This window comes from Pan paniscus, chromosome 4 (genome assembly GCF_029289425.2).
Source record: "Pan paniscus chromosome 4, NHGRI_mPanPan1-v2.0_pri, whole genome shotgun sequence".
Taxonomy (NCBI): domain Eukaryota; kingdom Metazoa; phylum Chordata; class Mammalia; order Primates; family Hominidae; genus Pan; species Pan paniscus.
Window position 1 is genome coordinate 165,506,265 of NC_073253.2, and position 510,983 is coordinate 166,017,247.

The following is a 510,983-nucleotide window of genomic DNA, read 5'->3' on the forward strand; positions in this document are numbered from 1 at the left end:
TTCCCAAAATATGGTCAAATGTTGGGATTCCAGATTCCTGAGCTGGGGCCCAAATGCAGATCCACCCTGGACATCTCTTATCATCCCTGAACAGAGGCTGCTAACTGTCTTGTGAGAGCCATTCCTCCAGCAGGATTCCTGGCCAGATTTCCAGGCTGAAGACTGAGCTCTGGATCACCTTATATCACTATGGTCACAGCCTTTTTTCCTTTGGCTTCTCAGTTTTTAGTCTTACCCTCTCTGGTGGGATGGAAGAGAGGAGCAACTGGGCATAGTTGAGAGTCCTATGTCCTGCAAAGTGAACTCACCTATTCAGAGGACAGTATTATTGTTGGTAAAATGATCAGATGGGTCCCACACCCTCCCTTCCAAACTTTCTGTCTCTGATCCTTCTCCATGGTGCCTAGGTTGTCTGCTCTTTGCCCACTCCTTGCCTGCCAGGTCGTGCTCCATGACCGTCTTAACACCTACCTGCCTCATGCCTCAATTCCACTAAGATTCTGCAAAGTGAAAGAAGTTAGTTAGATAAACTGATTCTCAACAAGGACTGAGTGTCTCGTGGTGAATCTCTTCCTCTGTAAGTCCATGAGGGCTCTGACCTTGTCGTCTCATTTGTCTGGCTCAGCCCTTTCTGCAGCCTGGGTGCTCAGCTCTTTCCTACACACTGGGAGCTCAGTAAATATTGGATAAGTGAATGAGTGAACCAAAGACTAAGTGCCATTAACACTCTCAGACACCGTGTGCCTTTTTTTTGTTTTGTGAGACAGAGTCTCACTCTGTTGCCCAGGCTGGAGTGCAGTGGTGCAATCTTGGCTCACTGCAAGCTCCGCCTCCCAGGTTCACACCATTCTCCTGCCTCAGCCTCCCAAGTATCTGGGACTACAGGTGTGCACCACCACACCCGGCTAATTTTTTTGTATTTTTAGTAGAGATGGGGTTTTACCATGTTAGCCAGGATGGTCTTGATCTCCTGACCTTGTGATCCACCCACCTCAGCCTCCCAAAGTGCTGGGATTACAGGTGTGAGCCACCGTGCCCGGCCACCATGTGCCTTTTAACTGGGACCTTCAACTCTTAAGACAGAGAGTGAATAACACGGCAATTTTAAGCCCTAAGACATCTAGCACAATGGGGTATTTCCTGCTAGAGCTACTTCTGTTATATATGCTCTGACTCCTACCATGCTGGCAAGGCTTGAGGGCTTCGGGGTTTTGAGAAGGCTCTGAGTTTGCAGACTGTCTCCCAGGCCTCTTTTCAGAGCTGAAATTTGTTGATGAGCACTCTGAAGGCTGAAGTTTCTTTCTTCAAGATTCACTTCCACATTGACTCCCAGAACATGGGGTAAAAATCACACCTGATACATGAGTTCTGGCTTATCTGGCATTTTGTGAACTGGCAGTCTCCATTTTCTGTCTCTTAAGCAACGGATTCCTCTTGAACATCCCAGAGAAGCAGATCAAAGGGAGACAGTCGAGGCAGAAGAAGAGACTTTCCAAGGCATAGCCTTATTCAGATGAAGGTGTTTCATATCTGCTATTCACAAGTAGCCACACTGCATTCACAGATGTACCCATGGCCAGGGCCCACAAGGACTTTCTGAGGAAAGCAAAGCAGGGTTGTTTTGGGGGAGGTTCACACCTGGTGAAGAGGGTGGGACGAGATGTCCCTGCCACCAGGGTCCCTTCCAATTCACGCAGCCTATGGTACTGAATGGCAGCCAGGTTTTTTATGGAGCAATAGCTGGACTTCACATTTGCATAATGCCTTGCAGTTTCACTGTTAAGAGTACTGCATTGTATTCTAATTATATGAATCTCGGTCATTCCTTTATGACATTTCTGAGGAATACTATCTCAGTCAAGAAAAGCCCTAATTGCACTCCTCTCCTATCCCGGTGAGAGAGCACAGACTCGTGCCTGCTCCGCAGGGGTGGAGGCTGGAATTCAGTAGTCTGAGTCGGGGATGCCTGGAGCAGGAGGTGGTCAGGGGCATTGTCCTTTCCAAGTCAGGAAGGCAGACAGCACCTGCTGTTGGTGCCAAGGTTACTGGACAGGCTGCGAGGGCTCTGTCTGTCTGTCCGATGTTCACAGGCCAGCTCCCCGGAGGCTCAGCACTCAGCCCAGCTTCTCCGAGATGCAAACCAGGCCACTCTGAGGCTGCCTACAAACTTTCTGCTGAGTGCCGACAGCTGCTTCCTGCTCTGCGGGGAGTTCTTCCAGATCCTGATCAAGGCACAGAGAATTGATCTATCAGATTAACCAGGAAGGAAAGAGTGGGAGAGCGAGTGTGGGAGGCTGTGGGGCTAAGTGTTTTCTGCGTAGCAGTCCCCTCCCTTCTGACTTGAGTATTAATTGCTACATTACCGCTGCCATGTAAGAAAGACAGTCAGCAAAGCCTGGGAGAGCTCCAGCTCCTCCCTCCCTGCTCTGCTCAGCTTCACTCTCCTCCTCGGTTCCCTTGGAGTACCTTGTGCCCCGGCAGTGCTGTCCCGGCCCTGGCATCCTGAGGTCCTCCCGTGGTGAGGACTTAAGTGGACAGCAGGAGTGGGTGGAGAGAGGGAGGGAGAGTTTGCCCTGCAGGCTCTCTGGATGCAGAAGCCAGACTCGCTGCAGAGGCAGCTGTGCTGTTCCCGGAGCCTGGCTTCAGGGGTGCATCCGTCACTCAGAGTTCATTCACCCAGGCAGGCTCCAAGTTCCTGGGGTGCACAAGGTGGGCACTGTCCCTTCTGGGTGCTGACAGCAGAGCCTGGCTCCCCTCCGCCACCATGAGCGGCTGCTCCAAAAGATGCAAGCTTGGGTTCGTGAAATTTGCCCAGACCATCTTTAAGCTCATCACTGGGACCCTCAGCAAAGGTATGGAAACTGGCCTTGACCCTTGCTTTCTGTCTTGATATGGCCTGGCTGGTCGCATTGCCTCGGTGTGGTAAGCGTGACCATTCTGGTGCACCCAGTCTTGGAAAAGGCTGGGGAAATTGGTGGCTGGGATTCGAGGTTGCTGACAACCTGGGTCCTGGCTCCGAGTAGGCGGGCACCCAGCCAGGGAACTCAGCTGGCTGTAATTGCCTGGAACTTTGGAAATGGAGTTGGTGGTGTGTGGCTGATACGTTATGGGCGGGCAGAGGGATAGAACCCTTTCCAGAGCATTGGAAGTGGCTTAGCGTGACTGGAGTTTCAAGAAGTTATCCATGGAAGGTTGTATTTTGTTGATAAAAGAGAGATTTGATGCAGTGGGTTGTGAGTAATTCTGCAGAACAGAGACGCTTGAGGGGGTCAGTGGGAGGTGGTGATGGGCCGGCATCTGCTTTGCCCTGGTGGCTTCAGAAACCGGATCAGCTCTGCACCTCAAGTGCCAAGAGCCTCCTCTCATAGGGTTCCAGGGTCTCGTGCTTCTGGGGCTTCATTCATCGTTCTGCTTTCTTGGATCCCTGTCCCTCCACATTTCATGCCTATGTCCATGCCTGTCTTTTCTGCTTCTCCAGGAACTAGGGTGGCAGGTGGTTTGCAGGAGTAACTGTCTGGGCAGATCAGAAAGTGTGGCTATGGACCAGAATTAGGGCTGCAGCCCCAGATGGGCCCACAGCCGGGAGGCAGAAAGAAGGCTAACTCCTCAGGGCCCAGTCCTGTGTCTTAAACCCCATTTTACACTTGGCACCAGGGAAGGTGAGGCCCTCAGAGGGGTCTGGCCAACTTTGTGGAGATGATGTCAAGGGAGAGCAGCAGCGTGATGTGGTTCCACTGGCTGAAAAAACGTCTTTAAATATTCATGCTGTCTTTCAGGAAGAGTCTTTGGGGGCTGGGGGGAGAGGCACTGGAAGCAGCAGGCAGAATATTCAGGGAAGGAGCCCACGAACCTTTGATGGGATTTTACAAAATAACAATGAGAGCAGAGAAAGGCTATATGCAGCCAGATCTCATGACACGGCTCAGGTGCCCGCCGCCCAGCGGGTCTGGCCCAGTGTACGTTGTGTGGCATGTGTGGGTGGTGGGAATGATGGGATTCTGTTTATCTCCTTCCTTGGGATGTTCTGACCTTCCTGTTATTTCCCTACCATCCTTCTGAAGTGGGGTGCTGCTCTTCCAAGATACTCAGGTGGGCTGAGCCCCCAGTGTGGAGGGCCAGGCTGCCTGGCAGAATTACTGGAGGCCAGAAGTGGGGTAAACAGGAGGTTAATGGGTGTAGCTGTGGTTGTTCTCAGTGGCTTTACCTCCTGGAGAAGGAGAAAGCAAAGGGGTTAGGAAATTTCACAAAGTCTCCCCATTCAATCCTCAGAGACAACTGGAAGGTTTTCTTTCCACATTACAGATAGCAGGACCTAAGAGGGTAATGGGTGTGGGGCAGCAACCCATTGCAGCCTCTCATGGAGGGCTTGTCCCCACCTGCAGTCTGGTGGCGACCAAGACCCCACACACAAATGCTCCCTGGATGCCACACTGAGTGCTGAGATGGGGGGATCATGGGGGTTTCCCACAAGTGCAGCAGAAAGAGCTTTAGTCTAAGGAAACCTAGGTCTCAATCTGATTCTGCTACCTGGGCAAGTCACAGCCTCTCTGAGCCTCAGTTTCTTCATCTGTAGAACGAGTCCATTACCTCCGTCCTGTCTACCTCCTAGCACTGGTGCAAAGATCCAAGGGCACCTAGCCATGGGATCCCTTTGTGGAGTGTGTTGCCATGACCAGTTGTGAGGGTGGGGTCAGGGCTGAGATGAACATGTGTCTGCGGAGAGGGACCCCGACCCATTCCCCTGGCAGGACCAGGGTCAGAGCTCCTCAATTGCTCCTGACTCACTCCTGCAGGTGAGTCTGTACTCCTCAAGCAGCACCAAAAGGGGAAATGAGATCACAGAAGACCATTATGCAGCAAGAGGGGTGACTGAAAAAGCGAGCTGGCAAAGGAGAGAGCATGTGCAAAGAACTCTGTGTGTGTGTGTATTTGAGAGAGAAACAGAGACAGGGACAGAAACAGAGTGAGAGTAGATGGCCACTTGAATAAATGATCAGGAAGATATTTTCTTCTGCATATTTGCCTGTGTTCATTTGCTCAGAGTTTGTTTATTGAGCACCTACTCTGTGCCATGCTTATTGCAAGACAACAGACATGTGAATGAATAAGACACAAGCCCTCCATCAAGAGGACTTGTCCCCACCTACAGTCTGATTGGTACCCAGACCTCACATGCAGATACTCCCTGGATGTCACGCTGAGTGCTCAGATGGGGGAATCATGGGGGTCAACAGGCATAGAGAAGAGATGTCTGGGGCAGACTAAGGAGTGCCTCCAAAAAGTGACATCTAAGCTGAGATGAGGAGAGGCAGGGCTGAGAAGGTGGGAGGAAGCCGAAGCTGCCAGAGGGAGCAACATCAGAGTGTTGGCCTCTGCAAGGAACCAGCTGGAGAGTCAGGATGCCTCCCTCACTCTGCTCAGAATCCCAGAAACTAAGATCCATGTGACACAGAAGGGACTCCGTGGGGACCTGGCCTTCCTGTGAACTGCTTCAGTACAGCCTTTCCTGTGGCCAGGGCTCAGAGAGGCAGCCCATGGCAGGCACCAGGGCAGGATTGTGTCTTAACCGTATCTGTGTTCTTTGCTTCAGCTCCGCAGAGAGGACCAAGTGTTTACACAGCCCCGACTCTGCGCCAGGCACGTGCTAGGTGACCGGTGTTCTACCCAATCCAGGTGTTTGCTAAATATTTGTTAAATAGTGAGGAACATGGGAGCAGGGCCAGGCTGGGAGCAGGGTAGCTGAGAAAGGCCTGCAAAGAGTCCAGAAAATGGCTTTCTAATGTTTACACCTCCCCTAGGTGGATTTAGATTCAACCCTACGTGGATACATTATGATTGCTTAATGATTTCTGATTTTAATTTGATTTCACTTATTCATTATTCATTGCACTGAGTTCTAGATTTGCAGTAATCCAACCCTCAGGAGAGGGATTTTTCTTTGTCCCTTGCAGAACTGAGGAATGTAAAGAATGTGTTGGACCAGGTACCTGCTGGGGATACGGCAATTTACTGTTTCTTACCAGCCTTGCAAATACCTGGAGGACAAGGAGGGTCCAGGATCACCCTCCCTGTCCTGCCTGTTCTTAACCCTTGGCCACCTCCTGCCATGCCAGAAATCCTTCTTGCCATTTGTCTAAGATGCCAGCTAGCCCAGATTTCTCATCAGCGCTTATTGCAGAGATAAACTGCTCATGTCCACCTGCTCACATATCTCATCAACCTTGAACTTTCCTTCCTATCCCTGATCATAATTTGTGGTCTGCGTTCCCCTTAGGAACATGTTTGCTAAAGGCTCTCTTCCCCACTAGACTTCAGCTCCATGATGGCAAGACCATGTGCATTTTTTTGCTCACCACTGTGGCCAGAGCTACTAGCATGGGGCCCAGAATGGAGTATGTGTGTTACCGTGTTAAACGAATGAAACAGCACTGCACAGCACTGCACAGCACAGACACCAGCCATCAGCCTGAGATGACCCCTGGTACAGGAGCTTTCTAGGAAGCACTATGCAACACCTGTCCCACAGGTGCTCAGCAAATGCCCTCTGAACTCTGTTTAGCTGCAGCAAGCTGAGTCTGCAGCCTCCAGCCTCCAGCCTGCGTGAGCCTCCAGCCACATAAAACATTCAGGCTGGGTCTGAGCTTGCGTAGTGTCTAGGGAAGGGCATTAAGATTTTTCCCAGAAGGAAAGGCTGGGTGGGCAGGCTTCTGGCATCCCCACTCCCACCCCTCTGGCTCTATTTTTATTTGTTTTATTTACTGGATTTCTCCCACATTTAAAGAATCTCTTTGGCATTAAAAAAAAAAAAATTGCAAACCACGAATGCAGTGAGGAGCACAGTTGGTTTCTAGACTGAGACATCCCCGGACCCTGCACTGTGGCTCGGAAGCCTCGGACTGGGTCCCTCACCTCCCTGACATTTAGTTTCCTCATCTATAAAATGGAATTACAATACCCTTCTTATGGGGTTGAATGAGATTGTGCAGATAAAGCTCCCTGCCTATTAGGTGCTCAGTAGTGTTGATGGATATGACTTCTGTTATTAGTGGATACTCTCATGGTTGAGAGCCCCTCCGGGCTGGGACTCCCTCTCACTCATTACTTGTTTTCTCAGCACCAGGCACAGATTCTAAGAGCAACATCTCATGATCACTTTATGAAAGCCTATGGCCTTGTCAGTTACTGCATGACTTTATTTATTTATTTATTTTGAGGCAGGGTCTCATTCTGTTCCCCAGGCTGAGTGCAGTGATGCAATCACAGCTCACTGCAGCCTCGACTTTCTGGGCTCAAGCAATCCTCCCACCTCAGCCTCCTAAATAGCTGAGACCACACATGTGCACCACCACAACCAGCTAATTTTGACTGTTTGTAGAGACAGGGTCTCGCTATGTTGCCCAGGTTGATGTCAAACTCCTGGCTCAAGAGACCCTCCTGCCTTGGCCTCCCAAAGTGCTGGGATTACAGGCATGAGCCACCACGTCCAGCCACTGGATGACTTTAGACCACTGCTTCCCCTCTGCTCAACTTGTTTTCTTAAGGGCCTACCCAGAGCCATCTCCCTCACCTGATTCCTTATTAGGAGTTAAAAGCCTGACTCCCAGAGCCAGGTCCTCGCCTGCTGTTTAACCTAGGAGAAGCCCAGCTCCTGGTTCGGATGCTTGGTGAAATCAGGGGTCTGGGGAACCTGCCTCTTCCTCTTTCTGCACAGTCAGCTCCCCACCACCCGCCTCACAGACTTTCTGGGGGCCGCTGGCAGGAGCCAGAAGTTGTGCAGGCTCCATTCTGGCTGGGGAGGTTTAAACTCATCTCCTTCTGCACTGGGAACAAATGTTACCCCAGGCACAGATGACAGAGCCAAAGTGAGCAGAAGGGAGGAATCCAATCCAGGAGAGCTTCTAGTGTCCTCCAGGCCACCCATGAGGCTGCGGGGGTGGGGAAAAGGGGTGTGGGAAGATGAGATCTGTCTCAAGGACAAGGCCCTGGAGCCGTAACTCTCCCCTCCCGCCCAGGCCCAGGCTGTTCCTCTTTTTTCGAGGCAAAACCTCAGCTGCCCCATCAGTGACACACTGTTCCTCTTGCCTCCTCCCACTGCTGTTCAAGATCCTCAAGAGACTGACCTTGGACCCGGGCATGGACTCTGCCTTCAAGCAGGCCAGGCTGGAGTACCAACTCTGCCTCTTACCAGCTGTGTGAAGTTGTGTCATTTGAACACCACCCCAAGCCAAGGCTCCCCACTTTTAATTGGAGATAATAATAATATCAATGGCACAAGACTGTTTTTTAATGTAATGATGATATGAGTAAGAGATATCAGCTCACAGGCAAATCCCAAGTCTGCTCTTGCAGGGCACCCGCCCCCGCTTACATTTTGTGCCCTAGGCACCTTCCTTGCCTCTTTGTAGTCTTGATCCTGGAGGTAGGGATTGCAATCACCATTTCAGCAGGCAAGGAAACTGGGGTTTAGCTAAGTGTGGTGGCTCCCCTGGTGAGTGGCAGAGCTGGGATTAGAACCCAGGTCTTGCTGGGGCCAAGACAAGGTACATTCCTCTGCACTCCTAGGGCTGGAGAAGTCACGCCTGCCTGCACTACTCCCCACCTTGCCACCAGCAGAGAGTCCCCCAGCGTCCCACTAATTCTCTTGGTGGGTTTTTCCCTGCTGGGTCTCATCAGAGCAGCCACCTGTCATGCAAAGGGTTGTGACAAATTCCATAAAGTGTCATCACCTGGGTTATGGGGAAAGGGAACACTCCAGAGGCCAAGGTCAGCAGGACAGCCATACCCCTGCTCTCTCAGTATCCCTATCACCCCTCAGGCAGGTGTGCAGGCCCAAAGCACCTGCCAGACACTGAGTAGGCTCTGTCCCATGAGGGCCACTCCCCCATGGCTCTCCCTTCTTACAGGCCAAGTGTGAGAAGTGGTCTTGGGTGTGGGAAAATACACAAAGTTTTGGACACTAGGCAGGCTGGAATTGAGGTGTTGCAGCTGTTTACTGGAATTGTCTGGGAAAGCAGAGGCCTTCACACTGGGGACTTTGAGACCTGTGAGATATTATCATCCCTCTACCAAGAGGAGAATGCCACCTGTCCCATGAAAAGCTAAGCTTCAATGCTGCCCCTTGCCGGGGAAAGAGAGTCCCCACCATCCGAGTCCTGGCTCGCTCACTGTCCTGGCAGTGAGGGGCTGAGCAAGCACTCTGGTCATGTTACAACAGCCCCACTCACTCTCTGCAACCCTGGAACCTCTGAGTGCCAGTGCTTTGTCACAGGAAGAAAGTTTGATTATCCAGGGCTTCTGGGTCCCTGCCTACCTCTCCAGCCCCAAGCTAGAGCCTGCCAGGAGGGTCATGTGTTCACCTTGGCCCTCCTGATGTCCAGTAGCCTTCATCCCAGCCTACTGGCCTCACCACCCTTGCCCCTCTGCAGCAGGCCCAGCATTCCCTGACCCATTTGGGTTGTCCAGGTGCTCAGCTCACTAGGGTCTCCATAGTCCCACAGTAGAAGGCAGAGAAGAAGGAGGGATCACCTGCCCCTCTGGAGCCTCCGGGTCTTTCTCCTAGATAACCCTGTTACCATGCAGGAGTAATTTGTTCAGGGCCATTTATCCTGGCACTGCTGCACAGACATCCTATTAACTTCAGGACCACAGGGGAGCGGCTAGTTTGCTCCAAATTAAAAGTAGCTGGAAACGGGGCCCTCTGGCTGGCAGGAGAGTACAGGCTGCCACACCACAGCCCTGGGAGGAGTGGATCTAGTCAGGTCTTCATCAGCCTTCTAAGTCCAGGGCCTCCTTTGCCATGCCACAGGGACCCTCATCTTCCCCAGTCTTCTTAGGGTTACAGAATCTCCCCTGGGCCATCTCTCTCACCAGACCCAGGTCCCAAATCCCTGAAAGCCTTTGCTTCCCAAGGGTGGAAGTGGCGATGTGAAGTCACTGTGGAAGGAAGCAGGATGCAGGGCGGGAAAACTCTGGACCCAGAGGGACCTGGGCTCCAACCCTGCCATGCGCCAACAGGACAGCCTTGGGCAAGCCATTCCCCATCTTGAGTCTGTGTCCTTCCGTAAATGGGCCAGTAATTTCCATCTCATGTGGCTACTGGAGATGGAATGAGATGGGACATGTAACAGGCACAGGACCTGGCTCATAAAAGCTGCTCAGTAAAAGTCAAGTTCCCCACCCTTCTTTTCTATGATACGACCTTGGATTTGTAGCCAAGAGAAACAAGGCTGAGCCTCTGTGGGTCAAGTCCTCTTCCCAGCTCCTATCCAGATGTGCTGCTGTTCCAAAATTATCCCCCCTGCCCCCAGTCACTCTTGATGACAAGTTCTATAATTAAAAATGTGCCAACAATGGAAATGATCCTTTTTATTTAGTTGTTTATGGGTTTATTGGTCATCCATTCCCATGAGAATGGGAGCCCTGTGAAAGCGTTCACCACGTGGGAATCACCTAGAGTGAGTGCCTCAAGCACCTGCAGCCGAGGAAGGAAGGTTGAATAAATAACGACTAAATGCTTTCCCTGCCGAGCAACATCAGGCCATGTGGCTGGAGTTCCCTTTTTGAGGTCTAGTCTTAGTCAGGCTTGCTCTGGAGCCTACCACTCCCTATCTCCCTTGTCTGAATTCCTGTGCTGGAGTTTGACAGCAGTGACCAGCCAGAACGACCTGGATGAGACAAGGGTCAGTGCAAACAAGACCAAAGGCCTGTTCCTGCCCCCATTCCACTCTCATGCTCTGCTGGGGGACTGCCCCTGGGTGCAGGCCCACACTGCCTATGCATCACAGCTGGCCAGGTGCTCAGGTGAGGCGGCGGTTCTTCCCCGTTGTCCACCTGCACCCCACCCAGAAGTGCAGGAGGAGGGACCCCACTGAAAGGCAGGCAGCAGGGGAGAGGAGCTTTGGGGGAGAGGATGTGGAAATGAGGAAATTGCATAGGCCTCCCAGGCCAGCTGGAGGAAAGAAAAGCCAGGACTCCTGAAAAAGACTCATGGGAAGTCATTTACTATCACCACTGACCACCCTCTCTGTACTGCTCACAGGTCTTCAGTCTAGGGGCAGAAGAAAGCCTTCCTTCTCCGTTAGGATGAGGGTAGGAGGACCATGAACACAAAGCTAACCTTGGTCCCCTCTGGCTGAAGCCACTGAGATTCCATTTTGTGTTCTTAGAAGAACACCCGCTTTGGAGCCAGACCTGGGTTTGAGTCCAAATCCTCACAATTGCTTGCTGTCTTAGCCATCAGGCTGCTTATCAACTTGATGGCCTAAGCTACCATACAAAGACACGGTGGCTTATCAACAACAGAAATGTATTTCTCACAGTTCTGGAAGCTGGAAGTCTGAGATCAGGATGCTAGCACTGTGGATTTCTCGTGGGGACTCTTCCTGGCTTACAGACAGCATCTCCTGCTGTATTCTGACGTGGAGGAAAGAGAGTAAGCTAGCTCTCTGGCCTCTTCTTATAGACACACCCCATTCAAGAGGCTCCGCCTTCATGACCTCATCACCTCCCAAAGGCCCCACCTTCAAATACCATCACCTCAGGAGTGGGATTTCAACATGTGAATTTGGGGGACGGGAGGCACAAAAATTCAGCCCATTGCACTAAGTAAATGGCTTTTTTCTCTGGGCTTCAGTTTCTTCATCTCTAAAATGAAGGAGCTGATGATTTCAAAGGCCTCTTTCAGCTTTGGAATTTAAAGATTAAACAAAATTGCAGCACCTATGGTGGCACCTGCCATGTGCCCAGCATTACCTGAGCACTCCATGCCCAATATTTTATTTAGTGCATATGAGAAACCTAGGAGGTGGAGTGCTCTAATTAACCCCACTTACAGATATAAAGAGCGAGCTTCAGACGGGGGACCAGCGTGCTTGGAGTCACACAGCCAGCATGAAGCATAGCCACAACTGGAAGCCTAGGCGGTCTGGCCCCAAGCCCTGGGTTTTACTTCCCTCCCCAGCCCATCCCCAGTACACTTTTTCCATTTCTGAAAATCAGATCCAGGGTAAGAAGGCAATGAAGACAAAACAGATTCCTTCCCAGTTTGGCCAAGAGGCAACACACACTGTTGTTTTAGAAATCAAGATTTCAGGGCCTCCGTTCTGACTGAGGAAGTGCAATTGAGGAGAATGCCCTCTGAGACTCAAGCCCCCCGATCCATCCCCTAAACCATTACCCATAGGTCACCTTTCACTGTCAAACAACAAAACATATGGGGAGCAGGCCCGACAGCCAAGACTACAGGGAGGGGAGAAAAAAGGAAACACCACCCAGCAAGATTTCCTGTTGTATTTCTAGTCTGGCCAATTTTCATTTATTGCTGGAATGAGGTCAGTTGGAAGCTGAGGCAGAGAATTGGGCAGGAATCAGGTAGGGAGATGTGATTCTGGGGCTTGTATCTGAGAGGCTGGGGTTAGCCTAATTTTCTTTCTGTAATCTTTTGATTAACTGTGGGCCAGTTTGGATGACATTTTTCAAACCATCTGTGCTTGGCAGGCTGGGCCGAGCCCAGGCTTGCTGCTCGGTATCTGCAAACCTCAGCTTGGAGCCGGCTATCACCCGGAGCCTGGGATGTCTCTAAGCCATGAAGCATATTGGATTGCAGAATGATCCACAACATCCCTGTGCTGATTAACTCTGCCCAGGCCTCACAAGCTCAGAAACAGTGGCTGTCATTTCAAACGCAACAGGAAACATGAGGGGAAGGGCCATTGCCATCCTCTGTTGAGTGCTACCTATTTTCTGGGGGCTTTACAAGGATTCCTATATTCAGTCCAGCCCTGTCTCTGTGAGTTGTTTTTATTCCAAACCAGGGGCTTTGAGAGGCTGAATAACTTGCCAACATCACAGATACAGCACTGTGGTTTAAAAGGTCATGTGCAAACACTAATGTTCCTTTGAACACGCCTGGTCAAACCTCTCAGCACCGTCACTTCTGTCATGGACTGAATTGTGTCCCCTTAAATATATATGTCAAAGCCCTAACCCCCAAGGTGGCTGTATTTGATGATAGGGCCTTGATGCAGGAGATTAAGGTTAAATGAGGTCATAAGGTTGGGATCCTAATCCAACATGACTGGTGTCCTTGTAAGAAGGGGAAGAGACCAGGAGTACACACACACAGAGGAAAAGCCATGTGAGGGCAAGATGGCCAACTACAAGCCAGGAAAAGAAACTTCATCAGACACCAACCCTGCCCGAACCTTAATCTTGGACTTTCAGTGTCCAGAACTGTGGGACAATAGATGTTCGTTATTTAACTACCCAGTCTGTGGCATTCGATTATGGCAGCCCAAGCAGACTAATATAGCCCCATAGACCATTCTTTGCATAGCATCCTTTCCTATATTTTTAACTGTGACAAACATATATAACATTAAATTTACTATTTTAACCATTTTTAAGTGCACATTTGTGGCTTTAAGTACATTCACATGCTGTGCAACCATCACCACCAACCATCTCCAGAACATTTTTCTTCTCGCAAAACTGAAACTCTGCACTGCACCCATTAAACACTTCCCCATTTCTGTCTACCCTCAGGCCCTGGCAGCCACCACTGTACTTTCTGTCTCTATTAACTTGACTGTTCTAGGTTCCTCATATAAGTGAGTCATGAACAGTATTTGTGTCTGGCTTATTTCACTTAGTGTAATATCTTTTTTTTTTTTTTTTTGAGATAGGGTCTCACTCTGTCATCCAAGCTCGAGTGCAGTGCTGTCATCACAGCGCACTGCAGCTTCTACCTCCTGGGCTCAAGCAATCCTCCCACCTCAGCCTCCAGAGTAGCTGAGACTACAGGCGTGCGCCACCACCACACCCAACTAATTTTTTTTTATTTTTTATAGAGATGAGGTTTCTCCATGTTGCCCAACCTGGTCTCAAACTCCCAGGCTCAAGTGATTGGCCCACCTTGGCCTCCCAAAGTGCTGGGATTCCAGGCTGCCATACCTGGCCCTCACTTAGTGTTATGTCTTTAAGGTTCATTCCTGTAACAGCCTGTGTCAGAATTCCCTTCCTTTTTAAGTTTGAACAATATTCCATTGTATGGATACTACAGTTTGCTTTTTATCCATTGATAGACCATTCCCATATTTTTAAAATAAAAAATGAATCATATACGATTATAATCCCCTTACTGGAAACTGTCTCCAGTGGTTTCTTGACACATTTAGAATTAAATGCAGACTCCTCTCAGTGGCCTGTGACTTTGCATGATCCGTCCTCTGCATTTCTGTCCTTCTCCTTGGACTCTTTCCACCAAATACCCCCAGGCTCTCTCCCTCAATTCATTCAAATCCCCTCCTGCGGTTGCTGTCCCTCCTCATCTCCCCCAACACATTGCCTAATGCTGCCTTGCTTTTCTGCACAGCCCTTACTGCTCCTGCAACAATATTACACATGTGTTTGCTTGGTGATTTTAAATGTTTTAATGGAAAATGTCTATGTTTTAGGTATACAGTGTGATGTCTTGATACACACATAGATAATGGCCTGATTATCACAGTCAAGCTAATGAACATATCCATCTCTTTTCATAGTTACCTTTCTGTGTATGGTGAGAACTACTCTCTTAGCAAATTTCAAGTATACAGTGCAGTCTTATGAACTACAGTCTCCTTGCTGTGCATTACTCTAGAGCTTGTTCATTCTCCATAGCTGAAACTCTATACGCTTTGGCCAACATCTCCGTTATTCATTTGTTTGTGATCCAGCTCATCCACTAAGAGTCGAGCTCTGTGAGGGCAGGGAATTTTGCCTGGCCTTGACTACTTCCCCAGCACCTGGTGCAGGGCCTACCACATGGTAGGCCCTCATTGGGAGTTGAGAGGTCGAGCTGGCAGATGAGGAACCTGAGGCCTGGGGAAGGCCACCCAGCAAGCCAGACGCAGAGCTGGCCTTGAATCTGGGCTTCCTCCTCTTTCCATTCCCTACAGGCTCGGCACTGCATGCCCTTTAAAGGCTCCAGTTCTGTATCCACCATTTCCACGTCCGTCTGTCCATCCACACTTCCTCCTTAGCAAGGCCGCCCATGTTCCTGCATCCAGGACATGAGGGGTTAATTAAGATAGTCATCTGGCTTCTCAGGCTACCATCCTAAGAACGGCCCTCCTCAGTTCTGGAGCTGGCGGGCCATTTGGTTCATCTTTGATTTGTTCTTGCCATGGAGAGAGGGGAACCTGCCGCTGGGAAAGGATGGCGATGGTTTCCAGTGTGCTCTGCTCCATTCAGCCAAGGGGCTCCTCTGGGAGGGCATGAAGTGAGCAGTCACCAGCGAAGGCATCTGGGGGCTGCAGACGCAGCTGGCTTCCATGGCTGTGTTCCCCTCCAGCCCTTGAGGATCCAGGACTTTCTGGAAACATGATTTTGGAGTTCACTGGATGCCGAATCCATTACCACCAAATTGTGTGACCTTGGGAAGTCCAAGGGAGTCACTCCTTCGAGCCTAGCCTCCTTTTCTGTAAAATGTGTGCAATAATGCCAATACCACAGGTTTATTAAAGTAACGCACTTAAAAGTGTTTAGTGTAGGGCTTGTGTCAAATTAAGGATTCAACAAATGATGGGTGGTTTTGCTTTTATTTGGCTTTGCTGTTTATCAGGGCTGAGCTTAAATCTCCCTCATTGCATCCTAGGCAAACCAGGGACCTCCCATGTCTTGGGAAACGGCTGAGTGACTGAAATCACCCACATGGGCCAGAAAAGAGTGAGAGATGTTTTCAACATACTCTTTGCCTTTCCTTTCCCTACCCGGGATGCGAGTATCAGTGACAAAGAGTTTTATTCTAGGGAGATGAGACAGGAGAGCTCACACTGTATTCATTGAGCAAGCTCTTCATGTCCAGAACCTTTAAAATCTCCTGTGCACTCCTGCCCCACTCCCAGCCCACACTCTCCTACTGATGAAAAAATAAGAAGGGGCAGTAAAACCTTGTCTTTGTATAGAGTCCACCGGGGGCTCAACAGAAGGAGGTGGAGGAGGCCTCAGACCTGGATGTCGTGGCAGTCACTGCACCCTGGGTCAGAGCCCCCTGAGGACACCACCCTGGAAGGGAGAAGCTGGCTGGAACCACAAAGCCCCATGGACAAGCAAGCTCTGGCACTACCTTTGAACATCTGCTGTGCCTGCTGGCCTGTCTCACAGGGCACATGAGGTAAAAAGACAGCAGGCACAGGCTCCTCCATGTTCATTATATCTGAGAATTTCAGTCTGGCCAAGGGAGCTTCTGAGAGCCTGAAGGTGGCCAGTATGTGACTGGAAGTCGAGGCTACATGGCACAGTGACCAGCGTGAGACTCCTCCAAATGTCCTCAGTGTAAGGGTGGGGAAACTGAGGCCAGAGCAAGGAACACCCTTGAATAAGATACCCTCAAAACGGAGCCTCCTCTGGCTGGTAGCTGGGGGCACAGGGATGGAGGGTAGCCTGGCCCCTCCTGGAAGTGGTGGCCACGCGGCAGATGGCTCTTCATTGCCACACAGTCGATGACTCATAGACTAAGCCCAAGCAAGACCCCTCGCCTTCTCCCTTCATCTCTGCACTCTCCCCTTCATGGCCTCACCTCTGGGGGAGACTCCCAAGTCTCTCTCTCTTGCCTTGGCTCTTTTCTTAAGCTCCAGGCCTGCAGGTGACTCCTTGGCTGGACTGTGAACTTGTTGGGAGGGCAGGGGCTACATTTTAGTTATTTAAGAACGTGCAGTCTGGCACAGTGGCTCACGCCTATAATCCCAACACTTTGGGAGGCTGAGGCAGGCGGATCCCTTGAGGTCAGGAGCTCGAGACCATTCTGACCACAGCGAAACCCTGTCTCTACTAAAAATACAAAATTAGCTGGGCATGGTGGCACATGCCTGTAATCCCAGCTACTTGGGAGGCTGAGGCAGGAGAATCGCTTGAACCAGAAGGTGGAGGTTGCAGTGAGCCACAATCACACCACTGCACTCCAGCCTGGGCAACAAGAGCAAAACTCCGTCTCAAAAAAAAAAAAAAAAAAGAAAGAAAGAAAGAATGTGCAGCACCCAGCACAAGACCTGGCATAGAGTAGGGGCCTAACAAATGGATGGATTGATGGAGGATGGGAGGAAGGACCACTAGACCCTTCCAGTTGAATGTCTTTCTATAGCCCCTACTCAATCCTTGTAAAACCAAAGGAGACCTCTCTCTCCTGATTTTACTCTTTCTCTTTACATGTCCCAGTGTCGAGCCTTGTTCTTTCCATCTGTCACTCCCTTTCCACTCTCAGAACCGTTCCTGAAATCTGAACCTTTCTAACCTCTCACCCGCTTTGCTGCAGCAGCCTGCAGACTGCGTTTCTTCCCATTTCTTCCCTTTCTGACTCCTCCACACCATTCCAAAGAGATGGCCCATCCAACCCATTGACCCAGAAGCCCTACTTCTAGAAATCTATTCTAAGCAAATCATCACAGCTGTGCATACAGACTTTTATTTAGAGGTATTCATTATGGTATTATTGCATTATTTATAATAGTGAAAAACTGGAGGCAATGTAAGTGTCAATGGAAAAAATTGTGCATTAAATAAATTTTGGTTCATCTGTCTGATGGAACAATATTAAACTGTTGAAAAATTATTTTAGGAACTAATTAACAACCTAGAGAAATGCTATTGATATCGTATCAAGTAGGAAGCCAGGAGAAAAAAAAACTGTATGCTGAATGCAGTTCCAGTCTGTGGGAATAGATGTGTATGGAAAAGTAAAATAGAGAAGAAATACACTGAAACATTAGTTTAGGTTTTAGCTTAGATTAAAGGTGAGTTTTTAAAGTTTTTTTTTGTTTGTTTTGTTTTTTTTTTTTTTTGTTTGTTTGTTTGTTTTATTGAGACAGAGTCTCACTCTGTCACCAGGCTGGAGTGCAGTGGCACAATCTCAGCTCACTGCAACCTCTGCTTCCTGGGTTCAAGTGATTCTTGTGCCTCAGCCTCCCAAGAAGCTGGGACTACAGGTGCCGGCCACCTCAGCCAGCTAATTTTTGTATTTTTAGTAGAGACAGCGTTTCACAATGTTTTCCAGGATGGTCTCCATCTCCTGACCTTGTGATCCGCCCGCCTCAGCCTCCCAAAGTGCTGGCATTACTGTTGTGAGCCACCGTGCCCGGCCTAATGTTCTTCTTGATGCTTCTCTGCATTTTCTGAATTGTCTTCAATAAGCATCCATATTTAATCAGAAACCACAAACATATCATTCACTAAATACACATCTTCAATCATACAGTTCTCAGTATGGGAACGAATGAAAGTTCTGCTTTCACTGGCATATCACTGGCTGTTCATGCCATGTGGCAATACACCCCAAACTACCAGATTTGGCACTCCCAGCCCTAACCCCACAGTCTCAGACCTCAGCCCACTCCCTAGTCCTGTGTCCCCGTGACTAAACCCACACACACATTCTCCTCCAGCCAAACTGGTCCCCACATGTTTCCAAACCAGCCTTCTGTTCTATGCTCCTCAGCCTAACTCTCAAATGGTTCAGAAACACAAATTTGCATGTGCACAGAGAGAGACAGAGTCAGAGAGAAAATCCAAATATGATAAAATACTGATCATCATTGGTGAACCTAGATGAAGGGGAGGCATGCTTACAATTTGCATTGTAGTTGGATATTTTCAAAATAAAAAGCTGGGGAAATAAAGGAGCAGTGTAGTATAGTATTTAAAGGCATAAATTCTGCATGAAATTACCTTATTTCAAGTTCCAGTCCCACTGCCTATTAGTTGGGAAGTAGTAACATTAGGCAAGGTACTTACTTTCTAAGACTCAGATTCTTCATCAGTAAAATGGGGATAATGAAAATCCTGGTGTATTTGTTTCCTACAGTTGCCCAGAGAATGGAATGTATGTGTGTAAAGGGCTTGGTGAAGAGTGCCACACACCCTTGATCATGAACTGTTAGTATCAGTGCTAAATATAGAAATCAATTTCTTAACCGTGACTCTATTCATGATATTCTCTACCTCCATAAGCTGCTCATCCCTGGACAACTAAGTAAAGTGCTACAGCTTTGGAAACTTTGCTTGCACGGTTCTTTTTCTGCCACTAGCCCTGGAAGCTGCTCCAATGCGGTGCCTGTCCCGCTGGTATCCATACCTCCAGGCCCTGGCACAGAGCCTGGCAAGGGGGAAGAAGCCATTAAATGCACTGAACCCCAAATGAGAATCTCAAAGGGTTCAAGCTGTACTTTAAAGAAAACTCTTCTCATCAGGACCAAGTTTGCACTTTTGCTGATGCAGCCACTCTATTCCCATGGGCTTCCTTGAGATAAGGCATCACCTTGATAAATTAGCTGTGGATATAGGCATCTTGCAGTTGGCATGGGAAAGCAATTTAATTTCCAATTAAGCCTGATTTCTGGGCCAAGAGGTTGGCCTACCTCGCACTGGAAGGATTATTCTGGCCAGGCCTATTATTATCACGGGTCATGATTCTCCCATGAAGTGGACTTTCAAGGAAGCTGGTCCTTCAACCGTTGGCATGGTTCAGTGAGGCAGAAATACGGCCTCTGTGGGTAGGACCCTTTTTCCCCAGGAATTAAGTTTATACAAGTAGAGTCAGGGAAGTTCAAAGCAAAGATAGGCACTCCGTTTGTGGCCAAAATTGTTAAGTCAGGGTACCCCTAGAAATGAAGCGAGAGGGGAGAGAGAGAGGGAGGTGAGGCAGTCATCAATCAGGCCCTCAAGCAAGACAGGCGGGAAGTTGCTAGTAAGAAAAAGACGGTAGGAGGTAGTTCTCTGAGCCCAAATCGAAAAGAATCTGAATTATCGGTTGAAGGAGACACACTTACTTGAAGAGAGAACAGACATTTGTGAAGCATCTTTTATGCACTGTGCTGAGTACTTCACATTCATGATTGATGATACAATGCACCCTGTAAAACAAACACAGTGAGGCTCACTTTCCAATTGAGGAAACTGAGATTCAGGAAGATTAAATAAACTGCCCAAAGTCATAAACAAGGCAGATTCAAACTCTTGTTTTCCTGAGCTTTTCTCCCTGCAGGCTCCCTCTCAAAGACAAATACAAAAACATCATTTAGGGCCATAAGGATAACGCCATACTCAGCGGTATCTTACCCACCAAAATTGTAAGCATGAGAAAAAGGCCTTTCAAACAAGTCCTGAGAGAGTGAAAATAAATGGTGGCTGAGGCTGCTTGGGGCGAATGATCTGATGGAAGAGCTAACAATATCTACTTCTCTTTTGGGTGTTGTTTTTGCTCCCATCTGTCCCTCAAGGAGGGAGACCTGAGACCTGGGTGCAATGGCCCAGCATGGCTGAGAGGCTCCTGTGAGGTCAGGATCTCCTCCCACAGCTCAGACTGCTTCAAACCAGCGGGGTTCTGGCTTGTGGCTGAGGGGATTTCAATTCAGAAGGGTTGGAAAGAAACAACAGAGGGGAATGAGGGATCATGACCAGTGGAGCCACAGAAAATTTAGTTAGGTGCCAAGAAGGTATGACATGGCCTAAGTTTAGTTAACGATAGTAAAAGAGAACTCTAAGGCAATATGTAAGCAAGCATGCTGTCAACTCCTGGACAGATTCTAGAGCGCGTGATTAAACCCATGGTTTGGGAACACTTGTGAAAGAAAGTAGAGATGAATGAGAGGAGGGTGCATTTGCTGAGAAGGAGCTGTGCCGGTGTACCAGTCTCCCTTCTGTTCTGCTTTTGCATAGTGACCAGTTCAAGGATCGCTGCAACCATGGTGTGCCTGGGTTCCCGTTGGGCGTGTGATGAGCTATGGGCTGGAAAGCATAGATTTAGGCAGGTGCCAGCTGGCCTCGTGGTCCTGTCTGTCTTGGCAGTGCCCACAGCAGAACCTTTGTGGGACATTTTCAGATCCTTCTGCTTGGCCATCACCCCCACATCTATTGAGACTTCAGAGGTGTGGCCCCAGGGAGTCAATTGAGAGCCTGGGCTCTGTGATGGAAAGGTATCTGGAAGCATCTAACAAGCTCTCAATAGTTGACCTTGACCTGCTTGGCATTTTCCACTTTTGATATGGGGTAAAGACAAGAACAGGATTCCCAGTGGTTAGAGTGTTTTCTGGAGCAATACCACCTAGATTTGAATTCCAGCTCTGCTATTTGCTAACTTCTGCCTTGGGGCAAGTTAAATCTTTTCCTTGCGCCTCCATTGGCTCATTGGTGAAATGGAGATACTAATAATAACCTCAAAGGATGTTGTTACTGTTCAATGAGCTGTGCCTGGAAAGATCCTGGCATTCAGGTAGGTGTTCAACAAATGCTAGCCCTTATTACTGTTAGGAATGATACATTCTTGCACAGCAAGTGATCAGCTAAATATATGCCCAAATGGAAGTGGCTCCATCTTGCTATAGTGAGTTATTCATCCAAAGAGGTGTTGCTGCAGGTTGTCATTGAAGAGAACTATTGTAGAAAGAGTGTGACTGTGTTCTCCCCGACAATACTTCTGACACCATGTAAGAGGGTTTTCTTCCCCCCTACTGATACCAACTAGTTTGGACACCAACTGGGTGTCCTACAATTTAATTCAATTCTGACACTAACTACCCAGAGTTAGCTCAGACCTCACAGGTTAAGAACTCAGTCCCACAAGACTGTCCCCATTCAAATGCCAGCCACCAATAGGGTGTCCTGGCTATCCACACTTCTACCTGACTGACAGAACATTCCTACAACCTCCCCTACACCTCCAGATAGGATATAATAATTTACTAGAGTGATCCACAGAACTCAAAAGAACATTTTACTTACTATTGACACTTTACTTACTATTACATGTTGATTGCAGAGGATATAACTCAGAAACAGGCAGACGGAAGAGACACACAGGGCAAGGTATGAGGGATGCAGGGTGGAGGTGCAGAGTTTCCGGGCCCTCTCCCAGCACCTTGACGTGTTCACCAACCCAGAAGCCCCCCAAACCCTATTATTTAGGGGGTTTTATGAAGATTTCACTACATAGGCATGATTGTTAAACCACTGGCCATTGGTGATTAAACTCAACCTCCAGCCCCCCTTCCCTCTGCAGAGGTTGCCGGGTAGAGCTGAAGGTTCTAACCCTCTAATCACGGCTTGGTCCTTCTGGCAAGCAGCTCCCATGCCGAAGCTATTTACAGGCCCACCAAGAGTTATCTCATTGGAAAAAAGACACTCCTATCGCCCCTAAAGGACCTCTGTACCAAAGACCAAATATCTTTCTGTGAGACAACAGAGAGTTCAAGCACCAAATATAAAGTGGAGAAGCACTAGATGATCTCTAAAGTCTTACTGGCACTTGGAGAACAAGTGTTTGTATTTGAACATGTGGAATCAAAGGGGAGTTGAGTAAAAGGGGCTCCAGAATTGACACAGGAGGAGGACTCAGTGCAGCAATCTCGTGGGGCGTGGGGACGGAAGACACATCCCAAAGCTTCATGTGCCTCTCAAGCCCCTGCTTTTGTTTTATGTGTACTGGGGATAGGGGAGGTTGGTATGGAATGATGGAGATTATGGGAGAACAGAGTCCATCTAAGCCACCTTTGACTCTGCAACTGGGGGAGATGCAGCTGGCCTGGGAAGGAATCACAAACGTGGTCCAGTACTCAGTTTAGAGTTGTTGGCTTTGCTTCCATATACCTCCCTTTCTTATCTCCCATATCCTTTGAGGAAGTTGGCTGGTGAAAATGTACTTATGTAAGTGGGGAGGGAGAGTTGTGCAAAGCTAGGAAGAAGCTGAGTTCTGCATCAGAGGTGACATGAGAAAGAACCAGGAAAGCACTGTGGAGAGGAGGATGATCCATCAACTGACTCATCTGGGGGACAGGATCTGGGAGCCAGAGGTGATGGAGAAAACTAAAGCCCTCCTCCTGGCCCCCAGTGGGAATCTGATGGAGCCTGGTGGAGAGCTTCACATTTCTACAGGGCACGGTGTGGGAGGGGCCTGGAGGCCTTGTCTCTGGATGCACTAGACTGGCAGTTCTGAAGCTTTTCATCATCAGGACCCTTTTACATGCTTAAAAAATATCAAGGATCCTAAGAGCTTTGGTGTATATGGGTTATATCTATTAACAGTTACCATTTTAGAGATTAGAACTAAGAATGGTAAAAATATTTAATTTGAATTTACTTATTTTAAAATAATAATACATCCATTAGTTGCTAACAAAAATAACATATTTTTTTGAAAAACAATTATGCGTGCCAAAAAGTATATTGGGAGAAGTGGTATTGTTTTACATTTTTCACAAATCTCTAATGTCCGGCTTTAGAAAGGCACCTAGAATCTCATTGCTACCTCTGCATTCAGACTGTTTTAACAATGCATGTTACATGACCTCTGGAACATTCCATTGCACTCTCATAAGAGAATGAAAATGAAAAAGGCAAATAATGTCTTAGTATTATTATGAACAGAGTTTTGACTTTGCAAGCCTCCACTTTGAGAACTGCTGCACTGGACTGTAGTGAATTTCTCCATGTCTCTCTGATCTTTCTTTGGTCATTTTCTTTCCCTTCCATGTGACAGGGCAATGGCTGGTGAGGTACAGGAAGGTGGCACTTTGTTCAAACAGTGTCTTCTTAAATATTTCATAGAATTCAAACTCCCCCAAACACAAGACCAATTCAAAGAATACTGGATATTCTCACATAACAGCCTGTGCTGCCAATGAACAATAAAATAAGTGCAGTTTGCAATGCCCTGACCCAAGGAGTTTAAGATAAATTTTGGATGAGTTGTTGATTTAGAGGAGGAGCTGGTATCACTTCAGTAAGTCACAGAAAATAAGATGATATTAATATTTATATTGCATTATTTTAAATTTGCATAATGCTGAGTCTTCACTGTGAAGAAGGAAGCCCCTCACAATGATTAGTGAGGGGTAGGGAGGGAGAATGGCAAGAAGACACCAAGTTCCTTGCAGGCAAGCGAATAGATACATCATAAAAGTGAAGTGAAATTCCAGTCCTCTGAGATCTTCATAAATAGAAGAAACCCTCATTTCTTTCCTCCTCTGGTTGCAGCTTGGACTGATGAGCTGAAGCTCTGTCTGAGACCTGGCACTGTTAGGATGTCCCCCAGGGTTCTTTCCACCCCAGTTCTGGAGCTCAGGTGGCCCCTTGCCTCTGAATTCCACCGCTTTGTCTGAGTTCTGGAGGAGGGTACATGGGAGAACCATCCAGGTGCACCTCTCCAGGTATGAGTTACCAGTCCATGAGAGGACAATAATAAATGATGGAAGCACTAGACACTCATTAGCAGAGTGGTTTATTAAGAACTGATGAAGGTTCTCTGCTCCCAGGCAGATATTATTGCAAAAAAACACGTAGGCACAGGGTCTAACTCCATCATGCCTAAATTCCCATTATTTCATGCTTATCCCGTGCATAAAGTTCTGTGAGCAGCAGACAGTTGTGGCATTTGCTAGAAGGCCAGTCTTTATTGACAGGAGGAGAACATCTGTCTCAAGCAAATGAAGGTCATCATTAATAATTTATGGGACAGTGGGGGTTAGGCATCCTCACATACTAATTTTTCTAGAGGAACATGGCCTTTTCCCCTGCAGGGATTGTTTGGGTATTCTGAGTTTCTGTGTATTTTAGTCCCAAATTCAGGTGCATGGAAACCATTGACAAAATAGACCCTTTAAATCAGACTCCCAGTTGGGACTTCCTTTCTTATTTTTCTTCCTTTTTTAACTTAAATTTTTGAGATAATTGTAGATTCACATGAAGCTTTACGAAATAATACAGAGACATTCCGTGCCCCCTCTACCTAATGTCCCCAATGGTAATATTTAATATTTTGCAAAACTATAGTACAATATTACAATTAAGACTTTCTTAAAAGACTCACATGAGGACCTTTGAGACTTCCCTGACCCCAGAAGGAAAAAATTCCAGGGAATGATGAGCTGCCTGCCTTTGGAAGGAAGGTCCACCAGGTAAGAAACTGGAGGCCACAGGGATACCTCTGGGCTCCCTGGCTGGAAGTGGCAGATGCTGGTGCAGATTCCAGGGCCTCCCCTCAGAACTCCAACCTGCATGAGGGCACCTGGGTTCCAGGGATGCAACACAGCTCCCTGCCTGGCCCCTGTGGCTTTGAGTGGCTGTGTCCCTCAGCCCTTCACAGCTGGCTCTGCTGAGTTCTGTGGTTGAGATGCCAGGTACTGGAACACACAGCTCCGGGCTTGAGTCCTAGCCCCTCACTTTACAGATGGCCTTGGCCAGTTACCTCTTACAGCCTCAGTTTTTCATAGTAACTTAGATAGCACTTACCATATGTCACTATCCTAGGAAATTTACATAAAAATTTGTTTCATGCCAAAACTCTATGGAAAGATACTATTATCAGTTTCGTTTTGCAAACGAGGAAACAGGCACAGAAAGGTTATTTGCCCAAAGTCACCCAGCTTGTGAACAGCACAGCTGGAATTTGAACCCAAATAGTGCACATCCCAAGTCCACATACTTAGCCACTGTCCTCTGTTGCTTCTCATCATCTATGAGGCAGGTTCAGGAGTATCTCATTTTTTTTTCCAAGGCAAACTAATTAGTACAGTGCCTGGCACAGAATAAATAAGCACCCATACATGCCAGATAACATTGTCAGTATAACTTCTGGAAGTTTCTGAGTATTCATGACTTATTCTTTTTTTTTTTTTTTTTTTTTTTGAGATGGAGTCTTGCTCTGTTTCCCAGGCTGGAGTGCCGTGGCGCGATCTCGGCTCACTGCAAGCTCCGCCTCCCGGGTTCACGCCATTCTTCTGCCTCAGCCTCCAGAGCAGCTGGGACTACAGGCGCCTACCACCACGCCCGGCTATGATTTTTTCTATTTTTTAGTAGAGACAGGGTTTCACCGTGTTAGCCAGGATGGTCTCGATCTCCTGACCTCGTGATCTGCCCACCTCGGCCTCCCAAAGTGCTGGGATTACAGGTGTGAGCCACCACGCCCGGCCGACTTTTTCTTGTTACTAACAATAGCTCTTTTTCCCTGATCCTCTCCCTCCTCCTACCTCCCACCCTCCAATAGGCCCCAGTGTGTGTTGTTCCCCTCTTTGTGTCCATGTGTTTTCATCATTTAGCTCCCACTTATAAGTGAGAATATACAGTATTTAGTTTTGTGTTCCTGTGTTAGTTTGCTAAGGATAATATTGGGCCTCCAGCTCCATCCATGTCCCTGCAAAGGACATGATCTCCTTCCTTTTTATGGCTGCATAATATTCCATGACGTATACGTACCACATTTTCTTTAATAATGGGTACTAGACTTAATACCTGGGTGATGAAATAATCTGCACAACAAACTCCCTTAACACAAGTGTACCTATGTAACAAACCTGAACGTGTACCCTGCAACTTAAAGTTAAGAAAAAAACACACACACAAAACAAACAAAAAAAACTATAGTTGCCATTTTAAACACCTATGATGTGTCAAACATTCCTTCAGCCCTCCCAACTATCCAGAAAGAGTCCTTCTTTTATAGATGAAAAAACTAAGAATCAAAGAGATGAAATCGGGCAGAGTAGAGACAGGATTCAAACCCAAGAGCTGCATCTTAGACTCACAACACTGGAAGAAACTTCAGACACCAGCCTAACTTCACACCCAGCTCAGGACTGGCCCTGCCGAATGGTCACTCATCTGCTCTGAAAATCCTCGCGACAGGACGCTCACTTCCTACACCGGTAGTTCTCCGGCTCGAGGTGTGCCACAGAATCCCCTACGCATTGTTAGAACACAGAACATTGCTACCCCCACCCCATGCAGGGCTTCTGGCGTAGTGGGGCTGGGACAGGGGCCTGAGAGTGTGCATTTCTCACAAGCTGCCACAGGATCCTGATGCTGCTGGCCCAGGGACCACACTTGGACAGTCATCGTTCTAGGAAAACTTCGTGGAGTGGGAATGGTAAAGGTGATGGCTTCTTCCCATTTTGCCCTTTTCAAATCTGAGATAGGCTTCCCCAGCAGGCTCAGTGCCAGAGTCCATACCCTCAATTTAAATAACAAATCCTCCTCTATATCATGACCTTTCCTCCAGAGGGTTGTTTTTCATTTTTTGTTTTTTGTTTTTTTTTTTTGAGACGGAGTCTTGTTCTATCACCAGGCTGGAGTGCAGTGGCGCAATCTCGGCTCACTGCAAGCTCCGAACCCCGGGTTCACGCCATTCTCCTGCCTCAGCCTCCTGAGTAGCTGGGACCACAGGCGCCCACCACCACGCCTGGCTAATTTTTTGTATTTTTAGTAGAGACGGGGTTTCACCATGTTAGCCAGGATGGTCTTGATCTCCCGACCTCGTGATCCGCCAGCCTCGGCCTCCCAAAGTGCTGGGATTACAGGAGTGAGCCACCGCGTCCGGCCCAGAGGGGTTTTTAAGATTGTGTGTTCTGAACGGCCTGTCTCTGACTGGAACCCAACTCCGTCCCCAGACCCACTTCCATCTTTTTCTGTGAGGGGGACACACTCTTTCAACTTTTCCAAAATGGCATCTACCGTGGCTTTTCTGATTAAAAGCAAACGAAACACACCCTTCCTATAATCAAAAATTTAGAAAAGCAGCAAAAATAAAAAGGGGATAAGGAAGAAAACAGAAATTAACCACCATCCCGCCGCTAAAATTTTGATGAGTTCTCATGTATTTCCTTGCAGCTGATTGTTGTTTGGCATACATTTATTAATATTGGAATTAAAAATATATATGGCACTTTATATCCTAGAAAATAGTAATACTGTAAATGTGTTCTAGAAATGGGAGCTGCTGTTGCTCTTATTAGAGAATTCAAACAAAGAAGTGAGGCTCGCTGGGGACAGCTTCTGGGGGAGGATGGGTACCGCTTTGAGACAACAGGGAGAACTCAGGCACAGAGGTGACGATCATCGTTCTCTGTGGGGCACATAGTGATGCAGCCGAAAACAGGTATGAGTCCGTTGAGTGGGGACAGGTAATAGAGAGCTAGAACTGGCTGGCCTTATGGCCTCCAAGGATTGGGGAGCCACTGTACATTCTTGAGAAGGCAATGACTTCACAAAAGGATTTCTCAAAGGTTAGTCCTGCAACAGAAGACAGCATGGATTGGAGTGGAAGAGTGGGAAGGCAGGTGGAGAAGGCATGGGTCTGCAAGTGGGGAGCAGCCCTGGGGTCCCAGCCAGTCCCCTGTGCCCTGACAAGTGGTATGGCATGGCTGGCTCTACTTCTGGGCTGCCAGGATGGACAGGTACTGGTTGCTCTTCACCATGGCGATAATGAGGAGGCCACCGGTCAGCAGGAAGGTGGGCCAGAAGAGGGAGAAAAGGAGGGCCTGGGGCCCGTAGAGGCGCTGGAATAGGACGCTGGTTTCGTTCCCCCGAGGTGCGGAGAAGCAGTAGAAGACCTGCTGCTCTTGGAATTTGGCTCTGACCTTCTCCACGTCGGCCCGGGCCGTCTGGTAATTGTCCAGGCTGCCTGGGATGTAGGAGCACTGTGGGGAGAAACAAGAGCAGCCGTGGGCTTGGAAATCCCCATTTCTTAGCCAAGGGCTTGATATGGAGTAAAGAAAAGTACCAGCTTTGTAGTCGGGCCCCTGGATTGGAGTCAGGGCTTTGGTCTAAAGCTTGGCAGGCCATGCGCTGTACAGGTCTGGAGAGCACGGTCTCATTTGTGTCTTGTGTGTGGATGGCGGTGCTGGAGCTGCTCGGGGTACAGGCTACACACCTGGGCGCAGGTCCTACCTTGGAGTCCTGGCTCTGCTTGGATTGGCTGTAGAATTTTTGGCAAATTTCTCACTCTTTCTGAGCCCTGAAGCTTCATCACTTAAATGGGTGAATATCAGTTTCAAAGGATATTATGAAAGAAGGACTTCAAACAGAGCTATCTAAGGAAACCAGGGAGGGACACAGGCCAAGGGGGCTGTGTATTTGAAATCGAGATCATGTGCTCAATTGCCTACAGGGCTCATGAAGGTATTGTCAGAGGGTGAAGCAGGCAAAGCAATGAGATGACAGGTGCCCACTGACTCTTGCCTTGGTGCCAGGAAGAATTGCCAGGGTGTGGCAGGGCCTGTCAATAGGGAGAGAGCCAGCTGCCTCCAGACAGGCAGTCACCACTCCCTCCAGGCAATGGATGTCAGGCCATCCAGAAGATCTATAATAGCCAGACCTCCAACACTTTAAGAGAAGTTAGAAACCAGATCACACCTGTAATCCTAACACTTTGGGAAGCCGAAGGGGAAGGATCCCTTGAGCCCAGGAGTTCGAGACTAGCCTAGGCAACATAGCAAGACTTTATCTCTACAAAAAAAGTTAAAAATTATCCAGGTGGGCATGGTGGTGTACCTGTAGTCCCAGCTACACAGGAGACTGAGGTGGGAGGATCACCTGAGCCCAGGAGTTGGAGGCTGCAGTGAGCTATGATCTCGCAACTACACTCCAGGTAAGGCAACAAAGCGAGATCCCATTTCAAAAAAAAAAAAGTAAAATATTAGCTAAATTTAAAATTGAAAACCTTTGCAGTTTCAACCTGTGTACAGCAAACAAACTATGTTGGCAAGCGGGTATTTGACACTGGGATCCAAAGGAAAGAAAGAATGCATTGAAAAGAGTTTTGTGCCAGCAGAGCATGACACACACTTAATTCTAACATTGATTATTGTTATTAGGAACTTTCTGCCCTGTTCAGATGAGGCCAGCTGGAAAGTGATGCAAAGCAGTCATAAAGCGGAGTTTTATCTGGTTTTATCTCTGTTCTGAGCTGCAAGTGTGCTGCCCCCATCTGCAGCAGAATACCTACAGGGCCCCCATAGCCCAGGTCCCTACCCACTCTGCATCACTGAGGGCGAGACCCAGGAATGTGTGATTCCTTCATGCACTTAATTTTGCCCTAGTGAAATCACGTGCAAGATCAAAATGTGTAAAACTGAGACCCAAATGGCAGGTGTTGAGCCAGATTCCCTGCAGGCCTCGGCCACTCCCTGGATTTATATGAGGCGCCGCCCTGGAAGCTGCCTGGCCTGAGGGCATTCACTCCAGCAACACAGAGGAGGGTTGCACTGTAGTTCTCACAGCCTGGGAAATGCAGACGCTGCACTCAGATCTAGGGCCCCAGCCAGCCAGGGAGTAGCTGAGGCTGGGGAGACGCTGGCTCCTCAGGAATCTGGCATTCAGAGCTGTTGGACACTGCCAGGTCCTCAGTAGCATATAATCCAGCATCCTGAGCTGACGGTGAGGGGGCCTGGCCTGAGTCTCTCCAATGCCTCTGACTGTGACCTTGGCTAACCTAGCTCCTTAAATAGCAGTGTGGCTATGGAGTCAGACAGGCCTGAGTTCTGAGCTGTGTGACCTTGGCAACTGCCACCACCTCACTGGGCCTTGTAAAATGGGTTTGTGAGGCTACCTGCCTAGGAGAACTGTCATGGGGATTAAATGAGATGATGCATGTAAAGCACTGAGCACAGAAGCCCAGCACACGATAAGAACTCAAAAAAGTGGAAGATGCTATTATTAATAATAATATGTTTTGACTTATCTATGAAATTGCAACAACAGCTCCTTCTTTACCTTCTTAAAAAGAGGTCTATGGATGAGCTCTGAAGTAGAGGCTTCTCTCCATCCTGGGCCTAGGGTATCCTCTGCCTGCTCAGGGTTCCTCTGGATCTTTTATGCTGGGCCTGTTTGGCAAGACACTGGGCAGGAATTCACTCTTCATGGCCAACCCCAGAAGCCGGGGCCTGAATGCATCCTTTCTCTCCTGTCCTGGGTCCAGCTAAGCCTGAGTTATCTGAATGATCTGAAACAAACCAGCTTTTTCCCAAGCCCTGCAGTGTAAGATCCCCAGGACAGACAATGGGAGGGAATTTAGAACTCACCTGCTCCAGGCTAAGACTCACAGGAAAAGCTGAGGGCAGACTATGGCCCCTACCTTCAGAGTTGGAGGGTGGGATGAGAGTCTTCTTGGCCCTTCACAGTGATTCCAGAGGACACCCAGCTAGCCTGGAGCCCCAGCTACTTGAACCCCTATGATGGACATAGGCGGAAGGAGCAGCTAGCCCACAACCCAGCTGCTTGGCAAAAACACGAAGGGCATTTCCACTGCTTCCTCCCAGCTCCTGCAGCCTGCTATCAGCACCACACCTGGTCAAGCCTGGGCGGCAGGGGAGAGGACAGCAGTGGCTCCAGCATGTCCTTCCTTCACATCCTGCTGACAGTTCATTCAGGGGATGCTCCTCTGAGCTGGCAATCTCAGGACCAGGGAGGCAGCCTGAAAACCAGCCTGCTCTGGCCCATATCACTCCCGGAGAATGTCACCAGTTATTGAAAATTTGTTTCTTGCATTGGGATAAATCAAGGGCTACTGAATGCCAACGCAGAGGCAGGGGTCATGGGTAGGAGCTGCCTCCAGTGGGCCCTGAGACCTCTCTCCACCAGATGGGGCCGAGTCATACTAGCGATGACAGAACACCTGACCATCCTGCACTGCCCAGACCCACTTCTCCTTGACCTTCAGCACTCTCAAGATCCCCCAGCCTCCACGCCCCATCCCAGGCACCCTGCCCCTTCCTGTCCCATCAGCCATCAAGTCCGGACTGTCAGCATCTCCCCTGCTGCAGGCCGCATCTTGGTCCTGAGTGCTTGCTGCGTCCTTGGCTCCTCTGTCTAGTAACTGGACCCACACACCTGTAGGCTCCATCTTCCCAGCCCAACTCTGAAACTCTGATCATGCCCTAAAGATTCCCATTGCCAACAGCAATAATTTCCAACCTTAGAATCACCTTGGGAGCTCCATGAATGGATCTCTGACCAGAGATTCCACCTTGATATGTCTAGTGTTGGACCCTAGTTTTGTTTTTTAAGACTCTTACAGGGTTCTAATGCATAGCCAAAGTTGACATATCTTGAGACATACACGCTCACATTTTAATTCCATATTGTGGTGATCAAAGGCCTCTGGGAACAGACCTTAGTCTGCCCTGACAGCCTTTTCCAGCTGCATACACCCCATCATGGGTCATTTTCTGTAGTCAGCCCTCTGATCCCTGTCTCCACCTAGCCCTTCCCTCCGCCATGCCTCGTCCTATAGGCATACCCGCTTCCTATATCACCTCATTCTCTATGCCTTGCATCCTGCGCCTGCCTGATGTTAAAAGCCTAATCCAAGAGCCTTTCTTTTTTTTTTTTTTTTGAGATGGAGTTTCACTCTTGTTGCCAGGCTGGAGTGCAATGGCGCGATCTTGCCAAGAGCCTTTCTTTTTTTTCTTTTCTTTTTTTTTTTTTTTTTTTTTTGAGATGGAGTTGCACTCTTGTTGCCAGGCTGGAGTGCAATGGTGCAATCTCACCAAGAGCCTTTCTGATACCCCCATCATTGTCAGCTGGAAAACATCCCCCTCCTCTAACCCCTGTAACTTCCTCTGTTCTTCTCCCCGGTGCCAATTCTTCCCTGCTAGGCACTGTTCATGCATGAGCTCTCTCCTCTTGAGTCCTACAGGCTTGACACAGGAGGTGCTCAATGGCTGTTGAATAAATAAATGAGAGGAGGAAAGAAGGAAACAAGGAAGGAAGGAAGGAAGGAAGGGAGGGAGAGAGGGAGGGAAGGAACGAGGGAAAAAAAGAAAAGAAAGAAGGAGGGAAGAAAGGGAAAAAAGAAGGAAAGAAAGAAGGAAGAGAGACAGAATATGGGCCAACTGATCGCTTTAGGAAAGGATATGGTGGTGAGTTTTGTGTTTTGGAGGGGGAGGGTGGGATGTTGGGATGCAAGGATGGAAAAACCATCTAAATGTTTGTTTATGGAGGTTACTCCAGCCCCGAGTCCCTGGTTTCCTGGGGAGTCACCGGGATTCCACTTTGAGGATCTGGCCCTGGGCCTGGTCCCTCATTTGACTGAGGTTGTAGAATGAAAGTACTAACACTAATCACTGCTTTTGTTTGAGTGCCCACTATCCACCCAGCATCAAGCGTGGCACTTTATATACAGCGTCTCTGACTTGATAACAGCTCTTCAAGGTGCAGCATTAGCATTCCACTTTACAAGGGTGGAAACTGAGGAGGTGAGAGGCTAAGTGGCCTGCCTATGTTTACACAGCCAGTTAGCGGCAGATTCAAACCCAGGTCTGTGTGACTCCAACACAGAAGAGCTAGGGCTGGCTCAATCTCATTCCAGCTGTGAGACCTGGTCAAGTGGGTTGATCTTTCTCAGCCTCGGGGACAGGGACAGTTAGGAACAGGCTCACACACCTGACAGGGATAAAGGGATGTGTCCCCATCCCTCCAGTTCAGTACCTGCTGGTTCTGGTCCCGAGTGTCCTCCGTGTGGTACAGCACAGCCCACCTGCCGGCAGCTGACACGTTGACCCACAGGCATGGGTACTGGGGCACCTTCTTGCCCTTCAGCTCCTCCTGGTCCCTGATGTTGGTCTCAATCAGGTGGCACTTGGATTCCTGGGTCCACACGCTGAGGAGACCACACACATGCACACATACACATCTCAGAACTGGGTGACACACAGAACACCCATTTGAACCCATTATCCCCTGGGAGCCTCTAGAGGGATCCAGGACTGGGCTCCTCATCTTGTCTTCAGCATCCAGCAATAAAGGCACATGACCCCACAGTCCCCGGACACAGGGAGGAATTGTAGAAGCTGGATGGGGTCTTAGACATTATCTATATGACTGGTTCTCAACCTTGGCTACTCTTGCAACAACCTGGGGAGCTTCTAAAAAGATTCCCGTGTCCAAGCTACACCCCAGAGCAAGTGAATCAGAACTTCTTGGGTGGTTTGGCCCAGGCCCTGGGTGTTTTTTCAAAGCTCCCTGATGTGATTCTGACGAGCAGCCAAACCTGAGACTTTCTTATCCATATCGTCTTCATTTTGCAGAGGCAGAAGAGAAACTCAGAAAGGTCAAGTGACTTTGCTGAGACCTTGCAGGACCTGAAGCTAGGTCTGAGTGGGTTGGAGAGCTGTGTTCTTTCCCCTAAAAGGAGCAGATGTAGAAGGGGTTTGATTTGAGCCAGGATGGGAAAGATGGTGGGGACAGTCTCTAGATGGTGCTTCACCAGATTAAGAGTCCAGCCTGGAATCGCTTCAGCGTTGTGAAGAGTGAGGCTGCAGCAGGCCCGGGAGAGGCTAACAGGCTCATCAACATATTAGTAAATCAGTTGTGCTTCAACTCCCAAGTATCCTGTGGGAGACCCATTGCCAGTCAGAAGGGGGCTGTCAGCTGCTGGAACGTGCCCAGAGCACAGGTCTGAGACTTATCCTAAGGACAGGCTGGGAGAACCGAGTGTCTTTGTTCCAAATAGAACATGAATTAGGAATTCACAGCGTTTCCTTAAAATCTCAAGTGGTTGATATGTCATGGAGCAAGGGCATGGACCATTCTCTGAGATTCCTGAGCAGAACTTCAGGGAAGCAGATGCTGGCTCAATACAGACACATCAGAAAACCTCAAACATGAAATGTATGTTCAGTGAGGCAAGGAGCTCCCCGTCTCTTGAGGTATTCATCAGGAGGCTGGATGCCCACCTGACAGGGAGGCTTCAGAGGGGAGAGAATTATGCAGCTGAGCTGTAAACATCTGCAATTCTCTGATTCCTCCTGGGATCAAACTTGCACTGGAACCTTTGCTCTGATTCTTTGCTATTTCTTCTGAGAAGGGCATCATGTGTCTGTTACCACCACGTCCTAGATCATGTGTCTGTTACCACCAGGTCCTAGAATCTCAGACCAGTGGGGCTCAGTTCATCCTACCTTCCCTGCGCTTGAACCCTAGAACCTAAGAATGAGCATCGTCTTGACCCTGCTGCCTTGAATGAGGGTCAAGGAGAGGGGTGAGTAGAAGGCCAGGGTTCCTTACAGATGCCAGACCCTTAGGAGAGGGTTGGGGGGTGGGCAGGCCGGGAGAGCTCAGTACCTTTTCTGGTAGAGGGGCAGCACAGTCGTGACCAGGATGTAGTAGGTGATGACGGCACACACCACCATGGTTACACCCAGGCAAAGGGCTCGTGTCTCTCCCCGCTTCTGGGCCATCACCAGCTTCTTCACCATATTCACTGGGGGCAGTGATCATTTCTAGGTCCACAGAAGCAAACAGAAGTGAGATCAGCCCAGTTCACAGGTGATCCACAGAAAGAGAGGACAGGTGAGAGGGGAAGGTACTCAACTATTAATATCACTCTTGTTTATATTTGGAGCTTTGCAACTTCCAGAAGTCTTGCTTTTTGGACCCCATGTAAGCCTTCCCTGTGCAATTGAGAGGCAATTGCAGATAAAAGACCTATGGCTCAGAGAGGTAAAGTGACTTGCCCTAGGTCACACAGTATGTAATAGGCTCAGTAATGGCCCCCAAGATGTCTATGTTCTAGTCTCTGGAAGCTATCAATGTTACTTTATGTGGCAATGACTTTGCAGAAATGATTAAGATAAAGGCTCTTGAAGGCCAGGTGCGGTGGCTCATGCCTGAAATCCCAGCACTTTCGGAGACTGAGGTGGGCGGATCACGAGGTCAGGAGATCAAGACCATCCTGGCTAACATGGTTAAACCCCATCTCTACTACAAAAAAAAAAAAAAAAAAAATACAAAAAATTAGCCGGGTGTGGTGGTGGGAGCCAGTAGTCCCAGCTACAGGGGAGGCTGAGGCAGGAGAATGGCATGAACCCAGGAGGCAGAGCTTGCAGTGAGCAGAGATGCGCCACTGCACTCCAGCCTGGGCAACAAAGCAAGACTCCGTCAAAAAAACAAAAAACAAAAAAAGATAAAGGCTCTTGAAATGGGGAGACAATATTGGATTATCCATGTAGATCCTAAATGTAATCCCAAGGGTCCTAATAAGAGGGAAGTGAAGGGAGATTAAAAAGATGAGAAAGCTAAGGTGATATGACCAGGGAGACAGCAATTAGAGTGATGTGACCACAGGCCAAGGAGTGCGGGCAGCCGTCAGAAGCTGGCGGGGGCAAGGAACAATGGCTCATCCCCCACGGCCACTGCAGGGAGTGCAGCCTGCAGACGCCTTGGTGATTTTGGACTTCTGGTGAAATTTCTGTCGTTTGAGGCCGTCAGGTTTATGATCATTTGCTACAACAGTCACAGGTCCCATGCGGTGAGCGAGCAGTACATGTGCATCATCCATGCACCTCCTTCCACGGCACTTATCTCACAGGGATACTTGGAGTATTTCTGCCCAGAAACAGTTCTGTGGCAGGGCTAGCTGGGCCAGGCAGCAGGCAGGGAAAGGAGAGGAGGGCCCCAGAAGGCAGCTGCAGGTTGTCGGGAGAGGCAGGAGGTTTACCATATTCCGGTTTTTTTTTTTTTGTAAGGAACATTCCCCTACTTCAAGCAAAGAAAGAAGAAAGAAGGCATCATGGTGGCCTCAGCGACTGCTTTCTTATTTCAGGGCTTGAAGCCACCTGGGACAAAGCAGAATGGGCACATTCTGCTGGTGGTTGCTTTCCTTCTCTCCTCTTTCTTTAGGCAGCAACTCCTTGTTTTTCCCCTGGACATTGACTCCACCCCAATGCAAGCAAAGATTCCACCCTCCCCTGCTAGGCTCCTGATCGCTCCCCCAGGAGTGTGAGTCTTGACAAAGACTTCAAGAACCAGCCCCTCAATCTATGCCGCCTGGAGCCACAGAGATGCCCAGCTATGGTCCCCGCGTGATTTCCTATGGTTCCGCAAGCTGTCCTAGAGCCTCTAGTAAATTTATTTGCTGTTGTTTTTATTTGTTTAAAGTAACCAGAGTCCATTTCTACCAAAAATACCAGGAAGCTATCAATGTAATCCTCCATTTTAGGGGAAATTTTAGGGGAATTTAGGGGAAATTTTAGCCAGATATCAGGGGGACTTTATTCTCCTTGCCAGGTCCCTAAAGTAATAAACATATTATGGTTTTTGTTTGTTTAATTAGCCAGTGTCCAGGTGACAGGCATTAGTCCAAAGAGATTTTCTGCAAAGTGCTCTATTTTCTGCTCAGGCGTCTCTTAACTACTAGACTGTTTCAAATATTCAGAGATTCTTGACTCCCTCCCCTTAGCCAGGCTGCCCCCATACCCGGGCATCTCTGCTAAAGGGAAGAGACCAGGGTCAGGCACCACGGATACCCATCACACCTTCCCAGTGAGCTGGTCCACCTCCCCTATCGATCGGCAGAGGTGACATCCAATGACAACTTTTTCTCCTTTATTTGGCACCAGGAGGTGAGGTTCCCCTACATTCTAATGGAGACATTATAAAAGCACAAGCAAGCAGAAATTGCCCCCGACAAAGAGAGATGTTTTATTCAACTCTTTTTTATCCTTTTCCTCCTGTTCTGTGATCTTGTGGGAATGGGAGAGCCCACGCCTTTTTCTACCTGGCGTCAGTTGAACAAGCCTCTCCATGTATTCACAGGTAAAGCAACAGAATCACCTGGAGGTAGGCTAAAAGCCCCAACAGGCTGCTTCCCCAGGACATGCAAGGGTCACTGGCACTTGGCCCCACCCCAGATACTGTGAGACATAAATCATTTGAAGCCGATGGGAAATCCCATCTTGGAAACCTAGGGCTGAGTGCCCACAGCAAAGCCATTTCTCTCCTGGGGGATCTGGATCGCACCTCTGGGGGCTTCCTGTGGCTCCTTCCTGGCTAATCAGCCCCCCCAGCACCCAGGGCCATGGCCTCCTCTGCTATTTGGCTTCTAGTGCCCTCCCAGGCCCCTGGGCACTCCTGAGGCTGGTGAAGGCAGGAACCTGGTTTTACCAGTTTTAGGAGCTCAGAAGGAAAGGAAAGGAGAGGCTTCCCTGTCACAGAGAAGTCTGGAAACTTGGCTTATTCAGGTCTGACCTGTCTCTAATGCTCTGATGAGATTGTTGCCTGCACTGAGTGAGTTTATAGAGTCATGATAAATCCTCCTAAGACCATGCGTGGGGTTCAGTGTAGATATGACTTCAGCAAGAAGTTAGTATTCAGCATCCAAAGGGAGAACCTTTGGCGGGAGGAAGGATGGGAACTGTCAATATCCCCCAAGGGACAGAAAGAGAAGGAAGAAGTGGGTTTCAGCTATCATAGGAGGGATTTCAGTTAGACTGTAAGAAGAACTTCCCAGTTTTGAGCGTTTCTAAATATCTCTGAAGTTCCAGGATATATCTTCCCATTTAGAAAGGTCACTTGAGATCTGGGATAGATTCAGAGAAGATGGAGAAGGACAAAGGAAGGCAGGACTTTGGAGTGTCCTGGGTGACCTGATAGCTGGGTCGACATCCTTTTCCTTAGAAGGACAAGGAATAGAGTACATTGTTGAACAGTTTGGTGGGGTGTGGACAGGGCGATTCTGAGGTCCTCAGACATGGAATCAAATTCTGGCTTTGCCACTTACACTTAGCAACCATATGACTGTGAAATGAGAACCCTGGTACCTGCCTCAGAGAGTTCAGCTAAAGATCAAATGCCGTATTGAGTATCAGAAATGTATCATAGCACCTAGCCCTACATCAGCCCTCAGTAAATATTAGCTATTACTACTAACGAAGGAAACCCTGAAAGTTTGGAGCAGAAGTCTGGACCCCTCTTGATGAATCTATTTTTGTCCTACCTCTCTACCGGTGACAAGTGCCAGCATTGGTGTTAATCTCCAGGCTGCAGCCTTCTGGCCACTCTGAGAACTGGGACCTAGAGGGCCAGGGCGCTTACTACCAGAGTAACCTGGCCACTGTGCCACCCTCCCCACTGGCCACCAGACCACGGGCCCTCCATTCAGAAGGACAGCCCCGAGAGGAAGGGAGTCCTCCTGCCTGCCTCCCTCCCTGCCCCGTGGCAGGCTGCTTTCCCCAGTCTCCCTCCAGCCCGGTCTTCAGAGAAATCACTTCCCAAGTGCTTTCAGACCCGGTACTCACAGTCTTCCCGGCGCCCTGTGGGTCTTCAGCAGCAGACGGTTTCTTTCTGCCTGGACCCCAGCCCCCACCCCAAAAGAGGCCACAGAGCTTCAGCAGGAAGTTTGGCCTCCCCGCCCGTCTCCAGGGAAGCAGCTTTTGGTCCCCATCTGGGGCAAGCCTCCATGCCCAAACATGGTCAAGTCTGAGCACACAGCCTGGAGACACAGACTCGGAGAGCAGGTACCCAGCCCTGAGGAAGGCAGCTGTTACCCAAGCCCTGCACCTCCATCTTCCCAGAGTCTCGTGGGAAACAGATTTCAAACGACAACAGACAGCAAGACTGAGAAACTACGAAAGATCAGCCTGGTATATTTGGAAATATTTCTTCTTCTCTCTGTCTCTGTGGGCTGGCAAAGTTGCCAGAAATAGGAAATGATTCTCCTTTTGTTGGCATGAGGAAGGGTGGAGTTGGGCTGGAGGGGTTGGGCTTGTCACCAGTCCCTGGCATATCCACGCTGGAGCAGCTACAGCTCCCTGCCTTTGGCACTTACGTGCTGTGTGACCCTGACCAAGTTATGGCACCTCTCTGGGCCTCAGTTTCCTTTTTTGTTTTTTGTTTTACTCCCAAACTTATCGTTAAAGGACCTCAGTTTTCTCACTTGTGTTACTGGCATTTTTAAAACCTACTTTGCTTTAGGGTAGTGATGGGAGTTAGAGACGGTGGGGATTTATGGCGAGGGGAGAGAACTGACTTTTTAAGGACCAACTGAGCTGAAGCTGGGAGTAGTGAGAGCTCCACGACTGCTTCCAACCAGGTCCAGGGACAGTCTGCTCACCAGGGGCCCTCCCAGAGACCGCGAAAGTACAGAGATTTCTTCCTAGCAATAAGACAAGTGAATGTCAGCATTTGCAGGCAAAAAACATGCTTTTAGATCTCTGCTTCTTCATCTGTAAAGTGGAAGTAAGGATTAAAAATCAACAACAAAGGGCAGGCACAGTGGCCCACGCCCATAATCCCAGCACTTTGGGATGCCAAGGTAGATGGATTGCTCAAGCCCAGGAGTTTGAGACCAGCCTGGGCAACATGGCGAAACCCCATCTCTACTAAAAATACAAAAATTAGCCGGGCATAGTGGTGCATGCCTGTGGTCCCAGCTACTTGGGAGGCTGAGGCAGGAGAATCGCTTGAACCTGGGAGGCAGAGGTTGCAGTGAGTCAAGATTGTGCCACTGCACTCTAGCCTGAACAGAGCGAGACCCCGTCTCAAAAAAAAAAAAAAAAGAAATATATATATATATATATATATATATATTTTCAACAGAACAACAAAAACAATCCCAGATATTGGGGCTTTCCTAAGTATCAGGCGTGATGGTAGAAGGCAGCTTATCTCCACCCTTCACTTGACCCAAGAATCAAAGAACCTGAAACTGAGACTTGGAGGCTTGAAGTCACTGGTGCAGCCCTAGGGGCCAGAACTAGATTCGAAGCTGGCCCTTCCAGATGGCACAGCTCGGTCTGTCTCTGCTGACCCTGGGGCTGCTCTGAGACATTAAAAATCACCTCGATCATACAGTAAGCTGCCACCTGAGGCTCTGGAGGTCACCCTGAGTTTCCCCAGCCCCCAGGGAGGTGGGTGCAGCCTGGCCTTCCCTGCTGAGCGAGCTCACCACCTTCCTCCCTCCTGCCTCCAGCAGGTGCGAAATGAAGGCAGCCACTCAGGCCTCCCTGACACACTCTCAGGCGGTGAGTGCCCTTCTCCACCCCTTTCCTAATTGAATCTTATTAACAGGAGACTACAGTGTCTGTTTAATGGGCACCATAGCACCAGAGGGTCTAAGACCAGCTTCAGACCTTCCAGGCAGATTGACAGAGGGATGTAGGATCTGGAATTCAATCTGAGAAGAGCAATTTTCCAAGGATGATCCTCTGTCCACTCAGAAGCAGGAAAAGTCCTCCTGGGGCTAATCCAGAAATGCCAGGCCCCCCTCCTGCTTCCCTGGGGGAGAGATACACAGTGCAACAGGCTGCCATTTATGAGTATAACCGAAGGGCTCCTTGCTCGTAATACTCTGAATAAGTTATTAAGGGCTACATATTATTTGGAATTCATAAACAAACTTTAGCATTCTTCCCAAGGGAAGGTGGGAACAAACAGGGAAGGGGGGCTGTGCGGTCTTCTGCTGCCCCTAAATGAGCCACAACCAAAAGGCATTGACAAGCCCTGTCCTCGAGGGTTTGTGGGTGAAAACCCAGGTCCTTTGCTGGCTGCGGGGTTGTGTGTGACAGATGGCTACAGGTGGAGGGCAAGAAAATAACAATGCTGCAACAATAAATATTGACGGTTTGCATTAGTACGGGGTGTCAGAGATCACAAAATATCTTCTCTGACTCTTCCAACAGCTTCTTAAGGTATAAAACAATAGGCTCACAATAGACCACTGAGGTGGAGATTTTTCTACCCATTTGATAGAGGGAGTAACTGAGCCTCAGAGAGGTGAAATAAATTGCCCAAGCAAGTTACTTTGCCTCTCTAAGCTTCAGTTTGTCTGTCTCTAAAATAGAGATAATTATACCTAGCCCCTCAGTGTTTTTGAGGAATGAGAGATCACCTAAGCTACCTGACACATAGTATGGAGATTGTCCTTTCCAAAGATGGTCACACCAAATACTTCCCATTCCATGTGCCCTTTTCACAGTGTGACATCAACACTCCACCATCAAGAGGGGCATTGATGTCTCTTCCCCTTCACCCTGGGTGGAGCTTCGTAAGGGCCTCAATAGTAGAATATGGTAGAAGGACACAGCACGATGTTCAAGGCTAAGTCATAGACGGGGGCTCGAGTTCCCCCAACACGCTCTCGGGACATGTACCTGGGAACCAGCCACCATGTTGTAGGAAGCCGAGGCCCCGTGCTCCAGCTGACAGCCTCAGCTCAGATCTCAGCCAACAGCTAGCATCTCTCACCGGGCATGGGAGAGAACAAGCCTGCAGACAGTTCCAGCCCCCAGCCTGCCAGCCTCCCAGCTGAGGCCTCAGAGAATGTGGAGCAGAGACAGCCCACCTGCTTTGTGCTCTCTCTGAATTCCAGAGCCACAAAATCCATGAGAAGAAAAAAACTAATGTTTCATGCCCCTGCGTTTTGGGGTAATTTGTTATGCAGTCATAGTAACTGGAACACACTTGCAAGTGATTTCAAAGGGGGACTGTTACAGTTGCTGGTGATGGTGATAGTGGTAGGATTAAACCAGTGAGAATTAAAACACCTGAGATTGCTATATGGAGTGTTACAGGAGAGTTTAGAAATGCTTTATCTAGGTAGGGCATGGTGGCTCATGCCTGTAATCCTAGCACTTTTCGAGACCAAGGCAGGCGGTTCATTTGAGGCCAGTAGTTCAAGACCAGCCTGGCCAACATGGTGAAACCCCGTTTCTACTAAAAATACAAAAATTAGCTGGGCACGGTGGCAGGTGCCTATAATCCCAGCTATTCTGGGAAGCCGAGGCATGAAAATCACTTGAATCCAGGAGGCGGAGGTTGCAGTGAGCTGAGATTGAGCCAGTGTACTCCAGCCTGGGCGACAGAGTGAGACTCCGTCTAAACCAAAACAAACAAACAAAAAAAGTGCTTTATCTACTCTTAGGTCACACACTATGGCACAAATGGAATAGAAGGGCAGTGATATGGAAGGGTATTTTTGTTTATGAAGCACCTACTATGTACCAGGGAATGACCACATAGATATGCAATACATATACATACACATACACATGGACATTCCTCTCCACAATCCCCCACAAAAGGCCTTGTTCTTTCTGTAAAAGCACAAGGCAAAGTGATTTTCCCAAGGTCACGCCCCTAGCGTGTGATGTGATGGAGCCTGGAGTGCACCTGTGCCCGCTGACTCCACAGCCCGTCCCTGCCCCTCTGTCACCCCATGACTTCCTTGGGAGCAGTTTTCAAGAGACCCCAGGTTTCTTCATGATGTCTGCTTCCACTGCTTTCTAGACACCCTCAGCTCAGTCTGTACCCCTCTCTGGATTATGCACCTGCTTGTTTATTTAAGTCTTTCTGAATCAATATCTCCTCTCTGCTGACACTTGGGATAATAAGTCCCATAAATCAAATTGGCAACTGAGTCTTGAGCCCCTGTGTGTGCCTCTCTGAGTGCTGCAGGAATGGGTGTTAGTCACTCTCAGTCCTAGCGAAGCTGTGCGTTCACAGACATCTCAGCACTTGGTATGCAGAGGCTCTGGATACACCACTGTGCCGAGGCGACTCAGACACGGTCCCTTCACTGCAGAAAAGCGATGCCAGATTTCCTCAACTACAAAAATACAGAACGGAAAGTGAAAGATGTGTTTTAAATGAGAGACAGTAATAAAAGGCAGAGGAAATAACGGTGGGAGGTTTTTTAGTAGAGTTGAGATGACAAAGTATAACAACAGCAAAAGTAAATGCCAATATTACAATTAAATGGGCACACAACAAGACACGACAAAAAACACGGTAAGGTTGTTCCCTGCTGTGTAGGGTGATACTCACTCCTTTTTCCTCTGACTCTTTTCACCATATTTTCCCTTGGCCTGATTTTTCTTCCTTTATCCTGCCATGCTGTTAACATAATTGTAAGCACCTTGAAAATCCTCTTTGAGACAAAGAGGAGCATAAATAAATAAACAGCCCTGCTGTCTGTCTGTGTGGTAAGGTTGGTTTTTTTAAAAAAATGCTTTTTCCTTAGTGCAAATCATCCCAGCTCTGTGGGAAAGTGGCATGATGTAGAAGTGCAGGGAGAAGACGAGGTACAGTGTTAGCCTCACTGCTCAGAGAGAGTTGCTGTAAGAGTGGTGGTGGCCTTTTCAACATACATAAAGGAAGCATGTGCCCTCTCCTTCCATGGCACATGTCTCCTCTGTCCTTGCCTCCTGGCCAGCTCTTCCTCTTCCACAGGACTCCCCGCTGGGGCCTTCCCTCGCCCCCAGCCCCTTAGCCACTCTCCGTGCCTCCTGGGCCAGGCGGAAGCTCTGGTTCCGCATGCTGGGAGCACCGCATGCCTCTTCTGCAGAACGCTTCCTCCGCCTGTAATTTAACATTTATTCATGTGCATCCTCCATTAACATGTCTCCCAACCCAAGGGTAAGCTGTCTAAAATCAGGGACTGGAACCGTTCTTATTCACTGCCGCATCTCTAGCGCCGGGAGGAATAAACAAAGACCTTGCGGTTTTGTTGTCATCGTGCTTTGGTTTTTGGGAAAAAAATCTCTCGCTTTTTTACATAACAGAATATTATAATCATTTTCCCATGCCATGAAACATTTTCTTCTTTAAATTGATATATTATAGTTTCATAGTTGTACATAAAACATTTTTCTTTCTTGAATTTTAATTATAGATTCGGGGGATACACGTGCAGGTTTGTTGTGAGGGAGTAATGCGTGATGCTGACGTTTGAGCTTCTATTGATCCCATCACTGATAGAGTGAACATAGTCCCCAACAAGAAGATTTTCAGCCTTTGCCCCACTCCCTCCTTCCTTTCGGAGTCCCCAATGTCTATTATTCCTGTCTTTATGTCTGTGTCTACCCGGGGATTAGCTCCCACTTAGAAGTGAGAACATGTGATATTTGGTTTTCTGTTTCCGCATTAATTTGCTTAGCATAATGGCCTCCAGCTGTATCCATCTTGCTGTAAAGGACATGATTTCATCCTTTTTTATGGCTGTGTAATATTCCAAGGTGTATACGTAGCACACTGTCTTTATCTAATCTGCTGTTGTTGGGCACCAAGGTTGTTTCCACACCTTTGCTATTGTGAATAGTGCTGCAATAAATGTACAAGTGCAGGTCTCTTTATGGTAGAATACTTTATTTTCCTTTGTGTATGCATCCAGTAGTGGCATTGCTGGGTCAAATGATGGTTCTATTTTTAGTTATTTAAGAAATCTCCAAAGTGCTTTCCACAGGGGCTAAATTAATTTATATTTCCACCAACAGTGTAAAAGCATTCCCTTTTCTCTGCAGCCTTGCCAGCATCTGTTATTTTTTTACTTTTTAGTAATAGCTATTCTGACTGGTACGAGATGATATCTCATTGTGGTTTAATTTGCATTTCTCTGATGATTAGTGATGCTGAGCATTTCAAAAACATTTTTCTAGAAAGGCTATACAGTTTTCTATGTTATGGCTAAGTCGGGATAGATTTCATCAAAGCCATGTTGTCAGATATTTAGGAAGGGTACTTGCTTCCCTGCATGCTTGTTTGTGTTTAGCAGAAGGCAGAGTCCGCCTTTGCTATCGGCAGACCTGTTTTATTCTCTACCCCTGAACCACACCCATGCCCAGATGTCATTTTTCATGAATGGACAGGTATAAGGGAGACTGTATCTATAAGCACAAAGTTTGGGGACCAGAACAGGTGGATAGAGATGGCAACATCATAGAAATGGGAGATGGTGACAGGTTGGCAATTGCTCAACCCTGTCCCAGGCCTGATTTGAGCCTTAGTGAGTGAGAGAGAGCAAGAGGGAGAAAGCTGTTGTTAGGGCTTGTGGGACTCAGAACACAAGAAATGCCACTTTGGGACCTACGAAGAGGGTGTTTCCATTTCTGCTTAGCTGTGGCCTTGGGCAGTGGCCCTGATAGATAATGGCCATCATTATCATCTAAAATAGCTGCAGCAAAGGTAGACTCCTGTATGAATCAGTGTCCCTAGCTGTGCTGCAGCTGGCTCACACTGGCACCGTGAGAGCCTTTGCAAGCCAAGTGTTCAACCATCAGGAGCTGAAAATCCACCACAGTGATGGGAGTAGTTATACTGTGGAAATCTACAAACAATACAAATCAGGGCTTTTGTCTTTTTGGAGAGCTGGTTTGCCAGCACACCACTTTAGAGGATACACTTCAACTGGGAAACCTGAGGAGGTATTAGGAATGAAGGTGTGGACAGGTTATAGGAAACCACAGGGAATAGTGACCTAGGGGCTCGCAATGTTGGTTGAGGGCTGAGGGAAGGGAGCTATGTCCAGGATCAGCAGGAGAATCTTCTTGAGAGGGGATGCTCCAAGCCTGGGGAGACCCTCAGGGAAGGAACTGCGGAATGGACTGCTGTGCTCACTCTCCTGGAATGTGTTGATGAAAAAGCCAAACTCTGCAAATTATTTGAAGAGATTTGTTCTGAGCCAAATGTGAGGACCATGACCTGTGACAAAGCTTCAGAAAGTTCTGAGAACATGTGTCCATGGTGGTTGAATTACAGCTTGATTTTATAAATGTTAAGGAGAGAGAAGCTACAGGCAGACATCAATGAATACACGTAAGATTTACATTGGTTCAGCCCAGAAAGGCAGGACATCTCAAATGGGGATGGATTCAAAGATTTCCTGGTGGATTCAAAGATTCAAAGGTGGATTCAAAGATTTCCTGAATAGCAATTGGTTGAGATAATTAAGTTTTGCCTAAAGAGTTGAAGTCAACAGAAAGAACCACGAAGGGGGGTTGTGGAAACTAAGGTTATTATTATATAGATGAAGCCTCCAGGTAGCAGGCTTCAGAAAGAATAAATGATAAATGTCTCTTACCAGACCTTAGAAGGTCTGATTAGACTCTGAGTTAAATCTCTCTGGGATGAGAAAAAGACTTGGAAAGGGAAGGGGATTCTCTGCAGAATGTAGATTTTCCCCACAAATGACAACTTTGCAGGGCTATTTCGAAATATGTCAAATAAATATAGTTTGGGGTAAAATACTTGTTTCTTTCAGAGCCTGCTATCTGTCATGTGATGCTATACTACAGTGAGGTTGGACTTTGGTATTTATTACTACAAAGAGTCTGTTTGTCATCTTCAGACCTCTGTTTTAATGTTAATGCTGGTAAGTTCTGCCTGAATACCAAAGGGAGGAAGGTATTTTATTAAGAGGCATGTCCAACATCCCCTCCCCATTATGGCCTGAACTAGTTTTTCAGGTTTCTTTGAAATCCCCTTGGCCAAGAGGTGGGATCCATTCAGTCAATCAAGCGGCTTAGCATTCTATTTTTGGCGTACAGACCCTTCTGCAGACACCTGATCTCCTTTGGTTGAATCCAACTGGTAGACAGACAAAGAGCTTGTTGCTGCAGTCCCAGTGATCAGTTTCCAGGGCAGAGCCAGCTAGAGAGTGAGGAGGGGTCAGGAGGGGCTTACATAGATATCAGTCCATCTCCCTGTGTATGTGGCTTTGGGACAGGAAAACTAGGTAAGAGCAAAAAAAGAGGGCTTGAGCACATGGGGACTCCCTGCAAATCCCCCAGAAATATTTGTAGGGGTCTGAAAGATATGTAGGTAGGGACTCTAAACATGTGTAAGTCAAATTTTATGTGGCTAATTTGGAGCCCCAGGCTGGTAAGAGCTCAGGAAACTCAGGTTCCATAAACAGTGCCTCATTAAATATTCTTTGCATAAAATAGGTTGATGAAAAGAGTCAAACTCTGTAAAATATTTGAAGATATTTATTCTAAGCCAAATATGAGTGACCAATGGCCCATGATGCAGCCCTCAGGAGACCTTGAGAATATGTGCCCAAGGTGGTCAGGGCACAGCTTGGTTTTATACATTTTTGGGAGACATCAATCAAATACATTTAAGAGATGGCTTGGTTCAGTCCAGAAAGGTGGGACAACTTGAAGAGGGGGCTGCCAGGTTATAGGTAGATTTAAACATTTTCTGATTGGCAATTGATTGAAAGAGTTATAATCTATAGAAAGGGATGTTGGGGTTATAATAAGAGGTTGTGGAGACTGAAGTTTTATGATGCAGATGAAGCCTCCAGGAAGCAGGCTTCAGAGAGAATAGATTGTAGATGTTTCTTATCAGACTTAAGGTTTGTGTTGACGTTAAATGCTGGTCAGCTTTTCCTGAAATCCAAAAGGGAGGAGGGCATAATGAGGCATATCTGGACCCCTCTTTCCATCATGACCTGAACCAGTTTTTCAGGTTACTTTTGGAATGCCCTGGTGAGAGAAGGGATCCATTCAGATGGTTGGGAGGACCTTAAAATTTTATTTTTGGTTTACGAATGTTTGCACACTTTTTGTTATTTCCCTAGAATAAAGACTGGACCTCCAAGCCAAAATTCTAGGGCAAAAGGTTTCTACATTTTTAAGATTTTGGTATATATTTCACACATTTTACCAGAATACCGATACCAATTCTTGTACTCACAGCTGGTAGAGGAGACTGGTTAATTTCACACATAATCACCAATTCTTAACACTCTTAAATTTGGAAATATGTGTCTTTTGGCTAGGTGAAAACTCTTTCATCTGTTTTTAAATTTGCTTTCTTTAGATTACTAGCAAGATTGTACAGTCCTTTATATGTTCATTGGAAGTGAAATATTTTATTTGTCCCAAATTGTGATCAGGAATAAATAAGAAGCCCCTGTTTTAGACCATTCTAACTGTCCTTTTTCTCTGGCAAGATTCAGAGGCCCAATCTTCATCAGCTGCTCTAAGTGGTTCAGGTCAGGACCGGCTCCAGGGGCTGAATGCCCCACCCCAATCCCTCCCAGCCTCTCAGCATGGGCAGGGGGTTTTGAGATTATAAACAGGTTATTCTGTAAACTTTCTTTGCTGAGCCATAGAATGTCAGCCCTCTAAGGGCCCTTAGAGGTCATCTAGGCTTGTTGCTGGAAAAGAGGGTCCTGATCCAGACACCTAGAGTGGATTCTTGGATCTCACGCAGGAAATAATTCAAGGAGAGTCACAGAGGACAGTGAAAGAAGCAAGTTTATTGGAAACTACTTTGTTACAGAGTAAGGCATCCTCAGCAGGAGGAGCATGCCATCCTTTGTGAGCGTGTCTACTTGCAAGAAATTAGAAGGAGCTCTACACTTGGAATGTGTAGATGTGCTTACCAAAGGTAAGGGCTATTGGTGTTATCAATGACCATGAATCTTTTACCCTAAGGCTGCTAACCGATGTTATCTTTAAGTAAAATTGGCTGTACTCTTAAGATATCCGGACATTGTACGGGCTTGGTGGGAGATGCTCTGTATGGCCATAAATATTACATAATTATAAGTGGTGGTCAGCTTAGAATTTGGCTATTTTCAGACCATTAGCATTAACCTTAAACATGCTTTGTGAATGCCTCCCTGCTCACTTCAATATGGAGTCACTCTAGTCGCATTTTATTAAACCAGAGGCCTGGTAAACAGGGGTTTCTATAACAGGCCTACATGACCACTTTGTCCTTGAGTAATGTTTTCTATTTACAAAGTAATAGAGGTAAGTCATAGAGAACTTGATAATACAGAAAAGTAAAAAGGGGGGAAAATAAAAATCAATCAAGATTCAATGTCCTGAGGAAACCACAGTCAAAATATTAGTGGATTATGTTCTAAAGATTGACACAAATCCTTTCTAAAAACAAACTTAGGAATATACTATACAATTTAAAATGTGTTCTTATTTTAAATAGAAACACTTTCCCCATTTATGTAATATTGTTTTTCAAAATACTACTTCATGGCCCTATAATAGTCCATCATATAGATATGTCATAAAATGTTTTACCATTTCCTATTCTGAGACATTTAAGCTATTTTCCAGGTTTTGCTATTATAAACTACTCCCCAGTGATGATCTGTTCATGTCATCTTTGGTCACCTCTCTGATTATTTCCTTCCAACAGGTTCCTAAAAGCATGATCAGAGCCAAAGAATATTAGCCATTAAAAGCCTCTGCCTCTTCTCTTTTTCTGGAAGCATAGGATCTGATAAAATACACACCTCTGTTCTGTTGGTGAGCCATGTGAGCTCAGACAGGTGCAGTGATTTGCCCAAAGCCACATAGCTTTGTTAGACCAGGGATTGGAATTCAGGCCTGTCTCGACAGCCTCTCATGAGTGCCAGAACCCAGCCGGGAGTCCATGCTTCCTGACTCCTATGCCATATTCTTGCCTTATTCCTTGTATTAGTCCGTTTTCACACTGCTATAAAAATACTACCCAAGACTGGGTAATTTATAAGCACCAGAGGTTTAATTGACTCACAGTTCTGCATGGCTAGGGAGGCCTCAGGAAACTTACAATCACGGAGGAAGGAGAAGGGGAAGCAGGCACCTCTTCACAAGGTGGCAGGAAAAAGAGAGAGAAGCCCAGGGGAAATTACCATTTATAAGACCATCAGATCTCATGAGAGCTCCCTTACTATCATGAGAACGGCATGGAGGAAACCTCCCCCATGATCCAATCACCCCCCACCAGGTCCCTCCCTCAACACCTGGGTATTACAATTCAAGATGAGATTTGGGTGGGGACACCGAGCCTAGCCGTATCATTCCTCTTTGTAGAATATTTCTCCACTAGTGAGAACTCTCAATTACTGATCACCAACATGTGCCAAGAACTGTGCTAAGTACTTGAACAGCAGTATCTCATTTGATCCTGACCCTTTGAAGTGGTTACTGTGGTTATCCTAATTTTATAGATGGGGACACTGAGGTGGAAACACAACATTTCTTGTCCAAGGTCATGATGTTAGTACCTTAGAGCCGAAACCCCCATTCCTTCTTATCTGAGCAGTGTGGTCCAAACAGAACTTTCTGTGGTGGTGGAAATGTTCTATAACTTTAAGCCATTCGATACAATAGCCACTAGTTACCTATGGCTGTTGAGCACTTAAATGTGAACAGTGTAAGTGGAGAACTAAACTTTTAACTTTAATTAATGTAAATGGAAATAGCCACATGTAACTAGTGATATTGGATAGGTATCTCTGGAGCCTTAAGTTTCCCTGTTCCCTCCATCATAGCCTGACTCAGGCAGCTCTGAAGAGGGCTCCCCTACCATCCTTGGACCTCAGCCTGGGGTGGGACTCAGAATAGCCCTCCTAACACGCCTTGCTAATCCTGAGCCAGAGACTCTCTCTGAGCCAGGACCTTGTGCCTGAGACAGATTCTTCAGCTGCCTACAGGGCTGGCAGTCCCAGGAGCTACTTCCTGTGGGCATTTACAAAGACACACTGCAGAGAGAGGCTTTTTAATCCCCTTTTGTTACACATTAATGAAAATGTATGTCTGTAATCCATAAATAATAAGATTGCTCCTGCAAAGCTCAAGGTCTACATTTACACTCAGAGTGAATATTATTATGAACTTCACTAGAATCTTCTCTGGGAGTTCTCAGCGGAGCACCATCTCCCAGAAGACTCTGTCTCTAAGGAGGGAAGCGAAGGAGCATAAAAGGACTGATTTTTTTAAAATCAGCATTTAATCTGGGCACGGTGGCTCATGTCTATAATCCCAGCAGTTTGGGAAGCCAAGACGAGAAGATTGGTTGAGCCCAGGAGTTCTAGACCAGCCTGGGCAACATAGTGAGACCCCATCTCTACAATTTCTTTTAATGAGCCAGGCATGGTGGCGCATGCCTGTGGTCCCAGCTACTTGAGAGGCTGAGGTGGGAGGATGGCTTGAGCCCAGGAAGTCAAGGCTGCAGTAAGCCGTGATTTCGCCACTGCACTTTAGCTTGAGTGACGTTAAGGCTCTGTCGAAAAAAAAAAAAAAAATCCCTCATAATTTACTGAGTGCCTTCTTCATGCCAGGCCCTGCACTAGGCCTGGCACATGGCTCCCTACGGTACTTTCATAGAGTTGCTGTGACACAAATCACTACAAACTGGGTGGGTGGTTTAAAGCAACAGAAATGTATTTCCTCACGGCTCTGGAGGCCAGAAGTTCAAAATCAAGCTGTCAGCAGGCCCGTGCTCCCTCCAAAGGCTCTAAGGGGAAAATCCTTCCTTGCCTTTTCCAGCTTCTGGTAGTGGCAGGCACTCCTTGGCTTGTGGCTGCAGCACTCCAGGCTCTGCCTCTGTCTTCATGTGGCCTTCTCCTGCTCTGTCAGTGGCTTCTTCTCTCCTGTCTCTGATAAAGATACTTACTGTTGGATTTAGGGCCCACCCAGGTAATCAAAGAAGAGCTCAAGATCCTTTGTTTAATAATGTCTGCAAGGACTCTTTTTTTCCTAATAAGATCATATTCAAGGTACCAGAAATTTGGACATGGACATATCTTTTGTGGGGACACCATTCAAGTCACTATACTCATCTTATTCAATCTATATAACAACTCTGAGAGGGAGGTGAATTAGCCACGATGGACTAACTGCTGCAACCACCCCAAGGTTTTAATGGTATTATATAATAACAGGGCATTTCGAACTCGTGGGAAGTCCAATATGGATGTTCCTGCTTGGGAGGCTGTCCTCTAGGTGGTTGCTGGGGGAACCAGGCTTCTTCCATCTGTGGCTGCACCATCCTGTGGCCTTGAGGTCCCCCTGGAGTTATCCAGCAGGTAGACTGGGAGCAGGAGAGGCAGAGAGAGCACGTGAATCATTGAACATCTGATACACAGACACACTGGCCTGGAAGTGACATACGTTACTGATCCTTACATTCCATTGGTGAGGACTAGTCATGTGGTCTGCCCAGCTGCAAGGGAGTCTGGGAAATGTAGCCCCTGAAGGCTCAGTGGCTTCTCAGCATGAGTATCACACTCTTGGGATGGAGGTAGGGGGAAAGCACCACACCTTGTTGGTCAGCTGGCCATGGCTGCCATAGTGTCATTCATTTACTTATTCTTCATTCATGTAATTCATTATTTCACTCATTTTTCAGAAGAGAACTTTGAGGCTCAGGAAAGTTCGGTGATTTCACTATCACCGAGCATTTAAGTCACAGTTCAATTATTATTTATTAAGGGGTGCTGAATTAGGTGCCCCTCGTTCATGTACGCCTGTTCCATCTTTGGATTTAACCCACTATATGATTTATCTATATGTGTGCCAGGAACATGATTGGTAAGATTGATTTACACCACCTCCCAAATTGTACTTTGGCTCTCAGTTCTCCTCCCTCTCTCATTTGTCCCTTTGGAGAATGGGTAGAGAGAGCTAGAGCTGGAAAGGCAGGAGGCAGAGAGGTACCAGAGATAAGAGCCAGAAAGGGAGGGGGTGACAGAAAGATAGAAAGAAACTCCATGTGGGCCAGATGTCCTAGAAAAGTTTTCCTAGTTTGACATGTAAGGGATTTTGGAGCAGATTAAGTTAGGAAAGATTCAAGAGCAGAGGAAAAATACGAGAAACATAACTGAAAATTGTGAACATGATCTTCTTTTACGTGTTTATGGAAAAGCAGTGACTTTCTTCTGAATTTGTTTAAATTCCTTTTGTGTGCTAGACTGTACATCTTGACTATGACCCCATACAGAGGGATGGGGCTGTAGGCAGCATGACCACAGGTCCCCATCAGCCATGGAAAGGCCCTGTTTACTCCTGTCATCTCCTTTTACTCTCAAATGTGCCCTAGTTTGAGTAAATGAAGTGGCCATCCTAACTTTGGAGGACAGTGGCTTTTGAGTGTATAGGTCTCCTTCCCAAGGCCAAGTGCTCCTCTGGGATGGAAGCCGTGGTCAGCTTATCTCTGAATGTTCAGGCATAGCTCAGGCCCTAATGCATAGCAGGTGCCCAAGAAATGAATGCAGAAGCCAGGAAGAACCGAACTATAGTTTGAGCTCAGGCCTTTACACTCCAAATGCCAGATTCCTCCTACTACGCCGGCTTTGGTTGAGGAGCTCTTTGAACACAGTGAAGCAATTAAAGAGTGACTCCTGGTGTGGAGCCACCTGCACTGCATACCAGAGGGATTCACAGAGGGGAGCTGCATATTGTAGTAGAAAACAGCTCCTAAGCTTCCCACCTCAGAGCCTGTGGGGAAGAAGCAGAGTGGGGCTGAGGACCGCCCTCCAGAAACCACTGTCTTGGTCCTGCACTAGAGCACATGGCTTAAGTCTCCTCCTGCATCTCTTGTGGGCAGGAGGCAGGGGATTATAATGAGGTCCTAACTCTGAACACAAACATGCCAGAGAGGTTTGAATTAGAACTCTCCAGAGAGGAAAATTAAGCTTCAGGTTTTAGTTTTTAAAATGTGCATTTATTTATCAGTGTAAATAGCTTAAGCATAGTCTTAAAAATTTGAAACTAATAAAAAATCATCTATAATTCTACCATTTAATAAATGTACTATGTGCATTTATAAATTTTTTTTCCAAGATTTTTTTTCCCTTTGTAAATGGTTTTTCTGTACATAGTTATCATCATAGGCTGGTGTATTGGTTATCCATTGCTGTGTAACAAGCAGCCTCAAAATGTAGTGGCACCAGATGCTCATGATTCTGCTGAGTGGTTCTTCTGGGCTGGGCTAGGCTGATCTCAGCTAGGATCACTCATGTACTTGCAGTCAGTCGGTCCCAGGGGCCTCCCTTGTGTCAGGTGGTTGCCTGGCTATCATGGGTGACAGGCTAGTGACTATGCCATGTGTTTCTCAGCAGGCTAGACGAGCCTGTTCTCATGGTGACAAGATGCAGAAGCAGTAGGGGAAGCAGAAGCTGCAAGTCCTCTAGAGGTCCAAGCTTGAAACTCGCACTGTCACTTACAAGCATTTGATTGGTCCAAGCAGATCATGAGGCTAGCCCAGACTCAGTGGGGTAAAGAAAGTTTATTTCTTGATGGAGGAACTACAAAATATTGTGGCCATTTTTGCAATCTGTCAAGACTGCGTGAAGTTTTTTACCTTTCCATTTTTAATTTATTATCGCATTATGATTTTTTCCTTATTAATACAAAGGATTCATGACATTATTTGGATAGTAGATAGACTACAGTTTACTTAAGCATCTCCCAATTATTAAACATAAAGATGACTTCTGGTTCTCCAGCACATAAATAAAGCTGCACGGAACATCTTGATGCAGACAGGTATTTCTGTAATTTTGATTGTTTCCTTGGGATAGACTCCCAGAAGTGGATTCAACCAGGCATAAATGGTTTTTGATATTCTGATAAATGAAAAAAATATGGATTAAATAATACATATGCCAAATTTCCCTGCAAAATTATGCTGCTTTACCTCCAGCCACAGAGAGAAAAGGGATTTTCTTTTCTTTTTTTTTTGAGATGAAGTCTTGCTCTGTTGCCCAGGGTGGAGTGCAGTGGTGCAATCTCGGCATACTGTAACCTCCGCCTCCAGGGATCAAGCGATTCTCCTGCCTCAGCCTCCCAAGTAGCTGGGACTGCAGGCACCACCACCATGCCCAGTTAATTATTAGTATATTTTAATTTTTTAGTAGAGACAGGGTTTCGCCAGGTTAGCCAGGCTGGTCTTGAATTCTTGACCTCAGGTGATCTGCTCACCTTGGCCTCCCAAAGTGCTGGGATTATCAGCCTGAGCCGTTGTGCCCAGCTGAGAAGAGGGATTTTCAGCAGCAGCCTGGACTCGGGCATACTTGCAGGGCCTCCTGGCTTCTCTTGATTCATTTTGTTTTCCTGGTGCCTCATGCCAGGAAGCTGGAATGAAGCACAACTGGGCAGACCCTTCCTTGGGCAAAAGTATTAGTGTCTGTGGTCGTTGTTCTCTGACAGTCAGTTCTGTGGTACATAACGATTGGTTCAGGCCCCTGTGATCTTCTTGTCCATGTGAGACTGGATGAGGAGTCTCCTGGACCAGTGATGGTAACACCTGCACCCTGAGCTGGGGAGCAGGTGGTATCACAGACGAGCTCCCATCCCAGGCTGGCTCTCACAGTCCCCTTCCACAGCTGTGTTACCAGCCCCTGCTCAATCATGTTTCCATGTGATTCTCATGGAAACCTTGTGTGATTGGCAACACCAAGATTTGTCCCACATCCAGATAGAGACTAGGGGCTAGAATACCTCTCCCCCGCCCGTTACTCCGGGCTTGACATTTCAGCCAGACACCTCTTCCACTTCCTCAAAACTTATCTGTCTCCTCTTTTACTTCCTCAGTTCCTTGTTTGTCTAAAACACCAGCTAACTGATAATTGCATTTATAGTTATTATGTTTTCCTCCTAGATAACAAGCTTCATTGAAGATTTTCTAAAAATATTTGGCTCTAATATAAGGGAAATTGGGATCACCACGAGCAGTGAGTTGGTGGGAGAGAGATTGGGGGTACGTTTATGGAAAATCACGGATCCGTGGGTCTGGAAGTTAAAAGATGACTGGCCCTTTGAGCAAATAAATGAAGAGTAAGCTGGAGAGCTTGTGTGTATAGCATTTGAGGGCAAGGGCTCTGGAGTTCAACACACTCAGCCTCAAATCACCTACCCATTATTGGTCGTGTAAATGTGGCCAAGTTACTTGACTGCTCTGTGCCTTGGTTTTTCCATCTCTAAAATGGACACAATAACCCACACAGGGTTATTATAAGGATCTTGACAAGAAATGGCAGGTAGCAATAATTACACCTACTGAATTTAAAAAGTGGCTCAGGCACAAGAGGTGAGTGGCCTGTTCAAGGCAGCATGGCCTGGAAGACCTTCAGCAGGGGCCAGTAAGCTTACTAGCCCTCATACCCAGGAAAGCTGTTTATTTCTCCTCCCACATCAGCATCCCTCTCTTCTTCCTATGTCGGCCCCAGAAGGTTCACGCCCTCTCCCTCTTAGGCTCCTTCCTCATTCCGAGGCCTGGAGGGTCTTTGCACAGAGAGGAATCTGCTTCCTGCCTAGAGCTTGGAGAACCCCAGGCCTTCCGCATTCATGAGGTCCAAGGCCAGGCAGGAGGCAAGGCCATGGGCCCAAATCTGTGCCATGAGTGTCAACAGAAGATCCCAAAGCTGGAGACCCCAAATAAAATCCCCAAGAGATGTGGGGGCATCAGCTTCCTCAGACTCAACCCAGCACCATTCAGCAGCTTTCAAGACCAAGAAGTCCATACTGTTCTCTTGCTCACAAGATACTCAGCCTATGAAATCCTCAGCTAATGGAGTCCTCAGAGCAGCATGGAGCCTTGGGGGTGATTTTGAGGAACTGACACTGGGAAACAGCCTAGGGTCTGTGGTGCGCATGGTGGGCAGCAGCCCTTGCCTGTCCACACCACGGACCAGCTAACCATGGACGAGTTAAGAGTGACAGCATGCTACTGCTAGCGGGGGAAGCTGCACGTGCCATGGTTAAGGACCCCAGGGCTGGGTCTGTGCCCCATCATGTTGCGTAACAAGAAAGACAAGGATTGCAGGTGCTTTCCTACAACTAAGGTGGGTGCAGCTGCTGGGAATGGGAGAAACATTTATAGATCTAAGGACGGGCAGGAATTTAGAAAGGTAAGGGTACTGTCTGCCTTGGCTGATACTTTTATTTCCTTCTATCCATAAGTGTAACAAAAAAATTTTTTTAAATGCTATGTAAAGATAGGGAGGTTTGAAATTTTTACCAACAATCCCAATCCTTGAACACAAAGACTATTATCATATTTGTGACTGTTGAATATTTTTTAAAGACATATTAATACTACAGGGAACAGCATTTCTATAGAATGCACTTTGGAAAGCATTGCCCTACAGTATTTATAAATTTCAGAACACATTTTAGGATCTGCCTTGTGTTGTTTCTGTCATCATTTTACATTTGCTAGTCTTGACTTCCAACCACCCAACACGCTTCCTGAGGGCAGGGCAAACTTGGACATCATTGACAGAACAAGTGCCCAATCTGAAAATGTGTCACATTCCTGCTCAGGTTCCAAACATGTCATAGCGGATTTATGGGTGTAAATTATACTGTTTGCTCAAAACACTACCTCATCTTCAGTGGCGTAGTGACAGTGACCTTCAACTATGGTGGCATCTTAGCTATAGGGGTGTCCCTCAAAAAGCATGGGCTTTGTTGAAGCACAACTTACTCTGCTGTGTGACTTAAGTCAAATAGCTTAATCTCTCTCAGCCTCAATTTTCCCACCTGTAACCTGGGCAGGATAATAGTTTTTAGCTTCTACAACAGATTAAGGGAGGTAATATGAGTGGACCATTTAGAGTAGCTCATGAGATAAAACTCAAATGCTAGCTGTTGTCATTTGCCTGTTAATGTTATCTTGAGATCCCACAGTAGTCAATAGTGGATGGCATTAATTGGAGGAGGGAATTGTTAGATAAAAGATGGTTACTAGATGATAGAAGGAGATTCAAATTATTGACTGGCAGAGAACTGTTTATGGAAGAGTTCTTGGCTCGTAAGAGCCTCAGTTAGATAGAGCAGGGCCATTGGAGGGAGACCAGTTGCTTGAATGCAAGCTGTTAATCCTCAGGGAATCTCCATGGCTCAGCCAGATCCTGGTCTGTAATCTGCTCTCACCACGGGCTGACTGAATGAGCTCATTGTCATGTAATTTAATAGGAGCCAGGTGTCTGTGATTTCCAAGAGCGTGAGCAGAATCATCCTGCACCCCAAACTACGAGGGGGAAAAACACCTCGCAGAAGCATACTTGTCCCTAGCTGCTTTCCATGTGTCAGACAGAGAGGAAATTGTCCAATTCCAAATGCATTCCTATCCTTCTCGGGCGATGAGAGAAAGTAATTGGCATAGTTTGAGTGAAGTGAAGGTGGTGGTTTGGGGTATTTGGTATTTCTTATTGGCATAAAGGAAAACTTGTATTTTAAATACCCCCTGGCTTCTTGAAGAACGCTATCTCTGCTGTCACTGCAGCCCTTGTCAAAAAAACCTTAGCTGAAAAGAAAAAAGAATGCACAGAAAAAGAGCAGCAGAGTGAAGGCTCAGTCAGGCGGTGGGTCTTTTTGCGTGGGTATTTGAAGGAAGAAGGAAGGTGCTGGAGGGAAAGTCAGGCTGCTCTGGAAACATTTCAGTCCTGGAACACCTGGTCTCTAAAGGTGCCATCAATAGCACACACTCCCCAGGCGCTGCAAAGCGGGCAAGCAGGTGGGGTTTGCCAGTGAGCAACCCTCAGGGCTGCAGAGGCGGGAGGGGCAGTACGGGGAGAGGCTGTATTCTAGGGACCCAACAATCAGTGACTGTTCATCTCCAGACTCAGCCTGATCACTGATGCACCCGAGCTCACACAGACCTAAGAGTCAGATCCAGGATGTGAACACTGGTCTGGCTGATGCTCGAGACTGTGCCATTCCTCTGCCCTCATGCCATCTCCTGAAGTTGAAATCTCAAATTTGGCTGTGTCACCACTGTCCTCCTTGGCTGGGAGTGGGTTCATAATTTACAAAAATCCATCAGGACACTCCCCTGGGACCACCTGCCTTCAGGGTCTTGAGACCTCAAAAAGTTGCCCTCAGGGATTAGATCTGGGGTCACAATGTGTGCAATGTGGGTGTGAACTCACGTGTCCAGTTGCTGTCAGCAAGCCAACAAGGTCAAGTCACTTCTCCGTCCCACGGCTTTGCTCTTGTAACTTGGGGACAAACAGTACCCCATGAATAAGTTCACAGAGGCAGGGTTGTGCAGTAGTGACACGCACAGGCTCTTGAGGCAGTCTGGGTTCCAATCCACCCCTGCCACCAGGATTGCCATGTAGGGTTGTGTGGCTTATGGCCCGTTCCAGAGCTCCAGGCCAAGATGACAAGGGGGGCCCAGCCTGTGCCACTCTACTAAGCCATGGTCCCTGGAATTCCACCGACAGCAGGGTGTCTTATGCCAGTTCTACAAAGTATTCACATGGGCGAGGCCTGGCCCTGTGTGCTGCTAAGAGCTGAGGAATTTGGTTGAGTTGCATACCCTCAGTGTGCCTCAGTGTCTTTCCCTGTAAAACGGGCAACATAATGTATTTCTCCTCTGGGTTGTCATGAGCATTCAAGGGGTTAATACCCAGAAAGAACTTAGATCAGTGCCTAAAGTCTGGTAAATACTCAAAAACAAGTAGTAAATATCTAAGAGGTTAGCTGTTAGCATTTGACTGGCATTTTTAAGTGTCTGTTTTGCTAAAGGCCAAATCTGAATCCATAGTGTTTTCCAGTTTTATATGATTTTGTTCTAAGATCCAGTGTAACTATCAGGAATCCTAGGCAAAGCCATCAGAGTGCTGTGAGCCCCTGCCAGCCATCCCGTCTCATCAGCCTGCCCTGTGCAGGGCCTCCTGAGTCCCTCACTCAGGGGATCACAGACACAGTGCAGGGCCTCCTGGGTCCCCCACTCAGGGGATTGCAGACATAGCATGGGTGCACCTGGGTCCCCCACACAGGGGATCGCAGACACAGTGAAGGTGTACCAGGTCCCCCACTCAGGAGATCGCAGACACAGTGAAGGTGTACCAGGTCCCCCACTCAGGAGATCACAGACACAGTGCAGGTGCACCTGGGTCCCCCATGCAGGGTACTGCAGACACAGCATGGGTGCACCGGGTCCCCTACACAGGGGATCGCAGACATAGTGCAGGGGCACCTGCATGTTGTTCTTACACCCTGAAATGGAATAGGAAGGCTGGCTTTTTTTTTTTCTTTTTTAGCTCATCTTCTGTTTTGGACCAATTAAAAGAAAGGCATTTTAAATAGGCCCTGTGGAAAGGGAACTGAAGTTGTTTCCCCAGGCTGAGCTCTGCACCAGAGGTCAGGGCAGGATTAATAAGGAAGCTATAAATACAAACAATGGCCCATGTCTCTGTGGGCAATGTGCTCTGGTTTGGGAGGAAGGGAGAAAATTAAATTATAATGGGAAAATATAAATTATTTGGATCAGGATAAAAAGGAAGAAATCAGTGGTGTCTGAATGAATCTCAGTGAATCTGTCAGAAGAGTTGTGAGGTTGGTTCAGTGTAGGTGCACAAAGATGCCTAGGAGGATGGTGGAACAGGGCCCCACACAGACGCAGGTGAAACTCCAGAGTCCTGCCTTTTACTGTTAGCCATGCCCCACCTGTGGAATTCAGTGCTATTCTGAGATGAGAGATGATTGTATTTGTCAGATTTTCTATCAAAGTAAATATAGATGGTCACCCACCCAGTGAATGTGATTTTAGCACCTTCCCTGTTGCAGACCCTCCCAGGTACTGGAGGTTTAGAGGGAAACAGAGCCAGCTCTATGTTGCCCTCAAGGAGCACCCAGACATATCATGTGGCCAAGATGATTGCATCCAAGCGATGCTAATTGATTGCAGCCTTGCATGGACCTGGCCAGGTGCTACAGCTCCTTGGTAGCACTTGCTCACTTTTATTTCATGGTACCTCCTCTCCCCGCTAGGGGGCAAATGTCATTATGATGCCCATTTTACAGATGAGGAAGCTGAGGTTCAAAGATATGAGGGGACTTCCTCACAGCCAATATGTGGCAGAGTCATGGTTCAAACCCAGGGGTTCATACCTTCAAAGACCAAGTTCTCATCCACTGTGCAGACAAATGTTCTGACAGAGGACAGGCAGGGGACAGAGAGTGAGAGAAAGAGAGAGATTGTGTGTGTACATGTGTGCACATGTGTATGGCAGTGGCTCTGTGTCAACCTGGAAGGCTTCTTGGAGGTGGTGATGTCTAGTGGAATCCTAAAGGAAAGGTCTTAAATGCTACACTAAGGAATTTGGATTTTATCAACATTTTTTTTCTTTTTTGAGCAGAATTCAGACATGATTATATCCCCCAACAAATCTATATTTAATAAGCAACTCCAAGGTGCCAGACAATCTTCTAGGTGCAGAGAGGGTTGCAGACACTTAATATAAGATGTAGTCTCTGCCCTTTCCTAGCTTCAGTCTGGTTGGAGAGATGAAACACAGATTTATTTAGAAGATAATAAGTAACAGTGTCAATAAACCAATGCCAAGCACCAAATAAAAGTCAGTGAGTAGGTGAGTGGAGGTCAGAAGAGGGGGCAGTCTGGGCTCTGGGTTAGTCAAGGAAGGCTCCCAGGGTAGATGGAGAGAGAGAGGTTGGAGGGGTTATGGAAGATTCCAGAAAGGGTGCACTTTGAGGGCTGGGGCCTAGTGTTTGGCAGTACAAGTTCCCCCATGCTTAGCAGAGGGCCTGCCCATAGCAAGTGACGGTGCATGCTGGCTGAATGAATAAATGTTGGACCCAATGAAAAGAAAGGACAAACGGTTGAGAGATGAGGCATAACAAACGGACTGTGGGTTGCAGGGATGTGTGACCGCTGAGCCTCTACCCAGCCCACCAATACAGTTTAGTTGACTTGTGGCCCCACCAGTCAGATGACCTTCCTTGGCTTTCCTTTTTTTTTTTAGGTCATGCAGGCACATCTGTGGGAGAAGCAAGTAGACTCTATAGGGGAAAAGCAGTAGAAAAGATGGGAGAAGCCTTGGGTGACAGAAGGAGGAAGCCTTGAATGTGAGTCCAGCATGTTAGCTTTTTTCCTGCAGGCAGGAGGCAGCCATTGAGGCCTCTGGACATTCAAGTAGCAAGAGGTAAATGATTTGGGGAGATTGATCTGGCCCTCCAAGGCGGAAAGAGGAAAAATGCTATAGGAGAGGGTTTCAGGAGGTGACTCCTGCTATTTAAAATGTGCAAACCCTTTCATCCAGAAATGTGACTTCTGGAGATTTGCCCCAAGATCGTGGAACAAGTGTGAAGAAACAAAAACAAACAAAAACCAGCAAAATGCCTCCTGGAGGTCCTTGCAGTGCTGTCTTGGATGGAGAAAACTAGAATGCAGCTTTCTCCAGGGGTGCAGTGCAGAGTGAGGGAGCTTGCTTTTTCTCTGCTGCCTCTCACCTCAAGGCCTCTGCACCAGATGTTCCCTCTGCCTGAGATGCTTTTCCCTGCCAGGTCACATGGCTCAATCCTTATCTTTGCTGAAATGCCTCCTTCTCAGCAAGACCTTCCCTGATCACCCTATTCAAATTTTCTTCCATAGCCCCACCCCCTCATTTACACCACACACCTGCCGCCCCAGGCACCCAGTCCCGTGACTATCTGACATACCCTTCATTTTATTTGTGTATCTTCTGTCCCTCTGGAATGGAAACTGCAGTGGCGATTGTTGTCTGTTTTGCACACAGGCAGTATCCTCAGTGCTAAAGCAGTGCTGGGCGTAGTAAGTGCTCAGTGAAGATCTGTTGAATGAGTGAATGAAGGAAGGGAGGAAGGAATGATGGTGGGTAAATCGGCGAGTGTGTGGCCTACACAGGACATTAGCTTGAGCACCAGGGAGCAGACCAAGGCAGGTCCTTGGTTCCTGTGCCGACCTGCATTGCGGAGGACTGTGGGGTCTTGGTAGATGAAGCCTGGCCTGGGTTTCTCAGGGCCCTCTGGCTGGGGCCAGGAGGCACAGCTGCAGTGGACACTTTCAAACTCATCGCGCCTGGCCTTGGCACTCGGTGGGCTCATTTCTGGTCATAATGACACCTTTCTAAACATAGCTACACAAAATTAAAATGTCACAGTGCAAATGCTGCAGCTGTGTGGTACTAGAAAGAACACTAGGTCTTGAGTCAGAAGAGATGGACTCAAATCCCAAATATCTAGCCATCTCTCTCCTGGGTGTGACCTTGCACTTCTCTGAGCTTCAGTTTCTTCATCTGCAAGATGGGAATGGTACCAGTAACTGTGTCACAGACTGTTGTGAAGGCCGAGGAATTAAGCACGGTAAGAGATTTTTGGAAGCTGCAAAGCATCACACATTGGACATGACTTTTACACATAAATATGTAAAAATGGTCTCCTGACTGCGTCCTTGGCTTCCTGGCCTGCCACACGGAATGAGGGCAGGGCCTCCCTCTCAGCACAGACTGGTCTCCTCCACCAGCCCAGCCTCCCCTTGTCACAGTGAGAAGGAGCCATTGACCCACTCAGAAGCCACTCACTTCTCTCTTACATGGGGAAATCAGCAAACCACAACCATTTATGAATCCTGCATGTTCCCCTGGTCTTGTCCAACTGTATCTGCTACCATTCCTGAGTGGAAGTTAAAAAAAAAAAAAAAAAAAAAGGCAGAGCAAGTTGAAGATGGGAAAGAGGTGACCTAAGGTGACAAAGAGTCAATGTAGAAGGCAGATATGTCTCATCCTCACAGTGACTAAGATTAATGGGCATGGAGTGTCAGGAGCCCTGCTTTGGGAAGAACTCTGAGACTGGCTCCAGAATTCTGTAAATCCAATCAAGAGTGTTGCAATCAGTTAGCAATGTCTGCCTCAGGCAAGGGAGAAGAAACTATGGTCTGTATGTCATATCTAATATTCTCCCTTATATCTAAGGTACCCTTTGCTGTGAGACATGCAATCAACCCGATGAAGATTTTTAGGAAAAAGTCTATTGTTAAATCAAGTTTAACGTAAAGCTGCCTCCTTACATATTTTAAGGTCAGCCTAAAGGTTTCTCTGCACATCGTGAACTATAGCAAGTAGAGATGTAAACAGACTGTAGCCTACACTTGTGCCGATCAATGAGTTTTGGCCAATCAAATGTGGCCAACTGTTTGAACCATGTTCAAACAGGGCAAATGCTGAGCTATAACCAACCCAGCTGTTTCTGTCCCTCACTTCTGTTCTCTGTGCATCACTTTCCTTTTTCTGTCCATAAATCTTTTTCCACCACGTGGCTGCGCTGGAGTCTCTGAGTCTACTCTGGCTCAGGAGGCTGCCCAATTCAAAATCATTCATTGCTCAATTAAACTCTTTCAAATTTAATTCTGCTGAAGTTTTTCTTTTATCACTCTATTAATGCTAGATGTTGACTATTGAATGGATCCAAGTTTCAGGAACTTACAAAATGTGTGTGTGTTTGAAAGAAGGAAATCATTACTTGCTATCCCTTCTCTATCAAAATCTACTTGAGCTTTTCAACTAAAAATTCAATGCGTATTCTTTGGGGTATAAATAAATGTGTTGAATCTACCTGGGCTTTTCCCACTCTGTGGCTTCTTGTTTCTATGTGTGATGTGAAAAGGAAGCTGTGGAAATGGAGACGAGATTCTTCCAGGTGTTGGGAAGGCTTCCAATGCCCAGCACATAGTAGGTGCTCAGCAAATGTTTGTTGAATGAATTTTCAATGATGACCTCAGTTTCTGCATAACTTTTCATGATTCATAAATGCTGTTACCTTAGCTAAGTTTAAATGTAGTATTTCATCTCCTGTCATATATATTTTTCTCTCTTTTTCTGTGAGTAGACGCCATGATAATCAATCGGGATAACCCACGAGGACGTTGTTTCATTCTTTCTGAGTGAGGGGATGGGGCTGATAGAGGAAGCCGGGGAGGGGTTTGCCTGCTGATTTCTTCCTGCTTTTGTGTTTGTGTTTGCCGTCTGCCTGTCCCTTACATTTCCCTCAGTGTGTTCCTATCCTTGGATCCCTAATCCTACAGCCCAGGACTTTCTACAACGGTACTACTGACATTTTGAATGGGATAATTCTTTGCTGTGGGGGACTCTCCTGTGTGCTGTGACATTTAGCAATATCCCTGGCCTCTACCTACTGGATACCAGAGGCACCCCCCACCCCCAGCCGTGACAACCAAAAATGTCTCAAGACACACCACCCAGGTGAGAACCACTGCTTAGCCTCCCCGGGGAACATGGCTGGTTCCTTCTTTCTGAACACTTTCAGAAGGAACATCAAGTCCGCAACAAGCCTTCTGACTTCATGGTCCATACCAGTGTCAGGCCCGCCGTCCTATCAACCCTCCAGGCTCGTGTCTCCAAGGAGCTCTCTGATCATTCCCTGGTGTCTCTCTCGTTTGCTGTCTGCCCCTCTCCCCTGGGCTATGAGCGCCACAAGGAGTTTTTTCTATTTTGATTATCTCTCTATCCCTGGGGCCCAGAAGTCCCTGGCACTCAATAGGTTCCCCAGTGGATAAAGCTGAGGACGAGGTGACTAGGGGAGCCTCCCTGTGGAGTGACGTCTCCATGCCATCAAATTGCCAGCCCTGGGAAGTCATGAGGAAGAACACTCCAGGCAGAGGGCACAGTCACTGCACAGCTCTCAGGCAGGAACAGGTTTGCCTTGTGGAAGGCTGCTGGGGAGGAGAGGGGAGCGGGATTGGAGAAGGGCGCTCCAAGAGCCAGAAAAGCTAGTCAGGAGGCCACAGTGAGGGGTGCAAACTCAGTTCCAGGAGTGACAACAAGCCCTCTGGAAACCTCCCAGATGTCCCAAGGTCCACCCCTGGCCCACTCTCACTCTCCTCTCTCCTTGTCGCCCAGCCTCACTCTGGGAAGGCTGGGGAGGATTCCTAAATCTGGTCTGAACTCCTGAGGCTGAAGCCAGAGCTGATGTGGCCCCCAAGTCATATCTCAGGGTGGGAGAGAGTCCTTCCATCAAGGAGGCAACGCTACGAGGGCAGCTCAGTGCTCAGCCCACCCTTCTAACCCTCATGGGCGGGCCCTCAATCAGAAACCACAAATTCCAGGCTCAGTCAGGGAAGGCCTGGATCCTCCACTTCCGGCTCCTCCCGGAAGTCAGCTTAAAGAAATGATGCGGAGGAATGATCACTGAAGAGACTCGTCATTCCTGGTCAAACCATGCTGGAGGTCAGGGGTTTGTTAACTCAGCCTTCTCACAGGGGCCTTCCCTTCCACCTCAATGCTACGACAGAGCTGGTGTTGAAGGTCTTTGACGAAGAAGCTACATTTCTGCATTTAAAATGGAGAAGATCAGGCCACTCAGTATCTCCGGTGTAAGAAGACATTTGGCAATAGTAACAGCTAATTTTTTTTAATACTTACCGTAACTCATTTTACCCATTTCCTGCCTAGAAAAAAAAAAGTGCAGCTCACTGCCAGCACTCATTTCTTGGGGCAAACAGGAAATGAGTTAATCTTAACAACAACCCTGTAAGGTGCATAGTTTTATTATCATCCCCATTTTACAGATGGGGAAACTGAGGCAGTGAAGTTTAGTAATTTTCCCAGATTCACTAAAATTTCTAAGATATGTTTAACAAAGAAATCCACCCTTTAACTCTTAAATAATATCCTCTTTTTAAAATTAATGCTAGAATATGGTGCAATATCTTTTTAATTGAGTGTATCTTTTGCCCCAGCAATTCTACCACTAGGAACTGAGCCTAAGGAGGTATAAATATTTAGTTAGAAGGATGCAGTATTATTTAGTATGTGGAACTCAATGAGAATCTCCACTAAGAGGAGTTATTTAAATAAACTGTGATGCCTCCATATAAATGTAGCTGTTCAAAATGACATCTGTTTGTATGTACCAATATAAAAAGACATCTAAATTATATATTTTAACAGGAAAGTCCAGAATAATCACATTTTTGTAAGCAGTCATTTTGTCTGAGGACTGGGATTTCTATTGACTTTTAATTTCTTATTTTCACGTGTCTATAGTCTCTAATTTTTCTACAATGAACATGTACTACATTTATAATAAGAAAGAAACTCAATAAAAGTTATTGAATAAAAGAATAAGCAGCCAGAAATCTGTCTCTCCTGGGGAATTAGTGAGCCTCTTCCTCCCTGAGAGTAGACGCTATGGCTGCTTTGCTGGAACCTTCCATTTGTCCCAAATGCTCCACTCTCTGCCAATGGGAGACGGGGTCTATATTCACCTGGTCCCTTCTGCTTGAAGTCATCTTGGCAGAAGTCACTGCCCCTCCCAAGGCATCTAACCCTGCAAAACCCTCTTGTCATCTGGGTTCTGGTAAACTCCCCATTCCCTGTTTTTTTGTGGGTATACAGATAGTAAACGCTCTGCTGCCCTGGCCCTGGTTTTAAATGCCCCCTGGTGTTTTCTCTATACTCCACTGACACCTTGATCATGAGTCAAATCACCTGAACATAGAGTAGCATCTGCTTCCTGTTGAGAATCCAACGAATACATTTACCTGATTTGCTCTCTCTTCTTTTCCTAAGTCCTAATTTCCTAAAATAAAATGACTCTCCAATTCGCCTGTCCACCTTGCCCTTCTCTCCTCATACCCAGTCTTGCCCACTAGACGTCTTTGTTTGGGCAACCACACAGCTTATAAGCCTCCTGATGCCCACCACAGGAGTCTTATTTTGTGCTGCCACATTAAATTCTCTCTTCCATGAGCACCACTCTTTCACTTTCCACCCACTCCAAACCTGAAAATCACCTTTCTCCGCCCCTCCTTTAATTTTTTACATCTCATCAGTGCCCAAAACTTCTGAAATCAACCTCAGTAATGTTTCCTTCAAATAACCCCTTCCCCGCCAGGCGCGGTGGCTCATGCCTGTAATCCCAGCATTTGGGGAGGCCAAGGTGGGTGGATCACTTGAGGTCAGGAGTTCAAGACCAGCCTGACCAACATGGAGAAACCCCATCTCTACTAAAAATACAAAATTTAGCTGGGCAGGGTGGCATGCACCTGTAATCCCAGCTACCGGGGAGGCTGAGGCAGGAGAATTGCTTGAACCCAGGAGGTGGAGGTTGCAGAGCTGAGACTGCACCACTGCACTCCAGCCTGGGCTACAAAGTGAGACTCTGTCTCAAAAAAACAAAACAAATACCCCCTTCCCATCATTTCTCCAGCCCTTGCCTCCTCAAGTCCTCCCGACTGGGTTCCCTTGGCTCCCTACTTCCCCCTCAGTCTGTTATGTGTGACTTCTGGGTAAAGGTTCTTAAAATACAATTCAGATCCTATCCAGTCCCCTACTCAACACTGTGCCCATGGGATCAAAACCAAACTCTGCAACCTTCCATTCAGAGCTTTAAGAGTACTTTTCAGCCTGAGGTCTCCTCCTCGCCACTAACACCCTTCCCTCCAATCAAACTGATCCATTGTACCTACAAAAAGCCCGTCCCACCTCCTAGCCTTTGTTCACACTGGGTTCTCTGCTGGATCACCGTCCCTCCACACTTCCAGGTGTCCCTCAAGACTACTCAGCAGCAGCTATCCATACAAGTTCCTCAACCCTGGCTTTCTTGCCCACAAGTAACCAGTTCATCCTCCCCAGTCACACAGCCCTCTATTTACATTTCTTTTCTGGAAGCTATCATTTTTCACGTGCCATTTGAGTGAGTGTCCTCGCTAAGATATTTTCTTTGAGGGCAGTAACCTTTCTTATATGTCTCTGTATCCCATGAACTTAGCAAAAAACAAGGGACAGAACAGGTGCAAAGTCTACGTGGTTAGTGAATTTAACAGATCTTCCTAATGTGTAAACGTCGTTGTCCAGGTGAATGGAAGAAGAGAGCTGAGATAGAGGGGACAGACAGAGTCAGTGTCCAGTGCTGACCTCTGAAATGGAAAAACATGGCCAGTCCTTAGGAGGCTGCAGAGGCCAAGACCCCAGCGAGGTTTGGGGGTTCCACAGCAGAGGAGGAGCTGTGAATCATGGCAGGACCCTGATGCCATCAGCAGGGGAGGAGGTAATCAGAGAGGTGGAGGAAGGAAGCCAAGGGAAGTCAAGTAAACACCAAATATTCCCTCCCGGTCCAATGCTGTGACCTGCATAAGCCACCACTCCCCCAGTCTAGACTCTACCCATGGAAGAAGGAAGAAGATAGAACTCTGGATTTGAATATAATTCTAAAATAACCAAATTTATCTGAAAATGACTAGGCTGAGTTTTCTGCTTCAACCAGAAATGGAGCTTGGAGTCAGAAATTATGTGAAATTATAGAAGAGAAAGTCACCATCTTCCATCTCTGAGTCGTATGATCATTTTAGACATAAAATTGTGCACTTACGATGTACCAAGTGCTTAATATATGTGATCTCATTTCACCAGGGAAACTGTATAATTCATTGCTTTAACTGACAAAATTCTGCAACTGAAGAAGGTGCTGTTAATAATTGCATTGGGACGCAGGCCTGAGCAGGCCATGATTTGTGGCTGTCCTACATCTGACCCTCACAGTATCCATGGGAGAAAGCAGCATGTTTATGCCCCCTGACAGCTGGGGAAACCAACACTGAAAGTGATTAAGTCACAAGTCCAAAATAAATGACAGAGCTGCAGTTCAAGCCCAGGTGATCATTTACCAAAGGCCATGCTCTTTCCACTTTGCATGGGACTGTGACCGCTGGCTCTACCCAGCTTCCCAGTGCGACCCTTCCCCGCCCACTGTTTCTCTTCTCTGGCCAACGGAAACACAATGAGACCACATATGTAACATTACATTTTTTCATAGCCACATTGAAAAGAAAAAGGAACCAGGTAAAATCCATTTTAATATGATATTTTATTTAACCCAATACAGTTGAGGCTTGAACAACACAGGTTTGAACTGTGTGGGTCCGCTTACACATGGCTTTGTTCAGTCTCTGCCACCCCTGAGACAGCAGGGCCAGCCCCTCCTCTTCCGCCTCCTCCTCAGCCCACTACATGAAAACAAAGAGGATGATGATCTTTTTGATGATCCACTTTCACTTAATAAATAGCAAATATATGTTCTCTTCTTTATGATTTCTCGTAATAACATTTTCTTTTCTCTAGCCTCATTTACTGTAAGAATACAGCATATTCCCAGCTACTCAGGAAGCTGAGGCAGGAGAATCACTTGAACCTGGGAGGCCGAGGTTGCAGTGAGCCAAAATCGCACCATTGCACTCCAGCCTGGGCAACAAGAGCGAAACTCCATCTCAAAAAAAAAAAAAAAAAAAAGAATACAGCGTATAATGCATATAACATATAAAATATGTGTTAATCAACTGTCTATGTTATGCGTAAGTCTTCCGGTCAACAGCAGGCTATTAGGAGTTAAGTTTCTGGGGAATCAAAGGTTATACACAGGATTTTGACGGCATGGTGGTTGGCACTCCTAACTCCCACATCGTTCAGGTTCAACTGTATATTCAAAATAGTATTCAAAATGTAATCAATAGGAAATAGTCATTCATGAAATACTGCGTCTTCTTCTTCTCCCCCCCCAACCCCACTTCTTTGTATTCAGTCTTCGAAGTCAGTGGGTATTTTAACCTTACAGCATATCTCAATTCAGATTACTCACACTCTAAGGACTCAATAGCCACGTATGGCTGGGGTCTGCCAGCCGGACAGCGAGGTCTAGCCCTGATCTGAGCAGGAGCCATTTGATTGGGTTGTTGGTACACTGCCATCTGGTGGACAGATGTTCCTTGCTTGAAAAACCACCTCGAAGGAAAGTATCAGCATCAGGGACAACAGCATAGTTGGCCTCGGGATCAGCTCCCCAGAAAGAGCTTGGGGTTGGAGGGGGTGTTGTTGCTGAGGATGTCCCCAGAGAAGATGTACAGCCATGGAGCAAACTCAAGTCACTTATGATGTCGGCAAACCTTGGCCGTGGTGCACTCTTGTTTCCTGGTTGCAAAAGGATTTAGCAGAAAATGGTAACTCTTTTTCAGAAGGCATATTTAAAGCAGCTCTTTAAAAAGCAGGAGTTTCTTTCACACCCAGTTTCGCCATGTGGTTGTGTGAAGGGCTTCTCCCCAGAAATCATGTGGTCTCTCTTTTAATTCACAGTAAAAACGTTTCTTCTGTCTTGGCCCATTATGGCTGCTATAACAAAATATCATAAGCTGGCCTTATATACCATAGAAATGTATTTCTCACATTTCTGAAGGCTGGGAAATCCATGATTAAGAGTTGGTGTCTGGTGGGAGCCTGCTTTCTGGTTCACTGATGGCGTCTTCTTGCTGTGTCTTCACCGAGGGGTAGGGACAAGGCAGCTCTCTGCAGCCTCTTTTCTAAGGGCACTAGACCTATTTGCCATGGTTCCAGCCTCATGAACTAATCATTTCCCAAAGGCCCCACCTCTCAACACCATCATCTTGATGATTAGATTTCAATATATGAATTTGGGAGAGGACAGAAACATTGAGACCATAGCATCTGCCAAGTTGTGTCTTCCTCACTCAAATTGGGTGGGTGTGGTTATTCCAGAGTTTCAGTGAACCAAGACGTATTTTTCCAATGTGAATAATTAATTAAAAACACTTGATTAGGGTCAATGTTATTCTGGACTTCTGAATCACTCCCACATTTAAAGGGGAGTTTTAAATACAACTTTGTGTGAATAAAATGATGTGTCTGCATCTCTCCAGGAAGCAGTGTTTGGAGCTGAGATGACTTGGCAGGGAGAAGAATCCATTGGGACTTCAATAACTTGGCATTGAGAGTGTTTTCAGCACCATGCTGTCCTCAGAATAGTGTTAGAATGTATATAAACACAGATGTGACTTGTGCCTTGAAGGAGAATACAGTCTTCCCAGGAGAGACATGCAAAACCATCATAGATAAACAGCAAGAAAACAGTATCAAGGATGTACATGCACCAGGCAGAATGTAAACTGGATGTAAAACCAAGCATTTGAGGGCAATGAGAAAGGAACTTGGTTCTGGTCTCAACTCTGCCACCCACAGCTGCGTGACTACGTCTCTGTCACACTGCTTCTCAGGTCTTCAACTTTATCGTCTCATACTGAGCAAGAGACAGTCTGGAAAATTTATACTTCTAGAATGGGGAGACAAGAAGAAAAGAAAGATAGATACCCAAGGACTTCAGTGACTGGCTCAGGAAGAATTACTCAGCAGTGAGGGGGCCAGCATGAGCCCAGGGGCAAGAAGCCGGGACTTGGAACAGGAAGGAAAGGTGCTCAGCTGGCTAACCTAGAGGAAAATGATTGGCTGGAGTGTCTGGTTTATCTGTTTCAGGGATGGTTAGAGATTGCCCCATTAATAGGCAAAAATTGTTGCCTTAAAGAACCTAGAATCTAAAGGGGTCTTTGACATAATACAGAATAACAGGTCCCAGAGATTATTTGACAGAACGTTAGTACCTCATGATATTAATAGATATATAACAAAACAGACTTCTTTGCCACAAGACTTCTCAGAACCTTTAACATTTTATGATTTTCCCAAAGGACAAAGAGTATGCAGCATTTCCCAGACTTAAATTTAACTGTGAACACCTGTTATCCTGGGGCAGGCGGATTGCTTGAGTCCAGGACTTAGAGTCTAGCCTGGGCAACATGACGAAACCCTACCTCTACCAAAAATCCAAAACTCAGCTGAGCATGGTGGCATGTGCCTGTAGTCCCAGCTGCTCAGGAGGTTGAGGTGGGAGGACTGCTTGAGCCCAGGAGGTGGAAGCTGCAGTGAGCTATGTTCACACCACTCCACTCCAGCCTGGACGACAGAGCACAACCCTGTCTCAAACAAACTAACATCAGTGACTGGCTCTTAAACAAAAACCTCACAGAATCCTCACTGCTCTAGTCCTGACTTTTTATAGATAGGGAAACTGAAAAGCTAAGAGGCAAGTCCAAATTTCACAAAGATAGTGGCAGAGCCAAGATTGGATTTTTGGTCTTTTGACTCTAATACCCAGTGAATTTCTTTTTCTTTCTTGTTTTTTTTTTTTCAATTCCTATTATACACTATTTAAGACACACAAACAGATAAAAAGACTAATACAAGATATCCATGCACCACCACCTAGTGTAAGAAATAAAACATCACCAACACAATAAAACCCCCTTGTGTACCTCTCTCCATTTGTCTCCCCAAGGGAACCCATATCCTGAATTTGGAGATACAATACATGAAAATTCTGGTGGAATTTCAAATAAGTCATATTGTCTTTAGAGGATCTTCTTAGCATCTCCCATGATGTCTAAGTTGTTTCAAAACAAAACCAAAAACCCCACTTGGCCCAGAAGAGCAAAGATTAAAAGTCAGCCTCGAGGATCCCCAGCTTGGCTACCTGCAGCTCACAGCACATTGGAAAAATTTTATGAATCGGTGAACTTTTTCATTCTCAAATGGGCTCTTCAGATGGTTTATTAATTCTGTTAGATGCGGGGGTGCGTCTGGCTTTATTCTGTGTGGAATTTTTGGATGAATTCACTGCCTCACCCCTCCCTTCCACAGGCCAGATGGGGTGCCGGGTGCTGTATAAATGTTTAATTGTGGCTCAGTAAAAATATTTGCTTTCAGTAGCTGGAAGCTACCAAACGGAGGTAGCGCTGTCTACTAGAGTTGCCAGACTTCATTCTAATGAGAACAGAAATAAAGGCTGATTAAATCAAATTCCCCATAGTGTAGAACCACTTAAATAAATGTTTCATATTGTTTGCATGATGATTTTAAAATGTAACAGCTGCTTATGTAACCATTAGGCTGGACATAAATCATTCATCGCCATCACTGCCGTCAAAGCAGCACTGGCTCTTTTTCTTCTGCTGCTGACATTTCCATTACTAGGGAGCTTCTCAGACATGCTGTTGGGTCCCCTGTCCTTACCCAAGTGCGGGGTAGCAGGAGACCGAGGGAGGGATGAGGAATGAAGAGCAGGCACGAAGCTGCCATTTATCGAAGGCCTACTTTGCACATGTCCCATTGGGCTGGCATTGTCACATTTCATCCTTCCCACAAGGAGGCATTACTGTTCCCATTTTATAGATAGGGATGCTGAGGCCTATGGAAATGAAGTGAGCTGCCCCCAGAGTAGGGACTACAGCCTGTATGTGAACTCAGGTGTGTCTGAGCCTTGGCAACTCACACAAGGCTGCCCGAGAACAAAGGGTGCATCCCACCCCGAGGCTCCACACACCTCAGGCCTTTTAGCAATGATGAGAGCAGTGAAGACCAGACCAAGACTCAGAAAACTGCAGATCCCTTTCGGCTGGGGCTAGGGGTGGGGCAGGGTAGATACTGATCCAAAGGATTTGGACTCCTTTTCCTAGTCCAAATCCCCATCGTCTCTCCCCTGTTCACTGTGACAGCCTCCTTCTGACTCCCCTGCCTCCATTCTTGCCCATCTCAATCCATCATTCACCCAGTAGCCTGAGCGATCTTTTAAAAGTAGAAGTCAGATTATGTCATTCTCCTGCGCAAAAGCCTCCAATGGCTTCCCACCACTCTTAGAATAAAGCCCAACTTCCCACCATGGCCCTCAAGGCCTTTTATGATATGGCCCCTGCCAACATTTGCTCATTTGTTCCTACCCCACTCCTTTATCTGGGCGTCTTGGCTTCTTTCTGGTCTTCAGACACAATAAGCTCATGCCTACCTAAGGGCCTTTGCACATGCTGGAACCATCCTCCTCAGACCCTTCCCATGACTAGCTTCAACCTGTCATTCAGACCTCAGCTCCAAGTCACTTCCTTAGAAAGGCCCTCCCTACACCCTGGATTGAAAACAGCCCTCCCCTGCACACGCTTCACACCATAGCTCTGTTTCATTTACTTTACAGCACTGAACACTGTCTCTATTTCTTATTTGCTATTTTCCTATCCCACTATAATGTAAGCTCCATGATAGATATCTGGGCGGTTCTCCACTGCTTCCCCAGCCCTAGAATGCTGACTGTAATGTAGTAAGTGTTCAATAACTATTACTTAAATAAATGAATTAACTTGTCTCATTCTTTTCCCCTGCATCCAAGTTGGGTGAACCCTGACCTGGCCCCTTGAAAGAGACAATTTGATTCTGAAAACCAATTCTTACCTCCAGGCTCAGGCCCCATGCAGGAGTCTTTCTCCAGGTGGCCTGGCCATGCAGGTGATGGCAGTCATGGGGGGAGGCAGAGAGCTGCTGGAGAAAAGCCAGGAGACCCTTTGGGGTTCCCTGTATTCATAGGAAGGAGGATCCCTTGGATCCATGCCCCCAACTCTGCAAAGCTGAGTCTAAAGGATACACAGAACACAAGACATCCTTCTGTTGCCACCAAAGCTTCTGACACCCCATTTTGGCTGGAGAGGGACTTGGGCACAGTTCTTGAATTGGCTGCAACTCCACCCTCCCTCCTGCAAGTGCCTCTTCCTCTGCCACGGAGGCCTCTGTGCCATGAAGTGGACCACCAGACCTCTCCAGGTGAGGGCTCTGGGTGTCAGTCCCCTACGCCCTAGCAAGATCTGGAAGGCAGGAGCCACCTTCCTGCAGGCAGGCAAGGTCCTGGAAATATAAGGTTGTCTGTGGCCATTGACCATCCTACTGCTTCCGGGTGACAGAAAATGTTGCGTTGGTGGCAGCCATGGGGACAGCTTCCTGGTTCCTGAATTGCAGCACTGGTCCGTGGCATGCTCTAGGACTCAGGCATTTTCTCAGCAGCTTTTGAGGTAGTGGCCCCGGGCAGGTCAGTTTGGCAGTGTGCTGGGGATTATTCCTGGAGGCCCAGCCTGGTGGCCGCTTCTCCAGCCCTTCCAGTGATTTGGAAGCGGCTGGTTCCTTGCAGTAAGTCCCTTCCTCCTCGAACCACTGATTGATGCAGAGCTCCTCCATGGTAGGGACTGGTTCTCTTAGGCGCCTGTATCCTCAGGCCCAGCATGCTTGGGAAAATGTTTGCTAATGCTTTGTGACTCAAAAGGAATCATACACACACACACACACACACACACACAGTTTTTAAAATTATCAGTCATATCAGCCCCCTGAGGCAGCTGCTCTGTTCCAGACAAACCCTGTTAATAACATTCTTATCCTCTTTGTTTCATTTTCCAGCTCAATTTGGAAGCCTGACCTTGTCTTGCTTTGCCTCCTACTGAGAGTTAATACTGGGACATACTGAAGGGCGAAGGCTTGAGTCACAAAGTCACAGGGATAAATCCTAGATCCGGCAGTTACTGTCTGCATGACACTAAGCAAATTAGTTGCCACTGGGGCTCAGTTTTACCAGTCTGCAAAATGGAGCTATCAGCTGCATGTAGCACTAGGGGCGCTGTGAGCATGGAGGGCAGTCTGCACACAGAGGCTTAACACAGCGCCTGAGCTTGCAGGTGCTTGGTAAATGGCAATTGCTGTCAGCATTGTCTGATTTACCTGAAGGAACAGTTCACACTCCACCCAGATTTTCACTGCAGCAGCCAAGAAAGAACTTCTGGGAAAGCATCTGCTTCCACCCAACTCCCAAGAGAGGTTGGTAGAGGGTGGAGCTGAGAGCCTGCCTCCCCTACCAGCCTGCAGAAAGAAAGCCATGTTTTGGCCTCAGGGAGGAGAAACCCAGATAAAAACCACCCCATGTGCAGCCTTTGCGTGGCCACAGGACCAGCTCCACAGGGAGAGGGAAGAGGCGCGGCCGCAGGACCAGCTCCACAGGGAGAGGGAAGAGGCCTCCTTTCAGGGGTGGGGAGCTGAGGGCAAGACAGACGTTTTCTGACTCAGCCCAAGGAGGGCTGCAGCAGGGGCTGCAGGTTCCCTGCTTTCTGCTACAACACAGGGTAGGGGAGAGTCATGGCCTCCCAGAGCCTCTGCAGGTTCACCTGCAAAATGGAAATAATAGCATCCTCCTCTCCAAGTCACAGCCTTAAAGAGGTGCTGAGAGTCACTAGTTAGACCCAAGCCAGCTGTTTCTGGTGCATTAGGACTATCGGCCAGAACCCCTGCATTCCCAGCCCCTCCTGCGGCCTCCAACGACCAGGAGAGAAAGGCATAAGGTGTAAGACTCTGGGCCAGGTTCTGGCAGCTTATGGCCACTCTTTTCTTGTGTCTGGACAGGAGCATTATAGCTACAACCATCTCTTCTAATCCTCACTGCTGCCCTATGAGGCGGGCATTCTTATTTCCCCAGTTTTGAGATAGGCACAGAAAGGGGAAGCGACTTCCCAGGTTCACGCTGCCAGTAAGTGGTAGGACTAGGCCCTGAAAAACACAGCCTGCCATGGGGAAGAGAATTCATCCCCAGCTCAGAACCACTGCATCCTCACCCAGGGGTTCCCAGCCAATGCAAACAGGGATGTGACCAATCTCCACTGGTCCCCTGTACCAGGTCTCCACCTTGCCGGCCTGCTGCTGGGCCCCAGGACTGCTCCCAGGCTGCACCTGTGGGGTCTGCCACCTCCTCCACTTCCTTTTGAGAAGCTGCTCCCACCCCTTCGCCTTCCTCTCAAAGGAAAGTGTGCTGCCAGGCAGCTGGAGCCAGATGGCCCAGAGACAACTCTTCCCATCACACTTCCTGCAGCATCTGAGTCCAAACCCCAACCCCAGAGCTGGCAAGCTGCCCAGAGCCTCCCAGAGGAGGCCTATGGGTTAACTTCACATTTAGTATTTTCAGCATATGGTAGAAAGAAAATAGTTTTGTTAGATGTACAAGTGTGATTTCCCCTTTCCAGAATGCCTTCCTCTCTCCTCCACGTGGTGAGCTCCTATTCATACTTCAAAACCGTGCTCAACTATTCCCTGCCCACCCGTTTCCTTCCACTCCTCCCCTTCTAATGTGGGTGTGTCCCAGGGACAACATCTGTGTTCCTCAGTGAAGTTGAGAGAAGCCTAAATTTGCTCTACATAAGAAAAAAGAATAAGGAGGTAAACTGGAAATGGGAGGAGGCTGGGAAACGCAGGGTTGGTGGAAGGACTGGTGGGGATGCTGTGGCAGCCATCTGAGGGTAAGGAAGGTGACAGCCAGGGCAGCTATGCTTAAGGGGCTTTGCCACAGTGCGAAAGATAGGATACAAGGCCCTCTTCAGTCTCTCCATGAAAACCACAGTCAAAGTACACATTACTCACCCACGCTTTGGAGCTAGATTTGGGCTTAATGCTGTCTTTTTTTTTTTTTATTAAAACAATATTCCAGGCTGATGGAATTTAGCAACAAGGAACATAGTATCTGACACAAACATAGCCTAAGCCTTGATATTTATCATCTTATATAGCAAGAGATCAGGGTGTTGACAACTTTAGAGCAGCTCCGTTATGTCCAGGCTCTGGGTGGTTTCTGGGATTCTGCCTGCTGTCCCATCAGTACTCACGGGGTGGCTGTGTCTGCTACAGACATCACAGCCTCACGAAACCACCTACACTAAAGCCAGTAGAAAGAAAGGTGTGTGTCACCTTCACCTTCCCACCCTTTATGGGGGAGGAAAATATTTGCCAAGTGACCCACCTTTCCCTTCTCAATGCCCCTTTGATCAAAGCCTGGTTCTATGTTCCTGCCCAGCTGCGGGTGGTGCTAGGAAAGAAGGTATCTGGGGTTTGACAGTCTGCTGTGGGGGCTAAATAAAAAGGGCGTGAGAGGTCTGCCCTCTGCTTGTACTCCTCTGCTGAGGGACAACTGGCCGCTTCTGGATACCACCCTTTCCCATCATATGATAGCCTGAAGTGTTAAGAATTTTTCCCATTGAATCACTTGAACCTGGGAGGCAGAGGTTGCAGTAAGCCGAGATCGCGCCACTGCACTGCAGCCTGGGCAACAGACTGAGACTCTGTCTCAAAAAACAACAAACAAAATTGACTTTCTCCCACTGAGCCCAAGGTGCTTTCCTGGTAACTTCTCTTTGATCCAGTCCTGCCTCCTGCATCTTCCTTCAGCAACCCTGTTCTCCACATCAGCCACCAGAGGGAACATCTTAAAACACAGGGCTAGACTGGGCACGCCGTTGTCTCTGCTAAACCCCTCACTGAGTCCCCAGTGTCTACAGGATAAAATCCAAGCTTCATGGCATTGGAGGCTCACCACAGTCCTACTTCAGCCTAGTCTCTCTTCCTTATTCTTCCCCTACATATATATATATATATATATATTCTCATACTGTAGGTGAAGCAACTGAAATGCTTTTTATTCCCCTGACACTTTTTGTTTTTCAAATTCTTGTTGTACAAATTTATGGGGGACATCTGCAGTTTTGTCACATGCATAGATTTTGTAGTAGTGAAGTCAGGGCTTTTAGGGTATCCGTCCCCACAATGACGTATATTTTACCCATTAACTAATTTCTCATCATCCACTCCTCCCCCACACCCTCACCCTTCCAAGCCTCCATTGTCTATCATCCCACTCTCTACATCCATGTATACAGGTTATTTCTCTCCCATTTATGGGTGGGAACATGTGATATTTGACTTTCTTCACCTGGCTTGTTTCACTTAAGATAATGAACTCCAGTTTCATTCCAGTTGCTGCAAAAGATGCCTCACAGAATTTTAAATGCTTATATATATACATACACCCCCTTTGTATTTGCCTACACAAAACTAACAAACCTTTGTGAAATGTAACCTACAGGAAATATGATCATGTCTAATGCTGGACATGAGGCACATGCAATACACAAATCCATGAGGTAGACCCAGGTATTTCAGATCCTGACCTTGATCTCAGGTTTACTTATTAGACCACAGACCAAAGACTCCCACTGACGTCCCCACAGATTTCACCACTTATTCCTCTTGTCCCACACACTCTACTCCAAAGTCACCCTCCTCTAGAGGATAGTCACCTGAGATACTTCAGCGACCCTGCTCACCTTGGAAAATCAGGTGACAGGAATCATCAGTTAAGCCTGTGGACAGTAAGCATCTGTTGGTCTGGATGGTGTGGTGGGCGGAAGGTAGGACCCAATAGGGGCTTTTCATGGTTCCAGCCCCAAACCTCTGACCATGCCAGTGCATGCTGAAGGCCCCCATTCTATTTATGGTCAGGGCCACATGATTTACATTTACTGTCTCAGGTTCTTCTTGTAACACTGTCTTCTCCAATTTTTGATAAGCCAATGCCCCTGACACTTCTATGTTTTGTTCAAATTGTTCTACTTGCCCAGCATTCTCTTCCACCTTCTCCAGCTGTCAAACTCCTACACACCCTTCAAAGCCCAGCTCATGGGTCCTCTCCCTGACAATGATTCCAGTTGAAGGAGATGACATTGCTACTTCCTTGGCTCCTATCATACCCTGTATGGCTAGTGTAGCACTTAACATTGCTTGGTGCTTGGTGACATTCCCAAACGTTCATCTGCCCTCAAGGATGGGAACGTCCTCATTTCCCATCATTTAGGAAGTGCTTGCTAAACCAAAGACTCAGCCCCTCATCAGGAACCAGTGAAGGACAGAGCTGGGAAAGAGTTGTCATGGGCATGGGGACTATGTGAGGTCATACGCAGTTCCTGGCTCACAGAGGTGACCCACGAATGGTAGCTGCAGCATTGATTGTTGCCCCTACTATTACTGTGTTATTACTGATCTCAGCCCTTCTCTTAAGTGACCCCTTCCCTAGTCTCATAGATGAGGGGCCAGCTGCCTCCTGGATCCCAGAATTTGCTCACTGTCCACGACTTCCTCTCATGGCTGGGAACATTCCGGCAGGATCTGGTCCCACTCGTAGGAGGGGAAGACAAAGAGTGCCATCCCTCCAGGCCCTCCCCTCCTGCAGGACAGATCATCCTGCCTCACTCGATCTGCAGATGCTGGCAAAGCACGTTCCAGCCCTCGCCTCTGAGGCAGAGAAACGGATTCCAATTAAGGGACTTGCGGAAAGTGGCCTCATTTTACAAGCAATTGGGTTGTGAATTGAAGCGGGCATTAAAGTTTACAAGCTAGGCTGGCGGAGGAGCCAGAAGGCCTTGCTGCCACTGCCTGTCAGGTGACATCTTCTCCAGTTACTCAACCATTGTGTGGAGTGAGTGAGGAGTCGGCACGGATCCTGCCCTCCATGGCTGACGGTGGAAGAAATGTCCATTCATTCGTCTTCTTAAAACCAAGGATCAGGCTGTGGCAGGGCACAGGATCATCTCTCTCCTGATAGGCTTTCCCCTTCTCTAGCCTTATGTGAGAATCTGGGGGATTTTAGGTGGTGGTGAGAAAATGGGGAAAGAAATCACATTCATTGACCTCTGCTTACAGCTGGGATCCCCACGCAGCTGAGAAATTTCCAGGAAATCACCTGGGTTCAATGGAGGAACTTAACACTTCAAGCTGTCACCTGGTGGAAAAAGGTGGTGGCAAGAAGTAACAAGATCTCCCAAATAGATCCAACCAGAGAGAAGGCCTCCTCATTTCCTTTTCAGCCAAGCCCACGGGGGCCCTGGAAGACAGAGGTTGCCGGAGCATCCAGGGTCTACACGGGCTGAGCTCCCCAGACCTGGTGCAAGGGGGCCAGGCATTCCCGCCAAGGCTCTGCCACCTACCCAGCAGGACCCACGAGCTCAGCACCTTTCTGGACTTGAGGAGATGGGTCTGGTTTTGACCTTTTCCCTCCAGACTTCCTTCTGTCTCTGCCTCTCCACTGACACCTGCCTCTGCTGTCCCCCAGGACATTCCACTCCCTTCTCTAAGGCTCAGGCCTGAGGGGTTGCTGGTGGGCAGATTCCATCTCATGGTTGAGCTGTTCGGCCTCAACGGCATTTTATCTCTCTCTCTCTCAGTCCCTCTTTTTTTTTTTTTTTTCACATTGAGCCATCTTCTTACAGCTGAGGTTTTCATATAAAAAAGCAAGTTGCTGGTTTCTCTTTAAAAGTAGGGCAATCTGGCAGTTCTGGGCTTGTGTAAAAACAATTCGGTAGAGCTAAAAACAGGGGCTTCTGATAAAGCCTGAGCTCCCAGCAGCCAAAGGACTTATCACCCCACAAAAAAATCCCTTCCTGCACTCATTTATATCAACCCCTGCCCCTGCAGACATGTATTGTAGGTTTTAACTAGAAACAAGAGGATTAGCTTTATTTAAACAGCAAAACTGCTTAAATGAGATAATACATGTATTTGGAATGGTGCCTGGCACCTAACCTAATCTTTGGTTAATTAATATTTATTGAGCAAATCATCTTGATTATTAAAAAGACAGGCCAGCTGGACACAATAAGAATGCTAGCTCAGAGCTGGCACTTGAGGGTTCGGTAGAATATTCATGGCTTGGAGGTGGGGGCTATGATACGAGCCCATATAATCAGAGAAGTTCAGATGGGAAATGAGAACCACTTGGTAGCCTAAAACCAGAGAAACTAAAGCCAGACTAACACTCTGAAGCTGGCAAGTGTTCAATTTTGGAAATTAGAAAGTGATGATGTGTTATCCCAAGAGACTCCTGGGACAAGATGCAGTGAGCAGCCATTCACAAAGACTACCTTGAACCAGGCTCTTTCCCTACATTTTGTTATTATATCCTCACTACAACCTTCTGAGGTGGAAATTAATATCCCCATTTTACAGATGCGTAAACTGTCTAGTGAGGGTGACAGATATTATTGACATGACCAGAAGAATAAATATAAATGAGATAAATTCTCTCTGAAGGAAAGGAATAGGGATTTACAATGGTGTAAAACAAAGAAAATGGGCCTGGTCTAAGCGATCAGGGAATGTTTCTTTAAAGAAGTGACATTTAAGCTGAGGTCTAAAGGATTAAATGAGTGTTAAATAGGAGAAGATTGGGCAGGAGGGAAATATTCTCCATGGCTCTCAATCCAGATACACAATTTGAACCACTTGAGGTTCACAAACACAAAGAAAGTATCATGACCTGATACAGTCCCAGTCTAATTAAATCAGTAGAACCCAGGTACCAATGTTTTTGTTTATTTTCATTTTATTTATTATTATTTTTTGAGATGGAGTCTCGCTCTGTCACCCAGGCTGGAGTACAGTGGCACAATCTTGGCTCACTGCAACCCCTGCCTCCTGGGTTCGGGCAATTCTCCTGCCTCAGTCTCCTGAGTAGCTGGGATTACAGGCGCCCAACATCACACCTGGCTAATTATTCTATTTTTAGTAGAGATGGGATTTCACCATGTTGGTCAGGCTGGTCTCGGACCCCTGACCTCAGATGATCCGCTCGCCTCGGCACCCCAAAGTGCTGGGATTATAGGCATGAGCCACTGTACCTGGCTGGTACCAATGTTTTTAAAAGCTTTATGGTTGAACCACTGAAATGAAACAAAAAGTAAATCCAAAGCTCATATACTCTAGCCAAACAATAGCCATTAATAGCTATTAAGTAAACAGAGGAGATGCTCAGTGATAATGAGCAGGTAGATCATCAGCATCCTTGTCATCACCACTACCTCTGCCTCCTCCAGATCATTTGGTAGCCAAGTCCAATGTCAAAGGAATAAAGGAAATCTGCCTCTGTTGAGGGCTTGCTGTATGTCATGCACTATGCTAAATTCTTCACTGTTTCATTTAACATTTACCGAAACCCTTATTATTTTACAAATGAGGACATTGAGGCTCAGAACAAGGCACCAATTTACCCAGGATTTCACAGCTCATCGGGGCAGTGGGGGACCCTCTTCCAGGCCCACCTGGCTGTAGAGACCACACTCTTTCCTGTCTCCATGCAGAGGGGCCTCCTGCTCACTTTAGCTCCCATTTCCCAGCCTGACTGCCTTGATTGGGCCGCATTTCTTTGGTCTGACCTCAAAAAGAGTTTTGTAGATTTGTGCCCACTTTTCTCATCACGGTTAAGAAAAGTGACCAAAGCTGAACCAAGCTATCTAGGTTCAAATGCTGCTTACTGGCTATTGGGCCCCAAACTATCTGTGGAACTTCTTTGAGCCTCAATTTTTTGTTTTCTGTAACATGGGAATAATATCAGTACCTCCCTCATAAGTTTCTTATGAAGATTAAGTATGTATGTGTTAAGATTCATATTAAGTGAGAATTACGCATGTATGCATATACATACAAGATTAAGTATGTATGTAAGCATATATATATACACACACATTTAGAATAGAGCATGAAATATAGCCAGTGTTCAGTTAATGTCAAGTATTGTTAATATTATCCTATGGGCTGGAGTGAGAGGCCTCCTGGGGTGTTTGCTTTCCAGCCCCCAATCGGGTGGCATCCTGGATAGGGTATCATCATACCTCTCCCCAGGAGATCAGGATAGGGAATCGTAAGAGCACTCAGGTTGGAGGTAGGATGTGCACCAGGGAAGCTCAGGCAGGAAGCTGCTGTCTTTCCTGGTCCCTGCAGACTAGGAGCAGCGGCCAGGGACCTGGGTTGACTGGGGGACGGGTCAGGGGGTGGGGTGAGATGACTATCAAACCTCCTCTAAAAACAAGATGGGGCCTGGTGCACTGGCTCATGTCTGTAATCCCAGCACTTTGGGAGGCCGAGGTGGGTGGATCAGTTGAGGTCAGGAGTTTGAGACCAGCCTGGTCAACATGGTGAAACCCCATCTCTACTTAAAATACAAAAATCAGCCGGGCGTGGTGGCACGAGCCTGTAATCCCAGCTACTCAGGAGGCTGAGGCAGGAGAATCACTTGAACCCAGGAAGGGGAGGTTGCAGTGAGCCAAGGTCGTGCCACTGAACTCCAGCCTGGGCGACAGAGCGAGACTCCATCTCAGTCCGTCTATCAGTAAAATACAGGATGGAAGGGAGCGCCCAGCTCTCAGTCAGCTGCCAGCCCACGGCCTTGGACGCCACTGATGTGAGCCTCTCTGGGCTGGGGCAGAAGGGGCCAGCGTCAGGTCCTCAGACAATTTCCCCCTGGTAGCCTGGCCTGAGGCCCACCCAACCCAGGGAGCCGGCCCTGGCCAGCTGCAGCCAGTACCACCTGGTGCCCAGCAGAGGGCAGCACAGGCCACAGGCTGGCTTTTTCTAGGTGAAATTTTGCTACAACGTGTAGCCTCTTGGGTTCGGTGTCTCCCCTGTTCTTCTCCGCAGGCCGGAGAAGTCCCGGACATTATCACAGACACCCTGCCTCATCCCCAGATTCTGAGGTCTTTCTGGACTCTGTTAGCATATTTCAGAGGTTCACTGCAAACCAGAAACGGGACTTTGAGCTTGTGTTCCAGGGCAGAGGGCCCCAGCGCCTGTAGATGCAGACAGCGCACCCCCAACATCTCCGAGTTTCCGCCTCCTCATCTGGAGAGCGGGGCTGGACAGGATGGTTTTTGGGGCTTTTTTGCAAGCTCACCGGGGCCAAGTGAGCTATTTCCCCTTGCCATTCTCTCCCAGGAGGAGAAGGCATAAGATGATGCTGAAGGCACAGGCTCTGGAAGAGGACAGGGCCGTGCTTATTCCTGCCTTGTTATGTGATTATGGACAAGCCTTCACTGACCCTTGGAGTGATGGATAAAATCCGCACCCCACAGGGTTACAGAAGTAAGTGAGGGACCACGTGCACGGAGCCCAGCAAGGTGCTCAGGAAACAACGCTATTGTTTTTCAGGTTACATCTTGGGGAGACCACCCAGAGGACCTTCTTTCAAGGACAAGTACCCGGAATTTCTCTCCCTTTCCTATGTCATCTTCTTGTTTTCATGCGCAGGGAGGCCACCACTACCTGAGCCAGACCACCCCCTTCTTAAGCCAGGGCCTGCAAATTGCTGCAGGGCTGCCCCCTCGATCTCAATCAGACACCCCCATTCCTGCCCACCACGCCCAAAGCCCTTCATTGACCAAGACCCTGGCCTCGTCCCAATCCTCTGTAAAGTACACATGCGTCTTCAATCCACCCTACAGGACTGTGGAGCCGAGAAGATGTGGGGCTGAGCATTTACCTTTCCATAAGTTCTCCAGGGGGTTCTGAGGCCCACAGAATCAAAGAGCCACTGCTCTAGGCAATGAGATAGTATTCTAAAACAATTAATGAAGGCCCATGATGGGGACAGGAGAGCCATTATGCAAATTCCGGCCATTAGAGGTTATTAATTTGCAGGAGAGACTGTAGACGCTGGGTAAAGAATGCCCACAATATTAGGCAGTCAGGAGGCTGCCCTGCAGGGCCTGTTCCTGCTCCGCCTGGTGAGCAGAAAGGTCTCAGGGACCAGCTTTAAAGGATGACAGGCCTCCCACTGGGTCACAGGGCACAGCTGCCAGGACTGAGGCCAGAATGAAGACGATCCGCCCGTCCGGCTCAGTGGTTCTCAGTCTTGGGTCAGCACTGGAATCCCCAGGAGGGAACACGGAAACCCCGAGAGCTGACTCCACCCCTAGAGCTGACCTCAGTAAATCTGAGATGAGGCCAGAGAAATTGCATTTCGACAAGTTCCCAGGTGTTGCAGCGCATGTGTATGCATGCATGCATGCATGTGTACGTGTGTCTGAGCCCGTGCATGTGTGTGTTCCCCTGTTTTCTGCTTTCTGCAGTGTTTTAGCTCAGACTTCCTGATTGGGGTCCCATTCTTGACCAGAGGCCCAGTCTAGACCTAGAAGAATAGTAATACATGCCCAGCTGTTTACAGCCCACAAGCCCTCTCATGGCCCTTGTTTCCAGGCCCCATAACAGCCCCATAAGCTCATTTTAAAAGTGCATCTGTAGGGGAGAAAAGATTTCTTTCCTCATCCATCACTAGGTTCATGGCTGAGGCACCTGTAACAAAAGACAGACTCACAAGAGAAAAGCAACCAAGTAATTTAAGTTTTGTGTGACATGGGAGCCTTGAGAAATGAAGACCCAAAGAAACAGGGACATCTATGTGATTTTTTGCCAAGTTTGATGAAGAAGCAGATAATTGTGGAGAAGTATAATCGGAAAAAGGGGGTATGATTTGATGGTAATGACCTAAGTGGCATTTGGAAGGCCTGTTTGTTCAGATTCTTCTCTGCATCTCTGCATCTTCATAGAGAAGGACTTCCCTTCCCTGTGGGTCTAGGGAAGGCACCTCTTAAATGAAGGTTTCGAGACCCACTTGAGAATAAATTCAGGAAATTCTTTTATGGCCTGCTTCAGGGGAGAAGGGCAGAAGGTCAGAGAGCGACCTTCCTGCTTCTGTGGTTTTCTCAAAAGCCAAGGTGGCAGATCTGGGACAGTGTGTCCTGAACTCCCTCACAACCATGGCTGTCTGCAGGCCAGCCACTCACAGCCATGAATGTGTATTGACTTGTGAGATCCTCCAAACAAACCTTCAAATCTCTGCTCACCCCCATTTGAGAGACCAGAGATGAGCCAAGAGACATGAAGCAACCTTCCCAAGGGAGCAGAGCCAAGATTTGAACCAGGGCTGTTGGGCCCATGAGCAAGGGCTTGAAATCCAGTGCAGCACAGGTATCTTCCTCAGCAGGCTCAGAGACAGGAGGTGGACCGGCCGGAGCAGAACGGACCCTCCCCTTCAAAGCGGGACTCTGCCCTTGAGCCCTGAGCAGCCACTCTGGACAGGGTCCACGGAGGAAGGCAATCCTCCAGCCCGCCATGCTTCCTCTGACCTCTTCCCTCTCTCAGATGGAACTGCAAGAAGATCCCAAACCATCCAGGTTTCCCCTACCTCTGGGCCTTTGCACAGCCTTCAGAGCAGCACTGAGGTGATCTCCTGGGCCATCAGCACATGACCGAACAAACCTTGGGCCACCAAGCAAGGCTCCTTCCCCGGAGTTGGCTCTGAGACCAATCCCCCGATTTCACACCATATTACCATCCTAGCCTTGGTCCCTCCACAGAGCCCCCTGTCTGCTCCCCGCTGTGCTTCCTGACACCAGCCTCAGTATTTCCAGAAACACATGCAGAGGCTCAAGGCTTGGAGGACTGGCTTTATCGAGAGGCTCTGGAAGGCTCTCTGACCCCGGTGGAACTTGGCTCTCTCTGTCCCTCCAGATGTTACTCAGGCCCTGAACCTTGCCCAGCCTTGTTAGTGGCTTCTCCTTCCCACACAGGCTGTGCCACCCCTTCTCCCTCAGCCTGGACCCCAGACCAGTACTGAGCTTTTCCTGTCAGCCCCTTGGGTCACTGCAGACAAGGCTCTAGTGTTCAAACTCTGGCTTGAGCTCAGAGCAGGTACCACTCTGGGCTTGAAAATACCTCGTGTGGGGACAGCAGGGCACACTGGAGAGGTGAGAAGGGTCTCCCGTCCTAGGCTGAGGAGCTGGCCCAGAGGCAGCCCTGGCCTCCTCGCCACTCCCCTGAAGTCAATTCCTCATCTGAGGGAGCTTTCTAAAATAAAATTTAAAAATTGCCCACGGACCTGCCCAGCTTAAAGCCTTTGCAAGGCTGCTCTTGACCCCAGCATGAAACCCAAGCTCCTCTCCATCCTGGCTGCCAAGGCCCCAAGCCACTTGCCCACCCCACCAGCCTCACCACACTCCCGTAGACTTCCCCACTCTTGGGTGGGGGTGGGAGGGCTACACGAAGCTCTAAAGTCAGCCCGTGCTCTTTCTCACCCCCAAGCCGTTGCACAGCCTGCTCCCTTGGTCTAGAACACTCCCTGTATCTGACTTCGACATGTTTCTTCCTCCAGGAAGCCCTCCCTGATGCCCCATTCCCCCTCCAAGGACTGCCCAGCATCTGGAGCACCCTGCACCGAGCGGCACACTGTGGTGCTGGAAACATCCTTGTTGTACTCCTCTGTGCCTGGACACTGCATGTGGGTCTGTCCGTACGCCACCCAGACCCCTCGGGTACCTTTCACCATTTCTGAGCACTCTTCCCCTGGCTTCTGTGTGTTTTTGCTTCTAAGAATCTGTTGGGAAGAAAATATTCCCTCTCTATCAACTTAGATCCTAGTGGTAGGGTGGAGGGCTACAAATTAACTGACAATGGACAGACTCACAGGAGGAAAAAAAAATCAGTTGTACTCACATGCCTGGGGAAGACTGAACAGCTGGGAATAAGGGCTTCTATACCCACTTCATAAACGGGGTGAACTGAATGGGGTTAGGGCTGCTGTGGAGGCGCAGGAGTCAATCAGAAGCCTTCAGCTTTCACCTCCCATCCCCCGTTCCCTGACCCCATGCCACCAGATGCAAATAAGAAGGAAACTTTAATTCCACAAATTGAAGCATTTATGAAGCTCGGCAGGCAACCTGGCAGGCAGGCAGGCACAAGTGAGGAACAAGGGCGCCGGGCTGGGCTGCCTTCCAGGCAGGTCCCCTCGACACAGGCCACTGCAGCTCTCTCCTGCAATGTGTCAGGAGAGCCTGGCACAATGTGGGGGACGGGGGCGGGGGGGTGCGGAGCTCAGCACCACCTGGTGGTCTCAGCTGCCACTCCACACGTAGGAGGCTGGATGCCTGCTGGGGCAGAAGGCGGAATCCAGCCTGACCACTTAGTGGGGCTCATCTACGCGAGCCTTGGGAGCAGTGGCAGGCTGCTGTGAGGGGCGCGCTAGCCTGAGGAACCCTCAGCCTCAGTACTCCCGGGTCGAGCTGCAGGAGCAGGCCTGGCAAGTCCCTAAGGCTTCCAGCAACATTCCCCTTCCCCAGGCTTGGCAGTGCCAGCCCACAACTCAGTCATGGGACACCAGGTGGGCTCCTTTCTTGTGGGCCTGGGGCAGTCTGCTGAGAAGAAGTGGGCTTGCAGCCTTGAGGGGGATTAGACCCTGGAGGAGAGGCCCATCCCTTCCTTCATACAACCGGGGTATGGCTGGCTGTCCACAGGCGGCCATCCCCGTGCTACAGGCTGAGTTCTGTCTTCCCCAAACTCACGTGCTGAAGGCAGGACCTTGGAATGGGACTGTTCTTGGAGACAGGGCCTTTAAAGGGGTAACTACATTAAAGTGAGGTCATTAGGTTGGGCCCTCATCCCATGTGACTGGTATCTTCATGCGAAGAGAATAAGACATAGACACACACACAAAGGTAAGACCACGTGAAGACACGGAGAAGGCGGCGTCTGCAAACCAAGGAGAGAGGCCTCAGGGGAAACCAACCTGCTGACACCTTCATCTCAGACTTCCGGGCTCCAGCACTGGAAGAAAATGAATTTTTGTTTAAGCCGCCCAGTCTGTGGCACCTTGCGATATCAGCCTGAGCAAACCAATACACAAGGGCCCCGATAGCTAAACAGAAAAGTGTGATAAGGCCATTTAAACCACAAATACACAGCGGGGGTCCCAGATCCCAGAGCAGGGTCTCAGTTATTTCACAGATCACAAAACTGAGGATGCTGAGGAAGGGGGCCTCCCCAAGGCCACACAACAACTTAGAGGAAACACGGAACTGAAGGAAATTGATTCCCAGGGGAGGGCCCTTGCCTGACCCCCTCCTAGGGGAGAGTCGGAGGGTTTCCAGGAGCATGAGGATGCTGAGACTACAGATGGAGGGTGTTTCATGGCTGAGTGAAGGGGTAGAAGCCAGGCGAGTATGACACAGGATCCCTCTTGACAGAATTAGAACACAGAGATCTGGAGTTCCCATCATGCCCCTACCACAGATTCATGGTGGAAACTTGGGCCTCATCTGCTTATCTGCAGAAATTTATAGCACCTACCTCCAGGGAGAGTTGGGGGTTAACTGATATCATGATGTACAAACCTGTAAGCTGTAAGGCAATGGAAAAGTGGAGGGTATGTCCTTGGATGAAGCTTCCGCTCTGGACAGCATGGAGGACCCAGGAGTCAGGCTGGGCTGCTGGCTCACAGGTGTTCTCTCCCCCTGGCCCAGTGCCCTGGTTCCCATTGCCGTCTGAGCTCCTCCCTTCCATGTCTCTGTTCTTGCTTCCTTCCCTCGGTCTGCCGTCGCCCTTTGTCAGTGATCAGACGTGACCATGGGTAACAGGCATGAATTTTAGTCTCTGCATGCTCAGGTGTGTAAGAAACATGGCTTCCTTTAGTTCCTATAACTAAACTTTATTTTCAGTTTGCACTGATCTTCCTCCAGCTGCCCTCCCAGCCCAGCAGGGCCTCTGCCCTGGCAGGGATGGGATCAGAACTCAAAGCCCCTTTCATGCAACCGTGTGTGCACAGTTACACACAGATCTGTCTAAAATCTAACTAGTAGGAAGCAGTGAGAACTTGGTGCTTTGTAGAGAGGCTTTGTGATTCAGATAACAGGGCTAGCTCCAGGGAGTGTGGAACAAACGAGACCCCTGAGGGCACAGACACCTCAGAGCATTTGTACCTCTGGTGCTGGGGAGGGGTGGGGGGCCCATCTGTGAGCCTCTGGTGCCCATGTGCCCACATGCAGAGTTTGTATCTTTGTGCACTTTGTACCTCTGTGTGGCAGGCGATCAATGGTGTTTCTATCTCAGCCAGGGACTCAGGTGCAAGACTGAGAAGCCCAGGAGGCAAGAGGCACCTGCAGCCCTAGAGTCCACTGCAGATTTTCCTCGAGGGCCGTATACCCAGAACCATCCCAGGGCTTGGCTTTTGAGAGAAAATGCAGTCTTAAAGAATGAACAAGTGGGCCGGGCGCCGTGGCTCACGCCTGTAATCCCAGCACTTTGGGAGGTCACGAGGTCAGAAGATGGAGACCATCCTGGCCAACACAGTGAAGCCCCGTCTGTACTAAAAATACAAAAAATTAACCAGGCATGGTGGTGGGCACCTGTAGTCCCAGCTACTCGGGAGGCTGAGGCAGGAGAATGGCGTGAACCCAGGAGGCCGAGCTTGCAGTGAGCCAAGATCGCGCCACTGCACTCCAGCCTGGGTGACAGAGCGAGACTCCATCTCAAAAAAAAAAAAAAAAAAAAAAGAATGAACAACTGCTGACTACTGTTTACTACAATAAGCATAGCTGATACTCTATCCAGGAAGAGGAAGCCACCACTCAGTGCCCCAGCCAAGATTGTTCTCAAGCTTTTGTCCGTCCCAAACCTTTATGAAGCAACCTCACCCACTGACATGTGTAGTACTTAAGACGGTGCACCCTGGAGTCAAATCCCAGCTTGGCCCCACATGAGCTCTGAGGCCCTTGAGGAGACAGCGTTGCAAAGACCCCGGGGGCCAAGTAAGCAGAGGCCTTTCAGAGATCAGAGAAAAGGCCACATAGCTGGGAGCCTTTGTGAAACTGGAGAGGTCATCGGGGCCAGATCCTCAGGGGCCCAGGGGCCCTGGAAAGGAATCTGGTCTTGTACCTAGAAATGGTGGCATTAATTATGTGACTTTGTCCAAGTCGCTGTCCTATTCTGAGCTTCAGTTTTCTTGTCTGCAAAGGGCTCTGGACCGAACCATCTAGGATCCACCCTGACCGTGGGCCTTCATGTCAGATTAAGGAGAGACAGGGCCTCGTTCTATGTTCAGGATGAGTTTCTCCAGGGAAAGGCCTTCTAGCTCCGCCCTGCCCTGTCTGGCTCTGGGGACCACGCAGGACTCTCAAGACACTAGGTCACTACACTCAGGAGTTTCCCATTTCTGCCAAGACAATCTGGAGAGGACATCACCCCACTTGAGTCATGAGATGTCCTCAACAGCACCTTCTAGAGTGCAGATCTTTTTGCTGCTGTGAGAGAGGGGCTTATGCAGAATGATATTGTCAGTGTAGACATGTTTCACACAGAGAAGAACTCAGGACAGGGGACAGGAATGGAGGCAGGAACTCCATCTATTAGAACAAGTTTTCTGATGTGGTTATGCATCAGGGATGTAGAATCCTGTGCCTTCAGGATTTCTAGGATTAAAGACAATCCCAGAAAACAGGCCTGGACAGGCCCTGGAATCAGCCCCAAGCCTATTTGGATAGGGGATTCTGGGGTCCTCGTACCCAGAGCCTGGTCTAGACAGAAGGAGGGAGTGGGCTCTGGGTGGGCAAACCCACCTTGGCCGTTTCCCTTCCCTCATCCTGTGGGGAGGGGCTCAGCTAGTGGAGGGTCAGAGAGGGTCTAAAGCAGGGGTTCCATGGTAGGCACCCCTCTTGTCCAGACCCAAAGGTGGCTTGGATCACCACCGAGGCACAGCTGAGTGTTAAGTTGATGAGCAGCTGTGCTTTGCTGCCACATAAAAATGCCTCATTCCCCACCCCCCGGCCCTGAAGTGACTATTTACTGAGAGAGGCAACCCTACTGAACCAAAGCCTGCTATTTATTACACATTCGGTGAACACCCCACAGTTCCAATGCATGGGGAGGGCTTGGAAACCAAATCAACCTTGGGAAAAGGAGGTGCAGAGGCCAAGGTCAAAACCAATCCATGGAAGTGGGAAGAAAGCAGGGCTGGCCTCAAGCTTTTCACTATTAGAGAGATGGCCATGCAAAGTAGTGAGCCTCCTGTGGAAGGCATATGCAAGAACAGGTAGAATGATTATTTCTTAGGGGTTTTGTAGAAAGGATTCCTTACACACAAAGGCACAGGATTCTACATCCCTGGAGCATAACTACATCAGAAAACTTGTTGTAATAGATTGAGTTCCTGCCACCACTCCTGTCCTCGTCCTGAGTTCTCCTCTGTGTGAAACATGTCTAGACTGACAATGTCATTCTGCATAAGCCCCTCTTTCACAGCAGCAAAAAGATCTGCACCCTAGAAGGTGCTGTTGAGGACATCTCATGATGCAAATGAAGCAGCTGTTTGCAGGAGCCATGGAGGGGCTTGGGCAGCAGGCGGGGGGTGCCCACAGGCATGTGCCCCTCCAGAAATGGGCAGGAAGTGGAAGGAAGAGAAAGGGAGTCAGGCCCAGGGCAGGGGTGGGGGCTGGGGTTTGCTTTCTCCACACTGCCAGGTTCTGGTGAGGACCTCCCAGGTGGGTGTAAATTTGCAAACCCAAATGGTTAAGAAGATATATCTGTTAATGTAGAACATTTTATATTTAACCAGTAATTGACTTGATTCATAACTTTAAGTATGCAGATGTGGTAAGTGGACCTCAGTATTAGCTTCCTATTGCCACTAGAACAAATGACCAGAAACTTCGTGGCTTCAAACAACACACCTTTATTATCTGACATTTCTGGAGGTCAGAAATCCAAAATGACTCTCCCTGGGCTGGATCCGGGTGTTGGCAGAGCTGCGTTCCTTTATTATCTGACATTTCTGGAGGTCAGAAATCCAAAATGACTCTCCCTGGGCTGGATCCGGGTGTTGGCAGAGCTGCGTTCCTTCTGGGGTCCTGGGGGAGGCCTGTTTCCTTGCCTTTTCCAGTGTCTAGAGGCTGACCCCATTCTTTGGCTCATGGCCTCTTCCTCCGTCTTCAAAGCCAGCAGTGTTGGGCGGAGTCTTTCTCAGGCTGCTACCTCTGTTCTCTCTCTCGTGCCTCCCTATGTCATTTGTCAAGACCCAGAGGATTCCACAGGCCTACCCAGATAACCCAGGGTAATCTTCCCACTTTAAAGCCAGCTGATTGACAACCTTAATCCCATCCGCAACCTCTGTGACCCTCTGCCATGCAAGGTAATATACTCACAGGCATAGGGATGAGGACGCGGATGTCTTTAGAGGGCCACTGTTTTGCCTACCACAGCTTCCATTTGGATTCTTGTCCCAACCCCTACAAAAGTGAGGCATATAATTTGTTGAATTCTGAATAAAATGCTACCAGTGTCTACGAATTATATTTTTTCTTTTTTTTTTTAAAAAAAAAAACCTTCTTCCCCAAGTCTGGTTTCCTTTAGACCTCAGGACTAAGTACCTGAGAAGATCTGCAGGCATGGATAGTTATGTGATTATCTGGACAGAATGGCATTTCTGATTGCCACTGTTACATTACGTTGGCTCCAGATGCAGTGGCCTGAGAGCAGAAATAAAACCCCCTCCAGCTGTCTCAGCCCACCCTTTGCAGAGGGAGAATTGAGTTGGGGCCACACAGTGGGAAGCACTAATCCTCAGTCCACACAAACCCTCACTTTCCAATTATTTTGATGGAAGTCATGAAAGAGCACTCAGCTAGGCATTATTAATCCATTTTTTCAATTCAGCAAGTATTGATTGAGCAGCTACCCTGTGCCAGTGAGGTTGGAAACACAAGGGTGATGAACAAGGTACATGTGCCTGGCCGTCACCGGCCAGCTCTGTCACTGCAGGCAGGAACTTTCCTTCCTGTGGGGCCCGGGGTTTTATAATCACATGAGCACCTACACATCCGGTACAGAGCCCCGTTAAGGGGGCAGGGCCTGGCCTGCCTCCTTCACTGTTGTCTCCAATTGCCTCAGATGCATGTGGGTGCTCATTCATCGAATGAATGAATGAATGGATGGTCCTTGCTGATCGGAGAGTCAATGACTGTGTCAGGCCAACTGGAAAAGCAGAGGGCAAGCCAAGAGAAGACCTGGCCAGTGCCTGCCACCATGGCTGTGAGTGAGAGGACTGCGGATCCCGAGGTAGATTCCTGGGGTGGCAGCTACTGTTTACAAAGCACTTTGCTGGTATTTATTAGGCCACACAGTTCCCTTCCAAGTTTCCTCCTGTTATCATTCTCACTTTGCAAATGAAGAAACTGAGGTACTGAGATGAAACTTGCTGAAGACCACATGGCTAGTAAGTGTCAGAGCTTGGATGTGAACCTGAATGCTCGCTGAGGAGAGAGCAGCTCGCCTCCTTCCCTCACAGGCACATAGTCGGCCTTCCCGAATTTCATCCGGCAGCAATTAACCTCTCCCTTCTCACTATCCCCCGCTCCCTTTCCATCTGCAGAGATCTCCTTGGATCTAAATTATCAGGGCCTAAAGCCAGGCCACACTACCGAGGTTAAAGAAGGTGAAAGGGCTGCATTGGGCAACATTGTTCCTTCAATCCTAACTCTTTAATCCTAATTCGTCACTGCACACTCTGCTCCCTTCCCTGGGTGAAGACAGTTTGATTTGCCCAGTATCCAGAAAGTTTGTGCTAAGACAAGGGAAATTGCCACATGGCTCTCTGTTTCATTCAGTCCTTCATAAGCATGCAGCCTGACCTGGAGAAACTGACAGTGTAAAATGCATGGAGCAGCTCCTGTCCCTCTCTTTCCTACCCTTGAGCACTCTCTAAGCAGTAGCTGGCCGATACAATCGCTCAGGAAGTCTCCCTGTAGCTCGGCCGTCAGTCATTACCCTCACTGGCAGCACAGGACAGAGAACGGGATATGTTCTCCCCTTTTATTTTGTGTGGTGAGACTTGGAAAACTCTGCGCCTAGAAAAATCCATTTCTGAAGGTTGCTGCTACTGAGTAGTGCAGTGAGACTGGGTTTGAAGGTATTGGACTCTTACATAGGCTATGTGAACGTGGGCAAATTGCATCTTCTCTTTGAGAAGTCTGAGCTCAAGTCTTGCTTTGAGTTATTTGTGTACTAACCTTTGACCTTGCTGACAAAAAAAAAAAAATCACAGTGCTGGGTACAGCTCCTGACACTCCACCTCCCCTACTTCTTTTTTAGATACAGGGTCTTGCTCTGTTGCCCAGGCTGAAGTACATTGGTGCAATCATAGCTCACTGCAGCCTTGAACTTCTGCCTCAAGCAATCCTCCCACCTCAGCCTCACGAGTAGGTGGGACTACAGGTGTACTAGTATGCCCAGCTATTTTTATTTATTTATTTTGCTGTCCATCCCGATCTGGAACTCCTGGGCTCAAGCAATCCTCCTGCCTCGGCCTCCCAAAATGCTGGGATTACAGGCATGAGGCACTGCACCCAGCCTCAACTTCTCCCACTTCTATCTTCTCCCCAGTTCTAGGTGAGGCAGGACCTGCCACATGTCCAAATCTCCATCTGTCCCCAGCACTCTACTAAATGGCTTAACTGGGCCCTCACGTCCCTCCCTGGGGATCCTGTGAAAAGACTTGTGAACCTGCTCCAGGTCCTGACTGAACCAAATTTCCTCTCTCTACATGCCGAAAGAGTAATAGGTGTTCCTGCATTAAGCAATGGCTTAATTTAGGTTTATTTTCATTCTTCAGATATCTCTCCCATTTGATGTTTCACCCCCTTGAAGCTCAGGTGAATCTCCATCTTCTTATTCATCTGAATATTCCTCATGCCTGGCATCACGCCTCACTCACAGAGTAGGAATTCAAAAACATCCCAGTAGGAGCTGGGAAAGCTCCTACTGCATGTCTTGTACATCTGCTGTATGCCAGCTGGGAAAGCTCCTACTGCAAGAGAGAGGCACACCACAAAGGGGACTAAGGGGAAGAATTGGGAGGGGGGCATTTATTGCCCCAAATGACTGAATTTGGGTCAAATAACAGGACCACGGGCACTCACATGTTCAAGTTATGTTCAGGAATCTTCCTGTTTTCTTTATGAAGCAGACCCTACCTCTCATCGTAAAGCTGGAAATGCCACATTCCCTCCATTCTGGCCTCTCTTGCAGCTATGGTGAGCCTAAATGAGCTAGACTCAGTCAATCAAACCCTTCTGCCCTAGAGTTTGAATGGGAAGTTCTGACTTGAAGAATTAGGCACCACACAGGACCCTGTTTGTGAAGGGGGTGGCACAAGGTGCATGGCATCTAGCTCCCAGGGGCAGCATCCAGAATTCAGTCCCAGGGATGTTGGTCACGCAAGCCACCAAATTAGTGCCAGCAGCCAAGACAGGGGTGTCTTCACAGGGCCAGTTTCGTCATGTTATTTCAAGGGTTGCTCCTGGCCCGTAGCCTCCTAATTTATTTTAGTTTCTCAGAGATTTCAGTGGGCCAACGAATGTCACTTAATCAATCCCTTTTCTGCTTGGAGGAGCCAGACTCCGTGTTTGTTGCTTACAAATGAGACCTTGACTGAGACAAGTTGTCTTGAGTTTCCAGTTGAAGTCATCCTATTCCCTTTCACCTTGAGGCCTTTGCACATGTCGTTTCTCTCACCTGGAGCAGGCATTCACCCTCTTTTTGTGACTGGATGACTCCTACCCATTCATCCAAGAGTCAGGCTTGAAGACTCTTCCCCTGAGAAGCCCTCCCAGATCACCCCAAATCTGGGCTCCCACACCACCCTGCATGTTCCTCTTAGTAGCATCCTGACCCCAGATTTTACTGTTTATTTCTGTGTTTCCTCACTATTCTGTGAGCTGCATGAGGACAGAAGTGCATCTATTTCATCATTGTTAGTAGTAGTTAGTATAGTTGCCCAGCCTATTGATATTGTTGAATGAGTGGATGGATTGAACTCTCTTAGGCCAGAGTGATCCCCCACTATCACTGCCTGGCAGCATGGAGCAGCTTCAGTTTTTGGACTCAGGGCAATTGCCCTGTTCCAGGAAACCCCAAAATAGAGTTGCCTCATTTCACTTCTACCAGCATGTCTTGTACATCTGCTGTACGCCAGGCCCCGTGTCCTCTTACGCCCACATCCCAGATCCTGCAGGTAGAAGTGCTCACATTGCTGTGCTCCCTTTTCTCTGACCAGCCACGGAGGCCCTGGGGGCTTGGAGGAGTGGCTGCTTACTCCCTGGGGGAAGCGTGGGCTGCAAGCCCCTTGAGTGGGCAGGTTGCCATGGTGATGCTAATGGAGAGACTTGCCTGAGGAATACTGACCACCAAAAGGAACAATTACCAGAGAAGGGCCATTTCTTTAGCAATTTTCAAGAATGGGCAAGATAAAAAGCCACAAGTGAAAAGGCACTGCAAACAAATAATAGTGTATGAGCTGGTCTGGACCCAACAAGGCCTGTTTCCCACCCCTCTTTCCCTCTGGTTGTAGTGAATAAAGCCATACTTTTCAGTGATTTATAACTGTTCAAAAATGACTCGTTTCCATACCTTCTTTCATCTACCCAGCACCCATTATGTACCAAATGCCTAACAGACACTTAAAATATACTCTATAATTATGAAAACAACCCTACAAGGTAATTGTTCCCGTATTACAGATGAGAACACTGAGGCTCAGGGAGTGTAAGGGACCCGTCTAGGGCTACGCAGCTGGGAAGCACATGCAGCACTTTACTTCACGCTTAATTCAAGGAAGCGAATTCTCCTCGTGTGGTTAACATCATCACAGTGGCAATTCCAGTGCCTCCATAAGAAAGTGTCCTTGGAAATGAGACACTAGCCCTCTTCTGTCTCATCTGCACAATATCCTATTGCCATCTATTTAGAAGAGAGGTAGTGAGTTGGTTCATTCATTCATTCTCCATTTGTTCATTCATACACATTTATTAAACTCAAACTTCTACGGCAAAACCAGCAAGCCCCGTACTGGACACTTCGGACTTGCTAAGTTACAGGAGCTTCCCCATAATTGCTGAGCTTCTAAGCTCTTTGTCCCAACTCCTGAAAAGTAGCCCTCAACTTCCAAACTGTGCTTCGGGCACTGACATTCCCTGAGCTCCACACACCCTTGGACCACAGTTTTGTGAGGCCCAGATGAGCACAATGTGCAGGGCAGAGCCTGGCACTTCCAGGGCTCCAAGGAGTCCAGAGGAAAATCGGGCAGGTCCTGAATCAGGCTGCTGTAGGTTGAACTCCTGCCCCACTTAGCAGCTGGATGATGTGCAAATTGCTCAGCCTCTCTGTGCTTCAGTTTCCTCACCTATAACCTAGGGCTAAAAATAAGAAGCACCTACTCCATACAGCTATTGTGCTGATACAATACAATAATCCACGTAAGGAACTTAGAACAGAACAGTGCCGGCTGAGTGGACACCAGTTGGGATTAGAAGTAGCAGCATTGCCAGGTACTCCTGAGCAATGGGTCAGCTAATTCCACTCTACCCTCAGACCCCACCCTCCTTTGCAGTTCCTTCTCCTGCCTTGATAACTAGAAGCAGCCATATAGGGCCTGGGGTCTCTACTTGTAGGAGTTCAGTCAGGGTGGTTGGAAAAATTATAAAAATTATAGAAAGACTCAAACCTTCTTGGAAGGCCGGGAGGTTTTGCAAAAGTTTTGGGAAAGGATTTGGCTGAAGGCAGCTGAATTTTCTCAGAGTAAATAACAAGGAAGTGTAAGGGAATTAATCTAGATAAGTTAGTTTACTTAGGCCTTGAAACATGGCCTTTAATCATCCATGCTGAGGACGGCTCTCTTGGGGGAAAGGACCCCCCAATCCCCCACCCCACCCCCACCCCAACCCCTGCCACCATGTTAATTACCCACAAGTGTGTTGACTCAAAGCCTTTGTCATTAAATCTGTACTGAATATATGCCCACAGCACCAGCTTGTCAAGGCTGCAGCTGCTGACTCTTTACAGCACCCTCCTCGGTGCCTGAGAGTGGCCCAGTCCCTTAGCCGTGCGCAGCCAGGCAAAAAATCTGTGTCTGCATACATTTTTTCATCCATCACTCAGCCAGGGTCTGCGGGTTGGACCCCGCATCTACTCACAAATCAAGATGTTCAGTTCCGCCACCCACCCCTGTCTGTCTTCCTTTCTCACAGTCACTCTGTAGGTGTATCCTGAAAATGTAAATCAGACCACAGCATTCCCTAGCTGAAAACCCTTCCGTGGCTCCCTATTACTCACCATAGGCTAAATTCCGCCCAGACTCCTCTGAAGGGCTTGCAAGGCCTCCTGTGTTCTAGCTCCTGCCTGCTATCCACCCTCACCCCTCATTCCTGCCCCTGTAAACCCCTTGTAGCTCTCAGATCTCAAGAATTAAAGATTTGACCCAGTTGCTCCGACCACCTCCGCCCCGATCCCCAGAAACAGTTTCCCCCTTCTCTTTCTCTGGCCAACTTCTATTGGTTTTCAGGACGTCTCCCCTGGCCACGCAGGATCCCTTCCGTTTTGAGGCTGATAACATCCTGTGGATCGCAAGCTGAGCGCTCATCACACCCCATCGTGATGATCTCCCCTGCAAGGCCCGGGGCTTTGAGAGGGTGGGACTGTGGCTGACACGTTCAGTGCTCCAGTCCCATCACCTGACACTTGCCATAGAGAAGGTGCTTAGTATTTAGAAGAGTGTGTGCGATTACCGAGAGCACGGATATGAAGAAGGGGATCACAACCTTGAAAAAGTTTGTCACTGAGAAAGAGGCAAGCAGCCCCAACTGACGGGAGCTGGCCTGGTCCCCACAGTCTCCTGTTGAACAATTTCACAGAACATTGACATCAGACACGGCCATTCTGACTGTGTTGGAGCAAGACAAAATCGAGAGCACTTCGTAGTCATGTCTAAATGCAGACAAAACAAGAACATTGTCTAAACCACAAAAATGACCAGACATCCCGCTTTTTTGGCTAATGGGAGTAACTGTTTACCAATGTTTATAATGTTGGCCCTGCACTAGTCCTTCTACCTTATAGATAAGATTATAGGTACCCAATTATAGAATGATTCCTACTGCCTGATGGCATCCAATTGAACCCTCCCTAGTCACTTAACACAAGCCCCCATCCTTTTGTAAGTTCTTCGTAACACCCTCTCGCAAAGACCCCTCGCTGTTCCCCACAGTGCACAATCTCCTTGCTGCAATGAGCCAGTAAACCCAGCTCCGTTCAACTGCAGGTGTGTTCCTGGTCTTTGGCTAAAGGGCATTGACACCACCCATTTCCCAGAAACCTGAACTTGCAAAAAAAAAAAAAAAAATACCTAATTAAACAACTTCTGCAAGCTAATTGATAGTGAGAAATGTATTTCTGATAGGGAGCATCAGCTGGAGTAGACAACTTTGTACATACTATATGTTTTCCGGACAGTTGCTTCAGCTTCCCCTGCATTGTGTGTGTGTGTGTGTGTGTGTGTGTGTGTGTGTGTGTGTGTGTGTGTGTGTGTGTGTTTGCAGGGGGATGATGCAAGCTTTGCTGTCCTGGGTGTCCGTGACTGGGCATGTCTCATCTGGAAAGACATCAGCTAATATTCCTTGAGAAAAAGAATGTTATCATTGGATGATTACATCTGCTTCCAGAGAGGTAAGAGCATGCAGCATGGAGCAGACACTCTCTATCCCAGGAGCTGCCCTGCCCAGGCCTGGGCTGGTGGCTATTGTCATGGAGTGGTAACTGTCTGCAAGGCCATCCTCATAAGTCCTGCTGATATCACTCCAATCCATGGACACCCCTGTGACTCCGTCTCCATTCCTCAGGCCTGCTTCCCATGGAAAGACCCAGAGGGAAACGTGGTTGGTGGCATTGGAGACTGAGAACAGAACAAAATTCAGGCTTTGAGTGTGGATTAGAGACACACCGTGTGGTGCTTGCATCACCTCTGACAGTGGTTGGGTAATGGGCTGAATCACCCAATGGAGACAGAATGCCAACAGATGTTAGTTGAGGAGGATGATTAATCTCCTTCTTCGAAAACTCAGAGAATCTTTATTGGCAACACTGAAGTCAAGATAAGGCTTCTCCTTAGCAACCGGAAAGCGCCTAGTGTGCATGGCTACAGAATTCAATATAAAACTCAGATGATGAAGGTAGCCATGGGCACCTCTGATTGCCCATTGTAAATTTCTGCCTGGAATGAGGGCTGGGGCCTCATAAATGTCAACAAAAGCTGGTGATGGGTCCAGAGAGGGATGTTAGGCCAGCCTTGATGGATGAGGAAGTTTCATTTAGGGGCTCCTGTCACTTCCCATCTTCAGGCCAAGCTGACATCCGTGGCTGTAAAATTGTCACCCTTCTCCTTTGCCTCTCAAGAAAGCAAAACTTCTTTACGACACTTTTAATCAAATCTGTCTTTTGCCACTTCTCTCCCCACCCCGCTCCCTCTGCATTTATCCTGACGAAGAAGTGAACTGTTACTCTCTGTCAGTTATTTATCTGAGTAATTTCTTGATGAAATTGCAAATATAATTGAATTTTCTGAAAACCAGGAATTCAAATGAGGTGACAGCAGAGGAAACAGCGTGATTAAGGAATTGTTATTCACTCGTTGTACATCATTACCACCCAGAATTCATCGCTGGATCGTTCACAGATGGAGTCGCTGAACTATGATTATATTTTAGAAAATGAAAGGGGAAAAATCTAAAAAGGCAATAAAACAAATTAGAAGCCTTCTTGAGGAACAGGATTATTACTGATTAAGTATATTTTGCGTCAAAAATGTGCTAGCACTTTGGCAGTTTAAATTATACGTCCGTGCAGTCAACATTTTTGCTGGTCTCAAAATTCTTTGTTAGTTTGGTCTTCTAGTCACATTCCTCTTCACCCTCCAAATTGACGATTTGAAAGAACATTAGAAATGATCATTCCTGAAGGAGCATTTGCTCTCAAAATGCATTTACGCTCAGCAGCCATTAAAAGGATATCATCCAGTCACTTAGTTTCTCAATTTAACTTTAAAGGAAAGTTGCCTTATTAGGGAAGTGGCCTCTATTTCAATGTAATGGTCTTTGTCACATCTTCCAATGTGCTGGTTTAGTGCTGAAGGATGGGGAAAGGCAGTTTTCACATATTGCAGCCACCATACCACCAAAGAAAACAGGTGCACTTCCAGGCATCATTTAGCGGGGTACCACATTCCTGGTTCCAGTTTCCTTTTTAGAAAATCTGAAAGTAACTTTGGGGCATATCTTTTAAGGAGTACTCCAACACGACTAGTGGACAGACCCTAAATTAATTGCCAATCAGCTCTGCCTTCTGGTATTTACACCTTTATGTAATAACCTCCACTTGAAGGCAGATGAGATCTGTGACTTGCTTCTAACCAGTGGAATATGGCGGAGGTGGTGGGACGCTACTCCTGTGATTACATTACATCATGTGGCTCCTTTATGATGGAAGATTCATGCTAGAGTTTCTCCTTGCTGACTTGACAAAGTATGTAACCACGATGAAGACTTCCACATGGCAAGGAGCTGTGGGAAGCCCAGGTGCTGAGACTGGCATCCAGCAAACACCCAGCAAGAAACAGACGTCCTTGTTTCTACAGACACAGGAAATGAATTCTGCCAACATCCTGAGTAAGGCTGGAACTAGATTCTCCCCAAGTTGAGCCTGACAAATAAAATACAGACCAGCCAACACCTTGATGGCAGTCTTGTGAGACCTGGGGAAAAGGACACAGCTGAACCGTGTCCATTCTTCTGACCCACAGAAACTGTCACATCATAAAGGTATGTTAGTTGTTACACAGTTTGGAAAACTATTACAGCTGCTCAAGAAGGTTAGCTAGCTCCAGATTTCAGTCCATTCACAGGAAAGCAAGCTTTATTCCTAGAAGAATAATTCATGCTTTGCAAAAAGAGGAAAACGTCCTGCAGTTTTAGAAGGTCTTTTCTTTCTCAACACACCCAAATTTCTTTAAAATCCTGCAAGAAGCGCATTTGTTTTCATGGTTGACTCGAAGAAGTGAGTATAATTAACTCACAAAAGGTGGGAGGAAGGGACAAATTAAATTTTGGTATGCATACAGGGAGCTTCTTCCAAGTGATAATGAGCTATGTGAAACAAAGAGATTGGCATTAAATGTAATGAAGGACTAGAGGAGTGTACCTAAACCTGAAGCAAATTCCAAGAAGTGGCCTTGACCTAAAATGTTTGCATCCTGCCAGAGACCCTTACTTGTAAGTCAGGAGATAGCTGATGCCCAGGAGAACTGGTTTTTGTACTCTGTCTTACATAGACTAAGAATTAAGAATGCAGGTTAGAAGTTTAGAAAACTTCCTGACGATCATATGAAAAGATATTAAACTTTACCTGGTAAAACTATGAAATGTTGCCTGTAGATTTCTAAGAAAAATGAGTAGGAAGTTGGAAATATTTCAGAATTAAGAATGTTTTTATATAATTAGAACTCTTTAAGCTATATAATTCTGAAATCTGTGTGACAGACTTCTGTGTAAACATAAAGAACTAGTTATTTTTACAGATTATCTAGTCTGTGTATTCATTTGATGTTTCTATTACTTTTACCCTCACTACAAAGTTCAATGAAGGTTAAAAAAATATTGTTCTTAAAAAAAGAAGAGATAAACCTGGAGTAGCTATTCCAATATTAAACAAAATGGATTTTAAAACAAAAATGTTAATACAGATAGAAAGGGACGTTTTATAATAATAAAAGTATCAAAATATCAGGAAGATACCACAATTATAAACAAATATGCTCCTAACAATAGAATCTCAAAATACATAAAACAAAAACTGACAAAGTTGAAGGGATAAATAAATAGGCAGCTCAGCAATATTTAGAAACTTCAATACCTCACTTTCAATAATGGATAGAACAACTAGACATAAGATCAACAAGAAAATAGAATATTTTAACAAAGGTATACACCAACTAGGCCTAATGGATATCTATAGAATAATCCACCCAACAACAGAAGCCTTCCTCCTCCTACTTCTCCTCCTCCTCCCCTTCCCCTTTCCCTTCCCCTTCTTCTTCTTCCTCCTTCTCTTTCTCCTTCTCCTTCTTCTTCTTCTTCAACAGGATCTTACTCTGTTGCCCAGGCTAGAGTGCAGTGGTGTGATCATGGCTCACTGCAGCCTCAACCTCCCAGGCTCAGGTGATCCATGGGCCTCAGCTTCCCAAAGTGCTGGGATTACAGGCACAAGCCACATGCCTGGCCCACATATTCTTCTTAAGCACACATCAAACATTCTGTAGAATAGACCATATGCTAGGCCACAAAACAAGCTTCGATAATTTAAAAGGACTGAAATTATACACAATCTGTTCCTTGGCCACAAAGAATAAAATTAGAAAGAACTTTTGGAAACTCACAAGTATATAGAAATTAACATACCCATAAGTAACCAATTGGTTGAAGAAGAAATCACAAAATAAATGAGAAAATACTTTGAGATGAATGAAAATTAAGACACAACATATAACAATTTATGCAATACAGCTAAAGCAATGCTTAGAGGGAAATTTATAGCTCCACATACCTACATTAAAAATGGAAAAAGTTACACTGTTGGTGGGACTGTAAATTTGTTCAACCATTGTGGAAGACAATATGGCGATTCCTCAAGGATCTAGAACCAGAAATACCATTTGACCCAGCAATCCCATTACTGGGTATACACCCAAAGGATTATAAATCATTCTACTATAAAGACACATGCATACATATATTTATTGCAGCACTATTTACAATAGCAAAGACTTGGAACCAACCCAAATGCCCATCAATGATAGACTGGACAAAGAAAATGTGGCACATATACACCATGGAATACTATGCAGCCATAAAAAAGAATGAGTTTATGTCCTTTGCAGGGACATAGATGAAACTGGAAGCCATCATTCTCAGCAAACTGACACAGGAACAGATAAACAAACACCACATGTTCTCACTCATAAGTGGGAGTTGAACAATGAGAACACATGGACACAGGGAGGGGAACATCACACACCGGGGCCTGTCGGAGGGTTGGGGGCAAGTGGAGGGAGAGCATTAGGACAAATACCTCATGCATATGGGGCTTAAAACCTAGATGACAGGTTGATAGGTGCAGCAAACCACCATGGCACATGTATACCTGTGTAACAAACCTGCACATTCTGCACATGTATCCCCAAACTTAGAGTAAAATTTTTTTAAAAAAATAAAAAACATCTTATATCAATAACCTAGACTTCTATCTTAAGACGCTAGGGGGAAAGCAGCAAACTAATTCTAAAGCAAATAGAAGGAAGACAATAATGAAAGTGGAAATTAATGAAATTGAGGACAGAAAAACAATAGAGAATATCACTGAAACCAAAAAGTGGTTCTTGTTTTCTTTCTTTCTCTTTCTTTCTTTCTTTCTCTCTCTCTCTTTTTCTTTCTTTCTTTCTTTCTTTCTTTCTTTCTTTCTTTCTTTCTTCTTTCTTTTGAGACAAGGTCTAGCTCTGTCACTCAGGCTGGAGTGCAGTGGTGCAATCACAGCTCACTGCAGCCTCGATCTCCTGGACTTAAGTGATCCTCCTACCTCAGACTCTCGAGTAGCTGGAACCACAGGAGTGCACCACCATGTCCAGCTAATGTTTTTAATTTTTTGTAGAGATGAGGTTTCCCTATGTTGCCCAGGCTGGTCTCAAATTCCTAGGCTCAAGCGATCCTCCTGCCTCAGCCTCTCAAAATGCTGAGCCACCACACCCAGCTGGTTATTTCAAAAGATGAGCAAAAGTGACAAGCTTTTAGCTAAACTGACCAAGAAAAAAAGAATACTTAAATTACCATAATCAGGAAAGAATGAGAGAACATTACTACCAACCTCATAGATACAAAAAGTATAGAGGAATACAACAAGCCAATTGATATGCCAACAAATTATATTACAAATGAAATGGACAAATTCTTAGAAAGACACAAACTACAAAAACTGACTCAAGTAGAAATAGAAAATCTAAATAGGTATTTAAAAAAGATTATTAAACCGAGAGCTGAAGACAGGGCAGCAAAACTGCAGGGGCCACCACCACCACTACTTCGTGTCAGGAAGAGTACGGAGAGGCCCTGGAGGGGCATAATGACTGCAGGAATAAATTAGGAGAGCCGAGAGAACCCACAGACCCTCTGAAGGAAGTGGATTGCTCCTGCAGGACCTGGGAGACACCCCAAATACTGTGCTGGTATCTGTGGCTGAGAAACCCACAGATGGTTTGCATCACAGGACTCTGTACAGACAACCCCCAGTACCAGCCTGGAACCTGGTAGACATCCTGGGTGGCTAGATCCAGAAGAGAGGTAACAATCACTACAGCTCGGCTCTCAGGAAGCCACATCCCTAGGAAAAGGGGGAGAGTAATACATCAAGGGAACACTCCATGGGACAAAAGAATCTGAACAACAGCCTTGAGCCCTAGGCCTTCCATCTGACAGACACTACACAAATGAGGAGGAACCAGAAACCCAACTCTAGTAATATGACAAAACAAGGTTCCTTAACACCCCCAAAAAATCACACTAGGTCACCAGCAATGGATCCAAACCAAGAAGAAATCCCTGTTTCACCTGAAAAAGAATTCAGAAGGTTAGTTATTAAGCTAATCAGGAAGGCACTAGTGAAAGGCAAAGTCCAACTTAAGGAAATCAAAAAAATGATACAACAGGTGAAGGGTGAGATTTTCAATGAAATAGATAGCATAAATAAAAAACAATCAAAACTTCAGGAAACAATGGACACAGTTATAGAAATGCAAAAGGCTCTGGAAACTCTCAGCAATAGAATTGAACAAGCTGAAGAAAGAACTTCAGAGCTCAAAGACAAGGTTTTAGAATGAACCTAATCCAAAAAAGACAAAGGAAAAATTATAAGAAAACATGAACAAAGCCTCCAATAAGTCTGGGATTATATTAAATGGCCAAACCTAAGAATAATTGGCATTCCTGAGGAAGAAGAGAAATCTAAAAGTTTGGAAAACATATTCGGGGGAATAATCAAGGAAAACTCCCCCAGCCTTGCTAGAGCCCTAGACATCCAAATACAAGAGGCTCAAAGAACACCTGGGAAATTCATTGCAAAAAGATCATTACTTAGACACATTGTCATCAGGTTATCTAAAGTTAAGATGAAGGAAAGAATCTTAAGAGCTGTGAGGCAAAAGCACCAGGTAATCTATAAAGGGAAACCTATCAGATTAACAGCAGATTTCTCAGCCAAAACCCTACAAGCTAGAAGGGACTGGGGCCCTATCTTCAGCCTCCTTAAACAAAACAATTATCAGCCGAGAATTTTGTAGCCAGCGAAACTAAGCTTTATAAAGGAAGGAAAGATACAGTCTTTTTCAGATAAACAAATGCTGAGAGAATTCACCACTACCAAGTCAGCACTACAAGAACTACTAAAAGGAGCTCTAAACCTTCAATCAAATCCTGGAAAAACATCAAAACAGAACGTCTTTAAGGCATAAATCTCACAGAACCTATAAAACAAAAATACAATTAAGACAACAACAAAAAACAAGGTATACGGACAACAAATAGAATGAAGAATGTAATGGTACCTCACACCTCAATACTAACATTGAATGTAAATGGCTTACATGCTCCACTTAAAAGATACAGAATTGCAGAATGGCTAAGAATTCACCAACCAGCTATCTGCTGCCTTCAAGAGACTCACCTAACACATAAGGACACAAATAAACTTAAGGTAAAGGGGTGGAAAAGACATTCTATGCAAATGGAGTAACTATTCTTATATCAGAAAAAACAAATTTTAGAGCAACAGCAGTTAAAAAAGACAAAGAGGGACATCATATAATGATAAAAGGCCTTGACCAACAAGAAAATATCACAATCCTAAATATATATGCACCTAACACTGAAGCTCCTAAATTTATAAAACAATTACTAGTAGACCTAAGAAATGAGATAGACGGCAACACAGTAACAGAGGGGGACTTCAATACTCCACTGACAGCACTAGACAGGTCATCAAGACAGAAAGTCAACAAAGAACAATGGATTTAAAGTATATCCTGGAACAAATGGACTTAACAGATATTTATAGAACATTCTATCCAACAACTGTGGAATATACATTCTATTCAACTGCATATGGAACTTTCTCCAAGACAGACCATATGATAGGTCACAAAATGAGCCTTGATAAATTTAAGAAAATTGAAATTATATCAAGCACTCTGTTAGACCACAGTGGAATAAAACTGGAAATCAAGGCCAAAAGGACTTTCTAAATCATGCAAATACATGGAAATTAAATAACCTGCTCTTGAATATCATTGGGTCAAAAATGAAATCAAAATGCAAATTTAAGAATTATTCAAACTGAATGACAATACTGACACAACCTATCAAAACCTCTGGGATACAGCAAAGGTGATGCTAAGAGGAAAGTTCATAGCCCTAAATGCCTACATCGAAAAGTCTGAAAGAGTACAAATAGATAATCTAAAGTCACACCTCAAGAAACTAGAGAAACAAGAACAAACCAAACCCAAATTCAGCAGAAGAAAGGAAATAACCAAGATCAGAGCAGAACTAAATGAAATTGAAACAAAAAAAGTACAAAAGATAAATGAAACAAATAGCTGATTCTTTGAAAAGATAAATACAATTGACAGACCATTAGCAAGATTAACCAAGATAGGAAGAGAGAAAATCCAAATAAGCTCAATTAGAAATGAAATGGGAGACATTGCAACTGAAAACCACAGAAATACAAGAGAACATTCAAGCCTACTCTGAACACCTTTATGTGCATAAACTTGAAAACCTAAAGGAGATGGATAAATTCCTGGATAGATACAACCCTCCTTGCTTAAATCAGGGAGAATTCGATACTGTGAACAGACCAATAACAAGCAGTGAGATTGAAATGGTAATTTAAAAATTACCAATAAAAAAGTCCAGGACCAGATGGATTCATACCAGAATTCTACCAGACATTCAAAGAAGAATTGGTACCAATCCTACTGACAACTATTCCACAAGATAGAGAAAGAGGGAAACCTCCCTAAATCATCCTATGAAGCCAGTATCATCCTAATACCAAAACCAGGAAAGGACACAACCAAAAAAGAAAACTACAGACCAATATCCCTGATGAACATAGATGCAAAAAATCCTTAACAAAATGCTAGCTAACCGAATCCAACAACATATCAAAAAGATAATCCACCATGATCAAGTGAGTTTAATACCAGGGATGCAGGGAGGGTTTAACATATGCAAAGTCAATAAATGTGATACACCACATAAACATAATTAAAAACAAAAATCACAGGATCATCTCAATAGATGCAGAAAAAGCATTCAACAAAATCCAGCACGCTTCTATGATTAAAACTCTCAGCAAAATTGGCATACAAGGGACATACCTCAGTGTAATAAAAGTCATCTATGACAAACCCACAGCCTACATAATACTGAAAGAGGAAAAGCTGAAAGCATTCCCTCTGAGAACTGGAACAAGACAAAGATGCCCAGTCTCACCACTCTTCTTCAACATAGTAATGGAAGTCCTAGCCAGAGCAATAAGACAAGAGAAAGAAATAAAAGGCATCCAAATCAGTAAAGAGGAAGTCAAACTGTCACTGTTTGCTGATGATATTATTGTTTACCTAGAAAAACCTAAAGACTCCCCCAGAAAGCTCCTAGAATCAAAGAATTCAGCAAAGTTTTGAATACAAAATTAATGTACACAAATCAGTAGCTCTTCTATCCACCAACTGCAACCAAGCTGAGAATCAAATCAAGAACTCAACCCCTTTTACAATAGCTGAAAAAAAAATAAAATAAAATACTTAGGAATATGCCTAACCAAGGAGATGAAAGACCTCTACAAGGAAAACTACAAAACACTGCTGAAAGAAATCATAGATGACACAGACAAATGGAAACACATCCAATGCTCATGGATGGGTAGATTAAATATTGTGAAAATGACAATACTACCAAAAGCAATCTACAAATTCAGTGCAATTCCATCAAAATACTACCATCATTCTTCACAGAATTAGAAAAAAAAATCTTAAAATTCATATGGAACCAAAAAAGAGCCCACATAGCCAAAGCAAGACTAAGCAAAAAGAACAAATCTGGAGGCATCACATTACCTGATTTCAAACTATACTATAAGGCCATAGTCACCCAAACAGCATGGTACTGGTATAAAAATAGGCACATAGGGTTGGGTGCAGTGGCTCACACCTGTAATCCCAGCACTTTGGGAGACCGAGGCAGGTGGATCACAAAGTCAGGAGATCGAGACCATCCTGGCTAACATGGTAAAACTCCGTCTCTACTAAAAATACAAAAAATTAGCCAGGTGTGGTGGCAGACGCCTGTACTCCCGGCTACTCGGGAGGCTGAGGCAGGAGAATGGCATGAACCCGGGAGGCAGAGCTTGCAGTGAGCTGAGATAGAGCCACTGCACTCCAGCCCGGGCGACAGAACAAGACTCCATCTCAAAAAAAAAAAAAAAAAAAAAAAGGCAAATAGACCAATGGAACAGAAGAGAGAATGCAGAAATAAACCCGAACACTTACAGCAAACTGATCTTTGACAAAGCAAACAAAAACATATAGTGGGGAAAGGACACCTCATTCAAGGAATAGTGCTGGGATAATTGGCAAGCTACATGTAGGAGAATGAAACTGGATCCTCATCTCTCACCTTATACAAAAATCACCTCAAGATGGATCAAGGGCTTAAATCTAAGACCTGAAACTATAAAAATTCTAGAAGATAAACCCCTAGAAGGGGAAACCCCTTCTAGACATTGGCTTAGGCAAGGATTTCATAACCAAGAACCAAAAGCAAATGCAATAAAAACAAAGATAAATAGCTGGGACTTAATTAAACTAAAGAGCTTTTGCACAGCAAAATGAACAGTCAGCAGAGTAAACAGACAACCCAGAGAGTGGGAGAAAATCTTCACAATCTATACATCTGACCAAGGACTAATATCCAGAATCTACAACAAACTCAAACAAATTAGCAAAAAAAAAAAAAAAAAAAAAAAACACCAAAAAAAATCATCAAAAATTGGGCTAAGGACATGAATAGACAATTCTCAAAAGAAGATATACAAATGGCCAAGAAAAATATGAAAAAATGTTCAACATCACTAATGATCAGGGAAATGCAAATCAAAACCACAATGTGATACCACCTCACTCTTGCAAGGATGGCCATAATAAAAAAATCCAAAAATAGTAGACACTGGCATGGATGTGATGAACAGGGAACACTTCTACACTGCTGGTGAAAATGTAAACTAGTACAACCACTATGGAAAACAGTGTGGAGATTCCTTAAAGTACTAAAAGTAGAACTACCATTTGATCCAGCAATCCCACTACTGGGTGTCTACCCAGAGGAAAAGAAGTCATTATACGAAAAAGATACTTGCACACACATATTTACAGCAGCACAATTCGCAATTGTAAAAATGTGGAACCAACCCAAATGCACATAAATCAACGAGTGGATAAAGAAACTGTGAGATATATATATATATATATATATATATATATATATATATATATATAAATGGAATACTACTCAGCCAAAAAAAGGAATGAATTAGTGGCATTCACAGCAACCTGGATGAGATTGGAGACTATTATTCTAAGTGAAGTAACTCAGGAATGGAAAATCAATCATCATATGTTCTCATTCATAAGTGGGAACTAAACTATGAGGATGCAAAGGCATAAGAATGACACAGTGGACTTTGGGGACTCAGTGGGGGAAGGTGGGGAGTGGATGAGGGATAAAAGACCACAAATATGGTGCAGTATATACTGCTCGGGTGATGGGTGCCCCAAAATCTCACAAATCACCACCAAAGGACTCACTCATGTAACAAAACATCACCGTTCCCCAATAACCTATGAAAATAAAAAAAATAAAAATAAAATTTTAAAACTACCAAATAACAAAGAGATTGAATTTGTCATTTTAAAACTTCCCACAAAGAACAGCTTAAGCCCAGACAGCTTCACTGGTGAATTATACAGAATATTTAAATTAAAGAATTAATGCCAATTCTTCACAAACTCTTCTAAAATGTAGAAGAAGAGGGGACATTTTCCATTTAATTTTGTGAGGCCAGTATTATCCCATTACCAACCATACAAAGCCACTACAAAGAAAACTACAGACCAATACTGCTTATGAATATAAACATAAAAATCCTCAACAAAATACTAGTAAACTAAATCCAGCAGTCTGTTAAAAAGACTAACACCATGACCAAATAGGATTTATCAAAGGAATGCAAAGTTGGTTTAACATTTGAAAATTAATTAATATAATACATAATTCAATAGAAAAGAGAAAAAAACACATGATCATCTTATTAGACACAGAAAAATCATTTAACAATATCCAAACTGACGTCATGATAAAAACACTCGACAAACTAGAAACAGAGTGGAACTTTCTCAATGTGATAAAGGACATCTACCAAAAATCCACAGCTAATATGATAAATAATGGTAAAAGACTGAATGTTTTTCCTCTAAGATCAGGAAAAATACAAGGATGTCTGCTCTCAGCACTTTTATTAAATATTGTACTGGAAGTTCTAGCCAGAACAATTGGGCAAGGAAATGAAATAAAATGAACTCAGATTGGAAAGGAAGAAATAAAACTATTTCCAGATGATACCACCTTATATAGAGACAATCCTAAAGAATCCATTATTAGAATTATCAGAACTAATTAACAAGATCAGCAAGGTTACAGGATATAAAATTAAAATTCCTATACACTAGTAATGAATAATCCAAAAATAAAATTCAAAAAACAATCCCACTTACAATAGCATCAAAAAATAAAATCCTTATGAATAAATTTAACAGAAGTCTAAAACTTATATATACTCTAAACATGACAAAATATCATTGAAATAAATTAAAGATGGAAATAAATGCAAAGACATCCATGTTCATGATCAGAAGACTTATATTGTTAAGATGGCAATACTTAATATTATAAAGTGATTTACAAATTGATTTATAGGTTCAAAGTGATTCGATGCAATCTCTGTCAAAGTTTCATAGCATTTTTTGCAGTTATTTATACTGCAAAGTGATTTACAGATTTAATGCAATCCCCGTCAAAATCCCATGGCCATTTTTGCAGAAATGGAAAAGCTATTGCTGGAATTCATATGGATTGCAAGTGACCCCAAATAGCCAAAACAATCTTGATAAAGAACAAAGCTAGACAAAGTCCGTCTTGCACTTCTTGATTTCAAACCTTACTTCAAAGCTATGGCAGTGAAAACATTGAACTGAGTACGGTAATATTTATCATCTCAAAACCTCACAACAATGCAGTCAAGTGGAACCACTATCTCAGTATTTCAGACGCAGAGCCCAGGCTCAAAGAAATATGGGGAATTGCTTGAGGTCAGAGAGCTGGGTAACCACAAATGGGGGTCCACATTCAGATCTGCCCTGAGTATAAAGACATTGCATCCTCTCAGCCACTACCTACACCACTCTTGAGTTTCTTCGACACAGGACCTGGGAACAGACAGCCCAAGACGCTTGGGAATCATGGAATTCTAACCCCCAAAGCCTGGCTTAGGGACCTCATCCAGCGACCAGACAGGGTGTGTTGTGCCTCATCCACATTTCTGAAAGTGTCCACTCAGTGGACAGCCTGCTTTCTAGTCTCTGCCCTGCTGGCTTGAGTGTGGATGCCCAGACGGTTAGGAGGCAAGCTCCAGAGCTCCCATATGATCACTTCCACTGTCACCTGTGTGCCACAAGTGCTCTCTGTACACATGCTCCACCTGTTCTGATGATCTTTCAGTCTTTCAACTTCCAAGCCATGTGAGGGATCCTTCAGGAACATGAGCACTGGGACATGCTGGACGCTGGAGAGAGACGCAGACACCCAGAGCTGGCTGAGCTAACATGCTACAGTTTGTGAGGAGGAGACACAAAATTTCATACAGATGATAAAATTTTTCTGTACAACAAACCTTTGCTATAGATCCTACAATATATCCATTATTCTCATTAGAATGTGAACATGATTCTGCAAATTCCTAGGGGGAAAACCCAGCCTGCCCCTTATCAGAGGCTATAAACCACCTGTTTTTCTTCCCATCCTCCTTCCCTTGCTTCCCTCTCACACATCAGTCCTTTAGAGAAAACTGAGCTTTTCCAAGCTGTTATTGCTCAAAGAAATGTCTTCATCCAAGGGAACCAAGGGATGTGAAGGGCACTGGCCTCCGCAGCATTTGCCATTTGTCAACTTTTATTGAGCACCTACTATGTACCAAGTACTGTGCTAGGTTCTGACGACATTGAAGAAACAAAAAAATAGATACTTCCTAACCTCAAGGGACAGTCCACTGGTGGAGTCAGACCTTGATCACGCACACACACAAACACAAAGAGAGAGACAGAAAGAGAGAGTGAGAGAGAAATACATGTATTCAGATACTGCTCTGAACCTTATCTGGGTCCGGAGGGCAGAGAAGTCTTCTTGAACTAGGATCTAAGAAATGGGAAGAAATTTGCTAGTTAAGCAGGTGTTGGGGGAAGGTCCTCAGAAGAACATTCTAGAACAAGTGCAAGGTCCCAAGAGGGAGGGAGATGGTCCATTCCTGCAACTGAAAGAAGACCAATGTTTCTGAACCACATGGAGCAGGAGGAAGCAGCAGGAGAATCCAACAGGGGGAGGGTCAGAAAGCCCCTGTTTGTAACTAACCGCAACGATGAACTGTGGTTTGGAAGACAAGTGAGAGGATGTGTAACATGGGGCAGATGTGGGAGACCAAGGAGGGGACTACTGCATTTTTCCAGTAAAGAAATAATAGTGGTTGGGGCTAGGGAGGCTCAAATTGAGAAGAAGACAAGTGGGGAGGTTTAAGAGAGATTTCTAAATTAAAATGCACAGGGAATAGTGACAGATGATGCATGGGGTAGAGAGAGAGAAGGCAATGTCAAGAGTGACTCCCAAATCTGGCTTGCAAACAGAATGAACGGTGGTGTCATTCACTGAGAAAGGACACCCAAGAGGAGGATGTGATTAGCAGGGGAGAGAGCATGAGTTCAAGCTGATATGTAGATCCACATTAATATGTCTAGTCAGAATGTGGATATGTAGGTTTGGGGCTTAGATGAAAGGTCTGGGGTAAAGATCTAACCCTAGCAGTCATCTGCAAAGAGATGGTAATAAAATAAATACAATTTTTAAATGGATGGAATTTCCAGGGAAAAAGCAGAGGGTGAAATGAGTAAAGGATCTAGGGCCAAGGCTAAAAGAAATCCATTATTAGAAACAGAAAAGGTGTCTTAGTGCATTCAGGCTGCTATAACAAAGTACCATAGCCTGAGTGGCTTATAAACCACAGAAATTCATTTCTCACAGTTCTGGAGGCTGGGAAGTCTAGGATCAAGGTGCAAGTGAGAGTCTGCCTTCTGGCTCATAGATGCTGCCTTCTGGCTATGTTCTCACATGGTAGAGGATGTACAGAAGCTCTCTGCGACTTCATTTATGAGGACACTAATCCCATTCATGAAGACTCCACCCTCATGACTTAATCACCTCCCCAAATCCCCACCTCCTAGTACCATCACCTTGAGGGTTAAGATTTCAGTATATGAACTTTAGGGGTCACAAGTATTCAGTCTATAGCAGGAGGAATAGCCAAGAAGGATGAATGAAAATCATACAAGGATGATTTCATGGAAGGCAAGGGAGTACAATGTCTCAAATAAACCAAGTCCTGAGTCAAATGTTACTGAGAATGTGAGTGTAATAAAACCGAGACTCAAAAGTAGTCATTGGATGTGATGACATGACTATCACTGGTTACCTTAGGGAGAGAAGTTTTGGCGGAGTTGACAAGCACAGTCAGATGGAATGTGCTGGCGGATGGCAAAGATGGGGAAATGAAGATACCCAGTGTAGACAGGTTCTGAAAGCAGCTGGCCGTGAGCCAGAGGTAGACAGGAAAGTGACTAATACAGTGCAGAGGTCGACGTTTTTAGCTTTATTGTATTTAAGAGAGAGACCTGAGCACATTTAAAATGCTGATGTGACATTGTCCAAGCTGAGAGGAAACAATTAGATCTATATGAGAGAAAAGAATGATGAATATCAGGCAAGTACGGCAAAGACCACCATTACTTTTGCACCAACCTAATAAGAAAGTTGGAGGATCTTCACAAAACAAAGGTGGTTTTGGCCTGAGTGGGGAGGAGGAACAGCTTCTTTACTACCAGAGGAAAGAAGGAGAGGCTGGTGCAGGAGCAGGGAGGTAGCAGGGAGCAGAGGGAGGCCCCATCCATGCTCAGGTTCTTAGAATGAGGAAGATGACATTGGCAGGACCATAGGTGAGCATCTTCTAACCCAAGGAAGATTTAGAACTAAGTATAGGCTGGGCGCGGTGGCTCACGCCTGTAATCCCAGGGCTTCGAGAGGCCAAGGCGGGTGGATCACCTGAGGTCAGGAGTTAGAGACCAGCCTGATCAACATGGCAAAAACCCATCTCTACTAAAAATACAAAAATTAGCCAGGTGTGTTGGCGCCTGTCTGTAGTCCCAGCTACTCAGGAGGCTGAGGCAGGAGAATCGCTTGAACCCAGGAGGTGGAGGTTGCAGTGAGCTGAGATCACGCCATTGCACTCCAGCCTGGGCAACAAAGTCAGATTCCATCTCAAAAAAAAAAAAAAAAAAAAAGGAAACTAAGTATAGAAATATGGAATAGAACTATATTCTTTCTATTAAGATATTTGTGCTTTGAAATAAGCTATGTTTACACACTTGTAATGTTTAAGAATCTGTGGCCTTTCAGAGTCATATATGAACTTTTCCTTCTAATATAAAATGTTTAACGGAGCAATTGACTTTGACATCAGATTCTAAGTTGAAATCTTACTGTATTTAAATAAGATTTGGAACCTGTAAAAGAATTTAAGCCTTGCCGTCTTTAGAAGTTTAATGAATTAGATTTATAATAATTACTTAAATATCTGAGAAGGTTTGTTAGACAATTGAAGTACTTAAAAAGGAATTAAAATATATTAAGCCTATAAATGCAGTTTACAATGTTTAGAGCAATTTAATTAAAAACATTTGTAAATGAGACAAAACATTTCTCAAAGGTACTCTTAAATGTGATTGTTAAAATTTGCTAGACCTATAAATAAATAATAAGATTCGTAAGCTGAATTTCAAAGCTTATGGAGGAACTTGGGTCCGTATGAATTTGTTACTTTAATAAATTGAATGTTAATTTTGAAAAACAAACCTTTCATCAATATTTTTGGTGCCTAAGAGCTGCTCTTGAGGGCACCTAATTAATAGTTTTTTTATTATTTAAAAAATACCATTAGGCCAGGTGCAGTGCCTCACTCCTGTAATCTCAGCACTTTGGGAGGCCGAGGTGGGTGGATAGCTTGAGCCCAGGAGTTTGAGGCCAGCCTGGGCAACATGGAGAAACCTTATCTCTACTAAAAAAAAAACACACACAAAAATTAGCTGAATGTGGTGGCACACCGCCACTTAGGAGACTGAGATGGGAGGATCACCTGAGCCCAGGAGGTGGAGGGTGCAGTGAGCTGAGATCGCGCCCCTACACTCCAGCCTGGAAGACACAGTGAGACCCTGTCTCAGACAAAATTTTTTTAATGGCTATAAGGAAAAAAAAATCAACCAGTATGTAAGGAAAAAGCTGAAGCCCTTTGCCCCATTTCCCAGAGGTAACCATCATTACAAGTTCCTTGTGTTTCTGCCCAGAAATGTTATTTGCATAAGCATAGAATCTCTCCCCAGCCCCATTTTTAAACAAAGAGATATATTCTGCATCTAACATTCTGTACTGCTTTTGTGCTTAACAAGATAACTTGAGCCGGGTGTGGTGGTTCATGCCTGTAATCCTCAAGCTTTGGGAGCTGAGACAAGAGGATTCCTTGAGGCCAGAAGTTCAAGATCAGCCTGGGCAACATAGTGAGACCCGATCTGCAAAAAAACATGTAAAATTAGCTGAGCATGGTGGTGTACACCTGTAGTCCCAGCTATTTAGGAGGATGAAGCAGGAGGATCACTTGAGCCCAGGAATTCAAGGCTATAGTGAACCATGATCACACCCTGCACTCCTGCCTGGGCAACAGAGGGAGACCCTGCCTCAAAACAAACAAACAAACAAAAAACAATATATCTTAAAAACATGTTCATGTTTCCCATAAGAATAAAGATTAACATCCCTCTCTCCCTTCCTCATCGCCTTTGGGGTGTGGCCTCATGCCTCCCTTCTGGGTCGTGCCCAAACTTCTCTCAAGAGTGGATCCTCTCACTGTCTCTACTTCCTGCCTCCCCAGCTACTGACTGTACCAAGACTGTGCTTTCTGAGGGCACCAATGTCCTCCACCTTACCAAACCCGCTAGAGGCTTCTCAGTTCTCATATCTCTTACTCTCCGGCTTTCAACACGTGAGCCATCTTTTCCTTGCTGCATTGCAAAGCCACCTTTATCTAGCAATGAATTCCCATTTGTATCTGGGTCTATTTCTGGCCTTTCCATTCTCTTCCATTGATCTCTCTGTCCTTGGGTGCAAGTTTTCTGATGACCTGACTTGATTCAAGGATAAAACCTATACTCTTGCAGAATGAATGTCCTTCACTCAATCCTCCAAAAATAACAATTCTTTCAATAGAGCTTTTCTCTCTTTCTTAATAAGAGACAGGGACAGCAGAGGTTCACGTATTTCCTGGCAAGGCCCAGAATGCCGTTATTCTTGATTGAGGGCAGGGTTATCAGCCAGGCAGATAGTGGAATTGATATCCCTGTGTGAAAATGGAAGAGCCAATCTGAGCTGTCGCCCCATTCCTACAGAACTAGCTGCCAGACTTTGAATTCCCAGTGCTCATTCAGGCCTCTGCACTTTCACTTGAGCACATCTGGCCCCCACTTTCTCCTTTCCTCCTCTCTTCTACTAAACAGTAAAAGAGCTCTTCTTCACATCTCAGCTCAGGTGTCCCCTTGCCCAGGAAACCTTTCCTGAGGCTCCTCCCTATGCCCCACATTAGCCACTCTGGGCTTCCCTCTGCCCCAGCCCTTAACACAACAGAATCAACATGCCTGTAACAGAATTGCCCTATGCCCCCTCTCCCCTAGACCACCCTGAGCTCCCCAAGGGCAGGACCTATCTCTCAGCAGACTTTTACTCTTGTTACCGAACTGATCTTGGGTCTGCCCACCCGGCACGGTGCAGCCAAACACTGATATTGGGATTGTAGCCAGAGAAAGTGAGGCATTTATTGCAGGACGCCAAGCAAGCAGAATTGGGCAGCTCATGCTTAAGATCAGAACTCCCTGATGGCTTACAGGTAAGGGTTTTTAAAGGTAGAGGGGGAGAGGTTACAGGCAAAATCATAAATTAATACATGGAGACTATGTGTTGGTTTGGCCTAAAAAGGCAAAGCATCTTGAAGCGGAAGTTTGGGAGTGTGGCAAGTGAAAGGTGGATTCAAAGATTTTCCAGTTTGTGATGGGTTAAGGAGGTGAAGTTTTGTCTAAAATTTTGGTGTAGGCAGAAAAGAACGTTAGCTCTTGCCCGTGGGCATGATCTCTTCCAGGTCCCTCAGCAAGAAACTTAGAAGAAAGCATGGTGGTCGGAGTTCGGTCCTCAGCTTCCCCTTATCCAAGGTCTCTGTGCCTGCAGATGGCACTTTCCATTTGGTGGAGGTCTGGGTTTCTGAAACACAACTCAGGGACGTAGGTTGAGATGTTGTCTTTAGTTTCTACAGGAAACCAAATATCCTATGACTCTAATTTCCTTGGCTATTGTCTTAAGCTACTATTACCTTCTTGCTTGTCAAGTTGCTCATTTACTTTTCAAGGCTTGCTACGTGCCTGGAATTTCGAGATTTTCCTTTATTTCCATGCTTGGGGAGAGGAGTGCCTGGCAGGCTCCTAAGAGGGGTCTGTGCTCCATCTCACCCCCTATATTGAACTATCAGTTGGGTGCTCTAGAATCTGTATGGGGTGGAAGTGTTCATTCATTTTCTGTACAAAAGCAATCAATGCTTATTGTGGAAAACCCAAATAAGAGAGTTGCTCTAAACAACACCCTCCCCAGTCCCAATACCTTGTCCAGAAGAAACCACTGTTTGGTGAGTATATTAGTCAATGTCTGCAGACCGGATCGGATGACCAAGTTTTCCATAAATGGATGGCCATCCACTTCCCTTCAAGGGCCAGGGTAGTTTGCTCTGATCCATCTCCCTTTTCACAGCTCAGGGAGGGAGGAAGACCCAGGAAGGAGAGCTGCCACAGTTACTAGTGGCCCAGCTGGGATTTAAAGTCCGCCGTGACTGAAGCTTGGCTCCACATGCCAGTCTGCAAGGCCCTGAGTGCCCTCAGCAGTAATTCCAGCAAAGCAGGGAAGCAGCGGGCCAGGTGCTGAACTGAACTGCTGCTCAGGGCTCCTGAGCCTCCCCCTGCCTCCTCCCTCTCTTCTCCACCCGGGGGCCTCTCTCTCTGTCCCTACTTCCTCCTTTAGATCCTCTTTCCCCTGAACCCACTCATTTATCACCTTTTGATGAGTTCCACCAGGCAGACCATGTCAGGAAATTTCTTGGTGTTCATTTTAATAAAACTTAATTATTAAGACAGCCTCACAAGTCATGATACATTTACTGGTTCATTTTTCACATCTCCATCAGAGGCCTCCTGGCAGCCACGTGGGAGGCATGAAAGCTATGGGGTGGAAGTGTCAGAGCCTTTTCTGGCCTCTGCAGGAGCTGGGTTTGGGGAAGCAGTTCCTGACCCTTCCTCTGCCAGCCCACCCCCGTTATTCTCCAGACACTGAGGGTGGGATGGAATGAGCACCAAACATGGAGTCAGGAGACCTGGGACTCAATCCTCCTCCTGCTGCAAACTGTGCTCAGACCCTGCTGAAGGAAGGCATCCTCTCTGGGCCTCAGCTGTCTCATGTACAAGATGGGAATCATCTCAGTCCAAACCAGACAGAGCCACTGTGAGATTCAGAAGAAAGCTCTCGCAATGAGAGGCCTCCCCAGGCAGATGGAGGCAAAACTGCAAGGGTGGATTCACGCTGGGGTGGTACCTGCCCCACAGGCCTGTAGGTCTGCCCGCCTGGGTAAGGGATGGGGTGAAATTGGGGGTCTCTGATGATCACAGTAATAACTGACTTTTTAAAAATTTTTATTTTTCCATAGGTTATTGGTGTACAGGTGGTGTTTGGTTACATGAGTAAGTTCTTTAGTGGTGATTTGTGAGATTTTGGTGCACCCATCACCCAAGCAGTATACACTGCATTCTATTTGCAATCTTTTATCCCTCGCCCCCCTCCCACCCTTCCCCCCAAGTCCCCAAAGTCCATTGTATCAGTTTTATGCCTTTGCGTCCTCATAGCTTAGCTCCCACACATCAGTGAGAACATACGATGTTTGGTTTTCCAATCCTGAGTTACTTCACTTAGAATAATAGTCTCCAATCTCATCCAGGTCATTACAAATGCTGATAATTCATTCCTTTTTATGGCTGAGTAGTATTCCATTGTATATACATATACCACAGTTTCTTTATTCACTCGTTGATTGATGGACATTTGAGTCGGTTTCACAATTTTGCAATTGCGAATTGTGCGCTATAAACATGTGTGTGCAAGTATCTTTTTCATATAATGACTTCTTTTCCTCTGGGTAGATACCCAGTAGTGGGATTGCTGGATCAAATGGTAGTTCTACCTCTAGTACTTTAAGGAATCTCCACACTGTTTTCCATCGTGGCTGTTCTAGCTGACATTCCCACCAGCAGTGTAGAAGTGTTCCCTGTTCACTGCATCCACACCTACATCTACTGTTTTTTTGATTTTTTATTATGGCCATTCTTGCAGGAGTGAGGTGGTACCGCATGGTGGTTTTGATTTGCATTTCCCTGATCATTAGTGATGTTGAGCATTTTTTCATATGTTTCTTAGCCATTTGTGTATCTTTTTCTGAGAATTGTTTATAACTGACATTTATTAAGTGCTTTGTAGACGCTGTGCCAAGGATGTCATGTTGTCATATGTATTAGCTGGCTAAATCTCACAGTTGCTGTACTCGTTACTAATATTGTAAAATGTGTACCAGTGTTATGCCTATTTTATAGCTGAGAAAACTGAGGCATAGGGAGGCAAAAGCAAGGTGCCCGCCAGTCAATGGTGGAACCAGAATTAGAACTCTGGCCAACTCCAGAGTCTACCTTCTTACCAATAAAGTCATCACCCCTGAGAAATCAGGGAGGGGCCAGGAGTTTTTAATAATCAAAGCAACCTCACACCGAAGTCTAAGGGAACGCAGAGGTTCGGCTGAGCTGCCAGGGCCCCTGGCAGCTCAGCATGGGGGCCGTCAGTGACACCTGCACTCATGATATCCCACACCTGTGGTCTTCCAAGGGGACAGACTGAACTCTTGCCACTTCATCCACAAAGCCCCCCTCTATTTCCTCCTTTCCCCCGACTGCACTTCCTTGATAACAGACCCAATTTTGTTCAGCAATTCACCCCCAGGGAAGCTGACCCACAAATCCCATGATGCCAACAGGGTCCCAGTATCTTTGCCAGTTCTCTGACCCAGCCTCACACCAGGGTGTGGCATGAGCAACGAGACAGGGTAGTGTTGGTGCAGGTGACACAGGGCTAGGATATGGCACAGGAATTTAGAAAATAATTAGACTGCGTTGGGCGTCAGGACACACCACTCCAAAATACGACTGTAGGCGACCAGGAATCTGCCACAGCAAAATCTACTTCTTTGGCATTTTTCAAACTAGTTATTATGAGAAACTGCAGACACAGGAGTAGCTCTGAAAAGCTGTCCTTTTGTAAAAGAAATTTACATCTATAAAGGAAATCCACATTAGTAAAACAATCTGTATCAGGAAGAGGGCTGCTCAGAGACAGCTTTTATTACCCGAGAGGCTTTTTATCTTTATAACGAGACAACCTTTACTTATCATACATTTCCTCCCCTTACCCTCCCAGAACTCCACCATCTCCGAGAAACCCAAAGCACCCCTATTCCTTTCTGTAGCTCAGGAGGCTACATTGGCTTCAATCATCTGGCCCTACTTTGAGTCTCATGTATTGTGGGAACCCCCGCCCCCCATACCTATGCAAGTAATTATAAATGTTTTTGCTTCTGCTAATCTGTCTTATGTAAATTTAATTTATAGCTCAGTCAAAGAACCTAGAAGTGTGGGGGTTAACCATCGTTCCCTCCCCTACAAGAGGATTGGTCTATGAGAGAAGTCAGCTTCCATTTATTGAGCACCTAGTAAGCACCAGGCCCCAGACCTTATGCTTTACATGTGCTATTTCTGATTCCCATAGACTCATCTAGCTTCAGTGGTATTACTTGCATTTTGCTGATGAATAAACGGAGGTTCAGAGAGGGTAAGTGACTTGTCCAAGGTCACACAACCAGGAAACAGCAATGCTGCGAGTGGAACCCAGGTGTTGTGTCCGTGGGTCTGTGGTCTCGCTGACTTCGAGAATGAAGCCGCCAGACCTTCACGGGGAGTGTGACAGCTCTCAAAGGTGGCAAGGACCCAAAGAGTGAGCAGCAGCAAGAGTTTTTGTGAAGAGCAACAGAACAAACCCACCACCGCGTGGAAGGGGACCCCACTGGGTTGCCGCTGCTGGCCAGGGTAGCCAGCTTTTATTTCCTTATTTGTCCCCGCCCATGTCCTGCTGATTGGTCCATTTTACAGCGTGCCAATTGGTCCATTTTACAAAGTGCTGATTGGTCCACTTTACAGAGTGCTGATTGGTCTATTTTACAAACCTCTAGCTAGCTACAGAGTGCTGACTGGTGCATTTTTACAGAGCACTGATTGGTACATTTCACAAACCTCTAGCTAGTTACAGAGTGCTGATTGGTGCATTTTACAATCCCCTTGTAAGACAGAAAAGTTCTTCAAGTCCCCACCCGACCCAGAAGTCCAGCTGGCTTCACCTCTCAGTGTGACCAACCTCCAAGCTTTTTTATTTCATTGCTTGGCTTCCCTCTCTACCATGTCCATTTCTGCACATTTATTTCAGCCTCACATTGACCACCTCCTGCGTGCCAGGCATGGCCTAAGTGTTATTCGAACAAAGCTTCGGAAGCTAGTCCACCTGCTTCTGTCTAGAAGAGGAGGGCGGTGCTGGGAGGAACCTCCCTGACTCCTGCTGCAGACCCACTGAGAGGTGACTCCCACACGGCTGTCCTGGAACAAGACAGCAGCTTTTCTTAGGTTGTTCTAAGTTAAGGGCTCTCACTGCTGGTAAGACAGGGAAATAGAGGAGATAAAAATAACAAAACAAAAGGAGAAGTCACAAAGTTACAGGAAATCTCAATATATCTTTCTGTTCTGGATGCTGCTCCAAACACAACTGCAGCAGGGCCTCTTTGTGGGGGGTTCTTATTTGAGAGCCACAAAGGACCTCAAAGCCAAAGCAGACTGATTATCTAGCCCACCTCCATGTCCTCCCCTCCTTCCCCCCACTTCCTTACTAACAGACCCAATTTTGTTCAGGAATCCACCCCCTGCCGAGAAGAAACTGATCCTATTCCCAGCTCAGGGCCAAATCCTGAATCATCCAATATTACCCCCTTGTCAGGAGTAGGTTGAGGGGTGACAAGTGGCCCATGCTTTTTCTGGGGTCAGGGAGAAGAAATGATTATTAGAACAATTTTGGTTTAAACTTTTTTTTTTTTTTTGAAACAGGGTCTCACTCTGTCACCCAGGCTGGAATGCAGTGGTGCGATCTCAGCTCACTGCAGCCTCAACCTCTGCAGCCTCAAGTGATTCTCCCACCTCAGCTTCCTGACTAGCTGTGACTACAGGCCTGTGCCACCATGCCTCGCTAATTTTTGTATTTTTTGTAGAGACAGTGTTTTGCCATGTTGCCCAGGATGGTCTTTCACTTCTGAGCTCAAGCAATCCACCAGCCTTGGCCTCCCAAAGTGCTGGGATTACAGGCATGAGCTACTGCACCCAGCCTAAACTTGTTTCTAATTAGCAGTTCCAAATTTTTAGATGCTCATATCTCTGACTAATTACAATAACAGATGATGAAATATCGAAGTGTTGAACTGTCCTCTCAATTCCAACCAGAACAAACAGATTCTGTTTTCTCTACATTTTGACTGAACTGTCTTGGTATCATACATTAGATGGTAAACTTCTCCTCTGTTCCAATCTCCCCCTTCTTCATGGCTAATTAGTTAAAAGCATACTGTTGATAAACACAATATGAATAGAAAAATTTTTGTTTAGCCTTAAAAAATAGGCGTATGACAATTTGTCTTGAATTTTGACCTTTCAGTGGTGGCTTGTATCAAAGTTATGGTCTTGGGATAGTGCTATGACCCGCTGAAATGGCTGCAGGCCTGAAATTTTGATCGTAAGGCAAATTTTGGTACAGAAAATCACCTGTTTCTGCTGACTTCTGCTTTAGACATCCACTCTTAAGGAAAAGCATTGTTATCCCACCAGCTAACACATCACTCTCTACCATATATCAAAGAGTCTCAAGATCCTTCTATTCATGAAAAATGAAAATATTCTCACTACATCCTTGCAGTAATGTTCAGCATAAATTACCAAGCACAGAGACAGTTTGGGAATGTACACTATTTTATTATAAATGGCCTTCCCTACAAGACTAAGAGTGAATCCTAATGTAAACTGTAGACTTTGGGTGGTAATAATGTGTTAATGTCGGTTGACAGATTGTAATAAATGCACCACTGTAATGTGGAATGTTGAAGTGAGGGAAGCTGTAAGTGTATGGAGACAGATAAATGGGAATTCTCTGTACTTTCTGCTCAATTTTACTGTGAACCTAAGACTGCTTAAAAAAGTAGAAGTAAGTAAATAAATAAGTCAGTAAATAAATGGCCTTTTCTTGGGCTGAGAAATGAAGACATTTTCTATATGTTACTTGGACCTGTAAATTCACTCTGGGGAGATATATATATATATCAGAAAGTATATGTTACTTGGACCTGTAAATTCACTCTGGGTATGTGTGTGTATATATATATGTATATATATATTAGAAATATTTATATATGACTTAGGAAAATATATATATTAGTAAGTAAATATTTCTTGTTAAAATCTGAGATATAACTGCCCTCTAAAGGTGTTTATTTCCTGGGTTGGCTTTTTTGTTTTGTTTTGTTTTGTTTGTTTTTGAGACAGAGTCTCGTTCTGCAGCCCAGGCTGGAGTGCGGTGGCGCAGTCTCCACTCACTGCAACCTCCACCTCCTGGGTCCCAGTTCAAGCAATTCTCCTGCCTCAGCCTCCCAAGTAGCTGGGATTACAGGCACATGCCACCATGCTCAGCTAATTTTTGTATTTTTTAGTAGAGACACAGTTTCACCGTGTGGGCCAGGCTGGTCTTGAACTCCTGACCTCGTGATCTGCCTGCCTCGGCCTCCCAAAGTGCTGGGATTAGAGGTGTGAGTCAAAGCACCTGGCCGGGTTGGCTCTTATCTATTTACTTGATAGCCAGGTTTGGAGTCATTAGTGGCTGTTGCTTACTCCTTGAACAAACATTTTTGAGTGTTGTGCTGTACAGGCCACTGGAGAGATAACGATGAATCCCACACAGTCCTGTCCTCAGAGCCCACATCTTCATAGATCTGTAAATTAATATTTGCAGTAGAGTATGACAAAAAAAACTCCAATAGAAGTGCCTCCAGGGAAGATGGTACCAATTGAACTGGTTGCTGGGGAGGTGTCAGGGGAGGGTTCATGACGGAAGCCTCATTGAAGGATCTCAGAATTTCATGCCTCCTGGGAGGTTAAGTCCAAGACACCTACCTCCATCTTTCAGTGCAGAGGGCACATGAGGGGACCTGCCAAGATGAAGCCAGAGAGGCAACAGTGGTCAAATGATAGAAGGCCTGGGGCGGGAAGGGGCAGGTAAAGATTTGGGGCTTTATCCAAATGGACTTTATTGTAGTTGTATTCATTTGATACCTTTTGTAAGTTCCTTGCTTAGTTATCACATAATTATCATAAAGTTTGGGAGCATAATGGTTAGAAAGATATCACAGACTTAGGAAAAGGATGCATGTTCCTTTAATTTGGCTCTTTTAATGGACTGAGAGACTATGCAACGCTCGTGGCTGGAGGACAAGCTTCCCCGGCCTTCCAGTCCCATAAGGACACCTGCTGTTAATGGCAGTCCTGATGGAGTGTAGATCCCTCGGGCTGCCATCCTCACAAAGGTGTGTTACTTTCTGGCTGGCAGCTCCAGATGGCCCTAGGGACTCTGAACTCAGCCTGTGTCCGAAGGCTTACTGCAAGACTGTGCGACTCCACCATGGTCAGTTTCCCCGGGGAACCATCTCTCTACCAAGCCCAGTTTTCCATTGCAAGAACAATTGCCAAGATGTCTAAGTTTCTGTGTGAGAATTTTGGCATCTTGGGTTCCTTTTAAATAGGACACACTTGTATGCTCTAAAGAAAAAAAGAAAAGGTTTCTCATGAAGCATTAGCTTTCAAGATTACAGCTCGGTAGGATGTTCAAGACGCTTAGGGTGAATAAAAATGACAGACAGCTGAACACTTCCTATAAATGAAACACCAATATAGATCTAAGTTTCATGCATGACTCTCAATGTGGTTAATGAAAAGGAAGATAAAAAAAAAAGATTGGCCATATTTGCAGGGCATTTGCTCCCAAATGTTTCAATCCTGTTTTCTTTAGACTTTGAAAAGTGGGATTGCATGTTACCTGTCAAGAAGTCATCAAAGCAGAGAAATCCACAAATGTGTAGTGTCAGATAGAATTCAAGCCTTCAGAAAGGACTCCACTCCTTTGGTTACTAAGAGAACTAGGGGCTTGTTGTATTTCTAAGATGTCACTAGCTGGAGGCACTGAGCAGGTAATGGTCTATGTTTTCCTAGACTATAAAATCCTGATTATATGGGTTAATAAAATAAGAATCTCAGAGTTCTGATGGAAAACAAGTAAACTTCAGGTCTTAGCAGGCACTAGCAGAAAGCACCAGAGAAAACTGGGGGAGAGGTTAGGACTCCTGTCCCAAAGATCCCCCTCAATTATCCTGCCATGTTATCAGTTCCCTCTTTACATGTTACCAAACATGACTACTAATTTCTATTTTTTTCAAGACTATTAGATGTATTCAAAATTCACTCTTCTTACAAGGATAGAGAAAAGTGCCTATCGATGCTTAATAACCCAACATATATTTAATAGAAGAATTAAATCACCTTCTGCAAAGGACCAAGAAAAGCTCCATTTGATCAATTCCTTTAAGACATGAAGACTTCTCCTTTTCTAAGAATCGCCATAGTAAAATGCAAGCTCAGCATGACATACCCCAGGGAAAAATGTATCTGTCCCTTCTGCTTTTACTACAGTTCCATAAGGGTAATACCGAGTTGTTTTGCCCACATGGGGGCTCTGGAATTTTGGCTGTGATGCATTGGTAGGATATTTGTCACCAAAACTGACTCAGCAATCAGTTAAATATTAAACAAAGCACTGATTAGTGTTCCTGATTCATATGTGTGCTTTGTTTAACATTTAACTTCCGAATTTTATACATCTATTAAACAATATTCCTCTTGACATTCGAACACTATCTGCACAATTAATAAATCAAAAACTTATTAAAAATTGAAACAATTAAAAATTCCCAAACTTATAAACCATTGTTTACAAAATTATTTAACCACACTCTCCAACACTTTTAAATAAAACCATAAGTTTAATATGTCAGACTCTTTTAAATGTTTCAAACACCTAAAAAGTCAGCAAAAATGCACACAAAACGTCATACTGATTGAAAAATATATACTCACACTTACCTTTACACTGGTTACAAAGGCATGAAGATTATGGGTATATATTGGTTTTAAAAAGTACTTTTATACTTATTCTTATATTTTCTCAGTTACTTTCTTAGAGTCAATGCGATCGTTTCCTAGGATTAGAGTATGAAGTGATACAGTTTCTCCTAAGAATACAAATTTCTTTCAGAACCAAAAGAAAAATAATCTCAGGCCAGCCAGCTCTGGGGTTACTGATTCTTATTTGAAACTGATAAAGTGTCTCCCAACATTATTGCACTTGAGCTTAAATGTGGCCTGACTAAGAATATAAAAGTCCGTGCCTTCACATGGGTATCCTTTTCTGAGACCAGAGTGTTTCCTAAAGTGCGCTTCATCTCCTAGGAGACTAGGGATTTTTGTTTTTTTTTTTTTTTGAGACAAAGTCTCGCTCTATCACCCAGGCTAGAGTGCAGTGTTGTGATCTCGGCTCACTGCAGCCTCTGCCTCCTGGGTTCAAGAGATTCTCATGCCACCACGCCTGGTTAATTTTTTGTATTTTTTGTATTTTTTGTATTTGAGATGGGGTCTCTCCATATTTCCCAGGCTGGTCTCAAACTCCCAGGATCAAGTGATCCACCCACCTCAACCTCCCAAACTGCTGGGATTACAGGCGTGAGGCACTGCACCCGGCCAAGACGAGGAATTTAAACCCTGCAGTTTGCTGTCCTTACGAGCACATTTGGCCAATTATCCTTCCATGTTATCAGTTCCCTCTTTACATGTTACCAAACATGACTACTAATTTCTATTTTTTTCCAGGACTATTAGTTGTATTCAAAATTCACTCTTTCCTTCTTACAAGGATAGAGAAAAGTGCCTATCGATGCTTAATAACCCAACATATATTTAATAGAAGAAATAATATCACCCATATATAAATCTGCCATTAAAAATAATATGAAATAAAACCCTATCGCATTTGCCATTTACATCAACTTTTCTCTTCATAGCTTCATTAGGAACTTACAGCTCTTCACAGACTCCATGTGTTTTAATTGATGATAGCCATCAATCTTATTTGATATTCAAAATCTCAGAGCTTGACCAGAGGAAACCTCTTTAATCTAGCTTCTTAGTCCTTCCAGAACCACCCTGTGATATTCTAGAAAGCATCCTTGCTTTCTGGTTACAAAAGAAACTTCCAGGCTTAAACCATTTGTTTTACCCTACTCAGGACAACCCTTCCAAAGAGCCCCTGTTTCTTTAAGTGGAGAAAACTGTTAGAGACAAAGTCTGGGCATTTAGGGGTACAGGAGAGTTGTGGTGGGCATTAGTACTACTCCTGCTGCTGCTGCTGCTGCTGCTGCTATGTCCACTGTTAGTGACAGAAGTGGGAAAATATTTAAGTTGAGTTCACATTAGTGTTCCCAGTTTAGCGTCAGCATTGCTCCATTATGTTGTTCTAATGTAAAAATGTCAAACACATTTTTCTCAATGAGATACTTAACATTTTAACCCTTCATCCAAGCTATATGTTACACCTCACTTTTCTATAGTTGTATATTTAGAAAATAAATATTTCTGAAATACTTGATATTTCTCATCAATCCTTGGTCACTCGATTGAAGGGTGTAGAAGTAAGGTCAGGTTCACCTTAGTGAGGGGCCTGCATCTAACCTTATCTGAAGGGGCTTATGAATTTGGGATTTATTACCTTGACAGAAAGAAATATTGAGAATGACCCCACCCATGCTTTATAGCAATCGCTCTTTATAGTTTATTTCATAGTGACAAGAAGGAACTCATCCATGGTGGGTTTTTCCCTGAGTGGTCTGTATGGTCATATCAGAACTGAAATCATCCCTTCTTGCTTCTGAGCCCCCGTTTCCAAGTCTTGTTCTTTGTTTCTGTAGGTAGTAAAGTGAATTCTTTAAATCGCTGCCCTCCATCAACTGCTAAAGCATTCTGCTTCCCTCCGATAAGATTAACAGAATGTTGGCTGTGGTTACGGGATGCTTTGCAATCTATGTCTTAAACCAAGCCAGCCATGTTAGCATTTCCTCTAGTGGTGGTGTTTTAGGCCAATTGAGAATGTGGGTGATATTAATATTTTCCAACCAGCTGATAACAGGAAAGACACTTCTGCTTGGAGTCCACTTTGAGAAGAGGTTTATCATTTAGGCAGCACAGGACACCTCCATTAATCTTCCCCCAGCATTGCCCATCTACCATCAAGTTCATATGCTTTCCCCAGGGTTCAAAGAAGGGTATAATTTTAGCCAGTGATTAGTCAATATTTATCAATAAGAATAATAACAGTAAAATTACAATGGCCAATGTTTGAATCCCTAATGTGTGCCAGGCACAGTACGGGGCCTTTTGCAGCTATTATATCATAAAACCCTTACAACAGCCCCATGAAATTTGCACCTTGATTTGCTTCATTTTACTTTTGGGGAAACCACGGATCAAGTAACTGAAGTGATTTCTCTAGGACTCACAGATGAGCGGTGGCAGAGCCTGGAATTAGATATATCTGATGTTAGTGTTTTGAGGAATCACTCTCCCCAAAAGCCATAGCTCCCAGACATTCTTATGTAATTTGTCTTTGCTGAGGCTTGGGTATTGATGTTTTAAAAGTCCCCAGAGACCAGATTTCATCTGGTATGCTGTGGGAGTCAAGTAATGTCCAAGGCCAAGCCTGTCTAAGAGAGGTTTTTATTAGCTCCAAAATTATAATAACTTCCACAGCCTTCTTCCACCAATTCTGCCTTCCACTGAACAGCGCTGGTGATGTTTAGAGGTATGAGTTTGGGACAATTATCAGGAGAAGCATTTTGGTGCTATTGTCCCACCCCTTCTGTCCTGAGAGGTTTTATCTGGTCTTTCAGTATTTCAAATAGGTCATGACTAGATTCCATGCATCCCTAGAAAACATAAGCCTAAATTTTAAATTAAAGTATGAGGTGGAAGAAACAGCCTTTCTTCCCTTTTGTTTCCAAGGACAAATGGAGTCAAAAGTGGAACTTGGGCCCGCAGAGCCGGATAGCTTGGGCAGTACGTGTGTGCACCTGCAGGCTGTGGAGACAGGTATTTCCATGGAGCTCACTCGCCCTGCCTCTCATTCAGGCCTGAAAATCATATGTAACTATGAGGCAAGAGGAACCCAGGGTGGTGGGAACACCCTGGGGTGATCCCAGGCTGGGGACCTTTGGACTAAAAAGATGAAAGCCAACATTCCCTCCCCAGGAGGAGATGCAACTCCTGCACTCTCTAGTGACCATCACTGGGATATTGCACAGATATGCAGTCACCTTCTAAATCCCCTTAAAGTGGACCTAGCCAGCCTCTCCATTTTAAGACCACATCTCCTGTCTGCTACAGCCCCTCTCGCTTCTTTTTCTTTAAGGATATCTGGCTGGTTGTATTGGGTTAACATGCAAGAAGAGAGTACCAATCACTCCATAACTTGGGTAATGCATGTCGATGGTGATCTGTGTGGGGCTGCAAGGTTCCAGATGGTTGGGACAACTCTACAATCAGTCACATTTGGGTTGGTTAAATCCCCTACTCATCTTTACAGATGTGTCCTGCAAGTTAGTGGCTGCCTGTCTCTGAACTTCACCTTCCTTATGGTTGTCAAAAATACCTCCATGGGATAAAAATGCAGCATCTGTAGATTCCCAAATAGGTGCAAGTAGATTCCCAAATAGGTGCAAATAGGTTCATTCGTTGGTTCATTCTGCAGTCAGGGAGCTTTCAGTCTACTGGCATGCAAGACGCGATGATAATGAGAATACTTCACAATGAGTGTGAAGTGATGACTGATGAATGTGACAAAGGAGAGGTAGGACGCACTTAGACAGCCTGGGGGAATTGAGTTGTGGCCAGAAGGGAGAGAGAGTGTCCATTCTCCACCTCATCACTTTGCTGCCAAGAGAAACAGGAATTTCTTAGACAAGTTCTCAGGTCCCTCGGTGAGACTGGGAGCCTAAAAAAGGCACCGGGGAGCAGGGGGCACTCACATCATGCCATCCCCCTACAGAGCATCCCGCTGGCTATCTGCATCAGCCCGACCCCCACAGGATAGATGACTGGCACATCCAAGTTGCTCCTTCCACACCCTCTCCGCACTGAGGCCTCGTCTCGCCCGCCCTGTGGCCAGTTGAAGGTGAACTCCTAACGTGCATTCTGCCTGGGATCCCAGAGGTTGTGGCAGCCAGATGAGTCACCTCACAAATACAGCATGTGTTCCTTGGGGGCGGCGGTGGGAGGAAACACGTGAAGAGCTCTCTCTGTGATAATAGACCATTTAGAGCTTCAGATGGCGAAAACAAGCTGATCAGGTGCAGGCCCTCCAGGAGGCTGGCAGGTGACTCCCAGCCAGCACGCCCTCCACCGCACGTTGGGGAAGCTGGCAAGAGCCTGGTGGCCGCCGGGCCTCCCTCTGGCATCCTCTCTCCCTCCAAGGCTCTGTGCTCCCCACCTTGTCTCTCCTTTTTTCATTCCATTGCTCTGTTCTGTTTCTGTCTACCCATTCGTCTTTTCTTCCTCTTCTCTTTCTCTTGCCATTCTCTTTCTCTTCTCCTCTCAACATGTCCTTCTCTCTACCCGTTTCCCCCTCCCCTTCTCTCTCTCCTCCCTCTTTCCCTCTCCCTCTCTTCCTTTCCCAAATCTCTCTTAGCCAGGCTCCTTTTCGCCCTTTGCCTCTCAAACCCTCCTCCACCTTTCCACCCTCTCTCTGCGTTCTGCTTCTCCCTTCTTCCTTCCGTGTCTCTGGCTCACTTATCTGCTCTCTCCACATCTTCTTCCATTTGCCACCCTCCTCCTCTGCAGCCACACCCAGTGGGCTCAGAGCTGGGTCTCTCTTTTTTTCTTTTTTCTTTTTTTTTTTTGAGATGGAGTTTCACTCTTGTTGCCCAGGCTGGAGTGCAGTGGTGCAATCTCCACTCACTGCAATCTCTGCCTCCAAGTTTCAAGCGATTCTCTTGCCTCAGCCTCCTGAGTAGCTGCGATTACAGTCATGCGCCACCACGCCCGGCTAATTTTGTATTTTTAGTAGAGACGGGATTTCTCCATGTTGGTCAGGCTAGTCTCAAGCTCCCGACCTCAGGTGATCTGCCTGCCTCGGCCTCTCAAAGTGCCGGGATTATAGGTGTGAGCCACCGCACCCAGCCAGATCTAGGTCTTTCATCCCCCTACACAACCCTGGCCTGGCCTGGGCCTCTGGTCTTGGGCTTGGAAGGGAGTCCCATCCTCCCTCCCTCAGCTGGATTTCTTAAGGATAAAACCTTTGCTCCTTCCTTCACCACACCTCTCCACATCCCAAACTCAAGCCCACAGAGCCCAGCTCTGGGCCCAGGGTATGGACGGGGAGGGTGGCTGGTGGCCCAGAGCTGAGCCCTGTGAGTCAACAGCATGCCTAGACTCACACACAGACACATGGCCCACCTTCAGGGTCATGAGGATTCATAAACCCTATTCTGCGAAGTGCCTCCAGGAATCATCAAGGGAGCTAGGGCAGCTCTGAGTCTCCACCAGGCCCACCCTCCGCCTCTCAGGGCTGAGCTTCACTTCCCTTCCCAAAGGGGCCAGGGAGAGGGGCTGCTGATGACATGATCTCAGAGGAAGGCCAAGGCCTCCAGGCCGCCTCTGGGCCTGGCACAGGAAGGAGGAGGAGAAAATAGGGAGCCCAAGGAAAGATCAACCCAGCCCAGCCCAAGGACCCCCAGCCCCAGCCCCAGCCCCAGCTGGGCTCAAACTAATTGAAAACAGACTGGAAAAGGCTGCTTGTGCCCTTCCTCTAGACTCAGCATCATCAAGACTGGAGGGACAGAGCATTTGAATCATCAGACCCTGGGCCAGACGTCACCCCACGCGTTTTCTCATTTTATCGTCCTAAGAAGCCCAGAAGGTGCGTAAAATGGCCTGTCCCAAACAGATGAGGACATTACCTTTCTCCTCCTCCTCCTCCTCCTTCTTCTTCTTCTTTTTGCTTCATTTTTCTTTCATTTTTTCCCCCAGATGTTGCATTTCAGAGAGGCTGAGTGTGTTGACTAAGGTCACACAGCTACAAACATCAGGGACCTGCGAAAAAGCTCTGTTCCCTGGTGACAGGTGTTCTGTGATCCTAACACAGCCGGAGGTGGGGACAACGTCCTTGCAGTAACAAAGGCCCTGTTGCTCAACTCAGTGGACATCAGGCCCTGTTTTCATTCATTAGCAGGTCAGGGATTCCAGTGTCACCTGTGCCATGTATTCCAGCTGATCTACCTGCAAGCCTCTACTCCCCATTTTCCCAGCAGCAGCCGCAGACAACACCCAACTGGCAGAAATTTCAAACAAGGGGTTCTGCCTTGCACTCCCGGTGCAAGGGTTGGGCACATGGACTCGCGTGTGACCAATCACATTGTCTTTCCTGAGATCCTGCATTTTGACCAGAGGAATCAAGAACAAAAAGTGGTGGCAACTGATTTATCCTTAAGAAATCCAAGTAATGAGTTCCTGCTGCCAAGATTTCTGGGATTTCCCTGGCTCCTGCCAGTTTCTGGATTTGGTTGTTAAGCATTTTCTGGGTGTGTGAGCCCCATAACTTTCTCATAGCTTCTTCATTATGCTGAAGTTGGCCAGAGTCAGTTTCTGGTTTTTGCAATAAAAAATAACCCAACTAAGATTTGCTATCCTGCAGGCAAGAGAGGGCCACAGCTTGATAGTCAAGGCTAGCCATTGTCTGGGCCCTGCCTGCCCCAGCCAGCTTTCTTTCCTCCCCAGCCTGTATCTGCCACCCTGAGCGCACCACACTGGTACACGCCTGTGTACTTGTCTTTTATGGTCTCACTATAATGTATTTAATCCCTCATTAATGAACATTTCTAAGTTGAAGTATAATTCATGTATTAGTCAGGGTTCTCCAGAGAAACAGAACCAACAGGATGTGTGTGTATATATATTATACACATTATTATATATTACACACATGCACACACACAGACATATCTATATATCTAGAGAGAGAAAGAGATTTCCTTTAAGGAATTGGCCTACATGATTGTAGGGGCTGGCAAATTCAAAATCGGCAGGGCAAGTAGTCAAGGGAAATTCAAAATTGGCAGGGCAGGAAGCCCAGGGAAAAGTTGCAGGCAGAATTGTTTCTTCCTGGGAGAGACCTCAGTCTTTTTCCCTGAAGGCCTTCAGCTGACTCAATGAAGTTTACCCATATTATGGAGAGTAATCCACTTTCTTCAAAGACTCCTGCTTTAAATGTTAATTTCTTTGAAAAAATTGCCTTCACAGCAACATCTAGACTGGTGTTTGACCAAACAACTGGGTACTATGGCCTAGGCAAGTTGACACGCAAAATTAACCAACACAATTCACATACTGTAGCATAAAATTAACCCTTTTAAAGTGCACAATTCCATGTTTTTAGCATATTCACAAGGTCATCATCATCACGATATAGTCACGGAACTTTTTTTTTTTTTTTTTTTTTAAGACAGGGTCTGGCTGTGTCACCCAGGCTGGAGTGCAGTGAAATGATCTCAACTCACTGTAACCTCCACCTCCTCAGTTCAAGCAATCCTCCCACCTCAGCCCCTCGAGTAGCTGGGACCACAGGCGCATGCCACCAAATCCAGCTAATTTTTGTATTTTTTGTAGAGACAGGGGCCATGTTACCCAGGCTGGTCTCGAACTCCTGGGCTCAAGGAATCCACCTACCCTGGCCTCCCAAAGTGCTGGGATTACAGGCATGAGCCACTGCGCCCGGCCCAGTCACAGTACATTTTTCTTGCCCCAGAAAAAAAACCCTGACTCCTCCCGGCTCCTGGCAACCAATAAACACATTGGTCTGCATGTTGTACATGCTGGTTCACCTTCCTCCTTGCCTCCCTTTGACTGCCTCATAAATTTCTACTCATTCCTCAAGAGTTAGCCCTTCTGAAATATCTTCCTTGATCCCACCTACTAGAAGCACCCTGTCCCACCTCAAACTGAGTCAATCACTTTATTTTCTGTGAACCCCCAATATAAGCTGATGGTGCCTCCTGGAATAGCCTTTAGCAAAAGATATTAAAATTGCCTAATCGACTTGCTTCTCTTTCTCACCAAACCAGCAGTTCTTAAATTATGATTTCAGGGCTTCTTGACACTTACCCCATATTTTTACCATTTGATGTGCTTGTGTTTCTGGGAAGAGAGTTCAGGGTTTCATCAGATTTTCAAAAGGATCCCAGGAAGGGCCAAGAGCCTTGAGATTAGGGCTTCTCGAAGGGCAGAGGCATGCTTCATGAGTTCCCTTGTGTCCTTATGCCTGGTGCAGATGAGGTCTGCTGGATGAGCCTGGGTGATGAATGAGTAGTCACATGTAGGAAAAGTGTCCTTCCTTCAAGGGTTTTCCATCATCACTCTCTATGAAGCAGTGAAAAAGCAAAACAAAGTAACATACGGTTAAGCATCAGAGGAGGAGGATAGACACATAATTACATATTCATTTGTTCATCTGCTCATCCATTCACAATTTAGTGTATGCATCTACAAGGTACAAAGCCCAGTGCTCCCAGCACCGGGTGTTCAGAGCTCCGAGAAGCAAGCAGGCACCACATGTTGGTCTCAGAAGGTAGAGAGAAACTGTAAAGTAAACCAAGGAAGGCTCCCTGGGGGAGAGGCCACATGACATGAGCGAAGCCAAGAGCAAGGACTGGGACTCAGCCAGATGGAACAGAGCCCGGGGAAGGGTGTCTTGAGTGTGTGTGCTGGGGGGAGCATCCACGTGAGCAAATGCCAGGCCTGCAGAGGACCCAGAGAAGGGAGAGAATTTACACACCCACAGTCCCTGAAGCCTGGAGAGGACTTTTTAAGATTCCAGGTGATGGTGCAGAGAAGCTGAGCCGGGGCCTGACTACAATGAGGTGTGGGGTGTAATTACCAAGCCAGAGTGCAGAGCTGAGCCAAGCAGGTAAGAGTACTGACCCCGAGCCCACTCGGGCTCTGAGCAGAAGGAAGATTTCATTAGTGTTAGAGAGGAAGGATGTGCCTTCTCCCCCGGAGGCCAGAGGGCAGGAGACCAGCCAGGCGGGGAGGCTGACCCAATGGCCCCAGAATGGTGATGGAGCAGCCTGGGAGGCTGCAGGCACTGAAGGAAGAGGTAGGGGACGATGACTCCATCTGTCACCTCGGCACTTACCCCAAAAGATGGAGGACTGCTGGCAGAAACAGACAGAAATTTCCCTTGAGAAGGAGAAAGCCATGCTATAGGCAATCAAGATTTGCACATTGTCAGCAGAGAAGGAATGAGACTGTCTGGTTGCCGCTAGACTTTGGCCAGGGCTGTCCTGCAGGTAAGGGCCTCGTGCAGGAGGCCCCTGGGCAAGGGCCGGCCCTTCTCCTCTCCCTCAGCGTCCTGGAAAGGCCCCAGGGCTGCCCCAACCCCTGACCTCTCTCCTTCTTTCTCCATATTGCTAGACCCCCTTCTCTTGGTCCCCTGCCTCCTCCCACTGGTGTGCACCCACACCTTCAGACAGTTCTGAGCAGACCACGTGAAATACAACTGTGATGTTATTTGCAGCAGGCATTCTGGACCCAGAACTGTGATTGGTCTTGAAGTTGAAAGGTAGCAATCACTCATACTCCTCTCCCATGAACAATTTGAGAAAAAATGGAGGCTCAGGGCAGAAGCTACCCCCTTTACAACTGGCGGGAGCTATCCTGGGGAATGAGGCCTGAGGCTAAAACCTATGCCCTATTTCCAGCCTCATGAAGTAAACTTAGCCACTGGGTCCCTAGCAAAGAAACTGGAGAACTGAGGGTCTCCCCCAGGTCCGCCCTCCAACTGCCCCAAGCCCCACATGCCTGCAGGCGGCCCTGGGATATCTGCCATGTGCAGGGAATAATGAGCCTGGCAGCTGCAAGAAGGAGATGAGCTCCAGGGTTTGAGGGTTAAGGACATTCACCAGTCTCCCAGCACACTCATCTCCACCCCACCCCAGTGAATGAGACTGAGAGGGGTCAAGGTGGGGGCAACAGGTTCTCTCCAGTACCTTCCAGCCAATACCTGCATGTACACTGAGATACTCAGTAAGCCATGAGAAGCGCTGTGTGACCACGGCTGAGTTGTTTAACCTCTCTGTTCATGCTCCTCCCCTGCAAAGTGAAGGCATTCAAAATCATCTGTATTCATGGTGAACCTACTTTGTTCTAAGGCCTCTGGGACATCCAAAGTTGGATAGGCCATGTCCCTGACCCAGCTGACTGCTCTCACCCTTGCTTTCACTGTGTGAAATTCTCCCACATTGACGGGCTGGGGGTAGGGCAACTGCAATTGAGAAGCACAAGGGAGCCCCCCGTGGTGATGAAACAGTGGGTATCTTGACTGTGGTGTTTACACAAATCTATGTGTGTGATAAAATGACACAGAACGACACACATACACACACCCAAAAGAGTGCATATAAAACTGGTGAGATCCAAGCAAGGTGTGCGGACCATGCCAATGTCAGTTTTTTGACTTTGACATTGTCCTGTAGTTCCCTAAGATGTTACCACTGGGGGAAACTGGATGAAGGGTGCAAGGGCCTCTCAGTATTATTATGGGAATTTTCTGTGAGTCTATAATCCTTTCAAAAGAAAAGGTTATTAAAAAATCTCACATGACTTCTCACTACTCTGCTTATAAAATCCACACTCCTCACGGAGCACCACAGGCCCGCTGTAATCTGGCCTCTGTCTCCTCTCCAACCTTTCCCCAAGCTCCCTAGGCCCAGCCCCATCCCCTTCTCTCTGCACCTTGAGCACACCCAGCCCACTCTGTGAGGCTGTAAGCCTTGCTGTTTCTTTTACCTCAAGTTCTCTCGCCCCAAATCCTAAACACAAGTAACTCCTATCATTCAAATTTCACAATCAGTCTCCTTTTCTTGTAAGGCCTTCTTTCTCAGGCTGACCCCTTCAGCCCTAACACAGTTGGCCCTTCCACTGTGTCTAGGGTGCTACATCACCATCACCTCTTGGTTTTTGGCTAAGATCAAGTGTAGAGTCCTGCTATCAGCAGACATGATCTGATTCGTTTATTTGCTTACCTATCACTATCAGTCCGGACTTCCCCTCCCTCTGAGAATGAAGCAGAGAAAATGTTATCTTGGTCACCAGTATATCCTGGAAACTGCAACAGGGGCAGGCACAGGCAGGAGTGCAGTGAATATCAATGGTAGATGAATGAATGAATGAATGAAGAATGAATGAATGAATGCACCACACAAAGTAGCATTCTAGCAGAAGTGAAAACAAGGTTACCTAGTGCAGACTTTCCCAGCCAGGACTCATACTATTTTTAAACACATACACCTGCTTCGGTGATGTACTGAAGGCCTCAGGCTACTCTCCCCGCCCACATCTCCCACCCCTCTAACAGGATTCAAATCTCCAGTGCTCATATTTCCTCCTCATCACTTACCTAGCAAATCTGGCTCACAGTATAATATCAGTCATTTATACTTCAGTCTGAATTCCAGGTCATTGCCAACTTCCTCCAGATATTTGTGGTTTAAGCTTCATGTGATATTATGTCATCTTGAGGGCATTTAGTAAAGGGGAAGAAGGAACGTTTTTGGACAGAGGCCTTTTCCTGTGCTCATTTGTGCCTCACAGGAAGCCAAGAGTAAATGTGCATCTAGACCTACAGGGGAGGTCTTGGCAGTTACAGCAAACTCAGGGAATTTTAAATATGCCGGAACCTTTCCAGAGCCCTGGGTTGCAGTCCCAGCTCTGTCACTGTCCCTCTGTGCTTTGCTAAACAGACTTCGCCCCTCCGTGGGCCGTCTGTGAAAATAGGGCCCAGCTCGATGGCATATAAAGGCCCTCTGACTTCCAGTAGTAAAACTCTAGAGGAGCCCTTGTTTTCTGGGGAGACTCTTTCTGAGTTTTCATAATAATGTTGAGTAGTTCTCTTTTCTTGCTCACGCCGACTTTTCTCCAGTTCTCGGACACCAGTTCTGGGTACCCAACAATTCAGTCCAGTTCTGACACTAACTATCCAGAGTTAGCAGAGGCCTCACAGGTTAAAGCCTCGTCCCACAAAACTGCCCCCACTTCAGACACCAGTGGCCAGTCTCAGACCCCCTGTACTTCTGACCAACCAGCTATAAGTCAAGGATTCCTAAGACTCCTTCCTCAGGTCTAATAATTTGCTAAAGAAGCTCACAGAACTCAGGAACACACTTTACTTATTTTTACTGGTTTGTTTTCAAGGATGCAACTCAGAAACAGCCAAATGAAATGACTGAATCAGGCAAGATATGGGGTTGGGAGATGAGGCATCGAGTTTCTATGCCCTCTCCAGGCATGCCTTTCTCCCAGCACTTGGACGTGTTCTCCAACAGGGAAGCTCTCCAAATCTTGGTGCTTAGGGGTTTTTATGGAGGTTCAATTACATAAGCATGATTGATCAAATTATTGGCCAATGGTGACTGACTCAATCTCCAGCCTCTTCCTTCTCTCCAGAAGTTGGGGATGGGGCTGAAAGTCTCAAGCTTCCAGTCAAGGCTTGGTCTTTTTGGTGACCAGCCCAATCCTGAAGCTATCAAAGGCTCACCAAGAGTCACCTCACTGGAACAAAAGATGCTCCTATACCCTCATCACTCGGGAAACTCCAAGGGTTTTAGGGGCTTTGTGCTAGGAATGGGAGACAGAGACCAAATATCTATTTATTTATTTATTTATTTATTTATTTATTTTTTTTTTTTTTTGAGATGGAGTCTCACTCTGTCACCCAGACTGGAGTGCAGTGGCACAACATCTGCCTCCCAGGTTCAAGTGATTCTCCTGCCTCAGCCTCCCAAGTAGCTGGGACTACAGGTGCCCACCACCATGCCTGGCTAATTTTTGTATTTTTAGTAGAGACGGGGTTTCACCATGCTGGCCAGGATGGTATTGATTCCCTGACCTCATGATCCACCCACCTTGACCTCCCAAAGTGCTGGGATTACAGGCGTAAGCCACCTCCCCCGGCCCCTTTCTATGACACCACAGATGGGCACAGTCAGAATCAGAGCCTGAGGTGCAGGTCAAATCCTTTAGCCTTCCACCAGTCCCGCCCACTTGGTTTCTGTGGTAGAAAGTTTTGTTTACTATCTCTATCTGTATCCCCCACCAAATGTGAGCTCCCCCATCCCACCCTGATGCTGAACTGAGGACACTCAGGGCTTTGTGAGGCTCTGGCAGCTTGCACAATGGGTTCTCAGATGAGGTATTCCATGCCCTTCTTCCTGGAGTAGTAAGAGTCAATGCTTTTCAGTTCAGCCGAAATTCATGAGATATTAGAAAGCACTTCCTAGATCTGCGTAGAAGTTGGAATAGGTTGCATATAGAAGCTAGGAAGGTTCCATCCCCGGAGATCTTTAGGAAGATCCCATTGCTCTGGGTGACTCAGTCGCTCATTTCAATCATGAATTACAGGCATTATCGAGTTAAGTCACCATGGTGGCTGGACCTGCTTTCTCCAAAGTCCCTCCAGCTGCAGGTTGGTGAGCCCATAGATGGGGTTAGTGAAGCATTGTTGCTCAGCTCACCAGGGCACCCTTATGAGAGTGAAGTAGACCGTGACTCCTCTGCAGTTGGTTAAGGAAGAGGACACTGAACAAAGTCATGTGTTAAGAGTGGTGTTTGGCTGGCAAATTCTGATTCATCTTTCAGGACCCTGCTCAAGCATTTCCTCTTTTGAGAAGCCTGGCCTGGCCCTCTCCCCATGCCCCACTCTTCCTTCTCCAGGTTTAATTAAATGTCTCTTCTCAGCTGGTGTGACCTCTTGGTTGATTGCAAATAGTGCATACTCCACTCTCTCTCCACGGAACTGTGAGCTTTCTAAGGGCCAGAACCATACCCACCTCATCTCTCACTGCCTCCCTGGTGCCATCGCAGGACAGGTGGGGCAGAGCAGGGGCCCGGTGGATGCTGGCTAAATTGTTGGAGGGACTGGCTGGGAGCCCATACATCACAGACAGCAGATACCCCACGGACTGGCAGTGTGGGAACCAGGTGAGAAGCCCCAGTCTCAGGTCTGCAGCCTTCCTCAGTCTCCTCACTCAGTAGCCTTGATTCCCAGCAAACCACATCAATTTCTCATTGCACACCCTGCTCAATGCTCATCTGCATAGTGTCCTCCATCCAGAGCAGCCTTGAGCTGTGGGCACGAATACTAATGGATCATGCAAATGCCAGCCTAGGGCAAGAGTGCCCTGGACTGTCAATTAGCTCCCCCCAGCACCAGCTACAGTGCCCAACCCCTTCACTTGATACAGGCCAGTCCAATGCAAGAAGGAGCAACAGAAACAGAACTCGGCTTGAAGGACTGCTCTAGTCAAGGTAGTGTGTTGTGGCAGCCTGGGAAGGGATCTTCCATGTAGAGTGAGGGAAGAAGACAGCCAGCCTGGCCTCTCAGGAAGAGGTTCCCACAGGCACTCTTGGGAGGAAATGTGGTGCTCTTGGGGGCCCAGGTAATAATTGCTACACGAGTGCCACGGCTCTTGGAACTGCTGCTTCATCCTTTTCCCTCCACCTGGCCATCTATGTGCCAGGCCACCTGCGTACGTCCTGTGTTGTCCTCTAAACCAAGACCAAAGCTCTTCACAGCCACTCTTCTCTGACCCAGTACCAACTCCATCCTAGGAGGGAGGATGACAGGCTCCCCATCACCTCACCTCTTCTTCCCAATACTGCTGTTTCCTCCCAGTTCTTTCTCTTCCCTCCACTGCTCCCATCTGCTTTCCTTCCTTAGTGGATGAAAGCATTAAATTTGAAGGCAGAGAGATCGGGTTCAAACCCAGACTCTACAGATCACTCAAGCTTTGTGGCTTGGGCAAATTACACCACGCCTCTGAACTTCAGTTTGCTAGTCTATAAAATGGAGAAAAGAGAAGTACCTGCCACAGTGGCATTGTGAGGATCATTTTATGAATAGCTAAGAATTTCAGGTAACTCACTCTGATGTACCAGAAAGTTACTTTGCTTACTGCTTCAATCACTGAACTTAATTTCTACTCCAAGTTCCCATTCCTCTCAGTGGCAGAGAACACTCAATCAGTTCAGGATGCCCCATCCCCAGTGTTGCCTGAATGTTTTGGGGTGGGCTTACGGAGCATGGAGCATGAAGTGGGCTCTACCTCTGGTGGGCAGCCCTACCATTCCTACAGAAAGGCACCCCAAGAGGTTCTGCTTCCTGTGCATTCTGTGGTCACTGTGCCATTCAGGTGGCAGCTGGGGCCTCCCAGGCTCTAGGAGGGTTTCCTGGACCGCACCACTGTTGGGTGCAGGGGAAGATTCCCCTTCTCCTTACTGGACTTGCCCAGGAGAGGTAGGTCAGGAACCCCTGCCTGAAAAAGACACACAAGTCAGTAGCTGTGCAATGCTCCTGCTACACACAGAGGTGGCAGGCCTTAGAGGGGGACCCTAGGCTGTGTTCACTCTCCCAGGCTCCACTTTGGAAAAGCCAGGGTCTGCTCTCAGCTCCCACATTCCACCAAAGTCTGGCGTTTCAGTGCCGAACAGGCCACCAACCCTCGAACTCTGCCTGAGGTGGAGGACAAGGGCAAACCCCTCTTGCTCCTGCCCTCCAACCAGTCACATATTCTTCCAGGCCTTTCATCTCAAAATCCAAGAAGTGACCATTGTTTCTGTGCCACCTCTGCCACAGGTAGTGAATGCCGCAGCTCAAATGTGCGGCAGGGTGTGTGGTCACAGGAAATAACAGAAGGAGCATCGGTTAATATCTCAGTTGTATGTGGCCTCATTTTTGCAGGCCCTGTCCCAGAGTCAGTCCTCAGCACGAGGGCAACTGAGACTCTTTTCTCCCCCATTCCTTCCTCCTTCCCTCTTCCTGGGTTTCTTCCCTCTTCAGGCTCCAATTGCAGCAGCAGCAATGCTGGGAGCGGAGATCCTGGGAGCCCGGAGCCAGCTCTGACATGTTCAGCGGGCCATGCAGGGTCAGGGGTGTGCTCATCGGCTCATCACTGGCATGATTACTAATCATCAGGCAGCGGCAGGGTTACTGTTCCCTCCTCCCCTCCCTGCTCACTTCCTCAGGGTCTTCAGGCTGCAGGAGCCGAAGAGGGAAAGACCCTGCGTGCACCCTGGCAGGCTGATAATCACAACTGCAGCCCCCAGGCACTAAAAGGATGGGTGGGAGCATCATCCACCACTCAGAGGGCTGGGGACCCTTGTCCCTCCCCTGTGCATCCATCTCTCCTATCTGTGAGTCCCCAGTGAACTGCTGCCTCCCTAGAGAAACAGTGCTAGAAGTCAGTGGCAAGAGCAGCAGGAGGACTTGGAGCTACATGCAGAGTGTGAGCTCCGGAGTCAGACCAGCTGAGTTCAAGGCCAGCTCCACCATCTATTCACTGTGACTTCAGGAAGGTTGCTTAACCTCTCTGTGCCTTAGCTGCCTCATCTATAAAACAGGAAACAATGAGAGTCTTTCCTTATGGGGCTATTGAAATGATTAAGTGAGATCAGGCATGTGATGGCACACAGTAAGAACTCCATAAACAGAGGCCACCACTGCTAATGCAATTATTCTATCACCTCAGGAGACTAAAGCAGGGGAGGAAACACCATTGACTCCTGGACATTTACCCAAGGAGATTATGGATCCATGTTTTGCACACACTTTAGAAAGACAAGGAATTCTAACCACAGCATCTGTCTCCACTGCCCCCGTCATTTCAGTCTCGCCCGTCCACCCTCAACCTCACCACTGTGGCCCGGAAATGCGGTTGCCCAGGGCCACTCTCACCCCACCTCAGCCCTGCTCTGCTCAAGTCTCACTTCCACTCCTTCCGGCTCCCATCCCTTTCTACCCAGCTCCACCCTTGATTTCTCCACCATGACCTTTACCCTCCTAGTCTGATCTAGACCCCTGATCTTGCCGAGTGTCTAGGACTTTGGTGCCTTTGACCCTCAGCAGCAGAGCTAGAGAGGGATCTCGGTGAAGTCTGGGATGTTATAGTGACTTGTTTATCTAAGTACCCTGAGACTGTGAGTTCCCTAATGCAGGGAGCATCAACCTCTGCAGAGAGCCCCAGAGCCCTGCTCAGGTGTGATGAACAGGAGGCACTCACGTGATGCCCTCACAAAGTTGTGAGTGAATGAATGAATGAGTGAATGAATGATTGAATGAAGATTAGTGATTATGTTAATGACCTGCCTTTTTCATGAGCCTTGCAACCTCCCAGGTACCACACTAAAGCACTTAAATGCTTCCACTCATTTAATCCTCATAGCAACCCTAAGACACAGGCGTAATTATTGTACCTATTTTATAGATGTTGAAACTGAGGATCAGTGAAGTTAAAGGCACACAGCTAAGGGATGAATGGATAAAATCCTTTACCATAACCTTTCCTCCTTAGGACAAAGTTTCTTCACCAACTTTCCAAGGCTGTGTTTCACTGGGGAGAGTCTGAAATTCTACACCAAGCATGAGCATGTGTTCATGCAGCATGGTAACTCTGGGGGAAAATGTTCACAGGTTTTATCAGATACTTACAGTTTGTTAGAACATATTTGAATCCATCCATCTAACCACCCGTCCCCTTTCAATCCACCCTTCTGTCCACCCCCAGACAGCCATTTGATCAATATTCATGAAATATCTGCCTTGCGCCAAGCATAGTGCTGGCACCCATGAATTCCCTGGTCTCCAGAAATATCCTTCCCCCTCTCCCTGACTACCCCTGCCCCCGCCTCACCACACACACACTCCTTGCAGGATCTGGGTAACTGGGAGGGCTTTACCGCCAGTGTCCCAGCTGCGTGGGTGGCTGCACTCTGTCTGAACTCATCTCAGCTCTGGTGGAGACTGTGGCAGCGCAGAAGCGTGCAGGGGGAATCCTCGGGCAGCGCAGCCATCAGGACATGAAGGGCAGAGCCTGTGCCCCGGCTTCCCCGGCTTCCGCTGCAGTCCACATCAGTCCTGCTCCCTCCAGAACATGATCAACCTGGACAGATGAGGCCATGCTTGATGCATAAGGATGCAGCCAGGGAGAGCTGCCTCCCAAACCCAAGTCCTATTCAAAGGTCTTTTCTTCCTCCTGGGGAGGTAGGGGAGAAGGTCCAAGCAAAGGGAACTGGAAGGGGAAAGTAAGGCATGGAGTTTGTGTTTTCTGAATCAGGACTGTGTTCCAGCCAGGGAGACCCTGTGTCAGGCACTTTTGTAATCACGATCACTTTCAGCCTCACCCTGCGACCTCCAACGACATTGCTGAGATTGTTCTCCTTGCAAACATGAGGAAATTGAGGGGCTCAAAGGTCAAATAATTTGCCCAAAGTCACAAAACAAATCCAGGACTTTAAGCCTGATCTGCTTGACCTGAAACTCATATCTACTTCCCTGCCCTCTGAAGACCTATATGTCCTATGTCATCACTTCACTGTTCACACAAGGTGATACCTGGCTTCTCCAAGCACCTGCTACCCTGAACTTACTGCCCCACTCTTTCCTTCCTAGCCTGAATGCAATTTGCAATGAGGAGATGATTTGATTTTCTTCAGCCCTAGACCTCCAGCTTCCTGAGAGCAGGTACTCTTGCCTCTTCTTGCTCATTATTGATCCATATATTTAGAATAGCGCCTGGCAGGTAGATGGTGCTTAATAAATATTCATTGAATAAATGAATGAATGAATGATCCAATGAGCCCCAAAGCAAATAACAATAAAGGACATTTGCAGAGTGCTCTACAGAGAGACAAGTGCTTTCCCTTTACTTTGTCTTACCCCATTCTCACAACAACCCCCTGACATGATTGGGTTCATGTTTCACAGATGAGGAGGCTAAGGGCCAGGTGTACATACCAGGGGACATGGGATTGGGTTCATATGAACTCAGGGGTAAATGATGACACCCTTTCTCCTGCCCTGAAGGATCTCAGTTTGAGTATTTGTAGCACATTTAGGATGTTCTGGGCCAGGCTGAGTGGCGGTGGATGGGGGCGGTGGAGGTGGGGTATGCAAAGCAGGAAACTCGGCCTTTGCTTTCTAAAAGCTCCCCGTCTATTTGAGGCCAGACTTATGCATGCAGAACATTTGGGAAATGGTACAAGACAGCAGCAAGCATAGTGCTGAATTGCACATAATCAGGTGCCAACTGCATTCCCTTCCTTAACTAATCTGAGTCTTTTAATACCAGATGGGGACCCTGAGAATAGATTTCCTATCAAACAGATGAAGAGCAAAGATGGGAGCCAAGGGAAATGCTGTGGCTTACTCATTTTTATACCCCTCTAACCCAGCATGATGTCTGGCCCACAGCAACAGGAATAGGGCAGTCCACCTTCAATAATGGGCCACTCTATGTGCCAGGCACCTGCTAAGGGCCCCACAAACATCATGTCACCAATCCCTCACAGCAACACTACCAGTTACTAAAGGAATTATGAAAGTAATCCACAAGAAGCTGAAAGCAGGGTTCAGAGATCGTACTCATCATGCCCAGAGTCTCACAGTAAAGGGGCAAGCTCAGTGTTTGAACCCAATTCTAGCAGCCTCCCAAAGTAATGCTCTCAATCTGACTCTATGCTACCTCTGTGCCTGGAAGGAACTACTATTGTCCATAAGGATGAGAAGAAACATGGCTGAGGGAGCACTGAGTAGGGAGGAAGGAAGCAGCAGGGAGGAAGAAATAAATTAAGAAGGAAAGAGACATAGAGAGGAAGAAAGGAGAGGGGGAGGGAGGGAAAGAACAGGGCTTGTGTGTTACATAAACTCAGACAAGCACATGCATGTTTTAACAGGATTCCTGCAGGTCTGACAACCTCACTCCTTCCTCCCTGAACAACCTTAGAGGGGTTGCCTAAGGAGTCCTATATAGAGGCTTATGGCAGAAGGAAGACCTTGCGTCCAGAACTTTCTGAGCTCATGGATTGACACTGGGGTTGCGTATCAGTCTGCTTGGAATGCCTTCAAAAAATACCCCAGTCTGGGTGGCTTATACAACAGAAATCTATTTTCTCATGGTTCTGAAAACTGGAAGTCCAAGATCAAGGTGCCAGCAGGGTTGGTGTCGGGTGAGGCCTCTCACCTTGTGTTGCAACTGCCTTTACCCTGTGTGCTCACATGATATCTTTGTGCGTGGGGGGTCTTTGGAGTCTCTCCTTGTAAGGACACTAACTCTATCAGATCAGGGCCCCACCCTTATGACCTCTTTTAACCTTCATTAGTTCCTTAGAGGTCCCTTCTCCAAATACAGCCCTACAGGGGCTTAGAGCTTCAACATAGGGATTTTGGAGGGACACAAACATTCAGTCCACACCAGGGTGCATGAGGGAGGGGTCAGAGCTGGAGAAAGTGCATGAGCTAGCTCACCTTCCAGAGTAAAGGGAGCAACAGCCACTGAAGCTCAGGTTGGATGGGGCTGGCAAGGTCGCTGTATTGAGTACATCATGGGAGGGACAACAGGACAAATGGCTCCTGCAGTCAGGGTGACTGATGGGAGGCTTCTTCAGCACTCCCTCTGCACATTCATTTTGTCACTCCCTCTCTCCCCATGCAGTTCTCTGCTCTCTGTTGCAAGTTCCCAGGAGGCAGGCAGAGGGCCTGTTATCATCATCTTTCTCTCTTGCCCCTCACACTTACCTGTGTTCTTCTACTTAGACACATTCTTTGTGAGCATCTCATGGGTGATGTTGGCTGCACTGTACAGTGGGCACGTGCCTATGTGTGTGTATTTATCTGCAAATAATACCCATGTCACAAGGCGTCCGCAGGAATAAATGAGCTATTGTGCATGTAAATATCTGGTACATGGTAGATACATGAATGAATGAACATTTGTTGAATAAATAAGTGAATGAATGAATCTTCACTTGGCAGAGCATGTGTCTTCCTTTAAGGGGCAAGGATGATCTGGTAATCATCAGTTTCTGCTTACTAACTGGGTCACTGAGCAAAGAAAAGAGACTCACTCATTCATTTATTCAGCATAGATTGGCTGCACCCCTGTCAGAAACCAGAGATTAAGCAGAAAGTAGAGAGTTAAATCAGTATGTAAAGCAGTTAAAACAGTCCAGAGGGAGAGACAGGCAAGGAAAGGAACAATGAGAAACAAAGTAAGGAGTGCTCTGATAAGAAGCCCTGGGTGCTATGGAAACCACAAGCAGGGCACCGACTCAGGGCCAGGGAGGGATCCCTGGAGGAGATGACATCTGCAGTAGATATTCCAGGGTAAGCAGCAGGTGGCCAGAAGGAGAAAGAGGTGAGGAACATTCCAGGCAAGGGGAACAGCACGTGCAAAGGCCCTGAAGGAGAACCACAACACGCATCTGAGAAATAGTGAGGGGTCTGGGTGGCTGAGCCACAAAGGGAGCACCAGGGGTCAGGGAGGATTTGTAGAAGAAGCCACAGGCCACAAAAAAGACCTCATAATTCATGTTCAATGGTTTGGATTTTATTTTGGTGACTTCACTTTATACCTACTGTTCAGAGGCAGCCAATTGCAAACACATCCAGAAGCACTTTGCTATTTCTGATCTGCAAAATGGAGCAAGTCGTCTGTACTCTGCTTCTTCAGTGGGTTGTGGGGAAGCAGAAATGAGAGGATGACATTCTAGCCTTTTGTGACCTCTCAAGTGCTGTCCTTATGGTCATTCAGGTACCATGAAAATTAGCAGAGCCCCAAGGGGGAAGTAGCTTGGTGCTCACCCAGTGGTATCCCTGACAAGTTGGCAAAGACACCCAGGGTGGCTTCACCTTCTCCTCAGCAAAGAGCTCTCCTCTGTTCCCTGAATCCTGGATATCCCACTGGGTCCTCTAGTGACCCCAAGTTTCAGCCTCGCATGCCCTCTTCTCGAACAGAGAAGGCAGGAGGGAAGCAGGGACCAGCCCCTGCTCCATCTTCCAGGATTCCAGGCCTCCCTGGCCTGGACAAGCCCTGAGCTGGCAGTTAGGAGAGCAGAGGTTGTGAATCTGGTGGGACCCCCAGCAGGTCTTTCTGGCTCAGTGCCCTCATCTGTGAGCAGGGGTTCCCCAGGAGACCACGACAGAGGCCTGGAACCCAAGTTCTAATCCCACATCCTGGCTGGGCAACTTCAGGCAAATTTCTAACACAAGGTAAGCCTCAATTTCTCTCTGGGGTGATGGTCAGGCACCTGCTTAATTCACAGGGGTTTGGTGGGCATCACGTGGACAATGTGGTTGCACAGCAGTGGGCAATGCAAAGGAAAGGAAGTATGTTAGTAAGTGCCCCTCCCCTGTTGCACAAAACAGGACACATGCTGGGATTGCAGAAAAGCAATAAATGCTGCATAGGTGAAGAAAACTATTCAAGGACCCTGGCCAAGTCACAGGCCACCTGTGGCCCTGAGGGGACAGCTCATGGGTTGGCATTAGGGGAAGCAGCTCTCAAGGGGCCTGTATCCTGGGGATTCAACTCTGTGCCTATGTGGCATTGAGCCTGTGTGAATGTGGTGACTGTCATGCAGTTTTGCTGTGTGTGCGTCTGCATGCCTGTGTGTTTGTGTGTCTCTCCATCTTTGTGGGGGGCAACTGTAGGTGTATTATGAGCCTTGGGTCTGTCTGTGTGTACAATAGCAATGTCTGTGCGGACTTAAGGACCTGCGCCGATATGTTTGTGGGACTTTATGGGCATGCATGCTTGTTTATGAGGCCATACGTCCAGGTATTCTGTGAACTGCTAGCATGGTGTGTATCTGTGTGGCAGACAGAAAATGGCTGGGTGGGATTGTAGGGGGCAGCTTGGGCAAAGGATCCTCAGTGTCAATCAAAATGGGTCTCAGTGGGAACCCAAGCAGCTCAGACTTGGGGGAGGGGAAGCTCTTCCTCCACCTTCCAGGGAGCAAACCTTGCAATTCAACACCACAAGGCTTTGGGTCAACAGGCAGGGACGCAAACTTTGCCCATTGGGTGAGACGCCACTCACAGAAGGGAAATGGCTTCCTAAATCTAATCATTGCCCCTTCAAGCACTAACAACCCGTGCCCAGGAGCTGATGGCTAATGAATTATTGAGCTGGAAAGGGAGAAGAGGGAGAACCAAGGAGGAAAGAAACAGAAAAATGAGAGAGCAGGCCGGGTGGGGTGGCTCTCGCCTGTAATCTCAGCACTTTGGGAGGCCAAGGCGGGTGGATCACCTGAGGTCAGGAGTTCAAGCCCAGCCAGCCCAACATGGCGAAACCCTGTCTCTATTAAAAAATACAAAAAAATTTAGCTGGGCCTCGGGGTGGGCGCCTGTAATCCCAGCTACTCCGGAGGCTGAGGCAGGAGAATCGCTTGAATCTGGGAGGCAGAGGTTGCAGTGAGCAGAGATCGCGCCACTGCACTCCAACCTGGGCAACAGAGCGAGACTCCGTCTCAAAAAAAATAGAAAAAAAAAATGAGAGTGTAAGGGCCTAGAGGGACTGAGGGCTCCTTTCTCCTCCCCAACTCCCTGTCAGTAGAAGGTGGGCCCTGCCATGGGAGGATTCTGCAGAACCCTCAAGGACCCACGGAGCAGGACGGCACCTTCTTCCCATGACCACCCATTTGGATGTGTTTTTCACCCCTTTCTGGGTGGGGCAGACTTTCCCCCTCCCCATGAGTTCAGGCAGTGGGTTAAATAAGATTTCCCTTGAAGTCGAATGAAATCACAATGCACCACACACAGGGACACACACACACACGCACGCGCGCACATCACACACACACACACACACACACACACACAGTCTCCCTGGGGCCAATCTACTGCCCCCTGAACCTCACCCATCAGCCAGGTGCCTGGCCCCGGGTCTGTCTCTTAGGGTTACATGCTCCCGGGGCTGCCGCACATACCCCGGCAGATGAGGGTGCGCAGGGGTGAGGGCGCAGGGCTGGGCGTCCCCCGCCCCCACCGTGCAGCCCTCGCCCCCGCCCCGCCCCGCCCCTCCGTAGTTGCCCGCCCGCCGCCCCCTCCGCCGCCCCCTCCGCCGCTCCGACTCTCGCCCCGAGCGCTGGCAGCAGGCAGCAGGCAGCAGGCGGGCGCGCTGTGGCTCCGCGCCGCGCGGTCCGGGCTCGTTCATTCATGATTGGTACTCGGCCCTCCGAGACCCAGCCCGAGCGCCGGGAGGGGAGCCGAGTGTGCGGCAGGAGGGGCGGGCGGACCGCGGCTCCCGCACCGCACGCGGCGCTGGCTCCGCAGCCTCGGCCGGGCGGGCGCTCTGGCCCCGTGTCCAGTGCCAGGCAGGCTTCAGGGCACCGTCCTCGGCCCTGGGCGAGGGAACCGCCGGGCCGGGTCCTCGCGCGGGGAAGCGGTTCCGAAGGCTCGCGGGGAGCGGCTAGCCCTGAGTCCCTGCATGTGCGGGGCTGAAGAAGGAAGCCAGAAGCCTCCTAGCCTCGGCTCCACGCTTGCTGAATACCAAGCTGCAGGCGAGCTGCCGGGGGCTTTTCTCTCCTCCAATTCAGAGTAGACAAACCACGGGGATTTCTTTCCAGGGAAGGGGAGGGGCCGAGCCCGGGGTCCCAACTCGCACACAAGTCTTCGCTGCCATGGGGGCCGTCATGGGCACCTTCTCATCTCTGCAAACCAAACAAAGGCGACCCTCGAAAGGTAAGCCACCTTCTTCCTTTTGTTCCCCTGTCTGGGTTTGGGGGTGCTAGGCGCCGAGGTGGGCTGTGCCACCTGCCTCCCTTAGTCCAGACTCTCCTCTCCACGAGGAGCCCGGACAGGTGCTTGTATCCAAAGGAGAGAGAAATCGGCGGGAGGGTTGGTGTGAACACCCAGAGGAGGGAGCCGGAGTGGACGTTTGCCCCAGCGGCAACTGGACCCCTCTGGGGCACCAGGTGCCGGGACTCTCCTCCTGGGGAAATCTCTGGGAGCCGAAGGAAGCGGCATGTTCACAGGTGGGGGTGACCGGATTCTCTGGTGGAAGTGTGGTGAAGCTCTTCCCATTCCCATGACAGCTGGCGTTTGAGCACTCAGTGAGGGTGCTGCCACACTCCCACACTCCTCCTAGGCGGCTATGCCAGGTGCAGACCTGCGAGTCCCTTCATCAGGAAGAGTGCTCTGTCTGCACCCCCAAAACCTCTGCAAGCCAAAAGGAATCAGCTGCTGCCAGGGGTAAAACTCCCAGGCCTCATGTCCTGGTGGCTCCAGGAGTCAGGAGGAGCAACCGTGAAGGGCTGGCTGCGAGCTGAGCTTACATCAAGGATTAAAAAGCATAATGTCGTGGAGTCTCTTCTGCCTGGACGCTGTTCCATCACCACCTGTCCCCAGCCGAGGCATGGCTGATCTCACCATCCGTGGGAGAGTCCTCAAATGGGTCCAGGTGAAGTTGGAACCAGTGTGTTGGGCCCTGGAGGACAATGCAGGTCTCCTTACCAGCAGTTCAAAAGTTAGTTGTTGGAATAAAGAGACTGGAAGCAGTTAGGAAACGGGAAATGATGGGTTTTGTTTTGTTTAATGTTCAAATGTCACTAAAAGTGGTAAGATTTTAAGTAGCTTGACACTTAAACATTCAAGTTCTGCCATCAGAGCCCCCATCCTGGATACAGGTGGGAGTTACAGCTCCTACCCTACATGCCTGATAGTGAGTAGAAGTGTAATGGGGTAAGGGACCCCAAGTGAACACTAAGTCTCCTCTTAGAACTTGGTTGGTCTCACCCTGGTTAGAACCACAGAGATCTCCATAAGTAAGCTGTCCTTGAAACCCCCTGGAAGAAGAGGTCCCAGCTTCTGGCCCAGCTCCCAGGGGCCTCAGGCTGGCTGAGCCCCGAGGAAAGAGATCTCTGGGTGCAGATCTTAGGTGCTGAAGCTGGTTTGGCATTTACATCCTAGAACATAGGAAGAGGCGTTGGGCCATTTGTCCAGCTGAGTTACATGTCCTGCTGGCAAGGAAGGGACTGGTTATCCCGTTACCAGTCCTGACCAGAACAGGTCTGCAAAGCTCAGCCCAAGGCCTTGACATTCTAAGCCTCACCTCTCACAGATCCTGGGATGCTGCTTGACTGGGGACAATTTTCAGCACCAAATCTAGGTCTTCTCCCTCATCATCTGTCTGACCACCATGCGGTCTCAGAGGCCAGGGGACTGTGGGGACAGGAAAGTCAGGGGCTTGTTTTTAAATATTTTCAATGCCTGTGGCTCTCCTGGGAGCTGGGTGTCACAGAAAGATCTCAGGCCCTAGAGTCAAGTGGAGTCTGGGTGTGAATCCCAGCTTCATCACTCCCTGCCTCTGGGACCTTAGGAAAGTCCCCCCCACCTCCCTAAGCCTCAGTTTTTCATCCATGAAATTTGTATGCTACTTCCCGGAGGGAAGGGTATGTAGGAAGTAGAGGAAGGGAAGACTGCCTCATATACTGTGTTGGCTGCAGCCACCAGGGACCCAGAGGAAGTTGTTGTAAGGATGTGAGAATCAAATAAATGATGAATAGGGAGCTCCGTGCATAGGGCTGGGAAAAGAGTAAGAGCTCAGACATTGCTGTCTACCATTTCCTTCTCCTGCCCCAAACATCCAGGAATTCACCCTGGATGAATTCCTGCAGGATTCCCAAAGTACAAAGGTCTTTGCTTCTGTCTCCTCGGATTCTAAGAAACAGAAGAGGGGGTACTGGCATTCAGTGTGTCCCTACTGTGTGCTTGCCATAATGCTAGGTGTTTTATCAACAACTCTCATTTAACCCTCACAACAATGTTCGTTTGAGGCTCATAGCAGGTTCGGGGCCAATGGGTGGACTCCCAAGACAAGCTATCGAAGCACTGGGCACTCAGCCCTTCCTGCACAAAGCCCACTGGCGTGAGTTGTCCAGGGGTCCAGCTGCATATGTTCCCCCAGGTATTTGCCCCCGAAGCACAGTCATCTCACTGCCTTACATAGTGGAATGCTAATCAGCAGAAGACCCTTCTATGGGAGGCAGCTTGGAAACCTGGAGGAAGCCCTGGCTGAGGAGGCTAGTGGTCAGGGAGCCTATCCTGGCCAGGTCACTTTTCCCCACTGGGGCCTCGGTTTCTTCTTTGTAAAGGGAGAAACTTACATTAGGCATTTCCTCAGGTTCCATTTGGTTCTCAAATTCTAATATTTTTATGGTTGATGCTCTCACCAGAGCTGCTGCTATGATCTCAGAGACGTGAGGCTCAGATCTAATTAGAAGCAACCGGAAGAGAGCAGTTGGGATTTTTCAACTCAGGAATCAGTCTCCCTGCTGGGTTCAAATTCAGGCTCTGCCACTTACTAGCTGTATGACTAAGCCTTGTTTTCCTCAACTGTAAAACAGGGATAGTAGTAGTTACCATCTTAAAATAGCTGTTGTGTTGTGTGGATTTCAAGGATCATGCAAGTCAAGCATTTAGCACAGTCTCTGCTACATAAGTGGTCAGCAAATTTTAGGTACTATTCAATTTATGGCTCTATTGTTTGGGGCTTCCAAATGTCCAGAGTAAGGCCATTTTCGAAGTAGGCAGTACATCTGAGAGCCTTAACAGCTCATTTCTGGAAACCTTATCCAGCCCTATCCAGATAACTAGGACCAAAAACCCCAGCACACAGATGCTCGTCCCTTGCTTCAACCCTCACTGACCTCTACTCTGTGGCTTGTCCTGAAAACATCAAAGCCTGCTCAATTAAAATCCTGAATGCTTTGATAATACAATTTAGAAACATACATAGTTTTTAAATAGGGCAAAAACTCTGCATGATTAGTGCTGCAAGAAGATATCCAGCCCAACCTGGGTGTTCAGGGAGCGCTCTCTAAAGGCAACAGAAATCTAAAGTAATTTAAGAGCCATGCCACTGAATAAAAATATTCAGGTTCATTTCCTGTCCTTCTCTCTGTTTGGGATCTTTGTATGTCTTTAATTAAAAGTAGGAGAGCCCTGCTTTTGGGATTCAGCCTCTGCATCCCAGTCCCAGATAGAATTTCTGACTCTAGCAGTTTTGCATGTGCATGACACACCAAGGACACTGCTCCTGGCCTTGAATGGGTAAGTGAGACAGGCTAGGGCATTGAGGAGAACCAGAGGAGGACCATACAGGTGCAGCTGCTGGGCTTGTCAGCGGGGCAGGAGAATTTAGGGACAACATCACTAGACCAAGGCCATGTCAACAGAGAATTGCCTAGAAGCAAATAATCCCACACTACAGGGGTGGCTGGGTTAGAAATCCTCCATGACCGAGTGCAAGCATGCAGAACTTTCTGAAAGGGCTGAGCTTCGGATCTCCAGAATAGTCATAGCATAGGTGAGCTATGACTCAACCCCATAGCTATCAGATGCTTTTTCTAAGGCCACATGGTGAGTTAATAGGGTACTGGTTAATATAGGGCCAAACATGGGAATGTTCCCGATAGTCCCATATTTGCTCCTAGATCAATGAGCACCTCAGGGAACTTATGGAAGCAGAGTGTACCTGATGAGACTGGGTTTAGGGTTTATTGGTCAGGGCAGCATTTTCAACCTAAAGATATGGGAGAGTGACAAGAGACAGAGAGGCATAGAGAAGCAGTAGCCGTGTTGTCACATAGTCCTGAACCCAAGGGGCAGGCCTTTGGCAAGTCATTTCACCTTGTAAATGCTAGTTTCTTTATCTGCAAAAGGAGAATCCTGATGTATAGAAATGTTTGTGCTTTTGTCTTTACCCATCTTTGCATCTTTGCCTGTCCCTTTAATTCTATAATGCTCTCCCACCCCACCGCTTGCTGCCTTGTCTAATAGTTAAAATTCCACCGACATTCCAAGACCTCACTCAGCAATTTCCATATTCAGGAAGCCTTCTCCAAGCCCCAGAGAGAAGTGATTTCTCCCATCTGAATTCCCATATTCTTTTAAGGTGTACATTTTCTTATGACTCACAATCGTGCTTGGAATTAGACAATCAACGGAGGTGTTAACCCCCTTTCCCCACCACCAGAGGTCAGGGTTCTTGGGGGTAGGAGCTCGTCTAACTCATCCTTCACAACTCTCTGCTTGGTTCTGTGCACATAGTAGGTACTTAATAAAAATTTTCCTAGAGTAAACTATAAATAATGGAATGGTTGGCCACTCTCCATTATTTGCTAGAATTGCAGACCCTGCAGGAAAAGTTAGCTTCCCACTGGAATTTCAGTTACCAGCCCTCTGCCAGGAATGAATTCTGTTGTTCGGTCTGCTGGCTTTGAATTGACTTTGTCCATGAAATGTACCGAATCTGTTTACCATTTAGCAGGAAAGTGCTGAGAACAGTGATTCTACTCCCACTCCCTCATAATCACAAAGGTATGAGGAACCCACACCCAGCACCAGGCACAGTTCTGGTCCCTCAATCCCAGAAGAAGCTCAATGGAGCTCAAGATAAACAGAAAGAGAGAGATGGAAAAGAATGGAAGACAGAGGAGAAGGACTTACTGCCTAAAATCCGTGGGATTGTTTTGACTTGGTCTCTGGAAAAGGGCCAAGGCTTAGACCTCTTTGTCTGCCTGGAAGGGCCTTGCTCCATGAATGCTTTGTAAATCTGTAAGTGAATAAGTGAGCATATGCTTTAACAAATAAGTGAAAAGATGGATGATTGAATGAATGGGGGAAGCAGTAAAGGAGTGAATGAATGAAGCAACAAATGAATTATCAACTGAATGACAGAAAGAATGATCGAATAAATGACCACATGAATGAATGAATATGTCCATAAATGAATAAATGATGAAGTGCCAGAACAGCTATAATTAACAGCCTATCTTTTCACAAAGAGCATTGATAGTCATCTCCCCAAAGTTGAAAAATATAAATTCAGTCAAGAAGAGTCCTGGTAATTTTTTGGATACTGGTAGGTGTATAGTGTCTTTGGAGAAGGTGAGGAGATGTCTCTAAGTTTTCACTCTTTTGCTGAAACAAAAGTAGGGACTGACTCACAGTGATTCCCCTTGTCTTCCCTTATATTTCAGGTTCGTTCACCCTTGCCTGGGTGAGATCAGAATCTGTATATTTATCCACTCATTTATTTGTTCACTTAGCCAGTCCCACAATTGTCCTTCAGCATTGCTTCCCTGCCTAAGATCCACTCTGGCTTCCTCATCCTCCCTCTTCCTCCATCTCCTCATTCACCTGGCCAACTCCTACTTATCTTTCAAGGCCTCATTCAATGCCACCGCTCTGGGAAGCCTTTCCTGGCTTCTGTAGGCAGAGCACATCTCTGCCTTCTCTCTTTCCCCATAGCTGCTGCTGCTTCCCTTAACTACAATTCTGAACACACTATGAGGTTGTCATTATGGGTTTACGCATTTATCTCTCTGACTAGCTTTCAGTCACTGAGTCTTATCCCAGGGCCTCTGTCAGGCCTGACACTGCATCCAGGCTTGATGGATGCTGGCGGCATGGAGGTAAGGATGGATGGGCCAGAGTGTGCATTCTTGATGGCTCTGAGCGGTGTGAGAATGCAGCGGTGCAGATGAGGAATCCAGGTCTGCTCCTGGGGAGAAGCTCTGCAAAATTCTGCATAATGGCCGTGGAGCTGATGTTCCCATTCATCAGGCAGGGAAGGAACAGTTTTTAGAAAAGAGAGAGAGAGCCTAAGAGTCCTAGGGCCTTCAGAGAAACATCTCTTCAAATGCTTCCCCTTCCTCCGGGTAGTATTTTAAATAGGTCACCTTCTGGAAGTAGTGGTAGTCAGTTGGGATATTGCTAGCTTCCCGTACCCCAGCCATGGGAGTAGTACTTTGGATTAAATCTTGTTATTCAAGGCCAGACTAAAAGCCTCATTGGTGCGGTGGGGGGAAGTAGGAACCACATTCCACTCAAATCAGGAAGCTAGAAGTAGGATTGCATTATGGCTATGAGCACCGCGTTAAAATAAGAGAGTCTTGGGATTGAACTCCCTTTCATTGGTTCATAGCTGAGCCTTTCCAGGCCTCAGTTTCCTCTTCTATAAAATGGGGACAGTGGGCCAGGTATGGTGGCTCACATCTGTAATCCCAGCAGTTTGGAAGGTCAAGGTGGACAGATCACGAGGTCAGGAGTTCAAGACCTGCCTGGCCAATATGGTGAAACCCCATCTCTACTAAAAATACAAAAATTAGCCAGGCCTGGTGGCATGCTCCTGTAATCCCAGTCACTCAGGAGGCTGAGGCAGGAGAATCGCTTGAACCGAGGAGACGGAGGTTGCAGTGAGCCAAGACTGCACCATTGCACTCCAGCCTGGATGACAGAGCGAGACTCCGTCTCAAAAAAAATAAAAATTTAAAAATGGGGACAATGACAGTGTCTCCCCATAGGGCCACGTGAGGGCCAAGAAGGAATTGAACATGGTGCTGCACACCAGGTGAGTTGGCAGTGCTGGCTTTGCTGCTGCCTTTTGTCCCATCTCAGGACAGGCCCCTTCCTTCTGCCTTGCTCCACTTGGATGATGACGGTGTTACCCTTGGTAATCTCCCCATCCCTTTGAGCTGTGGCCTCTGATTCCAGCCCTCTGAGATCCCGAGCCACCATATCCATGGTCACTGGCATTCTAAGCAGTTTCTCTGGTGATTCCTAAGGGAAGCTGTCAACTTTAGATGGTAAAAGCAATTCCCAACAGTGAGGTATGAAAATGCAGGTCACCCGCCAGGAAGGATAATAATACTAGCTCAAATGACTCTGGCCTCCACCCAGTGCCAGGCACCTTGCTCGGCTCTTTCCTGTGTTACTTTATTAACCCCAACCCTGGAGGACAAGATGCTATTACAGTTCTCATTTTGCAGTTGAGGAACCTGAGGCTCTAAAAAGGGAAGTGCCTTACTAAGGGTCATAGAGCTTGGGAATCGCAGAGCCTGGTTCTGATTGATCCCAGACCCTGAGCTTCTAACTGCCATACTAACCTCCTCTCCTCCTGGCTTTGCCTCTGGAACCTTAGGGACCTGAGTAGAAAAACAGTCCAAACAGGTGCATGGATGTTGGGGAGAAGGCATTCAAGGATAGACTGAAGCACCTCATTAGCCACACGGAACAACTGAGCTACGTGCAGGCCCTGAGCAAAATGCTTTTAGCCCCATCCCAACCCCGCCTCCCCCTAGATCTGTTTCCATTTCATCTGACACTGTGGAAGCCTGAATATGAAATGATTGGGGGCAGAAGGCCAATTAGCAAATTCATTAACAGGATTAAACATCTCTCCTCTGCTCTAATCATTTATGTGAACTAAAATTTTCTCTCTTTGTTATAGCCATCATTGCCTGTCAGTGAAGATAGAGTGTTTAAATATCTTCCAAGTATGTTAGAATTGCAAACGTTCAGAACCAGGGACCAGGATCAGAGTTTTCACACGGTCCAGGTGGGCAAGGAGATCAGTCGGTTTACAAGTGGTTATCACTGCTAAGAAAAAAACACAAGAACTTGCTAGTACATTTGCAAGTACCTTACTGCTCATCTCCTTTCTCTCCTTAGCCACATGTTGGCCCAAATCACCTGCGTATGTTGTACGGTTGTTATGAGCATACACTCCTGGTTAGGCAGACCTAGAATTCAAATCCTGGCTCTGCAACTCATTAGCTGTGTGACATTGAGCAGGTTACCTCGCTTCTGTGAACTTTCATCTCTACATAATCTAGAAAATGAAAGTATTGTTGATAATTCCCTCCCAGGTTGTTATGAGGATTAAATGCAGTCATGCATGTAAGATGCAGCGGTCAGCACACAGAATGCGCTAAAGGTAAATTGTTACTATCTGGGTCTACTCCACTTAAAGTGTGCTCCTCCAACCAACAGCCTCAGCATCAGTTGGGAGCTTGTTAGAAATACAGAGTCCCGGCCAGGCGCGGTGGCTCACGCCTGTAATCCCAACGCTTTGGGAGGCCGAGGCTGGCGGATCATGAGGTCAGGAGATCGAGACCATCCTGGCTAACACGGTGAAACCCCGTCTCTACTAAAAATACAAAAAAATTAGCCAGGTGTGGTGGCGGGCATGTGTAGTCCCAGCTACTCGGGAGGTTGAGGCAGGAGAATGGCGTGAACCCAGGAGGTGGAGCTTGCAGTGAGCCGAGATCGCGCCACTGCACTCCAGCCTGGGCGACAGAGCGAGACTCCGTCTCGGAAAAAAAAAAAAAAAAAAAAAAACCTCAACTCAGTGAGACCTACCCAGTCAGAACCTGCATTTTAACAAGATCACCAGATGGTTTATATGCCCACTGGAGTCTGAGGAATACTGGCCTAAAGTACAGATTATGGAACTATGTGTATTGTATTATACAAAATTATATATCAAGCCGGAAGAGGCTTTTGAAGACTTCTGATTTAAGCCCCATTTTACAAATAAGAAAATAGAATCCAGAGAAGGTGAGTGGTTTGCCCACAATCACACAGCTCAAGTGTTAGGCCTGACATCTGAACCCCAGCCCTGGTCATCTCATATAAATTGTTAAGAAGTCAGATTTCCAGATTTGCATTTCTGCAATCAAGCTTGTCTGTTTTTCTTTCTCTCTCTTTCTTTTTAACAACAAAGAAGTGCAGGATGATGTGTGCCCATTAAGTTTTAGTTTACTCATTTTAAATGTTATTCCAGCCAACAGAGATCCTGAATCTTGATTCCACCAGCCGTCATCTTAGCTGTACCTCCAAGTTTTCTGCTACCTGAAGAAATGATAAGGAGGCATTCTAGGTCTTTATCTAAGTTGCTTCTAAGAACATGGGCCAGAACAGGGTGCAGGACAGAGCCATGTGGACTGCAACTAGAGACTTGCCTGCATAATGGATTTCACTGATAATGTTCAGAATCCCAGAGCAGGATGGCAGCCTGGTTTACATGCAGAGCCTTTGTGTGGGATTTGAAGCCAGAAAATGTGACTAAAGTAGGAGTCTAAACAGACACAGGTAGGGCCTGGGGAATGAAAGTCAAATGCCTTTTCCAGGGGGTCTAGTAGGACCTCTCTGTTGGTGGGGATCCCCCAAAAAAGTAATCTTTTTATTTTTGTAGGAGTCCTGTAATGGTTTCATTATTATTCTCACTTTGCAGAGTAGGAAACGTAGATGCAGGGAGGTTCTTGATTGGCTAGTGATTAGTAAGCAAGGACTTGAAGTGGATCTGATTGCGAGGCACTCCACCACCTGGGCTCCTGCCTGCAGCTGGAGGGCATATCCAGGACAAGCAAGCCTCTGAGCCCCAGGAAGAGGCTGAGCAGTTACAGCTAGTTTCCCAACTCCCAGGAACTGAAAATGACAGCCTCCTCTTGGCCCCATCAGCTCCTCACCCATGCCAACCCTGGACCCAGAGTGAGGGATGTTCTGGTGGAGACCATGAAGCTCCCAGCTGCCTGGGGGAAGCTGGCACATTTGCATCCGTGTGGCTGAGGCTGCACTTTCTCTCCATCTCTGGGATTCACCCATGTATGACTCTCCCAGATGTCCAAATCGTGCACTCAGCAGGGGTGTCTTCAGGAGGCTTCCCCACCCATTGAAATCAGGGCAGCAAGGGGCTCCCCTTGTCTTCTTCCCCCTTTGCATACATCCAGCCCTGGGCTGATTAGGACTCTAAGCCCTGTAGGCCCTAACACTAAAATGATCAGGTCCTCCTACCACCACCCCGCCCTGCCTCACCCCACCAAGGGCTACACAGGCATTTCAAAGGAGAAACAGTAAAATAGGTCTAAGGAAGTCTGCCAAATTTGGATTTTTCCCATGTTGACTACTTTAGTGACTTTTCTGAAATAAAATATGCTTTCAAAACACAATTTTTGATACCTCTACTTTGCTAGTGCTTTAAGCATCTCTTGAGTGTGCCTGTGAGGTATTTCAGCATTGGAGTTGGAACCAGACAGGAAAAGGAAAAATACCGATCTGTATCGGGCACCTGCTGCATGCCAAGGACTGTGCAAGGTGTTAGCAAAATAACAACAGTAACAAACATAACATTTAAATCGTCCTTGTGACATTTATATAGCAATCTGTGCCAAGTACCACTCTAAGCGCTTTCAGTACATTAAGCTAATTTAATCCTCACAACAACCCTATGTGGTAGGTAGTATGATTATTCCCATGTAACAGATGAAATCTCACACTATGAGAAACAGGCACTGATCCCCCTATTTTATAGATGAGGAAACTGAGGCTTGGGAAGAAGTGACTTGCCCAAGTCCCCCGATGCCTGGTGGAAGAACAGTGTTCACACCAGCTTTGGCCACTTCCAAAGCCCTTGATGTTGACACTCCAAATGCAGGCCTCACTCATTTCCTAGAAGCGCCTTATGATTTGATATGTCCTCAGGGTGCATTATAAGAGGAGGGAGGAAAACCTGGGACTACAATGAGCATTGAGTCTTGTCCTGATCTTCTCAGGGACCCTCTGTCATTCCCGATTGCCTATTGCATCTGTTCTCACCTGGTACTACCATTCCCTCCTCCCTGGTTTTTCCCTTGCTAAGTGACCACTCTATACATTTGTCCATATCATGTAGCCTCTGCTGGAGGCAAGTCTGGTTCCCATCTGCCTTCCCCTGAAGAAGAAGCTGCTGGAAAATTAGAGTTATGTTGGACACAGTCTTTGTCCCCAAGGAACTTCTCCCTGGTCATAATCATTATATTAACAGCAAACCTATAGCATGCTATGTGCTAGACACTTTAGCAACTTGGTTTTATGTCAGCCTTACAGTATCCCCAGGAAGCGAGCACTGTTACTAGACCCTTTCCAGATGAGGACACTGAAGACTAGAGGGCATAAGCAAATGTCCAATGTCTCACTTCTCATAAGTGGAAAAGCCAGGATTCAAACCCAGATGGTTTGCCTCCAGTGCCTGCATGCTGAATCACTGGACTAGGCTGGACCTGAGCATTTAGAGGACATTATAGATTATGTAACACTGTGGGGATTCAGAGGATGGAGAAAGCACCTCTATCTGAGGGGCAGGGGCTGGAGAATTAGAGAAGATGGCCGAAAGAGGCGGCATTAGAGCTCAACAAAAGAGCTAGGGGTTGGCCCAGGCAAGAATGTAGGTTAGTGAAGTTCTAGGCAGAAGGAACAGGATAAGCAAAGTCACAGAGGCAGGCAACAAGAAGGGGAAAGAAATGAAAACTGACAGTGATGTTTTGTATGCTTGTGACTTGGAGGATGTTAACAGAAAGAGGATGCCATCAGAAGTGGGAGGCAAGGAGCAGAGTCAGGCTGTCCATGTTCAGGAGAATGGGACAAGGTCCTAGGAGGCAGTGGACAGCAAGGATGAGGAAAGCACCAAGCAAGTAGGGATCGAGACTGTGCCCTCTCACCGCCACCCTTGTCCCCCTAAGTGTCTCCCCGTGATCACTGCAGCTTACATTTGATTCCTCCTTCTCCTCTCCCAGGGAACTTACTATTTGTCCCCATGATTTAGCCTTTGATTACCTTGAACTGTTCTATCATCATTCCCTGTAAACACGCTTGACTCTCCAGCAAGAGTGACCTTTCCTCAGAGACCTGGACCTTTCTTTCTTCCCTTCTGAGCATCTTCGAGCATCCCAGGACAGTACTGGGCAAAAGACTGGTATTTGGTGACTTGAACTGATATTTCACAGAGATGCACAAAGACTTGGGATTCCTTAATTAGAATTCATGCGGCAGAGAAACTTGGGCATGACTTTGAGGATCTCCCCCACTCGCCAACAGCATATTCACAAGATACGAACATCAAAGATTGTGGCTTGGTGTGAAAACATAGCACATTGGAAGCCATTCCATAACAGCTTAGAGCTGATGAAGAGAAAAAGATATGGTGTGTTGGGTGAAATAGAACTGAAGGCCAGTCCTAGCTTACCGTTTAGGAGCTGTGTGGTTTGAAGAAATTGTTTAGCCCCTTTCTGCATATCAGCTTCTTCATCTGTTAAACAATAACAATCATGGTATCAATTCATCGGATTGTCATGAGGATTAGTGAGATAATATGAATGTGTTTAGTAAGCTATAAGGCAGTGCATACGTGGTGGGGATCAGTATTAGATGACAATAATGGTCATAGCAATAATAATGATTTTGATAGTGGTGGTGATGATGTTTGTGATGGTGGTGTGATGGTGGTGATGGGGATGGTGTTATTCGTGGTGGTAATTATTATATTATGGATGTGTGAGTCTGTTTTCACACTGCTGTAAAGAACTACCTGAGACTGGGTAATTTATGAAGAAAAGAGGCTTAACTGACTCACAGTTCTACAGGCTTTACAGGAGGCATGGCTGGGGAGGCCTCAGGAAACTTACAATTGTGGCAGAAGGCTAAAGGGGAAGCAGGCATATTTTCACATAGTGGTAGGACAGAGAGAGAGCAAAGGGGGGTGTGCTACATACTTTTAAACAACCAGATTTCATGAGAACTCCCTCACTATCACAAGAACAGCTTGGGGGAAACTGCCCCCATGATCCGGTCACCTCCCACCTTGTCCCTCCCCCAACATTAGTAACTACAGTTCAACATGGGATTTGGGTGAGGACATAGAGGCAAACCATATCAAGGGATAATATTGTTGATGATGGCAGAGGTGTTGGTGACAGTAATGACAGTAGGGGCTTCATGGCAATAATGATGATGATGATGGAGGATTACAATATTAGTGGTAATGGTGATTATTATAGTATAGGTGATGTTGTTGATTATAAGGGTGGTGGTGGTGGTGACAATGGTGATGGTGGTAGTGATGGTGATGATGATGATAATAGTAATGATGGTGATATGGTAGTGTGACAGCGATGGTGGTATGGTGGTGGTGGTGATGATAGTGACGGTGGTGATGGTGATAATGGTAATGATGGTAGTGATGGTGGTGGTGGTAGTGATGATGGTGAAGTGATAGTGATGGTAGTGGTTATGGAGGTGGTGATGGTGATAATGGTAATGATGGTAGTGACGGTGGTGGTGGTAGTGATGATGGTGAAGTGATAGTGATGGTGGTGGTTATGGAGGTGGTGGTGACGATAGTGATGGTGGTGATGATAATAGTAATGACGGTGGCGTGGTCATAATGATAGTGATGGTGGTGGTATGGTGGTAGTGATAGTTGTGATGAAAGGTGGTGATGGTGGCAGTGGTGATGATAGCAGTAGGGCTGATGGTGGTGACAGTGGTGATTATATAGTGATGTAAGTAGTAGTGTTGTTGGAAGGATGATGGTGGTAGTGGTGTCAACAGCACTGGTGAATTTAAGGCAATCATTCCCTTTGTCCAAACTATCTTCTTTGACTAGGCTGCACAGAAGGATTTCCAACCCCCAGAACTTGAATTCCCCCAGGTGTATTTGTCAAAAGTAGGAAAGAATAAGACAAATCAGCCCATGCCTTCAGATTTCTTCTCTTATTCCTGGTTGGTACTTTCAGAATCATTTTAATGTAAGCTGCTTTCTTGACATTTGCATTCCAGCACGTGGCACAGTGCCGTGGCTGGTACATCGTCAAGTCTTCAATAAATATTTGTGAAATGAAGGGATGAACTTGCAGAAAGACACAGGCTGTTCTCTTGGATGAACTCATCAGAGTTAAATGTTTCATCTTTGAAGATAACGCGGGGGTTATCAGGCACATCAGAATATACCTGCATTGACACCATTGCCAGCATGAGCAATTCGATAACCTGGCAGGTTGGGAAGATTTCTTGGCACCTACACTGCCCCTGGAAGCCCCCGGATGTCAGCTTGGCCTGGCCCCTTGTACCCACCACCTTGCCCTCAGAGGTAGGGTCTGTTCTACTGGGATTCTGTGCTAACTGATCACAGGGAACAGTGGGGAAAATGGCCTCTCCCACCGGCTGCTTCTGGAGAGTCCAAGCCTCCCTCCTCAGTGACCTTGCTGTGCGGCAGGAATGAGAGGCACATCCTGGCTCTGGAGATGTTCTTCTTGGCAGCAAGTCCTCCCCGATGGCAGGAGGGATTACAGAAGTGATTTCAGGTGCCAGTGCCTCCACAGCCCACCCACCCTCTGCTCTAGGCAAGTCAGAGGCACCTGTAGAGCCTCTGTTCTTTGTGTGTGGAAAAGGAATAATCTCGCACCAGCATTATAAGGTTCTCATGGTTTTTAGGGGTGTGGCATATAGTGAGGGCTCCGCTAATGGCAGCAGCTATTAATATTGGTATCATTTATTATTTCCATTACTAGTGGAGACATTGAGCTGATATATGGGTCAATAATGATAGACTAGAAACTTTGTGTGTCTCTTTGGTGGAACATGTGTGGCTTGGATTCACCTTGAATCCCCTGATTCTGGCACTCTGGCCTGAGAGTGTCCTCTGAATGAATCATGTGGTGCCAGCGGGGTTGTTGAGATAGATAGATGGCCTGCAGGCATTTGGGTTCAAATGCTGTTCTGCTGAATAAGGAATACGATTTGGGGACCAAACGCCCTTGGATTTAAATCCCAGACTTGTTTTTCCCTGGTGGTGTGGCCCTAGGGAAGTATTTCTGCTGAGCCTTACTGTCTTCTTGTGTCCAGTAAGGTTAGTAATATTGACCACATTGGCTCTTTGGGAAGAGGATGGAAAATAAAGTGTAAATGGAGCGAGGGAGGGAATTTGTCTCCGAGGCAGCACAGGACAGGAGGTAATGGAAAGACCAAAGTGGTTTTTGGATTAGAGCTGCCTGCAGCCTTTATCTGTCTATGGAGTTGATTTATTATTCTCCCAAATCTTGGAACAAAGTCAAGAAAGGGAGGAAGGAAGTGAGAGAGATGGGTAATAAGAGTATGGAAGAAAATGTAAACATGTAGAGTGCAGACAGCGTCTGCCTGCCCATAGCAAGCCCTCCGCAGAGGGAGAATTAATTGGCTGTTGTCATTTGTATTGTTGTGATTGTTCTTATTGTTGAAAGATGTAGAAGAGAAATCAGGTAGAAAGAATTCAAGCAAAGACAGGGGGTGAGCGAAAGCATGAAGAAATGAACAGAATCTGGGCTGAATTTCTTTAAGGTTATAAAGCACTCTATGCAATCTGAGGCAGGCAGTCCCCAAGCTTCTAGTACCACCCTGCGACTCTACGTGTCAAACAGGAGGAGTTCCTTAAAGGGTGTTTGGTGTGTGCATGTGTGTAGAGGGATGAAGCATGTATACATCTTTGTATACATCAGACACTGTGCTGGGCACTGCCCTTAAATTATCTCACTTAATTGTCACACAGTCCTATGAAGCAGATGCTGTTATTGTCTCAGTTTTAGAGACAAGAAAACTGAAGCTCAGAGAAAAGAAGTGATGACCAGCCCAAGGTCACATAGCTGCTAAGTGCAGGGACAGCATCAGAACCCAGGCCCGTCTGTGCCCTTAGGTCTCAGAGATTCTACCCCTACTACCTAGTATTAGCTCAATCTGACACTTGGGGAAATTAAGCCCCAGGAAAGCTGTTTCCTTCAGTTGCGCAGCCAACTTGAAGCAATGGTAGACTGAATCCCAGTTCTGACTGCCAGTTCCACAGTCCCTCCCTGGGGCCTCGCACATCATTGGAACTGACAACACAAGAATCTTCCATCTCCTTCCTTCTCTTCCTCCTTTTCTTGGCTGTCATCCAAAACTTTAGGGGAATGATAAACCAACTTGAGAGACAGAGAAAGGCTGTAGGAAGATCCAACTCAAAAACATTTTGGTGTTTGCTTTACCTCCGCCTGAGCGTCCCTGGAGATAAACCCTCCTCACTCTCGCCCACCATTGCTCTGCTATGTCAGTTTCAGCAGCCGGACTCTGGGGCTGATATGCATTGCCCCTTCTCAACCCAGACACCACTTCCTTCGGGGAAGGCTCCACATAATGGTGAAGTGCACAGACTCAGAAGCCGGGCAGTGCTGTTCGGAACCTGGTTCTGCCTTTCTCGGGCGTGTGGCCTTGGATAAGTCATCTACTCTCTATGAGCCTCAGATCCTTCGTCTGCAAAACAGAGCTAATGCCTCCCTTCTAGGGTTGCTGTGGGGCTTAATTGAGAAGGTATATGTGAAATGCCTGCTCCATAATAGACACCCGTTTGAGAATTAACGTTTGGGTTGTTACAGTGTGAGCCTGTGGGTCTCAGGCGACAGACTTGATAAATACAGGTTCCTCTGCAACCACAATCCTAGTCCTTAGCACAAGCATGACACTGCCTGGCATGTGCTATCCCTCCCATATCCATCAGCCATGGCAGACACAGATCCCTCATTATGAGACTTTTTTATTCTGAGCTAGAATGTGACCTCAGAATCTTTCTTAACACAATGCTTCAAGCAGTCACTACCAGTTGAACATAGTTGACATGGAAGATAGATGAAGTTTATTTGCATTCTAGTTCTCACCAAGTCCATGTTCACTGCTCCATCTGCTCAGTGCAGGCTGTCTCTCTGCTCTGTCTCCCACCTGCTTTTGTGAGTGTATGTTTCTATGTTTGTGTATATGTGTGTTTAAACTCCTCTTCCAGAGTGAAAGACCATTTCAGTCTTTTGTGTGCTGATTTGTAGAAATCATTGAACTTTCAGAATCCCATTTGCAATGTCATGTCTGTGGCTGGGGATCTCCAAGTAACATCAGCTTACGTCTGGGAAGGACAAGGGGAATCAAAGTTAGAAGTCAGGAGAGCAAAATCCACACACAGCATGCACCATTGGCCACCTTTAGGAGTGACACAAGAGATGGTGTTTGAATATAAATTTGAAGTCTTTCCAAAGATTTAACACTCCTTTGGCTGACAACCATAATCTCAAGGAGGTAGGCCTAGGCTAGAACAATTATACTTTAGGGTAACCCTAGCTGCTATAACAAATAAACCCCAATATTGCAGTAGGCTGAAACATAGAATTGTTTTTATCATTCATATAACTTCTTGATGGGCCAGTAGCCTTCTTCCATGTAGTCACTCAGGGACCTAGCCTCCTTCCATCTTGTTGCTCCCCCAACCCTAAGGCATCCTCTACATCTAGGTGAAAGGGGAGCAGAAAATGTGGTCTCTGGCCCAGGAACAACTCTAGTCTTGGAGAAGCACATGATATAGTATGGAGATCACAGCCAGGCCTGCCACCGGCAGCAATTCAGGGCTGGGCACCAGATCAGCTGGGTGGAGTCCCAGCTGGCCAAGGAGTCTGAGCCCAGGTGCTATGTGGTCATCTTGGGCATGGAGCAGGGCAGCTCAAGGACCAGAGGTCAGCTGGCAGGGTCTGCGCCAAGCCTGTCCAGGGAAGCCCTGCCCTGATCATGGACAAGGCCTGTGTAATCCTGATGTCAGCTGCCTCCCTCCCGAGGACAGCCTGCAGCAGATGGTCAGAGCCTGTTGCCATTAAACATTTGAGTGGTTCCACCAGCATCCCGATGAGTCTGGGTTCACCAAGAAACATTATTGTAATGTGCTCCCCAGGCAGCTCTGCCTCAGGGAGAGACAATGCCAGGCATGTCTCAGCATTCTTGTTCTGCATGGCAGTTGCATTTCTCATTGTGGTTTATATGTTGGTCACATGATCTGAGCTAATGGTAGTATTTGCCTGACAGATGAGTCCCTTTTGCTGGGTGTGCCAGCAAAATCAGGCTTCCAAGCCTCCAAGGCTCACTGCCAGAGGCTGGGGAATTCGCCAAGGTAAATGCCACCTTGTGAGGTCTTTGGGACACAGCCAGCAGCCTCCCCAGGGCACCATTCCTGTCTCAGCATGAGGCTTCTCTGGCCAGCCCAGTGGCATTTGGGAGCCACATCCACACCCCACGGGTCTGGGTCTGTTTCCAGCTGCACTGGGACATTCTGGCAGATTCTCCCTGATCTCTGTAAGGAAGAGTACAGCAGGAAGGAGAGGAAGCGGAAAAAAATTCCACTGCTTAGAGTTTTCCCTCTAAAGCGGACCTCCTGAGCCACTTCTGAACAGGACTTGGAACAAAGGAATCTTGGCGCTTTGATGATCGTGTCTGCAGCAGTTGTTGAAATGAGTCTGACACTCGCCAGTGCCTTAGTAGGAATTATAATTACATCAGGAGACCCCAGGCAACCAAGTAAACTGATTAGCTACTGCTCCGAGTTGATAGATTTTTTTCTCTCTAGGTCATAAATAGGGCTGTGGGAGATGGTGGAAGCATGCTGGTGGGAACAGGTCAAGATGGGCTGTACACTCAGGAAGCCCAACCAAGTGGTGTGGGCAGCTCCCCCTGCCCCACCCTGCCACCGGAAGAGACAGTCTGACAGGTGCCCAAGGTACAGTTCAGTTCCCTCGGCCAGGGACTGCACTCCTGATCTTGCGTGCTGCAGAGAGCTGTCCTCAGAGCAGGCTGAGGGTGGCTGAACTGCTAGGCGATGCTCTGGGAAGCCCTCCCCCAGGAAAGCCGATGCTTTCTGCCAGGCATAATTATTGCATGGATAATTACACGATTCAGAGCCTGCTGGAGAATCCTGGGCTGGTGCCAGAGTAGAAAGGCAGGGTTCCGGAACTGCAGCCAGTGGCTGATTCTCAGAGTCGACTTTGAAAGAAGAGGGTAATCATTCCTCCTCCTAAGACTCCTACCTGGCTGGGCCAGGACATGGCAAACGTAAAGCTAAGGGAGGCGGGGAGTTGATGAGTTCTCTCCTCCACCCACTCCCTTACAGGAGGGGGTCCCCAGAGTTCTGACCTAATCCCTCTTCTTTACTCCCTGCACGTGTCACCTCCCTGGGACAATCCACCCCTGCCCATTAGCACATATATGCGGATGACACCAAGTGTCTTTCCAGCCAGGCATCTGCAAATGCATGCTGGGCATCTCCCTCACGTATCTCCTCCAGCCCATTGCACTCCAGCCTGAGCCATTCTCCTCCTACCCCAGTCTGCCTCTCAGTCCATATTCTCTTCCCAGCCAGACATACCTAACCTCCCAGACCTCCACTAGGCACCCAGGAGTCCTAACCTGCTAGTCCTTTCCCACTCCCTGTGCACCATCCGAAGCCAGGTCATGTCAGTTCTACAGCAGATGTGTCTTGGCTCCTGCCTGTTCTCCCAGCACCCCGCCGTCCTCCGGCACAGCCCAGGTCTGGGCTCCATGGTCTGCCCTGGCTTTCTTGTGGTGGCCTCCTCCCTGGCCTCCCCACCCTCATCCCCTGGGGACCAGCCTCCCACTGCCTCCAGATCCAATGTCTTCCAGTAAATCTGGCTACATATTCCCAAGGTTGGAGTCCTTCCATGGTTTCCTTCACTCTCAGCACCAACTTGGCCCCTTCTGACTGTCCTGAAGACCCTTCCCAAGTTGCCAACGCTCCAGCACTGCATCCCCTGCCCTGCTTGTGACACCCAACCCTATCAGATGCCACATGCACTTCTCCCAGTTGTCCAATGTGGCTTTGCCAAGCCTGAGCATACATGTGTGGAAGGGAGGAATGCAAGGGTGAATGTTCTGGACTCTGGAGCTACACTGTGTGGGTTTCAATCTTAGCTCTGTCACTTGCTAGCTGTGTGACCCAGGACAAGTCACTTGGCCCCTCTGTTATTCTTTCTTCCCATCTATAATGTAGAAATAATAGTAATAACAGAACCCATCCATGGGGTTGTTGGGAGGATTCAATGACATATTCATGTAAAAGACTCAGAGCATGACCAGTGCATAGTGGCCATCTTATCAAGTGTCTGCTGCCTGTCCCAAGATGGAAACACAAAATGTGAAATCCAAGTGTGGGTGGTGGAGGGGTGGTATGGGGCGGGGGGGGGAATTCAGCTTAAACTAGTTCATGCCTTCATTTTACAGAGGGAGAAACAGGTCCTGAGAGAGGAGGGACCTTACCCATGGCCACCCCAGGACCCAGCCCAGTGTTCTTGGTTCTGAGGCCCGGCTGCCCTGGCATGGAGCAGACAGCTCCCTCTGGGTGGTCAAGTTCCCTGAGTTCTTTGAGGGCTGACTAGTGGTGAGAGGGATTCCTCCCCACCAAACCCCTGACTCTGAGAAGTGGGTTGGAGCAGGAGAAGAAAAGTGTGCAACTCAGCTCAGCTTTCCAGGGTAAACCGATGAGAGGACATTTGACGGTGGCAGCGTTAGGAGGGGACTTCTGCACAAGGCCGGGGAAACTTTGCCTAAGATTTAGGCCCTGAGCTCAGCCTGATGCACCCCATTTACTGGGTGCCTGCTCTGAGACCAGGATACGTGGAAAGAACCCACGCCTGGGAGCCAGCTGTCCTGGGCTTTGGAAATAGCTGTGTCCGTAGGTGAGACCTTGTCTCTGCAGGCCTCTAGCAGAGGGGCTAAGAGCATGCGCTCTGCAGGCTGCCTGGGTCCTCACCCCTACTCCCGCACTTAGTAGCCCTTGGTGACTTAACCTTCCTGAGCCTCAGTTTTCTCTTCTGTAAATGGGAGATCATAATGATACCTGCCCCATAGAGTTGTGTGGATAAGCGATAGAATCTGCATTAAAGCATTTAGGTAGTGCCTGAGATTTAGCAAAGGCTCAATCAACATTTAAAAATGGCAAGAACCAAGCACTATCATGCAGGTAGGGCACCCATCTTTGTGCATAATCCCTTTGCCTTCCCTCCCTAGAATGCAGAGGAAGGAAGACCTCTGTGAGAACCCTACATACATCTTTGCCAATTGGCAGTTTTTCCTCTAGTTAATTTGGGAGCCTGTGACCTTTACCGCCGTGTGATTCTCTGACTCAGACTGCAGTGTTGCAGTGCCAGCCAAACATGGTGACAAGCCCCTTCCCAGGCAACTGAGGACAGGCAGGAGTGTTCTGGAAACTTCTCCTGGAGTGGGAGTAAGGGTGGGCAGAGCCATGTGATGCTGCACTGTCCACCTGGTTGAAGGAAGTAATTCCAGACTCTGTCTCTGACATCTCTATTAGCCAAGGGTGAGGGTGTTAGTTCGGGTCATGTTAGCTGCGCCTCCCACCCTGCATCCTGGGCCCAGAAACCACACCCCTGCGCAGGGCTTCTGTGTCAGAGTCACCAGGGAAATGGGCTGCTGAGGATGCCAGCACCAACCAGGCTGCTGTCCTGGGGCGACATGTCTGCCATCTTACAACCTCCCTTCCAATATTCACCATGTGCCAGCTCCAGCTCAGTCACTGAGCCTCACATCGCTGGACCCCACTGTGTGCTCAGGGTCATCAGGCACTTTCGCCTGTGGCTGGGATTGAGACCTGGCTCCTCCACCTTGCACTTGTGTGACCTGGCCATGCTCATGTCACCCTCCTGGGCACCCCAATACCCTCATTTGTAAAGTTCAACCTACATGCTGTGACTTTGAAGTGAGAAAGCAGTCAGCAGTGCTTAGAACAGTGCCTGGCTCCTACTACACACTCAATAATGCCAGCTATGTTGTCAATATCAACTCTACGCAGTAGCCCATTTCTGTAGATGAAGAAAGGGAGGCTACAGGAAGGGAAGGCATGTGCCTGGGGTGGATTCGAACTCAGGCCTGTCGGGTTCCAGTCTGGGCTTTTCTGCTCTTTCCAGGCCATATTGGAACTGCCATTAGAGGGACTCATTCATTCCCATACATGTCAAATATGCACTGCACCCAGATTACATCCATCTTTAATTGAAGACCTATCCTTCTGGGCTTTGGATATTTGCTGGACTTGGAGAGTCACCAATACAACTCAGGTAGTGACATCTGGGAGGAGAAGACTGAGGTGTCATCAGCTGCTTCTTATCCCCCTGCCTTTGCTCAGCCTGTCCCCACTGATGGGACACCTTTGCCCAACCTCTCACCCATACCTTTTATCTGATTAGCTTTTTTTTTTTTTTTTTTGAGACAGAATCGTGCTCTGTTGCCCAGGCTGGAATGCAGTGGCGCGATCTCAGCTCAGGGCAAACTCCACCTACCAGGTTCCAGTGATTCTCCTGCCTCAGCCTCCCAAGTAGCTGGGATTACAGGTGCCTGCCACCACACCCGGCTAATTTTTGTATTTTTAGTAGACATGGGCTTTCACCACGTTGGCCAGGCTGGTCTTGAATTCCTGACCTCAGGTGATCTGCCCACTTCTGCCTCCCAAAGTTCTGGGATTACAGGTGTGAGCCACTGCACCCGGCCTGATTAGCTGCTTCTTCCTGTCCTTTGGGACCTGGTACGGGCATCACCTTCCCTGGGATGCTTCCCTTGTCCCTCCCTAATCACAAGGCTGGCTTGGGTGACCTTTCCCCATGCTCCAAAACTCCCTTGCTCCTAAGCAGCCCCAGCATGGAGCTCCAAGCCATGAAGCTCTAATATCAGAGTCCAAGCCTTATAGAGCTTCCAGGGTCTGACACATGGCAGAAGTTAAATTAAACTATGTATTTGTTTATTTGCTAATATTCTGCCTTATTACAAAAGAGACTTGAGTCAACTAAGCAAATAAATGTTTGCAGAGCTGAATTAAACTGAGACAGGGTACTGGCCCAGTAGAAAAGTAGAAAATACCTGGGCTTGGGCATCAGGAAGACCTGGGTGAGAATTCTCCAGACCTGTACCTTCTATGGAACATTAAAAAGGTCACTTTCCCTCTCAAAGCCTCAGTTAGCTCTTCAGGGGCTGCGAACGGCAATCTATTGTGAGGACCTGGTGTGTGAGCCACGTGCACACATCAGCCACTCACAGCTGCGGCAGAACCAGGCAGTTGAGTTTGACATTGGCCTTTTAAGCTAGCCACGAATAATCAGAAGACCCATGGCAGGCTGTCACTAGTGATTTTGCTTAGGTACAAACTTGAATGGTGCTCCTTGGAGTTCTGATGTGGGAGAGTCACTGAGCTGGACGTTAGCACACACAGTTACACGCTCACAGGCTCACCCCAGCATGCATGTCTCAAAACAATATATTTTCCTCTATTTGTCCTTGGGTTTTCAGTTACAGCAAAAGTATTTTCAAAACAAAACAAAATGCATCATGATACAATCTCATATCAAGTAACATTCATTTGGGGGGATGCATTTAAATTAATAGTTTCATAAGCGGTTGTTGTCCTGCATTTACAGACACACGACAATTCTGAAGGGGTCATGTTATTTTTCGATTATCCTTTACTGCATTTTATGAGGGACACGGTATGCTGCAGTGGTGTTTGTGAGCTGGAGGATTTGGGAGAGCCTTAGGAACCCTCCCAGGAGCCTCAAGGATTGACTGCAGTAGGAGCTCAAATGAGTTTTGCCTGGGGCCTGCCCTGGAGGAGACCTGCCTCTCAGCAGCCAATCCCACCCAAGCTGCTCTGGAACTGGAGGCTCTGGCTCACTGGGCCCTGCTCCCCACCCACTTCCCTCTCGCCTCTCCCATTCCCTTCCCCAGTCTGCAGCCCCTTTGTTCAAGGAGGGAGCTGCAAGCGGGTGGTCTCTGGGCAGCTAGATAATTACTTCTAAAGCCTCTTAGACCCTGGCAATCTTCCTCCTAACACCATCGGGTGACTGCAAAGCACTGCAGGCCAGACTTCAGTTCTGCTGCGTAATTTGCAAGCTGGGTGACCTTCCTTATCTATAGAATGGGCTCTCCTGCATGGCTGGCATGAGGAATAAACAAAATGGTTGTGTCCAGTGCCTGGGGCATAGCACAGCTCAAAAAACTTAGTTCATCCTCCTGAGGGATCAAGAAGATACTTGGAAACAAATGTCCAAGGGCGTAATGTTGAAGGGGCTTGTGCCAGGCATATATGGAGAGAAGGGTTTTGTGGGATGTCAGACTTAATAGAGCCCTTTACTCCCCACCCCCCTCTCTCTGTTCATAGACAGGAAATCTGTGGCCTATTCTGGGACCTCAAAGTGCCACAGGGTTAAAGATACCAAGTCAGAAATCTAAGGTTCTAAATGGACTTTAGACCATTTTTCATTTGGGAAGGAAGAATTCTTTAAGGGGTTGTGCTGGCGCTGTCTCTGTATGCATGTGCAGAATGTGCTTCCAGATGGGGTAATGGTCTGAGTTTGAGGACAGAAGTCCACTCCACTGCATTCAACTGTTCAATAGTCCTGGGCAGTGTTATTGCATGGGAGACCATACCTAGCCCCAAAGATTGCCCCATAGTCTCTTTGTCAGATAAAGCATAAGTGAGCATCCCATCTTTGTTAGTCAGAACCTTTTCAGTTTCAAACAACAGAAAACCAACTCTTCCTGTTTAAAGGAAGAAAAGGGGGGGGTTATTGGTTCATGTAATAAAATGGCCAGGGTAAGATTAACTTCAGGCAGAGCTGAATACAGGTGCTCAAAGAAAATGTCGACAAGAACATGTTGATTTCTCTGTCTCAGGTCTGCTCTCTTCTGTCTTGGCTTCATTCTCAGGAAATGCTCTAACCTTGGGGTTCCAAGAGTAGTCACCAGCAGCCCCATATTTACAGCCCACCAGCTCAGCAACCTCTGTGGGAAAGAGCTTCTCTATAGTTCCAGGAAAAGTCCCAGGGCTGGCTCCCATTGGCCTAGATAGGGTTCTGTGTTATGCTGTGAGATGCCGGTTCTGGGGACGGAGGAGTGTTCTGCCTTAACAACCGAATGGAGTGTATTTGTGGGGAGGTGTGGGAAACCAAGGAGCTCTTACCAGGAGAATGGATGTTGGGCCAGCAGAAACAAAATATGTTACTGCCTTCTTCAAGTACACAGGTTTCTGTAAAGCCTAACATCACACTGAGGCACCACTTGCCCCAAACTCCAGCCTGAAGGATTATGAGGAGTTCGAGCTTGCCTTTGCAGGGCGCCTGCTTCCTTTTAGGCACTGTGCTCATTGTACATGGACCTTCTTCTGAACCTCTGAGATTGGTTCTGTTATCTTTATTCCCATTTTACAGATAGCCAACCACAAACTTACTGGGTGGAGTAACAGTGTTGCCCAGAGTTAGAGCTTATAAATGGCAGAGTTGGAGTTTGGACCTATATTAAACAGTCTAACTTCACAGGGCAGACTCTTAGCCATCAAGCAATATGGTCTTCCCCGAGAATGTCTCCCCACTTCACCCTTCCAGGCCTTTCTTCTTGTTGGACTCTAGACTTTAAATGCCCTTCTTTTCACTTCTTGCTCACTTATTAAACTCTTCCTTGAATGCTCCTCCTCCTGATAGTTTTCCCCAGGATTAAATCTGAGCAAGACCCTTTTCTACAAGACCAAGGTCACCATGCCACTGCTGACTACAGTTGGTGTATTTGTTTGTCCTAACCCTTGGAGGGCAGAGACTAAATTTATTGTTTACCACTCCAGCACCTAGTACACTGCCTGGCACAGAGTAGGTGCTCATGGCTCATAACATGTTTATTGATTGTTTAGATGGCAACACAGATGAAATCAAAACATGGAAGGTTGCTGAGACTCAAAGACAGGATTATTATTGTTGGTAATGATCTGATAGCTAATGAGTATTATATTAATAATAGTCAACATGTCAGGTACTATAATAGAGGCTTTGCGTAACTGCTCCTTTTAGTCCTCCCAGTAATACTATGATGCTGATATTACTCTTCCCATTTTGTAGATAAAGAAACTGGGAGTCAAGGAGGTGAAATGGCTTTCCCAAGGTCTTGCATATAATGTATCCGGATTGCAAGGATGGGGCCCTCTGGCCCCCTCAACACCCTATCTGCCTCTCATACCCAGGGACCTGCCCACAAGGTCAGCCCCTTGGCAATCTTGCCAACCTTGGGGCTCAAAATTCAGTTTATGGCTTCCCAAGATCTATTGGACGCTTTTTCTAAGTTTGGAGAATTCATGACATTATGAGTCCTTTTTCCCCAAGGTGGGTATTCAAACTCAGAGTTCCAGCCACGCTTGCATCCAGGGCTCAGATAGCAGAGGGACCTGCCTGAGGCTTGATTTAGAAGGGTCCACCTGAGGATGTGGATGAAGCGTGAATTCATTTCTGGCAGGGGTGGCAGCAGAGGCAAACAGCTCTGTGGAGGCAGAGGTGGGGAAATTCTGGTGTCTCCTTCCTAGTGTGGACCATCGTGCCTGTGTTGAGCAGTGGAGATAGTGGGGTCTTTCCTGCAGAGGCCTCCATGGTAGGGCTCAAACATTGTTCTAGCTAGGGTGGCCTCCAAGCCTAATACCTTGACCCTCTTGGAGATTCTCTGCACTGCCAAATATCTTCTAATAAATTCCTTCTCTGCATAAACCAACTAGAATAGATTCTGTAGTTTACAACCAAGAATCCTGACTGAAACCCCCTGAAGCTTGTGGGTTTAGGTATGACCATGTGGGAAGGCAGCATGAGCTCTGGACTATAAAGAGAATCAGTTGAGGATGTGGCAGCAAACAGGTACACTAGGGGATCAATGAGGGGAATTATTATGATGATGGGCCTTTGGAAACCTCTGCCTTCTACATCAGTACTTTGAAACTCTTGTGCACACAGATCACCTAAGGATGTTGTTAGCATGCAAATTCTGATTCAGGAGTTTGGGGCTGGGACCTGGGATCCTGCATTTCCAATACCCTTCTCCACTTAAGTTTTGCTGATGCTGGTAGTCTGAGGACCACCAATGAGGTGGTGAGGTTCCAGGGACCCTTAAGCCTCCAGCAAAACATCACACAAGACAGAAGTGCCTACTTCAATTGCATGAGATAATGAGACCAAATCATCCCTGGGCAAGCCCACCACTAACAATTATTCCCATCATTGGTAATATCCTAAGTCCTAAGGTACCTGGAGCTTCAAATCTCGTAATTAGCACTCTTTGTTATGCCAAGCCTGCTCCTAATGAGGACACTTTGATAATTCGCTTTGTTGAAGAAACAGGATCTGTTCCTTTCCCCTACAGTACAGCATGATAGGAGTGTGGTTTGCTATTTGTACCTGTAACTCAGCCCAGGGAGCGCTGACAATGGGGGAGCCACTGCAGGAGTCCCAGCCTCCCCACCTCATGCCCCACCCCCTGTCCTAACCCCCACCCTTCCCAGCAAAGGAAAGTAGGCCCCTGAAGCAGTTGTCCTGTCCTCTAGAATCCTCTAGAATCCAGCTACAAACATCCAAGTCCTGCCCCCATCTTCCCGATCTAACTCACACCATTTGTCATAGTGACCTGGCCTCAGCCTCTCTCAACTTCTTCTCTCACTGCCACACCTTTGCGTAGGCAGCTCTCCAGCCTGGAATACCCTCACCACCACTACTCTTATCCATCCGGCCAACTCCTCCATGACCTCTGAGATCCATGTGGAAGGCTCTAGAAAGCCTTCCTCAAATTTCCTTTGTTCCAGGATTTAAGCTGACCTAAATCCTAGAGATTAGTACTTCATTTTCAAACTTTTCATTTGCTCAAAGCCTACAGCAAACTCAGTCCACACACTTGGCTATACAAGAAAGGTTGCTTTCTTTGTTGTTCTATAACTCACTTTAATTTCAACTTCAAGTCCCCATTCTTGCCAGGGGGTAGAAATGGAATCTTGGTCAACTTAGGTTCCCCTCCCTACTCTCTGGGGTTGCATTTCCAGGCCAGGCAGTTTCTGCTGGTGCTTTTGTTCCTTGGTCCTCAGTCTTCTTTCTGTGTTGACATCCACTGACATGTCCTCGACTCCCCTCGTCTCAGATCACAGGCCCATGCTGACTCCAGGAGTATTCTTGTATTCTCTTCATCTGAACCTCAACACTTTTTGAGACCACGCATGCATGTGCTCTCTCTTTCTCTCTCTCTCTAACACTTCTGGAACACTCTTGGACATGAGGAGATATTGGTCTTTCTAGGATGGGGTCAACTGGCCCTGCCTCAGATCCATTGGCCTGTACATATCTTGTAGCCATTGTGGTGCCATGGATCACAGGTCACGACGCTGTGTGGCTGCCTCTGCTCTTAGACCTGCCCCCCATGCCACCAGAGGGAGTGTCTGCCTCCCCCTGCCCTGGACACTCAGCTGGAGGGGAGGGTCACAGTCCCTCACAGTCCCTTCTCCAGTGACAAGCAACAAACTCCCAGTCTTCCTTTCTTTCTGATCCTCTCCTCCTCTTCCTCCTTCTCCTCTTCCTCCTCTCCCAGTCCAAGGAAGTTTTATGCAAAGGCCAGAGGAGGGAATAATGAGGTGGAGGTCTCTCTGACCAAGCATGTAGCCTTCCGGATCTGTTGTGCTTTCCAGGAGTCCTTCAAAGCTCTAAGCTTTTGGAATTCTGCAAGCTCAGGAAATCGAAAACCTTTTCTCTCACAACTGCAGGTCTTTGTCTGCAGTTGTAAAAGTCTGTTTAGAAACTCAGGAGACAAGCAGCATCTTCTTTGTTCCCTGCTTTCTGGAGGCAGTCAGCGTGGAACACCCTGCCTGCAGTCTGACTCAGGGAAAGGGTCACTGAGTGTGTGCGTGTGTGTTGAGGGGTGGATAATAAGCAAGGAGAACACTCAGACAGAGAGCTCACAGAGGGGCACCCCAGCACCTCCCTCACCTCTATATTCCCCGCCTGGGCATAGTGGAGGGAGGGTTAATGCCAGCCAAGTTTAACAGGCATTTCTGATTCGCGGCATTGTTTTTGCGCTATCCTGCAATCCTACGCTGCGGGTACTGTTTTTATCCTGATCCTTCAGCTCTGGAAACTAATATAGAGAGCTGAGTAACTTGCTTGAGGCCATGATGCCAGGATCCACGGTGCCCCCAGGCTGAAGAGCCTTAACCACTGGGCTGTACCGCCTCACAGGAGGGCAGGTGGCACAGTGCCTGGAACTTGGGAGGGTCCAGCACGTGGAACTATGCTCTGTCATTTACTTACTGTGTGTCACTGGATCAGTCACTCAACACCGCTAAGCCTCATTTTCCGCCTCTTCAAAAGGGATCTAATAAACCTGTTAGCAGAAGGCTGCTGTGAACACTAAATGAGGTGGCTCAGGTGAGAGCTCTGGTCTGAAGATGCTCAGACTTTGAATCTCAAGACTTGTGTGAACCAAGATCAGATTTCTTCTATTAGATTGCAATTCTCAGGAAGTCACATTCCCTCTCCAAATGCCCGTCTCCTGATCCACAAAATGAGCACAACATCTCTGATAAACGGTAACTAGATGGTTCCAGTGGGCAGCGGGAGTGGGAGGGCGGTTGACTGGGCCAGAACCTCAAATGTATTCCTGTGTGGTTTCTCATGCATTCATTCAGTTTGGCACCAGAAGGTGCCCAGACTCACTTTGCAGCCAGTCTGTCCCCATAGAGGTGACAAAGGAAAAACGTATGCACATTTAAACTTTTAAAAGTTTATTTGAACATTCAGCGATTCATAAACGGTATAGCACAGACAGCAAGCATCTAGCACTCCTCTAGGAGGGGCCAAACAGGATACTTTTATAAAGAGGTTGCAGAAGCAAGACAAAGACAACCATTTTAATGGGTTGGAATGGAAAGTTCCTAATTAGAGGTTCATTGGTGGCTCCTGATTGGTGCAGTTTCTAGTTTCAACTTACTGTTTACATTGGTCTGTGGTTTGTCCCTATAGGAACGTAAGGTGTCAGAGCCAGCTACTCAGGAGAATGAGGTGAAAGGAGCACCTGAGCAGGGTAGGTGGAGGCTGTGGTAAGCAGTGATTGCACCACTGTACTCCAACGTGGGCAACAGAGTGAGACCCTTAAAAAAAGAAGGAGGAGGAGGAGGAGGAGAAGAAGGAGAAGGAGGTGGCAGAGCTACAGAAGCACCTGTTGCCCAGGATGGAGTGCAGTGATGTGACCACAGCTCACTGCAACCTTGATTTCCTGGGCTCAAGTGATTCCCCCCACCTCAACCTCCCAAGTAGCTGGGACCACAGGCAGGCACCACCATGCCCAGCTATTTTTTTTTATTTTTTGTAGAAATGGGGGTCTCATTATGTTCCCCAGGCTGGTCTTGAACTCCTGGGCTCAAGTGATCCTCCCACCAGAGCCTCTCAAAGTGCTGGGATTACCAGCATGAGCTACCATACCATGCCCGGCATAGATTTTTTTTTTTTTTTTTTTTTTAACAGAGGCTACAGACAAGACTGACTGCCTGGCCTAGAGTTGAGGCCCGGGAGACTTGCCTCCTGTGTGCAGCGGGCTGTGCTGGTTGCCTCGGTTTCCCAGAGTCTGATGAACGTGTTTCCTCCACAGGCAGTAGCTGCTTCATTTGTTTTTCTCCCAGTTTTCATTTCTCATTAGCTGCTAAATCCTCCCCATGGCTGCAGACCCTATTGTAGCTGACTCAGCCAGCGGGCACAGCAGGGGCTGGGTCCCAGCGCCGTCTCCGCAACCTAGGAGAGGTCAGGGGCAGCAGTGCCTGCCTGGCTCTATCTCCAAGTGTGCCTCACCCCCACTGACAGGTCAGATTATCCACTGTCCCCAGAGACGTTAGGAGGGAGGCCGTGTCCTCCACTCCCCTAGCTGACACACTGGAAGGATGTTCTCCTTGACATCTGACTTAATGACAGTGGAACCAAGCGGGGTGCCCTTGGGTGAAGGAAAAAGGAGGGAAGACTTGAGCCTTCTTTAATGTCAATACCCTGAGCCTGAGGCCACAAGCAAAGGCCAGCAGCTTCTGCAGAATAGCAGAAGCCAGGAGACAGGGAACTGGGGAGTGTACATTTATTTGCTTCTCCAAAAACAACAACAATATCTAGGTGTGCAGTGAGCTCCCACTTCTGCTGATGTGGGACTAGACAAAAGATGAGAGGGGACCACCCTCAGAGGCTCCCTCCTGCTTGGCCCCAAACTCTTTGTAAATCCAGCACCCCACCCCCAGTTGTTCCCCTTCAGGAATCATCACCCTCTGAAAACCTGCAGAAATTCTCAAATCCCAGCCCCCTTTGCTTCTCACACTTGTAGAGGTCTTTCCCTAAGCAAACACCTGCTTTATTTATTCAGGGAGTGAGAATTAATATCATTGTAAATCTAACTCAAACATAATTAAGAAGTTAAATCTACTTTTGAGGGAAAAAGTTCTGATTGCTCATCTCCAGACCAAATAAATAAGATTTCAAATCTCCAAGATCTGCAGCTCGGTGTGAACTGCCCTCCGCCTGTCTCAGCCAGAACATCAAGTGGAAAGGGGCCTGAGGAACTGCCTCCTCCAGCCCCACCAGTGTGGAGATGCAGCTCAGTCTTGCCATCTGTGAAATGGGATTGATAATACCTACATGGTTGTCATGAGTTTAGCTCATAACCCTTTCTCCGCCAGAATATCAACTCCGTAAAGGCAGGATTTTGTTTGTTCCCCGTAGTATCCCCAGTGCCTCACACATGGTAAGCATTTAATAAAAACAAAGCCATCAATGGGGATGACGAAACCCAGAGAGCAGCAGTGCCTTGACCGGGGTCACACAGCAAGTTAGAGCAGAGCCCTGATTGAAACCAAGGGCTCCTGGGCCTTAAACTAGGCGCTCCTTGCATTAGCCTGTGGCAGGAGATGTAGGTTTGCTGTCAATCCTTCCACCAGTTACTACTGCCTGTGCAGCCTTGTGCATGACCTTGCTTTCCCTGGGCCTCAGTTTTCCCAGCAGTAGAATGGGCTTATTATTAGAGGAGAAGACCACATATCCACTTTGGAAAACAGGCAGAAACTTGTCCCACCTTCCCCCAACAGCTGACCATTTTCTGCCCAGGCTGTGGCCAGAACCTGTTCTCTCCCATCATTAAAATCCCTCTCTCCTTCTCCAACTCTTTCTTTCTAGCTCCACCCTCCCCAAAGAGGAAACAAAGGAAGGCAAACATATTCCTGTTACCAGCCCAGGTCTCAGTGGGCCAAGGTGGAGTGAGGGGAGGGAAGAGGCTACAGTCCTCCCACTCTGCCCCCACACACCTGCAGAGACATTAAGGAAAGCGGAGCTACCCTGGGCTGCCTCTCTGTGATTTAACGCTCTCTCACTCCCACACCTGCAGTGCACCGGAGTTAAAAATGACCTTGGCAAACAGCCTTATGTATTCTCTGTCTAGAGCAGAGGACAGAGTCAAAGAAAACCCACTCAGAAGCCTGGAGAGCGGCTGAAAGTGGGGGAGGGCAGGAAAGGAGGGAGGCAGGATGGAAGCATGCATCTCCTGGGCATTAGACTTGCTGGATTAAGGAGTGGAGAGTCAAACATGGGTAGCTCTGCTCAGAAAAATTATTACTGAAGGAGAGATTATGCTCCACAATCTCATCAGAATGTGGCTTTGCAAAGTGAAACGAGGGTTCGTTCCTCTGCCAGCACGACCAACTCTCCCGGGACACCCCCTCAGGTCCGTCCTTGTGCCACAGGCCACCTCACTTCAGGTTGGTGGTTCAGAGAGGTAGCAGCTCCCATCTAAATGTAGCTTCTAGAACCTTCTTTTCTCCTGCTGAGAAAGGATTGTGCTGAGTAGTAGAAGCAGCTGGCAGTGGAGTCCCCTGGCCTGGTTCCTACAATCCCAACTTTGACAATTGTGTGACCTCGGACAAGTCACCTTACCCATCTAAGCACATGTTGTTTTAACTGTAAAATGAGGAAAATAGCATTCAACTCAGGGTATGAATGAGTGGAGCCATGTGGAGCAACAGTTAAGGGCATGGACTTGGGAGTCAGGCAGCCAAGGTCTGTGATTCTAGGCAAGTGATGTCACCACTGAGCCTCAGTTTCTCCACCTGTCATACAGGCAGGAGTAAATGTCTCCTCACCCCCTTTGTTCCTTGTACAAACCCTTGCCCTGGTTGTTCTGTTTGTCCTCAGGACCCCCTCTCCACTGTTGGCTGGGGAGGCTGACCTGGGAGGACTCTGTGAATGAGGCCCCTGCCTTCCGACTTCAGCTGTTCATGACACAGGCGGAGACTGCGGGCAGGAGGAGAGTGACACGAGGTGTCAACTCCCAGGCTCCCTCCCTGAGGGTTACAGGGCATGGCTCTCTTCCATAGCTTCCTTTGCTCGGCCTTTTGTTGATGGTTTCCCTCATTCATCAAATTGGGGTGCTGAGGGCACCCACTGCTTCTGTCCCAGGGCACTGCCCTCTTCGTGTGCTTTCCCACTCTCTCCCTACACCACTGTACACAGTCCTTTTGTTACACGGCCTTCCAATTCCCCAATCTGAGGGTGCCATTGTGTCCAGCTGAGACCCTGAATGAAGCAGCTGTCCCGTCTGGCCACAGACCTGGCACAATTTCCCTTCAGGCACTTAAAGAAGGAGTAATGAACACTGATGAGTACAGCTCAGTGCTAATCCCTCTACATGTGAAATCTCAGTTCTTCAGAGAGCCCTGGGAGGAAGCTACTACAGCTTTTCCCATTTTAAAGATGAGAAAACTGAGGCTCTGAGAAGGTTTCACAGCCAGAGCTAAGCCTAGAGCCCTTAATGACTATCCTCATGCCCTCTCCAGTATAGGCAGAGAGGCTACTGAGTACACGTGCTTGAACTTCCAAGGCATGTTCTCAAGTAGAAGTGTCCTCCTCACAACTGCTCTGAGGCACATGCCATCGGAAAGCTGGGCTAATAATTAACAGGGGTGATTTTGTCAGCCCCACATGGCCTGACAAAGCAGAAACACAATGGATGGTAAATATTCTATTACGACTGTTATTCCAAACCCCCTTTCCAATGGGGTGGTGAGTAGGAAGCCTCCCTATGACCAGTTTCTTCCCCACAGTCTTGCCAGCTCCTGTTCTTCTCATCACACCAGGCTTGTGGCCTTGATTTTGGACCCTGTTGGGCTGAGGGTCACAAGAGGGTCTGTCTGTCCACACACACAGTTGTTCCTCCTCCTTCTTCCCCACCTCCATTCTTACCCATTCTCAGTCCTTATTCCAGACTCCTCCCTTGCACCAGCTGTGTCCTTGGCCTGGGGATGCATAACGAGACCCAGATGCTGCCCCCAAAACTCTCAGTTTATGGACTGTCCATCTTGAAGAGATGACCACAGGATGCTCAATGCTCCAGCAAAGAGGAATCCTGTGGTTCACCAAAGGCACACAGGTCTTTGGCACTTAGAGAAATCATTTGTCATATGTTCCTCTAAGTGCCAAAGGCCTGTGTGCCTGCAGTCATTCATTAATTGAACCAATATTATTCAATGAGTCCATTTCTGGCCACTCCTTCTCAGCCAGCCTTCTTTATGAGATTTTCCTCCACTGACACTCCCTGAACTGCTGCTAGCCCCAGGGCTCTGGGCTGGCTTTCTATTCCTCCTTCTGGGGGTGTCATTCATTCTCTTGGCTTTAAAGACCATCCATATGCAACCTGCAGGTCCTACGATCATGGCCTCCAGAATCTGTCTCATTTCGTCCACATCTCATCACCTCCTGTTTTCTCACTAGCCCAAGCCAACCTCATCTCTAGTCTACACTATTGCAGACATTTCAGGATTGCCTCATTGCCAGCAAATTTGCCTCGTACAAGTCACTATTAATTCATATGGCGGGTTGTCACTTCCTGGTTTTACTTCAGGTTTTAATAAGCCTGAAGGGAAACACTCTTGTTTTCATTCCCCAGCATGAAACTGGGACATTTCCTCTGGTCCTTGGAGTGAAATCCACACTCCCAACCACAGACTTCAAGGCCGCACCTGCTCTGACCCTGCTGACCTCCCATCTTTCACCACTGGCTGTGGCTTCCTTGCACTTTTGCAACACCAAGCTTTTTCCTGCTTTCAACCCCCAGACCTGCCCGTGGGTTGCAATTTTTGGGCATCCGGATCTCAGCAAATGTGCCTGTTCCTCAGAAAGGCCTTCCTGGCCGTTCTGCCTGAAGAAGCCCCTGTCCACATCAAGGGTCTTGCATCTCATCACCCTGTTTTATTTTCCCCATAGCGCTCATCCCAACCTAAAGTATCTTGTGAACGTGCTGCTGGCCTGTTATCCGTTGTCCTCACTAGACTTCAAGCCCCCGAAGAGCAGGGACCTGGCCTGCCTGTTCACCATTGTCTCTAGCACCTAGAACTCAGGCCTGGTACAGGATAGGCGCTCAACAAGTTGTTAAGGACAAATGTCAAGAAGTACCTGGGGGAAGTGAGGGGCTGAATTGGGGGGAATAGGTTCTTTGGTTATGGCCCAAAAATTGCTAGAAGTTTAAATGTGTCTTTTAAGCCCAGCTCTCTGTGTTCTCAAGGTCGCAAATATTAAGAACTCAGGGTAAATAAAAATGTATCCTTTCCAGTGCCTGCATGCCCACACTGAAATGAGAAAAGATTTTTTAAATAATAATAATAAAGGAACGATCTTTCAACCTGCGTGCGGGTCTCAGCGGCTCCACTTGCCTGCTGTGTGGATCTGACCAGTGCACTATCACTGCCTGGGTCTGGGTTCTTCTGATGTAAAGTAAGGCTCCCAGTATAAGCTGCTTTCCTTCTAGATTCCAGGGAAATCATCTCACACAACTCAAATGTGAGACAAACAAGATTTCAGGGCAAGGAAACAGACTCAGGAGCTTTCCTGGGGGCATGGCTCCCTCAAAGCCTACGTCCTGTAGAGACAGCAGCTGCTAGGCTTCTTGGATAGAGTGCCTGCCCCCAGTGCCACTCCTCACTCCACCCTGCAAAAGTCTCAAAAGCTATGTTGAGGCACAGTAAGCAGGCTGCTAGAGCCCAGCATACTTACAGCCCTGGGGTTGTCAGACAATGAGCCTCGTGATGAGTTATTGCACCAACAGCTGTTGCCCAGCCCTGCTATGTGGATCTTGGGGACAATAATTTATCCACAATTACACTGGAGAGCATGGTGCTTCTCAGGTAACAGGTGGAAATTCACAAGCCCACCATGTGATGAAGACCTGCCCTTCCCTGACCACAATGCTATGAGTAATGACTGAGAAGACTGGGCAGCCCATCCTCAGTAATGCAGGATGCACTGTGGCCCATGTCTGAGGCATCTGAAATATCAGAAACTCCAGCGGGCTTACCATGGTCCCACTCCTGCCATAATGGTTGCATCACAGTGGCTTTTTCTTCCAAACCAACTTGCCTTCAACTGCAGAAGGTGAGGTCCCCAAAACACCAGTAGGCCATAGGATAGTGTGCGGCTGGTAGAAGAAGAACCTCAGACACTTCCCACTGCCCCTGGTAGAGAAGGTCTTAGTGGCCACACCAAAAGGTAGGTGGAGGCTAACAGATCTAAGGCTGCCCAGTGTGCCATTTCTGCACTGGATATGAAATGTGCCCTCTCTGAGCCCTCTCTCTGCCTCAGTGATCTCATCTATAGAATGGGGATATAGAGATAGACAATCTCATATGTGATCTTAGGCAAGTTCAGATCTCACAGTTTCCAAACTTCAGTTTCTCCAGCTATGAAGTATGAGCTTGATAATCTTGGCTGTGTGACTTTGGACAAGGCCCTTCCCCTCTCTGAGCCTTGGTTTCCCATCTATAAAATGGGCCAATGGTAGGGGTGGGAAAAGGATGACCTCTGAGGTCCCTTCCATACAGCTGCATCTGATTCTTCATTGCAAGTGACCCAGTGTTCCATATGATCCATAGCCATCTGTCTGTCCTTTGTGCTAGGCCTGAAGCATTCCTTTTGGACTGGTCATTTCTCACCGTCACCCCCTGGAGTCTGCCCCAATCATTTCTCAGTCCTTCTGACTGTGAAGTGTCTATCTGAACTCATAATCAGCTTTTAGCTGGTCCCAAACAGTGAGTGCTACCAGCTCCATTAATCCCACTGACAGGGATTTATCTTTCTCAGCTGAATGAATGATGCTCCCAGCCTTGCCCCAGAAATGTGGGCTGGGCTCTTCAACACTTGTCACCAGCAAGCTCTTTTCCTGAGGCTGCATACTCCAGCCACCCAGGTGACTGAGTACTTTGTCATCTTCTTCTCAGAGCAGTGGCAGAACCACAAAGCAAACTCCCATCCATGACCCACCCACCCACCTTCTGACCTAGTTTGTATGCTCCAAGCCATAATGATAAAATAATGTTGTGAAGAGGGAAAGAGGTTTGCAGTCAGACAGTCTGAACCCAGGTTCTGCCATGTACAGGCTGAAGCTTGGCAAGCCTCTGCACCTCTCTGAGGTCCATTTGCACCTCTCTGAGGTCCATTTGCACATCTACAAAAATGCGATAACACCTACCTAGCAGAGTTCTTAGGAGATCCAGATAACAAATTGAAAACATGCCAGATAATGCCTGGCACATTTTAGAAGCTTGAGATCTACTACTGGTTCTCTTCCAGTTCTCCCATCGTAGTAATATCATCTACAGAGCAAGATGGGGAAAATGCTCACTGCCAGATCCCATTCTAAAGAGGTATCTCCATCTACAGATTTATTGCACCCGGGCTCCTAGCCATACGCCCAAAAGTCAAACTGAACAATAGTAATAATATTTATTCAGCCATGTCACACTGAACTGAGGACCTGACTTAAGCAACAATTCAGATCTGCCAACATTTACTAAGCACCTACTATGTGGCAGGCCGCGTCGTGACCCCCTGGAGAGAGAAAGATGGATTGGAAAGTGTAGCATCAAAATTAACAGCTTGGTTTGGAAGTCAGACACACCTCAGGTGGAGATATGGATTGAGTCATAAACTCCCCGTGTGGCACTGGGCAGGTTCATCACTTGAACTCTCTAGACCTCAGCTTTTAAATCTAAAATGTCCCATAGAGTTGCTACAAAGATTACATGAGATATACACTTATCAAAGTGCCTGGCTCACAGTAATTGTCAGAAACAGAAAGTGTCGAGACTCAACCCTGCATGGAAAAGAAAATAGGACACACATACTATCTTAGTCCATTCAGGTTGCTATAATAGAATACCTTAGATTGGGTAAAGTAGTCTCCCCTTATCCACAGGGGATATATTCCAAGACCCCCCGTTGGCACCTGAAATCACAGATAGTGCCAAACCCTATATGTACTATGTTTTTCCTATACTTACATACCTATGATAAAGGTTAATTTATAAATTAGGCATGGTATGAGATTAACAACAATAACTAATAATAAAATAGAACAATTACCACAATATAGTATAATAAAAGTTATGTGAATGTGGCATCTCTCTCGTTCACTCGCTCAAAATATCTTATTGTATTGTACTTACTTATTTTCAAACTGCAAGTGGCCATGGGTAACTGAAACTACGGGAAGTGAAACTGCTGATTGGGGGGACTACTGTAATTTACTATAATTTATAAATAACGGAAATGTATTGCAAAGTCCAAGGTCAGTGCACAAGCAAATTCAATGTCTGGTGAGGGCCAGTTCTTCATAGATGGTGCCTTCTAGCTATGTCCTCACATAGAAGAAGGGACAAAGAAGCTCTGTTAGGCCTCTTTTGTAAGGGCACTGATCCCATTCATGAGGGCCCTGCCTTCGTGACCTAATCACCCCGCAGATGCTCCACCTCTCAACACCACTGCAATGAGTATTAAGTTTCAACCTATGAATACTGGGGGACATGAGCATTCACACCTATGTAAATACTACACAGAAAGATGTTTATCAGGTAAAAGAAAGTAGACACAGACAGTCCTCATTTTTCTAAGAATAATTGGTACCAGTACAAATACCACTTAAAGAGAAACTTCTTAAAACAAATGTTGACTATTTACTGTGATAGTGAAGGAAAAAGGTTGGAGTAGGGCCAAATCTTGAAAAAATAAAATTGAAAGCACAAAAATAAGTCTTTTTTATTGTCTGGTAACAAAATGTAGGTTTTAGTGTAAAATGAGTTAATTTTTTCCATTAAAAATAGGAATTACCAAGTGTTGACTTTGGGGGAGGCATGGCACATTTTTTAGACAAAATCCTATCTTAGCACAGTCTAACAGTTTTGATTTTGACTTTCACAGCACAATAAATAAAGAGGGTCATTTGGGGCAAATATTTCCAAGCTTTATCCATTTTCCCATAGGCCTCTTCCAATCGTTAGAAGATAACATTTTTCTCCTTTGAAGCACCTGACAACTTTGTCACTTTTCTCTTCTTCGGTTGCTAACTAGTTTAACTCTGCCAGTTTCTCATTTGCCTGTAGTTAAATGTGAATGGAAAAGTTATCCAACAATACTTTTGCTATTTTTATGAAATCCTGAATCTGTTTAAAGATTTGCACTTTTCCTCTTCATCAATTTCCTTTGAATTTCCATTACATCATCAGACATTTACAACAACCAACAAGCTGAAGGAAACCAATAGATCTAGGTTAAATGAGTAAGGCTAGAAACCAGCGTTAATGGGAGGTAAAACTTAAGCGTGCATAAAACGTTTAAGTGACCGGCTCACTAGTAAATATTTTTGTGTTATGAAGATTTTTACTTCTCTATCAAACCTTGTAACCTCAGAGAATTGAATAATGACACTTAGTTGTCAAATTCAAGATAACCGACAAGAGGCCAGGCGTGGTGGCTCACACCTGTAATACCAGCACTTTGGGAGGCCGAGGCCGGGAATCACCTGAGGTCAGGAGTTCTAGACCAGCCTAATCATCATGGCGGAAACCGAATTTCTACTAAAAATAAAAAAATAATAATAATAAAATAACTGACAAGAATTTCTAAAGTAGTTCAGAATAGAAAGCTTACTAAGTTGAATCATTTAATGGTTACCCTTGATATTTTAACATGTACTATTACATGTTAACATGTACCTACTAAATGTCTAGATCTCATTGATACTTCATTTAACTCCTGAACAATAATAGCTTTTCAGTGTTTGGACTCTGGTTACCTCCTTCCTGATGCATAGGCTACTGTTCATCATTTTAGTTCTATCTTGTTACTTTTAGTCATTTATATTTACTATACTTACAGACACTGTTGGGTTTATTTTTAGCACCTTCCTATTTGTTTTTCTATTTGTACTATCTCTTCTTTCTTCCTTTATTTCTTCATTCCTTTTTAAAAATTAAGTAAATAGTTTTATTATTGTATTTTTTTCCTTATATTGGTTTCTTGTTTCACATTCCTGAATTATTGTGCAGTGGTTACCCTAGAAGTTTTAATATATATATTTAGCTTATTATAGTCTATTTTTAAGTTAAGACTTTTACTTCTTCCTGAACAATGCAAGAACTTTACAACAGTTAAACTCCTGTACCCACTTCTTTCTTTTTGTGCTGTTGTTAAACATTTTACTTCTACATAGTTATAAATCTGATAAGACATTATTAATATTGTCATTTTAAACAGCCAATATTCTTTTATACTAACCCAAATATCTCTCCTTTGTAGTGTTTTTCATTCCTTCTTGCAATTTTGTGTTTCTGGATTGAATAATTTTCCTTCAGCCTGAAGATTCTTATTTGGTATGTCCTTTAGTGTCAGTGTGATGGCACTAAATTTTTGCTGATTTTCAGCATTTGTGTGTCTGAAAATGTCTTTATTTTGCTTCATTTTTGCAGGATTTTTTGCTGTGTATATAACACAAGAGTGGCAGTGTTCTTTTCCTCTTACTTTAGCATTTTAAAGACTTTTCTAGAGTCCATCAGTGTTTGTTGAAAAATCCACCTTATTGGTGCTTCCTTGAAGGTAATGTCTTTTTTCTTTGTTACTGCTTTTGAGAACTTCTCTTTACCTTTGTTTTCAGCATTTTGACTATGATATGTGTAGTTATGATTTTCTTTGTGTTTAACTTTTTGGAGGGCTTGCTGGGCTTCTTGAATCAATGAGTTGGTTTCTCTCATCAATTTTTGGAAACTCTTGATCATTGTCTTTCCAAATTTTGCTTCTGCCCCGTTTCTCTTCTTGCCTTCTGGGACTCCAATTATGTGTATGTTAGACCTTTGATAATGCCCCATGTGATACTCATACTGTTGTCTTTTAATGTTCCTTTCTCTTTTCTCTCTGGTTTTAATTGGAATTTTACCTATTGTTCTGTCTTTAAGTCACTGACCCTATAGTCTGCTATGTCCAGTCTGCTGTAAACCCATATAGTAAGTTTGTACTATTTTATTGATTCCAAGTAACTATTAACAGATACTAGATTTGAGAAGGCTATATGTTTTTGTTCATTTTGCCCATCTTTTTCTCTATTCTCTTTAACAGAATAACCATAGTCAAAGTCCTGTCTGATGAATACAATAGCTGGGTCATCTATGGATCTGTTTTTATTGTTAGCTTTCTTTTTCTCTTTGCTTTGCTTCTTTTCTTTTCTCTCCTTGCTTTTTCACATGCCTCATAATTTTGACCATAAGCTGGACATTGTATGTAAAAGAACTGTGGAGGTTTCAGCTGATACATTCCACCAGAGCAGCTTCCCCCTTTCCTCTGTTGGAGAGTCAGGGTGAAAGGCTGATGACCTCAGTCTAGTCAGAAATTTAAGAGGATTGCAGTTTGAGAAAGACTGAATCGACCACCTCTGGCTTTTCCCATTTCCTTGTGTGGTCTTCATGGCTTTGTCTGGGAGCCTAGCTAGTCTCTGTCTCCTCAGCCCTAAAAGCCTGAAGAGATTCAGTCCTGCTCTTTAGAAGTTTTGAGCTTTTCTGGCTATCTTCAAAATCTGGCAAATATCTTGAGGGGAAAAACAGGGATTTATGTCAGGCCCTTTCTCTCTCTCATGGAATGTTGTCTCCTAAGTCCCGTGAGTTTGGCAGAAATTTCATTCCAACCTTCCATCCTCATTTCCCAGCCACCTGACCTGCATAGAGCACTTAGCAGTGTCCTATGCGTTAAAGCCAACAGTCACTTGGCTTCTTATATTTCAGGCTTCTCTTGTTTCCAATCCATCATGCCAGGCCTGCACAACTGCCAAAAGTGCTGCTTGGTTTCTGCTTTCTCCAGTAGACAACCTCTGCTTGGGCCAATGCCAGTCCTCAACCCACGTCCAGAATCAGCAGTTGCCCACAGGGAAGAAAACTGTCAGGAGTTATCAGCCTACATAGGACCCACTTTGTCCTCATTTCCACAGCTTTCTGATGTCTTCATATTTTCTATTTTTGCAGCTTTTCTTTTTTTTTCTTAATAGTTGTTGCAGTAGGGGAGTCAGCCTGCCACAATCTACTACATCTTACCTGGAAGCAATACCTTATCTTGTTATTTTTAAGTCAACAAATTAGACATCATTATTATTAATATATACAGCAATATTTAGAGTCACTCGCACATAAATATTAATTTAGAGTTAATCACATATTTGCTTTGTATTCCTTTTTGAATCTCTTGACTTTCTATCTGTGCTAATTTTCCTTCTGACAAGCCACATCTTTTAGAATTTCCTCTGTGAGGACCTGTTTTATTTATTCAAACATAAAAAATTTGTTTGCTCTCATTCTTGAAATGTAATTTCACTAAGTATTCATTTACAGTTGGTCAATTGTTTCCTCTTGACACATGGAAAATATCATTCCTCTGCCTCTGGCTTTCATTGTTATTGTTGAGAAGACAGATGTTAGCCTAATTGCTATTTATTTGTAGATGGTCTAACTTTTCTCTCTGACTGCTTTTAATATTTCTCCGTCACAGGTTGTGATGTTACTTTCATCTTCTGGAATTGTTCTTCCACATCTTATCATCGTCTTCCATTATTTCCATCTTTGTCTCTCTAGCTTGTTTTATTTATAACTATCTAAGAGTTTACTAATTGTCTCCTTAGTTCTTTGCTCCATCTATATCTGTCCATTGTGACTTAAAAATTTCCTTTTTTTTAACTTTTATTTTAAGTTTAGGGGTACATGTGCAGGATGTGCAGGTTTGTTGCATAGGTAAATATGTGTCATGGGGGTTTGTTGAACAGATTATTTCATCATCCACGTATTAAGCTTAGTATCCATTAGTTATTTTTCCTGATCCTCTCCCTCCTCCCACCCTCTGGTGGGCCCCAGTGTGCATTGTTCCCATCTATGTGTCCTTGTGTTCTCATCATTTAGCTCACACTTATAAGTGAGAACATGTGGTATTCAGTTTTCTGTTCCTGTGTTAGTTTGCTAAGGATAATGGCCTCCAGCTCCATCCATGTTCCTGCAAAGGACATAATCCCCTTTTTAATGGCTGCATAGCATTTCATGGTATATATATACCTCATTTTCTTTATCCTGTCTATTGCTGATGGACATTTAGGTTGATTCCATATCTCTGCTATTGTGAATAGTGCTACAATGAACATACGCTTGCAGCTGTCTTTATAATAGAATAATTTCCATTCTTTTAGGTATATACCCAGTAGTGGGATTTCTGGGTCGAATAGTATTTCTGTCTCTAGGTTTTTGAGAAATCTCCACGCTGTCTTCCACAATGTTTGAACTGATTTACACTCCCACCAACAGTATAACATCGCTCCTTTTTCTGCACAACCTCGCCAGCATCTGTTATTTTTTGACTTTTTAATAGTAGCCATTCTAACTGGTGTGAGATGGTATCTCATTGTGGTTTTGATTTGCATTTCTCACTTAAAATTTTGAACTAATGTATTTTTCATTTCTAGATGCTCTATATGGTTATTTTTCAAATCTGCTAAGACATTTTTATAGTGTCTTATTACTTGCTGAAATTTTCAAACCTCTTTTATTTCATTAAGCATATAAATTTTGCCATCTCATTTTCTGTGCTAATAAAAATTCTAATATCGGAAGCTTTAATAATCAGATTCTGCTATCTCTTTTTCCTGCAAGCCTTATCTCACAGTACCTTGTTTTCTTGTGTGTTTTACAATTGTTGACAGTGAATATTCTTTAGAACTTTATCCTTGATAATTATTAGAGGAATGAATTAAAATTTCACTTCTCCGGAAAGTACTGTGTTTGCACCTTTTAATAATTCAAGAGAGGTAACAACCCAAGTTCATTTTCAATTAAAATTTTCATTTGAGGTTTTTCAGACCACAAACCCATGTGAGAGCTCACATATGGTTACAAATTCTTGAAGAAAATGAGGCTCCTTCCTTCCGCATCCACCTTCCTAGTACCAAAGTCAGGACAGACAGGTTTTCTGTGTTAGTTCACTTCTCATTCACCTTTATATTAAAGGTCTAGTGCTTTGAGGTTCAAGTTTTATGTTGGGACCTCCTCCCACTTGGTAGGACCTGGGTTTTACCTACTGGGTTTCTAAGCATATTTTGTGGTTAACCTCAGAGGCCAGGAGACTCATCAGTGTATAATTAATTCTTTTATAACTAATTATTTAAAGGCAGTGGACCTATTCACTAGCACCCTGCTTTCTGAGTCACTGAATTCATGTTTGCCCTCAGCTAAAGCCATCCTGAACCTCTTTAGATGGGAGAACCTTGATGCTGGTACCTGTAGCATGGGGGCTGGGGCTGGAGAAGCCAAGTAGTGCACTAGGGACCTCACGGGCACTGTGAGGGATGGGGGTCTCTGCTTGGCTTCTGAACACCCAAAAGTAAGCTCTTCTGCCTTCACTCCATGTCCACTGGAGCCTGGGATCCTCTCATAAGAAGCTATATTTACTCTAATGAAAAAAAATCTCACCTGGGCTGAAAAAGCATATGCTATACATGAGCTTTGGTTAACCTAAACTTTCATCCAGAGTTTCAAGGATTAAATTCCTAAGTTCTTTTTAAAGCAAAGAGAAGTTAGTTCCAATCCTAGGCCATGATAATGCTCTTGGCTGAGAAAACCTCCTTCGTTTTTTTAAAATATGGATTCTGAGGGTGCAAGTGCAGTTTCGTTATATGGAAGTATTGCACAGTGATGAAGCCATGGCTTTTAGTGTACCCGTCACCCAGATAGTGTACATTGTACCCAACAGGTAATTCCCCATCCCTCAACCCCCCCTCCTCTGTTTTAAGGAACTGGCATTTATGCAACTAATTGATAAAATTATCATCTGTCTCTTAACCAGATTAATAGTGTAATTAAGGAAATCTGGGATGATGATAGCAGGTTTACTGTTGATGAAACCATTGAACACTTGATTTAACTCATTAACAGTGTTTCTGAAAGTATGTTCCTTGAAACACTAGATCATGAAAAGTCCTTTATGTTGAAATATGCTTAAGAAATATTATATGCTTGAAACTTCTCTTGGAGACTCACGAAGTACATTAGACATTAAAGGCTCTAAGAAATCCTGCAGGCCGGGCGCGGTGGCTCAAGCCTGTAATCCCAGCACTTTGGGAGGCCGAGGCGGGCAGATCACGAGGTCAGGAGATCGAGACCATCCTGGCTAACACGGTGAAACCCCGTCTCCACTAAAAAAAATACAAAAAATTAGCCGGGCGTGGTAGCGGGCGCCTGTAGTCCCAGCTACTCGGGAGGCTGAGGCAGGAGAATGGCGTGAACCCGGGAGGCGGAGCTTGCAGTGAGCCGAGATCGCGCCACTGCACTCCAGCCTGGGCGACAGAGTGAGACTCCGTCTCAAAAAAAAAAAAAAAAAAAAAAAGAAATCCTGCAATAAAGAAGCCTATTTAATTTTATTTGACTCGGTGTTTTCAAATTATGTGTGACCACAGAAATAGAAGGAACTTGGAGGAGTAATAATTCATTTTTGGGGTAGAATTCACTACTGTCACAGATATTTGTATGCTGTCAATGAACATTTAAATGTGGATTATAGAGAAAGTAAGATTTATTCAACAAATATTTGCTGAAAGTCCACTATGTGCCTACCACTTTGGGTATACATCGGTGAATAAAAAAGATATAGTTTCTGTCTCATGGAGCTTGTAGGAGCATTGGACTATCGTGGAGGCATTAAGAAAGAAGTAGCAAGTGCCTAGAATCCAGCTGCCCCTCAAATTGTTGGATCATAGCCGTGGAACAGGCCCCAGAGCTGGGAAGTTGACTGGGCAGTTGGCTGTTGTATCCAGCCTGGGAGATGCAAAACTTATTGACATAACTGTACCCCTCAAGAGGACCATAAAGAAGACCAAGCAGAAACACACTTGGTTCTGGAACAGAAAAAAGTTTATCTAGGAAAGGAAGTTTAGGAAAGACTGTTAGATAAGAAACTGGGTGGTTTTTAAGGCTTGCAGAATCTCTTATTGATCTGAGAATTCCTCCCAAAACAATCCCTCTAAAAGTGCCTGATTCATAATCCAGTGAATGTTAACAGGAATGATGATGATGATCATGATGGTGATGATGATGGCAATGATGATGATGGTGATGATGATGATGGTGATGACAATGATGGTGATGATGATGGCAATGATGATGATGATGGTGATGACAATGATGGTAACAGTGATGATGACAATGACAATACTGGTGATGATGACGGTGATGACAATGATGGTAACAGTGATGATAACAATGACAATACTGGTGATGATGATGGTGATGACAATGATGGTAACAGTGATGATGATAATGAGAGTACTGATGATGATGATGATGGTGATGACAATAATGGTGATGACAAGGTTGATGATAATGGTGGTGATGGTGATATTGGTGATGGCAATGATGATAGAGTTTAATCTGCAACTCCTTCCCTTCACTCAATGCTGTGGCCAATTGGCCACCAAGAACTGTGAGTCTACTTCATAAGTAACTAACTCTTAAGCTCATCCTTTAATTTCTTTGGAACAGGGCTTAACCTTTCTCAACAGCCCCCTCATCTCATTTACCTTCTTTCAGTGTGTGTTCTTCCAATCTGTCTCCACACTGTGCCAATGTAAGCTTCCTAAAGTTTAAGTCTGGGTACAGGCACACTCACTCACTCCGTGTACTTTTACACTTTTATGCCTTTTTTGTGTTCTTCCCTACTTGTGTTTTCTCCTTCTTGTCTTTTAGCAAGACATGTACTCATCCTTCAGGGTCCAGCTCAATGGTGAGAGCCTCTCTGGGGCTTTGGCTGATCTCACCCTGGAATGCACTGCAATGTTCCTTTGCCTAGGTTCCTGCAATGCTTTCTCCATTTATCTGTATAACCCTCACCACTTCTAAGATTACGTTATTATCTGAGTCTGTGGTGAGGGAACATACCACATCTGACCTATGGTTCATTGCCAGCCCCCTCCCAGAGTGGAACACTGAAGGCACATGGGCAACTGTTGCAAACGTGCAGGGTAAATGCACCCCCATGGAGTGACAGCTATGCAGACCAGAGCCCCCTTCTCCCAGGTTCTGTGTTGCCCACACCTTTCTTGACAGTCCTGGGCCAGGGCTTCCCCAGGTTTGGAATCCAGATGAGTCTGAAAGCAAATGTCATTCTCTTTCCTTCACCACACAGTAGCATTTGTTCTTGCCAAGGTAGCTGTGTGTGTGTGTGTGTGTGCATGTGTGTGTGTGCTTGAGTGAATGTGAGTGGTTGTGAGAGTGTGGATGAGAGTGTGTATGTCTGGTGTGTGACTGTGTATGTGAGTGCATGTGTTTGAGTGTGTATATGCATGTGTGTGTATGTGTAGGTGTATGAATGTGAGTGTATGTTCAAGTATGTGTGTGAATGTGAGTATGTGATGTTTGAGTGTACGTGTTAGTGCATGTGTGAGACTGTGTGTTTGAGTGTGTGTGTATATGAATGTGTGCGTGTGTGTGTGTATGTATGAGTACACGTATGAACGTGAGTGTGCATGTGTGTCTGAGTGTGTGTATGTGTTTGTGTGAGCGTGTGTTGTGTGCGTGTGTGTGTGAGTGTGAGAGAGAATGTGTGTGTGTGTGTGTGTGTGTTCATGCCGATGTTCACGATGGGCTGGAGGGAGGACCAGTCCCCTACTGCGTAGATCAAGGATGCTGCCTTTACCCAGTCTTCATGAAGTTATAAAAATTACAGCCATTTGTCACAGGTCTCTCAACACAGCACTGGGCCCTGGGAGGACCAGGCCGCATCTCTTGGCGTCTGAAATAAATGAACTCATTTATTCACACATTGAGGCCACACATGTTTGTTGCGAGTCTGTGGCCAGGCACAGGGCTGGGAGCTGGGGAATAAAGAGCTGACCCAAACAGCAGAACCAGTTTGCGTTTTCATGGAATTCATGATCCGCTGCTCTGACATGACATGGGCATGGGTCAGACAATGACCAAGTAAACAGATCAGTAAGATCATTTGGAGAAACGAGAAGGGATCCAAAGGAAAGAAAGCAGGAGGCCACGAGGAGGGGAGTGTGGAGGAGTGAGGGGCTGCTTTAAATTCAGAAATCCTTGAAGACTGTCTAAGGAGGTGGCGTTTGTGTTCGGGCTTCCATAACAGGTAGAGGGAAGATGGAAGGCTGCTCCAGACCAGTCAGGGAGAAGGGGAGTGAGGGTGGTTGTGGTTGGACCACAGGAAATGCAGGAAATGAAAGGGAGGGTGGTAGGAAAGGCAAGGGCTAGACCGCGCAGGGCCTTTGGGGCCAGCGAAGGAAGTGGATTCTATCCTGAGTGCAACTGGAGGCCACTAGAAGGGCTTACACAGGACTGACAGGCTCCGATTGATGCTTCCCAAGTTCAGCCGTGCTGCAGGGCAGGAACTGTAGGAGGAGATAGCGTGGCCCAGAAAGGCAGTCAGGAGCTGTCCAGGCCAGCTGACGCTGACGATGAGTGGGGCCCAGCGCTTAGACTCCCTGAGACTCAGCCCTCCTCTCCCGCAGGACCCCAGCAGCCAGCCTTGGAGGGCTCCCAAAGAATGACATCACCCTCAGCTCCCAGCTGCTTGATATGCAGGGAATTCCTCCCAAGGCTATGCAGAGGCCTCAGGCTTCAGCAGCAAGCTGCGACCCGTGCCTGGGGGAGAGAGGAGGGGAAAATCGTAACCCCAGCAGCACCTCCTCCCGGGACCTAGACTCTGGGCCAGACACCACAGGCATTTTCTGGATAATCCTCATAACTGCCCCATGAGGGACACCTCTGTCGAATCATAAAATCCTGAACAGGGAAGGATGCCTGGAGATCATGTGACCTGTACCCCCGTGTCGAAACCTGTGTATTCCTGGTTCTTGTTTATTTATTCATCATATCCTTAAATAACACCCTTACTACTTTTCAACCACTTGACCAATATTAATTTTCATAGCCACTTCAGAAGGTCAGAACTATCATTATTCCCATTTCATGGATAAGGAAAACTGAGGCCCAGAAAGGCAAAGTAACTTCTCCAAGGTAGCACTGGGCCATCATTTACATCTAGGCAGACTGACCCAGAATCCATGTTCTTCTAGGCTGTACATGATACCACCTGCTCTCGGTTGTTCATGAGCTGGCACAGTAGAAAGAGCTCTCCTCAGCAGGCTGGAGCATCTCTTGTACGCCCAGAGGTATAGGTGAGCTGTTCTGTGGCACAATTGTCATCCTGGGGTCTGCGATGGTAAGACTCACCTCAGAGGAAGGGCTGGCCTTTCATTCCTAGCTGCAATTCCTTACAAGTAAGAAGGAGAGGGCCTCAAACAGGAAACCTGGGGTGAAGAGGTGAACCTCAGATGCCTGTCTTGTTTAACCTTCTGTCTCCAGGCTTAGCACAGTGCCTGGTACAGAGGAAGTCCTCAGTAACATTGTTGAGTGAACGGATGGATAGATGTGTGTGGACCCGGGTTCATCCTTCACATGAGAAAGTCCGTGAGATGTTTACATCCAACTCAATATCTAGCACATACAGGTGGACAAGGCAGAAAGGCAATGTCATGGCTCTTGCCCTCACACTCTAGGGCCTAGACTGGTGTGACAATGTCCATGCTTACATGTCCTGTCTAAAGAAAGCAGCTCCCGTTGGTCATGCCTGTGGAAATGTGGCCCTGTATGGCCAGCTCTTCTGATTTTTCGTAAGAACCTGGATGGACAGATGCCACGCAAAGTTTTTTTTTTAATTTTTTAAAAAATCATGTGTATCCCAAAGAAAATATTATCTAAGGGTGAAATCCAGCCCAGGGGGCACTAGTTTGAGATGCCAGGTCTGGGATCAGTAGCAGGTGGCCCAGAATGGGGACTGGGTTGGTGAAGACTAAGAAGAATGAGAAGCTCCCTGGAGCCTCCGAGAGGAAGGTGCATTTTGCATGCCAGCTTATCCAGATTCGAGACTTGCTCGATGTTTATTTTCTGGTTGTCACTCCAGGATTTTAGTTAAGTCTTGTCTAACATTGCAGCCAGGCTCAGCCATTCTGTAGGAGGATTAAAGGATGGGACTGTGTATAAAATTGGGCCAGGATGGCAAGCGAGGGAGCAGCTCTTGAGGCCAGAAGAGTGGGGAAAGATGGCTTGATGACAGACGGAATCTCAGGCACCTGAAGAGTCTTAGAAGCCAGATTTGGGGCTGAGCCGCCCTTCCCCAAGTGGAGATTCACCAGCCATGGCCAGACTCAAGGATGTGAGATTTATTTTTCTTAAGATAGCAAATGTCTTTGCAGGCATGCTTCCCAGTTGGGAAATTCTTTTTATGCTCCATGTAATCCGTCTGCCAGAGCCTCCTTTGACTCTGTTTATCGGTTCTCTTCCTGTATGTGTCATGCTCTCCTTCCCTCTCTCCTCTTCTCCCCTTCTCGTCACCACCCCTTTGCTCTGCACCACCCAGAGCCTGTTAGGAAGAAAGGGGGGATACACTCATCCTGGCTCCATTTAGGGTGGGCTTTTAATCCAGACATGTCGCTGACACCAGCATTTGCACCAGGTATTTAATTAGACGAGGAATTCCCAGGGGATTTGAGAAGCTGGCTGGCGAGGAATGGGCTCTATCTCCATATCTTATTTTGACAAGCGCTGTAATTATCCCTCATTGCTGGCAGGCGGAGCAGAATCGCGTTCGTTCCCAGCCCCATCTTCTCAGAACAAGAGTACTCAGGCTCCTGGTTGCTCCACCACTAAACAACTGCCTGTCTCAGTTCCCCAGCGAGACTGAGACTGAGCTCAGCCATTACTCAGGAGATCGCAGGCGGGCGCTCAGCCTACTTATTGACAGCATCGTGGAGGTGATTTCAGAGCGCTTGCTGCATGCACATGGGAAATAGCTTCCAAGGAGGATCTTTGGGGGCAGAAGGAATGAGGTGGGCACCATGCCCTCCAAAAAGACAGAAGTTACCCCTCCAGGAGCCAGCATGAATGGAGCACCTACCATGTGCCCATTTGGTATTGAATTTAATCTTCTCAATAGCACTGCCAGGTCAGTGTTATCATTCCATATTACCAATAGGGAAACTGAGGCTGTAAGTGAGGAAGCTGCAGAGTCAGTTGCAGTGGCCTCAGAATTCCGACCAAGAGCTAGCTGGCCCCACAGTTTCTTCCCTTCCTACTTTACAGCATTGTGGCTCAGGGAGAGCACACATGCCCTCATGCTCTGCCCCAAACAATTTGTGGGTGCTGGAAAGTTCTGGCCATGTCAGGAGCAAGTGCTTTCTCCCTTGCTGTGCTGCCCAAAACTTCTTTAAGGAGGTTACCCTCATCTGTCAAACAGGGATGTCCCTGTCTGTCCCACAGAGTCTTCATGAAATGAACTGAGATGGCATATTTTAAAGCCCTGGGAAAACCGAGGCAGCCTCGGGAAAGGTGACGTATCTGGTTATTGAGACTGTCTCATAATTTGGGGCGTGAAAACCTAGGGCTACAGGGACACAAGGTAATGAGAGGAAATTGCCAAGGAAAGCGAATGCAAAGGAAACACCACCCAAGCCCAGCCTGGCTTCCAGGTACCCTCTGAACCAGCCTCCTGCCCCACTGTGGGCCAGAATAGACCAGCCTGCTAGAAAAACCTTTGGCCCACCGCAACAACGACAATCACAACAACTCAACCGTTTAGTGAGCACAAAATATGTACCAGGCACGGGATTATGCACAGGAACCACGTCCGTACATTTCATTCTCAAGATCCTATGAAGTAGGTGTTATTATCCCTATTTGATGGATGAGCAAGCTGTGGTTCATTAAACCACATCCCCCATGTCAAACAGCAAACAAGGGGTGAGGCCAGTTGGTCTTGACAGTTTGTCAAAATCGCTGTGCTAGCAAACCACCCTCCTTACTGGTTGTGTTCCAGGGGTTCCCAAACTCAAGTTCTTCTTGGAGGCGCTGCAAGAAATGATTTGAGGGTGATAGCAAGGAAGAATGCATCTGAGATGCCAGGCTCAGGAGATTCCTGGAGTCCTGCACTGTGTGCCCTTTGGCCCAGAAGGCCCTTGTAAGCACCTTTAGGTGTTGTCTGCATTTCCCTTCCCTTTCTGGTCAGGGACCCCAGCTCTCTCTGCATGGATTCTCCTCTCCAGGAGGTGGGGGGTGGGAGCCGATGTCAACAGGGAAGAGGGGCAGAGGAACAAGGACAGGGATGGGGAGAGGAAGAAAGAAGGAGGTGGGATGTGGCAGCTGGGCCCGGAAGCAGGCTAGAGCCAGCTGCACAGCTCTGACAATCTAAAGTGTCTCTTCCGATGGTCTCCATTCAGCCCCATCTGCAGATAGCTCATTTTGTGAATGAGGCCTGGGTGTTTGTTCCAGAACCTTAGCTGTGATTAGGAAAGACAGGAGCACTTGGGAGGCCCCACCTTCAATGCACCAGAGTATTTCTAGACCCTCATTCTGCAGTCAGCTCTAGCTGCCACATCAGGGAATTCTTGCTCGTCTGTAGCCTGGATTCCAATTGTGGATGTGGCCTGTTAAAACTTTCCTGGGTAGGACAGTGTGGGCGTTCTGCCTTAGGAGTCAGACAGGCCTGAGTTAATATCCCACCATTTCCATATGCTGGCTGTGTGACCTTGAACAGGTCCCTTAGCCTCCCTCAGCAGTGGAGTGGAAGATTAAGTGCACAGACTCTGAAGCTAAGCCTTCTCCCATGCTCCAGTCCCAGCTCTGCCACTTACTAATTGTGTGGCCTTGGCAAAGTGACCCAACACCCCTGGGCCTCTCTTCTCAGCTGCAATACAGGGCTAATACAGGCATGCATCTTATGGAGTTGTCAAAAGGATGAAACAAATTCATGCATTTAAAGGACTTGGCACATGGTGAGTGCTCAGACATGTTAGCCAGTATCCGGGCATGGTGGCTATTTTCTGGAATAAATATGGATAAACTGAGACAACTTTCTCTCCTGAAGATGGGTCCACTGCGAAGTCATCTCAAAGAGGTGTGGCCTGGAGAAGTGGTTCCAGTACCTCATGCCTTCTTCCCCTTCCCTCCTTCTCTCCTGCCTCCCCCTGCATTCTTCATGTGCCTCCTGCTGTAAGCATTTGCTGAGCCTCCTGTTGTGTCCCAAGCTCTGTGCTTGGGGTCAACCACCCAGAAATGAATCGTGTGGGTCTCATCCTCTCCAAGACAAACAGTTAGAGGATGGTCAGATAGTGCCAGTGGAGAGCAGGGAAGGCATCTTGGACAACATCCTATTTGAGTCACATGACCATCAGGGAAGAGCATTTCTAGGCAGAGGAAGCAGTTTGTACAAAGGCCCTGAGGGGAGAACAAGCTTGAGAAATAGGAAGAGTGCCCGAGTGTCTGGAGTGGAGGGACAGGGAGAAGATGGGTAGGAATGAGGTTGAGAAGTAGCTAGAGGTCAAATCATGGAGAGCTTTGAAGCCACAGTGAGAAATGTGGGCTTACTTTGAGTTTTCTAGCATAAGGTTGTTCTGAAGATTAAATGACAGGAGACAGAGTGCTTGGAACAGCATCTGGCGCATTGCTGGGCCTTAAATAATTGTTACTTTTATTATGGTGGCACTTCTTTCCACATTCAGCCCTGAGGCTGGCTGTGGTCTACTAGGAAATTATTGGCATTCTGGTTTAGGAGAGAGGACTTGACGGGATTTGGGTGACAAGTCTCAGTTCTGCCCTTCCCTGGCCTAGCCAAGCTCCCTTCCTTCCCTGAGTTTCTATAAAATGGCAGCATCACATTCCCCTCCCCAGGTAATGTGACAATGAACTTTAATGTAAAGTGCCACCCACGATCAAGGAATCTCATCATTTAAACTGCTTTTGCCATCTAAGGTCAGAAGGCTTAAACTGAGCCCGTAATTACATCAAGTGCCTGTAATCCTAGCTACATAGAAGGCCGAGGTGAGTGGATGGCTTGAGCCCAAAAGTTCAAGACCAGCCTGGGCAACATAGTGAGACCCAGTCTCCAAAAGTAAATAATTTAAGAGAATAAAAAATTAATTAATTTTTTAAAGAAGGTTTAAACTGGTTGTGACCTAAGGAAACAATTTCTTCCAGCTGCATCATTGAACAGGTGGGACACCAAGCTCCCTTGTAGATAAAGATCGAGGTGGAATGGGAGTGGACACTGACTCCATCTAAGATCATGGAAGCGCTCTCACAGTGACCCTACTGGGCTCTCTGGAAGCTGCATCCCAGCAGCTGTGCAGCCCCTGGGACCAGCCAGGAGTGACCTGGGTGCTGCCGTTCAACCCACCTGTACATTTCCCAAAAAGAGGCAGCCAAGTGCTGATTCAGGGAATTTAAACTTTAATGGTCCCCCGGTCTATTATTATGTTTTAATGAACTGGAAAAGCACAAACAGAAATCCTTAAGAGCATCAGCCGTGACACAGAAATCTAATACAATAAAACAAAGTGCTTATAAACCCCAGAGTTGTTTAAAACCCAGAAATTGCCAATTGACATATGGGACTATATCTTCTTAGCCCCTAGTAAACTGAGTGGCTTCAAACAAGTCCCTATCACCTCCCAGGGCCTCAGTTTCTTCACCTGTGAAATAAGAGGATCAAAAAAAGATAATGTTCTCTCTGTTCTCTTCCAACCGAGGCAGGCATCTCAAGTATTTCTTAGTCAGTTCTACTCTAGGCTACACAGTATCTGTATCTGGCAGCTGTATGAACTACTGTTGAGAATCCTCTTCCCAATCCCAGTTTCAACATCACTCCTCAAGGCAGCATCCACCTTCACTCTAGACTGAATTAATTCCTCTGTCTTACCACCTAAACTCCTCTAGAAAACTTGATAGAGGTAAAGATAAATGCATTTTTTCAAAAATTCTACTTTTCTAGTCCCAAGGCATTGTGTATATCATTCTTATGTAAGTTATCACAATAAACCCATAATTAGTTACTTCCATTTATGTCAAATCGCCTACAAAGCAGAAACATGTATTATTCATTTTTGGCTTCCTCCCCAGTATCTAGCATACGAACTGTTTGCAAACATGCCCAGTTCTTCAAACTTTGTAACTTCATGCCTTTTCTATCTACTACTTGGGATGAGCCCACCCTCCCTGTGTCCTCTAAGCACACTCCTATTCATCCTTCAAAGTCCAGCACAAAAATCCCCTCCTCTGTTAAACTTCAACTGCTCCAGGCTGAGTCTTATGTTTGGGTCCTTCATACGTACCCCTCTTCTATTGTTTGGGGTATTGTGTGCTGTGGGATCTGTTTACTCTCAGTTCTCCCCTCTAGGCTGGGTTCCTTGAAAAACAACCTCTGGACATTTCACCTCTACATCCTCTGCATTCTTGGCCAGGCTCTGAGAGGGCATTGGTAAATGTTAACTGCCTGGCAATGGTGATGCTGTTAACCTGATGTGTCAGGGGTCTGAATAAAGCTGCCTCAATGTAGGCAGATGCCCACAACCAAGCAAGAACTCAAAGCTGCAGGCTCCTCAGCCTGAACCTTAGACAGCGTCTTGGTCACCATTTCAACACCTTGACCACATTTCTCACTCTCCCAAATTTCCTCCTGCTTATTCCTCATCCACATACATAAGGCTGTGTCTCCCAGGGGAAATTCAACTACTTGGTAATTATCCTGCTTCTTAAGTTTGGGGCTAGGGGATTCATAGATGATGTTCAGTATTATGCTGTGCAATGTAGATGCTTCCTAAACCTTCTCAGGAGCTACCACTGAGTGGCACCTGGGGACCTCTCAGGAAGAGCCAGTTTTCTGGGCAGTGTGGGGCAGGACAGAGCTCATTAAACCAGCCTACCACCTGTCTTCCAGCTCCTCCTCTCAGCCTCTGGGCTTCCAGCAGAAAGCACACGAGAGCATTCTTGTTTGTTTTCTTATGACTTGAGCCAGCGAGACGTACATGCCCAGCACCTGTTACCTGGGCTGGCTCTTGGCTGAGAGCATACATGCATTGGGTCAGGTTTCAGATCTGCTGGAGGAACACAGCCAGAATGTCTTGACAGGCAGCCCTGGCAAAGCCCCAGAAAATATAAGATCTGAGTCTTATGATGGACTCTGTGACCTTGAGCATCTCACCTCGTGACCTTGGGCATCTCATGTTCTCCCCATAGGTCTCAGTTCTTGACTCCTTCATGGGAGCCGTCATGCCCCTGTCACACAGCAGTGTTGTGCCCCCGGGGATCAGGGACCAGGATGGTCCTTTTTTGGTGGTGAAGGGGGCATTTTGCATATTCCAGAGATTCAAGTTTCCAGACCTATCTAGAAAGAAACATTTGAGTTTACAGGTTGGCGCTTCTCAGCCTCTGTCTCTCTTCCTCTCTGTTCATCTCCCTCTGTCCCCTCTATGTATGTTTGTGTCTCTTTCTGTCTCCTCTGCCTTTCTTTGTCATGTCTTTCTGCTTCTGTCCTATACTGTCTCTCACCTCCACCCTGGTTCCCCCGCCCCAGATGCTCTTCTCTCTGTGGGGTTTTTTCTTCCCCTCCATTTCCTTCTCCTCTCCCACTCCTTCCTCCCCGGATTCTCCCTCACCACAGGCTTCTCTCTAATCTCTCTCTAACTGCCTATTCTTCTCATAAGAAGGAGTCCCCTCTGGGGCCCAGAGGCCAGGCAAGGCATTGTGGACAAGGAGGGCATCCGTGCCATCCAACGGGCAGGAGCCCAGCCTCCTGGCTGGTGTGTGGCCGTGCTGTGGGTTTGTTTCCACTTACCAAAGGGCATCTGTAATTAATGTGGGCAGTGATAAAGGAGCTGGAGATGTGTTTATGCTCCTTCGAGGGCTGAGATGAAACACCCATAACATTTAATGTGGCGCACTGACATTTAAATGTCAATTAGAAAGTCCCCGCCCTGCTTGGCTGGCCCCTGCATCCTCAGATGAGACCGCCCTCCTCCCTGCCTTGCCAGCCCTGCTGGGACCACCAGCTCACAAAAGACAGTGGCCACACAGCAACCGTGACTGAAGAGTGTGCAGGGTCCAAAGAGGCTAAAGTGGCTTCAAGAGCACTCCGGACGGGGAGGACGCTTGGAACAGAGAAAGGAGGAGGATGGCTCCAGGCCACCACCAAAGGCATGTGGAAGGGGGCTGGGCAAATGGTGAAGGAGCATGTGGGAGACAAGTTTAGAGGTAGCGTTGGCTTCCTCCTCTCTTCCCTCAGTCCCTACAGGGCAGAATCTAGAGCTTGTTTGTGCCTTGGCCCTTAGGCGCTATGTTTCTGCCTCTGTGGTTGATCACCCTCCATTAGACCAAGGGCTTCTTGAGACCAGGTTCCCATCTCTTCATCACACAGGATGCCTACGCACACACGGTGCCTGGCACACAGTAGGTACACAAGGTAGTCTATTCAGTTCAATACAGTATATATTCGTTGAGTTCCCACTGCGTGGTGGGCATTATCCCAGGAACTGAGGCTACAACAATGATTGGGACTGAGACCTGCCCCCACAGAGTGTACAGATGCTCTTCAAATTACCATGGGGCTACCTCCTGAGAAACCCATTGTAAATCAAAAATACATAAATCAAAAACGCATTTAGTACCCCCAGTTAATCCATCATAAAGTCAATAAATTGTAAATTGAACCATTCTAAGTCCAGATGCTCCTTAACATACAATGAGGTTATGTCTCAATAAACCCATCATAAAGTCAAAAAATCTGAAGTCAGACCGTCATAAGTCAGGGATCATCTGCGTTACATTTTTAAAGACAGACAGAAAAATAGATATGTGGCAAATGTTTAGATGGTAGCGAAGAAAAGAGGCAGCCGGCCCATCCTGGATGACAAGAAAGCTTCTTGGAGGAAGTCAAATAGAGCTGAGACCCAAAGAATAAATGTGCATTTGCAAGACAGAGAGGCAGAGGGAATACTGGACAGAGGGCCCAGCACAAGTGTGGAGCCAGGAGGGAGCCTAGGAGTGCACAGGGGTTGGTGGCAATGGGCACAGCAGCTTCCTTGTGAAATCTGAGCTCAGAGACCACATGACTGCCTGGGGTTCTGCAACCAGCACGTGAGCTCCGTGAGGGCAAGGGCCTCATCTGTCTTGTCCACTGCTGTGTTCCCAAAGTTGGGGAAAGTGCTTGATGTGTAGCAGGCACTCGACAAACATTTATCGGATGAGTAAATGAATGCTGTCTTCACTGGCCTCTCCTCCCTTATCCAGTTCCCAAAGCTCAGTGGGTCCCCGCAAATGCATTTATTTTGCAAAAGCCTTTCCCAAAGCCTGGCATCCAGTGGGTACATCATTTCCTCATCCCCTGCATGCCGTCTCTCAGTCCCTGAGCTGCTGTGCCCACGACATGCTCCATTTTCTCATAAAAGCCCTTCCAACAAGGGGCACATTTGCATTTCAAGTTTCCTGGAATTGGAGTACAGAGAAATCTGACTTCCAGAGCCCAGGGCTCTAAGCTGCAGCTGGAGAACTGAAACACAGCAAGCAGGACACCTGCCCAGAATAAGGTTCAGGCCCTGGAATATCACATGGGACCCATGCTCCTGTAGCTGTCTGCAGTCTCGAGCCCCAAGGCAGTAGAACAGGTGTTCATCTTCTCCTGCACTCTGGAAATGGAGTCCAGGGCCTGAGCTACTGAGTTGGTAGACTTCAGCTTTGGTAGCAAGAGGCATTTCTCCTCCTCACCTCCACCCACACACAGATCTAGTTCCCCTCGTACTCTGCCCTTTCAGTCTTGGACACTGCAGGAGACCTGCTAGGAGAGCCTAAGAAACCCAAAGCCTTCCCACCTGCCATCCACCAACTATCATTTACTCACCCCCACTCCTCCAGAGTGCAGATGACTATTTCACTTACTGATTTGGCAGGCGCTGCTGCTCCTCACCTTGGTTGGAGTAGAGTTTACCCTGCCCAGCCCTGCAGGCCCAGTGGTAAAGGGAAGGAGGCTCGTGATTATTCTGACTTTGGATCAATCAGTTGCTCAGTTTATTGGAATTACATCCCAGTGGCTGCTATTGATGGAACTGCTGGACTCGGGCCCACAATCCTCATGCCAGTTTTATAACACTGACATCACCTGCTCACACACAGGGCTTCCTCTCCCATCCTGTCCCCATACTTCACTCTGTAGCCTGAGATTTCTAAGGTGGGGGATCTGCACTGGGTGTTTGGCATAAATGATGTAAGAGATTTCCTTTGTATTGCTCTCAGCTACATCTTACCTTTGTGTAAGAATGCAAAGTCATAAGCACAGTTTACAAGTGCAATGGGAGGTATGTGCTAGTTTTAAGGTGTTTTGTTTTTTGTTTGTTTGTTTGTTTGTTTGAGACAGTTTCACTCTTGTTGCCCAGGCTGGAGTGCAATGGCACAATCTTGGCTCACTACAACCTCTGCCTCCCAGGTTCAAATAATTCTCCCGCCTCAGCCTCCCAAGTAGCTTGGATTACAGGCATGTGCCCCCACACCTGGCTAATTTTGTATTTTTAGTAGAGACAGGGTTTCTCCATGTTGGTCAGGCTGGTTTCCAACTCCTGACCTTGTGATCAGCCCGCCTGAGCCTCCCAAAATGCTGGGATTACAAGCATGAGCCACTGCATCAGGCGTTTTAAGTTTCTACCATTTGGGGCATATTCAGGAAGATTCCTATCCCAACACACCCCTTCCTTCTGCTTTTATAAACACACAGAGTCCCCAACCACCCTACGTCCTCTTTCCTCCATAACCACGTCACAGTGCACTGTAAACACATTACGAACCAGCTATGCAATAACAATCTGCTGAATCTCAGAGATGCAGAAAGAAATCACTGGGCCTTCTATTGATACATTCTTATGTTATCATTTTTAATTTCTATAATTATGTTTTTAACGTACATTGTGTATCAGCACAGCAGCAGATGCTAATAATATATTAAAAACTGTACTCGTGTTCTGGGAGTGTTCACAAATTATAGCTTCACACTATTCTCATCTTCTCCCGCCTCTGCTCAGATGTCCTTGAAACATCCCTAAGGATCCTGGAAGGCAAACTGAGTACAACACTTATTTGCACAGCATCTTTCCTATGACACGTCTTTTGGTTTTTCCAATCATCAAAAGCAAGAGGTAGCAGGAGACCGAGCTGTTAGGCACTGACCGTGGCATTGCCTCCAGGGTGAATTGCGGGGGCACAGGAAAAAAAGCTCAGATTCCTAGCTTTTCCCCACCTTCCTGATCTACTGAACCACACTTTCTCCAGGGATGTGGCCCGTGATCTATATTTTAAGAAAACACCTCAAATAACTTCCCAGCCAGGTGTGTGCACCACAGTGCTGGGACGTGGTATTGTTCTTGCCATGGGAGGTGGGAGATTCTTGTCCATCCTTCACCCAGAAGCCTGCATGTGGTTTGTCAATTTTTTTTTATTTTATGAAACTTTTTTTCTGTTTACACTCTGGCAGAACAAACAGACAAATTATATAGCTGATGTCACATCCCTTTGAAAAATCTATCAGGTTTCATCCATTCATTCAACAATTGTTTTTACCAGTTACACTTTTTTTTTTCATTTGCCATATACAGAAACTGAGGCTCAGTGAGACTGAGAGATTTGTTTCTGACTTAGCTTGTAAGAAAGAGATTCAGGAACTCAACCTAGGTTACCTGGCCCCAAGTCCTGTGCCCTTTTAATTTTACTTCCGTACATTTTAGTGAAATGGCTACGAGACCAGAGCTCTGTGTGTGAACAAGTTGTGCCTTTCAACCTTCCTTTATCTCCCCTTCTCTTTCCCCACCACCAAGAGCAGGCTGATGAGAAAATTAACATTCAGGACACGTTCTGCTCCCTTCTGATTCCCACAGAGAGAACACAGCCTCTGCCTGCCAATTAGTGACGTTCGGATCTCTATTAGAGATGGGGACAGCTAGTTCCAGTTATGCAAATGCCCTTGTCTGAGAGTAGCCATGGGCCAGCAGCATGCCAGTCTCACCTCTCCCCATGGAGTCACCATGGATGTGACTTGCACCTCCCGTGCTGCTTTAACCAATAATCGAGTCAGTATCTATTTATATACGCACTGGCCAAGGTACTGCAGGAAGCTCAGGGACAGATTTTATTTCAGCCTAAAGGAACTTACACTGAGTAGAGAGTGTGGCCAGGGAAAGGGCAGATCTTTCAAAGACACTCTGTTGTTCTCTAAACACTCAGTTTCTATTTATTACCCAAAAAAATACGTAAGGAAAAATACCTAACATTTGTTAAGTACCTACTATGTGCCAGGCACTGTTAGACACTTTATACACATTATCTCATTCAAGTCCATTAATTTTATATAAGAAGCAATATGCTATTTGGTTCAAGGCGTGTGTTTTAAGTAGGAAAAACTAGGATTTTTAAAACTAGGATTTTAATCCTGCCACTTTCTCCATGTGGGACTTCTTGACCTCAGTTATTCATCTGCAAAATAGAAGGAAACAATGTCTGTTTGCCAGGAATATTTTCAGAAGCAATTAGATAAGGTATTTAAATCCAAGCACCTCATCTTCATATGACACAGCATAGTGTTAAGATGCCTAATATGTAGGGAAATGACAAAAATGGACAAATGCAGGATATTATTAGCAACAATGCAAAAATATCTGTATATGGATGAAGAGTGGAAGAGGACAATTATGGGGGAAACTTGTTGTCTTTTAATTTCTGAACTATCTGTATTATTATTATTATTTTAGATGGAGTCTCACTCTGTCTCCTAGGCTGGAGTGCAATGGTTCAATCTCAGCTCACTGCAACCTCTGCCTCCCGGGTTCAAGCGATTCTCCCGCCTCAGCCTCCCGAGTAGCTGGGATTACAGGCACCTGCCATCATGCATGACTAATTTTTGGTTTTTTGTTTGTTTGGTTGTTTGTTTGTGTGTTTGTTTTGTAGAGACAGGGTTTCATTGTGTTGGCTAGGCTGGTCTTGAGCTCCTGATCTCAGGTGATCCACCCGCCTCAGCCTCCCAAAGTGCTGGGATTACAGGCGTTAGCCACTGCGCCCGGCCAACTATCCGTATTATTATGTATTTTCATTTAAGCTTTTAAAGGAAAATGGAAGTACTGCATTAAACTGAGCCTCAGAGAAATTCAGTGACTTGTCCAAGGTCATACAAGGACTGGAGGGACCAAGGCAGGATCTATCCATTTTCAATGCCCATGCTTTCCCCCCCACACCATGCCACCACATGTCCCTCAGGACACAGGTCTGCAATGATTCAGGAGACCTCGTAGTCTACATTGATAGATGTAAATAGCATTGGTTTCTGTCTTAGAGAGTGGGCCAGTGAGGAAGGCATGGATCAAAGCAAAAAGAAAAGCCAAGGAGGGGGAGGATGGAGATTAAACAGGTCCCTGGTTGTCAGGGGCAAAACTGTTAATGACGGTGGAGCACCATGAAATTAATGACCCACCCAAAGCACCTGAGAAATTGAACTGGTTATTAAAATGCAAATCATAAACCAGGAAAAGGAGGAAAACAAGCACAAGGAATTAGGAAGAAGGAAGATATGGCATGGAGTACCACGAACAGAAAGTCTGTGGCCAGCACCTGGATATTCAGAGAAAGAGTGTGATTTAGGCTTCAGAAGGGCAGGGGTCTGTAGCTTAGGGACTGGGCAGAGCTGTTACCTAGAAAAGCTAGAAACAGAAATGCATAAATCCCAGTTGTCCCTGACAGTGGGATACAGTCAGGGCCTGAAGTGCAGGGGAAGGCCATCTTAGGTCAGAGGCAGTGGTTCTTGGCATACAGTGGTTTTCCCCCTAAGAATGTTAGGCAATATTTGGTGACATGTTTAATGAGCACAACCAGGTTAAGTATCTACTCACTGCTAATCTCTGGTGAGCAGGGAGACCAGGGGTGCTGCTAAGCATCCTACAAGGCCTGGGGACCTCCCCACCAACTACAGTTATCCAGTCCAAAATGCCATAGTGTCGCTGGGGAGAAACCCTGATCTAAGGATGAGTGAGAAGATGGATACAGGAGGTGAGGAGGTCAGAAGTCAGACCAAACATCAGATGGGAAGCTAGGAGGAAAAGAGGTCAGACAAGGAGTTATGAACCAAAGGACAAAAGGAAGTTAAGTAGTCAGTCGGGAGATTAGGATCATAGAGAAGATCAGGCAAAGAGAAGTCCAGAGGTGGAAAAAAGCTTCAGAGCTCAGACGGGTTGGGCTCTAACAATCATCACAGAAGCAGCAAAGATCAAGAAGCAATGGGGAAGGACAGTTGAGGCTAGCGCCAGGGGGAAGGGCCATTGGTGAGGAGCCTTTCTGATCAGAAGTTGGATGGAGAACACCATGGTGGATGTGGATGGAGGTCAAAGTGATGATGTTCTGGAAAGCAGTTTAAACAAAACAAGGGGCCTGCGTGCTTTACTACCAGAGGCCATCTGTTAATGGATGATGGGAAATGCCACTCTTGGCCCCCACAGTCAGGAGCAGGTCACCTTCAACTGGGCACAGCAACACGTCCCACTGCAGGCAGGCACAAAAGCAGAGGCTCATTAAAGAGCTGCCCTGGGACCAGGCTACATCCTTGGCAAAGGATGAGATTTGCAGCCAAGGTCAGGATGGCTCGGGTGTGTGGAGCACGGGCTACGGAGCCAGGTCAATGGAGTTCTAAATCCCTGATCAGCCACCTTCTACAGATGTGGCCTTTGATAGGTCACTGCCTCTCTCTGAAGCTCAGTTTCCTCACCTATAAAAATGGGATCGATAACAGAGGTTACATCTGTGTGGATCACCTAAACTGTAGAGGATTTTGCAAATGTGTTGTTGTGGTTGCCATTCTTATTGCTGGAACATAATTCCCTCATTAGTATTTCTGAGTGCTCTGGTGCATATCTGCTGCAGCAGAATCCTTCATGCATCCAGCAAACATTTCCTGGGCATGTAGTATGTCCCAGACACTGTGCTGAACACTAAGATTACATGGAGGCATAGAGATTAATTTCTGTTCTTTGTTTACTGAGCTCCTAGGGGCTGAAAGGCATCTTAAAGTCCATAAACTTCCTCCTGATGCTTAAGTACCCTCCACAACATCCCACTTATGTGTCCTGGGCTTGCACACTTCTGGTGCTGATGAGCTCACCGCCTCCTGAGACAGGTGATTCCTTCTACAGACCACTCAGACTATGAGAAAGTTCATGCCGGGTGCAGTGGCTCACACCTGTAATCCCAGCACTTTGGGAGGCCGAGGCGGGTGGATCATCTGAGGTCAGAGTTTGAGACTAGCCTGGCGAACATGGTGAAACCCGTTTCTACTAAAAAAAAAAAAAAAAAAAAAATTAGCCAAGCATGGTGGCGGGCACCTGTAATCCCAGCTACTTGGGAGGCTGAGGCAGGAGAATCACTTGGACCTGAGAGGTGGAGGTTGCAGTGAGCCAAGATCACACCACTGCACTCCCGCCTGGTTGACAGAATGCGACTCCATCTCAAAAAAGAAAAGACAAAAGAAAGTTAATACGTACCTGTATTGAGCTGAAATTCTGGTTCTGGCTCTTTCTCTGTGGCTACCCAGGCTTGTGTTTTCATCTCCCACATTACCTCCTATTAGGGACTTTAATGGATGACATATTGTCACCCAGCCTCCTCTGCTAGATCGGGATAGCTTTCCATCCAGACAAAGAATTTTCATGACTGAGTGACCATCCCCAGGCTGGGCTTTGGTGTCTCTCTTCCCTCAGAAAGTGGGAAGCTCCAAGTGCTGCCCCCTGAAACCCTTTTCCAGTAACCATGGCCTCCAGGGGTCCTGGGGTGATCTCAGAAAGGTAGACAGACCTCTTTAGCAGTAACCTGGAATATTTTGCTACCTTCCTGAAATCTAGAGAACAGAGCAACTTTGCAAGCTTCTTCAAAGGAGCCCGTTCTGACCCAGGTCGATGGAGCTCCCAAAATCTGCACCCCCACCCCCCGCTGCTGTGTGCAACAGAAGAGGGGCTTTCCCGGACCAGCTTTTCCAGAAACATGAATTCTTTTTGACACTTGGCAAACATTTGGGGACCCTCTCAGACCTCACTCTGGGCAGGCCCGAACTGTCTTTTCCATGCCAGAGGGCAGTCCAGGTTTCTATCAGAGTTATTTGAATAATCTTCCCAACACCTCTGAGCTGCAGTTTCTTCATGTGTCAAATACAGATAACAATAGTACTTCACTCATAGGATTGGTGGACAAAGTCAGTGAGGTACCAGGTGGAAAAAGAGGTAGAACAAGCTGGGCTTTGCAGCATGCCACTGGAGTCCTAGCTACTCGGGAGGCTGAGGTAGGAGGATTGCTTGAGCCTGGAAGTTCGAGGCTGCAGGGAGCTATGATCACACCAATGCCCTCCAGCCTGGGAGACAGAACGAAGCCCTGTCTCTAATTTTTTTTTTTAAAGAGGTTGAACGGTGTCTGGCACTTAGTAAGCCTTCACCCTAGTTAACTTTGCTAGGATTATGATTTCCATCCAGACAAAGAAGTTGCCCTCAGTGACGTTTTAGCAGAGTCATCAAAATTGGGTTAAAAGGAAGCAATTTAGCATGGAGCGAGCCTAAAAATGCACCAAAGTAATGAAAAAGAGCAAAGCATCTAGACATTTGATATCTGGCTGTTTTTCCCTAGGACCATTGTCATGGATGGGGATAGGAGAGCCATCTAAGGTCCCTGCCCATCTGCAACACTCTCCTGTTTCTGCTCCGATGCTCTACGATGTCGTATGTGGCAGAGCCAGCCCAGCGTGGACTTCAGCTCTCCCAGTAACTGGCTGAGTGATATTAGAAAAGTCACTGAGCCTCTATTTTCTATAAAATTAAGAAAAATCACACTCCCTTATAAAATCCTTAGGGAAATTAAAGATCCTTGGGAAAATAGATCTCTTACAGGCATATCTTGGATACCTGATCAATGATAGCTGCTATAGTCTTCTTCTGATCATGCTTTTCATAATAATCATCTTAATCATTACTGGCATTCAAAGCCATGAAGCACCTGGGAGAAGGAGAAGCTGATCTGTCCATGCCTGTCTCCTTTGGAAAATGCACCCTGTTACACTTCCCCACATGTTCAAATTCATACTCTCTCCCCCACTCCCTTTTTTGAGTGCCCCCAATAGGCACTTGAGAAGGCTGAAGCTGGGATTGTAAACTGCCAGATCTCCTGCCTTGCTCTCACCCCTTGTTCCAAATCTTATCAAATATTAAAAGCTGTGAAATAGAGGCAGGTTTTAAATCATTTTAATCACAGCATTCCTCAGCCTGCTCAAAAGGGCTCGAAGGAATCGATTCAGAAGTGGTAATTATGATTGTGGCCCCGTGCCAGGCGGCGGGTCAGCATTGGAGCACCAGCGACAGACGGCCGGCACTGACTGGGGAGGGCTCCTCCCAGGTGGGGACACCGAACAGGAGATGCCTCCTGGGAGGAAATAAAGCTAAGTCATCCCAGGCTGGGTATCAGGTTTTAAAATTCATAACCAAGTCAATTGAAAATCAGCTTACCTTTATTAAGTCCCCCACTAAGTGCCAGATGCTTTTAGCTCATTTAACCCTCAGATAACTCCTGGAGGTATGTCTCATTATCCTGATTTATAAGTGAGGAAACTGAGGCTAAAAAATGTTAAGTAGTGTCCCAAAGCCAATCAAAAAGTAGCTCAACTAGATCTATCCAGCTTGGAAGCCTGCAATTTGTTCTCTGTGTTTTGGTCACGCTCAGATTCTGGGGTCTGCTGCAAACATGTTGAAGGAGGTGCTACCCACAGGTCCCCTGCTGTCCTTCTCCAGCCTCCACCATCCGTGCAGTCCTCACTCACTTTCCTCCCTCTTCCCCCACATTGTCTTTTGGACTCTGGCTGACTCTTGCTGTCCTCTGGCTACTGGGATTCATCCATGCACATTAGAACCCAGTTAGGTCACTAACCCTTTGACCATCACAGCCCAGCTGTCATATCCCTCCCTAGACTCATGTCTTCCCTGGCCCTTTCACCTCCATGCTGTATACTCCAGCGAGACTTAGCTTCCTCCAGTTCCTCCAGCACCTTTCTCTCCTGCCTTCTTGCCTGTGCGCAGGCTTTTCCCCAACTGGAGCAACTTGCTCTGTCTCCACCTCCAGGTCTCAGTTGAAACATCACTTCTTCCTGGAAAGACTGCTGACTCCTAGGTATTTTTCCCCTAATTTATACCACCGTGGCCAGGGCTTTTCTGCTATGACGGCACCCAGCACTTGGTTGGGGTTACTTGTTTGAATTGTTGGGATTCCTTTTACTGGCCAGACTGGAGGAGGACAGAGAGCACGTCCGTCTGACTCACCACAGTCCAGGGCTAAGCAGGGTTGCCGGTACATGGCAGGCACTCAGTAGACAATGGCTGAGTGAGTTATGTCAATAATGGGACCGTGCTTAAACGTGGACATTTCTGGGGGCTCAGGGAATAGGTCATTCTGTGGGCCAGACAAAGCATGCAAGTGAGCCGAGCTGGCCCTTCACCTACAAAATACCGAAGAATATTCTTCAATATCACAAGAAAGTATCTTTTCCATCATTTTTCTTGAAAAATGCATCCCTCCTGATCTATCTTTCATTTCCTCACATTTAATAGAGATGTGAATACAGAGAACTATATCTCTACTATAAGACAAATAGCACCCTACGCACAGTAATGACAGCCCAAGTAGTCTACTCGTGGGAACAATGAAAGGAAGTGATGGGGGCTGGGGTGAATGGAGGTGCACGGAGCCTGTCTAAAGAGGCTGCTGCTTCTTAACCTCAGCCTGGTATTGCCCAAGGAAATGTGAACCAGTGCAGCCAGATTTCCTGACTTCAAGAGGAGCTGGAAATTGACTGTATGCATAATGTCCCAATTTTTAAGAGCTGCCTCAATTGAACACGCACAGGCACAAACAAAAACAAAATAAACAAGCCAAATGCAACATCTGCTGAGAGGTTTTGGTTCTTGGATTGCAACCTCTGCACACATTTTCCCACTAAATAAAGAAAAGCTCCTTGCAGATGGACCCCGGTGGGACCTCCAATACCCGGAATGCACCGAATGGCTGGGATTTGTGTGGCCCCAAAACCCTCCCTTCTTGCGCTCACAGTGCTTTCTTGAAGCTTCAGCAAACCCCAGCGCCAAAGGAAAAATATTTATAACCTGACTAGGCAGCGCTTAAAAGATCAAGGCATACGTGGTGTGCAGAAATCACTCGCACATTGTTCCTGTTTCCTCTCTGCCGTAGGATCAAATGCTTCCAGTTTCAATGATTAATCGCCTCTCAGTTTTCACCACAAGTTGTACAATGTTATTGACTGAAACAGAAATATTCATTTCAGGACTCTGCCGCTGGAACAAACACAAGCTCTGGGGCGGGGCTGATGATGACTGATGGCACAGGTTGCTGCACATGTTTCTGTGCTATCGGATTCAAACCACCCCTGAGACTGCTCTCTTTACAGATGGGACTCAGGGAAGCTCAAACAACTATCCAACAACAATCATTTAGTGTGACTTTATTAATGGCCACTATCCATGGAATGTTTACTCTATTCCGGATACGGTGCCAGGAACATTACCTATACCATCTCATTTAAGCCTCATAACACCCACTGTTATATTTGGGAAGGAGCCTTGGCAGTAACATTTGATACTTGAAATAACTGAGGCAGAGAAGCCCAAGGCTGCTAAGCAGCAGAGCAGAGGGGCCAGTCCCCAGCCCAGGGCTCCCACCTCGGCTCTGGCATTGCTCTCCTATGCAAGACCCTGACACAGACACACACAGTCTTTTCCAAGCTGGCTGGGCAAGGATCAATTTCTCTTGCAGAAACTCGAGTTACTACAAGGCTTCTGTGGACAGTCTAGGGTAATATTGGTACTTTAATTATGCACCTGGTGTGTTATCTATCCTTGGGAGTTGGGAAAGGAGATGCTGTGGCGGTCTGGGGAAATCTGCCCTCTGAAATTCGAGCACTCTTGAATCTCTTGCCTGGGGCCCAGTTGAGCATGGTTGCTCTCCAGGGATGTCCCAGGGCAGTGCCTCTCTAACTCAAATCCTGGGAGATATTCTCCAGCGTCTATGAATTCTCCAGGTAACCTCTTTACAAAATTTAAAATTTTTCGTCTAAATAATAATCATGTAAACATCAATTTAGTATTTTAGGTTGTCTGTTTTAATCACCTTATAACCATCTATGTTGGGGGCCCACAAACTACAGCCTGTGAACTAAATCAGCTTCCAGCCTGTTATTCTAAGGTCTACAACTGAAGAATGGCTTCATGGTCTTAAACCATTGAGAAAAAAAAATCAAAAGAAAAATAATATTTCATGACACTTGAAAAGTATATGAAGTTTAAATTTCAGTGTCCATAAATAAAGTTGTATTGAGACAGCAGTTCTCATTCATCTGTAGCTGCCTTTGCAAAAAAGACAGTGGAGTTGAGTCATTGGAACAGAGACCTTATGGCCCATAGAGCCATAAATATTTACTATATGGGCCAAGACAGAAAGTTGGACAATTCCTGACCTATGCGATGTGATGTTAGTGGCTTATGTTTGTGCTTCCAGCTGAGTTGGGTACTCTGTCTGTTGTGGTTTTGTTTTAGTTCTTGGATTGCAACCTCTGCATAAATTTTCCTGCTAAATAGAGAAAAACTCCTTGCAGAGGGACCCAAGTGGGACCCCCGATACCCAGAATGCACCAAATAGCTGGGTTTTTTACTTTTATTGCCATAGGGCTAATGAGAAAAATAAAAATAGAGGAGGACTCAGGCACTTAGAACATTTGCAGCTACAGAAAGCAGGAAGTCCTCACATTATTGTCTACAGGTTCTTTGATATTGCAACTTTATTAAGTGAAAAGACATATAAAGAAACCAATTTGACCAGAAGCTAATTGATAGAAATGAGTTAAGTTCCTAGGGCATATTTCTGGGCACAAAAACATCACCAAACTTCTAAATAAAGACCCAAAACACTTGTAATACTAAGCAGTAAAATAAATATGAGCTATACATGCATTTAAGGAAGATTAAGCAAAACAAGTCAGATAATTATTTACCCAAGTTTGGTGAATTAGCGAGTGCCAGCAGTCATAGTGGTGGTCTGTTGGATCAAGGAATAAATGTTTGAAAGCAAAAGTTGTCAGGAGCACCTCCTCCTACCACAAAGTTCAAAAACAATTACAGATATGGCAGGCTCGCCAAGCACTTCCATACCACATGGTTTATTGCCTTGCATTTGTATGATTATCTTCTGCTTTACAAATTTTTATTTTACAATTACTTTTATTCATTGACTGATTCATTTTCCAATCCGCTTATTCCAGCTCAGGGTCACAGGTGGTTGGAGCCCATCCCAGCAGCTCAGGATGCCAGGAAGGAACCCACCCTGGCCAGGATGCCATCCCATGGCAGGGCACACTCACACACACCTACACACTCACACTGGGACTACACCAGTTCACTTCACATGCACAGCTCTGGGACGTGGGAGGAAACTGGAGTCCCTGGAGAACACCCGTGCAGACATAGGGGAAACGTGCTGATTCCACACAAACAGTGGCTCTGCCAGGGTTTGTTGTTTGTTTGTTTGTTTTTCATCAATGTTATATGAAGCAACAGTATTCGAAGACCTGCTCTACAGCTTTCCAGCAGTTCCAGGAAAAAAGAGCCCTGGGAGACTTAAGCCATCACAGTACAAGGCAGTAGAGGCAGGGTGAAATAGAATGGAAAAAAAAAATGTGAACCCACACTGCAGTCATACTGGAAGCAGCAATCCCATTTCAACCAAACAACCTCACATTAAACTAATGTTGTTAATTTGAAGTTTATTGGTTTTGCAGTCTTATTTGTGTTTAATTTGGAAATTTGTTTCAGTTTTATAGCTGAATAAGAGCTAAAAAGCATAAGGATTTTATACCTAAGTTTTATGTCTGTACATATTAAGTAACATTATGGTAAAGTCAACACTTACTGAAAATGTCCCCTTTAATAGGGCATATGTTACTTAAGTTTAAGCAGGAAAAATGGGTTTAAGAAATACCAATTGTATTATATCTTTAAATATGTGTGAGCTGTTCAAAGTTGCCACCTGGCAGAAAATTCAATCTCAGTTACACAGGGAAGTTCCTACCCCTTTCTAGGAAAGGGTCTTGTTAAGTAAGAATTCTAAGCTTAAGTTGGAGACAGGTTCTTGGGTTGGGGCAGTGATCATTTTTTAATCTTGCTTGTATGCCTACACTGCTTTTGTGTGTGCTGATCTGTCCATCCTTTAGGCTATGCTCTGCAGAATGGCTCAAAATCACCCCTCACTTAGTCCTCCCACTTGCTTCCTTTGTACCCCCTCAGCCCACTTTGCTTCTTCCTCTTTCCTGGACAAAGGGAGCACAGTTGTTCTCAACGGGCCTTTAGAAGCAAAATTTTGGCTTGACTTTCCAATGTAGGAGTGGGAGAGGACTGCTAAAAATAATTGGTCTTTCTTCTTAGCAATTCACCTTATTACAACTGTTAGGTGGAAAACTTTTTTTTCATTTTACTGAAAAGTTTAACCCAGGCACTGAAGAGTTAGATTGTATGGACCTCTTTTAATCATCTGCTGAGTTCTCCAATGTATCAGTTAGCTATTGCTGTGTAACAAATCACCCCAAATGCAATGCTCTACAACAATAAAAATCATTTATTCTGCTCACTGCCTGCAGTTTATTCAGGCATTGGATGAGACAGCTTCTTTCTGCTCCATGTGAAGTCAGCTGGGTACTTGAACTGGGACATGGATGATCTACTTTCAAGATGGCTTATTCTCAGGGCTGCCAAATGGATACTGGCTATCAGTTGAAAGCTATAAGCAGGGGCACTCTGCATAAGCATGGCTCATCTCTACAAAAGCTCCTCCCCAGTCTCCTTGTTTGGGCCTCACAGTGTATGGTGACCTCAGGGCAGTCAGAATGTGACAACTAAAGACTTCAAGAGTAAGTATTCCAGGAAGCAAGATATAAGCTATATGGCCTCTAAGACCTAGCCTCAGAGGTCACATAGGGTAACCTCTATCACACCCTATTGGTAGATATTGTAACAGAAGCCCACCCAGTTTCACAGATGGGGACATAGACTCCATTTCTTAATAGGTAACTGGCCAGAGTTGTAAAAGAGCATGTGGGATGGAAGATATTGTTGCAAGCATCTTTAGCAAATACAACTGGACATACCCAATGCAAGCACAGGATTGATCCTCCACTCCGCCCCCATACCCCATGATTTATTAGCCACTCGGACAAGTGACTTCAACTCTCCAAGCCTCTGTCTCCTCCACTAAAGTGGGGACAAATGAGTATTACAAATGAGACCACTAAATAAGATAATACATTTTAAAAATTAACCTGGTACCTGTCACAAAGTATATGCCTAACAAATGTTTGCTTCTGTCTCACTTCCTCAATTTCATCTCAGTCAACCTGGACTGACTCAAAATGGCATTCTTCTTGGCTGCCCCCTTTGAAGTATTTCTGCTGAGAAAATAGTTTCTGTGTATTTGTAAATTTACAGGTTGAACATAGATCATTATTCAAGCATTGCTGGTCGATTTGTCTTTTCAAAGGCGGGAGCTGCTGACTGTGGGAAGGGACCCAGCAGGGGTCTCTTGCAACCCTGCTCTATGGGTGGGGGAAATCTGGACCTCCCTCTGGTGGGGTTGATTGAAGTGAAGGGTCACCATATGTCTTTCCCAAGAGGGTGACTGACTTCCTGCTTTGGTCCCAGTTTCCCTGAGATTTTCCTGAAAGCCCTTCCGGCTAGCCCAGTTGGGAGTGTTAGTACATCAGATCCCAAGCTTTGGTGAAAAATGTAAACACAGACCTGATTTTTCATTTTAAATGAAGCCAAGCATATTGCTCCCAGCAGATGCCGAGTGACTCAATCTGTCCTCTCGGTTCTGAAGGGAACTGAAGAACAACATGGTAAAATAAAGCAAACAGCACATTTATTGGTTGATAAAATGCTGTTTTAGTCTACCCTGGCATTATATGGTGATTGCTATGCGGCGAACATCTGTTATTAAATCCAGACTTCTGTTGCCTGGATACATTGAGTCAAAAGCTGGAGAGGATGAGAAATCCATTTATGCGTCTGTTGCGTGTGAATGTCAGAGCTCATATGATGCCTTTGTCTTCATTCTAACTGAATCTTTTAATATGGACCATCTCACTTGTTAATTCTGACTCAGGGGCAATAATGTTTTCATTTGATTAAAAAAGGTTAAAGAAACAAAGAAACAGTGTTTTCTCAGGTCCTCTAAGTAATTCTGTTGATGAATTTTCGGAGACAGCGTGTGAATTTGAAGAGTAGGACTTTTTAAAGAGTTCATACTATGAACCCAATAATTCAGATCCTAGGGCCTTATCCTAAGGACATAATAGAGATGAGCACATTTATAAGAACAAAGATGTTCAATGCAGTGTTACTTATAACAGCAAAAAAAGTTGAAAGTCACCTAAATGTTTGTAAGTCAAGAGCTTCATTGATATTGACTGCAAAGTCCATGTTATTCCATGTGACGAATTTTTTAATCAATCACCTCTTGATGGATTTTAAATTTTTTACAATTTTTTGCTATCCTAAAAAAAATGTGTCAATGAACAACTTTGAACTACCCTGACTACCACTTTAGGATAGATTGCTAGACGTGGAATTACTAGGACAAAGCCTATGTTATAATATTCACTCAGTCAACAAACATGTCTTGAGTGCCCACTATGTGGTAGGCAGGCTTTGCTCTAACCCTCAGAGGCCCCGTGGCAGATGAAAGGCTCTCACCTTCACGGAGACAACAGAGTGAGAAGGGGGGAAAGAAAACTAGAGGAATCTAGTAGACAGTAGCAGATGCTGAGGAGGAGGCTGAGAACACTGGAAAGGCTACACACAGGGATCTCTGAGTGCCATGGTTCAGAGAGCATTGAATGAGGTGAGATTCAAAGAGTCTGAGAAAGTGCCTGATAGAAGAGGATGGTTGGCTCTGGAGGGACAGAAGTGGAGGGTGGGAGTGGGGGAACTGGCCTTGCCTGAGTGTATCCAAAGAGCAGATCTTTCTCACTGGGCTGACTGACCACGAGAACAGGCCTATGGCCCTTGTGTTTCTTCACTGCCATCAGAAAGACTGTGCACATGAGGAGATGGAAGGGACTCTCAAAAGAGAGAGGGGATCATCAGGGATGAGATCCATGGAGAATCACCGCAGAGCTGGCAGCGTTTATCTAAGAAATGTGGCATTGGGAAAAGTGGTGCAGGCTACATTCCAGGCGATAAGGACCAAGCAATGAAATAACAAATAAGTCATCTTAAAGTTAAAGGAGATGGACAATAGACAAACAAATACGTTTCAAAACATGATAAATGCTATGGAAGAAATAAAGAGGGTTGGAGAGAGGGTTCTACTTAGATAGCCTGATCAGGGAGAATCTCTCTGAATAGAGGATGTTTTGGCTAACATATGAATATAACATATGAATATTGGGAAAGAGACAGTCATGAAGAGAGATTGGGAGCGTAAGATTCCAGGCAGAAGGAATAGCAAGAGGGAGGGCCCTGAGGTGGGAACAATCTTGATATGCTTGAGGGACAGAAAGAAAGCCATGACTGGAGCATAGGGAGTTATCTGGAAAATGGCAGGAGTAAGTGTATCAGTCAGCAATTGTCACTGTAATGCTGTGTAACAAACCATCCAAACCTCAATGGCATAGTAGAGGTAGCTGAGTCAGGACTAGAACCCAGGCATGATTCTCTTCAAATTTTTCTCTTTCCATCCATATTCACTACCTTCCTATGTACAATCCACTTTCTCTTAAAGTCACAGCAGCCTCAGAATGTATTACATACATAAGAACTAGTCCTACATCTAGATGTAATGGCTTTCAAACCTTTATGAGCATAGGAAACACCTGTTGAGCTGGTTTAGAATATAGCATTTAGGGCCTTGCCTCCAGATAGTCTGATTTCACAGAAACCTGCATTTTTAAAAAATCACCCCAAATAGTTATGATGAAGGTGATCTATGTACGACACTTAGAGAATCAGTGATGGAAAATTCACCAAGAACAGCCACAGGCAGGCCAGAAGAATGGCCCTGCCCCTCTACTTTTAGGATTAAGCAGAAGCTGGCCCTAGATCTCACCAGTTACCAGTGATCTTGGGCATTTTTAGCATCATGTGCTTCGCTTCACTGTGATGCCATCTTGCTGGCACAGCCATGGAAAGCCATGAGTTAATGCATCTCCCCATGTAACAAACCTCCCCTAGGACTCTGGTCCACACCTATCTCTGCTAGATTCTCTGGCATTGCAAGAGATTCTTCAGACTGCCCCAAGAGATTCGTTCCAATCTAGGGGCTCCTTATCCCCAGCTCAGGGCTGGATTTGGCTCTTGCTTGGAGGCGGGAAGCTCTGCTGGGCCAGGGCTTAGAGGGGCTCACAAGAAATCAAAGCAAGCATTCTCCGCCTCTCTCCTACAGCCCTGCATGCATCTTCTCTGATCCCTTGCCTGAGTGGGGGGTGGCATTCCAAAAGCTCATTACTGGCTTACATACTTTGCCCTAAATCAGCTCTTAAATGCCCTGGGATGAACGGCCCTAAATAGGAAAGAAAAAAAAAAACAAGTTTCTTGCAAGTTCACAGATATGCTTGGTGCTTTCTGTCAGGCTAGGGTGTAGCCTTCTCTGTTCTAAATTTGATTTCCTGAGTCTTTAAGGAAAAATGGCTACTGGTCCCCTGGACGCTGATTGCTTCAGCATCTGAATCTGCTCCATCACTTCTACCTCCACCCACTGGTCCACGTCCAGTGGGTAGAGGTAAAGGGGATGGAGATATCATTTATCTTCAAAGGATAAAACTGCTCTGAGAGATCTTTGCTTTCTTAGAAACACTGCTGGAAAGTTGTTTCTTTAGGCTACATTAACAGAAGTACCATCTCTAGGAAGACAAGGTGGTAATAACTAACATCAAATGAGCAGTTCCTATGTACCCTGTACATGTGTTAGCCAACTTCATCCTTGTAACAAACCTGGAAGGCAGGCACTGTTATCACTCTTATTCCCAGGTGAACCAGTTGAGGTTCCAAGAAGTCTTTTGTGCAAGGTCATGCAGAGTTGAGGCCCCCAAGTCGGTAGACTCCAGGAGCCAGACCCTCAGCCCCCTCACTGCCTCCCACCTCATGCTGCACTGAGCAGACCATACCTGGATGGTCATGTTCAGGTTGGCTATCAATGCAGACCATGCTGGGCATATTCAGGGGATGGATACTCAGAACTATATAACATAGGGAATAGAGGAAGGACTGGAGGATGTATTAACATGAAGAAAAGGTAGACTCATGGCAGAAGATGAGCAGGGTAAAGAGGTGCAAGACATAAAAAGCCAATTTCATATACATGAAGATTTATCAAGAGCCAGAAGGCCCTCTATGGGTCCAAGAGTTACAAGGCCTAATGAGGTGAATTAATGCCAGCATATAAGGAAAAGCTTTTGAATACTCAGAAGTGTCCAAAAAGGGGTCAGGCTGCCTTGGAAAGTAGTAAGCTCTCCATCAGAGGCTTGGCAACTTCTTATTAGGGATGGTATGAGTATCTCAAGTACAGATACAGATGACCCAAATAACCACTGAGGCACTTCTGACCCCAAGTATAAGAGATTCTATTGTAACGCACAGGAGTCCATCTCAAGCAGCACATTGAGCCATCTCCTTGATAAACCTAAAGGTAGGTATTATTCCTCCCAGATGCTGTCTTCTTAGCCTGGGATGCAAAAGCCATAAGATCACTTCACGTCCAACCCCCATCAGGTGATCTGTCATGAATCACAAGTTATTGGAGCCAGATGGAACTACAGAGCTAAAAGATACATGAAGACACCGAGGCCTGCAGACAGGGACTAACTTTCCAGGGTCACAGAGCTAACAAGTGTCAGAGTCAGGCTAGACCCAGGACTCACAAGTTGAGCTCACAATTAGTTCCACTTCCTACACCACCTGGATCATGAGTGTCAAGAATGAAGGACCCTTGGCAGTCTTCTCATCCAGCAGTGACAAACAGGATGCACTTCATGTGCCAGCTTTTAATTCATTGGTCATGGTTTCCTGAAGTGCTGTTGTCCAGAAATATTCTGAGGCCATATCTGGATCCAGTGGACATGAGTGAATCATTTATGATGTCTGCTTTGGACACAGGTGGGGAAGTGACAACCCGTGTACCAAGGGTTTGGCAGCCTTGAGCTAATCCATCTTAATGACTTTCTGCACATGCTGCCTGGAAGTGATATTAATATTGCAAAAGAGATTATAATGTGTGATAACGTTGTAGTACCTCACTTATGAAAATAATTCAAGGATCCATCTTTGATGGTTAAACCCACTGTCTATGTCTGTTTGTGTTCCTACAAAGGAGAACCCAAGGCTGAGTAATTTGTAAAGAAGAGGTTTATTTGGCTCACAGTTCTACAGACTGTCAAGAAGCATGGATCCAGTGTCTGCATCTGGTGTGGACCTCAGGCTGCTTGCATTCATGGCAGAAAGTGAAGAGGAGCTGGATGTGCAGAGATCACATGGCAAGAGAGGAAGCAAGGGAGAGGGGGAGATGCCAGGCTCTTTTAAACAACCAGCTCTTGGGGGAACTCTCTCAGGACTAATAGAGTGAGAACTCACTTCGTACCTGGACAATGGCACCAAACCATTTATGGAGAATCCACCCCTGTGACCCAAACACCTCCCATGAGGCCCCACCCCCAATACTGAGGATCAAATTTCAACAGATGAGATGAGGAGGATCAAATATCCAAACTATAGCACCCACCTAATGAATGCAAAAGATGTACAGTGACCTTAAGCCCCAACAATATAGAGCAGATGACAGTTGATATGTAGATAGTTTGAATGACAGTTTAAGGTAGCAGGTTGGCAGGTGGCTCCACCATATACTTGTTGAGTAGTCCTGAGCAGGTGTTTCTCTGAGATCCTTTGGCTGGTCTGTAAAATGAGAGATAATGACTCTCTCACAAGGTTGCCATGAGAAATAGAGAAAATACCAAGTACTCAGCATAGCCTAACATTTAGCAGTTGCTCAATAAATGATAGGAAGTATTGGCTTTATAATATTGCATCTACCCCCTTCTCTCTATGTTAGAACCTTTCCAGGCATTTAAAAGGTGAGCAGCAAAGGCCACCCATAAATGTGCTGCTAGAGAGCACATAGGTCACCAATCTCAGACTATTGGTCTGAGGCAGATTTTTGGAGTCTCTTATTCCCGAAGAGATCCAGGGACCTGCTTTGCAGGTGACTGAGAAGACCGAGGCCAGGAGGGAAGGCCAAAAAGCTCCAAGAAGATCACTTATCTGTATAACACTTTTCACCTTCCAGTCCTTCTTCATGGAGTTTCCCAAAGTACACACCCACAGTCCTACAAATTGGGGAAGAGCCAGAGGCAATAAATGTGTGGGAGCAGTCAGCTGAGAACTGGTTGTTGAAGGATTGTACATTTTCTTGAATTACATGGGAGCAAACTGCCTCCTGAGCCTGCTGTACCCAAATTTATCAAAGCACAAAGCATTTTTAAAGACCATTTAATAAACTGATTAAATGTATTTGACAACAGAGCTAGAAAGCTAGTCAATTCATGTCTTCATCACTCCTGAGAAGTTGCCTACACGATAAAAATGGAAGTTCTCTGAATCTGTGGGTGGGAGGGCTTTCACTCTCCTAATGGAGGAGGGAAAACCAGGGCATGCTGGGAGGCCGTCCCAGCCCATCTTCCTGACATCACTGCTTTTCCTGTACTGTGCTAAGTGCAGAGAAGGTCCAGCGCCCTGCCTGTTTTTCACTTGCATTCTTGTCTCCAGACTTTCTTTCTCTCCCCACCCTTCCATGACCACTAGCATCTAAGTTTATCGCTTCCTCTCTGTTACCTCTGTATCCTCCAAGTGCATGATATACCTCTACAGCTCATCTGCCAATGCTGCAAAGTTTACTTCTTTATAACCTTCCCAGTGCCTTGTATATATTAGATGCAGGAGTAAGATGTTGTGATCGAGATGGTGGTGGTGATGATGATGATGATGGGGAGGGAGAGGAAGAGGAGGGGGAGAAGATTAGGCAAGAATGTAAAAGCCCTCATGGGTCTTGGAAATCACAGCATCTAAGTTCTCTCCTTCCTCTCCCCTCCTTCCCCTGGTTTAGAGATGCTTTAGCTAGCCTAAGGGCAGAATAGCCTGCCTCTTCATTTGTTCTTCAAAATCCATTGTTTGGGGCACAAAATGATCTTCAGAGTTTAGGCTCTTGAGGCTCAATAAACTTAAAATCTTTTCTCAGCTTTCCTGTTAGATCACCCACCCCCGAGGCAATGAATGCTGCTGAGCTGATGGAAAAAGGGCGGTGAGAAACTCCAGAAATATTTTCCGGCAGTGTTTCTTCTTTATCTCTGTCCCCCAGTAGCTCAGTGAGGTAAAGATAATCATCGGTTTTTAATTGTTTATGTTATTATTGTGGCTGCATAACAGTTGTACATATTTATGGGGTTCATGTGATACTTTGATACCAGCATGTAATGTGTAATGATCACATCAGGTCGTTATTTTAACACTGAGGATATGGATGCTCAGAATGGACATTGGCCTCACTGAGGTAATGCAGGGGTAAATGGAGGCACTGGATGGGGCTGGAACCCCCATCTGTCTGACTCAACTACCTGAAGATGGAATATGGGTTGTGCTAACTAAATTAATGAGTAGAGGCTGCCTGAGGCGCTGCCTTGAGAACAGTTCTGAGGCTGCATCTGAATTTGGTGAGAAAAGAAGTGCTGTGATCTATTAGTAATGTCTGCCATGGGCACTGGACCTGGGAGCAGCCACGGGAGCCATGCCATGATCCCCAGACTCCGTGCTTCTTAGAAATTCTGATTGTTGTTTGTTCAATAGATAAATGAATGCAGAAACTGCTTCCTTAATGTAGGCTTAGAGAAGGGGATTGGAGTAGGAAGCAAGAGAGGCAGCTCCTGGGCCTGTTCATGGTGTGTCGGGAGGCCAGGCTGGACAGTAAGAGATAAGAGCGGCAGGGGAGATTGAGACCAGAACTTGGAAAAGCTTACAATGCCAAACTAGGAAGCCTGAGGTCGTGAAAGGTTTGGGCTCAGAGGAATAAGTAAGAAAAGCTGCATTTAACACCAGGAATCTGGCAGGGACACGTAGAGTCAAGGAGACAGAAAGACCAGCTTGGAGAGTGGTTGAGTCTGCACGAGGCGTGGAGGGGTGCCCAGCCCCTGGCAGAGGCAGGTCACAGTGACAAGGACAGAAAGCCTGGAGGGACAACTCCGGGGACTTAGTGGCTGGCAGAGGGGACTCTTTTCCCCAGTGACTCATATGCTCCTTTTTTTCTAGCTGAATTTCAGTTTTATTTTCAGCTCCAATCAGTGGCAATAGAGGAATCCGTGTGCTTTATTTCTCCTGCTCCACATTCCTCCCCACAGTCTCCCAGAGGCTAACATTCTCCCATCCTCCAAAGAGAAGAAATCCACAGCCCAGAGCAGAGCAGGCCTGGTGGCTTCATGACAGTCATCAGTGTGGCCCCATCTACTAGTGCTCTCCAAGTCCAGCGATGTGTTAACCCTTTACAGGCATTATCCCATGTAACCCCTAACAGCCCTAGGAAGTAGACACTACTAGTACCTATAATTCACAGGTAAGAAAACTGAGGTGCAGAAAGGCAAAGTAACTGGTTGAGGGTCACACAGCTAAGAAGTCGCAAAGCCAGAGTCGAAAATATTCAAAACCAAAAGGAAAAAAAAGAAAAAAAAAATCTGAGTTGAAAGCTTGCTCTCTTAACGATATAGCTCTGGCCCAATTAAGCTATAAAATGTCACAGGTAGCAGTGTCCTTAGAGAACACCTAAGCTGAGAACTCCCTCATTTTTCAGAGGGGGGATCTGAGGGTCAGTGAGGAGATCTGTTTTGTCCAGGGTCATCAGTGAGTTAAGGGATGAGCCGGGACTTGAACCCTACAGTGGAAGAAATGTGAGCCACAGAACTTACCATGTTGCTTGTTGACTTCCTCTGGCACATTCCACTGTATTTTCCCCGAAGCCTCTCCCCAGCCTCTCAGCCCCACTCCTCTTGGCTCCACTCCCTATTACTCAGAGGTGTTCAGCTCCACCCACTAGTCTCCCAGCATGGCAGTTTCTGCCCATTACAGGCCCACAATACCTGCGAGCCTGTCAGCCCCCCGCCTCCTACCTCTCACCCCCTGCCCCAGAAATGGTTCTGTTGTTACCAGACCAATCAGGGCACCCAGCAGCATCTAGAACTCGGAGCTGATAATGGCATCGTGAATAGAGGAAATTAGAGCTGAATGCATTCACAGTGAATATTCCTCCCAGGGCAGATGGGGCCATTCGCTGAGTAGCACATGACAGATGTTCACACGGAACCCAGTCGCAGGGCCACCTTCACTCCTCTCACCAGCACGGCTGTCTCCCAGCCCTGGCCGTGCTTTAGAGCACTCTGCATCCCCAACCCTGGCCCTCCAAGCCCTGCAGGAACCAGTGGTTCTGCATGTCTCCTCTAGTACCTCTCAAGCACATAGCCTTGGCCCTGCAGAGCATAGTGGTTGATCGCACAGCCTTTGGGGTTAGATGTATCTGCTTCCAAGTCCCAACCTTCTGCCTCACTGCTGGGCAGGCCGGGCAACATGCCTGAATCTCAGTGCCCCCATCTGTAAAATGGGGATAATTAATACCCACCCCACAGTGGTCATGTGAATTCAATGTGATTATGAGTGTAAAGAGTTTGTCCCCATGCCTGGTATACAGCAGGTGTTCAATAAACGATGGCTATTATTATCATCGATTGCTCTCTGTCACCTGTGTATCCTCCAAATGCATGATTGGCCTCTGCAATTCATCTGCCTCAAAGTTTACTTCTTTGTAACCTTCCCAGTACCTTGCATATATTAGGTGCAGGATTAAAGTGTTGTGATTGAGATGATGGTGACGATGATGATGAAGATGCTGATGGGGATGCAGAGGAGGGGGAGAAGATTAGGCAAGAATGTAAAAGCCCTCACGGGTCTTAGAAATCACAAGAGGGCAATTTGTTGCAGCAGAAATTGAATTACCTTTGGAGTTATACAGATGTGCTGAAATTTACTACCAGCAACAGGAAACACACACACCCTGCCGGGTCCGTGCCACGTTGTTCTGTGTGGCTGGGGAAAGTTACCTCATCTCTCTGAGTCTGGGTCTCAGTCCCTCATCTTCTCCAGGGCTGTTGTTAGGAGTGAATGAAGCCATGCTCACAAAGTGCTTAGCACAGTACCTGGCCTAGAGGGTGTTCGATTCACAGTGGATATTGCTGTTGCTACTCTTGTCAGTGTATTTCTGATCTCCCCAACTTACAGATCACCACTCCCCTTGAGAGCAGAGTTGTACACTTCATTGTGTGTGCTTCTGGAGGGCAGGGATGGAACATCCATTCATTTAGTCAACAACTGTGGATTGAGCAGTGTCTCTACGCCTGCCACTGTGCTCAGCTCTGACCACACAGCAGTGAACAGAATAGATGAGCTCTCTCTGTCCTCATGGAGCTCACAGCCCAGTGGGGAAGACAGATATATAGGCAACAAGTTTTTAATTACAAGTAAAGGTGCCAGCCCCAAAAAACACCAAGTCACAGGATACAGAAAAATGTGGGATGGACCGGGCAGGGTGTATGAGTTTCCTGTTGCTGCTGTAACAAACTATCACAAATTCAGTGGCTTAAAACTAATAAAAATGGGCCGGGTGCAGTGGCTCATGCCTGTAATCCCAGCACTTTGAGAGGCCGAGGTAGGCAGATCACCTGAGGTCAGGAGTTCAAGACTAGCCTGGCCAACATGGTGAAACCTTGTCTCTACAAAAATAGAAAAATTAGCCAGGTGTGACTGCAGGCACCTATAGTCCTAGCTACTCCAAGAGGCTGAGGTGGGAGAATGGCTTCAAACCATGAGGTGGAGGTTGCAGTGAGCCGAGATTGTGCCATTGCACTCCAGCCTGGGCAACAGAGCGAGACTCTGCCTCAAAAAAAAAAAAAAGAAAAAAGAAAAAAAGCTAATATAAATATATTATCTTGCAGTTCTGGAGGTCAGAAGTCCAAAATGAGTCTTATGGGACTCAAATCAAGGTGTTGTAGTGCTGTGTTCCTTCCGGGGGCTCCAGGGGAAAGTGTTTCCTTGCCTGTTACAGCTTCTGGAGGCCACTCGCATTCCTTGTCTCACGGCCCCTTCCTCCATGTCCTGAGCACATCCCTCCAATCTCTGCTTCTGTCATCACATGGCCTTCCTCTGACCCTGAGCCTCTGCCTCCTTCTGAGAAAGACCCTTGTGATTACATCAGGTTCACCTGGATAATTCAGGATCATCTCTTCATCTCAAAATCCTTAAGTTGATCACATCTGCAAAATCTCTCTTACCATGTAAGGTAACATATTCACAGCTTCTGGGGATTAGGACATGCATCCCTAGGGAACCATGATTCAGCCTAGCATGGGGGAACCCACTACAGGCAGGTGTTGTCCTTGCCATCACCAGCTCAGTGCTTGGCACAGTAGAGGCCATGGATATTCATTCAGAGAGAGCATGCACTGAGGCAAGCCTGACCTCAAGATCAAGACAGGAAATTGGCTTTCATGGGTTAAGGACCTGTTACTTTGCTCATCAATGTATCCTTAATCATCAGAGGTCAGATCTGCTGGAGAGTGCAATCTTTCAGGTTCCAAAAGTAAGACTGGATGCCTTAGAACTTAAAGTCAGGGAAGTACCCAAGAAAGCAATCATAGACTGAGTCCCCATGCAGTGCACTTTCTCGGATTGACAACTTCTCTGTTCTGACAGTCACTGTTGACTCCATTTCTCAGATGAGGGACCGAGGCACAGAGAGGTGCAGTCAGTCACCTGAGGCCACACAGTCAGTAAGTGGAAATCCATGGAAACTCATCATCAGCTGCCTGGCATCAGGGCCAGCGCTCTTTATCTCCACCCCACACATTATAAAGTCACTCAGCTTTACACTCAAGGGAACTTCCTATTTCCCTACTGGATTATATGTATAATTTGTAGTATTGCAAGATTTCAACAGAAGCGAGCAGCAGCTTGTAGTTGTGTGTGTCACTCACTCCTGCCTGTGGGGATGCCACGTGATTGTTTAAAGGGTTGGAATCAGGAGAAAGGCAGGCTCAGAGCAGGACCAAGAGAGAGCCCACCCCTCGCCTCCCCAAATCCTTCAGCTTCCTGAAGTGTGGCTGCTGGGTAGCAGCTCCCCCAGGGAAGAAACTATAAGATATTCCCAAGGGACCCTGGAAGCTTTATCCCAAGGCTTCACATGTGTAGGCTGTTTCCTGTGATTCGGTCTGGCTGTCAATGATCTAAGATCGAGAGCCAAGGTCAGTGAGGGGGGAAAAGGGACATGTAGTGCAGGGGTTCAGCATCCAGGCCTAGGACTTAGACTGAGGCTCTTTACCCTCCTCTGTTTCTTGCTGATGGCCTTAGGCAAGTCGCTTCCCCTCTCTGACCCTCAGTTTTTCCCTCTGATGAAATGGGTGTAATAATTGTGCCTACCTCTTCAGGGTTGCTGTGGGATAAAATGAGCTCATACTTACTTCTTTTTTTTTTTTTTTTTTTTTTGAGACAGAGTCTCGCTCTGTAGCCCAGGCTGGAGTGCAGTGGCGCGATCTCGGCTCACTGCAAGCTCCACCTCCTGGGTTCACACCATTCTCCTGCCTCAGCCTCCCAAGTAGCTGGGACTACAGGTGCTGCCACCATGCCTGGCTAACTTTTTTTGTATTTTTAGTAGAGACGGGGTTTCACCATGTTAGCCAGTATGGTCTCAATCTCCTGACCTCTTGATCCACCCGCCTCGGCCTCCCAAAGTGCTGGGATTACAGGCGTGAGCCACCGCACCCAGCCAGTGAGCTCATACTTTCATGTTAGCATTAGCATAGTTCCTGACAATAAGAACCAAATAAGTGGTATCTGCTATTTTCTGTTTTAATTAGGTATTCAGAGTCTATGTTAAATTAATTAACATATATACTTATGGAGCACCTACTCAGTGCCAGGTATTGTTGTAGATGCCAGGAGTACAGTGGGGAATAAAACAACATCCCTGTCCTCGACACAAACACACAAGTAAATAGAGAAGGTCAGAGATAAATGCTGTGCAGGAAAACAAAGCAAAGTGAGGGATGGAGAGTGCGGAAGGTTGGGACACTTTGGTTTCAGATGAGTGTCAGGGAAGCCCCCTTGGAGGAGGCACTGTAAGGGCACAGACTCGAATGAAAGGAGTATGTGAAGGTGCTTAAATTGTTTGTGTTTGGTTTGGTGTGGTGTGGTGTGGTGTGGTGTGGTGTGGTGTGGTGTGGTGTGGTGTGGTATGGGTTGAGGCTGGCCTTAGGAGCCTGTTGGCCTTCCAGGCCAGTCCTGAAGCCCAGCCCAGAGCACCAGACTCTGCAGTCAGTCAGTGGAGGGCCCACATCTCAGCCAATGCATGGCTTTGGGTGGTGACTTCATCTCCCCTAGTGTTCCTTTCCCCCTCTGCAAAATGGGAATGGGGATGGCTCAGAACTCCCAGCGGGAGTTAGGAGGAATAATGTATAGGAAGTATGAGCAGAGTGCCTGGCCTGGAGCATAGCGCATGGCCGATCATAGGTAAGTGCTGGTGTTGATTTTATTGGACACAAGTTTGGAAACTCAGAGCCGGCAGGGATGGCCTTGAAGGTAAAGAGGTGGTAGTTGGGAGTTTTACACTTCCCAGGACCTACCCTCATAGAGACAGGGGTCATTCCAGAGTACCTGGATACCCAGTTTGGGCCAAAGACCCTTCTAGCCAGGGCACTCGTCAACCACCTTGATATTTGCCCAACACAGCTCCTCTGAGGAAAGCTTAAGAGGTCTGGGGGCCCCATGCTGCTGATTAAACTGAGGGCTGGGAGGCAGGTAAAGCGAGAGTGGAGAAGTGAGTCTGGAGGTGGAAATGAGATCTCCAAGGAGGGGATGGCTGACTGAGGCTGACACGTTTCTATCCAACCGGTAGAGGATTTGCAGTTGGACTCTGCTTTATGGCTTGGTGATGGTCAGTGTTGGGGCAGGCACTAGGTCAGAGGGTGATGGGAGGGGTGAGGGAGGTTCCAGTCTCACGCTAGGCTGCCTGCACCTTCAGCCTTAGCTACCTCACCACCTAACTGGGGAGGATTCACTATAACTCTGACCATTCCTGGGACTGTCTCCATTTCAAACAATCAGATCCCCTGCCAGACTGTATTAGTCAGAGCAGTGCAAATGCTGTAACAAACAGCCCCAAGTGTCTGTGGCTGAAACCATGACAGTTTACTTCTCATTGCCATGGCAGCCAGTGCAGCTCAGAGTGGATGGGCATGTCTGCATCTGCATGCATGCAGGCTCCTTCCATCCTGAAGCTCCCCATCCTCTCCCTTACACTGCTGGCTGGGAAAGGGAGCCTGGAGGAAGCCTCAGGTTTGTATGGGGCAGGCCTGGAAGTGAGGTGCACCACCTCCACTCCTATCCCCTGGGCCAGAACTCGGGCATCTGGCCACACAGACTTCCCTTGGAAGGAGAAGAGAACAAGGACACTGTGCACCTTTGTCAAGCCAACCACCATGCCCATGGAGCATCTACTATGTGCAGAGGTGTCAGCTCCTCCAGACAATGTTCTCTGTCATTTTCCATCTGTTCAAGCTGAGTCAGAGGTGTGTACATGTGCAAATGCGAACATTCCAGGCTCACTTCCTGCTTCCCTGAGTCCTAGGCTAACCTCTAGCACAGCACAGATCACAAGAGTGATGACTGCCTGTGTGTCCTTCTTCCCAGTAGAGTTTGAGCCACATGGAGGCAGGGGCCACAGCCTGTATTTTCAGGACTTGGACGGCGGTGGAAGCTCTATTTAGCTTGCTGAAGAGGAAAGGGGAAAGAAAGGAGGAGAGTGAATTGGCACTTGTTGAGATCTCCCAGTTCGTTTTTTAAAAATTGTGGTAAAATATACGTAACAGAAAATTTACCATCTTAACCATTTTGGAGTGCGCAGTTCAGTACCACCAAGTACCTTCACGTTGTTGGGCAAACTTCACCACCATCCATCTCTAGAATGTTCTTCATCTTGCAAAACCAAAACTCTGTGCCCATTAAACGACTCCCCATTCCCTCTTCCCCCAGCTCCTAGCAACTACCATTCTATTTTCTATCTCTACAAATTTGACTACTCTAGGTACCTCGTATAACTGGAATCAACAGTATTTGTACCCTGGCTTATTTCATTTAGCATAATGTCCTCAGACTTTATTCATGTTGTTGCATGTGTCAGAATTTCCTTCCTTTGTAAAGCTGAATAATTTTTCATTATAAGTATATACCACACTTTGTTTATCCATTCACTTGTCGATGGAAATTTGGGTTGCATCCACCTTTTTTTGCTATTGTGCATAATGCTGCTATACACATGGCTGTGCAAATATCTAATATTAGTCCCTGCTTTCAGTTCTTTTGGATATGTATCCAGAAGCAGAATTCTTGGATCATATGGTAATCCTATTTTTAATTCTTTTAGGAACTGCCATATTGTTTTCCACAGCAGCTGCAGCATTTTACATTCCTACCAGCAGTGCACAAGAGTTCCAATTTCTCCATATCCTCACCAACACTTGTTATTTTCTGTTGCTGCTGTTTGTTTTTTTATTAATAGTCATCCTAATGGGTGTGAAGTTATTTCTCATTGTGGTTTGCTTTGCAGGTTTTGATTTGTAGATTTTCCTGATGATTAGTGATGGGTGCATCTTTTCATGTTCTTACTGACCTTTTATATATCTTTCTTGGAGAAATGTCTATTAACTCCACTCACATTTTTGTAAATAGTATTCCCAATCCTTCTAACTCCCCAATGAGGTGGATATTAGTATGTTCGTGTTACAATAAAGCCAACTAAACCTTAGAAAGACTAGGTTAATTATCCAAGGTCACACAGCTAGAAAATGACACAGCTTGTATTGAAACATCAGTTTTTCTCTTTCCAAACCTAACGCACATTTCATGAAACCTACATTATTGCACCATAACATCATGTTGATTTACTTATCTGCTCTCCTGCCTGTCCCATCTACTACATAAATTGAGTGTGGTTTGAAATCAGAGACTACTTCTCATCTTTGGCACAGTGGCAGCCACGGATCAGAATCTCTTACATGCTGGATAAGTGGATGCAAGCTCAAGGCCACACCTAAAGTCCCCAGGTGACTTGATCACTTGAGTTAACTGCTGGAAACCTGGGCTTCCTCTTCTGCAAAATGGGGAGAGAAAATAAATTCTCAGTGGATTGTTTAGAAGATTTAAGCAAAGACCTCTGCAAAGTGCTAAGCATGTGGCTAGCATGTGGCAGGTGCTGCCTAAATAGTAGAAATTAACACTGCCATGCTTATAAGCTCCGGACAAACACGAGAAGCCCAAAACATAATCTGTGCCTTCTGCTTGCATTCCTCCTAGTTGGGGATGTAAAATAGCCCAGCTACAATCAAAGAAGAAAATCAAAGTCAGCACAGACTACGGATATGCTTCTATATGTGTAGATTATTTCCAGACTCATTCGGAAGAATCTGGACATACTGGTTGCCTCAGAGGTCAAGGAAATTGGCTCATTTACTTCTGTAACTTAATTTCGACTCTCTATGCTTTTACATAGTTGGAATTTGCCATGCACATATACTACATTTAAAAGAGCGTGTACGCGAGAATAGTGTGGTCAGGTGGCCTGATCCACAGGTGGGTAGGAGAGACAACAGAGACAGTCTTCTGACCCCATCTGGCTTCTACCTGCCAACCCCATGTATTCTGGAGACTCTCCACACCTCCTGGCATGAAGCAGAATCCCTCTCAGGGGGTCACCTCACCTCCTCCCAGAAATGTTTAACAGAAAGAACCTACCATTGGCTTTCTACATCCCCAGCACCTAATAGAGATATCACGGAGAGGGGAGCATTTGTAATTTACTTTGGAGGGGTGTGTGGAGGCCGAGTAACACCACCTTCCATCTCAGTGACAACAAACTCATTCTTCACTATAATTAAAATGTCACTTTGATAAATAATTCCATCAGCCCCCTTCCACCTATGAATAGCTTCTTGCTATAATTGTTCACATTCTGCTGAATTAGAAGTATTCAAGGGAGAATTTAAGAGGTATTTAGGCAACAAAGATAAATCGGGTGTGTTTTCCACCCTCCCACAATCCCTCATTAAGCGAGACATCATCCCCGGCTAGGCAGGGCGGGGCTGGGGGGGCCTCATCCCTGTGTTCTCAGTCACTCTCTCCCTGAGTGGAGGGAGCCGGAGGGGTTGCCACAGCAGCGTGGACCTCAGGAAGGGGCTGGAGTTTGGGGATACATGTTTGGGGGCCTTCCCTTCCCAGCTATTACTGTAGAAAAAGAAGAGGATGCCTGAGGTGGTGGGAAGAATGTAGGCTCTAGCTTCAGGTGAGCTTGGGAAAGTCAATGAACATTTATGGACCTCTGTTGTATAACAGAATACAAGATATAATTCTTCATTCAATCTTGTGTCAAGAGCTTGAGTCAAGATATAATTCTTGGAAGAGACATCTGATATTGAGGACCACCCCCCCCCCCCCCCGCCCATGTTATGGGATTCAAGGCTTCCAAAGGATGAATTTCCCTAGGAGACACAGCTAGAGATTGGCAACCCCAGGACCTCTGAATATTCGACAATACCCAGTAGGGTATGAAGCACAGTAGGAGTTCCGTCACTATTCCCATCTTCCCTCATTTTTGTTGGTACCTCTTCCTTCCTGATAAATCACATCTGCTGGGAATAATCCAATAATAGGATGCACAGAGCCAGCCACAGTGTGTTGGACACCTCAGGAAGTGTCCCATCTTGGGTATGTCAGTCCTCACCTTGAGTAGAAAGAGATGGTATTTGACTCTTTCCCCACCAGAAGAGGGGTATAGCCATGTGGTTACAAGAGCAGCACTTCATAGTATGAAAGCCAGGGTTCCAAGACAACTACTCCCAGTGTGGGGCTGGCATGTTAGTGACTCTCTCTAACTACAGTTTCTTTTTTTTTATTGTTTGAGACAGAGTCTCACTCTGTCACCCAGGCTGGAGTGCAGTGGCGCAGTCTTGGCTCACTGCAACATCCGCCTCCCGGGTTCAAGCAATTCTCCTGCCTCAGCCTCCTGAGTAGCTGGGATTACAGCTGCCCACCACCACACCCAACTAGTTTTTGTATTTTTAGTAGAGATGGGTTTTCACCATGTTGGCCAGGCTGCTCTTGATCTCCTGACCTCAGGTGATTCGCCCCACTCTGCCTCCCAAAGTGCTGGGATTACAGGCATGAGCCACTGCACCCAGCCTAACTACAGTTTCTTTATCTGTAAATTGGAAATAACAATAGTCCCACTGATGAGTTATGGAAAGTAGGGCCTTCCACAGTGTCTGCATGTGGCAAACATTACCCATAGCTTCTGTTGGGTTTCTCATGAGGAGTGTAACAGTTTGGCCATGCAGTTTTAAATGCTGCATGAGCGGCTAGGTGGGAGGGAGTACTGGGCCAATCCAACTCAGTCAACACAGGCCTCCCACACCATTTCCTCTGTGGCAGGTATAAGAGTCAAGGCCCACTTCAAGGCCACCAAAGTCCAAGCATCTCCCCAGTCCTAGCTTCCCCAGAGAGTCCTGAATGACAGGTATTCATTGGTTGCGATGGGGCTTGTCTGGGGTTGGGGGCTGGGGGTGAGGAGTGGGGTGGGGTTTAAAAATGGAGGGCAGCGGTACCAGTGAAGGGGAAGCAGTGATAAAACCCATTTGAGTTTCTGCTCTGAAGCAGAGTCCATTAGGATGACGGCTCCTTGGACCAGGGAGCTGCGTCTGAGGGGCTGTGCCCAGTTCCATCAGTAGTGGGATTGGGAGTGGTCCATGAAAATAACTCACATGCATGTGTGGCTGGCTGAAGAAGCAGAGAAGCCTGCATGGGCAGCCAATCCCCATGCTGAGCACTTTGCCTGGAATGGCTCTGATAAAGAAGCCCATGATGCTGGAAGGAAGGGCTCCCTGCAGGACCCTCTGGGATGATTCCCTGCCCATCTCCAGGACTACCCTCCAGAATATGGTCTAGGATGGCCTTGAGTGCATAGGTTTCAGAGTGTGGGAAGAAGGGGCAAGGAGAAAAAAACAAGCACCTATTGATCACCTGTGTTAGCTCATTCAATCTTTCTAACATCTCTGCAGGTTAAATATCCTATCCCATTTTACAGAGGGCAAGCTAAAACTGAGAGATCTAAGATGATTTTGCCAAGGTTACACTGCTAGCAAATGGTTAGATTTGAACCCAAGACTCTAACTCCAAAGAGCCAAGCTCTTTACAGTGGATCAGTCCATCATCTCTTTACATTTTACAAGTTTGTGTCATGGTTTTAGACAATATGTTTGACATGCAAGACGCTCTGCTAACCTTAATGAAGGTGTGCATTTGAGATGCATGTGGGAGTCAGTGTCTCGGGTGGTGAGCTTCATCCAGACTCATTTCAAACTAGCTTGCACAGCAGAGCTTCCAGCAACGCAAATGCCAGGTTACTCGAGGCTCCCTCTAAGATGCAGGGACTCAAAAAGTTGTTTCTGAAGCTCCAGGGCCTTTATAACGGGGCTTCGAAAGCAGCAAAAAGAAACAGCCCACAAAGTGTTTGTTTATTCTCTTGTATTCAAGAAAGAGCCAATAATTCAAACAACTAATCCTAGAAGAATAGAATTCCCCCAGTCCCCACCTTAATACAGGCAGGCTCACCTGTCCATTGGTAAGTCAACACATTTCTCTGTGAACACTGATGCCCTGTGCCCATCACACCCATAGTATCAACTGTCAGGACAGCTGCCAGATGAAAGTGCTGTCATCATGGGCAGCTGCCTCTTGGACCAGGAGCTAAGGGAGAAACTCCTTCCTTAGAGACCCACGCCAGACTGCAGTGTTGTTTGAGAGACCTGAGTCTCTCAGGGATGTGTTCTGGAGATCTGCGAGCAGGACTGTATCCATGAATCAGGACTCTGTCTTAAGCCACAGTAGGGAAGAGGAATGGCACAATAGAGGAAACACCACCCCACATAGCATGGAGCCATGGAGAGAGCATGAGTTTAGAAGCCAGGAGCGCCAGCTCTGCCAGCTACTGGCCAAACCACTGGGGGCCAGTGCCTCGGCCATCTGTGAACAGACACTGCTGGATAATGATCTCAAAGCTCTCATCCTGTCTAACATCATCCAGTTTGAGACCTGCTTAATCAGTGGGGTTCTGGGAGGCCAGAGCTGGAGCTATGATCAGGGCTAAAATGCATACAGAAAGCACAGATGCTAGAAGCCAAATGGAGGTTGTCCAGGGGGTCCCCAACCATGGGACTGGAAGCAGATGTCAAAATCAAGGATCAGAGCTTCTGGGAAGCAGACACAGCAAGGGAACATGAGTAGTGTGAGCTCACGCTGAGTGAGCACTGGCTGTGCACCAGTATTGAACAGGTATTAACTCCCTTCAGCTGCACAATTATGCTGTAGGTGAGTTTTACCTTGGGAAACCAAGGCACAGAATTTAAGTAACATATTGAAGCTCATGCAGCTGCTAACAGGGAAGGCCAGGGTCTGAACCCAGCTGATCCGGCTCCAGCATCCGAGCTCTGAACCACTGGTCTATCCTGCCTCTGTTAGGACTTGGTCCAAGGTCATCATCCTAGAAGGAGCATTTAGGCCCGCACGGTGGGTGACTGGTTCAATCCAGTTTAAAGGCCAGGAGCAGGACAGTGACTTGCAGCTGCAGCAATCCTATGACTCAAACCAAAGCAGCAGTGACAAATGAAGGGACTGACTCTCATTCTCCCCTGCCAGTGAAGGATGAGCTATCAGGCCTTGTTGCAGGCTGAGTCAGTCATCCCACAAACCACCTAAGTGAAACCTCTTCACTGAGCCTTATTTCCTGAGCGCTCTCCCTTTATCTGTGCTTGCAAAGAGGCTTCTCCCTCCATGCCAGCCAACCCACCCACCCCCGCACACACATACCACCTCTGGCTGGAACTGACGATCATGGGTTTTAGAAATGAGATAAATCTGGGAGATGAATGTATTCATGAGCCCATAAAGGGGTCATGAATCACTGGCCCCAATTACTGCCTTCAATCCTGACAGGATGAATTCCCTCAAGCAGATTCTCCTTGTCAGACGAGACGGGAGGCAGTGTCATGGCTGATCTAGAGCCACAGATAACATCATTATTCCACACCAGCCTGGTTTCGGTTTCCCAAGCCACCTCCACTTAATTTACAGCTCACTTCTGATGCTGGAGAGAGAGATAAATATATATATATATATATATGAAAGAAAGAAAGAAAAGAGAGAGAGAGAAAGACACAAAGGGGAAGCTTTCATGCCAAGTGGAAACAAGACAAAATAAATGCACCGAATCCGATTTCAAAAGCTGTTTGAAAACTCTGTCCGGAATTGCTGGAAAGGGCCCCAGCATCCACAGGAAATGTATCCCTGCCAAGCCCTGTGCTACTGAACTCTGTGGCCCCCACTCCTGCCTCCCGGTGACTTGTTTAGAACTACTTCAGATCGGAACAAATCACAGCCAACTGCAGTCGCTGTCTCTAGCCCTTCAATCACTCCTAATCAGACCGTGTATTTTAGCAACAGAATCTTCCCTGGCTGAGGAGCTCATTCATCTGCCTTCCACCAGCTCGACACCCTTTGAATGGGAGATGAGGGGAAGCCACCTGCTTCTCTGGCAGCCAAGGGAAGCTGGGAGGAGGCAGGAATTGCCAGCCCTCCCTCTCTGATAGATCACCAGTGGGAGTCCAGACCAGCAGGAACCAGGAAAGGAGGTGGCAGGTCAGAGAGAAGGCACTGAAAAGGGTCATCTGAGTCCATGTTTGGTGAATGCCCACCTTGAGCTGGACACCTGGCTGTGGTCCCTGGAGTTGGATAGCCTGGGTTCAAATTCTTGAACTACCATTTTCTGGCCAACCCATTCTCTGTGTGCCCCGGACAAGGTACCTACCCTGTGAGTATAGAAGCAAACCCCCAGAAAAAAGCAAGTGGAAAAAGCAAAGAACCAGGACATGGGTGGACTCGAGTCCTAGAGAGGCTCAGGAAACTTTTATCCAAAGACACAGAGGAGCTGGTTGCAGAGGAGAGCTTAAACTCACACAGAGAGGGGAGGCCTGGGAGGTGCCAACAAGTTATCTTCTCACTTCAGAAGGGCCCTCTCAAGAACAGGGATTTCCCCTGCTCTGCAAGGGACCAGTGGACAGAAGTCAGCAGAGGCCATGTAGGGGCAGGAGCTTCCTGTCATCATAGATGCCAAAGCTGAAGCAGGATACTGAATGCAAACAGGCCCTGAAGCCATCTGATGTGCTCGTTCCCATAGCCCTGCTGTGTGTGTGTGTGTGTGTGTGTGTGTGTGTGTGTGTGTGTGTGTGTGTGTTTGGTGGGGTGGGAGGGGAGGCAGAAGAGGAAGAGAGGGCAGAGAGCCAAAGACTGAGGCCCCGGCCCATAAGTAAGGCAGTTTGCAGATCTCAATATCCTGTGCAGACCCACAGGCTGCCATGGGGTTGAGGGCTGCTGGTGTCTTAACCAGAGCCAGAGACTGGAAGGAGCACCAGATAGAACTGACTCACTCCTCCTTCCTCTACCACATTTCTTCTCTGAAAATTTGCCATTAATCACAGGTGACGATGGAAGCAGCAATTAACATGAGCTAAAACAAACGACTAGGCATACAGTAGCGCTCAATAAGTGCTAGCTATTATGATTACAATGGAGGGAAAAGTTGTCACCGCAGCACACCATGCATCCCTTTTTGGTCTGGGGCCTCTCATCCAGACACAGGTAAGAAGACTCCTTACTCCCTGAGGAATCACGTGCAATGTCATGATGGCATCTGATTTAGTTTTCCCACATCTCAAATGAGATCAGGGCAACTAGTCTAACTCAACCCTTCAGACTTACATACCCTGTGTATCAAGGAATGAGTCTCCCATCATTGGAGACAATCAAGTAGAGCCTTTCTGGTGGAGGAGAAGGAAGTAGACAAGCGGAGCTCAGAGGTGCCCTCCCACCCCGAGATTCCATGATGCCCAGGACTGTGGAATGAGCACGGGAGTGTGATGGACCTAGGGGTGGGGAAGAGCGAGAAGTCAGAACACTGGCAGAAGAGGAAGAAACCAGACAACCCGGAAGCCAAGCAGATGAGTTTCACCTGCGTATCCTCTCCTCTTCCCCCTTCCTCCAGCATTGACTTATGGGAGGTATTTCAGTGAGGACAAAAGAGGACTTAGTCGAACAAGCACTTATTGAAAGAAAATATATTCTACACAGCACTTCCGTCCTTTTAAAGTGATTCACTCCCTTTCCACTGCCTATTCTTTTTAGGAGAAAAGTGGAGCTTTTTAGCTTGGTGCCCAAGGTCCTCATCAATCCTAAGATGACATTTATTGAGAGCACATGATGTGCCAGGCATTGTTACAGGCACCAGCTCATTCAAGCCATATAAAGACAACCCTGTGGTGTAGGTTCTCTCAGGGTCACCCCTTCAGATGAAGAAACTGAGGCCCAGGAAGGTCAATTAACTTGCTCAGGGCCACACAGCTAGTTAGTAGTAGAGCTGGGACCTGAACTCAGGTAACTGGTCCTTACGCTACTGTTCTTAATCCCATACTTAAGTCGACCAGCCCTGCCCTGCCTCTCCAGCCTCACCTTAAGTTTCTCACCACCTGGAGTTTTTGGCCAATGCCACACGGAATGACCAGCATTTCTCTGAACACATCATGCTGTATTTAGCGTCCAGGCTTTAGCACAGCTGTTCCCTGTGCCTGGAATTCCCTTCCTTTTTTGTTTTTTTCTCACCCAAAACCAGCTTGTCCTTTAAGATCCAGCTTAATGTTCTCCTACTCTTGGGAGCCTTTTTTGGTGCCCCCAACCCCATCAGGCCACGTAGCACCTGGTAGCACCAGGTAGCACCCCATCCTCTGTGTGCCCACGCCTACCTCCTCTCTACCTCACCCACCCTGGACAGAACCTCACACCACACTTCTCACATTACATTGAAACTGATGGCTGCCTTGTCATCTTCTCCCTGGAGCATGTCATTCATGGCTGTCTCCTAAGGGCCTAGCTTGGTCCCTGCATTCAGTAGGCAGGTACTATTTGCAGGGGCAGGACAGCAAATGGTTAGAGCTTAAGCTCTGCATCCAAAAGGGCCTGGATTCAGATCTCCACTCAGCCATGTGTTAGCTGTGCGACCCTGGGCAAGCTAGCCCGCTGCTCCTCACACTCCACGGTCGCTGTGAGGTTTAATGAGATCGCACATATAAATTGATTAGTGCAGGGTCTGGAATGCAGCAAGCAGATGGCCAATCAATGTTTGGCAACACTGCACTTCAGAATCGGGCTCTACCTAGACAGACTTCATATGAAATTCCAGCTCTCCCACTTACCAGCTGTGTGACCTTGAACAAGTCACTTAGCCTCTCTGAGTTTAATTCCTCCTCTATAAAATGGGCTTCATATTTTTAAAATGGCAAAGATTCTAAAGATTACAAACACGACACCTGCATCGCTTCCCTCTGTGTACAGAGCAGCGTTGTTGCAGTTTGCACGCTAAGGCTGTAGACTGGGCTGCAGTGCCTTTTAAATATACCAGCTCCTGGTTTGGAGCTAATGGGACACATGCCGGGGACAGCTGGGAGTCACAGCGGTGTAGAGGAGAATATGGCTTCATGAAAATGACATTTGGAAGTAATTATGGGAGCAATGGATCGGAACCACAGTCAGCTGCCAGCTATCCCCAGAGACATCACAGGAGAAGGAGGCAGAAGCTGGAACATCATGCAGGAGCTGGACTAGAACGTCCCGGGAAACTTCAGCCTGGCTTCTGCTTTGTCCCGAAAACCCAGGGCTCCAGCTCCAGGGCTCTGTCTTAGAATGAGGCAGTTTATCTGTTCAGGGCTTCTCTTAGTTTTTAATCCCAATAGGACACACGTTGTATTAAAAAGCCATGCGAGACGGAAGAAGGAAATTGAGTGAAATTTGAGGGCAGGTAGGAGCAGAGACAATAAATAATTCAGCAGTGAAGAAAGCAGAAAAAAGATTGCACTCATTTCGCCCTTCAACAATTATACTAAACACCTGCTCTGGGCCACAGAAGGGCCAGATCCCATTCCTGTGCTCAGGAAGCCCACAGGCTGGCAGGGAGAGGCTGGTTGGAATGTGTGCTTTGCACTGTAACGGAGGCATCGAGCATGGTAAGGGACTGGCGGTGGCTGCTGCCTGCGGACATCGAGCAGGGGCCTTTGAAGAGGCAGGACCTGTCTGGAGTCTTACCTGGGCCTTGGCCCTGGCAATGGGGAATGGAGCAGGCAGCAGGGGACAGATGCTGCCAGAGACCGAGATGGTGCCGGAGGACTGGGCTGAGTCTGGGTCAAATGACACCGCCCCAGGCTCTCTGCCCTCTGGGGTGAGGCAGGAGGCTGCCTCTGTGTGTGATTCAGAGACCCTAGAATCCCAGTGGCCATCACCCCACAGCACATGCCAACCTTTCTGTGATAACTTTCTCTTGTGGAACTGTGAAAGTGTAAGACCAGCTCCTGTATAGTGCATGGCCATCCTTTGCTTTGGGGACAGTAAGTCAGTCAACACATACTTATAAATGGGGTCCTGGGCCATGGCACTGATCTGGTCCTCCCACCTTGCCTCACACTGCCCTTCCCACTCACCACTTCCCTCCTCTGCGTCTTAGCCGCAAGGGACTTTCAGACCAAGCAGACCTGGAATCAAATCCCACCGCTGGGCCTCAATGCCAGTGGAGACAGGAACAGCTGATCCCTGAGCCCTCAGGAGGAAGAGGACGGGATGCCTGGCTTGGCTGCTGGTCTGGGGCAGGTGCCCAGTAACAGCAGTTGGAAAAATCCTCAGTGTTGGAAGGAAATTTGGAAGTGAGCATCTACCTGCCTGCCGTGCAGTTTGTGACTTTTACGATGGTTGACAGAACATTCCCAAAGGACCACAGCGGTGACCACTGTTCTCGTTTCCCTTTGGTGGCTCACTCACTCAGTGCTGGACACAGTGGTCCTGACAAGACAGTGCTGTGGCTTCCACGAACCCAGGACAGGGATAGACTCAAGGACTAAGAACAAACCAGGAAGAAGCATCACCACAGGCTCCTTGCCAGTCACCTCATCTCACCCTCCTGGCCCTGGCGGATGGGTCTCCATATTTACAGGGGCCAGATGAAAAAACCAGAGGAGCCAGGAAAAGGAGCTTCCCCTTCCCAAGGGTGCAAGGTGAGGTGCCAGTCATGAGATGCAAGCCCTGAGCTTTCTGATTCCACTGCGTGTGGTCCCAAGGTTCGGCGCCACATCACACAGTTAGTGAGCACACTCTCCTCCCCTGGCCCCGAGTGAGCCAGCTGGATGGCAGATCAGAAAGAGAAGTCCCGGGTGCCCCCAACATGGCTAGCTCCTTCCAGGACCACGGGCTAGGCCCCAGCTAAGGCTGGTGCACACAGCAGGGCAGGGGGCGAAGGAGTGGGATCCCACCCAGGGATCCCACCCACCCCAAACCTGCTTTCGGACATCTTTCCAATGCATAATGTGCAGATGAGGCCCTTTGATAAGGACCAAATCCCTTTCCGTTGCTTGGCAACCCAGCTCACAAGTCATAGCAGGGAAGTAATTTACAGGAATTCAAAGTGTCGCTGGAGGTTCTGCTGAGCTGAATTGCTGCAAAGAGGAACCTCAATGGTCCAAATCACACCTCTGGCGGGGAGGAGGGGCTGAAGGAAAAGCTTCCACTTCCGTCACTTGAGAGTACAGAGCCCTGAGCTCAGACTCAGCGATCGTTTTCCATTAACGGATTTACTGGTTCCATGTTGAGCTCCTGCTGTGTGGCAGGCCCTGTGCTGGGAGCCAGGGACACAGTGACAAACGAGACAGATGCCAACCCCAGATGCACAGAGCTCAAAGAGACAGAGGAGTAAACAGGGCTACACATGTGACAAGATAGGCTGTGCACAGGGGTCTGAGCAGGACCCTTGGGGCAGGAGGAGGCAGTGGAGGGATGGGAGGGTAGGGACGCAGTGGTGACCAGCTAGCCAGATAGAGAACAGAGGGTGTCCCAGCACAGGGCCACGCAAGCAAAGGCAGAGGTGGGGAGAGAAGAGCCTGCCACACTCTCAGATCACCATGTGGTTGGGCCAGGGCTCCAGCTGAGGCTGAGGACACATGGAGCCCAGATCCGGCAGGGCCTTGAATGCCAAGTCAGAAAGCATCTGAAATTTAGTCTACAGATGATGTGGGTTATTGACAGCCAGGACAGGGAATGACATTTGTGTTTCAGGAAAACCATTCTGTCTTCACTGTTAGGGGGTAGATTCAGGGAGAAACAGGAGGTGGAGGGGAAGAAACTGTGAGTAAAGGAGTCTCTGGGGTACAGGTGAAGTTTCTGTGAAACTGCAGAAGAAAACTGTTGAGGCAAGAGTTGACAAAACTTGAAGTAGGATGGAGAGGAAGGGACAAGTTCCCCTGGCATGGTAACGGCCCGGTGGTGGGAACCAGGGAAGAGGAGGGGCTTTGCAGGTGTCTGACTTGCCCAACAGGTGGCGCCATTTACCAAGATGGGAAGGGCCGGGGAGAAGGGAGGGTTCCATTCTAGGGAAATCTCAGGTCCTCGCTATTAGGATTCTTTCAGTTGCCAGTGACTGAAACCCAACTGAAATGGACTTGGGAACGTACTGGTTCATGACATCTGGTGAAGGTGAGGTCAGGGTGCACTGGAGCCCTGGCAGCCCACTCTGATGCCAGAGCCCATGGGGACAGCGGTGTATGTTGGGCACAGTAGTCCTTCAAGGGCGGGGATTGGAGGAACAGAAGAAAGGAACAGCAGATGCCCCACTGAGGCTGAGCAGAACATTTAGGATCCTTGGCCCAATCTCATCGTGCCCTTTGCTGTGGCTCATCTCACACTTGCAGGGAGAAGCCAATGGATCTCTGTGAATGGCGAGGCTTTGTATGCATAAATGTGGGCCATTTTGTCCCCAAGAATCCCTGGGGGTGAGGAAGCCACAGAAAATTGAGGTCCTATTCCCTGCTCACTCCTGGTATGTAGTGGAAGCTGGAGAGCCTTTGTCCAGGCACTGACAGCAGGAGGTTTCATGCAGAGCTGCTCAGGGCATTTCCCAGATCTGTCCCACCCCTGGGAACTGGCTCAGTGGCCTTGCCCCACCAGAAGACTGGGAACTGCACCCAAGACAGGTTCAGCCCCCCCAGGAGAGGACCTGCTGGTGTGCGTGTCCACACACAGCACAGAAGCAAGGAAGATCTGGCAAACAACCTTCAACAAAAAAGAGGCCATTTGCACTGGCCACCTGTGCTGCTTCTTTCCTGAGCAGACCTGGTTCTGAGCCAGGGGGTCTCCCTCTTTCCCTCCTCCAGCTCAGGAAAGGACTCAGGCACATGTCCACCCAACCTGCAGGACAGTGTGGCACAGCAGTGAAAGGCCTGGGCTTCGCAGGCCAACTTGGGTTTGATTTTTGGCTGTGTGTCACAGGCCTCATGAGATGTGCTCACCTCTTAGCTCCCTCATTTCAGAATGGGGATGAGAATCTGCCATGCCCCTGCCCACCAGCCACCTGCCCACTCTCCCTTATCATGTGCCCCGACCTCCCATGGGTGCTGCTCATCTGAGTCCCTCTGTCCTCACTATGACGGCAGGTCTGGGAACCCCTCTGGCCCTACTCTGCTTCAAGACCATTTAGCCTCTGCTCCTGCTTCCTTATTTTCTTGCTATTTCCCAGCTGCAATTTCTGTACAAGACAGGGAAAGGATTGGATATACTCAGCCCATCTTAATTTTTTTACTGTGGGAAAATACACATAACATAAAATGTACTATTTTAACCATTTTAAAGGATGCAATTCAGTGGCATTAATTACATTCACAACGGCATGCAGCCATCACCACTATCTGGTTCCAGAACTTTCTCATCACCTCAGATGGAAGCCCTGTATTCACTAAGAAGCAACTCCCCATTCCCACCTCCCCCAACTCCTGGCAACCACCAATCTGCTTTCTGTTTCCGTGGATTTGCCTATTCTGGATATTTCATTTAAAGGCATCGTGCAATATGTGGCCTTTTGTGTCTGGCTTCTTTCACTTAGCACCATGTTTTTAGGGTCTATCTACATTGTAGCATGTGTCAGTACTTCAACCCTTTTCTTTTTTTTTTTTTTTTTTTTTTTGAGATGGAGTATCCCTCTGTTGCTCAGGCTGAAGTGCAGTGGCACGACCTCAGCTCCCTGTAACCTCTGCCCCCTGGGTTCAAGTCATTCTCCTGCCTCAGCCTCCCATGTAGCTGGGATTACAGGCACGTACCACCACACCTGGCTAAGTTTTGTATTTTTAGTAGAGACGGGGTTTTGCCATGTTGGCCAGGCTGGTTTTGAACTCCTGACCTCAGGTGATCTGCCCACCTCAGCCTCTCAAAGTGCTGGGATTATAGGCGTGAGCCACCATGCCTGGCCACTTCATCCCTTTTTATGGCTGAGTAACATTCCATTGTGTGGATATACCACACGGTTTTGTTTATTCATCAGTTGATGGACCTTTGGATTGTCTCACATTTTGGCCATTGTGAATCATGCTGCTATAAATATTCATGTGCAAGTTGTTATTTGAACACCTGTCTCTAATTCTTTGGGGTATATACCCAGGAGTGGAATCGTTGGCTCATATGGTAACTCTGTGTTTAACTTATTGAGAAACTGCCCAACAGTTTTCCATAACAGCTGCACCATTGTACAATCCCTCAAGCAAGGTGCAAGAGTATCAGTTTCTCCACATCCTCATCAATGTTCTTGTTTTTATGGTCCTCCCAGTGGGTGTGAGGCTCTTTTTACTTTTTAATCACCAGGCAGAGATCTCTCAACCGACTATAAAATGATCAAATGACTGATAGCCTTTGCGATCAATCAGACTGGCTGGAGAACAGGAAGATGAGAGGAGCCTGGAGTCCCTGACCCAGAAGGTGGCCATCTCAAATGCTTTTTCCATCTTCCAGGGATGTGGACTGGGCAGTTTGGGACCCGGGAGGGGCAGGCCGTGAGACCTGTCTAGTGCACATGTGTGACCTCATCCAATCCTCATAGTAACACTTACTAAAATTCCTAACCATTACCCCACCAGTCTATGTCCACACGGCCATGCTCACAGCCGTCCCTGCAGTGTCCCAGGCCCACTCACTTGTTCTTTGCAGAACCTCATGATGAATGCAGCATCCACTGTTTCCTTCTTCTGCTGCTCTAGTTCCCCTCCACCGAAGCACTACTTTGTCCAAGAAACTGCTCCTTCCCACCAGGCAGCGCCCTAGGCTGGGGCCAGACTAGCCAGTATCAACCACAGGCTTCTGTCCCCTGGCCTGAGATCAGATTCTTACCTGCACAGCCGCCCCTGAGATCTCCTTTCCCCAGGATGTGTTCTCAAGAGGGCAATGCCTCAAGCCTCCTGTTGAGGCTACAGGAAGGACCACCTCCTGTTCACCAGCATGCGCAGACATGGCTGAATCCCAGCGCAGATTCCTAGACAGGACGGCTCCGTCTGTCATGCTTCTGTTGGTCCCTTATGCCCAAGGGTGTGGCTCTGGGATCAGCCTGACCTGGTTCGGTTCTACTTAATTGTCACTGTCCCTTTCAGCTCGTTATTTAGCCTCCAGTGCCTCCATTTTCTCAGGGGTGTAGTGGGATGATGAAAACAATTCCCGTTTCGTAGAGTAGTGATGAAGAGTAAATGAGCTAATCCCAGTAAAAAGCTTTAACTCCTGAGCCACAGTAAGTGCTCAGTTTATCTAAGCATCATTATCGAACATAAACAATCATTTACAGAGTGATGACCACCGTATACTCCAAACCCAGGGCTGGGGGCCTTTCCTACTTCTACAGTGACCCTTAGAGGTGAGCAGTCTAGCCCCCACTTTAGGGATAATGTGACGAGGTGCTGAGAGGTCATGATCTCCCAGCAGTGAGTGACAGAGCCTGAGGTGAACCCCAAATCTGTCTGACTCTAAAGTTCATGCTCATTCCAATCATGGCAAAGAAAATGCAGTGTCTTCTCACGAAGGGTTCATCCCTGCCTCCTCAGTGGCTGTTTCAAGGAGGGCCCTTTGGTTTGCCCAGATAGACTATTCACACTGAAAGTGACAATGGAGAAACTGGCCAGGACACTCCAAGGTCACAGAGAGGTTTGTGGAGGTGAGATGAGGGTCTCAGCCAGTGGGGAGGGATTCCGGAGGGCAGCGTTCCCTAAGGTGGAGCCTTCCAGCCATAGGATGTGTGACGAGAAAGTTTTCCCTCTTCTCCCCTCACAGCCCGCAACAAAATCTACATGGCTTGCCAATATTCTTGGAGAATGAATTTGGGGGGCTGTATTTGTTTCCCATGACTGCTACAACAAATTACCACAAACTGAGTGGGTTTAAAACAATAGACATTTATTCTCTCACTGCCCTGGAGGCTAGAAGGTCCAGATCAAGGAGTGAGGACAGAAGAAGGTAGGCACTAGAACTTGACCCAGAAGCCTGTGACACACACACACCCCACATCCTTCTCCAGCCCCCCATTATCTGTCTCCTAGGAACAAGGACACCACTACATTCATTCCAGAAAAGACCCCTTTTGTCTCCCAGCCATCCTCAGAGCCGAAAAGCAAACCTTTGCTGCTGAGAGCTGCTGATAGATAGAAGAGCAGGAAGCACAGTTAAAGGGGAACAGGCTCCCAACTCTGGGGCAGCAGATCTTTTGGGCTTCATGTCATAGTATTGTAAAGACAATTGCCAAAGTCAGACAAGATCAGTTGTGTGATCTTGGCAATTCACTGTGTTTCTCTGAGCCTCAGTTTACTCACCCATAAAATGGGGAGAACCACATCTACCTGACTGACTCGTGATGAGGATGAAATTAACACAAAGACAAGGCTGGGCGCAGTGGCTCACGCCAGTAATCCCAGCACTTTGGGAGGCCGAGGCATGTGGATCATCTGAGGTCAGGAGTTTGAGACCAGCCTGGCCAACATGGTAAAACCCCGTCTCTACTAAAAATACAAAAATTAGCCAGGTGTGGTGATGGGCACCAGTAATCCCAGCGACTCGGGAGGCTGAGGTAGGAGAATCGCTTGAACCCGGGAGGCGGAGGTTGCAGTGAGCTGAGATGCACTCCAGCCTGGGTGACAGGGTGAAACTGTCTCAAAAAAAAAAAAAAAAAAATTAATGCAAAGACAAAATTAGTGTGGGAAAACCCTTTGCTCAGAGAAATGATGGCCACAAAGTCATATTACTCCCCCCTTACTCTGTAAAATCTCCTTTGCTAGAGGAAGAGTTAAAAGTCCAAGTGGGAAGCACAGTCCCAGGTGGAGGCAGGGAAGGCTACCCTGGCTCTGAGTTGGGCTCTGTCTACCTGGATTTTGTGCCTCCACGTTCCCTTTCATCACTCTCCAACAGGGAGATGTCTGTCTCCCCCCAGTGTGATAGCAATAGAATGGGGCCTCCTGGTGCTCCTCAGAATCACGTGCTCTGGGCAGGAAAAAGGTGCAATTCTCCTGCAGAATGTACACAGCAAAGACTGGAAACGAGAAAAGTGTCTTCCCCAGGGTGGCTTCCTAACAAATATAATGAGAAGGCGCTTCCTCTCTTCCTTTCAGTCACATGGGGAGGTCAACAGAGAGCAATGACTGTCCTGAGGCTATTTATTTATTTTTTGCCTGATAATAATTATAATAATCACTTGCATTTATTGAGTTGTCTGTGTCAGGCACCGGGCTAGGCACTTCACTGCATGTGTTATCACAAGCAATCTTTCCAAAGGGCTTAGGAAGCAGGAGTTATTTTACAGATGAGGAAACTCATGCATAGAGAGGTTGAGTGTGACGCTCATGTTAGCCTAACATGAGGATCCAAGAGCTTAGCCATTTACTCAGACTTTTTGATTATTTTTTGTGCAATTTCACAGACTTTTGGTGATGCATAAAATTTTTTTAGAGTACTAGTTTGGGCCTGGCATGGCAGCTCACTCCTGTAATCTCAGCACTTTGGGAGGCTAAAGCAGCAGAATCACTTGAGGCCAGGAGTTCAAGACCAGCCTGGGCAACATAGCGAGACCTCACTAAAAATAAAACAAAAAATAAAAATAATACAAAAAATTAGCCAAGCATGGTGGCACACTCCTGTAGTCCCAACTACTTGGGAGACTGAGGCAGGAAGATGTCTTAAGCCCAGAAATTCGAGGTTGCAGTGAGCTATAATCACACCACTGCACTCCAGCCTGGATGACAGAACAAGATCCTGTCTCTAAAAACAAACAAACAAATAAACAAATACTACTTTGCTCATTCATTTAAGTGAGTAAATTGTGACAAATGGAAAAATGCAAGAAAAAAAAGGAAGCTGGACATAAAGCTAGAATGGAAAATGCATGAGCTCTTGCTGGGGTGGGTCCTAATTTGGCTTTTAGCTTCCTAGCAGCCCTTGCAAAGAAGAAAACAAGATCTGTTAGGTAAATCTCTATAGCAGTGGTTCCCAAGACATGGTCTCCTGACCAGCAGTATCAGCACTACCTGGGAACCTGTTAGATTGTCCCTCTCCACCCTCGAATCTGGGAGTCAGGCCCAGGCATCTGGTTTAACGAGCCCCCTAGGTGATGATGATACATGCTCAGGAGTACGAACCACTTATGTTAGAATAAATACACACTAGCTTCTAACATTGATATCGCAGAGAAATTTCTGCATGACACAGTGAGCTATTATATTGACCAAATCCCCATTGTAAACACCATCATGTCCTTAATAAGCCTTTTTCTTAACTTCCTACTTAGCATACACTCATGAAACCTTCTCAAGGCACAGCTTAATGAAATTAGTTCCAGAGGCACCAAGCTATGTCACCCAGACACACAGCATGATGGGCTGGTTTCATGCTCATGCACACTTCTGAGTAGTGAAAGCCTGGAGAATATCCCAGCATTGCTGTTAGAAGCCAGGACTCTGGAGCCAGGCTGACCCAAATTTGAATCTTAGGTGCGCCTTTCATTAACTGAGTGACCTTGGCCAATTCCCTTAATTCCCTCCCTCTGCCTCAGTTTCTTCATGTATAAGAGGAAAATGACTGTTTTATGTATTCCCTGGAGTTGCTGTAAAAATCCAATGGGCTAACAGACCGTATGCTTAGTGTGGTGCTTAGTATGCTAATGAGTCCTTATAAATGTTCCCACGATTATGAACTGCTAGAGTGTGTTTCCTGTAGGTAAACCTCCAAGCCATCAAACCTATGTCCATGTCTCCTGCCACCATCTGTCCTGGATGATTATTGTTCAGATGCATATTCCAAACTTACTGAGTACCTAGTATGTGCGGGGTTCTTTCACTTATATCATTTGCCTTTAAACAGCTCTGCACTGTAGTTATTATTACCCATTTTCTGCATCAGGAAACTGAGTTCCCCCCAAAATGAACTGACTTTTCAAAAGTCACACAGGACAGGTATTAAGTGCCAAAGCCAGGATTTGATTCCAGGCCTTCTGGCTTGACAGTGGCACTCAAATTCATCAAGTGTTTCTTGAGGATCTTGCAGATATTTTCTCATATTGCAATTCTAGCCTCTGATTTTTCAGCCCCAGCTGGGCAGGAAGGAAGCAGGTGCATCAGTTTTTAGAACTAGAGCAGGACAGATGCTTAGAATGTATCTGGTTCAAGCCCCTAGTTTATAGCTGTGAGAGTCCAGGCTACAAGAGGGACTTGGCTTGCCCTGGACCCAAAGAGCTAAGCAGAACAAACACTCACATTTGGTGCTGCTCATTTCTCTCCCCTGGGCCCCACAGCATCTTCGAAAGGTGAGGTCAATTCCCATGAAAAGTACCACACTACGAAGTGCAGCCAAGGTCCAGAGGGGTATGGCAGAGAGCTTAGGATTAATTGATTAGAGCAGGAAAAGGTCAGAAGATGTGGAATCATCCACATAGCCCTTGCAAGGAGGTATCACATACATCCACTCAGGGTCGAAGACACAGACAGCATGTGTCTCTCTAGCCTTCCCTCTCTCCTGGAGTCCATAGCCTTGGCTGCCTGCCAGGAACCCGGCACACCCGCCTCCCAACACCTCCCAAGCCCACTCCACCTTCCTCAAAGGGTAACCTCTTCCTGACCTAATCGTTTTCAGAGGAAAGAGCAGGAACTTTGGAGTCAGGCCTGGTTTCCCAATCATCATATTGGTCAAAGCAAGTCACACAGCCAAGCCCACAGGCAGTGGGGCTGGGAAGGACAGAGAGAGAAGGGAGAATCGCTACTGAATGACAGTCTACCACACCTATTGTGCAAAGTGCTGGAAGGGAGGATTTGTTCATTCATTCTGTGAATATGCATTAACTGAACACGTGCCAGGCACTGGCCTAGGTGCTGAATATGCAGCAGTGAATGAAATAGAAGTACTTTTCCTCCTGGAGTTCATGTTCAAGTGAATAATGCCCCCACACCTCGATTAATCCACAAACACTTAACTGTCTACCCTGTCAGGTTTCCATACGTGCTGGACACATCATGTCCACAAGAGATTCTCTGCACCCAGCGAGCTCATGGCCCACGGGGAAACCAGACAGACACACACCCAATGACAACATTGAAGGCTTGCACGCACGAGGGGCCAGAAAACACCCCACATGGAGCGGGTCCCACTCTAGGCCACTCTCCCATCCCTTCCCTTTTCCAAATTTCCTCCCTAGCCACATGCCTTGGTTTCCAGGGCCAGCCAGCTGTGCAAAATGCCTAGCAAGCTCTCAGCAGGCCCCTGCTGGGCACAGCACAGAGAAATTAAGTGCAATTAGCGTAACTAAGCCATCACCAGTAAGAGGCACTTGCTCTCCTGGCGGCTCCCTTTCGGAGACTAATGGGGATGACTAGAGAGGAGGATCCAGAGCCCATGGCTGAAACCTCATCAACAGCTTGGGAGAGTGACAGCCAGCCAGTCTTCTGCCCGCAGGCTTAAGAGGCAGCGCTTCCCAGGGTGAGCCAGAGGTCAGGAATCAGAAGGCCTCCCCAGAGCTCGTTCCCATTTTCCTGAGTCTAGGAAGATGGAGTAAATTGGTTTAATGGAGTGGAGTCCCGTTGTCATGGTGGCAGGAGGAGAACAGACGGATCGCCCTGCCCCAGCCTGACAATGTGAGGTTGGGCTTTTAGCAAATGTGGCCGGCTGTAATTCAGAGAACTCAATTTGACCCATGCTGTATCTTCTTTCAGATAATGGCCGTGTGTCCTGCCCTGCCCCCAAGTGGGGCAGGCTAGAAACCTCTAGTGGACTCCTCACCCCCTCCCAAGACCCAGTCAATCTATAGGGCCCGCTGGTTCCTTCCCCCAGGTCCCTCCTCTCTCCCTGGATTGTGGCAATAGCCTCCTGAAGGTTCCTCTGCTCCCCAGGGCTAAGTCCTGGTCCCATCCGCTCTTCACATACACACACCCAGCATAGCACATTTTTCTAGAATTCACACCTGAACGTGCCTCTCCTCTGTTGAAGACATCCCCAGAAGCTGATCCCTTTGTTCCCAATGCCCTTCCACCCTGTCTCCACCTGGCATATGCCTGTATTTCCCTGAAATTCCAGCTTAAATCTCTCTCCATGTTTGGCCTTCTCTGCCTCTTGCTGGATTCCTCATCTCGCCTACCACCGGTTTTGCATGGATCCCTGCCACTACCTGTGTGTGTCCATCTCTCCATCCATTGAGCCTGTGAGGAGAAAGCCTATTTAATTCATTGTCACATCCCTTCCCTGGAGACAGAGTAAAATAGCTAATAATTAGACAAAACATTAATTGAATGCTTATTTTATGTCAAGTGTGATTTGAGGACTTTATATGCACTAATTTATTTAGCTTCCCAAAACTCCATTAATAGGTACTATTAATGCCCCCTACTTGAAAGATTAAGCAACAGAGGCATGAAAATAATAAAGTGATATGTCCAAAACTACACAGCTAATAAGTGAGAGAGCCAAGATTTCAACCTGAAGGAGATGGGAGGGAGAGAAATAGTTGGGGATACCACAGGGAAAAGAGGAAGAAGAGAAGGGAAGAAAAGGAGGCGGGGAGGGCCGGGAGCTGGAAATGTACCTTTGTATTTTAAATCATTGAGATTTGGGGGTTGTTACTGTCACAGATCCTAGCCTGTTCTTACTAATAAAATAAATAACTAAATTTATAAAGAAGTGTCAGAAAAAAAGGTCGTATTAGACCACGAAGGATGACAAAGAGCTTCTTAAAAAGGGAACTCGAGGCCCAAACATGGGTATTGTTGTGTCATGTGAGTCCTTCACAGGGGCCACTTGGTGTCTGTGTGGCTGGCTCTTTGTGGCCGTGGAGAGGGAACAAGCATGAATGCATCAGTGGCTTCCAGCCTGAACAGAATAAGTTCAACAAGAGATGGCCCCAGCTCTGGTGTCTACTGGGGAGGTGATGAAGTGAAGTGTTCAATTCCTGCATAGCCACCAACAAGTCCCTGGAAACACAATTGTTGAGGATGTGTCCCTCGGGGAGGCATGGTTCATCTGGCTGTGTCACAAAGCAGATGGGAACAGCTGGCGAGGAAGGACTGCCTGTCCTGGGAATTGCCCTAATCGTCTTCCTAAATATTGCCGCAGCCAGGAGGAAAGCCTGATTCCCTGCAGATGGGGCCATTGACAGGATGCTACTGGTCAGGGTTGGGAGAAAAGGAATGCTGTAAACACAGTCAGCCCATTCGGCAGGCAGTGGAAGCTGTCTGAGGCTTCAGGGCCCCCTCCTCACTAGGGGCTATAATTCATGCAGTTTCTTATCTGCCAGATGGCCAGGAGGACACATGCATTCCAGTGGTGCCATCTTCTAAGTGTTGGCAGCTTGCCAGTGAGCTCAACTTCATTTTCATCATTGCCTTTTGAGACTTTTTGTTCTTAATCACCCCAACCAACCATGAAATTTTAATACCAGAAATATATTCTCTGTTTACGTACTTTATGCAAAATCTGTTTTTTAAACGTAAAAAGGGGATTTTTTCACACATGCATTCCCACAAGAACCAATTCTCGCCCCCGTTGAGAATGCCTGTTGTACACTAAACCTTCAGATAACCATTTTCTGCAATCAGCCCTATCAGATTTGGAGGGAGAGAAGCAACTCACCGGGAAACAAATGCTCTTTGCATTGTTTTGCCTCTTCCCAGAAGCCTCCCATCCACCTTCAGCTGGAGTTGAGCTTTCTAACGTCACTGCATTCCTGCACATCCACATTACCATCTTTATGTATTTGATTCCTCCTTGAGGGCAAGGCCTGTTTCTCTGCTGTTTACACCCCCTCTCAGTGCCTGCTGCAAGGTAGGAGCTTCACAGATGGTTAAAGCAAAACAGAACATGGGCCGGGTGCAGTGACTCACGCCTGTTGTCTCAGCACTTTGGGAGGCCAAGGCGGGTGAATCACCTGAGGTCAGGAGTTCAAGGCCAACCTGGCCAAAAGGCGAAACCCCATCTTTACTAAAAATACAAAAAATAGCTGGGCGTGGTGGTAGGCGCCTGTAATCCCAGCTACTCGGGAGGCTGAGGCAGGAGAATCACTTGAACCCAGGAGGTGGAGTTTGCAGTGAGCCAAGATCGCGCCACTGCACTCCAGCCTGGGCGACAGAGTGAGATTCCATCTCAAAAATCAAAAAACAAAAAAAGGAAAAAACAGAACATGAAAGCCACTTTCCCACAGCCTGGGCACGTGGCTACTGTGGTGAATCACCTTTCCTGGCAGAGCACACTCAGGAACCGTCAGCTCCAAAAGCACCAAACAGTTTCATTAAGACCGTGGCTCCTTCGCAGAAGCACACGGAACACAGACTGACAAGCCTGTGATAACATTTTAATGGCCTGAGTTCAGTTCCCAATAAAATACTTGAGTTTCTGCAATCTTGGAGCTGGCATTTTCATTAATACTCCTGATTAATTGTCTGTCCTAGGAAAAGGCTCATCACCGTCACAATCCCGATCTTGCTAGTTCCTTGCAGGGAGAATCCCAGCAGCCTGGGCTTTTCCACCAGGTTAAAGCTGGCAAAGGGCAAGGGAGACTCCCTGGCACCTGGTACCCTCCACTTGCCATGGTAACAGAGGATTACAGGCTCTAAGCCCAGCTGCTGTCCTTGCATTCAGACCTCACCACTCATACGCTGGGACCTGGAACTACTTAAATTGCCTCAGTTTCTTTATGTGTCAAATGGCGTTTGACACATAAAGTACTAATACTAATAGTACTTACATAATAAGGTTGTTGTAAGGATTAATTGAGTTGGTACAAGTAATGTCCTGGCACGCATCTGGCACATAGTGAGTGCTTCGTATAATAAACAGTAGCTGGGTTTGTTGTTGTTTTACTATTATTTTTCCTCCAGAAAGGTGAGAGTTGCATCAGCCTTGGAAGAGGCAGGACTGAGATGTTTGGGAACAAGACTACTTTCACAGGGGGGCAGCCTTTTGAGAAATGTCATGTCTACTTGATAGGGCTTTAAATATGGAGTAGTGGGAATCTGCATATTTGGATTCAAATCCTGGCTTTTCCAGTGGCTGATGATGGAACCCTTATAGGCTCAAATCACTCACTTCTCTGAGCCTCCCAAAAAATTGAGAATAACAGTTTTTATTCCATAGGGTAGTTTTGAGAATTGGTAAGATGATCATAAATGTAGAAGGGCCTGGTACTCATAACTGTTTTCTTCATTTATTTATTCAGTCAACAATGTTTTCTGAGCACCTACCCTGGGCCAGGCACTGAGGTGGGCCTTGGGATTCATCAGGGATCAACGGGGAAAGGCATCCCATCTTCGTGGAGCTTCACATCATCGTAGTTAAGGTGGATAATGACTGTCTCGACAGATAGGACAGTGGCCAGGACACAGGCCTTCAGTCTGGAGCATGCTTCTCATTTTGAAATAATTTCTTGTTCAGAGTCAGGTTGGAAGGAAGGCCTTGCAGGAGCTGGGTAAGGATGGGGGCATCTCTGCATTCACGTCTGTGTGCTCACCATGAGAGCCCACCTCTCTCTGGCCCAAGTTTCCTTCTGTAATGTGAAAGAGGTGGGGTTCCATGCTCTCCTCTTCAGCATCCTCCTTAGATACCCAATCTGGCACTCATCAGTTTCGGACCCTCCATGCTGCCCCAAAGGAAGCCACACTGCACCTTCATCCAGTTTCTTAAACCTGCATGTTCTCTCTTGCCTCTAGGCCTTCGCCCAGGCTATTCCATCTGCCTGGAACATGCTTCCATACACCTGCCTTCACTTGGCTAACTCCTACTTCTGCCTTGTGCCACTGCTTGGATTGGATGTCCTCTGGAATTCAGCCTTCCTGGATGTCCCTGAGCTGGGCTAGGGTCCCCTCTGCCCACCTCTGCTCTTTGATTTTCCCCGTTCATCACCCCAGTTATGACACTGAGTTGTAACTGGGATTTCTAATCTGTCGCCTCCACCAAGCAGCACACTCTTTCTGGCCAGGGTCCATGTCTTATTTGTCTTGGTATCTCTAGGGCCCAGAATCTGGTACCTAGTGAATGTGTAACAAATATTTTCTCTGAGCTAAAAATTAAGGACATCAAGATAGGAACACAGGGTCCCTGCGATGAAGACCCCAGGTCTGGAGGGGAAGACAAGGTAGCATTACAAGATAACAGGCCTTCCCTGCAAAGTGTCAGCACTCAGACTGGGGCATTGTGGACAAGAAGGGTGGAGAGGAGAGAAGGCATGAAGGCATCCCAGATAGGGACACAGCAGAAACAAAGACAAAAAGGCCGGATAAGCAAGATCTCTTTGAGCTGGCAGGTTAAGATGGGTAGTGGAAAGCTGGACCACTGTCAGGTTTTGACCCCTCCAGACAATGCACCATGATCTTCTGGCTTCCATATGTCCCTGGCTGCTGCTGCCTGCTGCCCACTGAGGGATCTCACCCTCCAGACTCTAAGTGATCTTAAGCCACCAGCCTTACAAATTACAGCAGACAGAGGGGGTCCAGGCCCTTCTAGAGATAGTGTTCACAGCACTTTCCCAAAGCTGGTTCTGCTCAATTCCATAAAAGATCTCCTGCAGTGGGGCCTCCAGGGTCCTAAAAGTATCATCTGCTCTTAAAGAGTCTCACTGCTCATTAGCATATCAAAGGCTCTGAAATGTCCTGCAGGAAAAAACTCTGGGCTAACTTTTGTAGCCCTGTTCCCCAAACTGAATTGAATGAAGGATTCTTTTTTTATGACCCACCTACAGTTCTGCAGAGATCCTCCAGGGAATGCAGATCTAACCCATTCTCTGTGCAGTGAATGGCAGAGAAAATTAAAGTGATTGCATCTATTGCACACTTACTTTTCCTTCGAGGTAGGTGAGAGAGTAAATAAGATGCAGGAGAGAATTACAACCGGAGATATAAAACAGTTGTCTTACAGGGAATAGTCTGTTTGCCCAGGGAGGAGGTTTTCAGAATACAAAGTACCATTTCTTCTCCACGACATCCCCAGGGGAGAAAGGAAAGTGAAAGAAGCCCTCCAACCGACCACTGGAGATGGGAGCATTTCTGCTGGTTTCATTTACATAAGTGTCCTTGGCAATTTGTCCCAATTTGTCTCATTATAAATGATGTAAACATCCGGGCGTAATCACAGACAAAATGGGATGGTTTAAATGCTGCCTGATTAAAAACCCTGGGTTGGCTGCAATGACTTGCAGGCATGCTAACGGCTTCCCTGCAAGGGACTTTGGTTTCAAAGTTCTGAGAGCTCAGGAGGGTCCCTAGGTCTAGTTGCAAAGTCATGTCCCCCATGACTCTGCAACTCTCCACATAGAGCCTAGCAAGAATGCATCATCTTCTCTGTATCTCTTATAAGGAGGGAAGGAAGAAAGGGAGGGAAGGAGGGAGGGGGAGAGGGAGGGAGAAAGGAAAGAAGAAAAGAAAGGAAAGAAGGAAGGAAGGAAGGGAGGGAGGGAGGAAAGGAGGGAGGAGGGAGGGAGGGAGGGAGGGAGGGAGCTAACTGACATTTTCCCCTTTGCCATCTGATTGGCATGAAGGGCAATGTAACTGAGGAGTCTGGGGACCAAAGTGAATCCTAGTAATGTCACTCACTTAATATGTGTGATTTTTTAGACCAATCACATCATTTGGCCAAGCCTCAGTTTCCTAGTCTGTCAAATGGGAATGATGATTTGACATCTGGTGTGTCTCTCACTACTGTTGAGACATTATATAATGAGAGCATAGCCCTTTATAAAGACAGGGTTTCTGTCCTCTTTCTTACTTCATTCTTTCCTTCTCTTCTTTCCTTCTGATAGAAGGTATAGAGAAGACAGCACATTCCTACTGAGCTCTATATGGAGAGCTGCAGTCATGGGGGACACTGTCTAGATCTGGGGACCCTCCCAAGCTCTCAGAGCTTTGGAAGGAAGGTCCCTGCAGGGAAACTGTGTGTGTTTCTTCATCAGTGTATCCTCAGTGCCTAGCACATGGTAAGTGTTCCATAAACAGCTGTTGAAGAGACGGATGGATAACTGAATGAATGGATGCTTCCATGGGCAATAACACACTAATCTGAAAAGCCCTGTATCAATGAAAGAATCACTTAATAGCTTAACTTTTCCCTCATCCTTCAGAACACAGATGGCATGCCATCTTCCCTTCAAATCTCTTCCCAGTGCCCCACACAGAAGAAGCACAGTTGGACACTGGTGTCTGATGGACCCGAGTTCACAGCCTGTCTCTGGTCATCAGGTATCATGACCTTGGGCAAGAAGCTTAACTCTCTGAGCCTCAGTTTCCCCTTCTGTCTCCCAGGGAAAATGAGTCCTGCCCCTCCTAAGGGAGGTATGAGATGTAAGACCCCGAAGGACACAAAGGTTTGCCAGGAGCCTTCAGGTAGGAGGCAGGTAAGGAGGTCTGCTAGATTGGAATGAGTTTCTGGAAGGCCCCAAGGAGCTCAAAATCAGACCTGGGGTGAAGGTGTCTTGGCCAAAATGAGACCCATCAAAGAAGCCTGGATGAAGGTGCCCACAGTATCCATCAGTGCCAAAAACAGAAACACTTTAGCCCAGGATACAAGGAACATTTTAAAGTAACAGAGATAAGAGATAGTTAGAACTCAGGCCTCCTGGCTCTTGCTGTTCTTGGCCCATAATTAGTTGTTATGGGACCTTAATAAACTTCTTGCCTTCTTGGTACCTTTGCCAAACAATCTGATGAGGAGAATATTGAGTCATGGTGCCAGGGAAAATTAGCATATTCTGCAAATTCCTGGCACTGTTAACACTGGATTCTGTCCACCTTTAGAAATCCTCAGATCACTATGTCAGCATCCCCCAATCACAGCTCTCCAACTTCAAGGAGGGATGAGGGGTCTGAAGAAGGAGAGACAGGCAACAGAGCCAGAAACCCTTCAGAAGATGCCAAGAGCAAGGTTTGGACCCATAGTCCACCACTTACTAACTTCAAGAGTGTTATGAGCTACAAACTTCTCAGTCTCCGTTGACTCATCTCAAAAATGGAAGTAAAATTATTTACCATGCAATATGTTGTCAAAATGCATTGGGTTTAGTTCATAGCAGGTGCTCAAAGAATATCAGTTCCATTTCCCTTGCCCCTAGAGAGCCTTGTAGTGGATGTTGAGGTGTCTTCCAACACATGCACCAACCTTTCCCTGTCCTGTAGCAGTTGAGATGGAATCATCCCACTCCCAGCTCCAGGAATAGGCTCTGATGGGCTTGAACCCAGCAGCTTAATTCCATTGGTTCTCTAGGCCTTCATCATTAGTACAGGAAAGGCACTTGACCTAAGCTAGTTCGATAAGATTTAAGCTCAGAAATCTGGTTTGTTGGATGGAGAAAGAGATGCTTTCTTTCTCTCTGGAAGGAGTTTATTGCAAAAGTATGGGCTGGGGCTGCTACAGCCATTGTGCTACCATGAGGGAACTAGCCATGATAACAAAACTTGCCTGGGGAGGGGCTATGCATCACAGAAAATGATGCCAACGTCCTGCTCAAACTGTGCCTGATGCCTGCCTGATCAATGGACTTCTTAGTTCCATGTAATGGATTCTCTCTATTTTTAAAGCCATATCAGGTTAAATTTTTGGAGAAATAAAACAAAAAGCATCTTGACTAATTTAAAAAATCTTCTTTGGGTATTCAACCCTCCTAAACTCACCCCCAAATCCACTGGGAGCACGTCAAGATTTTTGTGAGCCGATTTAGGAGATGCAAATTCATTTGCCTTAATTGGATCTCTAGGAAATGACTTCTGCCCCCTCTTAAATCATTTAAAGCTCAAAGAGGCATGAGGGCCCTCCCCAAGGATGCAGGTGTCCTCTTGACTGACAGCCTGTATGCTCTGCTTCCAGGATCCTTCCACCTCCTCCCTTTACTGAGGGAATCTGCTGTGTGTTAGAGGTGTCCATCACTGGTCACACTGGGAAGTTGTGGCAGGGAAGCTGGAGAAAAAGCAAGATAGGGCCCAGAAAGAACACCAACTCCAGACTCAGGGAGACTCAGGCCAGAATCCTAGCTCAACTTCTTCCAAGCTCCCAAAGTCACACTCTTTTCTCTGAGCCTCGATTTCCCCATCTGCAAAATGGGGATACTAAGGGTCACCTAGCTGGGCTGCCCTGGAGATTCCAAGACATTAGGCATAGAAACAGTCTGGCCTAGACCCTGTAGGCCAGTAGGCATTTGATCAATGGCAGCTGTGGTTGAGATTTTTATCATCATTATGGCTGCCCTTCCTGCTTTCCAGGGCTAGTGTAGATCTAAGATTATAGGGGCTGCAATGTTCCTCAGTGGAGCAGATGCAGCAAGGTAGTAAGAGAGGGCATTCTTGCTTGTCCCCACAGAGTGTGGTGTGGGGGAGATCTGTGAGCACCCCAGCAGCCATGAGGGTCAGCACTTGAATCTCTGCAGGTCAGTCATACTCCTCTTTATTATTTTTATTTTTATTTATGTATTGATTTATTGCTCTGTCACCCAGGCTGGAGTGCACTGGCACCATCATAGCTCACTGCAGCCTTAAACTCCTGGGCTCAAGTGACTCCCACTTCAGCCTCCCAAGTAGCTAGAGCCACAGGCACATGCCACCACGCCTAGCTAATTTTTAAATTTTTTGTAGAGACAGGGTCTCACTGTGTTGCCCAGGCTGGTTTCAAATTCCTAGGCTTGAGTGATCCTCCCGCCTTGGACTCCCAAAGTGCTGGGATTACAACTGTGAGCCACTGCACCTGGCCTTATTCCCTTCTGTTTATCAGTTTTCAAAGCCATCAGTATGCAGAGCACTAGGCCCAGAAATGAGAGGAGAAGAGAGATGGAATGACGAAGACCAAAACCTCTGTCCTCAAGCTGCTCATAAGCCAGTATAGAGACGTGTGGAGTCTGCTGTCCTGAGTTCCAGTCCCAGTTCCCCTTGCAAGCAGCTGTGTGACTTGCAGCAAGTCATTGAATCCCTTTGAGCCTCACTTTCCTTGTCTAGAAAACAACAAAACTGGAAATAATACTGCTTCCCTTCCAGTTTGTCAAGGATGAAGGTGCTTTGCACGGTCCCTGGAGCAAAATGTGTTCTCAATCAAGATTCCGTCTGTGGTGGGTGGAGCCGCGTCCTTCCCAAATTCATATTCACTCAGAACCTTCAAATGTGACCTTTTTCAGAAATAGCATCTTTGCAAGTTTAATTCAGTTATGGGTCTCAAGATGAAATCATCTTGGATTTGGGGTCTATCCGAAATCCAGTGACTGATGTCCTTATAAAAAGAAGGGATACAGGCCGGGGCAAGTAGCTCACGCCTGTAATCCCAGCACTTTGGGAGGCTGAGGCAGGCAGATCACTTGAGGTTAGGAGTTCAAGACCAGCCTGGCCAACATGGTGAAACCCCGTCTCTACTAAAAATACAAAAATTAGCTGGGTGTGGTGGTGAGCACCCATAATCCCAGCTACTCGGGAGGCTGAGGCAAGAGAATTGCTTGAACCCAGGAGGCAGAGGTTGCAGTGAGCCGAGATCGCGCCACTGCACTCCAGCCTAGGTGACAAGCGTGAGACTCTGTCTCAAAAAAAAAAAAAAAAAGGGGGATACAGAGAGGCAGTGAAGAAGGCCGTGTGCAAAGACAGGCAGAGGTTAGTGGGATGCAGCGCGAGGCTAAGGAGTGTCTGGGGCCACCAGAAGCCAGGGAAGCCTAGGAAGGGTTTTCCTAGAGCCTTTGGAGGGAGCACAGCCCTGCTGACACCCTGACTTCAGACTCCCAGCCTCCAGAGCTGGGAAGGGATAAGTAGCTGTTGCTTTAAACCAGTGGTCCCCAACCCTTTTGGCACCAGAAACCGGTTTTGGTTCAGTGGAAGACAATTTTTCCACGGACAGGGTGTGTGGGGTGGGAGATGGTTTCAGGATGAAACTGTTCCGCCTCCGATCATCAGGCATTAGCATTAGTTAGATTCTCATAAGGAGTGAGCAACCTAGATCCTTCGCATGCGCAGTTCGCAATAGGGTTCATGCTCCTATGAGAACCTAATGCGGCGGCTGATCTGACAGGAGCGGAGCTCAGGCGGTAATGCTTCCTCGCCAGCTCACCTGCTGTGCAGCCGGGGTCCTAACAGGCCACAGACCCATCCGTGGTCCAGGGGATTGGGGACCCCTGTCTTTTTTTTTTTTTCTTTTTTTTGAGATGGAGTTTCGCTCTTGTTGCCCAGGCTGGAGTGCAATGGCACGATCTCGACTCTTCAACCTCCGCCTCCTGGGTTCAAGCCATTCTCCTCCCTCAGCCTCCCAAGTAGCTGGGATTACAGGCACCCGCCACCATGCCTGGCTAATTTTTGTATTTTTAGTAGAGATGGGGTTTCTCCATGTTGGTCAGGCTGATCTTGAACTCCCGACCTCAAGTGATCCGCCCACCTCAGCCTCCTAAAGTGCTGGGATTACAGGCGTGAGCCACCACGACCTGCCCGGGGACCCCTGTCTTAAACCACCCCAGCCTGTGATACTTTGTTATGGTGACCCTAAGAGGCAAACATACCCTCCTTTCCCCAACCTCTCCCCTCAGACGAAACCGATGCGAAAAGTGCTTCATGAAGTTCCAGGTAAAGAAGTGTGGGACGAAAAGGGGTAGTGAGGATGGCGGGAGGGGCTGAACTCCAAATGGGCTTATCAAGCCTCTGCAAAATGGCGTGACGGCGCTGCCCCCTTCTGGTGGCCTGAAGACTAACGCACGTGATGTCAAGTGCGGGGCCCAAGTACTCAGGAAAAGGTTCTCATTTGGACACTGTGAGGTCTTACATTGGGGGCCCTGAGCCTCCAGCCCTTCCAAATCTATTCTCAGCAGGAGCTCAGCCACACCTGTGTCCCAGAACTGAGGCCAGGCCCAGCCTTCACTCCACGCCCAGCCAGCCCCAAGGAACCGACTCCCTGAGGCTCTATGCTCCCTGCCTCCAGTGGCTCCGTGTCTGGGAAATAGTGGCCCTGGCCTAATGCCCTGGTCTGGGCAATCCATCCCCTGGTCCTCTCAGCTCCCGGGCCCAGGTTTTCTGGGCTACTTTAACCAGGGCAAACTCATTCCTCGAGTACAAAATAAAAGATTCGAACAGCATAATCAAATAGGTCATACCCATAAATCAACACATTTGAGCGCCTATTTTGTTGTTCTTTCACTAATCCAAACCATATTTATTGAGCATCTACTATGTGCCAGTCTCCAGTAGCCATTCTAGGTGCAGGGGATACAGCAGAGACCTTGAAAAAAGGAACAGTCTCTGATCTTGCTGAGCTTAGAGTCAAGTGGAGGTGAGGAGGAAGGAAATGAATTAACAACTAAGTGAAGCAGAAGGTAACCAATTGATTGACTGACGAAGGGGTACAAACAACAAACACCTTCATTTCTCCAAACTCTGTCTTTAACTGTATTCTCTCGTTTTCCTTCCTCTCCATTTTACAATCATTTTACAACATCTCTGGCTATTCTCCTATATTTCTGATCACTTCGGTTCTCATCACAATAATAATTTCAGTTTTCAAGCATTGGAAAGTCCCATCCAATTAAAATGTCAATCTCACACGCAGTTTAAACGTTTCGCCTGCCCGTGAGCTCAGACCTGTCTTGGTGCCTCAGTTCTTGTGTGGAGGGGAGGAGAGGAGAGGAGAGGGGAGGGGAGGAGACGAAAGGAGACGGGGGGGGGGGGGGGGAGGGGAGGGGAGGAGAGGGGAGGGGAGTGGGGGAGAAGGGGAGAAAAGCGCAGCTGGCTTCCTCACTCTCCTTTCCTTCCTCACCATCCTTATCCTGGCCCAGGGCAGGAGGAGGATTGGCAGAGTAGAGGCAGGGTCTTCTGTCTTAGCTGGTCCTGTTGGTGACTTTCTGTTGGCCAACATGGGCTGACTGGAATGTTCTCCAGCATGGCACATGGTCATCCAGATGCAGGCTCTTCCCTGGGGCACTATAGCAGAGAGGGCTCTCTTCCAGTCTATTGCAGATGGATGCCCTTGTGAGCTGAGTTTTGATGAACATCCCATGTCCCCAGCCACCCCATTCAGAGCCTCTTTCTACTCTGGTCCTCTGGTCCCAGCAGCAGCCATCTGGGTACTGAGGGGAGGGCATCTCACCCAAGCCCCTTAAACCTGCTTACCTTCTTCAGAGCCCACGTGGCCGCAGGAAAGTCACAAACCCTTGTGCTCCCACAGGGCACACGTGTGCACATGTGTGCAGCTACCTTCTCTCTAGTTGGTACCTGAGGCTGCCTCCTGGATTCTCCAGTCTTTGTGTTCCCAGACACCCCCAAGCCCCAAGAATACAAGAGCTCTGTCACCAAGCATCGGGCCTGCGGCTGCACTACACGTCTGCAGCTCAGGACCCCTGGCTGCGGCGTAAGCTACCAGCATCCCCTTCTCGTGGGCACCCTCATCTCCGGCTCCCCATCGCTGGGCTGTGACCTGCGGGGGCGCCCCTCTATGGAAGGGAAGGAGAAAAATTCACAGTGCTATCTACTCCTCTGAATGCACTCCCACCAATTTCCTTGGAAATTCCTAGCTTTCACTGACATATCTGGGATGGGGCGGTGGTCACAAAATCAATCCCACTTTCCCTCGGCTAGTCTTACAAGCACCCAACAGCTCTATTCAGAATACAGGGCTGCCCAGCTACTTCCCATTCATTATCCCCAGGTTGCAAGCTTTAGTCAAAACCCAGAGGCAGCAGGGTGTCTGGTTCCACCTGCTGTTAGGATGATTTCAGGAGTGCAAAGTGTTAGAAACGCGGTAAAACATGATGCTTAGAGATTAAGTGGGATGGGGACTGGGCAGATGATGCTGCTTTGGACCCAGGGAGTGAGGTGAGACTGCGACAAGACAGAGCCACTGAGCAGTGACCTGGGGGATGGGCATTGCAGGCAAGGCAGAACCCCAAGTGGGAACAACCTCACTGGGCTTAGCAAAACTAAAGAGGCCCAAAGTATACTGAGCAATGAGGTGAGTGGCGTGGGATGAGGTTGGAGAGGAGGCTGGAACCAGACCCTGCAGGGCCTTGCAGGTGATGGGAAGGAGTTTGGAAGGTGCTGGAAGGTTTGAAGCAGAGGAGGGATATGATCATGCCTGTAGCTGCTATGTAGAACAACTGTATGCATGCCAGGCCTGTGCCACGCATGCTCTAATCATTACTGGCTTTAACCCTTGCACTAACGTTGTCATGCAGATAGGAGCATCTGCACCCAGCAAACGGAAACTGAAGCTCAGGAATATTCAGTCACTTGTCCAAGGCTCCCCAGCTGTTAGGTGCTAAGGCTGGATTCAATCCAGGACTTGCAGACTCCAGTATCTTGGCTTTTCTAACGAGAGTGTGCTAGCTTTCTAATGGGGGTGGGGAAGGCATTCTGCCCCCCTCCCATGGCACCGTGAGCAGGTGTCACTGCTCCAGCCAGTACGCCTGGACACCGACTAGGAAGGAGTATGTGCTACTAGGAGGGATGGTCTGGGCTGACTCTTTGAAGTTGACAAGGAGTTGCATAATCCCAGCTAATAATTATGCTGGACCAGGGGCAGAGACATTACTCCAAGGGTGACCAGGTGTGGAGAAGAGGCTGCTGACTCCGGGGCCCCAGGACCTGGCCCCCAGGTCTCATTGCCCGAGTGCTGCCCCAGAAGGAGTAGAAGCTGGAGCTGTCCGGGCCACAGCCGAGGCTGGGTGAGTGCTGCAGTGAGGCTGCCGCACAAGTTGCGTGTTGTGACATTTGTCTTCTGGAGGGGATTGGGATGGGCTACTTCAGCATTTAAAAACCCCTACTAGGTCTGAGAAAATCCCCTCAGCTTATGAGCCTGGGTGGGCAGCAGGATCCGTACCTTCTCAAGAAGCCCAGAAGGCCAGATGCTCACTTCCCAGGCTCTCTTGCGGCTGAGCTGAGAGCAGGCACCTGAGGCCTGGCAAGTGTGACAGCTGGTGACACAGACAGACAGGGACAGGGAGATGGGACTGTGCCTGCAGCGGTAGCCCTGGCCGGTGTTCAGTGGGGCCAGCATCCGTGTCTTTCCTGGGGGCCAGTGGGGGCCGTGGCTCTGACGATGCATCCCTCCCCCACGTTTTTTCTCTTCTTGTCTTGGACTTTGCAGGGAGCACTCTGCTGTTGGGAACAGGAGCTGGGTCTCTGGCCATTCTCCACAGCCCCTCACCATTCACTCAGTGGCTCTCAAAAAATAGAACCTGGGACAAAGCTGTTCTTGGCCCCAAAAACATGAGGAAAAATAAATAAATAATGTACCTGGTAACTGAGAGAGTTCCCTCTGCATCTTGGGCTCTTTCAATGAGATGTCCTCTGCCTGCAGCAAGCCCCAAGGGCTTCCCTCACCAGGACCAGCACCCTGGTTTGCCTGACCCCACACCTGCCAATGCTGGGGCAAGAATGTCCCAGGCTGCCCTGGTTCCCAGAGCTGATGCTTCCCACAGTGCCCAGCTGTGCTGGCATGGAGCTAAGGACAGGGCCAGTCCCAAGAAAACAACAAGGCTCCAGGGCCACCGGCCACTGCTCAGGACCCTGGCTGACCCCACAGATGCGGAGTGCCTGAGATGGCTCATGGGTGACCCCCAGTCATTTGGCAAAGGTCACAATGGCTGTTTGGCTTGAAGACAGCCCTTGCAAGATCTGTTTTGAGCCAACCTGTGGCATTTAGCCCTCCCTGGGTGACAAAAAGGCTGAGGCTTGTAGGAGCCAAGGTGGGAGTCCCCATCTACCCCCACCCTCTCAGCCCACCAGGGCCCAGACTGGGAAACTGCTCCTGCTTCGAGGGACAGGGCTGAAGAGGAGAGGGGCTTGGGGCTCCCCTTGATCCCAAAGCTCCAGGGACCCCAAAGAAACGTATCAGCAGCATGAGAATATCGGGTGACCTCTCTCTCTAGTAAATGTCAAAACTTTTAACCAAAATGCCTTCATCCCCCAGCGCCAGGCCTGAGCTAATCTCATAGGTGTCAGGACTGGGAGCCTGGACCCCTCTTCCTCCTGCTCCTGCTTTGCAGAGAAGTGAGTGGGGAATTCCCGCCTCTGGGAATTCAGAGACGAAGTGACAGAGACAGCATTGGAAGATAAGAATGCAGCCAAAGAGGTCTTCAGGGTAGCGTGTGGCCTGGGCGCTGAGACTATTGGGCCTAGCAACTTCTCAAGCAGTCTATTAACCACAGCCGGTAGCCAGCTTTTCCCCGCCCTTCTCCCAGGCACACACAGCCACCTCCATCACCAAAGGTCAGGCAAACCACCTCCCACGGCTACCCCCAGCCTGACGTGCTTTATAGAAATCACGGCATCTCATCCTCACAACAGCCCACACTCACAGTGAATCTTGGCCATTATGACAACTGGGGACACTGAGGCTCAGAGTGGTGGAGATTCTCAGAATCACATAACAATAAGTGTTAAAGTCAGAATTTCAACTTCATCTCTCTAACTCCAAAGGGCGTGTGTGTGTGTGTGCGTTTCTGGCCATAATCATATTGCGCTCTACAAGCCCCAGTAAGGAATCTGCTAGGAACACTGGTTTGGGGAAAAAAATGTAATAAAATATGTGATCCAGAAGGCGGCCTTGGTACCTGTCATAAACCGCAGCATGGGGTACTCACTATGCCTGGGGTCTGGGCTCTGAAGGCATGATTGAATGATCTCACTGCAGGCGTGGTTGTCCTGCGAAGACACCCGTCAATACATGAATATTGACACACAACGCTGCAGTGCACGCGCTTCTGGCAGGGGAGCTGCTGCACTCGAGGGCAGCTCAAGGTTAATTTGCAGGGTTCATGTTTGGAGTTTCTGAGCAAGTGTTACAGGTTTGGCCCCCAGCCCCCCGAGGGGAGCTCTGGCCGTGCATGAGGGTCGGACAGAAAATCTCCTTTCCTCCATCCAGGCCTGCAGTCTGCAGCACTGAGGTCAGCGCTGGCCACAAGCCCACCCTGTGCCTCGTCAGCCCCACTGAGCCTCTCCATCTATCATGCCGCAGGCTGACTCTGAAATGCAAAATCATTCTGTCCTCCCGCCCTCCACTCCCACCTCGCACATCTATGGATTTGCTGTTCAGAAAACATCTGTTCCCTCCTTCGCCCCTGACATACGCATCGATCTCATGCTAGCCCAGCTGCCTAAGCTCACCACTCTGGGAGACAGACTCTCAGTCCTCATCAGACAGAGATGTAGGGGGCTGTAAGGGACGGGGTGCAGGTAGGGCCTGAGGATTCCGACAAGGTGAGCCATGGGCAGGGGCACTGTTCATGCAGGGGCCTCCTGGCCAAGGTCCTACGTCAAGGTTAGAAGGAAAGAGTAAATGATCGGATAGGCTAAGACAGCAACTCAGCAGGCCAAGGGACTCCTCCCCCAGGACCTGCTCCACCCTTAGAGGGGTCCCGGACAGCCAAGCCCTGATGGAGTTGGTCAGCAACCAGCCAGCCCTGGGGCCAAGGCCTGCAGAAGCAGGGAGGAGGGGTCTCAGGCAGGCCAGAGGTGCTAGCTGGGATGCCTGGGTCCCCCACCCCACCCCAGCACACTGTCCTTTCTCCAGGTGCTCAGTTAGATTGAGCTGGGTCCCATCTTGGGCCTTTGCTGGTCCCTCCCTAGAAAGTCTGCCCCCTCCCCCTGCAGGGTGGCATCAGCATTCAGGCCTGGCCCTGATGCCCTCCTCTCTGGGCCACCTTCACCTCCACAACCCCAGCACCAGCACCCATCCCCACCACATCCCCAGCACGCAGCATCTAGTAAGGGCACCAAATGCATGCCCAGACATATGAGTGAAATGAATTAACCCTGAACCTGAAAAAGGGCAACCACCACACAAGATTCTCTAGAAACAATGTGAATTGTGCAGAAGGAAATTAACCCTACTCCATCCAGCCCATCCTAAGGCAGGGACTTGGACCTGTTCCTCTTGATGGGGCTGGGGCTGAGGCGGGCAAGGCAGGCAAGTGCTGAACAGTTGGCAACATTGCCCATCCCGTCTCCCTGCACCAGGCTGGGCCTGGGGTGAGGGGGTGGGGGCTGGGGTAGCTGGGCTCCTCCAGCAAAGAGCAGGACTGAGTCCCTGGTGACTATTAGGTAAAAGGTCCCTGACCATTTTGAGGGCCAGATGCCAACTCGAGGGATACAGAGAAGATCTAGGCACAGTCCTTCCCCACCATGTCAGACAAAAAGGTTAGAGACAGGACCTGATATGTTATAAAACTCAATCAATATTTACTTAGTGAATAAATGGACGGATGGATGGATGGATGCCTTAGGCAGCCAAGTGGGCAGCACCGATGACTTAATGTACTGAGTGCTCCGACTCCAGCAACATGCATTCATTGTTCCTACTGTGTGCCAGTGAACAAGAGCAATGAACTCAATGACTTCTGCCCAGGGTGGGCCAGAGAACCAGGGAAGACTCTCCAAAAAGGCAGCATTTGGGCTGGGACGTACAGATGAGTAGGGGGTCGAGTGTGTCATTATGTCGCTGGAGCCCAGAGGCGTCCATCAGGACTTGGGGGAGGGCAGATGAAAGGGCCTTACTGCCTAACTTGGAGCCACTGTATGTTTCAAAACAAAGGAGAGAGAGGATCCAGGGAAAGAGAAAGGGTACTCTAGGCAGAGGATGTGAATGGGCACAGCACAGGTGAGAACATCAAGACCAGGGGTCAGGGAATCTACTGGTAAACAATTGTACCCCAAGGGAGCAATCACAGCCTCTCCATCCACAGGGAAATGCCTGGTGGGGAGGAATGGGAGGAAAGAAACAGATTGCATGACTGTGTCTTGAAGGTCTAATTCCAGAGTACAGCATCACCCCTATCTTCCAGGTCCAGAAACTGAGGCTCAGAGGGAGACTTTCTGATGAGTGCAGCGTGCAGATAAGAGCATCTCCAAAGCTACCTCCTTCCCCAGTCACACCAGGGCATAAGCAACTGATAACAGCTGTCAGCACGGGACAGTGGAGGGAACACTGGGTTAGGAATAAGGGTACGAGGCTTGAGTACAGATTGTCAATGACTCAGTGTGTGAACTTGGTCAGGTGACTCCAACCAGATGACTTCCTTCTCTGAGCTTCTGTTCCCTCCTCTATGAATGGGGACAATCACTCAGCTTCGCAAAACAATGGCTGCGAAATTGCCTGGTACAAGAGAGAGAACTTCCAGTGTGTAGGGGCTGTTGTCCTAACTGCCCAGCCCCCTAGATAGGTAGTTATGTCATCTGTGAAATGAGTGTTAGAATTCCTACCTCCCAGGGCAGCTGTGGGCAGAAAACCAAAGAATGTGTGTGAGAGCCCAAGCACCAGGCCTGGCACATAGTAGGTGCTCAGGAAAGGCTGAGGGTGCAGCTGCTGTCCACACACATGGTACCACTGCCCCAGGAAGGGGTTTCAGGAACCAAGAGCAATTCTGAGCACTGGTGACTGGACTCTGCCATTCTCCATTTCAAACGCTTTTTGAAAGCAGCTCCAGACCCAAGCAGGAGAGCAGGAGGCAAAAGAAATGCAGGGGCTTTCCCGGATGGAATTTTAGAAACACACAGAATTGTCTCCTGCACAGAAAGGAAGCTGTCTTCCCCAGCACAGAGCCACCAGGCCCCAGACTGCTGGCTTATGTATTTGTCATTGCTCATCATGAATGGATGCCAGGAAAGTCTCTTTGTGATGGGGGCACAACCCCTCAAATCTCCTCCCCTCCAGATGCCATCCACTGGAGCTGAGACTCCCAGGTCCCCTAGGGCTTCTCTCCCAGGGGCCTCTGGGCTCCCCAAGGCCACGTGCTGCCCCCACTAGAGACCTGGGCCAGTCCTGACCAGGGGAAAGAGTAGCGCCGACAACAGCCCCAGATGGTATGTGCACTGGCACATACTGGCAGCTGCCTTCATGACAGCAAGCCATAGGTCCAAATCCCGCCCCTTCACAGGGACATTCCCAACTGGTCAGGGGTGGACCTCCCCTTCCCGGCTGTCTTTGGTGTCCAGGATGATTTGCCACAGACAGGGGGAGCTAATGGGGCCCACGCTTGAGGCCACTCAGCTCTGAGTCCTCGCCGGCCACAGAGGACCTTCGTGCCTGTCCTCTGTCCTCCTGCCCAGTCCCCAGGCCAGGCTCAGCTGGAGTTGGGGAGCAGAAAAACACGCATCTGAATCAAGGCTCTCGGAGCCTTTGCTTCTGCCTCCAAGAGGCGAGGGAAAATGAATACCCAGGCGAGCGAGCAAGAGAGACCCTCAGAAAACCCCAGATGCCCCTGGAATCAAGCCCTGTCCCACCAACGCCACGTGGATTGACAGGCTATTAGTCTTCCTGTAATTAGGATTCTCGCCTCAAATCTTGTATCTTTTTCCCCCAAAAGATTCTCCTCCAGCCTTCACCACCGCCCCCTGGCGCTTCCTTGCAAGGCTTTTGAAGAATCCTTTGCAGAGAAGCAGCCTCCTTTGGCAGGGGCTGCAGAGCACTCTGCCTCCCTAGGCCAGGGCGAACCAACAGAGGCGGGAGATGAGGAGGAGCAGCGCGGCTCTGCTGCGTGGCCCTGGGCAAGCACCACAACCTCTCTGGGCCGTTTGCACATTCTTACCGCCAGGGATGTGGGCGGTAAATGAAAGAGACCAGCACAAACCAGTGTCAGCTCCCTTCCTCGATTCCTAAAATGCGATGCCCAAAGATGCGCCAGCCTCCTGCTGTGCCTTCTCTGGGGGGACATTTAATAAGTGGAAGAGCCCTGGCTCTGAGTCAGGCTAGAATCCCAGTTCTGCACTTACCAGCTGTGTGACCTCAGGCAAGCAACCTGGCCTCTCTGAACCTGAGTTTCTTCATCTGTAAGTGGGAACGCTAATGCTGTGCTGAGGGTTCCATAGGACAACCATGTAAAAGCACCCAGCGCGCACCCAGCAGGCAGCAGGTCCTGCACAGCGTTCCCTCGCGTGGGGGTGGGTTGGGGCTTGAGCACGGATTGAACCTGGAAGAGGCCATTTCCCTCCCTTCTCCCCGAGGAATAATTGTGAATTCCTGGGTCTCAGAGGAAACATCCGCTTTGGGGGTCAGAAAGGACATCCTCCTTTGAGCAGGGGGAGAGCAGAGGGAAGGGGGTTGCGGGAGTCACGCCTTCCCCAGGCATTCTCGGGGTCTCTCCAGCAAGGATGGAGGCGGCCAGGGGCTTGGGCGGTGTGGGGCGCCACCTGGCGTCCAGAAGAGGTAAGACAGGCGGAGCGGGACCGTCCGAAGTGGGAGGAGGACGCTGGTCAGGGGAGGAGGGGACCGCGAGAGCGAGAGCGGACGTTCTACCAAACACATGGACAACACAGAAGATGAGGAAAATGAGCAGGGCAGCTAGTCATAGGAGCAAATTTTAAAAATTAAGTGACTGAGGTAGTCAGGGGGCCTCACTGAGAAGTGGCTTGGAGTAAGACCTGAAGTTGGGGACTGGATATGCAGATGTCTGGGAGGAGAGCTTTTCAGGGAGAAGAATCAGCCAATGCAGAGGCCTATGGCAGACCCAAGCAGGAGGCAAAAGAAACGCAGAGGCTTTCCAGGATGGAAAATGAAGAATCAGCCAGTGCAGAGGAATGTGCCTGGATGTCTTCCAGGAATGTTTCAGAATGAGCTAAAAGGCCAGGGACAGAGAACTAAGAGGAGAGGAGAGGTCAGAGAGATGGCGGTGGGCGGAAGGAGGGGGCGGGGCGGAGGAGGGGGCGGGGGGGCGGAGGAGGGGCGGAGGGGGGGCGGAGGGGGAGGCGGAGGGGGAGACGGAGAGGGGGACGGAGGGGGGGACGGAGGGGGGGACGGAGGGGGGGACGGAGGGGGGACGGAGGGGGGACGGGGGGCGGGGCGGAGGGGGGATGGGGGCGGGGCGGGGTGTGGCTGTGCGTCTGGATAAGGGTTGTGGCTTTTATGCTGCACGAGAAGGAGAGCCATTGGAGAGCTTGGGGCAGAAACAAGAGCTGATGACATTTTAATCCCTCTGGCTGCTGTGCTGGGGTAGACTGTCAGGGCCAAGGGCAGAGTGTGAAAAGCGCCCAAGAGGCTTCTGCAAGAATCTAGTGGGAGATGCTGCGGCTCTGGCCAGGGTAGTGGCAGTGCCGGTGGTGAGAGGGATGTGGTTCTGCGGGTGTCGTGAAAATGGAGCCAGCGGGATTTGTTGACAGACCAAAGTTGAGGTGAGACAGAGACTCCGGAATGACTGCAGGGTTATTGGTCTGAGCAGGGTTATTGGTCTGAGCAGATAACCAGATGAAGTCACCACTAACTTAGATGGAGAAGGCTGGTAGAGTGAGGAAATATCGGGAACTTATGTTCGGACTTGTTAAGTTTGAGATGGCTGGGAGATATCTAAGTGGAGAGGGCAAGGAATAAAATGCTTCCTAAACTCCAGCATCCATTCAGTCCCCTGGAGGGCTTGTTAAACCAGATGGATGGGTGCCACGCCCACCCCTGCACCCCTGAGTTGCAATAGGCCCAAAATGATTCAATAGGCCCAACATGGGGCCCAAGGTTCTACATTTCCAACAGCTTCCCAAGTGATGCCAATGCTGCCAGACTGAGAACCACACTTCGAGTAGCACCAAAGTAGGCAACTGGATGTTTGAGGCTGGCATTCAAAAGAGAGATCCTGGCAGGAGATAGAATTTTGGAGTCATTGGCACGGAAATCCACAAAACGACATGAGCTCTCCCAGGGAGTGTGTGTGTGTAAAGAGGGAAGAAAAGAGCATTGAGTCCCGAGCCCCAGGCTCTTCAATGGTAAGAGGTTGGCAGATTAGGAAGGACCAGCAAAGACTGGGATGGGAAACCACTGAAGCAAGAGGAAGGCCAGGCAGATGTGTCCTGAAAGCCAAAAAGAGAAAGGTCACCATTAATATGATACATTTTGCAATTTGTTTATATGTAAGAGGAGATTAATAGCTCAAAGCATTCCCAGGCATTGCTGTTAGGAATTGCAGCTCCAGGCTGGTAACCCTTAAATCACAAACTAGATTGTCAAGAGGCCTGCCTGGAATTCCAGCTCTGTAAGTAATACGCTGTGTGGCCTCAGCCAGGTCACTTCACCTCTCTGGGCTTCTCTTGCTTTCATATATAAATGTAATAAGAAAATCTTTTATTTATTATTTATTTATTTATTTTTGAGACAGAGACTCGCTTTGTCACCCAGGCTGGAGGGCAGTGGTGCTATCTCCACTCACCGCAATCTCTGCCTTCCGGGCTAAGGCAATTCTTGTGCCTCAACCTCCTGACTAGCTGAAATTACAGGCACCCACCACCACACCCAGCTAATTTTTGTATTTTTAGTAGAGACGGGGTTTCATCTTGTTGGCCAGGCTTGTCTCAAACACCTGACCTCAAGTGATCTGCCTGCCTCGGCCTCCCAAAGTGTTGAGATTACAGGAGTGAGCCATCATGCCCGGCCAAGAAGACCTTTTTAAGTAGATGTTCTAAGAGTCTCTTTCAGTTCTGAATCTCTTTGTTATCTTAAATGTTACCCCCTCAGAGATGCCTTCACTCACTCCCGGCCAAGAAGACCTTTTAAAGTAGATGTTCTAAGAGTCTCTTTCAGTTCTGAATCTCTTTGTTATCTTAAATGTTACCCCCTCAGAGATGCCCTCCCTCACTCTCCTGTCCAAGGTAGCTCTCCACCCAAGTCAGCAGTCATCACAGAACCATCACAACCTGAAGCCCTGTGCATGTTGCTGTTTACTTCCTGTTTACATCACAACCTGAAGCCCTGTGCATGTAGCTGTTTACTTCCTGTTTACATCACAACCTGAAGCCCTGTGCATGTTGCTGTTTACTTCCTGTTTACATCACAACCTGAAGCCCTGTGCATGTAGCTGTATACTAACCCTAGAGTTAGTATAGCTTAGTTAAACTTTCATTTATTGCTAAAGGTTTATCACTGCTGTCTCTATCAGCCTCCCTGCACTGTAAGGGACAAGGGGGCAGGTCCAGTTTCTGTCTTGTTTCAGGTTTTGTCTCCAGCCAAGATAAGTATCTTTGCAAGGCTCTGTTTTTATTCTGAAAGGAAATTAGGAGCTATTGGAGGGTATAGAGTGGAACGGGACAGTCTTCTGCCTTGGATGTATAAAAGGGATGCTGGGCCACGCTGATGGGCTAGACCATGGCAGGCAGAGAAAACAGGCAGGAGGCCAGGCAGGGGCTGCCAGTGCCCGGACACAGGCCGGGGGGTGCAGGTGGCAGTGGCAGGCAGTGGCCAGGCCCTGGGTATATTTTGAAGGTCAAGCCAACAGGACTTGCCAGTGGGCTGGGTATGGGCATGAGACAGGCAAGTTCTCCCAGATGTGACTCCGATATGACATTTTGGAGACTCCCTCGACACCCACCTGGGGAAGACAGACCAGTTGGGAGGAAATATCTGGAGTCTCATTTTATTAATTCTGAGAGTTTGTTGTATTAGACAGTGAAGCGGAAATGTCAGGAAGTCAGCTGGAAACAGGAGTCTGGAGTCAGGGGGAAAGCCTAGCCAGAGACAGGAATTGTGGCGTCATTGGCGTAGAGACAGCGTTTAAAGCTGTGACGCTAGATGGGTTCACCAGGGGAATGAGGGTCGAAAGAGAAGAGCAGAGGAAAGCTGAGCCCTGAGGGGGCAGAAAGGCACACAGGGACAGTGGAGGCAGGAGGCAGAAGGCAGAGGGTGGCGGGCCAACAGCTCTGAAGGTCAGTGCTCTATCACAGGGGGGTGGCCGAGGAGGGGCCCGAGGCTGGAACCAGGAGGCACTGTCCCAGGCCTGCCCTCTCATGCCAGCAGCAGTGATCTATCCTCAAGGAGAATATTGATTGAGCACCTATTGCATGCAGAGACCTCATCAATGGCTCAATCAATATGACACGGCCACGCTTCCTGATCCGAGCCCTCTGAGCAGGTATTTTCCATCCTGGACTTATCCCCATTTCTCAGGAGAGGGATGGACCCAAGAGACAAATAGTTCCCCCAAGATCGCACAGCAAGCCAGTGTAAAACAAGCATAGAAACCAGCTTTTAGGGGGCTCAAGGTGGGGGCCAGAAAATGAGGTGAGAGCAAGCATTTACTGAGCACCTACTGTAAATACCTCCTACATACGAAGTGCTCTATCCACATTACTGACCACCCAATAAAGGCAGGTCCTGTAATTCCCACTTTGCAGATGGATAAGCGGAGGCTTAGGGGTGTGAAACGACCTCCTCAAGGTCATGGCTTCTAAGTGGTGGAGCCAGGCCTGCAAACCAGGCTGTCTGAATCCAAAATCCACCTCCAAGTCCACAGTGGGTTGGCCCCACCCCCAACCCATCCCCATCACCAACAGGACGGTGGTCAGAGTCCACTGAATGAAAGCATGCGTGCATTCAAAATAGACAGCCAATCAGCAGCCTTCCGTCAGAAATGTCATCTTTATGACAACAGCATCGATTCCAGGCGTACCCTGCATATGTGAACCAAGGGGGATGGTGGATTGTCCTTTCCAAGCACTTCCCAGCCCCTTAGAGTCCCACAGGCCCAGAACCACGGCCCTTGACACCCTCTACCCACCCCTGCTCCCCCTTCTCCTCAGACCCCGAGTGTCTGGCCAGGCTTTCTCACTGGGAAGTGGCCACTCCATCCAAATGACCACCGCACCCCTCCTCACCAGCTTCCCTGCTTCTGCCCTGGCCCCCACTCTTTGAGTCCATTCTTCAACCAGCAGACAAAGGGGTGCTGTACACGCCTCTGCACAGAACCCCTCCAGCGCCTTCTGTCTCAACTCAGAGCAAAGGGCAGCAGCTAGCACACTCCAAACACTCCCACCCACACCTCGGCTCCTCCCTCTGTCCCTCTGCTCTATTCCCTCAGATCTGACAGCTCCATCCCATAAACGTGGCACACACACACCTGCCTCAAGGCCTTTGCTCAGGCTCTTCCCACTGCCTGGAGCACTCTTCCCGCAGACACCCACGAGGCTCATTTTCCTTTAGTGAGGCTTTCCTGGCCGCCTCTTCCAGATAACAACTCTCCTCTCCTTCCCTGCCCTCCTGCTCCTCCCGTTCACGCTACATAACAGACTCTGTGGGGCCTTGGTTTATGCATTTCCTTCTCTCCCCTACTGAAATACATGTGAGCGATGCTGGGGCAGGCCGACTAGAAGAAGCAGACTATCTGCTTCTTCTCCACCCTTAGAATGGTGCTGGGCCCAGAAGAGGCATGCAGTCGATATTTGCTGAATAAATGAATGTCAGATAAAGTGGTGTGGGGACTCCAGGGGAAAGATTTGTCATTCTCCACCCTCCCAGTTCAGCTTAAAGCAGAGAAGTGAGAGGTGCCCAAAAAGGGGTGTGTTTGGGGGGGGGGGGATGTTCCAAGATCTCCAAGGCCTGGATTTTAAGCAAGGTTTGAGATGCCAGCAAGAGGGCCTGGCATTGCCAGATTGATAGTCTGCATTTCAGAGAAGGACAACCCCACCTCTGACCTTAGCCCGAGCCTCAACAGCCTGCTCAAGGAGATCCACCCTTAGTAGGAGGAGGCAGCCAGGCCAGGTTCCAGTCCCTGCCACCACTTGCCAGGTGTGTCTTGGGCAGCAGTTGCCTTTGCTCGGTGGTCTTCAGCTTTGCCCCCTGCCAGGCACGTGCTGGCCTCCTGCCTGCATCGTAGCTCATGGAGTCCTCTCAGTCACCTCTGTATGCCCTGCAGCATCCCCAGTTCTCAGTGAGAAGAGTGTGCTCTGAAAGTTAAGTAACTTACCCAAGGTCACACAAGGTCTGAGTCTCAAATGCATACAATTTGACCCCATAGTCTAAGGTCTTGACCGCAATGGAATAAGAAATTATTTTACCATTCTGAGTGGCAGTCTCTGAAGACTACAGCAATAATTGATGCCTCTCAGGGGGATAGGTGTGTCACTTACAGGTGATGATAGTGAGGTTGTCCTCAGCCTCCCTGCTCTTCGTTAGCCCTCCCTCCTCCTCTCTACCCGGGCCAAGCGTCCAAGGCAACCCTGTGTGTTGCATTGCTCTTGGGGGCAGCCAGTCCCCCACATAAAGTGGTGTCTTCCTTCAGCTCCTAACAAGTCATGTGGCCATTGCCCACACTACAACGACAGAGGAAGCCTCAGGGGAACCCCCCTCCTCTCCCGAATCTCCGGGCTTCCTGCATCCCTGGGAGGCAATGTCCATTAATTCCAGCTATGACCAGCAGAGGGCAGCAGCAGCCTGGGGAAGACCCAGAGGCCCAGGCCTAGGGGAGAGGCCGGTGTCTCCACCCTAGGAGCCCCAGTTCCTCCACAGCAGGAGCAGACACACAAAGAGGAGGGTGAGCAAGGGTCCTCCGGGGCGGAACACCTCTGCCGCACCTGCAGCAGCCTTGCTCTATTTCTTCACAAGCTTCCCCATGACACTGACCCAAGGCTGTCTGGCCACTACAGCTGCTGATGATGATTAGCAATAATAATAATAATAAACGAAATGCCTTCTGCTTAGATCATCTTTAATTTCCCCTCCAGAATGACATTCGACTCTGCTTAGAGTTACAGGCAGCCCAGCAATTACTGAGCGCAAATACCGTGTTCACCCGCCTCACCTCATCCACGCCCCCACAACACCCAGCCCTGAGACTGGCTCCACGATCACCTCCACTTTATAAAATAAGATGTCAAACTCTGAACAGAACGGACGTCTCAAAAAATGGGCATATTACATTTAAACCCTCAATCTGTTGGGTATTTGAGTGAAATGGACATACCTCCAGGGAGTCGGTGGCGAGGGCCGGCTCTGAGGACTTCCTGGGTTGGGATCCTGGCTCTGCAGGACTGCGTGACCTTGGCGAGTTACTTCATCCCTCCAAACGTGCTGTTCTCCTTCATAGAATGGAGATGACCACAGGGCCAGATTCATAAGGTTGTTCCTTGTAATACAGGTGAATATCAATACCCAGTAACTGCTGGACCACCTGTGGTTTCAAGGATAATTTCCCTCCCACGTCCCCGTGGCCCTTGGAACCTTCCTCTCCTCCTGTCTCCCCCTGCCCCCATCACTTTGTAATTGAAAAGTCATGATTGCTCTCCCAGGTGTAGCACTGCTCACAGGTCAGATTGCCTGCTCTGACGTAGTGACTCAGTTGGATGCGGTTCAGCTGTGTATGATCAACTCCCTCCCCCTGACAAAAACATTATTTTGCATCACAGAGAAGTTGATTTCTCTCACACATAAAAGAAGGCAAAAAGTGGTGCCTAAAGGGCTGGTACAGCAGCTTCAAGAAATCAGGAAGAACCTGGGCTCCTTCTGCCTTCTTGTTCTGCCAATATCACCCCATGGCTGCCACTTCATGGCCCAAGTGGAACCATGGAGCACCACCCTTCAGACCCATAGGTGACAACAGCCTGCTCTGTGAGAGTGGCAGTGGCTTCCAGAGAGACTTAGGAAGTAGAATCAACAGGACTTGGTGACAGATTTGCCACAGAGCTGGGGAACAGGGAGGTCCAACGGTGACTCCCAAGGAGCTGATGTGAGAACCAGAGCTGCTGTGAATATTGTTCCCAACTCCTGAGACAGGGACAGTGGTCCCGTGGCTAGGAAGTGGTAGGCAGTAGAGAGTCACAATGCACATTAGTATATCAACATTGTGAGTAGGGCACGCAGGGAAGAAACCTGTCCAACCCAGCCCCGTGCTAGAAAGACATCAGCAGGGCCTGCAAAAGCCCTGATTAAATCTCACAAGTTTGCACCTGGAGCCGCCATCTTGAATTGCAGGTGAATATCAGCCTTTGGTTTGGGCTGTGTGCCCCAGATGATGGTGGTCCCAAATTACATAGGCCAATATCCAGAGCTGGGTTAAAATGAAGCATTTCGAGGAAAAAAATGCAATGAAATTTGTTTAACCGGTACTTCAGGCTTTTGAGCACAGAACAGCGTCCATCCCTCCAAACACACACTGAGGATATACACTTAGCCAGGAGGGAACATAAGGAGGGGTGGACAAGCCATGTTTACTAAAATCTCTCAGTGTGTGCCAGGCATGTTCATGTATATTCAGGAAGAAGTGTCAGTATTTAAAATCCTCGGCCCTTGCCCGAGTCCCCAACACGCCTTCTTGTCTGGAGAACTGTAAATCTTGGAAACATCTTGCAAGGGGGACACCTCACAGAAGGCAGGCTTGGCATGGGATAAACAGAATCGACTCCTCTGCTTCCTTCTGATGCACAGTGAATGGGCAGGGGGAAGCATCGTTGCTTAAAGAGGAACCAAAACTCCACCCCTGAGCTGCTAATTCCTTTTGGCTTGCAGTTATGCAGAGGGTTAAAAAATCCAACGAATCACAAATCCCCTGGTTGCTAAGTAGAAAGAATATGTTTTGGCTGCTGCTGTTCCCTTCCCCAAGGAAAAGATTCAAGCAGAGGCGGTCCCCACCTCTCAACACAGAAAGCAACATCTCTGATTGCCTCTAGACACACCTTCATGCTCGTGGCACTTTGGGACCCTCTGCCCACTGGCTTATGGGCATGGCTTCCCCATCACTCTGGGTCCTTGGGAAGAGCCTCTTTCCCAGACCCCACCTCTGTGCCTCATCACATTTCTCCCAGGCTATTGACTTGTTCAAGGTTAAGGTATGAAGAGAGTCACGCAGCAGCCCTACCTGGCTCTGCTCTGCTGGGGGAAGCCTTTTCAGAGCCTGCCTCTTCCTCAGCATGAGGGGCTGCTCGGGCCCAGTCCCAGAGGCCATGCTGGTCCCAGGGGAAGGTGGCCGTCATCCCCATCTGTGTTTTCTCTTGCAGGTAAGTCATGCTCCAGCAGTCGGGAGGGCTGTGTGATGACACACTTGGCAGTTTGGGAGCAAAAGCCGCCACAGTAAGACACGATTGATTCATTGCCTCTCAACCCTCTGCTGGGGTGGACTTTCATGCGTGGACTTCTGTCCCCAAAGAGGCTTCTCTGGGTCTGGAAAGGGCCCTAGCCTTGGTTGGGGGAGGCAAAGGGGTGGCGGCTTCCAGGTACCATCTGGCCAGGACCCGGCTCCATTGTCTGTGCATGTAGCTTGCACTGGGCTGCCTGCTCCAAGGGAGGCATCTCCCCACGATCTACGACATTGGCTTCAAAGAGCTGCTCCTGGCAGCTTCAAATGGCTGAGACCTACTGGCATGGGATGGAGGAGTGCAGGGAGCTTCCCGGGACCTCGCTAGTCCTGCCTGGATGCTCGGAAGGCCCTCGTCCTCGGTGGCATGCAGCCTCGGCCGTTTCCAAACTCACGGCATCTCACCCAGCCATGTCACCCACCCCCGGCTCTGTCGCCCTTCCCATCACCTTTCTCCCACCCATCACCTCACATCAAGGTTTCAGCCAGCGGGAACCAGGTTTAGACTCCAATTACCTGTGCGTGTGGGAGGTTGGATTGTGACATCTTTGGAGGGCCGGGCTTCTGAAGCAACATTTGATTTCTGGTACTGAAATGTCAAAGGGTCCTGAGGCACCCGCTAGGGCAGCACGCGGAGCATCCACCTGTGTGCGCATCCTGGGCTCTCTCTGGGCCACTTGGTGCTGGGGACATGCCAGGAGCTGGTGGTCAGCCCTCCTCCTGCCTCCTCAGTGCTGCCTCTTCACCTTCTGCAGCTGCCTACCAGAAGCAGGGGGACCTGGAAGGCAAAGGAGAGGGAGTTGGCATGTAGTGAGCACCGACTGTGTGCACACAGTGCCAGCAAGGAGCTTCACACTCATCTCCAGCGTCACAGCTGCCCAGTGGCTGTGGAAGCCGATGGACTGGGCCCTCTCCCAGTACACAATCATTAGAGGGTCTCAGTTCACTGAGTAACTGTGGGAGCAGCACGGTGCCTCCATCAGCCCCCAGTTCCACTTTCGAAACATCGTCACCATCGCCAAAGCAAAGCCTCAGACCTGCAGGCCAGCGCTCCCATGCCCCATAGCCAGGAGTAAAGGACAGATGTGGGGAATCTGGAAGGAGATTCACTTCAAGCACCATCCCACTCTATTTGTTAAACTTGTGCTCCTGTGAAAACTGCTTGTGTCTGCATCAAACCCAGCTAGGGAGGGCTGAGGGCTAAGGGTAAACCTGGGAGAGTTGAATTCCAGTGCTGTGATTAAAACCAATATTCCACATAATGCAATGTAACTTGCTCACATCATCCCATGTAATCTTTAAAGCCACAGCCCTTTTGCAATTGGGATTATTATCTCCATTTTACACTGGAGGAAACTGAGGCTCTAAGAGGTGAAATGATTCACCCAGTTAGGAAGTGATGAGTCCAGATGTGGTAGACTGAATAATGGCCCTCACAATGGAACCTGTGAGTGTTCCCTTAGATGACAAAGGGCCTTTGCAGATGTGATTAAATTCAGGATCCTGAGATTGGGAGACATTATCCTAGATTATCCAGGTGGGTCCTAAATGTCATCAGAAGTGTCTTCATAAAAGGAAGACAGAGATTTTGCTACAGAAGAGGGGGAAACATGATGATGAGTCAGAGGCTGGAGTGACACCTGGAAGGGGCCATGAGCCAAGGCGTCCAGGCGCTGGAAGCCAGAAAAGGCCAGGAAATGGGTTTTCTCTGTGAGCTTCCCCAGGAAACCAGCCTGGCCAACACCTTGACTTTAGCCCAGTGAAACTGACTCCACATTTCTGGCTCCAGAACTGTAAGAGAATACATCTGTGTTTTGTTAAGCTAGCAAATTTGCAGTAATTTATGACAGCAGCTATGAGAAACCAAAACACCAGGATTATGCCCCAAGGATCCTGATGCCCTCCCTCCTCTCTGCTCTGCAGTGTGCTGGAGCTCACAGGGCTCTGCTGCTGGGAGTTAGTATCCAGTCCAACACTTTACCCACTCACCCCCCAAGCTAAGGGACTCCTGAAGTCAGGGACCACAGTGTGTCATCAGTACGTCCCAGGGCCTGATGCATAATAGGTGCCCAGGAAGTGAGACTCGCCTTCCCCAGATTAAGAATAAAGAAGACAAACTATCCACGGCTGCTGTGAACCTCTCATCAGACCTCAGCTTCTAGGGCAGGGTCCCTGCCTGTCTCCAGTATGTGGCCTCTGTGTCTTCTTCGCCCTCCATCCCCACAGTGGGACGAGAAGTCATCAGGAAGGCAGGGGATCTGCAGGCGGCCGTCAGGGCTCTAATCGCAGCTGGCTGGGGGACCATGGGTCAGGGCTGCCACCCCCTGGCTCTGTGCCTTCACCTGTGTAACGAATGGGGCACTCACAGCCCCTCTCAAGTGGTCCTGGGGATGAAGTGAGAAGGTGACATATACAAGTGAGTTATACACGTTCCTGTTCTGTCACTCACCAGTGCTCACTGGGTGGGTCACTGAACTCCCCTCAGCGTTTCCCTCTCCATCTGTAAACCACCAGTGCAAACCTTTCCCAGATAGGGCTGACCCGAAGCAGGAACCAGTGCCCCTCTGCCCTCAGCAAGTCTGCCAGCAGGGGAAGCCCATAGAGGGTCTTGGGAAACGAAGCCAACAGAGTCAAGAGGGTCAGATGACGAGGGACTTCAAGTGCCACCTTCATCCCATTCTTTCTGCAAATATTCACCACACACCTATGTGACCTCAGGCTCTGTGTCAGGTCCTGGGGATGTAATGGTGTCCATGAAGAAACAAGGTCCCTGCCCTCATAGAGTGGCCTGACGTATGCCTGAGGCAGTCAGCAGCCGAGTGCGGGAGACTCTTGAGCAGAGATTGAGTGTGTTGATATCTGTAGGCATCAGCCTGGCTTTGCTGAGTGAGCTATATCAGAGTGGAGGAGGCCAGAGGCAAAGTCCAGACTCCACTGGATCCTGGACTGAGGGGAGAAGGGGCTGGGCGGAGGAGCAGCCTGAGCACCTGCCTCTCACTCCAACTGGGTGCTGATTTGTCCCCATGGCCCCAGCACCCAGGCAGGTCACCAAGTAAGCTCAAGACAAAAATGATGAGTGACTCAACAGTGTCTGGGGACAAGGGAGGGAGAGAAGAGCTCAAAATGACTGAGGTTTCCAGCTACCAGAAAAATGGAAGGACCTTGAAACAAATGGGCCATCAGCAGGGGACACTGGCTGGAAGCCCAGAGTCCAGTCAGCTCTGTAAGGCCCCCAGAATAGGCATTTGACTTCAAGTCACAGGCATTTCAGCAAAAGCCTCTTTGCTACAGTGATTATGGTGAAGCAGATGCCCACAGCTGAGATGGGCAACTCTCAGGCCTCCAGTGGGGACAGAGAATCCCTGGGCCCCAACATAGCTTGGCCTGAAGATCTGAGTCAGGCATCCAACCTCTTCTGCTCAGCTCTTTCAGGAAGATGTGTGTACTGGCCTCTCTTGCCGCAAGGGTCCACCACCTTCCTTATGTGTGATCCAAGGCTTCTAGTGCTGGCTCAGTGGCTAATTTGAGCATAAGCACCCTTGTTGTTAAAATGAAGGATAGGTGTAGATCAGCATTTCCCAAAGTGTGTGCTTCTCAGAAAATTAGGTCCCTGGTTGTCCGTAGAGGTTACTTAAAAAAGAGACTCTGTAGTTATGTTAGAAATAAATCTTATGATTACCAGGATTAGTCTCTTTAAAGCTTGTCTAGATGGGTCACAAATCCGCCTCAGTCAGGCTTTAAATGGGGAACAGGGTTTAAATTGGATTTAAACATTTAAAAACCATGCTAACAAGAACCAAAAGAAAGTGAGAGTAGCTACATTGATTTCAGACAGAGCAGACTTAAGGAACATTGTTAGGGATAAAGATGGATATTACATAATAACAAAGGTGTCAATACTCCAAGAAAACATAACAATCCTTAATGTGTGTGCACCTAACAACCGAGGGTCAAAATACAGAAGACAAAAAATGATATAAATGCAAGGAGGAATACATCAGTCAACTGTTACACTTGGAGGCCTTAACACCCCTCTACCAGAAATGGACAGATCCAGCAGGCAGAAAGTCAGTCAAGGCATAGCTGAACTCAATGACACTATCAATTAACTGGATGTAATTGACATCTGTAGGCTACTCATCCAACAAGAGCAGATATCGTATTTTTCTCAAACCCACATGGGACGTTCACCAAGATAGGCCACATTCTGAGTCATTAAACATACTTAACAAAAGCAAAATAATAAAAATCATACAATGTCTGCTCTCAAAGCACAATGGAATCAAACTAAAAATCAATAACAAGGAGATAGCAAGAAAATCCCAAAATACTTGGAGATTAAACAACACTCCTAAATAACATAGGTCAAAAAAGAAATCTTGAGAAATTAAAAAAAAATACTCTGAATCAACTACAGATCACACAAACATCAAAACAATAATAAAGGAATATTATGAACACCTCTATGCCCACAAATTTGACAACTTACATGAAATGAACCAATTATTTAAAGTAAATAATCTGCCAAAATTCGCACAAGAAGAAATAGATAATCTTAATAGCCCTATGTCTATTACAGAAATTGAATCAATAACATCCTTTCGAAACAGAAAGCACCAGGCCCAGATAGGCTGATTGGTGAATTCTAACAAATATTTAAGGAAGAAAATGTATCAATTCTCTACAATCTCTTCCAGAAGACAGGAACAAAGGAAATATTTCCTAACTCATTCTATGAGGCCAATATTACCCTAATACCAAAACCAGACAAAGACATCAGAAAAGAAAACTACAGACTAATATCTCTCATGAACATAGATGCAAAAATTCTCAACAAAGTATTTGCAAATTGAATCCAACAACGTATAAAAAGAATTATAAACCATGACCAAGTGAGATTTATCCCAGTTATGCAAGGCTGGTCCAACATTTGAAAATCAGTTAATGTAACCCATCACATCAACAGGCTAAAGAAGAAAAATCATATAATCATATAAACAAATGTGGAAAAAGCATTTGACAAAATCTAACCCCCAGTTGTGACTAAAACTCTCAAAAAACAAGGAATAGAGGGGAATTTTCTCACCTTGATAAAGAACATCTACAAAAATCCTCCAGCTAACATCATACTTAATGGTGAGAAACTAGAAGCTTTCCTACTAAGGTACAAGGCAAGGATGTCCCCTCTCACTCCTCCTTTTCAACATCATATTGGAAGTCCTAGGTAATGCAATGAGACAACAAAAGGAAATAAAAGGTATACACATAGGGAAGGGAAAAATAAAGCTGTTTTTGTTTCCAGATGACATGATTACCTGTATAGAAAATTGAAAAGAATCAACAACAAAAACAAAAACCTCATGTAACTAATAAACTATTATACTGAGGTTGCATGATAAGGTTAATATACAAAAGTCGATCACTTTCCTATATACCAGCAATGAACAAGTAGAATATGAAATTTAAAACACACTACCATTTACATTGGTAAGGTATAATCCCAAAATGAAATACTTATAATCTAAATAAATATAAATCAAATAACATATGTACAAGATCTATATGAAGAAAACTACAAAACTCTGATGAAAGAAATCGAAGAAGAGCCAAATAAATGAAGAGTATTCCATGTTTGTGGATAGGAAACCTTGGTATTGTCAGGTTATCAGTTCTTTCCAACTTCATCTATAGATTAAATGCAATCCCAGCCAAAATTATTGGTTATTAGCAACTATTAACAAATTATTTTATGGATATCAACAAAGTGATTTTAAAGTTTACAGAGAGAGGCAAAGACTCAGAATAGTCAATTTAATACTGAAGAAGAAGAAAAAAGTTGGAGGATTGACACAACCTGATTCAAGACTAACTCTAAAGCCATGATAATAAAGACACTGTGGTATGGGTGAAAAATAGACAAGTAGATCAATGGAACAGAACAGAAAGCCCAGAAATAGACCCACATGAATAGAGTTGACTGATCTTTGACAAAGGAACAGAGGCAATACAGAGGAGCAAAGACAGTTTTTTCAACAAACAGTGCTAGAACAACTGGCCATCCACATTAAAAAAAAAAAAAAAAGAGTCCACACACAAACCTTGCACCCTTCACAATAATTAACTAAAAATGGGTAATAGATCTAAATATAAGACACAAAACTATAAAACTCCTAGAATATAACATGGAATCATATCTAGAAGATCCTGAGTATGGCAATGACTTTCTAGATATAACACTAAAGGCACAATCCGTGAAAGAAATAATTGAGAAGTTGGAATTCATTAAAATTTAAACCTCTGCCCTGTAAAAGGCAATGTTAAGAGAATGAGAAAACAAGCCACAGACTGGGAAAAAATATTTGAAAAAATATATATCTGATAAAGGACTGTTATTCAAAGCATACAAAGAACTCTTAAAAATCAATAATTAGAAAATTTAAAATCTGATTCAAAAATAAGCAGAAGACCCGAACAGACATTTCACCAAGGAAGATATACAGATGGCAAGTAAGCATATGAAAAAATGCTCCACATATGTCATTAGGGAATTGCTAATTAAAACAATGATGAGATGCCACTACAGTACTCATAGAATGGCCAATATCCAAAACACTTAACAACACAAAATGTAGGTGAGAATGTGGAGAAACAGGAACTCTCATCAGTGCTTCGTGGGACTGTGCAAAACAGTACAGCTGCTTTGGAAGACAGTTTGGCCGTTTCTTACAAAACTAAACAGACCCTTACCATAAGATTCATCAGTCATGCCCTTTGGTATTTACCCAAGTGAACCAAAAACTTGTGTTCACACAAAAACCTGCATGTGGATGTTTACAGCAGCTTTATTCATAATTGACAAAACTTGTAGGCCACCAAGATGTCCTTCAGTGAGCGAATGGTTAAATAAATGATGGTGCATCCTGGCAGTAGAATATTACTCAAGACTAAAAAGAAATGAGCTATCAAGCCAGTAGAAGGCATGGAGGAACCATAAGTGCACATTACTAAGTGAAAAAAGCCAATCATGCTTCCAACCATGTAACATTATGGAAAAAAGCAAAACTATGGGGACAGTAAAAAGATGGCTGGTTTCCAGGGTTTTGGGGAGGAAGGGATGATTAGGTGGAGCACAAAGGATTTTTAGGGCATTGAAACAGTTCTGTATGCTACTACAATGGTAGACATATGTCGTAATTCATTTGTCAAAACACAGAGAATGTACCAGGAGTGAACCCTAATGTAAACTATGGACTCTGGGTGATAGTGATGTGTCATTGTAGATTCCTCAGTTATTACAAATGCATCATCCTGGTGCGGGATGTTGATGGTGGGGGAAGCTGTGCATGTGTGGGAGTAGGGAGTATATGGGAACTCTTCTACTTCCCACTTAGTTTTGCAGTGAGCCTAAAACTACTCTAAAAAATAAAGTTTATTAATCAACAAAGAACACAGTGAGCTGCAACTTCATAACCAGTAGATTGACAAGAATTAAGAAATTTAATAAAGAATTGATTAGAATATGGAGCAACAGGAACTCTTACACATTACTGATGGAAAAGAAAATTGGTATACCTACTTTGTAAATAGTTTGGAAATGCCTAGAAAAGTTGAATATGACCCCAAAATGACCTAATAATGCCACTATTAAGTATTGACCCTAAAAAATTATTGTTGAACACATTTTTAAGAGATAAATGCAAAAACATTTGTTGCAGTATCATTTCAACAGCAAAAACTGGAATCAATTTAAACAGCTCTCAATGGTTGAATGAATAAACTCATTTTATGCAAAATGAAAATAAAAATAGATATGGGAACAAGATTTACTATCAAGCAGTTTTCTCAACTTTCCTCTCTTCTTAAGAATATTTTATTTTGCCTGCCATCAAAACTTTTGTTCCAGGGCATCCATGGTCCATTGTTTAGTTTCTGCACTGAACAAAGGCTCTTGATGAAGGAGTGAGTGGGAGCTGAAATCCAGCCATGCTCTGCTCCCCAAGCCATGCATTTGGGTGCAGGCTCTGTCTCTACCCAGAGAGAGGAGGCATCTTTTACTTCAGATATTGATGTCATCTATTCCCCAAATCCAGTGCTTACAAGTCTGGATCTGCCCTGTGGGAAGTATTTTTCAAATTCATCTACTCAGCCTGAGCATCATCTTCTAACTCACACAAAGGCATTTTTTAGATTAGTAGGAGCACTGACCTGTTCACCACCCAGCCTATCCATTCTGGTACAATCCTGTTGTAACCAAGCAGGTACCCAGGCCTTTTTAATGCAGCAGAGAAATAGGAAGTGAGGCAGGAGGGAGGCAAGGTGATGTCTTGTCTTTTCTTTGTCATGAAAAGGTCAGGAAAGGGACAGATAGAGTGAAAGAAGATTGGAAAATAAGCCAGAGAGGCTCGGTTGTTCTTCATAACAAAAAGAAGTTGGGGGTAAGTAAGAGAAAGAGCCAGGAAAGAGAGCCAGAAAAGTCCCAAAGGAGGGGTGCCCTGGGGAGCCCTCTTGTGCTTTATAGCATGAGTGGCTCCTGTGCAGTTAGGAGAAGGAAGAACATCAGAGGGGAGAGAAAAGGGAATTTTAAGAAATATTGCTAAGCATTATAGATTAGATACCCTTTAATGTAAATATTCAAATTCCTTTTTATAAAAAAAGATATATTGAAATATAATTGAAATACAAAAAAATTGTACATATTAAACATATCTGATTTTATTAGTCTGGACATATAGCCAGACCTATGAAATCACCACAATCAAGATATGAATATAACTATCACCCCCCAAAGTTTCTTCATGTCCTTTTTAATCCCACCTTCCATCCCTCCCACCCCGCCATCCCCCACCTCAGGTAACACTGATCTGCTTCCCGTCAGTAGAGAGTAGTTTGCATTTTCTACAGTTTTATCTAAATCAGCCATGCAGTATGCATTCTTGTCTGGCTTCTTTTATTCTGCATTATTCTGGGACTCATTCACGTTGTGTAACTGAATACTTCATTCCTTTTTATTGCTAAGTAGTATTGTAGTATTTCTTTGTATGGATATACCACAGTAGGCTTATTCATTCATCTATTTATAGACAATTCCAACTTTTGACTATTACAAATAAAGCTACTATGCCATTCACGTACAAATCTTTACGTGGAAATGCTTTCATTCCTCTTGGGCAAATACCTAGGAGTGGAATTCCTGGATCACATGATGGATGAAACCTTAACTTTTTAAGAAATTGCGAATTTAGGATTTTCCAAAGTAGATGTAGCATTTTATACCCACCAGCTCTCCATTAATAAATTGGATTTCATCAAAAATTTAAACTTCTGCTCCAAAAGACACTCTTAACAAAGGGAAAAAGCAAGCCACAATATGAGAGGAAATATTTGCAAAGCATCTGATAAAACATGTGGATCTAAAATATACAAGGAGAATAACAACTCTATTTTCCACTAAGGAATGAATGACTGTACAAGGACCACATTCTAATTAGGAGCTTCTGAACCCAAAGGAATTTCAGATAAGGGGAAATTTAGGCCCAAAGCCAGGAGAAGGGGTGAGTAGGGCTTGATCTCTGCCTCTGAAGGGCAGAGGGCGTGGGCTATTCTTGGCTCTTAGGGGACAGCTAGAGAAATGTGGGTCTCATGGCGACAACTCTGGACTCCATTGGAAGAACCTTCTAACAGTCAGGGCTCCCAGAGATAAACTAGACAAGTCACCAAGAGAGGCAGTGGGTACCCCTCACAGGAGGGGTGCAAATCAAAGCCAAGGCTTGGAGTGGACCATATTAAATCCTTTTCTTATCCTGTGATTCTTAGAGTCCCATCTGTATCAGGGGAAGGCAAGTGGGTTCTAGAACTTTCTAAATGTGTCCCTGTGGGTTTTTCCTTCTCCAGCTACACACAGACTTGGGCCTAATAAGAATTCTATGGCATTAACCCAGCAGGAATGCTTAATGCTTATATCTGACCTCAAACCAAGACTGTCTCCACAGTGAACAACCCCGTCCTGTCCCCTGGGCGTCTCCTTAGCAAATGCCATCAGTCAATGGTGCAGCCATCTTGGAGCCTTGCCATCTATAATCTTCTACAGCCACCCCCCCCCAGCTGATTGTTTTCTTTTTATGTCTCCTTCCTGGACATTACTTATTCTTTACTTTTAAATATTTGCTTCCGTAAAAAAACAAATGAATGCCTAGGACAGATTTATAAAGAACATTCCTGGAGAGGCGGGTGGATTAATTATTCAGCATCCTCTCCCTTTGTAACTATTTATTGTCTCATATGCATTTATATGGTACCTATCACTGCAGATCTCGCTCCATGCTGGAGACATAATTTCCAGTGACTGACTACTTGTCTAAGATACATATATCGTATTGCAATACTATTTTATTTCTGACTGTAAGGGCACGTGCCACTGTTGGGTAATTGTGTTCATGTTTTTAAGTGTGAAAAATAATCAAATATAACTTGAAAGAGATTGTACAGTAATTCAAGGGGATATTAAACCACCAGGAAGTTACTCGGCAAATAAATAGGCGTTTGTGGCTGTCACGGTGAGCGATGAGGAGCTGGCTGGCTGTGGGGGAGGGGGAGACAGAGAGAGGAAGACAAAGAGGAGAGTGTAGTGTGAGTGCCTGGTTGCCAGGTTAGTTGTGTTGGGGGAAAGGAGCTTCTAATGGCCAAGAATAGAAGACCTGAAGTTGGCTAGTGCGTGGCTAGTGCCTGTAATCCCAGCACTGTGGGAGGCCAAGGTGGATGATTCGCTTGAGCCCAGGAGTTCAAGACTAGCCTGGGCAACATGGAAAAACCCCGTCTCTACTAAAAATACAAAAAGTTAGCCAAGTGTGATGACACATGCTTATAGTTTCAGCTACTCGGGAGGCTGAGGTGGGAGGATAGCTGGAGCCCAGGAGGCAGAGGTTGCAGTGAGCCCAGATTGAACCACTGCACTCCAGCCTGGGCAACAGATTGAGACCCTATTAAAAAAAAAAAAAAAAAGGAAGGAAGGAAGGAAGGAGAAAAGAAAAAAGAAAAGAAAAGAAAAATGACCTGAAGTCACTGGATTTCCTTCAAGGTAGCCAGAAACAGAGGAAAGGGGGCATTGCCCACTTAGGGTAAAAAGTAGAGCACCGAATTGTGGAAGGCTGCAGGTTTTCATGTGTGCTTGCCCAAGTGATGTTCCATGTCAGGCTCTAGGGTCCCTGCAGGGACAGAGAGGGACTAACATTTACTTACATGCCTATAGTATGTCAGGCATATACTTGTGCCTTTATATATATCAGCTCTGTTTTTGTCATTAAAACATCCCTGTAGAAAGATAGGCACTGCTGTCCCATTTTACAGATGGGGAAACCCAAGCTCTGAGTGGTTCAGCAAACCCTGGGTGCATACCCCCACCTTGCCCCTGCAAAACCAACAAAAAAACGAAGGCCCTGCCTTCCTGGAGCTGACATTTAGGTTGATTCTGAAAGTCAATAGGCCCAGATTTTCACTCTTCATTTTTCTTGTTTGGAATGAGAGAGCACACAGCTGGGTCGGGGGAAGGAGCGAGGGTCTAGGCCTGCATCCACTCACCCCAAAGGAAAGGAGTAGGGGACCAGTCTGCTGGGCATGCAGACAGCGATTGGAGAAAAGTCAGCCCAGCTATGAACCCCATTCCTTTCAGTACGAGCCAAGAGGGATGGCATCTGTCAGAGTTGCTGGATTTGGGATTTTGCATCTTGACAAGTGTCCATGAGGAATTGGGGAAACTCTCCCCCTGGCTGGACTGAGGCTTCAGCAAGCATTGTTGCTGCCTAGTGGTGATCAGCTCAGTGTCCTTGGAAAAGAGCAGAAAGTGGTATCACGAACATATCTTCTCCTTTGCTTCCTTCTCCTCACTCTTCATCATCATCATCATCATCATCATCATCAAATATGGATCTGTGAGGCTACCTCGGGTTGAAACTTGGTTTTGGGCAAAATTTGTGATGCTCTCTCTGCCCAATCCAGCCTCAGGCTACAAATGAATGTAAAAATCTCTAATTTAGTGCCAAGTAACAGAAAACAGCTCTACTTATCTTAAGCCAAAAAGAGGGACTTCTCAGAGGCATACTAATGGAGGATGGCAAGAGGGCCTCACGTGGAACCAGGGCCTGGAGCGGCACAGCATTCAGGAAGCTCAGTCTCCTTCTCTCTGTCTCTCATCTCTGCTTGTTTCCCTTTACCTGTAGACATGCTATCATTTTTCCAATATCCATGGCAGAATGTGGCCACCAGTAACTCCAGGTGTATAACAGAAGCCTGGCCTCCCAGGAGAGGGTGACTTGATGCCCTTAGCTCCAGCCTTCCACTCCCACCCTGGGCCAAGCAACTGGTGGCCAGGAGGAGCTCATATTGCAGGAATATTGAAATTTTCACTAAAATCATTTGAATCGAGGAGGACATTTCCTAGAAAAAAGGGTGCTAGTCTGACAAGCCCACAGTGGTCCCCTTCATCTGGCAATTCATCTTCTGCAAAGGTCACACCATCCTTTTTGCTTTCCAACCTCTGCACCAGTGCCCAAGTCTGTCACTCCCTCCTCTCGTTCTGAAACATCCTCTGCACTCCATTCACCAGTGCCAAGCCTTGCCCTTCTTCAGGGCTCAACTTTGTCCCACCTTCTCTGAGAAGGCTGCCCTGGTCCCTGCAACCGCTATGAGCTGCCTTTTCTGAGCTCTTCTGCTGTGGAGGATCCATGCCATTGACCTAGGCACCCGTTTTCCACATATTGAGCATTGCTGAGCACCTACTCTGTGCCAGGCACTGTGCTTCAGGGCCATGGGGGATGCTCCAAGTGGTAAAATGCAACCAAAGCCCCGAAGGAGCTCACATTCTAGTCATGTCCACAAAGAGGTAATAAATCCATAAATTGTATGTACTATTCTAGTCATAATAAAATTGTGTTGTACTGTAATGCTGGATATCCATTTTAAAAGGGGGGGGCATTGGCTGAATCTGGGTCATTACAGTAGGAAATGCATATATATAATCATTTACCCATGAATATTAATGTATTTAATGAGGGTAAAAGATATTACTTAAAGCAAAGTATTCGTTCCAGCTACTGTTGGATTTGTTCATTACTGTTTCCCATGCAGATATTACCTGTGATTTACCTGCATATCAAGCATCTGGAAGTAGCTCAAATCCACCGGTGGGTAAATTAGGTTAGCCATTTGTTGGCAAAAATTACAGTGTTAACTAATTTCCAGGGTATGCTTGCAGTCAGTAGTTTCATACTTAGGTACATGACTTGCATTCACATCATCTGGTTAATGGTGTGAACAGAGATTTTCTTTATGGCTTTTGGAATACAGTAAGATAATGTTAAGCTAACGTAAGTCTGTTAATAGTACCTGGTTCTGAACTGTATTTATAAGGTGTATCATAAAACCATTACTTTGGAGTTTGCCAATCTTAAATTCAGAACAATTCAAAAATGAGCCAGAATCCAGTTTGCATCATTACCACTTATAAAAATAAGGATCTGTAAGTTGGCTGGATAAAATATATTACAAAATAATGACTTAAGTGGCTCTGGAGCCAGCACAAAAGATAAAAATTGGGTATACTCAAAATTACCTTCAAAATATCTTAAGTCATTCTTAAAATACATGTAAATATGCCAACTCAAAATACATCCAACAAAACTAATATTTTTCCCAATTTGTTGGAAGAAATTTCTCTTTCTTTAGTTGTGCATTAGATGAGGAAGTCAGAGTGCATTAATATTCGGGGCCCTGTTGTATAAAAATGACAGATTTTCAATGTATGCTAATATGCAGGTCACACTCGGCCCAGTGAGATGCTTGCCTAGAGGAGGCACATGGAAGCCAAGGCCAAGGAAGGCATAATTCACTCTGGAGAACTTCTTTAGCTGGCAAAGCTCAGTTTCTCCCCGGATCCCATTTTGCTCTGGTTGAATTCGCATGCATCAAACCAAGACCAAAGAGTATGATGTGGTTCCCGCCACCGTTGGCCAATAGCAATTTCTAGGCCCACCTTCACCAAGGCAGGTCCTAGATGTGTTGCTAGGCATTTGGAGTTTACTGAGATCTGCAAAGCTGACTTCTTCCCCAGTTTCAGGTGGTTCAGGCTGTTCTTGCCTCTCCTTGGTGTGTCAGAGTAGAGGAGAAATGGCTTTCAGTGCTGGGACCATAACCCTGTTTCCACTCCACTTCTGACTTACACTGTGGGCTGAGAATTGACATTCTGCTTGGGGAAATTTTGTTCCCCCAACCATAGCAAAGTTTAATTACCATGTTCCCGCTGTGGGGGGGAAATCCTATTCAAGAAACCAGCCTCTCTCAAACCAATCAGTCGTCTTGCTCATTGACCAATGGTTCGGCCACCCGGCAAGAAATTAGAAAAATCTATGCATAGGAGAAATCTTTCCAACAGCCCTGGAAAGGCCTTGGGCCCCAAAGGGCTAGTATGAGGTTGAGGTGGGGGAGAGCAAGAGAAGACAAAACAGGCTGGGTACTGACTTTCCTCATACTCCATGGCTCAGAACTCTGACCTCTTGCCAACCTGCCTTCCGCAAGCAGCAAGAGTAGCGTGGCTCTGAGGAGCATGGCCAGGGAGGATGTGACCTCTAAGTGCTCCAAGTCACTGGGAACCCTGTTCTAATAATAGGCAAAGCTTCAGTTGATGGAGTGCCTATATGGGCCCAGCCCTGTGAACAGCTTCCTCTCAGTTTTCCCAGAATGAAGCTCAGTGCACACACCAAGTGTGCAAGAAACACACAAGAATTAATTGCAATTTTAAGTCCTTGTGACAATCCCAGGCCTGCATCTGCAGGGAGTTTTATGAAGGCTGTTTATAGAATTGCGGGAGGGGTTAAGAGAAAGACAAGAGAGTGTAAAATGCCCCAGAACTAGTAGCGGGAAGCTACTACCATCCCTGAGCCTGAAGGACAGAACCCAGAGAGACAGACCTGTGCTGTAGGTCAGGGCCCCCCAGTGTGAGCCTCAGCTGCCGCTGCCAGTCCCCAACTCAACAGGAGAGAGCTGGACAATAAAGACCCTGTGAGCACCCACAACTTCCCATTGGCTGCATCCTGTTAGAATCTAGAGGTCATGGGAGCCTGGGAGAGGCCACCCATGAAGATCAGCTTCCAGGGGCAGAGAGCAGAGTGGACATGGAGGGGCAAATGGGGACCGTCCAGCACAGTCACCATCTCATAGACATTTTCCTCCACCTCCTACCTCGAGTAGCCAGTAGGGTTCCAGCAGGACTGTGGAGCATCATCCCAACAACTGCATGGCTGCTTACCACTGTCCCTTTAACAGCGCACATGGGAGGGAGCCACAGGTCAGCAAGGCCCTTGGCTCCCACTGTGGCCCTCACCCATGTCCATCCCCACCCGTCCCCATGCTCAGCACATCAGCTTCACTCTGGCTGACCATGTGCACAGACATGACTCAGTAAGTCTGTCTTTTCTTTTCTTTTCTTTTTTTTTTTTTTTTTTTTTTTTTTTTTTTTTTTTGAGACTGAGCCTCACTCTGTTGCCCAGGCTGGAGTGCAGTGGCATGATCTCAGCTCACTGCAACCTCCACCTCCCGGGTTCAAGCAATTCTCCTGCCTCAGCCTCCTGAGTAGCTGGAACTACAGGCATGAGCCACCATGCCTGGCTAATTTTTGTATTTTTAGTAGAGATGGGGTTTCACCATGTTGGCCACGCTGGTCTTGAACTCCTGACCTCAGGTGATCTGAGCACCTCGATCTCCCAAAGTCCTGGGATTACAGGTGTGAGTCACCATGCCCAGCCAACTCAGTAAGTCTTTTGAATGTGAGCGGAGGCCCCCACTCAGCACTTCCAAGACCTGGGAAATGAGGGTGAGGAGGGGGCCAAGAGCTCTGGTTTCGAGTCCCAGCCCTGCCACCCATTCCTTAGGGAAGGCACCCACCACCGCCTTGGCTCAGGCCTCAGTTTCCATCTGGAAGGTGCTGGCTGCCTTGATGGGCCTCTATGGGCCCTCCAGCTCTGTGGCTCCATGTCAAATGCCCCTGACCACCCTTGAGATTAACCCTTTCCCAAGGATAGACAGCTTCCCCCATCATTCTAGATCCCTCGCACTTCCCCAGCTCCTACGGAAATAACCTATCCCATCCCCTAAGATCTCCAACTGTTGAGGGTAAGTTTTTGGTTAAAAAGAGTGAGACAGACTTTGGCGCTAGTGCAAAACAAGCTGCTGCTGTAAGAGTGCATGTGTGTACCTGCAGACTGGTGCAATCAGATGACCTTCCCACCAGGCTGCACAGCACTGGATGTCCTCACAGTCACTCAGCCACTCAGCAAACTTTGACTGCACAGCAACCCATGCCAGACCTGCTGCTGGACTCCAGGCATGTTGAGAAATGAATATAATACCCAGGCTATGGCCTCAAAACCTTCAAAACCCAGGGCAGGACACAGACAGGGACACAGATGTGATACCTGCTGGGATACAGTCCTCATGAGGCTCTCTAAGAGGTATCTAAGCAGGGACCTAGAAGGAGGAGGTATTACCTGAGTTGAACCTAATGGAAAGGCATTGCAGGCAGAGGGATCAGTATAAGCAAATACTCAGACCAAAAACAATGGCATGGGGGACTCCACCAAAGAAGTAAAAGAGAATAGGGTGCTACATAGTGTCTCAGTCCCTTTTCTGTTGCTTAGAACACTGAAACTAGGCAATTTATAAATAAAAGGAATTTATTTCTTATGGTTATGGAGGCTTGGAAGTCCCAGGTTGAGGGAGCACATCTGGTGAGCCCTTCTTGCTGGGGGCAGGTACTCCCTGCATAGTCCCAAAGCAGCATAAGGCATCATATGGTGAGGGGGCTGAGTGCGCTAGCACAGGTTTCTCCTAAAAACCCACCAGTCCCACTCCCCAAATAATCCATTAATTCATTAACCCACAAATTGATTAACCTCTTAAAGGTCCCACCTCGCAATACTGCCACATTGGAGATTGAGTTTCAACATGAGTTTTTGAGGGGAAAAGTATTCAAACTATAGCTCACAGAGATCGCTTTTCCTAGAGATGGCAGATGAATTTTGGAGGTAGAGGGAGAGGGGCAGATCACACAGATCTCATAGTGTGTACAAACCTGCCCTTCCTGCTGGTGGTGGGCAGCTGAGGAAGGGTCTGTCTCATGAACCATTAAGGCTGCAGAGTCTAGCACAGCATCCAGGCCACAGCAAAAGCATGAGACATACTTGGTGAGTGAGCAAGAGAATGGAAGAAGAAATCAATGGAGCCAAATGACTCCACCAGATTTGCATTTGAGACGGTCACTGCAAGACTGCACCAGTCCCAAATTCCCAAGACAGCAATGTTTTCCACGATGGGTCTGAACATGTAACCATTCTCAGGTTCCTGTTGGGGGTTTGGGAGCCTAGAAACTGAGACAGCCTCACAGCTGACAGATCACGAGCAGCCATCTAAGTCGACGTTTCCAAAGTCATGGGGCCTATGGTTTGTGAGCTTATTTAGGTGGTCCCCGGGCCCAGCATCAAAAGCACTGAGACACGTACTGAGGGACTCTTTTCCTAGCCTCTCAGTCCTGACTGCTCAAGGACCAAGTGGTACTTCTTGCCTGTGTTCCTTTAATGCTTGCCTAATATGAGCTAGTCTTCTCTGATCACTTTTTTTTTTAATCCAAAGTAGGTGGGCATTGTCCCAAGAGCCTTTGGAAAGCAGCTGCCTCTCACTAGGACTTCACGGCATCATTTTGCTTTGCTCTCTTTGTGGTTAAAATTACCTTCCATTCATGGTGGGTGTATATCAGGATCCCCACAAGAAACAGAGGGACACCCAAATTAGGGACATACTTCAGAGGGACTAATGACAAAGGCATGGGTGGGAGTAGAGGGGAATACAAGGGAGAGTTCAAGAATCTTGGCCTTTATTATAAATGCAATGTATGTCCACTGTGGAAAATTTGGGGGAAAAAGCAAACTAGAAAGAAGAAAAACCACATTGCCTGAATTCCTACTGCATGGAGAGAAGCATCATAAACACCTTTCGGAGGAGTCTCTTCTTCCTTTCTCCCTTTCTCCTTCTTTGTATAGAGAGGTCTTTCCGAGGACTTCCCAGAATCTCGCAGATCCAAAATCTTAAGAATTTGCAGAGGCAGTGAGGAGTTAACATGCACAGCTCAGGGAATATTCTGCTTTTTATCTGGAACCAGGCTCGGAACAAGACTCCTTGCTTTTCTGTCCTGTGTTTTCATCTTCTCTCAGAACCCTAACTTTGAGATAAGATCTTTGACTATTATTAGGCGGGTGCAAAAGTAATTGTAGTTTTTGGCATTATTTTTAATAGAACTGCTTCTGTGTCCTCAGATCTCCATCGTTCATCTCCTGATAAGTCCCTGAAAATTTCCTGGCCCCTTGGAGCTCCTTCCAGGAGTAGAATGATCACAAGAGCTGCCATGTATTGCTTATTCTGGCCTATTTCCTTGGGCACATTAGCCCATCTAACCGTTCCCATGGCCCACAGAGGTGGGAGGAGCATGAAGAAAAATGCAAGGAAATAAGCTCATCTCAAGGTATCTCTGGCTCCCAAAGAACATAGGACATTACCAACTTGAAGTTAGCTTCTCAGGAAACTAAGACCCAGCTGCTTTTCAAATCCTCAAAATATTAGTATGAATTATAGATATAGTTATAGCCTTCAGAACTTCTGGCACAGCCCAAAACTGTTGGCTGTAAAACCATGTTTCCTAAATTCAATCATGTTTCTCATTGATTTCCATTTTGAAATTGGAAGTCTTTGCCCTCAAGATATAATAAAAACCATACCAAAGAAAATGGAAAACTTTTCCCCCTTAATATTTAAAGGAGAATGATTTTTATAAAAAAAAAACATTCATTTGTCTACTTAAAGTAAATCACAGTGCAGCGCCAGTCTGGGTTTGGAGCATAACACTTTTTTTGATTTATGGTTTCTGCCAGGAGACACCCAGCTAATGATATTTGTTCCTATGTCCTTCCCTGACTAGCTGGGTGGCAGCTAAAGAGCTAGGGTGAGGGGAGACCAGAACTCCAGGCCTGTCCCATGTTCCTGTCTCACCCATATGTGGATTTCAACCCTGGGCTTAATGTCTGCCTCTAGCAACATGGGAAGAGAGGGATGGGTCCTCTCCTTCTTCTTGTCAAATGGCCCCCAGAGTCCCACCAAGGTGGAGCTCCAGGCTCCTGACCAGCGGGGCTCCCCAACCCTCCTGCTGTGCCCAGTCTATCCCTCCTTCCACGCCCAGCAGAGCTCAGCAGACTTGCCCTTGGCCACTCTTGTGCCTTCACTGCTGTGTGTCCTGGACAGGAGCCAGCATGGGCTTGCTGCTCACAGAGAAAGCTCATGTGGCAAAAGAACCAGTGAGATTAACAAGTCGAGGTTTGGGATATATCTTAGAGATGGAGCCAATGGGGCCTGCAGAGGATTTCCCTGGGGACTGGAAGGGTGAGGAAGGAGAACGCTCTCAGATGACACCTAGGTGGCTGATGTGATAGAATGGGCATTTTCTGGAAGATCTGTTCAGGGGCATTTGGTGAGACAGAAATCAAGGGTTTGGCTTGGGACCTGATATGTTTGATCACCCTGTCAGCCACCCAGGTGGAGAGGTTGAGGAGATGGCTGATGGCATGGGTCCGGAGCTCAAAGGAGAGGCTGGGTGAGGCTTGAGTTACACATTTGAGGGCATCCATGATGTGAAGCACATGGGGGGGCCCACACAGGGGTCTGTGTGTTCCCCTGTGGTGTGTGTGGGGACACGTGAGTATGTGTTTCTGCGTGTACGTTGACATGCATGACTCAGAATGTCACATCCATCACAATTTCCTGTCTGACCTTGGCTGAGGTATGTCTGAGTTTTAATGGCCTGTAAAATGAGGGGGTTATATTAGATGGCATCTGAGACCCTTGCCAACTCCACAGTTCTAGGAGTTGGGGAATCCCAAAGATGCTGCCATCCCTGGTTTGTTTGGGTGAACAGGAACAGAGAAGTCTTAAGACCACAAGCAGTGAGGTTAGATGCGAGTTCTGCACCTCCCCTGGGGCCTTCGGCAGCTGCATTCTTGACCCAGCAGAGGACTTGCCTGATCTCCAGGATAGCAAAGGAGCTGAGGCCAAAAAGACACATGGGCTACTGCTCACCCAGCCCCATATTATACCCTTTTCATCGCTGCAATTCAACATAAAATCATATCATTCACACCTACCCACTCATGCATTCATTCAGCACATGCTCATTTTTGAACCGGCAAATATATATTAGATATCGATACTGTGCTGAATGCCACAGATTGCAACAGGAATCAGACGCCAACCTGTCCCGGAGGAGCTCACACATCTTTCCAAAACCAATTTCTACTTCTTGGGTCCCCTCTCAATGTGTACAACATAGAGCTTTCCTTGCAAGGCTCGAGCACAACGCAGCAGTCACTCCTTGTCTCCAGGCCTGGCTGTAGACACAATGGAGGCTCCTCCTTGCCATCTGCACTCCAGTCAGGGGAGGACACCAATCCACTACCAAATGACCATAGCCAGCATTTACTGAATGTAGACACACTGTAGGTAGCAGATTTCAGGCACCCAATCCAGGTATTGCAGGAAGGTAGCTTCTATTTTTCTATAACTGAACTTGACTTCTTTCTTGGGTCCTCATTCTGCTGGGCATGGATATTTTAGTTTTAGTTTATTTGGGATAAGCTCAGCCAGTGCAAAGAGTTTGCAGTCTAGGTAGGGTGTTCTTTCCCTTCTCTTCCCACTAGAGAATTTATAAGGTGCCCTGGCACTGTTGAGGGAGGAGCTACCCGGGGGAGGAATGACCCTCCGTCACTGAAGGCTGTGCTGGAATCACATTTCCTCTGTCTCCAGCCCTGAGTCCACCAAAGCATCCATTTCTTCCAGGTTTAACCACAAGGCCTTTCCAAGACTGCCCAGGTCTCCGCTCATCCTTCTCCAGGAGATGCTAATCTCCCGGAGAATCTCCTCTCCAATCTGAGGACTGGGGCCTTTCCTGCCTTCCTGCCACCAAACAGGCCTCGAGTGGAGGAGAGCCAGAAGCCTTGCCACCTCCCCAGGCTACATCCAGGAAGAGGCACCAAACCCACTTGTCCTGAATCTCAAAGCCTACTTAAGAGCTTAGGTTCTGTTGTCACAAGATCATGGGCACAAGCCCTCGCCTGGTTCTAGAGAGAGTGGGGTCAGAAACACTCTCAGCATTTGAGTCTCTTTCTCCTCCTCTGTCTGTCCTCCTTTCCCTCTGGCCCAGAGAATCTTCCTCTACTCCCTGGAGAAAAACCTATCCCACACACCCTCACATATTCTTCAAGATCTATTGGTTAAGGCATCCAACTTATTGCTTAAGCATTTCAAGGACTGGACTTTGGAAAGCCAAGAATCTGAGTTGCAAAGTCTTCCTTAAAACTCAAAAACTGGGCTCATAGGTGCTCTTCTCTTTTTCTTGGCATTTGCCTAAAAGCCACCCTGAGGACACCTAGGAGAGGCCACCTCACCACTTCTTGAACCAGGCATGGGGGATGGGGAAGAAGACACTGGGGAAAAGCTCTGAGTGGTACTTCAGATCATCCTGCCTCAGGTGTTGGTTCTGATCCTCTCAACGACTCCCAAGGGAATATGTCAGCTCCATTTTCCAGACTGAAACCTGAGTCTCGGAATGACTTGTCCGTGGTCACACAGTTGCTAAACATCTGAGCCAGAGTGAAACTCTGGGGTATTTGACTTTAAAGTCCCAGCCTTTAAATCATCCCACACTTGCTTATTCCAACTTGGACTTGCCGGAGTCCCATAGACAGAGGCTACTCTCCCACCGTGCTGAAGCTGGTGCATGCCATGTTTCAGTAAGAGAAAGGAGGGTGCCTGGGCTTCGTCTCCACCCAGCTGCCTCTCCCCCAGCAGCTACACCAGGCCAGCTGAGGGGGATTTTAGCCCGAATCCAGGGTTTCTCCTACAGAAGACAAGGAGTTTGGGCACTGCCAGAGTTAGAAGAACAGAAAGAAAATGTTCTGGATTTCTCATCAAATGCCCCTAACCTGAGAAATATAACTAAATTCACCCTTAGGTCATCTTACAATCTGTCCTGCCCCAGTGTTCCCCACTCAGGGAACTGCTCCACCCACATCCTGGTCCCCAAACCAGAGGCCTGGGAGCCAACCTTGACATTTCCTCCCCTACACCCCTAATCAATCAAATCCTGTTTATCCTGCCCTCTGAGAGTCTGCACCGAAATCTCTCTCCTCTCCTTCCCACCTACCATGGCCCAGCAGATTTACCATCGTGTCTCACGGATCTCTGCACCGCTCCCAACTGGCCTGTGCGTTCACTCCTGCCCCCTCCTCCAGCCCTGTGTACACTCCCTTCCACCATCCTTTCTATACTCTCCTCCAATCCTATCTGCACCCTCCTTCAACCCTGTCTGTACTCTCCTCCAATCCTGTCCACACACTCCAAACAAAGTCATATTTCCAAGACAAATTTGACCATGCCACTTTCTCCCACCGCTCTCCACCACCTCCAGGATCCCATCCTCAGTGTTAGCCAGACACTCCCAAGGCCTTGTGATCTGCCCTGCCTATGTCTCCAGCCTCATCCTGCAACTCCCCCTACACTCTGTGTTCTGGCCATCGAACCAATGGGCTCCTCTTCCTGCACCCCCCTCCACTCTTGCACATCCTGCACTCTATGTCTGAACAGCTCAGTTTCTCTTCTTTTCTTCTGGCACATGTCTGCTCTGCCTGCAGGTCATCTTAGATGTCCCTTCTCCTAGGAAGGCTTTCCTAACCTCCAAAACAGGCTCAGTTCCCCTCTTCAATTCTCACTGAGCCCCCTCCCTAGCATTTCCCTCTCTGCATTATAATTCCTTCCTGTGCAAGTGCTCATCTCCCCACTGCACTATAAGATCTAGGAGGGTAGAGTCTGGGTCCCACTCGTTTCTGTACCCTCAGTATTTAGTAGAGATGGGGTTTCACCATGTTGCCCAGGCTGGTCTCAAACTCCAGAGCTCAGGCAATCCACCCGCCTCGGCCTTTCAAAGTGCTAGGATTACAGGCATGAGCCACCACTCCTGGCCCTCTGCATTCTTTTATTCAAAACTATTTATTGAGATCTACTATTGGCTAGATTTTGGGGATGAATAAGGCAGACAAGGCGCCCTGACATCAAGGGGTTTTCAGTTTAGTGGGGAGCAAAGCAAAAAGACAAACAAACAGTTAAATATAACATCTAGTAGTGATAAATACTCCAAAGAAAACTAAAGCAGGGGCCAGAGAGCATGGGGACATTGATGTTTTAGACAAGGTGGTAAAGGGAGGTCTCTCTACAGAGGTGGTATTTGAGCAGCAGCCCGAGCACTCAGTAGGTCCCTGGTAAAATTTAGTTGACTCCCGAACTAACTGAGTGTCTCACTCAGTGAAAGCCTCTAACTCATTTTGCTAGAAGTCTTTCCCTGTAGCTCATTTTGTTCCAAGTCACAAGCATCAGGCTTGGAAGACCTAGGTGGGAGAGTAATTAACCTAATACACAGCATGGGGAATGGAAGCCCGAACCCCCAGAAGCCTTTTCTGCAAAAGGACCAGGGCTTGGGTAATAAAATGGTGCTTTCATTCTCATTAATGGGGCAATTGATTTAAAGAACAGACCCAGTGGCTTATTGATCAGTGTTAATCATTAGAAAATGCTGACTTAATGAATCTAACTGCCATGAGGCCCCTGTGGGATTTGGGAAGGCCAGTTAGATACAATAACTTTGTCCCCTTCCAGTCCAGCAGACAGATTTATTTACAGAAATCTGGATTTTTTTTTTCTGGAAAAAAAGTCAAAGAGTCACTGGGGGTTAAGCCATTTCTCCAGCTGATCTGAGAGATCATCCCAAGCCTTTGTAATACGCCTGTCTCTCCTGCCATGCTCTGTTCCTATCTAGCTTTTCAAAACAAACTCTTCATTTTAGAATAGTTTTAAATTATAGTTGGAGAAAAACTTCAAAGATAGTAAGAGAGTTCCCATATCCTGCACACCTGTGAGCCCCATTGGTAACAGCTTAGGTTAACACTGTCACCACTAATGGACAAATGTTGCGATATTATTATTTGCTCAAGTCCATACTTAACTCAGACTTCCTTAGTTTTTACATGAAGTCCTTTTTCTAGTTCAAGATCCCACATTCCATTTAATAGGCATGTCTCCTTAGACTCTTCTTGGCTGTGACAGTTTCTTAGGCTTCCCTCTGTTTTGATAACCTTGACAATATTAAGGAGATATTGGGCAGATGACTGTAGAATGTCCCTCAACTGGGTCTTATCTGAAGTTTTTCTGATGATTGCACTGGGGTTTGGGGAGGAAGAGCACAGAGGTAAAGTGCCATTCACATCACATCATTTGAAGAGTGCATGTTATCAACACAACCTATCACTGCTGATGGTGACCTCGATCACCTGGCTAAGATTGTGTTTGTCAGGTTTCTCTGCTGTGAAGTCATTTTCCTCCCTCCCCTCTTACACACTGGGCTCTTTGGAAGGAAGTCACTGTGTGCAACTCACACTGAAGGAGTGGGAAGTTAGAGATCCTCCTTGAGCGTGGGCCATCTTCATGAATTATTGGGAATTATTCTGCATAAGAGATTTGTTTATATTAATATAAGCTCATGGATATTTATGCTGACACTTTGGGTTATAATCCAATAGTATTTTACTTCTTTTGTTGCTCAAATTACTCCACCTTTGGGTACTGGGGCTCTTGCAGTTGGCTCCTATGTCCCCGTCATTAAAGGGTTTGGGTTTTGTGTGTGTTTGCGTGTGTGTGTGTGTGTGTGTGTGTGTGTGTGTTTGAGCACTTCTTTACTGTTGGCACCAAAAGATGCTTAGGCTTGCTTTGAGCATCTCCTGCCCTGGCCCTGGAGCCACTCCAAGGAACCTCCAAGAACGCCTGATTCCTTTTATTACTGGTTCCTATTATAATTTTCATAATGGGCTGTCATTTTGTTTTGTCTTGTTTTGTTTATAATTATAAGGGTAAGTCAGCTCATTGCATAAAATATAGCAAAGATATAAAAGAATAAGAATGAAAATAAGTATCCCAAATAATCCAAGCAGCAAAGAAATCCAGCGTTAACATTTTGGGGTATTTTCATCTGGTCTTTTTGCTAGTTGCTGGCTCTTAAGAAGTCTGTGCTTTCACTCTTGATCTCTGCCAGACCAAGGGATATCATGGGCCCTGGTTTACCTCCCTGTCCCAGCATCTGTGGTTGGAGCAGCTTCCATTTGGCCATCCTCAGGTGGTCTGCTCGCTGGGCCCCTGCCCACTTCTCCCTCCAGCAGACCGCAGGCCAAGAGGCCAGGAGCCAGGGTGTGTCCTCCAGCAGACTCTGAGAAAGTGAATACATCATTGTTCTGTGACTTCCAACATGATAGTTGGCCTCATTTTCCTCTTCATTACGAAGTAAATGCAATAATATATACAAAGTGCTCAGAGAAAGGCCTGGTAAGAAACAGGTATTTTAAAAAGTAAAAACTGTCGGCTGGGCGTGGTGGCTCGCGCCTATAATCCCAACACTTTGAGAGGCCGAGGTGGGCGGATCACGAGGTCAGGAGTTTGAAACCAGCCTGACCAATGTTGGAGAAACCCCTTCTCTATTAAAAATATAAAATAAGCTGGGCGGGGTGGCAGGCACCTGTAATCCCAGCTACCTGGGAGGCTGAGGCAGGAGAATTGCTTGAACCTGGGAGGCAGAGGTTGCAGTGAGCCAAGATCGTGCCATTGCACTCCAGCCTGAGCAACAAGAGTGAAATTCCGTCTCAAAAAAAAAAAAAAAAAAAGTAAAAACTGTCATTATTATAACCATAATTACTATTAGCAATCTGAAGAAACACATATCTAATGATAGAAGTTCAGGCATAGTGTGGCAGGCAGGCCCCTGGGAGGGATGAATTTGCACAAGCAAACTGCCTTCTCCATGGAGACCTAATGAAATTCATGCGGTCCTTCTTGAGAGTTTGACTGAGTTGGGAACTGTGTCTCCACCAGACCAGCAAATGGAAGAGAAGTTTCCTGGGGCTCTAGCTGAAGAGTGTGTACTGAGGGGCAGTATTGCATTGTGGTTGAGAACATGGACTGTAGAGCCAGGCTGCTCAGGTTCAATGCCCAGCTCCATCACTTACCTGCTGGGAAGCAGCCTGAGTTATTTAAACCTCACTAGGCACAATGTAAGGATAACAATATTGACTATCCCATAAGGTTGCTGGGGATGCCAAATAAGTTCACAAATGGAAGAACTTTACACAGTACCTAGCACAGAGTAAGCAGCCAATTAATATTACTCGAGTTACTGTTTTTATTACTTCATCATTCGGGACTCTTCAGGTTGCAAGTACAAGGAAAGCCAACCCAGAATCACTTAAACAAAAGGGAATTTATTGGCTCATGTAACTGAACTTCAACATTTTACAGAATCTCATTGGCTCCAATGGGCTCATATGTCCATCCCCAAACCAATCACGGTGACTGAGGGATTATCCAAGGATCACACTGGCCACTTTCACAGGTTTTATCCCTAAAGGAAATCACAGGTAATAGATGTGGGGCTGCAGAAATGCAATATGCACTTTTCCTTGAAACTGCATCCCTTTTCCCTGAAGATGAAGCTTGAAAGGGGAACTCTAAGAGGTTAAGCATGGAGCTGATGGGCAAGCCACAGGCAGAAAGAGTAGCTGTGCAGCCAGGCTCCTGGACAGGGAGGGCAGATAAGGAGGGGAGGCAAAGTTTGGTAAACAGGAAGCTAATCTATGGGCAAGAATCATTTTCTTCAGCATCCTGACCTCTCCTAAAATGTTCTCCACTGGTCCCTGCTAGGACAAAGGAATTACCACCAGACTAGAGTCAGGAGTCCTGGGCTGGTTCTGCTGTATGACACAGGACAGGTGGCTTGCCTGGTCTGGGCCACAGCCTCCTCCCCTGTCGATGAGCATGTTGGTTGTTCCAGCACCATGTCAGCCCTAGAAATCTCTGAATTCTTGACCAGATCAGTAATCTGATCAAGATTACTTGATCTGGTCAAGTACTTTTCCTTCAAATAAAGAGATTGGCATACAGGGGAGGAGCCCAGTACAGACGGCATGCTTGGCTCAGGTTCCAGAACCCAGAAACCAGACAAGAGTTGGGAAACCATGATGGTGGAGGAGGGGTGTGCCACTCCTTACTAGTGCCTAATCTGTTCGAGACACTAATGTTTCAGTATTATCCACAGATTCTGATGCCAGGCAGCCCAGATGACTGGGGTCAGTTATTAGCATGCTTCCTGGAGGTGGTTCCCAGGTGCAGGCTACCTGCAGTCTGGCTGGATGGGCCCTGCACCACACTTGCTTCTGGGAAGCTGGTTTTGGGGTTGCCACAATCTCTGAAAGAATCACTAGGCCACCCTCTGAGTGGGTCCTTCTGTAGGAATTATGGATAAAATTGTTCCACTAGTCTTACCTTCTTGGGGAACCCTTCCTGGATTCCCAGGCTGGGCTGGGTGTCCCTGCAGCCTAGCCCCACAGCCCTCCTGCTTCTCTTTCTCATCACAGTCTTGTTATCTCTACCAATTGTAGGCCTGCCCCACTGATCGTGTGAATAAAGGGACTGGGTCTCTCTAGCCCCTAGCATAGATCTGATACATAGTGGGTGATCTCTATTGAATGAATGATGAGTGAATGAATGAATGAATACATTTAGATAATTCAGATTACTCTTTCTAGCTCAGCAGTGTAAAGCAGGAAGACATGCTGTCAATATGATTTAGGGCAAGTTTTCAAATCTCTCTGGACCTCAGTTTTACCTCTTGTAAAATAAATATAATAATTTGTCCTTACTTCATGAGACTATTTTGAAGATTAAATGAGATAATGTATACACTACTACTCACTGTCCTTACTTGAATATTCCTAGGTCCTTGGTGCTACATTAGGCTACATAGAATGTATTTAAAGTCATAGAGTGGTATTTAATAAATATTCATTTTCTTTCCCCAGAACTACCTTAAATTAATTTGTTGAAAGGACAGATGGATGGATGGTGGATGGAAGTAGCAGGCTTCCAGCAGCAGGGGATGGAGTGAGTGTGTGGATACCGCTGGCTCAGCAGAAGGTTATACCATTTTAGAGTAACTATCTCGGACTTCGGAGAGTTCCTGGGTATGAAGGTTTGGCTTTAATTAAAGTCTCAGCACAGTGTTAAATGCCATTTTATTTTAGGTCATAATTAACACTAATGAGATGAGTGGATTACAAACAGCGCACATTTTGAGAAAGTGAAAAACAACATCTGAGCTTGGTGGTTTCCATTTTCGCTTTTCCCCCTCCCATGCTCTGTTCAATTAAAAGTTTTGAGAAAATATTACAACCATACTCCTTGTCTTTGTGGTAATGAAGCATATTAATTTGAATGTGATGAATACAATATTCCACTGACTTTTTTATTCCCTTATCTACAAAAGTTTAAAATAATGGACCAATTAAACCAGGAGAGAAGAATGCAGGATTTGCCTGGGGATCCAATTCAGCAACCAGAGAACTGAAAGAACAAAATTTTTTGACAGAGTCTGGGCCAGACTTCATCCCTTACCTATAGCTGACAAACAGTAAGTCAAATTGGGCAGATGTGGACCAGCGCAGAACACATACTATATTGAGGATTGAAAGGCCAGGTTCCAGACCGTCCTCTAATATTTTCTTAGTGAATATTTGTTGGATGAATGCATGGATGGGTGGATGAATAGATGGATGGATGGACAGATGGACGGAGAGAGAGATGGATGAATGGATTGTTGGATGAAGTTGAAAGATGAAGGTAGATGACCTCCCATGGTCTGATTCTTTCTAAGGTAGCAAATTAAGCCTAGGATGGGCTGACCTAACCCTTCCAAGGACTCAGAAGTTAGGGCAAGAACTTACAGGGAAGGGTTCAGTTCTCTGACCTCACTACCCTAGAGGCATAAACTATAAATTATAGAGTTGGCCTGAGCTCAGTTTCCCTGGGAGCTCTGCTCTAAAGCAGAGCCCCTTGACCCTGCACCAATTTGGTTAACCCAAGTAAGGCTGAGCTTCCCCCAGCAGGAGCTCCTGCTTTGGAAAAGAACATCCTGGGTCAGGCACAATGGCTCATGCCTGTAATCCCAGCACTTTGGGAGGCTGAAGCGGGCGGACCGCCTGAGCTCAGGAGTTCAAGACCACCCTGGGCAACATGGTGAAACCCCATCTCTACTAAAATACAAAAATTTAGCCAGGTGTGGTGATGCAGCACACCTGTAGTCCCAGCTACTCAGGAGACTGAGGCAGGAGAATTGCTTGAGCCTGGGAGGTGGAGGTTGCAGTGAGCTGAGATCACACCATTGCACTCCAGCCTGGGCGACAGAGTGAGACTCTGTCTCAAAAAACAAAAAAAAAATTAAAAAAAAGAAGAGGACATCTGGAGCAGGCCTGTGAACCTGACACATGGTCCAGGTGTCTCCCCGAGGACTTCTGGAAGTCTCCCCAACTCCCTGTGGTCCTTTAGGCATTAACACCACCTTGTCACTGTGTCTTCTGAGGTAGTCTGGAAGTTCATACCCCACAATCTCTGTGTACCTTGTCCCCCATTCTGTTCTCTGCATTGCAGATGGTTTAAAACACACACACATACACACGCAAAATGTTGTTCCTTTTCTTAAAACCCATTGTGGCCAGGCTAGACAAATCCTTAACACGGTCTACAATATTCTGCATGGCATGGCCCCTGGGTGCCTCCCAACCTGATCTGTCGCACACCACCTCCACCTTTGCCTGTTCCCTGGGCCTTAGTACTAACCTTTGGTTCATTCCTAGACACCTTTTCAGCACTTAGGCCCCCACAGCCCTCGGAACCTTTACACTTGCTGTCTCTTTTGCTTTAAATGTTCTTGCCCCACCTACCACCTAGTTAATGCCTTTTCCTCCTTCAGCTCTTAGTTGAAGCATCACTTCCTCAAGGAGGGCAGCCCTGATGAAACTCATTATGCAAACTCCAGCCTGGGTTGGGCCTTATCTTTATGCTGTCATGGCCCTGAGTATTCTTCCTTTATGGCACCAATCATGGCTTATATGATATACTTATGCTATTATTTGAGTTATGTCTGTCTCCCCCAGTATGCCATTAGTATTAGAATCATTGATTTTTAATCATTGTATCCCTAGTGCTTAGCACAGAGCCTGGCTCATAATAGATGCTTAATAAATATTTGTTGAATAAATGAATGAGTGAATGAATAAATGCCTCATTCAAGAGCTTTGGCTCTTTCTGTACTACTACATTACTTCTATTTTTTAGCTCTTAATTCTCAAAGCACTTTCTTTGTCCTGGGCTTATGTTGGGAGCTTAGACAGTAAAGCTTAGACGGTAAACTACAGTTGCTCTCAAGCAGTTCACAATATAACAAAAAAGAGACACAAATACACAGTGACAATACAGTGTGTCGAGTGCTACAATAGACGGAGGGGTGCAGTTTTATGAATGTGGAGAAGAAATCCTTCTATTCCTCACTGGAGACTTCACTAAGGAGATATTCCCTAAGCTGCTTCTGGAAGGAAAAGGTATTGGCCAAGAAAATAAGGGTGGAGGCAGAATTTCAGGTGAAAGGACCAGCATATGCAAAGGCTCAGAGGGCAGAGCCTGGCACTGGAAACAAAATGCAAGTCACTTCGTGGACTGAGTCCTGGATGAGGACATGGGGCTATGAGAGATGAGGCTGGGGAGGGAGGCAGGGGCCAGATCACAGAGGCCTTTCAATGACAGCAACATATGGCAGCTGCAGAGACAGCATGGAAGGGACTGGCGTGGTGAGACCTGTGATATGGAGAACTCCCTCTCGAAGGGGTTCAGAAAAGAGATGTCCATATTTCAAATGAAGGGCTTCCTCCCCTGGAGAAACTGAGGCTCTGCCCCAGGGCTGTCCATCAGATTCCTTCCCAGAATCCAAACGCTTCCAAAGGATGTTCAGTGTGGCTGACCTTGCTTATTTATTGTGGGGAGAATTAATTTCAGGGTAGAGAATTTTAAAAAAATATAAGATTAAGCAGTGTAATCAGCTGCTGCTGAGAGTTGCAAATGCAATAAATAATAATAGCATTGAGAGCTGTTTTTAATAACTCACCAGTGTAATTTAGCCTCGGCTTCTTAGAGCATATTTAAAATATGTCATAGTGTGTCTAATGGCAAATGCCTCATTGCCAGCCTCTGAAGACAAATGTCTTCCCAGGAGGGAGGGGGGAGGAAAATAGAGGAGAAATTGGAGGATTTGATTGCAAACAGGGTGTAGGAAGGCAAGCATTGTTCATTCTGACACCACTAATTCAAAATCTGTGATCTTTGCCTAGGCAATAGGTTTTAGTTGGTTTGTCTTCAAGGGTGAAACAGATGGATAGCAATAATATGGTAAAGGAGATATTTATAATTTGTAAGAGAAGAGGTCGTTTTCAGAATCTATAGAATCACCATTTTCATGCAGTCCACATTCTAATTACAGATCATCCTGGACTATCTATTATAGCAGGTCCCCAGGCAACTGATATCTTGACAACATTTGTTTTACTTAGTTGAGTTACTAAATATTCATGATACCATGAAAATGTGTTATTTAAAAGTGTTTGATGAATTCTGAGTTTTAGTAATTCATATGTGCTGTCTCTGCCCAACCCCGATTAGTCTAAACTGGTGAGATGGGGCTAGGAGTCCTCCCCTCTTGGGTAACAGACTTGACACAGTTAAAGTGAGACAAACTTTGGAGTCAGACAGACCTGAGTTCAAATTCTAGTTCTACCACTTACTAGCTGTGACCTTTTGCAGCTTAAACACTGAGGCTCTATTCCCGATCTGTTAAGTGAGAGTGGTGATGATGACGACCATGACAGCTAATATTTATGGATCGCCTATTGTGTTATCTCCAACACAACGATACAGTGACGTAGGTCTACCATGGTTCCTGTTTCACAGATGAGGAAACTTGAAGCTTAGCGAGCTCAAGTAACTTTCCTGAGGCACAGGGCTAGTGAATAACCACTCTGGGACCTAGTATCTGTTTTAGCTGGTTTCAAAGCCCATGCTGTTAAGTGGGCTCTGATACTATCTTGTACAGTTGGGGGAAGATTTGAGAAGACATGTGTAAGGTATAGTTCCTGGTATGTAATTAAGACTTTATAAATATCTCTTATATGGAAGGACTGAATGTATCTTCCTGGGCTGTGTCCTCGCAGGGAGATATAACATCTATGTCACTCTCAAAGCTTTATTAATGTCCCTGTCACTCTATACCCTTGTCCAAGTTACTCCACACCCTCCAAAGCCTCAGGTTTTTAATCTGTAAAATGGCGGTGGACGGGGGTGGGGAGTGAGAGCTCTTACACATACTACTAGGTTGGGGGTAAATTAGTAAAACAACTTTGGGAAACAATTTGGCAAGACTTAGTAAAAGGTGCATAGATCCTGTGACACAGCAGTTTTATTCCTGGGATAAATGCTAAAGCAGATTGTCTCCATCTCTGCACTACTGACATCTTGGGACAGATATTTCATTGTGATGGGGGCTGTTCTGGGCATTGTAGGGGATTTAGCAGCATGCCTGGCAATTTATTCCCAAGAGGAAAGCAATGAGGAAGGAAGGAAGGAAGGAAAGAAAGAAGGGAGGGAGGGAGGGAGGGAGGGAAGGAGGGAAACATTTAATAGTTAAGTTACATCCACAGGTTTGATTATAAATGTGTGTATTGAATTGGAATTTCTGTTGAAATTCTGATCCCTTCTAGACAAAAGGTAAAAATTGAAACATGTCAATGGATATCTAAATATCATTACTCACTGGCTTTTTTGCAAATGGCTTTCCATTGACAACAGTTACATTTTGTTCAAAGCAACAAATGATTGGTGCTGACAATCCACAGGAACATGGTGCAGTCATTAATGAATGTGCTCATTATTCCTCCCTGCCGGGAGGCATCGACTCCCGTTCTCCAGCCTGTTTTAAGCAGACAGACCTACATCTGCACCTGTCAGCTTGGAACCCTAGTAGGGGAGGGGGATGCTGATGTGATGGAGAATGAAGAATGGGCCCTGCAGGCTGACATTTTGGGAGAGTAGGTTCTGAAATTTATCCCAAAGGACATGGAATCCTGGAAGCAGGGTTCAAGATCCTCCCAAAATTGATCTCCCAGGATGCTTGGAATGATTGTTCCAAGGGTTTTCTAAAATGCCAGGGGAAAACCAGGAAGCTTCTCTCCAGTTGTCTTGCCTCCTTCCTCTCCAGTCTCCATGGAGCTGATAATAAAATGAAATAAGCAGACCTGACTTTGAGAATTAACTCCTGAGGGACAGAGACCCTGGGGTGGAGAGCCAGCCCTGCTGGATTCCACAAGGTGCTGCTTAAAGCACAACACCTCTTCCCAATGACAGGTTCTGAAAGAAAGCCTTGTAGCTAGATGCACAGAGGGTTTTTTTTTTTTTTTTAACCTTTCAGCATCTGTCTAAAATTGCTCTGGGCTGGGTACAGTGGCTCCCACCTGTAATCCCAACACTTTGAGAGCTGAGGCAGGAGGATCGCTTGAGCCCAGGCGTTCTAGACCAGCCTGGGCAATATAGTGAGATCTCTATGTCTAGAATGTTTTTTAATTAGCTGGGCTTGCTGCCTGCACCTGTAATTCCAGCTACTTGGGAGGCTAAGGTGGGGGGATCACTTGAGCCCAGGGGGCTGAGGCTGCAGTGAACCATGATTACACCACTGAACTCCAGCCTGGGCAACAGAGTGAGACCCTGTCTCAAAAAATATATATATATAAATAAATAAATAAAAATAAATGGCCAGGTGCAGTAGTTCATGCCTGTAATCCTGGCACTTTGGGAGGCCAAGGCAGGTGGATCACGAGGTCAGGAGATCAAGACCACACTGGCCAACATGGTGAAACCCTGTCTCTACTAAAAAATACAAAAATATTAGCCAGGCATGGTGGCACGCACCTGTAGTCCCAGCTACTCAGGAGGCTGAGGCAGGGGAATCACTTGAACCCAGGAGGCAGAGGTTGCAGTGAGCCGAGATTGTGCCACTGCACTCCAGCCTGGCAACAGAGCAAGCCCCCGTCTCTAAAATAAAATAAAATAAAATAAATTGCTCTGTAAGTTGACACCACTAAAAACATCATTAGTAGTTGTAATAATTAAGATAAAGGAGAAAACTGTGCAGAGCCCAGCACAGTGCCTGCCCCATGGAAAATCCTAATGACATTTAGTTTCCCTCTCTTTGCCCCCATTTTCTTATCTATAAAACAGAAATAATGCTGTATCCTAACTCAAAAGTTGATTATGGAGAGTGGCATAGTATTGTTTCAACAAATATTTATTGAGAAACTGCAACATGCAAATAGATGTAAAAGGTTAAACAGAACTTTGCAAATTAAAAATCCTAAAGGACATTTTAGACCTTATGAACTTCCTAATAGGTAAGACTTTTTATCTATCTGCAGTGTCCAACAGGTGCAAAAGCTTGGGCGGACTGTGAATATCTAAGAAAAGAGAGAGAGCGGAAAGGAGGGAGGAAGATGAAAGAAGGAAGGGAGGAAGAAGGGAGGGAGGGAGCGAGGGAGGCGGGGGAGGGAGAGAAGGGGGAGGTAGGGAGGGAAAGAAGGAAGGAAAGGAAAGGAAAGGATTACAGGTGGGAGGGAGGGAGGAAGGGAGATATCATTATTATTGTGCAATTGTTATCATTATATAACTAATTTAAACAAACCCATCCTGTGCCCACAAAAGGGCACCAAGATAAAGGCTAAGATAAAGAACACACGAATCATTTTCCCATTTTCGTCAGTGATGGGAATGGTAATGATTTTCTCTCTGAACCATAACCATCTTGCAGTTAAATAATTGCTTTCTGATAGAATCAGGAGCTCTGAGATGGTGCTCTGAGGAGTTCTTTCATTTCTTTCGCACCTTTTAAAGAAAAGAAAACTTCAAGTGCAATTATTGGCATTATTTTAATACCGACTGCAGCAGAACATTCTGGAAAATGAGGCCCCTATCAAATTAGTTTTTCCAAATGAGGTTTAGACAGTACCTTACCAGGAGAACCACTCAGAAAGCCCCCATGGCAGCAGCAAGCCCTGTTGAGTCAAGGGCACATGGATGTCACACTGCACATGTGTTTTCAGATAACTAAGTGAACTGCTCCGATCTTGTGGGACATTGCACCACGGGGCCTCTCCATTTACTTCAGGTTACACAGCAACAAGCAAGCTGAGAGCAGCAGAAGTAGCTAGCTAAAATTGCATTTGATTTTGTGACTGCTAGAGGCCAATACTCAAGTGAAGTTTAAGCAAAAACAAATCATACTCAGCTGAAAACATTTGCCTGGAAGAAAGATCTGTGGCTGGAGAATTGGAGTTCATGCACCCAGCAATTTCCAGAGGAAGTCTGATTCCCCTACCTGAAGTAACACTCCTTCCTCTCCCCAGATCCAGATCTCCAGACTATACGTACTCAATATATGACTTGTCCATGGGGCCCAGCTGAGCATTATTGCCTCTAGCTTATGGTTAATAATAACAGTAATAATTATACTAATATTATTCTTTCTATGCATAATTACTAATTCATCTTAATCTCACAACTCTATGAAGTACATACTGTGAATGTCTCTGTTTTACAGGTGAGAAAACTTAGGCACAGAGAAGTTAAGTAACTCATCATAGTCACAGAGCTAAGTAGGAGGCAGAGTTAAGAGTCAATATAGGCTTCTGACCCAGAGATTGTGCTCTGGACCTCTGTGCCACACTCCCACTCACTGGGTATCAGGGACTGTGCTGAGCAGTTTATGGCATCATCTCATTTTGTTATTGTAACAACCCTATGCTATGGGTATCAGTATTATTCCCAGGTAAGGAAACTGGCTCCTTTTGGAGCTTGAGTGACTTATCGTGGTCACACATCTAGTAAGTGGCAGAGATAAAATTTAAACCCAGAGCTAAAATTGTTTGGCAAAAACTTGGCATTTGTGATTGTGACCATCTTGGTTTCCAAGACACCTGGGGGACTCTTCAGACCATGGCCAGTATTCATTTGTCAAGATGCAAGGACCTAAATTGGAATCCAGTCTTTTATGATGTCTGGATCATAACAAAAGTCAGGTATCTGCTCCATGAGGCCAGCTAATCCCCCCACAACCCCACATCCCCCTGACACACATCATCCTCACCTAGAGAAACCTTTTCACAAATAATCAAACCTTTGTTTCTTTAAGGCAAAGGGACCTAAGGGGAAAAAAAAAATGCCTGTCAGTATTGATAAGGAATTGAAGAGGACCAACAATGTGAAGATTCTTGGCCAAAAAAATAAAATAGTAATTTGGGACAAATTTAGTAAGAGAAATATCAGAATCTGTGCAGGCTCACATCTCCAATACAAACATATTCACCTTACACTCTAGATGGAAATAGTAAAGAGCAATTTGTGAAATAGATTCCATGAGTGCCCCAATTAGGGCAAACATTTCTCATCAAATGAAGGATGGAACTTCAATAAATATTTCAAAGCTGGTTACATGTAGAGAGATTTGTGAAGAAACCTTGTGGCTCTGATGGAACTGGGATGTGAGAAGAAGGCAGGTTTTCTGATAAACAATTCCTGTATCTTTCACAAATGCCAAATCACAGACTCAGCTTGGGACATATGAGGACAGCACAGACTTTGGAGGCAGGTAGATTTTGGGTTGTCACTCAGACACCCACTACTATGAGACCTGGATTTCCTTCTGACGTTATTGGGGATAAGAAGTGGCACCTCACCATTTCTAGGAAATAGTAGGCAAGTCTTTCTGGTTGCCAGTGAGGTGACTCACCTGAGACACAGTTGCTCCTAAAGTTCAAGGTTTGGAGACAATCAGAAGGGGAGCTGTCTGTGAAGTCAGAATTCTTGGAAGAATGTAAGTCTTTACACAGTAACAGCAAAGCAGACAGTGGGAACCACTACTCTACCTTCTTGCATCATTCTTTCCTAGAAATACCAGAAAGCAGTGAGGGATTAAGTCTAATTCCTGGCACCTGACCTTATATCTAACAGATGCTCAGTATTACCTGTTGATGGGACCTCACTGGGAATGTTTTGTGTGCAGTACAAAAGGGCAATAGATGAAACTTTGGGACGGGAGCCCAGGAAAATGGCTGAGAGGAGAGCTTATGCCTAGCTTATGCATGAGCTTGCAAAAAGGGAGAATACACAGGAGGGAAGATCAGGAACAGCATGAGTTTTATAAGGCAGAGAGTTGTTGGGAAGGAAGCAGCAGGGAGAGGGGAAGGAGTAAGTAGAAACCTAGAAGAGATACAGCTAAGATAAGCCAAGAGAACAAAGTATTGACTTACCAGAAACATGGAAGTCTTCCTGCTTCTAATTTAGTTCCGCATATCTGGATATGTGAATGCCTAAAATCCCATTAAGCCCAGTGGGTTAATTATTACACTTGCTAGGGCCCCAGAGGAGAGGAAACACAGTAAGTCAGAAAAACCTCTGGGCAGGTGAATTTCTCAGGTTTTCTTCTGGGCAGATGGGATCTGGAATGGTAGCGTGGCATCCTGGTAATTCAGAGACAGTGGGGAGGGTGCAGAAACACTGATGTGTAGCATTTCTGTGGTGTCAACACCCTACCATGGCTGATTTCAAGCTGACAAAGGTTTAGCAACTGCCTTGCTGATTTCCTGAAAATTTAACAATTAGCTTTCATGAGATGCAGTGGGCTGACCCCAGGACATCACTGCCTACACACCAATGAGAATGGAGATTGACACAAAGAACAGAGTGGAGAGACACAGAGCAGGGAAGACAAGATTTTCCCGAGTCTCAATCCAATATGTAGACTATGTCTCCCTTTTCACAAAGAAGGAAGGGGAGGAGAGACCAGCATTCACATTCAGTTATTGTTGTTTTAAATCCATTACGCACATACATAGGAGAAAATTTCAGCAACAGTCACCCTCTGAACCCAGTTCCTCAGTTCTCTCCAGAGGCAACTAAAATGCTCAATTATTAGTGTATCCTTTTGGAAATATTTTATGTATATGACATTGTGTGTGTGTGTGTGTGTGTGTGTGTGTTCCTTTCCAATATTAAAATAATATTAACATTGGTAATAGTGGTACTAAACAACTTAGGGCGTTTTTTTTTTCATTTAATAGTATATTTTTAGTATCTTTCCAGGAAAAGATACATGGATGTGCCACATTATTTTTAATGGCTCACATGGTACTCCTTTTATGTATGCACTATAATTTATGGAACCAGTTTTCTCACCGATGAGCATGTAAGTTCTTTCAGACTTTTACTGTTATAAACGAATGATGCAATGAATATCCTTGTACATATATATTTGTGCGCATATGTAGGTATCCTTACAAGTGGAATTTCTGAATAAATGGATATATACAATTTATTTATGAATTTACCTTCCTACAAGTGATTCAAGAGAGTGTCTTTGCTCCACAGTGTTGTCAATATAGTGTATTCTCAAAATCTGACACCAATATGTGTGAAGTGCCTGCTCTGTTCCCACACTTTACACAGATTCTCTTATTTGCATTAAGTTTATTTAAGAAGAGGAAACTGGGCCTCATGGAGATCTAGGAACTTGCCCAAGGACAGGTCTCTGTGACTCTAAGAGTGCAATTTTCCCTTTTCCTCATGTCAAGCACCTTTCCCCACCAGGCTCACTGCTGACAATCCAGTGTACGAAGAAGGGAAATTTCCCCCACAGAGCCCAAAAATTTAGGACATGCCGACAGCATCACTCTTTTGCCTCCTCATTCTCTCTTTCATTTCCAGAACATTTGCTCACTCAGTGCTGCCCAGTGATACTTAGCCAGCCTGATTACCCATCTAATAATTTCTGATACTAATATAAAACCTTCCCAAAGACAAATATAACTGAGACGCACTCCAGCTTACCATAGCTTTCCTGGTGGTACAGTTTCCAGGGACATTTCACTGTGTCAAAGCAGGGACCACATATGTTCCAGACCAGCTTGTTGGGTTTTTCACTGGGAAGTAAAGACAAATTGTTGTCCCTTTGAAAAAGTATCTTTCATCTCTCCATCTATCTGCGATCTAAAGCAATGGGGCTCTTTCTGTATGTCTTTGAAATGGTCTACACTGACACACGTTTTCTCTGAGCTGCCGAGAGAATATGCCATGAGATGTTGCCAGTGATGGTTACACTCAGCTAGCAGAAGATTAGGGACCGGTTAAACCTTTGGAGAAATTGCCTTGGGAAAAGAGGAAATAAAAGCAAATATTACTATGAAACATAGAGATTACCAGGTAGGAGGAGGAGAGAGGTGGAGGGAGGGGTAGGAGTGGAAGGAAGGGAGGGAGGCAGAAAGAGGAAGGCAGACTGGTGGAAAATAAACCGTGCACTTTAGAACAGCAGGAAGGGAGGCTTGGAAGCCTGGTTTTCTGGCTTTGAATGACCGCCTAGCGCTTGCTGGTGCGCCAGGGTGCTGTGAGGATGTGGGCAGAGGGCGAGTCCGAAGGGCTCCAGACACTGGGAATAGTGGTGGTCGTGTGCTCCTCCCTGAAACTTTTGCACTACCTCGGACTGATTGACTTGTCAGACGGTAAGCGAACCCTGGAGCTTCCCCGTTTTCTGTGAATGTGTTTTTGTGGCTTCGGTTGCCATGAGAGTCGTTTCGAAAATGCACGGAAATGAGGGCGGAGACCCGAGAGATTTGAAAAAGCCGGGCTGAAACAGCGTGGTATTGGTCCCCGCCTCCCCAGTCGCGCCCCAGTGCTGCGCTGTCCGTCGTGCTGAAATGTGGTGCGCCTGGGGAGTGCCGGAGCCAGGAAGTTAGGGTCTCCTGCTCCGGCCCTATGAGCATGTGAGTCTTGATGGATTATTAGCTATGGGTGAGGCCAGCACAACACATCACAATTCTCTCTGAAGCTGTCTGGTAACTACGTATATTGTTGATGGAAGCCAGTGACTTTTAAAAGCCATTATGTTGATTAACTTTTTTAAAGAAGTTTAGGAGATTATATGGAGGTAAAAACCTTTGTAAAATGCTAATCACAGTGTCTCACAATTAGAACACATTTAATAAATGTCAGTTTCTTTGCTCAACCCTTTTAAGAACCCTTATTCCAAAGCCACCTCCTCAGCTCTGACTTCAGCTCCATTCCTTAGTGAGAATGGGGTTATAAATCCAGGTTAACCCGATTGTTTAGGATTAGAAAGTGATTTGGTTTCCAACGTTGAAGGAGTTCAAGAAACAAAGAGTTTTATTTTTCCTCCTTATGAGATATTGTTCCAAATAGAACACAGTTTGTCTAGATGATTTTTGTCACTTAAAATTAGGCTCCAGGAAAGATTCCAAATTTCATGAGCAATTGGGCTCATAAAACAAGATCAAACTCCAATAGTGTATATCCAAAGTATGTATAATGTGTATTCGGTGTATATTCTTCCACCACTGCATGGTGTAGACAGAATTTCTCTTCCAAGGGGCACCACATGACAAAACCGTACATAATAATGAAATGCATTTGTAGACAAAGGACTAGCTAAAATACCAACTGAAAGTGGGAAGACCAGAAACTGAAGTGTAAGATGAGGTAAGCCCTGGAGTAAGAGTCAAGAAATCCACTTTCTATCCATAATCTGTCTCGGTTTAATGTTGGTCAAGTCATTTTTTTAAAAATTCTAGGTCTTGGTTTCCTTATGATGACTTTAGATCTCTGTTCCTTGGAATTCTAGAGTGATCCAAAGGTTTCTTTTATTCACTTTTGTGGGTTGAGATGGGCAGCCAGACTGTGAGTCCCTCAGCTCTGCTTCAACCAGAACAGCTCCACTTTACTGTTCAGCATGTTAGCCCTGTGCGTAAGGATGTTTTTTAGCTTTAGCTAAAATTTAGTGACTCTATGACCCTAAGGCCCTGCTTCCCTGAGATTTTGAAAGCTGAAGCACATTCGGAAAACTTTTTCTTCCTTAAAAATCACCTGAAATCTGACAATCTGGAAGACTAGCTCTGTCTGCTCCAGCCCTTGGTCCCTTAGATGTGCTTTTCTGAAGATCCAAACTCAACCTGCCAGTCAATATACCAACTGAGCAGAGCCCCTGTTCTCCACCAGATTTCAAGAGAACATGTTCCATTCCTGTTCAGAGCTTCAGAGCAGCTTCCGCTAAGATTGCACATTAATGCAACAGCTTCCTATTTTTTTTTTTTTTTTTTTTTTTTGATGAGACAGGGTTTCACCATGTTGGCCAGGCTGGTCTCGAACTCCTGACCTCAGGTCATCCACCTGCCTTGGCCTCCCAAAGTGCTGGGATTACAGGCATGAGCCACCGCATCTGGCCAAGCTTCCTACTTTCTTATAAGGCTAAAGTTGCAGTAGAAATATTCCCCTGCTCTTCCTTTCCATATCATAAGTATCCATCTTCCTTCCCCTGCTTTAACTTCTCATGATTGCAGTTTTTGTTTTATTACAATAAAGGATATCAATCATTCATCTAATGTTATAGCAATGAGGGGATTTAAGGTGAAAGGTAGAGAACATATGTTGAGAACTATTTCTGGAAACTCTAGGTGAAGAAAAAGAAGGAAATTAACATTTATTCAACACCTACAATGTGCCAGGTACAGTGCTAAGTGCCTTTATATACATGAGTTAATATAAACCTCAAAATAATGCTCTAAGGAAAACATTTTAAATAATGCTAAAGTTAAATATCATGATTCCTTTTATATAAGGAAGAAGACAGATTTAGAGAAGTTAAATAAAATTTCCAAAAATGCAGCAATAGCAAGGTGGAGGTATTTGTCTCTAAAATTTCACCCTCTGTTCTGTACACCAAGTACCTCAGCAAGTAATCCAGTTCCAGATGGGATCTGCAGTCTGCCATTAAGTCTTTACCACACATAGGCTCTTATGCTAGAGCCCTTACCATATGGTCCAAAATGCCATTTTTAATGTGTATTTGATATGGAGACTCTGTTCACAATTTGAGTACTAAAGAGAGAATACCACCTCCTAGTAGATACACCAGGACCAATGTAATGCCGTCATTCTAAGGAGAGCAGTGAAACATCTCCAAAGAACCCATCTGTAGTCTTCCTTCGGCCCTTGATCTTATTCCTATTTTATTTTTAAGGTTTTCTTTTTTTCTTCGAGACTAAATCTCACTCTATCACCCAAGCTGGAGTGCAGTGGCATGATATCAGTTCATTGCAACCTCTGCCTCCCAGACTCAAGCGATTCTCCTCACTCAGCATCCCAAGTAGCTGGGACTACAGGCATACACCACTATGCCCAGCTAGTGTGTGTGTGTGTGTGTGTGTGTGTGTGTGTGTGTGTGTGTGTGTTAGTAGAGACAGGGTTTCACCATGTTGCCCAGGGTGGTCTTGAACTCCAGAGCTCAGGTGATCCACCTGCCGAGGCCTCCCAAAGTGCTGGGATTACAGGCATGAGCCACCGCATCTGGCCAATCTTTTAGGGATAATTTTAGAACAGTATACAGATATTGAGCCAAGAGTCAAAAGAGCTCGGTTGCAATTCTGGTTGTGCCATTTATCAGTTGTGTGAGGTTGGACAAGTCTCTTTTTCTCCCTAGCTTTCTCTTTCCTCATTTATAAAATAAAGAAATGAGAATGATAGTTGTATTAATTTCTGAGGACTGCCAGAACAAATTACTACAAACTGGGTGGCTTAAAACAACAAACATTTATTCTCACATAGTTCAGGAGGCTAGCAGTTTGAAATCAAGTTCTTGACAAACTCCCCTAGAGTCTAAAGTCTCTAGAGAAGGATTCCTCCTTGCCTCTTCCAGCTTTTGGTAGCTCCAGTGTTCTTTGGCTTGTGGCAGCATCACTCCAATCTCAGCCTCTAGTTTGTGGTAATGTATTATGACAGTCTTAGGAAAATAATACATCGGTATTTGGAAATGTTTCTTCATTTGCCACAATATGATATCAAATAAAATACATCCACTTAAAAGTTCAGATATGGATAGACCCATTGATTTGGAATGCTAGTGAATGTAAAGGCTTAGGTCAACTTCTCTCTGCAATTCCAAGGAGGATGAGAAATAGCAGCCTTGACCTCCCACCAGCGGGAGTTTCCCTCCTTCATCCTGGTCACTGGCCACACAAGGACCTGGCATCTCCCAGTAAATATGTTCCTCTGCAACATAAGCCACAAACCTCTCTCTCTCTTTTATCTCTTTCCTCTTTCTACCTTCATATTTGGTTGGCTATTTTTAGTTCTTTAGTGCAGATATAGTTACACTTTAAATGACACACAGCCTTTAATTACTTACATGTTGACTTGAAGCAATGTCTGTTCCTCACCTTCTTGGAAATATCAGAAGACAAGAACGCTTTTACTTCCTCCTCCTTCTCCCATCCTTCTCTCTGTCTACTTAATCTGTTTATCGTATTCTCATTTTTACACCATCAGGGTTTATGATGCTCCCAGAACATACCTCCTTCAAGGTAAATGGGAATGGTAACCTTTGGCCTCTCCTTGCCCATAAGGACAACTCAGTCTCCTGCTCTGCGTGGGTTCCCAATTTGGCCCTAAGACTTTTCTGTTTGTATGATCAGCAAAAGGACATCAAATACTTTCCATCCTCCAATGAGCAGAACACATTCTGTGGTCAGAAGCCTTCTCATTACTTCTGATCTCAAAGGGACATCCAGAGTTGCCCAAACCCAGGCCAACCACCCTTCCATTTAGCCACAGCCTGAAGATCCCAACTATGACCAACAAATAAGACTGACTCCAGATCCCACTCTGCCAACTGCCTACCTAATACCCAGACTCTTGCAGCTGAGAGAGTCTCTTCTAAAATCCAGCCCAAAAGGCACACTAGATGTGAGGACCAGAATATCTTGTATTTTGTAGTCTATTATAGCAAGCATAATAAACTTGTTTGTTTGAGACAGAGTCTCACTCTGTCGCCCAGGCTGAAGTGCAGTGGCACGATCTCAGCTCACTGAAACCTCTGCCTCCCAGGTTTAAGCGATTCTACTGCCTCAGCCTCCTGAGTAGCTGGGATTACAGGCATGTGCCACCGTGCCTGGCTAATTTTTGTATTTTTAGTTGAGACATGGCTTCCCCATGTTGACCAGGCTAGTCTTGAACTCCTGACCTCAGGTGATCCACCCACCTCGGCCTCCCAAAGTGCTGGGATTACAGGCGTGAGCCACTGTGCCCAGCCGATAAACTTTTTAAAATTACTTTTTCTATTCCATATCATAGATTCTGGGGGGAAACAAGGCCCAATTTGAGTAAAAGCAACTGCATTTAGCTGGCTTGAACTTCTTCAGAGAAAGAACAACATAAAATATTCAGCTCATCTGATTTTTTAATGACATTTCCTTTTTATTTATATTCAATTACACAAGTAATACATGAACAGATTCTCCTTTTTTTAAACCATCCCTTATTCTACAGATCAGGTGAAAGTACTTGTTGCTGGCCTGTACTTCCCATCCCCACTTTTGTCCCCAGGACAAAGTACTATCAGGATACTAGCATTTAGAGTGAGCAGATTCCTAGTACTGACATAAGGAGGATCACCATCTAATTTTTAAATTTTAAAAAATGAACACAAAGTCTATTAGAGGAATGAAATGAACCTGCTTTGTAGGTACATAATATTTCTATCTCCAGAGAGAAAGGAGGAGAGCACAGATAAGATAGGAAGATGAGAGCTACAATAAATGAGAGAAGAGAGAAACTGTCAGAAATGGCAGGGCAGAAAGAGGGAAAGAGGTGAGAATGAGAGAGAGGGGGAGGGAGGAACAGAGGAAGATACTAACAAGGAGAGTCACTCAGTTCTGAGGCAAGCACTTGATTCTCCATGGTTCATTTGGGTATCCAAGTAAGTTATTTCCTATAATCATTGGCCTTTAGGAGTCTGCTTAGCTAATTAACAGTTTGCCAATTGTTTTTTGTCCCACATTCTCCAGAGACTTTACACTGCAAAGGCAGACCACAGCAGCCCGCCTTACACTTGAGTTGTGGCCAAAGCACCATCCCCACCAGACAAAGCCAGCCCCACAGCTGACCCCGGCCTGTGAGTGTCTGCAAACTGGCTGTAAAGAACATTCTGTCTAGTTACTTCCTCAGTAACCTCTGGGGCTGGGCACTGGAGGTTTTCTGAAAGGAAGTGTTTGGTGTCTCACACGGCCATGTGCTTAGTATATTCCGTGCAGCACTCCACCGAGCCAGTGCCCTTGAAATGAGCAAGCACTGCAGCCATCTTCCTTTATTTCCCTCAAGGCAATATCCAAGGATTAAAAAGTCAGAGCCGTCTGCAGATTCCTCCTCTCTACCTTGCCCTGCACTTTTTGTGCCCCTCCTCTTCCCCCTCTCCAGCCCCAAACCTCTCTCCTGATCCACGGTACTCCTCCTGGGATGTCCACTGGGGCTGATCCTCCCCCATTCTCCCCCTGAGTTCCCTGCTGTTAATCTGTCTCCAGCAAAATTAACCTAGCCTATGTCCCATGCCCTCTGGACTCTGGCTGCTCGTCAATCACTCTTAAAAATCAGGTGTCTCCTTAGGCAATCATTTTGTTTTGATTTTATGTGTAAAAAAACCTGAGTAAATTTTTTTTTTTGAGATGGAGTCTTGCTCTGTTGCCCAGGCTAGAGTACAGTGGCATGATTTCTGCTCACTGCAACCTCCGCCTCCCAGGTTCAAGCAACTCTCCTGCCTCAGCCTCCCGACTAGCTGGGACTACAGGTGCCCACCACCATGCCTGGCTAATTTTTGTATTTTTGGTAGAGACAGGGTTTCACCATACTGGCCAGGCTGGTCTCAAACTCCTGACCTTGTGATCCACGCACTTCGGCCTCCCAAAGTAATCACTGCTGGGATTACAGAAGTGAGCCACCGTGCCTGGCCAAACCTAAGTAAATGTTTTAAAATTATACTACTAACATAGCATACAGGCTTTAGACTGTTGGTTGCTTTTAAGTTTGCTTACTTTAAAAGCTAGAGAGAAGATGGTTGAGGTGATCTTGTCTCCTTCAGTATTCACTCTGAGCCATGCCTCCTGAGGAAGTTTGCTTTAGGGGAGGCGTTGCTATGTTATACACTCTACGATGCACCAGCCCTTGCCTCAGAAGGCAAGGTTTGAACCCCAACACTGTCTTTTGCACACTGTTACCTTAGGAAATAGATTTCATCTCCTTAACTCACTTTTTACATTTGCAAAATGGGTAAATTGTGACTACCTCACATGGATGTCATGAGATGAAATGTAAGAATGTGTGTCCCTGGCATATAGTAACCACTTCTGCCAAAGACTGAGTTATCCAACTGCAGACAGAGAACAGCTGGTGGCCTAATCAAAGGGAGACACAAAATAACAATGCCAAGACTGGAAAAGGAAGTTCATCTTACGATTTCCAAGAGAAAAAGAAATATGACTGTATTATAATAATAGGTATATTTATTAAGCTCTTACCATGTGCCAAGCAAAGTTCTTTATATGCATGATATACTTCATATACATTATTTCATTTAGTCCTCATGGCTACCAGATGAGCACCATTATTTTCCCATTTTACAGATGAGGCACAGAGAAGTTAAGCCACTTACCTAGGAAGGGCAGTCCTAGGCAAGAAACTGGGATTCAAATCCAAGAGGTTGGATTCCAGACCTCAGGCTCTATTATGAGAAGTACCTAAATAGAGATTGGTTTAACCAAAGCCTGAGTCCCAACTAAGGGCAAGACTGTGACACGGAGGTCACTAATCAGAATGAAAGATTGAGCCAGAGTTGAGTTGTTGGAATGTATTTTGGTACATTTAGGTTGTTTTAAGTATATCAATCTCCATTCCACTCAATGGTTGAGTTCAGTTTCAAGTTTTCCAAATGCTTTATGGGAAAGTCATATTTTTCTCCCATTGCAGCAGGGATGCCAGCGCAGCCATGCTTCTCAACCACCAAGTAGAAGCAAAGCCAAACTGACCCAAGAAGATGAACAGAGGGAATCCAGGCAGTTCCAACTTGGGTTCACAGCTGCAATTCTCAAAGGATGGACTAAGCCATGTCACCCCTCCAGATAACACAGTCATATTAATAGTGACCTTTTGGAGGCCTCCCTAAACAGCAGGTGAAGTCCCAAAATCATTAGATTATTCCTGGCCTCAATTGTGGCCCAGAGGGAGAGCCCTAAGATTTTTCCATGGAAACAAAGATCTAAATTCTGGGACTATCTGGGCCATGTCCACCCTGCACCATTTACTACAAAATGGGCTGATCCTATGGAAGCACACTACCTGTGTTGTGGTCATATAGATCATCACCTGGCTTATCCGGGGCTAACCAATTAGCATGGAAATGGGACACCCAAGAACAAGAGGATAGAAAGAAGGGAAGGGTGGAAAGAAGGAAGGAGGAAAGGGTGGGAGGGAGGGAAGAGTGGTAGTTTTGGAAGGAAGGAGGGAATCAGAGCTAAAGATAATACATGATATGAGTCAGTGTTCAATGTCCCTGAAGATTAGGGGAATCAAGCTTTGCTTCCAGGAGAATTAACACAGGAGAGCCAACAGAGATGTGGAAATTTAGGAAGTCAGAGGAGATATTCTTTCATTCATTCATTCGTTCATTCATTCACTTGCTCATTTTTACATGAATTGACTCTAGAACAGATGCTGGAGATACAAAGATGCATGAGACTTGCCCCCATCCTCAACAGTCATTCACAGTCTAATCAGAAAGAGAGCCTTGCATTTGGAATACAATATGGAGTAATAATACCTCTGTGTTCAGCCTGCACAAAATACTCTGTATGCATGGTCATATATCCCTTGAAACAACTTTATGAGGAAGATACTACTATAGTATCCATTTGACAGATAAGGAAACTGAGGCTTAGGGAGGTCAAATAACTTGCCCAAGTAAAACAACTAGTAAGTAGCTGAACCACAAAACAGAGATTCATGCAGAAAGCTGTACAACAGAAGAAACCAGGACTACATCTGCCTCAAAGGAACCAGAGAATGCTTCCAAAGAAGGCAGCATTTTAAATGGGTTTTGAAGGATGTATAGCAGCTATAGAGGCAGAGAAGAGGAAAAAAGTCATTTCAAACAGAAAGAACAGGTTGTGCATTCAAAGGTGAATTGAGAGGACAGAAAAGCATGTTCAGGAAAAGACAAGACATTTGTGGGCCTGGGAGCTGAGATATGCCCTCGGGAAGGCTGGAGATGATGTCAAAGACGAAGATTGGACAATAATGCCCATCAGGCCAGGAGCCCCCTTTCTGGATTCACTGCTTCCACTCTTGTGTAGAATGATCTTTTTAAAATGTTCATCAAATCAGGCCCCCCTCTTATTAAACATTTCAAAGGTTTTCTGTTCTACTTAAAACCTAAAACCCTTGTTTCGTATGCAAGGCCTGAACAGCCTGCCTTTATCCTGTAGACAAAGGGGAGATGGGAGGAGGAGCTAACTCACAAAGACAGTGGTTATGTCTGCTCTACTCACACACATCCCTACTGCCCCGCACGGTGCCCAGCACATAGTAGGTCCTCAGTAGGGTGTTGAATGAATGAACAAATCACTGATGAAGGACGGCCCTAAGCAGGGATTTTTCTCCAAAGCTTCCTCACACCTTGGAATGCATTTGGGGGCCCAACACAAAGGTTTCCAACTTCAACAGCAAAGACTCCACCTCCCACACAATGTAGAGTTGCTTCTTGCTCATTTCCAGTGGGTTTCTGTCTTTCTCCACAGCCTGACTCCTTCTCAAAATCTCTCTATTCCCTTCCAAATATACATTCTAAATATTTACAGAAGCTTGTTATTCTCCTCTGAGCTGGCCTACAGTTCTCCTGATATTTCAAAGAATTTCCAAGAATAGGGAAATCTCCTTATATTTCAGAGAATATCCCAAGAATAGATAAAGTTCCATCTGACAAATAGATGCTCAGTAAAATCTGGTGAGTGAATGGATTAATGCAAAAACTAATTATCATGCTGTTCATGGCAAGGGATATGATAATTTTTTCAAGTCCAACTCTGGGGCACCCTCACTTCCACGTCACATGATTAGGAAAAGGGCCCAGGTGGCGTTCAGTAGACATAGACTAAGCCTCAACCCCAGCCCTCAGGCACATCAGTGCCCTCTCTAGGCTCTCTCTCACCAACTTTAGAATTGAATTACATCAGTTGTTTCCAGATGGTGATCTGCAGAATTCCTTTAAAGACCACCTGTGGGATTTGAGGAAGGAAAACTACACTCTCCCAATCTCCCTCTTTAACCCAAGCATCTGATTGCTTTCATCTGTTTTACATACTTAGCTTCTGTGCACAACTTCCTTTGATTAAAGAATTCCTTGCCTTTATAGTAGTGGATGATATCTAAGGATGATGTAAAATACTGGGTGTTAGCTAAGGTTTTACCAGACTTAAAGCCTTTATGCTTTATAATTCCACTTTATTGATGTAGGAAGACACATGATAGACTTACTTTCAAGGTGGATAGAAGGGATGCGACCTAGCCAAGGCTACAGCATTTCTCTATGGCACCACTGCCATGACAACCATCAGTTTGAATGCCTTATGGGTGCATCCTATGGGTTATGCACTGGCCCCAAGCCATAACCCCTAGGACTCTAGAGCCAGCAGCAAACACAAAACACTGAATTAATAATGAGTGAGATCTCTGTTCCCATAGCTGCCACAGGCTAAATAAGTTGAGGGGGTATTGTAAAACCCAAGATGAGATCACTGAGCCTCTGGTATCAAAAAGGTGTATTTCACAGAATGTTTAGTTGGACGAGAGCTTGAAGAGCATGGAAACGATCTGGTATCATTCGGTCAAAGACCAGAATTTAGACCCCAGTTCTGCCATTTGCTGACTAATGACTTTGGGCAAAACACTTAACTTTCCTGAGAGTTAGTTTCCTCATCTATAAAGTGGGGTAATATAACCCACCTTGCAGGATACTGGTAGGATTAGTCGAAATAAATTGTAGGAGAACATTTGGCTCAGTGCTAAGCCTATATAAATACTCCACAAGGGCAGAGAGGGAATGACTTGCCTAGGATCTCCTCCTGGAAATCACACAACAATTCCACTAGTATCATGTGGCCCACAGGCAGCTGGTGGGCACAACCACACTGGCTCAGCATTGCCATGGTCCAAGAGGCTTCTGGTGCCCAGGGAACCAGCAGGGTCCCCTGAGCGTTCCTCCTCAGCTCCCAACACTTCCCTCCAGGCACCAGTATGCAGGGCAAGGTCCTGGAGGGGGCGCCGAAACACCACTCGAGATCCTCACTCTCAGGAATTCAATATAGAAAACACATTAAGACCTGTTTACATGGAACTGCTGTTTATAATTATTGTTCCCTATGGGATATTCCCCACTGCTTCCTCCAATCCTCTTTTAAACTGCTCAACTAATAGAGCTTTCCTGGCTTCCCCAGGGAGACATTCTCAGATGCTAATAGAGACATAATTCAAAAATTGCTTGATATACATGCCCTCAATTTTCCCCAAGAACCACCTAAGTAAAGAGCCCCAGACATGTAACACATTCATTGGCCAGATGCAATTTAACATGCGTGGGATTAAATATACAGGCTACTACAGCCAGGTTGTCATCAAGCAGCAGCAGGCATGGCATTTTATCCTAAGGTACCACCATGGCCAAATGCAACAGGAAAGAAGCAGGCTGCTGGGTGGGACCCCTGGAAGATCCCCTCCTCTGTAATTTCCACTGCAAGCTTTTCCCAGGCTTTTTCAGGCAAAGCAGGGAGTTTTTAAAATAAATCCCCCAGGCTTGGAGAAGCAAAGAATCAATGCCGAGCAGCTCCGGAAATAATAGCTTCCATCTCTCTGATATATAAAGAGGATAAGGAAGGCAGAAAGAAGGGGCATGATATTACGAGATTGCAACAATACATTGCAACATTACATTACAGAATTACAGAAAGCAAGATCTAGCTTCAGATGCCAGTTCATGCACTTACTCCCTGTGTGACCCTGGGAATCACTTAAGCTGTCTGAGACTTAGCTTGTCTAATGACAAACTGGGGATACTAATATCACCTCCCAGGATTGTTGGGAAGGTAAATGGAGATTGACAAATGTGAACACACTTAGTATGTCTTTACATAGTAGGTATTCAATAAACTCTTCTATATATCTTCTCTTTCTGAAAATCTGAATATGGGGAGCATGGATATGCTTATATGTTGGTTAAACAAATGCATGAATGTTGAGCAAATCACAAAATACTAAAATTAGAAGACTAAAAGGAGTAAACTAGGACCGATTAAAAGAAGTTTGCCTTCCCCAAAACTCATAAACTTAATGAAACTTGCTATCTCCAGAGGAAATTAATATAAATTTAAAATAGCATAGGTTTGAGATGACTTTAGCGCAGTTTCTGGAGAATAGATCCATCACTGGTTAATAAACTAAAAACATAGAGAGAACTGCCCAAGGTTACACGAGTAGAAATTTGGTGTCCCCACCACTCCTTTTTATTGCAGAGGGAATTGACATTCAGGGAAGGGAAATGCCCAGCCCAGAATTGGGGATGTGGTCTGGGAACCCAGGTCTCCCATCCCACTCCCTCGCCCTCTCACCCCCTCCCGCTGGTCAGTGTTCTTTGTTCTGTGCTGGCATCCCTGGGGACGGGCCAGCCCCCATCCCCCCGACACACACATACATTGTCCCTTCAAGATGGAGCCAGGCTGACACCACGTAGAATGACCTGGAAGCCCCCACTCAGTCTACCAGTCCTCCCTCCTCACACAGGAATAGATGGGAGGGAAATGAAATAAGCTGCCATCTGCTGTGCATCCTCTGTGTGCCATGCTCTGGGTACCCATCTAATCCTCGTGAAGACCCTGAGAAGTGAGTGTTCTTCACAGAATAGGCAACACCAGAAGGCAGGTGAAGAACGTGCAGAAGCTACAGAGTGCACAGGTGACAGGTATGAGAGCCAAGCCATTCAAACTCCCTGGGTATAGGACCCAGCTCTTCCCACGTCTCTGCCTTTACCGAATCAAACACCTGAGCACGAAAGACCCTCCATCAACATGAACTGCTTTGAATTGACATGAACAAGCTTCAATCAAACTATAAATGCTGAAATTTTTCAATTATAGAAAGTATTTGAAAGATCCCATAAATTCCCCTGTCATATCACGTGAGCTGCATTTACTGCAGCAGACACTTTTTAACTCGGGCTTGGAGGAAGGATTAGCAAGAAGAAAGTGGAGGGGGTCTGAGGAAGGGCTGGCAGCCTAGAGGAGGACAGCAGCAAGAAGCAGGCTGGAGGCAGTTCTGTGCTGCCGGCCTTCATGGGTGTGGCCTTTGGACAGCGCCTTAGCAGGAATGTGGTGGAGAGCAGCCCCGTTCACTCCTGAGGAGAGCCTCAAACTCTTCAGGCAGATCTAGCCTAGGTAGAATCTTGGCCTGGCCCCTCCGGGATGACAGGTGCCATTGCCCAAGAATGGGGAAAACGCTGAAGTGCTCCAGCCAAAGACCCCAATTTATCTTCAGGACAATTTTCACTGGAAACCTTGCCTCACCACTGCCCACTTTTTCAGAAGTAATTAGAATGCTAATCTATAAGAAAGATGACTATTAAAAATAAATTAATAATAGATAATACATTTTGGCTTACAATTTTGAATAATATAGCCATCCCATCTTAAAGTAAAAGTTCATATATTTTTAATAAGCCTGAGACATGTTTTCCAATGAACCACAGATGGTTCATTTTTATTATCCTATAAAGAGACATTATGGGCAAATGTTTTTTAAAACGGTAAAACAGAACCTTAGAGCAGCTCTCTTTTGGAGATCTCTAAGCACTTTCTAAGCATCAGGACCCCCTTCTGTCATCACAGAGACTGAAATGAGGAGATGGTCTCTGTCACCCCCTCACTCACCAGTGAGCCCCAGACCTTCATCCCTGATCAGATGGAAGCAGTGTGGCATGATTACAGTTCATATTCCAACTCTGCCACTCAATGACTAATAGCCAAGCACTAATAATGCAGAAAATGTAAATTTAAAAAATAATCTTCCTGAGATTGGTTATGAAATGCACTCAACACAGCACCATCCACAGAGAGGTTCTTTTTAATTGCTCTTTTCTTTCCTCTTGACACCCAGAATCACAAAGGATGCCTGAAAGCGTCACACATATATATCTGTGACCATAACATGGCATTGCACATACAAAGGAAATAAATATGTGTTACCCATGTGACAAAGGTCCATGAGCTCTGTCCGCAAAAAGCTGTTGAGTTTAAAGAACAAATAATTCTGAAAAATCTTCCAGGAGATGAAATTTGTAGAACTCAAGGGCAGTAAACTAGCCGCTTTCCAAGGACTGGTCATAGCGTTATTGACTTACAATAGCCAAAGATAAGTCAGTATTATTCAAGCCCATTCTCTAGAAAAACCTCATCATCACTGGGGCCAGGGCAGAGAAGTGTGACACAGCTCTCTCCAGCTTCCCCACTTCACAGCATGGTTCCACCATCCACCCAATTGCTAAAGCCTGGATAGTCTTCCTTGTCACCTCCCGATCCCCTTCTCTAACACCCATCCCCCGGCCACCCAACATCAGCAAGTCTGGTGGTTTCTCTCTGTCACAGAGATTCAAGATCTTCCCCTCATCTGTCTGTTTCAAAGTTAACATCATCTCTCATCCAGACAGTTGCAACACTCTCCTAGCAGGTCCTTCTGCGTCTATTTTTTAATTACATTTTTAAAGATAAAAACATTCCTCTAAATAGAATCTGCTCCAGAACCCAGATTAAAAAAGAAAGAGAAGGGGGAAAGAAGATTAGGGCATCCCAGAAGCTCCCTATTTGCCCCCATTTGATTCATTACTCCCCAAAGGTAACTGCTATCCTGACTTCTAGCCACACTGGTTAATTTCCGTTGATTTTGCACTGTATATTCATCCGTGCTGTTGGACACTGTCATACTTGATTCATTCACATTGCTGTGTAACATTTCATTGTGTGACTATTTTACTGTTGAACACTTGGGTAAACTTCTGCTTTGAGGCAATTATAAACTTGACACTTCTGCTTCCCATTGCTTTAAAGATAAGAGCCCAAGTCCTTGTCAGACAGGTGAATGGTCCACACAGTTAGCATCCTAGGCTGGGCGCAGTAGCTCACGCCTGTAATCCCAGCACTTTGGGAGGCCAAGGCGGGTGGATCATGAGGTCAGGAGATCGAGACCATCCTGGCCAACATGATGAAACCCCGTCTCTACTAAAAATACAAAAATTAGCCAGGTGTGGTGGCATGCACCTGTAATCCCAGCTACTTGGAAGGCTGAGGCAGGAGAATTGCTCGAACCAGGGATTCGAAGGTTGCAGTGAGCCGAGATTGCACCACTGCACTCCAGCCTGGGACAGAGCAAGACTCTGTCTCAAAAAAAAAAAAAATCCAGGCTTTTTCTCATCTCATAATCTTTGTGCATGCTCTTCCCTCTTCCTGAAACTGCTTTCCTACCACTTCTCACCTTTACGCTTCACCTCGTAGTGTTCATAGACTCTCCTTCCTTCCTAACTTAAAAGAGGCTCCTTCTGGTTTTTCCTTCACACACTTCCCTCACTCTTTTCCTTCACTGCGCTAAAGATGATTTCTAATTGCATAGTCATTGATGCCAGTATTTGTTTATTGTGTCATTCCTGCTGAACAGAGGATGGGCCTGACTTATTTGGGACCATGTTGCTGATGCCTGGACCTAAGCCTGGCACAGAGTAGGAGCTCAACAAATATTTGTTAAATGAGTGGCTGAATGGCCATATTCTCAAAGGACCCACAGTCTAGGAGAGACAGAAGAATCTTTGTCTTTTTGTCTTGCAGTGGGATGGAAGCTGCAGGGAGGGGTCTTGTCACATTGATATTGTCTGGGGAAGACAGAAAAACTTCAGTTTCAGAGGAGGTGCCCTTGAAACGAGATTTGAGAGAGGGCTGCACATTGTACAACTCTATGGGCACCAGGCACATTGTAGTCCAGATAAATAGAGCCCCTTGGAGGTATGTGAGGCATGGGATAGACTTAGAGAAACCCAGGAAATAACCCCTTCAGGCATCTGACATGCAAAGATGTGGAAGTGTCAACCAGGAAGTCATGTTGGGGGAACAGCAAGTATTTACAGAAAGTGACTGTGTGTGTCTGTGTAGGAGGGTGACTTTGTATAGGAGAGATAAAACCTGTGAGCTAATCAAGGAGAAGATCATAAAAGACCTTCATAAAGAGCATGGCCTTTTTCCTGCAAGCAGTGAGGAGCCATTGAAGGCTTTAGCATAAGGACAGTCAGATGTACTTCCCTAGAATGCACATTTCCTTCTACTCCAGAACTTCTGCACAGGAGGCTCCTAAAAGCTCTCCCCATCCTCCCTGTACACATAGAATCTGCCTCTGTCTCTCTTTCTCTCTCCTCCTCCTCCTCCATCTCCTCCTCCTCCTCCTCCTCTCCCTCTCTCTCGCTGTCTCACACACACATACACACACACTCCTTCCTTCCTATCTAGTCAGATTCCACTCCTTGGGATTTCAGGCCCACCGTCACTCCTCAGGGAAGCCTGCTCTGAATGCCTGCACTACACCAGGGCCCCTTTCCCCTGCCCCCATCCCAGAGCTCCAAATAGCTCTCCCTTGCAGCACTTCTCACAGCTGTCATTTTATGTTTGTGTCTGTGATTCTTAGGTTAAGTCCCTCATGCACCAAATCATAAGATCTGGGAACAAGGACCACACCTGTCCTGCTCATCACTGTAATCATCACACTGCCTGCCAAAGTGCCTTGCACATATTAGATACTTAGTAGTTATGTGTTCCATGAATGACTCTTGAAGAGATCTTCTAGCTGTTCTTGCAAAGAACCCATTGGTAAGGTTGAACCTACAGGCTGATATTTTGCACTAGTCTCAGGAAGAGATGGTGAGTACATGAAATTGAGTCCCCCAGAGGTTAATGCCCAGTGCCCCAGCTAGGAAACATCCAAGGAGGCATTTTGAACCCCATCTGTCTGGCTGCAGAGCCTAGCCCTCTAATGCATTCAGGGGTCCTAGCTCCTCGAGGATGCCACTGTGCCGTGAACTTCTTTCTGATCCTCATGGCTCCCAGCACGGCATCCACACTCAGAAGGTGCAAGACGAATGTTTGCAGATAATGAACATAAAGCTCTCAGGAACCCTCATATCCTGAGAATCTGCTTTGGCCCCCACAGCAGGTCTGGGTGTGGACCTTCCCCAATGGCCTTGGGAAATCATCAACATCTCCCCATTAGCTGTTGCAATATTAAATTGTGTGACTGGAAATGAATGAATAATCCCATGGGCAAGTGAGGGAGCCCAAGCAGCAGGGATTTAATAACAAGTCCTGCCCTTTCTCCAAGCAGAAGGTCTTCCTAATTAAATATTAAAAATCTATCCATACAAGCAAGAGCGAAAAATTGCATTTTCAGCAGTGCAGCTTTGAGATGCTGCCTCAGAAGACCCAAGAGCTGTGGGAATGCCCTCTCCAGGACCTAGAAGAGGGGGCCAGAAAACCTCCATGTGGTGAGCACTGCCGGGTACCCGGGTATCACAGGCCTTGCCACATTCAATCCTCATGGGGACAATGAGACAGGGGTTAGATCACAGCCACTGTCTAAATGAGCAAACTGAGGCTTAGAAAGGGTTAGTGACTTACCCAAGGCCACCAGGTATCAAGTGGCAAAGTTGGGATCTTAACCCAGTTCTATGTGGCTATAACGTTCATGGAATAGAATGCTGCAGTTAAGAACATGGGCTTTGGCATCAAGCAGACCTGTATTTGAGCCCCACCTCTGCTGTTTATTAACTGTGGCCCTGGGCAGATGACCTTACATTCTTAAGTCTCTAGTTCTTTGTCTTTAAAAGGGTGGCAGAATGTACCTCACTGGTTTTAGGAAGGTCACATGAGATAGTGCACATGAAGCCCTAGGCATGGGAAAATTCTTCTAAAATGTCAGCTGCCATTCTGATCACTGCAAGACCCCCACCCCCAATACTCCCAATTGTACCACCCCACCCCACTCACCAGTGTCTCAGAAATGCCTCCTCCAGAAGGAAGGCATCCTGTCTAACCCACTGCTTCTAGCCAAGCTGTCTTTCCTCACAAGGTAGAAAAAGATTGTTAGTCATTGTTTAATCTTTATTGAGTATATACCGCCACACCAATTGCACTGCCATTCATTATCTCATTTAAATCTGACAAGAGCCCTGTAAAGTAGGGATTATTCCCACCATTTCCCAGATGTTGAAACTGAAATTGATAAATACGACATGTTGCCATGGCTACATGAAGATCTCCAAGCCGGAGGATCTCCACCCTCACCTGCCTAGCTTCCCAGACCTCTCTGCAGAAAAGGGACTGACCCCCAAGACAGCCCTGGCCTCTGGGCTCCACCCCTTCCACATCCATCCCAGGGCTGCTGAGGACTGAAGAGTTCTCCACGTTTGCCCTTTAAAGTGACTTAAAAATAATCTTTATGAATTTCTTCATATACAACATTTGTACTTACTCATTGCAGCAAATTTAGAAAATACACATAAGCAAAAAAGAATGTAACATCCATCCATAACCCTAACTCTCAGAGATCACCACTATTAAAATGTTTATTATCTAAGAGAGAGATGATATAGACAAAGATGAGACAGATTGACACAGAGAAGATGGGTACACGATAGATATTTTCTGTTTTACAGCCCTTGCTTTTTCTTGCACTTCTAGGAATTTTTCTGAGAACTAATCTGAAATCTGCACAGGGTCCCCACGTCTCGGATCCTCATCCCATTGCCTCCCACCTTCTTGAACTTTGCTTCAATAATTATCACACCTCCTTTGCATGTTTAATCTTCCCCCTTTTAATGACAACTACCAAGACCTGTTTCCTAGTGCAGGGTCATGAGGTAACTAAAATAGGAATTAAATTGCTCTGTCAAAAAAAAAAAAAAAAAAAAGTTTTACAGTCCCAGGAGATTTTCTCCAGCCTTATCATATTGTTGATACCACAGAGTCAGTTCTGAAGCTGAGCCCAACTCAGCCCTAAGCTTTCTAAAGGGGAATTGCCAGGTCCCCTGGTATTCCAGCTGAAACCTCAAACATCCTAAATTGTAGGCTCTATTAACTAATAAGGAGAAACACACTTCCTTCCCCTTCCCATGACTTGTAGGGAGTCTAGGGTCTCAGGCCTATGTCACAGGCCCTCGATTGCCATGAGCCAGCAAGGAGAGGAAGGACACGAAGCCAGCAGGCAGAGAGCTGGCCCCACAGAGCCATCCTCCCTGAAGCCCCAGCAAACGGGAGGGACGAAGTTTGTTTCAGTTTTCCTAAAAATAACAAGACTGTATTTTCTTTGCTGTTGGCTGTCCCTAAAACTGTTAACATGGGTTCCCAGCCTGGCACAATGTGGTCCATGCCTGCCTCCCACATACCTGCCTCCCACCCCTCTGGGCCTTGTTCCCTTCATCCCAGCCTCCAGACACACCTGCCTCCTGTCATCTCTAGAGCAGGCTTATCTTCTTCTCCTGCGGGCTCCTTGTAGAGGATGTTCCCTCTGCCCAGAACACTCTCCCTCACTCCTCACCTGTCGGTCCCCTTCTCCTCCTTCTGGGCTCTGTGTCAAGGCCACCACAGAGAAGCCTTGCGGTTATGTTTAGTTCTTCCTGCCTAAGTTCGCATGGTAACCCATACCTTTCCTCCATCATAATTTGCTCAACTGTAATCAAACATTATTTTTAAAAAATCATTCCAGCCTGGGAAACAGTGAGAAACTCATCTCTACAAAATAAAAAATAAAAATTAGCTGGGCATTGTGGCATGTGCCCGTGGTCCCTGCTACTCAGGAGGCTGAGATGAAAGGATCACTTGAGCCTGGGAGGTTGGGGCTGTGGTAAGCCGTGATTGCCCCATTGCACTCCATTCTAGGCAACAGAGTGAGACCCTGTCTCAAAAAACATATTATTTATTTAATATCTGTTGCCACCACAGGACTGATCCCTCTGTGAGGGCAGAGATTGTTCATGCATGGAATTGTGATTTATAAGCACTGGCTCTGGAGCCAGGTTGCCTGAGCATGGAGCCAGCTGTGCCCTGAGGGACACCTGTGGCACACTTCACTCCTGGGACACCTGGGACACGCACACAATAGAAATGTTCACATTTTACTGGCCAATGCCAGTCACATAGTCCTACCTAATTTCAAAAGGGTAGAAGGTACACCCAACACGCATCAGGAAGGAGGAGGACCAGAAATTGTTGGTGACAAGCACAAATGACCACCCCAATATAATATTTTGTTTGGAAGGTATTTTATTCCACAAAAACAACATTACAATAAACACAACAACAAAACACTGGTTGCAGTAGAACCAACTTTCCAGACCTATCTGCACAGCACAACCATTATCCCACTCAAAATGTCATGTTTTTACCCAAAACATTAAAATTTTAAAAGCAATTCAAACCCATAGCTTAAAAAATGTTCCAACCAGTAATAAAAGGAAAAGTGTGCCTCCTCCTCCCAACTTCCCTACCCCACAATCCCAAGATATTATCCTTATAGGCGAAAAGGGTTTCAGGATTTGAGATGCAGGCTGGGAGGTCTGAGAAGACTTCCCATAGAAGACATGAATTCAAACTCTTTCTTGTATGTGAGATTTAATTTTCAAAGACTCCTCTGATCCAACTTAAGCTTTATGGTAAATCACCTTGGGACTTAAATGATGAGAAGCACTCCTATCTCACAGTGAGAAATTCAGAAGGGCTGGGAGTTCCAAGTCAGAGCTCTGATCTGGAAAGTTCCATCAAAGCGTCACTCCAGGCTTAGCGGTTGCCACCCACCACTCGTCAGACTAAACAGCCTCAGAGCCCTGTGACCTGCTAATGTATTCACAAACTAACTCAGCTAATTAATCCCAGCTCATTCATCCTCTCAAACTATGCAAGTCTTCCAGCTGGCCCTCCGGCTTGCTGCCCTGGCTAATGGAGTGTTACGTGGACTCTCTGTAGGTTGCACCTTACTCGCAGCCAAGCAAAGGCACTCATTAAGAAGCTGAGCCCCAGGGCTCCCCCATGAGTGGGGAGGAAACTCATGAGTGCCTTCTATATGCCAGCGCTCTATCTGCAGGGGTTCTTTTGATAGCAGCAGACTGAGAGATGATGTTACTGTCCCCTTTTTCCTGTTGTTGGCAACTGAGACTCAGAGGATGGAAGTGACTTGCTCAGGTCCACCACCTCTTCAGCTGTGGAGCTGCGACAGGAGCCTTTGTTTGACTTCAAAGCTCACCATCACTCCTCTCTCACTGATGCTTAAGTGGGCTATCATCTGGCCTTTCCTGAGCCTTCCTTCGCTATCCTAAAACAGCGCCTCCCGAAATCACCACTAAAGAACTTATTCATGTAACCAAACACCAGCGGTTCCCCTAAAAACCTATGGAAATAAAAATTAAAAATAAAAACAGTGCCTCCCATGACCCATGTCCCTCCAGTCCCGTAACTCTGCTCTATTTCCATTCACAGTTCCATCCCCACCTTTATGTCTTTTGTCCACTGCTTTATCCCCAGTGCCTAGAAGAGTGCTTGGCACCTAGTAGGCACTCAGTAACTATTTGTCGAATGAGTTAATAAGGTTGTGAAAAGAACACTAGATTACTGGAAGGATCCATCTGAGTTTAATTCTGCTATGCTGGGAATCCAGTGTGCGGCCTTGGATGAGGCCAGTTCCCTCCCTGGGCCCCAGTAGCCATATCTGTACATTTAGAGGGCAGGAGAAAAGCCACACGCTCTGTGACTTATACAACTTGTTGCCCAGAGTGGAGGCTGCTTTGATGCTCAGAAAAAAGAAACAAACATGGAAATGCTAAATGGGTGGCAGAGAGCTTGAGGGAGGAAGGAGAAGGGGAGGGTACTCTTGAAACTGTTTGGTGTCTTCCCTCCTGCCCCCTCAGTACCAATTGTCAAGTACAGAAAGTGAAGGAGACTTGTATTAGTGGAATTTGGTCCCTGACTTGTTATAGAGACACAATTACAAAGACACAAGAGTGGGCCCAGCAGAGACCCTTAGGGTGGTCCCTTGAGGTTCCAAAGCATCTGCCCATCAAGCAGATGATGTGATTAGTCTCTGTGACCCCAAGGATGCCTCCTGAAATTGCTGATTCAATTTCTCCTAATCAAATAGGAACAATAATTAGCTAATAAGAAATCAACAATTAAAGCTATGAGAGAATTAAGTGAGATCATGTAAGCAAAGTACATGTCACAGTGCTCTGCAAATAGGCAGTGCTCAGAAGTGTCACCTTTTCTCTTTCTTCTCTGAGCCTCCGTCTTCTCTTCGGTAAAATGAGAATAATATTATGCATACCTCACAGGAGTTAAGCAACGTGAAAGTACTCTGTAAAGTATAAGGCTGAAATGTACTGGGCTCAGAACCTATAGGTCTGTTCCATTCTCGACACACGTGATATTAGCAGCACGGTACATTTAAGGACACGGCTTGATTCTTTAATCACAGGGCATCCTGTCTTCTCCACATTGCTTGGGACCCCAAAAATTGAAGTTCTGTCATGTCTCTAGACCACCACAAAACACATAAAAGTCACTTAGGAAAACATGGTAGGAGGCAGAGGAAAGGAATTGTTGAACAGGGATTGCAGATTCAGGTATATAAATGAGTGATGATGACTCCAACAACAGCTCTTGGTCTTAGTGTTGGAAGTGTAATGGGGAGTAGTGGGGACTGCGGTTTAATTGTTGCTGTGTGGGAATGTGGGCCTGGCATGGCCATAATTTCAGATTCCTAAAGGAAAGCCAAAAGTTCATATTTTTATGTGAAATAAATGTTGATAAAGTTCACACTTAAATGAAGTGAAACAGACCAGGGCTGGTGGTTTATACCTGTAATTCCAGTGCTTTAAGAGGCCAAGGCAGGAGGATCACTTGAGGCCAGGAGTTCAAGGCCAGTCTGGGCAACACAGTGAGACCCCGTCTCTACCAAAAAAAAAATTAATTTAAAAAATAAAAGGAGCGAAACAACAGTACCCTGTGGGCTGCCAGATTGTGATTTCTGAACTAAACTGTCAGATTACAAAGTTACCCGCTAAATTAGCCAAATACTTTCCAGATATTCCCTGGGCCACTGTCTCGGGACTCTTAATATATTTTCCAATTAGTTCCTTTTAGTGCTACACACTTTTAGCAAATAATGAGCACTTACTAGTCACTTTCTATGTGCAAAGCAGATATTAGATATCACAGAGGGAGTGAGATACCGAAAACAAAAATAAAACAAAAATAAGCACAAGACACAATCTCCGCCTACCCCACCCTTGAATATGAAAACTGTGACACCCAAAGGTAGATTTTGATACCTGCTGGGTGATTGCTAGAGATAATAAGTGCTTTGGGAATTTGGACAGAGAGAGCTTTTTTTTGCAGTGGTCTGAGAGAGCTGCCCAGAGGAGATGGCACTTACGCCATGTTTTAAGGGTGGATAGGATTAGTGCCAGATGATCACATGCTCTGGTAGACAGGGGTCTGTGCACCAGTAGATTCTGGGGCTATTGCAGAGGACTCATGACAGGGAGTGTTGGGGAATCGTCTGGAAAGGTAGACCAGGGCCCTAGCGTGGACTCTTCAGCGCCAGCAGGAAAATCTAGGCTCTGTCTTGAAGGTTCCTCAGCAGGAAGGTGGGGGGTTGTTGTGGGGTGAATCTGATGGAAAGGGATTCCTCCTCCTCCTCCTGCTTTCTCTAGGGTGAGGAATCTAGGCACCAGCCCTGGGGCCCCTCCAGGTCCCACTCTTCACCTCTTGTTTTTGATTTCTCCTGCCATACAACCTCCTTTTTATTTAAAATAGATTTAAGCAGGATAGAGCCCCTGCCCCCCATCAAGGCTGTTTCCTTGTAGGTGGGGGGATGCCTTCATGGTAATGATGTAGACCCTGAAACAATATAGAGAGGCAGCAGGGCTTGGAAACAGGCAGTATTTCCTCTTTTTATGATGGTTTCATTTTACATTTTTATTGGCCTTTCACTGATTGCTCCCGGGCTCTCTGGCAGGATGTGAGATGCGCTGACATTTATAGAAATCAATACATTAATAAATCACGAAGTTCATAATGTCTGATTTGCTTCTAAATGAGACAGAACTATTATCACCATAAAGTTGCACATAAAATATGCCCAATTGTGATGTATTGTGTAGTCTAATCAAAGGCATTTGAGTGAATAACCTTTCCCCAAAAGAAGGAAACAATCAAAGCTGAATAACTTCATTAATAATTCAAGGTGTGTCTGCCAAGGCTTCATTTATTAAGTGCACAGTTAAGAGGCTTCAGAGCTGAGTCCTGGAGAGGATAGCACCTTGCCATCTTCTCCCTGCCTCTGGGCAGGCAGATATACATTCTCAGATGAACTGACTGCACTCCTTGCATCTGGAAGTTCATGTTCCAGTGGAGGGTAATGCCCAGTTGACTTCTTCAGCTAAGAGATGGCCCGTAACAGTGCTCATGGACTGTCCGGATTCTTAAGGGCAGAGGACCCAGAGCCAGGACATGTCCTTAGTGGCCATCAGTTGTTACGTCTGTTCACTAATGTTCCAGGCCCTATGCTTCTGGTGTCCACCACCCGCAGACCCCCTGTTCTGTTCCACGGACTGAGATGGTCAACAGTCTTTCATCCAGAGGGTTGTGTTTGCTGGTGGCCATTACCTTTAACATAAAACGATCATATTTACTTTATCCTATTCATGTCCAACCTCAACTGACAATTGAGTTGTGTCTCTGACAATAAATAGCAGAAAAAGGAAATCTTCCTATACTGAAGAGAAACACAATTAATTAACTACATCCATCAGGAAAGGCACAATCATGATTGAGACAGTGTTTAACAGATGTGACTATTGGATTCTGTTGTTGAGAATGACCCTTAAAATCACAGTCAAAATATACGACAAGATGGAAATAACATTTTTGAGCACCTACTATGCATGTAGAGCATCTTACATACCTTATCTCACTTAGATTTACAGCTACAAGGTGGGTATGATTCTAGCTTGAATTAGTCTAATAACCATATACCTCCTAGGGGCAGTGAGATGATTAGATCAATTCTAAAACTATTATCATGCTCTCTGAGCTCACCAAGACAGGCAGTTAATACAAGGATACATTAATACTGAATCCAGCAAAAGCTCACATGGCCAGCTTCCATTATGTTCCTATTTGTGATTATTCTGTATCAAGCACAGAAACGTATGTTCACACGAACAACAAAGAAGGGGTTTATTAGTGTGGATTACAGGGCCTAAGCCTACCCTCTGAAATTGGTTTTGGAGTCTTCAGCACGCTTGTTTGGGACAGTTAAACATATGCCAGCTATTCTAAAACAGTAGCAGTAATGTGATAGAGCTGGGTCATACCGTGCTTCCCAAAGTATGATCACTTCAACAACTTCACACTAACAGCCTGAACTGGGCCATGAAGGGAATATTTAGACCAAGGAAATTGGAAAACTGTATCAATCAGGCTTTTCCACCCTCCCCAAGAGCCAGTTGTCAGATATCTACCAGCCTACCAAAGCTAGCTCTCTAATCAGAAACCATCACTTAGCAAGTTGCCAAATTATCTGCAGAGCAATGAACTCCTCTTCTTCAGAAAGCAGGCTGAAAGATATACTGTTCACATCTTAGCCTGACCTGGACCCAGTGAGTTTCCATCAGTGAGAAAATTCTGTGCTAACTTGAGATAATACTATTCTTGTGGCAATTTTACTTTTCCTTTGAGCAATTCCTTCAACCTCTCTCTGCCCCTTCATTTTTCCGTCTTAAAACTAAAAGTGCCCTTTCTCCCTGGACACTCCTCATTTGCAATGAATTGTCATTTCAGCTCCTCAGTCAAGAGGAGTAATAAAATCCCACCCGTGTTAATCCTCTTATTTCCCGCAGAAATATTGTAGACCCAGTCACCCTAGGCAACATGCCCTCTCTCTTCAACACAGGTCATCAATTGTTCATTTACTGGCTATCTCCATGTACTGGAACTTCAGGGTGGTGTCCAGCTGGGTTCAAAGGAGAAACAGTGGGAAGTTTCTCCACTGCCACCTGAATTAGATGAGAAAGAGTTGTCTACTGAAATACACTAGCTGGTGGCAGGATTGGGACGTCATTTGACTAATTGCCTCCTAGAGCTGCAGAGACTGCTGGAACTACCTAAGTAAATCATCAAAAAATAAAAATAAAAAAAAAATCATCCCAGGGCACTTTTTCCAGACAAAAAGGTCCTCTTAAAACATCCTCTAGAGATCTGTGCCTGAAGCTGAGCTGCTGCAATGAAACTGACATTTCTGCCTTGCAGCCTGGCCATGGGCCTAGCTGGACTAAAATGCTGCTGCAGTGGTGAGGGCACGTGAGAGTCCCTAATGTACATGGCCTTGCTCCTTGTCCTGACACATCTTTTAGGGCTGCTGCTTTCTCTAGTGCTGGAATCTAGATAATTCCTTTCCCAGCCGTTTGTTTCTTCAATCTTGGAAAATATCTGGATGAATGTAACACTGTCACACACAAACAGAATTATGACTTACGTCACATTCTATGTCGTGATTTTGTGGACTTTAAATAATTGCGTTACATTTCTGACCATTAATTTCCACCATCGCCCTGCTCCTGAGAATCTGTAAGGGACATTTGACACTCCTCTCCCCACCCACCTCAACATTTGTGCTGACCTGAAGGTCACATTAAAAACATACCCATTTGGAGAGAAAGATCTGTCTACTGAAATACACTAAATATTGAAGAATTTCCAAGTCATTTGATCTTGAAAACTCTATCTAATGGAAGCAGAAACACTCAAAGATTTTTTTTTTTTTTGGACTCCTTTTTTCAGGACACTTTCAGGACTGAGGTATATAAATGAATGAGAAATGTATAAATTCAATTTCGCTTAAAAGGAGCAGGAGGGGTTTCAAGATTAAGAGAACAAATGCTTGAAGCAAAACATGATTTGAGTTTTATTGAACCGAGAAGACTGAAAAAAATACGTGAAACACTCAGAAAATCTTTATCAAGGCTCAGCTGAGCACTCCTGGGGCTCATTGTTAAGTTTATAAAACTCAGAGCTGATGAGTTGTGTGCACTGTGTGGGTCTGAGTGGGCTTATGACCCCCCTCCAAGCCTGGCTGTAAGAATCTAAGACTTAAAGCTGAAGGACCAAATGGGACTTTCCGTCCCATCCCCTCTCTGCTCCATGCAAGCACCAATGTGGATTTTTGCCCCTAATTATATTAGGGAACGCTGTCAATCAAAAAGACGAGGTTAAACTCATCCAGAACGAACCAAACCACCATGTTTAAGGGGAAGAAAAGATTACATCTTCAAATGCCAGCATGCCATCATTAATACAATGTCTAATGTAGCCAATATAGTTCAGGCAACATTGAAAATGAACCACTGCAAATACTAGGAATACAATTTCAAGAGGAAGTACAACATTCTATGTTTTTATGCACACAGTCCTGTAAATTATTTGCAGCTCAAGTATGTCATGTTCTTTTAAATTTTCCCCTGGGTACAGCTTGAACAACTTCCTACAAGTGTTGATATGTCATATTCTCATTATCATTTAGTTCAAAATTACCATGATTTAATTACCATGAGGTTGCTTTTTTGATACATGAGTAACTTAGAAACTGAATTAGGCTAGGCATGGTGGCTCCCGCCTATAATCCTAGCACTTTGGAAGGCCGAGGCAGGAGGATTGCTTGAGTTTGAGGCCAGTCTAGGCAATATAGTGAGACCTCATCTCCACAAAAAAGTACAAAAAAACTAGCCAGGCATGGTGACACATGCCTATAGTTCCAGCTACTCAAGAGGCTGAGGTGGGAGGATTGCTTGAGCCTGGGAGGCAGAGGTTGCAGTGAGTGGAGATCACACCACTGCACTTCATCCTGGATGACATAGCGAGACCCTGTCTCAAAAAAAGAAAAAAAGAAATTGAACTATATTGCTTGATTTCCAAATGTTTTTGAGGATTTTCTAGTTTTCTTTTGGCTATTGATATGTTGCTTAATTCAACTCTGGACAAAAACAGTCTAAATAACTTCAATTCTTTAAACTTTTTTGAGATTGACTTTATGGCCCAGGAAATGGTCACTTTTGGTAAATATTCTATGTGCACTTGAAAAAATTTATAGTATTTTATGATTGCTGAGTACAGAGCTCCATACGTCTCAATGAGACAAGTTTGTTAATTATGTTGCTCAGATCTTCTATACCCCTATTGATTTTTTTGTCTGTTTATCAGCTACTGAAAGAGGTATTTTTAAATTACTCCAATTATGACTGTGAATTTATTATTTTTCCTTTTAATTCTATGAGTCTTTGCTTTATTTGTATTTTGAAGCTACATTATTAGTACATATTAATTTAGAATTGTTTTATCTTCTTAGCAGATGGGCCCTTTTACATAAGAATGCTCTATCCCTAGCAAAGTTACTTGCCTTAACATCTACTTTAGCTGATGTAAACATAGCTGTGCCAGCGTTTCTTGATTTGTGTTTGCATGGTATATCCTTTTCCATCATTTTACTTTTATTTTCTGTGCCCTTATGCTTACAAGCAACATTTAATCAGGTTTTGGTTTATATGTGATGATTTCTATCTTGTATTGTAGATTTTCTATTTTTTAATTTTTCAGTGGTTTTACTCTGATGTTCTTATAAGTGGTTTTCTTTGTGTTTATCTTGCTTGGGGTTTGTAGTGCTCCTTCACTCTGTGACTTGATATATTTCACTCATTTTTTCAAAATTTTCATTTATTAGCTCTTTAAATATCACTTCATTATCATTATCTCTTTCTTTTCTGAGACTCCAATTATACATATGTTCAAACTTTTCATCGTGTCTCATATGTCTCTTATGCAAGCTTATCTGTGATTCCATTCTTTTTTTTTCTTTTTTTGAGATGGAATCTCACTTTGTTGCCCAGGCTGGAGTGCAGTAGCACAATCTCGGCTCACTGCAACCTCCACCCCTTGGGCTCAAGTGATTCTCCTGCCTCAGCCTCCCAAGCAGCCAGGACTACAGGCACGCACCACCATCCCCAGCTAATTTTCATATTTTTAGTAGAGACGGGATTTCCCCATATTGGCCAGGTTGGTCTCGAACTCCTGACCTCAAGTGATCCACCCGCCTAGGCCTCCCAAAGTGCTGGGATTACAGGCATGAGCCACTGTGCCTGGCCTGTGATTTCATTCTTTTCTCTCTCTGTGCGTCTGTCTGTGCATTTTTCTATTGATTTATCTACCAAGTCGTTTATTATCTCTTAATCTGTGTCAAACCCACTTTTAAATTGGTCTGTTTAATTGTTAATTTTGGATAACATATTTTTCAATTCTACACTTTTTAATTGACTTTTTGTCTATATTCTGGTTCTCTGGTGGAATTATCTTGCTTTTTGTATGTTTTCTTGAACAAATGTTCACCATTATTTTAAAGCCCAGATATGATTAATCCAATTATCTAGATAAGCTGTGGATCTATTACTGTATTCTATTTTTTCTCTTAGTCTTGTCTCTTAATATGCCTGACAGATTTTTACTGAAGGGTGCACATTGGAATAAAAAATGTGTCACCTATCTGGTTGAGTCTTCAGCTTCAGAAAGGTAATAGAGCAAAGGCAGATAAACTTAATCCAAACAGGGACTGAGCTGTTTTCATGCAGGCTGCCTTGGTAGCTCTCCAAAGCCTTCAAAAATGATGAGTTTTTTTTTTTAATCCTTTTTAGCCAGTTGTTCTCAAGGGATTCCACCCCTGCATAGGAGAGCTCACCATTCCTGGGATCTTCAGCTTCAATGCCTTTGCATATGCTGTTCCCTTGTTCCCTCATTCTTCAACACTCAACTGAATTATCACCTCCCTTGAAGCCTTCTCTGACATCCCTTCTAGTCCCATGCCACCCAGGAGGCACTAAGAGCTTCCTCCCCTCAGCTCCCAGTTCTTAACCATGTCAACACTGTTTTGAAATGATTTGCCAATGAAAAATTCTAGACCAGCAACCAACAACATCCTTCCCAAAGGTGTGTTATATATGGTACATGCTGTATGTGCTAAACATCAAATTCATTGATAACAGCTAAGAACCAGGAAACAAACCATCGTTAATTATGGCATCTCTTGAAAAATCTAAAGATCTGGACTCACTGGGCTTAAATGACTGCATGATAACAACTGGTTGAGTAACAACTGTTTCCCTTTCATGGAGCAGTTACTCTCCAGTTCTCAGTTCCTACCACTCTCTATAGTTGTACACCCATCATCTGTCCTCATCTGAATTACCTGCCAATGACTACTGACATTTGAGTTTCTAATCCATGGTCTATGCGTATGCCTCCTCACCAGTGTAAGAACTCATGTAAACAGGTATTATGTCTTTTCATCTCTCTCCTAATACCTAAGACATTCCTGGCACACCACAGCATGTCAATGCTTCTAAACATATCTATATTAAAATGCTACCAAAGCATTCAGGGCAGTGAAACTATTCTACGTAATGCTGTAACAGTGGATACATGACATCATGCATTTGTCAAAACCCACAGAACTGTACAACACAAAGCATGAACTCTAATGTAAACTATGGGCTTTAGTTAATATCTACATATCAATACCGGTTCATCAACTGGAACAAATATACCACACCAATGCAAGATGTGAATAATAGGAGAAACTGTGAGGGTGGAATATACACAAACTCTCTATATTTTCTGTGCAATTTTTCTGTAACCTGAAACGGCTCTAAAAATAAAGTATATTTGTAAAAAATAAATAAATACAAATGCCACCTAACCAGAAGGATCAAAGGGGCAACTAAATCCAGCAAAGTAAGTGTCTCACATGGAATACAGGGCAGGAAATGAGTGAAAACACTCCAGTGGATGCCCACCTATACGATCACTTTGAAGAGCAGCAGGAAAATAAGCCTCTGCTGTCTGGGGTTGCAGATTGGGGGACAGGAGAGAAACTAATACACACTCAAGATGGTGGCTGAGCTGCCTTACACACTCGTGGCCAGGAGTGCTTGCAAGACAGGCGGAAGTTCAAATAAGAGCCTACAGAGGAAATCCAGGCCAACCACGAAATAGACTCACAAAGGCCAGCAGGAGAGTATCTAGTGGAGCTCCCTGGGACCTTGGACTCACCCAGCTCCACTGTGCCATGGATAATTTTCCAGGTCTGGTATTTTGTCTTGTATTTTATATTCCGCATAATGGGGGACTTGGCCGGCATCCACTCTGCCACACATCCTAATGGGCTAACCCTCTTCTGCAACTACCCTTTTCTTTTTCTGCATCTGGTTACTAATCAAGCTTAATGGGGGAAGAAAGAATCAAAAACTTGTAGACTGTAAGCTCCAAGGGAGCAGAGAACAGAGCTGTTTTATTCACTGACTTGTACCTAGTAGATACTTCACTGACAGTTATTGAGTGAGCAAACAAATAATCCTACAAGATATGCAGCTTCCAATCACAGAGAAGCAGAGAAGGGGAATGGGGGCCTCCTGATTGTGGAGGGTATCTTATAAGCCTCTCCTCAGTCAAACATGCGAGTGTTTCCAAGGACCCATCCAACATCGCACATCTCTGCCATGTGCCATCCCATCTCTGCAGGCTGCATGACTGCATGGCTGAGGGCATGTTCAATGAGCCCCTGCGGGAGCCATGGGCACTGGGAGGCAACCCACTGCTCTTGCCTGTTCTGACCATGGGAAAAGGACAGGGAGCTAAGCTCCAGCTCTGCTACCGAGAGGCTCTTCGCATATGTCAAGCTGGACGACGTGGACACCTTCAGAGCGGCCTCTCTCCATTGACAATAAAAGTGTGTTTTGCTTTTCGATGAATCGATTTGGTAAAATGTTTTCTCACTCTTTCCTAGACATCGCCTGGTGGTATTACCAGTACCAGAGAGGTAAAAAACAGTTTAAACTAACTTGACTTTGGTCACATGACTTGCAAAGGCAGAGCTTCTTAATCAAGTCCATGTTTTGTAATTAGTCTTCTCATGCACCAGCTTTCTGTGCCCTTTGTTAGCAAGCCCCACATATATAGAAACAGTTGGAAATGTTCTTTTAGAGACAAGTTACAGGAAAAGCTTTGCTCCCCGTAAGAAATGGTTACATTTTCCTTTCACAGACATTTGTAAAAACTCAGAGCCCATTTGCAGCTCAAGTGTAGTAATTGCTTCAAACAAATGGCCTGGATTTCCGTGTTCTCTTTTTCTCCATGGTCTTCACCTCCTAATCTAATTAACATATACTGAGGCAGTTTTTCTTATTACTTTATCTCTTTTTATTTCATATTTATTTCCTATAATCAGCTTCAAGTCCTTTGTGCAACAAAGTGGCATGTGTTTAAATAAACAGTGAGGAGTAGGCTATGTGGTTTGTAGGTGGGAGGGTAAGTAGGTATAGATCAAAAACCCAAAATCTCAATGCCTATTGCACAGGGCAAGCAGCATAAATGAATTCTGTGAGCCAGGGGTGAACAACAGGACATCCTAGAGGCTGTGGCTGCCCAGAGGGGACAGCCAGTGTTCAGCTCTAGCAGGCTGCTGAAGTGTCTGAATTTGAGACCAAAGTTGTCAGATAATCCCATTTTCCAAGACAAATCAGACATCCAGATTTGTACATGGATCTCTCATCTTTAAACATGGACAACTAATTCCAAAATAATTAAGATACATTTTACAGGTCAAACAAGACCTATCTTTGGGCCACACTCAAGCCAAGGATCACTATTTTGTAACCTCAAAGCTAGACGGGTGGCCGGGTGCAGTGGCTCATGTCTGTAATCTCAGCACTTTGGGAGGCCAAGGTGGGCAGATCACCTGAGGTCAGAAGTTTGAGACCAGCCTGGCTAACGTGGTGAAACCCCGTTTCTACTAAAAATACAAAAAAATTAGCCGGGCATGGTGGCACACACCTGTAATCCCAGCTACTCAGGAGGCTGAGGCAGGAGAATTGCTTGAACCCGGGAGGCGGAGGTTGCAGTGAGCCGAGATCACACCATTGCACTCCAGCTTGGGCAACAAGAGCAAAACTCCATCTAAAAAAAAAAAAAAAAAAACCTAGATGGGTAAGTATAAAGTCCAAATCAGAGACACCATGAGGGAGGCACTATTGGCCAGTCCAGGGAGGAGATGGTCATGGTCACTGTCCTGAGCCTGACAGAGGGGTCACCTCACTGGGGAGAAGACCCAAGGTGTGAGTCCTCCCACTGCTCACAGTCCAGGTCTAACTGGTACACAAGCACACAGCTTCGTAGGAGCAGGTGTGCTGCAAGGCTGGCTACAAGCCAGTTTGCAATTTGTGCTTGAGGAAAGCAGAATCCACTGTGGGGACATGTGGAAACCAGATATGATGAAAGGGGCCTGGACTGGCTGGATTCTAGGTCCAGATATGTCACCCATTGCTCAACGACTTAGGACTCAGACAAAGCCAGTTAGTGAGAAGGTTTAGAAGAGATCTCCTATGCTAGAATAGCTTAGTATTGGCTGGATGTGTTTAACAGATACAGAAACTCACTGAAAGTACAGTCATGCTCTGCATAATGACGTTTCCATCAACAACACAACATACACAATTGTGGTCCCATAAGATTATAACGGAGCTAAAAAATTCCTATTGCCCAGTGACATCTTGATGTTCCTGACCCTGTGTGGGCTCAGGCTAATGTGTGTGGTTGTGTCTTCGTTGGTAATTAAAAAAAGGGGGGTTTTAAAAGAAAAAAAATAAAAATAAAAAATTTTTAAATAGAGAAAAAGCTTATAAAATAAGAAAATAAAGAAAAATATTTTTGTACAGCTAGGCAGTGTGAATTTTAAGCTAAGTGTTATCACAAAAGAGTCCAAAAGTTTGAAAAAAACCAAATAGTTTGTAAAATAAAGTTAGAGTAAGCTAAGGTTAATTTCTTACTGAAAAAAAATTTATTAATTTAGTATAGCCCTAAGCATAAAGTATGTATAAAGCCTACCTCATGTTTAGTAATATCCCAGGCCTTCACACTCACTCACCATCACTCACTGACTCACCCAGAGCAACTTCCAGTCCTGTAACTTCCATTCATGGTAAGTGCCCTAATAGTTGTACCATTTTTTATTTTTTACACCTTAGTTTTACTGTACCTTCTCTAAATTTAGTATGTTTAGATACACAAATACTTAAAATACTTACCATTGTGTTACAATTGCCTACAGTATTCAGTACAGTAACACACTGTACAGGTTTATAGCCTAGGAGCAAAAGGCCATACCATACAGCCTAGGTGTGTAGTAGGGCTACCCCATCTAGGTTTACGTGAGTATACTCCACGATGTTCACACGATGACAAAACTGCCTAACAACACATTTCTCAGAGCGTATCCCTGTTGTTAAGCGACACATGACTGAATAGGCAAATGTGCAGTGATTGTGCATTTTTTTTCCTGAGAGAGTCTAAACCCCTCATTCCACACTCAGAAGAGTCTATGATCCCAAAACATTAAGGATCACTTAATCTAAATCATCTACTATTCAATCTGAGAATTTCCTGTGTAGCATCCTCTAGAGTTGGTGATTCCATCTCTCTTTGCCCCTAGTGATAGGTATTCATCACTGTGTGAGGCACTCACAGTTAGAAAATCACTTCTTAATATCATATGCGCAGGGCAATGGTCCCCTCACTCCCGTCACACGTAAGGTTATGGAACAACAGGCATGAGAACACTGAATGGCTTAAAAGTACTTTACAAACAAAAGGTGCTCTAATTTATTCTTTTTATGTCATTATTGCCATAGTATTACATCTCAAGTTAATTTTTATCTCAACCATTCAAACTTAAGTCTGACTTAGTAACTAGCTCATCATTATTTTTTATAACAAAGTAATGACTAGCAACATCTGGCATCAGAGACTTTGAACAAACCTCAGAAGGAACAGTCAAGGAGGCTCCCCACGGGTTCACGCTCTTCTCTCCTCCTGCACGCAGGGAACAGGGCCATTCTCCTTCCTTTACTGGGACTACCTGGGCTTCATCCAGGGAATCCCCGGGTGGCAACAGGAGGGTGGTGAAAACCGCTGCCCGTCACCTGTAAAGTTTCCTGTGAATGTGTCTACAGCGGCCAGCACCACGAGGCATACAAAGAAAGGGAAGGGAGAGCTGATGTGAGAGCGGCAGCGTGGGCACGCCTGTGAGGTTGCCACAGCTGTAGACAAGTTAAATCAGTGCTGTTCAATCAAAAGTCATGACCCATGAGCGTCACAACCAGCACGAGTCTGCAAAGGAATACATTAAAACTAAGACCAGAGCACAGCTCACATTAGTGAGGGATGGGATCATTTCATGGAGTTTTTGTTTCAAAATATTTCATTAACATTTCACTTATATACATGTGTGTATACTGGGTTGTGATATAAATTACAATTCTTACTATAAAATACAGCAAAAGAAAGAAGAAACAAAGAGAGGGCCACTGGTTTACCTAACATCCACAGGCAGGCTACTTCCCAGCATCTTGAGCCCCAAAGAAGTAAATTTCCTTCCACAACCGATGTTACCACAGCCTGACACTTAGCCAATGATGAAAACGAAAAACAAAACAAAAGCTTGGCAGTCAGTATCCAAATATGCAGATACTACAGAATCTGTTTGATGTAGAAGTTGATCCTGCTACCCAGACAGCAAACAACTCATTTATTAATAAAGTCCAGTTCCTCCTTAATGAAGTGGGTTTAATAGTTGATATCTCAATAATTACTTAGTGCATTTTTTATGAAGGTGATGGGAAACAAGTGCTGTTTCTTGAGTCGGAAAGAGTCTCTCAAGCTCCCACAAAGAAATTTCCCGAGCTTGTGAGGAATTCAGTCACAGGAAGATCAAGGAATTAAGTGTACTGCAAAAAACCCTTCATGCTTCTGGCTAAGATAAATCTAACAGTGTACTGGATGTCTTCAAGAATACCTCATTTACTCAAAAAATACAATATTCCCATTTTCTTTATTTGCATTTTAATGTGATTTTTGCTTCATCTCCTTTCTTCACTCAAGCCACCTGGGCAGTACCCAGGGAATTCCTAGCAAAAGGAGGGATGTGAAAACCTCTGCAGCCCCTCCGGAAGTTTCTTGTGAATATATGCACAGATAAACAGATGTGCATTTTAAAAATAAAAATGCTTTTAGATCTAATGCTAGGAGATTCAAACCAACAATTAATTTCTCTGTTAAAATGGGTTAAAATAGATGTAAAATATGAATATGTATATAAGCATTCTGAATTAGACTTATGTGAATTTTTCTCCTTTTCTTTCTTTCTTTCTTTTTGAGAATAAGCCCTTTCATTTACGTAGAAATGCTTCAGCGTTTAGATAATTGCTACTTATCTTGTTAGCTACAAACACAACAATAATTAAAGGCTCTGTAAGAATTATGAATTCTGGGGAAATTGGCCACTTGTCTCTGTGGCATAAACAGTATCTAATTTATAACAAATCGTCTGCCTTAGTCCCAGCAGGATAAGGTGATATGTATTGCCCAGCACATGAGAAAGATGGCAATTAGGAATTGTTACCAAGTTACGGGAGCCTCACACGAACATCCATCACCTTTGGGGATATGTACAAGATATAAACTTAATTTGGTGGATTCCTTTTGTATTGGGATCAAAGTCTCAAAAGGGAAAGTGACAATTTCAGGGAAAATCTGGTGCAATGAGACCAACACTGATGAGAGAAATGCACAAAATTTAATACACCTGCTCACCTGATGTGGCAACTCAGCCTGTGCTTGCTGTGGGTTGCCACAGGATGAGACATGGTCTGTGCATATTCCCAGCAGCCACCCGTCTCATCACTATTCTTGCCAGCCCAGATTTACAGTTGTTCAATAGACGGATTTGGTAATATCTGCATGACAACAACAGGCAGAGAAGGTTAGATGGCAATTGATTCTTGATTGGTGTAAGTTTATAGAACACATTCTGGCAGGGCCCAAAGGAAATCACTCACCTACCCCTCTGTGATGGTAAAACATTGAAAATTCCACGGACTTGGACCTTGTGATCCTTCAGTGGAAGATGGGCAGATTCCTTGCTTTAATTGACACACTTTCTAAATAACTAATGCAATCTTATATTACATTATAGTCCATAAGGGAGGCATACTTAAACTACTACTTACAACAACTGTTTTTAGAGCCTTTCAAATGGTTTGTACAAAGTAGCTCCCATTTAAGATATTTTGCTAGTATTTAAGGCTATCTAGTAGACATTACAAAACAATACGCTGTAAATACATTCAGATTTTTATCAGTAATACTTAACATGCCGTAATTTGAACTTTCTGCTAAATCATGCTATCCATTCCTAGTTGGCCCCAATGGTGAGAATTTACTGTTTCTTTAAATAATTTTGTTTCCCTTTGCTGTCTAGAGGTGTTTATCATTCTGCTTACTTGCCTATGTCTCTGGAATATTCAGAAGGTTCCATGGGAAACAATTTGAATATGCAAAGAAGTTATTTTTAAAGCAAGGAAAATGTTTTCATATGGATTTATTTTGAGCACTTCTGCCTTTGCCTCCACTGGGAACATGTTTCTCTCCAACGCTGAAGCCCCCTCCCTGTGTGGTGTTTGACACAGAGGCTGACAGGGCAGGGAAGTGGGGTTCAAGATAGGAAGGCCATTGGCAGTGTGACCCCAGCCCACAGTCCTAGATCCCAGGTCATGACACCACTCTTTTGACAACCCAGATTGTTACCTAACAAGAATGACTCCCAAGCTCAACCATTCCAATGCCATCTCCTCTGGTTCCAGATAAGATTGAAGATGAACTGGAGATGACCATGGTTTGCCATCGGCCCGAGGGACTGGAGCAGCTCGAGGCCCAGACCAACTTCACCAAGAGGGAGCTGCAGGTCCTTTATCGAGGCTTCAAAAATGTAAGACCCATGCACGCTCTGAAGGCCGGGGGGTGGGGGTTCCCACGTGAGGCTACACTCTCCCCAATGCCAAGGGAGCTCATAAGACGTTTCCCATATGTGAGGCTGTACAAGGAAGGCCAGCTCTATAAAGGGGGCATGAGAGGGAGATCACCTGGCTAGAAAGGAAGGCTCCAGGCGAGGATAGAGCAACCTCAGGAGACAGTAAACGGCCAACTGCCTAGAAACTTCACAGGGTGGCACATCCTCAAGGAATTCACCCCGGCCCAGGGTCAAGCCTTAGCCCTTAACATAGTCATACCTTCCAACCTGGTGGTGCCCCCACAATAATGGGATTTGGCCCTGCTGACTTATGCTAACCAGGCTCACCGAGACTGATGTGTAAGCCGAATGTCGGTGTATTAATTTACCATGGGAAATGGAACTGACAGTGGAAACAGACACTCCTCTCCCTTCGCTGGGACCCGCTCTCCTTGGAAGCCACATGGAAGCCAGGTTACAATCAAAAGTGGAGTCAGAGGACGGGAGTTCCTTGTTTAGTTGTTACTTTAAATACATTAATATGTTCCTGCAGTCTCGGGCCAGTTTGAGAGCTCTCAGATACAATCCTGGATAGTAATTTATTTTTTAAGTTTAACTCTCAGAGTGCAATCTTATTCCCAAATCCTGGAGTGGTGTGGAGTTGGGTGGGCTACAGCGACGTGCACCTGGTCACCCTCCCTCCAGGTGTAGTCTGTAGGTAGAGCTGAGCTGGGTCAGTTCCAAACTGACCACAGCCTCAATGTTCTCCAAACTGCTGACCCACAGGGATTCCAGCCCCTCCTGGGAGTTATCTGACAGGTGCTGGGATGCCTCTTCCTTCCACACTAGCCTTGACTGTACATGCCAAGTGCCCAGTTTCCTACCATTAGGGCTTCTTTCCTTCGATGGCAGCATTAGCAGTGGGCAGCCGAGTTGGAGAAGGATCCTGTGGGAAAGTTTTCCAGGCAGGCACTGGGCTCAGAGGCAACAGCATCCAGAAAAGAGAAGAAATCTACACTGCTTGGCATCTACCATGGACTCAATACCACCTAACATAGGTTCATAAGATACCCTTGGGGAAGTTATTGTTACCCCCATTTTACAGGTAAGGATATTGAGGATCAGAGACTGGCTTGGCCAAAGTCACAAAGCTTAGTATTGGCTGAGCCAGGATTTAAACCCAGGTTTTTCTGATCTTAAAGCCCCAAATCTCTCCACCTCACAGTGCCCATTCTCTGACAATGTCTCATCATTTTGCAAAGCAGCGCCAGTCCTGAGATGGGACTACTTGGGAGAAGTGGAAATGCACAGGTCCCTGCCCCTGGGGATCATGAGGAACCCCAGACACCAAGGCTGGGCCCAGTCTTCTCCTAGTGCTGGCCCTCAAATGCCTCCCGCTGACTCTCTCCCCTTCCCACAGGAGTGCCCCAGTGGTGTGGTCAACGAAGACACATTCAAGCAGATCTATGCTCAGTTTTTCCCTCACGGAGGTGAGTCTGACCTTGAAATCTATCTTGCCCAGCTCCCTCTCTGGTGAGCAGCCTTCCCTTCCTCCAAGTCCTCTCTTCCTTGCCATTTGCTTCCTTCTCGAGGAAGGGACAAACTCAGGGCAGGACACCTCCCTCATCGTGAGAGGTGGGAGTCTCCAAAGCTTTAGCAGGAAAGAACTCTGAAAATGAACCCACCCTGGAAGGGGAAGAAAGGCTGATAATGCAATATCACAACGTCTCAGAACAGCTCTAGAAAGCAGGTATTATAATCCCAGACGGGGTAACTGAGTTTCGGGGAAGATAAGCAACGTACTCAAGATTGCACAGCTGGTGAGTAGCAAACCAGGATTAGATTCCATAAGGGTCTGAAACAGGTTTTGCCATGCTGGCGCCACCATTGTGCAGGGCACTTTTGAATCTTTTCCTTAAAATAGCTGAGACAAGCTGGAATTTTGTAAAAGAACTTCAGTAAATACCGAAGACTATAAAAATAAACTAATCGAAAAAGAGGCAGGAAACATAAAGTTGTGCTTATGAAGCCAGTTTACAAGTGTTCCAGGCCCACAACAGCTGCTCTGTTGCCCTGCCCGACTCCTGTGGGAACCAGCTGTGTCCCCATGGGCCTGGGACCACATCGGTGACTCCTCCTGTGGCCTCCATGTGTCACATGCCACTTTGCATCCTGTCTCCAAGAGCTGTCTCCTGCAAGACACCTTCCCTGGATCCTGACAAAATGCAAATCCAAGCATTCCAAACACTTCTTGGGCCCTGTTTCTCATGGGCCTTTTTGGCAGCAGACAGATGCCTTCCTTGGTGTGTGGGGCCCCTACCCAGATCAGGTGGGGGAGGCAGTTTTGTCCCATGCAGGCCCCAGAATTTCAGTTTGCTGAGTTCCACTGAGCCACTGTTTATTGAGTTCTCACTGTATGCCAGGCACAGCTGTAGTTTAAAATACTTTTTAAAAAATTTCAAGAGATAGGTCTTGCTACATCCCATTGTAGAGAGGTAGGAAAGGGAAGCTCAGAGAGGTCGTGCTTGATGCCCACAGTCACATAGCTTATGTAGTACAGCGGCATCCAAGTTCAGGTCTCTCTACTCTGGAGTGAGTGCTCATCCCAGGCATTGCATGGCCGTTCAGAAGAACATTGTCATGCAGTCACTGTGTTATTCATACACCAACGACTCCATGCATAGACAGGCAGGAGAATGGTTTTCTCATGATGGCTAGAGGGAGGGGCAAGGGCTCATCTCACTTTTTGCTAGATCTAACTTCACACCCAAACCCAAAGAGTTGAGTCAATGGGCCCCACTCCATAATTTTCTCCTTTCCATCACCCTAGCATCACTCTCCTCTCTTTCTTGTCGAAGCCCTGCCTTGTTTGGAAGGTTCTCCCTGTGTGGAATTCCTGCCCCCATCACCTGCCCTCCTTTTCTGCCTTGTAGATGCCAGCACGTATGCCCATTACCTCTTCAATGCCTTCGACACCACTCAGACAGGCTCCGTGAAGTTCGAGGTACGCTCATCTGGGGTCCACTCTAGGGGTCCTCTGGTTCTGCATCACCTCCCCCTCTAAATCTCAAGGCATTGGGGGAAGGGCTGGACCATCAAAAGCTCTCAGTCAGACCAAAGACACGTTTATCCATTTGTAAGCATTTCCTAAAGATGGGGAAAAGCAGCAGCAACTTTCCCTGGCCTGCAGGAACTCAGGGACTCAGGGGACTAATAACAACAGTGTATGAGCTTCCGGGCACACTGCTTCCCAGTGGCAGCCCCTGTACTTAGGGCTTTGTATGTATTAATTCATTTACTCTAATTCCCACAATAACCCTATAGGGTAGGGTTTTATTATTGATTACCTTTTTACAGAAGAGGAGAGTAAGGCAAAGAGAGATAGAGTAATTTTCCCAAGGTCAAAGAGCACATAAATGATAAGGATGGATTTGAATGTAGGCAGAATGACCCTCAATACAGACTGTTCCTACAGTCCACGTCCTCAGCCACTAGACCATACAGCCACTGGGATGATAGACAGACCACTGCAGCCATGGATAAGGCAAAAACAGAGCTGGCTGTGTTGATCTGTGTCTCTCAGAGCTCCATTCTTCCTCAAGGGGGCACCTTGCAAAAAAAAAAAATGGGGCAGGGTAGGGACCCGAAGGCAGGAGCTCTTCACAGAGCATAGCCACATCCTCCAGGCAGACAAGAGGACGCAGGAGGCACCATTCTGTGAGAGCATCACAGTCTGACCCAAAGACACAGCTTCACCCTGTCTGATGGCTTGATGGTTAATGTCACTCTGCCTTTTCCCCTTCTCAGGACTTTGTAACCGCTCTGTCGATTTTATTGAGAGGAACTGTCCACGAGAAACTAAGGTGGACATTTAATTTGTATGACATCAACAAGGACGGATACATAAACAAAGAGGTAAGTGAGCTGGGGCCAGGGGTGTGAGAGGGCTCCAGTGAAGGTAACTAACCCAACAGAAAACAGCCCCAGGCATGAGGATAGCACTGTCTGAATGAGGCAGGTTCTGCTTTGGGGCTAACAGAGCTGGTCCCTGGCAAAATAAAGAAGGCCTCCCTCACTGCCCTACCCTGCCCTGTTCCCAAGCACCCAGAAAGGATTAAACAGATTCATTCTCACTGGGTCACCTAGATTCAGTAGATATTACACAGTGGATAAAAATGACTTGTTTCAGTGTGAAGAGTTACTCTTCCCTAGGGAACCTGCATTTGGGAAGGTTAGGAGCCACAAGTTAAAGCTAAAAGTTGAAATGGTGGAATTGTAGGCAGCACCTAGAATAGAAAAGAAAGATTTTTAAGGAAGAGGAACCTACAATTGGGTCATATTGGCCTTAAACTATTTTGCCTATTAATACAACCTCCAAGGGGGTAATGGAAGGTACGGCTGTCTTTACAGAAATTATCACAAATAATTTCTGAATCTTCACTGCTTCGCACTTTTAGAACCTCAGAAGACATGTCTCTAGCCAGTGAAATACCCTCAGGTCTATCTCAAAACTCACTTTGGTATCCACTGTATCCTGGTATCTCAGTGGAAGCTGGAAATTGGCATCCTGTAACACTCCACTTGCTGAGCTCCTGTGTGCCAGGCACGGTGCCTGGAGGTATAGATATCAGCACCAATCTTCACCTCAACCCTGCAAGCTTCTCTCTGTAAGCTCAGAGAGTTTATCCAACTTTCATTCCTCATTCATTTAGTCATGTTTTTAATTAAAACAGATTTGAAGGCTTATTAGGTGTTCTAGGTGCTGGAGGTAAAGAGGTGAACAATCAGACTAGGCCCCACCCTGGAGCAGCATAGAGAGATGGACAATAAACAGGCCAAAAAGGAATCAGCAGGTAGAAGATATTTTGGCAGGGAAGGTTAGCAAAGGCCTCTCCAAGGAGGTGTCGTCATACTGGAACCAGTTATACAAAAAGCCAGGAAAAGTGTTCCAGGCAGAAGGAACAGCCTCTAGAGAGGCTTTGAGGCAAGATAGAGCTTCATGTGTTTCAAAAACAGAAAAGCTTCAGATGGCTGCCGATGAAGGTATGAAGCTGAAGACTAGTGCAGGATGAGGCTGACAGGTCAGCAGAGTCAGATGGTGGAGGGCTAGGGTAAGGGGCCCATCCATATTCCCCTGGGAAGCTGTTAGATGAACATGTTTTTTGAAAGACACAAAAGGCAAAAACAGACTTAAAAAGAATCAGAAAATCTGACTAGCTCTGTATTATTTAGAGAAATTATATTCACAGTTAAAAACCATTCCCAAATAAAATTATAGGCCCAGATGGTGGACTGGTGAATTCTAATATCAATCCTACAAAAAAATTTTAGAAAATAGAGGAGGATGGAACATTTCCCAGCTTGTTTTATAAGTCCAATAGTACCCTGATACCCAAACCAAAGAAAAAAAGGTCTTATGAAAGGAAACAACTACAAAACAGTCTCCCTCATGAGCACAGATAAAAAAGCTTTCACTAAATATTAGCAAATTGAATTCAGCAATATATAAAAAGGATGATACAATACAACTACGTGAGTTTTATTCTAGGAATGCAAGGTTGGTTTAACATTCAAAAATCAATCAATATAATTCACTATATTTAAAGAAACCAAAGGGATATAGACTGGAAAGGAAGAATTAACACTGTCTTTATTTGTACATGGTATAATTGTATTAGTAGAAAACCCAAAGAGTCTACAAATAAACTGCTAAAAATAATAAGTGAATTTAATAAAGTGAAGACATGAGTTCTATTTACAAAAATCATTTATAATCCAACAAGCAACCAGAAAATTAAATTAAGAAAAATAGCATCAAAAAGCACAAAATACTTTGAGAAAAATTCAACAAAATAGGTGCAAGACTCATACACTGAAAACTATAAAATATTGCTGAAATAAAGTAAAGAACTAAATAAACACAGAGATAAATCATGCTCATGGGTTGGAAGGCCCAATATAGTTAAGATGTGGATTCTCCAAATTTGATTTATAGATTTAGTGTAATCTCAATCAAAATCCCAGCATGGTATTTTGTAGCAGTTGATATGGGAATGCAAAAAACCTAAAATAACCAAAACAACTGAAAAAGAACAAAGTTGAAGGACTAAACCTACTTTACTTCAAGACTTAATGAAAAGGTGCAGTAGTCAAGATGGTAGGGAATTGGCATAAGGATAGACATATAGATCAATGGATCAAAACAGAGAGTCAAAAAAACTAAAAGTAGAGCTACCATATGATCCAACAATCCCACTGCTGGGTATATACCCCATATAAAGGAAACCAGTATATCAAAGAGATATCTGCACTCCCATGTTTGTTGCAGATCTGTTCATAATAGCCAAGATTTGGAAGCAACCTAAGTGTCCATCAACAGATGAATGGATAAAGAAAATCTGATACTTATACACAATGGAGTACTTCCGCCATAAAATAGAATGAGATTTAATCATCTACAAAGTAGATGGAACTGGAGGTCATTACATTAAGTGAAATGAACCAGGCACAGAAAGACAAACATCCCATGTTCTCTCTTATTTGTTGGATCTAAAAATCAAAACAATACGAAGATAGAGGGCAGAAGGACGGTTACCAGAGGCTGGGAAGGATAGTAGGGGGGCTGTGGGGGAAGTTAGGGTAGTCAATGGGTACAAAAAAAATAGAATGAATGAATAAGGCCTGGTATTTGATAGCACAACAAGGTGACTGTAGTCAATAATTTAATTGAACATTTTAACTAAAAAAGTGTAATTGGTTTGTTTGTAACACAAAGGATAAATGCTTGAAGGGATGGATACCCATTTTTCATGATGTGGTTATTACACATTGTATGCCTGTATCAAAACTTGTCATGTACCCCATAAATATATACACCTACTACGTGCCCACAAAAACTAAAAATAAAAAATAAATATTTTCTAAAAATAGAGATAGACCCACCCATATGTCAATGCAACAGATGCCAAAAAGATCAAAGGGGAAAGAACCGTGTTTTCAACAAACAGTTTTGTAACAGCTGTATATCCATTTGGAAACAAAAATGGACCTTAACCTTAACCTCATGCCAAACATAAACATCAACTTGGAATGGATTATAGACTTAAATATTAAAACAAAAGCTGTTTTCTTAAGGAATACATAGGAGAAACATTCTTACAACTTTGGAGTAGGAAAGGATAAGGAATCATTTTTTAAAGTAGATAAATTTGACTTTATCAAAGTTAAAACTTTTGTGCTTTAGAAGACTCCTTTAAGAAAATGGAAATGCAAGCCATGGACTTGGAAAAAATGTTTGCAAATTATATACCAGATATATAAAGATACCAGGATACCAAACCAATATAAAGACTGGCATCCAAAATATATAAGGGACATTTATAATTTAATACAAAGATAAACAACTTCATATAAAATAGGCAAAAGATTTGATGAGATACTTAAGAAAAGAAGATATGTGAATGGCCAGTAAGCCCATGAAAGGTTGCTCCATATCACTGGTCTTCAAAGAAATGCAAATTGTAACTATAATGAAATACAATTGCACAGAATGGCCACAATTAAAAAGACTGATAATACCAAGCATTGGCAAAGATGTGGAGCAATAGAAACTCTCATAGATAGCTGGCAGAAATGTAAATGGTACAAACACATTAGGAAACATTTTGGCATCTTTGATAAAGCTCAGCACGCACTTAACATACAACCCAGAAATCCCATTCCAGTCAGGCATGGTGGCTCACGCCTATAATCCCAGTACTTTGGGAGGCTGAGGCAGGCGGATCACTTGAGCTCAGGTGTTCAAGACCAGACTGGGCAACATGGCAAGACACTGTCTCTACTAAAAATACAAAAAAAAAAAAAAAAGCCAGACGTGGTGGTAAGCACCTGTGGTCCCAGCTACTAGGGAGGCTGAGGTGGGAGAATTGCTTAACCCTGGGGAGTGGAGGTTGTAGTGAGCTGAGATTGCACCACTGCACTCCAGCCTGGGTGACAGAGCAAGACCCTGTCTCAAAAAAAGAAAAAAAAAGAAGAAAAGAAGTCCCACTCCTGGGTATTTACCCCCCAAAAGAAAAATATGTAATTCCATAAAGACTTGTACAAAGATGTTCATAGCAGCTTTATTCATAGTAATCTCAAAACTTAAATGACCCAAATGTCTGTCAACAGGACAGTGGGTAAATACATCGTAGTCTGTTCATCCAATGGAATATTACTCAGCAGTAAAAAGGAATGTTATAGTTGCATGCAGCAATGTGTATGAAGCTCATAAACCTCATGCTGAGTAAATGAAGCCAGACGCAAATGAGTTTACACTGTTTTACTCCATTTACATGAGATTTTAGAAAATACAAACTAATCTCTAGTAACAGAAATTAGATCTGTGGTTGCCTGGTGTCAGAGGTTGAGAGGCACTCACTGCGAAGAAGTGTGAAGGGATGTCTTTTGGTTGTGAAAATGTTCTATATCTTGAGTGTGGTGGAGGTTACATGGGTGGATACATTTGTCAACATTCATCAAACAGTACACTTAAAATGGGTGAATTTGTTATAAGTAAATTATGCTCCAATAAATTTGATTTATTTGTTGAAAAACTTGGTGTAAGGGGGAAGTGCCTAACCAATAGAAGACACTCAAAAAATGTGTTGAAGGAAAAAAAATCCTGTGAAATAAAGCAGGTAAGAGAAAATAAGAACTCAATATCATCCCAAATATAGATTACAAATCCTAAATGAGATAATAGGAAATTAATCCCAGTGCTCTGTTTAAAGGCTCATACCTGTAATCCCAACACTTTGGGAGACTGAGGCAGGAGGATGGGTTGAGCCCAGGAGTTCGAGACCAGCCTGGTCAACACAGGGAGAGCCTGTCTCTTCAAAACAAAAATTTAAAAATTACCTGGGTGTAGTGGCACGTGCCTGTGCTCCCAGCTACTCCAGAGGCTGAGGCAGGAGGATAGCTTGAGCCCAGGAGTTCAAGACTGCCCTGAGCCATAATCACTGCACCGCACTCCAGCCTGGGCAACAGAACAAGACCCTTCCTCAAAAAAGCAATAAAATAAAATAAAGAAATGCACATGACTAACATAAGGTTTATTCCAGGAATGCAGGAATAGCCCAGTAGCAGAGAAAGCCTATTAAATAATTTATCACATTAATATATCAAAAGATCAAACCATTTGATGCTAAAATCACATTTGATATAATTTACCATTTATTCATAATAATTTTCAAGATTCAATTAATTAGGAATAAAATACTTCTTCAGCATAATAGAAAATACCCCAGCCTGGTACACAGCTTCATACTTTATGGTAACACGTGGAGATTCTCACTGAAGAAAAGATGAGGCAAGAAAAGATGATGAAGAAAAGATGAGGCAAGAAAAGATGATGTCTGCACGCTGTCAGACATCACCACTGTTTAACATTTCCTGAAAGCTCTTCAAACACAGTGAAACAGAAAAAGAAATGCGATCTAAATAGGAAAAATTACAACATTCCTTGTTAATGACATGATTTTCTATCTGAGAAAAAAGACAGCAAGAAAATCAACTTAAAACAACTAGAACTTTTAAAAGGCTGGCAAAGTGACTGGTAATAAAATACATGTGCAAAAAGAAATTGTGTAGCCAATATATCAGTTGTGACTAGCTAGAAAATTGTAATACAAATATTCTCATTGTGATCACAATAAAATTTAAAGCACATGGGCATTTTTAAATATCCATAATTTAGATGAAGAGAAAGAAAATTTTGATAAGTAGAGAAACATACCATCTTCTGAAAGGATGTATATTATAAAGATAGCAATATTATAATGACAGCGATTCTTCTCTAATTAAATTTATTTTATTTTGAATCAAAATGAAAGTGTTATTTGGGGAGGAAATTTGGCACAGTTGTTATAAAGTTACATTGGAAGATTAATCAGATGAGAACAGCAAAGATAATTTTCAAAAAGAAGAAAAATGGTGGGATTTGTTCTACCAGATACTGAAATATATTATAAAGCTGAAACTATTAAAATATTATAATATCAGAGAAGGAACAGGTAGATCAATGGAACAAAATAGAAATCCCAGGTACAAATACCATCTTGGTTCATAACAAAGGGAGCATATTGAATAGAGAGGTAATGAATCATTAAATGATTCTTGGAAAACTGGTTAACTATTTTGGCAATAAGTAAGTAAATATTCTTACTCGGTACCATAAACCCAAAATCACTATAGATATGTACAGTTGCTTTTTAACTAAAAAATAACTAAAAATCATATGTGAATATCTGATCAAAGAATGGAATAAGCATAAAATCAAAGTTAGAAACAATATTTTAAATTATTGATGGCTTTACACTGTAAATATTTTTAAATTCTGCATATCAAAAAATACCATAAACAAAGTTGAAAAGTAAGTGACAAACTTGTTTTTAAAAATCTGCAATTTATGATGACAGAAAGGATTGATATTCCTCAGTAGACATTCATCTTAACAAAGGCAAGAGTCATATTCATCGTGCTTATCTTTGTATTTCTTTGACACAATATCTAGGACATGGTAGATGCATAAAAATACCTTTAAATAAATTAAAAATCTATTAAGATATTTTAACAATTTAATAAATCTACACGAATATATAAAGAGCTCTCGCAATCCAGTCAGAAATAGATGAACACAATGAGCAAAGCAGATGAAAAAATAGTTCATGGGAAAATAAATAAAAATAGTCAATACATATATTAGAGACCTCACTAAAAAAGTAATGTATATCTTTAAAAACAATGAATTATCACTAATCTATTAAATTGCAAAGGTTTTGTAAAGTCTTTGTTGAAGGTTGGTGGAAAGTGGTTTTTCATACATAGTTGCTGAGAGTGTTCTGATAATAAACTTTCTAAAAGGTATTTGAGGAATATGTATCAAAAGCATTGAAAGTTATGCATCCAATTCTCCTTATAAAACCACACCTTGGTATATGTCCTAAGGAAATAAAGAATAGACACAAAGACTTAAAAGCAAGAAGAGTCTTCAGGTAATAGTGCCCCAGAATGTGATAACCATGATATCCACTAATAGCAGATTTGTAAAATGAATTACAGTAAATACATATAATGGAATAGCCAGTGGCCACTTAAAATCATGAAAGAGTAATGTAAAATAAACATTAGTACAATATATTAAATTTTTAAATGTATTACATTTTAAATTGATAAAGTGGTATGTATGATATCTCAATTTTATAAACAACTAAATGCTTATATACACATGCAAATATATGATACTCTAAAATATTCAAATACTACCTTGCAAAACATATAAAGAAAAAAATACAGAAATAGGATTTATTTGGTCTTCAACTTTAGTTCACTCATTATTCCATCACTGAATAAACTTACTAGTGCCTACTCCCTTTTTGTAATTTGCAAACTAGGCAGAATTGTCCCCATTAATCCATCAGAACTCTCTGGAGGGCAGAGTTAATAAAGTACCCCTTAAAAGAAAAAGAAAGTGTGGATAAGTAGCTTCTTAGAAAAGATAGCAGGATCTTCCCCTGGCAATCATTTGGAGATAACCTCATCCAAGTTGTAGGCTATGAAAATCCTGAGAGAGCAACAAAATTGCTCTTTCTGTGATTAAAAAAAAAATCAGACAGGAAAAGCATCAGTGGCCATGTAGATGTGAAGGGCTTGTAAAGCACACATTTAAAAATAAACACATGGATAGAGACATCTATTTCCTCATTCTATCTGTTGAGGGCACCTCAGAGCAATGACATCCCTGTAGCAGTGAGCATATTAGCACCTAGACTTTGATTTCTAAACACCATTCTTCGATAAACAGAACCAGTCTTCTTGAAGAATAGTTGATTCTAAGATTGGGAAAGAGAAAATACAAGATAAGCCTGGAGTAATTTATTATGCTAGAAGGTATAAAAGTGCTTAAAAAAAAAAAATGCAGGAGTCAACCTGAAGGAGTTCCCAATAGTCAGAATGAGAGCAATTTGAGCAAAATTAAAAATTATTAAGTACTGGATTATAACCTGTAAAATATGGTAAATGCCCACGAGTCCATGCTAATGTAAATAAACAACTGAATACATAAATAAATGCAGGAGAGAAGGTAGCTCTTCCTTACAGAAGAATTGTAATTAATAAGTATAGAAGGAATAAAGGAAATACAAAATTACCATCAGGCAAACACTACAGTAATAATTTTTGCAGGCAAGATCCACTGAAAGATACTAAATCAGTAAGGAAACTTGACAGACACCACCTTAATCAAGTGATCAAGGTTAACATTATCAGTAATAAGACATCTCAACACTATGTAACTCCCTGATATGACGCACTGAGAAGGTTATAACATCACTTCTGTGGTATTCTTGCCAAAAATGCATAACTTCAATCTAATCATAACTAAACCAGGGATTAACTCAAATTGAGAGACATTCTACAAAACAACTGACCTGTACTCATATCAAAAGTGTGAGGTCCTGAAAGACAAGGAAACAAAGAAACTCAGGCTGGGCATGGTGGCTCATGCCTATAATCCCAGCACTTTGGGAGGCAGAGGCAGGAAGATCACTTGAGTCCAAGAGTTTGAGACCAGCCTGGGCAACATGGCAAAACCCCATCTCTACAAAAAATTAGCCAGATGTGGTGGCACTTGCCTGTAGTCCCAGCTACTTGAGAGGCTGAGGCGGGAGGATCGCTTGAACCCGGGAGGTCGAGGCTGCAGTGACGGGGATTGTGCCACTGCACTCCAGCCTGGGTGACAGAGCAAGAACCTGTCTCAAAAAAAAAAAAAAAGAAAAGAAAAAAAGAATGAGAAACTCACACAGATTAGAAGAGACTAAGGAGACAAAACAAATAAATGCAATGTAGAATCATTGAAGGGAAAAAAATATTAGTTGAAAAGCTGATAAAATTTGAATAAGCCCTGTAGTTTAGTTAATAATAGTGAAGCCATGTTAATTTCCTGGGTTTGGTCATTGTGCTCTGGTTATGCAAGTTGTTAACATTAGAGAAGACTGGGTGAAAGGTATGCATGAACTCTCTGTATTAATTTTGTAAATTTTCTGTAAGTCCAAAATTATTCATAATATGCAAAAATTAAACAAAAAATAAAATAAAATAAGCACATGGAATGAGACTGTCCCCTGGGTCTCTGTAGAAACCAGGTCAAACATCCCAAATGCTCTTTTACCCCCATTCTGAGTTGGGCCAGAATGGTCAGAATAATGGTTCCCAAAGTACCTTGATAAACACGGAAACTCCCAGGACCGAGTCCTAAGATGCTCTGATTCAATAGGTTTGGAGTGGACTTGAGAACTGATCTTTTTAATAAGGGCCTCAGTCTGTGGAACTATTGGCCTCATGTGCCCTGTGGATAATCTTGGCGGTTGGTTCACTTTTCTTAACTGAAAACAGTGGCAGAACCTATGGGGATTTTTAAATCTCTAGGCTAGAACATTAACTTTTTAAAAATTCAGAATAGTATTTTATTTGCCTCAAGCCTGTGAATGGGGATCCCACAAATCACCCCCCACTGAAGACAATGCCCATAACAAGGTAACCTACCCATGAGCTTCTGAGGGATTTAGGAATTGTCTACCATCTCCTCTCTAAGAAGGGCTCCCACAATATAGCCCCTTCTGCTTGCTTCTAACTCCCTATCACCTGCTAAAGAAGGACCTCACCTTTTAATCACTTTCATTGCCAAGGGGCACAAGGAGCCCCAAACTCTGTCACCTAGGAAGAGCTTGACCTCATGGTTTCCACACTGTGTGCTTTTATGTCCCTGCTCCAGGAGATGATGGACATTGTCAAAGCCATCTATGACATGATGGGGAAATACACATATCCTGTGCTCAAAGAGGACACTCCAAGGCAGCACGTGGACGTCTTCTTCCAGGTAAGTGCACACACCCTGCACATGAGCTGTAAGTCCAGCCCAGATCAAGTCAACCCACGAGCATCTGAGCAAGTGATTTGTGTCCAACCCTGTACTAAGCATGGTTGGTAACAGAAAAGAATTATAAGATACATTGTCCTCAAGAAACAGATGATCTCCTTAAGCTGCAAGTGTACATGACAGAAGAGAACAAGAAAGTATATTATTAAACGCTAGTGGTATAGTATGAACTCTAAATCCATAAAAATTCGGGGATCAGGGTAAACACGAAAGACTTCATTAATTACAACTGTGGAGGTGTTAAGCATTTGTGTCTGGGAAGTAAGGGGAAATAAGATTGGAAACTAGGATAGGGCCAGATTATGAGACCTTTAAATGGAAGAGTTTGGCTTTGCTCTGGTACAGGATGGGCACCTAGTGCTGATCCTTGACTAAGGGAGTGGAATAATCATTGGGGCATTTTAGGAAAAAATTAATCTAGCGGTGGAGTATCAGAGAATATCAGAGCTCACTCTAGTTCAACCTCCCACTTTGCAGATGGGAAAAGAGAGTCCTCTCTGGCCTCGTGCAAGTTTGTACAGCAAGTAACAGGCCAGAATCAGAACCTCTTGTGCCCTGTGTTCTGCCAGATGGACAGGGTAGCAGGGAGTCTACAGAAGAAGCAGAATAAGCCAGCAGTGAGGTGATGAGTGTCCAGAGCAAGTCTTTTGATTTAAGGAAGCTCATGGGGCTCAAAGTGTTGTAATCAGGACCTAATTGGAGTTGTCTGGCCAGTGAAAGACAACTCTCATTCTCAGGGCAAAGTTGGTTAATGAAATGAGTGAAATGAGCTCCAGCTCATTACTCTGAGCTCCAGCAAGAAAGCAGGGGAGTAAGCTTTGGAATGGAGATCACCAGATTCTGTAAAGTGCTTTCTGTTATGTCTTTCAGAAAATGGACAAAAATAAAGATGGCATCGTAACTTTAGATGAATTTCTTGAATCATGTCAGGAGGTAAGGAGAGATCTCAGGGCACAATAACTCTACATCTGGGAAAGGAAACCTGGGGCCTGGGGACCTGCAGAAGGAAGGTGATGAGAAACCTGCACATACCTGCAACCCCTCCCATCAGAGCCAACAACACTAGCAACAACTGTGAAGTCCACAGTTCCACTCCTCAACCTGACCTGCAGTTGGTCTTGGCTAAGCACAAGACTGAACAGAGAGCCTAAGTAGGGGTCTGGGGGCATGTGAAAACTCAGAGGGGGTCTCTGTGAAAATAGACTTCCCGAGAGGGCAACACCATTATTTTTTAGCCTGCCTCTGGCTTGATGACCCATTTCCCAGACTACAAGGAAGCAGCTGGGGCGGGGGGGAAAACCTACAATTGTGTGATTCTCAAACCACAGTGTGCATAAAAATTGCCTGGAATGATTCTGAAAATGTATATTTCCAGGCCTCAATCCCAGAGACTGTAGATCTGGGTCACTTTAACACAAATGTCCTGGACCAATGCTTCTAACACTTTAATGTGTGAAACAATATCCTTGATGATCTTGTTAAAATGCAGACTCTAATTCCATAGGTCTGGGGTAGGGCCTGAGATGTTACTTTTCTCACATTCTCCCCAGTCACACTGGTGATGCTGATCCTGGGAACACAACTTTCATTAAGTCTAACCAATAGACCAGCCCCAGAGTCCACCAGAGACTGAACTGGAAATAATTGCTTCATCTACTTTTGAGAAATCCATTTGTACCCCCACATTATTTTAGAAATGTTCACAGTTACTCTGAGCTCCAGACAAGAAGAATAGCAAATGTAAGAAAGCAGGGGAGAAGTTACTAGCACATACTGAGCCCCCATCAAGTTCCAAGCACATACATAAACATCACAGCCACCCTGTTATGTAGATGTCCTATGTGCAGGGTGATATCCAAGATATTTAACAACTAGAATGGAATGAACACTGACCCCCTTGGGGGTGAGCTCTCACTGTTAATTCCCTTGAGAGCTGGTTGTAAAACAGCCTGGCACCTTCCCCACCTCCAACCTTGATTCCTCTCCCACCATGGGATCTCTGCACACCCAGCTTCCCTTCACCTTCCACTGTGAGTGGAAGCAGCCTGAAACCCTCACCAGATGCAGATGCCCAGCTGAGCTTTCCAGCTGCCAGAATAATGAGCCAAATAAGCCTATACTGACATTAACCTTTTCATTTCTGATATTGATAATTTGAAAAGCAGTCTTAATAAGCATTTATCTACTTTATTGATTTTTTTGAAAGAGAGTGCTTTGGGGGGTTTTCTTACTGTATGTCTCTATTGCATGTTCTGTATTTTACATTTTTCTATTATTTCTTCTCTGAGGTATAGTATTAAATGTAGAAAAATCCTCAAATGTTGGGTATTAAGCAATACACTTCTAATTCATGGTTCAGAAAAGAAAATATCTTGAATAAAAATATGACTTATCAAAATTTGTAGGATCTAAAGCAGTATTCCAGGAATGCAAGGTTGGTTTAACATTCAATAATTAGTCAGTGTAATTAATCACATTAATAGAATAAAAAAAGAGAAAATATATAATCATTTCAGTGGATGTAATTGTTCAGAGCTTCTTAAAAGAAGCAACTCACTATTTTACTAGATGATTTGTTTCTTCTGAATTCCTCTTTAAGGCTACAGGTGGTGCTTCTTACTTTGAACTGATCACTTTCTAGGTCCCCACCCTTACTTCTTGTTTTTCATACCCTTGTAGAGTTTTCTCCATATAGGAAACCCATGCTTGACATTTGCTCACCAGAGTTACAGAGCTCTCAGGGAGGAGACTCAGAATTCTAACCCTCTTGCCCTCCTTTTTTCCCAGGATGACAACATCATGAGGTCTCTCCAGCTGTTTCAAAATGTCATGTAACTGGTGACACTCAGCCATTCAGCTCTCAGAGACATTGTACTAAACAACCACCTTAACACCCTGATCTGCCCTTGTTCTGATTTTACACACCAACTCTTGGGACAGAAACACCTTTTACACTTTGGAAGAATTCTCTGCTGAAGACTTTCTATGGAACCCAGCATCATGTGGCTCAGTCTCTGATTGCCAACTCTTCCTCTTTCTTCTTCTTGAGAGAGACAAGATGAAATTTGAGTTTGTTTTGGAAGCATGCTCATCTCCTCACACTGCTGCCCTATGGAAGGTCCCTCTGCTTGAGCTTAAACAGTAGTGCACAAAATATGCTGCTTACGTGCCCCCAGCCCACTGCCTCCAAGTCAGGCAGACCTTGGTGAATCTGGAAGCAAGAGGACCTGAGCCAGATGCACACCATCTCTGATGGCCTCCCAAACCAATGTGCCTGTTTCTCTTCCTTTGGTGGGAAGAATGAGAGTTATCCAGAACAATTAGGATCTGTCATGACCAGATTGGGAGAGCCAGCACCTAACATATGTGGGATAGGACTGAATTATTAAGCATGGCATTGTCTGATGACCCAAACTGCCCATGTCATTTGTTTCCAGAAACGAGGACCAATAATTCTCTCACACTGGCATTTGTGCTGGTAGTGCAAGTCCTTTAATATGTCCAGGAAGTGAGCCATTGCCCAGTGGTCCATATCTCCACCACATCCCCTGCTTGAGCCCAGCGCTGCATGTCCCTCCCAAGAAGTCCAGAATGCCTGCAAATTGCTGTAATTTTATACCATGTTCTAACCAATAAACAGAACTATTTCTTACACTGTCAATCACTTCTTCATGACTCCGTTAGGTAAGAGAGGTAAGCTGTGAAAAGGGAAGGCTAGTCCATTCATTTGACACCCAATTATTAGTGCAGTTGTCCCTCTATATGTGTGAAGGATCAGTCCCAGGACTCCCCATACCAAAATCTGCAGATACTCAAGTCCCACAGCCAGCCCTGAGGGACTCGTGTTTTCAGAAAATTTGGCCTCCATATATGCAGGTTTCACATCCTATAAATACTGCTTTTTCTATCACTTTTGGTTGAAAACAATCTGCATGTAAGTGGACCCAAGAAGTTTAAACTCATGTTGTTGGAGGGTCAACTGTACTTACGTTGTGCCAGGCCTGTGCCAGGCAATGACTTCATCCTCCCCAGCCCCCAAGCCTTCCCCAGCAAACATCCAATCCAAATGCAAATACCGTGACCAAATGCAAATGCAACTTCGAGACAAGACCCTTCACAACACTTTGCTTCCAACAAGATTGCCACTTCTAAGACCCTCTGATATGGAAAGCCTGGAGCCCCTGTGGTGTTAGTGGGAGTGCAGAGATAAAGAGGATGATGGGGTCTCCTGCTGAGAGATTTTAGGGTCTAGATGACCATCAAGCGGCTTCAGTCTATAACCAGCAAATGATTACTCATGTTGAACACTGTGGGTCTTGGTTTCCCCATTTGACATCACATTTGAAAGACTAAAAGCTAACAGTAGCATTCTTGGAAGGAAAACAATTTACTGAAACCCTATTTTGTGCCAGGTGCTGCACTAGGGGCTTTATATACATTATCTTATTTCATGCTCATGTGGAGCATTCCAGATGGTAGAGTCCTGGTTGTACTGATGAGGTTGCTGAAGCTCAGAGAGGTAAGGGGGACCTGCGTAAGGTAGCACAGCTGATAGGGACTCCATAGGGAGGCTAAACTCTTCTCGCTCTATCATAGACCCTTCCTACAAGGGGATTCTGCCTCACCCCAAGGATGAGGATACTTCCCACTAATCTCGTTCATCTGAAGTCAGTTCAGAGAGGCATCGGTGTTCTTTGAGTCTGTGTAACAGATGGAGAAACAGATGCAGAGAAGGGGAATATCTTAGGCAGCCACAGTCACCGGCAGGGGCAGGCCACCAAAACATCTCCTGCATTCATGACACATCCCACTCAGATGGCCATTGGCTGCTGCCTCTTATGGTTGGAAATTGCAAGTGTGATGATGAGAATTTGTTGGATAGTTCAGACCTGTTCCTCTGGGCTTCCTGCATGTAGCCATGTGGTTCCCTAAGGCTTCTGGGCATGTGGCTGGTCCCCAGCAAAGCATCTACTTAGGCCCAAGAGAGGATCTGTCCTAGAGACTCTTCCCATATGGGGTCCTAACCTGCATCTTGAGGCTGTATGATGTCTAGGCCAGTGTTCCCTGCCCTGGCTGCACATCAGAATCACCTGGGAACTTTGAAAAATGTGAACATCTGGATGCCACAGCAGACCAATTGAAGGAACATCCCTGAAGGTGGGACCTGGGCATCAGAATTCTTTAGAGGCCACCCAGGTGGGTGTACTGAGCACACAGGGCTAAGGTGGAGAACTGACACATCTAGAGCTGCGAATGAAGTGCATGGTCTGAGCCATCCCCCTGGCCACAAGGATCAATTCAGGGATAGGCTTGAGACCCACGCTTGTTCAAACAGCATGAATCTCCAAACTTGTGCTGGGAATGATGAGACAAAGATGTTCTCCCTCACTAGACATGAATGAGAGCGCACATAGCCCTAAGACATGCCGGTAACTATTTAGGAATTCTGAGAGTTTATGTAATAATCAGAGGGTTAATAAGCCAGAGATCACATAAGGCAAGGCAGAGAGATGAAAAAAAAAAAAAAAGCAAGCAGAAACGAGCCTTTGATAATATCATTGATCTGCTAGATCAAGCTGCTTCTGAAGCTGGACATACCTCTGACCTTTTCAGGTGCCTGTGTCAGCTGCCTATATAAAGTCTAGGTCAGGCCGGGCACGGTGGCTCATGCCTGTAATTCCAAATTTTTGGGAGGCCGAGGCTGGCGGATCACCTGAAGTCGGGAGTCCGAGACCAGCCTGACCAATGTGGAGAAACCCCATCTCTACTAAAAAATACAAAAATTAGCCAGGCGTGGTGGTGAGTGCCTGTAATCCCAGCTACTCGGGAGGCTGAGGCAGGAGACTCGCTTGAACCCGGGAGGTGGAGGTTGCGGTGACCCAAGATCACACCATTGCACTCCAGCCTGGGCAACAAGAGCAAAACTCTGTCTCAAAAAAAAAAAAAAAAAAAAAAAGTCTAGGTCAGTGGCTGCCTTCCTTCCCCGCTGGCTGCATGTCAGAATCACCTGGGGAGCAGAGGAGGGGAATGTTTTTGAAGTGCCAAATGCCTGGGCCTTATCCCAAATGAATTGCATCAGAATATCTGGAGGTGAGGCCCTGAGGACCAGTATGCTGTAAAGGCTCACCAGGTGATTCCAATGCACACCTACGGCTGCAAACCCCTGCTCTAGAGCAGAGGAAGTACTGGTACCCCTCTCCCTGTGTTAGCCAGACCACAAGTAAGACACCAGCATCAGCCCTGGGCACTTAAAACTGAGAGGAAAATCAGCAGCTTAGATATTCAGAGAGAATTCATTGTGGATGGAAGTTTTAAAAGTAGTCCTCAGATGGATAAACAACAGAAAGGGAGATGGTTGTCCTAATGAACAGCAGGGAAAGGACACGTTGCAGCAATGAGAGCGTATTGGCCTCATCTCCCACTTGTCTTCTTGGAGGGATCCTGCTCCTCTTGAACCATCCAACAAATTCTCACCATCACGCCTGCTGATGGGGACTCAACTGTGCAGCAGGTGCTATGGACACTTTGCCCAATCCCCTTGGTACTCACCATCACCCTGCAGGTAGACTCAACTGCTGCCAAGTGCAATCACCCGAGAGTTTTTGTCTGTGACTCTAACCATCACAGAGTGTGTCCATGACAGCCCGCTATGTTTTGGGTATTTGAATCTCTAAGCCTCATGTTGACATTTATGTCCAATGTTGAAAGGGGGCCTAAGATAAGGTGTTTGGGTCATGGGGGCAGGTCCCTCAGGACTAGATGAAGGCCCTCTCTTGGGGCTGAGTGAGTTCTTACTCTGTTAATTCCTTCAAGAGTGGTTGTTAAAGAGCCTGGCATCACCACCACCCCTCCGCCCCACTCCTCACTTCCTCTCTCACCGTGTGATCTGCGCACACCCAGCTCCCCTTCACCTTCCACTATAAGTGGAAGCAGCCTGAAGCCCTCACCAAATGCAGATGCCCAATCAAACTTTCCAGCCACCAGAAACATGAGCCAAATTAGGCTTTTTTTCTTTATAAATTACCCAGCCTTGGGTATTCCTTATAGCTACACAAATGGACTAAGACACAGGGCCATTCTGCCATGGACATATCAGGTCAAAGGATCAGGTCATCAACACCTCCTAGAAGAAGCCCTTGGCCAATGACCGATGGGAGTTGGTGGACAAATATCCCAGATCCTTCTCCTCTCAGCAGGAAGAACTCTGAGGTCTCTTCTATATCATCTCCTAGACTTCCCTGGTAGGACTGAGCCCCAGTTGCTCACAACAGTAACTTATGATGAATAAGACAGACATGTGTCCTGCTTTCATAAACTTCATATTCTAGCAGGAGGAAACTGATAACAAATGAAATTATTTTAGATGAAATAGCATGCATAAATGTGTGACATGATAAAGAGTATACAGGGTGGCTGCGGGTGGAGAGTAAGGCTTCTCTGAAGAGCAGACCACTGAGCTTGACATGATTTGGATCAGGGGGTTCTCCATGGACAACATCTTTCTTGAGTCTCATGACAACCCTGCGGGGCAGGTATCCTAGGTACCTATTTTTCAGATGAAAAAATGATGCCCAGAGTCATAGAAGGACTTACATACACAGCAGGAAGTGGGCTTAAAAGTCTGCCAAGCTCCAAAATCCATGCCCAGCTTTATTTCTTACAGAGCATAAAGACCATTCTCCACCTATTCCTAAAACTAGCTCTGATGATATACAAACACCAGAAGGTGTTAGGAAGCAGATGCTATGAAAACTATTAGTAAAAAGCAATGAAAACAAACCCACAAATCTGAGCCAAATTACTCCTCCTGTAAAAGGAATCATGCCAAGGACTTGTGCAAAGATGGCCATATGGGTTTCTTAGAGGAGCTGAAATAAGCGTGTCCTTCCACATCAAAATAAGGCTCAACCTAACTGGCAGACTTCAGCTAGCCCTGCAGTCTGCTCCATTGCCTTACTGGGGACCAACAAAGCTCAGAACTTGAAGACTGGGGGGAGCCCGAGAGGCAGCCTGCCCCACCGGGTAGGATTCTGAAGACCTATGATATGCTACAGGTCCCAGTTCTAGAATAAAACATAGGGACCAAGGCTAAGCCAATCATTAACTCCCATGCCTCTGGCCACAGTGAAATTTTAGGAATAGGCTTAAAACCTAAACTCACGCAAATGGCATGGAATGTTAGGGCTTTTACTGAGAACAATGAAAGTTGCTCATTGTCCTGCCTGACATGAATGAGAAACACAGAGCCCTGGGACCTATAGGCCACCATTTTGTAATCTGCAGGGAAGCCAAGCTAGAAATGTAGGTAAAGAGACCACAGTGATTCAAGGCAGAGGGATGAAAGAATGGGTTGCTGATGTCATTGAACTGCAGATCAAGCTTCATATGAAGTTACATTTACTTCTAGTGCTCATTGCACGTATCCATAAATATCAAGAAATTCACTTTATTTATTTTTTTTTTTTTTTGAGACAGCGTCTCGTTCTGTTGCCCAGGCTGGAGTGCAGTGGTGCGATCTTGGCTCACTGCAACCTCCGCCTCCCAGGTTCAAGCAATTATCCTGCCTCAGCCCCCCAAGTAGCTAGGATTACAGGTGCATGCCACCACACCCGGCTAATTTTTGTATTTTTAGTACAGACAGGATTTCGCCATGTTGGCCAGGCTGGCCTCGAACTCCTGACCTCAGGTGATCTGACTGCCTCGGCCTCCCAGAGTGTTAGGATTACAGGCGTGAGCCACCACTCCAGGCCGAAATTCACTTTTTAAAGGCAATTCTAGTTGAACTTTCTGTAACTTGCAACCTGACACTTTCCATTAATAAGCCCCATCGTCTAACCCTCTAGTGTTTCTTCTGGCCACTTTATTCCCCGCCATGCTTCTCCAGCTACATCTCATCACTCTCTACTCCCAGCAGGAAGCCTGCCAACTCCAGTCTACCCCTGCTGCCCTCATCCCAAAGCCCAGTCAGGACCCCTTATCCAGACTAGCGCAGGCGAGAAACATAGGTCTGCAATCCTGTGTCACTCTTCCCTCCAGTGTGAACTATATTCAGCTGGTGTCCATGAGAACGCCTAAAGGGGGACAAGGATTTTAAGGCAGGGGTTTGAGAACGAAGAGTATGCAGTCCACCCCAACCAGCTCCCTGCTCAACCTGAGGGTCAAAGCCCCTCACTGTTCACAATGACACAGACTAGGCAAGTGCTGGGGGAGAGCCGGGGAAAGACAGACAAATGTGGATTCTAAGCGGAAGAGCAAGAGAGAACACTAAACTTGCTGTGGTCAAGAAAGAAAGTAAAAGGAGGAAAGAAGGAAGCAGGGAGGTGAAAGGGGGGCAGAGGAGGAATGAATAAAGGGGATAAAGTCCTTATGTAGTAAATGCTAGCCCACCGTAATAGCGAATTTTATGTGTTAACTTGGCAAGGCCATGGTAACCAGCTTTTGGTCAAACATCAGTCTGTTTGGCATTGCTGTGGAGGTATTTTTCAGCTGAGACTAACATTTAAATCAGTAGACTTTGAGTACAGCAAGCTATCCTCCATAATGTGGGTGGGCCTCATCCAATCAGTTGAAGGCCTCAACTGAGAGAACAGAAGTTCCCCAAGGAAGAGAGAACATTGCCTCCAGACCGCCACGCGATTTGGGACGGCAACATCAACTCCTCCCTGGGTCTTGATTTTAGACTTGCCAGTCCCCACAATCACATAAACCCATTCCTTAAAATAAATCAGTCTGGCCGGGCACAGTGGCTCACGCCTGTAATCCCAGCACTTTGGGAGGCCAAGGAGGGCGGATCACGAAGTCAGGAGATGGACACCATCCTGGCTAACACGGTGAAACCCTGTCTCTACTAAAAATGCAAAAAAAAAATCTGGGCGTGGTGGCGGGCGCCTGTAGTCCCAGCTACTCGGGAGGCTGAGGCAGGAGAATGGTGTGAACCCGGGAGGCGGAGCTTGCAGTGAGCCGAGATCGCACCACTGCACTCCAGCCTGGGTGACAGAGCGAGGCTCCGTCTCAAAAAAATAAAAATAAATAAATAAAATAAATAAATCAGTCTGGGGATGTGTCTATCTGTCTCTCTACACACACACACACACACACACACACACACACACATATCCTGTTAAGTTCTGTTTACCTGGAGAACCTTGACTAACATACCCATTAAAACCAAAATATGTCCTTCAGGGTGTTAATGTTTAGTTGAGGAAACACAGAAGTTTAACAATTGTATCAGGCTGGGCACGGCCTATAATCCCAGCATTTTGGGAGGCCACAATGAGAGGATCACTTGAGCCCAGGAGTTCTAGACCAGCCTATGCAACATAGTGAGACAAAAAAATGAAGAAAATTAGGGGTGTGGTGGAGCACACCTGTAGTCCTAGCTACTCAGGAGGCTGAGGCAGAAGGATCGCTTGAGCCCAGGAGTTCAAGGCTGTCGTGAGCCATGATCTCACCACTGCATCCCAGGCTGGGTAACAGAGTGAGACTCTGTCTCAAAAAAAAATCTGTACCAAAATTAGATAATTCTAGATAACCGAGAAGGAAATGTGCGAGGGCACTCTGATGGGTGGTCAGAGCAGGGTGGAGAGAGGGACAGCATTTCTGGAGCAACTTCTACTGTCAGCACCTAAGAACAGCACCTAATTTACTAACACAACCACCCTCTGATATACAAATAGAAATAAACTCCCCTTTTTCCAGACAGGGAGAGCTCAATAAGGTAAAACCACCAGCCCGAGGTCGCACTACCAGTAATTAATGGGTTCAGAACTTAATAATGATAATGATAATGACCATAGCAACGTTTATTCGGTGCTCATAATGAGCCAGACACCACTCTGAATGCCTAATATAAATTATCTAATTTAATTCTCACCAAGAAAAAAAATCCTATTTCATTTGATGTCCCACTTTATCCACAAGGAAACCGACTCAGAAGTGATGGAGACAGGTTTCAGGTCAGCTGGTCCAATCCCAAAGCCCATTCTACACGCGCCCCTACTCTGGCTACCTCCCACTCCAACAGAGGCGTTTTGTCTCCGACACCTCCCCCCTGCTGTTCACACAAAGGGAGGACAACCCTGGGGGTTCTGGTAATCCTGGAAGGCTTCCTGTCAGAGGTGGGCCGGGGGAAACGCGGGCAGGAGAAGGGAAGTCTCGCTCAGGGGAGTGGTGTGCATGGGGCAGAGGCTGGCAGGGACGCTGAAGGCTGATAGCTGGGTTGGCGCGGAAATGGGACGCCGCAGGGTGGGACAGGCGGGAGGGATGGGATGGGCAGGGTGGGATGCCGGACGAAGGAAATGGGCCTGCCCGGCAGGTGGCAGAGAGCCACAGAAGAGCTCCGAGGGGGTGGTGCGTGAGATGGCGCTGCAGGCTGGAAAGGGGCTGCAGGCAGGGTGCCTCCAGAGACCGCAAGAGAACAGCTTGCGAGGGACCGTGGGAACTTCAAGGAACCGCACCGCCCTCCTGGACCACCCGAGAAAACAGGGGAAGTGGGCGAATGAGTAGACCAAAGTACTCATGACAGGGCAGGAGCAAGTGAGAGACCCTGGAGGACCATGGAGAGAACGTGGTAACCGATGGAGAGGGATGAAAACCGAGCCGCGGGTGTGAGTCTAAGGCGCCCCCAGGCCCACCAGCGTGTAAGCGGCAGGTGCTGTTCGCCATCACGCCGCTAGATGGAGCCGGCGCCTCGCCGAATGCGCCTGGATCCGTCGCGTGGATGTCAGGTCCGGGCCAGGGAGCCAAAGCGGCGGCTCCGCGGGGACCCTCCACAGTTCCGGACTCCAGCCCAGCGCCAGCTTCAGGGCGTGCGACCCTGAGCTTGGTTTAACGCTCCGCCACCGCGGCCTTGAAATTCACAATTTGTGACCAAGGGGACCCACTTTTTCATTTTTATTTTTTATTTACATTTTATTTTATATGTTATGCTATGCTGTTATGTATTTTTGAACGGGTCTCGCTCTGTCGCCCAGGCTGGAGTACAGTGGCGCGATCATTGCAGCCTCCACCTCCCAGGCTCAAGCCATCCTCCCACCTCAGCCTCTTGCAAAGCTGGGACTACAGGCGCACCAGCACGCCTGGCTAATTTTTTGTATTTTTTGTACAGACAGGGTTTCCCCATGTTGGCCAAGCTGATCTCAAATTCCTGACCTCAAGTGATCTGCCTGCCTCAGTCTCCCAAAGTGCTGGGATTACAGGTGTGAGCCAGGGCGCCCGGCCCCACCTTTTCATTTTTGCCCTGAACTTGGCAAATTATGGAGCAGGTCCTGCCCAGGGCTTTCAGTTTCCAGCACTTTCTTGCCTTGACTCATTTTCCCTCCCACACCGCAGTGAGGAGAGGTTAGGGTCCCATTTTATAGACCAAGAAACTAAGGCTCAGAGAGGCGAAGAGACCTATTTAAAATCACGCACTGGCCCTCGGTGGAGCAGGGCCAGAAGCCACATTTGTGACCCCAAGTACAGAGCTCTTTCCCACCCACCTAAGAGGCTGTCCCCTGGCAGGCAGGGTCCCGCCTAGAAGGCCAAGACCCTCGCCCACGCCCAGCAGGGAGCCTCTTTCAGGCCCACCTGTGCTTAGGGATAGCTTAGGGTGGGCCAGGGCATCTGGGCTCCAGTTGCTCAGAGGCTGGGGCAGGGCTGGGACAGGTGGCAGAGCTGTTCCCAGAGCCTGTTTCTTCTGATGATTGGAAACTCCCTGGCAGCCAGGAGAAAGAGGCAGTCCTCGGAGCCCAAGCTGCCAGTCTTGGCTCTGCTTCCTGGACAGCCAGCCACAGACACTGGCGGTCAGAAGGACCTTCCCTCGGGGCAGCTGCCCCACCACGGAGCTCCTGCACGCAAAGCGGGAGGGAGGAAAAGGGCCTGGCTTCCAAGTGAATGAGACAGACCAGAGCTTGAGTCCTGGCTCCCCGCATTCCAGCTGCACGCCCTTAGGCAGGTGGCCCCTCTGAGCCTTGCTTTCATCAGAAGTAAACTCAGGATCACATTCTCGGGACTGCTGCAGGGAGGGTTGCATAGTGAAAGCACCTGGCAAGTTGCAGAGACTTCATAAATATTCCTTCATTTACTCTCGGTTTCAGCCACAAAGGCAGCTGAGTTGTCTGCTCTGGAATCTTCCCCTGGGGGATGAAGCACAGAAGCCTGCTCTGGGGGTCACAGACTCTCCCCTAAGCAGGGTGGGGGCAGAGTGCTCGGTGAGGGGAGGGCTGGAGAGCAAGAGAGCTGTGAGAAATGTGGTCCATCAGGCCAGACCAGCCACCGGAGGGGATGGGAGGGCATGGGGGGTGGGGAGCCCACTGCGGGTCCGGAGCGGCCTGCCAGGTGGCTTTCCACGCTGGTTGGGGCTGCAGACAAGCAGATGCACTGAGGCCAGGCCATGGGGCAGGAGGAAGACAACACAAAGATAATAATACTCGCATTGCCCCATGTGGTTGTACAACCCCAAGCTGGTGCCAAAGCCTTCCCCTCGCCGCATCCTCACCTCCGCACTTTACAAATCAGTGACCCAAGGTCAAGAGAGTGACACAAAGACGTGGACCAGCCTCCTAATTTTTGATTCAGTGATCACCCTGGTATTGCAGAGTCAGGGCCCCAGACCATGGGACAAAGGGGCAGGAAAGGCAGGATGTCCCTCCTCGTTCCTCCGTCTGCCAGCTCCACAGAGCTGGAGGTGGGGACTGGGGTCAGGAATCAGGGACCAGAGAACAAAAGGTTCCCGTCATCCCAGGGCCTGTGCCTTCCTCAGAGTGCAGTTGCTTGGCTGAAACAGGATGAAAGGTTTTCCTGGGGCCCTTGGAGTCTGAGAAGCTGGGCTCCAGCCCCACTGCTGCGATGGACATGCTGTGTGACCTCAAGAACATGAGTCCCCCTCTCTGAGCCCCTGTCTCCTCATCTATGAAACAGGGATGATAATCCTTACCTCACAGGATTGGAATGGTGTCAGGATGACATGTGAGTTTCATGGTCGGTCAGACTGACTTTAGACTCCAGCTCTGCCCTTTATTCGCTCTATGATCTTGAGCAAGTCTCCACCTCTCCACGCCTCAGTTTCCTCGTCCGAAAAACAGGGATGTTAAGACCTCCTGTCAGCTGGACACGGTGGCTCATGTCTGTAAGCCCAGCACTTTGGGAGGCCAAGGCGGGGGGATTGCTCGAGTCCAGGAGTTCTAGACCAGCCTGGGCAACTTAGTGAGACCTCAACTCTACAAAAAAAATGAAGAAAATTAGCTGATCACGGTGGTGCGCATCTGCTGATCCAGCTACCTGGGAGGCTGAGGCTGGAGGATTGCTTGAGCCCGGGGGTTCAAGGCTGCAGTGAGCCATGATTTTGCCACTGCATTCTAGCCTGGATGACAGAGTGAGACCGTCTCAAAAAAAAAAAAAAAAAAAAAAAGACCTCCTGTCTAGGGTGTTCTAGGATGTTGTCGAGATTCAATAATGTTAATCTCCCCAGGAGAGATGGAGGCTGGAGGTAACCAGGGCTGCATTTCACTACAGAGGCCACCCAGGGCCTGGCCTGGCGCCTGCCCCAGCACCCAGGCTTATCCAATGCCCACAGGGCCAACAGTGCAGAGGCATTCCTGCTGTCACCCAGCAGCCTTTCAGGAATGAAAGTTGACAATCAGAATGAGTAGTGACATTAACCAGGCCACATCAACGATGAAAAGACTGTGAATTATTTGAAATCTGGATCTAAGAGACAAAAACCTTTTGTTCCATGATCTCAGAATCTTTCAAAGGCTCACGTATGCCTCCTCACAACAGCAGCCACCAAAACACTTGGACCTCTCTGCCTCAGTTTCCTAATCTGTAAGCCACAGAAATGCTATTCGGACCTCCTTCAAGAGAACCTGCCTGACCACATCTTGAGTAAGGGTTCAGAGTAGGGGTGACGATGTTCCTATGGTCACCCCACTCCACCCCAGGGAGGGGAGCTGGGATGGCTGCTGCAGGGGCCTGGCCACCAAATCTCCCAGGCTGTGCCCAGAAAGGGACTGGCCACCAGGGGGCTTTAGTTTCAGGCCACTCCTGCTGGACACCGAGTCCTCCAACAAGCAACTTGCTTCATGGAGGGTAGTTCCCCGCAGTGCTGTCTGTGGCTCTTTCTACCCAGTCTTTCCTTCTACAGATGCCAGACCCACACCGACCCTCCGCTTTTACCTTCATGGACTTCCTGCCCGATACATCTCGGGGACATCTAACCCCATCTTGGCATCTGCTCTTGAAGGGCCCTGACTGGCACGGGGAGTGATAGCAATGCCTGCGGCACTGAGCTGTTGTCAGGACGCAATGTAACCTGCTCAGAACACACGGGGAGCACAGCCTAAGTGGAAGAGCTGGGACAGTCACCACCGACCACATCCACTCATGGATTTGTCTGTTGGTAGAGGTTTAGTTGGTGTTTCCTTATATACCTAAAGGAAAGTAGTTTCAGGCCGGGCACGGTGGCTCATGCCTGTAATCTCAGCACTTTGGGAGGCCAAGGCCGGCGGATCCCTTGAGGCCAGGAGTTCAAGACCAGCCTGGCCAACATGGTGAAACCCCGTCTCTACTAAAAATACAAAAATTAGCTGGATGTGCTGGCAGGCACCTATAATACCAGCTACTCAGGAGTGTTTCACATGAGAATTACTTGTACCTGGAGGTGGAGGTTGCAGTGAGCCAAGATTGTGCCATTGCACTCCAGACTGGGAGACAGAGCGAGAGTCTGTCTCAAAAAAAAAAAAAAATGAAAAAAGAAAGAAAAGAAAAATAGTTTTAGCCAAAGGAGGTATTTCTCTTGCACTGTAAGCCAATTTCAGCCAGGCCACCAAAATTGCCTCCCTCAGAAGCAAATATCTGCAGAAGATCCAAGAAAATTTGCTCGAGGGTTAGCTCCCACCTTTGCTCCAAGAGACACTGGCTCCGCTGCTGAATGAACAAATTGTGCAGCTCAGCCTACGTTAGGCTGTATGCTCACATCTCCTACTCTGGATCTTGGTTCCCCGGCAGATGAGTGCAACTAGGCCCTGGGGTCCTTCCCAGCTGCAGCATTCTAGGATAAGGACGGAGCACTGGCCTCTGTCTGTGGCCTCAGAAGCAGCCAGCTGCCTCTCCTACCTCCCTCCCCCAGCCACATCTTTTTTTGCCACCCACTCTGTTGTGTCCTGGGTGTGTGAAGGGGCCGCGCTTAGCTGCGTTTTCTTTTGTCTGGAGATGACAGTCCACAGACCAGGAAGGAAGGGAGGGAATGACGGTTTGCAGAGGGAAGGTGAGGGGAGCTATTTCCACCTACTTTGGCCTGGTAATTGATGAACACGTGGGGAGGTTTCCACATTTCAATAAGAGGTTGCTTTCGCCTTCCTCTGCCTTCCTCCAGAAGAAGCGCCCCTGACCCGGTGGAACCAAACACAGAGGCTTTCTTTCCAGTGCCATTCTCTGACATCAGCCCTACTCCAGAGAGCTCCCCAGGGAGGGGTCTGAGTCTCCACCTTCCTCTGAATCCCTCTGCTCCCCAGATTTCATTCCCCACTCACAGGAGCAGCTTGCTCTCGATAACTGCGGTGTCAGCCACCTAACTCCTCTCTTCATGTCTCGGGGATGAGCTGACTTGGGCTGCCTTCCTGGACTGCCCCATGCTGCACGTCTTCTGGGATTTCCATAGCCGAAGTATCTCCCACTTACCACCTGGGCCAGCTCCCTGTCTTCCAAGCTTCCATTTCTACAGCCTCAGTTACTGGAGGCTTTTGTCTACCCAAGCCTGGGGAACTGCTATTCATGAAAATGGCAGTATTCATTGTTTTTGAAGATGTCTAAGTCCCAGAAAACATAAGAAGGTTTGAGATGGCTTTTAATGTGAAGGAGAGCAGTCTTCATTTTTTTTTCTGGTGAAAGGAACACTTTTTAATGAAAGCTCAAGTTAATGTTAAATGACAAATGTCATAGAGCCAGCCACGAGTCTTTCTAACTTTGTTGTGGCCATAAATGACAGACATGTGCAATCAAGTCCCCAGGTCATCAGAGGGACACATTGCTGGCAGAACCACCCTCAGCAGGTTAATAAGTTGACCTGAAAGCTGCCAGGGCAGTTTGGAACGTTTGCGATGAGGAACTTGTATTTAGTTTTTATAAGTTGTCACATAATCGCTTAGGGCGGCTCTTAAAATATGTCCAAACAAGGAGACAGTGAATAGGTCTGGAATAACAGTCCCCCTTCTGTTTCAGAACTGACAGTTTCAGCCAATAGGGAGAGGTGAACGGTAATGAGGGAAGAATGGGCTTTTTAGACACACCTGGTATTGAACCCTGACTCATGATGTGCTAACTGAGACTGGGCAAGGTGTCTCAGCTCCCTTATCCAGCTTCCTCCTTGGCCATAGAGTCAAAACACATCCTTTGCCCCATCCTTTGAGGGTTCTCACCAAGGGAAGGGAATAAACACAGGGCAAACACCTAGGAGGCTGACACCCAACAGGCATCGAGAAATGTTCATTTTCTTCCTCCCTCCTACCGTCACCCTAGCTCTAGCTCTCATATCTAGGAACTAGAACAGCTGTCTACCCCCTCGCCCAGGCTTTGCCCAGAGCCCAGATGGTTTCTAGGCAGACCCATAGGATTTAAGGTCTTGCTAACAATTAAAAGCCATGAATCTCTTCCCCTCTTCCCTGCTCTGTTCTGAGTCCTGTGTGTCTATAGCTCATCTCATCTTCCCCATAGCCCTGAAGTAGATAGGAAAGATGATCATGTCCACAACTCAGAAAGGGTGAAATTAAGGCAGAGAGGTGAAGACACTTGCCCCATGTCACCAGTGGAGTGAGCTGATGATGGAGCCAGCACTTGAACCCAAACCATCCATCTAGGTCCAAAGCACACTAGTAGCACCATGCTACTACTCTGCCTCCTGAGCCACAGGACAGTAAGGATTAGATGTCCATGCTCAAGCATTGTAAGCAAAAGTAGCTAAGTAGAGAGGGTGAGGAGTCCAACAGGCTCAAGAAGGAGAGCAGATGCCAGCTGTGCTCGCTCAGAAATCGGAAACGCAGCTTGCAGCCTTTAGTGATAGAGCTGTACGCTTGAGGGGCTTCTTCCCAGAGAGAGGTCTGGGAGTCAGAAACACAGAGCTCAGCGTCCCCTGCTGAGTCAAACAGAGGCCAGACCAGGGGACATATCAGAGAAATGGCCCAGGAAAGGCTGGGACAGGCTCAGGACTCCCCCACAGATACTGCACCCTGAGTAAACCTGTTTATTCTTTCAGAATAAGCTGGTGTCGGATGGAAGGGTCAATATTATTCAGTATTATTATTAGTTATTCTGGAATAACTACTTATATTTGTTACGTATTTTCCAGGTATTTCACGTGCATTCTCTCATTTAAGACCCACGGCAACTCAGCAACATATTATCCCCTTTTACAGATGAGAAGGGGCTCATTGAGGCAAAGGGATTTATTTATTCAACTTTACATGGCTGCCTGTGGCAGGGTTGGGTGAACCAGGGCTGCTCTGCCTCTGTGCCTGCTATGCCAAGTGAGAATAGGGTACTCATCCCAGGATCATCTTTGCAGGCATCCAGCTGTTTCCCGTGCCCACCTGCCCCTCATTAGGTTCTGTAAGATCACCGTCCTGACCCCCAGGAGCACACTCACCCATGGGGTCAGGCTGCTATTAGAAATTCCTTCCAGAGATGCCAGGTGAGAGGGAGGCAGGCAGACAGACATCTGTGGGGGTCACATTCACCCCAGACAGTTCATTGCCGGAAGGAAGCCACATGCCTCACGTCGAAGCTCATCTGATTGGAGTCAGGCACAGCCAGATACAGTCATGATTGTGTCCAGAGGCCCACGGGGGCTGGCGGGGCCCTTCACGACAGCTGCTACGGCACAGCCCATCTGGAAGGGCTCTTTTTGTTCAACGCTTTAACCCTCTGAGGACCCTCGGGACCAAGGGATGCCACACCCTGGGTGAGAGAGATACTCAAGGAGGAGGGTCCCTCTACAGAGGATGAGTTAGGACACCCGGGACGGGCCCACATTTTCCTCCCTACTCTGCTTCCCAGGTAGATTGAGGGTAGGAGGAGGCCCACATTCCACAGAGGAGAGACTGTGAGCCTCTTGAGTTTTAAGAATCTGTGAAGGAACACCCCCAAACACCTACCATGCACCCCCAAGCAAGTAAAGGGGCTCCCTGAGTTCCAGCGGCTTGAGTAAAGGCCCAGAAAGTGACCCTGTGAGGCTCATGGAGGAGGGAATGTTGAGGGCCCAGCCTGCACTGGGTGGGCAGCGCCCTGCCCCAACTTCCCGCAGGTTCCCAGGAAATGAACAAAAGGCTCCCTCAGCTCACTCGTTGGCAGATGTCTCTGACCTGAGGCCATTCATGAACTGTCACTCAGGCACTCAGCCCCCCAGACAGCCTGGAGGTGTTGGCAGCACACCAGAGAGACTTTCAGCCAAAGACAGGTCTGGTTTCCCTGAAGAAAAAGAAACCTGAACTGGCTGCCTTCCCAGAGCGTCTGCTTGGGGGACCCACCCAAGTAAACAAAGCTGTTAAATGGGGGCATGTGGGCCAAAGCCCTCTGCACTAGAAGCTCCCGCTGCAGCAGTGCTGCCCTGCCCCAGGCACCACTCTAGCAAGAGAGAGCCTCTCACCACCGTGGGGACTGGCCCTGCTGCTGACCAGCCTCTGCTACCCACAGCCTGGACCCTCTCTCCACCTGGAGCCCTTCTCCTTCCTGCCTCCCTCTGATTCATGCCCGGTGGGCAGGAGTCCTACTCCCTCTCCTCTTCCCTGAACACAGTAACAGTGGGTGTGCTCCTGAGGGTGATGTGAGGGCAACAAGACTGACTGACCTTCCTCGTCCACCTAGGGAGCTCATACAGACCCATCACATCCACCCCCTGCCACCTCTGCAACCTTGGACAGGAGGTGAGCTCCTCCGAGCTGCAGCTTCCTCATCTGTAAACTGGGAATAACAGGATCTCTATCAAAGATGATGGTGACTATTCAGAACAGGCAATGCCACAGAGACAGAAACAGATGAATGGTTTCCAGGGCTGCAGCAGGAGGAATGTGGAGTACCTGCTTCATGGGTACAGGGTTTCTGGTTTGGGGTGATGAAAATGTTCTCACACAAGATCATGGTGGTGGTTGCACAACCTCATGAATGGACTTAATGCCACCGAATTGTACACTTTAATATGATTTCAATGGTAAATTTTATGTTATGTGTATTTTGCCACAACAAAAAAAAGTTCCTATGAGATTAAATGAAATGAAGGTTGTAGAAATGATTGCACCACATGGTACATTATAGATCCTCAACAGATTTTAATGTCCTTGCTTCCCTGAGATCATCACATTGAAATGTAGACAACATACCCTGCTCTACCCCACATGCCTCCCCAGGGTGGACTATTTTTCTATTTAGATACTTGCTCCAACATGCTAATAGGATGAATCCATGTTTTTCATAAAGTAAAGCATTTGATTCACCAGTAGGAGAGAGAGTATCCAATGCTGCCACCCCTGTTCCCTCTTCTGGACTTACCTGTTTCACTGGCCTGGTCTAGGGTAATCAACATCAGGATTGAGTCCTACCAGAGGAAGGTAAAAGGCTCTCTGGGTACCCAGGCTAGGGACTTCTCTCAGTATCTGTTTCTCACTGTTTCCAAAACACTGTCATCCTAAAAAGTAAAACTTCTCATTGTTGGGAAGCATTTTTCCAAGAGTCTTTTGTGTTTCTGCACATCTTCTGAGCAGAGACACTGCTTTGGTTACAATCTTTTCAAGAATGTTTGCAAAGCAAATAGCCTCAGAAGATATAGTGTCTCCCTTCAATGTAAAGAGCAGGTAGGCTTACTCTCCATTATGAAATATTTGGGTTCCCTAGGCTTAGGGCTCCTCTCCTATAACGCAACCCACAGCAGGTACAGATGACACCTGGCCCTCTTTGTGCCACCCCATGGGAATAAGGATTTGGGGAAATGGAACAAAAAATACATTGAACATAGCAAGGCTCAACTAGTATTTATAATCATTATTAATTGCCTTTCTTCCCTACTATGCTTTAAGCTCCTTAAGGGTAACCAGTATGTTTTTATTTATCTTTGTATTTCACAGAATGGATACTGATAAGTATTTGCTGGCTGGCTGGATGGATGGATGGGTGGGTGGATGGGTGGGTGGATGGATGGATGGATGGATGGATGGATGGATGGATGGATGGATGCATGCATGCATGGAGGAATGGGTGGGTGGATGGATGGGTGGGTGGATGGATAGGTGGATGGGTGAGTGGGTGGGTGGGTGGGTGGGTGGGTGGATGGATGGATGGATGGATGGATGGATGGATGGGTGGATGGGTGGATGGGTGGATGGGTGGATGGATGGATGGATGGATGGATGGATGCATGAGTGGACGGATGGATGGATGGATGGATGGATGGATGGATGGATGGATGGATACATGGAGGAATGGGTGGGTGGATGGGTGGGTGGATGGGTGGATGGATGGATGGGTGGATGGATGGATGGATGGGTGGATGGATAGGTGGATGGGTGAGTGGGTGGGTGGGTGGATGGATGGATGGACGGGTGGGTGAATGGATGGATGGATGGATGGATGGATGGATGGATGGATGGATGCATGAGTGGATGGATGGATGGATGGATGGATGGATGGATGGATTGGTGGATGGATGAATGGATGGATGGGTGGATGCATGGATGAGTGGATGGATGGATGAATGGGTGGGTGGATGGAAAGATGGGTGGGTGGATGGATGGATGGATGGATGGATGGATGGATGGATGGATGGACAGGCAGGTGGATAGGTGGATGGATGAGTGGGTAGATGGAATGATGGATGGATGGATGGATGGATGGATGGATGGATGGATGGATGGAGAGATGTTTCTCTTGTGTCATCCTGGCAGTTTTATCTGACACTTCCCCTCTCATTCTTACAGCTTTTCTAGCTCCTGACACCATACCCAGTATTTTAACCACTTACCTTGCCAGCTATTTTCCTGGCTCAAACCATGTGATGTAGAGAATAAGAGTCAAGTACTCTGCATGAGGCCTTGGATTTGGATGTTGGGGAGCATCCTGGATCCTTGCCTAGGTCTGGACATCTCTCCTGTCCTGCCCTCCCAGCTTTGTCCTAGCATCGGCTCCACTCCCAACTTCAGGACCTCATGGTGATGTGCAGTTCTAATATACCCAACAAGATATCAGTCCAGGCTACCAAACCACATGTTGGTCACCCCTGAACCAGCTAAACAAGATGTTTGTTTCTCATATTTGCTCCTGTTAGGCTAAAAGGGGTCATAGTGCTGGGCACATAGCAGGTACTTGGTTAATATTTATTTCATGAATGGATGAATAAGCCTTAAATTCATCGCCTCCTTCTTACATTATTAAAGTCAGCCTCCTGGGCAATAAGACCTAAAAATACAACCAAAAGGAGGGAAACTGGAGATATCGCCCCAGACATTCCTTTTGGTTCGGCATCCACACGGCAAACACAATCTCCAGAACGGTGCGGTGATGGCATTGGATGTGCCAGCCAGTCTTCCCTGTGGTAAGAACCCCCGCCTTTGTGCACAGCTTCCTCACAGATCATATACGATGTATAAGGTGATTACAAAGGTATACCTGCTCTATATGCACTTGCAACTGCAAAACAGCTACTCCCCTTTTCCACAGCCACACAGGAAGTTTGGCCAATTGGCATCTTGCCAAGAAAAGCCTGGCAGTGAATAGCTATTTAATGTAAAGGCTCTGGGGGCTCATTTTTCAGATGGCTGAGAGAACGGAATGTCCAGTAGGCAAACTGAAGTGCCAAATCTGTGGTGCTGGGGTCCCGGATTCATCAGCCATAGGGACACTGGGTATATTTAACTGGGTATGATCCACCAGTGGATGCCTAGTATTCACTGATGTATTTGTTTGCTTGTTTATGATTTGTGTAATTCGATAAGTTCACATAAAGTGGAACGAAACAGGATTGGTTATAAAACACAAAACTGCATATCATATGTTCTCTTGACTAAGTTCAAGAGAGTGCAGAGCTGTTGCCAGGCCAGGCAGAAGGCCTAGGTGTGGCTGCTGTGTTCCAGGACCTGCCCTCCAGCATGCCAAGCCCAGGAACTTGATTTTGCCAGTGCTCTGAGAGTTATCCAGCCTTAGAGAGAACCAGCTCATACAACCCAAGTCACAAGAGGCTCTTATACAAACCACAATTAACTCCACTTGACAAATGTATTCTAAGAATTAGATCACAAGAAGGACAAGAACAGCAACAAGAAGAGGAAAAAGAACAAGAAGTGGGGGAAGGAAGAAGAATAAAAGAAAAAGGAAGGAAGGAGGGAAGGGGAAAAGGAACGAAGGAAGAAAGGAGAGAGAGAAGGAAGGAAGGTAGGTTATGCAACACAGTCAGTGCTGGTAACCCCAAAAACAAATTGAAAAGGGAAGCCATATTATAAAAAGAACATCACTTCTTGAGCTGAAATAAAGAGTAAGGAAAAGGAGGTTGGTGGCGGGTAGAGGGCCTGTCACCCAGACCTGTGCTGAGGTCTCATGAACTACCCTTTCTCCATCAGTGACAACCTTTCCAATGTCCTAAAACATTTCTGGCAGATTCCAGCCTCTCTCCCTTGGAAGGCCCTGGAAAAACACTACCGAATTCTTGTTCTGTAAGTTTCCTATCTCAAGACTCCAAGCTGACCATCCCCACTGGCAAACTCTCCTATTCTCCAGAGACCATGCAATTCTACCGAAGATGTGTCAGCCTTAGTTACAACTTCTTTCCTCCACCAGGACATTACCCAGGCCACCTCGATTAGCGTTTGGGGCATGCCAGAAACTCTTTTGCCATGCTCTTGGGTCATGTCCATAGACGATTTCTTTCCTTCACTGTGTGTGAATTTTATTCTGTAACTTTTAAAGGGTTACATTAGTTCTAAATGACTGAGGTTGGGAAGGGACGACCCTTCTCTCGGGTATGAGCAAATTATTAATAGTTCAATCAGTAAAGATATGGTTTAAAGAGCAGGGACAAGCCCTGGCTTCAAGCAGGTGTTTTCCATGGTCTAATTACACATTAACCATAATGGTTACCAACACCAAAACAGCCCATTGAAAATCAAAGGTGCTTAATGGCCTGGGCTCCGGTAGAAGTCGGTGGCTGGCTATTGTTTTTCACTTATCTGACCTTTCAGTCCAGTCAAAGAAGGAACTGGCAGCAGGCACATATACACTGCTGGTGACTCATCATCAGAAGTGTTGTTATTTGGATTCCATTTCTCACACTATTCTAGAAATGCAGGCATTTGAATTCCCGAGGCACATGCATATTTTGACCAATTATTTTAACAAGTTCCAAGCAGAGCATCGTAGCAAAAACAAGTGTAAGCAATTGCCCTCTGGGCAGAGAAAATGCATACGGGCCATTTTCCTTATGGTAGGAGTATAGTTGTCACATTAAATACCAGCATGTCCAGTTAAATTTAAGTTTCAGATAAACATCAAATGATACAATATTTAGGACATACTCATACTAGCAAAGCATTCATTGTTTATCTTAAGTTCAAATTTAACTAGAACTCCTGGGTTTTTATTGCTAAATATAGCAGCTCTAGATAGCAGTGAAAGAGAAAATTTTGAATTCATCCTTCCTAGTGAGTTACATGTAAAATACATACCTGCAGAGATGCCACGATGACCTAGCAACAGATTCACCCTGAGGCAGCAGCCGAGAGTCAGAGCAGGGAATCCTGGCTGTGAGGTGTAGAAGTCTTCCTCCCTGTTTTGTAAACTTCTCTGGCATGGAAGAAAGAAGGAGGGCTGCATTATTTAGTATAGTACCCTCTACTGAAACCTCTGTTAAGATGCTCAGAGGAGAAAGGCCACTTTTGGAGTCACAGGGGCTCCCTGAATGGAACAGGCAGCAATGAAAGAAGGGAGGTGTTTTCTCCACTCCTCTCACTGTCCTGTTATCTCTTCCCAGGATATGAAGGCCAATCTTGCAGAAACTGGGAAAACATTGCTGGCAAATCAATAACCTCTGGTCTGGGGATCAACATAATTCAAGAAGAAGAAGAGAGTGTGTGTGTTTTCCTCCATAAGTTTCCTAAGCAATTGTATCAGTCTATCCCCTCTTATAGGTACTTTGCAGTGGTGTCCTTTCATAATCAGAGAGTCACAGCCCCACGTGTGCCTTCGGGAGTTCTAACGCTGCTGTTGGCCACAAGTGGGACCCAGGGCAATTCGTGTACATTTTCAGGATCTCAATTTTCCCATCTTTAAAATAAAAGAAGGTCCTTGATCATTAGAAAAGGGGGAAAGGAGGAGGATTATTAGTCTCAGAACTCAATGGAAAAATAAAACTTAATGAAAAGATGGTATAAGAACCTTTCTGCTCTAAACTTCCATGAGTTTATGTCCACGTTTATATATTGGCTGGAGCATGATCTACTGTTAATGATTATGTGCCACCCTTAATGGGACAAGATGTACTTTCGGCACTGCTCTTCCAACCAGCTGTAGGGACTGAAGTTTGTTGAGCCGTCCGTACTTTCTTTATCTATTTTTTTTTTTTTTTGAGGTGGAGTCTCACTCTGTCACCAGGCTGCAGTGCAGTGGCATGATCTCAGCTCACTGCAACCTCCGTCTCCCAGGTTCAAGAGATTCTCCTGGCATTACAGGTGCACGCCACCACACCTGGCTAATTTTTGTATTTTTAGTAGAGACAGGGTTTCACCATGTTGGCCAGGATGGTCTCGATCTCTTGACCTCGTAATCTGCCCGCCTCGGCCTTCCAAAGTGCTGGGATTACAGACGTGAGCCACTGCACCCGGACATACACTTTCTTACTGGCCTGCAGAGTTGATTAGCAAGGTGGGCAGCACAGTTGGTCTGCAGCCTCATCATAAAGGTTTCTCCACCTAAATCTCACTGCGTCTCCAGGCACTGACCACATGACCTCCCCACTGGAACTCTTCTCTAGCAGATGAGCCCTGTTCCCATGTTATATTTGCCAAGTGAGCAGCTCCCCAGTTAAATCCTCTATTGGCTCTCCATTGTCTATGTGAAAAAGTCCAAACTTGTAGGCTTTTCCTAATGGGTCACAGGCCCACTGTTGACACTCCTCTTTCTGTCACCTACTGTGATGTCTTCCTAAGACTCCTTCTCCCCCTCACAATCTCTGGCCTTTGCACAGACTGTTCCCTCCACTGAGAAGGGCCCTGCTGCTCAACATCAAGAACCCAGGTGTTGCCTCCCTGCTGAGTCTGCTCAGAGTCCCAGGTAGTCACGCCCTCCCGCCTCTTTTCTGCCACCTCCTCAGGCCCCTTTCTCTATAATGGCACTTCCTGCCTTACATCGTGGGTTGCTTGTTTACAACTTTCTCTCCTCCAGTTGTCTGTGAACCCCTCCCTCCAGGGGAGTCTTATATACCATGTCTTATACCTCTTTGAGTCCCCAGGACCTACCACAAGGCTTAGCCCAGAGCAGGTGCTAGCAAATGTTGACTGAATTAATGAGTGAAGAAGCCACATATAATTCAAATATTATTTCCCCAGCCTGTAAATTATGGTTGAACAAGGCAGTTCATAATCTCTGAAGATTCTACACACACCACGATCTCACGAAGGGCCAACTCGCTGTGGAGTGCAAGTGCAGGACAATGTCAACACGATCTCAGGAGGCAAGTAACGGGCAGGGCCTCTGCTTCATTCTGATCTCAGTTCCTGAGTCCCACCTGCGAAGACCTGGCTCCAGGTCTTTCTGTCAGGGCCCATGGTGCTGGGGTCATCCTGGTGGAGGCTGGGGAGAGCAGCTAGAGCTCAGCCTGAGCCTCTAGGTGGGAATTGCTGCTGAGCAAAACCAGAGATGGGAGGGAGCTGGCACTCTGTGTTCAGGTGGCGGTCCCTGCCCTGTGGCCATTTGCCAGCTCCCAGATCTATCATGTTCCCACAAATCAGAGATATTTTCTCATGAGTCGTTGTCTGGTAAAACGAGTTAATTGCCTTGCCTGACAGCTGGTCTGGCAGGGGCCCCTATGGGGTTGGGAGACATGACCCAAATGGTCATATGGGGCAGGAGCCAGCTGAGGTGGAGGGAGATTTACTGCAGATGGCACTGTCGGTGACGTCAGGGACAACAGCCCAGAGAACCACACTCAACAGGGGTCGATTTACACTCCTGAGAGTCAGACAACCTCCAACTTCACACACGTGCACACGCGCACACACACACACACACCAGCAGAGCAACCCTCTCCCTCACAAGGGCTTTGGGGCTCTGGCTTCAGGGACCCTTCAGAGGTTTGTCACTAGTTCCCATCTGCCCTTCCTTGGTGGTCCCTTCAGGATAAATGGCCCTGACGGCTTCACCTCCTGGCCCATCTTCTTGGGCTCAGGGACTCTTTGCAGGGAAGGTAACCACAGACAAACACCAGGCAGAGCCTACCTACAGAGACCCCTACCACTCCCCAGGCTCAACATAACCTTCTCCAGGCATCGCCCTCTCCCACCTCTTGACCTGTCTAATTTGTATCTAATGACAAAGATTATTTGCTTGATCAAACCTTCACCAGGCTCCTGGACCTTCTCCTAGGTCCATCTGTGCATTTTTTTGTAAAGCCCAGTTTTAGCAAGAACCCCCACCCTACCCCACCCTTGATATCTGAACACCCTTGATATCTGCTCAGCTTCTGCACCCTCTGCCCTCCCCTAGGTGAGGTCTGATCGCCCTGGTCTGCCTTCAGCAAAAATCTTTTAGGTGGGTTTAGCCAGAATCCTCTCACTCCTGATAGTTCCTCTTAGTCATTTTCTATCCACTGACCCCACCCTGCTCCCTGGCCGTAAACTCTTACTTTCCCACGATGTATTCAGAGCTAAGCCCAATCTCTCTCCCCCACTGCAAAACCCCATTGCTGTAGTTCCTCTACCAAAGAAAGTCTTCCTTACTGTGCTCTATTAAGTGTCATCAATTAATTTTTTTTTTTTTTTTTTACACTGAGACCCTTCTGCCTGGTACAGATGGAGCCTGGTCATTGGCAGTGCTCCTGAGTGCGCCTGCACCTTCAGCTCCCTCATCTCACTTCCTCATGGGGCCATCCCAGACTCCCTCTGGATCTTTCTCCACACTCTTCTGAGGTGTGCAGTAGAGAAAGAGCAGGGGCCTCAACAAGGACCAGGGGTCCTCGGGTCAGATTTCACCTCGGCCAGCGGTGTGAACGTGGGCAATTTATTTGAACTTTGGGACCACTGACTCACCTTACGTGGGGCTAATATGACCTAGTAGTGAGGCAGCCGGAGCACCTGAGCCGCAACCAGCATGAATTCCTTTTCATTTCCTCTAAGCAAGTCACCTGGCTGCTTTTTGTCTTTCTAATTTCCTGACCCAGGGTCTGTGGGAGATGAGTATGGGTGGAATGGGAGGAGGTTTCTTATGCACAAGCCATTTACAGCTATTGAACATCTATCAACAGAGGCATCCCATATTAAAACAATCTGCCCTAGGAAGCAGAGAGGTACCAGGTGTGGTCTCCAGCTTCCATTTTTCATAACTCTCTCCTCCCCACTTCCTCTCCCTCTCCCCTTTCTCATTCATCCACACCCAGAGGGTATGAGATACCAAACATTACTCAAGAAGGGGAAGGACAAATTCAAAATGACTCTGTCCATTCAACATCTACCGAGCCCGTGCCCGGCGCTGGGCTTGACTCTGGTGGTGCAGAGATCATATGAGGGTCCCAAATTTCCTCCCTAATTTCCTGTCTGGTGGCTTTGTATATAGGTGGGATGTATGTGGAGGGGGTGGGGGAACAGGTACAGACATGCAGGTACATAAACTATTACAATATTACGTGGTAAATGTGGTAGTAGAGATGGATCCACAGGCACAAAGGAGGGAGGGGGACAGAAGGGCAAGGTCGGTTTCATGCGCGTCTGTGTGAAGAGACCACCAAACAGGCTTTGTGTGAGCAACATGGCTGTTTATTTCACCTGGGTGCAGGCGGGCTGAGTCTGAAAAGAGAGTCAGCGAAGGGAGATAGGGGTGGGGCTGTTTTATAGGATTTGCATAGGTAAAGGAAAATTACAGTCAAAGGGGGTTGTTCTCTGGTGGGCAGAGTGGGGGTCACAAGGTGCTCAGTAGGGGAGCTTTTGAGCCAGGATGAGCCAGGAGAAGGAATTTCACAAGACAATGTCATCAGTTAAGGCAGGAACAGGCCATTTTCACTTCTTTTGTGGTGGAATGTCATCAGTTAAGGCAGGAACCGGCCATCTGGATGTGTACGTGCAGGTCACAGGGGATATGATGGCTTAGCTTGGGCTCAGAGGCCTGACATTCCTGTCTTCTTATATTAATAAGAAAAATAAAATGAAATAGTGGTAAAGTGTTGGGACGGCAAAAATTTTGGGGGATGGTATGGAGAGATAATGGGCGATGTTTCTCAGGGCTGCTTCGAGCGGGATTAGGGGTGGCGTGGGAACCTAGAGTGGGAGAGATTAAGCTGAAGGAAGATTTTGTGGTAAGGGGTGATATTGTGGGGTTGTTAGAAGAAACATTTGTCATTTAGAATTATTGGTGATGGCCTGGATACAGTTTTGTATGAATTGAAGAACTAAACGGAGTAAGAGAAGGAGAAAAACAGGTATTAAAGGACTGAGAATTGGGAGGACCTAGGACATCTAATTAGAGAGTGCCTAAGGAGGTTCAGCATAGCCTTGCCAGCAAAGATTATTTATTTACTTTAAGAGTTAAGAGTGGCAGTTTGGGGATAGTACCAGGAGATATCAGCTGTGATGGCTTGGAGAAACAGTGTAAACTGGCAGTGTAAACAAGAGCAGGGCATGTATGAGTAGTTGAGAACGGTGAATAGGAGTATGACTAGACAGAAGATAGTAGGGATGACAAGTTTTTGGGGGCACAGTCTAAGTTGTCTGGTGTCTGGAATGAGACTGGGGCCTAATAAAAAGGAGTGTCTATACAGGAGCTTAAATGGGCTGTATCTTGTTGCATTCTGAGGACAGGCCTGAATTCTGAGAAGCGAAAGTGGAAAAAGTATTGTCCAGTCCTTTTTAAGTTGGTGGCTGAGCTTGGTGAGGTGTGTTTTTAATAGACCATTAGTCTGTCACTGAATACTAAGAGCCTGAAAAAATGCTTGGCTGATTCGACTAATAAAGGCTGGTCTGTTATCAGACTGTATAGAGGTGGGAAGGCTAAACTGAGGAATTATGTCTGACAGAAGGGAATGACAAGGCTAAACTGAAGAATTATGTCTGACAGAAGGGAAGAAATGACTGCAGTGGCCTTCTCAGACCCTGTAGGAAAGGACTCTACTTATCTGGTGAAAATGTCTACCTAGACTAAGAGGTATTTTAGTTATCTTACTCGGGGCATGTTGAGTAAAGCTAATTTGCCAGTCCTGGGTTGGGGCAAATCCTTGAGCTTGATGTGTAGGGAAGGGAGGGGGCCTGAATAATCCATGAGGAGTAGTAGAATAGCAGATGGAACACTGAGAAGTTATTTCTTTGAAGATAGATTTCCACAATGGAAAGGAAATGAGAGGTTCTAAGAGGCGGGCTAGTGGCTTGTACTATAGCATAGCCTGCCTTTGCTGGTGTGTGGCGATTAGGCCTGGTGGAACTGCCAGCAATAAACTAAGTGTGATCAGGGTGAGAAACAGGGAAGAAGGAAATGTGGGGAAATGGGGTGAACGTCAGGTGGATCAGAGAGATACGGTCATGAGGGTCAAGTGTGGTATCTGGAATAATGTGGGAGGCCGGATTGAAGTCCGGGGCAGGAACAATGGTAATTGTGGAGACTTAACAAAGAGTGAGTACAGCTGAAGGAGCCGGGGAGCAGAAAGTATATGCGTCACGTGGGAGGAAGAAAATAGATTTTGGAAATTATGAGAGCTGTAGAGAGCGAGTGGAGCATAGTTTGTGATTTTTAGGGCCTCTAAAAGTATTAAAGCAGCGGCAGCCACTGCACACAGACATGAGGGCTAGGCTAAAACAGAAAGGTCAAGTTGTTTGGACAGAAAGGCTACAGGGTGTGGTCCTGGCTCTTGTGTAAGAATTCTGACCACACTAACCATGCCTAGGAAGGAAAGGAGTTGTTTTGTAAGGGATTGAGGTTTGGGAGATTAATCAGACATGATCAGCAGGGAGAACACATGTGTTTTTATGAGAATTATGCTGAGATAGGTAACAGATGAGGATAAAATTTGGGCTTGACTGAAGTAATGGGGGCTGTCTGTGAAGCCTTGCGGCAGTACAGCCCAGGTAATTTCCTGAGCATAATGGGTGTCAGGGTCAGTCTAAGTGAAAGAAAGCAAAGAGACGCTGGGACGAGGGTTGCAGGGGAATAGTGAAAAAAGCATCTTTAAGATCGAGAACGGTATAGTGAGTTGTGAAGGAAAGTATTGAGGACAAAAGAGTGTACGGGTTGGGCACCACAGGCTGGATAGGCAAAACAATTTGGTTGATAAGGCACAGATCCTGAACTAATCTATAAGACTTGTCCAGTTTTTGGACAGGTAAAATAGGGGAATTGTAAGGAGAGTTTATAGGTTTTAGAAGCCCATGCTGTAGCAGGCGAGTGATAACAGGCTTTAATCCTTTTGAAGCATGCTGTGGGATGGGATATTGGCATTGAGCGGGGTAAGGGTGATTAGGTTTTAATGGGATGGTAACAGGCATGTGATCGGTTGCCAGGGAAGGAGTACAGATATCCCATACTTGTGGGTTAAGGTGGGGGAATACGAGAGGAAGACGCGAAGGGGGCTTTGGGTTGGGGAGAAGGGCAGCAATGAGATGTGGCTGTAGTCCAGGAATAGTCAGGGAAGCAGATAATTTGGTTAAAATATCTCGGCCTAATAAGGGAACTGGGCAGGTGGGGATAACTAAAAAAGAGTGCATAAAAGAGTGTTGTCCAAGTTGGCACCAGAGTGGGGGAGTTTTCAGGGGTTTAGAAGCCTGGCCGTCAATACCCACAACAGTTATGGAGGCAAGGGAAACAGGCCCTTGAAAAGAAGGTAATGTGGAGTGGGTAGCCTCTGTATTGACTAAGGGGATGGACTTATCTTCCACTGTGAGAGTTACCCGAAGCTCGGCGTCCATGATGGTCTACGGAGCTTCCGAGGCGATCGGGCAGCATCAGTCTTCAGCTGCTAAGCCGAGAAGGAGTCAGTCAGAGAGCCTTGGGCCAGAGTTCCAGGGGCTCTGGGAGTGGCTGCCAGGTGAGTTGAACAGTCTGATTTCCAGTGGGGTCCCGCACAGATGGGACATGGCTTAGGAGGAATCCTGGGCTGCAGGCATTCCTTGTCCTGGTGGTCAGATTTCTGGCACTTGTAGCAAGCTCCTGGGGGAGGAGGTTCTGGAGGAACGCCTGGCCGCTGCGGTTCAGGCGTTTGGAAGTTCTTGTGTACTGGAGATGTGGCTGGGGTTTGTCTCACAGTGGAGGCAAGGAGTTGCAACTTTTTTCTATTATTGTACACCTTGAAGGCGTGGTTAATTAAATCCTGTTGTGGGGTTTGAGGGCCGGAATTTAATTTTTGGAGTTTTATTTAATGTTGGGAGCAGATTGGGTAATAAAATGTATTTTGAGAATAAGACGGCCTTTTGACCTTTTAGGGTCTAGGGCTGTAAAGTGTCTCAGGGTTGCTGCCAAACAAGTCATGAACTGGGCTGGATTTTTATATTTGATGAAAAAGAGCCTAAACACTATCTGATTTGGGATAAAGAAAAAGGAGCATTAACCTTGATTATGCCTTTAGCTCCAGCCACCTTTTTAAGAGTAAATTGTTGGGCAGGTGGGGGAGGGCTAGTCACGGAATGAAGCTGTAAGCCGGACCGGGTGTGAGGAAGGAGGTGATAAAAGGATTATAGGGTGGAGGAGCAGAGGCTGAGGAAGAATTGGGACCTAGCTCAGCCTGGCGAGGAGGGGAGAGGTCAGATGGGTCTGTAGAAAAGGAAGGTTAGAAAGACTCAGTGACGCTTGGGGTTGGGACTGAGGGGACAGGTGGGGAGGGAAAGAAGGAAGATTTGGGACGAGTTGCACTGGGCACAGAGACTAGGGAGGGACTGATATGTGAAAGAATGCCTGGACATCAGGCACCTCAGACCGTTTGCCCATTTTACGACAAGAATTATTAGATCTTGCAGGATGGAAAAATTGAAAGTGCCATTTTCTGGCTATTGGAACTACTGTCGAGTTTGTATTGGGGTCAAGCAGCATTGCAGAAGAAAATAAGGCATTTAGGTTTTAGGTCAGGTGTGAGTTGAAGAGGTTTTAAGTTTTTGAGAACACAGGCCAAGGGAGAAGGAGGAATGGAGGGTGGAAGGTTGCCCATAGTGAAGGAAGCAAGCCTAGAGAAAAGAGAGAGTAGAGACACGGAGGGAAGGGGTTCGGGGGGTCTTACCTTCCAGAAAAGTGGGAAAGAGGTTGGGGCATGGATATAAGGGGTTGGGGCACAGAGATAAGAGGTCAGGGCATGGAAATAAGGGATGGGGTGCAGAGATAAGAGGTCGGGGTGTGGAAATAAGGGGTCAGGCCATGGAAATAAGGGATTGGGGTGCAGAGATAAGAGGTCGGGGCATGGAAATAAGGGATTGGGGCACAGAGATAAGAGGTTGGGGTGCAGAAATAAGGGATTGGGGTGCAGAGATATGAGGTTGGGGTACTTGCCCCTCTAGAAAAGCGGGACTTGCCACTAAGAGTGAAGGAGAAGGGGTTGGGGGTTTCTTGCCCCCCCAGAAAGGTGGAGAAGGGGTAGAGACAAGGAGAGAAGGGGTTGGGGTACTTGCCCCTTCCCCAGAAAAGCGGGACTTGCTGCTAAGGGTGAAGGACCAAGGCAGGCGTCCCTGCGTGGTCTGACACCTCTGAAACATGGGTGAATAATCAGAGAGATGTCCCTGCAATGATCAAACAACAAGGGAAGGCTGCCTTCCCTAGTCTGTGACTGGCGCTGGAGTTTTGGGTCCATGGATAAAACATGTCTCCTTTGTCTCTACCAGAAAATGAAAGGAATTGAAATTAAGAGAAGGGAGAGATTGAAGAGTGGAAAGCAGAAAGTGGTTGAGGGACAGTGAGAGAGGTTGGAGAAGAGAGTAAGAAGAGGCCACTTACCCGATTTAAAATCGGTGAGCTGTTCCTTGAGCTGGTGGGTCTGAGGACCTGAGGTCGTACGTGGATCTTTTTCACGGAGCAAAGAGTAGGAGGACAGGGGATTGATCTCCCAAGGGAGGTCCCCCGATCCGAGTCACGGCACCAAATTTCATGCATGTCCGTGTGAAGAGACCACCAAACAGTCTTTGTGTGAGCAACATGGCTGTTTATTTCACCTGGGTGCAGGCGGGCTGAGTCTGAAAAGAGTCAGCGAAGGGAGATAGGGGTGGGGCCCTTTTATAGGATTTGGGTAGGTAATGGAAAATTACAGTCAAAGCGGGGTTGTTCTCTGGCGGGTAGAGTGGGGGTCACAAGGTGCTCAGTAGGGGAGCTTTTGAGCTAGGATGAGCCAGGAGAAGGAATTTCACAAGACAATGTCATCAGTTAAGGCAGGAATAGGCCATTTTCACTTCTTTTGTGGTGGAATGTCATCAGTTAAGGCAGGAACCGGCCATCTGGATGTGTACGTGCAGGCCACAGGGGATATGATGGCTTAGCTTGGGCTCAGAGGCCTGACAGTCGGGGCCTCCCCCTAGCTCACAGAAGAGGAGCTAGGGCTTAAGGGTGAGCAGCAAGTCAGCAGGTGGTTAAGGTTGAGCAGAGGAACCCAAGGGTGTGCCTCGGCTGAAATGCTTTCTTGGATGAGGGCTTTAGCGTCAGGATTCAGGGGTAGTAACAAGGGCAGACTGCAAGAGAGCATTGTTGGGGGTGCAGGCACACTGAACCCAGCACAAGGAGGCCTTGAACCCTGACCCAGAACCACCCCTTACTTAGAGCAGTGACACCTCAGCCACATATGCCGAGCATCTGAACTGTGGCAGCTAGTACAAAATGCGTTCCATAAACATTCGTGGAATGAATGAGCAGACGAATGAATGAACGTTTCTGTCTATCAAATGGGAGTGATATTATTTACTCCAGCTCTGCCAGGGGATTATTGGTAGGGTGAATTGAGACGATAGAGATGGAAAAGCCCTCTAAACTGTAAAATACTATGCAGATGTAAGGATTATAATGTGAATGGATACAGTTGATTGCCAGGGATAAAAATCATCAAGGAATCAGCTGGTGATGGTGTAGTAACTTTCCTGGACTGCAAGAAGCAGCTTTAATTGGAGCTCTTAAGGGAAATCTCTTCTCTCCATCATCAAATTAGTAGGACTATTACAACTATTATTGAAGACATTTTTAAAATTTTTTACATCACTGAATGGAACAAATCAAGCAAGATTTCAGGTGATAAGAAATAGCAGGAGGATTGGGCACACAGCGTGGTGGGAAAACTTAAGAATGGTCCCATCTTAGCATTCCAGATGAGACTTACTGATGGCCGAGTCCCACTCCCTATTTTACAGTGAGGGAAACTGAGGCCTGGAAAACATGCAGTGTCATGGTGCTCACCTGGATTAAGTAATAATCATAACAGCTCACATTATGGACTGAACATCTGTATATATGAGGTTATTTGATTCATACAATAACCCTATAAAGTAGATACTATAATTATCTTCATCTTACAGTTAAGAAAACAGAGACTCAAACCAAGTAGCAAGTCCAGGTGTACACAGTTGGTAAGTAAGGGTAACATACTAACAGGCTATCTCCCTGTTGCCAGAGCAACTGGAGGTCCACAGATAATATCATTGTGGGAGGAAATATATTGTTTCATTTACTTGGGGTTTGGGGAATATTTGACTAAAATGATGACTGATGTTGGACATAGAACGTGGGAACCCCTGCAATGATGTCTCTTACCTGGGAGTGAAAACATGTGCAAGGACTCTCTTGGGGTTTAGAAACCAATCAGCTCAAGTCAGGCCCCACAGAAAGGAGTGTAGTTAGAGGCACTATAATTCCTGAGCCCTCCTGCTCCCTCTCTCATTAGCTGACACCATCAATTCAAGGTTAATGCACACCAGGTTTGGGAGCTAATTATTCCACCATTACAGATATAAATTTCCCCTGGAGAACAGCCAGAGATGGGAGCTGGAGAGAAGAGAAAGAGGCTGAGGAAGGAAAGAGGCCACCTAGCTCTGACAGATGGGAAAATAGCATGTCATCATGGGTGGCGGGCTTCCCGACCACTGGAGCATGCCTCCAGGAAATCTCCGCATCTTTCCTGGTTGTACGCCAGGCTGACTGCTCTGCCCACACTCCTATTTGCCTGGATTTCTGGCAGTCGCTGAGCCCCCACCCCCATCTGTCAGCCTTCATGGTTCCTAAAACAGCTTGCAGAACACTCTTCAATTCCACAATTTATCTAGTCCCTAGTCTATGCCAAGCAATGGGATGCAGGACGTGGGGGGTGTCGACCACAGTGATTAATAACACGTAGTCCCTGACTTCAAGGAGATTTTATTACTGGGGAAGACAAATGTGCATTCAATCAACTCCAGCACTTGGCTGTATTATGGGGACAGAGTGCTATGGGACAAAAGAGAGCCACTTGAGCTAGGGGTTCTGAAAAGGAAGAGCCATTTGAAGTGTGTCTTGAAGGATGAGTACGGTTTCAAGAGCAGGGAAATGGGAAAGGGCGGGCATTACTCCAGGTAAAAGAAACAAAAGCATAATGGCAAAGAAGGCAGAACTTCCTTGCTGTGTCTGGGATGTAGGTTAAAGCATGCTGAAAGTGAGCCTGTAATGGGAGTAAGGACTAGGGAAGGCAGCTGGAAGAGACCACGAAGGGCCTGAACGAGCATGATTTGGAATTTAGAAATTCTATTAGAGGCAATGGGGAGCCATTGATGGCTTTTGAGGAAGGGAGTGACATGATGGGATCTGCATTTTAGAAAGAGGGTGGGGTGGGGTGTAATAGAGGGGAGCAAATGGAGGGAGGCAAGAGGACCGAGCTTCACAAGGAGCTCTTACATTAAAACTCCAACAGGAAGAAGTGGGAATTGCAATTAGTGGACGTGTTGGTGACCTCGTAAAAGGAGGTGACCTTTTAAGATGAGAGAAGCTTTCATCCACCCATTCAAGTTCATTTAGTGTCTCTTTTTCGTGAAGATTCATTTAGTGTCTCTTTTTCGTGAAGACAGCTCGAGCCAGATTTCTGGCCAATTGTTCTGGCTGGGCATTTCTGTGTCTTCCTTAGGGTGTCTTCTGGAGCAGGCTGCCCACTTGCCAGGGCAGGTAGCAGGCAGGGTTGTTTGGCCTGGAGGCCTCTCAGGGTGAGTGATGGAAAAATTCATTGTGGGCAGGTGGAGGGCCTGCTCAGGTGGGGAGACAGCAGGTAATGGGTGGGTGGGGTGAGCACAGAGGCTGCTGCAGCCCAGCCCTGTTCAGCGGCTAAGGGCTGGGGGACAGGGGAATGAGCATGTCAGCTCAGCCCCTAGAACTGGCTGCCAACTGAGGGCAAAGAGTGCTGCTCCAGAGCAGGACAGCAAGGCAGGGCACAGTCACCTGATCATCCAGCCTCTGAGACTCTGGCAACTTTGAAGGAAAGCGTGCTCGGAGCAGCCTGGGGCAGTGGCCCCTACTGTGGGTTGCACCTGCAGAGAAGAGATCAGCTCATCCAGTGAAGAGAGAAAGGCTGGGCTGAGCACTCCCCATGGAACTTCTCTTCTGGACCTGGCTCTTCAGTGGGCTATCTGGGGACCTCTCACGGGTGTATTGAACTCCTGAGGCAGGCAGGAAAGCATCAAGACCCAGAGATGCTTGGGACTGGGAAGCATCATCCTTCACCATCTCCTTCTGAAGTTCCTTGACATTGTTCTGTCCAAACAAGGGTGGCAGATTCCTCAAAAACCTAGAGCAAGGCGGAGCAATACTGGAGAAAAGGAAAGTTTCACTTGTGGTTGTAGGCCTTTCTAATTTTCAGATGGTGAGTACACCTAAGGATGTGCGTTCAGACACGTTTACAGATGAAACGCTGTGTCTCCAAATCAGCGATGCCCCATCATCATCTTGCTGAAAACCAGACCGGAGAGGAAAGTGTAAAAATGCTCACGAGTGGATACACACACAAACACACACACACACACACACACACACACTCCACGTGCCCTGTGTCCGACGCAGATATGTTTGAATATTCAGGGTGGGAGGATTGAAGAAGATGATGGACTCAGAACCCCCCCTTACATGCACATGAAGTTCAAAGGGAGGAAGGCCTGGGCAGAGCAGGGTTACCTCCAAAGCCAAGAGATCAGGGAGACGCTAGGAGGTAGATCCTGAAAAATTTTGGCATAGGTGAATGTGGAAGTCTTTAGGTAGAAAAGGAAGGTGGACGTTCGCCGTGGATGCGGAGGATGCTCCGGAAGGCCGCGGTTTATTAAGCACCTTCCATGTGCCCTGTGTTGGGCTAGGTGCTTTGCAGTGAAAGCTGTTGCTGACAATAACCCTGTGAAATAGGCATGATTATCGCCTTTTGCGAACGAGAAAACCAAAGTTCAGAGGCATCAGGGAAGTGATTTGTCCAGGGTCACACGCAGAGCTGGGATATCTTTCGTAATCATGGTATCTCCCCTGCCAGGTAAGTATGAGAGCTGGGATGTCTTTCAAAAGCCCATGTTCCTCTGTCTACACCAGGAGTTCTCAACCATGGCTCTGCTAACTCTTCTGGCTGGATAGTTCTTTGTTAGGAGGCTGTCGGTGCCTCACAAGATGTCTAGCAACAACCTTGGTATCTACCCCCAGGTGTGAATAGCACCTGCCCCCTAAAATTGGGACCATCAAAAATGTCTCCAGACATTAATTGCTACATGTCCGCTGGGGGAAAAACCACCCCTGACCTAAGGCCACTGCTCTGCACCTGCTACTCCCCAAACAAAGGCATTTAGGATTCCCACCCCCAGCAGTCCAGAGCTGGTGCAGATCAGCCCTCCTGTGCTCTTTCTGCCAGTAAAGTGATCATCCCACAGCCTGCACACTTCATGAGTTCTGCAAGGCAAGCTCAGTCAATGCCACCATGCCCAGGCTCAGGTCCTGACCCTGCTGTGTGGGGTGGAACCATCTGCTTCTCCTTTGTGTAAAAAAAGGGGGGCTGGTGGTTCTGACCAGCAGTTCTCAACCAAGGATGCACATGAGAGTCACCCGGGGAGCTGTTTTATTGTTTTGTTTCTTCTTTGTTTATTTTTGATATTCAAAGCAAAGATACACTTGTCCTGTCCCAGTCCTCCTCATGCCCAGGGTTGCACTCTCCTGGTTGTTACACCTGGCCCGAATTATTTCCAGGGCTCATTTCAGCCCCACCCTTCACTCCTGAGCTCCCTTGGATTCATTCATTCACCTCCCAATTATCCCTCCGTGTGCCAGATGCCAGTGTTAAGGACCGGGGCTCAGACAGGGCTCTCAGTCAAGGAGTGAGGGACAGGGAATAAACATGCCATGGCACAGTGCAGGACCTGCTAAAAGACAGACAGGCCCAGCAGCATAGAGAAGCGGTGAGCAGCTGCTGTCAAGGGGAGGAAGTACGGGGCTGAGGCAGGTGTGTGATGGGTGTGGGGAAGGAGGGGTGGTGGGGCACGTCTGTGTATGTGAGTGGTGGTATTTGGGAGGGAATACAGGGGTGTGTGCATGTGGAGGGGAAGGGGTTTATGGGTGTACATGCATATGTTATATGCGTGTGACTGAATAGTGTATATGGTACGTGTGTCTTGTCTGTGTGTACAACTGCATGTCTGTGTGTGAAGAATCTGGGTGGTGTGTGTCTGTGCCCTTGTATGTGCATGTGTCTGTGTGTGTGTATACAAGGTATGTGTGTATACAGAGTATCTTTGTGCACATGTGTGTGTAGAGGGCCAGGCAGCAAGAAGGCCTCCCAGAGAGGACAATCCTTGGTCTGGCTTTTGGAGGAGGAGGAACAGTTCAGTAAGTGGAAAAAGAAGGGAGAGGCCTTCCAGGAAGAGGGACAGGCAGGCAGGGTGTGTACAGGCAGAGGTGTGACTGAGACTGGCATGTGTGGGGCATGGTGGCAGGGGGGTGAGGGGGTGGCGAGGAGATGGGGGCACGGATGGGAGAAGGTGAGGACTCAGTTTGCGGGGGCACACAAAGTGTGCCTCACTGGAGCCCTCAGCACCCCTTTAGAATTTGAGGTGGGCTTGCCAGAGTTTTGGGGAGATGGTAGCAGCAGCAGGGCAGCACCTCTGGGAAGTCCCGGGAAGAGGCCTGGCTAGGCCAAGTCAGGGCCACACCTGAGCTGGCTGCAGGAATGTTTACAAAGCAAATGCATACTGGAGGGATTAGCAACCTGAGTTCTTGGCCAGCTGAGGTGGGTCACACCTGTAATCTCTGCACTTTGGGAGTCCGAAGTGGGAGGGTCTGTGCAAATCAAGCCTCTCCACCAAATCACCTGTCGGCTTCCCACCCACCCCTCCAATCCCCACCCTAAGCCAGGTGTCTCTAATCTCTACTCCTGAGCATGAGGAAATCCAGCACAACCCCACCACCACCAGCAGGTAGAGCACCAGCTGTAACCAGGGCACAACTCCTGAGCCAGCGGGCTCACTTTTCAATCTGGTTGTGGAGCAGGACACTGAGAAGCAGCCCACAGAGCTGCAAGAGTTCAGGCTGGGAGGGGACTCGAACCTGCCGTCAGCCTCACTGGTTGTGCCTCCTTGGGCAAGGCTACCTCTCTGGCTCTCTGTTCCCAAGCAGGAATCCTGAAATGCCAGCAGCATTGAGTTGCTGTGATTCATTCAACAAATGTGTCCCCCTACTGTGTGCCAGGCACTGGAATACAGCAGGGAGAAAAGAGATAAAGACCCTGCCCATGTGAAGCTTGTGCACTACAGGGAGGAGACCAATCAATAATAAACATAACAAATGACTCGACTGTGGAGGCTGCTAGAAGCAGATGAGGCAGGGAAAAATGAAAAGAGCAGGGTATGGGGGACAGAATGGCTGCGATGGCAAATATTGGAATATAAAATGTGACTGACCTGTAGAGGCAATCAGGGAAATGCTGATTTTGCAAATGAGAGCCTGTCATTTCCAACATGGATGGAATTGGGGGACATGTTAAATGAAATAACCCAGGCACAGAAAAGCACACTTCCCAGGTTCTCATTCATTTGTGGGAGCTAAAAATTAAAACAATTTAATTCACGGGGATAGAAAAGTAGAATGATGGTTAACAGAGGCCGGGAAGGGTAGTGGGGTTGGGGGGATGTAGGGATGATTAACAGGTACAAAATATGCAATGAAAGCAATACAAAGAATACGATCTGTTATTGATAGCAGAACAAGGTGACTACAGACAGCAATAATTTGTTGTACATTTTCACATAACTGAGGGAGTACAATTGGAATGTTTGTACCACAAGGAAATGATGAATGCCTGAGGTTATGGAGACCCCATTTACCCTAACATAATTATTACACATTGCATGTCTGTATCAAAATATCTCATGTATCCCATAAATATATATATACCTACTATGTGCCATAATTTTTTAAATAAGCCATGCTGAAAAGGGCTCAATCAAGTGACAAACAGAATGAATTATTTTCCCTTATTAATCCAGTCAACACCTGCTAAGCGTTTGGTTCTATACTAAGAATTAAGGATGGATGCAAATAATTTCTGTAGGGGCTCATAGTCTGGTATGGAGGACAGGCAAGGATACAAACTAAGGATCCTGTGGTTCATGGTATGGTGGGTGCTATCCAAGGGGTCAGCCTAGAAGATGAGGAGAAAACCTGGTTGGGACAGGAGGGCCTCTGAGGGACCTACTGGGGTTGGCCTGATGGAAAAGAGGGAGAAGACAAAGGGCGTTCCAGGCAGGGGAACAGCATGTGCAAAGACTAGGGGAAGGTAGGGGTTGAAAAAAAAGAAACCGAGTGAGCCACCTGGCGGCATTTGGAGAAGTGTGAGTAGTTCAGGGTGGGTTGAAACTGGGGAGTCACAGAGTAGTGATCTTTGGGACCGTGTCCTGAAATCTTTTGAATGCCATGCCAAAGGTGTTCTGGCTTTTTCAGAAAAATAACCACTGAAGGATCTTTAAGCTGGGAAGTGATCTGATTGTAGTAGAATTCCAGGAATAATGCTGACCAGAGCACAATGAGGGTGGAGGAGGGGAACAGGAATAGGACAGCATTCCTTCTTTTGGGCCTCCTTTTAATGTCACCTCTTCAAAGAGACATTCTATTTTAGGCCCATCTGAATAGAACCCTCATCATGCCCCATCATCGTTAGCCAGCTTTACATTTCTTTATAGTGCTTATTCCTACGCAACATTGCATCCACGTCTGTATACATTTCTTTATTTTCTGGTCTCTTACCTATAGGATATACATTTCACTTAAGCAGGGACTCTACTCACAGCTGTGTCACTAACACCTAGAAGAGCACCTGACACACAGTTGGCTCTCAAATTTTTTTGAAAGGAAAAAATAATAAAATTAATGGAATAATAAAATTCCATTAAGAAATGGAAAACTTTGCTGTGGGCCTGTTTTTATCAGAAGTGGTTGGCAGCTGGGACTTGGGTTTGCCCTGAGGATGGTGTTGAGCTGCTGTGAAGGCCAGCAAAGTGAGCCCCAGCCCATGAGATCTGTATCCCAAGGCTCTGGAGCCAACCAAGCAGGCTGATGCTGCTGCAGAACCCTGAGAACCCAGTGCTGCAAAGATCCTCTCCACGTGTGCTGACTCTAGCCCTTTGGGGCTGGAAGGCTTCTGACGCTGGGTGCCATGCCAGCATCTTACACCACCAAATGGTTCCAGGGAGGGTGCAACTGGCTACTCAAGGCCCTGGGTCTGAAATTACAGATTAAAAAATACATTGTGAGCAGGGTGTGGTGACTCAAGCCTGTAATCCCAGCACTTTGGGAGGCAGAGGTGGGCAGATCACTTGAGGTTAGGAGTTCAAGACCTGCCTGGGAAACATGGTAAACCCCATCTCTACTAAAAATACAAAAAGTAGCCAGGCATGGTGAGAGGCACCTATAATCCCAGCTACTCGGGAAGCTGAGGCATGAGAATCACTTGAACCTGGGAGGCAGAGGTTGCAGTGAGCCAACATTGTGCCACTGCACTCCAGCCTGAATGACAGAGCGAGACACCATCTAAAAAAAAAAAAAATACATATTGAGCACACCCTGTACCAGGCAAAATGTAAGATAGCCTACTTATACTACAAAGTAGGTATGTTATCCCCATTTTACAGAAGAAAAACTGAAACTGAGAACTGAAACTTGGTGATTTGCCAAGATCACAGAGCCAAGAAACCAGAACCCAGGTTTGACTCCAACGCCTGGTTCTGTTTCACTCAGCCACGTAGACTGAAATGTCCAATGCCAAACAAGACCCACCATCCCAGAGCCCCAAGCTCGGCTGGCCTCACCACCAAGACTTTCCATCTTCTGTGATACACAGACCCTCAGACCCCCTCATCTAGCAGCACCCGTTAGCTCCCGGGGAAAATGCCAAGCCAGGGTGGGCAGGGTCAACTTGGTGAATGAAATGGAGAAATAAGAAGCCCCATTCAGCTCTAAAACATGCTGTAGAAGATGCAGAAGTATATTTGGAATCAAGAACCCCTGGAAACTGACCAGGGAAGCATTTTGATAAATGAAACTAATGTATGTATTGCCTGACCCTCTGGCAATGGCATTAATGCTTTCTCATTTTTTTAATGTATTATTTATTTGAGTTGAGGGAATGTGGTAAGGCTGGGCATGCTGAGCCTGAGCTCTTTACAGTGGATAAAGTGATGCTGGGGACTTGGTGAGGTTGTTTCCTGTAATGGTCCTCAGTCTCCACGGCTGGGATTACAGTGTCGGCCACAGATCTTTCGTCCAGGCCACCCCTCCCTGGAAGCAGCTTCCCACGGTGCACAGTAAGGGGTGTGGACGGTCTGTCCTCAGCAGGGACTCAGCCTGCTTTCGGTAGATCCAACCCACTTTCCCTCAATTGCCCTGTGGCCCACAGTGCCAGTGATTGTGTTTGTGACTTGAGGTCTTTAATAACCTCAGCTTCTGACAGTCTTCTAAAGGTGCCAGTGACTTAGCAGCTCAGAAGAAAAGGCTGATTGAGAGAAAAAGAACAAAGCACCAAGGGTTGGAGAGAGTGGGTGGAGACCTTCCCTTGGCTTTGGGGGTTCTCAGACTGTGGGAGTCTGGCTGAACCCCAAGAGCTATGAAAGATTCCAAGTCTAACCTGAGGTTTATGTTACCGTAGCTATTCCAGTTTCCCAGGATTTGAGATGGGGAGGCTGCTGACGAGTTGGAAGGCCAGCCCTCTGCTTCTCCTCCAGTCAGGACCCATTTGTCTGGGCTAGGGGTTCCCACAGGGTGTTCCCTGAATCCCTGAGAGAGCTCTGCCCCCAGCCCCTGCCCAGCCTTCCTGCAACCCCTGAGAGAGCTCTGTCCCCAGGCCCTGCCCTGCCTCCCCTGCCCTCCTCAACACATGGCTGACTCCTTCCCACCCTCTAGGAATCAGCTTAAATGTCACCTCTCGAAGAGATATTGCTAGGTCGTTCCATCTAACCTGGCCAGCCCTGCTCCATTTTTTGTATTTCAGAGCTCTTATCACACACTGTAGTTAAATTTTTCTTTCTTTCTTTCTTTCCTTTTTCTTTCTTTCTTTCTTTCTTTCTTTCTTTCTTTCTTTCTTTCTTTCTTTTCTTTTCTTTCTTTGTCTTTTTGAAATAGAGTCTCACTCTGACACCCAGGCTGAAGTGCAGTGACACAATCTCTGCTCACTGCAGCCTTCGCCTCCCAGGTTCAAGCTATTCTCGTGCCTCAGCCTCATGAGTAGCTGGGATTACAGGCATGCACCACCATATCTGGCTTATTTTTGTATTCTTAGTAGAGATGGGGTTTTACCATGTTGGTCAGGCTGGTCTCAAACTCCTGACTTCAAGTGATCCTCCAGCTTCAGCCTCCCAAATTGCTGGGATTACAGGTGTGAGCCACTGTGCCCGGCCTAAATGTGTTTCTTAGGTATTGTCTGCCTCCACCTCTAAACTGTAAGCTTCAAAGGAAAGGCCAGGTGCAACTGAAGCAGCATTATTCCACCAGCACTTAGCACAGTGCCTGGTATGGAATGAGTAGGTATTCGGTAATATTTATTAACTGAATCAACGATGAATGAAATGAGAGCTCTACCTTATAGCCATAGTCCTCAAATTTTAGAGTCAATAAGAATTATCTGGGGAGCTGATTGACATTCAGATTCCTAGGCCTCATTTCTTGATCTTCTGATTCGGTAGGTCTGGGGAGATGCCCAGGAATGTGCATTTTAACAAGTACCCCTGGTGATTCTTTCTGACAGAAGCACCTCTGGACAGGCCACATCTTGGCAAACACTGCCTTACCTGCATGGTTTGTCTCCACTGCAGTGACATCACTGAGAAATGAGTTTTCACCACCTGCCATTGCCTTTTTCTCCAGTCCTTTAAGCATCTCTAGAATCTGGAGGTTTATGCCTTGGAGCTGGGGCAATGGCGGGGGGTGTGGGTTGTGCAGTGTAGCAAGAGGAAGGTATGTATTTATTATTATTAGAAATTAGAAGCAGGCCGGGAGCGGTGGCTCACACCTGTAATCCCAGCACTTTGAGAGGCCAAGGCAGGCGGATCACCTGAGGTCAGGAGTTCAAGACCAGCCTGGCCAATGTGGTGAAACCCCATCCCTTCTAAAAATACAAAACTTAGCAGGGCACAGTGGCACATGCCTATAATCCCAGGTACTCTGGAGCCTGAGGCAGGAGAATTGCTTGAACCCAGGAAGCGGAGGTTGCAGGGAGACGAGATCATGCCGCTGCACTCCAGCCTGGGCGACAGAGCGAGATTCTATCTCAATAAATAAAAAATAAAGAAATTAGAAGCAAATATAAGAAGCTCGTAATACACTGCTGTTGCCCAAATGTGCAGATACCATTGATCGCATTTGTTCATTGGCTCAGTAGACTTTTTGAAGACCCACGATGTGATCAAGGCACTGACTTCAATATTGGGGATGAAACAATTAACAGAACAAAGTACCTGACCTCAAGGGGCCCTAGCTAAGCCCTAGCTTAGTGGTAGAGACAGGTAGGTCCGTGACTGTTGAGCCCAGTAAGGCCCAGCAAGAGCACTGTACAAGGGCAGCACAAGGAGAGAAAGTTACCAAGGGAAGTCAAGGCACTCCATGGAGGAGAGAACATCAGGGCCAGTTTTAGTTTAGCTAAAGCTTCGTTGGCCAGGAAGAAGGTATCACAGAGCAAAGTTAGCACAAACTAGGAATGACCACAATGCACAGAGTGTTCGGGAGGAAGCCGCAAGGGACCTACCTGGAGAGATGCATAGCGTTTTCCAGAGAAACAAGGTTGGTCTTGACCTGCTCCGAACTTACCATTGCCAGCCCCCACATAGGATCCAGGCCACAGCGGTATTTTTTATCGCCTGTCCAGGTTTACATTTTTTCAGATTGGAATGTTTTTAGGCAAAGAACTCTCCTGTTCACCACGGTTCCCACCAGTCGTTACACTCAGCCTTCATGCATCACATTGCCTGCCCAGTCCCTGAAGTTGCCCAGCAACTAGGGCTGCCACCCTTTGCTACCCACTCACCTCAACACAGAGCTGAAATCAGAGAAGTGACCTGATCCACTCTGGGTTTTTACGAAGATCGGCCTGGTGATTGTCAAGAGGGGAATATATTTGGAAGTTGAAAAAACAGTCAGGAACTTCCTCAATAGCCTGGCCCAACTGTCTCCACACTTTGATCCTATGTCCTCAACCTGTGTACATTAATTTATTTAGAGACTGTCTTATGTCCTAATATATGGTATGTGTGATAAGATATACAAAAAAAAAAAAGCATTTAAATGGGTGAGATAAAGACAAAAGATGACATAACACTACTTTTTAAGCTTTTATTTTGTTAACCATACCCAGGAAAACCCTTTTCACTGGAACAAATTTTTATGAAAACTAATATTTGTATCGAGGTTGTTATGTTTTATCATGTTTGTATTATTTTCATATTAAGCTTTTGCATTATGATATTTAGAAGACTAGTTTTAAGTTCAAATTATTTTGATATTTAGTTCTAATCACTTTCAGAATTGAAAAAAATGATACTTCACTAAAGTGCAGAAATCCAAATGGAAAAGGCACTAACTACATTGGCTGTGCTTGCTATAATAATAATTTTTCTATCTTACCAATTATGCAAATTGTGTCTAAATTCAGTTAGGAAATGTCATCTTCTCTGATGTTGATCAATTGTTCTTCCACATTTGTCATTGGCACTTTTATATTTTTAACAAGAGTTTGAAAACTCTTCATTTGGAAGATGTTTAATTAGGTGACGATGAGTGAAGTGTCAGTGCTACCATTTTCTTGCTGTTTCCATTACTAGTGTTATCTCCTTTCAGTAGTTCATTTTTGCAATAATCTTTTTTTAAGCCACACATCCATTTAGGGTTAATTTGGTGAAAACAAATCATCAACCCATTTAACCTGGTCCCAAAGCAAAGGATTGCAAGACCAAGCCCTCCATGTTGTAAAGCCCCCACTCCATCCTCAGGTTCACGTGGCTTGGCCCAGCTATACATGACCTTGGACAGTCTTCCCATCACACTGGTGAGCAGCCAGTATCCATGCACATAGTAAATATTAGTAAAGTACAATATCTCTCCCATTGTTTGAAGCCATAGAAGTTCTAATATTTTCTCCTATAATTCAAAGGCTCATCTTGCACAGAGCCATTCAGGCCTCTTTTTGGAGATGCCCATTTCTAAGATGAGGAGTTGCTGAGCCAGGCGTTGGGAGATAAGACAGAACAAGGTATCAAGAGTGAGGGTCCATCAGGTGTTGAGGGTGGGGGAAGAAGGAAGATGAGAGGGTTGAGATTGTCCTAGAAGTTCCAGCTGGGATTGCAGGTGAGAAGGGTATTCAGTTCTGACAGGCAGTATTTCCTGGGAAGCACAGGTGCAAAAAGTAATCTTTTCCCACTACAGTGTCCCAGGCAAGGGGAAGATCCACAGGTTTTCTCTGTCCTCTGCTTTAGTTGAACTCTGTTTCACTGTACTCCCCACCATTATTGAATGGACTTGTGGGGTAAGCGGCTGATTTGAAATTCAAAGACCTGGATTCCAGTCCATGCCGACTCCACCCCTTAATAGCTGGCTGACTAGCACAGCTTCCTCATCTGTAAAATAACAATTTTTTAAAAAGCCCTGCCTGCTTCACAGGATTATTATATGGCTCAAAGATAAAGCATATGCACAGCCAAAGGCTCTGAAAACTGCAAAGCACTATACAAATGTATGGTGTTATTATGACTTAGTATCCTGCATGCATTATGATTGAGATACAAGGCAAGACATATCTATGTACTCTTGCCTTTGTTTTTCCGGGACACTTAGGAGAGAGTATGACCATGTGGAGTAAGAGGTGGACACTGAGATCAGTATCCTGTGGGCAGTACATCTGAACATCCTGAACATCCTAACACTGACCTTAGGCCTCCTGAGACCAGAGGTCACACTTGGAAATGAGGTGTGGTGCAGAGGTTGCTGGGGTTTCTGGATCCATGGAGCAAGAATGCCTGGGAATACTGGAGAAGAACTTAGTTTTCCTGGAAATTCCCCTCCCAGGCATTTCTTCACTTGATCTGAAGAAAATCTAAGAAGAAGCCAACACTAGAATGAAGCATTGTTTGAAAGTGGGAGATAAGACGCCTTATCATACCTACTTTAACTTAAGATCTGGCTTTCCCTGGCCACCAGGGGTAATCAGTCTCTTAACATATTTACTGGATGTCTACATAGAAGTACAATTCAAGCCCCTTGCAATGAAAATACTAACAATATGATTGGGAAGATTAAACACAGGACAGATAGACAGATTGACAGATAATGGTGATGAAGATAGATAATAGATAGATACCTGGATGGAGGTTTGGATAGATAAGCACAAACTTGACAAGACACTACACTATCAGGAGAAAAAGAACAATTTGTTGAGCGTCTACAATGTGCCAGGTCAAGGTGCCAGGTGCTTTCAGATGTGTTACCACATCTGTCATTGCTGACTCCTCACAGCAATCCTGTAAGGAAGCATCAGCCCCATTGGTCAGATAAGAAATGGAGACCCAAAGAGGTTAAGCAACTTGTCCAGGGCCATGCAGCTAGCCAGCCCATGTTCCTTCATCTAAGTCTCACTGTTCCTGGGCCAGAGGAAACCCTCCCACCCCCACCTCCCAGCTCTGAATTGTCTTTATTACTCTGGAGCCTTTGTTCTGTGTGAGAATATCTTAGGCTTTTTGAGAAAAGCCCCAGATCACTGTCTATTCATTGAGAACCTGAAACCGGCTCCTCAGCCATTCCTGCTCTAGCCACCAGCAAGGTTCCCAAGTGAAAGTGAGTCCTCTCAGGAGAAATGAAAGCGCTGTCTCTTTAGGTGCCCACTCCTTACCCACCAGCGGAGCAATGTTTTCCAGGCTGGCCAGGCTCCAGAAGCTCACTAAGGAAGTTGGTTCAGGGCCAAAGGCATCTATGGTTCATTGTACACTGTGGCCCTCCCCTTCCTGCCCCTCCATTTGCTCCCCTTCCTTTCTCTCTCTCCCTTCCCGGCTCCTAGACTGGGTCTAGGCAGGAGCTTCGCCATGATGTCAGGAGGGAAGGAGATGCCTCTGGGCCTCGCACCACAGCCTCAGCTCTCTCCCTGCCCCTCCATCTGAGTCCCTCCTGGCTCCCAGCTCCCTCAGGGTGCAAGGCCAAGCCTCCAAGGAATCCCTCCCCTTACCTGCATGGCTGGAGCCAAGAGTGAGTTTGGGGCCGCTGGCTATGATGAGGGGATGACCCAGAGCTCAGTGAGCACTGTCCAAGCACTTCTGTTAGGAGGTTTGGTTGGCCAGGGAGGAAGAAGGCCTCCCTCTCTGGGATGCTCCTGAAAGGACTTTGTGGGAAGTTAAAGAATCCTCTGTGTGAGGGCAGGTTGGGGGAAGGTGGAGGGTTGGAGAAATCCAGCCCAGTGTCTCCGTGTCTCCCCGCCTCCTCCTCCTGGGCCCCTATCCTCTGTGCTCTTGGCCTCTATGAGTCTTTTTGAAACTTCCCAGGCTGGAAAGCACTAGGTCCTGGGATGTGAAAGTCTCTTTTAACATAGAATAGGCCTTCTGTTGATCCCAAAGATGCTCTTAAAATACACAACAAGAAATCGGAGTTTTACACACAGTCAGCTTCTCATTTTATAGATGGGAAGCTGAGGCCTAAGGAGGTGAAGTGGCCACTATAGCCATTCCATTGCACCAGGGTGGAGGGCTGTCCATCAAATTCAGAGCCCAGCATAGTGGGTGGGGGTCACCCACTTTATCTGACTCTCATGGGTCCTTGATCTCAGGGGTCTTTTCTGGCAGAGGTCTGGGAGCATGACTGAGACATGATCTCAGAATCAAACCCCTGGAGGCAGTAGCTATAGCAGGAGCTGACGATCTCCAGAAACTCAGGACCAGACGATCTCCAGACACTCAGGACAAGTCAGTGTCCCCACCAAGGATGGGGCTTTGAGAGGCTCCGCCCACCTCTGTTTCTGCATAGCAGGTTTAGCAGCTCCATTCTTCCCCAGAGAGCCACTCCATCTGAGGGTGGCTGCGTGTCCACATACGAGGGGACAGGGCTGAGGATGAGGAGAACCCTGGGGACCCAGAAGACCGTGCCTTGCCCGGAAGTCCTGCCCGTAGGCCTGAAGGACTTGCCCTAACAGAGCCTCAACAACTGCCTGGTAAGGAAACTGCTGGCCCCTCCAGGTGCCTGGAGAGAGGGGAGGGAGGGAGATCCAAATACAAGCCCTGCTGGGATCGAGGGAGGGGGCAGGCCTGGACTCTGCTGAACACCTAATGTGCATCAGGGAGCACCACTGCAGGACGAGCAGCAGAGCCGAGATTAGAGCCCCTGCTGTCCTCACTGCAGCCACAGTCGTTCACCCCTGTGCACCAGCTGGCCAAGACCAGCAGACACAGGGCACGCGCCGCACCACTTTATCTTCTGGGATTTTCTTAAGGAGGACCCATGGCAATAATGCCTTTCCTCACCTTAACCTAATTCGGGCTCTACTCCTGCTTTCCAACAAATGATTCTGTCTATGCTGAAGTGACAAGGATAGGAAAACTGTGCCTGCATAGGAAGGAAGCTGGAGGTGACAAGTTGGGGTCGGGGGGTCACTGTATTTACATGGTAGAAATTCTGGGAATAGAGTAGAAACGGGAGTAGAAACTTGCACATATTGGAATTATTTCTGCTTCCAGCCTGGGAAGTTTTCAAAAGAGACAGAGGCCAAGAGCACGGAGTATAGAGGCCCAGTAGGCCAAGCCAGGAAGAGGCGGGGGAGACTGGGAGACATTAGGCTGGATTTCTGGTTTAGAAAAAGGTGCCATCAGCTCCCTACGTGACCCTAATGCCCTGTGCCTGACCCTGTCCTTCCTGAGGTGGTGCCAGTTAGGTCACACTCTGAGTGGCACCTGGGGTGTATATAGAAATAGAAAGAGCTTGAGATTTGGGTTCTATTAGTCATAGTGGAATCACTGAATTCCCATGGAAGACACGGAAGGCAGAGGAGAATGAAAACTAATGTTTATTGAATGCTTTCTATTCCCATTTGTCAGATGGGAAAACTGAGACTCTTGAGAGGTTAAATGACTCGGGTGTTTCGGAATCCAGAGCTCAAGGTCTCCTCTACAAGTGGAGGTAGGAGCTTGGCCAGAGATGCCCTCGGGGCAGGATAATGCATAGGCTGCCCCTACTCAGGAGCCTCCTAGGGCCTCCTGAGCACCATGTCCCTGCAGATGCAGAAGGCTAGGTGGTTCCAGTCAACATCTGTGTTGCAGCTTTGGGGACAACCCTTAGGACACTGCCCTCTGGTGGCTCAGTACCTCTCCACTAAATTCCATCCCCCAGCACCTGTACCAGAACTGGTGGCCTGAGCCTCCATTGAGGCTGGCCGACACATAAATAGCCACTTAACGATTGGCTCTTCTACCACAGGGGGTGATGGCATCAGCTGCACTTGTCACTTGGGATGTGCTGCGGATGCAACACTCCATCCCCCAGGTGGGTTTGGTATAAAAAGGACAAGATTCAAGTGGAATCCAGTTCAGCTTGGGGGTGCTGAAGGCCCTCCTCCTAAATGCAGGGCAAAGAAAAGGGACTTGGAAAACAGATTTAAATCATGCCACTTAACTGTGTGACCTCAGCCAAATACCCTTGCAAATCTAAGGTTTGACTCTAAAAATTAACACCTTCTGGGCCAGCAGCCATGAGAATTAAATGAAATTAAGCACCAGACATGGCTTCTAACAATTCATGGGCATTTAGAAGCCTTTTTCTTCTTCTCTTTTCTTCCCTTATAAAATGAGACATGTTTAGCAACTTAACCAAGCAAACACGGTAGGATGGGATTACATTTTTGGCTCTAGCCTGGGTGAAGCTTCTCAGATCATGAGACTCCCTAGAGGAGGCTGAGAGGCCCAGGGCCAAATGTTACATCTTCCTAACAGAAGTTTGGCCACTGGGAAAGCACTGTTCAAGAGGAGTCTTGGAACTGAAGACTGGATGTTTCCCCAAATCACTTGATCGAGGGCCATTTCCTATAGGAGGAGGAGGAAATGAGGAATATGCCAAAGTGGAACCATGTTCATTCAGGCCAGACCAGGAGAAAGACACAGACAGCCAAGGGCTGGTGGGAAGAGGCTGATAAGCATGTGGGAGAGAGGCCGTGGGCAAGCCTCCACATCTCTGTCCAACATTTGGAGGGCCCCCACTCTCCTTTGTCCACCTGGCAAATGCAACTCACTCTTCAAGAATCAAATGACCTTTTCTGTGACTTCCCTTTTGACATTGCCCCATCCTCCCTGCTCTTTTGCATACCAAGTATCCCCTGTCCTCTGCTCCTATTAGAGGATGCTGTAGGGAATGTTCATTCACCAGTCACACATGTCTCTTCCTCACTAGATGGGTGGGTGCTCTGGTGGTGCTTTTCACATGCCTGGTTCACAGGAGAAGCTCAATAAACCTGTGGAAAATTGAATGAGGCAATGGAGGGCATGGGAGCTGCTCCATTGACCCCCTTAAACTCGATGCTTGGACAGGGAAAGGACAGGGATTGGGGAGATGGACTAAAGGAAGAGAATGTGAATATGACCATTGGTAGGTTTATAATGTTGATTTTATAGCTGGTATTTTCAATGAGTGAGAACAAAAAAGCTAACATAACAGAGAGCAGAATGATAAGAATTTACCTGTGTGCAAAACTGTTCTTCACTGATTTTGTAACAGTAAAAACTTTGGAAATAACAGCATTCACAGTAGAAGATGTGTTCTAGAAATGTTGGTACATTCAGACCATTAGACACCTTGCAGCCATTAGAGAGAATAAGGCGGATTATAGGAACTGACATGGAAGGTGTCACTGATACTGCAAAACAGCATGTTTCATGGTGCACTCATTAAGAGGAGTTGGGTCAGCTTGCTTAGATGTACTTTTCTGCCCCTCATGTACTACTTAGCCTTGGAAATATTCCTTATCCTCTCTAATCCTCAGTATTCTCACCTGTAAAATGGGGAGAATGGTAGTCCCTACTTCAAAGAGTTGTGAGGATTCTAGATATGCGTGGCACAGTTGTAAGCATGCATTAAGTGTTCAATAAATGTTTGCTATAATTAAGTTAAAAAAGTAAGCCGCAAAAAGCATGCTATTGCCCCAATTTTGCTTTTTAATTTTTTTGATATAGAGATATATATGTATGTAAATATATATGTGTATCTGTGGATAAAACAACTGTTATCAGTAGTTATTTCTGAAGTATGAGACAAAAGAGAAGAAATGGGGGGGGACTTTTTTGTTTTTTTAAATAGACTTCTTTTTTAGAGCAATTTTGGGTCATAGCAAAATTGAGCCTTCCCTACACATAAAACCTTCTTTACTGTCAACATCCCGCATCAGAGGGACACATTTGTTTTCATCGATGAATCCATATTGACACATCATTGGGACTTATACTTTTAACTTCTGACTTGTTGCCATTTCAACAGTGAGCGAGTATTGGTTTTGAAAGTAAAATAACATTAATGAGTGGCTGAATCACGCCCTAAGCTCCAGAATGGCCAGATTCTAGAAAGTGGCTTGTTTCACAGAAGTTGCCACAGAGAAGGTAATCAACCCAGGGCTGCCTGAGAATGGGGCCTGAGCACCCCCATTCTGCTGTCACCAGCATGACAGGTCACAGGCTGGCCTGCCTGGCTGCCCCCTGCTCCCTCAGAGGGACGCCTGACAGCAGCTCCTGAAGCTGAGGAGGCCGGGCCCCTGGGCCATGCCCCACGGATGGTCCTCACATACACACCAGCTGGAAGGCTTCAGGAAACAGGGACAAGGTCTAGGAGGTCACGACAGCAGCAAGGATCCTCGGGTCAGCTAAGGTCCAGGCCCCAGCCTGCTCTGAAGGAAGAGAGTACCGGGGGGAGGCAGCCAGCCCTGGACTCAAAGTCTCCCCTGGCACTCACTAGCATGGTGTCCTTCCCATGCACCTGTTTCCTTGTCGTAATAATATAGGGATTAACCGCCCACCACACAAGGCCACTGTGAGGATGGAGTGAGCTCTGTGGGACAGCACCTAACTCATGACCTCCTGACACTGGAGGCTCTCAGGTTTTTGTTTCCTGTCTACATGACTGACCCCACAAGCCTAGACCTGGGGATAAATAAAAGAATGTCTTGCTTGGTCAAGGTGAGTGTAGAGTTGAGAGTGTCCTTCCTGTAAAGCTGGGACAAGGACAGGGCAAGGATAGCCTTGGCTCCCAGCAGATATGGCCCAGAGGGTAAACTGGCTGCATTTCTGGTGCTGATGAACCACTCTCCAAACAAGGTCCCAGTCTTAATTTGGGATATATTTAAAACATAATCCTGGTCCGGGCGTAGTGACCCATGCCTGTAATCCCAGCACTTTGGGAGGCCAAGGCAGATGGATCGCTTGAGCTGGTTCGAGACCAGCCTGGGCAACATGATGAAACTCCATCTCTACCAAAAATACAAAAAAATTACCCAGGTGTGGTGGTACATGCCTGTAGTCCCAGCTACTCAGGAGGCTAAGGTTGGGAGCATCGCTGGAGCCTGGGAAGTTGAGCTGCAGTGAACCGAGATCATGCCCCTGCACTTCAGCCTGGATGACAGAGTGAGGCCCTGTTTTAAAAAAATTAAAAATTAAAAAAAAAAAAACATAATCCTCCAAAATGAAGTCATTCCTGGAGGGAACACAGGGAGAAGGAGCTGTAACCGAAAGGTATGGAAAGAGGCTGCTTCCTATGCATGCTGAGAAAATGCTGCACCGACCACCCACCAGAGAGAGAGACTGGCCAGGAGCAGGTGAGCCTGTTGCACAGCCTTCCACTTACCTTGCCCCCTGTTTCCCAGGTGATTCCTACTTCAGCCCCTTGGTGTGAGCAGCTTCTCAACATGAACTACAGCCTCCACTTGGCCTTCGTGTGTCTGAGTCTCTTCACTGAAAGGTGAGCTTTGCCACCCCCAGAATGGCCTCCATCTGCGTTGCTTTGCATTCGGGCATGTGGTGGGAGGGGGCAGCTCCTCCTATTCACCCACAGCAAGGCAAAACCCGGTCCGCTCACTTCCCTGGAGCACCGAACAATGAAACTTCCTGCCATTTACTCTATTTACAGAACACAAGCTTCCAATATGGTCATAGATGAATGAACCCTTATGTTTTTAAAGAAGAGACTTGGAGGGTTTCCAAATTACCATGATATTTTGATCTATGGCAAATGGGTAAAAAATGGAGATACTAACTCAATAGCTGAAAACTAAGAGATTTTTCTGTAGGAATGTCACTGCTGGTACATGGGCAAGGCACATACACCCACACACACGTGGGCAAACACAAGCTCAAGGGTGTGTACACGTGTTGATTCACACATAAACAAGCAAACACAACAAAGCCCATTTCTTTTCCAGGATGTGCATCCAGGGGAATCAGTTCAACGTCGAGGTCGGCAGAAGTGACAAGCTTTCCCTGCCTGGCTTTGAGAACCTCACAGCAGGATATAACAAATTTCTCAGGCCCAATTTTGGTGGTAGGTCATCCTCTGTGTCCAGGACATCATTCAAAGGGACGAAAACAGAGACAATAAGCAGTGGAGGGTTTCGGGAGGTTTTAGTTGACTCCATTTTCTGATCTGCAGCCTGTTAAGGATTGGCAATGATGGATGAGGATGGCTACCAATGATTTTTCACACTGCCTGGAAAAAGGCACCCAGCCTCTCCACCTGCAAGATAAAGGAATGCTCTTTCTCACTGTGGAGGCTGCAAGAGCCTCCTAACACTCACACACTGTCCTCCTCCTGCCCCCACTTCCAGGGTCATTATTCAATGAATTCACCATGCGCCACCAGGCTACCCCACCATGCGCCACCAGGCTACCCCACCTGGTCTTCCCCCTCCAGCCTGAGCCCTTTCAGCTGACTCCCCAAACTGCCATCTGGATGCCTCCTGGGTCATTGCCCTGTTGGAACACCTGTATGTGTCCCAGCATCCTCGCGTAGAGTCCAGGCACACTAGGCCCTTCCCAGCCCAGCCTTTATCTGTCTGCCATTCTCATCCACCCAAGTCCCCGCTCCTTCCCCTCCTACAATGCTTCCCAGTGTACTCAGAATGCTCCCTGACATCCCTGGCCTCTCCTGCCTCTATGCATTTACAGAGGCTATCTTCCTGGAATTGCTTCTTTAAACTTGACTCCCTAGAAAATATCAATTTTCCATCATGTCTCAGAGCAAACGCTGCCTTCTCTGAGAAGCCTCCCCTGATTCCTCCAGGCCCCATCCCCTTTCTTCACACTTCCTTGTGAACATGCCTCAAAATCATAGCCATTCCCATTATGCTATAACTGGTTTCATGTCTGTCCCGGCTCCAGGCTGCAGCCCTAGAAGGAGTCTGACTTCATTTCCCTCACTATCCCCCATAGAAGCTCAGTGCGTGACATATAACAAATTGCTGATTAATATCTGTTGAAAGAATAAAGCAAGGAGGGAGGGAGTGAGGCCAACTGCACAGCTCTTCATAGCAGAAAGCAACAGAAAGAACCTTGGCATTTAACAAACCTGAGTTTGGCTCCTAGCTCTCCTGCTTGGCAAGTGGTTTAGCCTTCTGTGCCTCACTTTCCCTTTCTGTAAAATGGGGACATCCATCTATCTCACAGGGAAGACTGAATGAAGTGTGCAAGCCTGAGGCACAGTGCCTGCCCCATCAACAGAGTGTGGGTTATTTTCATCCCTTCTCCTCCTTGCTCCTCCCCTCAGATAATAAAACCCTCTGGTCTGATCTAAGATTCATGTGGTAGTCCAGATCCTCTGGGCAGCAGATGCCAAGAGCTGATGACTTCTTCAAGCTATTTAGGAGGACTATGTCTAGGAGGGAGAATGCGGCAGTGGGAGAGGCAAGCTAGGAGAGCTGTCAGACCTGCAGGTCTGGCCTCAGGGAAGGACAGAGGGAAGGAAGGGAGGTTGGGTGGAAGCGTCTTAGATGGAAGGGCAGTCCTCAGTGTTTGGAATGACCACCAGGGAGTCCTTGAGCTACAGTTGCATTCAGAGGAGTCTCCCATCTCTGTGCCTCCCAGGAACAGGCCACTTTGATATCCCCACTGTGTTCAGTCTGTGGTTGGCTGTGGCCCATGAGAAGTGTGGCCTCGGAGCAAGTGTGGTGGTAGATTCCAAAGCACAGCAGCCGAGGCCCTCAGTCAATCACACCTGCTCAGTTGGAGATGGGAGAGATGCATTTTCATTCAGATTTGAGACACAATTAAGATATGAGATCCTGACATTAAGGAACCTAAAGAGGCTTCAATATCCCCTGGTTTTCCCAGGCCCTACTGAACACGTATGACAAGCACGTGAGTCTGCACGCCTTGGTTAGTGCCACTCAACAATTTCTCTTGCCTCCCAAACCCCAAACAATTAAGTCAGAATACACTCCTTCTTGTTTGCCTACTCACTGGCCAACAAGGTGCAGGGTCCTTGGGCAAGGAGCTCATTCTGAGAACAGGGAGCCTGGGGTAGGCCTAAAGGGATGTGATGCCTCATCCCACCTGGGGTGAAAATGGGGCATGGAGTCTTCAGTTTAAAAAAGGGAAGAGCACAACCCCATACCCCTTGTTTTGTGCCTCTTGGCACTTCACTCCTGAAAATCCCTATACTTGCATGGCAGGCTGGAGGCCCACGGAGGGCCATTGCTCTCTGTAATGTCTGTGCACCCAGTTTTCAGGACCCCAAGTCCGAAAGAGACAAGACCTTCATAGGATTTCTCAGGGATTGAGCTGGACAAAGCAAAGGTTTGTAAGCAGGCGCTAGTGAACACTACCCAGGAGCTGGCTTTGACCTCGTTCCTGGGAGAAAGCTGCCCTCTGGTGGCACAGCTTGCTTTTATAACTCAAGGGGAAGAAAGAGCAAGCTCTGGTCCAGTAGAAAAGCCAATTGAGGCAAAGCCTAGATTAGACGTTGTAGAATATAAACTGGACAGAAAGCACAGTGGGATTGGAGCTCTCGTGTCTTTTCCATTCTCTGCATTCTTCAGGGAGGGCAACTAACACGGATCTATGGCACTTAAAGTAGATGCCGTAACCGTGCCAACCCAACTCTCAATGGTTGGCACTTGTCTTGGTCTGTTTTGTGCTTCTATAACAAAATACCTGAGGCTGAGTATTTATAATGAGCAGAAGTTTATTGACTCACAGTTTTAGAGGCTGAGGAGTCCAATATCAAGGTGCTGGAATTTGGCAAGGGCCTTCTTGCTGTGTCATCAGATGGTGGAAGGTGAGAGGGTGAGAGAGAGGACAGGAGAGGGCTGAACTTGCCCTTTTATCATGGCACCAATTCCACCATGAGGCTTAATCACCTCTTAAGGGTCCTACCTCTTAACACTCTTACAATGGCAATTAAATGTCAACAAGAGTTTGGAGGGGACAAACATTCAAACCACAGTGGCTCTAGTAGCTCTGTTTTGCAGGTGTGAAACTGTAGCGTAGGCCAAGCGCAGTGGCTCATGCCTATAATCCCAGCACTTTGGGAGGCTGAGGTGGGCAGATCACCTGAGGTCAGGAGTTAGAGACCAGCCTGGTCAACATGGTGAAACCCCATCTTTACTAAAAATACAAACATTAGCTGGGCATGGTGGTGGGTGCTGTAATCCCAGCTATTCTGAAGGCCAAGGCAGGAGAATCACTTGAATCCAGGAGGCAGAGGTTGCAGTGAGCCATATTGCACCACTGCACCTCCAGCCTGGGCGACAAGAGGGAGACTGCATCTCAAAAAAAAAAGAAAGAAAGGAAGAAAAAGAAGAGAAACTGCAGCACAGAGAAATTTGAAATTTGCTGAAGATCACAAAGCTGTTAGGTGGCCTGAGTGGAATTCAAACACCTGTCTCTGACTCCAGGCTTCTAGTCTCAGAGCTGCACCTTGCTGCCCAGAGGGGCAGAAAGCCACTTAGCACCACACCACTTCAGCACCTTCCAGGGTGTGCCCTCAAAGATCTCGCCCTTTTCCACCAGATATTAACATTCAATTATTGTTTAATTGCATTGGCTCTAACACTTCATTTTCAAATTCCTACCTATATCCTATGGCTTAGTTTCCTTAGATTAATAAGTAGTTTGCCTTGCCGTATTCCTACTGATGAGATGTTTTTAAGCTTCTTTTGAAATCCGCCTGGCCTCTTCCTGGTTAATGCATTATCACAGTCCCCTGAGGTACCCCCGGGGGTTATTTATTGCAAGTGAATGCTATTGCATCTATTAGCCTGGTGAATAAAGTTGTCCCTTTTCCAAAATTAGCTAGGATTACGGAAGAGAGGGGGAAGGGAAGGGAAATGCCATTATTGAGCGCCTATTATTACGTGACTGATGGACATGACGCTGGGAGCTTTGTACAGATAACCAATGATGAACACCTTCAGGATGTCCGGCTAGGCAGGCACTTCTCTTACACTCCCTATTGCCGCCACTCCACAAAGACAATGTCACACGTCTAATCTCATTTAGCCCTTCCCATGACCCTGTGATGTCAGTATGATCTCCACTTGCAGGTAAGAGAACTGCAGCTCTGAAAGATTTAATAACTTTTCCCAAACAAAGAACTGGGAGGTGACAGAGCTGGGATCTAGGTCCATTATTCCACATCTCCATATAAAGAGAAGTAAACTTCCCTGACCTGGCCTGGCTTCTTGAAGGTGGCTCTGACACCTCAGTCTCTAGAGATAGAACTGTCTCTCTCTGAAGTTCAATCTGTCTGCTGAGACTCCAGGATTGAGGCCCAACAGTCTGCACACTGGACCAAGTGTGGAGGTTCTGAAATTCTAAATTGTTTAGGGTTCCAGGAGAGTAAAGGAAGAGAAGCAAAGTATCAGGAGGTCAGCAAAAGCTCAGCCATGAGTCTTGAATGCCTCTTGTGGTAAATTTACTTAGCCAAGGGGGGATAAAACAACATCTGTGCACAATCAGATTACCAAATCTGTTACCTTTCCAAACAATTAGTTCCTTACAAATGCCATAGGAAAAACCCTCCATGTAAGAAGTGGCAAATGTCTTAGCACTATGTTCCTTATGCGTTAATTGACCAGCGTGACCAACATGGAGAAAAAAATACAAAATTAGCCGGGCGTGGTGGCACATGCCTGTAATCCCAGTTACTTGGGAGGCTGAGGCAGGAGAATCGCTTGAACCTGGGAGGCGGAGTTTGCGGCGAGCCGAGATCGTGCTATTATTGCACTCCAGCCTGGGCAAGAAGAGTGAAACTCTGTCTCAAAAATAATAATAATAATAATTAAAAAGCATTAATTATGCAGGTAGTCTCTCTTACATATTAAGATACCTATGTATGTGTGCATATTTTTCATACAAAAGAGAGGCACACCATACACAATGGTTACTCTTGAGAGGGGATAAGAAAATTTTTCTTTTTATATTTATAGAATATTTAAATTTTTCTAACAACCAAGCACAACTTTTGTAATTTTAATCTTTTTTAGAATGCACTAATATAGTATTAGGACAGCTCATGGTTGTGTTTCCATTCTTTCTTGTTTGTTTTCATCTTAGGAGAACCCGTACAGATAGCGCTGACTCTGGACATTGCAAGTATCTCTAGCATTTCAGAGAGTAACATGGTAAGTGCTGTTCCTTTGTACTCTACCCAAGTAGTCCCTCTCTGTGTGTTTAAAGGGGATATGCTTTCTAGCCGCTCAAAAAAAAAAAAAAAAAAGAATGGCTCATGGCCTTCCTCCATTTGGAATGGCAGAAGCTGGAGTGCTATCTCCAAACTCAAGACAGTGGGAGATTCTTGTAGAGCAGATTTTCTGAGTAAGACAATGGAAGATTCTTGTAGAGCAGATTTTCTGAGTAGCAGGAAGAAAATCAGTTCAAGAGCCAGAAGGAGAGAAACCAGGCAATGAAGTGGGTACACTTGGTGATGGATAAAATTTGGGGAAAGGAATGAAAGTGTAGTAGGCAAGCCTGGCCATTACATGGTCTTTTATAACGGGGGAGACAACCCGAGGAAAACTGACAGCTGATGCTGACAACGACCCTCTCCCTTAAGAGAACATATTCGAGACAAGGGCAAACTAAAGGCAGTTTGCCAAGAGGGTATGCTGTGCATTCCAGATAAATCGTGGACAACCTAAGCACTTAGCCCACCAAAAAATTCAACAATTTGGTGGAGCCTTAGTGATCAGTGCAATGTGAGCTGTCACACCAAGTAAGTTAAAGTCTTGAACATGGGGTTCCCTTTTGGCAATGGGAGCTATTATCTAGAATAAATAAGGCGATTTGTTCTCTTATTGCAATATGCCACTAACCCAAGACTGGGGTAACTGGAGTGACTTATCAGTTACCCCAGTCTTGGGGTAGTGGCATATTGCAATTAGAATGGTAACTTTATTCACCAAAGTCTGTGTATTCTTGCTCTAAGTGGAGGTGGGGAGGGGAGTAAACTTTGACCACTTTCCTCCGTTTGGTGGGGTTTTCTCACCCACTACCCCCATCCATTTCCATACCCTGCCTCCCCCTCCCAGGACTACACAGCCACCATATACCTCCGACAGCGCTGGATGGACCAGCGGCTGGTGTTTGAAGGCAACAAGAGCTTCACTCTGGATGCCCGCCTCGTGGAGTTCCTCTGGGTGCCAGACACTTACATTGTGGAGTCCAAGAAGTCCTTCCTCCATGAAGTCACTGTGGGAAACAGGCTCATCCGCCTCTTCTCCAATGGCACGGTCCTGTATGCCCTCAGGTACGCGGACACCTGTGACCTCAGGGGTGGAGGACGGCAGCTGGGAGAAAACATGCAGATGTGTCTTGGGTAGTTGTGACCAGAACTCAAATAGCCACTGTGAGGTCCCATGGCTTCTTAGATCCTTGCCCCCATAATAGAAGGTCCCTCTCTCAGTTCATCATCTACCAAATGCCTGCTCTGTGCCAAGCCCCATGCTGGCCACAGGATAGAGCTGAGTAAGACATTGCCCTGTCCTCAAGACACAGACATGGAAACAAAGGAGGTCCCTGGTGCTGGGGCTCAAGTTAGGGAGTAGGTGAGTGGTTTGGGGGTGATGTTACAGGATGCTTTCACAGGATTCTGAGCTGTGTCTTAAAGGGTAAAAGGAAGTTAGCAAGGGAAGAAGTAAGGGCAATGGCAGAGACGACAGAGAGGTGCATGCAAGGAACTTTCCTTTCATGGGGCCCAGTGGAGCTGCAGCAGCTCCAGAACACCACTCTACTTGTCTGAGTCATGTTTGTAGAGAAAACCAAGGTGCAGTGCCCCAAAGTCTCTGCCACCTGCAGCCATGGGCTCCCCTTTGCCATCTCTCCAAATTCCTGAAGCTGAAGTTCCTTTCACCCAATTGTTAATGGAGCCGGGTTGGATGGAACAGGACTCATCCCTGCCTGTGCAAGGACTGTGCAAACCTAAAGCTCCCAGAGGCCTTGGGGAGGAGGCCAGGAGCCAAATATTCATGGGGCTGATGTTTAATCTTAAGTAAGAGTCTGAAGTTATAAAACAAGGGTTGAGCTAACCAATAAACTGAATTTCTGGACATGCCTCAACTGTACTGAGTTTTGCAAAGACCATCTCAAAGCCCAATTCTTGTCTCATGAAACATAAGTAGACTTCTCTTTTGACCTCAATTCCAATCATCGTTAATGTTCCCCTTCCCCATGTTCCCACAGCAATGTGTGAATGTGGATGTGTGAGTGTGTGCATGCATTTCTGTGTACATGTGTGTCTGTCTGTATTATGGCACACAACACAATCAATATTGTGTAAGGATTACAAATAATGAGTGATGTTTTAATAGCCTGGCTCTAGAATCATAAAGATTTTGGTACAAGTCCCTGCTGTGTCCCTCAGCAGCTCTGTGACCTTAGACAAGTTACTTGACTCTCAGAGCCTCAGTTTCATCAGCAGTAAAATGAGAATTAAAATATTTCCTACCTAGTAGAACTGTTCAAAGGGGTAATGCATGCAAAGCACTCAGCCCAGGGACTAGCTCACAGTAAGCACTCAGTAAACCATAGCTATTGTTAGTCTCTGTCTCCCTAAAGGGAGTGTGAGTGAGCATCCTGGAGGTGAGCACCGTTCTGTAATCACCTCCATTTCCCCCAAGTACCTAGCACAGTGCTTAATAAATAAGGATGCTGAATAAAAATGTATGACACTGAAGAAAAAGGAAGATAGAGGCCTGGTGAATGCAATCTCCACTGTGAGGGCGTAACTGACCTGTAATTGAATGTCTCTGGGGTTAAGCCCCCAAAGCCACAGTGCCTGGGGCCCCCACTGCCTCTGCATCCTGGTTCCCATGAGGAGGCAGGGCCTCATGAGAAGAGCACAGCCAGGAGACCTAGGCTGCAGCCTCAGTTCTGCCACTCAGAGCCACATGAGCCTATGCAAGTCCCTATGCCTGCTGTCAAGTGGTGACGATAGTAATGGTGAACACTGTTCTAGGCCCACCCAGGTCTGTCAGGAAGATTAAATTTAAAAACTGAATGCTAAAGCATCTCGAGCCAATGCATCTGTCTGTTCTGTGATACTGCCAGAAGTTTTGCCCCTTGAATGGCCAGCATTCCAACTTCCTCCACTCTGGACCCAGGATTAACCAAGCCTCATGCACACATTCTTTAGCACCCAGAACCTCAAGGATGCTTTACGTGCAGACTCCAAGCTACATGTTCATTTAAGAGTTCCAGTGAAAGTCTTCTTTGAGTGGGCCTTCGAAGGGAATGTGAACTTTCTATAACTTCCTCACAATACTGTTTTTGAACCCGTTTTTCCTTCTTAGAATCACGACAACTGTTGCATGTAACATGGATCTGTCTAAATACCCCATGGACACACAGACATGCAAGTTGCAGCTGGAAAGCTGTAAGTATACATCCTACAGGCTCCTGAGATGATTTTCCTGGGTGACTTAGGTATATGTATTCATGAAAAGTATCTCATACACAGTGACCTTTCTTTTCTTAATGTTGATTCATCGTGGATTCAGCCCTTCTGACTGTACTTCCAGACAGATTTAGAGATTTCTCAAAGACATGCCTAATATCTTTTGGGGAGAACCATTATGCATTAGTACCAGATATCTCCACCTATGAGTGGACAAGAAAACCAAAGGAAATGCTTTAATGTAGTTGGTGGTCTAGGCCAGGGGTCAGCAAACAACGGCTGGTGTGCCCAATCCAGCCCCATCACCTGTTTCTGCTAAGGAAGTTTTACTGACGCACAGTCATGCCCATGTACTTACATACCGTCTGTGGCTACTTCTGTACTGCAGTGGCAGAGTTGAGTATTTGTGATAGAGACCAGATGACTCATAAAGCCTTAAGTATTAACATTCTTCTTTGCTGCAGAGTTTCGTTTTGTTTTGTTTTGAGACGGAGTCTCGCTCTGTCGCCCAAGCTGGACTGCGGTGGCGTGATCTCGGCTCACTGCAAGCTCTGCCTCCCAGGTTCACGCCATTCTCCTGCCTCAGCCTCCCGAGTAGCCGGGACCACAGGCGCCCGCCACCACGCCCGGCTAATTTTTTGTATTTTTAGTAGAGACAGGGATTCACCATGTTAGCCAGGATGGTCTCGATCTCCTGACCTCATGATCTGCCTGCCTCAGTCTCCCAAAGTGCTAGGATTACAGGCGTGAGCCACCGTGCCTGGCCTGCTGCAGAGTTTTTAACAGGCTCTAATAAGTTACTTCCACGTGAAATTCCAAGAAGGAGTGGTAGCACTTCCCAAACGTTTTAAATCATGGAATCTTCTTTCATAAGCGTTTTGTGGGACAATCATTTCATAAAAAACATTTTGGTGACAACAAATATAGACTAGCCCCTGAGACCTAAACTTTTAATATTTAATTTATGCCATCTATCTGATTACTAACTCTCAAAGGGTCTGTGGTTCCAGATGAGTTCTATGACCATGTTCTTTGCCACCCACCCACCCTTACTCTCCCAAGATCATATCAGCCACAGGTCCCAGTAGAAGATATGAAAAAGGTCATGGACTTTTCATCAATGTACTCATCATTCGTCAGCAAATATGTCCAGGGCTACATTTTTAGGTCTAAAAATTCACAAAGGCTTTATTTTATTTCTTTTTTCTTTTTTTTGTTTTATATATATTTTTTTATTATACTTTAAGTTCTAGGGTACATGTGCACAACATGCAGGTTTGTTACATATGTATACATGTGCTGTGTTGGTGTACTGCACCCATTAACTCGTCATTTACATTAGGTATATCTCCTAATGCTATCCCTCCCCCCTCCCCCCACCCTTCCTGTGTTCCCCTTCCTGTGTCCAAGTGTTCTCATTGTTCAATTCCCACCTATGAGTGAGAACATGCGGTGTTTGGTTTTTTGTCCTTGTGATAGTTTGCTGAGAATGATGGTTTCCAGCTTCATCCATGTCTCTACAAAGGACATGAACTCATCATTTTTCATGGGTGCATAGTATTCCATGGTGTATATGTGCCACATTTTCTTAATCCAGTCTATCATTGTTGGACATTTGGCTTGGTTCCAAGCCTTTGCTATTGTGAGTAGTGCCGCAATAAACATACGTGTGCATGTGTCTTTATAGCAGCATGATTTATATTCCTTTGGGTATATACCCAGTAATGGGATGGCTGGGTCAAATGGTATTTCTAGTTCTAGATCCCTGAGGAATCGCCACGCTGTCTTCCACAATGGTTGAACTAGTTTACAGTCCCACCAACAGTGTAAAAGTGTTCCTATTTGTCCACATCCTCTCCAGCACCTGTAGTTTCCTGACTTTTTAATGATTGCCATTCTAACTGCTGTGAGATGATATCTCATTGTGGTTTTGATTTGCATTTCTCTGATGGCCAGTGATGATGAGCATTTTTTCATGTGCCTTTTGGCTGCACAAATGTCTTCTTTTGAGAAGTGTCTGTTCATATCCTTCGCCCACTTTTTGATGGGGTTGTTTGTTTTTTTCTTGTAAATTTGTTCAAGTTCTTTGTAGATTCTAGATATTAGCCCTTTGTCAGATGAGTAGATTGCAAAATTTTTCCCCCATTCTGTAGGTTGCCTGTTCACTCTGATGGTAGTGTCTTTTGCTGTGCAGAAGCTCTTTAGTTTAATTAGATCCCATTTGTCAATTTTGGCTTTTGTTGCCACTGCTCAATGAAATAAAAGAGGACATAAACAAATGGAAGAACAGTCCATGCTCATGGATAGGAAGAATCAATATCATGAAAATGGCCATACTACCCAAGGAAATTTATAGATTCAATGCCATCCCCATCAAGCTACCAATGACTTTCTTCACAGAATTGGAAAAAACTACTTTAAAGTTCATATGGAACCAAAAAAGAGCCCACATTGCCAAGTCAATCCTAAGCCAAAAAAACAAAGCTGGAGGCATCATGCTACCTGACTTCAAACAATACTACAAGGCTACAGTAACCAAAACAGCATGGTACTGGTACCAAAACAGAAATATAGACCAATGGAACCAAAGAGAGCCCTCAGAAATAATACCACACATCTACAACTATCTGATCTTTGACAAACCTGACAAAAACAAGAAATGGGGAAAGGATTCCCTATTTAACAAATGGTGCTGGGAAAACTGGCTAGCCATATGTAGAAAGCTGAAACTGGATCCCTTCCTTACACCTTATACGAAAATTAATTCAAGATGGATTAAAGACTTAAATGTTGGACCTAAAACCATAAAAACCCTAGAAGAAAACCTAAGCAATACCATTCAGAACATAGGCATGGGCAAGGACTTCATGTCTAAAACACTATTTTATTTCTTTTTTCTATGCAAAGCACTGTGATAATAAGAAAAACCTCACTCCCCATTGCAAAGGAAGTAGAGAGGCTAGTGGGGAAAGACTTCTTGGAGGAGGTAACAAAATGTGTTTTATGGCCTCAATCTGCTGTTGCCCCAATCTCCTTGACTGAACAACTTTTTTGTTAACAATAATAGTAATAATAATAGTAATAAATGGGCAGGGCACAGTGGCTCATGCCTATAATCCCAGCACTTTGGGAGGCCAAGGTGGACAGATTACTTGAGGTCTGGAGTTCAAGACCAGCCTGGCCAAGATGGTGAAACCCCATCTCTACTAAAAATACAAAAATTAGCCAGGTGTGATGGTGGGTGACTGTAATCCCAGCTACTTGGGAGGCTGAGGCAGGAGAATCGCTTGAACCCAGGAGGTGGAGGTTGCAGTGAGCAAAGATTGTGCCATTGCACTCCAGCCTGGGCAACAAGAACAAGACTCCATCTCAAACAAAAAAAATATGTAGTAATAAATATTCTTTTCCCAATAAATACTGTAGCATCCATTTAACAATTACTTAATCCATGTCTGGCACTATACTAGACACCTTGCAAACAATCCTGAGAGATATGTATATTGTTTTTCCCATCTTGCAGATAGAGAAATTGAGGTTCATTAGGATTTGGCAATTTCCCCAAGGGAAAGTGAAGTAGCCACACAGGGACTTGAACCCAGGTGGAATGGCCCCAAGGTCCCAAGTTCCCGGAACTCTAATAGCCCTTCCACTGGGCTGGAGAGTCACATAGGGAGTTTGTTCCAGTGGCTTGTTTGTGATCTGAGCTGCTTATTTTTCCTGAGTATACCATAAAGTGCTTTTAAACAGTAATATGGGGATAATGAAAATCTTTTAATACCTCCTTCCCAATTTCTCCAGTGTCCATTTATTATCATCATTGTTCCCCAAATTGAGTAACCATGTGATGCTTTTGTTGGATTCCCAAAATCCTGCCAGAATGTTCAACTGAATTGCAACCTGATTACCGGTCCCAGACATATCCCTGTGCCAGTTCCCTTGCATTACCTAGGACCAAGACCAGTGTTTGTCCTTTCCTGTGTCTGCTAAGGAAAGTCTTTTTTCTCATTCTAATACTTTAGTTTTATATATTGTCCCACTAAAGTCTCCAACCAGTCTGGATGGCTGGTTGGGTTCCATCTGTCTATCCTCATTTAAATACATTCAATTCATCCATTCAACCATTAAATGACTATTCTACGTGAGGTACTGTGGTAGATGTTTGCAATACACAGATACAAGTAATGCTGCAGTCTTCGAGAACTCTGCAGTCTAATAGAGGGTGCAGGACTTTAAATAATTATAACAGAATGAGTTACAACAATGAAAAGTAATGGGGGGGGGTCAGAGTTTTCCTAGGGAAAGTGTCACTTGGAATGAGACATAGGGCATCAGCTGGAATGGACCAAGAGACAAGGAGTGGGACTCAGAACCTGCTAAGATGCGGATTATGTACAAGAAGGAACAAAGCAGAAGGGATGGCAAATATGCAAAGCCATCCTTGACATTTATCACTCGTGCTTCCAACTTTTAAAAAAAATTGCTTGATAGATATAAAGCTCACACAGTCATGCCAGTAAATGGGCATCTAAACTGTAATCTGGGGATTTGCCTGAGGATTTAACTCTAGGTTGATGTGTGATGAATGAACTCCCTAGCATTGTTAAGTAATCTCCATTGTTCCTTAGTAAACCACTCCGAAATGCCCACCAAACTGGGGCACCTGTGATAGGCAAACAACATTGCAGATATGATTTATTAAGGCATCAAGGTAGGGCTTGTGTGTGGAGGGAGAAACTATAGTCAAGCTCTGGAGAGCAGTGGGCACTCCTTACGTAAGGTCACAGGTGGGCAACATCTGAGAAGCACAGCCATTATGAAGCAGAAGCCATTTTTCAGAAGCAGACATTTAATTAAAGACCCAGACAAATAGATTAATTATCTTATTGATTAAATGCATGCAGAAACTTCTTGAAGCAATACAGCTGTTTGGTGGTGGAATAAAACTTGAGGTTATCAAAAAGAGAACTCATTTTCAGTCCCACATGGAAAAAGCAATTACCTTCCGTGTATCGTGGCTGGGCTCATCTCAAATCCCAGGAGACAGATTCTCCTGGAAACCTCAGCCTCTGTTTCACAAATACCATCCCCAGTGAGTGGAGGGAGCTTTCTCTGTTCAGCCTCTGTTTCACATATACCATCCCCAGTGAGTGGAGGGAGCTTTCTCTGTTCAGCCTCTGTTTCACATATACCATCCCCAGTGAGCAGAGGGAGCTTTCTCTGAATGTTTATTAGCAGTGTTTGGGTACAGAAACCTCACTATGGGTTTTTTTCTAAGTACCGTCTCTAGAAAAGAACTGATACCATCCCACAGTTTTCCTTATTCACCCAGGGACAGAGAGACCATAATGTAATGATTGTGAGCATTTACTAGTTGTAAAGTCAGAGTGTCCAGGTAGAAACTTGTACTACCCACTTTCATAGATTTTTTTTTAATGTGGGATGGTAGCCGTATTTAGACAGCTGGCTTTAGTACATGTTTGGATGCTTCCAAGGGAAAGTCCACAGACAGTTTTTACCTGGAAATCCCTTAAGAGTTCATGGCTATATTTCTCTTCCCTGGGGAGGGCGAGATAACCCTTGCTAGACAGTGGATACCATACTGTGAGACTTAACAAAATGTTAGTTCCAACACCGGCATCACATTTCCCAGTAGTCTTTGAAAACAAAGGCAATATAGCTTTATGTATAAGATCACAGGTACCGAAATCACTGAGTTTTGCCATCACTAGCTCTGTGACTCTGGGTGAGTAACTAATGTCTCTGGACCTCAGTTTCCTATCAGTGAAGCGGGAAGAATAATAGTGTCTGACTCAGAGTTGTTTTTTAACAGCTTTATTGAGGTATAACTTATATACGATAAAATTCACCCATTTTAATTGTACAGTTCAAAGATTTTTAGTACATTTCCGAGTAGTGCAACCATCACCACATGTCATTGTTAGAATATTTCCATCACCCCAAAGAGACTCCTGTACCCCTCTGCAGTCACACCTCTTTCCCATCACCAGCTCCCAGGCAATGACTAACCTACTCGCTGTCTGTATGAATTTGCCTTTTCTGGATATTTCTTATAAATGGAATCATGCACTATGTGGTTGGTTGATTGGTTGGTTGGTTGATTTTGAGACAGAGTTTTGCTCTGGTTGTCCAGGCTGGAGTGCAATGGCGCAATCTAGGCTCACTGCAAACTCCGCCTCCTGGGTGCAAGTGATTCTCCTATCTCAGCCTCCCAAGTAGCTGGCATGCGCTGCCACACCTGGCTAATTTTTGTATTTTTAGTAGAGACAGGGTTTCACCATGTTGGCCAGACTGGTCTCAAACTCCCGACCACAGGTGATCCACCTGCCTCGGCCTCCCAAAGTGCTGGGATTGCAGGCATGAGCCACCATGCCCAGCCCTATGTGGTCTTTTGTATCTGGTTTCTTTCACTTAGCATGTTTTTGAGGTTCACACATGTTATGGCTTGCATCAGTACTTTACTCCTTTTTATTACTGAGTAGTAGTTCTTTGTATGCATATATATATATATTCATGTGAGATAGCTGAGATAGATATATATATCAAATTTTATTTATTGATTCATCAGTTGATGAACATTTGGTTTCCACCTTTTGGCTATTATGAGTAGTGCTGCTATGAACACTGGCGTGTGAGTCTTTCTGTGGACAGGATTTCATTTCTCTTGGACAGATACCTAGGAGTGGAATGCTGGGTCAAATGGTAAATATATATTTAAGTTTTAAAGAAATTGCTACCTTGTTACTGTTTCCCAAAGTGGTTGTACCATTTCACATTCCCACTAGCTAATGTTCCAGCTTCTGCATGTGCTGGCCTTCGTTATTGTCTATCTTTTTTATTACAGCCATTCTAATGGGTGTGAGGCATTTTATTGTGGTTTTGATTTGCATTTCCCTAATGACTAGTGATGTTGAGTATCTTTTTGTTTGCTTATGAACCATTCATGTATCTTCTCAAAGAGATACATTGAGGGTTAAATGAGATGATAATGTTGTAAAGCACTTGGAAATGCAATTGCTTATTAAATGATAGGTATTATTATCATTGTCACTCATAGACTTTGGGATTAAACTTTCCTAAGGTAACTTTGTTTCTTGCTTGCCTTGTTATCCTGAGAAAGTTATGCAACCCCTCTGAATCTGAGAGTTTTCAAGAATAATGTGGGAAAATCATTATAGTGACTGAGTTCTATGGAACAGCATTTACTGAATAATAACATTTCAGGAAAAAGTATAAGCTTTACTGTATATTAAAATACATATATACATTTATATATTATATATAATATATATTATATTATATATTATATATTATATATATTATATTATATATTATATATAATATATAAATATATATATAAATATATAAATATTATTATATAATATATAATATATATAATAATATTTATATATTATATAGATATAAATCAACTACAAGATCCAGTTCAATTTCAGAAAATGTAAAGAAATGTCCATCTTAGAATTGAAGAAATATAGAAATGGCTACCTTGCAAGTTTACAAGAACATTAGTGACATAATGTATAAAGTACTTATAAATGTACAAAAGGTAACTATTGTTACTATTATCAAGTATATTAATTAAACTGCTTTGAGACTTATCTAACGTGCATTTTTACAGGCTTTAATAAAGCAGGTTTTTTGTTTTTGTTTTTGCATTTATGCCAATATAGAAATATGAACAGATCAGTTAAGTCCCTGAAAATATCATCAGAGCTATTATACAATCTTGAAAGGCAGTATCTTTGCGTGTTCACAGATATGTGCTTAATAAATGTAATTTAAATAATGAGGGAGGCCACTTCTAATGACTTATCATCCACCAGATCTATGCAGTACCTAACAAAAGACCAGCTCTCCATTGACGGCAAATCGTCCTGGCAGGTCACTTCATTCAGAGCAGACATTGCAATTGCACTTGGGAAATCATGCCAAGTTCTGCATGGGATTGTCCTTGGACTTATCACCATGAAGAAAGAACTCATGCTGTCTCCATATTATAGCATTTTCCAGACCAGACCAGTTCAATCTGGAACACCCTTGCACTGACCAGGACTACACTTTATTTGCCAGGGGGATATGATGGAAATGATGTGGAGTTCACCTGGCTGAGAGGGAACGACTCTGTGCGTGGACTGGAACACCTGCGGCTTGCTCAGTACACCATAGAGCGGTATTTCACCTTAGTCACCAGATCGCAGCAGGAGACAGGTAACTCATGTGACAAACTGTATGAAATAAAAATAAGTGAACTGAGGTGTAGGGTTGCTCTCTGAGTCAGAAATATCGTCTTCTCACTTTACCTCCTTGGGATGCAGTGGAGGGGGACAGTAGGATTTGCGCTGAGCAATTCCACCTCCTCCACACCCAGTATTAAAATGGTCCACTGAGGAACAGACCTCTGGACCAGCTCTGAAGCCTTGCACCATGTACCTCCAGATATTTGCTAATGAATGCTCAAATTCCGTGCCTCCATCATGCATAAAATTTATTCATATTTCTCACTGGAACACTAGTTCTCTGACACTGAAGAATAAAAATAAGAATACAGCTCAAAGATGAAGAAGACAGCAGCAATGCCCAACAAGAGCATGAACACTCTAATTATTGCAAACGTGGCAGGAAGTATTACTTATTCATTTCATTTACCAGAAATGCATCTCTTGGTCTTTGGCGATTTTACATAGACATGTTTTGAAAGATGTGATGTTATATAAAAGCAGCTGGCATTTTCCTCTCACTTCCTTATGATAATATTAAGAACACTTATTCTCATCAATATTTGCACCCTAAAAAATTACTACATATTTTATTTTATTTAATTGAGACAAAGTCTTTCGCACAGGCTGGAGTGCAGTGGCACGATCTCAGCTCACTGCAACCTTCTCCTCCCAGGTTCAAGCGATTCTTGTGCCTCAGCCTCCTGAGTAGCTGGGATTACAGGCATCCTCCAGCACGCCCGGCTAATTTTTGTATTTTTGGTAGAGAGGGGTTTCGCCATGTTGGCCAGGCTGGTCTCGAACTCCTGACCTCAAGTGATCCACCCGCCTTGGCCTCCCAAAGTGCTGGGATTACAGGCATGAGCCACCGTGCCCGGCCTACTGTGTATTTAAGTTGAGCCTAGGTGACATTAAAAATCATATGTCACACCAAGATCATGGCTACATGAAAATTAGAAATTAAAGGGTATGTATAGAGAAAAGACTGGAATAGAAGGAAAGGTGATTTTTTCTCTCTACTTTTCTTATTTTCCAAATTTTTCTTTTCTTTTTTCTTTTATCTATTTACTTATTATTTTACTTTATTTTATTTTATTTATTTGAGACAGTGTCTCACTCTAGTGTCACCTAGGCTGGAGTGCAGTGGCGCAGTCTCAGCTCACGGCAAACTTCACCTCCTGGGCTTGGGTGATCCTCCCACCTCAGTCTCACTGGTAGCTGGGGCTATAGGTGTGTGCCATCACGCCTGGGTAATTTTTTGTATTATTGTAGAGATGAGGTTACATCATGTTTCCCAGCTGGTCTCGAACTCCTGAGCTCCAGCAAACCACCTGCCTTGGCCTCCCAAAATGCTGGGATTACAGACATGAGCCACCAAGCCTGGCCTTATTTTCCAAATTTTAAGTAATTATCATGAATTATTTTTATAATGGGCAAATAAATACACTTTATTTTTAAAGACAACTTTGTAAATTAGGGCCATGCAGTCATAGTTTACCAAATCTAGATTCTCAAGTTGGGTTCATATAAAAAATGGCTTCAGTTTTCAAAATTATGTAATCTCATGTAGCACATAACCACCCTCTTTAGGTACAAAAGAGGGTCGTTATTTAGTCAAATGTTGATTCTAAGGTTTGCTTGTTTGTTTTTAAAACATTGGCTTTCAAAATCAAGAAAATAAAGCAGGCAGTGTAGACTGATACAACATCCCTGGACCAACGAGCAAAAGACCTGGTTTTTATTCTTTCTTCTAACATCAACTCCAGGTCCTTTTCAAATCACTAAAACTTCCTGTGTCTCAATTTACCCATCAATAAAGTAAAATAATAAGTAATCTCTAGGGTCTCACCAAGCTCAAAAAGTACATATTTTTATTCTATACTATATTTATCCAGGCATATGTCTGTTGTTTTTTTAATGGTATAATTTCTCATTTCAGGCTTTAATTTGGGGGTGACAGAGGGTTGGAGCAGCTCCCATTCACTATCCTGTTTTTCCCCAACAACAGTCTAAGCCAGACTTTTCCTGTTCCCAGGGGATAACCTCTTCATTCATCCATCCACACCAGTGCTGGCCACTACTGCGCACCTCCCCATAATAGAAGCACAGCAGGAGCAGAGCTTGGGACTCTAACCCATGGACATATATGTTTTGTGCTACAGTAGCCTATTTACCACAGAGAATTCTGTTACTGATAGCTCTCTAACACATGCCTTTCCCACATCTAGAATACACTGCTAGTTTCCTAAGGATGGCCCTGAAGTAGTATAAAATCTGGGGTGCCTCTGAAATCATCAAAAATTCACTTATATTTAATAGGTCCATTAGGTCTATTCCATAGTATTCCTTGAGAAACAGATGGTCACAGGTAATCTTCATTAAATAGTATTTATTGAACAACTACTTTGTGAGTGCAGAACTGAAAGATTCAGTGTTTGCCCCCAAGGAACTCACTGTCTAGTGAGGCAGACGTCAAGAAAACCAGTATTGATGGCACTGCTGTAGGAATACTGTGATTCAGAAAAGCCCAGGTTGGACATAAGGCAGGACAGCGCCCCTATAAATCCCATTCAATGCAACAGCAGTGTCTCCTGTGGAAATCATAATGACAGTTCATACATAACCAGATTTAGATCAATGACAGAGGGCTTAATGTACATATAGTTAAGCATCCCATAGAGAAACCACTTGCTACACGAACAGACACAATTTCCTATCTGTTGTTTACCCTTTCAGGAAATTACACTAGATTGGTCTTACAGTTTGAGCTTCGGAGGAATGTTCTGTATTTCATTTTGGAAACCTACGTTCCTTCCACTTTCCTGGTGGTGTTGTCCTGGGTTTCATTTTGGATCTCTCTCGATTCAGTCCCTGCAAGAACCTGCATTGGTAAGCAGCTCCAACAGGAGATTTCTAAGAACTGGCTTATCAGGTTACTTACTTTTTTTTCCTTTTACCATTGTCTTCATTGATATTCCTAAGGCAGTTCCAAGAGTTGTTTTCTTGGGAGATTCTTTTACAGAGAAAGAAAGAGAGAGACAGAAAGAGACTACTTTAGGAGTTTGGGTTTTTTGTTTGTTTTTTTTTTTTTTGGAGACAGAATTTCACTCTTGTCGCCCAGGTTGGAGTGGACTGGCGTGATCTCGGCTCACTGCAACCTCTGCCTTCCAGGTTCAAGTGACTCTCCTGCCTTATCATCCCAGGTAGCTGGGACTACAGGCATGTGCCATGATGCCCAACTTATTTTTGTGTTTTTAGTAGAGATGGGGTTTCACCACGTTGCCCAGGCTGGTCCTGAACTCCTGACCTCAAGTGATCTGCCCACCTTGGCCTCCCAAAGTGCTGGGATTACAGGTGTGAGCCACTATGCCCTGCCAGGAGTGGTGCATTTTTAAACTTAAGTTTTACAGTGACAAGTAAGGGATCATTGTGCTTAGATGGTCTATTGTCAGTTCTTTTGCATATTTATCACCCCCTCCCAGGAGAAGACAGAACGTGAAACATTTAAAAAAACACATCCCTCATATCTGTACAAAATGGACAAATCAACCCTATTCTAGAAGGTCGCAGACTTTTCAAAATGAGATGCATTCCATTTCTGGGTCTTGCCCTCACCCTGCCAATTCTCAAATGGGGACACTCTGCCAGGCTATGGTGGAGGACTAACCAGTCACTTTATAGGAACATCCCCTGCCTGTTTTCCTAGGAGTGACGACCGTGTTATCAATGACCACACTGATGATCGGGTCCCGCACTTCTCTTCCCAACACCAACTGCTTCATCAAGGCCATCGATGTGTACCTGGGGATCTGCTTTAGCTTTGTGTTTGGGGCCTTGCTGGAATACGCAGTTGCTCACTACAGTTCCTTACAGCAGATGGCAGCCAAAGATAGGGTAAGAGTCTTGAGGGCCCTGTGTATGATCCATCACTGGTGCCGTGTGCTGATCTGTAGACATGGGCTGGACCTGGCTTCTATCCCCACCCCACCCCCAGTGATTCCCTGTGCTCCAGTGAGTCTTATCCTTGTTCAGGTGGGAGCAGCTGGAAGTCATGGTGCCCCTTGAAAAAGACCATTCTTTTCACCAAATACAATGAGATATTAATATGTTTAATTTTCCAGCAGAAAATATGTTATCTGTATGCAGCATAAAATCACAACCACAGGAGCAAGCATCCATGAAGAATCCAATATGAAAAAAACATGATCAGCTGCTTGCAAGTTTCAGATTAATATATATTTACTATTTAATTCTTTTGTTGCATTATTTTGTCCTTAAATTATACAAGTAATGCTTTACTGAAAAATGTATGGAAATATTAGATTGTGACAAATTTCTTGGTGAGCATATTTTTCTGCTAATTGAGAAAAACTGTCATTATCTGGTTTAGCAATGGAACACTATAGTCCAGCTCTCTAAATAATAATAATCGTCATTATTTATCAAGCATTTACATGTGCCAGACACAGTAACAAGCCTTTTGCAAATATTATATTATTTTAAATGCTCATAACAACCCAATAAGGTTGTCTCCTTTTTTAAATTTATGAAATCTGATAACAAGAAGGGAAAGAGACTTACCGCAGGGGATATACATACTAAGAGGTAGAGCTGGGATTCCAACCTAAACCTACTTGGTTCCAAAGCCTCACACTTATCCGCTATTCCCACTTGCAGAGAGCATTAGACCATGCTCTTAACTATCACCCTTTACAGGTTCATGGACCCCTAGTGTTATTTGGAAGCCAAATTTGATAGATAGTGGCATTCTAAAGTTCATGCTAAGAAGCAAGAAAATGATAGGGATCCAGTTCAGAAGAGGTGCCCACCTTGAGCAAAGTGCTAGGACCACAGAGGATCTAATAGTGAAGAATGAGGAATCAAAATGACCCAAAGATCCAGTTGCTTTTTCCCTTGGGTTTGGCTACAGTGAGTAATATTTCATAGTCATGTCATCCAAGCACCAAAGGCAAATGACCACGTGTGCCAGCCAAAGAGGAACATGGCTTTTATTTATTTTGCTCCCTTAGGCTTCCTTATGAGGGAGGAAGGAAGTTGAGTTACCTCCTCACCCCCCCACCCAAGAATCTGGATTTACTAGATTGGAAAAATGGACATTGGTGAAATACTGACAGCCTCCTCTAAAGACACCAGAAAGCTCTTATTTTGCTGTGTATATGATAATCACTGCACTATGGAGTACTCACTGTGTCCTAAACATCCGTCAACATCTCCTTTAGTTCATCCAACAACACAATGAAATGGGTACCATTATTATCCCAATTTTACTCTTGAGAAATGTGCCACTAATTGATGTGGCACATTTCTCAAGGGTAAAATTGGGATAATAATGGTACTCATTTCATTGTCCTATACAGTGATATGGTAACTCCCATAAGACCCCACACCTAGCAAGTGGCCTGGTCAAGGAACCAAACCACACTCTCTCTGACTTCACCACACTCCCACATTCCTGGGAGTTGACCCCAGCCATGTTGGAGAATGGCAACTCCTTGCAATGGCAGGGGGCATCACTATTTCTGCTTTGGTGGCAAAGCCTTTAAGACACAGCTGATTTCTATTATCTCTCGTAATCAGTTACTCCTTTCTCCCTGGAACAGAATTGAAGTCATCAAACACCTACCAGGTGCTTTCCATTTTTTACCATTTAATCTTCCCATCAGTCTCAAGATGGCAATACCAATCACCATTTGGCAGGCGAGGAAATAAAGTCTTGGAGGGATTGAGGTGACTAAAGTTTCACAATAGTGAGAGGCCGAATGGAATTTGAACCCAGGTCCACTAACTTCAAAGCCTGAGCATTTCGCATCTGGCACACTGCTCAGGATATCCACAGTGGGCCATGGTTACTCCTCCTGTTATATATGCTGGTGACCTACAAATAGGTGTCTCCAAACAGGGCAACAGGAGCCCAAGCCTGGCTTATTGGCCAATTTCTGAAGCACTCAATGCCACTCTCTATTAAGCCTAATTATTCAACACTTAGGCCTCTAAACTTTTTATTAGCTCATTACCTACTTATTTATTTTGCTGAGTCAAGTCTTTTAAGCTAACTGCATTGTCTATGAACTAGGGGACAACAAAGGAAGTAGAAGAAGTCAGTATTACTAATATCATCAACAGCTCCATCTCCAGCTTTAAGCGGAAGATCAGCTTTGCCAGCATTGAAATTTCCAGTGACAACGTTGACTACAGTGACTTGACAATGAAAACCAGCGACAAGTTCAAGTTTGTCTTCCGAGAAAAGATGGGCAGGATTGTTGATTATTTCACAATTCAAAACCCCAGTAATGTTGATCACTATTCCAAACTACTGTTTCCTTTGATTTTTATGCTAGCCAATGTATTTTACTGGGCATACTACATGTATTTTTGAGTCAATGTTAAATTTCTTGCATGCCATAGGTCTTCAACAGGACAAGATAATGATGTAAATGGTATTTTAGGCCAAGTGTGCACCCACATCCAATGGTGCTACAAGTGACTGAAATAATATTTGAGTCTTTCTGCTCAAAGAATGAAGCTCCAACCATTGTTCTAAGCTGTGTAGAAGTCCTAGCATTACAGGATCTTGTAATAGAAACATCAGTCCATTCCTCTTTCATCTTAATCAAGGACATTCCCATGGGGCCCAAGATTACAAATGTACTCAGGGCTGTTTACTCGGTGGCTCCCTGGTTTGCATTTACCTCATATAAAGAATGGGAAGGAGACCATTGGGTAACCCTCAAGTGTCAGAAGTTGTTTCTAAAGTAACCATACATGTTTTTTACTAAATCTCTGCAGTGCTTATAAAATACATTGTTGCCTATTTAGGGAGTAACATTTTCTAGTTTTTGTTTCTGGTTAAAATGAAATGTGGGCTTATGTCAATTCATTGGAAGTCAATGCACTAACTCAATACCAAGATGAGTTTTTAAATAATGAATATTATTTAATACCACAACAGAATTATCCCCAATTTCCAATAAGTCCTATCATTGAAAATTCAAATATAAGTGAAGAAAAAATTAGTAGATCAACAATCTAAACAAATCCCTTGGTTCTAAGATACAATGGATTCCCCACACTGGAAGGACTCTGAGGCTTTATTCCCCCACTATACATACCTTATCATTTTATTATTATACACACATCCATCCTAAACTATACTAAAGCCCTTTTCCCATGCATGGATGGAAATGGAAGAGTTTTTTTAACTTGTTCTAGAAGTCTTAATATGGGCTGTTGCCATGAAGGCTTGCAGAATTGAGTCCATTTTCTAGCTGCCTTTATTCACATAGTGATGGGGTACTAAAAGTACTGGGTTGACTCAGAGAGTCGCTGTCATTCTGTCATTGCTGCTACTCTAACACTGAGCAACACTCTCCCAGTGGCAGATCCCCTATATCATTCCAAGAGGAGCATTCATCCCTTTGCTGTAATGATCAGGAATGATGCTTATTAGAAAACAAACTGCTTGACCCAGGAACAAGTGGCTTAGCTTAAGTAAACTTGGCTTTGCTCAGATCCCTGATCCTTCCAGCTGGTCTGCTCTGAGTGCTTATCCCGCACGAGCAGGAGCGTGCTGGCCCTGAGTACTGAACTTTCTGAGTAACATTGAGATACGTTACAGAACCTATGTTCAGCTTGCGGGTGAGCTGCCCTCTCCAAATCCAGCCAGAGATGCACATTCCTCGGCCAGTCTCAGCCAACAGTACCAAAAGTGATTTTTGAGTGTGCCAGGGTAAAGGCTTCCAGTTCAGCCTCAGTTATTTTAGACAATCTTGCCATCTTTAATTTCTTAGCTTCCTGTTCTAATAAATGCACGGCCTTACCTTTCCTGTCAGAAATAAACCATGGCTCTAAAAGATGATTTCCCTTCTGTAACTCCCTAGAGCCACAGGTTCTCATTCCTTTTCCCATTATACTTCTCACAATTCAGTTTCTATGAGTTTGATCACCTGATTTTTTTAACAAAATGTTTCTAATGGGAATGGGTGGGAGTGCTGGTGAAAAGAGGTGAAATGTGGTTGTATGAGCCAATCATATTTGTGATTTTTTAAAAAAAGTTTAAAAGGAAATATCTGTTCTGAAACCCCACTTAAGCATTGTTTTTATATAAAAACAATGATAAAGATGTGAAACTGTGAAATAAATATACCATATTAGCTACCCACCAAATCAAGTGGTCATCTATACAATGATTGTTATAAGATCCAATCTGGAGAAGGTATGTATCACAGTGCAAACTCAATGGGCTCACATCCTTCTATCCTCATGTTCCCCCAACCCCAGACGGTACACATATATGCTCAAGACACACATACAAACCCTACCATTAATATCTTCTGCCAGGCAAATAGTAAATGCTGGTGACACAGCCAATGTTTTCTTTGACATCACTGCACCACAACACCTGCCTTGCAGTTAAACAGTTGAGCCTGGTGATAGCAAAAGAGCCAATTCTCAAAAAATGTCACAGATTTTCTTCTAAGCATTCTTTATCACTTGGAATTCTCTTTTTTGTTGTTGAATGATATTTTTATAGTTTGAGAATACACTTTGCGGGGGGAACATTGACTCTTGGATTTTGTATCACGCTGCACTAAAGTGTAGCTACTACATCAGAGTTCTCAGTAAAAACTTCTAATATTTGAAACCTGTCCATTTTATCCCCTACCCAGAGCAGTCCCAGTGATCACGTTGTTCAAAATATTTACTTCTTGGTTGAAAATATCAAGAACAACCTCACCAAATTTCCAAAGGACATGAAACTAGCTGGGGTTGGGAATATTCTAAATCATAGAAATATAATTATTAGTTAACTTGCTACTGAGACTAGCAATAGTCTCAATATAAGAAATCATAAAAATATAGGAAGACACTCAATAGCAACTAAATGGCAGATGGTTCATTTCAAATGAAAGGGAGAAATGAGGGTGGGGCGCAGTGGCTCATACTTGTAATCCCAGTATTTTGGGAGGCTGAGGTGGGTGGATCACTTGAGGTCAGGAGTTCGAGACCAGCCTGGGCAACATGGCGAAACCCTGTCTCTACTAAAAACAGAAAAAAATTAGCCAGGTGTGGTGGTGGGTGCCTGTAATCACAGCTACTCAGGAGGCTGAGGCAGGAGAATCACTTGAACCCAAGAGGCAGAGGTTGCAGTGAGCCAAGATCACACCACTGCACTCCAGCCTGGGCAACAGAGTGAGACTCCATCTCAAAAAAAAAAAAAAAAAAAGAAGAAGAAGAAAAGAAAACAGGAGAAATGAGCATAGCAGAAAAGGGCTGGAGATTACAGTAAACCTCAAGCTGGAAATGAGCAGGCAATGCAGGGGAGTCCCTGTCGAAGAAAAGTACAGTATGGCTTTCAGTGCCAGGTGATATGGTTTGGCTCTGTGTTCCCACCCAAATTTCATCTCGAATTGTAATCCCCACATGTCGTGGGAGGGACTTGGTGGGAAGTGATTTGATCATGGGGGTGGTTTCCCCTATGCTGTTCTCATGATAGTGAGGGAGTTTTCACAAGAGGTGATGGTTTTAAAGTATAGCACTTCCTTGCTCTCTCTCTCTCCTGCTGCCATGTAAGACATGCCTTGCTTCCCCTTTGCCTTCCACCATGATTGTAAGTTTTCTGAGGCCTCCCCAGCCATGCAGAACTGTGAGTCAATTAAGCCTCTTTTGTTTATAAATTACCCATTCTCAGGTAATGTCTTTATAGAAGTGTGAAAACGAACTAATACACAAGGCAAGTATAGTGACAAGCATAAAGATCTGCAGTTAGTGGGAGTTTGAGATCAAGATATGGTCTTTCGGCCAGGTGCAGTGGCTCACGCCTGTAATCCCAGCACTTTGAGAGGCCAAGGTGGGTGGGTCATGAGGTCAGGAGATCGAGACCATTCTGGCTAACATGGTGAAACCCCATCTCTACCAAAAATACAAAAAATTAGCCAGGTGTGGTGGCACATGCCTGTAGTCCCAGCTACACAGGAGGCTGAGGCAGGAGAATCGCTTGAACCCAGGAGGCAGAGGTTGCAGTGAGCCGAGATGGCACCACTGCACTCCAGCCTGGTGACAGAGACTCCATCTCAAAAAAAAAAAGAGATAAGGTATTTCTTCAATGTTATGCCTTACTCTTATACATAGAGAGCAGTTCTTCTCAGCTGCTGGCCCATAGTGAATTTTTATCAGTTTACTGCCAAAGTTCCTTGCTTTTTAAAATGTATACATTTTTAAAATTGTCTTTTAACAGACAAGGAATTACACCCTAATACATGATCAATGTAAGTTATGTGTGATATTTTTTAAAAGAAAAATTGAAAATATGTTTAATCTATTTTTAAAATTAAATATATATTAAATTACATATAATTTTCAACAGTTTTGTAAAGACTTTAAATATATATCAGACTGCAGTATATTTGGGTGGAAAACACTGAGTTCAATTTTGGCCCATACTTCTAGGGATGTACAGAAATGGGGAAAGAGAGAAGAATGACAGAAGTGATTTAAATAATAGAAAACAAGTCCAACAAGAAGGAGCTTTTGTACCTTGGAAAGTAAGCTGAGTGAACGACTGTCATTATTAGGTTCAAGAGAAATTTTGTGCAAGGGACATGCTGTTCCACTATTCACCTGAATAAGTGAACTGAATAAAAGTAAATAGGCATAAAAGCACTTCAGAGAAAGCCTAATTGTTTAGAAGGAAGAAAATGTGCAGGTTGAATAATGAAATGCTCAGATTCTCCATCTGGAAATTTCCCATGAGAATAAAGAATCATCTCTCCCTTTGATTTTGCCATACAGCTGCCTGAAAGCAGACAGCTCTATTTTACCAGGTAATCTTGGAAGGTTGTAGATGCAGGGAGATGCCTCTGGCTGCAGAAAATTAAAGTGTCAACGTATTGCTAACATAAAACAAAAGCCTAAGAATATTCCTGGTGGCCCACAAGGTTGAACTTCAAAATTATGATTTCTTTTGGGGGATCTGAAGGGGAATCATGTGATTTCATAGCTTTCAGTGACTTGGCTATGATATGAAACTTAACCACTCAATATCATTTCTTATAACTGTGCCTTCCCAGACATTAGATAAAATGCAATCCCATTTGAAAACTAGGAAAGAGAATAGAACATGAAAAGTGAGTAAATAACTACCTGATGGTCCAATGTCCCTGTGATCTTTGAGGACATCTGCATTTACAAGCCAGCTAGCTATTCCTCTCTCAGTGAAGACGAGACCCAAGAGTTAAAGAGTTGTAGAGTTGGGCAATGTTGTGTATCTTTTTGCTGTAATACATTATAGCCATGAGTACAACTATATGCGGAGTCCTGTGAATCCTCCTGGTGAATCATCAAACCTAGCCAGTGGTCATGGGGACTCTGGACACACAGGCTTTGAAGCAGTGGTTCCTGAATCCAGCTGATCATAAGAATCACTGGTGGAGCTCTATAGACAACTGACCCCAGAGTCTCAACTCAGACTTATGGACTCAAGACCTGTATTTTTCCAAGCTCTCCACATGTGAAGCCAGATGGGAAGACAGATACCACGTGCCTTGGTGGAAAAGACAACAACTTCATGAAAACTATATTTTCAGGAGGGTGAAATAATACAGTGTGTCCACCACATGGAAACGTCCAACAGGATATGACTATTGAATATGAATAATATGTAGAGCAGACAGAAAGCAAATTTTTCCTTCTGTTTCATTGAATCTCCTATGTTAGTGCCAAGAAGGAACAGGACATCTGACATGGTTTGGATTTGTGTCTCCACCCAAATCTCACATCAAATTGTAATCTCCAATGTTGGAAGACGGGACTGGTGGGAGGTGATTGGATCATGGGGGAGGACTTCCCCCTTGCAATTCTCGTGATGATGAGTTCTCACGAGATCTGGTTGTTTAAAAGTGTGTAGCACCTCCCCCTTTTCTCTCTTCCTTCTGCTCCAGCCATGTAAGACGAGCCTGCTTCCCCTTCACCTTCTGCCATGACTGAAAGTTTCCTGAGGCCTCCCCAGCCATGCTTCCTGTATAGCCTGTGGAACCATGAGCCAGTTAAACCTCTTTTCTTTATAAATTACCCAGTCTCAGGTAGTTCTTTATAGCAAAGCAAGAATAAACTAATGCAACATCTATTTCTGATGTGGCCATGACAAAAAAGCATCCAATGATAAATTTGTGGTTGAAGAATGATGCAGGCATACAGGGATACAGCAGTTCTTTGTTGCAACTCCCAGTTTTTGAGACACTAAACCTTAACCTTAGTTAAAGTTAATTTGAGTTTATGTAAATCAATTAAAAACATTCACAGGAATGCAAAAAGTTAGACTACCTGCCATCAAAGAACCTGCTTTCTGTAATGGGTAGGAGGGGGCAGCTGGCTTGAATGATGCCTCACAGGTAGCCCTCAAGGTCAGGGGTCTGAGTCAAAAGCTTCACTAAGAACTCTCAGAGTAATGAAAGGAGGGAGCACTCAGCTGAGAAATATGCGATCATCAGAGTTGTGACATAAAAAGGCAACTCCAAATTTTTTCCACAAAGAATCTAGTTGCATTCCATTTCAGACTTATCTCAAAAGACTAATCCAGTTTAATTTAGTGTGGGAACCCAAGAATGAGAGTCAGACTTCCTTCTCCTCCTCAGGGCCTCTTTGAGTCTGGCCTGCCAACTTACTCTGTGTCTGCACCCAAGGCAGAGGCCTGCAGTTTCTTTTTGGACTAAGACACTTCACTTGTGTAATTTCCAAATTTTAGAAGTTTTGAAGCTGGGATTTCAGGTTGAATACATTCATGGACACATTTAACGAACAAGAATTGTGGCTATGTCCTTAAAACATACAAAGAAGAGGCATGAATGATGAATAGACAGTTGGTCTCTATGAAAAGATTTCTTTTTAAAGGAAGTAGGCAAACATGTCTCTGATGGATTTTGCTTTTCAATAACAAATTATTGAACCAATTCACAAAAATATATCTTGAAGGATCGAAAAGCCCTCATTCATAAACCAAATCATATCTATGGAACAAAACAAAGGAAATGGGACAGGATGACAGTGGAAACTGATAACCACAAATATCACCAATAAAAGTTAGACTCAGATGCCATGGCATTTAAAGCCACAAACTTTAGAATGCAATAATAAAGTGAATTTTCAGAATGTAAAGAAGTCCCAGGAGAAATTATCCATTTAAAAATATGTGAGATGTGCTTTTTCTGAGTTTGTATATTTCTTACGTCCTAAGAAAACATTCTAATTCATTTCACAGAGGGATTCAAAGGCAAATTCTCAACAAGGGAAATACAACTTTGTTTTTTATCTACTCATTTAGGAATTTAATAGAATTTATTAAGTTATTTTTTCCACAAAGAATCTAGTTGCATTCCATTTCAGACTTATCCCAAAAGACTAATCCAGTTTAATTTAGTGTGGGAACCCAAGAATGAGAGTCAAGAGACCTGGACTCTACTATTAACTGAATCTCTATTTGCCTAAGTTTTCTAATATGTCAAAGGGAACAAATATATTCACCCTTTCTATCTCACAGGTTTGTAGTATGGTTAAAAATTAAGATTATAAATGTGAAAGTATTTTGGACATGTGATATCAGTCACACAAATGGGTCCTAATCAATCTGATACATGGTTATACACATATTACATACTCCCAGAAAATCAGTAGCTGGGACTTGATGAAGTGCAGCCAGCTTATATGTCATGTTAGTAGAAACTAGGGTGGGAGATGACACAGGATGCATCCAAAATCAAACAGGGCACAGCCAAGACTAGAAGCCATGTCTTCTAGGCCTAGCATCTTTTCACCGATCCCATGACCTCCTCAAAGGATTCTGTGCACTCAGCTTCATGCTCAGCCTATGCAGAAGCAGGGCTGCAAGATTACAACATCTATAGAACAACAGCAAGCCGCGACCTCATAAAGATTGAATGGCATTATCTGTGGCCTGTGTCTTGATGATCTCTCTCAATCTGCCAGAACTGTTCCACACCCCAACCCACCCACCATAAATTTGAGGCAGGGGCATCTCTGGAATCTTTACTAGCAAATCAGATCATTCTTCCCCAGAAAAGACTTAAAGTCATTTGTTAGCCTAGAGGACCCTGCTTTTCACCTCTTCCATCTAAAAGTTCCTGCAAAGGAGATCACAAAAGCTGGCATCTTGCCCACAGTGCATATTGGAGCAGCCTGGCTCGCTGCTCCAAGAACACAGTTAACAAGAACATCCTATTTCATCTCTACAAAGGTGAAAGATCTCAGCTCGTGATTCCTCTCAGCACTCCACTGGTGATTGTTTTAAAAATGCATTTGTATGTATACACAATGCCTTCCATTGCAATGAATCTTTCACATTTTTAAAGGCAAGTTGTATGTTCTGACACTATAAATGGTAGCAAAGGTATTTCAAATTATCTCCCATTTGCTTACTATATTAACCAAGAGAGTACATAAAGGGCAATAAAGTTACATCTTTATCAGAAAAGCATACTGTGCTTTGGTAAGCACTGTGTTGTCACAGCACCACTGTCTGCTCAAAGTTTTATAATGTTTTCCAAATAGAACACAGGAGTAAAGTAACTTTTATGCAGTTTGCTGGGGGAAAATATTAAGAATAATCACCATAGTGCAGTCCATCAGAGGTGTTTTTATTTTTTTATTTTGCTTTTTCTCAGATAGAGAGACTTGATGTTACAAGTTGCATGAAAGGACGGAAGTCCATGGTGTATAAATGCTAGTTAATAGCTGCAATTTTTTATGTGACAACTATGTACTAAGCACCTCACCTACCCTATCTCTCATCCTGACAATAGTCCTATAAGGTAGATGATATTAATCCATTTTGCAGAGGGGAAAACAGTGATTCAAGGAGATTCAATGGCTGGCTCAAGGTTATATAGTTGGGAAGTGTTAGCGCTTCGATTTGAACCCAGGTCTATTTGGCCTCAAGACTTCTGCCTGGGCTGGGTGTGGTGGCTCATGCCTGTAATACCAGCACTTTGGGAGGCTGAGGCGGGGGGATCACCTGAGGTCAGTAGTTTGTGACCAGCCTGGCCAACATGGTAAAATCCCGTCACTAATAAAAACACAAAAATCAAAAATTGGCTGGGCGTGGTGGCACACACCTGTAGTCCCAGCTACTCGGGAGGCTGAGGCAGGAGAATCACTTGAACCTGGGAGCCAGAGGTTGCAGTGAGTTGAGATCATGCCAGTGCACTCCAGCCTGGGCAATGAGAGTGAAACTCTGTCTCAAAAACAAAAACAAAAACAAAAACAAAAAAAACCCGTGCTTCATCCACTACACCATACAGCCTCATTCTTACAAGTTGTTAGAAGTCTCCAGAATCTGGATCCAAGCTAGACAATAACAGAAATGAAAGAAATGCAAACAATAATAAGATCATGCCCCTTTCACTTTCCCACCTTAGAAATGTTCACTGAACTTTCCATCTCCAAAGCCAGTAACTCATAAGGGTGATGGGAAGAAACAAACTGACCCTGTGAAGAATTCAAGGAGGATACTGGAGAGGTTAGGAGGCTGGCTTTGACCTGAGTCAGATTAGGTTTCTGCCCTGGCTCTGCCTGTCACCAGTTAGCTGTGTGACCTGACTTAACCTCTTTGTACCTTATTTCCTTCTCTGTAAAATAGGAAAAATGTCCTTATAGCCTCCAATGATGCAATGTGTGCAGTGCACACAATGATACCAAGCGTGCAGAACACTTACAGTTCCTGGCCGATTGTTGCATGCTCCATAAATGTTATCTCTTTTTTATTGGAACTTTGGCTGTGAGGTCGCTATATAAAAATAAAAGGCACATTATTGGTGAAACAAAACAAAATTCACAGTTTCTGGCTTAACTGGTTTTTGTTGGCACCTAATGGCCGTACGCCTCTTGATTTAAGAGAGCCTTAAAAACAAAGAGTGGATATCAAACACTGGGTTTCCATTTGCAAGGACAGATGCTCTTTTTTGGGCTCAGCTAAAACTAAAGTCTAGTCAGACAGCCCAAATCAAACCCATTTTATTTCTCCTGCAAGTTTAAGTAGGAAATCAGTGCTGCTAAGAGCGTGAAGTGAAATCTCTAGAATTTATAATGAATAGGTCAGTCCCTGAACTACACACTCCTCCCTTTCCTATTTTTACATATAAAATTTTAGCCGTCATTTCCACCATTCCCAAACTCTTCTTTAAAAAAATTGTTCTAGATAATATTATGGAAAATAAAATAGCAGCCTGTCAACATATAGAGCTGACATAGGGACCACATCTGGGTAGGTTTCCTTTAAGGAAACTCTAGACTGGATCTTCAGTCTTTCCGTGTATGGCTTAATCCAAGAGCAAATGAGGATGTCCTCTTAGAAAGAAAGCATATTAAAACATTTGCCTTGGGATTAATGAAGAATGGAAGAGATTTGGGCAGGGAAGTGGGAAAGGAGAATGAAGCCATCGGGTGCCTAACACCGTAAGTAACTTAGAAGTCAGGCACTCAACATAAAGTTTTGCATTAAAGGTTAAAACACAGAGTTTCCAATAAGTAAAGTCTTTACGGGAGTTTTCACCAACTATCACCCATAGGTCTGGGTCCTTATAGAATTATTTTTAGGCTTAATATTTACTTCCCGAAGAAGCCTTTCTTTCCTCTCCAAAAAGCTCAAGTCCTGTGTTTCATAGACTATAGCAGTACATGCCTTTCATTAAAAGCCCCATCAATGTGATCACAGCTGTAATTGTACATGTATCCAAATCATTCATTGTTAACTATTTGTCTTTCTCTGAGATGTGGACTTCATACAGGCAAGGACTCTGTCTGCCTTTATTCCCTGAGTCCCCACAGTGCCTAACATAGTGACTCCACATGAAAAGAATCTAATAAACATTTGTAGAGTTAATAAATATATTCATTGAGTACAGAAATATTGAACCAAATTCTGTCCTGGAGACTAGAGCAGTATTTCCCCAAGAGTCCTTGGAGTGAGAAAGCCTGGGTTTGAGTCTTGGCTATGATACTTACTAGCCGTGTGGTCTTAGTCAAATTAATTTCTCTCTCTGTGCCTCGTCTGTCAACTGGCAATAATAATAGTTCTTACTTCACTGGGTTATTACATAGATAAGATAAATTAAAACATATACGTTGCTTAGGCCAGGCGTGGTGGCTCACGTCTGTAATCCCAGCACTTTGGGAGGCTGAGGCGGGTGGATCACAAGGTCAGGAGATCAAGACCATCCTGGCAAGCACGGTGAAACCCTGTCTCTACTAAAAATGCAAACAATTAGCCAGGTGTGGTGGCACGCACCTGTAGTCCCAGCTACTCAGGAGTCTGAGGCAGGAGAACAGCTTGAACCCGGGAGGCAGAGGTTGCAGTGAGCCGAGATCGCGCCACTGCACTCCCAGCCTGGGCAACAGAGTGAGACTCTGTCTCGAAACAAAACAAAACAAAACCAAAAAAAACATGTACATTGCTTAAAGCAATGCCCTGTACATAACAATCCCTGTTATGTACAGGGGTATATACATACATATAACCTGCTGTTATTATGATTCTTACAAATACCACTTCGGCTAGATGATCTGGGGATAAAAAGGCATATTTAGTCCAATAATTTTGGAAAATACTGAATTAAATAAAGTTAAAGGGCTGCCTGTTTCAAGACTTGTCAGAACTTTCAAAATACTAATGTACATTATGAATGTCTAAGGGGGACATCATGTACAGTGTTTCCAAAATGTATTTGATGACAGAATCCTACTTGTGAGTAAGTTATACTAGCGTAGCTCATGGATAGTTTATGGAACACATTTTGTGAAATGCTGGATTTGATTCTTTAGTAGAAAAATAACAAGATGCCGGGTACAGTGGCTCATGCCTGCAATTTTAGCACTTTGGGAGGCCAAGGTGGGCAGATCACTTGAGTTCAGGAGTTCCAGACCAGCCTGGGCAACATAGCAAAACCCTGTCTCTATAAAAAGTATAAAAATTAGTGTGGTGGCGTGTGCCTGTAATTCTAGCTACTCGGTAGGCTGAGGTGGAGGGATTGCTTGAGCATGGAGGCAGAGGTTGCAGTGAACCATGATCATGCCAGTACACTCCAGCCTCAGTGACAGGCCTGTCTCAAAAAAGAAAAAGAAAAATAACAAGAAACAAAATTTGGGAGGAAATATTTTTCAAAATTATAGATTGAAGAAATATTATTTAAGAAAGTAACTTTCTTAAAATATAATTAATGAGACATAAAATATATGAAAGGAAAATCTAAAGTGTTTTGTTTTGTTTTGTTTTGTTTTGTTTTGTTTGAGACAGAGTATCGCTCTGTCGCCCAGGCTTGAGTGCAGTGGCGCGATCTCAGCTCACTACAACCTCCACCTCCCTTAGTTCAAACAATTCCCCTGCCTCAGCCTCCTGAGTAGCTAGGATTACAGGCGCCCGCCACCACGTCTGGCTAATCTTTTTTGTATTTTTACTAGAGACAGGGTTTCACCATGTTGGCCAGACTAGTCTTGAACTCATGACCTCAGTCAGTCTGCCTGCTTTGGCCTCCCAAAGTGCTGGGATTACAGGCATGAGCTACTGTGCCTGGTCAAGTTTTTATTTATTTATTTTTGGAGACACATTCCTTCACTCTATCACCTAGGCTGGAGTGCAGTGGTGCAGTCTTGGCTCACTGCAACCTTTGCCTCCCAGGTTCAAGAGATTCTTATGCTTCAGCTTCCCGAGTACCTGGGACTACTGGCGTGCACCACCATGCCTGGCTAATTTTTGTATTTTTAGTAGAGATGGGGTTTCATTGTTTTGGCCAGGCTGCTCTTGAACTCCTGGCCTCAAGAGATTACCCACCTCAGCCTCCCAAAGTGCTGGGATTACAGGCGTGAGCCACCACGCTCAGCCTAGCATTAAGTTTTTAAAGCCCAATGTCTTATTTGGGCTGAGGTACCAGACCCCTTATAGCACCTGAGAGCAAAGTCCCAGCTTAAGCTTGGGAACTTGCAGAAGGGTCCAGGCACAAGACAAGGCTGAGCTCCAAACTCACAGGTGCGCCTGGTGATATGCTTAGTTACAAATTAGAGTTTGCCTCTCTCCTTCTCCCCACAAATAATCTAACCAGGTATATTTGTTTGCTAGGACTGCCATAACAAAGTACCACAGACTAGGTGGTTTAAACAACAGATATTAAGTTTCTTACAGTTCTGGAGGCCAGAAGTCTGAGGTGTCAGCAGGGCCAGTTTCTTCTGAGTCTTCTCTCCTTGGCTTATAAGTGGCCATTCTCTTGATGTCTTCATACGGTCTTTTGCTCTGTGCCTGTCCAAATTTCCTCTTCTTATAAGAACACAAGTCATATAGGATTAGGGTTTTCCTGAATGACCTCATTTTAATTTAATTACCTCTTTAAAGACCTGATCTCCAAATACAGTTACATTCTGAGGTCCTGGGGGTTAGGACTTCAGCATATGAATTTTTGGGCAGGGGATGAAGAGGGTTGGAAATGACAGAATTCAGCCCTTAACACCAGCTCTGACTCCTCTCACTGGCCACCTCAAAGAGTGAGGGGTTACTATGTGTCCTTTTCAATTTCCTGCATTACAAAACAAAAAGGATTTTTTTTTCAGATGGAGTCTCACTCTGTTGCCAGACCAGAGTGCAGTGGTGCAATCTCAGCTCACTGCAACCTCCACCTCCCGGGTTCAAGCGATTCTCCTGCCTCAGCCTCCCAAGTAGCTGGAACTACAGGCACGTGCCACCATGCCCAGGTAATTTTTGTATTTTTAGTAGAGATGGGGTTTCACCATGTTGGCCAGGATGGTCTCAATCTCTTGACCTTGTGATCCACTTGCTTCAGCCTCCCAAAGTGCTGGGATTACAGGCATGAGCCACCTTGCCTGGCCCATGAAAAGGAAAAATTTAAGCCCTCGCTAAGTTACCCATCACCATCGTTTCTTGCCCAATTTTCCTCCAACCATTTTAGCTCTTACTCTGTTTCCCACAAACCAAGAGAGCCACCATGACTCAGGTCCTCCAGTGCCTCTACCTTCCTTTTGGGAACAGCTGAGCAGCATCATGCTTCTCCACAGATTCCCAGTGCCTATCCTTAAAGAGTCTTTGCACCACTCAACCCAATCATCCTTTTCAGATCCTGCCACTTCCACTGCTGCCAAGGGTCTGCTATCACAGAATAAAGATTTAAAACCCACAGAATCCCAAAGATCTCCTCCAGTAGTGTTAAAATAGGGATAATCTTCTTTCACAACTGGGGAAACACAGGGCACTCACAATCTGATGACAGCTTACAGGACTGTGAACAGCCTCAGCACCTAACACAGCCATGGTTATGGTCCTAAAACAGTGAGGATGGACTTCACCAGCTTCCCTCAGAACCAGGAACTGGCTAGAGGGCATGGCTGTAAGAGTTAAAGAAAGAGAGAGGAAACACAAAACGCAGCTTAACAGTCAAAGACAGGTTTATTTTAGAGAGATAACCCTGAGAGGGGCTTCTGGCCAACTTCGGTCAGGAGCACTTTCTCTTGCAGACTAACAGTATGTATTGATTTTAGGGTGAGGGGGCTTATCACAAGCTTGGAGTGTTTCTGTGTGAAGGAGAAGTTTATGGTGGGGTTGGAATGTCTCTGGGTGGAGGGGAAGTTATCTTGGGGCTGACATCTTTCCGTCCGGAGTGGGGTTATCTCAAGGCTGGCATCTTCCCAGCTGGTGGGGGGTTATCTTGGGGCTAGCATGTCTCTGGTCAGGGAGGAGTTTGGAATGTTTCTGATTGGAGAAGTTATTTGTGGTTTATGTTCATGCTGACCTTAGCCATTAGGCTGATGCCCTTTGGATTTAGGCGGTTTTTTATTAAGGGAATTTTAAAATGAGGTGCTTGTCAACGATGGTTATGCTGCTACTCAGTCAATGGCAAGGCATTTGGTTTCTGTAATGGAAAGCAGGAGACATTTTTTTTCTTTTTAATTACCTTGTTATGTGATAGAAGTCACAGAGTGAAAGAAAAGTATGAAATGTTGCCTTTTTATATACCCGACCTTCTGATAGGCTATATGTTTTAGGGACAGATAACTTCCTGATGAGACTTTTTATAATAAAGCTTTCATCGCTTCGAAAAATATTAACTTTTGTAGCTCTTCCGGGTACATCAAAAGGACCCTGCAGTTATAGTTACAATATCCTAAAGATTTAGCTTCTCAGTAATAATGGGTAAGAGCCTTAGCATTGCCATGGGCCAAAACTATATTATTTGAAATGAAACCTCTCATAAATATCCAACTATGAAGTCACTATCTATCAACTGCTGTTATATAAACAGGACAGAGCTAAATCTCCCATCTGCCAATATCAGAGCTGCCACAAATAATGATTTGGTGTCCAGTACTCACAAATTAAACAAGCTCTTGCTCTGTCGGCCAATTCTGGGAAGCCAACTTTCATTTGGGCAGCCACAGTGTAGGAGGGTCCAAGTAAGGAGACCTGGTAGGGCCTGAATTCCTCATGCATTTCCCTTTTGCCAAAAGCTTAGACCTCCCTTAGCCTTAGTAGTTCTCTTCACTGGTGTAAGATGTGATCAATTCTTTAGAAAGAACACTGGAGCAACCAGCGTCCACCTCCTACCCCCTTTTCCACAGCTTTCTCCACACCTTTGTGTCAGAGTCAAGCCCTGGACTTTGAAAACCAAAAATAAAATTCTAAGACCTCCAACTGACTAATGGACACCCTCTCAGCCAAGGGCACGCCAAAGAAACCTGAAAACCTAATTCAGGCCACGATGGGAAGTGGGAGTCAGGCATGCCTCATTATACCCTCCTCCCTTGGGGATTCAGGCTCAGCTGACCAGCATTAACATTAAAACAGAGATCTTAAGACTGACACAACAGACTCTGTAGCAGTAAGATACCAGCACGACAGCTAGCAGGCCTTGAAAGAAATCAAAATATTTTAACCCCAAATTTATTTATTTGACACATTTTGAAATGGCCCTGCAAAGCTGTCTCTTGTGGGGAAAATCTACATTCTGTAGAGAATCCCCTTCGTCTTCCAGGTCTTTTTCCTGATCCAGGAGAGAATTAACTAACAGTCTGGCATCTTTTTTTTTTTTTTTTTTTTTTTTTTTTTGGAGACAGAGTCTTGCTCTGTCGCACAGTCTGGAGTGCAGTGGCGCAATCTCGGCTCACTGCAACTTCTGCCTCCTGGGTTCAAGCAATTCTCATGTCCCAGCCTCCCGAGTAGCTGGGATTACAGGCAGCTGCCATCATACCTGGCTAATTTTTGTATTTTTAGTAGAGACAAGGTTTCACCATGTTGCCCAGGCTGGTCTTGAACTCCTGACCTCAGGTGATCCACCTGGCTCAGCCTCCCAGCATGCTGGGATTACAGGCATGAGCCACAGCACCCGGTGAGTCTGGCATCTTTTTAAATCTGATAAGAAACATTTGCAATGCATTTTCTCTGAAGCCTATTACCTGGAGGCTTCATCTACATAATAAGAACCTTGGTTTCCACAACCCCTGAACCCAGACCCTCTGTTCTATTGATTTCAGGTCTTTAAAGATTTAACTCTTTCAACTAATTGCCAATCGGGAAATCTTGGAATTCATCTATGACCTGGAAACCCCCCCACAACCTGCTTCGAGATGTCCCACCTTTCCAGACTTAACCAATGTACATTTTACATATATTGATTGTTGTCTTATGTCTCCCTAAAACATGTAAAACCAAACTGTAGCCTGAACACCTTGGTCACAGGTTCTCAGGACTTCCTGGGGTTTGTCACGGGTCATGGTCCTCACATTTGGCTAAGGGTAAATCTCCAAATATTTTACAGAATTGACTCTTTTCATCGACAATTTCCAGCACCAAACAGGAAACTGGTCTCCCCTGAGCAGCTTCCCTGTGTTGCTCTCACTCTACTCTAAGTGAGCTCACACCTACCTGGTTCACTATAGTTCTTTTTTGTTTTGTTTGTTGTTGTTGTTGCTTTGTTTTGTTTTGTTTTTGAGATGGATTCTCACTCTGTCACCCAGGCTGGAGTGCAGTGGCGCAATCTTGACTCACTACAACCTCTGTCTCCCGGGTTCAAGCAATTCTCGTGCCTAAACCTCCCAAGTAGGTGGGATTATGGGCACACCTCACCACACCTGGATAATTTTTGTATTTTTAGTAGAAGTGGGGTTTTGCCATGTGGCCGGGCTGGTCTCAAATTCCGGACCTCAGGTGATCCGCCCACTGCAGCTTCCCAAAGTGCTGGGATTACAGGCATGGGCCACCATGCCCAGCTCAATTGCTGATGTTTTTGAGATAGGGCTCACTCTGTTGCCCAGGCTGGAGTGCAGTGGTGCAATCTCTACTCACAGCCTTGATCTCCGGGCTCAGATGATCCTCCCACCTCAGCCTTCCAAGTAGCTAGAATTACAGGCATGCACCACCACACCCGGCTAATTTTTGTATTTTTAGTAGAGACGGGGTTTTGTCATGTTGCCCAGGCTGGTCTCAAACCCTGAGCTCAAGTGACCCCCCCAGCCTCAGCGAGTCAATCCTTAGAATCCAAAGTTCTTGGATTACAGGTGTGAGTCACTATGCCCAGCCTGTCCACTGTAGTTCTAGTCCATACCAGAAATGCGGATGGGATGTCAGTGGATCACATCTTGAGAAACTGCTGTAAACAGTGTGAAATCATCAGTAGAATTTACTTTTAAGGGCAGGGATTACCTATTATTAACCTTTTCATACATCTTATTTGAGGGCCTGGAACATGATAGTCACCTAATACATGTGTGATGATCTGAGCTCAAGCCAAGATTATCGTTTTCAAGCCTAAGATTTTTAAGTAGAGAAGTATCAGAGGCAACCGGGCACAGTGGCTCACACCTGTAATCCCAGCACTTTGGGAGGCCAAGGTGGGTGGATCACTTGAGGTCAGGCATTTGAGACCAGCCTAGCCAACACAGTGAAACCCTGGCTCTACTGAAAATACAAAAACTAGCCAGGCATGGTGGTGGGCACCTGTAATCCCAGCTACTCGGGAGGCTGAGGCAGGAGAATCGCTTGAACATAGGAGGTGGAGGTTACAGTGAGCTGAGATTGCGCCACTACACTCCAGCCTGGGCGACAGAGTGAGACTCCATCTCAAAAAAAAACAAAAACAAAAACAAACAAACAAAAAAACAAAAAACAAAAAATGTGTCAGAGGCATTCAAACAAGAGCAATTCCATCCTGAAAAGGGATTGGGTAAAATAAGGCTGAGACCTACTGGGCTTCATTCCCAGGAGGTTAGGCATTCTTAGTCACAGGATGAGATAGGAGGTCAGAACAAGATATGGGTCACAAAGACCTTGCTAATAAAACAGGATGTAGTAGGAAAAAAAATCCAAAACCCACCGAAAAACAAAATGGCAATGAAAGTGACCTCTGGTTGTCCTCATTGTTCATTATATATGAATTATAATATATCAGCATGCTAAAAGACACTCCCATCAGCACCATGACCGTTTATAAATGCCATGGCAACGTTCAGAAATTACCCTATACAGTCTAAAAAGGGGAGGAAATTTCAGTTCCAGAAACTGCCTACCCCTTTCCCAGATAACTCATGAATAATCCACCCCTTGTTTAGGATGTAATCAAGAAGTCACTATAAGTGTATTCAGTTGAGCAGTCCATGCCACTGCTCTGCCTATGGAGTAGCCACTCTTTTATGCCTTTCCTTTCCTTTTTTTTTTTTTTTTTTTGAGATGAAGTTTTGCCCTGTCACCCAGGCTGGAGTGCAGTGGCACAGTCTCAGCTCACTGCAACCCCTGCCTCCAGGGTTCAAGCTATTCTGGTGCCTCAGCCTCCTGAGTAGCTGGAATTACAGGTGCATGCCACCACACCCTGCCAATTTTTTTATTTTTAGTAGAGGCAGGGTTTCACCATGTTGTTCAGGCTGGTCTCAAACCCCTGACCTCAAGTGATCCACCCACCTTGGCCTCCCAAAGTGCTGGGATTACAGATGTGAGCCACCACACCCAGCCGATTACTTTCTTAATAAACTTGCTTTCACTTTATTCTGTGGACTTACCCCAAATTCTTTCTTGCACAAGGTCCAAGAACCCTCTCTTGGGGTCTGGATCAGGTCCCCTTTCTGGTAACAGAAGTAACATGATTGTTTTGGTTTTAGACAGCAAATAATAGCCAGGATGTTTAAAAATAGAAAAACTTTCACTCATACTTCATTACTTCTCTAAAACAGATTAAAATACAATGTTAATTTGCTATGTCTTTCTACAGCTTTAGTTAGAAAATGGAGAAAAAAGAGTAGAGACCATAGTCAAGGGGACCAATTTTGCCTCCTTTAATTAAAGTGGAAGAACACATTAGAATAATAATTCCAGGTATAGGAATGGGTTTCTAATTGGTTGAGATTGCCATAACTGTAATGATGTACCGAACCCTATTGTAAGAGTTTTTCTTTTTTCTTTTTTGAGATGGAGTTTTGCTCTTGTCCCCCAAGCTGGAGTGCAATGGTGCAATCTTGGCTCACTGCAACCTCCACCTCCCAGGCTCAAGGGATTCTCCTGCTTCAACCTCCCAAGTAGCTGGGATTATAGGCACACGCCACCATGCCCAGCTAATTTTTGTATTTTTAGTAGAGATGGGGTTTCACCATGTTGGCCAGGCTAGTCTCGAACTCCTGACCTCAGGATATCCACCTACCTCAGCCTCCCGAAGTGCTGGGATTACAGGCGTGAGCCACTGCAACCGGCCTCTTTTTTTTTTTGGTGCGGGGGGGAGCCACCGTGTTTTTTTAATAATCTAATTTTGGAGGTGACACATGATCACTTCTGCTATATTCTGTAGTCACAGAGATCAACCTTGGCTTAGCATGGAAGAGGAATACACAATGGTGTGACCAGCAGGAGGCAGGGGTCAGGGGAGGCCACCTTAAAGGCTGCCTACTACAACCTTCAGGCTTCTGTTTCTATCTCTTGGGGCAGATATTACCTGAATTAGTGTCATCCAGAGAAACAGGCCAATAGGAAGTATACGTATCTCTCTAGAAAGAGGTGTATTATAAGGTATTGGCTCATATGATTATGGGGGCTGCCATTTGCAAGCTGGAGACCTAGAAAAGCTCGTGGTATAGTTCAATGGTCTGAGAGCCAGAGACCCTATGGTTCAGGTTCCAGTCTGAATCTGAAGGTCTCAGAGCCAGGAGTGCTGAGAGCAGGAGAAGATCGATATCCCAGCTCAAGCAATCCGGCAGAGATAATTCACCTTCTTCTTCTACTCAGGCCGTCAACAGAATGGATGATGCCCACCCACATTGGTGAGGGCCATCTGCTTTACTCAGTCCACCAATTCAAATGCTAACCTCTCCCTGAAACATCATCACAGGCACACTCAGCAATAGTGTTTAGCAATCCAACTGGGCATCCTGTGGTGCAGTCAAACTGGCACACAAAATTAACCATCACGCTCCTCCACTTTTCCTTGGTGGTTTCTCGCTCTTCCCCTTCTGTCCATGTGGTTTGATGGGGCTGATCCTGCCCCTGCTCCCACTGGGCTCCAGAGGAGGGCAGCTGATCCAGGTCTGGACAGTCAGCTTGCTCCATCTATTGGCTACCATGATAGCTTCACAGAAAAGCATGCGGCCAAGATGATCAAATAAGAGCTAGTTACAGCATCCTCAAGAGGACGATGTCATCCAGGAGTTGTGGCAGCTGTCTTTGCTACTTTGTGAGAGGATCCTCGCCCCATATGGCGACCACTGGAAAGCAGGCTGAAATAGCGTAACCATCAAAGAGAAAGGTTAGCTCCCTCTGAGGGAAAGAAAAGGAAACCAGCTCTACAGTTCCCCCTGCAGCAATCAGGATTTGGAGAAACAGAAGGTTACAGAGGCAATCCCCGCAGCCCAGATCTGTAGTATTTCCCAGGTCTTTCAAACACATTTAATTCTGCACAGGGAAAAAAAAATGGCATCATTATTTAATCCAAAATACAATAACCACAATAGATTGCCCATGTGGGCACATAAGTCCCCTGCAGAGAATTTAATGTGCGTGCTGCCTTTACCCACACATATACAACCAAGGCAGTGTGAATGGGGCCAGTCCCTTCTCGTGGCCTGGGAAGAGAGAACGTGGATGCCCATGGTTGTTATAAAAGCAAAAAGGGGGGAAACAAAGAAAGCCCAAGGGTATAGCTGCAACTCCACTTAAGACTAATGCATATCTTCATTTTAGTCCTCAGCAATAATCCAAAGAAATATCTGATGCTACTGAAAGACTACTGTCATCCCTGGTAGATACTCATCAATTATTATTAAGTATTGCATAGTTCAGGTCAAGATATAATATGTCTGAGAAAAACCATGGCACCTCCTTTTAATCTTGCATAGAAAACAATTAAAGTATATAAAGCACATTATTAAAATATGTAAAATTTATAATTTAATTATAGGATTGCATGGCTTTATGATCTAATAGTTCTGCTGTATTTTGCATATTAGTGAACAATTGCTTTCTTAAAGCACACAGTAGAATCATTTACTTGATGCTGGAGAATAAGTTAATTATGGATTCCCTGTATATGACTAATGGATTTAATAATCACTTTACTGTAGAATTAACTTATACTTCCCTGTGCTTATAGCACTAATGATGATATTCATGAAAGTTATATTCTTTAAAAAATGTAAGATTGGCACAAAAAGAGAAACCAGTGTACAACTTGGTTTTCGAGCCAGCAGTTGTAAATAGATAGTTCAGAGCCATCAAGGCCCTCCTCTTGCTTTGTAATAAATCACACATACCCTCTCCACCTCCCACCCCTGCCACCAACCCTGCCTCCATTGGCTTTATTAAGGGAATTTATTTTATTTAAAGGAAGACAAAATGCTTGCCAGATACATTTAGTGAAGCTCCTGACTTTTTTAACCTCGGTTGTGGGTTACAATGAGGATTCTTCAGTTACATCCACTTCATGAAGCTCTGGGAATCCCCATATGTGCTAAGATCACGTTGGGATGCCCCAGTCCCTCTGCTTGTCCTAGTTTCAGTCCGTTGAAGCCACTCACTTTTCTCCTTCAGCCAGAACAAACACTGGTGGAAGGCCTAGCAGTAATGTTCTTTATTTAAGGAGGAGAGTCCCTAGCACTGCCTTTCCTGTCTTTTACCCTTCCTTACCACCATCACCACCACTATCATCATCACCACCACCACCACCACCATCACCATCACCACCACGACCATCATCACCACCACCACCACCACCACCACCATCACCATCACCATCATCACCACCATCACTATCACCATCACCACCACCACCACCATCACCACCACCACCACCATCATCACCACCACCATCATCACCACCACCATCACCACCACCATCACCACCACCACCACCACCATCATCACCACCACCATCACCACCACCACCATCATCATCATCACCATCACCATCATCACCACCACTATCACCACCACCACCATCATCACCACCACCATCACCACCACCACCACCATCACCACCACCATCAATCACCACCACCACCACCACCACCATCATCATCACCACCACCACCATCACCATCATCACCACCACCACTACCATCATCATCATCACCATCACCACCATCACCACCACCATCATCACCATTACCATCACCACCACCACCACCATCATCATGATCATCATCTGGGTTATTCTTTCCTCATGGAATTAAATGATGGAAGACCTAGATTTTATTTCCAGTTCTGTCGGTTTATAGCAAGGCTTGACCTTGGGTTATTAAACCTCTCCCAACCTGCTCCATGGCTCTAAAATGGGAAAACCGATTACTTCCCTCTGACTCTGAATGTGCTTTGTCCACTGTTCAGTCCTAAATACAGGCAGTGAATTATTACAGTGCTCTCTCCTATCCAAACAGACGTCACCCACCCCTTCGTAAAACACTCTGCCATTTTGGGCATGGAGATTTAAAAATCCTGGAAGAAAAGAATTAAGGCTTGTACTCTGGTATAAGCCTTCTTGTACAGAGCTGTTCAAGAAGTATATGTTTACTAAGTATATGCTGATAAATTGACTGAACGCATGTAAATTCTTAATTCACTCTCTGAGGACCTGAGGAATTGTAATTTTCTTTAGGTCAGAGACCTGTAGCTCTTGCTGGGAAGCCTTGAATCACTGTCTTTCTGCCTCACATCCCCCACCAATGGCTCCCAGCATCATGCTTTGCAGAGTGCAAGGTCACAAATAGTGAGAACGGACTGCCAGGAAAGGGGATCTGGCCCCCCGTGGGGACTCAAGACACCTAAGGGCACCATAGACTTCCCCTCTTCTGGCTTCTTCGAGGTGTTCGATATTGGATATCTCTTTTCCTCCTTAGCGTTATAAAATACTAAATTGCTTTGACAAGACAGAAATCCACATTTGTTTTATTAGAACTTACTTAACATATTAAAGGGAAATTTTTAAGCTAAAATTTCAAGATTTCACTCAGACCTTCTCTGGGTAATTAAATGTCACTGGTAAACAGGAGGCTGCACTGAATGTCCTGATCTCTGTTAATACCTAAACTTTTGCTGTTGTTTAATGAGCTTCATTTATAACACACATGCCCACCACAGCCCCCCTCTCAGGCCACAGTCCAGTCACTTCTGTGGCAATTGGGATGATTTGTTCCTAGTCTGTTTATTCATTTAAAAAATACTCAGAATACTTCCTGAAAATCCTTATTCTCATCGAAAATATGTAACCCTGAAAAGCCCTTGTCCAAATTCGTGCCCTTTTCTCTTCACTCACAACCTTTAGCTTTTGGTCAAAAACAGTGCTTCAGGGACCACGATGTGCATACACGTCACCTGGGGATCTGTGCACGGTCTGACTCAGGTGGGGCCCAGATTCTGCATTTCCAGCAAGCTCCCAAGAGGAGCCAAAACTTGGTCCCAGTCCACACTTTCAGTAGCAAGAACCTAAATTTTTTGTGGATCAGCCTCAAAATAATTCCTGTTTAATTTTACACCAAGAAAATCCACATTATACTTACATAATTTTGTAATGCAAGAGAAACAAATGTTTAAGCTGAGCAATTTCTACTACCACAAAAATAATTCTATTATTCTTTTTCTCTTGAAATACCAAAACCCATCATCTTTCATTTCTATCTCCACTTTATCTCCATTTCAGCCTCATATTCCCTTCTCCTATTCCAACCTGCTCCATAAGCAGAAGGCAAACTAAATACATTGAGTGTTACACAAGCACAACTGCACCCCAGATTTTCAGGTGTCGTTTGCCTTTCAAATGTTAAATAATATCTAAAATGTCTTGAGCTTATGTAAAACTTTATGCCTTACAAAGGGCTTGCATACACTTATTTCATAAAAATAAGTTCATGTCTGGGAAGAGATGGAATACTGGAGTTTTAAAAAAAGGTAGATGTACTTTGGAGTGAGATTCACAAATCCTGGCTCTGCTGAGAAGTCAATCTTGGGCAAATTACTTAACCTCTTTGCGTATGTTTTCTCATCTGTCAAACAGGGTATGTAATAGTGGCATCATGAGCTAGCTGTTTGGACGAAGGTTATAGTTGGAAGATTTCAGAGAAAACTGAATGGCCAATACTTGGAACCTAGAGGGCCATTGGTGTGTGTCCCCTCGATACTCACATCAGCCTGTTCCTCTAATTCTACTTCCTGTGCAGGGGTCTTTCAATGCACTCTGTTCTGGGGTACCTGTCCTTCTCCAGGATAGCACCTAGAGTCTAACACCATCGCTTCCTTTCCTATTTATCTGCAGACCTTTCCAATTCCTCTATAAAACCCGCCGCTTTTGTGAAACGTGCAGTGGTATTTGACACCTAGGTTTCAAGTGATCAAACAAGACATGATGACAAATCTAAGAAAAATGACACCAACCCTTTGAAGGAAACCAAAATCAATTCTCTTTCCCCCTCTTCTTCGAGCTCCCCTCTTTTTCCACTGTTATCTTACCTCATCTATCATACTTAGACAGAAATCTGTATGTCTAGTTTCAATCACCGTTTCTCAGGCAACAGCCAAGCCACTTAGCAAGAGTCTAAAGCAAGCCAATATAATATTCTGCCCAGAGTAATATTCGGCCAAAGGTTACTGTGCCAGAGTAGGTTAATTATTCTAAGAGGACTTTCTTTTACTATAATTATTGGTCACTATGAACTAATTAAAAAAAAAACCTGCTGTTTATTAAGTGCCTCTGTATCCCCTAGAAGCTTTTACATATGTATCTCATTTCATCCTCATTACAATTCAGTGAAAGGTTTTTCAATTTTAAGGAAATTTTAAGATCAAGTCGGTGAAATTACTTAAGGTCACAAGTTAGTGACAGGCAAGTCAAGATTCAAACAAAGCCATAGGCGATTGTCTGATTGTGTTTTGTTACTATTGCTTTTAATTTAAAAATTAGGTTTAGCCAAGTAACATGTGCACTATCTGAAGTCAACATCTCCCAAATAGGTCAGTTTCACCACAGAAGGATTCTCCCAGTTTCTCACTTGGAAGATGTAGACCTGGCTGCCAGCATTCTGGGAGCCCCCAGGGAAATGGCCTGAGGTCTCCCTGTTCAGTCCACTGACTTCCCCTTAATCTCCTGGTCCAGCATCTTATCACTGGCCCAAACTGAGCAAATCTTACAAGAAATTAAACTCCTTGTCTTTTTTTTTTTTTCTTTTTCTCATTCTTTTGAACGAGCTACCTGCAAAGGAATCTTACTTTTCTATATAGCAATTTTCAAAACATCCCGTTTTCAGGCCCAGTCCACAACCCTGCCTCCAGGGGCTCATATCGCTTTCACGTCTTGACATTCGGAAGTTCTGCAGTGCAACATGGCTGGCCTCTTGTCATCTTCCCCCATGATGGATCTCTAGGTCTGCCCTGTCTCTGCTGTACTAAATCAGTTACCACCTATTCATTTGCTTTCCAGCTTCCAAACATTATATTGAGTTCCCCCATTTGCCGTGGAGCCCTCTCCTGTTCTCTTTGCCTTTATTAGTTTGTATTTTTCAAATTCCTTCGGTATCATTTTAGTGGAGTTTGAGGAGAAAACCGCAATACATGTGAGAACTCTTTGACCATGTTTAGAAAGAAGTCCTATCCTCTATTATTGGTAATAGTTATTTTATTTTATTTTATTAAAATTTTTTTTATTTACATTTTTTTTCTTTTTGAGACAGAGTCTTGCTCTGTCGCCCAGGCTGGAGTGCAGTGGTGCGATCTCGGCTCACTGCAACTTCCACTTCCCGGGCTCAAGCGATTCTCCTGCCTCAGCCTCCTGAGTAGCTGGGATTACAGGCACATGCCACCATGCCAGGCTAATTTTTTTGTATTTTTAGTAGCGATGGGATTTCACAATGTTGGGCAGGCTGGTCTCAAACTCCTGACCTCAGGTGATCCACTGCCTCAGCCTCCCGAAGTGCTGGGATTATGGGCATGAGCCACCATGCCCAGTCGCTTAGTAGTTATTTTAGAGTCATGGTGTGTTAAATAATGCCCAGAACCTCACTTGACCCCCAAACCCAAATAAACAGAAGCCAATTAGGTTGGGCCATAGATACTTTCTAGTATTTCATAAAATAGTAACCTAAATGTATTGGACATGTTAGTCTTATGACTAAGAAGAAAAAAGGAAGGAAGAAAGCAGGAAGAAAGAGAGAGGGAAGGAGGTTAAAAAAAAAAAGGAATGGAAAATAGCTCCCTAACAATTTTTAAATCATACATGATAATAAACTTTATATTTTACATAATTTTTCTTTATTAATACTTCTTGGACTTCACTATAAAACAATTTTATTCTCATACAATAACTCTCTCAGGGTTTGGCTTCCAGAACGAATCAGAAGGCAAAAACTACAATTCTACTGTCAAGATTATAGTTTGCTTTAAACCCAAAAGCTGTCTTTTAAAAAATTGCATCCCAGAAGAGCATTTTTGGATTTTTAAATATCCTATTTATCCTCTCTAAACTTGGAATCTGATGTCAACATTGGCTTGAAATCATCTGTGGCAGATTTATAATTTTTCTGGAAGGGAAAGAGGGAAAAACAAGATGAAAAAATGGGGATGTTTTTTCTTTCGGCTTAAAACCAAAGATTCAAAGCTGGTGTGAATGAATGGCTTGGAATGAAGCTTCTGGTGAACATAGTGGTGTTTGCAGCCCTGCTACAACCTTTACATGGTTTGCAGAGTCTCCCCACTTTGCATCATAAGTGCTGGCTGAGGTTATTCTGGGGAGATGATAGCTGTGGAAAATGTGATTTAGAACTCTGCTCCCACCCTGCACACTCCTTGTCCAGGACTATGCTGGATCAATGCAGCTCTACTTGGAATGATGGAATATGGGGAGAAACAGCTTTCTTTTTTTTTTTTTTTTTTGAGACGGAGTCTTGCTCTGCCACCCGGGATGGAGTGCAGTGGTACAATCTCAGCTCACTGCAACCTCTGCCTCTGGGATTCAACTGATTCTCCTGCCTCAGCCTCTTGAGTAGCTGTGGTTGCAGGTGCCCACCACCGGGCCCAGCTAATTTTTTAATTTTAAGTAGAGACGGAGTTTCACCATTTTGGCCATGCTGGTTTCGAACTCCTGACCTCAAGTGATCCACCCACTTCAGGCTCCCAAAATGCTGAGATTACAGGTGTGAGCCACTGTGCCTGGCCAAAACAGCCATTTCTATGATCAGTGTGTGAACAACCTGGCATGGTCCTGGATGCAGAGGTGCTGACAGATGGAGAATCACTGAGCCACAATGCATCTGTGTGAAACAGGAAAAAAACTATGAGGATGTCTGCCAGTTCAAGAAGCTAAACTCTCAGAAGAACACCAACAGTGACATGAAACATAAAGGACCTTGTGATTCAGGTAATACAGAATCTGCACACCATTCAATTCTTATTAAAGAATAAAAGATATAGATCTCTGTACATGCTTTTCTATTTCTGACCTTGACTCTATGTATTGAAATGATGTAAGAGCCTAGTATGTGTTTTACAGTCACAGTCTGATTTAATGTCTAGATTATTTGACCTCCAGCAGATCTAAAAACCTCAAGCGTACAGAGTTAGTTGTCCAGGGATTGATTTGGTGCTCCATATTCAAACTACTCAAGGATCAAAAAATTAGCAAGCATAGAGTTTAACTATGAGACTTTAAGAGTAATAGCAAATGTTTCTGTGTTTATTTCATAACAATAACAGAATTTTTATTTAGTGATATCTAGATGGAATTAAAAGTAATAAGAAGCAATGAAGGGTAAATGCCTTGATAACTATGAATTATATCTTTGCTGAAAGCATATTTAAAAATATGATTTGATGAATTAATTGGATGAAATTTTGTTTTGGTGTGAGAGTCTAAATTTATATCCTCTGAAAGAATCACATGAAAATAAATTGTAGATCTACAATACTTGATAAGTAATTAGAAAAGACTTCCTATGTCAATGGAAAATTTATTTGCATTCATTTGCATTTATTTTGGTGCACTAAAGAACCGTAAGAAGACAAAACATAGTTCTCACAAGGCTACAATGTTCTTGATAGGAGAAAGAAGCCATTGTAGACATAAAAATACTATACTCATTGGGAAAGGTGAAGAAAAATAAAGCAATCACAACAGCAACTTTCACAAACATAGTTTTATGGCTCCATATTAATATAAGTCGTTCTTCAAAAACAAGCTGCTCCAATTTCTTATAGATTTTCCAGTGTCCTGATGCATGCTCTCTGGAGTTCTAAATTGCTTATTAAACACTTCAAAACATACGTCTGGAAATAGCCGTTAGTGAAACAGTGTAAGTGCAACCGTTTCCTCAGTGCCCAGAATCCACTGTATCACATGGGCACACTCTAGACACATGTATTTCATGTATGACTATTGCATTTAGTTTCCAAAAGTCCATTGGTATAATTTTCCCTATTACATTTGTTTCTGACAAGTAAAAATGTGAGCTCTCAAGAGGCAGATTCTCAGAATGAAATAAGGCTTTGCCAGCGATGTCCCCCACTGTGACAATGTCAACCCATTCTAACACAGTGCTAGAATTACAAATACAAATGCACAAGGTGTGCAGAGCATTGCAGTACTGGGTGTGCTGAAATCCAAGACTCCTGAGGATTACACACGTTTAGCAAAGAGAATGATTTGCCTAAGATCTAGGTGTTCAAAAGAATTTCTCCAACCCACTTCAGCCTATTATTATGTATGTGTTCTGTTTTAAATGAGAAACAAGAGTCATTTTCTCCAGAATAATAGAACCATAGTGACACTTGAAGCTTACTTCATATCAGTGGTCCTGATATGATGATAATAATAATAATAATTATTATTATTATTATTATTATTTTGAGACGAGGTCTCTATCTGTTGTCCAGGCTGGAGTGCAGTGGCACAATCAGTGCTCACTGCAGCCTCGACCTCCTGAGCTCAAGCGATCCTCCTGCCTCAGCCTCCCAAGTAGCTGGGACTACAGGCATGCACCACCATGCCCAGCTAATTTTTTTGTGTTTTTGGTAGAAACGGGGTTTCATCATGTTGTCTTGAACTCCTGGCTCAAGTGATCCCAAAGTGCTGGGATTACAGGCATGAGCCACTTTGCCTGGCCTATCATTATAATTATTATTAAGATTATAAGACTAAGTTTTCCTTCCAGTGTCCACTTTTTTTTTAGTTTTTAAAGAAAACTAATTTAATAGGGTACCTCTTCTAGTATCATATTTGAAGTCATCAAAGCTAGTTTTCAAATCTTCTACATCACTTCTAATTATTCACAACTCCTCAGTGTCATTTGTGAGTTTCTTGGGCTGAGAATATGGGTGTAAAGGACTGATGGTATCAATTATTCTGGAGTGCGGAATCTTACCATTCTCGATTTGGTTACCCGCTCTACACTCTAATTTCTACATGGATATTACAGCATTATTTGAAGTTAACGTAGAGGAAAATGAATTCAGTGAGTAGGATTCCTTCAGAATTTTTTGACAAGCCTTTAAAAAATCGCATTTGCAAAAACACAGTTAACCATTCCTCTGTTAATTTATAATATGTTAATACTTTCCTGCAATGGTCTGAATTCACATGCTTTGCAAAATGACCAATTTACTAACACAATTATGATTTTCCTGCAATCATATGAAATAATTTACACTTATTTTAACACACTGTTTTATATATGTGTGTGTATGTATGTATACATATATACGTATATATATACATATATATTCGTATACATATACATGTGTATATATATGTGTATACACACACACACTTATCAGCAGCAACGAGCCAAAATCCATTAAAATACTTTCAAGGCTGCACTTTACTTAAATCTGATTCAATGTTCTTGAGCTAAATAATACAAACCTAATATGGTTTAACAGTCCATTGGGTGCGATTTTCTTTGGGGTTTTGACATATAATATGATGGATTGAATTTGAACTTTGGTCATGCTGGGGATATGGAAAGTCTGTGAGACCTTCTGTAGACAAGACAGGTAGATTTATCACGAGTGATTTTGGCACAGGCTATTGTAAGTATATTACGTTTGTAATACACAGGGAAATTAAAGGACCAGCCTTCCTGATTAATATGTGACATCAGCTGGAACAATGGAGTCAGTATCAGAGTTCCCCTTAGTCAATAATATGTAATTTATTTGTGGGCAATTCAGGATAAAAACAAATAGGTTTGATTCATTTAAGCCCAAGAAAAAGCTACTATTGTTAGCAATCAAAAATACCCCTGAAAGAGAAGGGAAAAACTATTTCCAAATATTGGGAGCTTTTAGCAGCAGCTAGAACAAAACTTTTGGTGGTTAGGAGAGCTAAGCTATTGTCTATTCTTTATGAGTTTCTTGATATAAAATGTACCCCCTAATGTTGACAAGCAACAATTTCACACTAGCGCACTTTTTATTTCTTATCCCATTTGTTTTTGATTTGATGTGGACAAGTTAATATGTCCAAGGGCCATAGGCAGTAGTTTTGCCCTTGAAAGGGGGAATTTATGTGATTTCTGTTTTTTTATTATGTGCCTTTGGCACTGACATTTCTGCTTTCTCAGGACAAAAATAAAAATTACTTTAATGTTAAATTGACTGAACACATTCTTATGTCCAGAGATTACTACAAATGAAAAAAATACTTAATATTAAGAAATAGAAGCCATGGAATATAAAATTTATAAAATCTATCAACCTTTATAGGACCCCATCAGCCATGAATTAATTATGCAGTGTTAGTATCAATTGCTATGTTGACTACAACAAGTAAATAATTTAAAAAGTGGGCAAGATAATTCACATAGCTAGTTTAAAGATGTCTTGATTATTTTACCCTGGGTCATAACAAAGTCAATTTTCCAGGATGCTGTATCACTTAAGATAAAACTGAGCTATGTAACAATGACATTACATTATTTTTCAGAAAGATTTTATATATATAATAAGATATATGCATATTCATATACTTTTTTTTTTTTTTGAGACAGAATCTCCCTCTTGTCACCCAGGCTGGAGTGCAGTGGTGCGATCTCGGCTTACTGCAACCTCCGCCTCCCAGGTTCAAGTGATTCTCCTGCCTCTGCCTCCCAAGTAGCTGGGATTACAGGCATGAGTCACACTGCCCAGTTAATTTTTGTATTTTTAGTAGAGACAGGTTTTCACGATGTTGGCTCAGCTGGTCTCGAACTCCTGACTTCAAATGATCCACCTGCCTCAGCCTCCCAAAGTGCTGGGATTACAGGCATGAGCCACTGCGCCCGACCACATATGCATATACTTTTAATTTTATCTTCTAAATGGATAAAAAAATGTGCTCTGAGTCAACTGGTAGAAGTTTAGGACATATATATATATGTACTCCCTAATATTGACTCTCTCGCTCTCTCTGTCTCTGTCTCTCTCTCTCTCTCTCTCTCTCTCTCTCTCTCTCTCCATATATATATATATATATAATTTTTTTTTTTTTTTGAGATTGAGTCTTGCTGTGTCAGCTAGGCAGGGTGGAGTGCAATGATGCAATCTCAGCTCACTGTGACCTCCACCTCCTGGGTTCAAGCGATTCTCCTGTCTCAGCCTCCTGAGTAGCTGGGATTACAGGCACACGTCACCACGCCCAGCTAATTTTTGTAATTTTAGTAGAGGTGGGATTTCACCATGTTGGCCAGGCTGGTCTTGAACTCCTGACCTCAAATGATCTGCCTGCCTTGGCCTCCCAAAGTGCTGGGATTACAGGCGTGAGCTACCGAGCCTGGCCCATTTTTATATAATTTTTTGAAGTAAAAATAACACAAATAGAATAAAGGCTCTGTTTTAGATTTAGCTCCATTATTGAAACAAAATTATAAAACTAGCTGTAATACAGAGACCAAATGGTGTAATCGAAAAAATATTTACTTTGTAGACAGACAAACGTTGTTTAAATCTGTGCTCTGCCACTTAAGGATACAACTGACCTGCTTCTTTGAAGTCATCTGTAAAAATCCGAAAATACCTACCTTGCCAGCTGGCAGTGTTAAATAAGAATAACATAAAGCTTGGTGCATAGGTATTAAACATATTTTTTTCTCTCTCTCATTTTCACTCCTCATAGTGAAAATGAGATCTTAGAGTAATGGCTATTTTTGTCCCATGTATTGTAGTATCAAGAACATCTTTTGTATTTTTTGATATGGTCCTTTTTTGTTAACAGCTTTATTGAGACATAATTCACATGCCATACAATTCACCCACTTAAAGGGTATAATGCAATGACCCTAGTAGATTCACAGGCTTCTGCATCCATCACTACAATCAATTTTAGGATATTTTCATTACCCCAAAGAAACCTCACTCCTATAAGCCCTCACCCTCCAGTACTCTATCCTGCCAAGTCATGGACAATCACTAACCTATTTTCGTCTCTAGAGGCTTCCTATTCTGGACATATAATACGTGGTCCTTTGTAACTCACTTCTTACACTTAACACAAGGGTTTCCAGGTTCATCCGCATGGTAGCATGGGTCAGTGCTTCATTCCTTTTTGTTGCTGAAGAATGCTGCATTGCATGGACACACCACATTTTATTTACCCATCCATCACTTGATGACATGTGGGTTGTTTCCACTTCTTGGCTACTAGGAATAATGCTGTTGTGAAAATCCATGGAGAAGCTTTTTCTGCAGACATGTTTTCATTTCTTTTAGGTATATACCTACAGGTAGAATTGCTGCCTCACATGATAACTCTTTGTTACTTCTGGACTATTTTCCTTCCACAATATTTACATTCCTTCCAGCAACATGTGAGGGTTTTGGTTTCTCCAGGTGCTCATCACCTCGTTACCATCTGTGTTTTTGACTAGACCCCTGGTAGTGTATGTGTGAAGGGCTGTCTCATTGTGGTTTTGATTTGCCTTTCCGAGATGGCTTACGAAGCTGAGCATCTTTTCATGTGTCTATTGGCCTTTTGTATATCATCTCTGGGGGAATGTCTACTCAGATCCTTTGTCAATTTTTCATTGGGTTCTTAGGGTTTTTGTTGTTGTTGTTGTTGTTGTTGCTGTTGTTTTGAGATGGAGTCTTACTCTGTCGCCAGGCTGGAGTGCAGTGGTGAGATCTCGGCTTACTGCAACCTCCGCCTCCCTGTTTCAAGTGATTCTCCTGCCTCAGCCTCCAAAGTTGCTGGGATTGCAGGTGGGCGCCACCACGCCCAGCTAATTTTTGTATTTTTAGTAGAGACGGGGTTTCACCATGTTGGCCAGGATGGTCTCGATCTCTTGACCTTGTGATCCGTCCACCTCGGCCTCCCAAAGTGCTGGGATTACAGGCGTGAGCCACCGTGCCTGGCCGTGTTTTTATTGAATTATAATAGTTATTTATATATTCTAGATACAAGTTCCTTAACAGATACATCGTTCCCCTTTTCCACACCATTTTCCTACTTTTTCTTCCTCTTCAACATCCCCATCCAACTTAACACAACACTCTTCATAGCTTCCATTTTCACCATGACTTTTGGAAATTTGGATAAAAGTTTTTCCCATTGTAAATAGTCCATATTTGGCTGGACGCAGTGGCTCACATCTGTAATCCCAGCACTTTGGGAGGCTGAGGCAAGCAGATTACTTGAGGTCAGGAATTCGAGACCAGCCTGGCCAACATGGTGAAACCCTGTCTCTACCAAAAATACAAAAATTAGCTAGGGATGGTGGCTTGTGCCTGTAGTCCTGGCTACTCAGGTGGCTGAGGCAGCCTGGGTTCAATCGCTTGAACCCAGGAGGTGGAAGTTGCAGTGAATCGAGATCACGCCACTGCACTCCAGCCTGAGTGACAAAGAGATACTCCATCTGAAAAAAAAAAAAAAAAAAGTCCAAATTCAACTAAATGAGAGGCATCTCTGAATGAGTTTCTAAGCAAAGTTTCTTTGCTGTTGGATTTCCTTTTTCATACTGCATAAATACTATACAGATTTTTGTAAAAATTTTGGCTAAAAGTCTATTGACTATGTGAGTACTGAAAAAAGACCCCAATTATTTATTCCAATTGCATTATTTATTTTTATTTTTAATTTTTTTGAGATGTAGTCTCACTTTGCTGCCCAGGCTGGAGTCTCGGCTCACTGCAGCCTCCAACTCCCAGGTTCAAACAATTCTCCTGCCTCAGCCTCCCAAGTAGCTGGGATTACAGGCACATGTCACCATGCCTGGCTAATTTTTATATTTTTAGTAAAGACAGGGTTTCACCATGCTGGCCAGGCTGGTCCTGAACTCCTGGCCCCAATTGCATTTATATATGCACAAATTATTTTCAGAAATATTTCCTTAGACACTGGAGCCACTTTTTAAGATTTTTTTATTTTTAATTTTTGTGGGTATGTAATAGGTGTACATATTTGTGGGGCACATGAGACGTTTTGATACAGGCATGCAATATGAAATGACCACATCATGGAGAATGGGGTATCCATCCCCTCAAGCATTTGTCCTTTGTGTTACAAATAATCCAATTTCACTCTTTTAGTTACTTTTAAATGTACAATTGTTATTGTTGACTATAGTCACCCTGTTGTGCGATCAAATAGTATGCCTTATTCATTCTAACATTATATTTTTGTCTACCCATCAACCATCCTCACATCCCCCCTCCAACCCCCAACTTCCTTTCCCAGACTCTGGTAACCACCCTGCTACTCTCTATGTTCATGAGTTCAATTGTTTTGATTTTTAGATCTCACAGATAAGTGAGAACATGTGATGTTTGTCTTTCTGTGCCTGGCTTATTTCACTTCACACAATGATCTCCAGTTCCATCCATGTTATTGGAAATGACAGGATCTTGTTCTTTTTATGTCTGAATAGTACTCCATTGTGTGTATGTCTTACATTTTCTTTATCCATTCATCTGTTGATGGACACTTAGGTTGCTTCCAAATGTTAGCTATTGTGAACAGCTCTGCAATAAACATGGGAGTGCAGATATCTCTTAGGTATACTGATTTCCTTTCTTTTGGGTATATACCCAGCAGTGGGATTGCTGGACCATATGGGAGCTCTATTTTTAGTTTTTTGAGGAGCCTCCAAACTGTATGGGAGCCATTTTTGACACAAATTTCTCACTTTTTTTGTAGCTTCTGTTATTTCTTTGCCTCCTGAAAATCCAGAGAATTTCACTGGAAATAATTTCATTTTTGTTATTTCTTTGCCTCCTGAAAATACATAATGTCATTTTTGTTTGTGAAAATTCAGCCTACCCCATAAAACATCTGGAGTGGAAGGCAAAGGCAGATAAAACATTTCTTCCCAATGATTATAGGTGCATTTCAATTCAGGTACATGAATCTTTGGCACAACACACACAGGCACTCAATATATTTGTTGATGACATTAATGAATTCTCTTTCCCAGATTGCATTTTATAATCCAAGTTTGAAATATTAAAATGTTTCCATTGTAACCATGTCAGGCAATATAATGCCCTCCATATTCAAGGTGATAGAAGATATACAAAATCATTTCATATATATGATCTCATTAATAGGACCTAGGGGTCTGCAGGTGGTGACAGAAAGGATGAAAGGAGGTTACAGCATGCTGTAGTGCAGTGATTCTCAAAGAGCGGCTTAAAGACCACAAGCCACAGCACCTTCTTGACACCCTGGTGAAACGATCAGCTGCAGGGCTCAAGTGCAGCTGAAAAAAGTCAAGATTCAGGAGGTGTGCCTCATGAATCTGCATGTGAAAATAACTGTTCCAGATGACCTCATGCCACTCTAAAATTTGACAAACACTGATATAGTTAAACAAACAAACAAACAAACGGCATAATATGCTTCAGAATGAATTGCACTATGAGCAAATTCACCTCTTTGATCTGGTTTCCTCTTTTTCTCAGGTATACCTCAGGATTGTTTAAAAATAAATATTGGCCAGGTGTGGGGGCTTACTCCTGTAATCCCAGCACTGTGGGAGTCCAAGGTGGGCAGATCACTTGAGGCCGGGAGTTCGACACCAGCCTGGCCAACATGGCGAAACCCCATCTCTAATAAAAAATACAAAAAAAATTAACTGGGCGTGGTGGCACATGCCTGTAGTTCCAGCTACTCCGGAGGCTGAGGCACAAGAATTGCTTGAGCCCGGGAGGCGGAGGTTGCAGTGAGCTGAGATTGCACCACTGCACTCCAGCTTGGGTGACAGAGCAAGACTCTGTCTCAAAAGAAAAAAAAAAAAGAATATGAATCATTACCCAGTGCATTCCATTGCCAAGTGTAAACACTCAATAAATGGTAGTTACTATAATCAGTGTTTTTAACCATCTCTCTGGGGGCATTCTTCTCGGAATAATGGGTGGAGAGGACCTGTAAGTAGAGGAAACAGTGTAAGCAAAGCAGCAAGGACAGTCATGTTACACAAGTCATTCACTACAGCTGTGCAGTGTGCATGAGTGACAGCATTCACAGGTAAACCTGGAAAAGTAGGATTGAATTGGATAAGAAGATCCAATAGGGTGCAGAGGTTGGATTTTTCACAGTGAGCCATGAAGTCATAGAAAGACTGTATATTTTTATTATAAGAAGTTGCAAACATCCTCAAAAGTAGAAAGAAGAGTAAAATGAAGCCCTCTACACCCACCACCCAGATTCAATAATTATCAATGGTTTGTCACATTTATTCATCCATCCTTTTTTGTTTTACTTTTTTCTTTGCCAAAATATCTTAAAGCAATCTCCAGCTTTCCTGTTATGTCACCCTGCATGGCTCAGTATGCCTCTATGGAATATATTGCACTTTCTTACATAAACAAAATGCCTTTATCATACCAGAAAAATTAGCGATATTTTCTTGGCATCATCTATCAGCCTGTCCATAATCACACCCCAACTTTCTTTGAAAAATCTTTTTACAGTTGGCTTTCTGAATTAGACTTCAAACAGTTCACACATCACAGTTAGTCACTAGGTTTCTCAAGTCCCTTTAATCTAGAAAAATACTCTCCCTCATCCTTGTTTTTTATATCATTGGCTTATGGCAGAAACCAGGTGCTTTGTTCATACAGAATACTCCATACTCCTGATTTGCCTATGGTCTACCTTAGGGACGGCATGATCATTTATCTGTTAGTGAAATTACCAGAATTACAGTTTTGAAACGAATAAATATATATTGTACGGTAAGTCAAATAGTAATTATGTTAGTGTCATTAGAAACCAAGATTTTTAGCATCAAAGAAAAGAAGTACAAATACAAGAGAAAGAAGATAAGTGAAAAATCTGTAACCTTAAATTTGAATTGAAAACATCAGTTTAAATCCGAGATGTAATTTTATTTTTGAAAAAACGAAACCAAACTATTTCCCAGCTCTGAGCAATGAAAAGGCCTAGAAGTTATGGCCAACCCTGTAGTCAAGAGCACCTGTAGCACCCAGATTATGGTTTTGCAATATAATTTTCCACTAAGAGGAAAGAAGGCTTCTTAGAGAAACGGCAGATTCCAGGTCTGAGGCAGCAAATACACAGATTGAGTCTGAACATCTTGTCATACCAAAAAATAAGGGCATTACCATTCCACTGGCACCTCCTCAACAGGACACAGGAACCAACTCGATGGGACTCCCACTGGCCAAAGAAACACAATGCAAACATCAGAAAACATAATGGCTAGCATGGATTGCAATACCTCAAATACATTTAAAACTTAAGTATTCCTAAAAATACTAACATAGGGCTAGAGAAACATGTGAAATGATACCACAGGGACGTAATCAGCCAAATCCAAAATGCGGGATATTTGACAGGACAAATAAGTTGCTTTCTTCAATAAACTAATGGTAAGAAAAGTAAAAGCAGGAAGCAAACTAGTATAGATTAAAAGGGACTTGAAAATTATATCAGCCTGGTGTGGTGGCTCTTGCCTATAATCCTAGCACTCTGGGAGACTGAGGCAGGAGGATCATTTGAGCTCAGGTGTTCGAGACCAGCCTGGGCAACATGGTGAGACCTTGTCTCTACAAAAACTACAAAAATTAGCTAGCATGGTGGCACACGTCTGTAGTTCCAGCTACTCAGGAGGCTGAGTTGGGAGGAGCACTTGAGCCCAGGAGGCAGAGGTTGCAGTGAGCCGAGCCATGATTGTGCTGCTGCACTTCAGCCTCGGCAACAGAGCCAGACCCTGTCTCAAAATAGAAAAAAGAAAAAGAAAAGAAAATCATACCAACCAAATGCAATGTGTGGCCCTTCTTTGGATCTGGATTCAAACAAATTATAAATAAAAATATATGTGAACTAATTAAATCATTGTGAATACTGACTGGCCACTGGATGATACTAAGGAACTGTTAAAAAATGTTAAAGAGCTATACTAGAACTGTGTTTATTTTTTTTTTTTTTTTAAAAAAAGAACCTTTATCTCATAGAGACCCATCCTAAAGTATAATGTCTAGGAACTGCTTTACAATAAGCTAGTAGGGGGTAGATGGATAGATCCTAAGGAGAGAATAAGAGATGAAAAAAGGCTGGCCTATGTATATTGTGGGTGATGGTATATAAGAGTTTATTATGCTAATCTCTCTTCTTTTTTTTTTTTTTTTTTGAGACAGAGTTTCACTCTTGCTGCCCAGGCTGGAGTGCATGGCATGATCTCAGCTCACTGCAATCTCTGCCTCCCAGGTTCAAGTGATTCTCCTGCCTCAGCCTCCTGAGTAGCTGGGATTACAGGCATGCACCACTACACCTGGCTAATTTTGTATTTTTAGTAGAGACGGGGTTTCTCCTTGTTGGTCAGGCTGGTCTTGAACTCCTGACCTCAGGTGATCTGCCCGCCTCAGCCTCCCAAAGTGCTGGGATTACAGGCATGAGCCACCGTGCCGGGCCCTCTCTTTTTTTATATATGTTTAAAATGTCCATTGTAGGAAGTTATGCACAAATAAATAAATAACTGCTGAAAGAAAATTTTTCTAACAGATTAGAGGTGGACCTCTGAAATACGATCTGATGTGATGACTGCAAATTCAAGGAATCAGGAAAACAGATGAATGTGTTGATGCTTGCCACACCAAAGATGAATATGGGATAGCCTATGCATACATGAGACTGCTAAGTAGCTTTTTACTCCAAATTAAGGCTAAAACAGGAAAAATGGTGGAAAGATCACGCTATACTTTTAAATGTAGTTACCCCTACACAGCATGAGAAGGGATAAAAAGAGTTATTTACACTTTTAATTCAATGCTAATTTTTAATAAATAAACTTGCATAATGAATGTTTATTACTTTGTCTTTTAGTTTTATTTTTTATTAAATTTTTATATTTGCACAGATTATTGGGGAACGGGTGGTGTTTGGTTACATAAGTGAGTCCTTTGGTGGTGATTTGTGAGATTTTGGTGCACCCATCACCCGAGCAGCATACACTGTACCCAATTTGTGGTCTTTTATCCCTCACTCCCTCCCCACCCTTTTCCCCACAAGTCCCCAAAGTCCAATGTGTTTTTCTTATGCCTTTGCATCCTCATAGCTTAGCTCCCACATATGAGTGAGAACATACAATATTTGGTTTTCCATTCCTGAATTACTTCACTTAGAATAATAGCCTCCAATGTCATCCAGTTTGCTGCAAATGCCATTAATTCATTCAACTAAAATGTGATCCAGCAATCCCACTACTGAGTATCTACCTAGAGGAAAAGAAGTCATTATATGAAAAAGATACACATGCATGTTTATAGCAGCACAATTTGCAATTGCAAAAACATGGAACCAACACAAATACCCATCAATCAATGAGTGGATAAAGAAACTGTGGTATATATATACCATGGAATGCTACTTTTGTCTTTTAAAAGTTAATATTTAAAGAGCAAATGGCATCCACCTTTCTGTATGATCTTTCTTCAACTTCCAATCTGCTGTCTTTTGCACCTGATCCTTTCTTTCAGTTCTTACAAAAGCACCTTAGCTGGGGTACCTACCTTCTGGGACTTCCCCTTCACTTTGTCCTGAATGTTATAACCACAGTCATCTTTTGACTTCATTTCCATCCTGTTCTCTCCCATTACCTGCAGAAGAACAGTCCAAAGACCCCGGGCTGGTTTTGATGTTCCTCCATTATCTTGCTCCAGCCAAACCCCTTCAAGCTTCTATCAACTATTTACCTTCCCAAGTCCTCTCTGCAAACCAAACTGATTCACCCCCGTCCTTTGAATGATGTGATCCATGTCTTCTCCCTTCTTTAAGAATACTGTGAAATATTTACCTTAGCATGTATTCACACTTCCACTCAGGAATACTAATACTCCTCATTTGTGACCTTTCATTCAATGTAATTGTGACTTACTTTGTGATGTCTTTTTTTGTTATTATTTTCCTCATATCTGAATGCAAAATTGAGCCTCTAACAGTTTATGCTTTTTTTCTTCATTGCATTAGAAGCCTCTTAAAAGCAAAGATGTACTTAAACTTTATGTTGCCCAAATATATAGTGGAATGACTTACAGAGAATAGAGATTCAAATATTAGCTAATTGATATTGCCACTCTAATACAAGACTGAATGGCAACTTAGAATTAACCAAGATAGTTTGTGAATAATTTGAAATGGTCTTCATAGATTCTAGAACTGAAAAGTCAGAGGAAAACTTGGCCACTTAAGAACACAAATTTCTTTGCTCTTAGGTTCTTTGTATATTAAATAAAGGTAAACAATGTGATTTGTCTGGGGAATATTGAACTCAAATGCTTTAAGACACCCAGTAATAATATAAAGTAATCCAAGCATGGCACAGATCTAGTTTAATTTGGGGGGCTTGATAAATACCAGTACATTTATAGGGATGTGTGTACTGGGGGAGGAAAGGCCAAATAGGAGTGCCTTAGTCTGCTCGGGTTGCCATAACAAAATACCACAGACTGTGTGGCTTAAACTACACAAATTTATTTTCTCACAGTTCTGGATGCTGGAACATTCAAGATCAAGGTCCAGCAGTGTTCGATTCCTGGTGAGGGTGCTCTTCCTCGCTTGCAGATGGCTACCATCTCACTGTGTCTTCACATGGTGGGAAGAGAGAGCTCTACTATCTCTTCCTCATTTTATAAGGGCACCAGCTGTACTGGATTAGGACCCATTTTATTTAACCCTTGTCACCTCCTCAGAAGTCCTATCTCCAAACACAGCCACTTGAGGGTTAGGGCTTCAACATATGAATTTTGGAGGAACACAAACATTCAATTCACAACAAGGGGTAAGGAAAGAGTGGAGTAGCACCATTTCATAACTGTTGGCCTGACAGTAAACCTCTAAGTGCAGCACATTATGAAGTACATTGTATCTTTCACTTATGCCACCTCTAATCTATTGGATGCATAGGCTCTTCATTCACATATCAAATTCCTGCATGGAACTGAGTCACAAAGAATAGTAAAGATTATGAAGACTATACTGAACAGGCCGGGTGTGGTAGCTCATGCCTGTAACCCCAGCACTTTGGGAGGCCAAGGTCAGGAGTTCAAGACCAGCTTGGCCAACGTGGTGAAACCCCATCTTTACTAAAAATACAGAAAATTAGCTGGCCATGGTGGCAGGTGTCTATAATCCCAGCTACTCGGGAGGCTGAAGCAGGAGAATCGCTTGAACTGGTGAGGTGGAGGTTGCAGTGAGCTGAGATTGTGTCACTGCACTCCAGCCTGGGCAGCAAAGTGAGACTCCATCTCAAAAAGCAAAAAAAAAAAAAAAAAAAAAAAAAAGGAAAAAAAAGATTTCAAGACTATATTGAACAAGAGGGAGAATATGAACCTGCTGACTATAAGAAAGGAAACAAATTTATACAAGTATAGACATTTCACATAAAATTATCATGTATATTTACTTACATACTTAAGATAGTTTTTTTAGAAAGTCAAGGTTTCCTATCAAAGTGTTAAATATAATTATTCTTTCCAGACAAAATAGGATCTAGTTTTTTAATAGTATTCACCCAATTTAAAAGCCTGTCTTACTCACCTGATGACCACATACCACTTTAGTTGACAAGAATAATTCAGTGATACTGTAAGTACTTTTCTATGGTAAACTTTCTGTTGAGCATTATGGAAGAACTAAAACAGGTTGAATGCATGATTCATTCACTGAAGAAGATTAACATTTTAAATGAGTTTAATCCTCTATTTCACAAATAGCTTAACATAGCAATCTTTAAATACTCTAAGAATCAATAAAATGATTTGCAATTGGATATTTGTAAAATGTTGCCCACAGACCACCCTCAGCAACTGACCAGAAGATTAACCAGTTTGTGAAATGACTAAGGTTCATCTACAGTCCACATGGCAGCAGAGACAGATATAAAATCGCATAAGTCACCCAGTTTTTAAACAGATTGTCCAAATTGTGTGTGGGGAGGGGTGTGGATCAGTGGAAACAGCGGGGTGAAAATCTTGGCTAGGATAGCTCATTTAAGATATGCCTTCGCCTGGCCCATTTTCGAAATTCTGGTATCTCTTTTGTAAAACAGTCAATATCAGATTGTTTGCAGGTAAGGTAGTCCAAGAGGTCCTGCACAGGAAATGTCCAGTGCTAGGCAAATGTCAAGTGACCAATGCTGGGTCCTTGCTGGAGGTGTCAGGCCAATGGTAACCCCTTGGCGAAGTGCCTCTGCTTTAGCCTAAGTTCAAATGATCTGGTTTCAAACGGGGACTTTGGAAATGCCATACATTCTTCCCCAGTCTCAAATATGCTGGTTGTGGTAAACCATACAGAAATAAAAACCACTGTCCAGATGGATTCTATCATCACTTTGTCAGTGGATCCCTCCAGAGGAGGTTTCAATATTACTAGACAGAGTGGCCAGCTATACATCAGTCCACAGAGTGGTTCCATGTTGTTTTTATCATGTCACGAATTCCCTTCTTAATCACATGGCCAACGCATTAGCCAGCCATGGTCTCCTTTAACACTCTAAAATTTGATTATATTAATACATCCATATTTGCACAGATTCTCCTGGCCCCCTGAGGCCAATATTTTGACTTCTCAGACAACCACCCAGTGAGACCCCATTCGCTAATTAATGATGAATGTTACTAATATGTGCCTAGAGTATATCCTCATTTTTTCCTATATTAAACAGCAATTCAAGTATATTCCTAATGATGCAGACATGATGGGCACCACTTTAGTTATCCCAGGTAGAGACAGTCTCTCAGAGGTTATCTATTTTATCCAAACGAATTCTGCCATAATAAGGAACCAATCCTAGGGACCTTGGCATGTTTTGTTTTGTTTTGTTTTGTTTTTGAGACGGAGTCTTGCCCTGTTGCCCAGGCTGGAGTGCAGTGGCACAATCTCGGCTCACTGCAACCTCCGCCTCCTGGGTTCAAGCGATTCTCCTGCCCCAGCCTCCCGAGTAGCTGGGATTACAGGTGCATGCCTCCATGCCCTGCTAATTTTTGCATTTTTAGTAGAGACGGGGTTTCACCATGTTGGTCAGGCTGGTCTCGAACTTCTTACCTCATGATCTGCCTGCCTCGGCCTCCCAAATTGCTGGGATTACAGGCCTGAGCCACCGCACCCGGCCGACCTTGGCATGTTTTTGCAGATTATTGTCTACGTGTGGCAACTATTTAAGTGATGCCATTTCAAGGAAAATAAAAATTACCACTGACTGATTTTCTTCCAGTCTAAGGCACATATCAATTGTAATAAGCCTAATTATTTTATATACCATGAAGAAAGAAAAACTCTTGACAGTTGAACTGTAGCAACATAACTTAGAATTCTTACTAAGTACTTACTGAAAGAGATCTTTTAGACTTATTTAGACCTGGATTTTACCTTTATACTTTTTTTTTTTTTTTTTTTTGAGATGGAGTCTCAGCTGTGTCTCCCAGGCTGGAATGCAATGGTGCAATCTTGGCTTACTGCAACCTCCGCCTCCCAGGTTCAAGCGATTCTCCCGTTTCAGCCTCCCAAGTAGCTGGCTCATGTTTGTATTTTCAGGAGAGACTTGGTTTCACCTTATTGGTCAGGCTGGTCTCAAACTCCTGATCTCAGGTGATCCACTCGCTTAGGCTTCCCAAAGTGCTGGGATTACAGGTGTGAGCCACCGCGCCTGGCCACCTTTATTCATTCTTGTACGTACATAACAAAAAAACAGAAGTGAAATTAACTGCTTAAGATATCCCTAAAACTTCTTCGCACATAGAATTTGAATCTTCCAAATTACTTCAACTCAGACTTGTTGGTGTCCATGTGTTTTCAATTAGTAATGTCCTCTCGGGACATAGCATTTTTTGAAAAGAAGGCTCCACCACAGCCACTGACTCTCATTCTGCAAGTTCTTAGGACGGCACTTTCTTGATCTTACCAGAAGGGCACAAAAAAAGGTTTCTATAACCAATACGAATGTTCCTTCCTCAAATGAACCTAAAAGAGTTTGTTGACTGAAACACAGAAGGGTTGTAGTTTTCCAGCCAGGCTGCCAGTACTTATATTCAACTTTGCAAATATGTAGACAGTGACTAGTACTTCTGGCCTCTCTCTGGCTGTTCACAACTGTAAAAGGCCTTCCATTGTAAGGTACCTCAGCCTCCTACATTCAAGTGATTCTCCTGCCTCAGCCTCCCGAGTAGCTGGGATTACAGGTGCTGCCACCATGTCTGGCTAATTTCTGTTTGTATTTTTAGTAGAGACGGGGTTTCACTTTGTTTGCCAGGATGGTCTCGAATGCCTGACCTCGTGATCCACCCGCCTCGGCCTCCCAAAGTTTCAGGATTACAGGCATGAGCCACTGCGCCCAGCCAACACTGGCATTATTAATACAGAGCAGTATACTTTTACTATTGCCAGTATGTTAAAAATGTAAAACTATCTAAAGAAAAGTGTGTATAATTTTTAGTATATATGTAATAATCAAGATTATGAAATAACTTGAATTCATATCAACAGTGGAGAAGAATTTTTTGTTATTGTACTCTGGTTAGGCACTGGATATTTAAATAAATTATGTTTAAGGTCAATGAATTGACAAAACAAAAATTAACCAGCATGAAAGAAAACACACAGGTGAATATTTTATTAATATATAACTGTTGCGTTTTGGGAGGAGTTAATGTAAATTTGAATTTTGAGGATGCATTCTTCTCCTGTTTCTCTCACCTGCCTGCCCTCTGCTGGATTCCCAAAGCTTACTGAGTTATTAAGCAATCTTTCTAAATGTACTTAACAAAATTGCAATTGTAGAATAAGCTAAGGGAATTGTACACTGTTTCCTGTACTTTGTTTAAAAGTGCTACTAAAGTAAATGATTGATCATAGATTTTACTTTTTAAGTACTGATAGAGTTTCAGTTTCAGTCTCACAATTTACAAAAATATCAACATTAACAGCCTTTCCATTTCATCCAGAAAGGTAATGTAGGTAATGTCACAACCATTCGAAATTTTTCAGGCTAGAAAAGCTGGGTGAGGTCGGAGCAGGGCAATGAGGAAATATCCAGTTTGATCAATTTACAAATTAAAAAAAGAGTAACTTACTCTGATTAAAATTATAATCCTATGCTATCAAAATATAATTTTAAACATTATATTCAGATGATATAAATGTACTTGATAATTACTATTTATATAGCACTCATTATTTACCAAGCACCTTCTAAATACTTTACATGTATCAACTCATTTAATCACCACAGCAACCTATGAGATAAGTATTATTACATGTCCATTTCTCAGATGGGGAAATGAAAGCATAGAGATGAAGTGACTTCAAGTTTGCCAGCTAGTAAGGAATACAGCTGACATCAAAATCTAGACTCTGTTTTCCTAACCACTGTGCTCTCCTGCCTCATCTCATGTTATTGTTCAGAAAATTATTTGAATTACAGACTTACTGTCATCCTGATCTTAGAAATAACAAATCAAAACTCAGAGATGTTAGATGAATTTCCTAAGGTATGAGAATTACAAATGTTAATTGAATCTCCGAAAAGTACAAAGATCAAAGATCCATCTGTCTTTTTTAGAAGGCTAGTTTCCATAAAGGAAGATAATTTTATAATTCCTATGGGTTCTAAATGTCCTTCCTTTAATTGAGTTTTGTGATAGAAATGAATTATTTGACGTCCTGGAGCATCTTCTGTGCTAATTTTAATAGTTGTAGGGACATAATTCTATCTTAAATTTTATTAACTGACATAAAAGAAATGGAGTTGTATGCATATTTTGTTGATAGACACTCACGTAAGAAAGTGTTGATTGAAAACAGAAATCTTAAGCAGCCACTCAAATTTTAAAAGGAAAAAAAGTCTTCTTGTTTCCAGAATTGCCTGGTGAATCCACAGAGTAGTTGGCATCCTCTGTTGTTTTCACAGCCCTACATTTCTGGTGACAATATTCTGGAGTGGGAAAAAAATTAAATGATTCAAAACTCAAATAATTGTTTCTCCCTCAAGGACCTAAAATTTGAGGTGATAAAAATGCCATTTTGAAACAATAGCTTTAAAAGGTGGTTGGGTTTTAGAAGTTAGGCAAAAGCAGCAGGCAGTTAAAATAACGGGGTATTGTGCAGCAGACATCTTACAGAGGTCAGAAATCAGGATGGGTGTTTGGGATGTGGGCATCAGATATGTTGGGTTGTGGGAATCACAGTTGAGATTGGATATCAAAAGTATTGAGACATGGAAATGGAAGTCACGACTATGGGAATCAGGAACTTTGGGACACAGGAGTGAAAAATGGCAGGGGGAGGGTATTAACGATTTTAAGGTTTAAAGGAGTTCAGTTGTGGAAATGCAGATTTATGGACAGTGGATGAGCTATGAAAACCAAGGGTGAAGCATGGAAGCTGCAAACAGGCTTGTAATAATAAAGTATCTTATGTTGGATTAGACCTCCCACTGAAAACTATTATAAAGATAGGACACGTGTGTGTGTACGACAATTCTATCGCATATATTAAATATATATAAAACTATGAGTAAATATGAATTATCAGCAATCATGCATGCACACACCCACACACACACGACAGATAAGTATCTTTAACAACTAAAGGCAATAGAAAAGGCAGAACTTAAGTGGCCACAAATCTTGAAAGAAGGAAAGCACAAGAGGTAAGATTCCAATTTACCTTAGATTCCCCTTCTGCTCCTCCCCGTCATCACCCCAAGGCATTTTCCAGGTGGCAGCAAGGAATAACAGCTAAATAGAAAGCAGCAGTCTCAACAGGCTAGGAGCAAAGGCTGGAGTTTCGGAACAAGAGCAACTGAGATTTGAAGGACAAGATTCTAGAAAGAAAGAAACTATAGAGATGTGAGTCCCCAAATTTGTGTCCGTTCCTAAGATATACATGCACATGAAGAGACTCTAAGAAATCCAGCAGAACAACAGCACCTAAAGAGCTCAACAAAGATTTCAGCAGCTACACAGGGCTGAAGAGACAGAGACTAGAGTTCAAGCCCCACAAGGTGGAAGGATCTTGGTAAACATTCCAGGCTTTTGTTTTTTTGAGACAGATTCTTGCTCTGTTGCCTGGCCTGGAGTGCAGTGGTGCAATCACAGCCCACTGCAGCCTATAGCTTCTGGGCCCAAGTGGTCTTCCCACCTCAGCCTCCCGAGTAGCTGGAACTACAGGCACATGCTACTACACCAAGCTAATTTTTTGTATTTCTTGTAGACATGGGCTTTCACCATGTTGCCCAGGCTGGTCTCAAACTCCTGGATTCAAGCGATCCACCCTCTCTGGCTTTCCAACGTGCTGGGATTATCGTCATGAGCCATCATGCCCAGCCACATTCTAGGCTTTTAGTTGTAAGACCTAGTAAGGACCATGGCCTAGGAGTAAGGTCATAATTGAAGTTAACCACAATTAAAAAGACTCAATGATCCACTAGTACTCTTGTCTGCCTACCACAAGAAAACTTAGCCCTCCTTGGAGAAACCTGTTATCATCCAGAGCCTCTACAAATTTTCTTCTACATCATTTGAATTCAACAAGAAATCATGAGATATGTAAAAAAAAAAAAAAAAGAAAGAAAAAAAGGGCCAAGGGCCAAGCACCAAAAACCCAGGAAGACTCAGATGATTCAGAAATTGGAGTTAACAGATAAGGGCTTTAAATAATACAGTTAAAATGTTTAAGAAAATAAAGACAAAGAATTTCATCAAAGCCTTGGAATCTATTTTTAAAATGGGAGAGGAGGAGGAACCATGAAAATTTCAACTTTCTAAATGAAAATTCTAGAACCGAAAATATTATAACTAAAACTAAGAATTCAATAGAGGGGATGTATAGCAGCTCAGACACAGCACAACAGAGTTTCTATGGAATGGGCAGCAGGCAAATAAAAAATACAGAATAGAAATAAGGAATATAGCAAAAAGTTATAACATACATGTAACTGGAGTTCCAGAATGGAAAGGTAGAGAGAGAGAAAGAGAAAGAGAGAGAGAGAAGGGGACAGATGCAATATTTAAAGAAATACTGACCAAGATTTTTCAAAACTTGATAAAAAGATTACATTCACACTTAAAGAGCTTTATGAATCCCAAGCAGGATAAATACAACACACACACACACACTTAGCGACATCAAGCACAAAGTGCTGAAGACAAAAAGAAAAAATAAAAAAAAGAGAAAAATGTTCAAGTAACTGAGGAGGGGGCCAAAAGACAGGAGCAACAATTAGACTGATGGCTGATTTCTCAATAGAAACAATGACAAGCAGAAGACAATGAAAAGACATTTTAAAAATGCTGAAAGATTAAAAAAAAAGCCAATGTGAAATTCTATACCCAGCAAAACTATCCTTTAAAAAATGAAGGTGAATTAAGATGATTTTATGTTAACAAAAGCTGAGAGACTTTGTTGTTAGCAGACCTGAATACAGGAAGTGCTTAAGGGAGTTTCCCTCTTAAATACTACAGCACAGTGCTCCCAAATGGAAATGCTGAACTTGAAGAAAAAACGGAGAACATCAGAAAGCAGCAACTTTGACCCAATTCTGCTCCAATAAATTTTCATTGCAGTGGAATCATTTGTTGTAAAATATAAGTTCATATTAAACAAAATGCAGACAAAGAATGAGGTAAAGCTTGAATTTTACAACTTAACAGCATGTAGACATGGGCGGTTTAATTTTAACCAAAATCAAGTTAAAAACATTGTTAAGCAACAATGGAATTTGGGCCCTGGGAGTCAGGGGTCAAGGGCAACAGCTGGCATGTGGGAGTCAAAGGTTATGGCTGTGTGTG

At 45.8% G+C, this 510,983-nt stretch overlaps 4 protein-coding genes across 21 annotated transcripts; 2 read left to right on the top strand and 2 right to left on the bottom strand.

Annotated features, from left to right (window-relative positions):
- Nucleotides 1-2,373: 2,373 nt before the first annotated feature.
- On the top strand, nt 2,374-386,136 carry KCNIP1 (potassium voltage-gated channel interacting protein 1). Of its 9 annotated transcripts, none has more exons than XM_034960933.3 (9): nt 153,677-154,314; nt 362,456-362,488; nt 368,364-368,488; nt 369,930-369,999; nt 371,368-371,513; nt 372,317-372,424; nt 382,320-382,424; nt 383,355-383,417; nt 385,272-386,136. In XM_034960933.3, the coding sequence occupies exons 1-9, from the start codon at nt 154,254-154,256 to the stop codon at nt 385,317-385,319; spliced, it is 759 nt and encodes a 252-aa protein (XP_034816824.1). In that variant the 5' UTR covers nt 153,677-154,253; the 3' UTR covers nt 385,320-386,136. The 9 variants fall into 9 exon arrangements, with proteins under 9 accessions (XP_003810971.1, XP_034816825.1, XP_034816824.1 ...); XM_034960938.3 differs by lacking the exon at nt 362,456-362,488 and adding an exon at nt 319,501-319,662 and having other exon boundaries at nt 153,680-154,314; XM_034960936.3 differs by having other exon boundaries at nt 153,684-154,314; nt 371,443-371,513.
- Nucleotides 25,622-39,193, bottom strand: KCNMB1 (potassium calcium-activated channel subfamily M regulatory beta subunit 1). Its single transcript, XM_003810926.5, has 4 exons — nt 38,814-39,193; nt 34,861-35,018; nt 33,226-33,397; nt 25,622-28,436 (listed from the first exon to the last, which is right to left on the bottom strand). Exons 2-4 carry the CDS (start codon nt 34,992-34,994, stop codon nt 28,167-28,169), a joined length of 576 nt encoding a protein of 191 aa, XP_003810974.1. The 5' UTR covers nt 34,995-35,018; nt 38,814-39,193; the 3' UTR covers nt 25,622-28,166.
- LOC129392951 (embryonic stem cell-related gene protein-like) lies at nt 372,431-416,837 on the bottom strand. 10 transcript variants are annotated; one of them, XR_008625479.1, is made up of 4 exons: nt 416,601-416,837; nt 407,162-407,279; nt 396,403-396,685; nt 372,431-381,297 (listed from the first exon to the last, which is right to left on the bottom strand). XR_008625479.1 is itself a non-coding variant. In XM_055112858.1 (3 exons), exons 1-3 carry the CDS (start codon nt 416,754-416,756, stop codon nt 401,377-401,379), a joined length of 315 nt encoding a protein of 104 aa, XP_054968833.1. In that variant the 5' UTR covers nt 416,757-416,837; the 3' UTR covers nt 400,892-401,376. The 10 variants fall into 10 exon arrangements, 2 of the variants coding, with proteins under 2 accessions (XP_054968833.1, XP_054968834.1); XR_004671737.2 differs by lacking the exon at nt 372,431-381,297 and adding an exon at nt 394,863-395,510; XR_004671735.2 differs by lacking the exon at nt 372,431-381,297 and adding an exon at nt 394,863-395,602.
- A 19,832-nt stretch (nt 416,838-436,669) lies between these two features.
- On the top strand, nt 436,670-461,920 carry GABRP (gamma-aminobutyric acid type A receptor subunit pi). The gene is made up of 9 exons (XM_034960949.3): nt 436,670-438,062; nt 438,523-438,641; nt 443,651-443,718; nt 444,625-444,842; nt 446,884-446,966; nt 455,097-455,234; nt 457,979-458,131; nt 458,949-459,136; nt 461,337-461,920. Exons 1-9 carry the CDS (start codon nt 437,839-437,841, stop codon nt 461,637-461,639), a joined length of 1,494 nt encoding a protein of 497 aa, XP_034816840.1. The 5' UTR covers nt 436,670-437,838; the 3' UTR covers nt 461,640-461,920.
- The last annotated feature ends 49,063 nt before the right edge of the window (nt 461,921-510,983 follow it).

Excerpts from the sequence above, each read along its gene's own strand:
- LOC129392951 (XM_055112858.1), bottom strand. The coding sequence starts at position 416,756 with ATGCATGAAATTTGGTGCCGTGACTCGGATCGGGGGACCTCCCTTGGG. Across the intron at positions 407,280-416,600 it reads GCTCACCGATTTTAAATCGG|AGAAGTTTACAAAACAGGGA; the intron begins GTAAGTGGCCTC and ends CTTCCATGCCAG. Across the intron at positions 401,418-407,161 it reads TCATCGTGGCATCTCTGCAG|GGTGTGGCATCCCTTGGTCC; the intron begins GTATGTATTTTA and ends TCTCTCACCCAG.
- GABRP (XM_034960949.3), top strand. The coding sequence starts at position 437,839 with ATGGAAAGAGGCTGCTTCCTATGCATGCTGAGAAAATGCTGCACCGAC. Across the intron at positions 438,063-438,522 it reads CTGAGTCTCTTCACTGAAAG|GATGTGCATCCAGGGGAATC; the intron begins GTGAGCTTTGCC and ends TTTCTTTTCCAG. Across the intron at positions 438,642-443,650 it reads TCTCAGGCCCAATTTTGGTG|GAGAACCCGTACAGATAGCG; the intron begins GTAGGTCATCCT and ends TTTTCATCTTAG.
- KCNMB1 (XM_003810926.5), bottom strand. The coding sequence starts at position 34,994 with ATGGTGAAGAAGCTGGTGATGGCCCAGAAGCGGGGAGAGACACGAGCC. Across the intron at positions 33,398-34,860 it reads CTGCCCCTCTACCAGAAAAG|CGTGTGGACCCAGGAATCCA; the intron begins GTACTGAGCTCT and ends TGGTCTCCTCAG. Across the intron at positions 28,437-33,225 it reads CTCGGGACCAGAACCAGCAG|TGCTCCTACATCCCAGGCAG; the intron begins GTACTGAACTGG and ends TTCTCCCCACAG.
- KCNIP1 (XM_034960932.3), top strand. The coding sequence starts at position 331,008 with ATGTGGGCAGAGGGCGAGTCCGAAGGGCTCCAGACACTGGGAATAGTG. Across the intron at positions 370,000-371,367 it reads TCAGTTTTTCCCTCACGGAG|CCCTGCCTTGTTTGGAAGGT; the intron begins GTGAGTCTGACC and ends TTCTTGTCGAAG. Across the intron at positions 383,418-385,271 it reads TTCTTGAATCATGTCAGGAG|GATGACAACATCATGAGGTC; the intron begins GTAAGGAGAGAT and ends CTTTTTTCCCAG.